The sequence below is a fragment of the Gouania willdenowi genome, chromosome 10, assembly GCF_900634775.1.
Source record: "Gouania willdenowi chromosome 10, fGouWil2.1, whole genome shotgun sequence".
NCBI classification, from domain to species: domain Eukaryota; kingdom Metazoa; phylum Chordata; class Actinopteri; order Blenniiformes; family Gobiesocidae; genus Gouania; species Gouania willdenowi.
Window position 1 is genome coordinate 15,655,996 of NC_041053.1, and position 529,208 is coordinate 16,185,203.

Sequence of the window (529,208 nt, forward strand, 5' to 3'; positions counted from 1 at the left end):
AATAGCTTCTCTGCTGAGCCTCAGCACTGGGGTCTTAGTGAGTTTTGCTTGGCTGCACACTTAAATCCACAGTTCTAGGCAATCTGATGAGCAGGCAGACATGGTGGAGAGTTCAGAAAAGGCTGTGGGTTGTGCAAAAGATGGTCACATTCTGACGCTCTGATTGAATGAAAAAGTCCTGTAAAAGAAAAGCAAAGCACAGAAAGGATCTTTGGCCCTGAATATGGAAGGGTCTCCTCTTTATTAAAAACCCATCACTAGTGATGTACATTTTTTGTTCATCACTTTTTTTTTTTAAACTGCTTCAAAGATCAGCATCACGGCTGATTGATTAGGCCAGGCAAGTTAAAAATAGAAAGCACTTATAGTCCTTTGAACGACCTCCAACTATCCTAAAGGGCATGTGCATTAATTTGATGCTCAGACACTCTTTAACTTTTGCCATATCTGTCTGAAGATCCTTAAAGTGAAACTTTACATTTTTCTTGGGTCATGTGTTTAATGGAGCTGACAAAAAATTATTCAGGTTACATTTTAGCAAGTGTAAACGACTCTCTCTTTTCTCGTAATTTTGTGGTTATATTACGACTTACAAAGTAACTGGTATTTTTTTTTTTTTGCAGTCTCATTTTTACTCCTATTTAGGAAATGAAATTAACGATTGCACTGAATAGAAATCTGCCACTCTAATAAAGCCCCTTTCACCACCAGGGGGCAGTATGGTAATAAATGTGACAGAATCACAGTGAGCAGTGTCTGTGTGAACTTGAAGCCAATGCCAGAGTGTGTCAGGTCTGTGTTGGAGGACCCAGATGTAGAGGAGTAGGCAGAGACAAGAGTATAACGGTTATTGTTCATTTAATGAAACTCAAAAACAGCCAAAAAATCCCAAATACAAAAAGTAGGCAGACACGGGGAAAACTAGAGACAAGGAAAACCCCACAGGATAAGAGTTAAGAGTAGGAGCGAAGGAATGATACTACATTGAAACCGCGACCGTTCCGTTTTGAAACACTGTGCGGAAGATTCACAAAATGGTATTAAAATGTGTGCAAACGTCACTCCACGCGCTAACAAGGACCTCCCAGGAGGAGCAAAAATATCGGAAGAGTGAGTGCAAATAAATTAATGCAGGGGACGCACTGCAATTCATGAAATCTGGAACTGTTTGCGGTGATTGTTTTAAACACAAAAAAATAGTACAACTGAGACACGCACACAGATCATTGCTGCAGTAAATGTGGACAGAAAACACAGCGGAGATGCAAAAAAAAAGGCTCCAGGTGTGTGTGTCTGAAAGAGAGAGTTAAAAAGATGTTCACTAATAGAGTGAACCTCTATCCATTAGCTTGGATAGAGATGGATATATGGATATGACCATGGATTGATCACTGCTATACTGATCTCCATTCTGTCCATGTTTTGACCGTCAGAATCAGCAGATCAGATGCGTAATTTACGCATGATTACTGATGGTGACTGTGTGTGACACAGCACTGCTCAGGCCTCAGACAACAGGTAAAATGATAAACTACGGGGACGCATTTACTCTGCCTCTGGGGCCTATTGCCTGCCGTGCGGTGTGTGTGTCCGTGTGAAAGTCTGCATGTTTATGCCTCTGTCCATCCACTCTTTTCATTACATCCATATCTTTTAAGGCTTTTATTACATAGTGTCGGCTGTAGTCTGGGCCACCGCCATCTTGGATTATGTCGTCACCAGCATGTCATCGCCTGGACTAACTGTAGAGGTCTTATATTAGTCTTTTCTTTTTAAAGTTGTGTTTTTTTATGGCTTTAGACTCCAATTACATATTTGTATATAATATGTTCCCTACAATATAAACAGGTTCACAATATAACTATTTTTTATAGTTTCTGTTTCCACTGTATCCAGAATAATAATAATCTTTCTCAACAACTGTTGGAATCAGAATCATTAAAATCCAAACGATGTCCAACCCTAGCAAAGAGGAAACACTCTGCGGTGTGTAGGTGACCAGCCATGTTAGTTCTTGGCAGAAATGCTTTTAAACACTTGCTGTACATTCAGCTGACATAAAAATCTTGTTTTCAAATATGTAGAATAATTGTGAATTTATCAGTAGCAGTAGTAGTTTTAATATTTTAGTTAATTTTTTGCAGGCACCTTTTTTCTCCATCAAACTTATTTAAGAGAAACTGAAATTAAAGAGAGAATGTTATTTTACTGTCGAACCTTGTCATAATTTTATTTATTTATATATTTTTTTAAATCTAAAAAAAAAATGTTTATGGTCTTGGTCTTGGTCTCGGCTTGTCTCGGTCTTGGTCTTGACTCGGTCTCGGCTCCCGGAAGTCTTGGTCTTGTCTTGGTCTCGGTGCATTCTGGTCTCGGGCAAGTCTTGAACACAACACTAACTCAGATCAACAGGATAGTTTCTGTCCAAATCTGCCTATTTTTCATGGACTGATCAGAACAAAGTTAAAGGTCTTGATTAAATTAGGGGTCGAAATTATCATTATGTTTTAAAGTTGTTTAAAAAAACCAAAAAAAAAACCAAATATATTTTTCTTAATTTGTTTATTTCGTTTTCTGCATTATTAAATGTTTGTGCAGCAGACAGAGAAGTCCATCTGCCTCAAATTTAACTTCCTCAAACGTCAGTGTGTTTGTGCGCACTGACGTCTCCACATTAAACAAGCAAAATGCTCATTTAAATAGAGGCGGGCAGTACTATTTCTGCACGTGCACTAATCATTGCTGCAATCTTGGATTACCACCCTTTATTTCAGATCTTTGTGAATCCGCCCCTGACTAAGCTAAAAAGTGATGGAGGCTCACTAGAGAGATAGCTTGACTGCCAGTAGGATCAGGAAAGCTTGACTGAGCAGAAGTGGACCGATGTCTAGACCAGATAAATAATCTGCCCCTATCCTGTATCACTGAATCCCTCTCCGTCACACTTATCACAATTACCTTTAACTTAGAGTATCCCTACACACTCTCTAATTGCTGATTTGTCACTGAGATCAGGACGTGAACAAATGTAAAAAAAAAACATGGCAAGTACCAAGTTTAACTTACAATCTAAGCAGCAGCCCTCTCTAAATTCCTGCTCCAGGCAATCCAAAGTTAAACAAACCTCAGGCACTTCTGCCTCTGGAAGGATGGTGAGGAAGTGGGTCTCTGAGGAGCATCCATCTGCTAGGTGTCTGTTGGAGGAGTAAGCAGAGACAGGAGTATGACAATGATTGTCCATTTAAATGAAACTCAAAAATTCCCCTAAAAATCCAGTGAATTTCGAAAGTATAGACAGGCACAGGATAAACTGGAAACAGGGAAAATAACATTGGATGGGGACGGGAGTGAAGACATGAGACAGCACTGAAACATCAGCCATTCTGTGTCCAAACAATCAGCTAAATAATGAGGGAGGCTCGACGACGAATCAGCCACACCTAAGTGCCAAACAGGAGTGAGCTAATCACTCACAACCCAAACACACTGACATCACTGGGAGGTGGGGGGGTGGAAACAGTTGCTAGGTGGCTGGTGAAACCAGAAGCAGTGATGTAGACCAGACTTGTTTAAAAAGGCAAACATGACCTGATCAAAGAGTACACATACTGATTAATGAATATATTCTGTCTCTTTCCAGGTACTGAGTAAATTTGCCTTCCTCATGAATAACACATACATACCCACAGCGTAGTTTCCCAACATTGTATTAATTTTGGCTGATTAGCTTCAGACTGATGAATATAAACAAGTCATATATTTATATAATCTAGACTAAGACTAGATGCAAATATGGCAGAAATAGAAAAAACTTTTAGTGCGTTAGGTTCATATTACTGTGCATGGGTGCCCATTTGCCATACATGACCAGAAACTGCTCAGCGCTACACCAGCTGACACCAGCAGAGCTTCCTGGGTCAAGGTAAGATGGCGGGAACAGTGGAGAGCAATAGAACCCTCCAGGCTCCACTGCTACCTTGAGGACCCCACAGATGTCCCTGGCAAAAACAGTGGACAATCCTCAACCGCCCGAAGGCAGGTGTGGGATGTTTTGGAGAATCAATGCAGCAATGGGGCCTCACGGACAGTGCCCACTGTGAATGTGGAGACCCCCTACAGACTGTTGGCCACGTCTTGACCAGCTGCCCCAAACACCGGCCACCAAATGTCGACCTAGGCCTAATGAACCTGGACGGCCACAGAACTGAGGATCTGAAGACAAGAAGGTTAGTGTGCAAGATGTGAATAAGATGCAAAACACTGAATTTAAAGAGAAAATGAAAACTAAAATTAATGCTGGGACTTTATCGTGTTAATTGCGATTAATTCATTTGAGAAAAATAAAGCAACAAAATAAAATAAGAAGTTAAAACTGGAGTAATGTGATATTTGTTCTGGTTAATAATAATAATAATGCATTGGTTTTTATATACCGCTTTATCATAGACACACAGGGCCAGATTCACAAAGATCTGAAATAAAGGGTGGTAATTTAGTTGATCCTTAAATTCACCAAGATTGCAGCAATCATTAGTGCACGAGCAGAACTGGTGCAAACCGCCCCTGTTTATACATTGTTGCAAAGTAAACTGCGTCATTTAACCAAACATGCAGCACTACCCTGGCCATTCCTTTACTGTTGCCCTGCCTCTGCTTTGGAGAAACTTTTCAAATTAAAAAGCAAATATATGAGAAGAGCGAGAAGGTGTTTGTTAGAAAGCATTAAGTCTTTACTTTCTCGCAGCCTTTGTCAAAGCAGCAAAGATCACTCACATGCTTCATGCCTCCTAATGAGGCCTGAAAAATAATAGCCACAGAAAGTGGTCCCCAGAGACCTGAAATCATTTCTCATTCACACATCATTTGTTGGGCACCCAATCAATGACAAGAGCAAAGACACACACATACACACTCATATTTTAATGGGCATCTTCATACACTCTCACACATCATTGGGATTCTCGCCCTAAATGCACAAACAGGTGCTCAATGGTGAAATAAAGCATTTACAAATAGATTATTTCACACATTTCACTGCATTTAGTGAGCTTTAATTAGCCTTTCATCACTGCACAGAAATGGGGAGGAAAAAAAACAGAAATTAAACTGGCCATGATCAAAAAGTGTTTGTCTGACTATCGACTATAAAAAACAACATAATGGACATGATGTTGATTATAATGTTGCGTACAAATTGCAGAAAAGAAAAAAAGGTCATTGTTGAGGAGCAGGAAGAGAGACATAGGAAAATATGGATTTGAAGACAACTATAGAGAGTGATGTAGAAAACTGTGTATTTAACTTATTGTTCAGCGGCCAGATAACAGGCAAAGAAGAGAAAAGTAACTCAGAGTAGGTCTTATTCTTACTATACTACATTATACATGTAAAACAGGTGGGAACAGTGTTTTTCACCATTCAGTTATTATTTGTACCTAACTTCTATTCAACTTCTGTGTAAATCCAGTCTAATCCACAATAAAGAATGTGTATCATCAACTTGAAATGAGAGCCATTGTGAACATTTACTACTACAGACAAAAATGGGCATTTGAGAGTTAAACAAAGATGTAGGTTTTAAGGGCAAAAAGAATATTGAAGTAAAAGCTACTGTTTTAGAAGGATGAAAATGTTAGATTAAAATGGTATCAAGAGAGCAAAATGTACAGTAAGTGATTGATCAGCGATGTGTCTCACAGGATGAAGTCAGAGAGAATGATAGGTAATGGGGTGAGAGGGTGAGTGTCAAAATGTGGACAAAAAGGAAGATTATCATGCTGTAAAAGTAAGGCAGAATTGACAGTACAGTAAATACCTTCTAAGTTTTAATGCAGCATCTTTCATGCTATGCACTTCTTTTCTCTAGCACCCAATTCTTTTTTTCTGTCATTCCCTGCTTCCTGTTGCTGCTTTCTGATGTCATCCTACAGGAAAAAGAGTTGCTTTAATGCAGTCTGTCTTTGCACCACCTTACAATCTTTGACTTCCTGCAATTTTCCTCCCATCTTCTTCAGATCTTGTAAATCTTCTGTTACTTTCTCTTCTTACAATGTTTGTTTCATAATCTACAGTTTATCTTCACACATTCCTGTCTTAAATGTGCATAGAACACACATAAAAATATATATGGTGTAGCAGAAGTATTATTGAAGTTCTAATTATGATTTTCTAATTAAAATGTTTTAATCAAATGTGCAGCCAAAAGTTTCAGTGACGGAAAGATGAAACGAACACAACACGGTACGCAGATATTGAATTACAAAAAGGACTCAAGCAAATATTTATTACTGATATTGTGCTTGGGTGGCCATCAATACCCTGGTAATTGCTCATCGTGTGGTGTTGTATTCCCTTCTTAATAAGATTTCTCTCACAGCTCGTCCCAAAGACAATCTCTTCAGAGCATGCTTTTGTGTTTCTCTCCTTTTGCCATAAACAAACCCAAGCATCAGTCACACTATGCACACAAACATGTCTTTCGCATTTAAATCTGGATCTGCACTCGTTTATTTATTGAACACCAAGGTGAGCGAAACACCCTGATGGCAGTTCATTTGATGTGACAGGCAGAAAGTTAAACCTAATTGGGTTTTGAAATACATCTTTTATATTATCTCTGATTACTAATATGCAGAGGAGAGAGCAGAATGAGTTTGAATATTTCATATCATTTCAATAACTAAAGTGCAAATATATCCTTTAATTCTTTTACATTACGGCTATCAGTATTTCAGCTCAAAGGAGGAAACGTGGGATGAATCATTGGAATGAATTCATTAAAAAAAAAAAAAGAAAAAGATGAATCGACTGATATGGAAAGTAGTTGAAATGAAAAATGGATAGAAAGGGTGAGGGAGATGAAAATTCGTGGAAATGCATATACAGTACAATAAAATGTTAACCAAGGTGGGAGAGATGCCAAACAAGAGACGTTAAAAGCTGACCTGACAATACAGGCCACATAAAATGTGAGGTAAGATTTGGTTTATGTTAGAAATTGTTCCTAAGGCTCAAGTTTTGATCTGCACAAACCACAACACCTCGACCCCACAGATCTATATTCTGACAATAAAGAAAAACAGAAGCTGCTGGTCATTGCCAAAGGATAAAATAATATATACTGTATATTGAAGGCTAAGATAAACTACACAAATTGCATTTACCCCTCAGTCTTACTCCTCAGAGTCAGTATATTATTAATGCAGTAAACTGCATCAATAAGTCACTAACAGCTGGTGTTCTGTCTTCACTGTTCCAATAGGTTTGACAATGAACATTTCATTTTAATTTCACCAAGCAATGTATAACCGTTAAATGCAATAAAGTAGCAGAAGTGTCCTGTCCGGTGGGATGAATAGTAGGACAAAAATCTCAGAGATTTCTGCCAAGTTTAGAGGTGCAAAGTCACCAGCAAGTGCTGCTGTGGAACCAGCCAAACATCCACAACACTATATCCACAATACCTGCCAGAAACTCCTTCTTCCTTTTGACGTAGTCTATCAGCTCACCACATTTAACTCAAATCTATTTATGACTTCTTGAGATATCCTGCTAACAAACAGACAAACGCTGGTGAAACATCACCCTTTGACAGAGGTAAAAATGTGGTCAGAACAAGAAAAAGGTTGGGAACCACTGTGGTAGAGTGTAGCAAGATGGAAAAAGAGTAGCATTCTAATGTGCATTTTACATCAGTTAAGGCTTGAACTCACAACTTCTGGCTCAAGAGATGATGCGCTATCCCCTCAGCCATGTTTTGACTACCACTATCAGCAGCATGCATAACCCTGGGAGCACTGAACAGCAGCAGATTCACCAAGGCAACACATGCTGAAAGCTGGTGAACCTCCCAATCCCAGACCGGTCTGTTCGCCCAAACCCTTTTAACATAATAAACCCCGAGTCTGCATCTGACCAGAAACCCTAAAGCTAGACTTCGTCTCATTCATCAAAACCGCCACAACACTTGGTGGCTGTCAAATGGAAATACATTTTATAATGACAATGTGTGTCTGTCTCAGTCATAGGATCCTCCTGAAAAATAAGTTTCTAATCTTAATGGGAATCTTCCTGGTTGAATAAATGTATGAATTCTGCATAATGGTGATTTGTTTGTTGGCTTGTCATGTGAATAAGCAAACATTGCTCCTCCAGGAAACAGTTACAGAATCCATATGGAGCATCCCTAGTATAGGAGAGCACAGACACACGGGTCCTCACAAGGGTGTGTGTGTGTGTGTGTGTGTGTGTGTGTGTGTGTGTGAATGCTACAACTCTTAATAACACACATTAACTGACTGCATGGATCGCAGATGCAGATTTTCCCTGCAGGATTACTGCAATTATACAATGCTTTTCTACAACGTACTTCCAAGTTATCCAGAGCTGTGGTCTTTTCACCCATCTCAGTTACCCAAAAGGAACTTTTTATGATTTTTTTTTTTTTGCACTGAACTCTTAAAAATGCAGTGTTATGTAATGTGATGAGAAATTCTTTATTTTCTGAAAAATTCTTGTCAGTGTTCATTCAGTAGCACATACCGGACAACAAATTAATATAATTAATGGAATAAAGTCCATCATTTTTCACATTTTAGGATGTGAGAATCTAAACTAAGTGCGTAAGAGAGCATGGAGCTTCATCTGAAGAGTAATTTGATTTAAAAGATAATCATGACATACCATAATTGGAAGCATATAATTGTCCTTTTTTAATTTAGTTTTTCATTTTCAAGACCACAGGGACAGTGTATTCATCTCCAGATGAGTGAGAAGATATTGAAGGTTCCCAATAACATATTTTTTAAGTCTAAATGACTAAAATCACCTTCATCGACATTCATGATGGCAAGATAGGCTAAAGGATGTGTTTGAGAAGATTCTCTGTTTTAAGAGATTGCTACAGTTACTGTTATTAATACAGTAATCTATTTGGTGCTGAATACAAAGCATCTGTTTTGTAGTTCAAAAAAGATTATTGTGACTGTCACTGGTAGTAAGATATTACTAAATTTCTTCTATAACACTTTTAAAATGTTTAACGCAAAATGAAAAACATTTGCCGAGTGCTAGGCTACACAGCAGTTTGATTTATGACAGTTTATTCCTTTGCTCTTTAGAATAGTACAATGTCGTACTGTCCTTTTTTTCATGAATTAAACCTAATTTTAGGTCTTTCTATTAAATAATTTAACAGATTTCACTAAAAATGGTTTCATTTCTTGTGGCATATTAGAACATCTTGGTTTTTGTTTGTATGGAAGCCAAACAACAACTATAGTGTTGATATACTGTGTAACAGTTGGACTACACTCAGGAAGAATCTGATGTAAGTTACAGAGTAGGTAGCGTCACTGGCTGACAGGTGGAAGATTTAAACCCAACTTGGTTCTCCATGATCACTAAATATAATTAAAACCAGTGTTAGTTTTGTCAACATCTAAATAAAAAAAACGAAAGATGAACTCATACCTCTTAATTGTCTCATGTATGGGTAAATACATTCGTTCCATGCACCAAAGCCACCCCTGAGAAGTAGTGGGCAGTGTTGCTCAAGGGCCAACAGCCGATTGGAACCAGCCTCCGGATACAAGTTCTCTTGTTCAACTCTTAGCCCAGTCCACCACTTCCTAGTGTTGTTAGTTCAATCAACAAAACTTTTTTTTTACCTAATTAAACTGCACAAAGGCTAAATATCAGAAAAGACAAAGGGATGGAACTGACTTGATTCAGGTTTGTTTTTTTTTTTCATTTAAAACATAAGTGGCAAAAAAATATTGAACATTTTCACAATATTCCAATTTTTTTTAGCTGTACTTGTATATCAAGAAAAAGGGGCACTTTTGTGTAAAATGGTGATTCAGAATGTTAGATGTCCTATAATCAGTTATAATGTGTGGCCATATCAGCCTGTCATTGCCCGATCTCGTTAGATCCTGGAAGATCTTTAGCAAGATACTTCACCCACATTGTCTAGTATGAATGTCATGTGTAAGTGAGTGTCGCTGGTGGTCAAAGGGGCCGATGGCGCACTATGGCAGCCTCGCTTCAGTCAGTCTGCCCCAGGGCAGCTGTGGCTACAATAATAGATTACCACCACTAAGTGTGGAGTGAAAGAATAATACCTTAATTCTGTAAAATGCTTTGAGTGTCTATGAGAAAAAGCTATATAAAACCCAATGCAATGCATCATAATCAATAAAGTCTTGATATTGTCCAAGAACTACTTTTCAAAATAAAATAAAGAAGTTTGTAATAGCACCAACAGTGACCACTTCACATCATATATCTGCAAAATATACAGTTTGTCACTGACGCAACACGTTTATAAATAGTAGCATGTATTTGGAAAAGATTAAAGAAAAACTTGATGAATTTGACTCTTTTATGACTCTTTTACTCTACCTGTTAGGGGTCATGATCATTGGCCTGTTAATGATGGGGGTATGTGCCTTTCTAATCCTTCGTATGCTAAGAAATCTATCTGAAGATCACAAGGAACTTCGAAAGAAGATGAACTTTTCTTTTGAACTGGAGGAACGCCAACAACATCTGGGAATGAAATCTGCAGGGCACAAGGACGACACGAACAACGATGGAGAGGAGGCGGAATGAAAAAAAGACAACACTGACGACAGATGAGAATAAATCCTTCATAAAAAAGGACAAAAAAAGAAATTGTGTTCAGAACAACCTAAGACTGTTTGACCAGAGAAACAAGCTTTGATGTAAATTTTCTGTGTTCAAAACAGGGGACGGGACTTGGATAAGCAAACTGCTTCTTTCTGCATGGACAAAACAAACAAACAAAAAAAGGGAATAACAAAACTTCTGTGAATGCAGCCATGTCGGAAATAAACTGAATAAATAAAAATAAATAAATGAATACTGAAATGGTTCTTAGTTTGTGTGTGATACAGGTAAGAATGTAAGCGTTTCTCATTTAGTGTCATTTTGTATTCATTATTATAAGTGTGGCCTTTCCCATTACTGTGTCATCTACTTTCTGTCAAGTATTCTGAGGAGATGTTTCCTTTTTTAAATAATTTAAAAAGTTAATTTAGGACACCCACGGCTAGAGACAGGAAGCCTATTCAAGACACTGTATATTGTTAATATAGGCCACAAAAAAGGTTGAAAACCACTGCTGTAGCTGATTGCAAACCATCACAGGCCTTCGAGGATTATACAGTTTTACTTATTGGAGATTTTATATCTTTCTGCCTGCTGGCATATACTGTATCTCTCACTTGGTCAGTGTCAGAGAATGATTCCAATCATCCATCAATTACAGTGTGGCCCTTAGAAAAATACAGCACATTGGCTTTAATACCTGAGCACTGCATAATTTACTAAAAACACACTGGGTGTTACAAAACTCTCTTGAACTAGTATTAAAAATTAAATAAAGTCATTCGACCGCCATGAATTATTAAAACTGCTCAGAGCATTTGGGATTCATGATTTAAAGCTTTTTAAATAAACCTCTCTGCTGTACGTTTAGCTCTGACATCCATGAAATGATTGCATTTTCGTCGTTTCTTGGATAGAGGCCTTCGTTTTCTTCTCATTAAGTGTAGTGAGGTTTTAGTGTCTGTTTTCATTAAGGTCACTGCAGGATGAGGCAGAAGACTTAATGAAGTGACTTCTATTAACCAAATGATCTCAAAAGGCTCGGGTGTGTGTGGCAGTGGAAAGTGCCTGAATGGGCATTTCGAAGAGGCAGAAATGACACAATGTATTTTGTAGCTTGTACCCGACCAGATAATGATGAACTGTACTGATGTTTCATGAAGCCTTTAATTATGTTCAGCTTTTAACCTTGTTGTTTGAACACAATTCCCTTTTATTTGCACCCTCAGAATCACAGTAAGAGCTAAAGGACACATCGCATATAGCAAATTGGAATAAAAGACAAAAAACTAGAAAATAATGGTGAATATTTCTTAGTATTCACATATTGTAACCATAAAGTTATTCTATCAAGCAACCCTTAACATAAACAAGGTGGCTAACAATGAAAAAAAAGGAAACCTTTGAGAAAAAAGCTCATTTTAAAAATGTATACACACACATTGTGAAAATAAATACTTTGTTCTCACTCTGGCCCAGAGCTTAAAAGTATAAAAATGGATAACTAACATAAACATTAGAAAACACTGTTCATTTGCCTCTTTTCTTTGCCTCCATCCATCTTCAGTCTAAACATGTAAACTCCTCCTAAAACAGCAAAAGTTTAATCTTTTTAGTGTAATTTGGTTTGTCCAAAGCTAAAGGTCAGCTGGGAACTGTGTTTTACAGGATTCTGTGTGAATCCTTGGTCCTCATTGGTGAGCAGATCCACTTTGTGTTTGCAGGAGGATGCTGATATAGAGTGGAAGTTTGCCCGAGCGAAGCTGTGGCTCTCGTACTTTGATGACTGTCGGACATTACCTGTCCCCTTCAACCTGGTTCCCAGCCCCAAGTCTTTCTACTATCTGGTCATTCGCATCAAGACCAGCTTAATACGCCTCTGCAAGTTCAACAGCCATCCCCTCAACAATGAGGTGGAGCTGGGCATGGTCAGCTCACAAGTCAAGGTTAGTGTCAGAAACTCTGTGAATGTTGGTCTCATGAATATTCAGCAGGTTTATTGGGTATTGTGCTGGGGTGACACAGAGCCCCGACACGTTACAAACCCCAGTAATTTATATTTATAACAGAGTGCCACACATTTCAATGCCATGTATGACGTAGTACGAAAAATGGCACGACTTAGCGGACGTTCGTTCACAGATGAGGGCGAGTTTTACTGTGTGACAGTGCCGGATTGTCACAATACGGTACGTGGCTCCAGGAGTGTGGTGAATATTGTCGAATGGGTATATATTTAGCTCCCAGAGGTGAAAGTAATGGATTACAAGTACTCACATTACTGTAATTTAGTTGCTTTTACGGGTACTTGTACTTTTTCGAGTACATTTCTAATGTTACTTAAACCTAAGTACATTTTAAAAGAAGTAAAGTAATTCATTACATCTTCTATACATCCAACCGTTACTAAGGAAATGTATTATTTTTTGTTTAAACGGACGTTGTGAAACTACAAAATATGAAATGACCAGACAACAATGAAATGTATCATATCATAACCGACTAACCAGATTAAACGTAATTCACCGTTTATACAAGATGCCTTTGTGGAAACTAAATTAAGTTCTAATTGTGCAAGATTTCATCTTTTACTTTTTAAGTTTATACATGAGATGTTTACTGTATGTAAGGGAAAAAATGTGGGGGGTGAAAGTAACTAGTAACTCTTTGAGTACTATTCAATTGAGCTACTTTTTACTTTAACATTAGCTTTTATGTACAACTTACTTCTACTTGAGTACAATTTCAATCAAGTAACAGTACTTAAAAAATTAAATGCAAATAATGTCCACCTTATGATGTAGGCTTAATAAACCATTTACTACAGTCTGTCCCTTTCACAGGGTTCACTGAGTAATCAGAGCCAAACAATGCGTCTCATCCCAGTGTGTGTGTGATAAATTGAGGCACACTACATTCGGAGTTCAGTGGCAGCACATCACAATATCTCAAACATGGAAGACCGTTTTGGGATTTTTTTTTTTTTATCCCAAAACTTTACAGAGTAGGAGCTCTGACTTCAGGTGGCGTTCCAAGTCACTTTTCCAAGGAGCAGGTCAAGAAATGCAGATTTCCAAGTGGCTTGGAACTCTGGATTACAACATTAGATTTGGTGGGACAAAATCATTATGTGTGTGGTGTGCTGTGATAGGAGCACACCACACACAGTACAGTGTTTTATCTCCATGTGTGTGGACTAACAAATAAATGGTAAATAGACTTGGTTTATATAGCGCTCTATAAACACCGAGGTAGTCCCAAAGCGCTTTACACTATTATCTTATTAACACTTAAATGTATACAGCACACCAATGGGAGAAACACGATTCAGTGTCTTGTCTCTACCACCTGGTCACCTTAAACAAAACAAAAAATCTCTCCAGATTTAGGAAATTCTTGTGTGTAGTAAAAATAATAATAATAATAATAATAATAATAATAATAATAATAATAATAATAATAATAATAATAATAATAATTGAAAACGCTTTTCAAGAGACTCAAAAACACTACAAGTTGAAAACAACTACAGCAAATACAGTGATTAAAACAAAAACAAAACATCAGAACATCAGTAAAGAAAAGGCAGGAAACAGGCATGAGTGAGTGGATGGTAAAAGTTAAAAGTTGAGTGAAACAGGTGAGTTTTGAGAAGTGATTTGAAAGATGGGACTTCGGTGCAGTTGTAGATGTGTCTTGGGAGGTAGGGGTAGGGGAAGCCTATTTAAGAAAATATCAGTTTATAACAAGATTCATTTCATACCCAGCAGTCATAATGTTACAGTTGATAATGCATGTCTCCTGTTGATGATCTCCTATCACTGTTTAATGTTTTTCCTTCATGTAGCATCAGTTAATGATCACATTTCTCAAGGGACTGTAAATACACCCACAGAATTCCCCAAATAGGTTTTTTTCTCTGCTATAAAACAGCTGCTGGTACTACAGCCTGTTGTTGTTTTTGTCTCTAATTCATCCATCCATTGCAGGGCAGAGATACAAGTGAGGCGTCACTGCTTCTCAAGCTTTCTCCCTTTAAGGAACGTCCAACTAAATATAACCGCTGTAATGAAAGAAAAGTGTTGCATGAAAAAAACTCCAAACAAATCCACTGGGGATTCAGTCTTTGTGACAGTCTGACATTTTCTCTGCTTGCTTCCTCAACACCACAGCCAGGCTATTAATCAGGTCATCGGCTCTGCATGCGAATGCACGGCACTTGGACAGGTTTTTGACGGGTATTTGATGAGTCGCACTCTGCCGTCTCAGTAGCTCAAATCGTTTAACACCAGAGCCAATCAGTTTGAGCCAACAATCAATATCTACAGCATTGAGAATGTCAGGCGAGACGTGGAGAAGACAGTGTGGTCTGGCTGCTGTAATTTTCCACAGCCTTTTGATTCACGTTTTTTCGCTTGCCTGATGGCATAAAGGGAAGCTAATCGTGTTACATTCAAAGCATTGTGGCACATGTTAACAGAGATAACATTAACTCTGTCTCTAAAAATTCTGTTTCATTGTCTTTAAAGTGTTAAACCTCTTAGCCTCGGGTAATGTATTTTAATGAGTGTGCACGATTGAAAACGGAGTCATAAGTTCATGTTCATCTATTAAATGTGTGTGCTGGTAGATGTGAACATTGCAGGATGTGCATGAGAACGCATGAACAATACCATCTGCTGGGTTTGTCTTTTGTTTTTTACAACGAGCTAACATATATTCTGGTTGTAAAGCACAAACGAGAGTTTTATTCTGCTGGCTTATGGAAGCCAGTATGAGTTTCATACATCAACGTGAAGCTTAAACATTGTTTGCTATCAGAGCACGGTGCTCAGTTAAATGTCCTTAGATTGAAATATTAGCTCTGTAGCACATATTTACTCTTGCACTAACACATAATGTGTCGTGGCCATGTACCAGTGGTGGACTGGCCATCAAGCATAGCGGGCATCGTCCTGGTGGGCCGTCGACCCAAAGTGGACCAGTCTGGTCCTACATTGTTTTTTGACGATTGAATGGAGGCAGACATGGTAACAGGTGGTCAAAAATGCTCCAAAAGTGGCAAAAACGTGGCAAGAAAATTGACTAAAATGATGGGCCAATAGCTAAAGGCTAAAAAATGGGCAAATAAAGAGGAACCAGGTGGTATGTATTGGCAAAGGGTAGCTTAAATAGGCAAAATGTGGCAAACAATAGTGAAAAAGGACAAACATTTGGAACTAAAATAGGCCAAATGTAGGGAAATTGAAACAAGTGGTATTTATTGGGAAAATATGTATTTGGATGAAAAGTGGCTAAAAAAAAAATATGAAAGGACAAAAATTGGATGAAAGTGTCAAAAAGAGCTTGCAAAAATGGACAAAAAATGGGGGAAAAAACTATATTTATTGGCAAAAGGAAGCTAAAGTCTGAAAAAAGTGTCCCAAAAATGAGACAAAAGAAGTTGCAAAATGGAAAAGGCCAAGGGTAATAAGGGGTTAAAAAGTTTCTCCCTTTTAATGTTTTGTGGGGGAGTAATAAATAAAATTGAAACATAAAGAGTCACATGTTGAGCATCACTGACTTAATAATAGCTTCCACACGGTGTCCTCTGATAATGTAGTGGGCTGGTCTGGACACAAAATGCCAGGCCGGAATTTTTGTCCCAGTGCACCCCTGCCATGTACTATCATAGAAAACTTAAAAAATATGAAACCTTCAGGAATCTGACGACAAACACAGAGTGCCTTATTAAAATAAATCACTCAACTTACCATATCACAATGGATAGCATGTAATATTGTTCTTGAAATGACTCGTGGTTTGTTACTTTCACTCTGTTTTTTTAATCGAAAGCAGTGTTTGACATTGTTTTTCCATTTACGACATATTGATTAAATGTGTCTGAATTGTAGCTAATACTATTTGAACTTGTGACCATTGGTATTTCCAATGGCGACAAGTTAAAATGGTATTTTCATTGGTATTTGTCTTTTTTTATAGCTTTGGTAATTGTCCTTAAAAACTGCAATTGCACATGCAGTTTTGTCTTTTTAAAACTTAAGTTTTAACACAGTTAAATGTAGCGCTCTGTGAATTAGGCAATAGCTTACACTGGAGCAGGGACCCTGGGACTACATTTGCTCCTCCGCTTTTATGGGATGTGTAAACACTAAAGGGCTGGTTTACTGCAAAAATAAAGGGCGCAAAATCTTTTGTGTGCTTAAATACTTTGGTGGTGCTTTTTTCCTTACCTGCTGGGCCTCTTTTATTAAGATTGCAGCGTGAATCGGTGGTTCAGGCCACCCTAATCTAAAATTGAGAATACAGGAGAGCTTATTGGGAGAAAATAGAGAATTATATTTGAAGCCATTGAATTGGAGGTGACAGTGCAATTAAGAAGCTGGTGCACTCTCTCTGCTCTGAGCCGATAACTGCATAAACACTCATTTGAATAGTGTGAACATGTTCATTCATGTAGGTTACAAAATAAAAATAAATAAAAGTGTTATTTTTGGTTTTGAACGCTTCATCACCCATTAGCATTTAAAGACTTAAAATGAATGGTTCTTTTTTTTTTTTTTTTTTTTTTTTTTTTTTTTTTTTTTTTTTTTTTGTAACAAATCGTGCCCTATGCTCCTTTAAATGGGAGATTTGAGTACCACATTTTCTGGGTTATAAAACACCGATGTATTGGTGGAATTCCAATAATTTATACATTTTTCAAGAAAAATCCATGCAAAGGCCCATGGGCTCAGTGACGTGCCGTGAGCATTAGGGTTGGGTAGGCAGGGCGTTGCAAATCGAGACCGCCAATGTCAACACCAATGACAATTCCATTCAATTCAACTTTATTTGTATAGCGAAATTTACAACAAAGTCATCTCAATGCCTATAAAACAGGATGAGATATCTTACATTTTTAACCTTATTGTACTTTTTATGCATTCTTCCCACCGTAAATGCATACAAACCAGCACAGCTCCCCGGTCCAGAAACTTCCGTTTACTGCTGGTATTTGCTTTTAATTCAAGCAAACATCTTAATTTAGGCACAGAAAAAAACAAACTAATGTTCAACAGATGTATGACTTCTGCAGGCACTCGCTCCCACACCGTCCTGCATACGCACCACGACGCATCCGTCCTGTTATGAAAGCTGTGAGAGCTTTCCCTTTTCCTACGATATCCTGAGCTAATTTTTTTAACGTCCAGTTCACCGTGATGTTGAGTGGCTGTTCCATTTCAGTCCTCCAGCTGTAGAGGTGACTGTATATAATATTCTGCCTCCCGAAACTCACTCTCACTGGACACATATGTGTGAATGACTGAAAAATCCACACATAGCACTCTGCTGTATTGGTCGCACCCTCAACTTTAAATGAAAAAGATAGCGTCCTATACACCAGAAAATATGATATATTATAAAGGTTTATTATTTCAGTAATTCCATCTGTTTTATATAGATAGATTGCAGGGTTCTTGCCGGTGCTGTCGAGCATAGGGGCTCCTGACATAAAGTTTATCCCCTACGGAGTGATGCCGCCCCCTACGTTGCATTTTCAGCAGTGTAGGGGGGCTTTTCTGTTGTTTTTTTCCCTTTTTTAATCGGTACCATTGTAATTATTGTTGTACACTTGAACAAAAAATAGACTTCCAGACATGCAGGGGTTGTTTTAACTCTCTTTTTAATCTGTATAACCGATAAACACATACATCAACCTCACTATCTATTTAATACAGGCAATTTGCTCAGATGGGGGGCAAGGGTCGTGGTCATAACAGTGCCAATATTACTGCGGGTCCCAAATAATACCTTATTTAAATTTGAAAAGTGCATCTTGGAATCAGTCTTTTGAATAAAATGGTATTTATTTTTTACACAGTGGGAATTATTAGTGCAGGACCTATACCAAGTATGAGTAACTCTCTAACTACATTCATCTTCACCTTCACCAATTCAACATACAATTTTTTGCTTTAAAGAGTTAAAAAAACAACAAATAAAAATAGCAACTTTAGCTTTACTTCCTGAGGAGAACCCTGAGATTGTTGGCAACAGGTCAGAGCGTGCGCTTGTCCGCTAACTCACGGAGTGGCTGTATTTCAATACATCTGAGCAATAAGCGTTTTCTGAGCAGAGATGACGGGGCATGTAAGTGTGGTTTATGTTTCTGTGTCACGCCGACACTGTAGTTACGTGTAGCACTTGGTCAACACGGACCACACAGCAGTCTGGCACACAGCTGTGCATCAGCAGGATTAATCTGGTTTCACACTGATGCTCTTTACTACGTCACAATGGTACCTGGTCTGCGTTATAAAGACCATTACTTTGATAGGATTACACCAGTGCATACAATCAATGATGCACGCCACAATCAAAGCACACAGAGACGCACACACTCTTTGACTTCAATGCACTTCATGTTTCTAAAAGAGAACACAATTAAGTTGACTCTCTTTTAACAGCCCAGTCAGTTATAGACAGTGCTTCATTTGTAAATCATCATGTCCTGGAACACAGGCTGGGTATTGTTCCAGTGGTAACACAGAGACAAAAATGTCACGGAATACTTCTATTTTTAAAGCACCTTTTGCTAACTAAACGGGCTGATATTATAATGTGAACACAAGCAACCAATTAACCTAAATGTTTAATAAAAGAAAGATGAATAAGCCTTAAAGCGGATGCGTCTCTCACACTCCCTGAGTGACAGCTGTCAAATCTGTTTAAGCACCATGGACAGTGCAAAATCAGAACACAAAAACCCACAGCAGAAAATTAAAATAAAATGTATGCTTACCTTTTTAATCATCAAAAAAGCCCTCGAGGACTTTGTATCAGTTCCACTCTTTCTTTCTTTGCTCTGAGGGTCACAAGCAGTTCTGTGTTTTTTTGCAATCCAAGTCCTCAATGGGGTTGAATTTGGTAAGCGGTGGTCCAACGAGGCAAAGAAAAAGCAGCGAAGAGATGGTGGCGGTGAGAAGAGATGATCTGTTGGCAGTACAGATTAAGTTCATCTGGAAAAAGCACCGCTCACACTCTGGACTTGAGATCGGGATGGTGTTTACCATAGGAGACCCTTTAAATCATCAGGGATGAATTCACCATCACTCTCCCAGTATTCTCTGTATGCTCGAATAACACTTCTGGAGACATCAATTCCACACTGCAAACAGAGACTCCTGACTTCATCTTCTCCAAATAGTGCTTCAGCGTCCTTTGGCCAATACTCCTCGTAAAGCACTTTTAAATCATCTATTAACTTATCGTATTCTTTTTGGCTTCTGCCATGGGAGAGCTTGCGTGTCTCCACATCCTTTGCAAGGCTCCCAAAAAATGCTTTATGATCCAAGGTTTCGTCACTGGGTTGACTTGGATGTAAGGATACACCTTGACACATGTTCTCTGACTCAGCTGGCTGTGATGGCTGGGGTGCACTGATATTGCTTCCAATGCCCTGATTTCCAGGGAAATGGTTTTATGTGCACTTATGACAGTACAGTTTTGTTTTTTAAGTTTGAGGGACAGTTCTGACAGTTCTTGAAGAGCATCATACATTATTCCTAGATTTTTAACTAAAGCATGAGAAGAAAGGCCCTTTGCCAGGCCGTTGTAGCTCACGCGGGAGGTGTTGTCACGCGAGGGATCTTTCGTTGCGTGCGTAAAATGTCTGTACAGAGCAGGGTAACTTCTTCACACAGCTTCAACCAATCAAAAACTGGAGGCCAGCCATCTGTTGTCCTGGACCCGACCTATTTTCCACAGCTGGATGTCTAAGCTGTCAGCGGATTCCTTTAACTCCAGTCGGTTTTTGTTGGACGTGTTGTACAGTGCATATAGTTTGTCCATGAGGATTTTGAAAAAATGTATGGCTCCCATTTCTTTATTCAACAGTGAGCTCAAGCCGGTGTGGGGAGAAGTGCCACACCATCATGTTTGGGAAACATTTCTGAAGTCTAACTGCGACTTAGTTTTTGCACCCCAGCATAACAGACGCACCGTCATCGTCAGGCCGATCAGTGTGCGGGAAAGAAAGGCTTCATTTAGGCCGGCAAGCTCTAGAGAAGCCAGTAGTTTGACAAGATCAAAGAACATATTTTCAAGTCATTATATCTCTGGCAACTGAGGTAGTTGACTTGTCCTGTATACTGTAAGTCCCATTTTTGGAGCCACGTCCAGATTTTTCTTTAGCAGTTTTTGTTTCATTTCCATTGAAATGTGTTGTTGGATGTGGGAACACGGCATTTTAGAGTGAAGAATCTTCCCCATGTCTACACCATTCAGCTCCTGGCAGTCGATTTCAGCTCAAAGCCATACGATGGTCCTGAGACTTCTTGTAGGCTGTAATAATAATTTATTTTGGTGTTTCGTTCCAATAATTTTAGATAGATAGATAGATAGATAGATAGATAGATAGATAGATAGATAGATAGAACCTACTGTAACTTGGTTTCAAATAGGAAATAACTTCTGTACTGCCTCAATTGTTTTTGTTTTATTTATTTTGTGACAGCCTGAGTCAGAATATACCACAATTATCTTATGTTAAAAGTCCTAATCCTAAAAAAATACATTTTTCCTGCAGCGTTTCTGCATTTGCCTGTTTCTTGTGTTGGTTTCATTCCTCAGGGGTTTTAAACTGTGGGGATTTCTAAAGTGTTACTGAGTTTTCAGTGCACTGGAGCAGTAGCAAGTTGCATGACTCCTCACCTAAATGTGAGCTCATTTTTACACCCCAGTGTTGAAACGGCACACATGCAATAAAGCAAGGTCATGGACGTGGTAGGCATTCAGAAATTCAGCTAAAAAGGATTCAGTTAGGTCAAATGATGCCATCCACGCTTGTTGCTGTCTTTCAGATGTCTGAGCTACTGTTCCATGGAGAGATAGACAATAGAGATTCAGATTATTGCATTGGGCAAAATCACTCAAATCTTAAATATATAACACCACGAATCAACAGGTGATTTAGTGCTATTCAGGGAATCTGTGGAAATGACATTTTTGAATGTGCGACATACGATTTGGGAGTTATAGGCCAAAACGCGTTGACACTGGTTATTGCGCCACCTGCTGGCGGACATATGTGAGTTTTTGCGTCCGAGATTAGCTGAGGGGTCTGCACCAACCCTCCAAATTGCACCACACGCCCTTGTACGGTTTAACCTGCAGCACCACTTTTACCAAAGGAAAAATAAAAGATAAGAATAACTGTAATAAAAAATCAGAACAAATACAATAGTGTTCCCAATTGTAATTAATTATCAATTATGTGATTGCCCAGCAGCACATCTAATGCCAACTTTGATTTCATGTAAGATCACAAAGCAGATCCCTGCAGAAGTTTTGCTCAGTAAATGGGTGAGGATCAAACAAAGGAGAACAAATAGGTGCCAAAGCAGCAGGACTGAGTATTAGAGAGAAATGTTGGAGAGGAAGAATGACTGGAGTGTGATGACTGGAGTAGAGAAAAGGAGACACTGGTGTAGACATGGAGCAAACTAAAGGTGAGAGGGTACAAAGGTAGACTCAACGGAGAGAAAGAAATGGCACAAGTTTTAATGGCAGTGCAGGGATTAAAAGGAAGCATTCAAATGAAAAAATGAGAAAAGCTGAAAAGTTTTCTAATGAGCTGTTTGAGAGAGATCGAAGGCAAGTGAGAGGGGGCAAAATGGTCTCCTGAGTCCACCCGAGGGAAATAAGACTTCACCTATTATTAGTCTTCACCCCATCCCCACCCTCCCCCACCCCCCAGCAGAGAAATTTGTCATTTCTATGTTTGTCATGAGAGCTGTGACAGGGATCAATCCCCAGTTCAGGGACTGGATAGCTGCAGGACATCACAGTCGGCAATAGATTAATACCATGACGACACCTCAACTCAGACGCTGCTGGGCACTTCAGCCTTAGTATTATTTAAGAGGAAAACTACATTTCAACATGCAATATGCTAGAATAACATTAAAAAGGATTATAACAATAGCAGGGGTTAAATTATGGAACTGAAAGGATGGAATAAAACATAGCACCAACGTTAACCAGTTCCAACTTTTAAAGTCATATTGTTAGTAAGTATAAGAAAGAAGAGCAACAATTTTACTTAAAACAGCAATAATATATAATGTTTATTGCCTGAGTCTGAGTGTAAATAACCCTGCCCAATCCATCAGAAAGTGACTGGCAACCTTCCCAAAACAGCTGCAAACGTAATTCAGATTTTGCGATAGGTCAGGAAACTGCCAGCTCTAACCAGTAGCATACCTGTTACCAGAACTCCAGTTATGTAGACGTCTTCCACATTGTCCTGTGTCTCGCCTCAGACATTTCGTCCGGACAGGCGGGATCACCTCTGCCCAGTCTTTTGTTAAAAAAATTTGGTCCATTGCATTGAGAGACCAGTTGATCAATTCCATAATTTGATTTTTGGGATAGAGAAGTAGAAAGAGGCTTCTATTAGATTCTGACAAAAGTGCAAGAATAGAACGTTGATGTATTTATTTTTTTTAATTGTACATTTTGACAAATCTTTTATTTTATACAGATGCCTTTGTGGAAAATAAATTAGGATCTGGTCTCTTGCTTTTTAAGTTTATACATGAGATTTTTACTGCAGGCAAAGGAGCTGTGGCAAGATTTATTACCAAAAATAAACATGGGGGTGAAACTAACTAGAACTTGTAATTTGAGTACTATTTAATAAAGCTAGTCTTCACTTGTACTTGAGTATTTTATGTATGACTTACTTGTACTTGAGTACATTTTCAATCAAGTAACAGTACTTCTATTTGAGTAGAATACATCAGTACTCTTTACACCTCTGATAAAAACATTGCTCTATATGTGTCTGTGTTTGCTCACGTGCCTCGGCTGTCGTAAACTCACATCACTGTTTCTCTCTGTGAACGCAGGCGAGCTGAAGGAAATCAAGCAAGACATTTCCAGCCTCCGCTACGAGCTCCTGGAGGAGAAGTCCCAGGCTGCTGGAGAGCTGTCTTTGCTCATACAGGAACTAAGCAACAAGTTTGGCAAGAAGAACACAGTGCGACACTGACGGGGGTTTGGAGCAGCAGAGAGAGGGAACGACGGAGGGTGGCGTGAAATCAGCAGGATGCAGTAGTAGAAACGTTGGGCTGAGTCAGGTATTTTTAAAAAGCTCCAGAGAACCAGGGATTATGTTTATGAGGTTGGACAGGATGAAAAGAAAAGAGTTAAGTAGAACTGGCATTAAAAGTAAAAATTGTATATGAAGCAACTAATTAGGGAGGAATGATTAGTATTGCGAGTGAGCTTGAGGCCAAAGGGTCAGAGGTGAGGTAAACTGGCTTGTGCTGACAGGACATAGCTAATTAAAAGTGTAGTCCTTAATGAACAACAACAAACGAACAAGGGAAAGAAGACGTGCACATGAGGCGCCACAGGGCAGCAGAGCTAGGAGGGCCTCTCTGCACACCGCTAGCAGGAATATGTCAGTGAAAACTGTTGTTGTTTATCTGGAACCAATCACACAGATGCATGTGTGTTTTCACTTACGGAGGACAAGCAGCAACGCCTGTCAGGACACTGCACCCACCTTCAGCAACAGGCTAGCTAATTAAAAACATTTCTGTCTGTAATGCACAACCTGTGATCAGGACACCAAGGATTCAGGGAAACACTAACAAAGTAAGATTTGTGCTTATTCAAGAAAACTAACTCCAACCATTCCTTTTTCTAATGTTACCAAATTTTTAATTAGTTATAGGCGAGGTGAGGCAAATGTATTTGTATTGTGCATTTCATACACAAGGCAAATACATAAACGTGCAACATTTAGAAAACATTGAACAGGGTTTAAGTGTTTAAAATATACAACACAATTATTTTTTAAAATCCCAATTTAACTCATAGGCAGTAGAGAAAAGGCAAGCTTTTAATTAAAAATCCTAATAATATTTGCTGCATAACAGATTTTTTTGTCATTTATGTACGGGGGGGTCGGGTTTGGCATCCTAATTCTTACCTCCTTCACTTATGTGTTTGACCACTGAAAGGCCTGAGATCTTATTTTGACTGCAGCCATTTGTACGTCTGCACAGCTTTTTGTTTGTTATGGGGGTCCCAACAAAGGATCTGCTCTCTCTAAGCAGTGCTCCTTTCACTGGATTGTAGATACTATTCATCATTTGTATCTGGTGTCAAGCCACCCTATACCATCGGGTGTGCGTTGTCATTCTACCAGGAGTGTGTTTACATCTTTGGCTGCCCTTAAGGGAGTGCCTCTGGAGGAAATATGTGCCTCTGCCTCATGGACGATGCCTTGCACTTTCTCTAGATTCTACAATGTGGATGTCGCTACTACCCATCCAATGGGCGTGGTCCTTCAATCTTCGGAGGCTTTTCAGTAAGGTTGGTGTCGGGGATTCCTCATGACTACGCTGGGATAAGTCATTCGGTGCTTTAGCACCACCTCTGGCAATCATTCAGGATTCATAGAACCTGAGTTATATTCATATTTGTTTTAACAGCAGTAATAACAATGATGTCAGATTATCAAGGTCCCTAAAACTGCTTCCTCGGATGGACATGAGAACATCCCAGAGCTACACAGAATATTGATCTGTGCGTCATTCAACCATAACATAAGAATGCTGTTGCATAGGCATTTTTTTTCTCTGTAACATGCCTGACACACTCAAGCATAAGTGTATAATGTTGAGGAAGGAGTATACCTTTGTTAAGAGACAGTTAACAATGTGTACCCATATATTCATACAGTAAATAGCAGTATTTCGTGGTGCAGAGTGAATACTTGTGAGTTGATTGATACCAAATGAGCCAAACAAGTGGGAAATCAAATATAATGTGTATGAGTATTTTTCAATTCAATTCAACTTTATTTGTATATTGCAAATTACAACAAAGTCGTCTCAATGCGCTTATCAAAACATAAAATTCATAATAACAAAGAAAAAACCCAACAAGATCCACATGAACAAGCATTTAGCGACAGTGGGAAGAAACAATTTCCTTTTAACAGGAAGAAATCTCCAGCAGAACCAGGTTCAGAGGTGGCAGCCATCTGCCTCGACTGGTTGGGGTTAATGGACAGAAGGACCAACAGAACAGGATAGAGAGATAGAACATCAGAGTGTCCCAGACTCGTTGAGCTGTGAACCACAGATCAGGAACTGCTATCATCAGCTTCACGACACCTGAAATAGAGCAGACAGAGAACCAATCAATCAATCAATCAATCAATCTTTATTTGTATAGCGCCAAATCATAACCAATGGTATCTCAAGGCACTTTACAGTAGAGCAGTCTTCAGGACGGACTCTTCATTTTATGGATACACACATATGCATATATACGTATATACACATACATATGTATCCCACACCCAACATGAATTCATCATGGCGGCAAGGAAAACCTTCTGTTAAGCAGCAGGAACCTTGTGTGGATCCCATTCCTATGATGAACAGCCATCCACGTTATGCTGTGTTGGGTGTGTGCAGAGGAGAGGGTGGAGACAGAGCCGCTGAGACTCTGTAGCTCCACACTAAGGATCCCACGGACCTGCAAGACAAAAGCCAGAAGGAGAAGGAGAAGGCACAGACTGCAGAAAAACATGATACAATATTATCAAGTCAGCCTGCCTTGGCCTTGGGCCTCACTCCCAGTGGCCTAGTCAACACTTATTATAAAGGTGACGAATCTCTTCCCATTTATTGGTAAGCTAATCGCGACTCCAAGGTCTGTAAGACGAGCCCATATTCGCTTTAGCGGTTACTGTATGTTGTTATGATTCAGTCCTGTTTATGCTGACTGTAAATCATAACCAGCTTCATCAGAATTTGAATCTCTTCCCGTTTATTGAACCAGTAAATGTGACCGTTTACAGACGAGCCCATGTCCGTTCTAGCGATTAGATTATGTTATGATATTTTCAGTCATATTATGAATCCCTCCTGTGGCACCAGGTTCTAATAGAATCTGCCAAGTGAAATGTTTAGTTTTACATCATTAACACACCCACTGCCATTGACGTAAAAATACGTCAATTGTGTTTTTCAATGAGGGTTGCTAAGGGACTGTGTGACGGAATTCTCCTGTGAATATCCGGCTTGTAACATGATGTAGTGACCAACTGGTGGCATGTAGGTGACAGCAGCGTACCTTTGGCTGAGAGATTAGCCATGATGGGCAGACGTAAGGGGAAGAGGAAAGGAGTTTACGAGACAGAAAATAGCGCTACAAGAGTTGATGGTGAAGCTCCCAGCAGTTCATAGCAGCACACACTCGACCAGAGCATGTGTGGAACTAACTGGACTATTGAGATTGTCGCAATCGTGAGAGAAAATGATCAACAAACCGGATCAAGCCGTGACACCCGGCAGGAAGTTAAGTGTGTGCAAACTGACGGGGGAGAGACTTGGAGAAAGGCCAAAATACAATAAGAAAACCACTCAGCTCTGACCCAGATAGTAAAATAATAATAATTTTGCATCAAAAGCCCAGTCTCAGTGTTGTTTTTGTTTTTTGTTTTGTTTTATAGAAGAAAATCAATGTTGAGGTATCGCTAAAGCAAAAAAATAGCCTTAAAGTCACAGTGACAGGTTTTTCAGAAAGGCTGTTTACTCAGCTTTTTGTCAGAAACTGACGATTTGTGTGAAACTTACCTATATTAAACTACTGATTACGTAAGAACGAAACAAGCTGGTAACATTTTTTTCTTCTACTTCTGATGAAAGTAGAGATTCTACTCTTTCTCATCTGGTTTCAGATTTCACATTGTCATAGTACATAATATTTTATGGGTCTTTAAAAATCAGTCAAAATGCTCTAAAATGGCTGGCAGTGAGGGGGTAGCCGTTCTGAAAATGGCTGGCAGTGAATGAGTTAACAAATGGCCAACATTTCCCAGTGGTGGCTCAATAATGCTACTTCTGTAGGGAAGCTGGTTCATGATTACGAGCCCACACTATGCATTGGTAAACAACACATAATCATACCTACAGTAGTAAATCCAACAATGATATGAATCAACATAAAAAATGTTCATCATTCATGTTTGTGTTTACATGCATAAGATTCTGCAGCTATTCATCTCTAATCAATCAGATTCCTGTCTACCTCAAAACACACTCCCATACGGTCAATTTTGACTCTGCAATGAACCTTGCATGAATATTTTTTGATTGTGGCAGCAAACAGATTTTCCATAAAAATGTTATCAATAAATCCATACATGAATTATACTATAAGCCAGAGATCTGATGGTATATTTTAATTTCATATTTGATTTCCAGGCAGTACTACATGTCACACAAGAATAATTTCCAAGAAAAGTATGTTTTTGTGTAGGGGGAAACAACAAACAAGTCACACCTGGCTATAAGTCGCATGTCCAACTATTGATGTAGTGGTTTGGCTACAGTTGGGAGGCAAAGAAGAGAACCACAGTATATCTGTCTCCTCGGTGTGAAGCTGCTCCAGGTCAACTACCTCAGTATTGGAGTGGTAGAAGCACAAAAACAGACAGATATGGAAACAGTGAATGTATCCTTCCAGTACAATAAACTTACTTTAAGATCCTCAAAAAGTTCTTCTAGTATTCCCACCTATATAACTGGTGACGAATTAACAAAAAGTTATATGGTATTGTATTTGTTCTTATTGGCCTTATTAGTGTTATTAGTGGGAAGACCCCGGGTAATTGCCAACAATGTCATACCACAGTATATTTATTGTTTAGTTTGTTCAATTCCTGTTAATGACTCTTTATTCAAGGATAAGTGTAAAATATTGTTCCATCAAATTATATCAGAACAACTTTTTGTATTGTCAGTTTAAGACAAAACACATTTATCAATCACTCAAATATATTTGCATCCATTGTTAGTTTATTAAATGTAAAATATTTGAAGGTGTAGCTACTTACAGTATATTTAACTTTATTTGCTTCTATCAGAATCATAAATTCTGCTTTGGGCTTTCAGCTGTGGTCCTTGCTGATTTTTATTAGACACATTAGAGTCTGTTGTATACAATGTAAGATTATCACAGTTGGTTTGTACAATATTTATTTCCTGTGCACACACATTAGCAAATAATGAAATCATGCTGCGTGAGATTTTTTGTGATTCACATCGCAGAGAAAAAAAGATCTGAAATACTGTATATTTAACATGCACAAGAGATACTGAGTAAAATCAAAAGCTGAAATTGTATATGGTGATATCTTTGATCCAACAAATAAACAGAAGAATCTGTAAATTTGTTTATTGGTTATTGATGTGCATGGTTTGCATTTGCTGTAAGTGAAACGGAGTTTGTGTGGAAAGTTTTGCTGTTTCAACGTTTGCCAGCTGTGTGTGTGTGTGTCAGAGGGAAAGCAAGCAAACACACACACATGAAATGGCACATTGAGAACAAACATTTGAGCAGCTGTGGGAACCCATCCAGGATGCAGACACATGTACACAGGGTGAGTGTTTCACTTTCCTCTGATTAAAGCAGCCATAAACACACACACACACACAATTCACTGTAAAACATGTGTCTTCTTCCAGCAGAACAGCAACAACTTCCAGTTATCACGATGCAGACTCGAGTCAATGCAGGCCTGGAATGACCCGTGATCACTGTTTGCCGGGATCCTCCTTTGAAGTGTGTATTGATGGAGTTTACTGCACAACCCAGGCTGACTCAGTGTTGTGAGACTCATTGGCTTTAGTTACCTGATGGTACGCCAGTTTCATAGACGAAAACAACACCAGGGCTGCATCCGAATAGTCCCTCCTTAACCCTCGGAAGTATTTAAGTGCCGGCCATGATAAGGAGCGCTTCAATTCTCTTAAAGCTGAGGAAAGGAGGCTCAGTGCTTCCTTTGTAACCTCCTTTAGCCTAGCCTTTACCAAAGGAGACAAAATAATGCTGCCCCACAATTCCTTGCTGCAACAATTTAAAGGAACTCACTCTTTCATTTTGGTATGGTCAGTGGGTCACTCTTCTTTTTTTACTTCTTCTCTTACTTATGTCATGGACTCGGACCTGTGGACTCGGACCGCTGTGCTCTTTCATTGTTACGAGTGGTGAATCTGGCATATTTATGTTATAGAATAAATAGGAACTTTGTGGAAATCTGCAAGTCTTGCTCATTTTGCTATACAGCAGCACACGATCATGGCAAGATTCTTTTCCACCATTACCACCACACGTTACACCCCCCTTCTGAGCACTCACGGAAACTTACAATGACATAAAACAAAGCACTCCGTTGTTCAAGAAAAAGGGATCCAAGACATTATTTGCCACATTATGTTTTATTCATCATATTTAATTCACCTAGGAATGTTTTGTGCGGCTGTACATTTACATGCCTACAACGTTATGTAGGCCTATATCTTGCATAAATGTAACAATTTCATAAAATCATACTTATTTTGGAATAATGTTGATTTCTGAGGGGAAGGTGATTGTGAGCAACCATTCTCAAAGTGATGTTCTTTTAGTTTTACTTTTTGTTCCTTGTAGCCTAGTAGCCTCTTTTCCTTTGATTTACATTCAAACCTTGTAATATTTGAGATTATATCAGCGGGTAGAGGCACAGGGGAAAGTGTGTCTTTAGCAGAGTCCATTTTTGGAAATTTGTGGTTTTTTCACAACGGCGGACGTCACTAACCTTCGCCACCGTCGGATTATTACGCTACCTAGTGGAAGTGCGTCTGATTGTCAAAACAAACGTGATCGCCTTTTCCTAACTCCCCTTGTAACACCTTTCCTTAACCCTGTGACGTCATCCACGGGGTTAAAAACAATTGGATAGGAAAGGAGATAGGAGGCACTATTCGGACGCAGTACTGCATTAGTAAAAGCGAGAATTTTATTTAAGTTTTTACAGTTACCCAAACCTTTACACTGTAAAATGCTAAGAGCTGAATTAATGCTCTACCTCTTGGTTCCCATTCACTTGATTTGCAGTGACGTACTGTGAGCACTAGGGTTGGGTAGGCAAGGCGTTGCAATTCGAGACCACCAATGTCAATTCATATGTTTTTGCTGGCAAGTGTTAATCTAACAAAATCAACATCGGAAAAATGCCATTAAAGAAAAAAAACAATTATTTAATATAGCCTCCATACTCTCTTAACAATCTCATGACACGGCAGCGCATCTGTTGTTTGTGTTGGAAACACAGAAACACGGAGAAAATGACAACAACAACAACAGCTCAGAACAGCCTCAGTGAGGCTCATCCACAAACAATCCTACCTTTTGTATCATTCACTGTAGAAAATACAAACAATTTTCAAACCTTACCTTTGCTGAAGGTCTGGTAGCTCAGGTGTTGGTCTCCCATCTTTTAAAAGCTGTTGTTTTTCCTCAAAAAAAAAGTTTCTTTATCGTCTCAAGTGCTGTCATCCTGCCAGTAGTGTTATCCCGCCCACTAGCCAGAGAACGTAGCAGCAGCCACGTGATATCAATTCACTAATGCACTCTGAACGTACGTATAGCATTTAGCATAGCACGGTTAAGTCCAAAGGCAGCGAGGAGAGCTGCCTTTTTACGTAATTTTTTTTTCATATTGGGGGAACTGACTGTGCATGCGCAAACTCATACAAACACGCTATGGGAGCAGAGGCAGAGCAGCAATGTGCTTTTAGGAGGGGGTGTGGCCTCCTCCTGCCTTACAGCAGAGTGAGACTGTGCAGTGTCTGTGCCGTACCAAGAAATAGCGACGTTTAGTCATTTGGGCTATGAAAAGTACAAAATTCTGACACTTTCAAACTCATAGGTGCTGTAGGCTATCGGAAATTGAAAAATAAATAATTTATAATTATATTGTAATTAAAACAAATAATCAAAATATCAATTCACCCTTGGGTAGGCACTGCCTACCTTGCTTACCCTGACTGCACGTCACTGTTGTCTTGTCTTTCTTTTATCTATTTTTCTTTCTTGTCCTCTGGTTTTCGCTGACCCCTTTTACTCTCTATTCAGATCGCCTGTATTTTTCCACGTACACTCGTCACCAGAGGCCTATTTATAGGACCCACTGTGCTCTGTGGGTGAACTTGTTATCTCCAACTGTTCTCACTTTTCTCTGAGGAAAGGCAGTTACCAAGAAGGATGGGAGTCAGAAGACACTGTTAGAATTGAGTGAAGTCACTCTCGTGTTCAAAACCTGGGAAGCGTTCAGAGAGAAAGAGTCAGAGGTTTTGCTTTGCTGAATCAATCAATCATTTTATTAACATATTCTAAATGAACAGAAATGAATGAACAATATCAAGTCAATAGGAAAACAGGCACTCATCTAATACACAGCTGTGTTCTGAAGTGGGCACTCGTTCTGAATACACACAGACATTGTCCGAATCAACAACCGACAAGCTCAGGGTCGACTCACTTCAGCCTGGATTGTAGTTCTTCAGAATTTTATCCTGTCGTTGTTATCTCGTCCCTTTGTCCTGGCACATGGCCTCTCATGTGCCTTCTTTTGTTATGACACAAAGATATTTGCGAATGTCAGAAGAAGGAGAAGAGTTTCAGTGTCCACTCAGAACACTTTGAATTACAACATGTACAAAGGTTATTATAGATTTTTGACCAAATGAAGCAAAAAAAAAAAACTTGCATACTGCAGCTTTTACCATTACACCACCTCTGCCCCAAGTATGATACAAATATACAATAATATACAAGTATATTCCGCAATCCCAGAAACAGATAATGAGAACATGTAAATGCAGTCAGACAGGGAGCCTTGCTTGAATCAAACGCATTTGCCTGCTTCTTGTTACAATCCTCAGTGTATGCTCACCTGAGCTTCACCTGCAAGCGACACTCAGTGTGAAAGAAAGCTGACCCCCTCCTCCCTAAAGCTGCACTCTAAACACTTCATTCCAGCAACTGTCCAGATGTTTATCAGGCCTGGGTTCCTCCATACCATTTAATTACCACTCTCTCTGTGTTGTATCAGGCTGTCACTGGAAGACGTACTTTTATTGTGTCATCCAGTGGAACACAAAGGCCAACAAACATCACATAGGTGTCAGTAAACATACCTTACATGGTCATCACTGAGGCCACATGGGATGAGGTTTGTTCTGTCAATTAAATTGATAAATGAAGTATCGAACAAATAATGTTCAATATTTTATTACATTTGGTGGCGTAGTTGTTAGCATGTCTGCCATCAAAAACTGTTTTTATCTTTGTATATGACTATAAACTATAAATCTGAATCTGAATCACAGCACAAGAAGGTCCTGGGTTCAAGCTCTGGAGTGGACACTTCAGCCCTTTCTGTGTGGAGTTTACATGTTCTCCCCGTGCTTGGTCTGGGTGCTCCAGCTTTTTTATAATAATTTACCATCGCAAATTTCCAGATGATGCAAAACTGGCGTTGATATTTACTTGGGATGCAACAATATTCTGTATTTTACCGAATTGTTCAATACGCCCTGTTCGGTTCAATGCAAACAATGGTATTTTTGGTGTTTCTCCATCACAAAACTTTTTCAGAACTTTTTGCAGCCATGCATGCTGTGTGATCCCCTCAGGAGCAGAGACGTGAGAGCAGCACATTGTTCAGGCTCAGTGCCATGCGCTGCTCATGCCGCCTTCAGAGTCATTCGGAACGTCCCTGAATTATAGGAGCCATTCAGTGCTCTGCATGCAAATGTTGAATGCTGAGGAGCACTGACTGGGTCCTGGAAAACTTCCTCCGCTGTCAGAACATTGTGTTTGCAGCGTGGAGGAACCTGTTAGCCTACATTCTGCTGCGTGTTTGCACGACTCCTCACCAACCGTCCACCTTTCACCGGCATTCCTCCGCCTTTTGACTGGAGAGGTACCGACAACAGTCCGCCGCCAGCCGGGGAGCTGGCATGGATCCTGCTGCATGTGTGTCAGACTGGAGCTGCAGGAGCCTGTCTATAGAGCTGCTTGGACAGGCTGGGGCGTGGACGCAGTCAGCGTGCATTAGTGATGCGCAGACCAGGATTTTTCCATCCCGCAGGGCCCCGCATGTACGGCAAAATCTTACGCGCCCCGACTTTCTGCCTCTATTCTCAAAACCCGCCCCAACCCAACCCAATGGCATCAAGCTTTACGTCCAACGTAGAGTTCAGTTTGTGTAAAGAAAAAAGTTAATGCCGCATGATGGGAGCTGTAAGACTGAGCCAGCGCTGCACAGCCAATCAGCGCTGGAAAATAATCTAATTGCGATTTTTGCCCTCAATATTGCAATTGCCGTAACCGTACCGTTACCCTGGCCGAAAAACCGTGATGCATACCAAATTGTGGAAAAACTGTACTGTTGCATCCCTAATATTTGCTGTCATTCTTCATTGTCACGTTCTTTCCTCCTTGCTTCCTACTATCTGTCACGTCTGCTGCTTCTGAGCTTTTATTTTGAAGGCTACCTTCCTCCAGAAGTAAACTGCGACTGCTTCACATTCTGCTCACCTACGTTGTCCCACTGCGCACACAGACAATCTGGCACTGAGTGCTGGCAGTCTTAGTGCCAGATTGTCTACGTTTCTCATGGCCAGCATTCCATCGTTCTCCTGTGTGTTTGGACTGATTCTTGCTCTGTTTCCTGGTTTCTGTTCATCGGATAGACCTCATGTCCCTGGTCGGAATGTTCACCTGTGTATGAACGTCGCCTCGTCCAAAGGTCTCTGTCTCTCAGATCCTCCAACTGTACTCTTGCTCTCGCTGACGTTTACCTGTGTGCTGAAAAACAGCTTGGATTAAACAGTTGATCCATTCCTCTATTTGAAACACTGTCAATGAAAAAAAAAAGATAATTAAAGTTATTACATTAGTGTAAGGGTCTCTACCTTCTTCCCAGATCTTTTAACTGAACAGCTTCGAGGACAGATGAAAAGAATATTCTATTTCTCAGTGTAATTTATTCGAAGTTATAGTCACAAGTAAAGTTGTAACAATTCCTGCTACCAGCTCACAGGCTGTAGCAGAAGGAAAACTCTATACAAAAACTCCAAGTGGAGAACAGTTATATCTTCTTGGCTTGATGACCCTCAAACAAGAATGAAGCTGATAATTGGCTGGCTGACTTGCTCACAAGAAAATCCAGCCACTGCCATGTGGTTTATTATGCAAAATACTATGTTTCCATTACAGATTTTTGCAAAATATAAGCGGTATTTCTAAATGTTGACAAAGTATAATTGCGCTTTGAACGTGTTTCCATTGGAAACTGTTTTGGGCAGCAGCCTCGTAACTCCTGTGAAATCTCATCCCACAAGACTTCGCTACAGGAAGATGGACCTCAAAGCCTCATTATAACGCCCCATATTCCTTTGTTTCACATCTAAAGTATAATGCTAAGAAATTTCCCAGTCTCCTCTTCTGTTTACACGTACCACGCCATGTTTTCTCTGAGAGAAGTGGTCATGTGACCATGTACATCACGTTCTGTGACGTGTATTTGTTTTCCATAGCTTTTTTGTGACGCATTTCAATATCGAAACGTCTGAAATTCCTCCTCATTGAAACTTAAAAACTTGTTTGCGATATTTTAGGGTTTTTTTTTTAATTCAGGTGTTTCCATTACCAGTTATTATTGCACTATTTAGATTTTGCGCATTTCCACAGTAATGGAAATGCAGCTAGTGTCTATTGTTTGGATGTTGATTCAGGATGTAGCTACAGACAAAAACCTTTGTAAAGACGAATAACAAAGGATCAAAAAATGTGAGTGCAGCGTCCACCTGCAAACACATTTATAATATCTAAACATACACAAATGAATGATTAGAAATCAAGAACTATCTTACAGTATAGAAAGGGTGTTTTTACGGCAACACTGTCATTTCAAAGCATGGTTCTTTTTTCTTATTTTTTTTTTTGTTTTGTTTTTGGGAAATTCACGGAAAATTGTATGATCTGATTTTCTTCCCTGCGCTCCACCAGGTATTCAATGAAAATTTAGACATTAAAGCTGCAGTATGTAAAATCATGAGACTTTTATAGAGAGAATCATACTCTTCCCTTCCTGTTTCAAAACCAGTATCCTCATGAACGCACACAACTGTCGAGCTCTTAGTGCCTTTCTTTCTCAATAGAGTCTTGTGATAAATGTAGGGACTTTATCTTGTGTTATTGGCTCTGTGCACGCCTCCACTTCCATTCTACTTCCGCTTTTTTGAGTGAGCGGTTGCTTACTTCTGGGTAAGCGTGATGCCAACGTTATTAGGCCTACAACTCCTAATATACAAATCATGTTAATAGTCATAATAAAGTTAAGTTAACTACTATATATATATATATATATATATATATATATATGTATATATATATATATATATATATATATGTATATATATATATATATATAATTTTTTTTTTTTTTTTTTTTTAAAGTTTTTAAATAGTTCAATTTTCAAGCACCAAAACGACATTGATGTGTGAATGGTCCGCCAAAACGCAACGCAGACTTTTTTGTATTTTCACTACAAAACTTGCTTGAAGCTGTTATATAGAGCCAAGAGTAGAAAAGAGGACTTTGTATTACAATGTGCTCAAAGTTGATTATGGATTTTTGACCAAATGATGCCAAAAAAAACGTACATACTTCAACTTTAAGAGTGTTACTTAATAGCACTATCGTTGCTGGTGTGTTTATAATTTCTCTGTTTTTAATTATGAAACACTGTTTAAAGGAGGAAGTGAGTGTTTACAGTTGTGCGTGCATGACCTGTGTAAAACTGACATCCCGTGCAGTGTAATTGATATTAGAGTCCCAAGGCTAAGAAGTGTTTCTTCTAATACATACACACTCACACGTAGTCAGAACGTAATACTAATTTATACTCAAACTAAAACAAATTCAGTCATTGGTTTGCATCACACGGATCAGAGAGAAGCACCCACCAAAAAACAAATCAGGAGATTGTTCTCTCCAAAACCAAATGACACATAGAAACATGAAACTTTCATAATCTGCATCCATCTCTGTGCTTTTTGCTTCACTGTCAGAAGTGCCTGTAAAAATGGAGTTCCAATGCCACAGTGGTGTGACTATGAAACGCCAATATCTCATTTGAAGAGCAGTTGGGGGTGATGAAGTAAAGGAGGACGAGGCTATCAAAGGGACAGATTGTTTGCCTATTCTGTGCAGCGCACTGAGATAAGATGGATGAACTGTAAGATGTGGTGACTGTGAGGTGCCATCCAGGTAGCCCAGCACACCCTTAGGTCATGTGCTTTTCCATCATCGCTACCGTTATTGCACCTAAAGCAAAAGAGCTGTGCACACATGAGACAAATGTATCTGTAATGGTATCATTACTTTCCCTGAGAAATAATCATTCTTGTTTTCGTCACTGTCCTCACAATAGGAGAGTCTGAGAAACCAGTGGTAATTTCATGTATTCACAGTTTGCAGAGAAAATCATGGAGACTGATTATTACTACGACTGCCCTGGTGCACCAGGATGTTTAATCAAGCACACAGCGTTTGGCTCGGAGTTTAACCTAATCTAAGGAATGAATAAAGATATTTGAATGCCTTTGTGCATGTGATAGCCTGATGAGAGCCCACAGTGTCCATGTGCTGGCCTGATTACTGAAAGAACCCACCCGCTGTAGAAGCAACACTAGGGTTTATAAATGAAGCTTTCTGTGCTTCCAGCTTTAACAACAATGATAGTTCTCTTTGCTTTATTGTCTTCTGTGCTTACAGACCTAAAGGCTATTTTTAGGAGTGGAGAAATTAAGGACCCAGTCATGGAGAGCAGGTTCATACACAGACATTTTGAATAACTGCTCAAGTCAAAACAAATTAAAATAATCATCATAAAGTCATTTGAAAACACAACCAATCCTGCGATTCTATAATTACCTTTAGTGGACCCTTTTGTCCATTGCAATGTAGATCACCAGCAAGGATTTAGACTGGAGTGAAAACCCTTACTCTGGGTTTTTACTGGATACGTCTCCGCTGCGCCACGGCGCTAATCCGGTTTTGCTCCGCTGTCCGCCATCCGGTAAACCCCACTGGGTGCGTTTTGAGTGCCCCACTGTGCACTCCTGTTGGACGACTGTGGCGTCACGATACAGAGGAGTTCTCACAATATTTATATAATCGCGCGAGAACGCAGTTAAACGTGTGTTATAAACGCAACAATAAACAGATAAACAGGTCAGTGTTCCTAATGAAGGAGAACAAGAATGTTGGACTCTGGATTTGTCATAGACACATTTTTTATCAACAGCCAACAGAGAAGAGATAAAACTGCACCAGTAAAACATGAACTAAATCAAAGTTGCTGCAGTTTACAGTGCAGTTACTGTATGAGAGGAATCCATATAGTGGATGTGATTTTGTTTTTGCACATTATGACGTTTTGGTGACGTATTTACTTGAAATATAATCTGAAGTGTTTTATTTCGAAAAGTAACCAGATATTTTATTGCGGAGCACGTGCTTAACATCCTGTTTAGCTCAATTTGCTCTGTGCTGATTGATGCGTCGTGCTCCCTGGCGTATATCTGGCAGAGGGCACCGGACTGTCGCAGCTTGAAAGGAGCAGACACGCAGCGCAGCAGACCCGATGGAAATGAACACATAGACTATAGTCTATCAGCTCTGGTGGCGCAGCGGAGGCGCCTCCAGTGGAAATTGGAGGTTATAGTAAGTGCACCAAAGTGCTTCAAGTTTGATGGCTGTAAGTGCCGACATCTATAATTCTAAAAGACTAACCTTTTCTTTTTTTCGTGCCTATGACCAAATCACACCCACAACAAAGCATCCAATACATGTTACAATATAAAATACAGCTATTTATGAAGCAGGCGAGTCTCTTCACTTCGCTGAAGCGAGCAGTAATGTCCAAGTCAGCATTACACTGATATTTTACCACAACATACTTCAGTACACTGTAGTGTAGCTCAACTAAGACCTACCTTTCATTTCAACAATTACAATACCTCCCTGTCTGTCTGTATATCTCTGGCTCTCTCCCTTCATTAAACCTGACAATCACCAGTAAAAAGCTGGACAAGGCTTTAAAATCCTAGATTTTGTGAAGTTGTTTTTTTTTTTTTAAGTAAACATAATGTTTTTAGCAGTGCTTATGTTAATTTAGTACCAAACAATGCCAGGGGATTGACAGACTATAGCTGGGTTTTCAATACAGATTTTCTCAAAATAAAAGCAATATTTTTAAATGTCGACAAAGTAGAATTCAGCTTTGAACGTGTTTCCATTGAAAGTTGTTTTGGGCAGGAACCTCGTAACTCCCATTAAATCTCATCCCGAGAGAATTCTCTGCAGAAAGATGGACTCTACAAACCTCCTTATTTCACTCTATTCCATTATTGTTTTCTGTCTAATGTGGCAGTAAGTATAATGCTAAGAAATGTCTGGGTCTTCTCTTCTGTCTACTCTACATGTACCGCGCCATGTTTTCCCGGAGAGAAGTGGTCATGTGACCAGGTACGTCACGTTCTGTGACGTGTATTTGCGGAAAAAGTGTTTCCATGGCGCTTTTGCGACACATTTCAATATCGAAACATCTGAAAAACTAAAAACTTTTTAGTGATATTTGAGTGTTTTTTCGAAATTCTGGTGTTTCCATCACCAGTTTTCACTGCGCTATTTAGAGTTTGCACATTTCCAAGGGTAATGGAAACACAGCTAGTGTCAGTATTTGTCTGTGTGATATTAGGGGTCAGAGCGGCAGTACGATGCAGCTGATTGGCCTCGTAGTGAGGTTGCGTTCCATTTACCTTGGAGCTGGGAATGAGGTCACAGGTGAGTCAGCGCTGCATGATTGCAAGGGGACGAGGGATTGTGAGCGCGAGCAGGGGCAGAATTCTCACAAAAGCTTCAGATATCAAAACAGTTTTTGGTGGGAATGGATGACAAAGAGAGTCATTTTAATGATTAGTTATTCTTAAATATCATGGAATGAAGAAAAAAATTGGACTTGAGGGTAGACAATTTTCTCATCCAGAGCAAAAAGTGCACTATGGGTCCTATCTGTGCATGTGTTAATGGAGAGGATGGTTGGTGGCAGCAGAAAAACGCATGACGAAGTAATAACTACACAAAGCTAACCCAACCACTTTCAGGGTTTATAAGCTGGCATGGCGCAGCCACCAATTAACTAATGAGTGTAGCAGGAAGACACCAGTGGAAAAGATGAGATGATCCAGTCAAACACTAGTTTGTGTACAGGTAAGATACACTAATGAGCAGGATAATAATAGCTGATATCTGTTCGATGGCACCTCTACATGTTAGAAGAAACATTGGCATTGAGGAATTACGTGATGACTCATTAAAAACTTGCTGAAAGGTTGAGGTAATGCATATAATCTGTGGATTTTTAATGATTCCTACATTTTTTTTTATTAGCAGCTATTTGATATTCCTGAATGAAATGAGAAATTTAGCAGAAAAATCTTTCTATACAATTCATCATAATTGTGTATACAGAACATCGTGATCAAATCATCATTTTATATTTATCAGCTGTTGTTCACCCTCATATTCGGCATGCTAAGCATCTTGTCAAATATTCCACATGGATTTTATGTTTAAGCACTGAATGGATGTGCAGCAATGTGTCAGATCTGCTCCTGAACTTCATCAATTGCAAACTTCACATGTGAGTAAAAGACTGACTGAGGCATATGATAGGAAGCGGTGTTTATAACACTGCAGAGCTACTGACTGTTATATACAGCAGCATTTCCCTTTGGTTTATTTATGTATCTACAACATAGTTTCCCTTTTATGGGCGAGCCATAGCTGTAGCGCCGTATCATCCCCTGACTCACATTCTTTTTTTTAACGTTGGTTTCTTTACTTTTTATCCTCACAATCTCACCTGCCCACATGTATGCTGTTTGTTTCTCCGTCTTTATTTGTTATCTACCTTTCTTAACTATTATCAGTTTTTTTTTTTTTTTTAACTATGCAGGTGGTTGTAGTTTTGCATTTTTGGACCGTTTCCAATCACTTTATACTATAAAGAAGAGGAATGAGATGGCGCCGCTCTGCAATAAAGTAGCAGATGGATTCTGCAGTTTGTATGTTCTTCATTAGTTTTTCCAGGTGCCTGCAGAACATTATAAAACATCTTTGTTAATAGACCGTTGACGTTGACCACACTTCCCTACATCAGTGTATTTGTCTTCTTTGAGTGTCTGGCTTTTGGGAGAGCCTCTGCTTTGTTACACATGAACACAACTGAAAACTTACAACAACGTTTTTCAAACCTAGAGCTACTCCAAGGGTACTGAGTGGTACCAAGGGCCACTTAATCAAAATTGATTCATTAATCCTCATTTACAAACGTGCATTCATCTTTTAATACTAATAGTAATAATGATAAGAAGAAGAACAGTAATAATGATATATAATGAGACTGTCTGATCATGCTGCAATACTGTTAATAATTATTGACAATATTATTTACAATGATTTTCACAACAATGGTTGTAGAAAACTTGTATATATATATATATATATATATGTATATATATATATATATATATATATATATATATATATAAACATGGAACACTAGTTGGGTTTCCATTACAGATTTTTGCAAAATAAAAGCAATATTTCTAAATGTCGACAAAGTATAATTGCACTTTGAACGTTGTTTTGGGTCAGGAACCTCGCAACTACCGTGAAATCTCATCCTGTGAGACTTCACTGCAGGAAGATGGAAACTCTAAACCTCCTTATTACATTTCGTATTCCTTTGTTGTTTGCCGTCTAATATGGCAGTATAATGCTAAGAAATGAAAACGTCTGAAATTCCTCCTCATGAATGTTAGCATGAAAACTAAAAGCTTTTGTGACCGGTCAAGTAGCGTCTCCACATTGTGCCGTCGCAACAGTTCCGCCCGTAAACAAGACACACACTCTTTCTTTCAAACAAAAACCCTTACTCTCAGAGGTGAAAGTAATGGATTACAAGTACTCACGTTACCGTAATTGAGTTGCTTTTATGGGTACTTGTACTTTTTTGAGTAGATTTCTACCTAAGTATGTTTTAAAGGCAGTGATTTGTTACATTTCTACACCAAACCGTGACTGAGTGAATTAAATTTTTTTGTTTTAAAATGATCAACGAAAATTGGGAAACTACAGAAAAAATGAAATGACCAGACAATAATCAAATGCATCACATCATTGCAAACAAACCAGCTTAAACGTGATACACGGCACAAAAACAGTATAGAACAGAGGGTTTTTTTCTTCTTAATTGTACATTTTGACAAACCATTTATTTCATACAGATGCCTTTTTGGAAAATGTCATTAAGTTCAAGATCTCGTCTCTTTTTTTTGAAGTTTATACATGAGATGTTTATTGTTTGCAAGGGAAATGTGGCAAGATTTATGACTAAAAACCAACGTAGGGGGTGAAAGTAACTAATAACATTTACTTGTACTTGAGTACAGTTTCAATAAAGTAACAGTACTTTTACTTGAGTAGCATATATCAGTACTCTTTACACCTCTGCCTAGTCCTATTCATCATGAAAAAATATTTTTTCTTTCTTTCTTTTTTCTGCCATTTTCACACCTGCGTCCACCAAGACTTTGAAATGTGCACTGAACTTCGACATTAGAGGTCAGAGGTCAGATATATGTAAAACTTTCTTCTTTATTTTTAATTGTCTAAAAACTACATTAATGCGGGAGTTTTTATTAAAAAAAATAACAGCAATAAAAACATTAAAGAAGGAGCTCCGAGGTGTTTTTAGAAACTGCTCACTATCATTACAGTCCTCTTTTCTTTCTCCTGGTTTTGTCTTCCCTCATCCTGAACACAAAATCCAGAAAGTTTGAAGAGAGAAGCTGAGTTCCTGCTTGTGTTTGATTATTCTGAAATTCTCCAGTGGAGCCTCTGTTTGTTTTGTTGGTTGAGGTTAATAAAACAAGATTTTTGTCTACACAGTGAAAAGGAAAATAACTTTTTTCATCTTTCTCTGCTGTAAAATTAGACAAACACCAGATAAGCTTCAAATATGAAGTAGATTAAACGCACATGTATCTGTTTGTACTAGCTTATTAGTTTATATATATATATATATATTTATATTGGATATATTGGATTGTCCCCAAAGCTGCTGGGGACAATCCGATCCCCAACATTTTTAAAACTCTATCTGTATCAAAAACACTGTCAAAGTGACATTTATAGTGTTTTCATGGATTGAAAGTTTTGCCCAAACAATGGTGAATGTATTGTGGCTTTCCACAGAAACACCAGAATACTGATGAAAAGTAATATTTTGCTGTGTGACGTCATAACACGGGGAACAGCATAAACAAACCAGAATAAAAATAGCATCAAGTGAATCACTGTCCTCCTTGTCTGGCAAAGAGACACAAGAAACCACAGTCGGAATGAAGCAAAGTCATTTCTTTAAAATCAGAGAGGGCACAATGCAATGCACAGATCCTTTTCAAAGACATGTCATCATTTGTCAACAAAGCCAATGTTTATGTTTGAGTCAAAAACTATTTTGTAAGCAGCAATTTCAACCTTTGACATTTGAGTAAATGCAGAGGAAATACCTTTGATTTTATTGATCTAAAAGGCCTACAGTATGTCTTTACACGTTACGTTACAAAAAAGGGTTCATTATCGTCCCCAGCAGCTTTAAATCTGAATTTTGTTTTGAAGGGAAGCTCTGATTGTCTCCAGAATGAATAAAAAAAAGCCAACTATGAATCCACATTGAAAGCACTGAGCGCTGATTGCAAACTTTAGAGCACAATTTTGCAATCTGTACAAACTATGGGGTAAACATAGGAAGTGAAGCAAATGTATAGCGCAGTGGTCACCAACCTTTCTGAAACCAAGAACTCATTTAGATTTACTGAATTAGTACAGTGCCCGAATATGTATTCATACAGTGGGAGGGGCTAAAGTAGAGTTGTCAATTATGGCCAAATGAGTATGTGTTTGAAGGTTGATGTACAAAGAGGTATACATACTCTGTACTCTGTAGTGTTATAAAGGGGTAAATTTGTGGGTGCAAAATAAAATAGCGTGTGCAATTTTCCTGGTTTAATTCTATGGAACATTTGCATGATAAATGTATTTCTTTTTTTTAGTCATCTTTATATTTTTTTGGTTTGATGTATTTTTCAGTAATATATGTTTTTTTTGGAAACATTATGTGTATTTTTGTATTTATTTATTTTTTTTTGTCTTTTTACACCTTTTTGCATAATAATTGTTTTTTGTTGCCATAGTAGTGTGATTCTGGAATCATTTAGTCTATTTTTGTATCTTTTTTAGTGTAGTTTTGTGCATTTATGATGTCATTTTGTGTATTTTTTGTATATATATAAATATTTAGTTTTGTGTATTTTGAGTCATTTTCATATTGTGGTTGTTTGGTGTATTTTTCTGTAATGTATGTTTTTTGGAGTCATTTTGTGTGTTTTTATTTTACTCATTTAGTATATTTTTTATTATAAATACTGTGTGTGTGTGTGTGTGTGTGTGTGTGTGTGTGTGTGTGTGTGTGTGTGTGTGTGTGTGTGTGTGTGTGTGTGTGTGTGTGTGTGTGTGTGTTTATTTTCAATACCCACTTTGGAAACAATTTGTAGGAAATCATCATGTTCCTTTTACTAGCCTTTTAACCAGTCGTAAAATATGTACCATCTTTTTTAAATGTAACAATTATGTGTTTATTAAAAAAAAAAAAAAAAATGAATAAATAAATAATCTACTCTTGGTTTGTTTGATTTTTTAAAATATATATATTTAATCACAATCCAAAACTGTTGCAACTTTTTGTCACAATGTTTCAGTGAAAATAAACATTAAAAGATAGTTAATTTGTGCAAAAACGTATAAAGTATAGCAGTGTTTAATTCTACTGTAAGGCACTGACGACATCTGTATTTATTGTTGGGAGTTTGAAGCTGGGAAAGTGAATCAGATTTTAGATGGAGCTCAATGGTGAATAGTGCTCATGTTAGAATAGGCCTCAGGACCCCTCACATGGTCCATGTGGGCAACCTAGAGAACTCGGGCACCATGTTGGTGTCCCCTGGTATAGCGTATGGCATTGTGGGTAGAAAGAAGAACTGTCAGCGCAAAACATGCAAACAATCACATAGAGAGTTTGAAAATGTCACTTAGTTTGCTGTAATCAAGAACTTTCCATCTGGGATTAATAAAGTAAGTATTTAGCTATTGATCTAATGTAACAACACCCCAAATGAGCAGCTCATGCTACTATATCAGATTACCTAGTGCAGGGGTCTGCAACCCGTGGCTCTGGAGCCTCATGTGGCTCTTTGAACTTATTTGCAATGGCTTCCTATAGCTATAAGAAAATATTACAATAATGAATTGTTATTTCTTACGGAGGTTATTAATGATAAATGACAATGACACCAAATAAAATCACGATATAATAAAATGTCAACCTAAAAATAAATTGCATCCTGCAATAACTCTCATCAACCATAAACTTTCCTTACACTTGTGGTTAACCTTATGTTTTAAATCTCTGGTAAGATAACTAAACTAACAAAAAGACTTTTCTGGAAGAAAATAGAGATTTTATTTGTGTGGGGAAATATTTAATTAACTGCCAACGTGCCGAATTAATAAGCATGCTTGATATGTTGTAAGAAATTAGCAATTATCAATTATTAGAAATTATCATGTATTATCAAATTCAAGTTATTTTTTGTAGCACTACAAATACATCAACAAAAAAATATTAATTATTATTAATAATATTATTCAATATATTTTTGTACCTACATAGAGAATTTTTTACACTATATTGTCTTCATTGAGAAGTTTTTTATTTTGGTTTCGAAAGGATTTTTATCCAGGTGAGAGGAGGAAAAATGGCTCCTTTGAGAATAATGGTTGCATAGCATAGCGCTGATCCAGTGAAACCAGTTGTCTCGTTAAGGACCAGATCTCGCTACTTTCATCAGCGCCAGAATTTGCTTTAGAGTTTACACCTCGTGGTCAAATCAATCCTAGAGTTTCCTGTTGTAGTTTTTTGTTGTTGCTGTTTTCAGCATCAGGATATTTTATGCCTCCTCTGTTATCTCAACATTTAGCATTCTGGCTAAATAATAAAGTGAGTAATTGTTCACTGCCTGTTTTCTACCAATCGGGGTATTTGATTTGCTGGCAGAGAAAATAAAACAGAGCTGGATTTTCTCCTTAGCTGAAAAATCAACAGTTTTAATAAAATAAACATAATTACACAAAACAAGAAAGATCTTTTGTAGTCACGTTTTCTGTTTGTTTAAGGTCCTTTATGATAGCAGGGGTGAGTTGACATTACAGCTAGAAGAGATAAAAATGTTTGTCTTGCCATTTGTGACCATATTCTCCCTCTCCCTCAGTCTGTCTGTGTTTATCCAAGTGTGTAGCAGCATGTGCGTACTACAGTTTGTGGTTTACACATGCCAGATGTCTTCTTCACAAGTAAATGAGCGTGCACGTGCAAGAACGTGCACGTCGCTGATGGCCCTCCTGCTTTCTTTTTTTGCGTGAGGTACAGTCTGGGGATTCTGTCGAGTGTTGTTGTAATTAAGTATAATGATCATTAGTGCCAGTTTTTAACAGTGTGCCGCTGAAGCTATGAATGGTAAAGAAGAACAGCCTGTGCTGCCTGTTTATTTCTCTAGCTTTTTTGGACCCCTGCCTGTCTGGCAATCGTCTCACTGCACTGGAGCACACACACTGAGAAAAACAATAACGCGCAATTACTATTACACAATGCGAAAAAACAAACAAAACCCGTCACACTCCAGCTACTGAGGAATTAGATTGAACTGCTGAGTAAAAGCATGGAAAAGATTCCCTCCTCTGTTTAATATGTTTTCTTTTGACATCACACATTGTGTTGGCCTAATGGTTAAAGAAGCAGACTTATAACGGTCTCACTCCAAAGCATAGGACACTGGTTGTCAAACTTTTTGGGCTCAAGTACCCCCTTTGTCTTACTTTTGAATGCAAGTACCCCTTACGTCCGACAAAGACATTTTGCTCAGAATACCATGAAAAAACATCTATAGATCATAATGATGGAATGAATGAGTGATAACACACATTTTAAAGATTCTCATTTTGTAAATTAGTGGAATGAAACAGTATTTAGTGCTTCCTGAATATATTTAATATTATTATTTATTAGCATTAGTAACATTTTGGCTCTTTTTTAGTCGTTATTAAGTACTTATTAATGGCTTATTAAGTACTTATCAATGCCTTAGTCTCGCAGTCCAAACAGCATAGCATATTGACATTGTAATTCATATACAACAACTTCCTTACTTAATACTAATAAGTAAATTCTCTGAGGTTATTGAGGGAAAACACTTGGTTAATGGCTTACTGGTTGTACAATAAGGCCATGCAGAATAAGGCATTAATAAGTACTTAAAAATGACTAATTAACAGTCAATATGTTACTAATTAGCATGCTAATAAACAGCTAATGAATAATTAATAGGTGCTCCCATTTATTTAGTTTTTATTATGTACAGTCATCTCCCTCCTCATGTGGGACCAAGACTGACCCTTGTATTTCAGTTCATGTTCTTTCTATCATCATTTTGTATGTTTTGTTGTTGTTTATCTGTTCTTTTATTATTCACTATACTGTTCTCTTTTTTTGTATGTTTGTGTTGTTTTGTGTGTTGTTGGTATTATTTAAATTATTCTTTCTCAGTGTGTGTGTGTGTGTTTTTGGTGTCGTTTTGTATGCGTCACTGTCATTTCTGTCTATTTTGTAGTGATCTTGTGTATTTTTCTCTCATGTTGTGTGCCTTCGTTGTAGTTTAATCATTGCTCCGGATAAAAAAGATTCCTTTGATCAAGAACTCCCTTGGTGCACTGGGCACATCTGTGAAAAACAGTCTCAGGAACCTTGTTTTTGATGAATCAATGTCTTTGGAGGGTCACTATTGTCAACTGACTAAAAACTGTCAGGCCCCTCAATACATCACTGACTTGTTGTGCCCCTACACTTCCTCATGATCCCAAAAACTCTTTTTAAAACCTGGGGTGACCTGGGTTTCCAGGCGGTGGCGCCAAGACTCTGGAATGGCCTTTCAGAAAGGCTTCTGGTTAAATTGCTTTTAATTTTTATTATCTTTTTATGATGTTCCTACTGTTGTTTTAAATTATCTTGTGTTTTATTATCCTTTTGTGATGTTGCTGCTGTTTTAGTTTCATTTTTGCCTGTACAGCACTTTGTGATTTTATCTGTGAAAAGTGCTATAGAAATAAAATGTACTTACTTATGTACCCCCATTTTAGAAACACTGGCACAGAATGACTATGCTTGACCACTGTGCAATACGCATACGCCTCTCAGGGCGTAGAAATTATATGCGTCATTTGCCCAGTGTTTTCTATGGGCCATACATCAGGTCACGTGATCACCTCGTCTTCCCGTTGCAGGAGAAAAATCATGACGGCCATTCGTTCGTTCACTGGAAATTGCTATATATTAAAAGAGCTTGTGGCTTTAGCTCCATTTTGATGACATTTCTAGTGAGAAAGGTACCCTTAACTTTCATAGTATCCATTAGGTTTATGCATACGATCCGTAGTTTCTTCATTTCGACGTACATTTATATTTTTACTATGGTGTTGCTAAGGACTCTCAGAACAAACCGGAAGTGAAGTTTGACTTCCGGTTTGAATAGAAAATAGAAAACACTGGGCAAATGGCGTGTAGAATTACTACGCCCTGAGAGGTGTATCTGTAGGATATCTACATTTTGCACAATGGAAATAGTAAAAAAAAACATCTGCTAATGTCAAAAATTACAATAACACTCATCTCCTTCCTAATGTCAACACACCACACTTCCTGTGTTTGGGTGTGAAGGGTGAGTCAGGTCACTTATCAACTTCTCATTGTCTGCAAACACAACCTTGTTCAGCTGTTACATTATGCTTTTGCACTTACGCTAATGTGTTCCGAAATTAACTGAACACAGATGGAGTGTGTGGTGTGTGTGTGTGTGTGTGTGTGTGTGTGTGTGTGTGTGTGTGTGTGTGTGTGTGTGTGTGTGTGTGTGTGAGTGTGTGTGTGTGTGTGTGTGTGTGTGTGTGTGTGTGTGTGTGTGTGTGTGTGTGTGTGTGTGTGTGTGTGTGTGTGTGCGTGTGTGTGTGTGTGTGCGTATGTGCGTGTGTGTAACCTAAATGTGTTTACTCACCGGAAACCAAATTTTGACATAATGAAATAAATTCAAGCATAAAAAGCACTTGTTTTGAAATAAGAAAACAAGATTTAGGTTTTGGCTAAAGTGAAATATTGAGTCACTCAGTCATAACACACCTACCTCTCTCTGTCTGTGTGTGTGTGTGTGTGTGTGTGTGTGTGTGTGTGTGTGTGTGTGTGTGTGTGTGTGTGTGTGTGTGTGTGTGTGTGTGTGTGTCTGCCCTTGCTCTCCATCTGCCAACCATTCTACTGTGACGGAACAGGTGCAGATGAATATGAAGTAGATCGGCGTGGCTTTTAGGGGTCGGCTTGTTGCATCTGCACTCATGTTGTAGACATAATAGTCGGTGGGCTAGAAGGGCCCACCTTACACCTTGATCATTTTGTAAAGAAATAAATAAACATGGGCAATTCATTGTTGTGAAATCTGATCTAAAATAAAGAATTCCATGTATTATGAGAAGAATATTGCCTGTTTTCATTGGTTTTTAAGTTGAATTCACGAACGAGTGCCAAATTTTAAGCAACACCCAAGTCGGTGACCTTTTATCCTCTGGTGACCTACTAAATAATCAAAATTGCATAAAACTCGTTTCAAAGGGTAGAGGGGACCCAGAGAAACATTTTGAGGGGTCACACATACACCAAATCTACTTGGAGCTATGTGAAGTTGAGGTTTTGTTTTTCAGAAAATTTTTATCTCCCGACATGTTTCGACTGTCAACTGCCAGTCTTCATCAGAGGAGTTCTGCTGATCGCCTTTGATGGTTCCTTTGAGGTTTCACTTGACTTCCATGTAATAGTTCCAACAACTTTCATTTTGTCTTCTTTTTTAATAGTATGTTAAATTGAGGTTTTGTTTTTTCAAAAAAGGTTTTTCAGGAACTTTTTATCCCCCGACATGTTTCGACTGTCAACTGCCAGTCTTCATCAGAGGAGTTCTGCTGATCACCTTTTGGCTCCTTTGAAGTTTCACTTGATTTCCATGTAGGAGTTCCAGCAAGATTCATTTTGAATAAACAAAACCTCAACTAAACATACTATTAAAAAAGATGATGAACATGTAGAATATTTATATATACATAACGAGCTTCCTGAAAAATACCACTTTGTTCATTCTGGGGGGGGTTCAAGGTGGGTCCTTCTAGCCCACAAACTATAATCTCCTCCTCCACCTTCTTTACCAGCTTGTTTTTTACTGCCCAGCATTACACACATACACTAGCATTATATGTGTCATAATATCTTCAGCTTGTATTTGAGTTTTTAAACCTTTAAAAGCATATTTAAGTTATTCACTTCATGGCTTTATAGGCGTTCAAACAGAAACTGAGCACATTCACACCTTTTCCTGTTCTGAATCACTCCTATGAGACATTCCTCACAGTGGGACAGACTAGTCTACATAAATGATCATCAATCTCAACCTCTCCTGTACCCCAACGCACTGCTACGCTGGGCAATAGATTCAAGATATATTGAGTTTTCTATTTTGGCGATATAGAAAATTATAATAATGCCTATATCAATATATATATTTCTATAGCTCATTTTGTATTAAAATACTAGTTTAAAGAGTTGCTTTCATTACTTCTCAGAACAGCATGACAAGCACAATTAGATGGATTTCTGAGTGCGTCCTAATTCAGTCCTTCATCTAAACCACACTACAGAACTCACTCACACGTGCTGTCCCTTAGAAGAAAAAAAGCTAAAAGTGGCACATATTGTGCAGCTGTTTTCAAAGGTGAAAGTAATGGATTACAAGTACTCACGTTTCTGTAATTGAGTTGCTTTTATGGGTGCAGTACTTTTATGAGTATATTTCTAAAGCAGTCATTTTACTTGTACTTGAGTATAAAAAGTTAAGTAATTTGTTATATTTCTAAACCCAATGTTACTGAGTAAATTATTGCTATTTTTGTTTAAAAATGATCAACGGACACTGGCCGTGTTCACATGGGAGCTTTAATTCCTCTTTAAAGCGGAATAAAAGTGAATTCCTCTTTAAACGGACCATGTAAACACTTAATTCTGAATGCAAATTTCATTCTGAATTAAACTTCATTATGAATTAGGTGGCGGTTTATTCTGTTTTTAATTCTGAATTAGATAATTCCTCTTTTTTGTAAACAGTTAACAACACTTAATTCCGCTTTAAGTTAATTGCGGTCGTATTGCACATGTGCGACTTGCGGCGATGACTCGCATGGCGGCCTGTAATAGAGCCGACACTATTCAATCAGAACCTTAAAAGACACAGATATAATGAAAAAAGCGGATGGATGAAGGCATAAACGTGTGGACATTAACAGACCAAAGTGTGTGTGTTTTTTTTAGCTGCTGCATCAAAGCTACAATCAAAATAAAGGTGAAACCAGTTCTCATGTGTGGTCTTCTGTGTTACAGCTGACCATAAAATGTTTGTTGTGTGTTTCTCCTGATAGACGTGATACATCATGTTCTCCCCCTGTCCAATCAGAGCCTTCACAACCCCCAGACCTAAAGCAGAATTAACTAAAACCGAATAAACCGGTTTTCCGTGTAAACCTCAATTTGGGAATTACTATTATCATGTAAACACAAAGCAGAACACTTTAATTCTAAATGAATTAATTCGGAATAACTAATTCCAAATTGAAAAAACATCATGTAATTGTTGCCACCGTCAAACTACAAAAAAATGAAATGACCAGACAACAATCAAATGCATCACATCACAGCCGACCAATCCGATTAAACATAATGTACAGTGCTACAACAGCATTGAATGGAGGTCAATTTCCTCCATGTTAGAGTTTATAAATAGCTAAGTAGCTATACTTAGAGCCTGAGAAATTATTTTCTTCTGAATTGAATCAATTGGTGTTATTTTATTTATTTATTTATTTTTAAAAGAATTGTACATTTTGACAAACCTTTTATTTTATTTATATTTAGATGCAAGATTTGGTTTCTTCCTTTTTACGTTTATACATGAGATGTTTACTGTATTACCAAAAATAAAAGGGGGGTTCAATTAACTAGTAACTAGTACTATTTAATTGAGCTACTTTTTACTTCTACCTGAGTATTTTATGTATGACTTAGTTGTACTTGTACAACTAGTTAGTACAACTTCAATCAAGTAAGTAGAATATATCTGTACTCTTTATACCTCTGGCTGGTTTGTTAATAAATCAGCCTATGTGTTATTTTACATCAGCAAATTTAACCAGACTTGTTTTTTGGTTTGACTTTATTTTTTCATCAAAAATATCGCCATTTTGAGAAAAAAAAAAATATCGATATGAGTTTTGGTCTATATCGCCCAACTCTATCACACACACACACACACACACACACACACACACACACACACACACACACACACACACACACACACACACACACACACACTGCTGTCGTTCCTCGTTTATTAATCGCAGCTATTATCCTGTTCCATAGTCGGTGGATCGATAATAATCCCGTGTGGCAGAGGGTTTGCACTGGCAGCTCAACATGAGTGATCGATCCCTCAGTGGATAAAAGGACCATTAAACGGACGGAGAGCACATTTCTCTGCGCGCACCGCGACGCACATGAAGTGTGCGCACTTTGGGATCGTCGTAAACTCGCTGTGTGTGCTGGATCTCTGACTCACTGGAGGTGGATTTAAAAGACGACAGTTTTGTTCTGATACATGAATCGTGGAAAAGAGACGATGCTGCCCGATCTCATCACTCGTGTGGATTTGATCCGATAGTCTATAGTGTACATGTTCCAGTGTCCCTGTGGAGCAGCCGGAGCGGACAGAGCCGGACTGGACCCAGAGGAATGCAGAACCGGGTTTTAGTCTTTGTCAGCTCACCCGCGGAACACTTCACTTTCTCCAAAGTAAGTCACCTAGGTGCGTGTTAGGGTCCATTAATATTAATATTAATAATAACAACACTATTTTACTAACAGTACAGGTTGTGTCTGTATGCTCCACTGTGACATTATACCAGAATCATATTGGTACATAATTGTTGACACTGTGTACCAGTGACCTTGGCATCAGATGATCTAGAAAGCGCGTGAAAGAAAAAGCTCAGTGTTTCCCAAGCAGAGGTACGTGTACCCCTAAAGCATAGGCAACTGTACCACAGAGGGGGCCACAAACATGTGATTGTATCAGACCTGAGGGCCACATGATCAATATTCATGTCAGCATTTAGATTTAGAATAATGACCAATCAGAGCGTTAACTCAGGGAGAATAAAGGGTTTTGTCTTTTGATATTGTGTTTTTGGAGTCATTATGTGAGTGTTTTTGTGTGTGTGTGTCCTTGATGTGGTTTTGTGTATTTTTCTGTCATTTTCTGCGTTTTTGTTGTCGATTTGTGCGTTTTTGGGGTCACTTTCTCTATTTTTGTTGTTGTTTTCTGTATTTTCCTGTCATTTTGTTGAGAGTTTGTGTCTTTGGAGCTATTATGTAATGTGTTTTGTGTGTTTTTGTAATAATTTTGTTTGTTTAAGTGGGTGTTGTGTCTGTCTTTGTCATTTTATGTTTTACGAGTAATTTTGTGTACTTTGTGCATTGCGTACTTTGTGTATTATGTTGGGCTTCATATTTCTTCCAACGTCTTGAATTGCATTTTTTTAGGGATTTGCTTTGGGGGCAGAAAAAAATTAGACTGAAGACCACATGTGGCCCCTGGGCCGCCAGTTGCCCATATCTGTAGGTACGTGAGCAGACTGCGGAGGGTATGTAGTAACCTTTAGGTTACCTTTTGTATGTTTTGGTAACTGTACTTTTTGTTCAGGAAAAGGATATTAAAAAACAAAAAAAATGAGCGCTTATTTGTAGTAGAGGTGTCCTGATCCGATATTGATTTCGGAAATCGGTCCAATATCAGCCAGAAAACAAATATCAGATTTTATCAAACTGCATCTAAAATCACTGATAAAAGCTCTCTGATAAAATTTCTTCTATCCATAGGTGACTGTGGTTCACACTCCTACAAAGTAACCTACCGTTGTTGACTGTTTGAGTAACATCACTTGATCAAGCCTTTTCTAACATTCCACACTACAAAAAAAGGTAATAAAAGTAGGTATGATTTGTGCGGATATCGCATCGAATCATTATTGGTATCGACCGATATGCAAGGATGCAATATCGGTATCGTATCGGAAGTGAAAAAGTTGTATCGGGACATCCCTACTTATTTGATTTTAATTTTAGAATTAAAAAAAAAGTTAAGTTCCAAATTCAAAGTATTTTTTCAATTATCAGTGTTAAGAAGGGATAAACATTTTTAAAATACTGGTTTTCATTTTCTGTTTCTAAAAATGAAATGTTAGACGACCAAAACAATAACTAAAACTGCTTTCTTCTCATATTGTGAGATTGTAAATTGCTGCACGGTGAAAAAACTGGCTTTTAATTTTTGCTTTTAGAAACATGACATGAAAATCTACTGTTTTTTAAGTTTTGTTTATCCCTTTTCGACCCTTAAAAGAAAGATGCCTTGAATTTAAATAATAATAATAAAAAAAATATTTTAAAAAGAAAATAGACAACCACTCATTTTTTGTTTTTTAATATCCTTTTCTGAAGACAATGTCCCATGCCCAAAATATGCATGGACACGTTCATCAATAGTTTAAACCCACATGTCATGATGAGTGAACAACGCTTGGTGAATTCTGCTCGACAATGTCAAGACAAGCTGATGCCAAAAGATCAAAAAAGCAACATCGCTATAAAGAATGGCCATCACAAACCAGTTATCCCTATGGTTACTTTTTTGACACCATTTGTTTGAAAACCACAAAGTCTGATGGATGATGAGGCCCTGCTTTTATGGTCTGTATTCATAGTGAAATCAAGATTAAGCAAGCTTCTTTCATTCTGCAATAGAATTACTATGCAGCTGAAGTTTTTGGCACTTTACTTGAAGTTTTATATGTAAAGCTGACATTACTCTGTCAGTATCTGTCTTTAGCATAAATAAGGTGTCATGAATGCTGTCTGTAAGTGTTATTCGCTAAATTATTACACTTTTGGAGCTACGTTGGCATTTTTTGGGGTTAGGTGGAGGGATCTAGTGGGGTTAGGGTAACATCGGGTTAGGGTTAGGGTAACAACGGGTAAGGGTTAGGGTAACAAACGACACTTAAAGCTAGGGTAGGCCATTTTCTCCAGATACACTTTTTAGGTTTTGGTTGACATGTTCTTAATGTCCTGATAGAAATTAAGATTTTATGTGCTCTGAAAAAGGAACGAAGAAAATCCATCATCTGTAGCAGCTGTAAACCTGTAATAACTTCGACCAATGGAAAAAACAAACCGTTTTTCTTAACCAATCACGTCCTCCTGCTCGTTCTCAACCCCTCGCGTGCACAAGCCCACACTCAAAGCGCGTCACTGGTGACAGACTTAAAACAGAGTTTTTAGTCAAGTTTTATAACTATATAGAATGAGAAAGTTTAGTGTTTACTTACTGCTGAATAAGACATCAGACGACAAACTTCCTACACAATACAAACAAGGAGCTTAGATGTGCAGCAGCAGCCCTGCTCATGGATGTTAATGAAGGATGGAGCACAGAGGGGAGGGGGGAGGAGGATGAAGGCAGAGCCAATCGCAAAGCTACATTCAAAATCATGTTAGCTTTCGAAAATCCCCTACCATGCCATTAATGACAGCCTTCATGACACATTGTTCATGCTAATTACAAGTGTCATGTCATAATAATGACAGCGTAATGTCAGCCTTATTTGTAAAACTACAAGTAAAGTGTTACCAAGTTTTTTTAAAGTCAAATTGTGTCAAAGTCTAGGTGCAAAATTTGGTCCAACCAAGGCTGAATGATTTTAGGCAAAGTGAAAGTTCCAGAAAAGCCTGATCATTATTATTTGGTAATGAATGCTTTGCTCCTCTGCTTATTGAATTTATAATTTTAGAATAGAAATGCAATAAATGTGAATAGCAAATTATTTTTCCATTTCCATTGTTCCATAAGACCTGAGGTAAGTTCTCCACCACTGTCTCTCAGTGTTGGATCATAATTAGCTCACCCAGCATGAACAAAGTGAAGGTCACCACCAGCCAACTTAACCCACCTGTGTTTCCCCCTCCAGCAGACCAACTGTGGTGAACCACAGGGCCACCATGCTGAGGCAGATCCTCCTCAACTCCACCGACAGCCCGGACTTCGACCTGGTGCTCCTCGCCCAGTCCTCTACTCACATCCCTACCTCTGTGAACTCTTCCCACGGTGGCTCTGTGAGCGTAGCCGCCCTGCTGAGACCCACAGCGGGCAGGGGAGGTGCCGGGCTCCGAGATGGAGAGCTTCACAAACCGGACCTGGTCACCTACATCATCATGTGCTTGCTGCTGTTCCTGATGGTGCTGCTCATTGTCTTCTTTATCAACTGCCAGCTGAGGAACTCTTTTTTTGCCTCCATGCCATATGACAGGTCACTGAGAGAGGCCCGGACCTCGTATAAATAGTACAAAAAAAAAAACCACTCCAAAAAACCCACGAGGAGCCTTGTACTTGAACTTCTCAACATCTGGAAACACAAACTAGTTGCCTCATCAGTTTTGAGTGGCCTGGATGAAGTGGGATCGTAAACTTAGCATGGTCTTGGCACACTTTTCACTACATATTTGAATAGTAACATCCAAGGAGAACACGCAAAGTGTTATGTGTTCAGAGACTAAAGTGATCACCTCAAATCTTGCAGTTTTTGTTTTCGGTCGAAACGTAAGACATTTCCTCTGCTACAACTCTAACCCTGTCCATAACTCATTTGAATGCCAAAAAATATGGTTGGATTTTTACAATTTAGGTTGAAAATAGGGCTGGGCGATATGGAGCAAAACTCATATCTCAATATTTGTTCTCAAAATGACAATATACGATGTAAATCTCGATAATTGTAATTAAAAACTGGTAAGTCTTACCAGAAATTTAGTCTCGGTTAAATTTGCTGATGCAAAAAGCGACACAGACACATTTGTTAACAAACAGCTGCACAATATGTGTCACTTTTGTCTTTTTCTTCGTGAAAGGGACAGCACGTGCGAGTGAGTTCTGTAGTGTGGCTTGTTTAGGGGAAGGTCTTGGTTAAGGAGCACTCAGAAATTCATCTAACTGTGCTTTTCATGCTTTTCTGAGAAGTAGCAAAATCAGCCACTCCTAAGATGATTATTTTGATACAAAATAAGCTGTATCGATATAGATGACACTGTAATTTTCTATATCTCCAAAATAAAAAATCTTGAATCTCGATATATCTCCCAGCTCCTGTCGAAAACTTAAATATTTGATGCTTGCAAAGTCCAGATGATTGTATATTTTATTTGATGACTCGTGTTCTAAAGGTCAACAAATGTTATGTATATGAAGTGTAACCTTCTTGTGAAACAGGACAGTCAGGACTCTCATTGTGTCCAAGATGATTAATGAGTGTTTGTAGCTTTGTGGTCACACAATGCTGTTTGATTATATGGAAGAGAATCTTTTAATATGTGACATCATAAAATTGCTGAAGATGATGACGTTCTGCTGCTTGTGAGAACCATCCAACATGTCTGTGCCACAGGGCAGCGGCATCTTATCCTGCACTTTTACTTTTCACTAAGCCCTTTGTTATTATCTCTGGTGCTAATATCACAGACCAGGACTCCAGGCTGTCGTACTATGTTGAGTTCTGTGTGATAAACAGTCTTCTGTTTCAGTGCCACCAGTGATGAGCAAATCCTCTCCTATCTTGTTTGAGGGAAACATTCTTCCCATACCAAGGTAGATACAAATGAGTCTAATCTAAAAACTTGTGTGTGCACGGGAGTCTGTAGAGCCTGATCACTGGGCCGCGAAGCCAGCAAACGCTGCATGTGTAGATGTGATTTTTAGTACATTGCTGAGAGCTGCAGTCAGACATTATGCTGTCTCGTGCCATGCTTTCGACGTGAAGTAAATTTCACAGAGAAGAGAGAAACCCAGCGATTGTATCTAGCTGTGGTGTGTAATCAAAACATGTTTTCTGAATGTGGGAGGCCCTGAAAGCTGACGTGATAGGCAGAGAGGCTGAAAATTACTGTGTCATGCTCGTCATGCAAATAAATGGATTTTTTTTTTTTCAAGACTTGTTAGAACTGGTGAGCTTTTTGATTTATCGATTCATCGTTGGCTTGTTTTGTTGTGGTTTTTTTCGCTTTTTTGTTTTTCAAATAAACAAAATTTGGTAACACTTTACAATATAGGTAAAGAAAGGCTTAACTACTATGGTTAACTAAGGTTAAGTAATTCTTATGAGACAGTTAACCATTTGTAACGTGTTATTTATGTAATACATGTGTTACACTTTACAATAAGGATCCAGAAAGGCTTAACTAATGGTTGACTATGGTTAAGCAATGCTTTTGAGGAACTCCTATACAATTTTTAAGGTTTATATCAGGTTACTACTGTTAAACATTACCTTACTTAAAGCTGATATCCAGAGTTTCTAAGAAATCTATGTTTATGTATGATTCTTTTGAAATGCGAAAAATAGCTAACTCGTCTTTTACTATGGTCTACTGCTGGTGGTCATTCATATACATTAATGTATATAAGTCCCTCCTTCGTCCTATAGACCCCTATACAAATGGAAACGATCGCAGAGTGCGCCCAGCCAATAGGCTTTGACTTCCTGTTTTTGAGACTGTCAATCAAAGTGAATGTGGAACTGTGCACGGAAACAAGGTCGCGCGTCACAATAGCAAACAGGTAAATATGATTTTGGCTCTTACCTGACCCATAGACCTATATCAATGCGACCTGATGCAACCTAGTTATTTTCCGCGACGCGCGCAGAAAAGTAGAGGCGTGGCTTCTGGTAGATTGGTAGAGACGGGGAGGAAGTGGAGCTGTTTGGGGCGGGACATCGAGACGTTTCTCTGAAACTCCAGATAGCAGCTTTAAGGTTAGATAAGGGCGAGTTGGTTACAACATTGACATACAAACTCTAATAAACACTGTAAGTAAATCACTATGAGGCACATTACATATATTTTACTATTATAGTAATAAGTGATGCATCCATAAGGCTAACCAATTACATTATATAACATTTAGTAATGTTTAAAGTACTAAGAATTCATTAATGGCATAATAATGCATTAACTGGTATGTTAATTAATGCATTATAATGATTATTATAACATTGTTAAACTTTTTAATTCATGTTTAATAATGCCTTAACTGACATTAATTAAGGGACCCTCATTGCTAAGTGTTTACCCAAAATGTCAAATTATGGAATACTATAAGGATCTGGCATGAGTCTCTCTATTTGGCAGTAAAAATGTTGTTTCTGTTCCAACCACTCGGTGAAACACCAAGCCTTAATGTTTGATTGCACAATGGAATTAATGTGTAAAAAACTGCAAACAGCCCTGAGTCATACCTCTACTTCCTCCTCAGTGAGGATTACTCAGCTTTATTGGACTGATTCCTGCTTAGATATGTGTGTCAAGAACAAATTGCCAGCATGCCATCATCAGACAGTGTTTGACCTGATAAGACTGAGGCTGTGTTTAGCTCAAGTACATTTCCAGATCATACACCAAGATAGTAAAGTGTTAGTGTGAGATTCCTACACCTGAACTTAACACATCTACACATATAGTCAAAGTGTTGTTTGTGTTGTGTTAACAATCCAGTCACATAACAACCAAGATTACTGAATTGGAGATCATTCATATTTCTGTCACATTCCTTCAAACTATTTGTTATAGTGCAGCGTGACGTGAGGCGAGTGAGAGTGATAACAGTCAGACTTTAAAAACACACTGGAAGCTGTTCAGTTGATATAGTGAGTGCAGTGTGAGCTTATGGACCACAAACTAACACCTATTCACACTAGCAGGCCTCTGCTGCCCACTGGTGCTGGATTTAACTACTACTGTTACACCATCATGGCCCAAGAATACGTTTTAACATTTTTTTTTTGTACATTAAGGCACAAACAATCTCAACTAGATTCTCAAATGTGGGTACGCGATGGCACTACATTAGGTAAATAGAGAGAGAGATGGAGAGACAGAAAAATTAATAAATAAAAGCATTAAAAATATGGGGTTTTATAATGTTTATTTTGAATGAAAAAATGATAATCACAATGAATATTACCAGCAACTCACAAAACGACAACAAAAACACACAAAATAAGAGAAAAATATACGGAATAATAAAAAGAACACACAAATTACACCAAAACACACACTAAGAGGGCTATAATTAGGGTTACATTACGAGCAACACACAAAACGACAACAAAGACACACTAAATGAGAGACGAGATCACTGCAAAATACACAAAAATAACAGAAACATGACACGACATAAGAAACAACCAAATAACACCAAAAACACACACACTGACAGAGAATAATTTAAATAATATCAACAACACACAAAATAAGAGAAACATATACTGAATAATAAAAACAACATAAAAACAGAAAATGACTCAAAAAACCCTCACACAAAATAATGATAGAAATGATCTTGATTAGAATGTGAATTGAAAATACAAGAGTCAGTCTTGGTCCCACATTATGAGGGAGATGACTGTAAATGATAAAAAAAAAAACTATAGAAATAAATCTAAATACTGTTTTATTTCACTTATTTACAAAATAAGATTCTTTCAAATGTGTGTTATCACTCATTCATTCCATCATTATGCTCTATAGTTGCTTTTTCCACAGAATTTTCAGCAAAATGTTGTAGTCGGACAGAAGGGAGTAATGGATTCAGAAATAAGAAAAAGGGGGTACATAAGCCGAAAAAGTTTGAGAACCACAGCTCTAAACAGACACTGGTGGCTTGCACATCTTTAGTATCAGGTTTCTCCACATTTTTAGGTTTTCAAATCAACAGTGTTTGGAGAGCAGCCTTTATTTAATACACTGTTAGAGTTGGATCATATAAGTCATGCAATGAAACATACAGTACATATTCTAATGCAGAGATGAGTAACTTTTATCCCAGCAGGGGCCACAAAAATGTGATTGTATATTATTTTTCTCTTATTTTCTCCGTTTATGTTGTTGTTTGGTATATTTTTGTTGTGTTTTTTTGTGTTTTTGCAGTGTCCTTGTGAGCTCTTGGTGAAATATAGTCTGTTTTTGTCATCTTGTGTGTTTTTGTTGTATTTTTGATATTCTGTAATAATGTTATGATTCTGTTATTTTGTGGGCAGCATGGCCCGCCGGGCTACCAGTTGCATATTCATATGTTGCAAATGGAAATCTACATATTCCACTTGATTTATATACTGTAGCGCTTTTATTACTACTGAAGTAGTCCCAAAGCGCTTCACATTTTCAGCACATTGCTAAGTGTTATTACAACAGTGGACACCTGTGAATGTGGGCTAGATACCAGGCTCCATTTTTCCAAATTAAGGGTGAAAAAATGTCCAAAAAACAGGTAAATAAAAAGTAGTGTGTAATTAGAGATGATTAAACATCACCACATAAGTTGATAATAAGTTAGGTTTTGGTGCTAATGTAACCAAGGAGCAGACAACTTCAGGGTTTTGACAGCAATTCACTATCAGTCCAAATAAAACCAAATATTAATGACAGAAACACAGTCAACCATATATCCTGTATTCTCAGTCAAACAAAATGGATATACTGTATGTACTTAATTGCTCAGTGCCAAAAAAAAAAAAAGTTTAAACCGAATAAGCTTGCGCTTGTATAAAGTCTCTTTCTCAGTCTATGAAAGAAAACAAACAATAAATAAATAAAAAGAAAATCAGATGATCGATCTTGTCTCTTGACCAGCAAAACAAAATGATAGAGCTCTTTGTTTAAAATGTGAAAAAGTAAAATAATGCTGGTGATACTCCAGTGAATGGTGTGTCACCATCAGCTCTCCTCATATATATATATATATATATATATATATATATATATATATATATATATATATATATATATATATATATATATATATATGATAAAAATATACATAAACTCACAAGATATATAAATTCAAATGAAATCAAACAGACACAAATGAAATTATATGAACACAATATTACTGTAAATACAGCTGGATTACACTAAGATCTACCTAATTGAAAATTGCAAATTAGAAACCTCCAAATTAATTTCCAGAGGTACAATAATAATAATAACCAAAAGATGCTGGAGAAACCCAGAGCATATTATCGCCCCCTACTGTTGGATAAAATAAATTAGATGATTCAATGCTAGTAAAAACAATCCCGTTCAAACTAATTAAAAAAAAAAAAAAAAAAAAAGCTCAGCATCCTCTTCACTTTTTCTCTATGGAAATACCCGCGACCCACTAAAAACAGGGTTGCAACCACTCATCTGCACCCGACCCTCTGTTTGAGAACCAGGGTCTTAAACCGTCTCAGGTGAAGCAGTGAATCCTAGGCTCCGCCCACCAGCTCTGCTTAGACTGACAGGAGAACAGGAAGAATATCAGTCTGTCCCCCTGTGCGGTGCACTGGACTTTCAAAGTTAACTTTACTACACTTCTACCAAACATGGGAACTAACCTTGAACCAACCTACGAGCCCTGACTACCCTAAGGCCGACCAAGCGGCTCAGGGAGGGGGTTTTTCTACAATTGCTGAAGTACTTGCCAGGCTAAAGCTAACGATAGCACAGTTAGTAGTAGCGCTTTTTGTTTGTTTTAGTTTGGTAAACAACGTGAAACTCTGTGTTGTGTCGTTAGTCCGGACTAAGACTAGTACTAGAGTTAGTTGTTTGTGCTGTTTGAGACTCAACAGGTCGTTTTCACGGTGTTTTTTTAGTGGAAGACTTGAGGCGGTGCTTTGAATTTCCCTCCCTGCAGTGATACGGAGGGGCTAGCGTGGGGCTAACCTGGCCGGTGACCAAATCACTCGCAACTCTGTGCTAATTGAGGCTAGTTAGCAGTGGGTCTTAGCCTAGGCCTCCCAAAAGCAATTTACCTGTTCTCATCGCTAGTTACACTCATTAAACCTGCGTTAGATCTGGACAGATTAAAGCGGCAAGTATTAATTAACAGTAAGTTTAAGGACACGGATTCATTAATAATTATGGATCCAAACACCGGGAATTCCGCCTCAGCTGCAGGTCCAAAGAAGGACAAGAAGTCAAAGAAGAGCTACGAGGATGGAGAAGGGAAGAAGAAGTTTGTGAGTACACACCTACACACAACTGATACTATATTTTTTACAACATTTCCAGCAAATCTATGACAAACTCCATACTTATAGTTATTTCCTAGAGCTTCACTTCTCTGTCTGAACTCAGGTCAAAGTACTGGAGAGTGTGTCAGGAAGTAACGGCTAACTTTCAACACTCTATAGCAACAAGTCGTGCAAGTTGAATTACAACAACACACGCTATAGTAATGTGGTATTTTACAACTCATTCACTGGTTAACTATAAGTCGCATAGGGCTGGGCGATATGGACCAAAACTCATATCTGAATATTGTAGCAGCCTTGGGGAGGAAGCCAGCTGCAAGGGATTGTGGAAAGTACACTGTTGTGTTCTGTTTACCCCTTTGTAGTGGAAAGGTTCCTTTTATTAGCCAATGTTCTGAAGTGCCTGTTACTATCTGTGTTGTTTTTATTTGTGGAATAAATGAGGAGGGCTGGGCAATATATCTCGTTTCAAGATATTTAGAATTTTCTATTTTGGCGATATAGAAAATTACACTATTGTCGATATTTACAGCTTTTTTATAGCTTATTTTGTTAAAATACTTGTTTTAGGGGGTTGGGGTAATGTAATTTACAAAGTTGGAACAATTAGCTTAGACTTGCAAATGAAGGGCATGACAAATTGTGAATGTGGTTAAATTGGCAAAAATATGCATGAAATATGGTGAAAAGAAGTTAAAAGTGACAATAATGGGTCACTATAAAACCTTAGGTGGAACAGGTGGTGGAAAGGGTTTATAAGTGGCAAAAATGTCTTGAAAGTGGAAAAATGTGCAGAAAAGGTTTTGAAATTTGATGGAAAAGTGTCAAATGGGAGTAAGCTTTTTGTTACTAAATGTGCCTGTGTGACATTTTGCATCAGCGAATTTAATCCAGAATTGTCTTTTTTGTAAGACTTTATTTGAATTAAAGATATCGAGATTTATGTTGTATATCACCATATTGAGAAAAAATAACGAGATATGAGTTTTTGTCCATGTCACCCAGCCCTATGAATAAGGTCAAGATGAGTGAGCAAGGTTTGTGTGTGCGGCAGAGACCCTGCGTGCTGTTCATGTGAATGGGTGTTAATAAAATAAATAGCACCACCTACGGTTTCGGGTGTGTATGAAAAGGAAGCTGTCCTTGTGCTTCCGCACCGATCGCGACAATATTTTTTTTCTCAAAATGGCGATTTACGATGTTAATCTCAATAAATTAAAATGAAGTCTTACCAGAAAGAAAATTCAGAAAATGCCACACAGGCACATTTATTAACAAACAGCTGCACAATTTGTGCTACTTATGGCTTTTTCTCCTCTAAGGGACAGCATGTGTGAGTGAGTTCTGTAGTGTGGCATGTTTAGTAGTAGTAGGACCCAATCAAGCTAACTGTGCTTTTAATGCTATTCTGAGAAGTAGAGAAAACACTGACTCCTAAAACAGGTATTTTGGTACAAAATAAGATATAAATATTGATATAGGCAATATTGTATTTTTCTATATCCCCAAAGTAACTCGATATATCTTGAATCCAGCTTTAAGTCTCATACAACAATGAAAAGTTCTACATTGAGTTTTTCCACACTTCTCATTAACAACTTTTTACAGTGTAAGATCAACCGGTTTCCTCCAGTCACATAAAACTAAATCTGTTTTAATGACTAAAAGAACGTTCTGTGGAAAGGTGTGGCTTGAAGTTTCCCTGGTTGATCAAATGAAGATGACTTCATGGTTTCTACTTGGTTGTGTCAGCATGTATGATGCACATCAGAGTCACCGGCTGTAATGTTTGCCCTCAGCCAAAGCAAACTCTTGTGTAATTTAAACCTTACGGTCAGGTCTAGCAACTGGTGAAAACTGATATTGTAGTTGGCTACAAACTGTAACTATAGTAGAGGCTGAAACCACATCAGTAACTCTGCTACTGGCGCTGTAATTTTCACCCTCGTGCATATGAGCACAACTCTCCGTTAGAACGAGGGGTGGGAACCTCTGGGTACCTCACGATACGCAATACAAAGCTCACGATAACAATTATCTCACGATATGACAATACTGTGATTATCAATATATTGGTCAGAAATCAATCTACAATAATCGGACATAACAAGAAAAAAAAGATTAAGTGAAAAAATATTTTTTTTAATTTTTATCTCTGACAGTAAATTGTGACAGGGCTCTACACTAACTTTTCCAGTGGTGGCACTGGTGTGACTAACTTTCTCAGTTGGTAGCACCAGCACAAAATTCAAAATTTGGGGTGGGGAGAGTGTACTGCATAGCCATGCATGCTAATGAATAGTTGACTTAACTGGCGTACCGTAGTTTTGTATGAAGTAAAGATTGACAATGACTCGAGATATATTTGTTAAATGTTTTAATGTTTTAGTGTCAATATTAAGTTTTTCTGCAACAAGCAGTGGCTGAAATAACAGGTAGTTTATTTTATATAATTTTAAAAGAAGACGTAACACATTTTTTAAAATAACAGCAAAGCATAACAACAGGTTACATGTATTCTGTTTTTTTATTTTGCAGAAATGCTGTACTTTAAGTTAACAGTAGCATAACCAACTTAGCATCTGCATTGCTTCACCCCATGGAATTAAATTCAATATTGAGATATTTGTTTTAAGCCATATCGTGCAGGTCTAGCTACAGCCCTAGTTTGGCTAGTATGCAGGCTCTAAATTTGAGTGTAGATGTCCCTGCCTATCAGGGTGAGCAGTGAGCACAGACAACTATTTACTAGAATTAGCACTTATTTTTTTTCCTCTAAAATATCTGCTTGCTGTATGTTTTAAGACTGCCATGGCCAGAGTTGAAGTAAAGGTGAAAGCTTAAAGAATAAGTCTATTGTACAGCGTAACAACACAGTTTTGTTCATAACACAAAATTAAATTATCGATGATGTCATCCTGTTTTTATTATGCCTTTTCTTCCAAATTACATACATATGGTGAGATATTAGGTATTGTGAGATGTGTCTCAAAAGTTATTTTTGTTTGGGTGCCTTTGACCTTCATTAAGACGTTATTCATAATTTTAACAATGACAATATGAGAAGGAACCCTAAACAGGATGTTGTTGGAGGTTGGAGTTTTTATATTTTATGTATTTACATTTATGGAAGTATCTAAATAAAACCAAAATAAACCATCACCTTCAGACATGCACTGCACATTCCTGTATCATGTTACTGTTATTATGTGTACAATCTGTTAGCTATTCATTGTGCCAATCATGTCTTCCTGTTGACATTCCTGACATGTAATTATGGTCAGAGCAAAATTAATTAATGTGACTCATTGTGCTTTTAAATAAACAGTTTTAGCATTAGTTGGTTCAAATGTACATTTAGCTGTGCTGAAGGAGCTGTGTGTGAGCATTATGCCACAGAGATACAGAGCAGGTGCTGGTGAGCATGCACAATGGCTGATTAATACCTGCTCAACCCAGCAGGTAACCAGGCATGGATTAGCTCGGATCACTGCCTTGGATGCTTGTTTGGGACACAATACATTCTAAATTGTTGATGGCAGTTTCTGGCTTCAAAACAAGTTAGTCATGCTGTCTGATAATGTTTGGAATACACTTTTTAATAGGGGTCCACTGATTGCAATTTTCTAGCTGATCACCAATCTTTAAAAAGCCTGACCAGCTGATTCTGATTTTGGCTGTTCCCGATTTTATTTAATACCTGACGGCATACACACTTGAATATTTCAATCTTTTTCTATTGTAAAACATAGAACAATACAAATGTGTTTTAACAGCACATGTGGTAGTTATTTTGAATACAAATGAAAAGTTGGTAACATTGCTGTCTGAAATACTAAATTATATCAGTTACTTTAGGCTTTGATTTTTCACATTTTGATAACAAACAAAGCTGGAATTTTTTTTGAAAAAAACTTGAAAATTCTTGACTGAAACCAAAAAATGAAGTTGTAATTTTTTTTGTTTATTTAGTTTTCTACTAGGGGTGGGCGATATGGGAAAAATATCATATCACAATTTTTTTCTTTGTGAAATCACGATCACGATTTTATCACGATTTTTTTCATTCAAATGATTTGGACTATTTTAAAGTTATTTACCAATAAAACAAACCAAATCACCTACTTAAAATCCTCACCCTAATTAGAAAAAAGGAATAAAAGTTCATTTAGGACACGGTAATTATCAATTTTTTATATTGTATCTAAGCAATTCATCAAACTGGTTGCTCGTACATTTAACAAAAAGGCTGACAAGTTATTTTCGTCACACACAATCTTTTTACTTTAACTAAAATAGTGTAGCATTAGCACCACTTGATACATAACAAGGGAGCATATCAGTCTAAATGAGGTAACACATTCATATTAATAAAATTTTACTTTAAGCAGTGTTTGAACACCTCATTTCACACAGTTTAGACAATCATATCCTTTACAAGATAAAATGTTACTGCTTTGGTTACATTAGGCCTGGGTAATATGGATCAGTATTCATATCTCTATATTTTTCCTCAAAATGGCAATAGGTGATATAAACTTCATTTATGTATTTTTTTTTTTTTCAATAGTTTTACAAGAAAACAATAATGGGTCAAAGTCAGTGGAGAAAAATGCCACAAAGTCCCTTTTATTAATCACTAGCAGCACAATATCAACATTTTGTGTCACTTTTGACTTTTTCCTTCATTAAGGCTGACGTGTGATTAAATTATGTAGTGTTGCTTTTTTCAGGGCAGCTCTGAGTTGCTGAAAGTAGTTTTTAAAGTAAATCACATTCAGGACACTGTCTCTTTAGGAATATGAAAACAGCCCCGTTAGCTACAGCAGCAGATCTCTGCTACAGCGCAGCAACAGAGTTAGTTATAGAAGAGTGCTTCAACACTCAGAACTGATAAAGTTTTACAGGACAGACAGACATCTGCACCGAGCCTCTGACAGACGGTCGCTAACACAGAGGAAGCAGCACAGCTAACTCTGTATCCGTGCAGGAGGGGGGGAGCGGAGCGTACTTCTGCGCTGTTTAAGTACTTCATAATCTGTAATGTCTGTTATGCTGACATGCTGACTAGCAAATGTGATTTGGCAGAGAAAAAAACCATTGGATGTTCTGTGTATGGACGACAGACATATGACGCAGAAACGGCACTGCAAGGGTTAAAATGTGAACTACAGTCCGTTATACTATCTCCATGATTTGGGAGATTGTCGTCATGTTGTAATCCTTAACGATCTAATATCGTGAGATCGCACACCCTTATTTTCTACATTATTGAATGTTTGCGCAGCAGACAGAGAAGTCCATCTGCCTCCAATTGAACTTCTTCAAATGTCATTTTCTGCTTCTGTGCTCTCACCTCTCCACGTTTAACCAGCAAAATGTATATTTAAATAGGGCGGTCTCAACCACGTCTATATGCGCAGCTATTAGCGCAGCAATGTTAGTGAATTCCCCACAGCAGTTGAGCAAACTGCATCACCAAAGGATTCAGTGACGCACCTGGTTTACTACCCTTTATTTCAGATCTTAGTGAATCCACCCCATAGTGCATTTAAGTTCAACAGCCTCTTCTCTGCTTTATCACAGTGAAATCTGTTCCTGATTGTCTCTCTCACTGTCAGCGCTCTGATCTCTTTCTCCAGCGCTGTTTTCTGTTTCCAAACTGGTTCCCTGCATCGATTGCAGTGTGTATCATTTCCTGCGCGTGCTGCTTATTCCCACATTCAAGTAAAGATCTTTCTAACGCGGATCAAGTACAGTCGCAATGAAGTGCGGAGGATATGAATAGATTTCAGTGAAACGTGCACTGTCAGACTCTAAAGCTGAGTTTATGCTTCTGATGTGTCAGGATTCTTTGTAGGCGTCCACCAGGCGTCAAAGCAGAGGGCGACACAAAGCTGCAGCATTGACGGAACACAGAAACATAAATCTCTATAAACTTTTTATTGTTTTTGCTTCACTTCATCCTCTGCTTAGAAGACTGCTCGCTGACTGCTGTGTTGATCGCGTCATAACATCCTGTTTCAACCAGGTTGTTTCAATGAAGAAAAATGCAATTTTGGGCCATTTTCAGTGTTCGAAAATTTGTGTGGATAATAAATTCAATGCATTTTGTGTTTTAATGAGAAAACACTTTTAATTTGACTCTCAGCAGCCCAGTCAGTAATAGACCTGTACAATATTATTTAATGTATGAGTGGGGACAAGTGAAACATGTTATTTTTTTTGCGCATTGTTGGAATGTCCTTTCTACTTTTAATGATTTATTCTTTGAAGGATTAATACTAATTCATACAATGGAATGTTTTAATTCTAGTGAGGTTAGTACACATTCCTTTCGGTCTTTTCATTTTTGATTTCATTTAGGAGTTTTCATTTCGGTGCATCCATAATTTTTACTATTATTATTACCATGTGCCCTTTAACTGTTTTCTCCAAAGAAAGAAGAAAAAGGCAACCTTTAATGTGCAGTGTTCCACTGGAGGTGGGAACGACTTGTGTAATTGAAGTACTGGGGACAAATATAGTTATGGAATGCAGCCACACACATTATGTACTTACTATAGGGCTGGGCGATTTGCCTGGAAAATTAATCACGATATAAGTCTTTCATATCAGTCGATATAGTTAATTGATTAATTTTTTTTTACCTATTAAAAATAAGGACCAGAAGAGAAAAAAAAAAGGCAAAATTTAAAGACTTTTATTTTAAATGTAATTTTTAATAGGGGTCCACCGATTGCAATTTTCTGGCCCGATCATCAATTTTTAAAAAATTTAATCTAATTTTTTTAAAAGTCTGACCGGCTGATTTGACCGATGCCGATTTTTTTTCATAAACTGAGATCATACACTTTGAATGTTTCAATCTTAATTTATGTAAACATTCAAAAATACCTGTGAAACAATACAAACGCATTGTTTTTACTGCACATGAGGAAGTTATTTAGTTTAGAACATTGCTGTCCAAAATACTACATTATATCACTTCCTTTAGTCTTACATTTTTCACATTTTAAAAACTAAATAAACGTGTCCAACAGGTTCCACTGTAGACCTATTTGGAGCTCTTTGACTAAAACAAAGTGCACAGCCAGGGCTCTACACTAACTTTTCCAGTGGTGGCACTGGTGCGACTAACTTTCTCAGTTGGTCGCACCAGCACAGAATTTGGTTGCACCATTGTGTACAGCATAGCCATGCTTGCTAATGAATTGTTGACTTAACTGGCGTACTGTAGTTTTGTATGAAGTAAAGATTGACAATGACTCGAGATATATTTGCTAGATGTTTTCAGATTTCAGTGTCAATATAAAATAAGACTTAACAAAAATAATAAATAACAGCAAAGTATAACAACAGGGTACATTTGTTCTGTTTTTTTTTATTTTGCAGAAATGCTGTACTTGAATTAACTTAACAGTAACATAACCAACTTAGCATCAGCATTGCTTCACCCCATAGAATTAATTTCAGAGGGTCCAGCTCTTATAGTGGGGTCTCCTAATCCTCTTCCCCTGGTCAGGGGTCTGCAACCTTTACTCTACAAGGAAACATTTAACCTCATCTCACCTGGATTAAACTATTTTGCATAATATGTATGTAATCAATAAGTTTAAATTTTTCTTAAAAATGTAACTGATGGGTCTGTTATTAACACTGAGCTTTGATTAAACTAAAGGATATTTTATCTGATTACTTGATTAAAGCTGCAGTATGTATGTTTTTGTTGTTTAAATTTTTGCATCATTTGGTCAAAAATCCATAATCTTTCAGCGTGGAAAGGGGGTCTAATTTCCATGTGGAATAGAACCCCCTTTTTTTTGCATTTTTTATATGGAGGACCACATTCTATACCTTTGAAAATGGACCTAGACACTATAATACACATTAAATAAAGGGTACAGTTTCTATGTCATAGGAAGTGGACTTAGGTAATACAATACACAATTTATATAGGGGGGTGTGTCCCAACAAACTTTTGTATAAAATAGATGTTGTTGACTCGGAATGAATTATATCATATGTTGGCTATAATGTATTTGAAATTGATGAAGTTTTTAGCAGGAAATTGATCATTCCAAATATTTCTATTTCTATAAACAATCAAGTGTGGAGACAACATCTTTGATTGGAGTTTCCATTAATATTTGTAAAGTATGACAGCCATGAACCATGTCTGGCAATGTACCATTTTTTTTAATTAATTGAGTTATTTTTCTTTAAGTCATTGCAATAACCACATTCCATGCATTAGAATTAAAAACGGTACTGTTTTCGTTGTGTATGTACTAGGGATGTAATGATTCACTCAACTCCCGATATGATTCGATTCACGATACTGGGTTCACGATACGATTCTCTCACGATTTATTTTAAAAAATGGGACTGTAGACAAATGATGACTGAAAAATATTTAAAATACTGTATTATTTTCCTTTTATATTTCATTGTCAAAAGAATCCCTTGATAAACTATTCAAAACAATGCAATTTAACTAAAAATAAATCTTGAATGAAATAAATAAAGGAATAATAGAAATAAAAATGAAGCCTATTAATTTAAATTCTTGGTTCTATAATAAACAATGCAACTGAATGGTATTTTGTGCCTTAACCAATTGGACTTTAAAAAAAAACAAACCGTGATTACAATGATTTACGTCATATTGTTTGGACCAGCAGAGGGCGCTGGTAACACAGTGGTCAGTTGGCATGCAGAATTCTTGCATTGAAGAAGAAAAGCTATGCTAGCAGACAGAGCTATAGAAAAAACGTGACTTTTACAGATATTCCAAGTAATATTACAGATATTCTTTCGGTGCTAAAGGGGCAATTAATCATTTATTAACATATTTAAGAGTAGAAGGCGGCCAGAAGAAAGTATTAGCAGACCCCGCCCGCCGCCTACACTTGTGGATAGCGCCTCTGCTGGTTTAAAAAAGTACTGCGATTCAATCTTCAGAAAATCGATATCAACCGTGATACCTATGAATCGATTTATAACTGCCTTACGATTAATCGTTACATCCCTAATACCGATATTAATCCGATATCAGCATGAATCATACATTTGAAAAATTATAATAATTATTATTATTTTTAATTGCGCTACTATTTACCTTCCTATGTAGAAGTGCAATGTTGAAAAGGGTCCGGTCTAGGGGTGGGCGTTATGGGAAAAAAATCATATCAAGATTTTTTCTTTGTAAAATCACGATCACGATTTTATCACAATTTTTTTCATTCAGCTCATTTGGACTGTTTTAAGGTTATTTACCAATAAAACAAACAAATTCACCTACTTAAAATCATCGCCCTAAATGGGAAAAAAAAGGAATAAAAGATCATTTTAGACCAGGACATTTTCAAACATTTTAAAAAATGTATGTAAGCAATTTATCAAACTGGTTCCAACTTCTAAGTACAATTAACATCAAACAAAAAGGCTGACAAGTTATTTTAGTCAGTCTTTTTACTTTGTGTAACTAAAGTGGTATAGCATTAGCAACACTTGCTACATAACAAGGCAGCATATCAGTCTATTGTGATTTCCATTTGCTTTTTAGGTAACACACTCATGTTAAAAAAAAATCCTACTTTAAACAGTGTCACGGCAAATTTGCGGTTGACCTCATTTGGAGACATGATTTATTGCTCTGGTTGAATGATGGAGTCCAGGCAAGGCATTGATGATTTCATAAAAAAGGTTTATTATAAAATTAAATAAAAAAGGAGTAAAAAAGAAGCTTCCATCCTGAAAGAATGAAAGGCAAAAGGCTCGTGGCAGAGCAAAAAGGCAAGACCCACTCTAACAGTTTCACAGCTTAAGCTTTTATACAGATAACAGAAAAAGTTCCACCCTGAGGTGAGGAGAAGGAGGGAGTCAGATGCCCAACAGTGGAAACATTTGAGGATGATGAAGACGTGTATATTATGAGGAAGATTGGGCGCCACTCTTATCTATCCTTGATCGTGTGTGTGTCCGTGTGTATGGCCTTCAGCAGAGACTCTGTGTTGCACTGAGTACAATACGATCTGTACTGTTTAATCTAACATGACTCAGCTGTTCAAAAGTGCGAAGAGTAATGCAGTCATCATGTATTAAAACATGACAAATTGTACACATGAACACACATTTGACGATATTATGATGAATATAAAAATTGCCATAACAACAGTGTTTGAACGCCTCATTTCACACAGTTTGGACAATTTACAAGATAAAACATTACTGCTTTGGTTACATTTGGCCTGGGTGATATGGACCAATATTTATATCTCTATAATTTCCCTCAAAATGGCTATAGGCGATATAAACTCCATTAATTTTTCTATTCAATAGTTTTACAAGAAAAACAATAATGGGTCAAAGTCGGTGGATAAAAAAATGCCACAAAGACCCTTTTATTAATCACTAGCAGCTCAAGATCAACGTTTTGTGCCACTTTTAACTTTTTCCTTCATTAAGGCTGAAATGTGTGATTACATTCTGTAGTGTTGCTTCTTTCAGGGCAGCTCTGAGTTGCTGAATTTAGGACACTGTCTCTTTAAGAATGTGTAAACAGCTCCGTGAGCTGCAGCAGTAGCTCTTTGCTGCGGAGCGACAGTGTTTCACCAAACATCTCTCATTGCTTCCAACACTCAGAACTGATGAAGTTTAACAGACAGACGCTTATCTGCACTGAGCTTCTGACAGACAGCTGCTAATACAGAGGAAGCAGCACAGCTCTGTGTGTCCGTGCACTGGGGAGAAGGGGGAGGGGGAGCTGAGTGTACTTCTGCTGTTTAAGCGGTTAATGATTCTTTGGTGTCTGTAATGCTGACATGCTGACTAGCAAATGGTGTGATTTGGCAGAGAAAAAAACCTTTGGATGTGCTGTGTATGGACCACAGACATATTGCGCAGACACAGCACCGTGAGGCTTAAAATGTGCACTACAGACGGTTCTGCGATCTCCGTGTTTTGGGAGGTCGTCGTCATGTTCTAATCCTTAATGATCTAATATCATGTTGCGTACCCTTAGTCCGGTCTGTAGGCGGCGGGCGGAATCTGCTACTACTTTCTTTCTGGCCGCCTTCTACTCTTAAACATGTCCATAAATGATTCCTTATCCCTTTAGCACCGAAAGAATATCTGTAATAATTCATGAATATCTGTAAAAGTCACGTTTTTCTATTAGCTCTGTCTGCTAGCGCATAGCATCTCTTCTTCACTGAATGAATATATGCATCCCAACCGACCACTGGGTTACCAGCGCCCTCTGCTGGTCCAAACAAATATCTGACGTAAATACAGTGAAATGACTTTTTTTTTAAAGGGGACATATCATGCTAAATCCACTTTTTTAGCCCTTAAATGCATTTTGATGTATATTTAGATTGTTTAGAAGCACAGAAAAGTTCAAATTAATCTCTTCAGGTGCTCTGTTGATATCTTTATATTCTGTTTTGGTCATATTTTTCAATCTGTTTCAATTTTTTGATTCTCTATTACGTTTTTTGAACAATAACGTCAGCGGAACTGCCAAATTAGGACATCGACTCCAGGCCCAACACTTCGAGCAATCCGCCATTTTTATTTCTCGCTTTTATTTTGTAGTCCAAGCTCCAGGATGCAGAAGTTACGAGAGGAGAAATAAAAATGTTCGGTTGTTGGATGTCGTAACCCACACGCTTCATTACAACGTCTCCCAGCATCAGAACCTTTTCAAAGTGCCTGGTTGAGTTTTATTTTTCACAGAAATGTACCCAGATCTGTGGGTAAGGTCACTTTTGTGTGCGCGAAGCACTTCAAGGATGACTGCTTCAGCAACCTCCGCCAGTATAAAGAAGGATTTGCTGAAAGACTTTGTCTGATTGAGGGGTCATTTCCTTCTATCTTTGGAGACGACGAACAGAGCACTTCGGTAAGCTGTAAATAACGCTAAAAAGTGTGATGATAAGACGTCCCTGTCATTGTTTTGTTAGCATTAGCAGTTGCACCGTCTTCATATGTTAGCGCTGTGTGCTCGTTTTAGATCCTTGATGATATGGCCTACGTGGTTTAATTTAAGTCTGAAGTTTTCCTTAGTCATTTCATTTTGCCGTTTTTGTCTCCGAAAAGACTGTATTAAAATGCATTTCGTGACGTTAGCTTGGCGCTAGCGTTAGCTCGGTGCTTGTGTTAGCTCACTTGTTAGGGTTCTGCAGGTTCATCATCTTCATTTTCATCTCGCTCCGCCGGGTCAGACTCTGGCTCAAACATGTAAAGCTGGATGGACAAGTATTCCGTTGTTGACATTGTGTAAATAACGTGTGAATAAACTTTTTCTGCGCCGCTACATAGCCATATCTCTTCTATCAAACTACAAAAATGGCCGAGCAGGGTGGAGTTGAACCTGGAGAGGGGGCGGGGTATGAACTGTCTCATTTGCATTTAAAGAGACTGCACCAAAACGAGTTGCTCTTCGAAGCACATCAGAAAAGGTCGTAGAAAAGGGGTCTGGGGAGCTATAATAATGAGGAATTCAGACCCAAGCAGTGCAGTTCCGCTTTATATAGACCACAACTGTATGATTTATATCTAAAAAGGAACGATTTAAAACTATGATATGTCCCCTTTAAGTCCAATTGTTAAGGCACAAAATACATTTTCAGTTGCACTTTTAAAAAGAAAAATAACTATTATGCAGTTTTGTATTGTTTACTATAGAACCAGAATTTAAATTAATAGGCTTCTTCTTCATTTGTATTATTCCTTTATTCATTTCATTCAAGATTAATTTTTAGTTAAATTGCATTGTTTTGAATAGTTTATCAAGGGATTCTTTTGACCATGAAAAATAAAAGGAAAAAAATACAGTATTTTCTAAAAAAATAAAGGAATATTTTTCAGTCATTTGTCTACAGTCCGATTTTGTAAAATAAATCGTGAGAGAATCGTATCGTGAACCCAGTATCGTGAATCGAATTGTATCGGGAGCTGAGTGAATCGTTACATCCCTATATCCCGGTATTCGGCATGAACCGGTATATCGCCCAGCTCTAACGAATTGTATTTATTTGGTGATCACAGTTGTGGCATCACTTTTAAATGAAACGCAAGTTACTTGTTACAGCTGTCATCACTGCTGTAATCAGTGTGAAATATGGCAGATGATGAAAAAGCTTCTGATGTGAAGGTGCACAGGAGAGTCTCATCTCTGTCAGAGTGTGTCTTCTACAGGACAGGAAACTATGGGGGTAATGATTCCTTTTAGATTCCATTCCAATCACGATTAGCTTTTGCCAATTTGATTCAAGGATGATTAGAATGATTTGATCCAAAATGATTCAGTGACTTGAAATCGATTGAACTTTTTAGCCAAAATAATAATGTAACCAGTGTGACCGAAATAAATACCTGGAAACGTGACGGAGCCGGTGAGCTTTCATAGATTCCTGTTGTTTCTTGCAAGGGAATTGTTTGTAAATTAATTATGGACATAAAGAAACAAGTAAACAAAATTTAATGGCAAACGTATTCACATTTTATTTGAATAAAGTTTAACCAATACTTCAGTTTAAATTAACAGGATGTTAACTTTTCAATACTCAATACTTTTTTGATAAAAATACATATGAGCTTTACCTGACTCTTTTGATTGTTTTTTCTACATAAAAATAACACAATATTAAAAATGGGATTGCAACCAAGATCTATTCAGATGAAATGAGAACCTAATAACTTGCTACTTTTCATTTTAACATGATGGTTATCATGAGGCTTCTGCAGAGCTAATGATCGCGCTACCACCGCTGCTGCTGCTGCTGCTGCAGTGAACGCTGCCAGAAGGGCCTGGTGGTCGACAATTGACACAGCCAGCGACTCCTAACACATTACCAACATGGTTGTTGCTTTAATCAGTGGACTAATCAATAGAAGTAATATGCTGTCAAACAATTTTTTCTGCATCACCACACTTCCTCCTTTACCCCCTAGACGTCACTGACACACCCACTCCATTCTGAATGAGAGAACATCCCTCCAAGGTGCACACCACAATGTGCACATTAAAAAGTAGTTAATAAGTAATCATGCTCAAGTTCTGCTCACGTATAGAAAGTTAATAGATCTCGTCAGTTGAGTGTTGCTGATTTACTCATCTGTTTTGTGTATTATTTAACATTTTCACTGAAGGCATTGGCAAGTTCAGTTATTTTGTCTAAGTTGCTCCAACAACTGTACCAGTCTTTTTCTTTTAATACCCCAAGAGAATGGGAAACTGTTCCTTTTGTCACTGTTCTTTTTAAACTTTCACTTAGTAACTTTGGAAGCCTAGAGTTTGTGGAGGTCATCTGCTGTCTGTTTTAAGTCTTCCTTATTGGTGTTGGGTGCAGCTGACTGTTTCTCTGTCACTACTGTCACTTTTTTTTTGTCTTTCCTGTCTGCTTGCATCACATTGCATGCGTTACTGCACATGGGTTCACATGAGTGTGACGGTAAGGCCGCACGGGAAGCAGTGCAATCTGTTTCTCTCCATGTCAGCCTTTGTCGTATTTCTGCGAACACAGAAGTTGTTTCTACGTGTGAGCACAGGCTGCTCAGAGCTGTTGAGAATGTGTTTTCAGATTAATTTGTTTCTATAATTGATTTCAAATTAATGTTTTCTTTTTTTTTAATCCTTATTTGAACAGTTTTGGTCACTGAGAACTAGTTCTTATTTACAGTGACGACCTGATTTCTGCTGAAGCTTGTTGTTTTGCCTAAATGTGGGTTTTTGAAAAATTATAACAGAATTCAGAGATGTTTAGTTTTTCGAGGGGAGGTTATAATGATGAACAAGTTTCCCATGTGTAAGAATTTGTAATGCATATTTTCTCCTCATATAAATAGATATGAACATGCTTATGCACTCATACCAGTGTTTCAACACCTTTGTGTTGGATATCAAATTCTGAGGGCTGTGGCAGGAAGTATTGCAAAAATAGAGAACAGGATGCTGCTTTTTTGTCCCCATTATTTCCCTCTTCTTATCTCTCTCATTCCGTCTTTTCCATCAATTGTGCAAAAGGCTACCAGTGGGATCATAAATGTTAAACATATTTTAAAACCACCTGAAGGTAGCAGTATTAGTAAAAACAGCCACACTGCAGACAACAGTAATTTTTATGACAGAAGGTATGAGAAATGTCATCCTCCTCAGAAGGAAAATATTCCCATAAATCTCAAAATCACAAATTAAGACCAACTGATATGATCTAATCTGTTTTAAGCATGTTTTCCTTTAATTCATTCAGTGCTATTGATGTAATATTACATAATTTCAAATCTGTAACGATTAATCGTAAGGCAGTTAAAAATCGATTCATAGGTATCACGGTTGATATCGATTTTCTGAAAATTGAATCGCAGTACTTTTTTTAACCACAAGTGTAGGCGGCGGGCAGAGTCTGCTAATACTTTCTTTGTGGCTGCCTTCTACTCTTAAATATGTTAATAAATGATTCATTACCCCTTTAGCATCGAAAGAATATCTGTAATATTACTTGAATATCTGTAAAAGTCACGTTTTTCTATTAGCTCTGTCTGCTAGCATAGCTTCTCTTCTTCACTGCAAGAATTTCTGCATGCCAACCGACCACTGTTACCAGCTCTGCTGGTCCAAACAAATATGACGTAAATCAGTGTAATCACGTTTTTTTTTTTTTTTTAAAGTCGAATTGTTAAGGCACAAAATACATTTTCAGTTGCACTTTTAAAAAGAAAAAGAACTATTATTATAGAACCAGAATTTAAATTAATAGGCTTCATTTTCATTTCTCTTATTCCTTTATTTATTTCATTCAAGATTTATTTTTAGTTAAATTGCATTGTTTTGAATAGTTTATCAAGGGATTCTTTTGACAATGAAATATAAAAGGAAAATAATACAGTATTTTCTAGTTTTTTCCCCCAAAAAAAGATTTGTCTACAATCCCATTTTGTAAAATAAATCGTGAGAGAATCGTATTGTGAACCCAGTATCGTGAATCGAATCGTATTGGGAGTTGAGTGAATGTTACTTCCCTATTCACTGCCATTGACTGATATGTACGTCAGTTGCGTTTTTTTCACAAAAGTTGCTAGGATACACTGTGACGGTGTTCTACTGTGAATATAAGGCTTCTCTGTTGATGTAGTGACCAAGTGGTGCCCTAAAGGTGGCAGCAGCGTGCCTTTTAATGACAGATTAGCCACTGATGCTATCATTAGCTAAGGAGGGAGAAGCAGGGACGAGGGAGATTATGGCGCTATGGAGTGATATTGTGAAGTATCCAGCAGCTTACAGCACCACATATTAACACAGAACTTTTGTGGACCTGAGTGGATTATCAATAATGTTGCGATCGTGAGATAAAAACATCAACTAAACAGGTCATCTCTGCGTGTTGGGAGGAAGTGACGTCTGTGTGATTGACGGGGGGTGCAGATACAAAATACAGTCAGCAAAATATTGAACTGTAAGCCAGATAGTGTTTTTTTTATTTGTTTTTTTTATATATATTTTTTTTTTAGAAAGAAACAAATGTTCAGATGTTATAGTTTTCAATAAAGCAAAAAATAAAAAAATAAATTGTTTCAAAGTCACTGACATATATATATTTTTTTTTTTTTAGAAAAAGCCTGTTTCGTCAGCTTTTTGCTTTGAAACTGGCAATTTGTTTGTGTAAAACTTGCTCTATTCAACTTACGGAAGAACTAAACAAGCTACAAACAAATTATTTTTTTCTGATGAAAGTAGAGACTTTAATCTTTCAGAATCTGATGTCAGATATTAGATTGTCATAGTACAAAATACTCTGTGGGTGTTTAAAAATCAGTTAAAATGCTCTAAAACGGCTGGCACTGAGGGGGGTAGAAATTCTGAAAATGGCTGGCACTGAATGAGTTAAATTGCTCTGTCTTTCGTCTTTCTCTCATTGAGTTTAGGCTCTCCTCTGCTTTTTACACCCCTCCTCCTTGGACCTTTTTAACTTTTCAATGCTGCAACAAAGGGATGTGGTATGAATTTGTGTTCCTCAAAAGTTTAAATCCAAAAACAAACATGCCACATCCCTTTTGGTAACCAAGGCATCTGTTGAATAATAAATAGTAACTTCTTTTAAATAAGTATCTTTGCTATCCTGTTTGATTGGTTATTTTCTGTTGCAAAATTTAAAAGGGCCCTTCGAAGATGATTGCATTTAACAATTTCATTCAATTTCAATGCCATCCAAAGTTTAAGATTTTTTAAATACTAAATTAATACTTGGGATTCACCGAAATTAATATTCTTGGCCAAAACCGAAAATGAGAAAACCAAGGCCGAAAACAAAATACTGAAATTAATTGTTATGCAGTAGTATTAGTCCTATTGCATTTATGGCTCTGAATGTGTACTAACGTCACTAAAATTAAAACATTGCAAATGTATAAATTGATAATAATGCTTCAAAGAATAAGTCAATTAAAAATATGAAAATATTTATTCAGCACTGGCATTTCAACAATGTACAATATAAAAAATAAAACTATTAATTTGTCTCCACTCATACATTAAATAATAATCGACAGGCCTATAACTGACAGGGCTGCTGAAAGAGTGTCAAATAAATATGTTCTCTCTTAGAAAAACAAAGTGCCTTTAAGTCACAGAGCGTGTGATTTTACTTAAAATCAAACAGTACCATGTTTCGGTACCTATAGATGTATGCTTGACTGTGAGGGAGTGGAAGAGAAGGCGATTTCCCTCTTCACAGGTGCATGGTGGAGGTGGGACGCGCACACACACTTGTGTCCACCAACCCCTGAACAGACAGAAATGTCTGGTATTAAAGAAGAAGTATTTGTGAACGTCTTTGGAGTAAATGAGACGGATAAAACAATGCAATGGGAGCATATACAGAAAGTTTATTCACAACAATGACGTCATTGATCGGCGATATAGCCAATCAGGTCAGTATAAAGCAGACTTTCCAGGATCTGCTAAAGAGAAAGTGGGAAATAAAAATTACTGATTTCATTAAACCACAAAAAATTTCATCGAGGGTGCGCTAACCTCATGTCAATTAAAACAGCCTTAAATGTGTCAATCATTCCCTTCCTTTTCTTTGTAAGCGTGTCATGCTGCTGTCCTACTTACATTGTAGTAGAAAGCGGGCACGGGCCCATGCTACTTAAAGACGTGTTGATACAAGGAGGAGTCTGAGAATAGCTTTAATCTCTCGGGGGGGTAGTGTCCCATTGGAGGAGTGACCCTGTAATCCTGACTAAGCCCTTCAGACACAACGCAGGTAAAACACCCAGGGGAGGTTATTCATCCTTGCAGACTACAGCTTTGTAAAGACACATGTTTGCTGCTCAAAAATTAAAGCAGAGTTTTGTTGGTCGTTCAGAATCTTGCAAAAGCAGGTACACCCATTTCAGCAACATTAATCATTAATTCAACCTAATTTAGAAAAAAAAGTGTCTGCTTTCTTTTGCATGACATGACTACCACTGATTAATTAATTTCAAATAATCTGTACTCCATCTAAGGTTCTGAGAACTTGCAAAGTTAAAATATAATACGTACATGTAAAAAAGCCCTGCAATTACAATTTGCAATTACAAATAATTAACCATTTTGCGTTTAAATTCTTCTGTTTAGTATTAAATATGTTGGTCATTAATGAATGTTACAGCCTGCTTAAAATGTAGTACATTCCCCATGTCCTGAATGGTGCAAATAATGGTCACATTCATTGTTGCACGTTTGGACGTGGGTTGGGCATAAGCTTTGTTTCTCAATTAACAACAGCAGACCTAAGGAGCAGTCATGCAGCAAACATGCCTCACTTGAACTGACATACAATTCTGACATCTTTAACACAAAGAGGGTTCTCCAGCCATGTAGGGGTGATAACAGGTGCTGATGGAGAAATACAGTGGGGCAAAAAAGTATTTAGTCAGCCACCAATTGTGCAAGTATTCCCACTTAAAAAGATAAGAGAGGCCTGTAATTTTCATCATAGGTATACCTCAACTATGAGAGACAAAATGAGAAAAAAAAATCCAGAAAATCACATTGTAGGATTTTCAATGAATTAATTGGTAAATCCCTCGGTAAAATAAGTATTTGGTCACCTACACACAGCAAGATTTCTGGCTCTCACAGACCTGTAACTTCGTCTTTAAGAGGCTCCACTCAGGCTTGTTTATCTTAATCTTCAAAATGAAGTTACTGCTTTTTTATTTAAATTTTGTTTCATTCTTTTTTGTCCTCCTACAGCCTTGTAATGCTGCAGGTTGGCATGTGAGCCATTATCTTTACCATTGCCTTTTTCCACTGCATCTTTTCACCAATATTATCTCACACGTTATTGCTGCCAAAATGGCGATGAGTCGAGAAATTAGCTTTGCTTTGAAGAATGTTTCATACTTTTCAGTCGGGATGTAACGATTCACTCAACTCCCAATATGATTCGATTCACGATACTGGGTTCACGATACGATTCTCTCACGAGTTATTTTACAAAATGGGACTGTAGACAAATGACTGAAAAATATTCCTTTATTTTTTTCAGAAAAAAATTAGAAAATACTGTACTATTTTCCTTTTATTTTTCATTGTCAAAATAATCCCTTGATAAACTATTCAAAACAATGCAATTTAACTAAAAATAAATCTTGAATGAAATAAGTAAAGGAATAATACAAATGAAGAAGTAAACAATGCAAAACAGCAACAGGTTTTTTTCTTTTTAAAAGTGCAACTGAAAATGTATTTTGTGCCTTAACAATTGCACTTTAAAAAAAGCAGTTGTCGTACTATATTTACATCATATATTTGTTTGGACCAGCAGAGGGCGCTAGTAACCCAGTGGTCAGTTGTTATGCAGCTATTCTAGCAGTGAATAAGAGATGCTATGTGCTAGCAGACAGAGCTAATAGAAAAATGTGACTTTTACAGATATTCACGTAATATTACAGATATTATTTAGGTGCTAAAGGGGTAAGGAATCATTTATGGACATGTTTAAGAGTAGTAGGCGATTCCGCCCACCGCTTACGCTTCTGGACCAGAGAAGGATAAATATATAGCGCCCTCTGCTGTTTAAAAAAAGTACTGTGATTCAATTTTCAGAGCATTGATATGAACCGTGATACCTATGAATCGATTATTAACTGCCTTACGATTAATCGTCACATCCTTACTTTTCAGATTGTTTTTGTGACTTAAATTGACATAGACTTAAAAAAAAAAAGAATAGTTGGCCACATTTACAGCTTTAATTCCTCTTTAAAGTGGAATAAAAGTTAATTACTCTTTAACCTGACCTTGAAAAAACACTTAATTCCTAATGCTAATTTAATTTTAAATTAAACTTATTTCAGAATTAGGTGGCTGGTTTACTCTATTTTTAATTCCAAATTAAATATTTCATCTTTTTTGTAAACAGTTAACAACACTTTAAGGCGCTTTAAGTTAATTCCGGTTGTTTTGATGACCCATTTGGTGATGACATAATCCAACATGGCCGCACGGACTAGAGCCGACATAATAATAATAAGAGCCTTAAAAGACATGGATCTATTGAAAAGAGAGGATGGACGCAGGCATGAACGTGTGGAAATTAACACGGACACATGGACTTATTAAGCACACACGGAGCTCGGCAAACGGAGCTGGCTTCATCACACGGGTGATACTAAGACCGGAGACGGAGTGAATGTATCCTCATACTGCTGCACAGGCTGTAATATCACCAAGTTTATCATTGTACCAGTTGTTAGAGCTACTATCTTTACCAGTGAGCAACTATTAATTCCTGGTTAATGTTTTCTGGAGTTTTACTGGGCTTTATTTATCGGTGGTAAATTCCTATCTCTTCCGCTCCGTGAACCAAATTTTGTTATTGTTGAGCTGCTGCTTCAAAACTACAATCAAAATAAAGGTAAAAACAGTTGTCATGTGGTCTTCTGTGTTACAGCTGACAATAAAATGTTTGTCGTTTGTTTTTCCCGATAGACGTGATCTATGCCACATTCTCCCCCTGTCCAATCAGAGCCTTCCAAATCCACAGACCTAAAGCAGAATTAACTAAAGCTGAATAAACCGGTTTTCCATGTAAACCTCAGTTTGGGAATTGCTAATTCCACGTAAAAACACGAAGCAGAACACATTAATTCCGAATTATTTAATTCGGAATAACTAATTCTGAATTAAAAAACATCATGTAACCGTGGCCATTGGTAATTGGCTTACTTCCATTCCAACACTTCCTTTGTTTTTATATAGAGTTACGCTCCAGATAGAATACATTTATTATCAAGAGAGAAGATTAATCCCCATCTGTGTATATTATGGGATGTTTTCAGTCATTTCCTTCCCTCGCTGCAATGTACAGTATATGTCAACCACTTCCGGGTGTGTCTGCCTTCCTCTTTACATGCAGTAATGAGGCATGTTATTGAAAGAAGTAATCATGATTAGCAAGATGACAGCATCATTTATTTAAACAGATACTAAGTCTGTAATTTTTGTAATCTTTCATGATTTAAAGGTTTTATTCTCCTCTTGTGGATAATGTTTACCAGTGGCTCTATTAGAATATAATTGTCAAAGATAAACGTTCATTCTCCTATTTCTCCTCTTTGCCCCTTTTCTTCTTTTTCATAATTTTCAGTTTTTTCTAAGAGGTTGCCATTGCAATTCTTTTCTCTCGAGTTTGTCTGTTAACTGTGCAAGTGAACTGTACATGTCGTATCCATAAGCAGTGATGCAATACTTATCCTACAAATTAGTTGAGAAGATTTGATAAAGCCAAAAGGTTCATAAATGGATGGAAAGGCAATGGGTGCATAGATTGATATGCAATTATTAATATATTTGCGATTAAGTTTAAAAATTTCTGTCAGCTGTGGAGCCATGTCTGCAGTTTTTTTTTGTGTTTTTTTTTTTTTTTTTTTTTACAATTGACACTTATTATTTCCTCTCTACACTCACATCCTCATTGTAGGCTTTTCTCTTTCTGCTAGCATGCTTTACTCAACCACCAGAATCTTCCATGCACATCTGTTTAGTGTTTACACTGATAAAAATGGCTACAAACCCAATTCACCTCTTCTCGGTTAGGAGTGCTGCGTAAACCATGAAAGCAGAGTACATTTACTACAAAGCCATTGCTCATCTGGCTGTAGACATATGTTATAATACTCAAGTGTTTTTTTTTTTTTTTTTTTTTTTTTAGTAAATAACCCCTCTACCACCTAAGCCCCAGTCATCCCAGTGTTATGAAAGTAGGACTAATATAAGATGTTCTCATGAGGTTGTTTTTATTGTTGTTACCCAGACTCACACAAAGTCCCACGCTCACAATGCCCCAAAATGTTCATATCATAACATTAGCAGCTTAGTTGTATCAGTAATTGTCTTAAAGGCAGATTTGTAAGTGATTTAGTTTTGTGAATGAACTGCAGTGGTTGTGCTCTTTCAGATATACTGTATAGTAGAGCCCTACCTGACGATCATCTACTGAATGTTAGGTTAAATCAGAAGAAATACAATTTTCTGCTACCATGTTTACTCGTCTTTATTTCAAAAGTAAAAAGATAAAACAACACGGAAAATCTTCACAGAAACGATGAATTCATATTTCTGACTCAATCAAAATTAGTCACCGTAATTGCTGGTATGCCTTGTTTTTTTTCCTTTCATACTAGTTAAATAACCCTGCATGTCAGTTGATGCTTGCATCAAATGTACTGTGGAATTTCAGAATTATAATCATTTAGTTGGCATTGCACAAGAAAAGCACAATGGCATTTTTGAAAAATAGTAGCTCTCATAAAGTAAGTAAGCAATATTTATTTATAGAGTGCTTTTCACAGGTAAAAACCATAAAGTGCTATACAAACATTTCAGTATCATCCCGTCTAAAGAGAACATAGAAGAACAGTCACAAATAACATGGGAGACTAGAACGGGAGAACTGTGGGTCTCCAAAACAGTGCAAGATGGTGTAGAAAAAAAAAAATAATAATAATAATGCATTTTATTTGTATTGCACTTTACATATGAAAAACACATCTTGAAGTGCTACAGGGAATAAAAACACCAAACACATAAAAACAGTAAAAACAGCAAGAAACATTAAGAAAATGCAATAGAGAATAGGAGGCTTTTTAGTTTGTTTTTAAAAGCCTCAATTGACTGTGGTACCCTCAAGTGGTTGGGGAGGGCATTCCACAGTCGAGGCGTAACCGCCTGAAAGGCCCTATCTCCCATAGTTTGAAGATTTGTCTTGGGGGTATGGAGCTGGTGACTGTCAGAGGAGCGGAGATGTCGAGTAGGTTTGTGACTATGGATGAGTTTTTTGAGGTACAGTGCAAAAGATGTATGCAATAAAAATAACGAATAGAGTATATATAAATCCAAGGGCCAATATGAACAAAAAAAGAAAGGGGTGGGATGGACATGGATATTTACATCTGAATAAATAAATATTGCACAGTTCAGGGCAACAATGGCTATTGGGTAGTTTGTTTTGGTCTTTATTGCCCTGAAATTTATCCTGGGGGTCATTTAAAAAACTCCTGCAGGAGGACAAAATTAAGAGCATGTTTGGTGTGGCTACAAAAGTTAGAAAACTTTAACATAGAGGAAAATATTTTTAACACATGTAGTCAGTCATTAAGATCCTGTCATCAAAATATGTCTTAATCTTGATTACAGCTATCAGTAGAATTAGTCTTTGTGTATGTTGTGTGCAGCATGCACTGATAGATGAAGGTCCATCCACACTCAGTCATCTTTATCATCATTAGCATTGCAGTGTGATAAGCCTAAGGTAATCCAGCTGTGGTTTCAGGAAAATATGACAAAGCAAGATCGTGTCCTTTCAGTTCCTCTTTATTTTTGCCACTGCCTTTACATCTGCATGTCATCCTCTTCTAGGATACATATTATGCATGTGCTTTTTATGAGTGCATGTGTGGGCTTGTTTTAAGGGAATTTCTTTTGAGACACTCAAGAATGGCATGTATGTAATGATGCAACACAGTAGTCGGTGTATAATCTTTGCTTGTATATCATCTTCTCACTTTGACCTGTGAGGTTTTACTTTTTAAATTGTGTGTTTAGGCATGTGTACCTGCTTTAAATGCACTTTTGAAGTGACAGTCCATGTTGGAAACCTTTGTTCAAAAAATATATATATATATATATATATATATATATATATATATATATATATATACAGATACAAATGATAGGATTAGATAATTGACCAAACAAACACTGAAGAAATTCTACGGTCACGACTCGTCAAGGCAAGAAAATCACTTTTGATATGGTTAAAGAATCTGATATTTTTTAATGGTCTTAGCCTGCAGTTTTAAACGACAAACTCAGCATTTCTGGTTGTCTTGCTCGTGAGTTTCGTTTTTGTACAGGACAACCATAGCCATCATGTTTGTTCTTACTCCACCAAGGAAGAACATGCTGCATCAACAACTTAGTCTGATAAGCTTATTATGAATAACAGAATGAATCAGACCATGAAAGCAGGAACAAAGCCCTTCATCACAGTTTGTCTGATTCACCAAGATGTGCCAGAGGTGCATGTTTGATCAATCACACAGGACAAGACTCTCCAGAAGGGTTTTGGTTAAAAATGTTTACAGAGCTGCTTTGCTCTTTCTACTGAGTGGAGCCTGACATCTAGTGGTCATGACACAGTAGTACAATTTTCCTTTCCTATTACAGATTTTATTAATTGCTGAGACACAATTCCTGGAACAACTCACCATTTTCTCAAATATTTTAACTTCTGGGTCCAAATCAGTTTTAACCCTCAAACAATATACGGTACGCAAGCCCTCAAAACAGACTACAAAAGTATTTGTTACACGCTGGAGGGATTAATTCATCACACTACCACCAAAATGTCTAGAAACAGATTTAATCATAGTATTTCCATATTCAGCACATTTACAGGTTTATCAGCATCTGCATCAACATCAGCATAATCTTGTTTCAGATCAGGGTCAATCAGGACATAGTGTTTCATCAACATCACACATGTCTTCTCTGGCAAGGCAGCGTGGGAAATATCCCCTTGTGTGTCGGATCCAAACCTGGATAGATTCGAGAGAAATATCCTTACAGGCCTTCACCATTGTATGTATGGGTATTGATCATACATTCTCCACCACCATGCTGAGAAAAAATCCTCTATTGGGTTCAGAAAAGGGGAGTATGCTGACAGACAAAGGACATTGAACCTGGGGGGGTCATTGAACCAGAGCAGCCTGGAAGCCCACGTTATCCCAAATAACCCAAACATATTGGGCTTGCTGTGGTTGCCTTGGCTATCATTCCTGTTGCAGGGCCTTGTGTGTTAGATCCAACCTTGGATATGGATATACTGTATATGTAAAAGACAAAATGTGTCCTATATTAGTTAATAAGAATCAATTATCGAAATCGGTTTTAAAATCATATTGAGACTTTAATAAACAGAGTCGAATAGGGAGATTTATTCTGATAAACCACCCATACAAACAAGAAAAAACAATACTGTGTTTACTTCACAGAGGAAAGAAATGAGAAATCAAAATGCAATTCACAAATGTGAGGCGCTGCATATTTTTACGTCTATGAATTAGGGGTGTGCCAAAATATTGATTGCCGAATGACTATTGTTTATTTTTCCTTTTTTACACCAGTAAGCACAAGTTAAATGTTTTCAGGTTTTCAAAGTTTACAAAGAACAAATTGACATTTGTATTAGCACTGAAATGTTTGTGCAGTCTGCAGTACAGGGTTAAGTTGAACTGTACACATGGTGGGAAGTATAAGTCAAAGTGTGTGCCCAGGTTTTCATAGACCACCCAGTTGTTTACACTATTATATAATGCACTGACTTAAATGTTTGTTTTTCATTTGCAGTGAAATTTTCCAGTTTTCCTAAAACAAGTTAATTGTGCTTGTTAAGCAGCACTGATATGTGTTCATGTTTACAGAGAAGTTGATAATACTAGCACTAATTTTCTAATTTTTCTATTTCTTTCTACTATTTTCTACATTATTTTTCTTTTTAATGATTTAAATTTAATTTGCACAAACATCATTAACAATATTTTGGTGAAGCAATATTTTGAATCAGTTTTCCCTTAAGGACATTGGACTAGTTGTGGTCAGTGTGTGTTAAGAAGAGCCACTGTGCAGTATACACTTTATTTTACTTGGCTGTCATTCATGTCAAATGGATTCAGTGCAGTCAATACATTCTCTATCTGTTCATTCTTTACAGAAACTCAAACGGCTGATTCCTGATGAGGTACGTTTGATTCACATCATTGACCCCACCTGTGTTCACCATGCACCGTCCATCGGTCTTTGTGCATTTTTAATCAAACCCTCCCTCTCTCTGTTGTATGATAAATGTCATGTTGCACTTGTGTTTAATCAGCCTTATCCACCATAACCTACATAGATGTACATTGTGCATGTTCTCAGGATTCACACGAATGGCATGAAAGGCTTAGCCTATTGGCTATAGTGGCATCTTTAAGTCATGTCTTCAAAAGGAGAGTGTCACTGTCACACTGTTTACTGTCACTATATCACTGTGCACCAATGGTTGCATGGACTTTGATGTAAATGCTTAGTTCTATTGTTCGTGTCAGCATTTTACAGAAGTGTGTTCAATTCAAAACTCAAATCTGTGTAAAATCAGAGCCCTATAATCAAAGTGCTGGTTTTGCTAGACATTGACTTGTAATGTGTTCAAATAGAAAGTGGCTGGAGAAGATAAGACATAGTGTAGGCCTCATAGGTCAGTAAATTGAGGATTCTTTGCTAAAAAAAAATGTAAAAGTTTGAAATTGTCGCTCGAAAGTTTGTTTTTATCTTCACTGTAAACACTCTTTCTTATTAATATTGTTGGAAAGGTCTTGTTCATTGCATTGTGGGATGTGGAGTCCTATAGATGAATGCATTAAAATGTTTTTATGTCATTCTTACCACGATTTCTTGTACTTGCCCCAAAAACTATGACAAAGTGACTTCCCACTCCCAACACACTTTCGGGTGTTTTCACCGACTGGAATTTGTGGCAAAACAATGGCACCGCGGATGTTATTTTTAACGTGGTTTACACATATATCTGAATCTGGCTGAAAATAATGTCTTGTAGTGTGAGGTGATCATCGGGAACAAACTAAAACAAAAAATGGTGTCAAGATAATCACTAGGGGTGAGTATTAGCAAGGATGTTGTAATACAATACGTATCACGATACTTGGGTCGTGGATGCAATATATCACGATATATTGCGATATTCAACCAAATTAATATCAAAATTAAACGTAGAGATGAAAAATTAAGTTGCAGTATATGTTCATCAGAAGATGTTGATCATTCAGAGGACCAATGAGTCAAAACGATTTGCTTCAAAACATCCTATTTATTATTATTATATCTACAGTGCCATCTACCAGAGTGGAGGTGCGGGAAGTGGCACATTTTCAAGGTTTTTATGTATGAAGTAGAACATGAGCTGGTCAACATGCCCAGTAGTTAGGCTGCTCCGCTGAGAAGTGACAATGTCTCCAGCAGTAGAAAACACACGTCCACGAAAAATGTGAAAAATACAATAAAAAAAATATTGATTAAATATCAAAAGAAAAAAAACCATTATTTTTAAAATCTATTAATAAAAAAAAAACCCAAAATTGCGATATCTCGTGAAATCCATTTTTTTCTCTCGCCCCTAATAATCACTCCTCCTTGCTCGGTGAAGAAACACAATAAGTCAGAGTAAGAATGAAGTTAAAACACTGGTAACACTTGAAGTTTTATACATAAAGGCTGCTATTACGCTGTTATTATTGTGATGACACCTATCATTAGCATGAATAATGTCTTGAAGGCTGTCATTAAAAATGCCAACATAGCTCCAAAGGTGTCATTATTTCGCATAAGTGTCATAATTTAGCAAACGACACTTAATGACAGCCTTCATGACACTTTATTTATGATAATGACAGTTTAATGTCAGCTTTATATAGAAACATTTAAGTAAAGTGCTCCCAAAACACTACTATATATCTACGGGACTCCAGTCTACAGTCCACAATGCAATGCGCAAAACATCCAACAATGATGAAAGAGTGTTTACAGCGTAGATCAAAACAAACTTTTGAGCAGCAATTTCAACCTTTAACATATTTTTTTGAGCAAATGATCTTCAATTTATGATTGATCAATGAAGCCTACGCTATTTCTTCATCTGATTTAAAAACAACTATTTTCTGCAGCAGCTGTAAGACAAATGTTTAAAGTTTGTTTTTTTTATTCTGATACATGTTTGTCTGGAAAAGGGAAAATAAAGTTTTCTCTTTGGTCTAATGCCGTACTGTTGTTTGCTAACCTAGCTGGAGCGGTTCACCAGCATGAGAATAAAAAAGGACAAGGAGAAGCCCAGCCAAGTGTCAGGTCAGCGTCACTCCTCAGCTGCCAACTATGAGATCCATGCCCAGAGTGCCATGCTGCAAGATCATTCTGACGAATATGTCCTCGAGCTCTTCGAACAGATGCTGGTGAGAATGACAGCTGAAGTTTGTTTGCATTGTGTGTGAAATATTCATATCCTCGGAAACACAGTAAGAATGTATTATTCATCAGCTGTCCTAAAAAGTAAGAGAAAGTCATTCTTGCCGTCTTCTAGTCATTCAGTGCGGAATAACAACCCAGCACAAAGTAATTCATGTTTCCCATTATTTGATGCTTTCAAATTGAATAGCTCAAATTAAAACGATTCAGTGTGAGTTGAAATGTCGAGTCTTGGTGCTAAAGTGCTTGTGAAAGGTGTCCTCATGCTGGTGTTTTGTTTGGGAACTCTGACTGTTATTTTCTCGCCTCTGTCCTCCTGCAGGTGGATATGAACCTGAATGAGGAGAAGCAGCAGCCTCTGAGAGCGAAAGACATAATGATCAAACGAGAGATGGTCTCCCAGTACCTGCACACATCCAAAGCTGTCAGTACCTACAATAAATATTGATACGATGCACTGTGGTATGCTGCATTTGTAAGAATTTACTGCTCTTCTCCCAGCCTTTTTTTTTTATTACTGAGGATGCTAACCTTGTTGGGGATTTTGAAATGTTGTATTAATATAATACAGTAATACCACTACTTTAGAGTGAGTACACAGTAAGAAATAATGTATTGTGAATACTCAATACTAAGCCTGATTAATATTATGCAAGTTTTAACACTATTTACATCATTACAGGAGTAGGAAGACAAATCAGGGAATTTCCTTTTTTTACAGAGCAGTTAGTTTTGCCCCCCAGCACTGTGGAGCAGGTTGCTCAAAGAGACTATTTAATGGAGCAGATGGCAGCTGATACAGTTCATTTGACTATAAAATGATTCCATTTGGCAACAAATCCTCATCACAATAATATTTATCGTTGAAAAGGAACGAATACATTTGTGACTGTTGTCCTTTATGCCCGCTTAGCTTCACCCTTATGGAAATCACACTAATCAGGAGTTGAGATAAAGATAGATAACTTTGTGGAACACTGTCATTTTCTAGTTTTGTCTTTCTTTTGTTGCCTAATGTCTCTCTGTGTTAGGGCCAGGACCAGAAGGAGAGCTCCAAGTCACCTGTAATGTACATTCAGGAGTTGAAGTCAGACTACAGAGACGCACATCTGCTGAGCTGTTTAGAATCTCTACGCGTTTCACTGAATAACAACCCTGTCAGGTAATAATTGCTTACTGTTGTTGTGACAACTGTGTGTTTCATTCTATTCTTTAGGCTGCTGGGGTGTTCATTCCCAGTCCCAAAAGGCTGTAAATCCAGCTAATTTTAGATGTTTCCGTGCTCCAATACTCCTAAATTTGATTAAATTCTGATGAGATTTTTAACACCATCTTATTGTATGGGGGAAAAACAATCATGCTGATATCCGGTAATAAAAGTGCCAAACAATGCCCGTTTGTCCGTAATTTAATATTTAATAGTGCCGCTGCTGAAATCCAGCAGTCTGTCTGTGATATCAGCTCAGGAATCCTCAGCTTGCGAGCGATATGTCCGAAGCACATGAAAGTTAGATTTTTGGAGGGTTACACTTTAAAAATGTTTCCCCTTCAGGCTTAGATGAATCTAAGTAAAACTGCATTTACAGAAGTCTTCTAACATGAACTGCTACACAGAATGGAGGCATCTCTGAGTGTAGTTGGTGTAATTATAACTAGAATATTTGCATTTCCTGAAGAAAATGCAAGTTGCAAGGATGCAGGTGCTGGCCTGCGTCGCACTGTATTAGCTTAGCATTAACATTATCCTAGCAATAGCATTAGCCGATTATTAGATTTTGCCTAGCATCAACATTCACCTATCAATAGCATTAACCTAGCATTAGCTAAGCATTAACCTCACAATAGCTGATTATTAGAAATTTGTTGAAGGTAGTAGCTGAACATGTTAAAGGTTGAATGGTTTGAATCAGTTGAAGAATGGCTGGGGATGAAAAGCTGACATTTCCAGTAGAAATGAATGGAAAAGAAAAAAATTAATAAGTCAAAAAGTTTAAAAGTTACAAATTATAAAAGCGATAGCATAAATCTCAGGAACTTTCTAAATTTTTTGATAGCTTATTGGTCAAAATTGAACAAACTGTGTTGAAGGAGTTAACGCAGATGAAAGAAAAAACGAATAACATTAGTGAGGATGCCTCCTCACTAATATTGATGATGCTTTTTGACTTTGTCTCGCACGGTCCTTACTTCACGTCACAAGACGTGATGGAGATATTAAATCATATTTTGTGAAATAACTATTTTGGATGTGTTCTTATATTGAGCATCAACATGAATAGTTTTGCAAAGCAATGTTAACATTTGAAACACATTCCTATTTTTTTCTAGCTGGGTACAGAATTTTGGAGATGAGGGACTTGCTTTGCTACTGAACCGACTCCGAAGACTTCAGGAGGAGAAAGACGAGGATCCGTAAGTCTCTCAAATGTCAAAAATAAGAATATTCTTATTCACTTCAGTTTCCAATCTTGTTGTTCTTCTTCTACTTCTAGTAGGATGGGAGTGAAGTGTCAACATGAAATTATTCGTTGCCTAAAAGCCTTCATGAACAACAAGGTAGGAAACTCCTTTAAAACATACAGTAAAAACGATTTTAGATTGATTAATTTAATCCGTAAGGCCAACTTGCAGAGCACAGATTGATGTAGTTTGAACGTAGGAATTTAAACCGATTCATTGATCTAATGGATGAATGTTACCCCTTAGTTTTTGATATTGCTCACGTTTTCAGGAAAATAAAATTGGCAATTTCCTTTTTTGATCATGTATTTGTATTATTGTTTCACCGATGTAGTATGGACTAAAGACCATGCTGGAGTCAGAGGAGGGAATTTCTCTGCTGGTCAGAGCTATCAACCCCAGGGTACCACATATGATGGTGGATGCTGTCAAGCTGCTCTCTGCCATCTCCATCCTGGAGCATCCTGAGAACCTGTAAGTGTCTAGTCAATATTTGCCCTAATCTGCTGCAGTTGTACATATAAAACAAATGTGGACATTTTCCCATCATGCTCAAATGTCTCATTGATAATCTTTGTCTCAATCAACAGTTTTACTGATTCTTGTAGAATGACACGTTAGTCTTTCTGTGTTCTAATGTGTCTGGTGTGTTTTTAGTCATGAGCGTGTTCTGGAGGCCATTACAGAGGAGGCTGAGAAAAGGGACATTGAGAGATTTCAGCCTCTTCTTTCTGGCATGAACAATCACAGCATTGCTCTAAAGGTATTTTCATACAATATTTTCAGGAATCATTTTATTCAAGTTTCATTTGCTTAGTTTTACTTGCCCAATAGTCCTGTTTGATAGAAACTTCTGATGAGAAAACTCGCTCAACTGTGTTACAATTCTGTGATGTGTTGTTTTCAGGGTGGCTGCATGCAGCTGATCAATGCTTTAATCAGCCGAGGAGAAGAGCTGGACTTCAGAATCCATATTCGCTCGGAATTGTTAAGACTGGGCTTGAGAGAACAGCTGACGGTACAAAAAAACTATCTGTTTTAATTTGTTTTTCACAAAGAATACGGCACCAATATAGATTTTCCAACTATACTGATTGTGCCTTTGTCCCAATGGCTTTATTTTCTCCAAAAGTTTCTCTCCAATGTCTAAACCACCATTAGTTTTGGACTTTTTTTCTTGCACATCTCCCATGTATCTTTATAATTGTCTCCTTTCCCATTCTCTGCAGGAGGTGCGCACCATTGAAAATGATGAGCTGAAGGTGCAACTCATGGTGTTTGATGAGCAGGCTGAAGATGACTTTGAGGACCTCAAAGCACGCCTGGACGACATCCGCATTGAAATGGAGTATCCTTTCATGAGACATAATGTTATGGGTGAAAACAATCAGGGTTTACTGTGTGCAGCTTGGTATCAAACTTTTAAATAGGGATGTAACGATTCACTCAACTCCCGATACGATTCGATTCACGATACTGGGTTCACTATACGATTCTCTCACGATTTATTTTACAAAATGAGACTGTAGACAAATGATGATTGAAAAATATTCCTTTATTTTTTTGGGGGGAAAAAAAATAGAAAATACTGTACTATTTTCCTTTTATTTTTCATTGTCAAAAGAATCCCTTGATAAACTATTCAAAATAATGCAATTTAACTAAAAATAAATCTTGAATTAAATAAATAAAGGAATAATACAAATGAAGAAGCTTATTAATTTAAGTTATGGTTCTATAATAAACAATGCAAAACTGCATAATAGTTCTTTTTCTTTTTAAAAGTGCAACTGAAATGGTATTTTGTGCCTTAACATTTGGACTTTAAAAAAAAAAAAAAGTCATTGCCCTGTATTTAAGTCAGATATTTGTTTGAAACAGCAGAGGGCGCTGGTAACCCAGTGGTCGGTTGGCATGCAGCTAATCTAACAGTGAAGAAGAGATGCTATGCTAGCAGACAGAGCTAATAGAATAACGTGACTTTTACAGATATTCATGTAATATTACAGATATTCTTTCGGTGCTAAAGGGGTAAGGAATCATTTATTAACATATTTAAGAGTAGAAGGCAGCCAGAAAGAAAGTATTAGCAGACTCCGCCCGCAGCCTTCACTTCTGGATAGCGCCCTCTGCTGGTTAAAAAAAGTACTGCGATTCAATTTTCAGAAGATCGATATCAATCGTGATACCTATGAATCGATTTTTAACTGCCTTTACGATTAATCGTTACATCCCTACTTTTAAATCATTCTTGTTTTTACTTCCAGAAAGACACAAACCAAACCAAAGATAAGGCAAGGTTTAATACACATTGATGTAGAGTTTCCTTGATCCTGTCCCTTGAGACCAAAAGCTGTAAAGTCATTTACAAGTAAAGACCGTTAACCGAGTCATCCTCTGCATTCAGAATCTCTTCTTCAACCAGCTCTTCATGAGAATAAATCCCTCTTTTGGGTGTGACGGAAGACGTGTTTATGCTTTTCTTTCTTGGAATATCCTGCAGCTTTTTCGTAATAATATGTTGGGAAATCCTTGATGTGTGTAACCTAATTACTCCACATTTGACATCATTTGCAATGTTTCATAATTATAGCAGTATGTTAGAGATGTCTAGCTTCTTAATATTTTTTCTAAACTTGCGTTTGCCTAATACCAATGTTTTCTAGTCCGTTTTCAGACATCTTATGTTGAATATCCCCTGATATAATTTGCTCCTGCATGTTAATGGACATACCAACAGTACTTGAACAGTGTTAGCTTCCGTGCTAACGTTACACAGACATTTTAGCAGCTCGCAGCTTATCATGCTAGTTAAGCTTATGCACGAAAAAACCACAAAATTATAAGAACATCTTCCACGTTTCTGCTTGATTCATGAAGTGTTGGTACCGTATCTGGCTTTATCTAGAGTCTTTGACCTAAGCCAGGTCTGTATGGCCCCATGTTTTCAAAGCAGTTCTCCGTTAAATGTCAGGCACTCACATACAAACGTTAGGGAATGTAATTTAGTACATGGTAGGCCTGGGCGATATGGACCAAAACTACTGTTTATATTTGTTTACATTTTTTTTCTAGTTAATTGTTATTATTTAATGTTTACATTATTAGAGATAGCACAGTTCACCAAGTCAAATTCCTCGTGTGTATAACATACATTACATGGCCAATAAAGTTGATTCTATTCTATTCTATATCTCAATATCTTTTCCTCAAAATGGTGATATACGATATGAATCAATATTTTTAACTCAATGAAGTCTTACCAGAAAAACAATTCTGTGTGAAATGTACTGATACAAAATGCCACACAGGCTAATTTATTAACAAACAGCTGCACAATATGTGACACTTTTGTCTTTATTTCCTATAAGGGACGGCACGTGTGAGTGAGTTCTGTAGTGTGGCTTGTTTAGAGGAAGGTCTGGATTAGGACACACTCAGAAATCCATCTAACTGCGCTTTTTTGGTTGTTCTGAGAAGTAGTGAAAGCAGAGACTCCTAAAACAAGTATTTTAATACAAAATAGGCTATAAAAATATTAAAAAAACTTGATATATCTTGATACAGTATATCGCCCAGCCCTAGTACACAGCCAGCAAAGATAAAATCTAGCTACAGGATCTTGAGAGGTAGAGGGTCAGATGGGGGTAGTAAAAATAAACTTTTGTGTTGCTCAATACAGCAGACAACACCAGGATTTGCGTGCACATCTCCTGCCATGGCTATGTTTGTTTACCAGCAATGCATTTGGTGTGGGTGGAGTTATTTCGCTTTTGACTTCACAAACTGAACAAAGTTAAACTCCCCTGTCTGAGCACAGATTTCACAAAATGTGGAGCAAGCAAGGGAGTGAAGAATCATACATTTCCACTTTTGTACCTCATAATGACTCGAGGCTATGGCGATTTAATGAAAATGTTCAATAGAAATGTTACTACAAGATTACAATTTCATTTCGCAGATGCTTTTATCCATAGCGACGTACTACACCAGCAGTTGGGATTAAGGGACTTGCTCAATGTCACACAGTGATGGCCCAGGTTGGATTCGAACCGGTGACCCTCTGATTACAAATCACCATTGTTACTCCACTGATTAGCATAGCTTTATAGCGACTGTGTATTATTATCGAACATTGTAGATAGTTTTGATAGATATTTCCTTACACTATCTCCATTGTACTTTTTTTTTTTTAAAGCTGTCAAACTCAAGTTGTTAATTTTTGTAGCTTCTGACTTGAATTAGAATTTTATTTCAGCAGTCTTCAAGGCAAAGCAAATGTATTTGTATAGTGCATTCCACACACAAGGCAACTCAATGTGCTTTACACAAAACAGAACAGACAACACTCAATTGTCTAATTCTTAAGCTGAAAGGGTGTAGGTTGAAGCAAAGCTTATACATACCTACCCCATCACAACAAAACAAAACAAAACAAGGTTCTCTACATAATATTACATAATATCACACTTTTTTTTTTAATATTACTTTTTCTACAATATATATTTGGCCCAAGTTTTATATGTACAGTTTATACATGCACATCAAACATATATATATATACACGCACACACACACACATATACAAACTTACACATGAAATGTGGCAATATTCAAATTTATTATGGTTTTTAAGTATTAATATAATTTGTACTGTTATATATTATTGCTGTTCTAGGTAAAATTGTTGCTCTGCTTTTTTATACTAACTAATGATGGAAAAAAGCTTTTTAAACTGCTTTATGTTGGTGCTGTTTTATTTCATCCTTTAGGCAGTTCCATAATTTAACTTGCCATTAAAGATTTCAACACCAGGTGTCTCCCAGAGCCCATAAGTTTGGTATATACTGCAACATTAACTGTGGCTTTGTAAAACAAACAGTTTGAACTTTTCTGTGGTACTCTAAAGAGTTATACAAACTTGGATTTAATAGTAGATCTAAAAAATTGTGTCCAATCATGAGTGTAAAAAGGGTCAAATGCCAATGACAAAATCAATATCATTGGTGTGTTTTTGCTATTCAGTGAGCGAAGATAGAAAAGATCATAGGTCATAGATGTATTAGCCACGGTGATGCACAAGGAAATGAAAGTGGACCTGTGTGACTGCAGCCAATACCTTAAAAAAAATGGATGTTTGGTTTTTATAGAATGGTTTCAGAACACACTGTGTCAGGCTGCGAAACAGTCTGAACAGCAACAGGCAGAGTGTAAAAAAGCTATGGCCGGACCAAATGTCTGTTCTCTGTTTAACATGCACGTGAAGATCTGAGGAACGCAAACAAGGGTGTAAGGGTGAACAAAGCAAACATGCAGTCCTTGTTAATTACTATGATGTTAAAAAAATGTTTTGTTTTGTTGACGGATCGATTACTTCATACTTGAACCTTAACTAATTCTCCTTTAGTGATGTGAGGGAAGTGTTTGAGATTGTAGTCAACACCGTGAAGGACTCCAAGGCCGAAAGCCATTTCCTGTCTCTGATGCAGCACCTGCTCCTGATTCGAAATGATTATTTGGCCAGGTAACACACACATACACACAGAAGCACACACCCAAGTGGTATGCTACTATCATTGATTTACTTGGACTGTAAAGTTCACATAATCTGGTATTCAGCTTTGGTTTATTTTTCTTAATTGCATTTCTTTGTTTGTTAATAAAGCACAAATTTAAACGAATGATGAGATTTTTGTAATGAACATTATTTATGACTTCACATTTAAATATCCACCCTGAAACATAGTACTATGAATCCTAATATACTCGAGTTAACAGCCTGCAATAGAAGAAAAAATAGTAAAAAATGTGTATTTAACATCCAACAGAAGAACTGTTTGTTTTCCCTTTCATTTTCGTCTTTTCCAATCTGCTGTTTCCCTGAGCCTTGTTCTAAAACTGTGAAATCAGTGCATGCAAAGAACACAAAATCCATTTTATTAGAAATGAGCAACATCAACTCTTATCTGAGGAAATATGCAAATGTCTCTCCCTGTGTCTTCTAAAGCCCCCGAAGTCTTAGCAGAAGAATTAGAAAGGGTGAAAAAAGAAATTAAGTGGCTGGACTGGCACAGAAAACTTTTGACTGCAAGCCAAGATTGGTACGAGTGTGCATGTTTGGTTGCTTTAGAAACAACAAGAATTTATATTGATTTTTCTCCCCAAACTGGCAGAACACACCACAATGTGAAGAGATAAACCTTGTTAGAGCAGAGTGTGCTGTGTTGCTGGTCTGATGTTTGTAGATAGCCCGAGACAGGGAGGATGCTATGGTTTATTATTAACTCTGTTGATGGAGCACATAGGGAGGATGGAAACTGTTGGTTGGCTTAAACTATTGATCCCTTTGGGCGTTGTTTCAGTTTGTGCTTTTCAGCCTTTTCCAATCCAGGTTATTCAGATGAACACTGGAGGTTTTCTTAAATTAGACTCCACAGAGAGACAGAGCAGAGGTGGGAATGGTGGGGAGCTGCTGCTTAATTATAGGGATGAACGGTGGAGAGGAGTGTTGTAATTCGGTCTCAAGGTCACATTTTGAAGGTCTTGTCTCGGTCTGGAACTGGCCAGACTCTGGGTTTCATGTCGAGACCAAGGAGAAGCACTTGGAACTGTTCCTTATTATTAATTAAATCTTAAAACATTTAGCATTAGCTCACTGATCGCTCTGCCTCCTTGGAAATCTTTTCCAGTGCCTTTTGTGTCCGACACCTGCAAAAACTGGGACATCAGTCCATTTTATTTCGAGTCAGAAATAACCTCTGACACTTAATTTAGGCCATATTCACCTGACAAACATCTTATTTTCACATATTTCAAATAATTCTGGACGCATTATTGGCTTTCAAACACATACAATGATTTGTTGTTTTTTAAAGACTTTAAATCCAATTTGTCAAGATTTAAGATTTTTGCATGTTGTGGTTTGAAAGAGTTGCAGACACGTTGTTTCTGTCAGTCAAAAGTATTTTAAAAGAAAACTAAAATTAAATGGAAAAGAATAGACTTATATTGATCCCCCAGAGGGAAAAACACACATTGCTGCAACAATAGAATAGCACACAGTAAGAACAAAATAAATACCAACATAGAATAATAGTGCAAATATACGACTGTGAGACAGACATACATTAGAAAAAATAAATAAATAGAGAATGTTTTTAACTGCTTAAACTTCTCATGGTTTTATAACTGAATGTTATGCTCTTGGTCTCGACTCCCAAAAGTCTTGGTGTTGGTGCATTTGGATCTCAGGCAAGTCTGGGTCTCAAATAGACAATAGTGTGGTCTTACTAGTGGAGAGTGAGATAGTAATGTGCTAGAAATTGAGATTGAGTTGCGCAGTAGAATAATTGATCATTTGATTTATAAGAATGTGTTAATGTTTAACAGAATAAAACTGATCCAGCATGAATAAACAATGTGCAAACCCCTTAGATTCCGAATAACTCAAATTCTACAAAACTTTTTATTGTAAATAGTTAGACTCAGTCATGATGTTTAGATTTCTGTTAGTCAGTCCTAAATGTGGACACTAGATGTCTCTCTTGCTCCACGGATAAATTCAAGTGCAAGGAAAAGAAAACCCCTCACAGTAAAGTGAAGGAGCGGAAACAGTGTTAGACAAAGGGCGAGTGACTCACAAACAAGAAGAGAGGGAGGGAGGAGGACTGAGAAGTATTGAGTTTTTGACTCTGGCAGCATCTAATGGGGTCAGTGAATAAGACACCTCCAAAATTGAGTGTCTGCGTGAAGTTGGCTTGATGTGACATTGGGTGCAGGACATAAACCAGGAAGCTCTCACCACATCAAGCTGCACACAATCAATCTCTGTGACAAGAAATCCAAACCGCTGAGCTCTCTCACAGGCCGCTTAATCTGAGTTTGAAGCACAAAGTAACAAAGCATGTGTTTATGAACCTACAGGTTCTGTGTCAGTCTAATCCTGAGCTTGTGTAATGCTCACTTAGCTCTCGTTCAACGCACCCAGTAATAGCCACACACATTTTAAACTGTTTAACTCAAAGTAGATGAACCATAACAGCAGCGAATGTGGATTAGTCGCTCTCCTTCCTTCACTTCTTATCTTTCTATCAGCTTCCATCTCTGTGTTTTATCTCCTTATCCTTCAGTCTGTAAATCCATTGCTTCCACTCTTTGCCACAGGCCCCAATACTACAAGTTGATAGATGAGTGCATCGCTCAGATCTTACTACACCGAAATGGAGCAGACCCTGATTTCAAGTGTCGAAACCTCAACATCAACATTGAAGGCCTGATAGGTAAGTTCCCGGAACCCAGTATACAAACTTTGTACACTTCAAGCAATTACATCCAGCTATTACTGATTTCTATTTTATTTTCTAGCAAACCGATAATTCCTTTGAATCCCTTCAGATGATCATAGGGCAGCAATCCTTCACTACATGACAATATGTCTACTTCAATGCATTGTTTGGCCACAGGGCAGCACATTGTTTACAACTTCTGCCTCACAACAAAAAGTCGTGGATTCCACTGAGGTTGATTTTTGGATAATGTTGGAGGGAGTTTCTGTGTTTTATTGGGCTTAAGTATGTGTATGTTTTCTCCAGGTTCCCCAGCCCCTTCCCACAAACCAAAAACATGTGCAACAGGTTCATATGAGTATCTAAATTGGTCGTGGGAGTGCATGTTTGTGTAAATGGGACATCATTTATAAAAAATAAAGATGAGAAAAGGTTTATGGTTCCTAAAATGTTGGACACTCAACAATTGGTAATAATAAATTGGTACCATAGATGAAACACAAAGCTATAACAAAGTAAAGTTTCTCCATAATCATATATTAGTGTATATAGCTTGTGATATAATCTCAGAATGGCGTGCAGTAACCTAGTGGCAGAATAATATGGATTTGTAGTTTTGAGTGGCAGCTCTTGATGATCAGACTATAGGAAGCAGAGGTACGGGCCGTGTCTCAGGGATTTAATGTTCTCCATGGCAGGCCTCCATTGCTCTCCACAGGGGGCTCTAATTGCACTGCTTCTAAATGCGTACGCGCGCACACACACACAAAGGGAAACTGGCTGCCCTCCTTTAAGGCTGCCAGAGTTATTATTGGTGGAAAGCAGCCCAATTCTGCCCTGCATGCATTATTTAGTGTTTCTCTTTGAACTCTGAAATTCAACACAGTTTCTTTCCTACATTCTGTCTCCCTCAGTGCGCTCTAGTCAGAGTTTGTCCCATTTAGCCAATCCATAAGCACAGAAGTAGACCCCCCCTCCCATTTCTATCATTACACATCCAATACCCCAAATTCCACACAACTCCATACACAGAATTTGCATTCGTTTGTTTCAAATTGTGATATTCGTTCATGCATCAAAACTCATTTTTTGTTACCACCAACAATCCAATGCATCCCACTCAGTCGATTATTGTTAGTTTTCTGAGTTCATGAAAGCTTTTCTGTTTTCGTTCTACCCTTTCTCTGCCTCCTATCGTTGCCTTGCATCTGCTCGTTCGCACCCTCCTGGGCATCATCATTTTAAATCTTTAATCCAGTGACATTGTGACTTTCACCTTGATTTTAATTAGTTTCTCTTTTTTTTAGCATAGAGGCACATGTGAATGTAGCAAATCTAAATCAAAAACACACATCAGGTTTGACTTTGAGACCACCATCACACCCTAATTACAAGCTGAGTGGGTCATGAACCACTTTTGGGAATCGCTGCTTTAAAGCAGTGGTTTTCAGTCTTTTTTGACTAAACTATTTCCTTTCTCTTGTTTCAGAATGCCAATACCTCTTTTGTCTGACTGCAACATTTTTCTACAGTGCATGATGATGGAATGAATGAGTGAAAACACACACTTGAAAATAATCTTATTTTGTAAATAAGTGGAATGAAACAGTATTGAGTGCTTCCGAAATAGGATTATTTCTAGGGATGCACCGAAATAAAAATGATTGGCCGAAAACCAAAATTAATTATTAGTACCACTGCATTTATGGTGTAAATGTGTGTGTGTACTAACCTCACTGAAATCAAAGCATTGCAAATGTATAAATTAATATTATTGCTTCAAAGAATATATCAATCATCCAGACACAGTGTTTGAAACATCCTGTTCCAGCTGGTTGTTTTGGTGAATAAAAGTGTTTCGGCTAACAATCGAAAATGCACTTTTGGGCCATTTTCGGCAGAAAATTTTTGGTGCAGCACAAATGATCATTTCTAGGGTTTTGACCGTTTCCGGTCATCTCCCGCCACATCCCTTGTATTTTCAGTTAATGTTCTAATCAAATTAATTTCCATCATTATTATGATGATACTTTTTTAACTAAAATTAAACATTATAGAACCCCATATTTTTAATGATTTCATTTAATTTTCCACTCACTATCTCTCTCTCTCTCACGTGTCCCCTGTCGTGCCATTGCGTACCCCCAGGGGTACACATACCTTCTTTTGAGAGACACTGCTCTAAAGTACCCTGTTGGTCAAAAAGTGGAATTCCAGTATATGGTTTCATTAATGCAACATGCCATGTGGAAGTCGGGTCTTTTAAAGCCGCAAAGGTTAAAAATGTGTGATCCTGTGCATCTAGACGTTGAGTGTTATTAAGGCAGGAAGACAGATGAGGCGCGTGCTGTGTGTGCTTGCATCCATTTTGGGAATTTTATTTATTTTATTTATTATTTTGTGAAGGACACAGCACGGGCCAAACCAAAGGCTATCATATCATGTCCTCACGGCTATGTGTGTGAAAAGGTCGTCGAAAGCCAAATCTCATCTTCGGCTTCATAATTTCCTTTTCTAAATGGATTGTTTCTATCTGCGTTCTATCTGCAGACAACATGGTGGACCAGACCAAGGTAGAAACCAGTGAAGCCAAAGCCACAGAGCTGGTGAAAAAGGTGGGAAATGTACACATTTGTGAAATATCTCAAACATACCCACATGTGACAAAAGAGCGTCTCACACACTGACATTTTAATGTGGCAACCCAAAGGCATTAGGCAATTACAGTGGTAGTCACACAAAAAATAGTCTTACTTTGTGAAAGTTGACATTTACACACACGCACACGCACAGGCACATTAGGATTATAATGAAATTCTGGGCAACCACTGTCTGACTGACACGGGATGACAAATGAGGAAAAAGGAAGGAACAGAGGGTGACTAAGAAAATGAGCATACACACATCTGACTGCCAACGCCAGACAAATACTGTTATGAGCAGGAGCGAAAAGACCCATGCATACAAAAAGTCTCACACTCTCAAACAAGGAGATAAATGCCTCGACTGTGGTGTGCTGCTACCCTGATGTTTCTGTCCCAGTGATGGGATAATTGCAAAGACGAAGCGGTAACTCGCCTTCACTCAGTCAGACTTAAAGGCCAGCATTTTCACGCAGGGATGATAACCATTGAATATATGCACATCCTCTCCACAGACATTAATTCAACACTTTTGAATTAATTTTACTGCACACACCGTTGTGCTTGTTGTGCATGATTAGGTAGTTAATGGCATTGTCTTTGCGGGGAGAAAAGAAATATGGCTGCATGATGCTAATGAGCGTAGGTGGACAAATTACTCAACTTCCTTACTTAAGTGAATGTACAGATAAGAGATTATACAGATTGGCAGGATCAACAGCGACGGTTAGTGACATCACTGAAGTAAAAATACATCATTGATCTAATCTCAGCCAATAGCAAAATTCAATTGTAATTGCTGGCGTTCAACCCCATACTACAATTAAAAATGATAATTTCAATACTTAGACTAAAATGTGAAGCGTGAGATGAGGATCAATGAACTACATACCTAAATATATATGTATTCAGCAGGAAAAGTGGTTTTAGGGTATACTTGCATAATAAAATTGGGTTTTTGATCTACACACTGCAATGATTTTATCTAATAAACCCATTACATTGTTCATCAGTGAATAAGGCCTTTTCAAATAAAACGTGTGCTTTATCTTTTTCATGGATTTCTAATTGTTAGGAAAACTCCATGTTCCATGATTTCCAGACAGCTGAAAAAAGTCACATCATGGCCCAGTCTGTAAATGAACCACATCAGACTGCCTTCATCCACAGCCTCTCGTGTTAGATGTATGTACACACAGTGGGCGTGTCAGGAGTCTAGATGGGAGAATACGTCTGGAACGTAGTTGCATGACTGCTTTACGCATAAAAAAAGCTTTAGGGCCCAGAATGAACAAAGGGATGTTCGATGAGTTTAACATCTAACAAATCAAGGCAAAAAGTCTCAGTCAATTGACTTATCTGCATTCACCATTCAATACAACTGTGTTGGTTTTTTTCCCCTAAGCAAACAATTCTAACAAACAACTGTATTATGAACACAAACGTATTTCTGTTACTTGCAGTAACAATTGAGCATCACAAGGTATATTTAACAAACGCTAAACAACTAACAATGCTATATTCAGAGACTCTTGTGTAGCTAATCAGACACTATATTGCTAGCATAGCATTAAATTGCTATTTTAATGATATTAATCACTTTGTTTCAAAAACCTCAAACACGGGCCTGAGATACAGTACAGCCGCTCAGCTGCCAAAGCAACTGTTCAAAAAACACCACTATTAGATTCTGGTTTGTTCGTGCAATGACGAGCATGAGGTATTTAACATGTTAGAACCAGGCCAACCCATATGAGGTTCAACAGGATTTTATTGTTTTAGAACTGAAGCAATGAAAATGAGCTGACAGGAGACAAAAGTACTCTGTGTAAGGGCATCTATAGAAATGTAGTGGAGTAAAAGTACAATTTTTGTTTTTCAAATTTAGTGTAGTTAAAGAAATATCTCCCAAAAATACTCACTTAAGTACAGATACTGAAATTCAGTACTTAAGTACAGTGCTTAAAGCTGCTGTCCGGAGTTTCTGAGAGAACGTCTCAATGTCCCGCCCTCAACAGCTTTACTTCCTCCCCTGCCTCTGCTAATCAACCAGAAGCTATGCCTTTACGTTTTTGCACGTGCATTGTAAAGCATAACAAATTCGCAAAACTACACATTTATTGTTAGTGTCATAACTTTTGATTAAAACATGGTTATAACCTGTCCATTAGAAATGTCGCCAAATCCAAGTCCCTCCTCCTTTGAAAAGCAGCTCTGAGATAAATCCTGTTGTGGTCACAAAGACGTTTATCCGCAAGTTTTGCACCAGGACTTTTATTTTCTTTTTTAGTAGAAGCTTTATACGCTGGCAATCATGGAATGTGTAACTAGAGTTTAAGAGCGCCTCTCCATGACGCTATGCTGAGTGATACCTTTTTGCTGTTGTAACGGTGCACGTATATTCACTTTGATTGACAGTGGCTCGCTCCAGGAAGTGGAAGCCTATTGGCTGGGCGAAGTCAGCGCTTTCTTGTATTTGTATAGGGGTCTTTGGACGAAGGCTGGACTTATGTACATTAATGTACAGTATATGAATGACCACCAGCAGTAGACCATAGTAAAAGACTAGTTAGGTATTTTTTTTGCATTTCAAAAGAATCATACATAAACAGAGATTTCTCAGAAACTCCGGATATCAGCTTTAAGTAAATGCACTTAGTTACTTTCCACCACTGCTAATGAATGTAACAGATATGCTGTTTAAATAATGCAATGTGTGCTTCTGTGATCATTCAAACATTGGTTTACATATTTCTCAACTGCTTTGTTCTTTGAACATTTCTACCGGTGAAGAAGGTATAACATAATAATGAGTCATCTAATTCGTTTTATATCAGTAAAAGCTATACTTAGAACGTGAGAATAGATCACAAATTCACCAAAGCATCCTAACTTGATAAGTGACTCTAATTTGCAGTGTAAATTATTGTACGAGGAAAAAAAATGGCTTGTTTGAAAAGAGGAATCCTAAAATGGTTTTTACAAGTAAACGCTTCAAATTTTGGAGGGATCTCCTTCCTTTAAATGAAATATTGATATACAGTACATTCACCTTTAGAATTTTTGTAGAAAAGATCATGATCGCAGAGCATTTGGTACCCAGTCTTACTCTCTTAACTCTAATCTTTTTGTAAGTATAGCTGAATACAGAACTGACGGCTCGCCACGAGCTGCAGGTCGAACTGAAGAAGCTGGAAAGTGACTATGAGCAGAAGCTTCAGGACTTGAGCCAAGAGAAGGAACAGCTGGCCACTTCCAAGCAGGAGAGAGAAAAGGAGAACCAGGGTCTTCAGCTGCAGCTCAGCACTTTGCAGAATCAGGTACACACAAACACGGCCGTCCTACGTGGAGCTAGTGCCACGTCTTTCTAATGAAGGTATTTCAAAGTAGCATCTGTTGCCGCGTATGCGCGCGTGCGTGTGCGTGTGTGTGTGTGCGTGCGTGTGTGCGCGCGTGCGTGTGTGTGTTTGCCTGTTGAAAATCCCTTTTGTCAGGAAATGCAACTTTCAACAGTTTCTTGATTGGGTAATTAGTCTAAAAGTAAAAGCTTAAGTTTGCTTGCAGATCCTGATGTCACTTTTTACACCACATCTCCATCGTGCCACTTCCGATAGGAATATAAACTATATCTTAATGAAGAACTATAAGAAATTGTGTTTCAACAGCAACTACCACTAAAGCTTCAAGAAGTACCGGTATGCTGAACAAAAATATAAATGCACAAACCAAAAATAGGGAGTTAAATTGATCTGTAGTGAAATATGCTCACCCCATTTGGGGTCGCGAGACACTGGGAGGGGGTCGCCAGATGTCTTCAAGAAACTAAGAATATTTTTTGAACAATTTGAGCTCATTTTTGTTTATTTTTAACCTTTTTCTGCAACTACACCAAACCTGCCATATTTAAACCTGTTTTCATCACTTTTCTTTGCCATATTTTTGCTCCTTTTAATGCATTTTTGCTACATTACTCCCATTTCTGCCACTTCTGTCAAATTTCAATGCCTTTTCTGCACACTTTTTTGCTTTCAACACTTGTAAACCCTTCCCACTTAATGTCACATATGTTGACCCATTATTTTCACTTTTAAGTTATTTTCACCATATTTCCTGTTTTTTTATTTTATTTTTATTTTTTTGCCATTTTAACCACATTTTAAATTTTTCATGCCCATTTTTTACCAGTTTAAACTAAATGTTCCAATATTGACACTTTGGATTTCACCAACTTTCCACCTTTTTTGGTCATTTTTAACCCATTTTATTTCTAATTAAAACAAGGATTTACATCTTTATGATGACTATATATGGCCCAAATAATACTAAACTTCCTAGATAACAGTGGATATTATCCAGATCAATTAATAAATATGTTTATAAATTGACCATCATTTTGCTGACTTTATGGATCGGCCCCAAAAATCTCTCCCCTTTATTCTCCCTTATAAATGGCCCTGTCTCCACATGACTGTTCTTCAATGTTCATGTCTGTGTTCAACCACCTTTAGGTACAGTGGGGGTCCCCGCTCTCTGGAACCTTTATTTTGGGTGTTGTGGGCTGTAAAGGTTGAGAACCACTGTCATAGAGCATAACACAGAGTTGGTTAAACAGCGTGATCAATACACAGACACTCATTGCACCTGGATCAATAAAAGGCCGCCTTGAAATGTGCACCTGAGTCCCAAGTCACAATTCCACAGTTGTCACAAATCATGGGGGAGTGTGCCATTGGCATCCTGGAAACTGGGATATCTGTGACGGCCATGTCAACACACTTGAATGTGCATCATTCCTGCATCACAGAGACTGACAGCACTGTGAATCGTCTTAAATACCTTTGGGATGTTCTGGATCAGCCAGTCAGTTAACATGTTGCGGTGATGTCCAGGGTTGAGGTCAATTATAATTGTAATTGCATAATTGATAATTCATTACAAATAAGATTTAATTATAATTGTAATCATAATTGAAAAATATCTTGGTCTTGTAATCGCAATCGAATTGTAATTGAGTTCAGATAATTGCCGTTGTAAATGACAGTTTTAATGTCATTTCCATGCCAATTACAATGTAATTACACACAAAACTTGGGAATCATGTCATCGTAATATGGCTTACACATTTGCCTATGGAGTTAACAATTATTAAAATATGTTTCATATCATGTATAACTGTCAGTTGTCTTGACGATCATTTTACCATTTAAAAAAAAAATTACAATAATTTAAATCGAGGTCTGTACAGACACAGGAAAGGCTCAGACACCCACACCAAAAATATTAATATTTTCATTGATAAGGAAGCTTAACAAGGTAACCATGAGATGAATAACAAATTAGATGATAGATGATATTTATGATAGTCATGTTATTTATTATAAGAGATGCTAACAGAAAGCTATCACAAGAGGAAGTTTACATTTTATGGGTTTATTTATTAAAGACTCAGTAATTGTGATTTTTTGGAATTTAACTTTAGTAATTGAGAACGTCGTTATAATTGACTTTCAGGGGGAAAATAATTTTAATTGTAATAGGAAAAAATGCTGGTTAAACTAATCGTATTTGAGTTGTAATTGAACATGCAATTGAAGATGGAATTGTAATTTTAAAATGTAATTGACCCTGGTGATGCCAATTGTGGATACACTCGGTCCTGAGTGCAGTGAACTCTGCCGACTGACCCCTGGTGTGATAAGTCATGAGTTTTGCACAGTAAATAGTTTTTGTTGCTTGAACAATAAGACAAAAATATAATTACAATTGTTCTGTTAAAATTTTTCCCAATTTATAAAACATATTACTTTGTGCGTATATATTTTTGTTCAGTGTAAACTAGTTGATGCTTGACGAATGGGATCTAGTAAGTTTAAGCACCAAGAAGAGGCCCGACACCCCCCAGGCTTTAAATGATTTAGGAGACTGCATGCATATAGTGAGAATACCTAAAAGGATATTGTGGGGAAGAAAGCCAAATCCTTTTGAGATTAACAATCTCAATAAAAGCACAGAGAGTGGAGGAATGGGGGTATACAATGTGACTGAAGGCAAGAAGAAAGAAGAAGAGAGGCAGAGGATGAAAGCGGGACAAGCAAACTTTTTAGGGCCAAGATTTAGCAGGAAGTGTTTGTGTACACTCATTCAAAGATGAGGATTGTTAGCTGTCAGTGTCCTGCTGCCACACCAGCTGGACAGTGCCTCCCAGTGACACCCAAGACTCACAAACACGCCAAGTGACCCAAAACCTTCTGCCTCCGTGCTCTTGTGCTTGGACTCACATTAAGACACACAAGGAAACGTGCACAGTTACTGTTGTCCAAAGCATTAACAGCATCACGAGCCAACCATCAAACAAGCCTCTCATGCCTAGATGGCTCACTTCCCGTTTACGAAACTGCCCATCCAAGATTTCTTCACATGTTAAGATCCCTCATTTCTGTGTCTTTCTGTGATTATTTGCCCATTTTTTTCCTTCCTGCGGCCTCCCTGAAAAAGCTAATTTCAGAGGCTCTTTGTGTCCACTACTGTCTTCTTTTCAAAGTCAGAGGAAAAACACAGTGCGTGTGCTACATCTTAATGCTTACTTTTGTGACTTTCATAGATGTGCCTCACTCATTGAACACCATATTTAGAAGTTTTCTATTTAAACATCCTGCAATTCCTTCATGCAAGGGAGTTTTCATGTTGGAAAATTAGCCAGAACCTGGACCTGAGTACAGATTCTGGGTAATCCCGCTCCCATCGATTTTGTTTAAACTCTCTTCTGTTGACTTGTGTAGTTTTGGAAATGGAAAATGTGGTGTTCCTAAAAAATGTATGGGTTTCAAAGACATGTACTATACACAAACAATCTACGTGGATGAGTTCACTGTACATGGTTTAAAAATGAACTGGGCTGATTACTGGTGAGGTTGTAAATCCTAATGTAGTTCCTCTCTTCTCCTGCAGATTGATAAACTGTCTAAAGATCTGGAAGAAGCCAAAACCAAAATTGTCACAGTTACTGTTCCCGTGCCAACCCCTGGTTTGCCCTTTGCGCCGCCTGCCCCCTCCCCACCTGGCCCAAATGCAGGAATGCCCCCTCCACCACCACCACCGCCTCTACCTGGGCAAGTAGCCCCGCCTCCTCCTCCACCGCCTCCTCCTTTACCGGGTCAGACCGGCTTCCCCCCTCCTCCTCCCCCGCCACCTCTACCTGGTATGCCTGGTCCACCACCACCTCCCCCCTTGCCCGGTATGCCTGGTCCACCACCACCTCCCCCCTTGCCTGGTATGCCTGGTCCACCACCACCTCCCCCCTTGCCTGGGATGCCCCCTCCACCCCCTCCGCCTCCTGGGGGTCCCGGTATTCCTCCACCACCACCAGGCCCAGGCATGCCTCCTCCTCCACCTTTTGGAGGCTTTGCTGCTCCTGCACCACCTCCACTGCCGTTTGGGCTGCAGCCTAAAAAGGAGTACAAGCCCGAGGTCCAACTGAAGAGAGCCAACTGGAGTAAGGTCAGTCATGACACGGTCCACCAAATTTTTGGTATTTATAAAAATATACAAGTTATTTTCTTTTAAACATGGGTCACATGTTCCGGTAATAGGTAACATTGAGAAATGAATGAAATTCATTCATAAACTAACCTGGTTAGATAAGTTCGTTTTTTTTTAAACTTCTAAATCAAAAATTCTCTCCCACTTGTCAAACGGTTTTGTAAAAAATCCTGACAATTTCATCAAGGTATGCAATTTAAAAAACCCCAAACTTTTACCTCTAAAATATGGAGGACCAACTCTGCCATATTTACAAATAAACAAATGAATAGATGAATACCTACACTTAGTACAGAACATTCTAGAGAAATGGAAACTGAACATTGTAAAACAGTTGGCATGAAATAAACAGACCAACTGATAAAGTTGATGAATTTTGTTTGAAATTGTCTTTCTACATTCATTAGCAGTTCATATTAGTCGGGTCAGATGACGCTATCTGTAGCATGGCTTCTAGCTCCGCCCACATCCACTCCCACAAAGAGTGGTCGACAGCCCACTACAATCCATTTATCCAGTGATTTGGTTCATTTCTCAGTAATGGACTTCATTTTGGCTCTGAACCCTGTCATCTTGAGTATGAATTGCCTGTTTGGAGCATGTTGCAGCATTGTGCGGGTGTCCGTGCTAGCTGTTAGTGCTAGCCGCAACATGTTTAGCATTGAGGTGGTAGCGGAGGCTACAACAGCTCCGGTGATCGACAAAGTTGTCCAATTGCTTCTGCTTGTTGGCCGTCAGCCAGTGTTCCACCACATCAGTGGAATCAACAGATGGGTCCTCCATGCTGATCCTCATTATCTAATTAATGAAAAAAATGTCTAAATCTGCATTGAAAGGCAAAGAATAAGTGAAAAGGACAAAGTGTTTCTCTACCAAAGAATATGAATCACATCATTAAACTGGAAGCTTCTATCATTTCCAACTTCTCTCCTGATTCCTTCTCCTCACCTTTATCTGATGCTGACTTCATCCTGCTTTCCATGCTGGGTTCACTGTCTCGCTTTTATTTTTTCTTGGCCTGTCACTTCTTTTGTCTCTCTTGTTGTGTTATTTCAGACAATGACTGTGACTGGTGTGTTGTGGCCATATCCATGGCGTGTGGTTAGTTAGTTATTAAGTAGCAATCTATTGGCTGATGAGGGTGTCAAACGACTCAGTTGATCAGAACATGCAGGTAGGTGGGCTTATTTGGTTTTTATTTTTACTGAATAAAATAGATCTTATGTTGGTTTAGATTGAATTAGCTGAATAGGCTAATATTTTAGTTGTTTTTATTTTGGTATATTTGTTTCTTTTGTAATATGATCACTGTTGAATAAAGATAATGGTGTTACATCTGTCCTTTATTAATGGATATCGACACATATACCTTGTTTAAAAGTATGAAGTAGCTACAAAGTGAGGAAAAGGTAAAAAAAAATATTGTGATAATGGTTAATATAATGCAATACTTCTAGAAAACACCAGTTGTTGCTGGTATCAAATGATAGACCCTTCAATCAGAGGCAAACTTTATAACTCTTTTTTTCTTTTTTCTTAAAGTGGGCTAATTTTAAGAAGTGTGCTTAGACGCCTGTTGGAGCTTGATTCCACATTTTGACACATGCAAATAGAAATGGGCAGGAAACCATCCGTGTGTTTAATCTCAGCGTTAATTTCTATCTTGCAGGACTTTTGTCTGCCCAACTGTATTGTAGTACTGCAGGATGGAGCTTTCAAATTGAAGTTCCAACTCAAAAGGACTTCCCAGGCATACATGCATCTCATGACTGTGTGCTTCATGTTGTTCTCCTCCCTCTCATCTGTGATGGTTTTAACATCAAAACGACCCTCCGTGTTTCTTTTGCCTTGAGCTACTGTTTAATGGCTTCTGCTGTCTTCATCAGCGTTTAGTTCTCTCTCTCTGTTGGGGTGGCGGGAGTGTTTGACAGGGATGTCACAGAAATTGCTTTTTAATAGGCCTTCTTCTTTTAACTGCACCACTGAAAGATAATTAAATTGCGCTGAGAAAGGACGGTATTCTTTTGTAATTTAAATTAACTATTTTTTCTTGGCGTGGTCTTGCCCTCCTTTTTGCATGCTCTCTTACTTTCTCTCTTGGTCCCTCTGCTCATCCCCATATCACATTTCCTTTTTTTTACTCTGTCTTTAGTGTCCTACACGCGTCCCTGAGGCTTTGTCCGTAATGAAAGGCCTTGTATCTGTGAATTTACTACTCCAGCTTTCTCACTCGCTCCATTTCCCATTTAAAGTTGCCCCCCCTGCGATAAGAACAGCTAGAAAGTGAAGAAAAGCATGCAAAGTTAATTGTAACTTGTGAGACAGCAGCTGTGTTAGGGTAAGTGGAATAAAAGCATAGGGGAGGGGAAAAGCAAACCTCCTTTAATTTATTTGTGTATAAAGCTCTGAAGCTTGAGACGCTTTGAAGTCGAGACAATGTCCGACAATTAGCGATGACGAGTTTCTTTTCTCTTCCTTCCTTTTATTTATTTATTTATTTTCTTGTTTCTATCTCCTCCTTCATGCCTGTTGTCTATTACTCTGCCCACTTCTCTGTCTGTTCCACTGTGTGTGCACTGCCAGACACTTGCATGACCATATTTGTTAAATTTTTACCCAATTTCAGCACACATAGGTGGTAAATCCATTTATTCCCATGACTTTTTTTCACTAGTGTTCATTTATTTATTTGTCTGTTAGCAGGATTATGTCAAAAGTAGTTAATTAATTTAAACCAAAGATAGACCCTGGCTTCTACCATGGAAGATTCCTTTAAATTTTGGAGGGTGTCCGGATCAATATACTGATTCTGGATCAGTTTCAATAATCATCATTGGCAAAAATTCACATCTTGGTTTGTAATTGACCGATCTTTATGAAATTTGACTCAGTTATCTCGGGTTAGTTCCTCAAATAACCCACTGAGTTTCATCCGGATCACATCCAGATTGCGCATTTAATCGTGATTCTTGCTAAACAAATGGGGGTGCCTAGACAAACACTTTTGGAACTATTGTATCCTTAGTAATAGGGATAGACATTTCTTACAAGCTTTCAAAGTGTGAGTGATCATGGTACAATGATCTAGATCAGTGGTCCCCCTTTCTCTTATTTCTGAATCCAAGTACGGTACCTCCTTTGCCTGACTATAACATTTTTGCTTAGAAAACTATTTAAAAACCACTATAGAGCAATAAGAGCATAATGATGGAATGAATGAGTGATAAAACATATTTTAAAGAATCCTTTCCACTTATTTACAATATTGAGATTCTATTCAGGAGCCACTACATTTTAGTGGCTCCTGAATAGATTTATTTTTATAGTTTTTATAATTTCCGGTCATCTCACGTCTGGTGTTGGACCAACACTGACAATTTATTTATTTTCATGTTCCACTCTCTCTTTCTCTCTCTCTCTCTCTTTGTAGTGCCATCGCGTACCCCCATTTGAGAAACACTGATCTAGATAACTAACAATATCTGGCAAAGAAGATATTTGTCACTTGGTGAAGGTTTACGACTTTTCTTTCTCTAAATGCTCTTGTTTGTCGTTTCTTTTCAGATTGGACCTGAGGACCTCTCAGAAAGCAGTTTCTGGACAATGGCCAAAGAGGATCAGTTTGAAAACAACGAACTCTTTGCCAAACTCACCCTAGCGTTCTCCTCACAGACCCGCAGTAAGTTTCTACTTTATTCTTAGGTTCACTGTTAAAATGCTGTGTTTCAGAGTATGATATTTTTTTGTTTCTTTCTGTCTACATTAACCCATCAATCCTCTGCTTCCACCAGGCGCCAAAGGTAAGACTTATCATGCTTCTACCGCCCATTTAACTCTTCTCCCATCCTTTCTCACTTCCCACTCCTCTGTGGAGACACCACTACACATTTACATTATTCAAAGCCAACTTGTCAAAGCACCATTTCAGATCAGTTCATGAATAAAACAATCACGACTATGTTCTGGAATGTGTTCCATCGACATTGCACTCATGACTTTTTGTGCAGTGAAAGGTTGCTCGCTCCTGTGCCAGATGTATTTGGTACAGAGGGGGCTAGACAATAGGTGGGAATACAGAGCGGAATAAGGAGAAGGTCACTGATGTCCTTTGACTGGCCACCTGCTGCCCTGGCAGAAAGCGCTGACACATGGGTGCACACGGCTGTCCACTTCCATCACCTTGTCCTAGTGTCACTGAGCCTTCTGCTCGATTTTCTCCATATTCAAATGGAAACCAGGATACCATGAAGTCACAGACTGTATGTGGTGGGTGTGTATATAATTCCTCCTGACCTTCACGTTCCATCACAGCATGCATGCACACACTCCCAGAGAGGTCATATACATAAACTGGAGTGTGCATGCACACTCGACTGATGTTGGCTGTTGAGCGCTGGTAAATGTCAATGTTGGCAGCTGTCCCATCTGCATTCACCTGCACGACAAGTCTCACCGTCCTCCTGTCATTCCATAGACTGACCTCAGATCTCATTTCCTTTGGCCCATGCACTTATAGCTCCCTTTTTATTGGCTGAGAAAGATGCCGGGTTTGGATGTTGTCTAATAACCTTTCCAAGTCCTGTGTATAAAGACACCGTGGCCTTTTCACAGCACCACACCTGTCTGTATGCCTGCGTGTGTGGATGAGAAGTGGGAGGGCTGCTGTTATTTCCTTGGTGGGTTGTAAATTTGTTGCAGTTTAATTGTTGGAATAGGAATATATTCATAATCCCATGGGGAATTTATAGCACATGTGTGAGCATAATCATGTGCTCTCTAAGTGAGCAGACTCTGTTCAGTGTCTTTCACCCAATGCAAACACATTTACGGAAAGCAATCAGCAGTGATCATGTAAATCCATCCCAACCCCCCCTTTAAGTTTCTCTGCTCTGCTTTTCTACACTGCTTGGGTTTAATACATTCCTCCTGACCTTCTGCTGACCTTTCACTTCAGGGAGCTAAACTTTACTCCTTCCCACATGCCTTTTCCTCCTTTTGTGCCAAGCATTTTAATATACATACATAGACATTCGCACACAGTGAAAACAGTCATGCAGGGGGCGGCAGCTCAGGGCAAGGTCAGAGGTCAGCTACTCTCTGCTTGCACGAAGAGCGTAGAGCTGATTGTTGGAGACACATCCTCTGGCTTCACACAGCTCTCGTGAACGCAGTTAAACTCGTCCACGATAGTTCTTGCTCTTATAAGTAGACACTTTCATTACGTTTTGACATTTCAGGTTGTACAGTATGTGTGAATCTATTTGTTTTCCAACTAGAGCACAGTTTATGTAGTTCAGCTCATGCCATCTGTCTGCCTTTTCATTCTATCCAACTGTTGTACATGTGTGATTCATGACACATGAATCACACTTAAGGACTGTAAACACACTGATAAGGAGAATAGTGAACTGATGCACTGCATTTCCCCAGTGTTTTCACAGAAAATAAATACATTGGTTCGAACCTTTTTAATTTTATTATAATGAAGACATTAACTTGTGACTTTGTGAGCCTGGTAAATCCTACATTGCAGCACAAAGTGAAGTGGGACATTGTGTAGTAGTCTCATATTAATGATGGATGTGGGTGCGTTTGTGGTCTGTCACTGCTGCGTAACTACTCCGTCATGCCAGAGCCCTCCGCAACAGATACGTAGACCTTCCATTTTTGGTTAATTTCCCAAATAAAATACTCCGTGTTCACGGTGGTTTGTATTTCTATTCCTTTTCCGACCTGCTTTTCAGCGTCACGTGGGTTTACTTGTCTATCTCCAGCGTTTTTTCATGCACTAGGCGAGGGTACCCTCTGGACAGGACTGCAGTGGATCGTATTTCACATGTAATTATTGCACTTATCCATGGTTGAATGACAAAAGCGGGATATCCACAGGGCAGGACCCAGTCGATTTCCTTCTGTTGCTCTCGATGGACACAATGAATCGTTTGTATAACTTTGTGGTTCTCTTTGTACTGACTACAACTCGTTATATTGCACGATTACACGTGAATTAGCAAGATCTCCTGAGTCTTTGTTGTGACAGTTACGCATCACAGAAGGAGGTCAGTTGTATATCACACACCTCACTCTGCTGGTTGAAGAGGTGGGACAGGCATGCTGAATTGGACATGTTACTCTCTGACATTCAATGATGGCACAGGGTCAGTTCTGCAGTCGTTCTCCACATATTTATCTGGGCATAGTTTTAGTGTTTCAGCAAACCAAATAAGGTCTGTGTCAGCGGATTTGTTGTGTGGAGTCCCTCAAGGTTCCGTTTTGAGTCCTGTCCTATTTCTGTTGTATTTGACCCCCTTGGGAAAGATCGTCCAAAAGTTTAGTGATGTTTTTTCCCGCTTCTTTGCTGACGTTATCCAGCTCTACTGCTCCTTTAAGCCGTCTGAGATCCAGAAGCTAAACTCTTTGTTTTATTTCCACTAAACAGTAGAGCAATGGCTAACCGAAAACTCTCTGCAGCTAAATGCAGAGAAAACAGAAACACTGATTATTGCCCCTGATGAATCAATTCCAGGGATTAAACAGTTTTTTGTGACTTAGGCCAGTCTGCTAAACCAAGCCTGAGAAACTCGGGCGTTATCTTTGACAGACGTCATTAGTGCAGCACTGTAAGCAGCTGATGAGGAACTGCTTCTGTCAACTAAGGAACATCTCTAAACTGAGGAAGGAGGTGTCTCAATGATTTGGAGCTTATCATCCATGCCTTTGTGTCTTCTCGTTTAGACTATTGTAACAGTTTATTCACATGTCGGAACAAGAAGGAGCTGTCTCGTCTGCAACTAGTGCGAAACTCTGTAGCAAGAATCCTGACCCGTACTAATAAGAGGACTCGCATATCACCTATTCTAAAAGAACTCCATTGGCTGCCAGTGTCTTTTAAGATACTTTTTTTAATTCTGGTTCTAGCCTTCAGAGCCTTGCAGGGTCAGGCTCCTTCTTACATCAGTGATCTGATCCAGCCTTACTCCCCTGCTCTGGCTCTGAGGTCTGTGGATCACAATCTGCTGATGGTTCCTCACACTCGTTTCCAGACCAGAGGAAACCGATCCTTCCAGGCTGTTGCTCCCAGGCTTTGGAACGATCTTCCGCTCTCTCTGCGTTTGATTGTCTCTGTTGTAGGGATGTAACGATTCACTCAACTCCCGATACGATTCGATTCACTATACTGGGTTCACGATACGATTCTCTCACGATTTATTTTACAAAATAGGACTGTACATAAATGACTGAAAAATATTCCTTTATTTTTTTTGGGAAAATACTGTACTATTTTCCTTTTATTTTTCATTGTCAAAAGAATCCCTTGATAAACTATTCAAAACAATGCAATTTAACTAAAAAATAAATTTTGAATGAAATAAATAAAGGAATAATACAAATGAAGAAGCTTATTAATTTAAATTCTGGTTCTATAGTAAACAATACAAAACTGCATAATAGTTCTTTTTCTTTTTAAAAGTGCAACTGAAAACAATTGAAATTGAATTAACAATTGAACTTAAAAAAAAAAAAAAAAACACTCATTGCTCTGTATTTGCATAGCCACATGAAAATAAGCGTCCGTGAGATCGATAGTTGTGAACCAATCCCCCAGATTGATAGCGCTCAGTAGCTGTCTGAGTGTTAGCATCTTGAACCTGTACGTCCGCAGATACCTGTTCAACACTCGCAGGTCTAATATAGGATGGAGTCCCCCCCCCCCTTTCTTCGGAATAATGAAATAACGGCTGTACCAACCTCTTTTCATCTCCGAAGCGGGCACCACTCTCACCGCTTTCTTGCTCAAAAGCGTGTGTATTTCCTCCCTCATTACCGCTGCAGCCTCTTTCTTTACCACTGTGTTTATTACAGAAGTGAAGCGTGGAGGTCTGACCCGGAACTGTAACCGGTAGCCCATAGCAACGGTGGGAAGGTGGGCAGCGAGTGGACTGACCTGTAGCACTGTGGGTGGAGTGCTGCTGCCCTCTAGCATGCTGGGGGGTAGCAGCCTCACCTGACCGACCAGGTTTAAATGAGTTGGAGCTTGTTTTGTTTTTCTTTGTTTTTTTTTATACAAAATGCACTTTTTTTTGAGTGCCACATGGGCATATTTGCAGTAGGCACAGAGTGAACCTTTTAAGGGGTGAAAGTGACGAACATTGCAAAACTTTACAGTTACCTGAGAAACATTCAACACACCCAAGCTGGGGTTTATAAACAGAGGTAACAGATGTGCATTTGTGTGCATGGGAGGTTTGTGCTTGGGAGGCTGTGTTAGGAGAGAACAATGCCTTTTGGGATTGGGCCCCTGAACAGAACTTGGCCAGCGCCTTTTTGGCGGCAACAAAATAGGAACAGAAGTCCCTCTGCACTCAGTCCCACTGCTAGGAGGTGTGTGACTTCTTCTGCCTATGGGCTGGGCCCTTTTGGAAGCCCTGCAACGGACCTTTGCTCCAGGCCGAGTGGTATGGAGCATGACGAGGAACCTGCGGCGCAGGAGGCTGCACCTTCCCCGGTTGTCCAAAACCTGACGGAGGTGTAGCCTTCTTGTAGGGCGGCGGAGGTGGCGCTGCAGGCCTGCGTGCACCTACAGATTGTTTGGGTTTAGCGTCACGCCTGGGAATGATGCTGCGCAGGGCTTCAGCTTGTATCTTCCCTAACTCAAAACTTGCCTGAATGGCGTCAAGAGATTGCCCGAACAAACCCATGGGAGATACCGGCTCGTCCAAATAAACGGCCCGGTCTCTCTCTGGAACATCTGATAGAGTCAGCCACAGGTGTCTCTGTGACACCACGGTAGATGCCATTCCTCTGCCGAGGGAGAGCGCTGCACAGCGGGACACCCGGAGGATATAATCCGTGGCGACCCTCACCTCGTTAAGGAGAGGAGCCAGAGAGCTGTCGAGGGAAGCAGCGAACTGAGCTCAGCCAGCTGCATAGCCTGATAGGTCTGCAGCATGGTGACAGAGCTCAGTGCATGAGCGGTGCCTGCCTGCGCTCTGTAGATTTTATCCACGCCATGGTTGTGAGAAAGCACCAGATACGCAGCCAGAGAAGGCTCAATAGGTGGAGGGTTGACTAAGCCAGCCTTTTCCGCTCCATCCAAATCCAAAAACTGTCCATAGCCGGGCACCTTGACGCGGGGAGACAGTGGTTTGTTCCATGTTGATGTCAACTCCAAGATAAAATCCAGGAACATGGGCAGGCTATTCTTAACCGCCCTAGGCTCGGGAGGGAGAAAAAATCCCGCAAACCGTGACGATTTTTGAACCGGGGGAGGAGAGGGCCACTCCACTTTCAGTCTCTCAGCTGCACGGCGGCACAGAGAGTAGAAAGATGTCGTCCTGGTTAACCGGCGCAGTAGCGGCGGCACATTGCCCAGGCTACAACGCATCTAGCTCATCCTCCGACAAACCATGAACATCCAGACCGATGTCCAGCACGTCATCGTCCTCACGGTCGGCTTCTAGTCCTACCAGAGGCAGGTTAGAGCCCTCGGAGAACTCCGGCTTGACCTCGGCCAACCCGTGCACGTACTCCATGTGGTCAGCCCAGCTAGTCGCCGGGACTTTGACCACAGGTTCCTCATCATCAGACTCGGACAAAGCCGGGTCCCTAGACTCGGATAGGAGAGGGTCGTGCCATGCGACCGCAGCTTTTCCCAGAACCTTCTCCACGAAAGCGACCCGCCTTTCCAAGGTTGAATGCCGAAGCTGGCGACAAAATGCACAGGACTCGGGCTGTATCAACGCTCTCCTGGCGTGGACTATTCCCAGGCAGACACGGGACATGCTTCGTGCTGGTCCTTATCGTGTAAGGAGAAGCCGCACGCCTGAGGACAGGGGCGAACAGAAGACCTCTTCCTTGCTTTAGCCTACGTGCTCATTTTGATACACCGAAGCTTGTTAATAGAATTAGCACTCCGCGGGCAGCAGCAGCAGCTGCTAACACCAACAGGGGCAGTTAAACTAATTCTATGTAGGCAGTAGCCAATGCAGAGACAGAGCTAACTAGCAGCAGCTTGTTAGCTCGGTAGAGGTGTTCTTAGCGAGGTGAAGAGTGTAAGAACTGAAGGATGACTGTGATGACAGCGTATTTATGAGGCAGGCGGAGCCTCATTTACGTCATCACAGATCATCTGCCTTAAAGGCGTGATATCCCATACTATATGTGTTGTACCGAGTGAATCGACTGAAAGGGAACGTGACTTTTACAGATATTCACGTAATATTACAGATAATCTTTCAGTGCTAAAGGGGTAAGGAATCATTTATGAACATGTTTAAGAGTATAAGGCGGCCAGAGAAAAAGTAATAGCAGATTCCGCCCGCCGCCTCCACTTCTGGATAGCGCCCTTTGCTGGTTAAAAAAAGTATTGCGATTCAATTTGCACAGCATCAATGTGAACCGTGACACCTATGAATCGATTTTTAACTGCCTTACGATTAATCGTTACATCTCTACTCTGTTGACACCTTCAAAAGCCAAATTAAGACTCATTTGTTCAAGCTTTTAACTAGCTATTTTTCGGCTGTTCTGATTTCATGTTGTCCTGGCCCTTTTTATAATGTGTGTACTGTTTTGATTCTAAACTGTGTATTTAATGTATTTTTTTATTTAAGTTGTGTTGTGAAGCACTTTGTGGCTTTTTTGTCTACGAAAGGTGCTATACAAATAAATACTTACTTACTTACACTGATTGCCATGGTAGACTTTCGGATGTTCCTCCTTGCTTTTGACCTCAAATTGGCTTCGACTCCTCCTTCCTCCAAATTAAAAGTGTTTTACACGTGCACAAATAAAGGGCATACGTGGGCTGACGCTGTTCTACGCGCGCACACTCTCTCTGTGCCCCCTCTCAGCTTGCTTGGAAAATTTACGCGCTTACAAAACAGACATTTGACATGTAGGGGCAGGCCAATGTAGACGGCCCCTGGAACATCCAAGACCCAGCTCTGAGTGAATATTTAGCACTGATAATGTTGAGTGTTGTTGAATGATGAATGACGTTGTTGTTGTTGAATTGTAAAAAAAAAAAAAAAAAAAAAAAAAAAACTCTTAAGGACAGCACTTGTGGCCAATCAAACTTGAAGCATGTGTTGCACTGACTGCTTTTGTCGTACGTTACTTTGGACAAAAGTGTCTGCTAAGTAGAGTTGTGGAAGTGTAGAGAAATATTCATGTATTTGTGCTTTTATATCACTCTAGATTTGGTGTAAGAATGTTGTTTTTCCCCCCCGTTGTTTTCTGCTGTATAAAGGATTGTGAACAAAATATGATGTGACTGTATGTCAGTCTATATAGCCTGGTGGTTTGGATGTGTTGTGTACCTGCAAAGCAGTTATTATTGTTTACTGTGAGCTTCCCCTCCTCACATTCTCCCTTAAGCCTGTTTGCTTTCTTCACTTTGAAGTGATTTGGTTTTCTTTTTCTTTTTAGTTGTTTGTTTTGCTTTTTGCTTTCTATTTGAAAGAAAAATAAAGAACTTCAATCATATATTCAAACAGACCATTTAAGTCATGTTTTATCAAAAGTAGAGGCAAATGCATTAGCAACTGTCCATTTTTGACAACAGTGTTCATTATATATGGCATAGATGCCACAAACTGCATTTTTTTCTGCATTTGCGATGACTTGGTATTTGTTGCCACGTGGCTTTTGAAGTCGGCACCTCGGATAGCACAATTAGCAGAAAACTGAGTGAAAGAGCGAGACAGTTGGTGGAGGTGGGTGAAATAAAAGAAAAGTGACCTGAGGGAAAGGCTGAGCTGGGTGGAACGCCAGTGATTAATTTGATTCGGGAGAGAAAAGGGCCAGTTGCATATATAGTTATTAATCCTGGTAATGAAAGGATCCCCTTCATATCCCAATTCTCCAGCCTGTACACTCATCCCTCTTCTGCGCCTTAGCCTCGCTGTGTTTCAGTGCTCTGTTCTACCTTTCACATGTCCTCATTTCTCATCCTCGGCAAGAATAAGAATGTCGTTTATCATGTATAACAGCACAACACATGTAAAAGGCTCCTCCTATATTGCCTTTGCTTCCAAAAACGAGAAACACATTTATTGCAGATGTGTATAAATGCATGTCGACATTTATGAGTGGGTGAACACACACATACAGACCAATTATAATAAGCCTTTTGATCTCGCCGTGTTCTGACAAAATAATTTTTCTTCTCTGTAGGTATGTTTAAGCACACACACTTCGTTTAGGTCGACCCTTTTCACTTTTTATCCTAATGAGCCACCAGTCAGTTGCAAAGTACCCACTATGTGTATGCACACAATTGTAAATGCTTGCCTTGGGTCTCACTAAGGCTGTGGACTAATCAGTTGAAGGGATGAGAAATGTAATATATTAGCATTAAAAGGCCAAGAGGCACACAGAGCTAGGGTGCAGGGATGATTAGATCGTTACTTCTACTGCTGATCAGAGTTAACTATATATACCGCTCATTTTTGTTCTAATGCACCGTCACAAGGTCGTTCAAGTTGAAAAGAAATTACCATGCTAATAATCAAAAACCAGGTACTTTCCTGCATTTCAGTACGACTGTTTACAGCAGTTGTTTGGAGATGCTCCAAAGGATTAGACAAATATTGTATGAACAACTTAGTAACAGCTGTGTTTATTTTAGCCACAATCTTTAATTTAGTTTTAGTTTAGAACAGGGGTTCTCAAACTTTTTCTGTCGGCTCCCCTTGATCAAGGAATACAACTCAATAGTGACATGATGGCAGCAAGGGTAACTGTAGCCATCAGCCAAGCAGGCACGGGGGTGTCGAAGCGTGATGTGAAAATTTGAACTACAAATTGCAGAACATAATGCAGGACACGGCCTGTTCAAGGCAATAGGGAGATGTGTGTGGGCTCATTCTTCATCTCCCATTAGCATTAAAAGACAAAATTTATGTAAAACTTTTTTCGCAAATCCTGCCCCATGTTCCTTTAAGAATGAAACATTTTCAAGCCCCCCTATTGCAACAACATTTATTTAGGAAAGCTTTTAAGTGTTAAATCTTGTGTAGTTTTATTGTGTTTTTAATTGTGCCACTTTGAGATTCCTTGGAATGAAAAGTGCATTATGAATTAAATTTATTATTATTATAACGAAATTAGGGGTGCCCCGATGCAATATCGATATCGGTCCGATATTAGCCTGAAAACGAATATTGGATTAAAATTTCAGATTTTTTTAAAATTAATTATTATTATTATTATTATTATTATTATTATTATTATTATTATTATTATTATTATTATTATTATTATTTATTTATTTTTTCCCCAATTCATTTTTATTATATGTATTCAGTTGTAAAATACTGTAGATATAATGTTGAAGGTTAAAATTGTCAATTTGTTAATAATAAATGGGTCAGTTTTTCTCTTACCTATTGTTGCTGACTATTGTTTTCTGTTTGACTAACATCATTTAATCAAGCATTTTCCAACATTCCAAACTACAAAAAATTAAGTAATTATTATTTTTTTATTAAAAAAAAAAAAAAAAAAAAAAAAAGCATTTATGATATATGCTGAAATCGGATCAATATCGGTATCGGCCAATACGCAAGGCTGCAATATCGGTATCATATTGGAACTGAAAAAGTTGGAACACAATGGTTAAAAATGTAACTTTTATTGAGAAAGGTGAAACATTTAACTATTCTTCCACTCAGCAAGGCAGTTGGTGGCACACCCCCAGTTTGGGAACCACTGGTTTAGAGCACTAATAAGAGCCCCTAACTTTGTCTTCTTTTTTTCTTTTATTCACTTTTTGGTTTTCAAAATTCTTTTTTCTTTGGTCATTTGATTTTGGTCAACACTGTAGAAAATTTTGTCTTTCTCTTATTCAACTTGTATTGATATGTCTTGAGTTTTTTTCTAACTGATTTATTTATCATAAATTCTCACCCCATATCAGCAACTTGCCACTTCGTCAAAGTCAGTCACTAATTGGAACTCATCTTCTTTTTGGTTCATTTTTTCTTTAATTTATTCTGTTTTGATTTAGTTTTTGTTGGTCTAGTTTTTGATCAGGTAAAAAGTGCAGTTGCTGAAAACTATATCACTTTTATAACTTCCTTTTAGCGATTTATGACCACAGCTGGTCAAAAATGATGGGCTGCGAGATGAACATTTTACATGCTGGTTTAGTAAATGAAGTCTATTGACTATAAATAATCTTTTTTTTCTCTCTCTCAAACATTGTTGATATGTTAAAAGAACATGATGACGTAAAGATGTTTCTATGTGTGCACAAGAAGTGAATTAGGTAAAAAAAAGAAGGAATTTTTGAAGAGATTGTGATGCGAGTTTTTGAAAGTACTCATGAGATTGCTTAAAATATGTATGCAAAACTGTTTAAATGAAGAATGGCCACAGTGTATTAAGTTGTAAAGTGTTTGTGTGTTCCCGTGCCAAATTGGTATTGGTTTTGAAAAGTGGGTGTGTAATGTGCTTTTTCTTTCCTTTGTTTATGTTTGCACTACTGTAGCCTGCAGTAGCAGACTGTGTTATTAAAATGTGCTCAATTCAGACGAGGACTATAGAAAGCAATTTAGGTTAATTCAGGGTCAGTAATGTTGCTTCTACACACACGGAGATGGAGCACTATTTTTTCTCGTTTTCTAAAAATTGTATTTCCCATCCAGTTGTCCCTTCTCTTTATTCGATTTTTGCTGATTTTTCGCTCCACATTCTTAGCAACAGTAGTCATAAACTGAGGTCTTTGTTAGTGTGTCGATGCTGCTCTGGCTTTACTATCCTCCAACCTCAACCTTTGGGCCCTACCTCCAAGTTTGGTGTTAATGGAAATTTTCCTTCCCTATACACTCACCTTTGGCTGCACACGTGGAATAATTTCCTTTCTGAAATGATGCTCTCTGCTGCCTGTGAAATCATTCAGTCAGCTCCCTCAGTTCCATTTCAAGACATGTTTAGCTCAGCAGTGCATTTGTGTTTGGATAGACCCCAAGGTGTTGCATAAAATGTATCGGACGTGACTTAGGTTTGCCCATGGTGCTTTTGTCCTTTGGAAATGTGTTAAAACGCTAAGTGAGTCATCCTGTTCCTGCTTAGCCCACATCAAAGGACTCTTTTTACACATCACCGCACACACTCCCTGTCCTATTCTGCACATTGAGTTGTTTATTACTAGTACTTCCATTCTCCCACACACAAACACACACAATTCATGGCAATGAAAAAGATCTGGAATTGGTCTCCTAACCTAAAGCCTTATTAACCATATTTTATTTCCTGCATAACTTTAGTGTTTCACTCTGGGCCAAGTACAATAATTGGTCCGTCAGTACCAATATCAATACCACCAGTATTATTTATTGTGCCAATTGGCTTTTGAAGTTCCTGATGGGATAGAGATACTGGTACTTGATCCGATGTAGATCTCCACATACTTGATTCCCCTCGTGCAGCTTTGACACTTTAACACATCTTAGAAATTCAGATTGACAGAACGCCTACATTTTGGATAAATTATGTTGCAAGTTTTAATGTTTTTTAGATTGTATATTGAGTGTTTATGTCTACCACTGTTTAGGTTCAAATCTAAACTGTGCCTTTCAAATCCTTCTACTGAGGCGGTGCTTTAGGTTGGCTTTGTGTGCGCTCTTAGCTTTTGAATTCTCAACGAGGAAATGGTGAGCATTCCCTCATTCACTGTCTCTTTATGGTGACAAAACAGCCGCAGAACACTGCTTATTCATCAGGCCTTATCGCGTTCAAACACATCTGCGCATGCTGCTTCCCCCTGCCAACTGCTAGTTGGCTTATATATGCACAAACAGAACCACAGGCATGTAAATACACATATTGGTGCACACTCTCTCACATTCATGCTTTTGTCCCCTTTCCATTCCTCACTTTACCTCTGTCTCCCTCTTTCTCCTGTATTACATGCAAATAAGCTCAGTGTACTGATGGCGGAGCATTACCAGTGTGTGTGCTTAATCGCCTTGCTGCTTTTTCTCTATGCTGGAGATTATCCTGTTTTTTTAGATGGAGTAGGCCTTCTACGCTTCACTCTACTCCTCACCAGCAAGCCAGTTGGCCAGTTAGCCTTTTCTGCCAATGTCCTACTGTCTCATCCAACTAACATGCCCATTTAATGTTCCCAGTGTTTGACAGCCGCACAGTGGTTGACTGTGTGAAGTATGTCCGTTTTGGGATTAGCTGATAGGCTTTTAAACTTAATACAGATGCCAAGTGCACTCAGTGTTTTAGACTGTCTTATTCCACCGCAGCCAAGAAAACATAACACGTTATGAAAAAAATAATATAAAAAGATTATATCTCTGCTGCATGCCTATAATCCGTCCACCTACTCTTCGTGGGTAACATTACCACAGGTCACACAACAGAATACTGTCACCTCCATTGACTTGTAGGCATGTGTTTTAGTATATTTTACTGTGCGTTTAACTGCTTGAAGAGATGCTTAACTTTGGTATTTGGAAGATGAAGAGGAAGTATGTAAATGGTTTTAAAATGTTGCGATTAGAGAGAAAAGACAATTTAATGCAAAGATTTGGGTTGTCAGCAGCTCCTCCTTGTCGTATATTTAAGCACCCAGCCCCAATCAGATACTTATCCCTTCAGGCAGTGACATCCATGCACACAGGAGACTTGGCCCACTTTGATGTCACTGATAGCAATAGCACACACAGAAAAATGAAGTGTTAAATGCCACCAACTTCAAAGATGGATTAATCAAGATGGGAGCATTACCCCCCCAACTCCCATTTACGTGTCTTCCAGTTCCCTTTCTCCATTTTTTCATCTTATCTCAGTCTGATGATGGGGATAGAATGAAATTAGACAATAGAGAAGGAAAATATACAGAAAAAAGATGGAGTCTGTGAAGCTAAGCCAAATTGCAGAAAACATAAAGGCATTTGAAAGTGTGAGGTTTTCCACTGAGGAACTACTGCCCTTAGTAATCTGTGCCATGCACACAAGCATGTTTGTCACTGAAAGTGTGAACCATTTGGCTAATGGGACCGGACCTGGTGGTACCCACAGGCTTCGGTCGAGTCTGGACGGATGTGTAGATCAGCGCGCCGTTTAATGTGTGCTTGTTGCCCCGTGTGTGCAGATGTGCTCATCTGTTGACATTTCCAAATGTAATTTCCGAATGTTCTAATAATGATAATGATGTGCTACGTATGTGTCTTGTGAATGTGTTAAAGACACAGTGATTCTTAAAGTGGAAGTGGTCCCAATCCAGAAAAAAATCCAAATCCGCAAAATGTCTTAAGAAAAACAATAAAAAGTCAAAACCACAGATAAAAAAAAGTTTGACTTTCCATTAACTACCTTTTTGTATAGTGTAAACTGTACATCTTTGAAAGATTGCAACATCTGTTTTATCCCACAGAATATAATTTCACAAAATATGCAATATAACAAGATTAAAATATACCAAACAATTGTCCTGATTTTCTCTCTAAAATGGTCTGTTTCCAGTTTTGATACACAAACTTTGCTAAGGTCCATTTTTTTTTAGTCTTGCTCAAAATGCCTAACCTAAATTTTAATTTGATGTTGCTCATCTTGGAAGTTATTAGGGTTCCTTGAGTCTATTAGATTAATATGCTAATGGTTCCAACATTTATTTTAGGTTATCAAATGAGCATCAGTTAAAACAATCAACTTTACTTACATAAATTGTACATACTTTGCTTGGCTCTTTGGTTTTTGGTTTCTTGCTGTGAAAGATGTTAGATATGAATAACCTAGTGGCATTTAAATCAGACACTAATGGTATTTACGAGGGCTAGCCTACCTTCCACTTTCTGATCTGAATCTGCTGCGTGCGTGTATCCAAAGTTTATATGTTTAAAAGTGAGATAAGACAGGAGCCACAACTTTTACTTTGATCACAGTAGTTTTTTGTGTTAATTGCTGCCTTTGTGTGTGTGCGCTCAAGATTTTACTCCAATACCCAGTAACTGCATGTGTCATGTTTTATAGGACATGGGCTCTGCTACGCCCGATGGGCACCTACATTTTTTATCACGAAATGTGCTACTCCACAGCAAGCATCATTAAAGTGTACGCTTACACCCTCTCCTGCTTTTTTTTTTTTTTCTTTCTTCTTGGTTTTCATCTACCTTCCCCCTGTTCCATCACTCCAACCCACCCACTCGGCCTTTGCCACACACATGCACACGCATGCCTAATCAAAGCAAGGAGCGCTCTACATTAGCACTTGAGAAAACTCCCCAAAGACATTCCGTCGTTTTGACCATTTTCAGGTACTCTCTTTCCTTCTACCCTCCTCCTCCTCCTCCTCCTCCTCCTCCTCCTCCTAGCTTTGAATTTTTAACCTCCCCTCTGAATAAGAGATACGGTCATTCTCATGGGGGAAGGAGAGTTGGAACGAGGGAGAAGATTGAAGGAAAAAGGCGGGGGAGGCAGCAGGGAAAAGGTTGTCCCTAAACACGCTTTCACATTTATTCCCTAAAAACTCTACTCTGTGTTTTCAATAATGCATGGCCATCTCTCACTCCCCATGCCCTTCTCCCTGTTCACATTCTCCTTTTCCCTTCATCTCCTTCATCTTCATCCCGTTGGTTCTCCAAGCTCTCATCGCTCCACCCAGCAGATTAACTGCAGGGTGAAACTGAGACTGGCAAATCAGGGTGATGGCAGCAGGTGACCAGAGACTAACAGTAAGAGAAAATGAGAGAAAGTGGATGAGTCATTCGTCATGGAGTGAATGGAGGTAGTTTTGTAGTGATTGAAGGAAGTTGAACTCTGTCACAGGAGTCTAATGGGACCTCTAAATGAAATTAGAATTTGAGCAAAAGTCAAAACAAACCAAGACAAACCCAATTATTTCTCTGTTTGGTATTGAAGTGATTGTCAGAATAAATCTAAAAACTAATCCCAAGAAGGATTTTAAACAGTAACATTTGACTTGAATCCCAGGTTTATTTTCTTTATTGAGCTTTGGTTTTGTAATGGCAGAATAGATATAGCTACAGTAATTGCAATTTCATCTATACTATACTACCTATACAGCTAATTTACTATAGCTGCAGTGTAGTTGGATAGACGTAGTTAACCATTGTAGGGTGCTTTTACATATACCTCTGTGGTCCGCAGTATACTTCATTTCCTCTGATAATCTGGTCCCTTTGCGGTGGTGTGAAAGCTCACTGGAAGCCTGGTGTGGATCAAACAAGCAAAGTTTGGTCCTCTCTAAAGTGTGGGTCTCGGTTCCCCTCAAGCGAAATCTGGTGCGGTTTTTACAAGGTGAGAAATCGAACCAGGACCAAATATATAAAGAGGGACCAAACAATTGTGACGGAGCAACTTGGTCAGTGACTGGGCAGCGGCACACAGCAATCACACAAACTGTTGTCACATCAACAGGCACGCGCACACATGAAGCGCACACACACCCAGCTTTCCTGTGTCCTGCAAGCAACACATAAACATACACGTCACAAACATTTCCTCACTCCCACCGTATTACTCGCACATTAATAATTTGTTTCACTTCTATTTCTTCCCTAAACTGTTAACATGGTCAGCCATGGGTGCACACTTAACTGTTCTTTGTTGCACCTCGTTTTTTCTGACCAAAGTGTTGTTTTTGTCATCTTCTCCTGAATGACTGAGTTGACAGTATTTCACTCAAGTGAAAAAGAAGAAGGCAGAAGTATTCTGTCCAATAGGAGACCGACCGGTTTACAAGCTTGAAGATGTTTAGAAAGTTTTGTGCGCTTCGGCAAAGAGCATGTGTAAAAGCAGATCAGACCAAGTCCATCGGTATATATACAGTATGTGAAAGCACCCCAAGACTTGTACATGTTAATGTTTTCTAGCAGCAATTAAACTCTTAAGGTTTAAGCATGACTACTCATTCAAATAAAGAAGACTTATTCAGTCTTATTTTGAGTTAGATATTACAAAACTCTTACGCAAATGTTTTGTTTTTTTCTTCATAATGGTTTCCAATTAATTAATTTAAAAAAAAAAAAAAAAACTATTGTGAAATGTACAAGCAAAAAACAGAAATACACGTCTCAGGAACAGCAACAATAGTGTTTCTATTGAATCCATACAGCTATCGGTTTTAACAGAATATTATTGAAGATGTCCAGTACAATTCTTGCGCAGTTGGACATCTGTAAAGTGTTTAAAGTATTATGGAAGCATTAATATTCGGGAGATGTGATATGTCCAACTTTTTCAGAGGGGATGTTTGGTTTGGTCTAGTGCAACACCGCATGACGGATACATTCAGACAAGACAAATTATATGGTAATTATTATGTATCGGAATACAACATCTATATATTTTGTTATCCTACATGCAGGAACTGTTTATAATAAACTATTATTTAAGTGATTAAGATCAAATAAAATGTACTGTTACCATTTGGGAAATTAATGATTTTTTTATGGCTTGTCAAAAATAAAGAAAACAATCAAATCAATAACAATAAAGTAGGAAATCAGTACTGGCTGCAAGACAGAAATGATACAGGCAGGGCTTGTGAAACCAAACAGCCGAAGATAGAAATCATGTTGGGATATGGTAATCACTGCAATGCAGCAGTGCCTCAGGCCATATCTGTGTCTGCCGGTGACACAGCTGCTAACAAACAAGGTAGTAAGTTTCAAATAACATGCAGTGTACACGTCTTCCTTAAAGCTCTTCGGCTGTTGTTCATACCATGCAGGTCCAATCACAGACAGTGCACACACTGGGTGAGTCTCCTGGACACTCCTGATCTGTTAGGGAGAGACATTCTGTTATTATTAGCTGCTGTTCACAGGATAGCAACATTTGTGACAATATAACATGATAGAATATAGTCACAACATGCCTTCAATTAATATTAAAAGATATTGCCACAAAGGTAAATTAGGAAACTGTGGACAAAGTCTGGGAATATTTGTGTGGAATACAGTCTGAGAATATGTGTTGCAGGCTTTGAATTCCCAAAGGGCTTTTTGAAAAACACTCACACAACGTATGGCATGACCCAAGAATTATAAATCGAAAAATAAGAATAGTTCTTGACTCATCAGCACCTGCAGCTTTTTTTTTTTTTGGCACCTCTAGTTTTTGTGCACACTTTAGGCTTTGCAGAGGTTTATATCAAAGCAAAAAGAAATCATTGGCAAGTCGTTCTTGTAAGGTTTTTTTCTACTTTCTTCCATATCTTTTAATTGAACAGCTTCAAGGAAAGATGACAAGAGTAGTATAATTTTAATGTAATTTATTCTAACTAGTACAGTGCCTGTAGGAAGTATGTATTGCTATAGAAAATTGGGAGGTTTAGTATTTAGCACTGTAATATAGGCTAGCATACATCTGCAGCTTGCTGAGAGGTGTGCGTGCGTGCGTGTGTAGCTAGTTGACTAAATGAACTGTACAGAGCATAATATTTAGCACTGTTATATAGGCTACATATATATTGTGAAAGCCTATTTTTATTTATTTATTATTATTACTACTCACCTTAGTTACAAACGTTGCTCACTGAGGACACCTGCTGGTCAATTTACCCTGTTACCATGGCTACCTGTCAACATTGAGCTATTCTGCAAAGCTGCATTTAAGACAATTTTATGAAATAATTAATGAATGGTATCATTGCAGTTCAAACAAATCTGACATTGCACACCTTTGAATCAAGCAGCAGCCATGTTGAAAGTCTCAGGCCAATCTGAGCCTGATTCGCAGAGATGTTTGAGGACCAGACACAGACAGAGGTTCTTTGCTTTATAGACAGATAGATTAGTCAATTAAAGGTTAGCAGGCCTGCCAAGTGAGTACCAGAAGCAAGAGTGTGTCCAGAGTCTTTGGAGTAGACATTTTATCTTCTTTGGCGTGCCCCGTACAATAGTGTGGTTGGTGTAAGAAGTTTGGGCCAGTTATTAGTCACGGGCAAACCCCTGCAACGGTGAATTCTGAGCCATTATGTGGTATCAACAAAATGTCGGTGTGTTCCACGAATGTACAAGTGACTGCAATAAGTGTGAGAACAAGTAACCTGTGCCATGTTCATTCTACTCTTTGACATGATGATAGGAACCTTTATCCTGTAAGCTGTTGGAAGTTTTTTTTTAGATTAATATCTTTACATTTAAATATCCACAAAGCTGCTGCATTTGAAATTTTTTTTTTTTTTTTTTTTGCACTACGAGGAAACTTAAAATTCAGGACACTTTATTGGTGGTTTAAGATGTTTTTTTTTTTAGTTTGTTTTGTACATTATTATTTTATCATTTACCTCAAACCCTGTGATTTTCCTTATTTGTAAAATCAAAATACTACTGTGCACTTTCTTTTTGGCAAAGAGCTTCGCACTGCAGTAGAACCATGTTGGACAAGTTCTATTTGTTTTTAAAATGTGAAAAATGAAAGACTAAAGGAACTGATATAATTTAGTATTTTGGACAGCAATGTTCTAAACTTTTCATTTATGTTTGACATGACTACCTCATGTGCAGTTAAAAAAATGTATTGTTTTATGGATAATGTTCAATGTTTTACAACAAAATAAGATTGGAACATTCAAACTCAAAAAATCGGAATTGGTGCACCCATACAATAAAACTTTTTTGTGTGTTTCTGTTAAGGAGTTTTGTTTTGTAAATGGAAGCATTTGATACAATCAATTCCACAATACTATTGTGGAAGAATCGCATTGGATGTAATCTGTTAGATTTCTTTGTGGTATCTTAGATTGCTTCAGTGCAACTTTATGAACCTCCTGGTATTTTTATTTTTTTCTTTTACCACCAAGGACTGTTTGTTGTCAATGATCCGGATGGTTGGAGACGTATCGTTCTCTCGTTGTGGAGTTGGACACCTTCATACATTAAGGGTGTAATGAAGGATGGGGACAGAATGAATGAGGTGCAGAAAAGGTCTACCAGTAGGAAGAGTGATTGGTGTTTGACTGAAAAGAGGGGACGAGTGAAAGAATGAAGAATGATCAGAAGGCGAAAAGATAGGAAGGGCCAGCATTGATTGAGGAGGTGGATACAGAAGTGAGGAAACTTGAAGTTAGCTGTGAGCATCACAGACGGTGAAATAAGAGCATCGGGCAGATCCCAGGTGTTCAGGTCAGTCACGGTGACATATTGCTGGCTGGCTGATGTAATAGGTTATAATAGCTTTGAATGCCCTGCAGGACAGATGACACTGCTGCTTGTGATAAAAAAAAGGTGTCTTCATTAATATGTGCGTCATACTTGACACCCACTTTGTCTGCATACTTCATGAAAAAGAACAAAGCAGATGGACGGAGACCTTTAACTCTTTGACCTCTACTTCCTGTCTTTCTTTGTGTTTTTTATTTCCTCTCGCTCACATCATGGCAAGAATTTTATTGCTTCGCTCCTCCCTCAGTCTGTGATTCCACTGACTCACCACTGTTTTCCCACTTTTCTGTTTCCCACATAGGTTATTTAGGACTTCATACTTAACAGTACACAGTTAGCGGTCAGTCAGGCATTAAGCCACTGGGTCCCCTTAGAGATTGTCTGCTTAATACTGCATAGCACTTAGAGGCATCAACAGGCCCTATGGTGCTCCACTGAGGCGTAGGATGCATGAAAGCATGCTAATTCCCCCTAACATACTTCTTTCCTTTTTCTGACCCCTTATTCCATCCATCCCATCATACTACTTCCACCTTCTGCTCCTCAAATCCTTCTCTATATCCAGCACAGAAAATGACACATTGTACACACATTAATAATCTAGATTATTTTTGGTCTATTTGTTGAATTCATGCACTGCTGACAGTTTACGCACAATTCATTTTTGAGACTTAAATTTTATATTTTAATATTAGGTTAAATAAGGTGACAGTGTCAGTAAATAATGTGTAAAATATTTATACATTTGGTTTCATGTCATCACACAACAGCTATATTAGTTAAAAAAGAAGAAATAAAACGTTTTAGTTAAGCTTGTTAAGGAAATTAATTATTTTGTCACTGGGTAATAGAGATATTAAAAATGTATTAGATATATGTAATTTATTTAAACTACCTCACAGAGCCTTTAATAAAATCTATATAATCTAATCTAGTGATTGCCTAGCCATTGTTCAGATTTAGTACATTTCATCTATATTGGTCTGTTTTTATTGCAGCTCCATATAAAGAGAATTTAAGCTTTTACTCAAATGCAGTCATTTCTTTCCTGATTAGTGTCAGCTAAATAAATTAGTCTTTGCGGCTGGTTTTAAGAGTGTATTATGGATAAGCCATGATCCAATATGGTCACACTTAGTCTTTCACTTACATTGGATGGATTCGTGTACACAGTATAGCATATGTAACAGCATGGAATTAAAGCATGGCAAAGCGGTCAAAAAAAAAAAACGGAAACACGCCTGTTTGAAATAGCTGCCCTTTACCACCTATGTCATGTGACCCCACCTTATACACAAATATACTACATTATGGCTCTTATAGCCTTAAAATGCCAAAGTGACATATTTAACTACCGTAAATAATGTTGTCTTCATCACTATTTGGATAGTAGAACTTTTACTAGATTTTTTTATGTGAATGTTTTAATTATTAGTCATATATATATATATATTTTTTTTTATTGGTATTTCCTTCATAGAAATAAAAAGGAAACAGAAAATAATCATTCAAAGCATGGAAAATGTTTTTAAAAGTTAGAAGTGGAGCTGTTTGGGGAGAGTAGCTGAACAAAAACTAATGATGCTGTCTTTACATCCTCGTAGAGAGCTTGTGGCATATGCTGTATTCTGTTCCTGACATCCAGTTATTGGTCTAGCTGCTCTGAAAAGTGTTTTTCAGCTTTTACTTGTGGACTTTACTTGGATACACGTGATTGGCACACCTTGTTATTCCTGGGATTGTTCCACCTGTCACCGTCAGTCTTGTCTTAGTTCATTACATACATTTAATAAGTCGCTGGAAACCAATTTTAACAGTGACTTATTCATGACGACAATAAAATATTGAATACATTTAATATCACAAACTTGAAGTGTAAGTTGTCTTGAACAAAGTTTAGCAATAGTAAAGAGTGTAAGTAACTTTAAAAAGCTGGAGCTTACCTGCCTGCAGGTTGTGGAGGTGATGAGGTTTGAACCAATCACAGAGTTCCTTTTACTTCAATCAAGTCCATGCAATAAAATAATAAATAATAACATCTTGTTTGAAAGAATCCTTACAAGTTAAGAAATGTTGAGTAAATGTTATCCAAATCACATAGTTGATGCCATGGTAAATTAAAGAGGTTTAGTGTTCAGATTAAACGCTTGTATCAGCAGAAGGCCAAAAACACCTTGTAAACATGCTTAAATGCATTGTATCCTGCCGTTTCAATGGATTAATTACAATTTGAGATTACAAGCAAGTAAATATGTATGTAATAAAGTGGCAGGTGGATGTAGAAGTAGATGCATTGCTTTTCATAAATAATGCTGGCTTTTCTTTAGTATTGCTGGTTGTGGCGCGATCTGTTTTTGTTTTTTTTTCTTTTCTTCAGACTGCAGTGTAATACAGAACACCTCACATGGGAAGGTTTGTGTGTCAGCTTTAAAAGTGTGTTTGTCAGGGGACTCCTCGATGGCTGTGATGTAATGAGCACGTATCTCTTCTGAGTCTTCACTTAAAATGTGTAAAGTAATGCTAAAAGATCTTGCCACTTGCCACAATAATTCATAAGCTTTTTGAAATCTGTGTTCTATGGACTTCCTGTAACTGTGTGCATGTGTGCACGTCTGTTACAGACACTTTATGCTGTGGCGATTCGAAACCGCCACAACACTTTGTATACGTATATCAGATGCAGCATAAGTGAGCGACCATGCAATGTGCATACTTATGTGCTTGTGTCATCGGGGGGCCACAGACACTGTCGGGTTTGTTTCACAACATCATTGAACGGAGGAGAGGCCAGCAATATGAGACCCTACCTCCAAAGCAGACACACAGACGTAGAGAGAATGGTATGTTCTGGCCAGGGTTGGGCTTAATTACATTTTTTGATTACAATTACATCTTCAATTATCCATGTTCAATTACAACACAATTATGATTATGGTGATTTTTTACAATTACACTTATTTTTCCCCCCTAAATTCAATTACATTAGTGTTCTCATATACTAAAGTTCAATTACCATTATTCCCAATTACCGAGCCTTTATTAAACAAGCCCATAAAACTTGACCTTCCTCTTGTGTTAGCTTTCTGTTAGCATCTCTTATGCTTGACCCATGTATTAAATCAGCTGTAAAATACACATAAAAATCTTATATATCATTTAATTTCTTATCTCCTGGTTACCTTTTTAGGCTTCCTAATCAATTGTATTGGTATTAATATTTTCCATGTGGGCATCTGTGCTTTTTTTCTGTCGGTATACCCCTTGATTTTTTTTTTTTTGTAATGGTATTTTGATACTCAAGAGAAGTGACAGGCAAACTTGACATTAAACATATTTTAATAATTAATTACATATATGTAAGCCATGGAACTAGTGGTTCCCCAGTTTTGTGTTTAATTTGTAAATGACTGTTTCATACAATTTTAATGCCAATTACAAAGTCAATTATCTGAACTCAAAAGCAACAACACAACAGCAACAAATTTTTGCAGTTACAATTATAATTAAAGCTGCAAGCGGCGTTGTAGGGTCGGTAACCCAAGGTCGCGTATCCCAATGTTGGGGATTTGGGTTTGGCCTGAGCAAATTCAGTGCTAACTGGTGGAACAACAGCTGAACTATTGCTTTTCAAATGTTTTAGGATTAACATTATCCTAGCATTGGGCTAACATTATCATGAACCTAACCTTGCATTAACCTAGCATTAGCTTTAACCTAGCAATAGCATTTACCTAGCATTACCATTAGCTAGCAATAGCTTAGCATTAGCATGAACATAGCATTAGCATTAATGTAGCATTAGCATTAACCTAGCTATGGCATTAACATAGCAATGGCCTAGCATTAGCCTAGCAATAGCAATGATATTGCAGTACAACCGGAAAAACCAGTGTAACCAGTAAAACCAATTAGAAGACCCGTTTACACAATAGTATTAGTTTAAAACCCAGTATAAAGGGAAAACCAGTTTAAAATCACTTTTCAATAAATTTGATGCAAATCTATTGAAAAATTGCCAAGATACAGTATTTAGAATGTGATGGCGAATGATTTTACAGTGACATCATAGGCCCCTCCCACTGTTTTTCCTCCATCAGCAACCTGGTCTTATCTTATAAGATTCATCCAACACTATTTTGAAGTCAACTCGACCTATCGTCTTTCCGTTAGAGCTGTTAGCGTTTGGATGCCACTGAAAGCATATGGGATTTATAGCGTTTTTTTTATTATGGCGTGCTAAATGGCGCCAGTCAAGAACGCAAAGCATGATGGGCAATTTTCACATTGATTCTTGTTTAAGGATGGACAGTCATTGTGTGTATCAAATCTGAGGCTTTTTGAACTTTGTATAAGAGCGATATATGCATTTTTCTATTATGGCGGGCCATAGTTGCTAACAGTGAACATGACCTTAAATGGCGCCAGTCAAAAATGCAAGGCATGATGCGAAATGATTCAAAGCAGACATGATTAGGTTTGGGCAAATGTCATTTGTGTGAATTTTGAGGCTGATTGAACTTTGTATGTCAGAGTTATAGGGATTTTGAATTTGTGGGCGTGCTTACGAAAATCAGCTTTGCAACTTTGCGGCGGCGCCACGACCAAACCGTTAGAAATACTCCAAATTCCTTTCATTTGTTTTAATCTTCAGTGGGTCCTAAGTGTTCTGGTCGAATTTGAAGCAAATCGTGTGAAGCCCCTCAGACTAGTTTGAGCAAATGCGTTTCCAGGGCGAAATGCCATTTTTGACCTTTGACCCAAGATGGCTGACTTCCTGTTTGGTTTTGGGCGTGGTCATAATGTAACTTTTTTCCCCATCTTGGGATCAATAATATATGTGGCTAATTCTGTTTGAATCAGTCGAACCTGTCGGTCGTGTGGTTTCTGCTTCTATAATGTGCGCCGTGACTTTGGGTATTCTCGGGGTGAAATTAGCGATCAAAGAAAAAGTGTGGATTAATGATAAAAGCAATTACAATAGGGTCCTTCTGGCCTCTCTGGCCTTCGGACCCTGATTACATCGTAATTGTTATTAATTATGGGATTACAATTATAATTGACTCCAACCCTGGTTCTGGCCTTGTCATGCTTTCATTTATTAGGCTTTAAGAAGTCTAATGTAATAGTTGGCTGATCCCTGCGTGTGCGTGTGTGTGTGTTTTAAAATAGCTTAAAACTTTTCCAGCCTACAGACTCACGGTGTTGCCCCCCTCCCCCCACCCCCTCTCTTTATCTTGCCTCGCTCAAACAGAATTTCAGCCTTGTTTACTGCTGCTCCTTTCTGTGTTCTCTGCCTCCATTATCCTGTATTTCGAGGTCTTGTGCAGGCTTTTATTCAGTGCTTTCATCCCTCCAACATGGCTTTGTGAAAGACAAAGATGAGAGATTTTTCTAGCTTTGCTGCTCTTCTAAGAAGGCTGCAGCATTCAGGTGTGCCTCTTTGGATGTCCACTTTGTGTCTTGTTTTCCATTTTTCATAGTTCCTTTTTATTTCTGTGGTGAAGGGTGCGACTGGGGAGATGCAATACTTATTGCTACTTTACTCAAGGCTCTGCCTCTCTGCTCTATGAGCTAGTCTCCCTCCAGACAATAGTTGAAGTAGCTTCTTTGTTCTGAATATGTTTTCAGCCTCCCTGTTTTTACTACCTTTCACTCACTGAGACACTCATCTGTGAAATCCTGTGTTCTGTTCTGCCCCTACGGTTTATACCAAATATTAAAGGGACTTGGATCTATAGGTGAGATGAAGCAGAACAACAAGTAGACGTGGCTATAACTGGAATTAATGTATGTTGAGTTTGTTTTTCTTGTGCTTTGATTTCCTTTTCAATCCTTCCTGCTATTAATCTCACCATCCAAGATTTCATGTACTTTTCCTGCAATTGTTCCTAAATGTTTGAAGTTGCAAGTTTTTTACTTTTTTTTCAGACGAAAGAAATGGCATTAAAATATGCTACCTTTTAATAATTTAGTTGAGATATTAAATATCATAAAATTGTCAAGTAAAATCATTTTTTTACAAAATCAGTCACTTCATACATTGAAGCAAAAACAAGTAAACCACACCCAACTTTAAAAAAAAAAAAAAAAAATCTGTGAAAATTAGCATGCATAATATTGACCCAAAACATGTAAGCGATGCATTTCCATGTCATGTTGGGCTTTATTTTAAATAGAGCGAAAGACAAAAAAACGGTGCTTTTTCCATCCAGAATATACAATCACTGAAAGTCAGAGGCCCTAGACATGTTTGCTGCTCTGGAGGAACAACTTATGGTGCATGTAAGAACGAGTTCTTAGACCTGAATGCTAAACATTCTGTACTCCCAGAGACTGTACTTGAAAGACTCAGTAAAAAATAAATACTTGAGGATATCGAGGCACCAGTTCAATACAAACTACATTTAAGTGGTGTATTTTGCTTTGGTTTACACTAATGCAGGGGTGCCAAACCTTTTTTGGCTCGTGAGCTACTTCTGCCACGGACAGCAGTTTGTGAGCTATTTTTTGGAGTGGTTATAATTGTAAATAGTTTGATTTTAATATTTCAACTATTACAATTATTACTAAGTATTTGTATGATGTTAAAATATAATAATAATATTAAAGCAGTAACACCTAAAAACTGAGTTAAATTGACAACAGGGGACTTGCCAACAATCCTCTTCATCACTTAGGATAAACACCCCTGCTCACTTACAGCTTTGATGTGATGCAAAGCTGTTTATCGCAGCTTTGGCTGTGTTTTTTTCACAGTAAATCTGCTGTCTTGGCGTTGAGTGACAAATACATTCCTGGTGACTCATTCATGATGATGAATGGGATATGAAGATTGGTCAAAAGTGCAAGATAGATGGAATTGCTGGGCTATGAAAAAATTGTTAAGATTTGCTGAATTTGCAGGAATAATCACGACTTGGCTAATTCCTGGGGGACTGATTAGTGAGGCATGTGCTACTTTTACACAGAGAAAAGGAAAAAGTGGGCTTTTAATGTAACCTTTTGACCTACGCTGTGACAGTGTGGCACTCTAGCTGCATGGAGACCAACAGGAAGAGACTGCAGAGGGTGGAAAACACTGCACAAAAAATCATCGGCTGCCCTCTGCCTTCCCTGACTGCTACATCTTTTATGGCCCATTCAAATATTAAATATTAAAAACTTTTTTTTTTCTTCTTCCAATTCAATCAAAGCGTCAAATTAGTACAATCAGTCGTAGACTTGCTGTCCATCCTGGGATCACTCTAACCCTCAGACTTCATTAAATCCACCTTTCTCTGTCCTAGATTTATGCTTACATCCTCTTCTAGATAACTTAATCGTTCACCCCTGCTTTCCCTGTCTTTCTGCCACCTGTTATCTTGTATCATCTGGCACACACTGTTGGCACTTATTCTCTTTTAGATGTTAGTGAGACAGCCTTCATTGTGTCATTCACTTGGTGGAGATGGGCTTTTGGATGCCTCCGCTTCTATTCAACAGATTTATTCTACTTTTACTTTCTCAGCCAATAAACAGATCTCCATTTTAGTGTTATGCACTACCATTATGCATTACTATTATGCATGTTTTTGTAGCAAAGCCTTCCAAAAAAAAAAAAATTCACGTTTAATAAATACCAAACATGACATCAGTATAGCACAAATGACAGGCTGTGCAAATGTCTACTTTCGAGACAAATGGTAAGATAATGTGTTCAGTTGAGTTAATGGGTTTTATGAAGGTCATAGAGACGTCTTGCTTGTATCTTATTGATAGTCTCTCTGATGATAATAGCATAGCATTGTGGATGTAATGATGATAGTGATCAAATATATAACTGATGTTAAATCATTCTAATCGGAAACAAATTGTTTCTAGGTCCAATTCTATTCCCCCTGCCAGAAAATAAAAGCTTCTTTGCAGCTCTTCCATTTCATATACACTACACTGTATGTAGCAAATAAGATGTTGTGAAGGCAGTACTACATACTGTTTATTTTTACTATGACCTTATTCTTAAATCTGTCTAAGACTTTAATATTTTTTTAAATCTGATAAGGACATGGTCTGTGATCTCAATGGCATACTAACAAACTACTCATACTAAGTTTGATGTCAAAATGAGTAGTGGTGTGAAAAAAAATTGATATCAAGATATATTGCTGAATTTAAATCGATTTTTAAATTTAAAAAATAATTCTTTTATTCAAAAAATTAAAAAAAAATTGAAGAATAATGTTTGTTTTTTTAAATAAATTTTTCAATCAATATTTTTGTGTATTTGTGTATAATTTCAGTGGTTACAATGCTTTCAATTTTAGCAACGGTTACTTGATGCACTTTATTTTATGATGGCAGTGTGTAACACTGCATTTTCTTTTTTTCAATGAAATTGTGCAAAAACACTAATAATAAATAATAAATAGGATGTTTTGAAGCAAATAGTTTTGACTCAATTTATCCTCTGAATGATCAATATCTTCTGATTCATATACAGCAACTTGATTTTTTATCTCTACATTTAATTTTGATGTTAGCTGGGTAGAATATTGTGATATATGGTGATATATAACAATAATATTGTATCGCGACCCAAGTATCGTGATACGTATCGTATTGCAACATCCTTGCCAATACTCACCCCTAAAAATGCGTATGTAGTGCATTCACATAGTATGAAAAGATAAGTAGGTGAGAAAGTTGGAAATACCCAGATATATACTATTATCGGGACAATTTTTAAGTATGCACAATGGACACACTATACTCGGTAGGCGATTTGCTTTTTTTTTTTTTTTTTTTTTTTTTTTTTAAACAAAGGGGCTGCATCTTGGTCCTGTTTTTTAACTTTGTCCATTCTATACAAAAGGAATGGTGAACTCAAAGCTTTGATTTCCACTGGGCTACAGTTTAAATAATGCTGCTAGTAGAACTGATTATGCTACAAAACTTATTATAAAGTATAACTGTAGCCTGTTGATAATTGAAATTATTTTTCCATTTAAACTGAAGAGGCATCCATCTGTACAAACTATAGTCACAATACAATGTTTGCCAGACTTATTAATGTTGTAGATCCATAGAAGACAAGTGCCATCTCTCTAAATAAAAGAACCAAATGTGCTTCTTCTGGATGCTTCACTGAATCCAACACACTGCACCAAAACACAAATATTAGCCTAGATTTAATTTTCCTCTACAGCAGTTTGACACAAGTATATACTCTTGTGAAACAGATGTCATGTTACCTTTTGTAGTTTAGGTAAATGTCTCAGTCACATTTGAATAAAATAATCCTATTTACGTCATGGGAATTTTCTTTAAAATATATTTTATTTTCACGGACCCCTTGCAATTCCATATAGACAGTAAACACTACTAGTTTATTTTAATGAATCAGTGAGTCAGGGAGAACATACTCTACTTAGCATCCCTGCTCTTCCCAAACAGAGAGGGGATGAAAGTTTGAATCAGCAGAGATATTTAGCCTCAGTGTGCTTCAGGTTTTTGTTGTAGGTTCCAAATGCATCTTGGGAAACTTGGTATACTAAGGTGGGAACAGTCATCATCCTAATCATCTTTATCATGCTAATAATATATAGTAGACAGGATATACTTAGGGCCATATAAAATCTGTTTTTTTTTTTTTTCCCAAATTCTGTGTTTTCCACATTAGTTTTTTTAAAATTCAGTTTTTTTAGAAATATTTTTCTTTTTTTTTTTCAGAAAATATTAGTTTTTAACTTCTGTGAGGAAACAAAAATAAATACTAATGAAAAAAAGGATTAAACAAAATGTCTAAAAAATAAAGCAAGATACAATTAAAAGGTATTTATATAAGTTGTACTGACTTAAATTATTCTGACTGCTTCTTTTTAATTATTTATATGTCAAATAAAGATGTATGAAAGCAGCATTACCCAATTTCCCCTCAGGGATCAATGGTTTACTGAAACTGATCAGGTTTATTGTTTAGTTTTGATCAACTTAATTTAAATTAACCTAATTTAAATTATTCTGATGTCATCATTCCAGACCGTAATGATAACACAAAACTAATTGGACACAAGGATGCATCAGTTATTTCACCACTAGGGGCCAGAATATTTTACAGCATCATAAGTTATCATTAACCTACAATGTTTCAAACTTTACAATCCCTGGCACACATCACACATCACAGGCACAGCGAAGTTAAGCGGGCACTGGTGGCTTTGTATTTAGGAGCCAGTGATGATTTGCATAGTTTTTTGGCAGTTCAGACAGTGTTTTGGGGGGTTTCGGCAGTGTTTGAAGGGGAGAGGGCGGTGCATCTAATGAGCGGTCCCCGGAAACATTTTCCGCATTCAACATAGGATTCCGTTGTCATTGGTCGATTCTGTGATTCCGTTAACATGGATTTCATAGGGCTCTATATACTCTGAGTTTGTAGTGTATAGTATGTTAGTGTGCCATTTCAAACACAGCCATTGTGTAGGCTTCATAGGTCAATAAATTAAAGATAATTTGTTAAAAAAAAAAAAAGAGAGAAGTTGTCACTTGAAAGTTTTGTTGCGACCTCAACTGAAAACACTCTGACGTTGTCAGAAAAGTTTCCCGCATTGCATTGTGGGATGTGGAGTCTCATAGACAAATGCGTAGAAATGTTGTTACTTCTTTCTTTCCTTGATTTCTTGAGTTTCTTTGCCAGACGAGGAGGACAGTAATTCACTCGACACCATTTTTGTTCCAGTTTGCTCCCAGTGTTCCCCATAATATCACTTCATGCACCAAAGGCACCACTTTATATTGAATTTTAAGGTTTTGGGATAAACATTAATGATTCGTTAAACAAAGGGAGGTTTGTTTCAAACATCTCAGCTCTATATGGTCGCCATAGTGATAGTATTTGAGGTTCTGTTTTCAAACATTGTCACAGCCTTCGTAATTTTGTTGAGTTTTAATTTGAGATTTTGTGTTTCTGTTGGAGAGACAGAAACCAGCTTTGCCTTCAGGCTGTTTGGCCCCAAACTATCATCAGCCTGCTGATGCTGAAACTATGAACCTTCTACCCTCTGCCACTTTGTAACAACACACACAAGCAAACATGCAGGGACACTATTGGCGTACATCAGGAAACTGGCAAGCATTCACAGCACGCACTATCAGATTTTGCAGCTAAATCATCCTCTCCATCTCCTGCTGTCGTTCTACTTGTTATATCAGTGCATCCTATCTTCTTTTATCTACCTCCCTAATCTGTCTGGGCCTCTTTCTGACACCTTCTACTTTTTTTTTGCTACTCCACTCCCTGCCTCACATGCCCATACATCCACCAGCTTTGGATCACTCTGAAAATGTTTTGTCCTCCTTACTTTTCCACTTCTTTCTCCTTTTTCCATCCTATTACCCCCTCCTCATCTTTCTTCCTCTCCTCTCAGTGGAGGTTTTAATGCATTATGAAAATGGACTGAGGCTATGAAAGCGAAACAGGACAAGTTTGGCTGTTTAATGCAACTCCTTTCACTCCTCATTTTCCTCATTGGCTGTGTGCGTGTGTGTGTGCGTGTGTGTGTGTGTGTGTCATGTTGTGCTTTTGGCATGCATGTCATGTCGTGTGTGGACAAACAAATGTACATTAGTTGTTGTTCGCTTTGAACGCTGAATGTGACCAAAGCATCAGCTGAGCTTTTGTCGGCACGTTTCTGCTCTTTAACATGAACTTCTACCACTAATGCACACAGTTTGGGGGAGGCAAAGAAATTGCATGAATAATGCAACAACACAATCGAACTACAGAAAATGCACATTTCTGTGACATGCGTCATAATAGATGGGCATTGAATCAAATTTAGAGAGGTTTTGTAGAGAAGTTTCAAAGAACACCAATTCTCAATTCTCTATTTCCTTTTTCCACCACCTCCTTTATTCTCACTGATGCTGCAGAGCAAGTGTTAGCATGTGGGGATATTCTTAGTGCCTGGACGACGTGTGTGTGTGTGTGTGTGTGTGTGTGTGTGTGTGTGTGTGTGTGTGTGTGTGTGTGTGTGTGTGTGTGCGTGTGCGTGTGCGTGTGCGTGTGCGTGTGCGTGTGCGTGTGCGTGTGTGTGTGTGTGTGTGTGTGTGTGTGTGTGTGTGTGTGTGTGTGTGTGTGTATCAGGGTTTAATTGCGGTGTGCATGGAAACGAGTGTAATTAGCCAGTGCTCGTTTAGTCACCGCCCGGCTAACAACCATCATCCCATCTGCGCTTTCCCTCTCTGTCTTCATTCTTTGTCTCTCTCTCTCCACACACACACACATACACACACACACACACACACATACACACACACCCACCCACACTCTCACGCCTGTTGCCACAACGACAAGACCCACTCCGCCATTGTTTCCTGCTGTTCTCCAAGAACAAAGGAGGAGGCTATTAACTCCCTGAGAAAGGAGTTCTGGAAATAGAGGACAAGAGAGGATTACTGTGAGGATGATATGAGGAAAGGGATGGAGAGACTTGAGAAAGTGAGGAAATATGAGAAGAAAAAAAGACTTGATTAAAAAAACTTCACTGAAAGGGAAGGAAGAGGATAAGAGGATAAACACATGGATATGTTTTTATACCTGAGAGAAGTAGAACAGCTCATAGGCCCATTGACTCTTAATTCCCAAATCAAGATTTAAATTTAAGAAACTAACTCTTGAGTTTCATCTTACAATTGTTTTCTTATCTGGTAGAATTTTTCTCTTATTTCCCTTGGCGTACCTTTCTTGCCCTTTCATGAGCACGTACATACGCACTTGCACTCCTTGTGTGTGCTTGTGTGGGTCATTAGCTGCATCTGTAGGTGGGTAATATGCTAGGTGCAGAGCTGGCCATCTGAATGTTAACAGATTGTAAGGCAAGACAGAAAGTGAATTTGGTTTTCTGAGGAAAATGGAGCAAATTACACTTTTATAGTTCTCTGCCACTATCTTTTGCTCCCACCATTACTCACTGGATGCAGTGAGAATGAGATGAGGAAAAGGGAGAATGGGAGAAGCAGTGATTGGGAGGATGCGATCCTTGCTGCGTGGGACAATTGAAGTGTGGCAGAATAACTGATGTATGAAGTAATGCAGATGTTGCCTTCATTTCCATCAGGCTGCTCAGTATAAAATTGTTCAACTAGAAGAAAAGGACACATGGTGAGATTTCTAGTGATACTTTTTTTTCCAAAAGTCCCCCTTATCTAAATTCATTGCTCTACTTTACATTTGCATACCTAGATGTCTTGGTGCTCCTCATACTTAAGCATCCTAATTGTGAGTTCAGTAGGTCTTACAAAATGTCAGCGCTGATACAAGTGGAGTGTGAGTGCCATAATAAATCTTCTATTCGGTTTTCTAGTAGTGATGTAATGCCGTGCAATGCTCATTTGAGTACTTGTCATTAGAATTCTTCTCATAAATAGTCATGATGTGCAATGATCAGATGGACTGTGTGTAATTGTATCTAATGACAGAATAAGAACTTTATAGTTTTGCAGCTTGCAGAGACTATCCTTCCTCTCACTGGTGCTTCAAATGTAAAAAGGGATTGTACTATGTTTCAAATTAACCACCTGTTGGTCTTTTCACTCCTGTCTTTATTGCTGTCAATCATCTATTTAAACATGTGTAACACATTACATGGATGGCTATTTCAATGAATGGAATCCATAAACACACAGGCAGTGTAATGTGGAGCATTGCTGGCTTCAGATGGTTTATTTTAACTGGTATAAAGTAAACCTAACTCAAGTGTAAAGGGGCCATATTATGAAATTTTCACTTCATAATGGTTTCGCTATAGTGATACAGTGGTACAATGGTTTTCCTTTAGCCTCATTGAAAAAGTTCTGTGTCCTCCCTCTCTTGTTGTTCCACATTTTGTAAAAAGTCAGCTCCAAACCGGCAAGTTGGATTTTTCCCCCAATATTACGTCATAAGGTGGAAAATCCTCCTCCTGACAATCCTGTAGCGCCCAAGGAGCAGTTAGGGTTAATATAAGGGACTGATCAACGTCCCAAAGTTATTTATTTATTTTATTTATTTATTCAGTTCATTTCCGACATGGTTGCATTCACAGAAATTCATTTGACATTCAGAGCAAAATCACATCATTGTATTTTTTTTTTTTTTTTTTTTTTTTTTTGGTCCTTTTTTTGTCCTTTTTCATGCCGGAAAGGGCGACGGAAAAAAGCATTATGCTTATCCAGATCCGTCCCCTAATTTGAACACTGATAATTTTACATCCAACCTCGTTTCTTCCCTTTTTTTTTTTTTTCTGTCCTTTTTTTTGTGATGTGTTCTCGTCTGCAGTCATTGTTCCTGTTGTTATTCCTCTTCACTGTCCTTTTCCTCCGTATTTCCTCGGGCTTTCTTTTCCAGTCGTTGTTTACGTTCCTCCAACTCTCCAAACGTGAAGTTCTTCTTCTTTCGGAGTACCTTCATATCCTCTGAAAGTCGCCTCAGCTTACAATCCATCCGGAAGGCACATGCACATACACATACCCCCATCATTAGCAGGCCAAAGATCATGACTCCTAGCAGATAGATGTCCTCCACATCTTCCACTGTCAGCTGGGAGAGACAGAGCATCTGGCTTCTCCCTCGTGCATCCATGACATATCCACCTGGGTATGTGTCCTTTGGACACGGTATTTCGTGCTGAAGCAATTGCCTCGTTGAGAAAATTTTGTCAATGGCGCTCAATGACCAGTTAATGAGTTCCATGTCGTCGCTGTAGCGTTCAATGAAGAGTTGACTTGAGATCTGTATGCATGTAGAAATGTACTCCTCGTTTTCTCCTTAAATTGTTTCAGATTATCGGACTGTTGTGATGGACCAGGGAGATTAGAACCAGTGAGCCTATGATTACAAGCCACTCGCCCCTTTAGCCACAGATAATCCAGTATAAAATAATCCACAGCACAGTGTGATTGCTCTCAATCAGTTCCATTTTTAGTAGCAGTTATATCGCCTCGTATCGCCTTTGACATTCAATTCAACTTCATATATATATATATATATATATATATATATATATATATATATATATATATATAGTGCCAATTACAACAAAAGTAATCTCAAAGTGCTTAATAATATAAAAAAATACACAAAACTAAATATTTATACAAAAAATACACAAAATTACTCCAGAATCACACTACAATAGCAACAAAACAATAATTATACAAAAAAATGCACAAAAACACAACAAAATGATACAAAAATACACATGACTCCAAAAAACATACTTTACAAAAAAAATTTAAACTGAAAATAAAAAACAACAAACACATTTATACAAAAAAATTTTAAACTGAAAATAAAAAACAACAAACACATTTATACAAAAAAATGCACAAAAACACAACACAAAGATACACATAATGACTCCAAAAAAACATACATTACAGAAAAATTCACCAAACAAAAAAATGTGAGTAAAAAAACAACAAACACATTTATCATGCACATGTCCCATAGAATTAAACCAGGAAAATTGCACCCACATTTTGCACCCGTAAATATACCCCTTTATAGCACGACACAAGTACAGAGTATATACACCTCTTTGTACATCCAACCTTCAAACAAATACTCATTTGGCCATAATTGACAACTCGACTTAAGCTCCCACATGAATGCATACTTCTGACAGGCACTGTACTAGTTGGTCCTAAAACTAAACCTTGTGGAACTCCATGGTTAACTCAGGCATATGCTGAGGAGATATTATTAACATGAACAAAGTGGGTTCTGTCTGATAAGTAGGATTTACACCAACTTAGTGCCATTTTTTTAATCCACTTAAAACACTTTCCAGTCTGTGCAGCAATCGATAATGATTCACTGTATCGAAGGCTACACTGAGATCTAAGAGTACCAGAACTGAGACCAACCCTCTGTCTGAGGCTAAGAGGTCGTCATTGGTTACTTTTACTAAGGCAGTCTCTGTGCTGTGATGTGCTCTAAAGGCAGACTGAAAGCTCTCATATAAATTGTTCCAATGTAGATGATTGTATAGTTGACCTGCAATGACATATTTTTTAAGAATTTTGGAAACAAAAGGGAGATTGGATATTGGCCTATAATTGGACAAATCACTTGGATCAAGGAGAGGTTTGATTACAGTGGTATTAAAAGACTGTGGCACATAACCTGTTCCTAGAGATGTGTTAATCCAGTTCAGCATATTAGTGCTAATTAGTGGAAAAACATTTTTAAATAGTGGAGTCGGGATTGGATCCAAAAGATGGGTTGTTGGTTTAGAAACACTAACTATTGAGGTCAGTTCAGATAGACCAATTGAAGTGAAACTTTGCAATTAAAAGCTACATGTTGGAGTTATTCCAGGAGCTGCATTGTTTAAGAAATTATTGAGCACTTCTGTCGGGGGGACATTAGATTTTTTTTCCAAGTTTAATCGTTAAAGAATTTGATGAAATCATCATTGATCAGGTTGACAGGAATAGAGGGTTCAACAGAGCTGTGGCTTTTGGTGAGCCTGGCTACAGTGTAGTGTTCTTCTCTATTAAAGTTGAGTAATAGGAATTTCTAGCTTTGCGGAGAGCTTTTTTATAAGCTAAAAAACTCTTTCTCCAGGCAATATGAACTTCTATCATGTTTGAAGAGAGACACTTATTTTCTCTTTCGTTAGACATTGATAGCTACTCTCTGTTGAGATATCATATTGATCAAAGGTAAGCAGTGATGGAGTTAAATCTTTAAATCTAGCTACAATTTTTTTCAGACTATGATCTACTATTGTGTGCTCTTCTCTCAGAGTTTGAGCAAGCTGATACTCCGAATTCAATTGATAACAAAACAATATCTGAAAGAATAGGATTTTGAGGAATTAATGTCAGGTGATCAATATCTGAATATGTTAGAACAAGGTCCAGGGTATGATGAAGATAATTAATTGGTTTGTTTACATTTTGTGTAAAGCCGATCAAATCTATTAGTGAGATACATAATTTCTTTAGGCTGTTTTTTTCATCAATGTGAATGTTAAAGTCACCCACTATGATAGCTTTATCAATGCTTATCACCAGATCAGTGAGAAAGTCATATATTTCAGAGAGAATTTCTGAATATGAACCAGGAGGATGGTAAACTTTAACCAGTAAGACGGGTTTTTCTATTTTATTTTGGGGATTACAAATTCCAAGAGAGAGGCTTTCAAATGAAATGTGGTGGAATTTAGTTTTTGGGGTGACTGATAAGCTAGAGTGAAAAGCTGCTGCCACTCCCCCTCCACGACCACTCTCACGGGGAATATGATGATTATCATAACTGGGAGGGCTGGCTTCATTAAGAGCAACAAAATCTTCATTTTTGAGCCAGGTCTCAGTAAGGCATAATAAACCTAAATGATGGTCAGTTATAAGATCATTCACCAAGAGAGATTAAGACAAAAGCGATCTGATATTTAATTGTCCACATTTAAGAGTTTTTTCATTGTTTTTTGCTCTGTATGTAGTTTTATTTTAATTAGATTTTTATGTAAAATTTCCGACCTGGAAATCTCAGTGGTCCCCCATCCAACTACTAACCAGGCCCAGACCTGCTTAGCTTCCGAGATCAAATGAGATCAGGCAATGACAGCCTGGTATGGCTGTAAGTTTGATTTTAACATTTGTGCTCTATGTAAATTAGGATTGACACCATCCTTTTCGTTGATCTGACGTGTTTTGTGACCCAATGCGTCGCAGCGGTTGGTCAAAACAAATGAAATCATCACCTTAAATGGACTATTCCAGTGGTCTGAAGTGGTGCGGATGAAAAGAAAGTGACTTATCAGCTTCACACTGGTAGTTTACGCCACTGCTGATGTTATAAACTCACCCTGAAGCAGCGTTTGTCGGACTCACAATCACAAAAGCCACTTATATAGTCGTGTTTTACTGTAATGTGCAATTTTTTGGCTGAAAACAATAAGTGTGTGGATAGCAAAAGAAAATTGCAATGGTGATCAGCTGTGGTGTGGAGTCTGCGTCTACAGACACACTCACTCATGCATATGCATGAAGGCCCCAAAACAGCCAGTTTTTAGAAGCGTCATTAAAGTAACTTTTCAGACGGCTAAAACTCTGGAAAACAGGCGAGTTTGGGAAAATAAATCTCAAATACTATGTTGTTGGGGTTCTTAGAACAAATGGAGATGGGTGAAAAATAGCATATACTGGACCTTAAGTACAACTTCAAATGTGGTTTTCATCATAATTTTCTAAGAATCAGGTTAAAACTGTATACGGAACAACATCAAAGTGCCACAGAATCTAAATGGCACTGTGTGATTGACTGCGTCTCATTGACCCGCTAACCCCAAAGAGCTGTCATTAAAGTTTAATTTACATTACTTATTCCACCTTGACAAAATGCATATATTATGATTTGCCACCAACTCTGTCTTGACTGTTTGACATGGTGGAGTTTTAAATGTTTAAAGGCTGTAGCTAAGCTAATACCTTTTACCCATTTAAGACGTGGAGCAACATTTCTGCTCTCCTGCATTTACAGCATCGTGTGACTCGTGTTTTAGGTGGTTTCATCATTTTTGAAGCTCACTGCTGAAAGATGGTGTGATCTCTGAGCGAGTTTTGTTTTATCTGTTCTTGTATGGAATTAAAAAAAAAAGCATCAGAGCATCTCAAAAACCTCACAGGTTTTACTTTTTTTTTTAGATTTAAAGTTTTGTTGAGTTATCTTTAAAAATAAATGCCTTTTTAAAACAACATACTGATTACCTTTACAGGCTTGCTTCCTGTTGGTTTTTGAAGACCTAATAGTGCAGAACATATTAAAACTAGAAGCTGCATATATGCTTTTGAGAAGCCACATTCCCATCTTTCCATCAGGTCTTCATAAAGAAAGTGAGAAATTGCTTTTGGTGAGGGCAGAGCCGTGCTGAAGCAGAGTGCTACAGCAGTCAAGGTTGACTCAAGGGCAGCATTTCTCAGCCAGGGAGTGAACGTGTTCGCACGAAGGCACACAAATCTGTGCATGCACACACATACATATACTTGCTCAGGAAAATTCACGCTGCAGAGCAGTTTCCCTCCAGAGGGAGATGGAGAACATATTTCCCAGCAATGTGTTGCGCCTCTGTTATTGGGCTGGTCTCTTAATCTGTAAAACTGTACATGGCTCATTTTTCAGTTTTTTTTCTTTTCCTTCTTTTCTCACACAACCATGCTTTCTTTGCAGACGTTCTCCTTTCCCTAAGCTAACATTGACTGTCAGGATGTATTATTTTGTTACTCACATTTCTCTTTAAAATTCTGAGATTCTATCCATCTCTTCCTTTCAATTTATCTCCCTTGTTTTGTCCCAATCCCTTTCTCTGGCTCCTCCCCACAAGCATTTTTGCTCGGTATTATCGTCTATCCTGCTCCTTTGAATTATTTCCTTTTTTCTTTGCTGCATTGAAGACAGCCTCATCAAGACTATCCTCTCCTCCTGCCTATTAGACCTGTCTTCCGTCAACCTTTGTCTACCTCTGTGTTTTTAAAGGTCAATTTTCATTTGGCTTTGTCCTCTTCCACTCTTTTTTCAAACTCTACCCATGAAGTTGTTGCCGCAGTCATTCTCAAGGACTTTCTCTCTAGGCTTTAGTTATAGTCTTTTTCCCCCTTCACTGGCTCCCACCAGAAACATGCTGCTTTCGCACCTGACCATTTGCGCAGAGTAGACAATTATAACCTACTCATTAATGCTGCATATTCTTTTTGTGTATTCATACATGAGCTAGATGTGTGTTTGACACAATGATTGAGAGGAGAAAAGTCTTTCTTTGTTTGAACTGAGGTCCGCTAGTGTCACAGGAGTTCGTCATACATCTGGACAGCTGAGGAGAATGGAGAAGGTTGTCATGGTGATATGAATCCCTTGAGGGTTTACTTGCTCCTGCTCATTTACTCTCTTCACAAGTCTTCATCCTGTCCACTCCCTGTGTTTTTTCCCTTTTTTCTTTCCAGTCAGAGGTGCTTTCATTGGCTTTCGCTGTCTTTGTCTCATCATGCCTCATCTCCCTGTGCCTGTCACTCTGCTTTCTGCCCTTGTCTTCACATCTCCCTCAAGCCCGTCCTTCCTCTTAATGTCTTCTTTCCATCTCTTGCCATGTTTCTCTTTGTTTTTTCTTTCATCCGTCCCTGTGGTCCTCACCTCTTGTTCAGGTGTCTCGGGAGAGAGAAGCCAAGGAAGGAAAGGAATGCTAATTTTATCACCACAGTGACTGAGCGCAGGAGGACAGAAAGAAAAAAGAGAGAGGGAAAATGTCACTCGTCTGAGGAAATGAGATGGCTGTGTGCGTGTGATTTTTATTATTTCATTTTTTTTTTTTTGCCCGTGTGCGCATGCCTGTTTATAGTAAATCTGTCTGTGTGAAAGATCAAGGTGGCAATCTGAGTGACATTTAACGGAATGTTTTTCTCTTGGCTGCTCTATTGAATAAGTGACACACACATGCTAAAATTGAGGCACACAATTGTGTTTTTTTTTTTAGGCAAGTGCTAATGTATGTACATCATATGTCTATGTATTTCTTCCCTTTCATGCAGTGAAAAAGCCCTCTCCTCCCCTGCCTTTGTCTTTCAAGTCAATCATCTGTCTTTCACTTTTTCTTTCTTCCAGTTTCTCTTTCCTCACCCCTCAGTCATTTTGGAAATGTAATCAAGTTCAGAGGCAGAAAGAGGTGGGAGGGAGCATTGTGATGGGAAGAGCGGTGTTGGTGGGGGTGCACAAGCAAAAGTGAGTTTGAAGTTAAATTGTGGTGGAGGAAGAAAAAGGCATTGGTATGTGTTTTTAATTACCACTCCAGCCAGCCCAAAGTCACCTTCTCAGAGAACGGACGCTTACACTCTGAAAATAGCTGTCTCCATCCCACCTTCTCTCTCTCTGTGTGCGTGTGCGCGTGCGTGCGTGCGTGCGTGTGCTTGTGGTTACAATCAGGATGAGGTAAACTTAATAATGGCCCTCTGCTTGTCTATCAGCACAAGGATTCAGATAAGTGTGCGATCCCTGTGTGTAATTGTAACTCTTTGTGAGAGGTGATGTTGGTGTGCGTCTGTGTGATTGTATGTCCTGTGTCTGATTGCGCTTGCTGATTGAGTCTTTGATGTGGTGATTTCCTTCCAGGTCCTCCTCCTCTGATTAGGTATTGTGTGATAAAGGTGTGTGCACGTATGTGTGAACGGACCTCAAAGCGTCTCTTGTTCTTTCGTCTTTCGAAGCCCCATTTTTGTCTCGAAATTTTTGAGGATCAGGTTATAAAGCAAATAATACCTTATGAAGTTTTGTTGAAACTCAAACTGCTTAAAAGTGTACTGTGAATTTTAATTGCAAGCTCTATCAATATATAATGTATAATACTAGACTAAAGGGTCCGTTGGGTTAGTTTCTTTAAAAGTCCCTTTCAAGCAACCAAGAGTTAATCCAACCTGCCGTTTTGTCAGACATAGTCCTCACCATGTTGCACTTCAGAGTTGTATGAGGTGTCTATCAATGACATATGGCACCACATACGGTGGTTCCGGTCGCTTCCGTGCAGCCACCATCAACCGCTGTACGTGCGGAGTGAGAAAAAATAAAGCTGAAGAAATAGCGGTAAATGTTATGATACAAAGGAGAAGAACAATGGGGGAAAGTGTGTGTGACTGCCTCCCTCCAGGTTGTTCTGAGGCTTTCTCTCTCTTTCTCCTCTGCTGAAATGGTTAAGTTATTGTGTCTGGGATGGCTTTCTCAAGCGTCTGACCTCAGGTGCAAGTGTGCATAGATGTGTAGGAGTGTTATCATGACGGTGTGTCTGTCTAACGCTCTGTGTCCGTGTCTCTGTGTCCCCGTTCCCTGTCTGTCTCTGTGTGTATGTCTCTGTGTTGCTCCGTGTGTGTGTGCGCGTGTGCGTGCGTGTGTGCGCGTGTGTGTGCGTGTGTGTGTGTGTGTGTGTGTGTGTGTGTGTGTGTGTGTGTGTGTGTGTGTGTGTGTGTGTGTGTGTGTGTGTGTGTGTGTGTGTGTGTGTGTGTGTGTGTGTGTGTGTGTGTGTGTGTGTGTGTGTGTATTTCCAGTAAACAAAATACATTCATTATTTCAATAAAAAACAATATTAAAAGTAATCTCCTTAACATTTGCATTTCCTAAAAAACCCGATATTCCTCATCTCCCATAATGTGACAATGAAGATTAAAGAGGAATTTCTTTATTTTTTAGCATTGAATGTTTTGGATAATTAAAGCTGCTTTAACACCAGGTTAGACTTATTTGACTGGGTGCACTCCAATTTTCATTTTGCAAGATTTGTTATTTTATTGCTTTGCTGCTTGAATTAAATATTTGCCAGGAAGTAAAAAAGGCTAAAAGGTTGTATACAATTCTCACTTATTAATTGGTCAGGACCAAAAAATGGAAATCCATCCCCATCAGCTAACTTCTTGTTGATGGGAAACCTCTAGTTGAAAACTTAAATATTTGTTGGTTGTCTATTACTATTTGCAGTACATTCTCCTTATGGGCATATACCAACAACCGCTTGTCAAAATAAACTATCTGAATGTGTTCCAAGACAAGTGCTTAATCTGTAAACAGGTCCCGGAACAAACGCCGGGTGTTGTTCTGGCAGTAAAAGAGAGACAAACATGTCACGGAATAAAATGTTTTTAAATTGCCTTTTGCTTACTAAATAAGCCAATAATATCATGTGAACACAAACAACCAATTATCCTAAATGTTAAATAAAAGAATGATGAATCAGTGTTGAAGAAGCACGAACAATCGGCCGTTACGTAGCACATCTGTTTCTTTCTTTGAGTGACATCTGTTACATCTGCCATGTTTCAGCACCAAGGACAGCGCAAAATATCATTACTTTAGCCACGAATGACACTAAACTTTCAGAATTTGTTGACATTTGTCAAAACAGCCAAAAAAAAAAAAAAAACAGCTGTTTAAATATATTTCAATCAATCACTACTTTAATCAAAACACCTAAAAGCAAATGTATTTTTTATTTTTATTTTTTAAATGAAGTGCTGGATCCAGTCAAATAAGTGGCGGTCAAAATGTGGGAGGTGCCGGATCTTGCTCCATTTAAGCTCTGTCCAAAGTCTAAATCCCTAGTAGGTGCTAATGATATATCTACGGTTGTATGTCATGCATTGCTAGGATTATTGTATACGAATTCACAAAATGTCAGTATAAAAAGGTTCACACCTGACATGAGAGCTGATTAGGACTGTAGCTATTTCTGTAATCAAGTTTTCTATTAATTAATCAAATATTATTCAAAGGAAATATACTTTTGCTTACTTAAAGCTAAATTTTAAATATACAACAGACAGCAAGACTGTTTACCTATTAATAACAAACTGTCCTTTTTAAGAATATAAAATGACATTCATTTATTACTTATGCATTATGCAAAGTAGAAAAGGAAAAAAACCTGCATACCTAAGATGTCAAATGCAGGCATAGTAAAAAAAAAAAAAATGAAAATGAAAAAATAAGGCTTCAATGCAGAGAAAAGCATTGATTATTTTTTGTTATCAAAGCATTCGAGGACCTTGAGGAATATTTGTAGCTCTACAGGTAATAAAGTGTGAAACTTTGCTTAGCAATGCAAACATCTGTATGTGACCCTGTTAACCTGGCCTTGGTCTACCTTGCTCTTTAATTACAATACTATCCACTTGTTATTCCACCCTCCACTGAAGCAGAAAAGGACAAAAGAAAAGGAATTGAAAAACAAAAGAACAAGCGTAGGAGAAGTTAAAAAACTTGGTGTCAAACATGAATAGATGATTAGATTTACAAAGAAATGGCTGGAAGACATAAGATGGATTACTGTAAAATGAATTAGAAGCCTGAGTTGATGAGGGTGAAAGTAATAAAAAAAAAGAACTTAGTGTTTTGATGGATGTACGGAGACTGACGGGGCATAAGAATCATGTATATATACTCAAGCTCTCATTTATGGCACTCATTTACATATTTGTCAATGCATTGTGTGCATGTGTGATTTTTGAGCTGTAATCTGTTCCATCCTATTCTTTACTTTCTATCCATATTGGATTGCCCGCTCCATCGCTTCCCATCTCTCACTATCACATATGACTGGTTCCGTGTGTGTGTCTGTGTCTGTGGTTAGATACATATATCCTACATGCCTGCCTGAACATCTCTGCCAGCCTTCCTTTTTCTCTTGTCAAAGTGTGTCGCGAGGAGAGATAGCGGGTTAAATTTTAATGGCGCTGCCATCTCTCAGTAGCTTCTCAAAGAGGGCCAATGCAGACTGACACACTCACTGAGCCATGAGAAGAGACAAGACGAGGAGAGGAGCGATAGCTTGCTTGACACACACACAAACACACAACTTGTTTAAGCAACAGGTTGGAGAAAAAAGATGATGCTTGATGTCTTGTGTTGCACATATTTGGATAGGATTGCATTGACTTTTTGCCAAACACTGAAATTCTCCACTTGTGTCCCATTGTCAAAGTAGTTCTCTTCTTTTAAAAAGTATATTCTTACGTTTTCATTTTTTTAAAACGGACTTGGAAAAAAGTTAGATTGTTACTTGATTGTGATAAATTTTGACAAAAAAAAAAGTAACAAAAAGGTGCACTACACTTCACTTGTTTTTCCAAACATAATTCCATATTGGAAAAAAGTTTACCTGTAAGAATGTTACAGCAGTGTATGTATCTATTATGTCAAATCAAGTCAAAGGGTTCCCTTGCCACAAACCAGGGTTGGGGTCAAATATAATTACAATAGTGTAATTGATAATTAATTACAATTAAGGCATAATTGTATTTCAAAAAATCTGTCAATTATAATTTAGTTTAATGCACAACTTGGGAAGAAAAACAAAATAAATGATTGATTATATATTTTAGTGTATTTTTTTAATTGTAAATTAACTTTAGTAATTGAGAATGTAATTGTAATTGACTTTCAGGGGATACAAAATAATCATAATTTAATTGTAGTGCCACCACTATATGAATGTGTTCTCAAGTGTAAATATTGAATCTTTTTCAATCAATTTACCCCTGTCCTTTATTAGATAGACCTTTCAAACAGTGTAGTACCTTATTTTGCAATGTAGACGGTTGAAATTGTTGACAAGTTATTCTCTGTTGCAGAAAATAGTCTTTACACTACAATCATTTTGTAGGATTTAAAAGTTTGTATACCCAGTCAAACAAATAATTAGGGATGGGGATCAAAAACCGGTTCTTCCTGAGAACCGGTTCTCAGTAATCCAATTCATAGGAATTGTTTGTTTGCTTGCCTGTTATCGGTTCCTTTTACGTTGCAAATACATGATGACGTCACACACAAGCAACATGTTGTTTAAACCATAGACTGGTAGCTCCGTATTTAAGAGTCAGTGATGATTTGCGTAGTTTTTTGGCAGTATAGACGGTGTTACGGGTAGTTTAGGTTTTGTGCCAGGTGGAGAACCTTATGAGCAGTCCCCCCGGAAACATTTCCCCTAAAAAAAAATGTTCCGGTGACGGTGTTTTATGCCTATTCTGTCCATTTCCGCGTTCAACAGTGAATTTTGTTTTCATTGGTCGATTCCGTGATTCTGTCCGCGATTCCGTTAACATTTATTTCATAGGGCCCTACATAGTCCAAAGAGTGGCTCAAGAAGTCCAACAGCCTTCTTCTCATCCCAACCAAAGACAGCGCCACCCTCTGGTGGTGGATGAAGAGGGACACATTGCCAATAGTATCAGCTTTAGCTGAAAAATATCTAGTGTCCAAGAATCTTCAACACTATCTGAAAGAGTGTTTTCCAAAGCTGGAGACACACTAAGTCCAGAACGATCTTGTATCCTTCCTGACAAGGCAAACATGCTAATTTTTCTGCACAAATATTGTTAATCTACCACAGTTGATAAGTGCTCCTGTACTTTTGTTTAATAAGTTCTTTTTGACAAAATAATTATTTGTTTTTTGTCTGAATTAATTTTGGATCAAGTTGTTCAAGTTCAAAAGGAGCACTGTGGCTACAAACATTTGAGAGTATTTAAAGTGTCATATATTGTATATATTATTATCCAGTGAAAATAATCTACACCTGCCTTACCTGGTGGATTACAAGAGAGCTGATTTCCCTGCAGGAAATTAAAGAGACAAAGATTAGGTAATAAAGATTTAAAGCAAACAAATCAATTTGTATTATTTAATTCCCTCACCCAATGAGAATCGATAAGGAATCGAATCCATAAGCATTATCGAAAAAAGAATCGGAATTATTACATTATCAATTCCCATCGCTACAAATAATGCATTTTAATGCACAAACGTGTGCCAGTCACTGAGCTGTATGCTTGCTTTTTTCTTTCTTTTTTTTAGTTTTATTATTTCAGCCTCACTTAGCTATCTGATTGGCAACATGTCCTCCGATGGCTCACGAAGCACACAGGGATTAGTTATGTGCTTTTGTGAAATTATTGTATTTGTTTGCGATTTTGTGTGCATGCGTGTGTGTTTGTGTGTGCGTCCATCTTCTCTTCAATCCCAAACTTGAGCCAATTCTAGAGAGAGGCCAGCAGACAGATGCTCTAGGAGAGGATTTGCATGTCTGTTGCACTATTTGGTTTATTTGAGGAGTTGGAGAATGTTCCCATTTTTTGTGGTGTGGTTGAAATTGATTTCAAAACTACAAACCTTGCAGCATCTGACGTACAGCTTTGATGAAACAGGCTTTTCTCATTGTCCCACACAAGGGCAGTGTTTGCTAGATCTTCACTGTCGTCCCCCTCCAGCTACTTAGTTTACCTGTGATCTGGTGTGTTTGATGTACTTCAAATACCTGCAGTAGTTTTCCCAAAGTATTGCAAGAAAGAAAAATGCATCACACAAATGCAAAGAAGTCTTCAATTAAGTTCACCGCAGACTGTCAGAATCTTCTGGTTTTTAATAATTATAAGCTGTAAATAAGAGCACTCGGAGTGCTAACTTCCACAAACCACCAAATATGTTCTTTGCCAGGTATTGGCAGTTATCTGGATCAATGATCCTGATCATGGTACCATGAACAATCACGCTTTAAAGGCTTAGAAGACATTTCTATCCCCATTAATTATCCCAGTAAAATCTCATAGAGATTTTTTTTTAAATTTTGCCAGTGATGAGCGAAAGAGATTTTTCTATTTTTAAAACTGATCCAGAATTATTACATTGAGTATCAGAAATACTTTATTTATCCCAGGGGGAAATTATTTGTGCTGCAGAGGCACGATAAATATTACAAAATAAAAGAATAAAAAAAGAAAATTTACATAATTAAGTAAAAGACTTAATTAAATAAGGATTAAATACAAGTATAATACAGATATATACAAGAATCAAAGCTGCCAGGTTAGTGATATTAATCTGGATACCCCAAAAGTTTAATGGAGTTTAACATAGCATCAGTTTTTTTTACATAAACAAAACAAAACAAAAGTTTTCAACTTAAAGAATTTCCTTTCTATTTTCAGAAATATGTGCAGACAGTCATTTGTTTACATACATACGTGTGTTTTTCTTAAGTATAGTTTATAGACACTCTTGTAAAAAAATATTTAAATCTACTCCAAAGTGGAAACTGGATAATGATAGTTCATTAAGAACATGGGCAAACATATTAGGCTATTTAGTTAAGAAAGTCTCTGTAAGCCTCAATAAACTTGTGTATTACAGTAAGTCAATGCAAGAACCAACTCTCTATAAAGCTCAGCTTGTTCGTGAGAATGAAAAAAGGTAATCTTCTACTCAACTAAATTATATGTGTTACAATATGTGTGTAAGTGAGGATGTGTAACATCTTTAAAGCAGTCGCTCATACAGAACTTCTCAAGTTCACTGCGAGAGAAAAGAAAATCTGCTGCAAGGATGACAATGTCAGTAGCACTTGATAATTAGGCTTTTAATAGCACGATAAAGCTCCCTATTGTGGAGAGGGATGTGTATTGTCTAAGGTTTATCAATCGGGTACAGGATTCCCTGAGCATGGTGTCTGATGAAGGCTGGCTAGCACTAGTAACCTGGTTAACACCAGCGCACAGTCGGATTAGGCAGAGATGCAGCCTAATAAAGTCCTGAGGGAAAACCTTTTTTTAAAGTGCATGACCTGAGCCTGCGGCGGCAGTTCACCTTTCAGTGCAACAACAACCTGAAGCAAAGAGCCAGCACAAATCCGTAGCAGCCTCAGGAGATGTTTGGCTGGTCATTTAAAACTCAAAGCATGTATTTATTAATAAGATCAGTCCTAGAAAACAGTATAACATTATTTTACTGTGGTGAGCAGGATGCAAGAAATTTTTTTTTGCATAAAAGCCACTGCTCAGAAAGATCATTAGGGCAGGGAATTGAAGGAGTGCTAAATCAAGCATGTGTTTATCTTTGGGACTGATTTCTTGTTTTAAATTTGGTGAAAAAAAACACAATTCTGGATTTGGACTCAAAATGCATTAGTTGCATTAATTTAAAATGGTGTCTTTAGATAAGAGTCTATAATTTATAGATCCTAAAGATTAGGGATTTTTCTCAGCCTTTATTTTTATCAATCAATCAATCAATCAATCTTTATTTGTATAGCGCCAAATCATAACCAATGGTATCTCAAGGCACTTTACAGTAGAGCAGTCTTAAGGACGGACTCTTCATTTTATGGATACACACATATGCATATATACGTATATACACATACATATGTATCCCACACCCAACATGAATTCATCATGGCGGCAAGGAATAGATAGTTAAACATATATATATATATATATATATTAAGAATAGTTTTGTTCTTTCTCTTCCATTATCATTACCCTGATCTTTGACACTGTAAAGCCACTGATAAATAAGGCAAAGTTGTGCAAACTGTTTTCTCATTTATCTCTCCTTGCAACAGCTCTACTTTATGACTCATATGTTTGGTCTCTCCTTCAGCATCCTCCTCAACATGGTCATGTTTTCCAGTCACAGGCAACAGAAAACTGCCCAATCTGTGTTGCCTCCAGAGAGACGCAGTAGTGTGTATAATATATGTGTCCTGCGAGCGATGGCTGACATTAAAAAAAAAAAAGGCAAATTTCTTTTGTCCTTTCCTGCCCCCTCATCACGCCTCGCTCTAGGGATGATTAGACGTAGCAAAGCTGGCCCATGTTTTCTCATTTTTGCCACATTTTTGCGTATTGTGGTTGTACATGCTCCAATGTGTCTTTGCCCATGTGTGCCAATCTTTCCACCATGCGGTCAAGTCACAATTGCTAATCAGACCCTTAAGCCTTGCTTGAGGAGACCAAGGGGGGGATGGGTTGGCAAATGATTGAGTGCTTTCCCTTGTCCTCATCACTGAATCAGTGATAAAGACGAGTGAAGGGATGCATGATTGGAGACGAGAGGGCAGAAACTGAGGGATTAACAGGATGAGCGTGTGGCTCCGTGACACGCTTTTAACTGTCCTCTGTGACATGACACCGTGTAGACCTCGATTTTTTTTCTCTCTCTCTCCTTTCAGCTACTTCGCTTTGCATAAGTCAGAACTGCTTGTCTTCACAAAGTGCCTCTCTATCACGTTCTTCCTTCTCCCTCCTATCCAGCTCCTTCTTGCCCTTGTTCGCTCCGTGTCTGATATTTTTCCATAAGGTAATAATGAATATCTGAGAGTTAACACAAGTGCAGCACCAAATCCTGCTTGCTCGCAGCAAAATGGATCTCATGGGTCCATATGTTTCAAAGTTTATCCAATTTTTTTTAATGAGATATCCAGTGTACCTAATAATTCCAGCAAGTTAATGTTGTCTTTTTTTGAAATATATGTTAAGGTTTGGTTTATTCAGACAAGGTTTTTCAGGAATGTTTTATCTCCTGCCATGTTTCGACTGTCAACTGCCAGCAGGATTGGGGTCAATTACATTTATCAGTTGTAATTACGTTTTCAATTTTCCATGTTCAATTACAATTCAATTACGATTACAGTGACCAGCATTTTTCCCAATTACAGTTAAATTACAATTATTTTTTATCCTCAAAGTCAGATACAATTTTGTTCTTAATTATTAAAGTTCAATTGCAATGAATCACAATAAAAATAAATAACCTAATAAAAGTTAGCTTTCCTCTTGTGTTAGCTTTCTGTAAAATATACTAAAAACAAATATCTATCATCTAAGTCTATGTTCACACTGCAGGACTTAATGCTCAAATTCAATTTTTGCCCCTATGCGACCTGTATCTGATGTTTTTTTTTTTTTTTTTTTTTTTTTTTTTTTTTTTTTTTTATAGCAGTCTGAACGACCCAATTCCCATTTTTTCAAACGTGACCCAGGTCACTGGATATGTTGTCCTAAATCCGATATGTATCCGATCTTTTGCCATGCGTCTGCAGTGTGAACGGTCAAGGCAGATTTAATGCGCGTTTGATACGTTGACGTCATTATTAACAGCTGGAGGAGCTGTGAGCGCTGCAGGCTGTGAACTGTCCTCTGCTCATCATGTAGCAGGAAGAAACTGGCTTTAAGCATCCACTGCAAGAACATTGATTATCCTTATATTTAATATGTGGATTATGTAAATAGACCCTCTGTCTCTTTCACGCACTGTGCACCTGTGTGTTTGACGTGCGCTGGTTACCCTGTGCGCTGATCTGTTCTGTTGACATTAACAGTCGTCTGTTAATAAAAGCAATGCTTACCACCAAAACAAGGGTAAATTTGTCATTTGTATGAAAAATTATGTTTTTAGTGTCGGTTTCGGTTCGGGCACTGTTATAAATACCTGATGTCTGTCAGACTTGGTGGTTTCGGTTTTGCTTTGTAGGGTTCGGAATAAAGCTTGACGGTTCATATCATAAATTGTCTGTGTTTAAAAGCAAATCGGCACCACAAAAACCAAAACATTATTTGTCTTTCTTTTTCCTCTTCCTCCTCTGCACCTGCTCATTCATTCTCTGGCTCCACTGCACAAACACTGATACAAACGGGACAATGCGCATACAGGTCAGTTTGTAGCAGCAAACTGTTCACATTGGAATCTGACACAGGTCACATTTTAAATGGTAACGTAAATGGACAAACTAAAATTTGGATCTGAGAAAAAAAAATTTGTAACTAAACACTAAGGCTTGCTCTGTGAACGTAGTCTGCGTTCTTTCCTATCTATTGGTTACCTTGTTAAGCGTCCTAATCAATGAAAATACAACGATTGAAAAAATCACACAGTGCATGCCCGCCTTTATGAGATAACTCATAGGGATACATCAAAGCAATCACATCTGAGGAAGACTGGCAGTTGACAGTCGAAACATGTGAGGAGATGAACATTTCCTGAAAAACCTTGTCTGAATAAATGAAGCGTTGAGATATATACCTGATTTTAAAGTTTTCTACAGCTTCACATGTGAATAAAACATTCTGCCCTGATGTGCATACATCACAATAAACTCTCAGGTTGAACACTTGACATTTTGTTAGGAAGGCCTCTGGTACAATCACGCCCAATAAAAGTGACATACAGCTGCATAACCTGAGCCTAATGGTAGGAAAGAAGGTAAGATGACGTATCGACTTATTTTGACCATTATGAATGATGCCCACAATGATCAGTCGTTCTTTGGTGATTGCCACTGTAATGGTCAGATTCTCACTGGCAGCTGTTTGTTAGATCACCAAAGTCATCCATGTCCTCCACACACACTGATGCCAATAGTTCCTGGCAAGTCACCGCATGTCATCCGCAGCAACAAGGATCCGACTTGATTGATACCCTGGCTAATGATGTAATTCACTCTGTTCTCCATAGAGGGAGCACTGTGCTGTGAAGGCCATAGCAGCATCAAGGACATTCACTTTGTGAATAACAAATGCCAAACGCTACACACACTGCACACAGAACGACAAACAACTACATACAGTCTGAGTGACTCAGAGTGCAGAGGACTAAACAATACTCCAGTGTGTGTTTTTCACTCAAGGGTCAGGTGTTGTTGGAGCCTCAAGGTTACATCTTCATCATCTTTGTCCTTTATTTTCTTTTCTCTCTCTCTCTCTCTCTCTCTGTCTTACTTTTCACACCTTTATTTGTTCTTGCTCCTGATTTGATTTTCTTTTCCCCCTTTCCACTCCCCTGCGCTCCTGCACTCCCTCTATCTCTCTTTCTTGTAATTAGCCAGTGTAATTGCTGTAGTAAATCTTTTCTGATGTCCCAAGGAGACTGGCTGATATAGGACTGATTTAATAAGCACACCATCCTCGCTCACCTCCGCCTGTGTTGGTGTGTGTGTAGGTGTGAGTGCTATGCAAGGCTCTGTCTGTGTCCTCTGTTATTTGCTGTGGGGATTTATTGGCTTTTTGTGTGGTTTCAGCAAGTGCAAATTTGAGTTCAAGGTAGTGTGTGTGTGCGTGTGTGTGCGCGCGCGCTTTATCAGTAATGCAGGCAGCACAGTCCGTGTCTCATCAGCGATGCCGTTACGTGTCATGCGTGCGTCATCACCAAAGACCTTCATGGCCAGAGGAGCAGGGAGAGGTCACATTGGCCCTGGGAGAACAACACACACACCAACCAACTGTCCAACTCATTTCACTTTAAACCCTTTCTTTAATGCTTTTACACAATTAGGTACACATAAAAATACAAGAGTTGGTTCTCCCAGGTTTGAAAGTTTTTCAAACACAAGTGCACAGCTTTAGGGTGTAAGAAAAGTTGATAAACAGCGCTACAAGGTAAAGAGGATAGCTGAGCATATAGTTGCAGTACCACAGAGTCACCAGTGGAGGGCAATGTGACTCCACAGATAAACCCATTCTCACTGAAAGAGCCACACTTTCTGCCTCCTGTGCTACTAATATCAATACAAAACGGGAATTATTTTAAAAGCGTGTGTTTTGGGGTAAAATTACACATTTTTTTAGAGGAATATATAACACTTTATTTGGTTTTATCTATTGACTGGCTGTAGTATGTCATGGTTGTAAATTAGAATAGAATAGACCATTGTTTCCCAAAAAAAAATAATACATTTGATTTGAGAATCAGTGCATTTCATGTCACCCAGGGTCACTTTACAGTGCATAACATAAACCACAATAAAAATTAAGCTATAACACAGAAACAGGGCAGGGGTGGTCAGGTGTGAAATGCTGTTGTAAATGAGGTTTGAGTCTGACTTTGAATTTTGAGAATGAGTCCATTTTCCCGTTGTGTCCAACATTAACTTTAGGCCTTTTTCTTCATTTATGTCTGAATTTCACCTTTTGGTGTATTTTAAAGAGTTGTGCCACAAATTATTATTGATGGATGAGAAAAAAAAAGTTTGTGCGCATGTAAAAAAAAAAGAAAATTTATAATGTTAAAAAATAAACTGACATGTTTCCGCATACCCCCTGAGAGGTGTTCAAGTACCCCTAGGGGTACACATACCTCAGTTTGGGAACCACTGTAATAGACCTTTATTGATCTCCAAAGGTGAAATTCACACATTGCAGCAACACAATAGAAAAACACACAGCAAGAATGAATAACAATATAGGATAATATCGCAAATGTACGACTGTGGGACGGACATGAATTAGAAAAACATAACTAAACACAACAATGTGCAAATGACAAATGAAGGAATGGCATTTTATTTCATTTATTTTTAGCTCCAAAATTGATTTACGTTTATTAAAACATTCACATAATCAGAAAAATGTAGTCAAACAAAGATTTTTTGGTTACTTTTTTCCTTTTTTAAACAACCTTTAAAACGTACGTGTTTAGGCTAGCGTTTAATGGTTTAAATACTCAGATATCTCAATGCTTTTACTTTTGGTTTTAGAAAAAATATTATGTCACCAGTTTCTAAAAAGAAAAATAAATAACTAAATAAATGAACCATCATTTATGCGTTATGTAAACACCCATAAGTACATTATATGTTTGTTTGTTTTTTTAATAACACCATTTTAGCAATATATTTAATAAAAAACAGTGTTTTGGTCATTTCAGCTGCAGTTGCATTGTTAATGCGCCAGGGGTGCGCAAGTGAGCACACTCTTAGCCCCTCCCATATCCCCTCCCACTGGCTCCTGGCCCGCCCACATCCTGCCCCTGTTCCCCCTCCCCTCTGCCCCACCCTGCCATCTGGTCCTTTTCACACAACCAGTTACACACGCACACACACACACACACACACACACTGTCGGGAATCTTTTATGCTCATTTCCTTTCACAGAGAAAAACAGGATGAAGGGGCTCTTTCAGACCCAAGGTTACTGTGGAAACCCCCTTATTCTTCTTCTGTCAAACTCTTTTGCTTCGTAACACACACATACACGCACGCACACAATTATATAAAGCATGACAGAATGTTGGGCATTTAAAGTTTAAAGGGAGCAGAGCTACAGCTGTCCTTCTGTCTGCCTTGGTTTGGCCTTCTGTTTACTTTACACAAAAGACTTCATCCTCCCTCTCTCTCTCACTCACTTTTTTAGCTTTTTAAAGTAAACTTTCTATGTCTTAAGACTTCAGATGCCCAGAGTAAAGCTGGATAAACCCTATTGGTCTACATTTGTGTTGGCATGATGTTGCAATAAACTCCATCTCTGGAATGCTGAATGGAAATAAAGTAAATCCAAAGTTATATAAAGTTTAATAGAATGCCGTTCTCCTCTCCAGCCACCAGGGGGCCTATGCATTACCCTGTTGATGAATTAAATGTACAATGGAGCAGATTAGCTCCAAGTTTTTTGTGGATATGTACTTGGATTGCGTTTAGCAGACAAACTTATTGCATGAGCTGTTATTTTCCTTTTAGTGGGTTCAAAATAAGCTGATCTTCACAAGCAGAGAGCGATGATGAGAAAGGATGACAATGGAACACATGTAAAAACTGTATGAAAGTGCTTTCTAGAAGAGGACTGAAAATACTCTATGTCTAGGCTCATCACTGTTTAATACTCTCAGGTTTTTTGTGTTTTCAACTTATTTTGTATTTTATCAGACTCTCTTTTTTTTTTTTTTTTTTTGCCTTTCTCATCATGGCCACACATCACATCACCTCTGACACAAATTTTCTCCTTTTATGGAAAGAGTGAACGGTTTGAAATGGGATAGGAGGAGGAGTGAAGGACAGACTCAGGTCTGCTGACTGATAAACAGACGCCTCTTTGTGCAGATAGAAACCGGCACATCACACACACACACACACACACACACACACACACACACACACAGATCACATAGTTACATATTGACAAAAACTGATACGGAACTTCCTGCTATCCACTTAATTATAAACAGAATTCAGAACCACACGAATGTTTTCCTCTAACTCTCTCTCTCTCCTTTTCTCTTCCCTCAAATCATCTCTCAATGCCAAGCAGCTGTTTGGAGGCTCAAAGGGGGGAGGTGTTCCAGGAAGAGTGTGCGTGTGTGTGTGTGTGTTCATACATATTCTACCATGTGTGTGTGCGTGGTCACAGTGTTGTTCTGCCTCAGTCATTGTGGGGGAGGACAGGAGATGACTAAGTGGAACTGGGTGCAGTTTCTTATAGGCACCACTAGGGGTGCCATGAGCCCACAAATGAAAATCAGATACATGTGTAAAAACCACAAAGCAGCCATTTTACAATCTGCCCACCAGACCCCATTTTATGAATCAGCCATGACGTCAACACAGCTACGGTGATGTCTATTGGCTGAAGCACAGCTGGCACTGTAACGCTGTGGATTTACACACACACACACACACACACACACACACACACACACACTGATGCTCACTCACTGGGGCTGCCTGTCTGCCACACACACAGTGACCCAGTGACACGATACCTCTACTAGGTCACTATCTATCTGAAGCTGGAATTAAACTTCATAAATGTTATTTTGGATCAATAATATCTATTAACAATGATTATGTTATGCTATTATTGATGTTAGTTGCCTGAGTAATATTTTTGAATTTTAATTTTATTTCGGGAGTTTTCAGAAAAACAAAAACAGATCAAACACTCAAATGTCTAATTCTTCGGGTGAAAGGTTGAAGCAAAAGCTTATACTGTATCTACCCCATCACAAAAACTAAACTGAACAAAACAAGGTACTCCAGATAATATCACACACACACTCATTTTTTACAGTACACAGTCAATATATATTCTGTGCAAGTTACATATATATCAAACATATACACATGAATGTACATGACATGTACATAATATTAATATTATACTATTTCATATCTACGACACAAATTTCATCAATTAAATGTAGTGTGGCAATATATAAATGAATAATATTCTCTATCACAATATATACCTTTTATTATGTTTATTCATTATTAATATATTATATACCAATATAGATTATTGCTGCCCAATCTTGTACTTACTAATGATATTTGTCTTAAAAAGCTTTTTAAACTGGTTTATGTTGGTGCTTTGTTTCATTTCAGCCTTTTAAAGTGTTTTCTTTCTTATGCAGATGAGGCATGTTGAATTAAAGGTGAATGATATTCAAGAAGGCATGTAATTCCTCTGTCTTTTAAAACGTTTAGCAGTTGTCTCACTCGTATCATTTCCCTCCTGTTGGTTTAAAAAAGAAAAAGAAAAATTAAACTGCTGTTTTGGGCTCTTATCTCTCTCTGTGTTGTTAATTTGTGGGAAGCTGTTATCTGCTTTTTCTCTGAACTGAGCCGTGACAGTTTGAGTGAAGATATTTCTGTGGCTTCCCCTCAGATGTACTGATTGAGTTTCTGTGTGCGTGTGTATCCTGCTCTCTGCAGGGACTGAGTGAAGTGTTGGACAAACAATGGTGTTTTTGTCATTGGGGATATACACACATCACTTTATACGGATGTGCTGAGCTGATTCTTGAGACACAAATGATGATGGTGATGGAGCCTTTGCTGAGCCTTATTCCCTGTGCTGCAGTGGGATTCATTGAGACTGCACTGCCTGCTCTGTGTGCTCTGGATGAATGGTTAAATAGAGAAATGAGGAACTCATTAGGAGCCTGGTTATATGTTCAACTGATAGGCTATTCGCTCTGAGACAAAGAACAGTTTAGAACACAGTGGTGAATGAGCCTTTGTTACACTATGTGTCAGAAAGAGGAACGTCTCAATTCATTTTACAAACTACAGGTACAATTGATCATGATACTGTGTATTATGAAGCTCATATTTAGGATAAATGGTTATATGATGGATTCTATCTTAGCAACTGTTAAATAATATCTTTTAAGGTCTTGATATTTACCTCTTAAAGGGCTCCAGAAAGTTATGCTGAGGTTCAGGCTCACTTGTTAGTCTGCTGTATTCCAACTTTTATAGCAGGAGTCTGAAACACATTCTGGTGCTGGGGTCCATATAGGAACAAAAGAGAAACAGACTCAATGACCATTTTTATCAATCTTGTGATCATATCGAGATATATACCGAGGGGTTTTCAATCTTTTTGGATCCAGGGACCCCTTAACCTTTATCAAGGACTCCCTCACAATCCTCACATCAATTAAAACCATTTATTGCCATTTGTAGCCTTAAATGCAATAGGAGTGATGTATTTTTTTGAAAGTTTCTACTTAAAAATGTAAGAGATTTGTTTTAGAAATTAACTTAAAGAGTACCTGTGCTAGCCTTTTATGTTATATAAAATGTGTTTGATGTTTTAGCAATAAACAAAATATATGCAAATTCATTAAAAAAAAAATAAAATTGGAAATTTTTGCACAATTTCATAGTCATAGAGATGGTGATTGCACTTCAGTGATACATCAGTGTCATGTCCAGTATCCATATACTGTACGTGGGAAGTATGTTTGTTTGGTGCATTGATACCCATACAGTATGTGGTTATGCACTTTTGTAATGATATGACATGAATAATGGTAAATAATAATAATATTTTCATGGACCTCCAAGTTACGGCTCCAGGACCCTAGTTTGAGAACCACTGCTCTGCACCAGTAGTTCTCAAACTTTTTTAGCTCAAGTACCCTCTTTCTTTAATTTCTGAATCCATGAACCCCCTTTGTCTGACATTTTGCTTAGAAAACTATTTAAAAGTAACTATATAGCATAAATATGGAATGAGCGAGTGATGACACATATTTTAAAGAATATATTTTGTAAATAAGGGGAATAAAATAATAATAATAATAATAATAATAATAATAATAATAATAATAATAATAATAATAAAAAAATTCCTAGTTTTAGTTTGAGCTCAGATTTTTTTTATTTTTTTTTACTGCATTTTAGTTGAACTACATTTATTTCTTTCAAAGTGAAAGTATAGAAATACAGTTGTTTAAAAATGGTTTAATAAAAAAATAATTACAATTTGAAAAGTTCAAAAATCTATTTTAATTTTTTCGAAATTTCAGGTGACCCCATTTAAACTCTAGGTGACCCTACATCAGGTCCCAACCTCAAGGTTGAGAAACACTGATTTAGTTTCTTCTGAATAGATGTATTTCTATAGTTTTTATCATTTCCGGTCATCTCACGCCTGGGATGAGACCAATACTGACACTTTATTTGCCACCCCTACACATACCCTCATTTGAGAAACACTGCTCTGCACTATACATAAAAAAAACAGTTGATCTGCAAACCATTTCACACACTTTAGTATCTGAAGTGTGTGAATTTTTACTCTTACATCCATGTTTTTCCCGTCATCATCAACATCTTTTGCAAACTAATGCCATGGGCCAAAATGAATGATCTGATGAGTTGACCGTCCCACGAGCCTCGAGTTTGACACTTGTTCTACAGGGAAACTAATGGACATTACCAACCTTGGTAGCGGCTGGCTGGCTGGCTGTGTGACATGAGGATGACTTTAACGTGTGTTGGGATTTGTGGCTGTCAGACACACAGTGGCTAATAACATGAAACACACTTGTGGTGTACAGCTAGTTGACACACTGCTGTGTAAATTGGCCCCGACATATTCTTTGCAACTCATGTTTTAGTGCTGGGGTCACCAACATGGTCCATGTGGGCACCAGGGCGCCCGCATGGACCATGTGAGGTGCCCTCAGGAATGTTCTTGAACTCTTTTCACCCTTGAGCTCCATCTAAAATCGGATTTACTTGCCAGGCTTTAAACCCACACAGATAAATGCAAATAACAGATGTGGTCAGTGCCTTAATAGAGTTGCATAATGCTGCACTTTATACGTGAGACGTTTATTTTCATTGAAAGCTTGTGAGGTGTCACAGATTTGGGATAGGGGTTGTGATAATGTGTTTTAAAACACAAAGGGGTTTTTGTAAGATATTACATTGATAGTTAAATTGTCGTTGTGGCTTGGCTTCACAAATGAAGATTTTTAGATGAACATGAATTGAATGATGAATAAAACAATTGCTTAAATTAAATTAAAACTTGTAGTGAAAACGTGAGTATGTAGTGTTTTTTAAACTGGTGGCTTTGTGGATTATTCACTAGCTTTGAAGCAGCTCACAGTTTCAGAAAAGGTTGGTGACCCCACTTTTAGTGGTTCAGGAAGAAACATTGTTCAGATCTTTTTGTTGTTGAGGTTGGGGAGCACATGGGGCGAAATAGGCTGGAAGCTGCTGACAAGGGGATAAGAGTCTGCAGAGTTGTTTTGGTGAGGTCCTGATTGAGCATGGACGGTAGCTGCTGTGAATGCCTTAATATTCATCAGTCACATTTTTTAATGATTGCATATTTTTGAGACAGTCTCTTCACTTAAAGTCAGTCCTCACATTTGCCACTTGGAGGAGAGAAAAAGACAACCACTTTTATAACTACAATATTTATATTTCTTGAAGAAAATGCAAGTGAGATTGCAGGTGCTGGCCGGCGTTGCACTGCATTATCTTAGCATTAGTTGCATTAGCATTAATATCAGCTAGCATTAGCATTGGCTAAGATTAACTAGCATAGCATTGAATTTAGCCAACATTGGCCTAGCAATCGCATTGTCCTAGCAGTAGCATTAACCGAGCAATAGCTGAACACTAGCAATTAGGTTGAAAAAAGTTTAAATAGTTGAAGGCACTAGCTGAACATGTTAAAGGTTGAATGGTCAAAATCAGTTGAAGAATGACTGGGGAAATGTATTTGTATAGCACATTTCATGCACAAGGCAACTCAATGTGCTTTACATGATCAAAAAGTGCAACAGAAAACATTCTCAGCTTAAAATCAATAAGAACATTTAAAATCATCAGTAAAATCAATTTAAATCTTCAACACATTACATCAACAACATGACCAAAAGTCTCTCTCTCAATCATATGCAGTAGAGAAAAAAAGTGCCTTTAACTTTGATTTAAAAATGTTCACATTAGATGCTGACTTCATCTCTGCTGGCAGTTTGTTCCACTTCTTTGCAGCATAACAACTAAACGCAGCATCACCATGTTTACTGTGAGCTCTGGTCTCCACTATCTGACCTGTGTCCATAGATCTGAGAGACCTGCTGGGTTCATACCAAACCCATTCACAGATTTACACATCAGCAGCAAAAGTTTAAAGTCTATTCTGAGGCTGACTGGGAGCCAGTGTAAAGATTTTAAAACTGGAGTATTGTGCTCTGACCTCTTTGTTCTGGTTAAGACCCTAGCTGCAGCATTCTGAACCAGTTGTAGCTGTTTGATGCTTTTTTGGGGGATTCCTATCAGAAGACCATTACAATTGTCCAATCTGCTGGAGATAAAAGCATGGACCAGTTTCTCTTGATCTTTCTGAGTCATTAAACCTTTTACAAGTTGGAAAAGCTAAAATTTCCAATATAAATGAATGGGAAAGAAAACATTTAATAAGTCAAAGTTTAAAAGTACAAGCATAAATCTCATGAACTTTCTGAAATTTTAATAGCTTATTTGTCAAAATCAGACAAACGTGTAGTAGTTAAAGACGACGGAAGAACAAATGAATAAAAATAGTGAGGATGTTTCCTGCATCCTCCAATAATTGATCTCAGATAATTCAATTGCTTCCTCTTATCACATCAGATGTCATGTTCACGCATGATCTTTCACGGCCTATTCATATCTAATGCATGGAGTCGTTCCTGTTGTCACACTGATGACCTCTTCAAGCCTGTTTGTTTGTGCCAGAATGAATGGATTTCATGCAGATGTGTGTAAAGTGAATGCAGCCTTTAAATGACCTCCAGCTGACGAACGTCTGACCACATTTCAAAGACTTCCTCTCACCAGGCATTCATGCCTAGTATCAGTCATTTCACATTAGTTGGCTTTTTCCTCAGGCCTCTGATGAAAAAAATCCCAACACATCTATTAAATGAGAATCAAAGTGAATGTGATGCCAAGTCTGTCAGCTTTTATGGTCATCATATTGTGCCTCTGTCCATCTCTAATCTACTTTTTTCTCTACAGAGCCCAGAAATGTGCTGTTTTCTAGTAATTAGCGTCTCCAAGTTGTTTCATATTAAAGTGAAAAAAAGGGTCATGTGAATTATCCTGAAGCCCTTCTTCTCTCCTTTCTTTCCAGCTAAGAAGGAGCAGGATGGTGCAGAAGAAAAGAAGCAGATGCAGAAGAAGAAGCTGAAGGAGCTGAAGACTCTTGATCCCAAGACTTCCCAGAACCTTTGTATGTTTAATGCCAATGTTTTGAAGACGCATGAAAACCATTTTGCTTTCTAGCAATGAATACAACAATGTGTTATTTGCTCACACAGCCATTTTCCTGGGATCATTCAGAGTCCCTTATGAGGAGATCAAAGACGCCATTCTGCAAGTTAATGAAAAGGTCATCACTGAGTCCATGGTTCAGGTGTGTAGCTAATATCTGTGCACCTCATGCATTCATTCATCCGTCTCTTGTGCCGATTGTGGGATAAGAAAAGCCAGCGGGGTTTTTTTTTATTTTATTTTTTTTTTTTAATAGTTTTAACCTGCAACTGTCAAAAGGTTTACGGTTTGATGCTGTTTGTTGTTTCAATTCCTTTTCTCCTCTTGGATCAAGCTTGAACTCAAGCTGCCTCTCTTTGATTCATTGTTTATAGAATCTGATCAAACAAATGCCAACATCAGAGCAGCTGAGTAGGTTGGGAGACATGAAGGACGAGTATGATGACATGGCTGAGTCTGAGCAATTCGGCGTTGTGGTAAGAAAACTGAAATGCACAAACGCAATAGGCAACATTGCCAAATGGATCTTTTTGTTTTGCTTAATGTGTAAAATGTCCATTGTGGAATGACTCTGGGATGACTGGCCACGGATAATGCAGGCAAATTGATTTGACTTGCATTTAAGTTCCTTTTTTCAGTCAATGTTTTAGAAAGATTATTAACCTGTTTTTAAACACTCTTAGCTTTGTTTAACTATGAAAGCTGTGAATAATGGATCAAATCTATCTTTGTGAACTACAACTGTACACGCATGCACACGTCTACCAGCCGGCACCCCCCCTTTGCTCTTGTTCCTCCAGATGTCTGGTGTGAAGCGGCTGATGCCTCGTCTTGAGGCCATCCTGTTCAAGCTGCAGTTTGAGGAGCAACTGAACAACATCAAGCCTGATGTGGTGTCAGTGACTGCTGCCTGCGAGGAGGTCCGGAAAAGTGAGACCTTCTCCAAGCTGCTGCAGATCATCCTCCTAGTGGGGAACTACATGAATGCTGGATCTCGCAATGGAAAGGCTTTTGGCTTCTCCATATCGTACCTTTGCAAGGTGAAATATGGACACCAGCCATAAATAAATGAAGTGTATTTTGTGATATCCAGTTGTGTTCAAGGTTGGACCACATCAGAATAAAACCTTAATTTGAACAGTATTTCATCAGGGTTAAGAGTGTAAGAAAGAAATCAATGCTGCATTATCGCGATTATTGTATTTATCCCAAAAATTTCCAAATCGATTTTTTTTTTTTTTTAAATCATGTTTTTTAACGAAAAAGCCATTTAATTGCGCTAACATATGAATAGCACATAAATGTCCAGTCACTAGGTAGATTATATTAGATAGACTTTATTAATCCCATTAATTAATCCCCAATTCCAGTAGCATTACAGAAAGAAAAGAAAAGCAGCAAACAGGGTTGAAATAATATATAAATGCAGAATATAGAGAATATATGAACATAAAAAAACAGAAATGAATAGAAAAAAATGTCCATTAATAAATAATAGGTAAACAGTTTGGTGCTACAGACTACAACTACTGCTCATCCTGAATGCATTTCAGCTTGGAAGTTGATTGTCCTTAATTTTCACAAAACATACTGAGCACTTTTATAGATGTATGTGGTTACTTTTAAAAAACAATAATAATTTAAGAACTTAACAATACAAAAATCGCTTGTAAAAGCAAAAGTTAAACTTTAAAAAAAAAAAAGAATTTTGACGGGTGGTAAACATGCCACTTGTTTTTTGAGATTTTTACAGTTAGTTAACATTTACCTGTTCTCGCAAGTTAAAAAAAATTAAATCAATTGTCTTTCATGCCATTCTGTACTTGTAAAGGTGAAATTTGTAATTATTGATACTACAATATTTTGTGGATATATTGTATCGTGAAAATTGTTTTCACGTGTAATCACGTGCAAGAGTCTCTCTCCCTTTACAAACAGTTGAAAGACAAGTTTCGAACACATGTTTAACTTGATAGATTCCCACGACAACCTCTTCTTTTTTAAATGTGAATTTTGTGTGAGCTTTTTTTCCAATGCAAGGTTCTCTTTTTAAAAATTCTCAGGGATTCATTTTTGGTTGGGCAGGTTGTTATTTTATCAAACCCACAGGTTTGATAAACATTATATTTAAATTTTTGCAGTTGCACTTTATTTTCAATACAGAAATTTCTTTTTACTTTGTCAATTAAAAGAAAGTACTTGCAATAATCAAACTAGTGTCTTTTTTTTAAAAAAAAGCGGGGAGAAAATTGGAATCAAAAATCTAGTTTTCAAAGTAAAAATCAGGATTTTGTTTTGAGCTAAAATGGTGCAGCCTTACTATAGTGTACTCGTGCCTTAGTTAGCCAAAATTGCATGTACCTGGAACCTGCATCCACACAGAAAGGTTCACCCTCCACCCTAGAAATGCTAACCACTTCAGCTGTGCGCTGCTTTTCTTAAACATGACTGTTATGACGTTTGACAACAACACCAACACAGGGTTTAGACATGGTGTTTTATCAGTGAAATGTTAGTTTGGAGTTATCAGTGTTGTTTATGATGCCTTTAAATGTATTTTGAGTTCATATTAATGCAGTACTTTAGTTATCCTGCAAAACAATTTATGACCCTTTTTTATTTAATTTCTTTTTCAATGTGAATTTTTTTTGGAGGTCATTCAGATTAAAATGTGAAAAATCAATACAAAGGAAGTCCATTAAGTGTTTTAGTAGGGGTTGTTTTTAGGTAAGTGCCAACATGGTGAGAGAGACTGTCAGAAGACCTCGTTCTAGAGCTGCTGACATAAGACATTTAGTTGAACGTCACAGTCACAATTGACACACACAATTTTTTTAATAGAGTTTATTAATCGGCTTTTGTCAATACTTTGGTTCATCAGCTGCGTGACACCAAATCAGCTGATCTGAAGCAGACGCTACTCCACTTTCTCGCTGATGTTTGCCAGGAGCAGTATCCTGAGGTCATGAGCTTTCCTGAGGAGCTCATTCACGTGGAAAAGGCCAGTCGAGGTACAATCCATCCAGAACCCACTCAGTGTGTGTTGTTGGATTGAATTTATAGCATGAATATATTCGTACCCTGTCGCAATAGCTTTTATGGTCTTTGCAGTCTCTGCAGAGACGATTCAGAAGAATTTAGAGATGATGGGACGTCAGATCAAGAACCTGGAGAAGGATCTGGAAACCTTCCCTCCTCCTCAAAATGACAAGGACCACTTCGTGGAGAAGATGTCTATATCCTTTTTTTTTTTTTTTTTTTTTTTTTTTAATAAAAGTTCATGACAAATTTAATGTTTTACTGTTTAAATATGATAACCTAATCACAACACTGTTGGCCAGGGTTGGTGTCAATTACATTTTAAAATTACAATTACATCTTCAATTATCCATTTTTTCCAATTACAACTACAATTACAATTATTTTTCCCCTGAACCTCAATTACAATTACATTCTCAATTACTAAAGTTAAAATTCAATTAATCACAATTACTGAGCCTACCTTCATCTTGTGTTAGCTTTCTGTTAGCATCTCTAATGATAACAGGTTGGTTTGATGCGTGTCTTAAATCAGCTGTAAAATACAGAATTAAAATATAATCATCTAATTTATTTCTCATCTCTTGGTTACCTTGTTAGGCTTCCTTATCCATGAAAATATTGGTATTAATACTTTTGTTAAAATGATCCTCAAGAGAACTGATGGTAAACTTAAAATGAAACATATTTTAATAAATGTTAACTACAGTATGTATGTGTAAGCCATAAACTGTAGCATGTTTCAACAGGTTTGTGTTTAATTAAATTGTAAATGACAGTTTTTATCACACAATGTTTATGTTGATTACAAAGTCATTTATATGAACTCAATTACAATTCAATTACGACAGCAACATATAACACAACTTTCTCATGTCCTGTCAAAATAAATGTGTACACCTTGCTGTTCAGAATGTACCTTGACGTTATGCCTTCACAGCTTTGTGACCAGCGCCCGTGAACAGTATGCGAAACTAGAACTGATGCATAACAATATGGAAAAGCAATTCTCAGACTTGGGAGAATATTTTGTCTTCGACCCAAGGAAAATGTCTGTGGAGGAAGTGTATGGGGACCTCAACACCTTTATCAACATGTTCCAGGTGTGTGTGTGTGAGATTTAAAAAGTTTGTCTTACATCTGTGTGTTTACCTGTGAATGAACAATGTCACCTTTAAGTCCAAAAAAACATTCCCGTGTTTGTTTGATTTTTTTACTCTTTGCTGACTTGTGTCTAAACACATTGTTTCACAGACATGATGCACAAAGGCTTACTGTATCAAAGGCGGCAGTTAAAATGCAAATATTAAACCAGGTGCCAGCGCACCTGTTGTATTGCCATAATAATGAAAGAGGGACTGCATTACATTGTAAGTTTACACATCAACTATGAATGTGAATCACAGGTGGGTTCTTCCACCCTCTAACTTGTTTTACTGGTTAAAGAAGGCAGCAGCATTCCAATGTTTTTCACACAGAGAAACTTTTATATGTATGCCACTGTCCTAAATATAAAAATGTTTACACATGTATATATACTTTATTCTTATTCATTATCATTTTTATTTTTTACTTATACATAAGCATTCGGCACCTTATCATTCATTTGCACCTTGTTATTCAGTTTACCTTACATCCTTCTTGTTTTCTGCACAGGTCTAAGTATTATTATTAGAGTTGCTATCATTTATTAATATTATTTTTGTGTCTTTAATTTCCTTGATATGCCGCTCTTTGCCTTTCTAATTACCCCACAGGGATAAATAAAGTTTTTCTGAGTCTGATTCCTTCAGATCCACTTTGTTTGTTTTTCAAACATTAATTAAATCAGTATATAAATTGGGTAATAACTTTTTTTAATTTTTTTCTCCAATGCAGCAAGCGGTGAAAGAGAACCAGAAGAGGAAAGAAGCCGAGGAAAAGATCAAGCGGGCCAAGCTGGCCAGAGAGAAAGCAGAGAGAGAGAAGGAGGAAAAGATGAAGAAGAACAAGCTTCTAGACATCAATGCAGGTCACAAATATTGGATCATCTTTTTTTTTTTATTATTTTTTTCTCAAATATTGGATCATCTTGTTCTCAGGTCTGAATGAGAGGCAGTGGGATGTCACACATCCTTCTGTATTTCCCACAGTTTCCATTTGGGGGCAGTCAGAGTCCACGTTTCTGTGGTGTGCCGGTGTGTGTGTTTGTGGTTACATCTCTGTGTGTCTTAAAAGAACAGCACATTATTATTATTTATTGACTAGAGTTACTTTAATGTGAATGGCATGTTTTGCATCAGTAAAGAACAAATAATATATTAAATAATATATATTAATATATATACATATATTGATATGTATACACATATGTTATGTATTAAGAGGACTAATATTTCAGTTATTTAAGTACTGTTACTTGATTGAAATTGTACAAGTAAGTCATACATAAAATACTAAAAAGTAGCTCAATTAAATAGTACTCAAAGTGAAAGTTATTAGTTACTCCCACCCCACGTTCATTTTTGGTAATAAATCTTGCCACGACTCCCTTACATACAGTAAACATGTATAAACTTATAAAGGAAGAGACCAAATCTTGCACAATTGGAACTTCACTAATGTTCCACAAAGGCATCTGTATAAAATAAAAGGTTTGTCAAAATTTTGAATTTAAAAATGAAAAATAAAAAAATAACACCAATGAATTCACTTCAAAAATAACAAATAATTCTCAAGCTCTAATAATACATTTATGAACTCTTAAATAACCTCCATTCAATGCTGTTTTAGCATGGAACATTACATTTAATCTGATTGGTCGTTTATGATATGATGCATTTGATTGTTGTCTGGTTTTTTAATTTTTTGTAGTGTCACAATGACAGTTGATCATTTTAAAACAAAAAAATAATAATTTTCTCAGTAACGGTTAGGTGTAGAAATATAACAAATTACTTTACTTCTTTTAAAAAATACTTAAGTATAAGTAAAATTACTGATCTAGAAATGTACTCATAAAAGCAACTCAATTACAGTAACGTGAGTACTTGTAATTCATTACTGTAACCTCTGTTAATATATATGCTGATTGGGGGATTTTTACCTGAAGCTCTGAATCATAAAAACATGTTTCTACTCCTGCTCAAGATGCTCAACATATTGTCCTGGACAGAACACAGACATTATCAGTCTTTTCTCTCTGCATCTATGCAGTTACTGCTCAAAGACACACTTTATGTGCAGCCACTGTGACTGTGACCTCATTCCTTTCAGCACATTCCTCCTCACTTTGGCTTCACTTTTAATTCCCAAGAGACCTTCTACTTTTTCACAGACCAAATCTGCCATAACTTTAGTGTGCTCCCAACACATGTTGATGTTACAAAGTGCTTGTTTTTCTTCTACTGGCCTTGCCAATGTGTCCTGAATATGGTATAAACTGTGTGTGTGTCACTGGAGTTTATGAGGGTGTTGTTTGTAAAGCTGAGAGAAAGTCTTTGTGGCCTTTCAGTCCATCCGCTCTCCAGCTGGCTTCTGTACTACTTTTCCTTGCTTTTATTCATTGAGTCCCACTTGTTCCCCTTTTTCCACTCTGCCAAGTCATGAACAGTCATTTAAAGGCCCTCAGACTCCACTTGGAGGATCGTTGCAAAGTTTAACAAGCTTTTTATTTTTATGACTCATCTGTGGCTGATTGTAAAGAAGGTAACATTTCAAGTCCAACTCTTATTCTGACCTACTCAAATGAAACCTGATGGTGCTTGAAAGGTGTCTTCTCTCTCTCTCTCTCTGTCTGTCTGTCTGTCTGTCTGTCTGTCTGTCTGTCTGTCTGTCTGTCTGTCTGTCTGTCTGTCTGTCTGTCTGTCTGTCTGTCTGTCTGTCTGTCTGTCTGTCTGTCTGTCTGTCTGTCTGTGTCTGTCTGTCTGTCTGTCTGTCTGTCTGTGTGTGTGTGTGTGTGTGTGTGTGTGTGTGTGTGTGTGTGTGTGTGTGTGTGTGTGTGTGTGTGTGTGTGTGTGTGTGTGTGTGTGTGTGTGTGTGTGTGTGTGTGTGTGTGTGTGTGTGTGTGTGTGTGTGTGTGTGTGTGTGTGTGAGAGAGCGAGCCTGACATCATTTACATACAGGTGGCACATTTGACTACACCTGTGCCCTGCAGTCATTTACCTTCTACCCCCAGAATTTGAATTTACCATACTTACCTAACCTTTGTTCTCCCTTTGTTCATCAAAGTGCAAACACACCCAGTCCGCTTTCATGTTCCCCTTTCCTTTCCTGCTCACTGATCAACTCTGGGGTGGGCTGTGATATGGAAAAAAAAATCATATCACAATTTTTTCTCTGTAAAATTACGATCACAATATTTTCATTTAGATCATTTAGACTATTTTCAAGTTATTTTTTAGTAAAACAAACCAATTCACCTACTTAAAATCATCGCCCTAAATGGGGAAGATAATTTACGTCAGGATACTTTTCAAACATTTTTTAAAATGTATGTAAGCAATTTATCAAACTGGTTCCAAGTACAATTAACTTCAAACAAAAAGGCTGACTTGTAAAACTTCAAGGTATTTGTGTCCCACAGTCTTTTCCTTTGTTTAACTAAAGTGGTGTTGCAACAATTTATCAGTCTAGTGATTTTGATTTGTTTTGAGGTAACACACTCGTGTTAATAAAATCCTACTTTAAGCAGTCCTTTGAACCCCTCAATTCCCACAGTTTGAACAATCATATCCTTTACAACAGTGACTCTCAACTGGTGGGTCGGGACCAAAAAGTGGGTCACGGACCTACACACATGGGTGGATCACGCACAGCTAGTAAAAAATAAATATATACTTAATGTCTCCCATGTATGACTTTTTTTCGTTGACACGCATGTTGCACAGGAAAATATATAAATGTATGTTTTAGAAAAGATTATAATGTGTGTGTGTTTTTCACAGCTACTGTATTTTTGAAAAACTAAATTTGGTTTGTTGAATTCTTACAAAAAAGGGTTGCGATTTAATGACCATGGCAAAATGTGGGTTAGATTAAAATGACTGCTTTGGTTACATTAGGTCTGGGTGATATGGACCAATATTCATATCTTAATATTTTTCCTCAAAATGGCTATAGGTGACTTAAACTCGCTTTATTATTTTTTTTCAATAGTTTTACAAGCAAAACAATAATGGGTCAAAGTCAGTGGATAAAAATGCCACAAAGACCCTTTTATTAATCACTAGCAGCTCAATATCAACATTTTGTGGCACGTTTGACTTTTTCCTTCATTGAGAAATGTGTGATTACATTCTGTATTGTTGCTTCTTTCAGGGCAGCTCTGAGTTGCTGAAAGTAGTTTTTAAACCACTAGCTTTTTATCCACATTCAGTAGTTGGTGAACGTGGTCCACATCATGTCATACCAGTGGTGGTAAGCTACAATGTAACCACAACTGCCCTGGGGCATACTGACAGAAGCGTGGCTGCCATTTCGCGCCTACGGCCCCTCTGACCACCACCAACATTCATGAACGTTCTTCGGCGTGTCTGTAATGCTGACATGAGCCTGACTAGCAAACGGTGTGATTTGGCACAGGCAAAAAAAAACCATTGGAAGTGCTGTGTATGGGCACACAGACATATGGTACAGACGAGTGATAAAATGTACATTACCGAAGGTTTTACGACCTCCGTGATTTGGCAAATCCGCATCATGTTTTAATCCTTAAAGATCGAATATCGACAGATCGCACACCCCACCTCTATTACATTGATACTAATCGTGTTTCTCTGTTTCACTGCAAATGGTGTGTGCCGTGTGTGTGTGTGCCGCGTGTGTGTGCCTTCTGTCCGTCCCTTTGTAAGTGTTCTCGCATGTGCGTTAGGGCTGGGTGATTCTGACCAAAACTGCTATCTCGATATTTTTTATCAAAATGGTGTATGGTATAAATATCGATATTGTTTTTGATATTATTTAAATTCAAATAAAGTCTGACCAGAAAGACAATTCTTGATTAAATTTGCTGATGTAAAATGCCACACAGGCACATTTATTAACAAACAGCTGCACAATATGATCCACTTTAGTCTTTTTCTCCTCTAAGGGACAGCACGTGTGAGTGAGTTCTGTAGTGTGGCTTGTAAAGGGCAGGGTCTCACTCAGTAATCCATCTGACTGAGCGTTATATATCGCCCAGCCCTAATGTGCTTGTCCTTTTATGTGCGCGTAAGTAAGTAAGTAAAATTTATTTATATAGCGCTTTTCACAGACCAGGGTCACAAAGTGCTTCACATTTTGCAGTTTAAAACAATATCAGATGTAGAGTACATGTGCCTGTACAGTGCAGTGTCGGTAGAATGCAAGGAGTAAAAGGGTACATACAAAGTCTACATTGGGCAGATACAAAAGTGTGGCTAGAAAGCCTCCCTAAAAAAGTGTTTTTAGTTGATTTTGGCTGTCTTGTGGGTGCAGGTCTGGAGCCGTACAGCAGAGTTTTGGACTACTTGTAGGCGAGCCAAGTCCTTTTTACTAAGGCGTGTCTGCCTGTGCATGTCCTTGTGTGTGTGTGTGTTTGCTTGTGCCTGTCCTTGTGTGTGTCCTTGTTATTCATTTGTAAGTGAAGTGCAGTGAAGGTTACCTTTTGTTTTAAAGTAGGATTGTGATAATTGTTCATATGATTATTGTATGTTTATATAATTTAGTGGTCCAATATAATTTCCCACTCATACTGGGAGTGTAATGTTAATAGCACAGAAGATTTGTATGTGCTCTGAGAGGATTGGGATGAATGTTGGATGTGACTCAGATGCCTGTGTGTGTCCAATGTGTGCCAGAGATACTCAGTGACTATTCTTCATTTCTACAGCTAGGTGTCAGTGTTGCTGGTAGAAGATTGAAAATCCTGGGAGGGTGTGTACATGTGTGACACAGAAACGCTGATGTGCAGCAGCCACTAGGAGGGCTCGTGCTCCATCTAAAGAGTAGGTGAAGGAATAAGGGATGTGGGGGAGGGTAAGACCAGAAGGAGAGTAGGTCGACAGATGCTCAGTGGAAGATTAGACTGTGCTGTGTTTCTCAGAGGGTGAGGTTAGTGGAGGATAGAGGAGAAAGGCTCAGGGTGTGAGATGACGAGGGACTGAAAATTGACAACTGAACTAAAGTAACAAATACTCTAACCTCCCTTTCCCCTCTCCCCTGGAATATCCTTCACTGCTATTGTGTGAACTTCCTTTAGGGGTGCTACTGCTCCACATATGATGATGCTGTGTGGTGTGTGTGTGTGTGTTGTGTGTGTGTGTGTGGTTGTGTGTGTGTGTGTGTGTGTGTGTGTGTGTGTGTGTGTGTGTGTGTGTGTGTGTGTGTGTGTGTTGTGTGTGGTGTGGTGTGTGTGTGTGTGGGTGAACATCATTATATAAAGTAATCATGTGATCAGCGTTAGGTTCTCCTAGAGCTGGGCGATATGCCTAAAAAAATGTATCATGATTTAAGTGTTTCACATCAGTCGATATTGATAATTATTATTTTTTTTAATCTATTCAAAGTAAGGATCAGAAGAAAAAAGGCCTAATTTTAATAATTTTATTTTAAACGGAATCTTTAACATTTAAACCATGGAGAAAAAATAAAGACATTAGATAAATGCTTAATTGAAATTATGACTGAAATTATTGAATTGTCTATTGCACATATTTTTTATTGATATTGATTACATCTCTATCACAATATATATCATCATTATGTTGCCCAGGCCTAGGTTCTCCTCTACAGCTAACAAACCAGGCAAGATAAGATGTCTTTTGTTCAGATGATTCACATGGTTTTAATCAAAAGCAGATGCTGAATATACTAGAATAGAAACTCTAGTATCCAAGAGTAGAAGTATAAACAACACTGGGTAAAATAGTTTGTCAGTTTTGGATTGTTGTCAAGTGGCCCAGTAAGAAGCATGTTGTGAGCACAGCTTCACAAAACCATGTGTGTATTTGTGTGCTTGCCACAGCGGTTTAAGTAAAGCATGTGATTAGTTTAGAGGAAATGTGTTGGATGTGATTCCCCAGAAGCTGCTCTATATGCAGTACCGCTGCATGAACAATGAGGGGTGGGCTTGAGCTGTGAATGGCTTTAAGAGTGTGTGAGACTTTCTCTGACGTGACAGGCCATCTGCTTCATGGCTTAATACAGGATTAAACAGTGTGCATGTGTGTGAGGAAGCACAGCTATGTGCAATGTCTATGCTCGAGGGGGTTGGAGAGGTGGCAACATAAACCTTTAACCACCCCCCTCGCCCCCATTTCCCATACCCCCTCCTCTGTCTCCATTAAGGTTCAAATAGAAATAATCAAAACCATCTGCCTTAGAACTGAGCAGTGTCACTGAATGCTGCCAATTAGGTTGCCATGACAACACACTTGTAAACACCACACTGTTATTAGTTCTCCACTTTGTTTGATCCGCCTCTTTTTATTTATGGCTACTTTGTACAAAGGCCACATGAATTTGCTGACAAACAGTAAAAGAGACACATCCCAACTTTAACTAGCAAATATATCCTGATGTTTTATTTGAAATAACAGAAGTTTTAATGGCACATTGTTTGTTCTGTTTTTAGTTTGGAAGTACTTGATTTCAGGGGGTGTGTCTGTTCAATGAGTAAACACTTTATTTATTTGTTTTTATTCCCTTTATTTGATATGGACATTACGATTACCCAGATATATTGTTTTGAGTGTGTTAGCACATGAGCTATTTTACAACACCTGTCCACAGGAGGCTTTTAAAAAGGTTAAAAGTAACAGAAATAATAAGAAAGTATGGAGGAAATATGCACTTCACAAAACATTACAAAAAGAAAAGCAATATTCAAAGTTAAATACAGTCATTAGTTATGGAACAGAGACAACATGGGTGAGTAAGAAACCAGGTAAAGAATATTATTTTAAATGTTAACTCTGAAATTGCAACGTTCTGCCCTGAGCAGTGGCAGTATAGTTAAACTGGGTCACTGCCCATCTGGGTTAGTGCATTTGTCCTCGTGGTTTTATAAACACCACCATCGCCCACGTGTTTGTTTGGTGCATCAGACACATGGGGCCTATTCTATGAAGCTAGATTTACTTTTATCGACACTGGTGAACTTCTAATTGCTAGCCTGGTTGGGACCAGGTTAAGTGCCAGGATAAGATCTGAGCCAGTATAAAAGCACTGCCTCCTCAATTCTCTTGGAAAATGACCTGTCCATTGTTAGAAAATCCTGTTGGTGCACGGATCTGACAGCTGTGCTTAGGACAGAAAGAATATTTATGAATAGATGCAACCTTTTCATTTACCTGATGGCATCCTATTGTAAAGGTATAGATTTTCATCTGATGGACTGATCAACATTTGTCAGCTGATTGAGGCGACGTGTCGAGTTTTTTGTGTGTTTCCCCTAAAATGAATTGTGTGTAGTTTAAACGAACCCTGAGGAACATGATGTTAATGTTTTTTATGTTGTTTACAGAGGGTGATGAAACTGGTATCATGGATGGACTGCTGGAGGCTTTGCAGTCTGGTGCAGCTTTCAGGAGAAAGAGAGGACCGCGGCAAGCAGGTACACATGCACACTCTCACACATACACCACAGGGCTTTATAAACTCACCACTTCTGCTGTCTGTTCAAAGTTTCATGGTTTTGTTCATTTATTTAGCATTTTTGTCTTCCACACATGTTTCTTGTGCTCACCTCAGATAAATGCATATGGGACTGATTTCGTCCTTCACCCCAGTTTCTTTTCTTTGCTTCTGCCAATGCACGATTAAAGCTTTGTTTGTGTGTCTCTGTTTTATCTGTTTCATGGCTCAGAGGCTCTGAGCAGTGGAAGCTCTCTGATTTTGGTCACAGAGGTGGAGCCAATGCCAAATGCAGCACAAAAACTAAACTGGGGACATGCTAGAGGATGTTGTTGTTGGTTTAGGTCAGGATGAGGCGGTACAGTGGTTCCCAAACTGGGGGGCAGGGAGCGTGACATCATTGGGGGGCGCTAAAGCGGCCTTGCAGAATGAGCATGAAAACTAGAAAAAAAAATGTTCCAACTCATAGAACTTAATTATTACTCTTCTAAGATATATGATGGCACATTTTAAAGGAGGTACAATAGAAAAAGTTTGGGAACCACTGAAATCATTAGGAACAGTGATTGGATGGGGTTATGAACACAGGCTGGGGCTGAACCAATGTACAGAAAGTAACTCTTACTTCAATAAGTCAGGGTGCAAGTGTCTTTTTATTCTCTGTCAGAGTAAAAACCAGAAATTGTAATGTAGTGAGATTTGTTTCTATTAAAAAAGCTGAAAATGTTCCACGGTTAGATGACAAAAACCAATGGTATATTAAGGATTACTGTGGATATTCACCTTTCACGGGGGATGGGACAGATTTTTTTTTTTCACTGATTTATTATTGTTTAATTGCTTGTGTGAAACCTTAATTCAATATGCTACACAGCTGTTTGCTATATGTACATCAAACATAGCTCCTGTTATGACCAAAGTGAGGATGTAAAATTCAAATAATTGGGATGAAAATAACATTTGAAAATAAACTCAATAAAGTGGATTGTACACATGTTTAAGTTTTATGTGAAAAAAGAAAGTACAAGAAATGGAAAACATCAAACTCCATAAATGTTTGCGTGTGATTTGGTTCAGAGCTTCTGGCCCTGATGGTATTCTTAAAACATGCATGAATGAAATTTGACACCTTGGGTGTTTTTAATGGTCCGCCCTTGCAGAGTTTTGATGGTCTCTTCATCACGCGAAGCTGTATAGATCTTCATTTAGACCATGTTGTTAAGCTTCTGTGCATAGACACAGGGCAGTAATCTCATTATCTACTCATTCTAAATCTGTCTAAATAACAAATCCTGTTACACTTGTTGTTATTGGGCGCTAGAGTCTCCTTTTATGTGTTGTTTATGCCCGCACAGGCACATCACACATTTGTCATTTGATACTTTAAATAAACTTAGTGCAGTGAGAGCGGATTGGACAGAGATTTCTGTAACATGATTCTTGGTGTGAGGCAGCTCATGGCTAACAATGTGAGCGGAAAACTGTTCAGTGCCCATTAACTGTGTGGGTGTGGGTGTGTGTGTGGGTGGACTGTAGTGCACTCAGAGTTTTCACCATAATGTGTGCAACACAATCCCTGCTCAATAGAAGCCAGATGTGAAGCGGTGTTGCGGTATAGAGTAGTAGAGAGCCAGAAGGCAGACTGCTAGCTCTCATTCTTACGCTCTTTCTTTTCCTTTCTGGTGTTTTCAAGTGGTTTCTAACAGGCTGTGACACTGAACATGGCATCTACAGGCTTTTAAATTCATTCTTGGGTCAGATTTTTATTTGTTGAAGCCATGTTTTGATTCCTTTTGTAAGGCTCAATGAGTCGGACGTCTTGTGGCTTTATATATTGATTTTGCATATTTTGTAAAAAAGCAAGTGATTGCATCTCAAAAAAGAACAGGTATATTTGTTTTTTGTTGTTGTTGTTTTTTTTTAAGTTTCAATGTTATCTCAACACAGCAAAGACAAAATCACCACAAACTGAAATAAAGTGTGAGTCATTTGGAGAACATTTGTAAGCACAACAAACTCCTGAATAACAAACACAAAAAACATCCAAGCTAAGTGAAAAAGGAGACGGGTTAAATGTGAGGGGCCCTGTGGAAGGCTCAGCTACTCACCCATAATAGTGCTGGCCAATTTTCACACTCCAAGCAGGAAATACCTGAACATGTGTAGAGAAAGTTTGAGAATGAGCTTTCCTCCCTGCACATACTTTGGTGGTGGAAAGTTTGAGTGACTAAGTAGTTTTCTCTCTGTGTCTGATCTCAAACCATCATGTCAATTGTGTTGATAAAGTTCAGAGTTTCAATGACACGTGTAGAGTTTTCATTCCAGCCAGTCATTCACATTGATTCTTCCATACTTGCCCAATAGGAAAGTGTCTTTGTCACGTAGAAATGGTTTGGTGAGTCAGAAGCTCCAATTTACTGGACTGGTCTTAGGAAACATTGGTTGGATTGGTTATAAATATGTTAGTGTTAGGTTTCATATTGTGGCTACATAAGCAAATTAAATAAAAATTTGCATTTTGGAGTAAGTAATTGATAACAAGTCATATTCATAGAAAATTCTTGTGAGTTTAGCAAACATTATAGTTAGGAATGCACCAAAATAAAAAATACTGGCTGAACTGAAAATGAGAAAAAGGCCAAAAACCGATTCCTTCATCCCTATGATTCCCATGGCTCTGTAGCGTCCTCTACCAGGCCGTTAAAGCCAGCGTGAAGTTTGGTCTCTTTTGTTTAGTTAACATATACCCTAACGATGCCAAGCTAAATTTAAAAGCTGGTAGCAAAATAGAGCCATTAATTAGACGATTTATTATCCCATTAAAGAAGATCAACCTAAAGGGACCATAGAATTCATGGAACTTCATATTGCTTCACTGCTCTGATATGATTAATTCAGACACAACGCCTCACTAAATCAGTAAACTGTAAACTATAGGTTGTTTACATAACCCGGTGCTTTGAGTAATATGAGTGACACTCCCAGACATTCCCCTGACCAAGGCCCAGGATGTGGCTAAATCCCGAGTGTGTACACAAACCTGCAGGCGGCTGCAGACCCTGACTCGTATCGCCTCCACCACCCAGTGTGACAGGCATTTGCTTTGTGACAGGCTTCCCTTTATGGGGCGGAAGTCCAGGAGATGAACAGCTGATCACTCTTCCTGAAGTTCCCAGTCATGTCCATGTACTGTAGGCATGCACACCACACATAGGGCCGCTGCTCACCTTGTGAGACTGAGAAGGGCGTTTTGAGGTCAATAGGAGAACATGAGCCCCCCACCTTTTGTGTAAAGCTGGGTTGGCTTCAAGACATCCTCACATTACCCTGGAAGTACTGAGCGCACAGTGCTTGCACTGACAGCGCATGGCTATCACTGACTCGCTTAGCTGACACCAGAGCCAGCAGCAACACTGTTTTCAGGTACGCAAACTTCAAGTCTGCTTGCCCCAATGGTTCAATAGAAAGACGTTTACATCCCTCTGGTACCACAGTAAGATCCCACAGTGGCACCAGCGGCCTGGATATAAAATGGCACACCAGCAGATGCTGGCTCGCAGTTTTATCCCCAAAGCCCACGTGATAGGCAACGATTGCTGTCAAATACACTTTCACCGTGGAGAAGGCTTTCTTTTTGTCAGTCTGATCCTGTAGAAATGACAAAATCACTCCCACTGGACAATGAAAGGGGGTGTGTCCCATCCAGTGACACAACCCCTCAAACACCCTCCACTTACAGCGATACAGAGACCTATGTCCGAGCGCTCTATATGGTGGAGATCACACGCTATGAGAGTCCCACGGCTGACAGATTGCACCACTCAGGGGCCAAGCCCATAGTGCCAAGCGCTCCGGGTGCGGGTGGAAAACCGTCCCCTCCCCCGTGATAGCAGGTCCCTGCACAACGGGAGTTGCCGGGGTGAGAGCACAGCAGCCGGTATATCTCTGCCAGCCAGTGCATTGCAGGCCAAAGCGGACAGCAGGTGTTCGCCCGTGTTCACGGCTCCCAGGATGTGCATGGCTTTCAGCGAGAGGAGGCGACCACAACGCCACAAGATCAGTTTGTGCGCCAGCAAATGCAACCGATGGGAGCGCGATCCCCCTTGGCGGTTGATGTATGCAACCATGGTTGTATTATCCATCCTCACCAGGACATGGTGGACCGTAAGGAACGAGAGGAAACGTTTAAGCAAGAGGAACACCACTTAAAGCTCCAAATAATTTATGAGCATGCTGGAGGCTCACGTCCTAGTGACCCCTCACAGACCAGCCCTCGTGCACCCCGCCCCAGCCCGTCAGGCTGGCGTCCGTGGTGACCATCTTCCTGGACATGACGGTGCCCAATGGCACCCCTTGCGTCAGGAAAAGCGGGGCGCACCAGTGGCGTAAGGTACCGGTTCCAACATGCTCTTCTCCGCATTTATCACGAAACCGAGGTCGCCTAAGTGAAGTAACAGAATACGCGTGTGCTCTGGCCTCCGTCTTTGACTGTGCCAAAAGCAGCCAGTCATCCAGATATGTGGCCAAGCGGATGCCCTGCCATTTCAGCGGGGCTACCGCCGCTTCCCTGCACTGCACAAACACCCTCGGGCTCAGAGAGAGGCCAAAGGGGAGCACCCGGTACTCATAACATCCCCCGGAAAGCAAATCTTAGATACTTTCTGTGGGGAGGATATATCAGAATCTGAAAATATGCATCTTTCAGGTCGACAGACGTATGCCAATCGTTCTGACGTACCATGCGCAGAGGGGAGGCCTTGCGTAAGCATCCTGAAACCTGTATTTCCTGAAATATTTGTTCAGGGCATGTACCTGGCGGCGGAATGGATATGTTTCACCAATCCAATCAGGATTGGCGTAATGAGATGGGGCTTCTGAGGGATGACACAGGGGGTGTATCCCATAGTGAGACATCGAAACGAGTGTTATGAAAGAGAACAGGAAATGTGGTCCAAAAAAACAGCAGTTGAATTACAGTGATTAACCATTCCCGTTGATTGTCCATTGCTCTACTCCCGATACAATCAAACAAAAGAAGGTATGAATACAACTGGCATGTGTGCAACAAAGTCGTTTAATGATGACACGATGCCATGAGTATGTCATAAATTATTGTGTTGCGTTCAGGGTTCTCACCAGGAATTTAGCTCAGCACAGGGGAATTGTGTGGTGTGTAAGCGACGTGCCCAGTGGTGTGGAAAATTTTGACTTCTTTGAGGGCACAAGTTATAGTTAAGTAAAGCTAAAGTAGTTTTTTATATCTTTATTGCCTTACTTTAAAACCCAAAGTCATTTTTTTTTTTTTTTTTTTTTTTAAAAAAACCCAAAGTCATTTTGTTATTACAAGGAGTCCGCCAGGCCAATTAAATGCAAAGCTCAGATTTTACAACCACGCAGACTTCTCCGCGTTGCCGAAATATACCCATTTTCCACATTTGTAGCGCCACGTACTGTATTGGGATGACCCACACTACCACGCAGCAGTGCTCACCCACTTTTGTGACCGAGCGTGACAGAGCATCACAGAGCCTTGCAAGTTGTCATTGACCCGTTCCATTTTTCTTACCTTAACTTGAAATGTGACACACACTGTCACAAAATATAGATTCCTGGTGTTCGGAACATGTCATGGCTCTGTGTAACCTCAGCATAAGCAAACCTTTAACGCTTGTTTGAGGTTTTTATATATTTGCCTGTGAAGGTAGTGATTGCTCTTGTGTGTCTAATGAGCTCCATGACTTTAGTTTCACCGCCTTCTCTTTATGTCTTCCCCTCACAGCTGCCACGACTGCAAACGTCACCAACACTGTGATTAACAAAAAAAAATCCTTTTAGAGCCTATTGAGTGTGATGTCACGCTCATTGTGTCATTGCAGTGACTATCAATGGGCTGTCGAGAGGCCAGGGCGGCTTTATACTCCCTCACCTTTGACCCCTAACTGTGTGCGTGTGCGCAGTATACGACATCCTAGCTGTCAGCCCTCAGTCTTTCTGCTCCCCGTTTTAAAGCCATTGACAAAACACTCACCAGATGCTCGCATGCCGACACAAAGGCAACACGTCTGTTGCATACCAATAGATACAACCCACCAAGCACATGGCATTCATGAGCACACTGTCCTGCATACAACATTAACTGTCTTTTATGTAAATCCCCTAACCTCATGTCTGTGCACTCTTGTAAATACATGTTGTCATTTTAAAACAAAATGGAGGTTTAAACTCCATCCAAGATCAAGAGTGATGGATTCCGACCCCCGACCTCTAAACCACCAAATCAGCGCATCAAGCAGCTGAAACAGAACCAATCACAACAAGGAGATGGAGATAAAAGACGTGGCAACAATAGAGGCACACGCTGGCTCTGCAGACGGTGTGTTCAAACAAAAGTGCCTATTTAGTACACACGCACGCACGCACTCAAAAGTGATGTGATGGAGACCCTGTTGTTGTTTTTGATTGATTGATATGTATTTGTTCTTGGCCGTCTTCAAACATATACAATGCATCAAAGAATAAACATTTATTTTTAACAACCAAAGTGGAAGGGGCATAAATCAGTAACTGCATCGGAGCCATCCCCAAACAGTATTATAACAAACAATAGAAACACTCAATAACAGCCGCTATTCATCAACTTTGTTTAGGTGCAAAACATTTAGTTTTTTAAATAATTTTGAACATAGACAGTGAAGTCATTAACTTAAAGTGATCCTCAAGATCAATCTAAACTTGAACACCATAAACAGAAATGCATCTTCTTTAACATTTGTTCTAAATTTACTTTGTCAAAAATACAAACCCCTCTTAAATTATACTCTCATTCTATTTGTTGAAAAGTGATTTATTACACAAGGGTAGGCTTTTATTTTTACTCTGTATAATATTTTTAACGCTTTCATTCCTTACTAAATCAATAACTTTATTGTTCTGCATTTTTTAAACAGTTTGTTAGTAGTTGCCCGTAATTCCACTTTAATGTATCTTAATGCTCTCTTTTGTAATTTCATTAAAGGATCTACATATGTTGCACATGTATTTACCCCAGCTTCTGAGCAATAATAAAGCAGGTAAGGCAAAAGAAGAGACGAATAAAGCAACTTCAGACATTCTTATTTAGAATATTTTACATCAGAAAAACCACACAAGGATCAGCCATAGGAGTGGGTGATGATTTCACTTCTTCCCCACAGTGCTCCATTGCAGAGGCAGCATGTGTTTCCCAGTGATGCCTACAGAGGGTGGTACTAGTCCCCTGGTTATGCTCCGTACACTGATGGAGGTCCAGCCTACATCTGCACAGTGTTACTGCACTTTTACTGTATTCATGGCTCTAATGTAGAGTTAGGATGGCTGCAGCCCAAATGCCTGAGCTATCTGTTGTTTATATGAGAGCGGGTTCAAATCTTTGGTCAGTGTGACCTCAAGAACAAAGCCTGTGTGTTCTGTTCTTTAAATCTTTTTTATTGTTTCTTCCTCCTTTAAATCCACTTTTTGCTTTCCTTTCTACTTTTTCCTGTACCCTCATAAGGCAGCAACACCTACTCTACACAACAAAGCATTCCCTCCCTCTTTAGCTTTTAATTAGTGCAAAACCTCACCTGTGGAGTAAGAGCAAACAGAGGATCTTTTCACAGCAGTTTTTGCACCACTGACCGTCCTTCCTTTATGCAAACACACACATTTAATCTCTCACCCATAAGTAAACACATGTAAAACCAGTGTCTGTTGTAAGCATTGCTCCTGCAGCCTCCAGGGACGGATCATTCGCTCAATGTCAGAGAAGGTATGTGCTTCCACATACATGCTGGGAATTTCCTGTATCCACTGCCACGTGGTTTACAGATGCTGTTTTTGATTGTGTGCTACTGAGCGGAATACAGGAGACAATTAGGAACAGGCTTGTATATGAAGGAGCAGGGGTTTTGATATCCTCAAAGTACAAATACTTTGTTACTGTACTTAAGTGTTTTTTTCAGTATCTGTACTTTACTTGAGAATTATTTTTTTGGCAACTTTTTAACTTTTACGCCTTGCTTTTTTAAACAAATGTCTGTACTTTCTACTCCTTTTAAAAATGAGCTTGTTACCTTTAAGACCTTCAAAGATCACGTCACGACGTGAAAAAACGCAAAATGTTGGTAGTTTTCCGTTAGCCAGGTCCCTTAGTTTTATGGTTAACTTTTTCAAGTTTTTAAAAATGTTAAATACAAAGTTGCTCTGTGTTTAAATGAGCATTTGCATTTTTTGTGTGCTAAATTCTCCAGGTGTTCAAAGGTTAAATATTTAACTTGTTTCCATGTACCAGTTTTCTACAAGTTCTAAAAATAAAAAAAATTAATTTGCTGGTTTAAAAATGTTTTATTATTGAAGAGGCTTTTGTTTTACTTTTTTACTTTAGTACATTTAGTAGCTTGTACCAGTATTTGTTTACTTTTACTCAAGTGAGGGAGAAACTTCCATACTTTCACTTTTACCAGAGTAATTTTTTATTCAAGTATCTATTTTTACTTGAGTACTGAAGACTAGTACCGGTTCTTTTGCTACTTCTGCCAGCAGTGTTGTGCCTTAAAGCATTCAATGAACAATCGGTCATGAACTTGTCCACATTTTGGGCGACTGTGAATTTAACATACAGTATTTCTGCCTGATGAACATTTTTGTGAGCATGTTCATTCTGACATTTGTGCTCTGAACTTCCTTCAGCAGAATGCCAGATTTCTATAGAGCCTTCCAGACAAAAGCCAAGCTGAAACACGTGAAATACAGGCTTTAATTATGTAGAGGAAAAACACCAAATCTGGCAACCCCAGACATTGTAATTGGCATGAAAATTCTATAAAAACTGTCAATTACAATCTAATTAAACACAAACCTGTGAAACCATGTTAAAGTTCTATGCTGTAACATATATAGTTAACAATTATTAAAATATGTGTCAAATCAACTTTTCCCACTACCTGTCAGTTCTCTTTAAGATCATTTTACCATTTCAAAAAAAAATAAATTAAATTGAGGAGTATAATGACAGAAAAAAGGCTCAGATGCCCACACCAAAAATATTAATACCAATATTTCTATTGATTATGAATCCTAACAAGGTAACCAATAGATGAGAAACAAATTAGATAATAAGTTTTTTACAGCTGAGTCAAGACTTGTTACCATAAGAGATGCTAACAGAAAGCTAACGATAAATTTTAAGTTTTATGAGATTACCTATTTCTGGCTCAGTAATTGTGATTAATTGAATTTGAATTTTGGTAATTGAGAACAAAATTAGAATTGGCTTTCAGGGGAAAAATAAGATTTGTAATTTTAATTATAATTGGGGGAAAATGCCGGTCATTGTAATCAAAATTGAGTTGTAATTGAACATGGATAATTGAAGACATAATTGTAACTGAAAAATGTAATTGACCCCAACCCTGCCAGCAGCTTTGAAAGGATAAAGAACACACGGGTGGCTTTAAATAACAAAGTAATTTAACAAAATAACTGAATTATCACCTAAATTTGACTTTTAGTTAAGTTCCTATAAAGTACAACTATGTATTGAGTATTTTTATTACTGTGTAGAGCAATGAGTGAAACTAAATTTCTTTTCAGAATGTGGTCACACCAGTAATAATGTGTGGCTAGAATGTAAGCAGCAAAAATAAATGGTTATCATAGATTCAGATTTATTTCTCAAAATAACAAGGATATAAATATGCAACTGCCAAAATCTGCTATGAACTTTAAATTATGAAATTCCTCCTTCATTGTCCGAACATCAGTTGGAAACAAATTTCTAGAATCTATTGTACATTTAGGAAAAGGCAGAAAACTGGAGTCTTCAGCATTTACATATGTAACAATGAAGCATCAAAAGACTGCTGTCACTAGAGATAGACACGAGTCAAAGTTACAACTTGATAAGAATCAAAAGACTGGCCTCATTTGAGGGCTTAGGTCATCACCCTCATTATACGTTTTTAAGTCTTTTTTGGCCATTTTTAGGTTTTTGTTTATTTTTACAATTTATTTTTCATTTATGAAAAAAATATTTTTTTAAAATTACAACAGAAATACATTAGATAAGCATTACATTTTAAAATGGCCAAAAACGTTTAGACCAATTAATGTATTGTTGTAAATTTGGTCTTTAATTCCTGCTCGAAGGATAAAATATATATTTTCTGTCTCACTTAATTTCTGCTCCTGTGATTGTAAAGCAGTGTCCCACTGATCCTGACACTAAGCTTCATCTCTCCTCCTCGTTTCTGTCACTTCTCTCAGAAGGGACGAAGAGGGGGGCTGACATCCTTTCAAGAGCTTTTCTCTGTGGGTTGAGGGGTTTGTTTTTTTTTTTTAGGACAAGCTCAGCACAGGACATGCATTTCTCCCAGTTTTGAGCCATTTACATCATGTTTTAAATGAGAAGAAGGGAATAGGAGTGGAAGCAGAGCTACTAAATGTTAAAATGTCCCTGGGTCCTCCTAATACTGTATGACAGTGATGGGCAACTGTTATCACAGCGGGGTATCAAAAATGTGATTTACATTCAAGAATAACAATGAATCTGAGCATTAACACGGGAAAGAACAAAGGGTTTTTTGTTGTTGTTTTGTTGTCTTTTTGTGTAGTTTTTTCTGAGTTTTTAGTTATTTTGTGTGTTTATCTGTCATTTGGGGAATTTCTGCTGGCATTTTGTATATTCCTAGACATTATTTGTGTTTTTGCTATTTCTTTGTGTTATATTTTCATTTTGTTTATTGTCGATCTGTGCCTTAATTTATTTTTTCAGTGTTTTTGGCTTTTTGGGTATTTTTTCTGTCGTTCTGTGTAATTGTTGTTGTTTTGTGAGTTTAGGTGGTTGTTTTGTGTATCTGATGTAGCCTATTATGTATTATGAGTCTTTTTTTGTGTATTTTTGGAATCTTTTTTGTGTTTTTGTTGCTGTCGCTTCGTGTATCTTTGTTGACCTGTGCGTTTTGCTGCTGTTTTGTGTTTTTTTGGAGTGATTTTGTGTATTATATTGGGATTCATATTACTTCCAATTTCTTGAATTACAATTTTTGGTGGATTTGTCTTGGGACAGAATTAGACCGATGGCCCCAGTTGCTTATGTCTGCTGTAGGAGGTGAAATGACTGAAATCACTAAATCCTTCCTCAGAGGACGAGTGAACCGTGAACTTAACTCACAAATCCTCTTCCTTCTCCTCCTCCCAGATTCAATAGTGTCTTTGTCGCAGCTTGTTCTGGAGGCCTGATGGTAAATTGTTGTTTGTGTTCATTTGATTCCATCCTATGCCTGTTGTAACCATCAGTCTTTGTGTGTGGTGTGTGTTTGGACTGCATGTTCTCTGTGTTGATCTGTTTGAGCTCCGTGCTGCTGTTTAAACTGTTGCTCGTGCAGTAAAGCTTGTGCTTGCAGACGTCACACAGGCATAAAATAACGCAAAACACAATCTCCCACTGACCTACATTATTCAAAATGGCTGCTGTTGCTGCACAGCTGTCCTCCCACACAGGAGAGTGGTGAGCGGTAAAGGGGGTAGGGGGAGACGAGAGAGAAAAGAGCAGGTATTAGAATAGAAACATCCTCAGGACATCTTTCTGCTCCTCACACTGTGTTTATAAATATTTGTCTTGCTCCTCACACCCACCTTCATCTCCTTTTCATTCATCCTGCCTGTTTAATCTCCCCACAGCATGAATCATCCTGTTCCTTCTGGTGTCTCATCCCAGCCTGTTTTTCCCAGTTCTAGTCCCTTCATCCAGATGACGTTGGGTCTAATCTGACATCAGGAGAGGGTTACCCTCACTAATCTCAGCTCTTGTTGTCAATTTGTGTCTGTGTGTGTGTTTGCAGTTTATTTCTCCATTTAAATTCAAATCGTTTTCTCAGAGATGCACTTTTGATCTTTAAAAAAAACAAAGCTGCATTCAATCTTTTATCCAATATTTTGTTTGAAATTTAGCTTGTTTTTTTTATTTTTATTTTAAGGTTAAATTCAAATGTCAAACAATCTTTGTTTGCTGAGTGCTTTGTGTTTGAACTGACTTTCTGAGGATAAAAAAAATAATTGTAATTTAATTGTAATTGGAAAAGATGCTGGTCACTGTAATCGTAATTGAGTTGTAATTGAACATTGTAAACATAATTGTAACTGAAAAATGTAATCAACTTCGACACTGGTACTAATAAGCAGGTGTCCCAATAAATTTGCAATATTGCATCTTTGAAAAGATGCAATTGTGATATTATTCAAACGGAGAACGATACTAAATATTTTTCAAAAATATATTTTAAAAAGTAAATACAATTAGAAGACCCTGAAAAATAACCACAATAAATTGCAGAAATTATAATGTTTATTATATCTGAGATTTTAAATGCAGGCCGTTATAATTCAATACTTGGTTGTTTTTTTCTTTTTGCTCATATCCGACAGATATCTGATATCAATATGGAATTGGGACACTATTACTACTACATATTGTCCAGTATAGACAATATAATCCTGTGTATGATCAACCAGCCGTGACAAACAGGATTTGTTGAACAAGTGATGAACAGAAACAGCTGCACAGTAACCTTCACAGAGAGCTCCTCTCAGCCTCAAAATGTATAGGAATCATAGCTCAATAGTGATTCAGGAAGTTTCTGAGAGCAACTCTGAGAAAGGAGGGGACAGAAATGTTTATCTTACTGAGGGGATGTGGTTGACCCCTTTGCTAGGTGGGTGTGATGCAGTCTTCTAAAAGCTGTGATTGGTTGTTACAAAAAAGCAAAAAGCATTCTGCGCTGTTTGTAATGGATGGACAGTAAAATCAACTGGTCATATAACTTGGACTGCTTTAAGAAATGTGTAATTGGAGCTGGTTATGGGTGGTGGACTGGGTTTGGGACCCCCTTCCTTGGGGGCCCTTCACATAATAACTGACAATAGTAAAAGTTAGTAAATGGACTTGATTTCAATATAGCGCTTTATCCCTACACTGAAGTAGTCTAAAAACACTTTACAATATCAGCTCATTCACCCATTCACACACCAATGGGACAGAGCTGCCATGGAAGGCACTAGTCAACCACTGGTAGCGACTTAGGTTTCAGTGTCTTGCCCAAGGACACTTTGACACATAGACAGGTATAGACTGGGATCAAACCCCCATTCTTTGGATCAGAAGATGACCCAAAAATTGTATGGAAATCATGGACCTCCCTGCTCTAGTTACATCATAACAGCACATAATGTTAGTGTATAAAGACATGGGAACTGGCCTAGAGCGGTTTTCTTTAGGCCAGTGAAACAACGAGCATTAACCCTGAAGCTTTGTGTGTCAGTATAGTAATTACTCAGTAATGAGGGTTTTCTCTAATCTGAGATATATAGACTCAGGGAGGCGCCTGATTGGCCTGAAATGTCTTCTACTGCCCAGCAATTATCACAAACACCCAGAAGTGTTGTCTCCTTCATCTGAGGATGAACAAACCCTAATGGAATGGACTTGGTACATTCAACCAAAAAAAAATCACAAGTTCAACCTGTAGAATTGAGACAGTTTAGTGTTGATTCACATCGATCTTCTCTTAGTTCAGTGTTTCTACACCTGTCCAAACCATGTGCACTGACTGCACTTCTATCTTTGCTGTGAAAAGTTAACACATTGTAACTAATGTGTATGACATGTCATATCATTGCATGCTCAAACAATGATAAAACTCATTAAATGTAATTTATTCAGTTTGTATGACCAGTTCTGTCTCTTTTTCTCAGCCAATCACAGACGAGCTGGTCACGCGGTGACCAACATCCTGGCCAAAGAGCTGATGCAGGAAGACACGCCTTCATCCAGTAAAATCCCTGCAAAAAAGATGAAGTCTGAGAAGGAGGAGCCAAAACTGGAGGGGGCGGAGTCCTTGGAGGAGCTACTGGAAAGCGCCTCTCGGGCTAATTAGATGCCCTTATGGGAAATGTTTTTATTTGTGATATCAGAACTGATTCATTTACTTTGACATTCCAACGCTATGCCAATTTTTTGCTGAGATTAGTCCATTTTGTAACAGGTCATGCAATAATATTGATTAAAAGAGAGCAACTGTAGGGTGGGTTGGATCATCTGGGATGAGGCGGAGCATGAAGATGATGCTGTGGCCTGATGTTCCACAGCTGGATGACCCTCACTTGCCTCCAGAGCGTTGCCAAGATCCTTACATAGTAACTACTTCCTTCAGCAGAGTAACACGTGTTATATTTATGTATGCACCTCTTTGTTTCCCTTTCCACTTATATAAGGTAGACTTTAGTCAAATGTTTCAGAAAGAACAACCTTTCTGCTGTCATTCAGTAACAAGTACCAGGAATCCAGGGCCAGCCAAGACCGTGCGGCGCTTTTATTCATATCATAATTTTGCTTTGTAATTCTTTGATACACTTTGTTATTGTTTAATTTTTGCTCACATGTTTTTTTGGGGAAAAGTGCCATCTAACAGAAGTTCTGTCTTGTCATTTCACCTAAGTTTGTTCAAGTCACAGTTTGCACTGGATGAGAGGGAGCACCAGTCCACTATGTTACAGAGGTTTGGTTTCACTTGTTTCAATGCTCTGCTAAAAATGGAAAGCACATCTGTACACCTGTTTATCATGTCACCACACAAGAGACTGCCTTCCATTCCTGAACACCAACATTCCTGCTAACATGGGAGGGAGGAGGTGCCAGTAGTCAAGATGGGAGGAGAAGTTCTTTCAGAGTAAAACCAAAAGAAAAGTTTTTTTAAGTTGATCTTTCCAAGCTTGTGTGTGAGAATGTGGAAAAAAAAGCTGCCTATATTTAGTCCTCTGTGTGTGTGTGTGTGTGTGCGTGTGCGCGTGCGCATTGCCATCTGTAATTACTGATGGGTACAGATTACGCTGTTGCAGATGTTAAGGTTCACAAACATATGAGGGAAGTTCTCTGGAAAACTGCACAAACTGGGAAGTATGGGATTGTGTGCGTGTGTGTCTCCCAGTGACCTGCAGCCAAACTCTGAAGCTCTGGCTTCAGCTCAATGAGGAGCAGCAGCGTACGCGTTAGCATGATGTAATGCTGTAAGATCCCGCAGCTGCTCCATGTCATATTTATTCCTATGCAAAACCCACACTGTAGCTCTGAATCACAGCAGTAATCTGTTTAAACCTGCTGAAAAAGCTGCACACTGCTGTTTTTTTGTTTTTTGTTTTTTTTCAGGTGACATTTTAAATGGAAGTTGGATGTCATAGGAAATAAATCTGCACTTAAAGGCCATAAACAGAAATGAGGCGAGAAGCTCCTTCCATGTTGGAGTGTTTTCTGATTATAAAGCGTATGATGGATGTGTCACTGTGACACTGGAACAGGAGAGATTTAATGGTGATGACCGTGAAAATATCACTGGAGGTTTTTTTTTTTTTTCCTTAAGTTTCAAACGTTTTTAATAATTTTTCTTCTGTAAATTTTTATAGTTGATCATTTTATTGTTTTTGAATAGATAAGACTTGTTTTTGGACGCAAAAAAATGCACACAGTCGTTCTCTTTGTCACACCAAACCATTAAAAATGTCTTATAACTGGCTGAGTTGTTTTTGGTCATATTTCATAGAACGCTCTGACTCATCTGTTGTTGATCTGTGTACTTTCCAGTCTGGTTGCTAAGCTCATGTTAAAGCTTTTCGTTTTCAGTTTTTGTTATTCACACTGGACTGTTTTCTTCCCTGCGCGTCAGTCAGAAAAACTATGCAGCAGCACTGTTTCTGGTCCCATATCATGCTATTGTTCACCCGTCTCCATTAGTCCTAAGAACCCCAAAACATAGTATTTGAGGTTTATTTCCCCAAACTCACCTCCCAAAGTTTTAGCATCTGAAAAGTCACTTTCTGAATAACTCTACACAAACAGGCTGATTTGCAGCCGACATGCATATTCACGAGTGGGCGTGTCTATAGATGGGACACTGACTTCCTCCCACCCACTCCGTAGCCGAGCTCATGCTGCTTAATAAACACGAGACAGAGCGTGGGGGAGGGGCGTTCACCGGTACATACAATAGATTGTAGAAAATACATACATAGCACTGCACGAAGGACGCTGAAATGCTCACCTTCCTGGGCGTGTCTGTTTGCATGTCAATCACGGCAGAGAGCTTCCTGGAGGCGTGGCTTCTCCAGCTCAGCGCCAAGTCAAATTCATCATCAAAGTGGGAACGCGGCCCTTCCCTCGGGGGTTGGGTGGGGGGGGCTGGATGCTGGCGGGGGGCCTTGGGGTTGGGGTCGGTGGGGGGATACGCTGGGTGCTCGGCTGCTTGGGGCTTCCTCGGATGTGTGTGTGGGGGGCGGTGGCTGCCTCGGCCTGGGATCTTGGGGGCATCTGGGGGGTTGCTCGGCCGCGGGGAGGTTGCCTGGGGCTCCCTGGCCTCCGCTCTTTCTGCTGGCCTGGCTGCATCTGCGGGCCCAGGGCAGTTCCTGGGCTTGCAGTAGCGTTTTTTTTGCACATATACTGGTATACGATGCAATGGCACGCCTTGGGATGTGGGATAAAACTCATACGGGCTTAACCTTAGACACGTTAATCCCAAATACCTGCTTTAGGTGCTAACAATTACTCAGTGCCCCTGTTCACAGCCACCACCATTTAGCTAAGCTTCACACTTGTCACCATACTGGCTGGATTACACAAACATAATAAGCACAATATATTCACAACCTCAATCTCACCCTCACTGCCAACAAAAGTCTATTCTCTCCCCACCTTTTCTATTCCTGCTTGAGTCTCTTTCCTATGCTCCCTTTCCCCTCCCCTTCCCTGTGTCCCCCTCCACTTAGGTGGAACACTGGTCCTCTCCCTTTTTATATCCTCCCTATATTAAAAGATTTCTTACCCTTCCTTAGGGAGGGCTGGTGATGGTCACAATTAAGCAATAAAATAAATCAATGTATTTATTGCAATAACAAAATATGCATTGCTGTCTCATAATGATTGCACTTCCTGTGGAGTGGACCTTTGACAGCATGTGCAGACAAGTAAAAAAAAAAAAAAGTGGGAAGCGTCTCCAAATTTGGAGCGAGGGTGTTTGTCTCACCCTGCAGTAAGAAAGGAACAAATCACCCTCTAACTAACGATTAGGGAACCGCATTTTTATGATGCTTAAAGCACAGAAAAGTCATTTAATGTAACATTGGCGCTTTAAACAGCTAAACCCCTGCTTTCTGCTGACCTGCCACTAAGGGGGAAAACACCAATTGTGCCTAGTACTACCCACTTAAAAAGATGAGGAGACGCTGTAATTTCATCATAGGTTATACCCAATTATGAGAGACAAAATGAAGAAAAAAATCCAGAAAATACATTGCAGGATTTTTTAATTAATTATTGGTAAATCCCTCGGTAAAATAATGATTTGGTCACCTACAAACATGGGCAAGATTTCTGGTCATTACCTGTATTAATGAACCTGTTTGAACTCATCATCAGTATAAAGACACCTTGTCCACAAACCTCAAACAGTCACACCCCAAACTCCACTATGGCCAAGACCAAAGAGCTGTCAAAGGACACCAGAAACAAAATTGTAGACTGCACCAGAATGGGAAGTTTGAATCTGCAATAAGTAAGCAGCTTGGTGTGAAGAAAATCATGTGTGGAAGCAATTATTAGAAAATGAAAGAATACAAGACCACTGATAATCTCCCTCGAACTGGGACTCCATGCAAGATCTCAACGTGGGGTCACAATGATCACAAGAACGTGAGCAAAAATCCCAGAACCACACGGGGGGGACCTAGTGAATGACCTGCAGAGAGCTGGGAACCAAAAAGAAATGCTCACCCTTTGAGGCAGAAAAGATCAATGGGAGAGCACGTGCCCACAATCTTTTCGGTTGCACGTGCCTACAATCTTGGGTCTCCTCGCATCACCTGGGAAAGGCTGAGCGCACAACAGATGAACCGAGAGTGCATGGATGTCACTGACCCTCTTGGCCAAAGCCAGAGCCAGTAACAAGAACTTCAGACCCGCCTCCTCCAGTGGTTCGAAAGGAGGACGTTCAAGTTCCTCCAAAACCACCCGGCCGATCCCACTTTGGCACGAGTGGTCTGGATACACAGAGGAGCCACCTGCCCTCCCTTCATAAACCTGCAGATCAGCGGGTGCTGACTGGCCGACTTTTCCCCAAAGCACTGGCCTTGCAGCAAGGAGCGTGCAGCGAGGTTAGAGAAGAGCCGCTGGAGACCGTGCCGGAGCAACAGCGTTGGAAGGAGCCGGAGCTGAGGCTCAGAGGTTCACTACCTTCGGCAGCGAAGGACAGCACCTACCAAGCAAGGCAAGATAAGAGCTGTATTTCACCCACTTCTCGACCTGTTGTGGTCTAGAGCAGGCTCTAGTTCTGCCAGAGTCCAGTGACTGGAATAAAAAAAAAAAGTCTGCCTCTGGACAGTTAAGCTGGCAAAAAAATGCGAGATAGCTGAGAGGACAAAGAGGTGTTTGAATGGTACGCGTCTGTGAGTCACCCCCTAGCGGACGGACGCGCTTCATCGGTCAATCAGGATTGGCAGATTGAAATAAATGCTTCTGAGGATTGCAGACAGAGGTTGCATCCCATAGTGAGACATCTCACAAAATATTATGAAATAGAACCAGACATTTCCTATTTTTTGAAGTTAGCCTACTGCTAGCCTTCCTTATTATTTTACCCTCTGATTAAAGTGAAATCGAGAACATTTAGTTTTTAAGAAGTGGTTTTCTAATTGGTAGCCCTATGGACTATTCACTACCTATGAAGTAGCTCACAGTTTTGAAAAGGTTTGTGACCCCTGTCCTGGAGTAACGCGTTACAAGTAGCGGTAACTAAGTTACTACCGTCTATGGAAATATCGGCTCCACACGACTTCGCACTCTCGCTTCGCGGGACCTGATCATGTTTTGTCGGAGCGTTTCCATTGAGCACCAACCTGACTCACGAAACTGCCAGACTCCACAGATTGCACTTTTTTGCTGCCATCCTCACAAGATCGCCAACAACAATCAATGGTGGCCAAATGCTTACTCTCTGTGCGTGAGTTGATGACTTTACGCTGTAATGATTCTCAGACTCAATCAGTGACTGCTTGAGCCTTCATCACATTTTTGGACCACGGCTATTTTTTTTGGGACCTCAACAAAGGAGGTACTAAAAAAAAAGCAGCGCCAGGTACCACGGAGGAGGTACATTTTCCCAGTGGAAATGCACAAAAAGAGAGTAAAGCCAAGCCAAGCAATTTTCTTAACTCGCCTAACTGCTCGTGTTGGATGTTGCTTTGGATAAAATTAAATAGGAATTATAATTGTCCTTTCTGTGTGGAGTTTGCATGTTCTCCCCTTCCTCGTTTTCTCTGGGTACTCCGGCTTCTTCCCACACTCCAAAAACATGACTGTTAGGTTGATTGGAGTCTTTAAATTGCCCATATGAGTGGTCGTCTGTATGTATGTGTATTTCTGTGCAATGGACTTGAGCCCCGTCCAGGGTGTAGCCCCACCTTGTGCCCAAAAAAAGCTGGAGATAAGCACCAGCAGACCCCCGCAACTCTGGAAAAGGAGCAAGTGGGTCAGAAGTACTCGTACCAATAACCTGACAGCTCTAAATCTAAATATCCCTTCACAATTATTAGCTGTCTATTACAAAGGTCACAGATTACAAGTTATTGATAGGGTTAATTTAACCACACCCCCACACGTGATGCCTCATTGGAAAGGCCAGGATGTCTCAAACCAATACACATTCATCAACAGATGATCTTTGAGTGGTGTGTGTGTGTGTGTGTGTGTGTGTGTGTGTGTGTGTGTGTGTGTGTGTGTGTGTGTGTGTGTGTGTGTGTGTGTGTGTGTGTGTGTGTGTGTGTGTGTGTGTGTGTGTGTGTGTGTGTGTGTGAACAAAGGAAAGGCAGCCAGTATAATTGGCTTTAGCACTGCCAGACAACACAGTGACACAGCTATTGATAGAGGAATGAGTTCCAGGGACCAGTGGACCAATAGAGGAGCAGCAGACTGTTTTTCACAGCCTCTGATTGGCTGGACCGGGGAGGCTGCCGGTCTCCAGGTAGCAAAGTGGAGCTCCGAGCGTATCTGCCACCCATCTGGTTCCTGGAGGAGGGAGGGAGAGATGTGACCTCAGCCATGGAGAAAAGAAACAATTAATTTACCTCCACTGGTTCACATTCTTTTTTCCAATGTCCACTTCTTGTTTTATTCCATTCATTATTTATCATCAATTTTGTTTATTTTCCCTCAGACCCAGACTTTTGTCACTGTCTGCATTTCTGTGTCTGCTCAGCAATCTCCATGCTAGGACTTCATTTGTCTTTAACTTGGCTGTTTACTCCACAGATATATACTCTTTTTAAGGTGTCACATAAGGACTCTCAACGACGGGTCATATTTGATTTACTGTGTAATTGATAATCAATTACAATTGTGGCATAATTATAATTTTAATTGTAATTTTAAAAATGTGTTGCAATCGTAATCATTATTAAATTGTAATTGAGTCAAGATAATTGACTTTGTAATTGCAATATTCAATTATAATTTAACGCAAAACAGGGGAACCATGTTATGCTGCGTTCACACCTTTGGCGCGGAGCATGCGTCACAAAAATTTGTGCCGCGTTTTCCCCATATTTGCTTCATATGCACTTCTGAAGCAAATATGAAAGCCCCGCCAACCATAGTCCTTTTCTTTTCATCACTTTTCTTCACTATGGAGGACCCCAGTGAAATCAATGCTCCTTACCTTCTGTGGAAGCTGAACGCTTGACGCCGGCGTTCCTGGATTCACCAGGTTAACCAGCAACACATCCAACTCAGTGAGTTTCACTGTTTTCTTCAGGAGTTTCGCCAAATCCTTCCTAGTCGAGTAACGGTTAAAAAAAACTGGCATGTCGTAGAGCTCCGAGTGGTCACACACCGCCACGATTATTTTCTCCTCCATGCTGAAATTAGGGAAAAGAGCGGTTGTCCGTGTTGACGGCCTGACGTCATTGTAAACAAGGAGTTCATAATTTTCAACTCAGGCAAATGACAAATGTCATGGAAAATTGGGAGCGCGCATGCCGCGGCCAACACTTTTGCCATGCGGATCAAACCGTGCCGCCCAACAGGAGAAGAATTTGCCTCTTACAGGTCTATCCCATTGACTTGTACGTAATCTGGTCGCGCAAACATTTTGTGATACGTCCGGTGTGAACGCAGCATTACAGTTCAATGTACAATTCTACACAAATGTAGTTACTAATTATTAAACTGTGTTTCATATCAAGCTTTCCCACATTACACAATTTAAAAAGTATTGAAATTGAGGGGTATATTGACACAAAAAAGGCTCAGATGCCCACATTAAAAATGTTAGTACCTATATTTTCATTGATTAGGAAGCCTAACAAGGTAACCAATAAATAGGAAAGAAATGAGATGATCTTTGTTTTTAGTGTATTTAGTTTTAGGACCCGTTATTGTAAGAGATGCTAGCAGAACGCTAACACAAGAGGTAGGTTAACTTTAATAGGTTATTTCTTTCAGGCTCAGTAATTGTGATTCGTTGTAATTGAACTTTTGTAATTGAGAACATAATTATAATTGACCTTTGATGATAAAAGTATTGTAATTTAATTGTAAATTATTTTTCACTGTAATAATAATTGGATTGTAATTGAATATGGATAATTGAAGACGTAAATGAAAAATGTAATTGACCTCAACCCTGATGAGCACATGAATTAATTGTCTGTTTTTGAACATCTGAGTTTATTTGCATCCACATGCCAGTGTGTTTGCCTCTGTGTACTTCATGCGCATCGGTCACTCTATCTTAATCATATCCCCTTGATCACATTACCCGGTTGCATGTAAGACACTCTCCAAGTGACACACAATTAGCTGAAAATTAACACGGGCCAGGGAGTGTCAACCGATTGGCTGTGCCATCACACTGATGTGACATCATTATCATCACATCGTCCCCAGCAGTCACTGAAGGACCAAAGGGACGAGCTAAAAACAGACTGGGATTCAAAGATGAACCCTCTCTCTGTATAATGTAAAAGCTTTTTTATTATTAAAGCACACGTGTTAATTATCACAAATGTTCATAAAAACGCTGCCAATGTTCTCTCTCTTTGTCTCTGTTTAACAGGAAACAGGAAATAGACCGAGGAGCAAATGCAGTATACAGTAAAAGTATATTTTTTTGTGTCCGCAAAAACAAATCCCCCAAAAAATTTTAATTCAAGAAGTCAAAAGGAATATGAAACCCAACATGGTAAAAAAAAAATAACATAAGAATGAAAATACACAAAGTAACAACAAAAAGGACAAAATAACAACAAAGAAAGATTTGAAAAATACCCATGTACATAATATACAAAAATACACAAAAAACTGAAAGATACATGAAACAACCACCAAAACAAACAAAAAACTTTAGGTTATTTACATAACCTTTGAGTAATATGAGTGAGATGTTTCACTATGGGATGCACATTTGCTGCAGCCCTCAGAAGCACTTTTTCCACCTGCCAAGCCCTGGTTGGTTGGTAGGACCTGCTCATCCGTCAGGGACACTCCCACCCTCCATGGGGGGGGGGAACCTCTTCTCAGTTGTTCGAGCAAGAAGGATTGTCTGGTGAGACCTCAAACTCATATTACTCATAGAGCTGGGGTTATGTAAATAACCTAAAGTTCTATTTCATAATATGTCGTGAGATGTCTCACTATGGGAGATGGCAGCTCCCGTATTGCATGCTTGTCAAGCGAATACCAGCCTGCAAGGCAGCGTCCGTTATACATCAGGACAGCAGAGCCAACTGTGTCACGCACGGGGCGGAAACGTCCAGCATGAAAAATCGGACAAATGTGAGGAGCGAGGTCCAACTCGCCACTGCACAAATGTCCTGAACAGACACTCCACTGAACAAAGCCCAGGTCATGGCGAGACCTCGAGTTGAGTGTGCACGCAGACCCTCAGGCGGCTGCAGACCCTGACACTTGTAAGCCAAAGCAAGTGCCTCCACAACCCAGTGTGACAGGCATTGCTTAGTAACAGGCTTCCCATTGTGAGGATTAGCCCTGGAGACGAACAGCTGATTGAGCCTCCTGAGGCTGCTTGCCATGTCCATGTAAGTGCGTAATGCACAGACTGGACACAAAAAATGAGGCCACTGCTCACCCTGTGAGGCAGGAAAAATGAAATGGTCAATGGGAGATGATGAGCGCACCACCTTTGGCACAAAGGCCGTGTTAGGCTTCAAAATCACCCTCACATCACCCGGGAAAAGCTGAGCGCATGACGGGTGAACCGAGACCTGAAGCCAGTGCTAGCAAAAACACAGCCTTCAGGGAAACATTCAGGGAACCAGTGGTTCAAAAGGAGGACGTCTAAGTTCCACCGCCAGATCCCACGGTGGAACCAGTGGTCTGGACACGGGGAGGAGCCTGTAAGCTCCCATCATAAACTGGCAGATCAGCAGGTGCTGACTCACCGGTTTATCCCCAAAGCCCTCATGACAGGCTGCAATCGCCGTCAAACACACTTTCACAGTAGAAAAGGCTTTGAGCTTGTCAATCAGGTCTGCAGGAATGACAGGATCACTCCCACCACGCACTGATAGGGGATGTGACTCCCTTGGAGACACCATTCCTCAAATATCCTCCACTTGCAATCATAATGAGACCTAGTGGAGGAGGTTCGAGCACTCTGCATGGTGGAGATCACACTCTGTGAGAGTCCCACTGCTGACAGATTGAACCATTCAAACAATTCAGAATCAGTTTGTGTGTCAGCAGCAGCAACCGATGGGAGCATAAGTTGCCTTGGCGGTTGATATACGCTACCACCATGGTATTGTCCATCCTCACCAGGACATGATGTCACCTGAGAGACTAGAGGAAGTGGATCAGCGAGAGGAACACCGCTGACATTTCCAAATAGTTTATGTGACAGGATCGGAGGTCTGCGTTCCAGCAGCCCCTCACCGACCTGCCCTCGCACACTCCACCCCAGCCCGTCAGGTCGGCGCCCGTGAAGATCACCTTCCCGGACGTAAAGGTCCCCATGGAAACATTGTTTGTCAGGAAATCCGAGGTCCACCAGCGGCGCAGCGCTGCGCTGCACTCCGGCGTAACCAGCACCCTCTGTGCACCATGATGCACAGGGCCGAGCCCATGTGAGGCCACCCGCAGCAGGAATTTCCTTATGTGGAGGCGACAGAGGCTGATGACGAGGATGACCAAAGCCATCAACCCGAGTAACCGAAGACACAATCTGAACTAAACAGATTTGACCAGTCGAAAAAGCGCAAGGCATGCCCAAACTAATTTACTTGCTGCGTCGACAGGTGTGCGATGAGAGGCACTGAGTGCAAGGACAGTCCCAGAAAGACAGTTTCCTGTGTAGGGGACAACATGTTCTTTTCTCTATTTATCACAAGTGCCGCATCAGATAGGTGACGTCCAGGTTAGGGCAAAGGCTGGACCCCTCATTTGGGGACCAGAAAATACCGGGAGTCGAACCCGCTCTGGGACAGTGCGGCCGGAACGATCGAGACTGCTCCTCTGCTCAGCAGATAGCCGTTCTCCTCGTGTAATACCCGGGGCAAGTCTCCCTGGGTCTGAGTGTGTTATACGCCGGCAAATTGGAGAGGGACAGCCGCAAACTGTAGCCTGTAATCCCTCAATATCATCTGCAACACCCATGGTGGAGCTATGATTGCTGCCTGCCTACCTTTCTCTCATCAGGGAGAGGGTGGTTTAGCGCTCTGCTTTGTTCATCCTGGGAGGCACCAACCGTGGTACGGTGGTGCCCTCTCCCAGGGGCAGACTGCTAGTGGCCAAAGAACCCAGCTGTGGCGTGATGGCGCCCTCTTGAGGCGACGGGCTGAACACCACCAGAGGACCCAACCGCGAGACGGTGGTGCACTCTGTCGGCGGCAGCCTACTCAGCAGCAGAGGACACATCTGTGTCACGGGGGCGCTCTCTGCCGGTGGAGCAGAGCCATACCCCCAGGGGGGAGCGTGCAGTACCGCTCGTTACCGGCAACAGTGTGACAACAGGAGCTCCCCACCACACTGCTTAAAGTGCAAGATTTTGCTTTCACATGTTGCACCCCTGGCCTTTGGCCAGGGTGCTTGGGCAATATATACACATCGCTTTTATTCGAATATGAGTGTGTATGCCCGGGTCAGCAGCATAGGTCTCTTGGGAGACAGTGCAGGCTGGCGTGGCAACAGGTGAGCCGCAACTTGTGGCTCCATTGGCAGCATTCTGAGCAGTCCGAGGTTCTCCACAGCCTCGCAGTCGAGGGGAGAACTTGTCTCGTTGTGCATTTGGAGGTGGGAAGTTTCTTGCCCTCGTTGCGAGACCTGGTGGTTTCCATCACAACGTTGCACCACGGGATGGCGATGGGGAGCATCAGAGTCCATGAGGGCCATGGCTGGAGCACCATGAGGAGGAAGAAAGGGGTTCTGAGTGGACATCAGACGCGCCAGCCTCCGGTGGAGGCTGCGTGCATTGAACACTGCACGTTGCCAACATGATGGATTCCACAGCCAGCCGGACGTGTTCCAGACTGAGACAGTCGGAGCAGACCGTGTTTGTCTTTGGCGGAGATTTTGTTCCCACACTGACAGGGGCGAGCCTGAGAGCATCTTGTTCCCTCCTTGGAAGGAGCCTTGGTCTTCATGGTTGTGTTTGACGCAGGGAGGAGACCACATTGGAGGAGAGCTAAAGCTGGAGCTTTGGGCACTTAGGTTCATTTACCTTACGGTGGCGAACCAGACAGCACAAACTGAGCAGAGCTAGGTAAGCTAACTTCTTTCTCAACCCGGTGTGGTCTATTTTAGCAATCCTATCAGCGCCTGTCTACTGGAAAACCGAAGAATCCGCCTGTGTACAGTTAGGGTGATAGGACTGCGAGATTGGCCTGGGAGAGAGAAGAGGTGTTTGAATAAGGAACTGCACATTCGCCCTCCCTCATATAGAGGGTGGGAGTGTCCCTGGCGGATGAGCAGGTCCTACCAGCCCACCAGAGCTTGGCAGGTGAAAAAAGTGCTTCGGAGGGCTGCAGGAAATGTGCATCCCATAGCGAGATATCTCATGACATATTATGAAATGGAACCTTTATTTTTTTCCTTTCATAATCTAATTTCTCAGATGCGTTCAAACATGACATGTCCTGGTAAATCCGGATGTATGGTCACCCTAAGCTAGCACAATGAGCAGACATTACACCCCTCTAGTAAACTTTTACAAGCAGACCAGGGAAACCTGTGTAACTGAATGTGGACACAGCTGAAACTGTACTAACATCTCTGGTGTACAAAGAAACACACAGGAACTGGAATAGTTAGCTGTTATGAAATCTCATTCTGTGGTTGTCGTCCACAGCTGCTGACTGCAGGATCGTTTTCCATGGTCCCTGAAAACATCTTCCACTTCACATCATTCCCGCATATTGCATATTTGTGTGAGCTTTGGGTTTTTTCTTTTTGCCAGTAGGGACGACTGGCTGAATGTTCAGCTGTGCCGTGAAATGCTCAGTCCGGACAACTCAAGTTAAATCTGAAAAATGTGCATTTATTTTTAATTCATGAAGACACAGAGAAAAAGTTGTCCTTAAAGCTGATATCTGGAGAAATATCAGAGAAATCTGTGTTTATATAATTCGTTTGAAATGCAAAAAAATACCTCACTAGTCTTTTATTATGGTCTACTGCTGGTGATCATTCATATACATTAATGTATATATGTCCCTCCTTTGTCCTAGATCCCTATACAAATAGAAACTATTGTCAAGTGCACCCAGCCAATAGGCTTCGACTTCCTGTTTTTGAGACTGCCAATCAAAGTGAATGTGGAACTGTGCACGGAAACAACAGCAAACAGGTAAATATGATTTTGGCTCTTACCTGATCCACAGACCTATATCAATGCGACCCAATGCGACCTTATTATGTTCCGCGATGCGCGTGCTGGAAAGTAGAGGCGTGGCTTCTGGTAGATTGCAGAGGCAGGGGAGGAAGTGAAGCTGTTTAGGGCGGGACATCGAGACGTTTCTCAGAAACTCTGGATAGCAACTTTAAGTATTGTTTGAACAAACTTATCCTTTACCTGTTTTTACCTACCTCTGTTACAAAAGTTTGGTGGTCAACATTGATGAATAGAGAATCAATTGGAGGATCTTTTTAAGATGTGTGATTAGCGTAAACCCATAACTTTGAATTTCTCATCAGCTAATAGGAATAAAACACATACCCCCATTTGAGAAACATTGGTCTAGACCAGTGGTTCACAAACTGTTTTGGCTGAAGGACAACCTTTCTCTTAATTCTGAATAAAAGTACCCCTTTGTAAGACTGTAAAATTTTGCTCAAAATCAAAGTATTAGTGTCACCAGAGCTCAGAAACATGCAGAGGAGCATGCAAGTGCAAAAGTGAGCCCCCATTAAAGAAGTCTCAGCAGGGTCGTATGAGTAAGTTCATATACTTCATCAGCGTGAACATGATTGGGTGTTTTTCATTCATATAAACATTGCAAACTCTCGACATTGTTGGGAAATAAAAAAGTTTCTGTCTCACAAATCACACATTGTATTGTTGAATAATAATAATAATAATAATAATAATAATAATGAGGTGATCCAGCATGGATTGATTAGGTGAATAGAGAGATCGTGTTTATGAGACACTAAAGTCTGTATATATAGTTAGCCTTGAGATGTTGTCGACTTTCCAACACAAGTAAAGGGTGAAGTGTTGGAGAAATAAGTGGTGACAGTGATGAGAACAAGTTGAATAGATGTCTGTGTCTCTGTACGCTGCCCTAAGGCTGTTGTGTCTGTGAGTCAGTCACTGATCACGAGGATCTGAGACCCTTGGACTGATTGTGATGAGTTTCCTGTTTGTTTACAGTCTGTGCCACACACACACACACACACACACACACACACACACCCTCCTGACCCCTATACGTCCACACTTATTGGTTGAGGTAGAGAATTTGTCAGTCATTTGACCTACATTAGCAAAGCCTGATTTCCTTTGTGGGCTGTAAAATGTGTTGTTTTTTTCAAGGAGATTCAGATTCTTTAAAATTAAAACTTTGAAATGGCTCGTCACTTAAATTAAATTAGTTTAAAATTTACATTGGGGTTCATTTGATCGCATTGGAATAGGTATTTTCAATATAAGCATCACTGAACATAAAACAAATGTTGTCTTAACAAAAATCACAGTTGAAGGCAACAGCTTCTGTGCAACAAAAAAACTTTGGATATTAAGAAAGGTGGGGGACAGTCTTTGCTTCACATATTCCAGAAACACGTAGAAAATAAAAATGTTGCATAATGACAATGAATTATGTGTGTAAATAAATATCAGTTTTAGGTACACTCCTTCCCTCTGTTCGCGGCCACCATCATCATACTTGAGCTGAGTGCTGTGTCACCTCCTTCAATTTCTCCACACTCCAGACTGGCTGAACAACTATAACATCACATTACACTCCCACCTTAAAATAGTCGACTCTTCACCATCTCGTCCATCTTCCCACCCTGATTCTCTCTTCCCTGTTCCCTTCCCCCGCACTCATAGGTGTAACACTGCCCCCTCTTTTTATACTCTCCATTTAATAGAGTGTTTCTTACCCTTCCTTAGGGAGGACTGGTGATGGTCACAATTATGCAATGAAATAAATTCATTTATTTAATTGCAATAGCAAAACATGCATTGCTTTCTTTAAAAGATTGCACTTCTTGTAGTGTTGACCTTTGACGGCATGTGCAGACAAAGTAAAAAGAAAAACAAAAGTAATTGAATGTGGATAATTAAAGACGTAATTGTAATTTTAAAATGTAATTGACCCCAACCCTGAAAGGGACAAGTCGAAACATAGGTTCCAGCACTGCTTCATTCCAGTCTGGATAAATCAGACACAAGTTGTGAAGAATGTCTAAACATTGATGTTCATGTGAACTTTTTTTCTTCTCTGCAGTGAAACAAACTCATAGCCCTCCCCTTTAAATCTCACCAACAACATATTCTAAGCAATGACATCACTCCTTTGCCTGGTAACCATGGTTACCGTTCCCTTCTCCTGCCAAAGTTCCCTGTTGATCCCAGACAGTTTTCCTTTGCTCTCTGTCTTGTCAGCATGTTTTCACACTCACTGTTTGCTCCTTCACGCTTCTTTCTTTCTCCTGCAAATATTAAGATGCTTCCCTTTGGTTTGTCTGAAAGAAAGAAGAGAATCTTTGGACACATGGCCTATGATGCAGGGAAAACCTCAGGCTGGTAAACAGTCATTGTAAAAGCTCAAGGATCTTTAAATCTACATCTTCCTCACCCTCCTTCATCATCCTCCTTTAATGGCTACACCTCTCCCCTCCTTTCCCCACCACATATTTTTCAGGGAGGAAACTGCCTCCAATGACCCAGCAGAGCAATGGGGAGGGGAGGAGGTTGCCATGGAAACTGGGAGCCCATCGCTTTAGCCGACATCATCTGCGTCAAGCTGGCACATGAATATTTGAGTTTTATGGACACAGGCAGACGAGCGACAATCCAATGGAGATACAGAGAAGTTGTATGAGGAGGGGAGTCTGAAGGAAGGATGGATGGATGGATAGAGGAAAGAAAGAGAGAAATAAAGGTGGGGGTTAGAAATGGAGGCAGAGCTGTCAGATTTATGTAGGGCAGAGCGTCTAGTAATCTGGGTTAGGCTTTAAAACAGGGAAACAAAGAGGGCATGACGGGTGCACAGTCATTCAAAGAATGCATTTAGAATAAGTCAGAACGCATGATGAAGGAATGAGAAAAAGAGGAGTGAGTGACAGAGGGAGGGGTGGACGCTACAGTGTAAGAAGTAAAGGCCAGTGGAGCCGACTGCTCCTCCTCCTCCTCCTCCTCCTCCTCCTCCTCCTCCTCCTCCTCTTCATTTGTCTGAACGTGGAACTAATCCTTCTCCCATTGTTACTTCTGAACCTGAAGCAGAATCCCAATCACACAGTCAACAACATACATGTCATGATTTATACAGATTTCCACGACACTATTGTGAGAAATGAGGTTTTTCCTCCATTGATTAGACACTGAGTTCCCTTCATTGCACACATTTCTCAAAAACAGGACTCTGACGTCAAAACCTTGAACACAATTTATGGTTCGCACATAGTTTCCAAAACTCTTGCACTCTTTTTGCAGAAGACTGAACACATGTTTTGGTTATTTGATCACACTTTTCACTCATTGCACACATTTTTCAAAAAGTGAACATGAAGTCATGTGTGGTACTGTGTACAGTACAGCACTGTAATTCAGTGTAAGATGATTTTTATTTAGTAATGTATGGTTGTCAGGCACTGCAATTGTTCTTTCTGTTATAGGATGTTATGTTTGATGACTGTATTATTTTCTATACTTCATATGAACACAGTGAGAGACAGTGTTTTGTATTTAGCAGTGCAGAGTGCTACTTTGGCTCTGTTTGCTAATTTGAAATCAAAGTTCAAATTCTGACAATAAATTGCACTTTTGACTCAAGCATGCAGTGCATCACGAATTGTCCTAATCAGAATCAGAAATCAGAATCAGAAATGTTTTATTTGCCATGTACAGTTTTAAGGACACTACAAGGAATTTGACTTGGTGGTTGGTGCACAAAACAAACAACAAAAAGAGATAAAAACAAAACAACAAAGAACAACCCAGCAACAATAATAATAATAATAATGATAAATATAAAGGATGAGGGATAAATAAAGGATAGATAGAGAATAAAGGATAAATAGGATAAATATAAATATATATATACAGTGCAGCAGATATCAAGCTGGTGGAGGTGGTGATCGGGTGGGGTTCAGTGGGTGACTTGGGGTGTGTTCATGTGGACGGTGGCAGAGGGAAAGAAGCTGTTTTTGTGTCTGGAGGTTCTGGTCCTGATGGACCGAAACCTCCTACCAGAAGGGAGAGATTGAAACAGTTTATGACCGGGGTGGGAGGGGTCGGCCACAATCTTTCCTGCACGCCTCAAAATCCTGGAGGCGTACAGGTCCTGGAGGGAGGGCAGATTGCAGCCGATGACCTTCTCTGCAGAGTGGATGATACGCTGCAGTCTGGCCTTGTCCTTGGCCGTAGCTGCAGCGTACCAAATGGTGATGGAGGAGCAGAGGATGGACTGGATGATGGAGCTGTAGAAGTTCACCATCATCTTTGTTGGCAGACTGAACTTCTTCAGCTGCCGCAGAAAGTACATCCTCTGCTGAGCTTTTTTGATAAGGGAGCTGATGTTCAGCTCCCACTTGAGGTCCTGAGTGATGATGGTCCCCAGGAAGCAGAAGTACTCCACAGAGCTCACTGTAGAGTCTCCCAGGGTGAGGGGGGTGAGGGGGGCTGGGTTCTTCCTGAAGTCTGCTATCATCTCCACTGTCTTTAAAGCATTGAGCTCCAGGTTGTTCTGGCTGCACCAGGACACCAGCCGGTCTGTCTCCCACCTGTAGTCAGACTCGTCTCCATCAGCGATGAGACCGATGATGGTCGTGTCGTCTGCAAACTTCAGGAGTTTGACCGACTGGTGAGAGGAGGTGCAGCTGTTGGTGTACAGGGAGAAGAGCAGAGGAGAAAGAACACAGCCCTGAGGAGATCCAGTGCTGATGGTCCGGGGAGCAGAGATGGTTTTTCCCAGCTTCACGTGCTGCTTCCTGTCAGACAGGAAGTCTGTGATCCACCTGCAGGTGGAGTCTGGCACGTTCAGCTGGGAAAGCTTGTCCTGAAGGAGAGCTGGGATTATTGTATTAAAAGCAGAGCTGAAGTCCACAAACAGGATCCTGGCCTGGGGAGTCCAGGTGCTGGAGGATGAAGTGGAGAGCCAGGTTTACAGCATCGTCTACGGACCTGTTGGATCTATAGGCAAACTGCAGGGGGTCCAGGTGGGGGTCGGTGATGTCCTTGATGTGGGAGAGCATGAGGCGTTCAAAGGACTTCATGACCACAGATGTCAGAGCGATGGGTCTGTAGTCATTAAGTCCTGTGATCCTCAGCTTTTTAGGGACAGGAACGATGGTGGAGGCCTTAAAACAGGCTGGTACGGTGCATGTCTCCAGTGAGGTGTTAAAAATGTCTGTGAACACTGGAGACAGCTGATCAGCACAGTGCTTTAAGGTAGAAGGAGAGACAGAGTCCCGTCCACAAGCCTTACGGGGGTTTTGTCTCCTGAAAAGTCTATTCACATCTCTCTCTTTGATGGAGAAAGGTGTCTCTGTAGGAGGGGGGGAGGAGGGGGGGAAGATAGGGGAGAGAGCCTCTGTAGGCAGCTGGGGTGAAACTGTAGCTTTGATGTGGGGGGTGAAGGTGTTGGAGTGAGGCTGGTCAGAGGTGTGAGGAGGGTTGGAGTCAGGTCTGTCCCATTGTCTGTCAAATCTACAATAGAAGTTATTCAGACTGTTGGCCAGGCAGAGGTCGTTAGCAGCAGCAGGGGCTCTGGGCTTGTAGTTTGTAATTTGCCTGAGCCCTCTCCAGACAGAAGCCGAGTCATTTGCAGAGAACTGATGTTGTAACTTCTCTGAGTACAAACGTTTGGCTCTTCTCACCTCCTTTTCAAACGTGTACTTCGACTCTCTGTACCTGGCTCTGTCTCCACCCCTGAAAGCGACCTCTTTGTCTGCCCTCAGCCCTCTGAGCTTAGCTGTGAACCAGGGTTTGTCATTGTTATAACTCACCCTGGTCTTTGATGGAATGCAGCTGTCCTCACAGAAGCTGATGTAGGACGTCACAGAATATAAAGAGAATAAGGGTGCAGTGTTTCAGGTAATGTGTGCTATTTTTCAGGAACAGTGTCTTATCAGTGGAGAAAAACTGTAAAATGAGAAAGTTCACCAGCTGACAGCACTGCGTCAAAGACGTGTGAAACTACGTAAAACAAGCATGCGTGTCCTTCTACTCCATTCTATCATTAGCACTGTCACAGACATATTAGTGGCATTAGTGTCATGACTTTTACAACATCAATGAGATTTTCAGATTCATCTCCTCGTCTCTTTGGTTTTCCATGTTGTTGAGACTCAGACGGTTTCACCACATGTTCTCACAGTCTCACATTTCTAGCACTGACTTGGGACCAATATTATAGTGAACAGGAGTAACTAAAATGTTCCTTTGAGCCTTTTTCTGTATTTGACCCATTTTCTTTTTTAGGGATGCTGGTTTTAATGTGTAATACATTTCTGTGTTCATTTGTGGCATGTGGAGAATTTTACACAATGCACATGTTTAATCTGAGAGTAGCAGATAAAGAGTTTTTTTTTAATTAAAAACTGGACAAAAGCAAAAAACACACATACACGTATTGAATGAAACACACATTTAGCTTATTATAGGTGATACGTGATTACAGAATCTCTCCTGGTCAGTTCTGGTCACACTGCCCTAAGCAGGCCAGATACTATTGCACACTGATAACATTTACATAACCCTGAGAGCACAGAACAACTACAGATTCATTGGGACACACACACATGAAAACCTCTGGATCCCAGACCGGTCTGACTCAAAAAAAAACAAAAAAAAAACCCTTTGACCACCAAATAAACGCTGTGTCCACATCTGACCAGTAACCCTACAACTTGACTCTGTCTCATTCCATTCAAAACTGCCACAACAGTTGGGTTATATTGTTTATTCAAACCGTTTATGTTGTAAAGACCTTTCGCAGCAGGGTTTCTTCTTTATTCAGAAATAAGAGATAACTTGTACATTTACTAAAATTCATTTGCTTTAATAACGTAATGATATTGGGGTGAAAAACTTTGTAAGAATCCTGTCAGGGTTTGTTGATTCTTTCTTTTTCTTTTTTCCTATTTACGACAGCCACATAATATCCAAAAATGTGAAGACTGAATCAAAACACAATACAAAAATAACATTGACAGCTGAGAAACAGAAAGTAAAAACTAAAACCAAAAGAAAAGAAGAAGAAAATTGATGTATACATTTGACACAGGTCTCCTCTTTGGGTGGTGGCCTTGCTGTCATAGGTAGGACCTACCTGCACTTTACGTTTTGCTATGCTGTTCTATGGTGTTGCTGGAATGTGTGAATTTCCCTATGAGAATCAATAAAAGTTTATTTAGCAGGAGGCAAATGGGAGCAGCTAATTGAGCTAGACTGGTGTCACCTCTGACTCTGGTAAGATGGAGGACTTGACAAACCTGGTGAAACATCTTGTTCACCCCCACGCATTAAAGGGCACCTGTAGTGAAAATGTATAAAACAAAAAATGTATTTATTATGTATTACTAATAAACAAAATATGTGAACCTTTCTATAAGAAAAACACATTAAAATGACTTTTTAGAACAATTTTATACATGCATAAAATATGGAGCGTTGAATGATATCTATCATCCTTAAAAGCTAATATAATTATATATTGTTAATGCTATACATTCCTCTGGTGCATATTTTAGGTTTAACATGACATACTGTATGTTTCAGAACATCCTCACAGGGTTTAATTCTAATTATTCCTAACACACTGTTGCATGCTGCGCTGAATGGGTCTGGGTCTGCATACCAGTACCAGGCAGTGGGAGTCGATCCTGAGTGTTGGGAGGGGAAAGTGCATACAGAGCTGTTTGATGGTGACGCTTATTAAGCTGAAATATCCGTGCAGCAGCTGCACCATTTCCAGAGCAACACCTGTCGCCATGGCGCTGAGTTGTCGACATGTCTCAGAGAGTCTGAGGGGCTGTGTCCAACACACACACACACACACACACACACACACACACACACACACACACACACACATACACACACACACATACACGACAATGAGGTCAAACATTTGGTCTCTTTTGGATTTTCTTGTCTCCGTTCGGCTTCATTTCTGCTTCCATCATTGAATTCTGGATTTTGCGGTTACCATGACAACTGCAGCGGTGGAAGCAGTGGATTAGATACAGTGCTCTGTGCTGGGGTGTGGCATCAGTGTGTGTGTGTGTGAGAGAGAAAGAGAGAGAGTAGGAAAGGGGGTGTAGGGAGCTGCTTATGGGGTGTAGGGCTTGTAAAAAGGGATTGGGGTTATGTTAGAGAGTTGTGTGTGTGTGTGTGTGTGTTGTTGTGGGGTGGGGGGGTTAAGCGTTGCCCTGAAACCACTGTACCAGATGCATCGTCTTTTAATCTCATTTTTTTCTTCTAAAAAGCCCATTGGTACGTCCTGTCAGAGACCAGATTTTACACAGTTATTCTTCTGTGCTATTATTCTGTGAGCTGTAGCAACTCAAACCCTTTACAGTCCTCCTCATCCTTTAGATCTCACACAACCTGGTCAGCGGTCGCCCTCTCGATCAGCCTGGATTCAGCTCACCCAGATTCCCTGGCTGTCTATCCCTCCTCCTCACTGCCTCTCTGTCTGATTCCCATCCTCCAGCTGAAAAAACAAGCCTCTTGGCAGAGGAGATGAGGCGAGAGAAAGAGAGGAGTGGGGGCCTATTCAGATGAGGCTAAAGGAAGGGTTTTGCAGCGTTGAAAGGGAGCATTGTTTCCTTCCACATTGCTACAGCTCCATCTCTGTGATTTAATCGAGCCAGCAGCAAGCACATTACTGCGTCTCTTTAAATCAGGGTAGTGTTAGCCTTAGCAACGTTCAGACTCCAGTGATTCTTCTAAATGCCTTCTTCTTCTTCTTCTTCTTCTAGTCAGAGAGCTCTGAACTCTGTCACTCAGCCTGATGGCTGCATTCCTCTCTGCTGAAGTCACACATGTAACAACTTCCTCAGACACACTGTCAGAAACATGGTCGTCTCTATCCCAACGTGTGTGAAAGAACTTTTGCTGTTATACTTCACACAAAAAAAGAGGGCAGTGTTTGATATTTGTTTGCAGAGTGGTTTATTAGAGCAGTTCCTAATGTGTTATTTCCTCCTCCATTGTTAATGTTTTTGGGAGAACTTCCATCTGAAACGCTGCAAAGTTTCCATCTGCAGATTCAAATATGTAAACAGAATATTTCTGCCACTGAAAAATATTCTTTCACAGGGCAGATAAGATGACTTTGTTGTATTTTGTGCTATATAAATAATGTTGAATTGAATAGATAACTTAGTCAAGTCACTTCAGATGACAATCTATTGAATAAATAATGCCCTGCGATGGACTGGCACCCTGTCCAGGGTGTACCCCTGCCCAGCGCCCAATGAGAGCCGGAGATTGGCACCGGCAGACCCCCGCAACCCTGTCAAACAGGAATAAACTGGATGGATGAATAAATAATAGTTGAATTATAGTCTCGAGGAGTGTAGCTATTAAAATGATAATTTTTTATTGTGATTCTGTATTATATTTGTATATTTGTACATTTGTATTATTTTATTTTTATTTTTTCCTGGAGGTGTGCACTTGTAGTTAATTCTTATTTAATTAACAATCTAATTATGTATGTTTTATCTTATTCCTAGTTTATGTTTTAGTGTTTGTTGTTTTCATTCAATATTCTGGAGCATCTATTAAAAATAATAATAATAATAATAATAATAAATAATAATAATAATTTCCCCCTGGGATAAATAAACTACTTCTGATTCTGTTTCTGATTCTGAGTAATATTTGAAATATATAAATATGATATAATGATGATAAAATTCCTGTAAAGTGGGTCAACCAGATTTTAGATGTTTTTTCTCCTCATCTTGGACTTGTTGCTCAATGAAGTCCTGATTAAGCTGATCTTTGTCCTTCTTGTGTCTGTGGTGTGTGTGTTTGCACAGAGGAGAGCTCTGTCCTCCAACATGTGGAAGGACAGCTGCAGGATGGGGTGAGGAGGGGAGGAGGGGGCAGAGGAAGGCAGTGGGTGAGGATGAGGAGGGGGAGGGGGGGAGGGACGCCTTCCTTCCATTTCACAACTGAAGGGGAAAAAAGTACCAAAAAGGCGCGCAAAATCACTTCCTGTCCCGCCACTGGAAGCCCATTACGTTTCATCCTGTTGCTGTTGAACTGGTCAGAGCCTCCTCAGCCTGAAATGGGATCCTTCCTCCAATGCTGGAGGACTGGGCTAGATTATAGCTGTGGTTTCTTTTCATGACAGAGGAGGAGAATTTATAGGTTGGCTTGTCAAACAGAGTGTAGTTTAGGGGCCACTTGGAGCTTAAATTATTCTCAAAAAGGCCCCAACTAGAAAAAAATAAAAATAAAACAAACCCTAAAAATTATCTCAGAAATGTACTATTCACAGTGAACTATTTTTATTTAAAAATCCTATTTTGAATCAACTGAGGAGCAGACCATTCAGTAAAAACATTAGGCACTAAATAATAGTGTATCCAGGGTACCTGTCGTGGAAATGTATATAACAAAAAATGTGTTTAATGTACTAACAATAAACAAAAAATGTGCATCTTTATAAACAAACAAAAAAAACACACATTAAAAGGGTATCTTAGAACAATTTTATACCTTGCGGCATAAACAATGGGGAGCCGCCATCTTGGTCAGGATATGACGAGTGCAAAATTGTGTTGGAAAACCAGACACGTTCCTGACAGAATTCTTTCACAGAAAGCCCTTCAATGCAGCTTGTAAACGTACTTGGGGGATGGGCCACCCGGCGTGCATGGGGCGGTGTCCGGGGCTGGGCAGAAGGCGGGTCGGCGGAGGGGGCCAAGCCTCGGCGGCTTCTTTTTAGGGTCCTCAGAAGCAGTTTTACACTTTTTGCTTGCCTCGGCCATGACCAGGAGTCAAACAGGCGACAAAAGACTAGCAAAAGCCTTATTAGCCCAATGAGTATCTGAGCCGGTGGTCACGTGACTGCCATAAAGTGATACGTTCTCCAGGCATTCTCCAGGTCACATGACCTGGCCAAAGACGGTCCGTCTCTCCAAACTTACATGGGCGGTATTTCAAAAGGGAAGCCCCGCTCAGAGCATTGATACTGTCAATGCTGTACATTAGCCTGAGGAATCATTTAAAATAACTCATATGAGTCAACTTTTTAGGTCACAAAGTCTGCGGTGTGGCTTTAAGTTGTGCTAAGGTTGAGAAATTGCTGTTTTAATTTTGGAGCAGCTGTTTTGTGCTTTATATGCACATAATTTATGATTGTTTTATAGCAGTTTCTGCAAAGCAGAGTTGGTCAGAATGTATTCCTAATGTTACTTCAGATTGCTTTCAATTCTTTATTTTTAGAAGGTTTTTTGTGTTTATGTTTTACGTTGTTGCTAGTTTTTGTACTTAAGCTGTAAGGGAACATTCTTAGGGCTAAACACAAGTTTTTTTGATGCTGAAGCCACTTTAATAATTGATCTTTGATTCTAAATAATATTCAGGTTGTTTTGTTTTATTTATTTCAGAATTCCTTGTCACATTTTCAGTTTCTGCTGGTCTCAGGTAAAAAAAATTGAGCATAGCAGTAGTTTAGGCAGGTCGTGGACGTTAAGCCAGCCGCACTCTTCAATCAACCAACAGCCCAGATTGGCTCCCCATTGGCCAATGCATAGAAGAGGCACTACTTAAACCGTGACAGCTGCCTCATACCTCCTCAGCAAGTATCTCGCTACCCACCTCCACCCCAACTCCTCCAGGTCAGTATGTATCCAACTAACTGGGTGTTGTTTTGTTGTCATTAACATCTGCTCTGCTTTGTTCCAGGGGGTTTCTGCTAACCGCTCTTCTTGCCTTAGTCTTCAGCATGGCTCATGAAAGGTCAGGGAAGAGTGATCTCCCTACCTCCGGCTTTCCACGTAAGCACACGTAAAGGGCAAAGAGGTCCCAGAACAGACCTATACGCCAAATACAAGATTGTATGCACATCACTATAAAAAACTAATGCATTTTCATTGTTAATAAATCCTTTATTTTTACTAAAGCGGTCCTGACTGAACTGGCATTGAAAAAATACTTGGTGTTTCAGTCAGATTGGTGTGTGTAAAGACTAATACTGAGCAGAGTTTAGTACTGTGAATGCAAATGAAACTGTAGAACTCTTCTGTTTCATTTATCAGAGGCTTTTATCCAAAGCAGTGTTAATGGAGCAGTGGGGCTAGGCTGGATTCAAACCACTGACGCTCTGATTACAAACCAGCTTCCTTAACCACTATTCCTCCACCGCTGAGTTGATCAACAGTTATTATTTTCTGATACAGCACTGATATGAAGCTGTATGAAAAACAGATGACCAAAAAAATTATACATTCTTTAATTCTAAGTAACTTAAAAGTAACTTTTTGTAGTAACTCATTAGTTTTTGGTGTAAGTATCCAAATGGCGGCTCTCCATAGTTTATGCCCCAAGCTATAAAATCGTTCTAAAAAAGTCCTTTTAATGTGTTTGTTTTTTGTTTTTAACAAAAAGGTTCACATTGGTAATACATAAGACGTTTTTTGTTATATACATTTTCATTACTAGTGTCCTTTAATATCAATAACACTGCTTTTCTGGGCCAAATCGGATTTTCTGATGTAACAGATTTTGCCAGCAGACCTTGAGTTTGCCACGTGTCCCATGTCCTCTTACTCATAAGATCTGATGAGGTCTGTTCTCCTGTTCTGTCTTTAGAATTGTTTGACTAATGTCATTACCCTGCACAGGAGGTCCTTTGTTTACTAACTCTTTACACACCCTGCTATACATCACTGGTGTGTGTGTGTGTGTGGTGTGTGTGTGTGTGTGTGTGTGTGTGTGTGTGTGTGTGTGTGTGTGTGTGTGTGTGTGTGTGTGTGTGTGTGTGTGTGTGTGTGTGTGTGTGTGTGTGTGTGTGTGTGTGTGTGTGTGTGTGTGAGAGATATCAGAAGGAATGTGCTTAATGAAGCGGGATTCAGTGGGAGCATCAAAAGAACAATCTGCCCATTCTGCTGTCCCTGGGGGGAACGGGTGACACATGGGACAGCAGGAGCCCCCGTGAGTCACATGATGACAAACAGGAAAAAGCAGAAAAAGTTTTTTCATTTGTTTATTGGAAAACACAACGTGCACTGTCACATGGGTGCATTTGATTTGAGCATCTGGAGTCCTTGAACAGATATAGACACAATAAAACATCAACTCACAGACACAAAAGAAAATGAGCAGTTCCACAACATTCAGGTCAGAATAGAGCACTTCATGCCCAGAGCTCTTGAGAAGAGGCCGAACCACTCGATATCCTTGGAAAAAAAATAAATCGGAGACACAAGCGGAAAAAACTAAATCCTCTGTCAATTGCGCTCTTTAAACGCAAGACCCAAAATAAATTATGTCGCCATATTTCACTGTTTTACAAAACCTTTATGGTGCATTCACAACAAACGCGTCAAAAGAGTCAAAAGCTGCAAAAGCGGCAGGTGTACGTTCACAATATATGGTGGAAGCACTTCTAGGGAGCGTCAGAGGTCCCGTGCTTCCTGAAGTTTTTCGCGCGGCAGCGCTTTTGACGTGCGTCTGGCGCCTCCAACGCGGCCAAGGCTGGAGTTGGGATTGTTGAACTTTTGGGGCATATCTTGGCGCATCAACCAATCAGGAGCTTTCCCCAACCGTGATGTATTCAGAATAATGAAAAGAAGAAAAAAACACTAACCGGAGGCAGATGGACAGGCTGTTCTGCTGGAATAGAGCTCCTGTAGTTGGTGTCCTGGTAGAAGATGAGAGCGCCGATATGAATCAGCAGGTCGTCAAACTGGGCATGGGAGAGACAGAAGTAGCGCTGAAAGCGACTCTCGTCTGAGAGCAAAAAAAGCCAAGCCACTCTCTGGATAATGTAGAGCTGATGAACATAGTCAGAGGCGGCGTGTTCATCAAGGAACTCCAAACTTTATTCTCCATTCACCCACACTTCTCTATAGCCCTCTGACGTCACAGTGCACACACTGAGTCACACCAAAATACATCCGACCGGAAAACACAGCCTTCTCAACACAATAATGTTCCCCACCACTTCACAGTCACTGGGTGAATTATGAACGTAACAGATCGCCTCAATATCATCCATTGTATGAACACTACCAGCAACAGAGAAGCCCCTCCCCTCGACGCGCTCCCGAGCATCTTCGACGTTGGTGACAAGCGTCTGTATTCAATGAGCACAAGCGTCCAACTACGCACGTGAGGCACGATTTTGATGCCCAAAACGCGTTTGGTGTGAACGTACCATTAGGCTAAAAAAAAAAGTCGAAAAAAAATTATCTACTTTTTATTGATAAGATTTGTAATTTATTGATGACATTTGTGACATTTCTTGCAGGTATAAGACACACTTTTACCTGATACAGAAATGCCACCAGGCTGTCAGAGATGCTACTCTCTCTGATGATAAAAGATGAAAAAAAAAACTTAATGTTTCTCATCTAGTGGCATATTTATGATTGGTTGGAAAAACACCTGTTTCTAATATTGGAATGGATGTACAACATGCACCTCCCCCCCAACCACCACCACCCTCAATTCCTATGTCATCGCATCTGACTCATCCACAGTGTGAATGTCTGTGTCATTGTGTGACTGTTTCCTCTCATCCTGTTTCCTCTGTATTTCTCCGTGTGTTGTCAAGTTTGACTAATTGTTGACTAAGTTACCCGGTAGTTCTCCTTTTGTTTTCCTGCATGAGGCAATCGATGGCTGCCACATATATGTCAAGAAAACATGTGAATCAAAGGAAAAACAGCCAGTGCTGTGGCTGATGGTTGCTATGACAACAAGCTAAGGCGACATAACACAAGGCAGAGAGGCGAGTCAGCCATTTTGGATAGAAGAAGCTGGTGAACGCTTGTGTTGAAGGACATGAAATAAAATGCGTGGAGAGCTACTTTGTCATTTCTTTCCTTGAATGCCACAGAGCTGTTAGTCCTAATGGTATTTTTCAGTTGGCTGAAGACACATAAAGCAGCGTCTGATTCTCCACTCGTCTCATTTTCACTCTCTCTCCACCCCCAACATCTGCAGTAGAGAGCTGCAGGCTGCTCCTTTTGTTTTGCCCTGTGATGTCTCCTGGGCTATTTATAGAGATGTGTGTTATTGTGTAAGACCTTGTGAAAGACACAAAGAAAGCCAGGGTGGCTGTAATGTTTCCAACGGCGGCCCCCACATCTGTGAGAGGATAGATAAAGAACACATAGCAGCGAAGTGAAGAAGGAAAAGGAGTGAGAAGTGTGGATAAGATGCTTTTATAATCCTTCATACCTTTTGGCATTGTTGTTTTTCATACAGTATTAGAGTGACAGCATGACTTTTTCATGGCAGCAAGAAGAACCCCAGCATAGTTAGTGTGTGGGGCATATGTGATGTGTGCCACTGTGCAGTTTGAACGTTCTAACCACATGCATGGATTTCCCTAAAGTACTTGTAGACAGAGGTGTAAAGAGTGCTGATATATCCTACTTAAGTAGAAGTACTGTTACTCAACTACAAGTAAGTCATACATAAAATACTAAAGTAGAAGTAAAAAGTAGCTCAATGAAATAGTATTTGAGTAAAAGTTACTAGTTACTTTCACCCCCATGTTTCTTTTTGGTAATACATCTTGCCACGGTTCCCTTGCATACAGTAAACATCTCATGTATAAACTTAACAAGGAAGAGACCAAATCTTGCACAATTGGAACTTAATTCATTTTCCACAAAGTCATCTGTAAAAAATAAAAGATTTGTCAAAAAGTACAATTAAAAATAATAATTATAACACAAATGATTTCAATTCAAAACATTAAAAAAAAAAAATTCTCAGACTAAGTATAACTACATTTATGAACTCTAACAGCGCCATGACAAATGTGGCATGTGTGTAACAACATAACAGGTAGAAACCCCAACCTGAGCTAAAGAAAGCGGCTGAGCGTTGATCAGAAATGGCACGACTATAAACATATGGATTATATTCAATGTGCCATGAAACGCAAATACAAAAATAATCACAAAAAAAAATAATTTACTCAGTAATGGTTGGGTGTATAAATGTAACGAATTACCTTACTTCTATTTAAACTTCCTTAAGTACAAGTAAAATGACTGATTTAGAAATATACTCCAAAAAGTACAAGTACCCATAAAAGCAACTCAATTACAGTAACATGAGTACTTGTTATCAGTTACTTTCACCTCTTCTAGATGTTGGAGAATGATCGTCTGTCTCTATGTGTTGACCTGTGACAGACCCATGTCTTGTCCAGGGTTTTTCCCAAACTTGTTTCTAATGTGAGATACTAGAGACCCCATCACAACCTGTATGGTAAAAATCTGAGTTAGGGCTGCACGATTATGGCCAAAATGATAATAACGATTATTTTTCATTAATATTATTATTATAATCATAATTATTTATCATGTTAGGAACAAATCTGTTTTTATTACACTACTTTTAAACGAACATTTGTACAGTTTATTGTGCAAATTGAAGCTTTAAATAACAATTATATTAAAAACATAATAATAAAAAAAAAAAAATTAACCGAAGAATTTAAAATGTACCAAAGGCTAACGGAATAAAAACACTATTACAGAGTGCAGAGCCCGTATTTTAAATGTAAATATCGCAGATGATCAGGTTAATTTAATTGTGCCAACCATCGTGGCCATTAGCACATGATTTTTGTGTGGTGATGACCATGCAATTAGCACCTCTGTTCCATTCAATTCAACTTTATTTATATAGCACAAATTAAAACAACAGTCATCTTGAAGCACGATCAAAATATAAAATTTGTAGTGAAACGGACAAAAACCCAACAAATCCACATGAACAAGCATTAGCGGCGGTGAGAAGAAACAACTCCTTTTTAACAGGAAGGAATCTCCAGCAGAACCAGGTTCAGAGGTGGCAGCCATCTGTTGATTAACACAGACTTTTCCAGCCATTGGTGCAAATATATGCTAACCTCTCATCAAACACAAAATAAACTTTTCATATAAAGTATCAAAATATCAAACTTTTAGCATATTTGAGGGTTCCAGCAGACCCTGATGACCCTGAGTGCACGTAGGTGGACTATCAGCAGCATTTCTGATGTCTTGAACTAAGTTCTTACGACTACAAATATTTTTATAGACTTCGACTTGAAATACATATTTCTCAGCACTTCTGACATTTCCCGAAGTTTTTATTATTCATTTTCTGACTTTAAGATGGACAATGAGTGTTAATGCACATGTTAACTTTTCAGCTTTCAATCTCTGAACACACTGTATGCACGATACAAAGTATAATATTTCATGATGGGTAAAGCTCTCCTTTTTGGACATTTTTAGTTTTTGTACATCCACACAGGGATGGTTAAGTGTCAGTGTCAGCGGAAGGAGGAAAACTCTAGTTTTAATACAAATTACTCTTTTAATGCAAAATATGGTTTGGTTAGCTTCTGTTAATAGATGCTAAGTAATCAGATTAAAAGAAAACTGATTAATATTTGGTTATGCCACTCTCAAACGGAATAAATTGAGCTAAAAAGATTGAAATATACACTCCTTTTAACAATGTTTTTGCAACTAAGACCATCTACAGTACCCTCAATCAAAATGAAACTACTCCTGTTATGAATAAGTCTGTGTGCAATATCTAATATTCATAGAATTAGTGTTTCATTAGTTTATTATTAATATGGTAATCTGGGTACAGTAGGATTAAAACAAGACACACATGACTTTTTAATGATTTCAGAATCCTTTTATTTGAAATGTCAGTGTTCAAGAGAAAATAAAACAGCAATATAAATATTAGCATAAAAATAAGAGTGTAACACAGGGGTGAAGCAGGGGAAGGGGCTAAGCATTTGATAAGAAAGATAATACAGCAGGATAGAGTAGTATTAATTCAGCAGCAGACGGACATACACATATATAATATTTATAATAATTTGTTCATATGGACAGAAAGAGAATGAGAGGCATTCATTCACAAATGCACGAGATATAATCACCGCAAAAGAACAATACAGAAGGATAGAATTTTTTCCATGTTTTTTTTGTTTGTTTTTTTTTTTTTACAGGTTGATGAAAGATAGAGAGAGAAAATAAACACAAAAATATGCTCAACACGTACAACAAGTTAACTAGCCTACGCGTGTCACGTTGTTTACTTGTCTAAAGTTATCTTAATTTGCTTATTTACACTGAAAAGTTAGTTGGCTTTCATGGTGCTTAGTTACTACATTGCAACACAAACTGTTGAAGAACATTGCAAATCTTTATTCATGGTTTTTAAAAACTGTGGTTTATCTTCTTTTTTTATTTTCCTTTTTTTTTCTTAAAAACAAAATGAAACACATTCCAGTAGTAAGCCATGTCTTGTGGAAGGGACTTTGCTTGTGTTGGACGTTGTCCCTCCCAACGTTACAAACACTGGCTCATACCATCGACAGGACTGGTGCTTATTTACAGTGGGGGAGGAGCCTCACAGTGGGGGAGGAGCGTTGGGTTTCCGTTGTTTCAAAGGAGGAAAGGAGATCTCAAAGGGCTCGTGAGTGTTATCTTCTCACCAACAGGGATGCCGTGCTCGGCTCTATTGACCTTTGCTTGGGTCAGTGCATTATAGAAATATTCAGGGGGTCAACAGAGGATCCTCTGTACATTCAGTGGGTGGAGCCACATCTGTTTATCACCTCCATTGATCCAACGGGTTCCACCTCAGGGTGTTAACCTCTCACTGCTCTCCTTTCACTCCCCCTGACACAGCCTGTGAGCTTTTCTCATCATGCAGATGTGTCCGCCAGAAAGACCGCAAACTAAAGACTTTCAATCTTAAACAAACAAAATCCTCCTCTATGCTACTCAATTATCACCTCCCAAACGGGGGAAAAAACAAGTTACTGCGTCACATCGAGAAGTTTCTTCAACACTTCAGGGTAGTGAAGGGAAATACTCCATTGAGACCCTACAGGACCATTAAAGTGTCTAGAAATTCCTAAGCACTTGAGTTTAGCACATCTACATGTTTCCCTACAGGTCAGAAGTGATTACTACCCCTACGTGGTCTCATCTTCACAATACGAACAGTGCATTTCTTTGTTTGGCTCTCAAAAAGGGCAGTGAGTGAGGAAGGACATAAGCTGGGTGTGAGGAGGGCGGGGTGTGGGTCACCTGGGTGCATGCTCAGGTCATAAAAATATTAGATGGATAAAATTTTACTCTGTGATTACAAAAGTAATTTTATGTTTTGTCTCAAGTAAATGCCACATGTGAAGTATTTGACCTGCGATTGGATGAAGGATTAGATTCAGGTTTTCCTCCATTCTGCGTAGTTTTCATCTTTATACGAGTATATGAGTTTTGAGCCTTAAAGAACATGCAGAAGAGTCAGTGGCAGCCTGTGCTCTGGCCCTGCAAGACTGACACTAAAAGAATCTATCGGACGGTGACTTTACATCTTCCTTTCCATCAGAGGGAAAGCACACAATAAATCGAACATAGTAGATATTAACATTTCATTTCTGAATACATGACTGTCACCAGGGTTTCTAAGCTGAATCTCTTTAGTGTTTTTGTTTAGCAAATCAAAAGAAAAACTGGGAGGCAGGAGTGTAACCCCCCACACCCAGCCATTATATCCACTGACACCATTTATGTGAACAATACTAGACCTTTATCACAGCACAGATAGAAACACTAACAGCCTTCAACACATTCAGATCCTCTGAGACACTTTCAAAGAACCATCAATAAAGTCTCAAAAAGCAGTGGGATACGTGATTGTGGGTGTGGGGGGTTCAACTTTCATTAGATGGAGCTGGGCTTCATCCCTCCATCATCTCTCTGCATCCAGATCTACTTCTTCTCCTTCTTTGTGGACTTCTTCTTGGAAGCGGGGGTCTGGGCAGCCTTGGGGGGTTCGGCCTGGGCGCCGGCCTGAGGTGGGGGCAGCGCCTGCTGGGCCGTGGCCTGCTGCTGCTGCTGCTGCTGCTGCGGGTTGGAGGTGAGCGTGGCCGTGCTTCCAGGGATGTAGACGTTCTGGCGATAGTCGGGGACGTGCTGCAGGGTGAACTGGGGGCTGTAGCGGGTGCTCAGACCCATCGTGCCGGGCCCAAGGGTGGCCGTAGCCTCGCTCACTTCTGGTGGAAAGAGAGACAGAGTGGGGGGCAATGAGGGGTGAGGAGGGAGCGGACAGGAAGATGAAATTTGTTAGAAAAGCTTTTGAAAGTTTTAGTACAACGGTGTTACACAAATATATTGACTATTATTATAAGAGAGACATGAGCAAAAACAGAGATTCTCAATTGATTTGGCTCCGAGATCAAACCCTTAAAACAGCTGTGACCCCAATCTAGTTTCAACAAATGGTCACACAACAATACTTTCGATATACCTGTAAGTGTGACATTTTGTTGGTTTTTCCTGAGAAAAATTAATGATTATCATGTTTTCATACCAAAACTTAAAACAAGTCAATCAAAAATCAATTGAATATCAGTAGCAGGTACCAGATTACTGCCTACATAAACGAATCTTCAAAATAAAAGCACTTTTTATAGTTTACTTTCTTTGTCCTCACAAATGACCACAATCCAATGAAAACAAGTCCACGACCCACTTTGGGATCCTAACCCATCAGTTGAGAATCTCTGGGCTAAAAGAGTTAGAATAAGTGTGATTGTGTATCATAATAAAGTCAAGAAAGCCTAAAGACTAAACATTAGAAAGAAGAAAAGTAACTAAGGTATGATTATTAATATGATGAACTATTAAATAAAATCATGGTTGATCAATGAACACAACTGGGTTAGGGGTGAGTTAGTGATGGTAAACATGATATAACAGGATTCATGAGCTGCAGTGTGTTCCCCGTTGCTTTGAAATGAGCTGCTAAATAAAATAAAACATGGAGTTGAATTTAGTTGATTAAACTTCCAAAAATGTTGACTAATTTAAATCAAATATCTGTAGTGGTTTTTATGAGGCGATAACGTCTCCTTCACACTGTGACTTTGTGCTTTTGGCAGGCCTTCCCTGATCGTTTATGACGGAGCTGCTCCATTCTTAACTCTTCCACATTCCGCATTGCAGAGACAGAGACAGAGACCCACAGTCCCCCTCCCCCCTCTTGTCATGCACCTAAGACTATATAAACACACACGTATTAAATTAGTCACACTAACTACCGTGCTTTTTTCTAAAGAGCAAAGGTGATGAAGGAAAACGTGCATCTTCTTTAGCCTTCTGTGGTTATCATCAACACAGTTTGTTCTCTCTCCATGTTCCCTTCTGTCAGTGGAAAACAATCCTCATAGAATCCAGCACAGAGTCCAATAAGAGAGGAATGTGTGTGGTGGAGTACTTAAAGCTGCAGTATGTCCGTTTTTTTTTTTTTTTTTTTTTACTTAATTTGGTCAATAATCTATAATCATCTTTGAGCATATTGTAATTCAAAATGTTCTGAGTGGAAACTGAACCTCTTTTTTTTTTCTTGGCCCTGTATAAGAGGTTTAGAAATCCAGGAACACTACGCAACCTTTCAGCCAATCAGAGATATTTTTACAAACATGAGCTGTTTTGGGGTGCTATTGAATGCCCGACTAAAGTCGATGCGCGTTCATGTAAGGCTGTGCTAATTAATCAAAATTCGATTACGATTTCAATTATTACACTCAATGATTACAAAAATAACGTAATCAATAAATAGATATAGATTATTTTACATATTTTTTTTTGCTAAATAAACAAAACTTCCACAATTTTGGAGCTCTACAAAGAATAAACCTTGGCAAACACCAATTATTGATACTCGTTTTGAGTTGTTTAATGTACATGCATGCAAGCTCCTCCGCCCCGCCCCTCTCAAAGCTAAAGCTAAAGCTAGCCTGCAGGCTAATACAAGGAAAAATGTTGCTAGCAATCTTAAAACATGGCAGGAGAAACACAAATTCTCTTATATGGGAACACTTTGGGTTTGATGATGAAGGCCTAGAGCAAAGACACATCATGTGCAAGAATTGTTTTGTTTTGTGCAAATGTGAACATACTAGATTTTAGTGTTTGAAGGATTTTATTTATGATTAAAGAATATATTTTACACTGTTCTGTAAAAAAAAAAAAAAAAAACTTTTTGGTTGACAAATAATCGTGATTTCAATTATGACTAAAGTAATCGTGATTATTATTTTTTCTATAATAGAGCAGTCCTACGTTCACGTCCTCTGTAATTAAGTACAATGGCAGTCAATCCAGCAGAAGTCCCCATCGCGGCGGTAGGCAAAACTATTACACCGTAAAACAAACAACATGGTGGAGCAACAGTCTAAAGTACCAAACATACTCGGGCAGGAAGGGCCATTCGGAGGTCCGCTTTGAGTTCTCGCGGATCCCAATAACTGCACAGGATCTGCCCCACATACTGGTTTCAGAGGGAGAGTCAGAACCGACGGGATAAATCAGGTGTAAACCTAAGAGAAGCTTATCCAAAGTGGAGAGAACAGACGCAATTCATTTTACAGTATGGATGCGCAAGTGGTGGTTGTCATTCAGCTCTGAGCTTAGATCACTGCCACCACCTCTGTGAGCTGTGTGGTGGGGGAGGAGCTGACACCAGCAGCCGCTGTTCAGGGCAGTAACTACAGAGTGGTACATGCATTCATGTCAGAGTCTCTAAAATGTCTGAAAATCTTCAATAATGCAAGATAAAGTCCCTGCATTTGTCACTAGTCTCTATTGAGAAAAAAGTTGCTAAGTGCTCCACACACGAGGATACCAGTAAGGGACGACAGGTTTCTAAACAAGGAGTCGAGGGTGGAGGGTGTTTTTTCTATACAAGTCTCACTATTCTCCATACTGCAGCTTTAAGTATAAAAATAATAGTGAGAAATACTAATTTTAGACTAGCTCCACATCATTTGCCATTTGTTCCTCTATCCGTTCAGTACAGCGTGTTTTAGCTGTCACTGTGTTTATTCCTGCTCAGCCTGCTTCCAGAGTTGATGTTATCCATGATTTTTCCATGTGAGAGTAAAGCCTAAAGATGAGTCACTATGTTATATAAGTGCTGCTTTAGCGCTTGTCCTTGTTGTTTATGACAAAACAATACGCGTGGGCTCATTGTTTTCAGTGAAAACACACGACACTGTCGTGTTATTAAATTCAACACAAGCAATGCGTTCCGTGCTTATTCCGTGGTTATTTCCGTGTCAAATAACCAGCTAACCCTGGTTATTTATCTGCACACATCCACCAAATAGAAACATCAATGCAGAGTTTATCAATGAGTGTGTCTGACTCACTGCCCTCCAACTACACAGGAAGTGTGACGACTAGATACAGTTTGGAATAGACTGAAGTGGTATCGGACTCACCGTTGGCAGCAGCCATGAGAGCCTGGAGCTGCTCAGCCTCAGTAGGGGGCTGGGGCCAGGGGCCGGTGCCCATGGCAACCTCAGGTCCTCCAGTTGCCCTGCAGAGAAATTGAGGAAAAGAGCAAATGTAAATAACATGTCGTTTGTCTTCTATAGGCAGTGTGGCTGTGTTTAAGTGTGACTGACTTGGCTTGTCAGTTGAGGATTTGTGATGTAAAAGCAAAGCAGCTGACAGTGAAGTACACAGCCTGAAGAGAACTGCGCTACATTTAGGAGGACGTATGCTTTACATAACAGGGTGTGTCTCAAACAAACACACACTCCGAAAGCAGCAAGTGTGTTTACATGATTACCTTAAAGCGGTCTCACACACACAGACACACACACACACACGCACACACACACGCTCTCCTTTATTACCACAAGCTCTGCGCTGACACGTAATTCTCATCAATTATTAAATAATCCCACCTTTACAGAACATGTCTGAGCGAACACACACACACACACACACACACACACACACACACACACACACACACACACACACACACACACACACACACACACACACAGCTAGGTATTTCCATATGGGCAAACGTCCTCTTCCACGGTGGCTTTTTGTATAGAAATTATTTACATGTGGGGAGAAAGCAGACCAGTGATCTTAGCTTTTATCTCTCTAACACAATAACCTCATCTTTGTCTCGTGACCGGAGGTCTTTTATTACTCTACATGAGGAATATCAAACTTATATTAGTTTTGGCGAAACATACGGCCAAGGTTTTTTTTTTGTTGTTTTTTTTTTTTTTCAAAATAACCATCAAAAAATCTTGGTGTTTTTTTTAAGACTGGAAAAAGAGGCACATTTAACAATACTGCATCATGGTCCAACAAATCTAGTCAATTACACTTCCTAAGGTGTAAAGCATTTAGTCACAGATATCTGGAAATCAACTATAATGCAATTACATAAATCCGTCAATGCAATCCACACAAAATCTTCTGAATTCTAGTGCGACACTGACACTGAGTTTGATACACCTGCTCTACATGATACCAGGCTAAACTGTCAATTAATATTATTATTCTATCAGTAGCAATATAAAATATAAAACTTCCTTAACCCATATAGCATTATCCTCCTTCCACACCCAAACAAAACAACATGTTACCCTGAAGCAGCTTAATACTGTAAACACACCGAATGGAATTTAGTGAATTACGAATAAATGATGGCAATTGACTTCCAAACAATGACTTTTGAAATGACACATTTTCCTCATCCTTGAGCTATTATTGGCTCCTGTTGTGCCTTTTTGGGTATTTTTTTTTTTGCATTTATTGAATCTAAGAACTAGAAATGAGAGCAAGTTTAAAGTTTGGCTCTCAGGTACACAATTTTTTGTTCGTTTTCGTTTTTTTTAAAAAATGTATAGAAAATAAAAGGAACTGGACAAAAACACTAGATTCTGACAGCACTGGTTTGTCTCTTAAACACCAACAGCAAGCATGCAGTCATGAAGTAAAATAAGGGGTCACTGCTCGTTTGGCTTTGCATGTTATTTCTGTAATCAATACCATTGTCTATTCTTATACTCATATATAATAGGTGGGCAACCACTTTCACGTCTGTGGTCAATTTAGAGGGCTTATTATTTTTACAACATGATGCATGTATGTCACAGCACGTGTTGAACCTGACTGCTGTTGTTTATCTCACTTCAGAGAACAGGAGCTGTTTTTACCAGAAATACAGTAAATCGTAATGAATCTAATCCTAGTAATAGCCTATCTTAAGCCTTAGAAGCCTATAGTTTAACCCTTAGCACAGGATATGTGTGTGTTGTAAACACACTGGAAGTCAGCAGTAAGATTCTTATCACCTAAACATTCAGTGAAATATTCTCTCTGCTCTTCATGCTGCAGTAAAAGTACAACGCAAAAGGAAAAAAGTGAATGTTAATGCTACACCTCGGCTCAGTTTGTGCACATGGTGCCAAATCACTCTGCCAAGACTGTGCAGCGGTTTTCAGTTCAGAGCTATCGTGGTTAGAGAAGCCAGCCAATCAGAGACATGCTTAAAGTGCTCGGTCAAACCAAGCAGGGCAGCCATTTTGTGTCTTTACACATCAGTGGAGATAAAAGCGAACGCCTCATTTGTGCTGAGTCAAAATCTCTGTAGTTATCGCATCCTGTGGCTGTGTTTGTATTTCCTGTGGTCAGGATCATAACTTCCTCGGGGAGAGACTGTGCGCTGTGGTCCGAGACGATTGCCTTGGTTTAGCCTCACAGGGATGTGTGTTATCTTACCAGCAACTTCACATCCCATGTTTTTTTTTTTATCAATAACACAGTCTATTCGTCTTGTTTTTAGGAGATTAGCATGTTAAACTATATTGTTGATCTTTGTTTTTGTTTGTTTTATCTGCATTTGACCTCAAGCATTCCACAGAAGCTGCTTTTAAATAACTTTTCAGCCACTGTGATGATGTCACGTTCACTGTATCTCAAGCCAGCTTTGTTTGACTTGCTACATTGGTCGCTCATAAACGTATACTTTGTAACTGGAAACAGCCTAGAGCTCCTATGTTTACAAGTTGGATTAAGGAAAACATATTTTTGACACCATTAGGAAAAAATTAGATGAAAAAGGATCCAATCTCCAAAAAAAATTTACGATGGATGGTATGGTCACCTTTTTTTGAAAGTTAATTGTGCGTTCTCCTTTAAGGAGGTACCAGCTTAGGCATCTAACGCAATATATCTATATACGTCTACTTTCCCCTGGACTTTGTGTTGCAGCAGTTGTGCCAATTAGAACTTGTGGCTTCAATCTCTGGTTTACTACTTTAATACTTTGTAATGTATGCCCTGTTCTATTGAAAAATTTAAATAAAGTTTGAAAAAAAAAAAAAAATATTATGGCTGTTTTCATTGTCTTTCACATAAAAAGCTGCATGAGGTGAAGCTGAGCTACAACCATCACAGACGCACATCAAAGGCAACAGTGTTTGCAGTGAGAACGTTTCCCAGTAGGTCTGGAACTGTAACGACTGTATGTACAGCACACATACAAAACACAGCAAATCTACAAAACACTGCACAAAGAAAACAAATCATAGGTGCCACGCTCCTTTCTATGCCACAGCAGGCATTGTGGCCTATGAACATGGATCAACAAACCCCATCAAACTTTCAGGGAGACTAACAGAAGCTATGGGTTAGGTACGTCTACACACAGCACAGCACTCAACTGCAGTGCACTAGTTTAAAGGTTTCAGTCTCCCTTTGTCCTCATCAGCTTGTTAAACCTGTGCTCAGATCACCTGCTGAGGACAAAGAGAGACTGTAAAGCTCCTGTAAGTCGGTACCTTGTCCCACTCTTCGGCGTCCATCGTATATGTGTACCGTATGGCATGTGGGGACTAAAAACACAACATGTTATACAGTCTGAAGGTTGGCGTTAAAGTGAAGACAATAATGAAAACGCTGACATTTGGCACAGGAGATGACAGTTTGTTTCTTCGCTAAAGCACATGAAACGTGTATAATGCTCGATATGTTTGGATAATCTGATGTTGTTGTGTTTGACGGACAAGCTTCATCCCTCAGGGACGCGACTCACAGAATGTGTTGTGCATTCACTGGTGTGTGAACTCAAGCTGAGCACCAACGTGCTTAACACAGATCATATAGTGCACCTTGAGTTCTGCAGGATTCTTATGTGTCAACTCTGGGCAACACAGAAGCCTATGAGATTAAGCACTGAGGATAAAAACACTGTCCCATCCCCCCCCCAGCTGGCTCTGGTCCTCGTCTCTCATCAGCAGCACTGATGCTGCGCAGGCTCTGCCTGTGCAGAGAGGAGCGAGTAGCTGCAGGAGGAGGGGGAGGGGGAGGTGGTGGATGGGGGAGCAGACAAAGGCTGCGGCAGCCATTTTAGAATGCAGCTCCAAAACAGCTAGGGATGCTTGATTCTGTTCTCTACTGAGCTGAGCTAAATGATGACCAAAAACACCGCAAGATTAGGATCTCACGCATTGACATTGTCACTGGGATTTTACAATCTGTAATGGTGACATCACGCCTCATCTTTTGTCATGCTTTGTCTTAAAGATTTAAGCAGCATCAGTTTATCTGTGTGTGTGTGTGTGTGTGTGTTTGTGTGCGTGTGTATGTGATGGATGTCACTTGACTCACCCGCTCGGCCCAGGTCTTTGTCCCTGTGTGAAGCGCCAGTCAGGGTTAGGAGGCTTTTGCTGTTGAGAAAAACAGAGGATACAACATGAATCGTGTGAATTATAACAAAAGTAGAGATGATGTGTGTGTGTGTAGGATGATGATTTGTAGCCGCTATACAAGCGTGTAGTGAAAACCTCAAATACTGTATCTGTATGATCAGGGAAGTATTGGTTATATTTTTAAAGAGGTGTGGGACAATCAAATGCTGCAGAAAAGCTTGAAAAACAAGGGAAAATGCAATAATTTGCATGTTTTTTTTATGGAAACAGTAAAGAATGATGCAGTGAAACCTGAGGGAGATTGATTCTCTAACTTTAAGATTCACTTATTCATTCATTTATTTTAATTGTGGTACTATTAAAAACTCCTGTGTTCATAGTCATTTTGGCCCACATCTGTTTGCATTAGTTTTTGACAACTTTTATCCTAACACTAGTTAATCATTCACACAAACTCACTCAAAGGTTAAAGTATTTTGTTAAGAAAAAAAAAAAGTAACGGAAAAATATGATGAAACGTCAGAATTTGGATAGTTCGATGGTCTGGAAACACTGACTTAGGTTAAATATACCAGCAACAGGTACAAAAAAGGACGTTTCCAAAAGTCTAAAACCTTCTTGTTTTTCTTTTATCATAGAAAAGCCTCTCTTTCCTCTTCTTATACCTGCTACTTCATTCTACAAGCCCATTCCACTCATGTCCATCCCTAGCATCGTCTCTCTTCAATCAATCTCTCCCTCTCTCTGGCTCTCTTGTTGTGCAGTGATGCGGTGAATAGACCACTGGCTCTACTCCAAATTCTGCCTCCTAATCGACACACGAGTTCCCTGGAGAGAAAGGCCAGCAGGACGAGGTGCTGCATTATTAAAAGAGATGTCCCACCCGGGGACTAAAGAAGAGAGAGCACTGGGAGCGAGAAGCTGCTCACAAATTCCGACACAAAGGAAAGAGTTCAAGGGTAAAATCCTTGATGGGGGCCATGATTCGATTACAGCCAAATAATGAATCAATTCACCAGTGAATGGTAACTTATTAAACACAAAACAGAGGAACAAAAAAAACTTTGGTGGAGTAGTGTTGTGTATCTTTGCAAAGGAAATGTGACTATTTCCTAAATGAAAGCAGAAAACAGAATGAAATGAATAGATTGAATGGATCAACTGTGCCAGCATGATAGCAAAACAGTGAGATTATGTTGGGATATTTAACTGTTTCAGGCATTGATATCTGTGATTCCTAGAACCTCAAAAAGATATAGACATAGAAGATGAAACTGTGAATGAAGACCTTGGTCAATGAAATGAACACAGTAGTATTTGTGAGCGTGGGCTGATGGTCTGATATCCAAGTAGACAGAAGCAGCAGAGAGAGAGAGAGAAAACTAACATTCACAGCAAGGCTCAGCATTCCAGCCTAGTGAGTCGCTCTCATAGCACACATTTACACACATGTCCAAGGTCAAATCCCTCTGCAACTGAGAATAAGAATGTTAAATTCATAGGGAACTTTTGCACTTTGCATCTGCTGAGGAACGAGGTCAAATTTTGAAGAAGGCAGATAAACCGGAGAATCTTAGGCGTTATGTGTCTGAGATGGTTTAGACAACAACAGGAAAAACAGAGCTGATGCCAGAATTAAAGGCTCACAGGAATGAGAATCAAATCAACTTCATGGAAATTCTGACACTCTACTTTTTTTTTTTTTTAAATTCAAAAGTCTCTTAAAACAATTGCTCTAGGAATGAGTTTATATGCTGTATGTGCATTTGCCTTGTTAAACATATAGTAAGAAAGAAAGAGGATCAGCCAAACTGATCTCTGTGGCCTGACTTCTCATCCCACACTGAGACCTGCTCAGTGTTTACATGCATTTCAACCCTTACACTCTCCAAGTCCACCCTAATATCTGTAATGTCACTATCCATGCAAATAAATCACAAACCAAAGCAAAAGACACAAAGAAAGCCACTGGTTCCAGCTACATTTCCATCTCACAGACTGGTTGCTCGTGCCTGTGCTCACCCATTCCTAATGTCTGTGGCCTGTGCCGTCTGTCGCCGTGGCTCATGTGCACGAAGCCACCATTCTTCTGTGGTTATTCGCCTCTCTATCTCTCGTTCCCGCTCCCCACGTGTCACTGGAGCAGAGCAACAGATGGTACTCTGCTGACCTCAGGCATAACCCATTTCAGGATATACAGTCATGTGATTGCAAACAGGAAAAATTACGACGAGTTGTGATTCCCATTATCATTCAGCTCACAGAACCTCCCTTTCATTGAATCGTCAAACACTGACTATCTGACGCTGTAAAAACCTGTTAAGCCACTAATGTGAAGAAACTTCTATTACATCTGTTAAAGGAAATGAAGATAGACCGAAGGTGGTGTAGAAAAGCTATACAATGACAGTAAAAGAGAGTAAATAAGCTTTGCTTGTATGATTCACAGCCATGGAACCAATCAGCAAAGGGTCAGAGGACAACAGGAAGTAGGGGGTTAGGCCGCTGACCTTTAGAATTCCTGTTATTCAGCTACTGCTTTAGTCATTGGTTCCCTGCCTCCACCCACCTTAGCATTTACTTCTGTGCTTCCTTTGCTTCACCCCATCCTTCCCTCTGTCATCCTATTTCCTCCCATCCAGCAGCCATTACACTAAGCGAGCTTTAAAGGATAGATTTGCATCTGCCGGCCACCTCCTCTCTATCTAAGCACTTGTATTTGCTCATTTTATTTTTGTCATCCAAACGCCTTTTCCTCTTCAGAATATTGTAGTCAACATATTGCTAAATCAGCATGTGAAAGAGCATCACTATATTTCCTTTTCCATTCTTTGAACATATAAATGTAACAACTCAACGTGAAATCTTCTGGACTCTGAACAAATGAAATATTGTTCAATCTAAACTCGTATGGTGAAAAAAACAACAAACCATTCAAATTACAGAGGAATAAAGTCAGGGTCAAAATCAAAGATTGTGTTCACAAATGAACTCTTCAGATGCAGATAGTGAAAATGAGGACGTGTGTCAGGGTTGGGGTCAATTACATTTTCAATGACCCATGTTCAATTACAATTACAGTGACCAATGTTTTTTCCAATTACAATTAAATTACAATTATTTTTTATTCTCAGAAAGTCAATTACAATTACGTTCGCAAAAACTGAAATTAAATTACAATTAATCACAGGTACTGAGTATGAAATAAATTACCTAATGCAAGTTAACTTTCCTCTTGTTAGCTTTCTGTTAGCATCTCTTATGATAACGGTTCCTAAATCAGATGTAAATGACACTAAAAACAAATATCTATCCTCTAATTGATTTTCTATCTATTGGTTACTATCTTGTTAGGCTTCCTAATCAATGTAAATATAGATTTTAATATTTTTGTTGTCAGTATGCTGCTTGATTTGATTTTTTTTTAAATGGTAAAATGCAGGAAAGCTTGACATGAAACACATTTTAATGATCGATGACTATGTGTATAACTGTATATCGTAGAGGTGTCCCGATCAGATATTGATATCGGATGTCAGTCCAATATCAGCCATCGGACTGCATCTAAAATCACTGATGTAAGCGATTCGATAAAAAATCTCCGCTCCAACACTTCTATCCATAGGTGACTGTGGTTCACACTCCTACAAAGTAACCAACTGTTGCTGACTATTGTTCTCTGTTTGAGTAACATCACTTGATCAAGCCTTTTCTAACATTCCACACTACAAAATAAGTTATAAAAGTATGTATGATTTGTGCTGATATCATATCGGATCAATATCGGTATCGGCCGATATGCAAGGATGCAATATCGGTATCATATCCGAAGTGAAAAAGTTGTATCAGGACATCCCTAGTACATAGAACAGTAACATGGTTCCCCAGTTTAGCATTAAATTATAATTAACAATAACAAAGTCAGATATCTAAACCAATTACGATTACGACAGCAACAGATTTTTAAAGCTACAGTTACAATTATTGTAATCGTAATTGCAATTATAAATCATGCGATGTTAATTATAATTGACCCCAACCCTGATATGTGTTGCTGCTATGCTTGCTCTTCCCTGTATGCCCTCACCTCACTGACTGAGTTCATAAGGTGCTTCCTGCTGAGCGTCATGTTGAGTGTGTTGTTGTGGCTCAGCATGGGTGTCTTCATAAATACAAAGTCACTTGGGTGGGATAGGGTGGAGTAACAAGGCCTGTAGGTACGAGTGTGTGGGTCCTGAGGGCCCCCCACGACCTCCATGTACCGGATGGGCCCGTCAGTGTTGAGCTGCAGGTGCAGGTCCTTGCTGGGTCTCTGGTGGTAGCGGCTGGTTCTGCTGCGACCGTAGCAGCAGTAGTCAGAGCCTCCCAGCCCTGAGTCACGGTGCCTCAGGCAGCGCACCATGACAACAGCAAACGTGATGAAGGACACAGCCGATACACAAGCAAGGGCAATGATAAGGTACAAAGTGATATCCTGCATCCCCGTCTGCTGGTAGAAAGGTGTGTGACGTGGCCGTGCTGGAGCTTCATTGGCTTTACTCAACTCATCCACAGTTACAGTAATATTAACAAAACTGGACTTTGGTGGTTCACCATTATCCTGGATAATAATCACAATATCATAAGTTGAGCCATTCTCCTCCTCGGCCCACTTGCGGGTTGTGCGGAGCTCCCCGCTGTGAGGCCCAATCCGGAACATTCCTGCATTAGGTCCAGGGGCGATGGAGTAAAACAACCAAGCATTGTGCCCACTGTCTGCATCCACCCCCACTAGTTTGTTTATGAGGTGCCCTGGGCCTGCAGAAGGGGGCATAGTGAGCTGCAGTTTTTTATCTTTTGGGTAGGAAGGGTGTACAATCACTGGTGCATTGTCGTTGACATCTACCACAAACACATGCACAGTGACATTGGTGGTCAGTGGTGGTGTCCCTGCGTCCCGCGCCTGCACCTCTATACGAAAAGCATTTAGCTGTTCATGGTCCAGTGACCGCATGCTGTAAATGTGGCCATTGTCTGGATTAATGTAGACATATGATGATATTGGTGATCCTTGGACCATGGTGGGAAGGATGGAGTAGGAGATATGAGCATTTTCTCCTAGGTCTGGGTCAGTGGCTGAAACAGCTGTGATGGGAGCACTTGGAGCATTGTTCTCTGGGACATCCACAGAGTAGAAGGGCTGTGAGAAGGTGGGGGCATTGTCATTTACATCTGCGAGCTTCACCACAAAGGAAGTTTGGGACGAAAGCGGGGGAGAACCAGCATCAGTGGCTTTAATGACCACAGTGTACTCAGGGACCGCCTCTCGGTCCAGGCGTCCAACAGTGACGAGGCTGTAATGTGCACCAAATGCTGAAATAAGTTTAAAGGGCAAACGTGGAGGAATTGACAATGAAACTTTTCCATTGTCACCAAAATCCAGGTCTCGTGCACTTATCAGTGCTACTACTGTCTCTGGAGGCGAGTCCTCTTTAATTGAGCTGGTCAGTGAGGTCAGAGTCACTTCTGGTGCGTTGTCATTGACATCGATGACGTCAATGATGACGTTACAGGAGCCCTCCATTGCGGGAGAGCCTCCGTCTCTGGCCTGCACTGTAATGTGGTACGCAGTGGCTTTCTCATAGTCCACATCCCCTCGGACTCGGATCTCTCCGCTTTTAGAGTCCACACTGAATAGTTGGACAACACGATCCGGTGTGTATTTACTAAATAAAAAGGATATCTCCCCGTTGTTACCAGAGTCTACATCAGTGGCGTTTAACTTAGTCACTAAAGTGCCATGTGCTACATTCTCTAACAGCGCCACTTTCTTCACAGGCTCGTCAAAAACGGGCGCATTGTCATTCACGTCCAGAACTTTAATGAGCAGAAGAGTTGAGCCAGATTTCTCTGCCTGACCTCCATCCACTGCGGTGAGCAACAGGCGGAACGAGGCCTGGGCCTCCCTGTCCAGAGCTTTGTCCACCACCAGCTCTGGAAACTTACTGCCGTCGCTTTTACTCTCCACATTTAGAGTAAAAAAGTCGTTAGCTGCGAGGTGGTATGTGCGTAAAGAGTTGGTACCCACGTCCGGGTCGTGCGCGCTCTCCAGGCGGAACCGCGTGCCCGGCGCAGCCGCCTCGGAGATGTCCAAAGAAATGTTGCTGGTAGAAAACTGCGGCGCATTGTCATTCACATCCAGCACTTCCACCACCACTCGGTGAAACTCCAAAGGATCCTCCAGGAGGATCTGATAGTGTAGTGAACACGATGAACTCACATCGCACAGCTGCTCTCTGTCGATTTTCTCTTTTATCACCAAGTCTCCGTTTGTCTGCTTCACCTCAAAGTACTGCGTCGCTGACTCTGAAACAACCCGTAGTTTCCTCTGAACGATCCGCTGGGCAGAAAGGCCAAGATCCTTCGCGATATTCCCAACTATTGAGCCCAGGGCTAATTCCTCTGATACGGAATAACGGAGCTCTGCGGACGCGCAGGAGACACAGGCCAGATAGAAGTAGAGCCTCCACAGCGTCCCTCCTCCGGAGCGCTTCCTCTGCCTGCAGTCCATTGTGCTGCGCCCCGAGGATTGGCAACGTTTCTAAGTTCTTCTTTCACCGTAACATATCCACAATGTTCCTACACTGCGGCGGCCGAGCCTGAACACAAACGTATCCGTCTTAGAAATCCATCTGAGGGAGGTTTGGAGGCGGTCATGGCTCCAGTTCATGAGGAAACTCGGCACAGCGCACAAAAAGTTTACCGAGGCTCCGCTGGAAGTCTGAGCTCTGCTCTGTGTGTGTGTGTGTGTGTGTGTGTGTGTGCGTGCGTGCGTGCGTGTGTGTGTGTGTGTGTGTGTGGGCGGGGAGAGGCCAGGAGGAACGCCCCCCCCCCCCCCTCCATGGAACAAATGTTAGAGGTGTTTCCCTGGCGTAACTTCTCAGACACTTTTACTCAAATGAATATAGTTTGTGGCCGCATGGGGGCGCTATCTACAAACTGGTGATCCCAACGTGATTCACTCGTTTTCTTCTGAAGTTTCATTAAAAAAAAAGGCTCAAAGTTCTGAGTATGAGTTAGATGAATAATGCATGTGATGCAAAGTCAGAACACAAATATAAACCTTTAATATTGGGGGGAAAAAAAACGGTGAAAAGTATCCGTTTCACAAAAAACTTTCATTTCCATACTTATTTTCTGCAAGTTATCTTAATGAAAAAAACAAGGCTTTAAATATAGCTACAGTGGTTTTAAGGTCAATAATCAATAGTGACAAAACCTAAACTGCAAAATAAACATGAGAAACACGCAAACCTGACCTTTTCTTAATGTCTGCAACAGGTGTTTTAGTTTAACAGATGGTGAGTTACAACTTCAATTGTTTCAAGTTTTTGGCTGTCAATACAAATAGGGCTTTTTGGAGCTGCATGTGTAATTTATTTAGGTTTGGAGGTTTCTGAGCTATAATACACATGTGATTGAAGGTCATTATACTACTTTGGAAATAGTGTGTATAGTGGAATAAAATAGTGGAAATTATTATAAAGTTCCATTTTTCTGTCTTTTTTTTTCTTTCTACAATTAGGCTATTTTGTTTTGTATTTACCAAACAAGAAAAATACAAATGTACGTGTGAGAAGGTTTGCATCTTTGTGAATAAAGCATTAAAGTTGAAAAAACAAATATAATTTAATGAGATTTTCCCCCGAAAGAAAACATGAAGACAAACTAACAATGAAAAACTACCAAGTTAATGGAATCAAAAAAACGAGTTTAAAAGGAGGCCTGAATAGTACTTTCATGCATTTTCAATTTTTTCTCTTTTACAAGGAGGTGATATTTTTACTTGAGTAAGTATATAAAAACAACAACAATAATAATAATTAAAAAAAAAAAAAAAAAAAAAACTGAACAAACTCCAAAAAATGAAAAAAAAATTTCCAAAGGAATCTCAATCTTTAAAAGGACCACCAACCACACTGAGGTTACGCAATATGACAAGACAATGAGAGCATGAATCAGCGCTTACTATGAATATATATATACAATCGATGGATAGTAAAAATCCACATATGAAAATGATGGAGGTTTGCAGTTTGATCTCACCTGCTGGCTCTCAAAGGTCCAGGTGCTGTCAGGTAAAGACGCATCCAGAACACTGATGACCTCCTTAAAGTCTGTGGTGCTGCTGGGTTTAATGAGGGTGAAATCACTGTACTCTGACATTGGAGACATGCAGGACCTGAAGGACTGACTCTGAGACATCATGTCCCCTCCCAGGACCTCCACGTACTTTATAGGTCCGTCAGTGTTCAGCTGGATCTGTAGGTTCCTGTTGGGGTTCTTGTAATCCTCACAGTCACTCCTCCTCATGCAGCAGCTCCCACTGCTCCTGCTGCTCTTCATGCATTTCACCGCTAAGATGAGAAAAGTCACCAGAGACAGCACGGACACTGAGGCCAGAGACAGGATCAGATAAAGGGTGATTCTGCCCGTCTTGTTGCTGGGCTCGGCTGCTTTCTGTCGGAGCTCTGAGATGGGTTCGTGGGGACCGTCCTCCATGAGGATGGACACGGTGACGGTGGAGGACTGGACGGGTTCTCCATCGTCCTTGATCTCTATGAGCAGCCTCTGAGAGGAGTCGTCCTGCTCTGACACAGAGCGTTTAGTCCTCACCTCCCCTGTGTACTGACTGACAGTGAACAGAGAGGCGTCTGTGGCCTCCGCCACTCGGTACGACATCCAGGCGTTATGGCCCGAGTCAGCGTCCACAGCCGTCACCTTGGTAACCAGGTGACCCGCTTTAGCAGAGCGGGGCATCCTCTGATGGGAGAGGGAGCCCAGGACAGCGGAGGAGGGGTAGATCACAGCGGGGGCGTTGTCGTTCTGGTCCAGGATAAAAACATGGACGGTGGCGTTGCTGCTGAGAGACGGAGAGCCCTGGTCCTTTGCCTGGACCTGAATCTGAAACACCTTCAGCTTCTCGTAGTCAAACGAGTGCATGCTGTAGATGCTGCCGTTATCTGAGTTAATGTACACGTACGAGGAGACGGAGACGTCCTGCACTTTAGAGTCCAGGATGGAGTAAGAGATCTTAGCGTTTTCACCAAAATCCTCATCACCAGCTGATACTGAGTACAGTATAGAGCCTGGTACCCCGTTCTCCTTTAAATACACATTATAGGAGGGCTGTGTGAAAACAGGAGGGTTGTCATTAACGTCAGTGATTGTGACAGGTACAGTTTTCTTACTGATTAAAGGAGGTAAACCTGAATCTGAAGCTGTTATCTCTATGTTAAACTCAGAGCGGCTCTCTCTGTCTAAAGCACCACTGGTCACTAGTGCATAATTATTAGAAAATGATGGTTTCAGGTTAAAAGGAGAGCCTTTTGTAAGATGCACTGAAACTTTACCATTATCTCCAGAGTCTAGGTCTCTGGTACTGATCAAGGCAACCACAGTACCGCTCGGTGCGTCCTCACGTACCGGCTTTGGTTGGGATGTGAACACAATTTCAGGAATGTTATCATTGAAATCAGTCACATCGACTTGAACACGACAGTGACCCTCCATCTGAGGATTGCCTTTGTCTTTTGCCATTATATCAATATCAAATGACTTTGTAGTTTCATAGTCCAAATCTCCTTTTAAGGTGATTTCCCCCGTTTGTGAATTAATGTCAAAAATAGATGACACTGATTCTGGAGTCCTGGAGCCAAAAGAAAATTCTATTTCACCATTTAAACCTTCATCTGCATCTGTCGCTTTTGGCTTAATGACAACAGCTCCTTTTGGTGATTTTTCACCAAGAGACACTCCATAAACATTTTTTTCAAAAACAGGAAAATTATCATTATTGTCAAGAACATTAACAATTACTTGCGTGGCTCCTGACCTTGCTGGATTTCCTCCATCTATAGCTGTTAATAATATTTTGTGAACTGATTTATTCTCTCGGTCTAAAGGCTTTTCTAAAACCATTTCAGGGACTGTTTTACCCCCTTGCATTTTAATTTTAAGGGAAAAACACTCGTTTTTACTGAGTGTATATGATTTAAGTGAATTACTTCCAACATCCGGGTCATTGGCACTCTCTAAAGGAAAGCGCGTACCTACAGCTGCAGACTCAGCTATATTCAAAGACAGCTCGTTTGAAAGGAAGCTTGGAGAATTGTCATTAATGTCCCGTATTTCTACTTCTATTCGGTGTAACTGTAGCGGCTCTTCAACCACTACCTGCAGAGGCAGCACGCAGCTCGCGCTTTGTGCGCACAAAGCCTCTCTGTCTATCCTGTCATTCACCACCAGCTCGCCCTTCCCCGCATCCACGCTGAAATACTGCTTACCAGCCTCAGAGGCGACACGCAGCTTACGGTCAAAAATCTCTGTCAGTCCCAAACCGAGATCTTTGGCTAGATTTCCAACCACAGAGCCCTGCTTTAGTTCCTCTGGGATGCTGTACCGAGTCTGTCCGTCTGTTGTTCTCCATAAAAGAAAGAAATGAATCCACCAAAGAGCCAGCCATCTCCATCCTCTGCATCCCTTTGTCTTTGTCATCCCAGCGTCAACAAAACACATCATTTCCAATCCAGAGACACAAAGATCACAAAATCTAAATCCATATTAGTGTTAAATAATCCGAAAATAAATAGTCCAAACATGGTCAAAAAACAGATAATGGTGTAACCTCATGTTGGTTTTAATGCTTTACCATCCGTCCTCACACTGAGCGTACTGTGGGTGCTGAGGCTGAGTGGGGGAGGGAGTAGATCTCTTTGTACACTCCTGCCTGTGATTGGTGCACAGCACGCACATCTGACACCCAATGTGAAAATCCGAGAGCATCACAGTGAAAGGCATAAAGGGTGTTGTACTGAGCTTTCAATGCATCCCACATGCAGGATCATTTCCGTTAATATCACATTTAGGTGACTATTACATTAATAGGAATATCATAGTTATCATTTGGCAAACGCAGGCTTATTCTGAATTGTTTATGTGTTTACTCATAACTGGATAATAACTCAGCAGGCTATTCATTCACGTTAGAAAGCCTTTTAAATGAAGCAAACTGGAATTCAGAATTACTCATAAAACAATGATGAAAAACTAAAAATAATTTCAAACAAAAAAACAAAAAACAAATGCTATTTAAATATAGGATTTTTACAGACACCGGACCCTCTGGCATTTGAGTTTTATACTGAAACCCTGGCTATATCATAGAAACTGAAATCATTTCTGTAAAAGCTTTTCCCAAAGTATCTAATTCAAAGTAGTAGCCACCAACATTAAAAGTTACACACCAGTAGTTGGTAATGCCAGAAAGTAAACAAATATCAAAAAAAAAAAAAAAAAAATACATCCATTTCTAAAAAAAAAAAAACCTAAACAAGGGTAAAGAAAACTGAGTACCCATGGACCCAAGGTGAGACGGCTCAGAAGTCTGTTTTATATATGTATATATGTTTAAACATTGTTAGATTATTTATATTGAAAATAAAACGAGCCTGTGTGAAAATGAGCTGTTATCAAGCACGGTTTTGCACTAAAAACAATTCTTCATGCTGCATCAGGGCCCTACCACCCCATTTAAAACAGTGCAATTGGTGCGACCCACATGTGCTTTTGCTGCAGTGGTCGATGTGGCAGGTAGTCTGAACTGTGGATGTGAAGGAGTGGGAGATAGAGAGCAGCAGGAAACCATGTCTTTCCTCAAGAAAGGAAAACCAGGTTGGCAAAAACACAAAGAAAGAAATGAGAGGAAGAGAAAATCAACTGCATTCTTGTACATTTAGATGCTACAACATTCCTTTTGCATGTTAAATCCTAAAAAAATATTTTGAAGACTGCATTTTGCTTTTACCAAGTCTTAAGTAGTTGGCCAAAGTGTCCCCATGAGTCAAATAATTCTATATTTACCTTTTATTAACCAGATAAATATAGCAATATGATTAATAAACTTTTACTATAGCCTCACTATGAATATCGGATCCATTAACATTGTTTCCAAGCCAATGGATTTCATAGTTGTCATTTTCATGCATTTTGATACAATTTGTGAAATTTGTACGCGTTTGCTTTGTGTGTGTGTGTGTGTATACAAATATATATATGATTGCTTATTTTTTTTCCTCTTTTTTTAACATATACCCCTTCCCTACCCCATAAAATAAGAATTGCAGCCCCTAAATTGTAACAAAAGTACACAGTACATCTCACAAACACAGAATTCAATAAACCACTATAAAAGAGCAGATTTATAAAATACAAGCAATGGATATGGAGTTATTAGGTTATGGTGAAGAAAAGAGAAAGTTTTTATAATAATGCAGGAGTACTATAGCTTCCGGGTGAACAAAAAAATATACATCTTACAGTTGGGGCCCAACAAGATCATTTGTACCCAGGCCCCAAAATGTGGTGCTACACCCCTGTCCTTACATAACAGTCTGATAATGAGTTAAAGAATTCAAACTAATACTTGCAAAATACACTGATTTGATCTCACCTGCTGGCTCTCAAAGGTCCAGGTGCTGTCAGGTAAAGACGCATCCAGAACACTGATGACCTCCTTAAAGTCTGTGGTGCTGCTGGGTTTAATGAGGGTGAAATCACTGTACTCTGACATTGGAGACATGCAGGACCTGAAGGACTGACTCTGAGACATCATGTCCCCTCCCAGGACCTCCACATACTTTATAGGTCCATCAGTGTTCAGCTGGATCTGTAGGTTCCTGTTGGGGTTCTTGTAATCCTCACAGTCACTCCTCCTCATGCAGCAGCTCCCACTGCTCCTGCTGCTCTTCATGCATTTCACCGCTAAGATGAGAAAAGTCACCAGAGACAGCACGGACACCGAGGCCAGAGACAGGATCAGATAAAGGGTGATTCTACCCGTCTTGGTGCTGGGCTCGGCTGCTTTCTGTCGGAGCTCTAAGATGGGTTCGTGGGGACCATCCTCCATGAGGATGGACACGGTGACGGTGGAGGACTGGACGGGTTCTCCATCGTCCTTGATCTCTATGAGCAGCCTCTGAGAGGAGTCGTCCTGCTCTGACACAGAGCGTTTAGTCCTCACCTCCCCTGTGTACTGACTGACAGTGAACAGAGAGGCGTCTGTGGCCGCCGCCACTCGGTACGACATCCAGGCGTTATGGCCAGAGTCAGCATCCACAGCCGTCACCTTGGTAACCAGGTGACCCGCTTTAGCAGAGCGGGGCATCCTCTGATGGGAGAGGGAGCCCAGGACAGCGGAGGAGGGGTAGATCACAGCGGGGGCGTTGTCGTTCTGGTCCAGGATAAAAACATGGACGGTGGCGTTGCTGCTGAGAGACGGAGAGCCCTGGTCCTTTGCCTGGACCTGAATCTGAAACACCTTCAGCTTCTCGTAGTCAAACGAGTGCATGCTGTAGATGCTGCCGTTATCTGAGTTAATGTACACGTACGAGGAGACGGAGACGTCCTGCACTTTAGAGTCCAGGATGGAGTAAGAGATCTTAGCGTTTTCACCAAAATCCTCATCACTGGCTGATACTGAGTACAGTATAGAGCCTGGTACCCCGTTCTCCTTTAAATACACATTATAGGAGGGCTGTGTGAAAACAGGAGGGTTGTCATTAATGTCAGTAATGGTGACTTTAATCATTTTTCTGGCTGACAGAGGGGGAGAACCCATATCAGTGGCTGTAAGCTCAACGTCGTACACTGAGAACCTTTCTCGGTCCAAAGCACCATTTGTAACCAGTGCATAATTATCAGAAAAAGACGGTTTTAGTGTAAATGGTGAACCTTTTGGTGTCTGTAACGTCACTTTACCGTTTTGTCCTGAATCCCGGTCTCTGGCACTAATTAAAGCTACAACAGTACCACTAACTGAGTCCTCAGGTACAGAGTTTGGCTGCGAGGTCAGAAATATGAGTGGAACATTGTCATTAACATCAGCCACTTCAATTTGAACAGTGCAGTGTCCCTCCATCCTTGGCGTCCCTTTGTCCCTCGCACAAACATCTATTTCATAATTAGAAGTGGATTCAAAGTCTAATGTTCCGATTAGATGTATTTCCCCAGTTAGTGAATCAATGTCAAAAACTGATCGGACATTATCTGCTGTGTGCGTTCCAAATGAATATTCTACATCTCCGTTCAGACCTTCGTCTGTGTCATTTGCAGTTACTTTAAGGATGGACGCACCCCGCGCACTGTTTTCACTCACTGATATCTTATACAAGTTTTTCTCGAATACAGGGAAATTATCATTAATATCCAAAACATTAATATTTATCTGTGACACCCCTGATTTAACAGGGTTCCCCCCATCAATAGCTGTTAAAAGGAGGATATGTGCAGACTTTTTTTCTCTATCGAGGTTTTTAGATAAAACTAACTCTGGTACTTTTCTTCCACCAGAAACATCTTTAATTTTTAAACTAAAAAGCTCATCTTTACTCAAGGTATACGATCGCACGGAATTCACTCCGACATCTTGATCCTGTGCTATCTCCAGGGGAAACCGAGCTCCTGCAGCTGTAGACTCAGCTATTTGTAACATTATTTCAGGGGAAGGAAATTTAGGCGAATTGTCATTAATATCTTGTATTTCTACTTCTACTCGGTGCAGTTGCAGTGGTTTATCAACCACTACCTGCAGAGGCAGCACGCAGCTCGCGCTTTGTGCGCACAAAGCCTCTCTGTCTATCCTGTCATTCACCACCAGCTCGCCCTTCCCCGCATCCACGCTGAAATACTGCTTACCAGCCTCAGAGGCGACACGCAGCTTACGGTCAAAAATCTCTGTCAGTCCCAAACCGAGATCTTTGGCTAGATTTCCAACCACAGAGCCCTGCTTTAGTTCCTCTGGGATGCTGTACCGAGTCTGTCCGTCTGTTGTTCTCCATAAAAGAAAGAAATGAATCCACCAAAGAGCCAGCCATCTCCATCCTCTGCATCCCTTTGTCTTTGTCATCCTCGGTCCGCTACAACGCATCAAATGCCACCGAAATCATGTTTAAAACAACTCCTACATCCACAATAAAAGGAAAACACTCCCATCCTCAAAGTGAAGGAACCATTCAGTCATGGCTGTTATAAAATATATCAGCAAAATAGTAGAAAACAGGAGAACATTTCTCTGTCTCCCTCACAAAGCTCATTTATGTCAGAGCTCGACAGTGTTAAAGCCGCATGGGGGCGGGGACTAGATTGCTTGCACAGCTAAGGAATCCTATTGGTGGACAGGCTTATTTCCTACCAGCCAATAAGATGCAGAGACCTGATCAACAGCCTTAAAGTGACACTGAGCCTATAAAGCCATGTAATGAAAGCATATCACTGATATCAAAATTACAAATAAATCTTAGTATTTATACAAACAATCAGCAGAAAAATAGTTAAAAAATGATACTAACTAACCAACTACATATCAGTTTCTTTATAACAAAAAACATTAAAGAAATTATACTTAAAAAATGACTATTTTAGGAACGATGTAAACAGCAACTAAATACAAATAAATAAATAAAGAATAGAATCTGTATTCTGCCTAAAACATGTCTGCTCATGTGATGCTTGATTATGATAAAAAATATCAGCTATGTAAGGGAAAAATTAGATCCACTTAAACTTATATAATAATGTGTATATATATATATATATATATTCTTTCAGCGTTAAGCAAATAAACAAGAGGTAATCTCAAAATTTAAATCAACAAAAAAGTAGTGCTAAAAATCCTGCAACTTCAAGTTGCTATTCATGTGTTGCTAGAACTGAAATGTACATGGATAAAAAAAAAAAATTCTTTTTTCTTTTGAGTAAACAAAGAGGGTAACCATATTGTTTCAAATGATTGATCAAAATGAATTGGTATAGATTTTTATATTTTTCTTGCAAAAGTACAAACGATGATCAAAAGACCGTCAGTTTGTCGCTCTCCAACTAAGAGGTTCTGAAAAAAATTAAATCATAAAAAACCTCTAAAAGGAAAACTGATCCAGGATTATATTTCACTGCAATAACAAAGTTAAAATTTCACAATTTGAGAATAAACTATTGACAAAAATGATTGTTATTTATGAAACAGAACTGGAACGCTGCATATCAAACCAAAGAGTCATAATGTGAAGCTAAACATTTTGTTTACTGCAGAAAAATAGATATTCCTTTAATTGAGAATGCTAGTGAGACATCAGTCTATACCTTTGCCAGAAATACAACCTAAAAAAACATATAACCTCAACAACGACCACAAAAAAAAAAAAAAAAAAAAAAATACACTGATTTGATCTCACCTGCTGGCTCTCAAAGGTCCAGGTGCTGTCAGGTAAAGACGCATCCAGAACACTGATGACCTCCTTAAAGTCTGTGGTGCTGCTGGGTTTAATGAGGGTGAAATCACTGTACTCTGACATTGGAGACATGCAGGACCTGAAGGACTGACTCTGAGACATCATGTCCCCTCCCAGGACCTCCACATACTTTATAGGTCCATCAGTGTTCAGCTGGATCTGCAGGTTCCTGTTGGGGTTCTTGTAATCCTCACAGTCACTCCTCCTCATGCAGCAGCTCCCACTGCTCCTGCTGCTCTTCATGCATTTCACCGCTAAGATGAGAAAAGTCACCAGAGACAGCACGGACACCAAGGCCAGAGACAGGATCAGATAAAGGGTGATTCTGCCCGTCTTGGTGCTGGGCTCGGCTGCTTTCTGTCTGAGCTCTAAGATGGGTTCGTGGGGACCGTCCTCCATGAGGATGGACACGGTGACGGTGGAGGACTGGACGGGTTCTCCATCGTCCTTGATCTCTATGAGCAGCCTCTGAGAGGAGTCGTCCTGCTCTGACACAGAGCGTTTAGTCCTCACCTCCCCTGTGTACTGACTGACAGTGAACAGAGAGGCGTCTGTGGCCTCCGCCACTCGGTACGACATCCAGGCGTTATGGCCCGAGTCGGCGTCCACAGCCGTCACCTTGGTAACCAGGTGACCCGTTTTAGCAGAGCGGGGCATCCTCTGATGGGAGAGGGAGCCCAGGACAGCGGAGGAGGGGTAGATCACAGCGGGGGCGTTGTCGTTCTGGTCCAGGATAAAAACATGGACGGTGGCGTTGCTGCTGAGAGACGGAGAGCCCTGGTCCTTTGCCTGGACCTGAATCTGAAACACCTTCAGCTTCTCGTAGTCAAACGAGTGCATGCTGTAGATGCTGCCGTTATCTGAGTTAATGTACACGTACGAGGAGACGGAGACGTCTTGCACTTTAGAGTCCAGGATGGAGTAAGAGATCTTAGCGTTTTCACCAAAATCCTCATCACTGGCTGATACTGAGTACAGTATAGAGCCTGGTACCCCGTTCTCCTTTAAATACACATTATACACTTTCTGACTGAACACTGGGGCATTATCATTGACATCAGTAATAATTACATGTATAATTTTCCTACTTGAAAGGGGAGGAGATCCCGAATCAGTTGCTGTTATTTCAATAACATAAAGTGGAAACGTTTCTCTGTCTAATGGCCCACTGGTAACAAGAGCAAAATTATTTGAAAACGATGGTTTTAAAGTGAATGGGGAATTATTTGTAATTTGTACAACTACTTTACCGTTATCACTAGAATCAAAGTCACGGACACTGAGCAGAGCTACTACGGTTCCACTGCGGGAATCTTCTGGCAAAGAGGCTGATTGTGAAGTGAGGACTATATCTGGAGCGTTATCATTTACGTCCAACACCTCCACCTGCACAGTACAATGACCCTCCATTTTAGGAACCCCTTTGTCTTTTGCACTAACATCAATTCGATATGATGTTTGAGTTTCATAGTCTAATTGTTGTTTCAAACTTATCTCCCCTGTCACTGGATCAATGTTGAATAAGGAGAGGACTGATGGTGGCGTGTGCACACCGAGAGAATATTCCACCTCTCCATTTAAACCCTCGTCATTGTCTTTTGCTTTTGTCGCAATAATAAAAGAGCCGGTTGAAGTGTTTTCTTTAATTGTAACTTTGTATATACTATTTTCGAACATTGGCCCATTATCATTGTTATCAAGTACAATTATAGTTATTTTGGAAGTGCCAGACTTAACAGGATTTCCTCCGTCTATTGCGGTTAGAATTAGGTTATGAACAGCCTTTTTCTCTCTGTCCAGTGATTTATTTAACACTAATTCTGGTATTTTTCTATTATTTTCTATCTCTTTAACTTTCAAAGTAAAACACTCATCCTTGCTGATTGTATATGTTTTTAATCCGTTATTCCCAACATCGGGATCCTCTGCCATCTCTAAAGGAAAACGCACCCCTACTAATGTTGATTCCGCGATTTCTATTACATGGTCACTTTTCAAGAACGTGGGTGCGTTGTCATTTACATCTTTTATTTCTACTTCTATTCGGTGAGACTGTAAAGGATCTTCAACCACTACCTGCAGAGGCAGCACGCAGCTCGCGCTTTGTGCGCACAAAGCCTCTCTGTCTATCCTGTCATTCACCACCAGCTCGCCCTTCCCCGCATCCACGCTGAAATACTGCTTACCAGCCTCAGAGGCGACACGCAGCTTACGGTCAAAAATCTCTGTCAGTCCCAAACCGAGATCTTTGGCTAGATTTCCAACCACAGAGCCCTGCTTTAGTTCCTCTGGGATGCTGTACCGAGTCTGTCCGTCTGTTGTTCTCCATAAAAGAAAGAAATGAATCCACCAAAGAGCCAGCCATCTCCATCCTCTGCATCCCTTTGTCTTTGTCATCCTCGGTCCGCTACAACGCATCAAATGCCACCGAAATCATGTTTAAAACAATTCCTACATCCACAATAAAAGGAAAACACTCCCATCCTCAAAGTGAAGGAACCATTCAGTCATGGCTGTTATAAAATATATCAGCAAAATAGTAGAAAACAGGAGAACATTTCTCTGTCTCCCTCACAAAGCTCATTTATGTCAGAGCTCGACAGTGTTAAAGCCGCATGGGGGCGGGGACTAGATTGCTTGCACAGCTAAAGAATCCTATTGGTGGACAGGCTTATTTCCTACCAGCCAATAAGATGCAGAGACCTGATCAACAGCCTTAAAGTGACACTGAGCCTATAAAGCCATGTAACGAAAGCATATCACTGATATCAAAATGATAAAAAAAAAAAAAAAAATCTTAGAATTTATACAGAATATCAGAAGAAAAATAGTTTAAAAATTATACTAACTAACCAACTACATATCAGTTTCTTTAAAACAAAAATATGAAAGAAATGATATTTTAAAAAATATACTGTTTTTGGAACCATGTAAACAGCAAGTAAGTAAAAATAAATAAATAACAAATGGATTTTGTATTCAGCCTAAAACATGTCTGCTCATGTGACACTTAATCTCAAAAAGATATCAGCTATGTAAGGGAAAAAAAAGATCAACTTAAAACTTACCTTTATCATTCGCCTTTGAATCCAAACTTGAAAGACACACAAAGTGCTTTCAGCCAAAATTTATATATATATATAGGTATCTCTCAGCGTTAAGCAAATAAACAAGAGGTAAACCCAAAATATAAATCGGCAAAAAGTATAAAAATCCTGCAACTTGAAGTTGCTCTTCATATGTTGCTAGAACAGAAATGTACATGGATAAAAAATAGTTTTTTATTGTCATACGCTAAGTGTTTGTTTTTTTCTTCTTTTGGGTAAACAAAGAGGGCAACCATATTGCTTCAAATTATTGATCAAAATGAAGTGGTAGATTTTTATATAAATTTCTTGCCAAAAATACAAACTACAATCAAATGACCGTCAGTTTGTCGCTCTCCAACTAAGAGGTTCTGAAAATAATTAAATCATGAAAAACATCTAAAAGAAAAGCTGATCCAGGATTATATATCACTACAATAACAAAGTAAAAATTTCACAATTTGAGCTCGAACCATAAGTCATTGTTGCAGTGAGGTCTAATGCTCTTTTACATTTTTTATGTATCATAGATAATAATAAACTATTGACAAAAAATATCAATATTTATTAAACAGGACTGGAACGCTGCATATCAAACCAAAGAGTCTTAAAGTGAAGCTAAACATTTTGTTTTCTGCAGAAAAATAGATATTCCTTTCATTGAGAATGCCAGTGAGACATCAGTCTATCCTATGCCGGAAATATAACTTAAGAAAACATATAACCTCAACAACAACAATTTTTTTAAATCTGATTTGATCTCACCTGCTGGCTCTCAAAGGTCCAGGTGCTGTCAGGTAAAGACGCATCCAGAACACTGATGACCTCCTTAAAGTCTGTGGTGCTGCTGGGTTTAATGAGGGTGAAATCACTGTACTCTGACATTGGAGACATGCAGGACCTGAAGGACTGACTCTGAGACATCATGTCCCCTCCCAGGACCTCCACATACTTTATAGGTCCATCAGTGTTCAGCTGGATCTGTAGGTTCCTGTTGGGGTTCTTGTAATCCTCACAGTCACTCCTCCTCATGCAGCAGCTCCCACTGCTCCTGCTGCTCTTCATGCATTTCACCGCTAAGATGAGAAAAGTCACCAGAGACAGCACGGACACCGAGGCCAGAGACAGGATCAGATAAAGGGTGATTCTGCCCGTCTTGGTGCTGGGCTCGGCTGCTTTCTGTCTGAGCTCTAAGATGGGTTCGTGGGGACCGTCCTCCATGAGGATGGACACGGTGACGGTGGAGGACTGGACGGGTTCTCCATCATCCTTGATCTCTATGAGCAGCCTCTGAGAGGAGTCGTCCTGCTCTGACACAGAGCGTTTAGTCCTCACCTCCCCTGTGTACTGACTGACAGTGAACAGAGAGGCGTCTGTGGCCTCCGCCACTCGGTACGACATCCAGGCGTTATGGCCCGAGTCAGCGTCCACAGCCGTCACCTTGGTAACCAGGTGACCCGCTTTAGCAGAGCGGGGCATCCTCTGATGGGAGAGGGAGCCCAGGACAGCGGAGGAGGGGTAGATCACAGCGGGGGCGTTGTCGTTCTGGTCCAGGATAAAAACATGGACGGTGGCGTTGCTGCTGAGAGACGGAGAGCCCTGGTCCTTTGCCTGGACCTGAATCTGAAACACCTTCAGCTTCTCGTAGTCAAACGAGTGCATGCTGTAGATGCTGCCGTTATCTGAGTTAATGTACACGTACGAGGAGACGGAGACGTCCTGCACTTTAGAGTCCAGGATGGAGTAAGAGATCTTAGCGTTTTCACCAAAATCCTCATCATAGGCTGATACTGAGTACAGTATAGAGCCTGGTACCCCGTTCTCCTTTAAATACACATTATAGGAGGGCTGTGTGAAAACAGGAGGGTTATCATTAACGTCTCTAATCCTGACTGGTATAATTTTCTTACTTGACAAAGGAGGAGAACCTGAATCTGTTGCTGTTATCTCAATACTGTATTCAGAAACTTTTTCTCGGTCTAATGCACCGCTGGTAACAAGAGCATAATTATTAGAAAAAGACTGTTTCAGATTAAATGGTGAACCTCTGGGCAGTCGCAGGGTCACTCTGCTGTTGTTACCCGTGTCTGCGTCACGTGCACTGAGCAGAGCTACTACAGTCCCGCTCGCTGCGTCTTCACGCACAGGCTGTGGTTCAGATGTGAGAACAATTTGTGGAGTATTGTCATTTACATCAATAACATCCACCTGCAGACGACAGTGGCTTTCCATTTCAGGATCCCCTTTGTCTTTTGCAGTGATTTCAATCTTATAGGAAGGGACTTTTTCATAATCTAAATCACCTTTTAAATGCACTTCTCCAGTTAAGTGATTAATGTCAAATATAGATAATACAGAACTTGGTGACCGTGAACCAAAGGAAAACTCAAGTTCTCCGTTTTTTCCTTCGTCTGCATCAGTTGCAGCAATTTTAATGATGAACGCATTTTTTGCTGTGTTTTCTTCTAGCGAAATTTTGTACGTGCTTCTATCAAAAACGGGGAAATTGTCATTTACGTCAAGTACCGTTATTGTAATCTGTGTCGTACCGGAGAGCACCGGGTTTCCTCCGTCTAACGCGGTTAATAGTAGCTGATGAACCGCCTTCTTCTCTCGATCTAAAGGTTTGTCTAACACTAACTCTGGGATTGCTTTTCCATCTTCAACCTCCTTCATTTTTAATGTAAAACAATCATTTTTACCCAACGTGTAGGATTTGACCGAATTACTCCCAGCGTCTGAGTCCTCAGCACTTTCCAAAGGAAAACGAGTGCCCACTGCAGCGGTCTCAGCTATCTTTAAAGATAATTCTTTAGAGTGAAACAAAGGCGAGTTATCATTTATATCTTTTATTTCTACTTCTATTCGGTGAGACTGTAAAGGATCTTCAACCACTACCTGCAGAGGCAGCACGCAGCTCGCGCTTTGTGCGCACAAAGCCTCTCTGTCTATCCTGTCATTCACCACCAGCTCGCCCTTCCCCGCATCCACGCTGAAATACTGCTTACCAGCCTCAGAGGCGACACGCAGCTTACGGTCAAAAATCTCTGTCAGTCCCAAACCGAGATCTTTGGCTAGATTTCCAACCACAGAGCCCTGCTTTAGTTCCTCTGGGATGCTGTACCGAGTCTGTCCGTCTGTTGTTCTCCATAAAAGAAAGAAATGAATCCACCAAAGAGCCAGCCATCTCCATCCTCTGCATCCCTTTGTCTTTGTCATCCTCGGTCCGCTATAAAACCTCAAATCCAACCGAGGCAGTGACGAGGAAAAGATTTGAAATCCACCATTGCAGAGGGTTTCCTCGGAGAGTAAACCTCATTAATCACTGAGTATGAATTTAATCCGAAACATACAATCATCATATACTGCAGAATAGACGAGCACGTCGCGCTCTCTGTTCCTGTGGATCATTATGGAACGCTTTTTCAGCTCTGTGACTGAAGGGGGAGGGGGGATAGATTGCGTTATACAGTCTCAATCCCTATTGGTGCACAGCAACCGTCTGAATCATCCAATGAGATTAGACAAAATCTACACTGTTAAAGCGAGAGCAGCCTCAGCCTTCAATCCGTTACCAACATGACACAAAGGGTGTGAAAACACTGCGCTGAAGTGTATAAAGACAAGAGAAATAAACAGAGAATAATTATAAAAACTGAAGCTCAAAATACTTGAAAATTGTGTGTGTGTGTGTGTGTGTGTGTGTGTGTGTGTGTGTGTGTGTGTGTGTGTGTGTGTGTGTGTGTGTGTGTGTGTGTGTGTGTGTGCATGTGTATAATTACATTTTTTGCCGAGTTGTGGAAAAACATTTGGCAAATAAATGATAAACAAAGAGGATTTAACAAATTTAGCATGTAGTTATTTGGTAAGCATTATTTAATTTGTACACCATCTCTGCTTCAAAATTACGAATATATAAGGACCTACTGTATGTGTTTTTGGAGTGAAATAAATAACTAAATGACTAAAACTGAATGAGTGAAGAAGTGATAAAATAAATAAATAAAGTAATTAATAAATAGATGGCAAATTGTCAGAGATGCAAAAAAAAAAAAAAAAAAAGTCAGTTTGTCGCTGTTCAACTCAGAGGTGCTGAAAGCAGCAAACCCTGAAATTCCATCAAAAGAACGCTGATATATCAATTCAATAACAACATTAGCTTCAAAAGCAAAACTCAGGCTTATTGTCATTATATTATAGATTATAGTGAGGTCTAGTACTGTATAACTTGTTTTTCGGCATATTAAGGCATTTGGTCAAACACCTCTTTAACTGCAGTGAAAAACAACATATAATATTTTTACTTAATGGTAAAGAGAGGCTACTGCTTTGTTAAAAACAGTACAAAAAACAAAATCAATCAACCACATAAATCACATTTTCCAGTTTGATCTCACCTGCTGGCTCTCAAAGGTCCAGGTGCTGTCAGGTAAAGACGCATCCAGAACACTGATGACCTCCTTAAAGTCTGTGGTGCTGCTGGGTTTAATGAGGGTGAAATCACTGTACTCTGACATTGGAGACATGCAGGACCTGAAGGACTGACTCTGAGACATCATGTCCCCTCCCAGGACCTCCACATATTTTATAGGTCCATCAGTGTTCAGCTGGATCTGTAGGTTCCTGTTGGGGTTCTTGTAATCCTCACAGTCACTCCTCCTCATGCAGCAGCTCCCACTGCTCCTGCTGCTCTTCATGCATTTCACCGCTAAGATGAGAAAAGTCACCAGAGACAGCACGGACACCGAGGCCAGAGACAGGATCAGATAAAGGGTGATTCTACCCGTCTTGGTGCTGGGCTCGGCTGCTTTCTGTCGGAGCTCTAAGATGGGTTCGTGGGGACCGTCCTCCATGAGGATTGACACGGTGACGGTGGAGGACTGGACGGGTTCTCCATCGTCCTTGATCTCTATGAGCAGCCTCTGAGAGGAGTCGTCCTGCTCTGACACAGAGCGTTTAGTCCTCACCTCCCCTGTGTACTGACTGACAGTGAACAGAGAGGCGTCTGTGGCCTCCGCCACTCGGTACGACATCCAGGCGTTATGGCCCGAGTCAGCGTCCACAGCCGTCACCTTGGTAACCAGGTGACCCGCTTTAGCACAGCGGGGCATCCTCTGATGGGAGAGGGAGCCCAGGACAGCGGAGGAGGGGTAGATCACAGCGGGGGCGTTGTCGTTCTGGTCCAGGATAAAAACATGGACGGTGGCGTTGCTGCTGAGAGATGGAGAGCCCTGGTCCTTTGCCTGGACCTGAATCTGAAACACCTTCAGCTTCTCGTAGTCAAACGAGTGCATGCTGTAGATGCTGCCGTTATCTGAGTTAATGTACACGTACGAGGAGACGGAGACGTCCTGCACTTTAGAGTCCAGGATGGAGTAAGAGATCTTAGCGTTTTCACCAAAATCCTCATCATAGGCTGATACTGAGTACAGTATAGAGCCTGGTACCCCGTTCTCCTTTAAATACACATTATAGGAGGGCTGTGTGAAAACAGGAGGGTTATCATTAACGTCAGTGATTGTGACAGGTACAGTTTTCTTACTCCAAAGCGGAGGCGAGCCTGAGTCTGTTGCTGTTATTTCAATATTATACTCAGAGAGACGCTCTCGGTCTAAAACACCGCTTGTGACAAGTTCATAGTTATTTGAATAAGATGGTTTTAAAATAAAAGGAGAGCCTTTAGGAAGATGTAACTTCACTTTCCCGTTTTCACCGGAGTCTTGATCTCGTGCACTGATCAAAGCTACTACTGTGCCACTTGGTGCGTCTTCGCGCACAGGGCTGGGTTTGGAGGTGAGGACAATCTCTGGAGAATTATCATTTACATCTTCTACATCCACTTGCACACGACAGTGACCCTCCATTTCAGGAATCCCTTTGTCTTTAGCTGTTACATCAATACGGTATAATTTACTACTTTCATAATCTAATGTCCCCTTTAATATTATTTCTCCTGTTAAATAATTTATATCAAAAACGGATAACACAGACTCCGGGGTGCGGGATCCAAATGAATATACAATTTCACCATTAAGACCATCATCCGCATCTGTAGCTGTGAGTTTAATAGCAGATGATCCTTTAGTGCTGTTTTCTTTTAAAGAAACTTTAAATTCATTCTCACTGAATACAGGGAAGTTGTCATTGTTATCTAGCACGGTGATGGTGATTTTACAGGTCCCGGATTTTACTGGATTTCCTCCGTCCAGCGCTGTTAACAGCAGCTGGTGATGCGCATTTTTCTCTCGGTCCAAAGGCTTCTCTAACAACAATTCAGGAACACCGTCGTCATTTTTTGTTTCTTTGAACTTCAGAGAAAAATACTCGTTCTTACTAAGTGAAAATGTTTTTAAAGAATTGACTCCTACATCGAAGTCTTCTGCTTTCTCTAAAGGAAACCGTTTTCCGGCTCCAACTGATTCTGGTATTTTAAGCTTAATTTCCTGAGTTGGAAAACTTGGGGAGTTATCATTTATGTCTCTAATTTCTACTTCTATTCGGTGAGACTGTAAAGGGTTTTCAACCACTACCTGCAGAGGCAGCACGCAGCTCGCGCTTTGTGCGCACAAAGCCTCTCTGTCTATCCTGTCATTCACCACCAGCTCGCCCTTCCCCGCATCCACGCTGAAATACTGCTTACCAGCCTCAGAGGCGACACGCAGCTTACGGTCAAAAATCTCTGTCAGTCCCAAACCGAGATCTTTGGCTAGATTTCCAACCACAGAGCCCTGCTTTAGTTCCTCTGGGATGCTGTACCGAGTCTGTCCGTCTGTTGTTCTCCATAAAAGAAAGAAATGAATCCACCAAAGAGCCAGCCATCTCCATCCTCTGCATCCCTTTGTCTTTGTCATCCTCGGTCCGCTACAACGCATCAAATGCCACCGAAATCATGTTTAAAACAATTCCTACATCCACAATAAAAGGAAAACACTCCCATCCTCAAAGTGAAGGAACCATTCAGTCATGGCTGTTATAAAATATATCAGCAAAATAGTAGAAAACAGGAGAACATTTCTCTGTCTCCCTCACAAAGCTCATTTATGTCAGAGCTCGACAGTGTTAAAGCCGCATGGGGGCGGGGACTAGATTGCTTGCACAGCTAAGGAATCCTATTGGTGGACAGGCTTATTTCCTACCAGCCAATAAGATGCAGAGACCTGATCAATAGCCTTAAAGTGACACCGCTTCTACCATGCCATGGAAGGAACATTAGTTTTTGACACAATATTTATCAATGTAACATATTAATTTCTAAACATACTGATAAGAGTGATAAATGCACTTTTTTTGTTTTATAGAAGCTGAAACGATTTTACATTTGTTTCAACATTGACCTGATGTGTTCCTTTTTTTGAAATGTGGTTAAGGAATTTGTTTACAGCAAAACAAAAATTAATAGAAATAATGCGAATAGATGTTATTTTTTATCTTTGAAAACAAAAATAAATCATTGACTTTCATCATTGGTCTCATAATATCAATGGCAAAATTCCACATTTATAAATCAAAATTGTCAAAATCCATTCCAAATTTTCATCTTTCTGAATTGAGTTTAGTTATTATATGAATACTATAAAGTTTTGGGAAAACAAAAAAGGAGAAATAACTCTGCATCTGTATGAAAAATTGTTTCCTGTAACACAATGTGATGCCTGTATTTGTTTTATTCTTGAGTGATGTTTTCCCTGACTTTGTCCTTTGTTCCCTTTATGTTGTTTTACTGATTTGAAAACTTGCAATTTGTCAATAAAATTTGATTTAAAAAAGGAATATATATTAATAAATTTAAAACAAAAGATAAAACTTCATAATTATACAGAATTTGATCTAATTATTAATTTAAAATGAATACAACTGACAGCAAATAATTTTCTTTGAAACAAAAATGTAAATAAAAACTACAAAATCTGACTTTGATTTGCATAATGATGTACAGTTGATCAGTAATATTATAACTGAAGAGTATATTCCATTGTCTTCGCTTGTGAGACTTGGTTACGGAAAAGCTACAAATATCATGTGTAAGAGACATGTATTGGCTAATCCTTGCCTTTTATTTCTCAACCAAAACTTACAAAGTGCAAAACAAAATAATGTGCATGCAGCTTTAACTTATTTATTAAAAAATTATATCTTTCGGTTTGGAGAAATTTAACAATAACGTGGTAAATCCAAGATATAAATTGACTAAAAAGTAATGTTAAAAATCCTGCAACTTCTTGTATTATATCCACGTGGTGCTGAAGTTAAAAGACGTGTGTAAAAAAATATATAAGTGGTTTTAGTTGGTACTCCACATGTGTATATTGCTAGATTTCGATTAAAAAAATGTTCGTTGAAAGTGCAAACCATTATAAAATGACTGTTGGATTGTGATTGTCCAACTAAGATGTGCTAGAAACATAAAATCCATTAACAAAAGCTGATCATATCACGTTAAATATCACGACAGTAACAAAACTTAGATTTGAAAAATGGAACTCAAACCTTATGTCATTAAGGTATGTTCTGACACCTTTTGTGGTTTCAAAGAAATTCCAATAATTTCATTCATAAACTATACACAAATATGACTAATATAAATAAACGTGACTGGAATAGGCTGTAGGCTTCCATATTAAACCACAAAGGCCTTTGCTGAAGCCAAGCAACTTGTTCATTGCAGACAAAATATATAATATTACTATAATGCTGGTGAGTGTACTGTATATCATAGCGACAGATTCAATTTAAAAAAAATCACAAATAGCCACAAAAATAACTTATTTAATATCAGCTCACCTGCTGGCTCTCAAAGGTCCAGGTGCTGTCAGGTAAAGATGCATCCAGAACACTGATGACCTCCTTAAAGTCTGTGGTGCTGCTGGGTTTAATGAGGGTGAAATCACTGTACTCTGACATTGGAGACATGCAGGACCTGAAGGACTGACTCTGAGACATCATGTCCCCTCCCAAGACCTCCACATACTTTATAGGTCCATCAGTGTTCAGCTGGATCTGCAGGTTCCTGTTGGGGTTCTTGTAATCCTCACAGTCACTCCTCCTCATGCAGCAGCTCCCACTGCTCCTGCTGCTCTTCATGCATTTCACTGCTAAGATGAGAAAAGTCACCAGAGACAGCACGGACACCGAGGCCAGAGACAGGATCAGATAAAGGGTGATTCTACCCGTCTTGGTGCTGGGCTCGGCTGCTTTCTGTCTGAGCTCTAAGATGGGTTCGTGGGGACCGTCCTCCATGAGGATGGACACGGTGACGGTGGAGGACTGGACGGGTTCTCCATCGTCCTTGATCTCTATGAGCAGCCTCTGAGAGGAGTCGTCCTGCTCTGACACAGAGCGTTTAGTCCTCACCTCCCCTGTGTACTGACTGACAGTGAACAGAGAGGCGTCTGTGGCCTCCGCCACTCGGTACGACATCCAGGCGTTATGGCCCGAGTCAGCGTCCACAGCCGTCACCTTGGTAACCAGGTGACCCGCTTTTGCAGAGCGGGGCATCCTCTGATGGGAGAGGGAGCCCAGGACAGCGGAGGAGGGGTAGATCACAGCGGGGGCGTTGTCGTTCTGGTCCAGGATAAAAACATGGACGGTGGCGTTGCTGCTGAGAGACGGAGAGCCCTGGTCCTTTGCCTGGACCTGAATCTGAAACACCTTCAGCTTCTCGTAGTCAACGAGTGCATGCTGTAGATGCTGCCGTTATCTGAGTTAATGTACACGTACGAGGAGACGGAGACGTCCTGCACTTTAGAGTCCAGGATGGAGTAAGAGATCTTAGCGTTTTCACCAAAATCCTCATCATAGGCTGATACTGAGTACAGTATAGAGCCTGGTACCCCGTTCTCCTTTAAATACACATTATACACTTTCTGACTGAACACTGGGGCATTATCATTGACATCAGTAATAATTACAGGTATAATTTTCCTACTGGATAGTGAGGACGTGCCAGAATCAGTGGCTATTATCTCAATATTAATCTTAGAGACATTTTCTCTATCTAAAACACCATTAGTAACAAGTGCGTAATTTTGGGAAAAGGAGGGTTTTAAGGCAAATTTAGATTTATTTTCTAGCTGTAAAGTGACTTTTCCGTTATTACCGGAGTCAAGATCTCTAGCACTGAGCAAAGCTACTACAGTGCCATTTGGGGAGTCTTCACGCACAGGCTTTGGGTGGGATGTAACTATTATTTCTGGTGAATTGTCGTTTACATCTAAAACCTCTACATGAACAATGCAATGTCCCTCCATTCTCGGACTGCCTCTATCCTTTGCACTAATGTCTAATTCATAATTTGATGTATTTTCAAAATCTAATTTACCTTTAAGAAAAATGTTACCGGTTTTTGAATCAATAGTAAAAACAGAGCGAACTGCATCAGATGTGTGTGCACCAAACGAGTATTCAATCTCTCCATTTTGACCGTCATCAACGTCGGTGGCTTTTGTTTGCACTATTATTGCACCTTCTGCAGCATCTTCGCTGATTTGCACTTTATACAGTGTTTTCTCAAAGACAGGAACGTTGTCATTGTTGTCTAATATTACAATAGTTATCTGAGCAGTCCCTGATCTCACCGGGTTTCCTCCATCTAAAGCAGTCAGTAAAAGCTTGTGGACGGCTTTTTTTTCTCTGTCTAAAACTTTTGATAAAATCAACTCAGGGACTTTCCTTCCACCTGCAGCTTCTTTAATTCTAATGTTAAAACAATCGTCTTTACTGAGTGTGTACGACTTTAAAGAATTACTGCCAACATCCGGATCTATGGCGCTTTCTAATGGAAAACGCACGCCTATAACTGTGGATTCGGCGATCTCTAATGTAATTTCATTTGACGGGAATCTGGGTGCGTTATCATTAATATCTAAAATTTCAACTTCAACACGAAATAGTTGCAGCGGCTCTTCAACCACTACCTGCAGAGGCAGCACGCAGCTCGCGCTTTGTGCGCACAAAGCCTCTCTGTCTATCCTGTCATTCACCACCAGCTCGCCCTTCCCCGCATCCACGCTGAAATACTGCTTACCAGCCTCAGAGGCGACACGCAGCTTACGGTCAAAAATCTCTGTCAGTCCCAAACCGAGATCTTTGGCTAGATTTCCAACCACAGAGCCCTGCTTTAGTTCCTCTGGGATGCTGTACCGAGTCTGTCCGTCTGTTGTTCTCCATAAAAGAAAGAAATGAGTCCACCAAAGAGCCAGCCATCTCCATCCTCTGCATCCCTTTGTCTTTGTCATCCTTGATCCGCTATAAAACCTCAAATCCAACCGAGGCAGTGACCAGGAAAAGATTTGAAATCCACCATTGCAGAGGGTTTCCTCGGAGAGTAAACCTCATTAATCACTGAGTATGAATTTAATCCGAAACATACAATCATCATATACTGCAGAATAGACGAGCACGTCGCGCTCTCTGTTCCTGTGGATCATTATGGAACGCTTTTTCAGCTCTGTGACTGAAGGGGGAGGGGGGATAGATTGCGTTATACAGTCTCGATCCCTATTGGTGCACAGCAACCGTCTGAATCATCCAATGAGATTAGACAAAATCTACACTGTTAAAGCGAGAGCAGCCTCAGCCTTCAAACCGTTACCAACATGACACAAAGGGTGTGAAAACACTGCGCTGAAGTGTATAAAGACAAGAGAAATAAACAGAGAATAGTTATAAAAACTGAAGCTCAAAATACTTCATCAAAGTAATATTTATATGCATGTTTTGCTATGTCTTTTATTTTGGTCATGAATTAAAAATGATACATTACAATCAATTCAATTGAAAATCAGATGTTAATACGTGCGAAAAAATATTTCAAAAAGTGTTGCAGTCCTCAGTAGAACCAGGCTGGTTTAAGATCAAAGGTCATTGTATATTCTTCACTGCATGCACTGCCATATCTCACATACTGTACAGAGGTTTGTGGAACTAATTACAAAACACTTTTAGTTAAAACTTGAAAAGAGAGCAATATTACATACATAACGCCAGATTATTACATCCATTGTTACATAATTCAAAGTTATTCAAATTTGCAAATTTAGTTGTTTTTCAAACTCTTCAAGTTGTATTTAAGGTCAGACATAATGTATTGCCTGAAAACATCAAAAAGCTCTTTATTGAGGGGAAGGGGCTTACAAACTGAACAATTAAATTAATTTTAGGTCTGTTAGTGTACAGACACAGACAACAAGGAAAAGCTTTTGTATATCAGTGTGTGGAAGAACAATTTGGCAAGGAAAATTAAAGAGTGCAGATATCAAGAAATGTAAAATATTTTTTTTTTTTTTTTTTAATTATATATTTTTACATTGTATGGCAAAATATGTTTTTTGTGTGTATTTAATCGAAATCATATGAACATATGACAATATTAATTTATTAACAGCAGCAATGGCTGGAAAACAGGATGCTGAAAATGAATTACGTGTAACTGTAATGTAAAGGGGCGGGATTAATAAGTTTATACTTCCACCCACTCCCCTTTGAACACAAAAATGTATGCAGTAATATAAGTAATTGTTTTGTTTCTGTTTTTTTCTTCTTCTTTTTCTTTGTTTTTTGTGAAGTAAAGCCATCTGCATCAAATATTTTCTTTAATGTAAGATTGTTTTTTGTATCATTGCATTTGTTTGAAATAAAACTGTATATAATCGTATGCATGTGGAAATAAATATTTGGCAAATACATTTTAAACAAAGAGGATTTAACAACCCATGTATTTAGTTGGTAAGCATTGTTTAATTTGTACACCATCTCTGCTTCAAGTTTACAAATATATAGGGGCCTACTATGTGTTTTTGTAGTGAGATAAATATCTAAATGAATAACTAATTAATTAACTAACTAACTAGCTAAATAAATAAATAAATAAATAAATTGGGGCCAAGTATTATCTCAAATGATTTTTAGAAATAAATGGTCAGGTTTGGAATAGGTTTTTGTTTGCCAAAGGTGAAAAAAAAAAAAAAAAAAAGTTACTTTGTCGCTGTCCAACTCAGAGGTGCTGAAAGCAGCAAACCCTGAAATTCCATCAGAAGAAAGCTGATATATCAATGAAATGACAACATGAGTTTCAAAAGAAAAACCCAGACTGAATGTTATTCCAGTATAGATTATAGTGAGGTATAACAGTGTTCTATAACTGGTTTTCAGGCACCAGAGATATTGATCAGAGCATATTTTCTGTTAGGGCATTTGGTCAAACACCTTTTTAACGGCAGAGAAAACCAACAACTAATATTTCTACCTAATGATAAACACCAGGACAGTATTTCATTAAAGTGTTCATAGCTAGTCCTACGGTTTAAATCAGGTTTACCCAAGCCGTCCGTGACCAATGCTGGCTTTTCCCATTCCATCAAACTCTTCTCAGCTAATCTCTGATCAATGAACACATTTATACCGTGCGATAAACGGAGGCAATGAATACACACGTATCCTTATATAGACATATTATTAGTGATGGTTTAAACTAGGACTGTCAATTTTAACATGTGAACGCATGCGATTAATTGTTCTAAATTAACGTATTCGCTGTATTTTAACACAGATTACTCACATTGTCTGTGGTTTCAACAATATATCGAGGTTTTTTTTTTAAACAGTGCAGAGCGCAGCTGCAAAGGTCTTGCTCGGGTCGGCCACCATGTTTGTTTTGATACTACTTTGCGCAGGGGACATGACCTTTTTTCCTGTTTGGCTCTCATTGGCTCGACCAACTCTGGGGCTAAGAAGTGAGCAGAGACAGCCGCATCACCACACCCACTTTCTTACAAAAAGTAAGGTAGTGGGTCACCTGAAAGAAGGAGCAGGTTGTGATAATGTCACTGTGATCATTGTATTTTATATAGCACTTTATAGACACTTTATCATAGACACAAGCGCTTTACAGAATTAAGGCATTATTCTTTCACTCCACACTTAGTGGTGGTAAGCTACTACTGTAGCCACAGCTGCCCTGAGGCAGACTGACAGAAGCGAGGCTGCCATAGTGCGCCATCATAATGGTGTGTTCTTGTGCTTTACTCCATGGGTACATCACAGAACTTCTCGATGGCGAAAAGTATGTGTCCTGCTCTGAGCTCTGCCATCTTCTGTGTACCATGGAAGTGTCAGATGTTGATCCAGCCTACATAGTCCGCATCAAGAATGCATTCACAAAGGATCTCAACAAAATAAAAGAATACATGAACCTGGCCTGGTTAAAGGTAGCAACAGCTTTAGATCCCAGGTTTAAGGACCTCAAGTGCCTGCCACGGGCAGACAGGGGAGAGGTGTGGCAAAATCTGAGTGAAATGTTGAAAGAAGGAGAACTTGCAGCCCAAAGGTCCAGAAATGACTCTGTGCAAGAACCTCCACAGAAAAAGATGGCTCTTCTACTCATGGGGTCAGAGTCAGAATCAGAGGATGAAGGTTCAGCCACAGACAACACACTAGAGCCTGTAAAGCAGAGCCCTGTGTGTCCATTGCACCTGCGTCCACAGTACCTTGCGAAATACTTCTTTCTTTGGCTGGCCACAGTGTGCAAAAGAAAAGATCAGCTTTGTCACCTGAAAATGTTTATAGGCACGTTTGCTTAAGTAACTGCAAGCAGTGTAAATAAATAGAGTACAGAACAAACATGTTTACAAAACTAAAATGTTTACAACCAATGTTTACAATTTTTACTGTAGGTTTAAATCAGCACTATTTTTTGTGCAATATTGCTAAATTGTTCAAGATGTCTGCCTGGCACTTACAGTAGATAGATAAAAAATGTTTTCTTAAAATTGGCTCTTTTTTTTAGAAACATGCAAAAAAACAACTGTGATTAATGAAATGCAAAATGTGTGTTTAATCGCGATTAAAAGCGATTTAATAAATGAATCATTTGACAGCTCTAGTATAAACACACGGAGAGTGCGATCCTCTCATTAAAAAGTATGAGACACATTAAACACTTAATAAAGCAATTATTCTATTGTCATTTAAAATCACATTTAAACATTTACCATAATATTCTGTTTAATATCCTTTTTAAATACTTTATTAAAGATGTATTTAAAAAAAAAAAAGTATAACAGAAGTCTTTTTGACCTTTTGTAGATCTTTGTTGAGTGTTTTAAAGCATCATTAAATTACTTATTTCAAAAATGATAACGTAGTTTCATATGAGTGCTTAAGCCAAGTCTACTGCTAAAACCTGGTCGACAGCAGGTTTGGCCACTGACTGGGTTACTATGGTAACTAAGGTGTTTTAACGGAGCCAGACTCTCAGGTTAAACCTGAACCTAACCCTGAGCTGGGTTTGATAAAATACCCCTCTGGTAAAAAGCATCAACCACATAAATCACATTTTCCAATTTGATCTCACCTGCTGGCTCTCAAAGGTCCAGGTGCTGTCAGGTAAAGACGCATCCAGAACACTGATGACCTCCTTAAAGTCTGTGGTGCTGCTGGGTTTAATGAGGGTGAAATCACTGTACTCTGACATTGGAGACATGCAGGACCTGAAGGACTGACTCTGAGACATCATGTCCCCTCCCAGGACCTCCACGTACTTTATAGGTCCATCAGTGTTCAGCTGGATCTGCAGGTTCCTGTTGGGGTTCTTGTAATCCTCACAGTCACTCCTCCTCATGCAGCAGCTCCCACTGCTCCTGCTGCTCTTCATGCATTTCACCGCTAAGATGAGAAAAGTCACCAGAGACAGCACGGACACCGAGGCCAGAGACAGGATCAGATAAAGGGTGATTCTACCCGTCTTGTTGCTGGGCTCGGCTGCTTTCTGTCGGAGCTCTAAGATGGGTTCGTGGGGACCGTCCTCCATGAGGATGGACACGGTGACGGTGGAGGACTGGACGGGTTCTCCATCGTCCTTGATCTCTATGAGCAGCCTCTGAGAGGAGTCGTCCTGCTCTGACACAGTGCGTTTAGTCCTCACCTCCCCTGTGTACTGACTGACAGTGAACAGAGAGGCGTCTGTGGCCTCCGCCACTCGGTACGACATCCAGGCGTTATGGCCCGAGTCAGCGTCCACAGCCGTCACCTTGGTAACCAGGTGACCCGCTTTAGCAGAGCGGGGCATCCTCTGATGGGAGAGGGAGCCCAGGACAGCGGAGGAGGGGTAGATCACAGCGGGGGCGTTGTCGTTCTGGTCCAGGATAAAAACATGGACGGTGGCGTTGCTGCTGAGAGACGGAGAGCCCTGGTCCTTTGCCTGGACCTGAATCTGAAACACCTTCAGCTTCTCGTAGTCAAACGAGTGCATGCTGTAGATGCTGCCGTTATCTGAGTTAATGTACACGTACGAGGAGACGGAGACGTCCTGCACTTTAGAGTCCAGGATGGAGTAAGAGATCTTAGCGTTTTCACCAAAATCCTCATCACTGGCTGATACTGAGTACAGTATATTTCCAGGTGGATGGTTTTCTTTTGCATAAACTACATAAGAAGGCTGAGTGAAAACTGGTGGGTTGTCATTTACATCCAATAATTCTACAACTATTACTTTTTCACTCGTCATTGGGGGTCTTCCACCATCTGTAGCGCATATTTTGACACTGTATTGTAAATTTTTTTCACGGTCAAGAAGTTCACTAGTCACTAATGAAAAATGATTAGAAACTGATGGGTTTAACCTGAAGGGAGATTTAGGAGATATGCTCAGTGTGACCTTACCATTAACACCTGAATCGGGATCTTTGGCACTCAATAAGGCAATGACTGTCCCTATAGCAGAATCCTCTGAAACAGGCGTGGTTAAAGACGTCACAATGATCTCTGGAGCGTTATCATTGATATCATTTACTCTAATTTCAACACTACAGTGTCCATCCATTTGTGGATTGCCTTTGTCTTTTGCTGTGATATCAAATCTATGTAGAGGTTTTGTTTCGTGATCTAAAGCTCCTTTTACAACAATAGCTCCAGTTGTGGGGTCAATATTGAATAATGATAATATAATATCTAGAGTTTGCTCTGCAAAATTGTACTCGATTTCTCCATTTAGACCTTCGTCTGCATCCGCGGCTTTTACGCGCAATACTTCAGTCCCAGGTGTTGCCTTTTCGCTGACATTAGCCTCATATGTTGGCTTTTCAAACAGAGGGGCGTTATCATTAACATCAAGCACTATGACAGTAATGTCAGTGGTCCCTGAGCGCACAGGGTCTCCGCCATCTACAGCAGTGAGGATTAGATTGTGCACAGGCTGCTTTTCTCGATCGAGAGGTTTTTCGAGCACCAGCTCAGGGATTTTTCTGCCATCTCTTTGATTTTTTACTGTCATCTTAAAATGATCATTTTTGCTAATAAGGTACGTGCGCACAGAGTTAACTCCAACATCGGGATCCTGTGCACTCTCTAAAGGAAAACGTGTGCCCGGATTAGACAACTCTGCTATTTTTAAAATCTTCTCTTTAGTTTGAAAATGTGGAGAGTTATCGTTCGTGTCTTGTATTTCTATTTCAACTCTGTGCAGCTGTAAAGGATTATCTATGACTAACTCGAGAGGAAGGACGCACGACGGTCTTTGTCCACACAAATCCTCCCTGTCTATCCTATCTCTGACCACCAGGTCTCCTTTTCCTAAGTCCACGGTAAAATACTGCTTACCAGCCTCCGAGGTTATCCGTAATTTACGTGGATACAGTTCAGAAACAGTCAAACCCAGATCCTTGGCCAGGTTTCCCACCACAGAGCCCCGTTTCAGTTCCTCCGGGATGCTGTAGCGCGTCTGTCCGTCTATTGTACTCCATAGTAAGACAATTTGCCACCACAAACACACCTGCCAAGATGGAATCCACATTATTCCACGGCTGGTAAATCCCATATCTCTCCTCTTAAATCACGATGATCAAAATTGCCAAATAAATGACCGTAATCCGATGCAGGATTCCCAGTGACGGTCATGCTTTGTGTCGGATTGCGCATCCCTCCTTTCCTGCACGTTACATTGTCATGGATGCGAGGCTGATGCTGCTCGATGAGGCAGAGTGGATCTCTTTGTACAGCTCTGGATATCATTGGTAGAGCCAGCACAAGTGTGTAAACCAATCACAGCATCGGTGAACGTCTGCAGTGATGTAACACATATACGCGGGGTCTGATTCGACTTTACAGGGCAGAAATAGCTATTAAATACATGTAGGCCATATCATACAATACACATACGAGTATATAATGTGATTTATGTAAATTGACTCATATAAATACAGGATATAACGTTGAATTGACTGTGAACTGGATTCTTTAAAATAGAGAAATGAATAAATAATTTCTGTAGCAAAATAATTTTTTTAAACAAATTATATTATGATTTTTTTTTTTTTTTTTTGCATTTTTATTCATATACTTCAACTGTTTTAATCCAATCATCATTGCACTGTGCGTGTGTGTGTGTCAAGGTATGTGTTGCCATGGCCAAGCTCCAGGCAAGGCTCTCCGTTGCCCTCCTGTGGCCACAGAGAGACATTGCAGCCTGCAGTCGTTGACACAGATTTCCACACGTGCAAAACGGATATAATCCTCACTGCAGTCAGAGTGAAGGACCCGTATGGAGGTCTGTGGAGCAACTGGGAGGGAGGGAGGGGGAGCACTGATGGAGTTCTCTCTCTCTCTGCACGTCAGAGGCTTATAACAGCCTGCCTCTCCAGAATCACCACACACACACACACACGCACGCACGCACGCACGCACACACACACACACACACACACACACACACACACACACACACACACACACACACACACACACACACACACACACACACACAGCAGGGAGCGCAGTTCCTGCACCAACTCATCTAAAATACAATATAACTAATGTATTTATTTTACTAACACATGAACTGAGATTAAAACATTCAATTTAGTCACACACACACAAAAGTGGAAAAACCTATGAAGTAAAAAAAATAATTTCTTCTCCAAGAAATAAGAGTCTGCCAATAATCCCTTAAAAACACCAATTAATAATGACTGATAGAGTTAGAAAACAGGAATAATATAACTCGTATATTCATCTGTAGAAACTATAAAAAAGTTGACCGACAGAGGGCGACGTAGAGAGCCCGTGAAAAAAATCAAATGTGATGAGGAGGAGAGCGCAGTGTGTGGAGCTGATTTCAGCACCACCTCAAAGGACAGCGCCACACAGGCGGGTCACTGCTGTAGCTGCAGCCGCTCAGCACTCAGTGCTCTCTCTATGTGACGCAACATTCGGACTTTGTTATGAGACAAAAACACATCAATCTAACAAGAACCTGAGGCAGAACACCAAGTTAAAGGTTCACTAAAGCAGACACACGTTGGTCAGAAATATTATCCAGACTTTTTATTTTATTTTTATAACTGTGAAATCTGATGATACAAAATCAGTGTAATGCATTATCAGTCAGTGTTGATTAAAAAATAATTAATCCAAAGATGATATCTCAAAACTGACACAAACAAAGCAAATAATCAACAACCGAAAACAGTTCTGCTTTTATTTACAATAATATCGTTCATTTTAATACATATATGTATTTTGTATAAGTTGGAAAGCTTCACAATTTTGTTATATGTTGGCTTATTTATTTGTGAATACTTTTTACTTTTTAAAGGCAGACGTATCCTATAACCCAGTGGTTCTCAAACTTTTTTTGTGTGTGTGTCTCAAGTCCCCCCTTTCCCTTATTTCTGAATCCTAACAATCCTAACTGTTTATCAAATGTAAGTCACTAAAATATAATGATATTGTTGATTATAATATTCTTCAGATTTTGTATGAAACCAGTAAAAAAAAAAAACATTTCCAAAGAACATCCAAAAAAGGTTTGTAAAAAGTCACTATTATTTAAAAGGAACAGATATCTTTAAAAAAAAACAAAAAAAAAACAACAACATTAACACAAAAGCAATGGAACGAACTGTCACAGTGACAGGAATTTGTTTATAGAATGCACTTCAGAAAGAAATAACAGAGTCAAAAAACGCATAAAATCTGCAATGTTAAATAAGTGTGAAAATTAGATTTGAATATAAATAAAATGCAATGTTAGACATTTGATTTGAGTAAGCATGAAAACGATGGTTTTGTTTTTTAAAATGTGTATTTATTTATTTATTTATTTTACTATTTCTTCTCTTTCTTTTTGTGAATATTGTAAACACGGCACATAAAATGCTTAAAAATATCTATAAATCTTTCAGAAGATTAAATATTAATAGACTGATCCAAAGGTACTGAAAGGCAACAAAGGGGCAAATATTATGAGTCATTTTCTCTTCTGCTCCTTTTCATTCAAAATGTTTTTTGTTGTGAAGACTGTTTATTTTTTTTCACTTTTACTTTTTTAAATCCAAGTACCTTCTTTGTCCAGCTACAACATGTTGCACAGAATACTATATAAAAACAACTATATAGCATACAAATGAATGAGGATTAAATTAACACACATTATAAAGAATTTAACTTTGTAAATAAGTGGAAGAAATAGTATTTAGTGCGTCATGAATAGATTTTATTTTATTTTTTATCATTTCCAGTCATCTCCTACCTGGTGTGAGACAAAGACTGACCATTGTATTTTCAGTTCATGTTCTAATCAAGATCATTTTCATCATCAATAATATGATTATCTCCATAAATCTCCATAGTTTTCATGTTTTTATTTGATACTTTTCCTCTTTCTCTCTCTGAAGTACCCCCTGGAGTACCATTGCATACCCCAAGGCGTACCCCCATTTGAGAAACACTGCTATAATCTACCGAGTCTTTCTGCATGTAATGTTGTTGCACAACAAAAAAGTGACTGCATTTTCTCATTTTTTTTGCTTTAAATGATAGTTGTGAAATAATCTGTAACATTGTTTGTTCTTTAGGCTCATGTCAAACTCCGTCACATTACACAGCTGTGCAGTGGAGGAGGTTTGCTTGATGATGCTCGTCCTGATGTGATTAATCCATCCATAAATGATCAATTAAATGATAAAGGTATGAGAAAGACGCGCTAGATAAAGAAGCTGCGAGCGGTCACAGATTACAGCTGACAGCCGTTGATGGAGGGAAACCAGCCAGATCAGAAACTGTTAGAATAATAATACATAATTTGGATGTAAATGATGCTTATTTTTTCTAAGGAATCATACACAGCTGTAATTGAGGAAAATTCAGCTGTTGGCACAACGATCATACAGGTAAATGCCACTGATTTAGATGATGGTTTAAATGGGGAGGTGGTTTATTCCTTTTGAGCAAAATGTAAACAACAGACTACGTAAAATATTTGATGTTGATGCAATTACTGGTGAGATTATTGTTAAAGGACAGCTGGATTTTGAAGCTAAAGACTTGAAATTGATATTAAAGCATCTGATAAAGGACACGTCCCCTTTTCAACAGAAAAAAAAGTGTCATGATAAAAGTAGTTGACTTGAATGACAATGAACCTGAGATTGAAGTAACATCTTCTTCAAGTGAATGATTTATTCAAAAATGATAATTAAGGGTGACACGCTTTAATGTTAGTATGAATAGAAAAAAACATACACAAAAGAAAACCTCCCTATACATTTCTTATACCTTCCACTTCACTCATAAAGGCTTTGAAAAACTTCCACTGTTGTTTGTCAGAATATTGAACCTGCTGACATAAAGCACATCTACGCCACCTTAAACCGAAATTAGAAATCATTTTACCAGGTATAACTGATCATTTCCCAGTGTAGAAAACTGTACAATATAAATAAATAAAAAAAACAACCATACCTGTTTTAGGATGGCTTTATAGACATTTGCCCACTAACTGTTAATACATCTTAAGTAAGCTTTTGCTCACCTACTTGAGTTCTAAACTGCCTGACTTGGCAACACTTCATTGTAACGATCTTAAAATAATGAAAGTAATTATAATTAGAGTTGCAAAGTAGCAGAAGATTTTCTGTAAATTTCCACAGGACCTTAAATTTGGGAGATTTGGGAATATTAAAAACTCTAATCATTTAATGGGAAATCAAAAAATATTGTATAGTTAACAGGAAATTGAGACGCAATTTTAAATAACTGATGCTTATAGCTTATAGCGATGACGTTAAAATACATTTTTCCCAACAATATATGACCTTCAATTTTGTAAATTCACAGTTTTTTTTTAACTCTTAATTCCCATAGAAGTTATTTTTTAATATTTTTGTTTGGAAATGATGTAATTAGTTAAAAGTACTCAAAATTTCTGATTAATTCCAATAAATTGTTCCCATGAAAAGTTTAGATTTTTTAATATTCCCAAAATCCACAAGCTGGAAATGTACCAGAAACGTTCTGCCCTTTTGCCACCTCTAATTATAATAGATAGATATATATATAGATAGATAGATAGATTATTTCAGACTCAGGGTCCATAAAAACCATACAAACAAACACAAAAACATATAAAAAGGTCTAACAGTCAAATGTATGACTGTTTATGACAAAAATAGAAATTTGAAACATTACAGTAGTCTGACCTGTTTTGAGCACAACTTCAATATGTTTGAATGTCATAACTTCTGCCTATAGAATAAAATTGAGAACTAAAATCCTTAAACTGGTCTGAATAATCACTGCAGTTTCAACCAGACATAACAGAGTTAGTTGAACAGCTGACCTCACCAGCAAACACTTTGCCTAAACTGAATAATCCAGTTAGTTTGTGGAGCTGACCAAGTAACTCAAACATCCAACAACAGACAGGTGCACTAAAAAAAACCTGTCCTATGCAGCATTGATTGTCCCACATGTCCATATTGAATTTAAGTGATTTTAATCTCACTGTGTTTAATCTAATCTCATCTGATCACAGTCAAATTATAACCTATGATAATCGGAAGTGCTTGTGTGGTTTTCAAAGCATATAAAAAGTGCATGATTCTGGTATTCAGCACCAGCGTGTGCTATTTGGACCCTGATTATTCTCTACTCTGGATTGGTTAATGCAGAAGGCTCAGCGTGATGTGGTTCACACGCCTAAATCAGATGTCTTTGTTGGCTTTGGACTTGTGTATTTGTTGGGTGGAGTGTGTGGATTAAAAGAACAGGTTCTTACCTTATTTGGTGATTAACAAAGATCAGAGGAGGAGACATCAGACAGCAGGGAGGATGCGTGGAAGAGAAGAACACAAGAAAAAAGAAGATGCTTGTTAGACAAAGTGTTCAGAATACAGTCTCTGTTTGTGGGAAGCAGCAGCGTATACTTACAAGACCTGAAACAAACAGTGTGGTGGTCTTTTGTGATTATTAGTCATGAAAAAAAAAAATGTAAGAGAAACTAAAGAATTTACCTGATGGGAATGTGAACTGCTACCTGTTCCAGTAACTCTAAACACTGGTTTATTATTAGACAATCTGAAGGGCTCGAGGGGACAAATTCATGACATTCAGTGAAACATGCACAAAACTGCAGCTTTTCAGGATTGTATTTGGATATATAATATTAATAATGAGAGATTATAAGGTTTTCTCATCAAAACAGGATACATTAGAATTGTGTAAAAGAAGACTAAGAATAATTGTATGTATATGACCAATAAATGCTTTAAAAACAAAAGTTTTCCTCAAAAGTATGATGCTTATAGGGTTGATGTCTGACAAACAATAATAAATTAAATTAATTATGTGCATTCATAACTTATGTAAATTTTTGTGACAGCATGAAACGCTGCACTTTAACCCTTGGTTATAAACTGCATTTATAATGATTCTAAAATAAAGTAGGCCTAATGTTGTATCATTGTAAGACCATTAGGAAACACTTGGTAGTGTGAACAAAAATAAAGCTGATACTGATTATAAAAGACTATATAAATATAAATTGAATAATAAAGAGTGAGTTGTGAAGCCAAACTGGCAGACAACACTATACTCGTCAAATATATTTTACATTAACAGATATAATACTATTACCATTTACTTCCTAAACCTAAAGTTTACTCTAAATATATGCTTAAAAGATGGATAATTAGTAACACCTTTATCTGAAGTATAATGTAAATCACATCAGCTCATTCACCCATTCACACTCACATTCACACACCAATGGGACTGAGCTAAGGTGCTAATGAACCACTGGTAGCCACTCAGGGTTCAGTGCCCAAGGACACTTCGACACATGGACAGGTATAGACTGGGATCAAATCCCCAACCTCTAGATCAGAAGACAACCCCTCTACCACCTGAACATCCAATAAAACAAACACTGAATGGATAAAAATTTGACTTATTTCAGTGAAACAAACACTTTTCAAACACGGCAAAATCAAAAAGGAGAAATTCCCACAGTTGATAGAATAGTTCTAAATGTACTTAAAACATTATCATTAATACCATCTGATACTTAATTGTGATGTACAGCATAAAACATCCACTACACATGTGACAGTGTTTCAGTAGACTACAGTCTTTTTGCTACCAAGGATGTATAATGCTTTAAAAAAAAAAAAAAAACAGTGATGATGCCTGTTTATGAGTCCCAAAGTACAACAATGGAAGCACCCAATGATGCTCAAAACCACTACCAACAAATCAACAGCAGAGGGCCTCTAGGCGATGCCCTGAGAGGAATCTGTGCCATATTATTAATGAGGCTGAAAGCATTGAGGGGCATGGACTGTCATCACTAAGGGTCTCAGTGAGGGCACACCCCTAAACTGCTTACACAAAGCAAATCAACACCATCTTTAATCTTTACACATCCTGCTGTGTTTTAGCATAAAGGACGTTTTATTTAGGATTTGCCTTCAGCTCAGACCACAACAATGTAAAGATGGAATTACAACAATGTAGAAAAAAGGTTGCCCCTCCCTTCATGATGCAGAGACAAAGACTTAAAGAGAAATAAGCAGACATACTCATTAAAAACAGGGACTGAGGACATAAAATGAGCAGAATGGATTAAATACAAGCACCCCAAGCAGCATTTTACCTCTCACCCCTCCTCCTTCTCCTTCCTCCATCCCCAGCTGAGGATGCAGCACCCACTTTTCCAAACCAGGGGGTGTCTCATCTCATCATCATGCCAATGTATACACACACCATCAGGCATCAGATGCTGCATCTACTGCTGAATCCCTGTGACTAGGAAAAAAAGTGGTACAGTCCTGCTGGTGAGTCAGCTTGTTGCTATGGTAACACAACCCACCTTTCCGCACTCACATCCCACCCTGCTCCCTGCAAACGGGCAAGGGTGGAGAAAAAAAAAAAAAAAAGACAACCTGAAGGCTAAACAAGAAGATAGCAGGAGAAGGAATCAGAAATATGCTAAAAGTCACACGTGTCATATGTTTGAATAAAAAACAGGTTTTCATATATTCTGGATGGGAACTGCAGTAAACAATAGTATTTTTTTTATCGCTATAAAAGAGATGAGTGACACTACAAAGCCTTTAATGTCTTTCATTAGACAGGACAAAATGTCCCTCAAAAATCATCTTCCTATTTTTTCCTGACTCTCTTTCTTTCTTTCTTCCTCTGCAGCAGAGTGGTGCAGCTGGAGAGGGGGAGGGGATGCACAAAAACAGATCAGGAGCAGGAGCAGAAACTGCATGAACACTGAGAGACTGAGCAGTGGCTGTCCTGTTAAGACACTGACAACTAAAAGCTTTAAAATCCTAAGAATATTTCAATCCTTTTACTTTTTTTTTTATCATACAATATCCTAACAACACACACGATGATTGTTCTGGATTGCACAGCATGGTCATTTTGTGCGAAGAAATGATAAAGAAGAGAACAAAAACAATGATAGCATGTCATTTTACCTGAGCTAATTTGCTGTGTGATGCGTTACAAATAGTTAAACATTGCACAAATAAACTCATGTCTAAATTTGTAAAAGGGGGAAAATCAAAACAGTGAATGTTTTTATAGACCACAAAGTGGTCAGCAAAGGAAATCAAAATAATAAACAACAAAAAATCTCCTTCTTTTATCATATTAACAACGAATAATCGATGCTTTTAATGTCGTTAACATGCCCAACTTCAAATGAATGATAAAGTCAAATGTGAATTTTACTCTTAGAATTAAAACTTTAATGTAGAATGGAGTGGAATCTTTGTAGATTTTAATAATGTCAGAGTTTTAGCCTAATTAATTAATGAAGTAACAGCAGCAGCAACCTTTATGAAACAGCAAATAAAGTGAGCATGCACTACAGTGCTACAATGAGCCTTTAAACTACAATCTTTCAGATAAACACTGTAAACTCACGTCATATTCTTCTACACTGAATTATTTTGTATGGTCAAAACAAGAAGACTGGAATAATCAAAGCTAAACACAAACAGCAAAGTCAGCAAGAAAAAAAGGAGAGGAACATTTAGGTAAACTAGTTTGATTTACAAATGAAACTTAATCAAATGCTATTCTTTGTGCACTATGAAGAATGTTTGGTTCATGGGAATTAGGTCAGACTGCGTCCAGACTATATGGTCACATTCCTTGACATGCAGGGAATACATACAGTGAGCTTGGCACAGACCAAAAGACAAACTCATTTCATAAGCACTGAAAAGTATAATTACATGACAAGGAAACTAACTTTAAATAAACTTCAAAACACCAGACGTACGACCGTGTCACACTTTACAAATAAAACAGGCGCATACAATAGGAGGCACAATAACCATTGTGCTAACCTGCTTTTACATATTGATTCAGCGTGGTGGTCATCCTGTGTGTGAAACTGCTGAACAACTAAATTAGGCAAATACCATCATCCGCATGAGCTGATCAAGTGCTCCCATAGTGACACCACAACCATTATAGCATTAATTATTCTTTACATTCCCATCAGACAAAAACATTTTGAAACAGACAGATAAACAGGGTGTACACTTTATTCATCGTGCTCAACCAAAGCTATGAGGAACCTATAGCGCTGACCCCTGTGACAGGGGATGGAACATAAGTGACTCAGAGATTGACATACTTACAGAGATATGTTTGTGCACTCACCAGAAGAAGCAAATATCAACATTATGTAACATCTTTTAACTATCTGCCAACCTTATCTTAAAATATGAACATGTGATGCAGACTTACAGATACATATAGAACTATTCCCAGTAATAAAGCAGATCACTTTCACATGTAACTCCTCATTACTGACATCCATCCCTGTCATTTGGTTATATAACTATTCTGTGGTGCCTGTTTTGTTTATTTTGTCTTCACTTTATGAGACATTTATGGAGATATGTTTCAGGTATGCAGCATTTTCCCTGGGCTTTCTTTAAAAGGACTGTTATACCACTGTTTTATGCACAAGGCAACCTTATTTCTATCTTATTTTAGCAGACAAAGAGGTCTGCAGATCAAAATGGCTGCTGTGCTTTACTCACACAAATACTGCACAGTGATGGTGAGACTGTGCTGGTTACCACGTGCCTCTTCCCCTCCCCCGCCACCTCCCTCCTGCTCTCCATCACTGCTTCCCTGCATCATTCTCAGCCTCTCCTGCTCACTGACCTCCTCTCTTGGCCAGATTTCAGAATCAATCAAAGGCATTTTGTTTGTCTTTGAGTTTAAAGCAATGACATCCATAATCTATTTTTATATTGTGAGCTCATCATCATCATCATCATCATCATCACTCCTTTTCTCTGCATGCACAGCTTCATACCAATGGCTACATCCTGCTGCGAGGAGAACTAGGTCACTGAAAATATAGTGCACTGCGTGGATATGTTTTTTTTTGTGAGAGCAGCAAAGCACAGATAAGCTCAGATTTACTTTCTCATTATTCTAACTCTTCTAAACTCTTCTCAACTCACTTGAGATCACCACTGCAAAATACCGTCAAAAGCAATGTCTGCAAAGCTAGAATAAATTCTCTTTCAAAAAATACTTCTATCTACAGACCAGCAAATACAACCTAAGAGATCAATTCATGTTTATTTTACCAAAAGCAAGATTAGAAGTAAAACAAAGATGTGTCTGTTCTAGGGGTTAAAATGTAGAATAATATTGATAAAGAAATAAAAAAACGAATGACATTAATTCTTTTCAAAAAGAAAATGTCACAATATATTTTAGAGAATTATGTGAAGCAGTACAAATAGCTGTTTGTAAGAGTATAAAGTGTTAAATGTTGTATATGTGTATTATTTGAGAAAGGTAACTTGAATGTTATAATTTATGTTGGGCAAATAAGCATTTTTGCTTCTGCCTGTTTCTTGTTATATATTTTTAAATTTTGATTTATGTTTAAATATTTTTTTTTTTTTGTGAGACTGAAACAAACTAATCAAAATTCCTTTCACTAATTTATCCTCATAAGAGGCAACATCTTTGTTAGAGCTGTATATAGAGTATAAATTTAAGACACTATATATTAAAAAACGGATTAGAAAAATAATGTAACAAGTCCTTCACAGGAAGAAATATATATCTTCAAAAACAATGCATGTGTACAAACCCTCTACAGATACAGTAAAATGAACATGCAGCTAAAATAAGGTATGAGGAAATAAAAGGGATGCAAGATTGTGGAGGAAAAAGTCGGAGTTTTCACAGAGTCTGTAAATCACTGATACTGTATTAGTTTAAATCACGGCGAAAATAAATGATTTGACAAAACAAAGAAACTTTTATTTCTATACTTGGACATAAAATCAATGCTGATACATAGAATTTTAAACTAACAGCAAAAAAAGTATGTTAAATTAAATAAAGTGAGATGAATGAGTATACACAAAGCAATAATATGAATATTAAATCAAATTACATTCCATTTTAACTCAGGCAAAAACAAACAAACAAAAAAACACTGTTGCTCATAGAAAATATAAAAACCTTAGAATTTACTGAAATAAATCTTTTCCCCCCTTTTTTAAAGAAATGTTAAATGGAAAAAACAAAAATTTGTAATTAAAAGACCAGACACGTGGCACAATGGTTAAGGAAGCTGGCTTGTAATCGAAAGGTCACTGGTTTAAATCCAACCCTTAGCCATCGGGATGTTCAGCAAGTCCCTTAACCCTAACGGCTTATGTTGTACATTGCTTTGGTTAAAAGTGTCAGAAATTGTAATGTAATGATTCACCAGAAATTTAAATAAAACACTAATAACAAACGAAGGAATAAGTTGATGTCCCATCCTCTGTGAGAAAATGATCATACACAATATGTCTTAGGACATTCCTGTCAAAAGTGATGTGACTGAAGGTTCTGGAGTACTCATTTGCGAGGCAATGGTTCCACAACTATAACCTACATCTACACCTACACCAGGGCATAAGGACATTTAATAAAATGATGCTCATGTTTGAAAAAAGTTAGAAAATGACCAGCAAGTGCACAAAAAAACATGAAAGAATAGAAGTAGATTTAAAATCAAAGCCCTAAATTTAAAAGATTATGTTTTCTAACCTCCAGAGAAGAGTAAGCTTAAAAAAAAAAAATGCATGTCACAAAAACAGGTTATGTTGCTATTACTGTATTGAAGGACAATCAAAACAATGAATCCAAAAATGAATCTAAAAATTTAAAATTGGGTTAACAGTTGCCAGTTGAGAGTACAGTTTTGTTCAGTACTGCAGTAATGAACAAAAGTACTACAGTAAAACTTTTCTTAATGCATATGTACATGTTTTACAATAATAACAGCAATATATTTAAACCTAAAATACTCAGAGCTGCTGAAAGCTTGAAACTATTTTATTGCAAGTAACCTATTCAGTTTTTAAATGAAATAATTTAAATGGATGAATTTTCAATGAGTGACGTGAAAACAAAATCTATTTTGAAAAGTCTAAAATCCGCAAAAAACATGTATTTCAGGACCAAAACAAAACGGAGACCTTTGATAAAATGAAGCTCATGTTACTAAAATATACTAAATGCAAAAACAACAACAACAACAACAACAACAACAACACTACAACGTCACCCTGCATGATAGAGTAGTATGGTTAAAATGAAAGTCTTAGATTTAAAGGAACATGTTTTCTAACCTCCAGAGGAGAATCTGGTTCATCCAGGATGTTCCTGTCACTCTGTATCCGCTGCATGGTCCCTGTTGAACTGGGCTCCATTATCAGCACGTTCTGACTACCAGCTCTGCCGAACTTACAGTCACTCTTTCTGGAGTCTGTGGTCCTGCACACCTCGTAATTGTACACGTGTGGGAGAGTCCCTGTCCCCAAAGTGTCTGAGTAACGTGGTGGATAATATGGGATCACAGGCAGCTTGGACTGATACAGGATGCGAGACTGTCTCCATCTGTAGATCTTCACTGAGATGATCACCACTAAACAGGTGATGAACAGGAAGGAGACTACAGCCAGAGCCAGCACTAAGTAAAAAGTCAGGTTGTCCTTGTACTCCTTGTCGTGTGTGAAGTCAGTGAACTCTGACAGCACTTCAGGGAAGCTGTCGGCCACCGCCACGTTCACAATGACTGTAGCTGAACGAGAGGGCTGCCCGTTGTCCTCCACTATAACAGTCAGTCTTTGTTTCACTGCATCTTTATCACTCACTTGGCGGATAGTTCTGATCTCTCCATTCTGTAAGCCCACTTCAAACAGCGCCCTGTCTGTGGCTTTCTGCAGTTTATACGAGAGCCAGGCATTCTGTCCAGAGTCCACATCAACAGCCACCACTTTAGTCACCAGATAGCCCACATCTGCTGAACGGGGAACCATCTCAGCCACCACAGAGCCACCAGTCTGGACTGGGTACAGCACCTGAGGGGGGTTGTCGTTCTGGTCCTGGATCAAGATTTTCACTGTCACGTTGCTGCTGAGAGGAGGAGAACCTCCATCCTGAGCTTTGATGAGGATTTGGAAATCTTTAGCTTGCTCATAATCAAATGTGCGTACTGCAAGTATCTCACCACTCTCTGCATTCACTGAGAAATAGGCTGAGGCTGACATCCCGTTTATCTGACTGTCATAAAGAAAATAAGAAATTCTAGCATTCTGGCCAGAGTCTCTGTCTGTGGCTCTAATGGTGATTATTGGCAAACCAGGTGGATTATTTTCAGCAATAAAAGTGGTGTAGGATTTTTGTGGGAATTCTGGGGCGTGGTCGTTTACATCTGAAATCCTTAAATTAATAGTCTTATGGGTAGAATAAGGTGGAGAGCCTTCATCCATTGCTGTTATTGTTATATTGTATTCGGATACTGTTTCACGGTCTAAGACATCATCAGACACCAGGCTGTAGAAATTAGTCGTTGTTGATTTTATTTTGAAAGGCAAATCTGGATCTATAGAACATCTAATTTGGCTGTTTCTACCTGAGTCCATGTCTTTGATGTTAAGCATGGCTATTACAGTATTTAAAGCAGAATCTTCAGGTATGGGGTTTGATAGCGAGATAATGTTTATGACTGGAGCGTTATCATTGAGATCAGTCACTTCGATCAGCACTTTGCTGGTGTCTGAGAGCCCTCCTTTATCTGTGGCTTCGATGTCCAACTCATAATGCTTTGATTTTTCATAATCTAACACACCAGTCACTGTAATTTCACCGGTTTGGGGATCAATGTTAAACAAAGACGAGGCAGTGTTTGAGTGCTGAGAGAAGGAAAACAGCAGCTCATCATTTGCGCCCTTGTCTACATCGGTTGCTCGGACTTTTAAAATGATCGCCCCTCGCTGTGCGTTTTCAGGCACCGCCACCCTATAAACAGACTGACTGAATACAGGTGCGTTATCATTTGCATCAAGTACAATCACGTTTATTTTAACCGAGCCTGATTTCTGTGGATCACCGCCGTCGAAAGCCGTAAGGGTTAATTTATGCTCCTCTTTTTGCTCTCTATCCAGCGCGGTGTGAAGAACCATCTCGATGTATTTTGTGCCGTCAGATCTGGAAACTGTGTTTAATTTAAAATGATCTACAGGGTTGAGTTTATATGTTTGAATGGTGTTCAATCCCACATCGGGATCTTTGGCACTTTCAAGTGAATATCGAGCCCCGCTGGAGGCGGATTCACTAACCTGGAAAATATATTCTTTTTTTGGAAACACGGGCGCGTTATCGTTAATGTCAGTGATTTCAACATCTATCCGATGCAGTTCCATTGGACTTTCAAGAATGATTTGAAAATGCAGAGAGCAGGGAGACGTTTGCGCACACAATTCCTCTCTGTCAATGCGTTGAGCCACAACCAGTGTCCCCTTCTCAGCATTCAGGCCGATGTACTCACTCCCATCCTCCGTGAAAATCCGGGCTCGTCCAGATTTCAGCCGCCTAACATCCAAACCAAGGTCCTGAACAATATTCCCGACAAGCGATCCTGCGGTCATTTCTTCTGGTATAGAGTAGCGGACCTGACAGAGAGCAGTCTGTGCGATCATGACGCAGACCAGCAGCAGCCACCACAACCTTTTACATCGAGCCACACGACAAAACGCGCTCATGATGAGTGAGGTATGAGTATGAAAATTTCAATTAAAATAAAAGAGCAGGTTTTTAGAATGATAGCAGGTCCAAATGATTTGCGGAGAGCTGAGCGGGTCTTTGTTACCCCCGGAGTGCCGCTTGGAACAAAGCTCAGAAAACGCGTCAGACAGAAGAAGGAAGATCTCATATGGCAAAAAAAAAAAAAAAGGGAAAGCCTATACTTCACTAACACAAACCAATAGCGGCACTTGGAGGCACGTTAGAAAACTGCACACTGCGGTATCCAAATACAAACTGATTAGATCATGGTTTCACAAATGGGGGTACGTGTACCCCTAACTAAGGGCACGCGATGGCACTTCACTACATTTATTTATGTATACTGTATATAGATAGTCTGCTCATGCATGTATGTATATATACACATGCAAGTGTTTGTTTACATGTACTGTATGTACTTGTATAACTGGACGCATATGTGTATATATAAATACATAACCTCTTCCCCTTTTAGAACACATAGTTGTAAATTTTGTCCTACATATATTAAGCGAAACTTTATTTTTTATTTTATTTTATTCTATTCTATTATTTTGCACATCACAAATGTAGCTATTTTTTAATGTTTATTATTTTCGTGTGTACATCGCTCTATGTCACACTTTTTTTTTAGCAATGCAGACTCGTTTCTCATGTCAATAAAGCTGTTTTGAATTTAATTGAATTGAGAGGGAAATGAACAAGCAAATTAGCATTGAAAGTAATAAGTTTTATGTTTATTTTTAGTTAAAAGAAATGATCATTATAATATTGAAGATGGAAATGATCTTGATTAGAACATGAACTGAAAATACAAAAGTTAGTTTTGGTCCCACGCCAGCAGGAGATGACCAGAAATTATGAAAAAGATAGAAATAAATCTATTCAGGTGGCACTAAATACTGTTCACTCATGCATTCCATTATTATGCCCTATAGTTGTTTTTTCACAGTATTTTGAGCAAAATGCTGTAGTCGGACAAATGGGGGTACATAGATTAAAAAATAAGAGAAAGGGGGGACTTGAGCCAAAGAGGTTTGAGACTGGGATAGACGGTTATAAATGCTTTAAAACTTACAAATAAATGGATTAATAACAAACCAATGCATGGAGGACAAACACACTTTTATAACCTGTTCAGGGGTATAAATAAATATGTAAAAAAAAAAAAAAAAGTCAGAATCTGTCAGTTTGGCCCCTATGTAGTGCTAAATCATGCACTTTTTTCCTTTTAAAACCAGTCTATTATCCTGATGTTCATGGAACACATAATATCTTATTCGAGGCAAAGTGCAGGTTAGGCTACACCAAAATATTGATAAATCAGAAATACAAATATGTGTAACACAAATGATGATAATAAAGTTAAGCATTTGAATGGTGAAAAAAGTCACAGTTAAAAATTCCCAATAAACATTCCGATTATACAGGATTCTCAAGTGCTACTGTCCATGGTGCTGAAGATAAAATGATTGATAAAATTAATAGGAACTATATGAAAGTTTTTAAATAAAGGGCACTCCCTCATCAGAGCAGGTCACTGTGATGTTATACTCAATGCACCGCTCTCTGTCCCACTCACTGTCTGTAATCAGCCTGTAGAAATGATTGGAAGTGGTTTTCAGTAACAATGAGAATATCATCATTAAAAAAAATAAAATAAAAAAAAAACCTTACCATTATCACCTGAATATGGATCTTGAATGTCAATCACCATGTTACAACATATTTCCACATTTCACTTTGCATGAATCACTTAAACCGCCATTATCTTTTGCATGTACATTAACCTGATAATGCTTTTTCCATTCATAATTCAAGTTTCCACTCAGTCTAACGTTTTATTCAATTTGCGATTAAATATATAGGTAAATTTACCATTTAAACTGTGATCTGCATTAGAATCACTAACACAGGTAAGAATTGTGCCTTTGGCAGCAATATCAGGGACAGTGCCTTTATATAGTATTCTCTGCGTGAAAACAGGAAATAAACACGAGCTTTGTCCAACCTCAATCATTTGACACCTAGACCTAAACCCTGAGCTATATTACCAACCAAAAAGCAGTTGTTTGTTTCCTCTGGTGTGGAGTAGCTACGACCTGTCTGCTGACTGAGCAGAGGGATAGAATGAAAATCAGTGACAGTACTTGCCCTCCGATTGTTAGAAACGTTGGAAAAAAAATGCAAAAATAATCTTAGAATTCTTCGGTAGAATGACCAACAATCCAAAATAACTTGATTAAAAAACAATTCTGGGATTCTCAGATATATTGCATCCGAATGCTGAGCCAACCTGTCGTGAAAAACAGCTTCACAGACAAAGACGAAGCCTTAGAAATGCATTCGGAAATAAAGTGGAGGAACTGCTGTATACACGCACATAGCTGAAAAACACAATCTAATAGCAACATGCAATTCAGAATATTGCAGAATATCATCCATCATTGGGTAAAGCATGTGTAAGATATGTAACTAACTGAATATTTAAATTGTCTGAAGCAAGATAGGATATATTATAGTCATATTTTTATAGAAAACATTCTGTATTCTCACACACACACACACACACACACACACACACACACACACACACACACACACACACACACACACACACACACACACACACACACACACACACACACACACACACACACACACACACACATCTCCTTGTCAAAAAAGCATGTTATTCTAATAAACGTCAAGTTATGGTGAAAGAGTGACAGCAGCACAGCGCAGTAAAAGAAAAAATGCCTGTCACACAGAAAGGTTATGTTGCTATCCAAGGAACTGAAGGACAATCAAAACAATACAACTACGAAAAAATAAACAAATAAATGAATCCAAAAATGTATAATTAGAGCACAAAATACATTTGATAACTGCCAGATGAGTGAAGTTTTTTTTCAGTACTGCAGTAATGATCAAAAGTGCGACTTATCCTAATGCACATGTAAACTTTTAACATTAACAACAATATATTTAAACCTGAAATACTCAGAGCTGCTGAAAGTTGTAAACTATATAAATGCAAATCATCTATTCAGTATAAAACAGAACATACGAAATAAAAAGTAAGTAATTATTTTTGAAATGTTTAAAATAAAAAAATGAAAAAAAAAGAATATTTTAGGACCAAAACAAAACAGAAACCTTTGATGAAATGAATCTCATGTTACAAAAATATACTAAATGACTGGAAAATGAAAAGAACCCCCCCCACCGCATGATAGAGTAGTATGGTTAAAATTAAAGTCTTGATTTAAAGGAAATGTTTCCTAACCTCCAGAGGAGAATCTGGTTCATCCAGGATGTTCCTGTCACTCTGTATCCGCTGCATGGTCCCTGTTGAACTGGGCTCCATTATCAGCACGTTCTGACTACCAGCTCTGCCGAACTTACAGTCACTCTTTCTGGAGTCTGTGGTCCTGCACACCTCGTAATTGTACACGTGTGGGAGAGTCCCTGTCCCCAAAGTGTCTGAGTAACGTGGTGGATAATATGGGATCACAGGCAGCTTGGACTGATACAGGATGCGAGACTGTCTCCATCTGTAGATCTTCACTGAGATGATCACCACTAAACAGGTGATGAACAGGAAGGAGACTACAGCCAGAGCCAGCACTAAGTAAAAAGTCAGGTTGTCCTTGTACTCCTTGTCGTGTGTGAAGTCAGTGAACTCTGACAGCACTTCAGGGAAGCTGTCGGCCACCGCCACGTTCACAATGACTGTAGCTGAACGAGAGGGCTGCCCGTTGTCCTCCACTATAACAGTCAGTCTTTGTTTCACTGCATCTTTATCACTCACTTGGCGGATAGTTCTGATCTCTCCATTCTGTAAGCCCACTTCAAACAGCGCCCTGTCTGTGGCTTTCTGCAGTTTATACGAGAGCCAGGCATTCTGTCCAGAGTCCACATCAACAGCCACCACTTTAGTCACCAGATAGCCCACATCTGCTGAACGGGGAACCATCTCAGCCACCACAGAGCCACCAGTCTGGACTGGGTACAGCACCTGAGGGGGGTTGTCGTTCTGGTCCTGGATCAGGATTTTCACTGTCACGTTGCTGCTGAGAGGAGGAGAACCTCCATCCTGAGCTTTGACCCTGAAGTGGAAATCTTTGATGTGTTCATAGTCCAAAGAGCGCACTGCGTGGATGACTCCACTGTCAGCACTGACGGACACATATGAGGAGACTGGCACTCCGTTAACAGAGGAGTCCTCCAGTATGTAAGAAACACGGGCATTCTGGTTCCAGTCAGCGTCTGTGGCTTTCACTGTGAATATAGAGAGGCCTGGTGTGTTGTTTTCTACAATGTAGGCCTCATATGAGCTCCTCTCAAAGACAGGCGCGTTGTCATTAACATCAGAGATCTGTAAGGTGAGAGTGACGCTGCTGGAGAGGGAGGGCACTCCCTCATCAGAGCAGGTCACTGTGATGTTATACTCAGAGGACAGCTCTCTGTCCAACTCACTGTCTGTTACTAAACTATAAAAACTACTTGATGTAGATGTAATTGTAAAGGGCACATTTTTATTTATTGTGCACTGAACTTTACCATTTTCTTCTGAATCTGGATCATGAACACTCATAACTGCAATCACTGTGCCTGTGTGTGAATCCTCTCCTACTGAATTTGATGATGAAATAATATTAATAATAGGACTGTTGTCATTAATATCGCCTATATCAATAATCACCTTACAGGAATCAGATAGACCCCCTTGGTCTACTGCCTCAACATCAATCTCGTATCTTTTGGATTTTTCATAATCAACGAGCCCATTCATTATTATTTCTCCCTCCTCGGTGATGTCAAAAAAAGCTGAAATGCTGCCCATGTTATTCGCTATCACATAGCTGACTTCTCCATTCGAGCCTTTGTCTGCATCAGAGGCACTGACTTTGGTAATCTGTGTGCCTTTTAACGCGTTTTCTTTAACACTTGCTTTATAAACTGATTGTGTAAAAACAGGAGCGTTGTCATTTGCGTCTAACACCGTAATATGAATCTGCATAGTCCCAGATCTCTGCGGCTCTCCTCCGTCCACAGCGGTCAGTAATAATGACGCAATCTCCTGCTTCTCTCTGTCTAACGGCTTCTGTAAAATCATTTCCACTTTTTTTCCACCATCAGACTGACCGTGCAGTTTAAGAATAAAATTATCATTTGGTTTTAAAGTGTAGCTCTGAAGCCCGTTCACGCCTATATCTGCGTCAATCGCTTTTTCCAACATGAATTTAGAGCCGATCACTGCAGATTCACTTATTTCAAATTTCCTCTCTTCCTTTTTAAAAACAGGGGAATTATCATTAATATCTATGACTTCAACAGTGATCGGAAATATTTCAATGGGGTTTTCTAAGGCGATCTGAAAATGTAAAGCACACGGAGTCGTGTGGCCACAGAGAGCTTCGCGATCTATTTTCTCTTGGATGACGAGGAGGCCCTTTTCTTTGTTAAGATGGATGTACTCCGCACTGTCTCCTGTGTGGATACGTGCTCTCCCGCTCTGTAATCGCCTGACATCCACCCCTAAATCCTGAGCTATGTTCCCTACCAGAGAGCCTTTGGGCATCTCCTCGGGAATGGAGTAGCTGACCTGAGCCAGGGCTGCGCGCAGAGACACAACACAGAGGAAACACAGTACTTGCCGTTTCATTGTTCTTATCGAAGCACTAATCCAATAAAACCAATATATGTCCGTCGTTTATCAATCCAGGATAAACAATCCGAATAAAAAAAAAAAACAAAAAAAAAACAAATGACTCCTGTTGACCAGCTGCTCAGAAAATGTTATTTCCACTCGATATTTAACCAATCCGTTTGTTCTCAGCTTTGACGAAGCGGATCGCGGAGGAGTACCATCCCTTATATGAGTGCACTGAGGACACCGTCGTTTAAATATGGGATTCAACACACAATAGCAGACCAATAGCGGCCCGTAGAGTCCAAAACACGGCAGTGCAACAGAAAAGTACAAAAATCACCCATGTCACGTCACACAAATGCTTTCAGCAATGAAACAAACACAAAAACACCGAACAGACTCAATTCCTCTACTTCCATTTACTAAAATATAATGCAAAAAACATTTCTAATAATAAAATTCATTATATGCAAGCTAGTAAATGTTTGCTAAGATGAAATAAATCAACGCCAATCGCAAATTAACCAAGAAAAAAAAAAAAAAAACTGTCAATAGGACAGCTTCTGTTACTATTCAAGGGTATGAAAAAACAACAACTAAACTTGTAACCTATTAGGGTGGGACAATACAGTGAGTTCATGAAAAGACACAAAATACGATAGTAGACTCGCGATAACAACTGGAAATCTGGAAGTTGGAAAATTAATAATTTTGCTTTTATATTTGATTTGAACTCTGGACATACTTACACACTTACTCATGGTGTGACCTTTTCATCTCAATAATAATAGTGTTTCCTATTATGCATGCACACAGGGGTGTTGAGTTATGTTTTTGCTGGTCGGTGCTAACTAAACGTGTGCAGATCGATCCAATACTATCGATAGTGTTGATCCCAACGTTGGGATTAGAATAATACCTGTGTAAAAAGATTGATTATTTAATTTTGTTTTCTCTCCTGTGTGTGCAACCTGTCTGTGTGTGCAACCTGTCTGTGTGTGTCTGTCAGTGATGCATGCTCTAGAGTAACTTGTGTAAAAGTCTGTATGATACAGTGGTAAGACTATAAAGATATATATATAAGCATATGAAAAATAATGTGGAACAAAACCCCAAGCTCTAAGAAATGGAGAGAAGAGGAGATGCTAAACCCATTCCCTGTCCTAACAGACCCAGAATATATAATATTTACGTTTATGAGTCATGTTCACCATTTGTTCCTAGAACCTTTAAAAGCGCAACTGGCCATATGTTACTCAGCGCAATTTATCATTTTTGAGATGACCTAAAGCCTATTCATCAGATTGTATTTAAAATAAGATAATCCTTTATTCATCCCACGAAAGGGAAATTCACTGTGAGGCCTACAGTAGCAAACAACCAAGTGTTAACCTTTCTTTTCAGAACGTGGTTGGAAGACGCAGGGTAGTTTAACTTCGCTCGAGTTAACTTCTTTGTTTCACAGCACTGAGTATAGAATACAGGACTCCGGTTTAAGTCAACAGTCTGGGGAAGCTGTGGCTACAATAGTAGCTTACCACCACTAAGTGTGGAGTGAACGAATACTGTCTTAATTCTATAAAGTTTTTTGAGTGTCTGTGATAAAGCGCTATTGATTATGTTCGTACAAGCATGACATTTAAAAAACATCACCATTACGCCAGTATTTTTTTAAATACTTCAAATTTAACCTCTAAAAAAGCACACTATGAAACTGTCCAATTTAGTCCTTAACCATGGCAGAGGTATACCTTTATTAAAATATATATTCATATCTTTAAAATATATTTAAATTAGCATAAACTGCACAAAACGTTTAAAGTAGTATGATTCGAATACAAGTCTTCATTTTCAGTTTAAAGAAACATGTTTTCAAACCTCTAAGACCACCAGCAAATGCATAAAACACACGAGAGACCAAAATAAAAGTTATACATGCAAAAGAATATGTTTTCTAACCTCCAGAGGAGAGTCTGGTTCATCCAGGATGTTCCTGTCACTCTGTATTCGCTGCATGGTCCCTGTTGAACTGGGCTCCATTATCAGCACGTTCTGACTACCAGCTCTGCCGAACTTACAGTCACTCTTTCTGGAGTCTGTGGTCCTGCACACCTCGTAATTGTACACGTGTGGGAGAGTCCCTGTCCCCAAAGTGTCTGAGTAACGTGGTGGATAATATGGGATCACAGGCAGCTTGGACTGATACAGGATGCGAGACTGTCTCCATCTGTAGATCTTCACTGAGATGATCACCACTAAACAGGTGATGAACAGGAAGGAGACTACAGCCAGAGCCAGCACTAAGTAAAAAGTCAGGTTGTCCTTGTACTCCTTGTCGTGTGTGAAGTCAGTGAACTCTGACAGCACTTCAGGGAAGCTGTCGGCCACCGCCACGTTCACAATGACTGTAGCTGAACGAGAGGGCTGCCCGTTGTCCTCCACTATAACAGTCAGTCTTTGTTTCACTGCATCTTTATCACTCACTTGGCGGATAGTTCTGATCTCTCCATTCTGTAAGCCCACTTCAAACAGCGCCCTGTCTGTGGCTTTCTGCAGTTTATACGAGAGCCAGGCATTCTGTCCAGAGTCCACATCAACAGCCACCACTTTAGTCACCAGATAGCCCACATCTGCTGAACGGGGAACCATCTCAGCCACCACAGAGCCACCAGTCTGGACTGGGTAGAGCACCTGAGGGGGGTTGTCGTTCTGGTCCTGGATCAGGATTTTCACTGTCACGTTGCTGCTGAGAGGAGGAGAACCTCCATCCTGAGATTTGACCCTGAAGTGGAAATCTTTGATGTGCTCGTAGTCCAAAGAGCGCACTGCGTGGATGACTCCACTGTCAGCACTGACGGACACATATGAGGAGACTGGCACTCCGTTAACAGAGGAGTCCTCCAGTATGTAAGAAACACGGGCATTCTGGTTCCAGTCAGCGTCTGTGGCTTTCACTGTGAATATAGAGAGGCCTGGTGTGTTGTTTTCTACAATGTAGGCCTCATATGAGCTCCTCTCAAAGACAGGCGCGTTGTCATTAACATCAGAGATCTGTAAGGTGAGAGTGACGCTGCTGGAGAGGGAGGGCACTCCCTCATCAGAGCAGGTCACTGTGATGTTATACTGAGATGCAATCTCTCTATCTAAAGCCATTTCTGTGACCAAACTGTAAAATCCATTCAACGTGTTTAGTATTTTATAAGGAATATCATCATTAATTTGACACTTCACTTCTCCATTTTTCTCAAAGTCAGGGTCATTTACACTTAACATTGAAATCACAGTATTTTCAGGTGAGTCTTCTAATATAGTGTCAGATTTAGAAAGGATTTTTATTTGTGGGCTGTTATCATTAACATCTGTAATTTCCACTAAAATCTTAGAGGAGTCTGAGAGCCCCCCATTGTCTGTGGCCTCAATATCAATTTGGAAAAGCTTTGTTTTTTCATAATCAATAGCACCTGTCAGCACAACATCTCCAGTTTTAGGATTAATTTGAAAAAGATTGGACAAACGAGGATTATTATTAGACATTGCATATGATATCTCACCGTTGGAGCCTCTATCTTTGTCCGTCGCGCAAACAGTGATTACACTTGTTCCTTTCGGTGAATTCTCTGTAATTGTTGCTTTGTATACAGGTTTTGTAAAAACCGGTGCATTATCGTTTGCATCTAACACATTAACAAATATCTGCATTGTCCCTGACATGCGCGGCTGTCCTCCGTCTGTAGCTGTTAACAACAGTGATATTTTCTCCTCCTGCTCACGGTCCAGAGGCTTCTGCAGCACCATTTCTACCTTTTTACTGCCGTCTGCTTGATTTTCTAGTTTTAATGCAAAGTTACTGGTCGGCTGAAGCGAGTAGCTCTGTAGTCCGTTCGTGCCAATATCAGCATCGATGGCTTTTTGCAGGACAAATTTGGAGCCGATCACAGCCGACTCGCTGATTTCAAAGCGCTTTTCATTGGATGCAAAGCTGGGCGCGTTATCATTTATGTCCGTGATCTCTATCGTGATGCGAAACATCTCCATGGGGTTTTCTAGAATCATCTGCAGATGTAAGGCACAGGGCGTCGTGTCACCGCACAGCGCTTCTCTGTCTATTCTCTCCCTGATGAGCAGGACGCCTCTGTCTCTGCTCAGCTCCAAATACTCCGCACTGTCCCCGGAATGGATGCGCGCTCTGCCCGCTTTCAGCCTCTTTGAATCCAAACCTAAATCCCGAGCCACGTTACACACCAACGAGCCTTTCTCCATTTCCTCAGGAATGGAATAGCTGACCTGCCCGTACACAAAGCCAAGGGAGGAGATGAAGAACAACAGTACTTGCCGCCTCATTGTCATATGTCCAAGTGTCCCCGTGTGGTATAAAAGACAATTGTAATCCTTTGTTAGAGACAAATATTCGGACAATTCTGAAGCAAAACGTTAAAAAAAAAAAAAGAAAAACATTCATCCACCCTGATATCCGTGAACAGGTCAGCAGCTGAATGACGACAGTGAACGATTTGTGTCGGTTTTATTGTCTGCTATAAGAAAAAGAAGGGGAGGTACATTTTGAAAGCATGAGCTAAGACTGCCACACACTGGTCAATGGTGGCCTTTCTGTTCAGCACACCATAATACAGAATTATTAATATAATATAATATAATATAATATAATATAATATAATATAATATAATATAATATAATATAATATAATATAATATATAAAAACCTGCGACGCTGAAATAGGACAAAGCTGGTCAGAAAATTGATGGATTAATTAATTAAATAATAATAATAATAATAATAATAATAATAATAATAATAATAATAATAATAATAATAATAATAATAATTACGGTTTGAGTGTCCTTCTGTCAAATATTTTTTTCTCTCAGTAATAGGCCTGGCCTCTGTTTTTTTTTTTTTTTTTTTGCAGACCCCATGCAAATTTAGCAGTATTATCTTATCTTTGATTTAAAAATATGTCAAAATCTCTAAAACTCAATATATTAAATCATAAAATTGAACAAACTGCAGATAGGAATATGGTTGCTGATAAGCGGATGTTCGGTGTCTTTCTCTGGTGACTCCGTAATTCATATATATTCATGTTAAAAATGTAAGTTTTTTTTTTCTAACAAAAGGCCAGATACCATGGCATTTGCCAAGGTCTCTTCTCGGAGGCTCTGTCATTGTAATGACTACCACTATCAGCAGCATACAAAACCGTGAGAGCACAAAACAATAGCAGATTAAGTGAGACACACACTGAACCAAAACCCATTGACCAAGTGAACCCTGTGTCCGCATCTGACCAGCAACCATAACACTTGACTCTGTCCCATTCATCCATAACCGCCACAACACAGAGAGGGCCCTATCTCCATCATCTGAAGCAATGTTTCTTAAATGGTGGTACTGTACATGTACCCCTAGGATTACGCGATGGCACTACAGGGGGTACTTGAGAGAGAGAAATTGGAAAATTAACTAAGAAATCATTTAAAATAATTGTGTCCTAATGTTTATGCTTTAGTTAAAAATGGTAATCATATGAATGATGATGCAAATGATCTTATTCAAAACATGAATTGAAAAAAGAATGGTCAGTCTTGGTCTCACACCAGACAGAGACGACCGGAATTGATAAAAAACTATATATATAAATCGAGGCACTATGCTGTTTCATTTCACTTTTTTCACTATGAATTTCTTTAAAATGTGTGTTATCACTGTTTGATTCCGTCATTATGCTCAATAATTGTTTTTTTCAAATTCACAGCTTATGTGCACAGTGCTATAATAATAATAATAATAATAATAATAATAATAATAATAATAATAATAATAATAATAATAATAATAATAAAAACAAACATATTTACCATTTCCTGAAGAAAATGCATGTGAGGATGCCTAGCTGAAACATGAAACATGTAAACCTATTTGGCTGATTGAACCTAACAACTAAACCTTAAAATATTCTATTATAATATATATATATATATAACTGATTTCCAAAGTAAAAATCACTTATTAATAAAACGAGCATCAAGCACAGCAAAGGACATAAATTATCTAACAAACTGCAGCACAAAGAGGCAAAACAACATTATTGTATTCATCATAATATCACAATGTAAAGAGTGCCAAGAGAAAGACGAGGACTAATTCTGATTCAAATCATCTCATACTATTTGTTTAAACAAAAAATTAAAAAAAATCTAATATCCGACCATTCTAAAGAAAAGCAATATTGCTCAAAGCAGAGTTTTAAGTTATAGTCATGTAAATATGTATATTCATTGACATATTACTAGATAAAAACACAGAGAAAAATGTAAGACTGTGTAACTGTCCAATGTACCACAATGTATGAAAACAAAGTCAAAATGCATCCAAAACAAAATCAAACATGAATTATCAATATTAGACATTCCTAACCTCCAGAGGAGAGTCTGGTTCATCCAGGATGTTCCTGTCACTCTGTATCCGCTGCATGGTCCCTGTTGAACTGGGCTCCATTATCAGCACGTTCTGACTACCAGCTCTGCCGAACTTACTGTCACTCTTTCTGGAGTCTGTGGTCCTGCACACCTCATAATTGTACACGTGTGGGAGAGTCCCTGTCCCCAAAGTGTCTGAGTAACGTGGTGGATAATATGGGATCACAGGCAGCTTGGACTGATACAGGATGCGAGACTGTCTCCATCTGTAGATCTTCACTGAGATGATCACCACTAAACAGGTGATGAACAGGAAGGAGACTACAGCCAGAGCCAGCACTAAGTAAAAAGTCAGGTTGTCCTTGTACTCCTTGTCGTGTGTGAAGTCAGTGAACTCTGACAGCACTTCAGGGAAGCTGTCGGCCACCGCCACGTTCACAATGACTGTAGCTGAACGAGAGGGCTGCCCGTTGTCCTCCACTATAACAGTCAGTCTTTGTTTCACTGCATCTTTATCACTCACTTGGCGGATAGTTCTGATCTCTCCATTCTGTAAGCCCACTTCAAACAGCGCCCTGTCTGTGGCTTTCTGCAGTTTATATGAGAGCCAGGCATTCTGTCCAGAGTCCACATCAACAGCCACCACTTTAGTCACCAGATAGCCCACATCTGCTGAACGGGGAACCATCTCAGCCACCACAGAGCCACCAGTCTGGACTGGGTACAGCACCTGAGGGGGGTTGTCGTTCTGGTCCTGGATCAGGATTTTCACTGTCACGTTGCTGCTGAGAGGAGGAGAACCTCCATCCTGAGCTTTGACCCTGAAGTGGAAATCTTTGATGTGCTCGTAGTCCAAAGAGCGCACTGCGTGGATGACTCCACTGTCAGCACTGACGGACACATATGAGGAGACTGGCACTCCGTTAACAGAGGAGTCCTCCAGTATGTAAGAAACACGGGCATTCTGGTTCCAGTCAGCGTCTGTGGCTTTCACTGTGAATATAGAGAGGCCTGGTGTGTTGTTTTCTACAATGTAGGCCTCATATGAGCTCCTCTCAAAGACAGGCGCGTTGTCATTAACATCAGAGATCTGTAAGGTGAGAGTGACGCTGCTGGAGAGGGAGGGCACTCCCTCATCAGAGCAGGTCACTGTGATGTTATACTCAGAGGACAGCTCTCTGTCCAACTCACTGTCTGTTATTAAAGTAAAGAATCCATTCATCGTGTTCTGTATTTTAAAAGGAATATTATCACTAATTTCACAGTCAACTTTTCCATTACCTTCTGAATCAGGGTCATTAATGCTTAACATAGTGATAACAGTATTAATAGGTGAACTCTCTGATACAGACTCTGATTTAGAAACAATGTTAATTTGTGGATTATTGTCATTGACATCAATTACATCAACAATGACTTTGGTTGAATCTGATAGTCCACCACTGTCAACTGCCTCAACATCCATTTGATACATATTTGATTTTTCATAATCAATTTCCCCAGTTACAGTAATTACACCCGTTTTGGGGTCAATTTTAAACAGTTGAGAAATAAGTTGTTTGCTATTAGAGATCTGATATGATATATCACTGTTTAACCCTTTATCCTTATCAGATGCACGGACAGTGGTTACACTGGTGCCTTTAGGGGAATTTTCCATAATTTTTGTTCTATAAATAGTTTTTAAAAATGTCGGTGCGTTATCGTTGACATCTAAAACATTAACAATAATCTGCATGGTCCCTGTCATGCGCGGCTCTCCTCCGTCCTCTGCAGTCAGTAACAGTGACATCTGTTCCTGCTTCTCTCGATCCAGTGGCTTCTGTAAAACCATCTCCACCTTTTTACTGCCGTCTGCCTCACTTTCCAGCTTTAGTTTAAAATGATCCGCTGGTGTGAGCGAAAACTGCTGTAAACCGTTCATCCCGATGTCTGAATCCACCGCCTTCTCCAGGATGAATTTAGATCCGATCACAGCAGACTCACTGATCTCAAAGCGTTTCTCTGCATTTGTAAAAACAGGCGCGTTGTCGTTTATGTCCGTGATTTCCACCGTGACGCGGAAAAGCTCCATCGGGTTTTCCAGGATTAATTGGAAATGTAAAGCACAGGGCGTCGTCTCTCCACACAGGGCTTCTCTGTCTATCCTCTCTTGGACAAGCAGGACTCCTCTTTCTTTATTCAGCCCGATGTATTCAACGCTGCCGCCCGTGTAAACCCGAGCTTTACCCGATTTCAGCCTCACAAGATCTAAGTCTAAATCCTGTGCAACGTATCCAACAACGGAGCCTTTCGTCTTTTCCTCGGGTATTGAATAGCTGACCTGCCCGAGCACATAACTGAGGTTTAAAACCAGGAGGAAAAACGGTACTTGCCGTCCCATTGTTCTGCTCGACCTCCTTTCTCTGGCTTCACTGTTCCTTTGAAGAAATACACCATCAATCCGATGTGTGCACAGGGGGAAAATGTATCCCTTAATGATTGTAGAGGAAGAAAAAAGTGACCAAACTCAATATCCACATACATCCACACGACAACGCACACCGCCTTTGTGTGATGGCGTCTGACGCATAGCCAGGACAGACAGACACAGAAATAGAGGAACTATATGAGACAGGATGTTTCAACACGCTTGTAAACAGCGACCCCGTGAGTAAAGAAAGGGATACTACAACAGCTACACAATTAAATACCCAGCACAAAACACAGCAGTGTCTACAACGAGAAAAAAACAAAACAATATGTGTCTTAAAAACCATGTTTCTACTTTCCAAAACACGTTGTGTAATTTAGGAAAATCATCAGTAAAAAAAAAGTTTTAAAAGATGTACACCAACAGCTCAGCAGCGCATGTTAATGAGGGAGAAAAAGACAAATTACTTCACTAAATGTGCGTTTGTTTGGCTGAATGTGGAAGTTAAATGGTCCCAGCTGCTGTCCATGGTGCTGAAAGGATGAGCGTATAGGTTTCTATTGGAAAGACTTGTAAAGTTAATGGCTTAAATGAAAGCTATTTAAAATGCAATATTATTTGCCTTACTATGCCATAATATAGCAAAAGTATTACTTAAGAATCCCATTTGATTTAAGATTTTAATTTTAATTTTAAAAAAACAACACATTTTCCTGCACTGAAATATCTGAGTGTGACGTGGACGGCAATATTTCTTATAATGATGTGTGTTTTATTGTTTTAAATGCTGATAATATTTTGAAAAGTATGATAATTGTTTTTTCTAATCATGCCCTTTAGCTGATTTAAATGATAAATTGCACATTTATGTCCGTTGATTACTATAGAACTGTTTTTTTCTTTTCTTTTCTTAATGAAATACTGTTTGTTTGTGTCGACAAAAAAGGTATGCATAACAGCAATTTAAATATTGTCATATAATAGCAAAAGTACTACTTAGGAATCCTATTTACGTTAAGATTTTTATTTTGAGAAAAAACAAAAAAAAGACATTTTCCTGAATTGAAATATTAGAGTGTGACATGGATGGTAATATTTGTTTTAATGGTGTTTGTATTAGTTTTTTTTAAATGCTGAATAAGTATGATAATTGCTTTTTCTTATCATGTCCTTTACCTGATTTGAATAACAAATGGGACATTTATGTCCAATAGATTACTGCAGAGCAGGTTTTTTTCCCCAAAATTAAATAGCCTACTGTTGAATTGTGTCGACAAAAAAGGTAATGCAAAACAGCAAACAACAACAATGCAATACATTAAAGCTTGGCTATTGATTAATCTTGATAAATAAATAATTCAAATAAACCTACTAAGCTGTATTTATTTGTCAGCTGACACAGATACTCAGAAGAGACTGACATTTTGTGTTGCTCTGTTTAACATAATCGAAAAGAAAAAAATAAGATTATTCACAACCAAAAGAAAGTTTAGTATAAAAACAGACAAATAAAGTACAGGAACATTCTCATACCGATGACACACAAAAAATTAAACGTCAAGGACTCTATTGGAATAATTCAAATTTATCCAAAACAAAAAAGACAAAAATTTAGAAAGCACAACTTAAAATGTATATTTCAGTTCCAAAACAATGCAGATAGATAGCCCTTTGATAAACTGATGCTAAAAGGTACTAAAACCACCAGCAAATGCACAAATCACACGAGAGACAGGTATATTAAATTAAAAATCATAAATGTAAAGGAATATGTTTTCTAACCTCAAGAGGAGAATCTGGTTCATCCAGGATGTTCCTGTCACTCTGTATCCGCTGCATGGTCCCTGTTGAACTGGGCTCCATTATCAGCACGTTCTGACTACCAGCTCTGCCGAACTTACAGTCACTCTTTCTGGAGTCTGTGGTCCTGCACACCTCGTAATTGTACACGTGTGGGAGAGTCCCTGTCCCCAAAGTGTCTGAGTAACGTGGTGGATAATATGGGATCACAGGCAGCTTGGACTGATACAGGATGCGAGACTGTCTCCATCTGTAGATCTTCACTGAGATGATCACCACTAAACAGGTGATGAACAGGAAGGAGACTACAGCCAGAGCCAGCACTAAGTAAAAAGTCAGGTTGTCCTTGTACTCCTTGTCGTGTGTGAAGTCAGTGAACTCTGACAGCACTTCAGGGAAGCTGTCGGCCACCGCCACGTTCACAATGACTGTAGCTGAACGAGAGGGCTGCCCGTTGTCCTCCACTATAACAGTCAGTCTTTGTTTCACTGCATCTTTATCACTCACTTGGCGGATAGTTCTGATCTCTCCATTCTGTAAGCCCACTTCAAACAGCGCCCTGTCTGTGGCTTTCTGCAGTTTATACGAGAGCCAGGCATTCTGTCCAGAGTCCACATCAACAGCCACCACTTTAGTCACCAGATAGCCCACATCTGCTGAACGGGGAACCATCTCAGCCACCACAGAGCCACCAGTCTGGACTGGGTACAGCACCTGAGGGGGGTTGTCGTTCTGGTCCTGGATCAGGATTTTCACTGTCACGTTGCTGCTGAGAGGAGGAGAACCTCCATCCTGAGATTTGACCCTGAAGTGGAAATCTTTGATGTGCTCGTAGTCTAAAGAGCGCACTGCATGGATGACTCCACTGTCAGCACTGACGGACACATATGAGGAGACTGGCACTCCGTTAACAGAGGAGTCCTCCAGTATGTAAGAAACACGGGCATTCTGGTTCCAGTCAGCGTCTGTGGCTTTCACTGTGAATATAGAGAGGCCTGGTGTGTTGTTTTCTACAATGTAGGCCTCATATGAGCTCCTCTCAAAGACAGGCGCGTTGTCATTAACATCAGAGATCTGTAAGGTGAGAGTGACGCTGCTGGAGAGGGAGGGCACTCCCTCATCAGAGCAGGTCACTGTGATGTTATACTCAGAGGACAGCTCTCTGTCCAACTCACTGTCTGTAATCAGGCTAAAGAATTTTTTAGAGGTTGTTTTCATTATAAATGGCATTTGATCACTGATGCCACACAATACTTTGCCATTGTCACCAGAATCAGGATCTTGGACATTGAATATCGTCAGCACTGTTCCGGGTTTTGAATTTTCTGATACAGAATTTGTTTTAGACATAATATTAATAGAAGGAGGATTATCGTTTGTGTCAGTCACCTCAACAATGATTTTACATGAATCTGTCAGGCCTCCATCATCACTAGCCTGTACATGGATTTCATATTGCTGTACTTTTTCATAATCTAGACTTCCACTTAATGACAGGACACCTGTGACATCATCAATATTAAAAATAAGTGGCACGTCATCTAATGTGTTTGTTATTGAATATAACACGTGTCCATTAGAGCCTTCATCAGCGTCTGTAGCACTAACTGTACATAAAACAGTGCTGCGGGGAGCAGTCTCACTTACACTAACCTTATAGATCTCCTGTGTAAAAACAGGTGCATTGTCATTAACGTCGAGCACTGTAATGTCTATCTGCATTGTTCCCGTCAGCTGAGGCTCCCCACCATCAGCTGCGGTGAGAATTAAAGAGATATGATCTTGTGTTTCTCTGTCCAAGTGTTTCTGTAAAACCATTTCCACCTTTTTGCTTCCGTCCTGCTGATTTTGTAGCTTCAGGTTGAAATTATCCGTCGGTTTTAAAGAATACTTCTGCAATCCGTTCACACCCACGTCCAGGTCCATCGCTCTTTCCAGCACGAATTTAGCACCGATTACTGCAGACTCGCTAATCCGAAATTTCATCTGCTCCTTTTTGAAGCTCGGGGCGTTATCGTTAACGTCGGTAATTTCCACAGTGACCGTGTAAAACTCAATGGGATCTTCCAATGTGATTTGGACATGCAGAGCGCAGGGTGTAGTCTGCCCGCACAGCGCCTCCCTGTCTATCCTCTGCTTCACCAGCAGGACTCCTCTCTCTCTGTTCAGCTCCACGTACTCTGCATTGTCCTCTGTGTATATCCGGGCTTTACCCGACTTCAGCCTTTTCACCCCGATGCCTAAATCCTGCACTATATTCCCCACAATAGAGCCTTTTGACATCTCCTCTGAGATGGAATATGTGACCTGCCCGCGCGCTGCGTGCAGAGAAACCATCGAGATACACAACAGTACGAGCCGTCTCATTGTTCTCCCCCGACGTGAAAAAATAGAAGATGAAGAAAGAAAAAAAAAACGTTTAATCCTTAAAGAAGGAAACGGTGTTGGTTAGAAATTATCCAAGGCAAAGAAAGATAATCCGCATCGTGTTTTCTGAGCATTAAAGATAAATCAACCCCAGCACCGACACTTGTCCTCCGCTGTGCTGACGCTTCTGTGCTCTGCCTCAGTGTGCTTCTCCGTTAAATGCATCAAATGGAGAGACAGACTTTTTCTTAAATCAACAGCGTCCCTGAGAGTCCAAACATGTACACTGCAGACAAATACTACATATGGAGCACAATTCACCACTCACTGTGGTAACTGGAAGCGTTTGTGTTCCTTTAATTCCAATAGTTTTACTCAATTTAAAAATACTTTCATTATGAAGTATATGAACGCATCACTATCCTCATCATTAGACGGTTTTTAAGTGCTTAACGATATTTATTCATACAGATGTTCCAAAACTCTTGTTTCCCAATAAAACATTATATTCATCTACTTTTTAATTGTTCTTTTAAAATCAAATTGAAAGTATTTATTTTTAGAGTACATGCTCAAGTTTTATTTATTCAATTATTAGCAGATTTACAATTATCAAAGACGTAATGCTGATGTGTTTTCTATATTTTGTAAAGCTAAAGATTGAGTCTAGAAAGCCTCTATGTTTAAGTAACAGTTTGTGCCAAATGTTGGACCAAACTGTTTATTGTAAATCTGTTTGGTATATTTATTTTAATCATACAATTTTATAGAAGGCATAAAAACACATAAATCAACAGGAATTAACATTAAAAATACATAAACATTGTTGGAACATATGTCAGGCTAACATTGCACTGAAAGAACTCTGATCTCATCCTCACCAAACAATTAGGAAAATATATACAGTTCAATGCAGCTATTTTTCACACCTGTACAAATCAGTGTACAGGTTGCTGAAGGCTATGTCACCTGACTCAAGGCAAGAAGCTACAACAAGGTCACCAGACATCAGTAGAGGAAGACAATCGCAATCACACATTCAATGGCCCAATAGGCCCATTTTATATCCTCAAAGCTTCAGGACTAAAGCGTGAAATATTACCAGGCGAAAACACGCACACACACATATTCAAATGAAAAACTCAAAGACTGGAATCTGGTTGAATTTAAGCTCCAGCCATGAGGCACTATTGCTATAGCCTCCACAAAATCATTTAGTTTATAATTTACTTAAAAAAAAATCGTTTTCAATCCCCTGCTGCTCAATATCAATGCCTAACCTGATACCTCAACAATGACAGTGTATAAATAACACTTACAGTAAGCCAAATAAATCCTATTCACACAACATTTTGGAAATAAATATTTCTAAGGGTATTGTCACAAAAGAAAAATATGTTTTACAGCTTGTTTCCCACTGAGCAAGCTTTCAGAGGACCCTGAAACTTAAATAGAGCAACATAAGGCTTCTGCAAAAGGCATAATGTAAATGGCGAATGCAAACATGTGCATCAAAGGATTTACTCTGGTGTTAACCTCTTTGCATTTATATGCAAGACATGTATGGAAAACGAGGAGTGCACAGTTAAATGAATAAATACACTGTTCATTAATTCATTAAAAGTGTCAATAATTCATTAATTGTGCTAATAATTGATTAAATCCATTGTACATTTAATTTTCATTCTGAAACGTATAAAGTATAAATATTTCACTATTTATTTATTTCATGGTCTGGTATTGCAGCACTTCATGAATTAATTTGATCTGTCAAACTCGCTTGTCAAAGTCTGTAATGAAATAAAAAATAAAAAAATGGTGAAAATTTTATACTTCATACTTTTCAGAATGAAAATGAAATGTAAAATGGTCATTAATTATTGACACATTTAATACATTATTGACACTCTTATTTAATTAATGAACGGTGTATTTTTTTTATTTTTTTATTTAATTGTGGCAATAGTCGTCCTCCAAGACATGCACTATAGCAAAAAAGAGAATACGCCAAAGTATTCAAGACACATTTGAGTTGATTTCTTTGAGTTTTACTTGTTGCTACAATAAAATAAGACCCAAAGAAATTCTGAACAATATTTTTAATTTCTGCATAATGGAAATGCTTGTAAAATTGTTCGAAATAATTATATACTGTCTATGGCTTTGGGATGTTTCTTTTGACATATTTTCCTTTATATACTGTATTTCTTGTAATAACATTTGAAAAGTTAGTATCTCAAAAATGACTGTTAAATTGTCACATTGTGTTTGAAGCATGGATTCATAATTGTAAAGCTACAGAAAAACTAACCTCCAGAGGAGAATCTGGTTCATCCAGGATGTTCCTGTCACTCTGTATCCGCTGCATGGTCCCTGTTGAACTGGGCTCCATTATCAGCACGTTCTGACTACCAGCTCTGCCAAACTTACAGTCACTCTTTCTGGAGTCTGTGGTCCTGCACACCTCGTAATTGTACACGTGTGGGAGAGTCCCTGTCCCCAAAGTGTCTGAGTAACGTGGTGGATAATATGGGATCACAGGCAGCTTGGACTGATACAGGATGCGAGACTGTCTCCATCTGTAGATCTTCACTGAGATGATCACCACTAAACAGGTGATGAACAGGAAGGAGACTACAGCCAGAGCCAGCACTAAGTAAAAAGTCAGGTTGTCCTTGTACTCCTTGTCGTGTGTGAAGTCAGTGAACTCTGACAGCACTTCAGGGAAGCTGTCGGCCACCGCCACATTCACAATGACTGTAGCTGAACGAGAGGGCTGCCCGTTGTCCTCCACTATAACAGTCAGTCTTTGTTTCACTGCATCTTTATCACTCACTTGGCGGATAGTTCTGATCTCTCCATTCTGTAAGCCCACTTCAAACAGCGCCCTGTCTGTGGCTTTCTGCAGTTTATACGAGAGCCAGGCATTCTGTCCAGAGTCCACATCAACAGCCACCACTTTAGTCACCAGATAGCCCACATCTGCTGAACGGGGAACCATCTCAGCCACCACAGAGCCACCAGTCTGGACTGGGTACAACACCTGAGGGGGGTTGTCGTTCTGGTCCTGGATCAGGATTTTCACTGTCACGTTGCTGCTGAGAGGAGGAGAACCTCCATCCTGAGCTTTGACCCTGAAGTGGAAATCTTTGATGTGCTCGTAGTCTAAAGAGCGCACTGCGTGGATGACTCCACTGTCAGCACTGACGGACACATATGAGGAGACTGGCACTCCGTTAACAGAGGAGTCCTCCAGTATGTAAGAAACACGGGCATTCTGGTTCCAGTCAGCGTCTGTGGCTTTCACTGTGAATATAGAGAGGCCTGGTGTGTTGTTTTCTACAATGTAGGCCTCATATGAGCTCCTCTCAAAGACAGGCGCGTTGTCATTAACATCAGAGATCTGTAAGGTGAGAGTGACGCTGCTGGAGAGGGAGGGCACTCCCTCATCAGAGCAGGTCACTGTGATGTTATACTCAGAGGACAGCTCTCTGTCCAACTCACTGTCTGTTACTAAACTATAAAAGTCATTTGATGAATGTGTTATAATGAACGGTATGTTCTCGTTTATTGCACAGTTTACTTTACCATTATTATTTGAATCTGGATCATTGACACTAAACATAACCATGACTGTGTTGTGAGGAGAGTTTTCTGGGATAGTCTGAGACTTAGAAAGTATATTAATTACAGGTTTATTATCATTAATATCAATTATATCAACTATAATCTTACTGGAGTCAGAAAGACCACCATTATCATTAGCTTCCACGTCTATCTGGAAAGATGTGGACTTTTCAAAATCTATTTCACCAACTAGTATTACATCACCATCTTCATTTATTGTAAATATGTCCGACACACTGTCAACTGTGGTGGACACTGAATAAGAAACATCTCCATTTGTACCTTTGTCTGCATCTGTAGCGCTCACTCTGATCAGTGTAGTTCCTTTGGGTGAATTTTCTGCCATGGTTGCTTTATAAACAGACTGCGTAAAGACAGGAGCATTATCATTCACGTCCAGCACTGTTACGTAAATCTTTACTGTTCCAGACATCTGAGGCTCTCCTCCATCCACAGCCGTCAGCAACAAAGATATCTGATCATCTTTCTCTCGGTCTAGCGGAGTGTGTAAAATCATTTCAACCTTTTTATTTCCATCTGCCTGACCTTCTACTTTAATTTTGAAATGATCGGTAGGTTTTAGGCTGTAATTTTTCAAACCATTAACGCCAATGTCGGCATCGACTGCTCTTTCTAACACAAATTTAGAGCCTTTCACTGCAGACTCGCTGATTTCAAAACGCTTGACGTCGTTTTTGAATGCGGGGCTGTTGTCGTTAATATCAGAAATCTCTATGGTGATCCTGAAAAGCTCCATCGGGTTTTCCAGAATCATCTGCAGATGCAGTGCGCACGGTGTGGTCTGCCTGCACAGCGTCTCTCTGTCCATCTTCTCTCTGACGAGCAGGACGCCTCTGTCTCTGCTCAGCTCCACGTAGTCACCGCCGTCCCCCGTGAAAACACGGGCTTTACCGGATTTTAATCTGTTCACATCAACGCCTAAATCCCGAGCTATGTTCCCTACCACAGATCCCTTCGCCATTTCCTCCGGAATAGTGTAGCTTACTTGCCCACAGACTGAACCGAGACAGAGAACCGTGATGAAAAGCACCTCTTGCCGTTTCATTGTTCTTTCCTCGCTGCTCACCGCAACACAAAAAACAACAATAGGATTCCGTTTAGTCGTAAAAAAAAAATAGGTCCACAAATAAAGGATGGAGATATGTCCAAAAAATGTTTTTCACTTCATATTCCCACAATGTATATATTTTTAAATCAGTAGACGATGCTTCCTCTTCGGAGCCAAGCTCTAAAATACGTATATGATAGGAAGGATCTGCTTTAAATCCTGACTGAAGCTTTAACACACAGCTCAACAGCGGCCCGTAGAGTCCAAAAAGCAAAATTACAAGTGGATACACTTTTTATTCATCCGAAAATTATACCAGTATTCTTGCATTATTATAGCTTTGTTTTCTTCATAATAACCTAATGACTCCATATTTATTGCTTGTATTTGATAAATCTATTCTACTATATTTAAGTGCTTCATTGAATATTGTGTTTTGAACATACTTTTGCTACAATTTACAATTTTCCTTTGGCACCACCTTTACTGGCTAGTATTTGAACAATATTTTTTCTGTGTTTATCAGTGAGACTCTCTGGCCGACCTGGGTCCTCTGACAATCCCTCATCTGTATCCATCAGTGTCTCATTATCTTCCCCTTCCTCTTCAGTCTTCTGAATAATTATTTTCCGTGCCTAACAACAATCTTATTTACACACAGGGTTATTTTCATTCCAATATAAATTATCTAAAAATTGCCTTGCGCCCTGAGTACTCAGTACCCTTTACTCCACCAGTCTGACACCCATGCTTGAGACACAATGGCTCACACTTAGTGCTGTATTTTGTATTTTGTTATCCACAGTGTAATGGTTGATTGGAAGAACTCATACACTTGTTTGCAAGTTGTTGAATGCAACATTTGCTTTTGTTGCATATTTCAAATGTTTTGTCATGTTTAGAGCCTACAAACTTCGTCATTTGAGTTATGAATGCCACTATTTCGGCCTGTGTGTTAAACGTTTTGAAAATGTGGAGTTTGAGTTAAATGCTGCATCAAAGCAATAAAAAAAAAAACCCTGTAAATCTCAATCGTGTCCCTTCATGTGCCATTATCCATTCATGTTGGGCAAAGCGCAGCAAAGTAACCAAAGCATCTTCTATATGGACATTTGACAAAACATACAGGCTATTAAAAAGGTGAGCAAATTCAAAAATAGTCACTAAAAGTTGATGAAATCCACTTCAATAATATAGACAACAACAAAATATAGGTAAATGGTGAGCAATATCGAGGAAAAAAGCTGAGATTCATTGAATAGTTAGTTTGAATCGATTTGTTTAAAAAGTCATTATTGGTGCACTGGAGAAATAATGCAAAAATGTGTATTTCAGTCAAACAAATAAAAGGAAATATTTGATGTTATTATTTGAAGTTATACTCAGAGGACAGCTCTCTGTCCAACTCGTTGTCTGTCACTAAAGTAAAAAAGTTATTGGATGATGATTTTAAAATGAATGTTATACTGTCATTGATATAACACTGAACTTTACCATTTTCTTCTGTGTCTTTATCTTCAATATTAATCATTGTCCCGACTGTATTTAGTGCAGCATCTTCAGCAATCACATTTGACTTTGACATTATATTAATTTCAGGCTTGTTGTCATTTACATTCATGACATCAACAATTAGCTTACACGAGTCTGTTAATCCTCCACTGTCACTTGCAAGTAAGTTCACCTCAAAATGTTTAGATTTTTCAAAGTCAATATCAGCTATTAATGAAATGTGTCCGCTCTCTGGGTTAATTTTAAACATTGTTCTGACTTTGTCCAGTTTATTAGTGTCCAAATGATAAAACTGCAGCAAAACGACCAAGTGTCAACCTGTCCTATGTACAAATTATAGCCAATTATTGAAAATATTCAGTCAAAATTATTCAAAAAATAGCGACATCATATTGCTACTTATCTAAACATATATATATATATATATATATACTTACTGTGAAAAGCTATACAACACATGGAATAATACAAAATAATAAAGAAGTAAATATTTAATTTATCATGACAGGAATAAAAAAAAAAAGGTATAAAAAGAGTAGAAGAGAGTAAATCAATGATAAACATGTTTAACTGGGAAATGAAAAAGAAATTCAATAAGTCCCAATCCTCGTCTGTTTTGTTGCTGTCCTGGGTGCTGAAGATATTAAAATTATTGTAAAACGAACATGAAGAAACTATTGACAAGTGTTACTACGATTCAAAATAATCCATAGTGAAATACATATTGTTTTTTCAAACTCTGTAACACCAGCAATAGTTATGTCAGCAGTAAAAACATTTACATTAAAGTCAGAGCTGCCAGCCTTATCAGAATTGAAGTTGTGAAACACACACTAAAGTGAGAAAAACCATCAAAAATTGAGTTGTAATCTGCACACACTATTGCTCAATCATAAAAAAAAAATTGACACTTTTTACCTAAATGGAATGGTGTGCTTTTATTTAAGACTGTTAAAACAAAATCACCAATGGCATGACTTCACTATATTTATTATGTGTTGCAACAAAGATGGCTTTTACATTTAAAACTATGAATCAAAAAATCTTTAAATAATTGTATTTCAAATTAAGATTTGATGTGCAAAATCAATGTTCCAGCACTTAAATGCGCAAAAGTGCAGTTAGGCAATTTCAATGAAAATATTATATTGCCTAAAAAAGACGAGTGTGTTTTAAGGCGCACCTCTCAAGAATTGAGTAAGCAGTTAACCTTCTCCCCCTCTCCTTTCTTTCATTGTGTTTTTGCCAACCTGGTTTTCCTTTCTTAAGGAAAGACATGGTTTCCTGCTGCTGTCTATCTCCCACTCCTAGTCACATCAACAATTCAGACTACCTGCCACAGCACTGCAACAAAAGCACAAGCGGATCGTACCATTTGCACTGTTTTAAAGTTGGTGGTAGCTAGGGCCCTGATACAGCATAAATAATTGCTTTTAGTGCAAAACGGCGCTTAACAACCAGCTTATTTTCACACAGGGCCCTTTGCATTTCAATATGAATAATCTAAAAACTTTTAAAATGCATTTTCATACATATAAATAAAACTTCTGAGGGCCCACCCCTGCCTTGGGCCCTGGGTACTCTGTGCCCTTTACCAACCCAGTCCAGCGCTCATGGTTGTGAATATTTATGGCACTCCGTGTATCATATAGTGCTGATATTTCAGCACAATAGCTCTATCTCTTGTGTGATATTGCTTAATTGAAGAGGCTTCCTCAACTTGAATAAAAGAAAATTATACATTTACCCAATGAAGTGACACATGACTATTTTTTGTTAAAATCATACTATTTCAGTTTTATAATCTTTCACATGTGAATAATATAAAAATCAAACATATTAGCAGCTATAACTTAATAGGTACTGTTAAGTTAGGCCAATGATTTTAATGCAAACATAGGAACAACTTTGAATAAAAGAAAACAATCAACAATAGCTTTATTCATGCTGCGAAAAGTTTTTCAATGGTTTAGTGTTATATTATGGTAAATGGACATGATTTAAATAGCCCTTTATTCACCGAGATCGTCCCAAAGCTCTTTACAATATCAGCTCATTCACACTCATATTCACAGAGCTGCCACACCAGGCACTCATCAACCATTGGGAACAACTTAGGGTTCAGTATCTTGCCAAAAGACACTTTGACACACAGATCGGTATGAGCGCCGGGATTGAATCTCCAAATTCTCGATCAGTAGACAACCCCTCTACCACCATTGTCAAAATAAGGTTAGAAACTTCTTGAAATGACAAATATCAGCAGTGATGGGGGAAAAAAAACCAAAACATTTGCTATATTTATTTTTTCATGTCTCTTACCCACAAAAAGACTTGCAAGGTTAAAATCGCCATTTAAATATGTAGGAGGGGTGTAGTTCTGGACTCATTTACTGTCAGAAAAACCAAACAACAGAAAGTCAAAAAGTACTGTTTAAATACCAGTACAAGAAACATCAAACTCACCTAATGTTTTCCCTCACATTCACATAACAACATATTTAGGACTACTTTTTGTGAGCAAAAGAGAAAATAATCTCACCATCAAATCCCCAAAAAATTCAAAAAAGAAAAAAATCAATTACAAACATTTTTAAGTATAAATTTAGTGAGTAAATACAGAAAATTGAAAAATATTTTGATAGAGGAAAACACATTATTAAAAATCAGTACTCTACTTTAGGAACAATCAAGGGAGAACTAAACTTATTTCAAAAATCAGTGTGATTACAGAAGCAAGGGATATAAATCCTGTTGTATATGTTACAGGTCAAATAATTTTCTTGATTTGAAAAAAAAAAGGAAGAAAGAGCGTTTTCTAACCTCCAGAGGAGAATCTGGTTCATCCAGGATGTTCCTGTCACTCTGTATCCGCTGCATGGTCCCTGTTGAACTAGGCTCCATTATCAGCACATTCTGACTACCAGCTCTGCCGAACTTACAGTCACTCTTTCTGGAGTCTGTGGTCCTGCACACCTCGTAATTGTACACGTGTGGGAGAGTCCCTGTCCCCAAAGTGTCTGAGTAACGTGGTGGATAATATGGGATCACAGGCAGCTTGGACTGATACAGGATGCGAGACTGTCTCCATCTATAGATCTTCACTGAGATGATCACCACTAAACAGGTGATGAACAGGAAGGAGACTACAGCCAGAGCCAGCACTAAGTAAAAAGTCAGGTTGTCCTTGTACTCCTTGTCGTGTGTGAAGTCAGTGAACTCTGACAGCACTTCAGGGAAGCTGTCGGCCACCGCCACGTTCACAATGACTGTAGCTGAACGAGAGGGCTGCCCGTTGTCCTCCACTATAACAGTCAGTCTTTGTTTCACTGCATCTTTATCACTCACTTGGCGGATAGTTCTGATCTCTCCATTCTGTAAGCCCACTTCAAACAGCGCCCTGTCTGTGGCTTTCTGCAGTTTATACGAGAGCCAGGCATTCTGTCCAGAGTCCACATCAACAGCCACCACTTTGGTCACCAGATAGCCCACATCTGCTGAACGGGGAACCATCTCAGCCACCACAGAGCCACCAGTCTGGACTGGGTACAGCACCTGAGGGGGGTTGTCGTTCTGGTCCTGGATCAGGATTTTCACTGTCACGTTGCTGCTGAGAGGAGGAGAACCTCCATCCTGAGCTTTGACCCTGAAGTGGAAATCTTTGATGTGTTCATAGTCCAAAGAGCGCACTGCGTGGATGACTCCACTGTCAGCACTGACGGACACATATGAGGAGACTGGCACTCCGTTAACAGAGGAGTCCTCCAGTATGTAAGAAACACGGGCATTCTGGTTCCAGTCAGCGTCTGTGGCTTTCACTGTGAATATAGAGAGGCCTGGTGTGTTGTTTTCTACAATGTAGGCCTCATATGAGCTCCTCTCAAAGACAGGCGCGTTGTCATTAACATCAGAGATCTGTAAGGTGAGAGTGACGCTGCTGGAGAGGGAGGGCACTCCCTCATCAGAGCAGGTCACTGTGATGTTATACTCAGAGGACAGCTCTCTGTCCAACTCACTGTCTGTTACTAAAGTAAAAAAGTTATTGGATGATGATTTTAAAATGAATGTTACACTGTCACTGATATAACACTGAACTTTACCATTTTCTCCGGTGTCTTTATCTTCAATATTAATCATTGTCACGACTGTATTTAGTGCAGCATCTTCAGCAATCACATTTGACTTTGACATTATATTAATTTCAGGCTTGTTGTCATTTACATCCTTGACATCAACAATTAGCTTACACGAGTCTGTTAATCCTCCACTGTCACTTGCAAGTAAATTCACCTCAAAATGTTTTGATTTTTCAAAGTCAATATCAGCTATTAATGAAATGTGTCCGCTCTCCGGGTTAATTTTAAACATTGTTCTGACTTTGTCCAGTCTATTAATGATAGAATAAGTGATTTTACTGTTAGATCCGTGATCAGCATCTGAAGCTGTCACAGTCGCTACAATCGTACCTTTAGGTGAATTCTCAGTAACTGTAGCTTTGTATGTTTGCTGTGTAAAAACAGGAGCGTTATCATTTGCGTCTAAGACTGTAATGGCGATCATCATTGTTCCTGACATCTGCGGCTCTCCTCCGTCTACGGCTATTAACACCAGAGAGATCTGCTCCTGTTTCTCTCTGTCTAAAGGCTTCTGCAGCACCATCTCTACATTTTCATGACCGTCTGCGTTATTGTGCATTTTAAGTGCAAAATGATCGGTTGGTTTTAGCGTGTAACCCTGTAAATCATTAACACCCACATCCAGATCTGCTGCTCTGTCAAGAACAAATTTTGCCCCGATGGTTGCTGATTCACTGATTTTAAAATCCATTTTATTATTTTCAAATGTCGGTGCGTTATCATTAATATCTGTGATCTGAACAGTGACTGTGTAAAACTCCATCGGGTTTTCTAAAATGATCTGAAAATGCAGCGCACAAAGCGCAGTCTCCGTGCACAGCGCCTCTCTGTCTATCCTCTGTTTGACGAGCAGGACGCCTCTCTCTCTGTTCAGCTCCATGTACTCGTCGCTGCTTCTCGTGTAGATTTTAGCTTTTCCTGAAATCAGACGTTTGATTTCTAGTCCTAAATCCTGCGCTATGTTTCCCACTAAAGAGCCTTTGGACATTTCCTCTGGGATTGAATAGCTGACCTGCCCGCACACTGAGTACACGGAGAGCAGACAGATGAACAACAGCACTTGCAGATTCATTGTTCTTCCAGATTTACTCACACCGAGGCTCAGCCGTCAGATTATAATCCCAAAGCAAAGATAACGTGGATCCAAACGTCCAAAATCACATGAACTAATCCATCAATCCACCAGTTTGAAGAAAAATAATAAATATCCAGTTTTTAGTTCAACAAAGAGCAGAAATGACCGATCCGTGTCCGTCCTTTTCTTTCTGCACACTGTCGACGTTACATGGAAGGTTCTGCTATTAATGAGCTCATACTTCACAACACTCAGGTCAACAGCGTCCCTACGAGTCCAAATGATGAAACTGCAGCAAAACCACTGAGTGTCAACTTGTATTATGTTTAAAAGAGTCCTACGTACATAAATATAGAAAATTATTGGAAGTATTTACTCAAAATTATTTTCATTTTATTTTTTTTAAAAAAAACAAAAATAAAACAGAGACTTCATATTTAATTGCTACTTTGTTAAAAAATACTATGAAAAGATTTGCAAAAATAAAAAAATGATACATGGAAAATGTGTAAGGCTACAACAACTTTAAAAGCTATAGAACACATAGAATAACCAAAACAGATAAGTATATATTTAATTAATCACAACAGGAAAAGAAAGAGGCATAAGAAGAGTAGAATAGTGTAGATCAATGATACACATGTTTTATTGGCAAATGAAAACTGAAATCATAAGTCATAACCCTCGTCTGTTTTGTTGCTGTCCTTGGTCCTGAAGATAATAATATTATTGTAAAACGAACAATAAGAAACTAGTGACAAATTTTGCTATGATTATAAATAATCCATGATGATTTTTTTTTGTTTTTCCAAACTCTGCAATTCCAGCAATGTAGACTAGTCCTTATTCTCAAAGTTATCAATGTTAAAATGACAGAAGATGATGATAACGACTAATGCATGCTGATTATTTCTGAATGCAGGAATTTAAGAAGTTAATAAAATCAGGCTTTCCAAAAAAACAATTGATTATCTGGCGTTAAAATGAGGAGGAAAAGGGAGGTTTTAACTGTGGCTCGGATAGAAAAATGTTTCCGATCTTCATCCCTCCAATAATCTGATCAATATTCTGATCAAATCAACCAGTGACATTTTTTGTCAACAAACACTTTTCAATATAAATGTGTGCTTTATAACACTCACGGATTTCAATGGCATTAACGAGTATTATGAAAGCTCCATGTTATGTCATTTGTAGACAGCTCAAAAATAATGACGTCACAGCCCAGTCCGCCTTCTTAGCTTCAGACCTCCTTCATTCACAGACTACGCGCTTTTGGTTGATATACGCGTGGTGGGCGTGTCAGGAGCCTGGACCTGAGAATACGCGCAGGAGAGCATGGAAAGCCATCGAGGTGAAAAACACATGAACTTAACGAGTTGTTTACGTGTATTTCACACGTTAATTTTTTCACACGTTAAAGTTTTTGACCTCTGGAAAGCCATCGAGGTCAAAAACACGTGAATATACGTATCGACGACGTGTTAAATTCACGTTTTTTTGACCTCGATGGCTTTCCACAGGAGAGAGGCGCGTAACTGCAGGCGCGTAAAAAAGCGCTTTAGTTCAGACGGGAGAATAAGGCCCAAAAAGAACAATATCACAAAACACACAATATTAAAGATTAGGATGTATTAAATTGGTGTCTCAGTTCAAGTACTTGGAAATCATTCTCTAATCTAACTTTCAAGAAATATATAGAATAGTTAACACTCCAAAATTTAACTTCCAAAACTTTAAACAAATCATGCTCTTTATTTCCACTACTGCTGCTCAATCATACCTTCAGATCCTTTATTCAATGAGAAATTGCTTTGGTAGGTTGTAAATCTTGTATATATTATGTCCATGTCCGTGTGTAGGGAAGGGGGGTTGGATTAGACCGTCGTGTAACAGGTTAGTTGATGATGTGTTGTTGCAATATGTTCATTATGTTCATGTCTGTATATGTTATTGTCATTGTCTTAAAAGTATGAGTACTATGGAAAGTAGCTCATAGCTATCTGGCACATTTACACAAAGTATTGTACTGGATTTCATTATTGTGCACTCTCCTCTCAAATTAAACAAATAAAGTAGAAATAAAATTAACAGCAGCAATAAATTATTTGGTACAGATAATTTACACCAATTACTTGAATGCAAACATGTTAAAGAACAACTTTGAATAAAATAAAATGATCATTTATAGCATTATTCTTAAGTTTTGAGAAGTTTTTCATATATTATTGTGAAAATAAGGTTAGAAACCTCTTTACATGACAATTATCAGCACTGATGCCCCAAAAATGTTTGCCATATTTATTCTTACCCTCAAAAGTACTTGCAAAGTAAAAATTACCATTAAAATATGTGCAAAAATACTGTTTAACTAACCTCCAGAGGAGAGTCTGGTTCATCCAGGATGTTCCTGTCACTCTGTATCCGCTGCATGGTCCCTGTTGAACTGGGCTCCATTATCAGCACGTTCTGACTACCAGCTCTGCCAAACTTACAGTCACTCTTTCTGGAGTCTGTGGTCCTGCACACCTCGTAATTGTACACGTGTGGGAGAGTCCCTGTCCCCAAAGTGTCTGAGTAACGTGGTGGATAATATGGGATCACAGGCAGCTTGGACTGATACAGGATGCGAGACTGTCTCCATCTGTAGATCTTCACTGAGATGATCACCACTAAACAGGTGATGAACAGGAAGGAGACTACAGCCAGAGCCAGCACTAAGTAAAAAGTCAGGTTGTCCTTGTACTCCTTGTCGTGTGTGAAGTCAGTGAACTCTGACAGCACTTCAGGGAAGCTGTCGGCCACCGCCACGTTCACAATGACTGTAGCTGAACGAGAGGGCTGCCCGTTGTCCTCCACTATAACAGTCAGTCTTTGTTTCACTGCATCTTTATCACTCACTTGGCGGATAGTTCTGATCTCTCCATTCTGTAAGCCCACTTCAAACAGCGCCCTGTCTGTGGCTTTCTGCAGTTTATACGAGAGCCAGGCATTCTGTCCAGAGTCCACATCAACAGCCACCACTTTAGTCACCAGATAGCCCACATCTGCTGAACGGGGAACCATCTCAGCCACCACAGAGCCACCAGTCTGGACTGGGTACAGCACCTGAGGGGGGTTGTCGTTCTGGTCCTGGATCAGGATTTTCACTGTCACGTTGCTGCTGAGAGGAGGAGAACCTCCATCCTGAGCTTTGACCCTGAAGTGGAAATCTTTGATGTGTTCGTAGTCCAAAGAGCGCACTGCGTGGATGACTCCACTGTCAGCACTGACGGACACATATGAGGAGACTGGCACTCCGTTAACAGAGGAGTCCTCCAGTATGTAAGAAACACGGGCATTCTGGTTCCAGTCAGCGTCTGTGGCTTTCACTGTGAATATAGAGAGGCCTGGTGTGTTGTTTTCTACAATGTAGGCCTCATATGAGCTCCTCTCAAAGACAGGCGCGTTGTCATTAACATCAGAGATCTGTAAGGTGAGAGTGACGCTGCTGGAGAGGGAGGGCACTCCCTCATCAGAGCAGGTCACTGTGATGTTATACTCAGAGGACAGCTCTCTGTCCAACTCACTGTCTGTTACCAGGCTGTAGAAATTATTAGAGGAGCCTTTCAGTATAAAAGGTATATTTTCACTAATAAAACATCTCACATTTCCATTTTCACCTGAGTCTTGATCCTCTACATTTATCATTGTAACAACTGTGTTTATTTTAGCATCTTCTGAAATCACAGTGGACTTTGACATTATATTAATTTCAGGTATGTTATCATTTACATCTTGTACTTCAATTATTAATTCACAAGTATCAGTGAGTCCTCCTTCATCAATTGCATGTAAATTTAATTCAAACTGTTTTGACTTTTCAAAGTCAATGTTTCCAATTACAGATATCTGACCATTTTCTTTGTTTATCTCAAACATATTTTTTGCATTTTGTACATTATTAGTGATAGAATAAGTGATTTTACTGTTAGATCCGTGATCAGCATCTGAAGCTGTCACAGTCGCTACAATCGTACCTTTAGGTGAATTCTCAGTAACTGTAGCTTTGTATGTTTGCTGTGTAAAAACAGGAGCGTTATCATTTGCGTCTAAGACTGTAATGGCGATCATCATTGTTCCTGACATCTGCGGCTCTCCTCCGTCTACGGCTGTTAACACCAGAGAGATCTGCTCCTGTTTCTCTCTGTCTAAAGGCTTCTGCAGCACCATCTCTACATTTGTGTTTCCATCTGCACGACTATGTAATTTTAAAGCAAAGTTATCAGTCGGTTTTAATTCATAATGTTGAACTCTATTTTTTCCTATATCCTGATCATCTGCTCTTTTGAGGTTAAATTTCGCTCCAATGGTTGCTGATTCACTGATTTTAAAATGAATTTCGTTTTTCTCAAATGTTGGTACGTTATCATTAATATCTGTGATCTGAACAGTGACTGTGTAAAACTCCATCGGGTTTTCTAAAATGATCTGAAAATGCAGCGCACAAAGCGCAGTCTCCGTGCACAGCGCCTCTCTGTCTATCCTCTGTTTGACGAGCAGGACGCCTCTCTCTCTGTTCAGCTCCATGTACTCGTCGCTGCTTCTCGTGTAGATTTTAGCTTTTCCTGAAATCAGACGTTTGATTTCTAGTCCTAAATCCTGCGCTATGTTTCCCACTAAAGAGCCTTTGGACATTTCCTCTGGGATTGAATAGCTGACCTGCCCGCACACTGAGTACACGGAGAGCAGACAGATGAACAACAGCACTTGCAGATTCATTGTTCTTCCAGATTTACTCACACCGAGGCTCAGCCGTCAGATTATAATCCCAAAGCAAAGATAACGTGGATCCAAACGTCCAAAATCACATGAACTAATCCATCAATCCACCAGTTTGAAGAAAAATAATAAATATCCAGTTTTTAGTTCAACAAAGAGCAGAAATGACCGATCCGTGTCCGTCCTTTTCTTTCTGCACACTGTCGACGTTACATGGAAGGTTCTGCTATTAATGAGCTCATACTTCACAACACTCAGGTCAACAGCGTCCCTACGAGTCCAAATGATGACACTGCAGCAAAACCACTGAGTGTCAACCTGTATTATATTTAAATGAGTCCTACGTACATAAATATAGCAAATTATTGAAAATATTCAATCAAAAGAATGAAAATTAGATAAATAAAAACAGCAACTTAATATTTAATTGCTACTTTGTTCATATAAAAAAATACTGTGAAAAGATTTCTAAAAATGAAAAAAAATATAAATCAAAAATGTATAATGCTACAACAACGTTAAAAGCTATTAAACACAGAATAACAAAAAAAAAAAAATCCAAGTGTACATTTAATTTATCATAACAGGAATAAATAGAGCATTAGAAGAGTACAATAGTGTAGATCAAGGATACACATGTTTATTTGTCAAAATAATTAAATAAATAAAAAATCCACAAGTCATAACCCTCGTCTGTTTTGTTGCTGTCCTTGGTCCTGAAGATATTAAAATTATTGTAAAACGAACAATAAGAAACTATTGACAAGTTTTGCTATGATTCTAAATAATCCATGGTGACATTTTTTGTTTTTTCAAACTGCAATTTCAGCAATGTAGACTAAGCTTCATTCTCAAAATTATGAATGTTAAAATGACAGATGATGATGATGACAAAAAATGCGCGCTGATTATTTCTGAATGCACGAATGTAAGAAGTTACTAAAATCAGGCTTTCTAAAAAAACCCAATTGTTTATCTGTTGTTAATAAGAAGAGGAAAAAGAAAGATTTTAACTGTGGCTCAGATAGAAAAGTGTGTCCAATCTTCATCCCTCCAATAATCTGATCAATAATCTGATCAAATCAATCGGTGACATTGTTTGTCAACGAAAGCTTTTCAAATTAAATGTGGGCTTTACAACTTTCGCGAATTTCAATGACATTTACAAGCGTTATGAAAACTCCATGTTACGTGATTAGTAGACTGCCCAAAAATAATGACATCATGGCCTAGTCCGCCTTCTTAGCTTCAGACCTCCTTCATTAACAGACTTCGCACTTTTGGTTGATTATTGCGTGATGGGCGTGTCAGGAGACTGGACCGGAGAATAAGGGCAGGAGAAAGGCGCGTAACTGCAGGTGTGTAAATAAGCGCTTTAGTCCAGACTGGAGAATAAGGCCCAAAAAGAACAATATCACAAAACAAACAATATTAAAGATTAATATGGAGAGGTATTCAATTGGTGTCTCAGTTCAAGTACTTGGGAATCACACTGGATTATAATCTAACTTTCAAGAAATATATAGAAAAGTTAACACTACAAAATTTAACTTCCAAAAATTTAAACAAATCAGGCTCTTTATTTTCACTCCTGCTGCTAAATCATACCTTCAGATACTTTATATCAATAAGAAATTGCTTCAGTTTGTTGTAAATCATGTCTATATTATGTCCATGTCTGTGTGTATATTATGTTCATGTCTGTATATGTTATTGTCATTGTCTTAAATATATGAGTACAATGGATGAAAAGTAGCTCATGGCTAAATCTGGCACATTCACAAAAAGTATTGTGGTGTTCATTAATGTGCACTGTCTTCTCCAAATAAACAAATAAAGTAAAAATAAAATATTAACAGCAGCAATAAATTAATAGGTACAGATATTTTACACAGATTACTTGATTGTAAACATGTTAAAGAACAACTTTGAATAAATGAAAAAAAAAAATCAACGATAGTATTATTCTTATGGTTTGAGAAGTTTTTCAATAGTTTAGCTGTATATTATTGTGACAATAAGGCAAGAAACCTCTTTACATGACATTTATCAGCACTGATGCCCCAAAAACGTTTGTCATATTGACTCATATCCTCAAAGGTACTTGCAAAGTTATCATTACCATTAAAATATGTCCAAAAATACTGTTTAACTAACCTCCAGAGGAGAATCTGGTTCATCCAGGATGTTCCTGTCACTCTGTATCCGCTGCATGGTCCCTGTTGAACTGGGCTCCATTATCAGCACGTTCTGACTACCAGCTCTGCCGAATTTACAGTCACTCTTTCTGGAGTCTGTGGTCCTGCACACCTCGTAATTGTACACGTGTGGGAGAGTCCCTGTCCCCAAAGTGTCTGAGTAACGTGGTGGATAATATGGGATCACAGGCAGCTTGGACTGATACAGGATGCGAGACTGTCTCCATCTGTAGATCTTCACTGAGATGATCACCACTAAACAGGTGATGAACAGGAAGGAGACTACAGCCAGAGCCAGCACTAAGTAAAAAGTCAGGTTGTCCTTGTACTCCTTGTCGTGTGTGAAGTCAGTGAATTCTGACAGCACTTCAGGGAAGCTGTCGGCCACCGCCACGTTCACAATGACTGTAGCTGAACGAGAAGGCTGCCCGTTGTCCTCCACTATAACAGTCAGTCTTTGTTTCACTGCATCTTTATCACTCACTTGGCGGATAGTTCTGATCTCTCCATTCTGTAAGCCCACTTCAAACAGCGCCCTGTCTGTGGCTTTCTGCAGTTTATACGAGAGCCAGGCATTCTGTCCAGAGTCCACATCAACAGCCACCACTTTAGTCACCAGATAGCCCACATCTGCTGAACGGGGAACCATCTCAGCCACCACAGAGCCACCAGTCTGGACTGGGTACAGCACCTGAGGGGGGTTGTCGTTCTGGTCCTGGATCAGGATTTTCACTGTCACGTTGCTGCTGAGAGGAGGAGAACCTCCATCCTGAGCTTTGACCCTAAAGTGGAAATCTTTGATGTGTTCGTAGTCCAAAGAGCGCACTGCGTGGATGACTCCACTGTCAGCACTGACGGACACATATGAGGAGACTGGCACTCCGTTAACAGAGGAGTCCTCCAGTATGTAAGAAACACGGGCATTCTGGTTCCAGTCAGCGTCTGTGGCTTTCACTGTGAATATAGAGAGGCCTGGTGTGTTGTTTTCTACAATGTAGGCCTCATATGAGCTCCTCTCAAAGACAGGCGCGTTGTCATTAACATCAGAGATCTGTAAGGTGAGAGTGACGCTGCTGGAGAGGGAGGGCACTCCCTCATCAGAGCAGGTCACTGTGATGTTATACTCAGAGGACAGCTCTCTGTCCAACTCACTGTCTGTTACCAGACTGTAGAAATTATTGGATGTTGTTTTCAGTATAAAAGGTATATTTTCACTAATAAAACATTTCATATTTCCATTTTCTTCTGAGTCTTGATCCTCAACATTTATTACTGTAACAACTGTGTTTATTTTAGCATCTTCTGAAATCACAGTGGACTTTGACATTATATTAATTTCAGGTGTGTTGTCATTTACATCTTGTACTTCAATTATTAATTCACAAGTATCAGTGAGTCCTCCTTCATCAATTGTATGTAAATTTAATTGAAACTGTTTTGATTTTTCAAAATCAATGTTTCCAATTACAGATATCTGACCATTTTCTTTATTTATCTCAAAAACATTCCTGACACTTTCCAACGCATTAGTGATAGAATAAGTGATTTTACTGTTAGATCCGTGATCAGCATCTGAAGCTGTCACAGTCGCTACAATCGTACCTTTAGGTGAATTCTCAGTAACTGTAGCTTTGTATGTTTGCTGTGTAAAAACAGGAGCGTTATCATTGACGTCTAAGACTGTAATGGCGATCATCATTGTTCCTGACATCTGCGGCTCTCCTCCGTCTACGGCTGTTAACACCAGAGAGATCTGCTCCTGTTTCTCTCTGTCTAAAGGCTTCTGCAGCACCATCTCTACATTTTTATGACCGTCTGCATTATTGTGCATTTTAAGTGCAAAATGATCCGTCGGTTTTAAAACGTAATTTTCAACCCTATTTTTTCCTGAATCATTGTCTAAAGCTCTCTCCAGGTTAAATTTTGCCCCAATGGTCGCTGATTCACTGATTTTAAAATGTATCTCATTATTTTTAAATGTTGGTACGTTATCATTAATATCTGTGATCTGAACAGTGACTGTGTAAAATTCAATCGGGTTTTCTAAAATGATCTGAAAATGCAGCGCACAAAGCGCAGTCTCCGTGCACAGCGCCTCTCTGTCTATCCTCTGTTTGACGAGCAGGACGCCTCTCTCTCTGTTCAGCTCCATGTACTCGTCGCTGCTTCTCGTGTAGATTTTAGCTTTTCCTGAAATCAGACGTTTGATTTCTAGTCCTAAATCCTGCGCTATGTTTCCCACTAAAGAGCCTTTGGACATTTCCTCTGGGATTGAATAGCTGACCTGCCCGCACACTGAGTACACGGAGAGCAGACAGATGAACAACAGCACTTGCAGATTCATTGTTCTTCCAGATTTACTCACACCGAGGCTCAGCCGTCAGATTATAATCCCAAAGCAAAGATAACGTGGATCCAAACGTCCAAAATCACATGAACCAATCCATCAATCCACCAGTTTGAAGAAAAATAATAAATATCCAGTTTTTAGTTCAACAAAGAGCAGAAATGACCGATCCGTGTCCGTCCTTTTCTTTCTGCACACTGTCGACGTTACATGGAAGGTTCTGCTATTAATGAGCTCATACTTCACAACACTCAGGTCAACAGCGTCCCTACGAGTCCAAATGATGAAACTGCAGCAAAACCACTGAGTGTAAACTTGTATTATGTTTAAGAGTCCTACGTACATAAATATAGCAAATTATTTGAAATACTCAGTCAATTTTTATTTTTTTTTAAACAGTGACTTCATTTTTATTTGCTACTTTGTTTTTAAAAAAAAGAATGAAAAGTGAAAAGATTTGTAACAAAAAAAAAAAAAATGATACATGGAAAATGAACAAGGCTACAACAACTTTAAAAGGTATACAACACAGAATAACCAAAAAATAATAATAAATATGTGTATATTTAATACGTCATAACAGGAATAAAAAGAGGCATAAGAGGAGTAAATAATGTAGTTCAATGACACACATGTTTATTTAGCAAATAGAAAACCAAATCCATATATCCCAACCCTCGTCTGTTTTGTTGCTGTCCTTGGTTCTGGATATATTAAAATTAGTTTTAAACGAACAATAAGAAACTAGTAACAAGTGTTGCTCTGATTCTAAAAAATCAATGGTGAAATACATATTTTGTTTTTTCAAACTCTTCAATACCTGCAATGTAGGCCTTATTCTCAAAAATATGAATATTAAAAGTATTTTTGGGTGAGGGAACCAAGCTTATTTGGTCAAATAGTGCATGCTGATTCAGAATATGAACATACGAAGGCTGTGACTTCAGCTAGAGCTGGGCAATATATCGAGATTCAAGATATATCAGACTTTCTATCTAAATCTATAAATGACTATATTGCCGATCGCGATAATTTTTAGTTTTTTACTTGTTTTTATTTACACAATCACACAGTACAATTAACATCATACAAGTATTTAATAATATTTTTCGAGTACAGTCAAACAGTGTCCTTCTTTACAATTTTTCCATATTCCATATTATTTGTAACCAATTCACAGACAACAGTCAGAAATTTCAGTGTGTATTTGTATATAATCTTTATTTTATTGTTTTTATTGTGCAATATCCTTTCTTTCCACATGTCTTCCCTCTTTCTATCTGTGCTGTGTACAGGCCCAGGTATCTTCTTATTCATCTGCTGCTTAAATTCTGCAAATTTCCCATTTGTGGGACTCATAAAGTTTATTTTTATCTTTATTCCTAAGACATTTATTTTATTGCTTATTTTGTGAAATACTGAATTTAGGAGTCGCTCAACCTTCAGCATTTTTACAAAAAAAAACTGTTAATATTTGAAATGTGATAATGTTGGTTTATGTGATCAAATTTTAGTCAAATCAATTTGGGATGTCAATAATGTCCGTTACATTACATTAGAAAACAACTCTGTGGAGCACGTAAACCCACCAATGCAACATATTGTGGAAAGATAAACGTAGATATTAGCAATATTTGTGAATCAAATTATTCATTTTTGTTCATGCAGACAAGTTGTTTAGTGATATCGCTCCGTTTTTCGTAGCTGAGTTTTCTGACATTTGCAAGATAAAGTTCTAAACAGTTGTTGGCACGAGCATAAAATGATCTCTAAGCTAACCATGTCTATAAGCAGTTTTAAACTGTGAATTTGAGCTTGAAGGACTTGAAATTCAGCTTGGGAACAAGGAATATAGGAATCAGCACATCAAAATATTCTAAAACTATCATGTTACCTGCTTTTACCACAATTTGCAGCAAACCGCTATAGTTCCAGCACCTTTTTTGAGAATCAGGCCTTGTCTAATGTCAGCAGTAAAAACATTGATAATAAAGTCAGAGCTGCCAGCCTTATCAGAATTGAAGCTGTATTTCAACTAGAAAACTTCTGAATTATTTTCACAAGCAGGAAAATAGTGAACAATCAGGGAGTAAGTTAAAAAACAATAAAACAAAAACCTCAGAAAAAAAAAAAAAAAAAAAAAAAAACTGATTCAAAATCCAGCCTCAGAAACGGTATATGGAATATTTGAACCACAGTTTTTACTACAAGCAGTTCAACAATACCACCACACTTCCACAACAAAGTCCAACTTAGAAACAAAAATGAAGTGAGAAACACCTTCAAAAATCTTATCAATTGTTGAATTTTAATCTGCACTATTGCTCAATCATTGTAAATAAAAATGTGATAATTATTACCGTAGTGTGTTTTTATTTAAGTTATGACAGTTCAAAAACAATCAACAATGGCATGACTTCACTACATTTATTAGACGTTAAAGAGGCTTTTAATTTTAAAGATATTAATTACATTTCTATTTCCGTTTTCATCCTTTAACTTTATTTACCATTTATAGGCTTCCTCAGCTTATATAACAGAATACTATACATGAACCCAATAAAATGGCACATTAGCAATTTTTGTTAAAATCATCATATTTAAGTTTTATAATCATCTCTTGAAAATAATATAAAAAGCAATCATTATAAAGACTTAAAAACGACTATCAAAATACTAAAAAGACACAAGCATTGCAATCACAAAAAGACCAATATCACAAAACAATGTTAAAATTTCTGTAGATGGAGAGGCAATTGAATTGATGTTTCAGTTCAAGTTATTGGGAATCATACTGAATATAACCTTCAAGACCGTGGCTCAGTGATAGAGTGGGTCGGCCAACAACCGAAGGGTTGGGGGTTTGAATCTTGTTTTAGCCAAGTCATTGGTATTGTGTCCTTGGGCAAGGCACTTTACCCACATTGCCTTGTTGAATTGTGCATGAATGTTTGTGGTGGTAAGAGGGGCCGTAGACGCAAAATGACAGCCACGGTTCTGTCAGTATGCCCCAGGGAATCACAACCGGTATGTAATAAAAATGTTGATAACACTATAAAATTTTACTTCCAAAAGTTTAAACAAATGAGGATGTTTATTTCCACTACTGCTGCGAAATCATACTTTCATTTGATAGTATTATTCTCATGGTTTGAGAAGTTTTTACTGTATATTATTGTTATAATAAGATAAGAAACCTTATTACATGAAAATAATAAGCACTGATGCCCCAAAACTTTTGCCATTATCAATCTTACCAAAAAAAATTGCAAAGTTAAATTTACCATTTAAATATGTAGGAGAGGTGTAGTTTTGGACTCATATATCGTAAAGAAGCAGAACTGACTTTTTTGTCAAAAACCTAGAAACAAAAAAACAAGTGAAAGTCCAAAAATACTGTTTAACTAACCTCCAGAGGAGAATCTGGTTCATCCAGGATGTTCCTGTCACTCTGTATCCGCTGCATGGTCCCTGTTGAACTGGGCTCCATTATCAGCACGTTCTGACTACCAGCTCTGCCGAACTTACAGTCACTCTTTCTGGAGTCTGTGGTCCTGCACACCTCGTAATTGTACACGTGTGGGAGAGTCCCTGTCCCCAAAGTGTCTGAGTAACGTGGTGGATAATATGGGATCACAGGCAGCTTGGACTGATACAGGATGCGAGACTGTCTCCATCTGTAGATCTTCACTGAGATGATCACCACTAAACAGGTGATGAACAGGAAGGAGACTACAGCCAGAGCCAGCACTAAGTAAAAAGTCAGGTTGTCCTTGTACTCCTTGTCGTGTGTGAAGTCAGTGAACTCTGACAGCACTTCAGGGAAGCTGTCGGCCACCGCCACGTTCACAATGACTGTAGCTGAACGAGAGGGCTGCCCGTTGTCCTCCACTATAACAGTCAGTCTTTGTTTCACTGCATCTTTATCACTCACTTGGCGGATAGTTCTGATCTCTCCATTCTGTAAGCCCACTTCAAACAGCGCCCTGTCTGTGGCTTTCTGCAGTTTATACGAGAGCCAGGCATTCTGTCCAGAGTCCACATCAACAGCCACCACTTTAGTCACCAGATAGCCCACATCTGCTGAACGGGGAACCATCTCAGCCACCACAGAGCCACCAGTCTGGACTGGGTACAGCACCTGAGGGGGGTTGTCGTTCTGGTCCTGGATCAGGATTTTCACTGTCACGTTGCTGCTGAGAGGAGGAGAACCTCCATCCTGAGCTTTGACCCTGAAGTGGAAATCTTTGATGTGCTCGTAGTCTAAAGAGCGCACTGCGTGGATGACTCCACTGTCAGCACTGACGGACACATATGAGGAGACTGGCACTCCGTTAACAGAGGAGTCCTCCAGTATGTAAGAAACACGGGCATTCTGGTTCCAGTCAGCGTCTGTGGCTTTCACTGTGAATATAGAGAGGCCTGGTGTGTTGTTTTCTACAATGTAGGCCTCATATGAGCTCCTCTCAAAGACAGGAGCGTTGTCATTAACATCAGAGATCTGTAAGGTGAGAGTGACGCTGCTGGAGAGGGAGGGCACTCCCTCATCAGAGCAGGTCACTGTGATGTTATACTCAGAGGACAGCTCTCTGTCCAACTGACTGTCTGTAATCAGGCTGTAGAAATTATTGGATGTTGTTTTCAGCACAAAAGGAATATTTTCACTAATAAAACATCTCACATTTCCATTTTCCCTTGAGTCTTGATCCTCTACATTTATTACTGTAACAACTGTGTTTATTTTAGCATCTTCTGAAATCACAGTGGACTTTGACATTATATTAATTTCAGGTTTGTTGTCATTTACATCTTGTACTTCGATTAATAAATTACATGAGTCTGTGAGTCCTCCTTCATCAATTGCACGTAAATTTAATTGAAATTGTATTGATTTTTCAAAGTCAATGTTTCCAATTACAGATATCTGACCATTTTCTTTGTTTATCGCAAACATATTTTTTGCATTTTTTACATTATTAATGATATAATAAGTTATTTTACTGTTAGATCCGTGATCAGCATCTGAAGCTGTCACAGTCGCTACAATCGTACCTTTAGGTGAATTCTCAGTAACTGTAGCTTTGTATGTTTGCTGTGTAAAAACAGGAGCGTTATCATTTGCGTCTAAGACTGTAATGGCGATCATCATTGTTCCTGACATCTGCGGCTCTCCTCCGTCTACGGCTGTTAACACCAGAGAGATCTGCTCCTGTTTCTCTCTGTCTAAAGGCTTCTGCAGCACCATCTCTACATTTGTGTTTCCATCTGCACGATTATGTAATTTTAAAGCAAAGTTATCAGTCGGTTTTAATTCATAGTGTTGAACTCCATTTTTTCCTATATCCTGATCATCAGCTCTTTCCAGCTCAAATTTTGCTCCCACATTTGCTGATTCACTGATTTTAAAATTAATTTCGTTTTTCTCAAATGTCGGTGCGTTATCGTTAATATCTGTGATCTGAACAGTGACTGTGTAAAATTCAATCGGGTTTTCCAAAATGATCTGAAAATGCAGCGCACAAAGCGCAGTCTCCGTGCACAGCGCCTCTCTGTCTATCCTCTGTTTGACGAGCAGGACGCCTCTCTCTCTGTTCAGCTCCATGTACTCGTCGCTGCTTCTCGTGTAGATTTTAGCTTTTCCTGAAATCAGACGTTTGATTTCTAGTCCTAAATCCTGCGCTATGTTTCCCACTAAAGAGCCTTTGGACATTTCCTCTGGGATTGAATAGCTGACCTGCCCGCACACTGAGTACACGGAGAGCAGACAGATGAACAACAGCACTTGCAGATTCATTGTTCTTCCAGATTTACTCACACCGAGGCTCAGCCGTCAGATTATAATCCCAAAGCAAAGATAACGTGGATCCAAACGTCCAAAATCACATGAACTAATCCATTAATCCACCAGTTTGAAGAAAAATAATAAATATCCAGTTTTTAGTTCAACAAAGAGCAGAAATGACCGATCCGTGTCCGTCCTTTTCTTTCTGCACACTGTCGACGTTACATGGAAGGTTCTGCTATTAATGAGCTCATACTTCACAACACTCAGGTCAACAGCGTCCCTACGAGTCCAAATGATGAAACTGCAGCAAAACCACTGAGTGTCAACCTGTATTATATTTAAAAGAGTCCTACGTACATAAATATAGCAAATTATTTGAAATACTAAGTCAATTTTTATTTTTTTTAAACAGTGACTTCATTTTTATTTGCTACTTTGTTTTAAAAAAAATACTGTGAAAAGATTTGTAAAAATAAAAAAAAATGATACATGGAAAATGAACAAGGCTACAACAACTTTAAAAGGTATACAACACAAAATAACCAAAAAATAATAATAAATATGTGTATATTTAATCCGTCATAACAGGAATAAAAAGAGGCATAAGAGGAGTAAATAATGTAGTTCAATGATACACGTTTATTTAGCAAATAGAAAATCAAATCCATGTTTCCCATCCCTCGTCTGTTTTGTTGCTGTCCTTGGTTCTGGATATAATAAAATTAGTTTTAAACGAACAATAAGAAACTAGTAACAAGTGTTGCTCTGATTCTAAATAATTCATGGTGAAATACATATTTTGTTTTTTAAACTCTTCAATACCTGCAATGTAGGCCTTATTCTCAAAAATAGGAATATTAAAAGTATTTTGGGGTAAGGGAACCAAGCTTGTTTGGTCAAACAGTGCATGCTGATTCAGAATATGAACGTACGAAGGTTGTGACTTCAGCTAGAGCTGGAAAATATATCGAGATTCAAGATACATCAGACTTTCTATCTAAATCTATAAATGACTATATTGTCGATCGTGATAATTTTTAGTTTTTTACTTTTTTTTATTTACACAATCACACAGTACAATTAACATCATACAAGTATTTAATATTATTTTTCGAGTACAGTCAAACAGTGTCCTTCTTTACAATTTTTCCATATTCCATATTATTTGTAACCAATTCACAGACAACAGTCAGAAATTTCAGTGTGTGTATGTATATAATCTTTATTTTATTGTTTTTATTGTGCAATATCCTTTCTTGCCACATGTCTTCCCTCTTTCTATCTGTGCTGTGTACAGGCCCAGGTATCTTCTTATTCATCTGCTGCTTAAATTCTGCAAATTTCCCATTAGTGGGACTCATGATGTTTATTTTTATCTTTATTCCTAAGACATTTATTTTATTGCTTATTTTGTGAAATACTGAATTTAGGAGTCGCTCAACCTTCAGCATTTTACAAAAAAAAAAAAAAAAAATGTTAATATTTGAAATGTGATAATGTTGGTTTATGTGATCAAATTTTAGTCAAATCAATTTGGGATGTCATTAATGTCCGTTACATTACATTAGAAAAAAACTCTGTGGAGCACGTAAACCCACCAATGCAACATATTGTGTAAAGATAAACGTAGATATTAGCAATATTTGTGAATCAAATCATTCATTTTTGTTCATGCAGACAAGTTGTTTAGTGATATCGCTCCATTTTTATGACATTTGCAAGATAAAGTTCTAAACAGTTGTTGGCACGAGCATAAAATTATCTCTAAGCTAACCATGTCTATAAGCAGTTTTAAACTGTGAATTTGAGCTTAAAGGACTTGAAATTCAGCTTGGGAACAAGGAATATAGGAATCAGCACATCAAAATATTCTAAAACTATCATGTTACCTGCTTTTACCACAATTTGCAGCAAACCGCTATAGTTCCAGCACCTTTTTTGAGAATCAGGCCTAGTCTAATAGTTATGTCATCAGCAAAAACATCAATATAAAAAAACAGAGCGTATACCAGCCTTATCAGAATTGAAGCTGTATTTCAACTAGAAAACTTCTGAATTATTTTCACCAGCAGGAAAATAGTGAACAATCAGGGAGTAAGTTAAAAAACAATAAAACAAAAACCTCAGAAGAAAAAACTGGTTTAAAATCCAGCCTCAGAGACGGCAAATGAAATATTTGAAGAACAATTTTTACCACAAGCAGTTCAACAATACCATCACACTTCCACAACAAAGTCCAACTTAGAAACACAACTGAAGTGAGAAACATCTTCAAAAATCTTACCAACAGTTGAATTGTAATCTGTACACAGTATTGCTCAATCATAGTAAATAAAAATGTGATCATTATTACTGTAGTTTGCTTTTATTTAAGTTATAACTGTTCAAAAACAATCACCAATGGCACAACTTCACTATATTTATTAGACGTTGCAATTAAGGAGGATTTTAAATTTAAAGATGTAAATTAAGTTTCTATTTCTATTTTCATTCTTTAGCTTTATTTACCATTGAAGACGCTTACTCAGCTTATATAACAGAAAACTATACATTTACCCAGTGAAGTGGAACATTACAATTTTTTGTTAAAATCATCATATTTCAGTTTTATAATCACCTCTTGAAAATAATATTAAAAACATACGTATTAAAAATTTAAGACAACTATCTTGTGCGCAATTCTAAAAAGACTCATATACCGAAAATAAGTAGAACTGACTTTCTGTCAAATCAATAGAAACAAAAAAAAAAACAACTGAAAGTTCAAAAAATACTGTTTAACTAACCTCCAGAGGAGAGTCTGGTTCATCCAGGATGTTCCTGTCACTCTGTATCCGCTGCATGGTCCCTGTTGAACTGGGCTCCATTATCAGCACGTTCTGACTACCAGCTCTGCCGAACTTACAGTCACTCTTTCTGGAGTCTGTGGTCCTGCACACCTCGTAATTGTACACATGTGGGAGAGTCCCTGTCCCCAAAGTGTCTGAGTAACGTGGTGGATAATATGGGATCACAGGCAGCTTGGACTGATACAGGATGCGAGACTGTCTCCATCTGTAGATCTTCACTGAGATGATCACCACTAAACAGGTGATGAACAGGAAGGAGACTACAGCCAGAGCCAGCACTAAGTAAAAAGTCAGGTTGTCCTTGTACTCCTTGTCGTGTGTGAAGTCAGTGAACTCTGACAGCACTTCAGGGAAGCTGTCGGCCACCGCCACGTTCACAATGACTGTAGCTGAACGAGAGGGCTGCCCGTTGTCCTCCACTATAACAGTCAGTCTTTGTTTCACTGCATCTTTATCACTCACTTGGCGGATAGTTCTGATCTCTCCATTCTGTAAGCCCACTTCAAACAGCGCCCTGTCTGTGGCTTTCTGCAGTTTATACGAGAGCCAGGCATTCTGTCCAGAGTCCACATCAACAGCCACCACTTTAGTCACCAGATAGCCCACATCTGCTGAACGGGGAACCATCTCAGCCACCACAGAACCACCAGTCTGGACTGGGTACAGCACCTGAGGGGGGTTGTCGTTCTGGTCCTGGATCAGGATTTTCACTGTCACGTTGCTGCTGAGAGGAGGAGAACCTCCATCCTGAGCTTTGACCCTGAAGTGGAAATCTTTGATGTGTTCGTAGTCCAAAGAGCGCACTGCGTGGATGACTCCACTGTCAGCACTGACGGACACATATGAGGAGACTGGCACTCCGTTAACAGAGGAGTCCTCCAGTATGTAAGAAACACGGGCATTCTGGTTCCAGTCAGCGTCTGTGGCTTTCACTGTGAATATAGAGAGGCCTGGTGTGTTGTTTTCTACAATGTAGGCCTCATATGAGCTCCTCTCAAAAACAGGCGCATTGTCATTAACATCAGAGATCTGTAAGGTGAGAGTGACGCTGCTGGAGAGGGAGGGCACTCCCTCATCAGAGCAGGTCACTGTGATGTTATACTCAGAGGACAGCTCTCTGTCCAACTCACTGTCTGTTACCAGGCTGTAGAAATTATTAGATGTTGTTTTCAGTATAAAAGGTAAATTTTCACTAATAAAACATCTCATATTTCCATTTTCACCAAAGTCTTGATCCTCAATGTTTATTACTGTAACAACTGTGTTTATTTTAGCATCTTCTGAAATCACAGTGGACTTTGACATTATATTAATTTCAGGTGTGTTGTCATTTACATCTTGTACTTCAATTATTAATTTACATGAATCAGTGAGTCCTCCTTCATCAATTGCACGTACATTTAATTGAAACTGTTTTGATTTTTCAAAATCAATGTTTCCAATTACAGATATCTGACCATTTTCTTTGTTTATCTCAAAAACATTCCTGACACTTTCCAATGCATTAGTGATAAAATAAGTGATTTTACTGTTAGATCCGTGATCAGCATCTGAAGCTGTCACAGTCGCTACAATCGTACCTTTAGGTGAATTCTCAGTAACTGTAGCTTTGTATGTTTGCTGTGTAAAAACAGGAGCGTTATCATTTGCGTCTAAGACTGTAATGGCGATCATCATTGTTCCTGACATCTGCGGCTCTCCTCCGTCTACGGCTGTTAACACCAGAGAGATCTGCTCCTGTTTCTCTCTGTCTAAAGGCTTCTGCAGCACCATCTCTACATTTTTATGACCGTCTGCGTTATTTTGTACTTTTAGAGCAAAATGATCCGTTGGTTTCAATGTATAAATTTCAACTCGATTTTTCCCTGCGTCACGGTCAACAGCTCTTTCCAGCTCAAATTTTGCTCCCACATTTGCTGATTCACTGATTTTAAAATTCATCTCGTTTTTCTCAAATGTCGGTGCGTTATCATTAATATCTGTGATCTGAACAGTGACTGTGTAAAATTCAATCGGGTTTTCTAAAATGATCTGAAAATGCAGCGCACAAAGCGCAGTCTCCGTGCACAGCGCCTCTCTGTCTATCCTCTGTTTGACGAGCAGGACGCCTCTCTCTCTGTTCAGCTCCATGTACTCGTCGCTGCTTCTCGTGTAGATTTTAGCTTTTCCTGAAATCAGACGTTTGATTTCTAGTCCTAAATCCTGCGCTATGTTTCCCACTAAAGAGCCTTTGGACATTTCCTCTGGGATTGAATAGCTGACCTGCCCGCACACTGAGTACACGGAGAGCAGACAGATGAACAACAGCACTTGCAGATTCATTGTTCTTCCAGATTTACTCACACCGAGGCTCAGCCGTCAGATTATAATCCCAAAGCAAAGATAACGTGGATCCAAACGTCCAAAATCACATGAACCAATCCATCAATCCACCAGTTTGAAGAAAAATAATAAATATCCAGTTTTTAGTTCAACAAAGAGCAGAAATGACCGATCCGTGTCCGTCCTTTTCTTTCTGCACACTGTCGACGTTACATGGAAGGTTCTGCTATTAATGAGCTCATACTTCACAACACTCAGGTCAACAGCGTCCCTACGAGTCCAAATGATGAAACTGCAGCAAAACCACTGAGTGTCAACCTGTATTATGTTTTAAATGAGTCCTACGTACATAAATATAGCAAATTATTGAAAATATCCAGTCAAAATCATTAAAAAATAAATAAGTAAATAACGATTTAATAGATAATTGCTACTTTGTTTATTTTCAAAAAAATATAAATACCGTGAAAAGATTTGTAAAAATAAAAAGAATGATGAATGGAAAATGTATAAGGCTAAAACTATTTTAAAAGCTATACAACACATAAAATAACCAAAAAATAATATATAAGTATGTATTTAATCTATCATAATAGGAATAAAAAGAGGCATAAGAGTAGTAAATAGTGTAGATCAATGATACATTTTTTTTTGGCAAATAAAAAATCAAATCCATATTTCCCAACCTTCGTCTGTTTTGTTGCTGTCCTTGGTCCTGAATATATTAAAATTATTGTAAAAGGAACAATAAGAATCTAGTGACAAGTGTTTCTATGATTCTAAATAATCCATGGTGAAATACATATATTGTTTTTTCCAACTATGCAATACAAGCAATATAGACTAGGCCTTTTTCTAAAAAAAAAAAATATGTTAAAAAAATTTCGGGGTAAGGGAACCAAGCTTATTTGGTCAATTAGTGCATGTTGATTCAGAATATCAATGTACCCAAGATGTGACTTCAGCTAGAGCTGGGCAATATATCGAGATTCAAGATATATCGAGTTTTCTATTCAAGCAACATCAAAAATGACGATATCGCCTATCGAGATATATCTTTCTTCTTTATCCTTTTTTATTTACACAATCACACATTATAAATAACATCATACAAGTATTTATTATATTTTTTAGAATGTAATCAAAGTGTCCTTGACATTTTTTCCATATTTCAAAATTTTGTAGCCAATTCACAGATAACAGTCATAAATTGTAGTGTGTATTTGTATATATACTGTATTTAATTGTTTTAGTTGTGCAATGTCCTTTTTTGCCATGTTTTCATCTTTCTATATGTGTACAGGCCAATATATCTTCCTACTTATCTGCTGCTTAAACTTTGCAATTTTTCCATTTATGGGCCCAATAAAGTTCATCTTTATCTTTATTTCCAAAATATATGTTTTATAGCTTATTTTGTATTAAAAAAAAACTCTATTCATGAGCTGCTGCTTTTGTTACTTCTCAGATCAACATGAAAAGCACAGTTTGATGGATTTCTGAAGGTGTTCTAACTCAGACCTTCTGCTAAACAAGCCACACTACAGAACTCACTCACACGTGCTGTCCCTGATGAGAAGAAGACACAAGTAGCTCATATTGTGCAGATCTTTGTTAATAAATGTGGCTGGGTGGCATTTTGCATCGGCACATTAAACCCAGAATTGTCTTTCAGGTAAAACTTTATTGAGTTAAAAATATTGAGATTGATATTGTATATCGCCATTTTGAGAAACAATATTGAGATATGAGTTTTGGGCCATATTGCCCAGCCCTAACTTGAGCCCATTTATCTCTTCAATTGAAAATCAAAATTGCTGCCAAAACAGCAGAATTTGGCCAACCTTTAGAAACTTAAAAAAAAAAAAAAAAGATAATATTTGGACTGTGATAATAATGGTTTATTTGGTCAAATTTTAGTCAAATAAATTTGAGATGTCATTAATGTCCATTACATTACATTACATTAGAGAAAAAACTCTGTGGAGCAGATAATCCTGCAATGCAACAAATTGTGTAAAGATAAACGTCAATGATATTAGCAAAACTTGTGAATGAAATAACTCATTTGTTTTTATGCAGACAAGTTGTTCACTGATATCACTATTTTTACACCTGCATAGTGCTTTACATCATAGCTGAGTTTTCTGACATTTGCAAGATAAGGTTCTCAAAAGTTGTTGGCACAAGCATAAAATAATCATAAGCTAACCATGTCCATAAGTAGTTTTAAACTGTGAATTTTAGCAGGAAAGACTTTAAATTCAGCTTGGGAACAAGGATAATAGGAATCAGCACATCAAAATATTCTAAAACTATCATGTTACCTGCTTTTACCACAATTTGCACCAAACCGCTATAGTCCCAGCACCTTTTTTGAGAATCATCCCTTGTCTAATAGTTATGTCAGCAGTAAAAACATCAATATAAAAAACAGAGCGTATACCAGCCTTATCAGAATTGAAGCTGTATTTCAACTAGAAAACTTCTGAATTATTTTCACCAGCAGGAAAATAGTGAACAATCAGGGAGTAAGTTAAAATAACAATAAAACAAAAACCTCAGAAGAAAAAAACTGGTTTAAAATCCAGCCTCAGAGACGGCATATGGAATATTTGAAGGACAATTTTTACCACAAGCATTTCGACAATACCATCACACTTCCACAACAAAGTCCAACTTAGAAACACAACTGAAGTGAGAAACATCTTCAAATATCTTACCAACAGTTGAATTGTAATCTGTACACAGTATTGCTCAATCATAGTAAATAAAAATGTGATGATTATTACTGTAGTTTGCTTTTAGTTAAGTTAAAACTCTGTTCAAAAACAATCACCAATGGCACAACTTCACTATATTTATTAGACGTTGCAATTAAGGAGGATTTTAAATTTAAAGATGTAAATTAAGTTTCTATTTCTATTTTCATTCTTTAGCTTTATTTACCATTGAAGACGCTTACTCAGCTTATATAAGAGAAAACTATACATTTACCCAGTGAAGTGGCACATTACAATTTTTTGTTAAAATCATCATATTTCAGTTTTATAATCACCTCTTGAAAATAATATAAAAAGCATACGTATTAAAAATTTAAGACAACTATCTTGTGCGCAATTCTAAAAAGACTCATATACCGAAAATAAGTAGAACTGACTTTCTGTCAAAAAACTAGAAACAAAAAAAAAAAAAAACAACTGAAAGTTCAAAAACTACTGTTTAACTAACCTCCAGAGGAGAATCTGGTTCATCCAGGATGTTCCTGTCACTCTGTATCCGCTGCATGGTCCCTGTTGAACTGGGCTCCATTATCAGCACGTTCTGACTACCAGCTCTGCCGAACTTACAGTCACTCTTTCTGGAGTCTGTGGTCCTGCACACCTCGTAATTGTACACGTGTGGGAGAGTCCCTGTCCCCAAAGTGTCTGAGTAACGTGGTGGATAATATGGGATCACAGGCAGCTTGGACTGATACAGGATGCGAGACTGTCTCCATCTGTAGATCTTCACTGAGATGATCACCACTAAACAGGTGATGAACAGGAAGGAGACTACAGCCAGAGCCAGCACTAAGTAAAAAGTCAGGTTGTCCTTGTATTCCTTGTCATGTGTGAAGTCAGTGAACTCTGACAGCACTTCAGGGAAGCTGTCGGCCACCGCCACGTTCACAATGACTGTAGCTGAACGAGAGGGCTGCCCGTTGTCCTCCACTATAACAGTCAGTCTTTGTTTCACTGCATCTTTATCACTCACTTGGCGGATAGTTCTGATCTCTCCATTCTGTAAGCCCACTTCAAACAGCGCCCTGTCTGTGGCTTTCTGCAGTTTATACGAGAGCCAGGCATTCTGTCCAGAGTCCACATCAACAGCCACCACTTTAGTCACCAGATAGCCCACATCTGCTGAACGGGGAACCATCTCAGCCACCACAGAGCCACCAGTCTGGACTGGGTACAGCACCTGAGGGGGGTTGTCGTTCTGGTCCTGGATCAGGATTTTCACTGTCACGTTGCTGCTGAGAGGAGGAGAACCTCCATCCTGAGCTTTGACCCTGAAGTGGAAATCTTTGATGTGCTCGTAGTCCAAAGAGCGCACTGCGTGGATGACTCCACTGTCAGCACTGACGGACACATATGAGGAGACTGGCACTCCGTTAACAGAGGAGTCCTCCAGTATGTAAGAAACACGGGCATTCTGGTTCCAGTCAGTGTCTGTGGCTTTCACTGTGAATATAGAGAGGCCTGGTGTGTTGTTTTCTACAATGTAGGCCTCATATGAGCTCCTCTCAAAGACAGGCGCGTTGTCATTAACATCAGAGATCTGTAAGGTGAGAGTGATGCTGCTGGAGAGGGAGGGCACTCCCTCATCAGAGCAGGTCACTGTGATGTTATACTCAGAGGACAGCTCTCTGTCCAACTCACTGTCTGTTACCAGGCTGTAGAAATTATTGGATGTTGTTTTCAGCACAAAAGGTATATTTTCACTAATAAAACATTTCATATTTCCATTTTCCCCTGAGTCTAGATCCTCAACATTTATTACTGTAACAACTGTGTTTATTTTAGCATCTTCTGAAATCACAGTGGACTTTGACATTATATTAATTTCAGGTGTGTTGTCATTTACATCTTGTACTTCAATGAATAATTTACATGAATCAGTGAGTCCTCCTTCATCAATTGCACGTAAATTTAATTGAAACTGTTTTGATTTTTCAAAGTCAATGTTTCCAATTACAGATATCTGACCATTTTCTTTGTTTATCTCAAACATATCTTTGGCATTTTTTACAGCATTAGTGATAGAATAAGTGATTTTACTGTTAGATCCGTGATCAGCATCTGAAGCTGTCACAGTCGCTACAATCGTACCTTTAGGTGAATTCTCAGTAACTGTAGCTTTGTATGTTTGCTGTGTAAAAACAGGAGCGTTATCATTTGCGTCTAAGACTGTAATGGCGATCATCATTGTTCCTGACATCTGCGGCTCTCCTCCGTCTACGGCTGTTAACACCAGAGAGATCTGCTCCTGTTTCTCTCTGTCTAAAGGCTTCTGCAGCACCATCTCTACATTCGTGTTTCCATCTGCACTATTATGTAATTTTAAAGCAAAGTTATCAGTTGGTTTTAATTCATAGTGTTGAACTCCATTTTTTCCTATATCCTGATCATCTGCTCTTTCCAGCTCAAATTTGACCCCGATGGTTGCTGATTCACTGATTTTAAATCTCATTTCATTATTCTTAAAAGTCGGTGTGTAATCATTAATATCTGTGATCTGAACAGTAACTGTGTAAAATTCAATCGGGTTTTCTAAAATGATCTGAAAATGCAGCGCACAAAGCGCAGTCTCCGTGCACAGCGCCTCTCTGTCTATCCTCTGTTTGACGAGCAGGACGCCTCTCTCTCTGTTCAGCTCCATGTACTCGTCGCTGCTTCTCGTGTAGATTTTAGCTTTTCCTGAAATCAGACGTTTGATTTCTAGTCCTAAATCCTGCGCTATGTTTCCCACTAAAGAGCCTTTGGACATTTCCTCTGGGATTGAATAGCTGACCTGCCCGCACACTGAGTACACGGAGAGCAGACAGATGAACAACAGCACTTGCAGATTCATTGTTCTTCCAGATTTACTCACACCGAGGCTCAGCCGTCAGATTATAATCCCAAAGCAAAGGTAACGTGGATCCAAACGTCCAAAATCACATGAACTAATCCATTAATCCACCAGTTTGAAGAAAAATAATAAATATCCAGTTTTTAGTTCAACAAAGAGCAGAAATGACCGATCCGTGTCCGTCCTTTTCTTTCTGCACACTGTCGACGTTACATGGAAGGTTCTGCTATTAATGAGCTCATACTTCACAACACTCAGGTCAACAGCGTCCCTACGAGTCCAAATGATGAAACTGCAGCAAAACCACTGAGTGTCAACCTGTATTATATTTTAAATGAGTCCTACGTACAATATATAGCAAATTATTGAAAGTATTCAGTCAAAATTATTAAAAAAAAATAGCCATTTCATAGTTAATTGCTATTTTGTATATATATGTATATATTTAAAAAAAACTATACATACTGTGAAAAGATTTGTAAAAATAAAAAAAATGATAAATGAAAAATGTATAAGGCTGCAACAGCTTTAAAAGCTATACAACACATAAACTAACCAAAAAAATAGATAAGTATATATTTAATCTAGCATAACAGAAATAAAAAGAGGCATAAGAGGAGTAAATAGTGTAGATGAATGATACACATGTTTATTTGGCAAATAAAAAATCAAATCCATATTTCCCAACCCTCGTCTGTTTTGTTGCTGTCCTTGGTCCTGAATATATACTCTATATTGTAAAACGAACAATAAGAAACTAGTAACAAGTGTTGCTCTGATTCTAAATAATCCATGGTGAAATATATATTTTGTTTTTTCAAACTCTTCAATACATGCAATATAGGTCTTATTCTCAAAAATATGAATATGAAAAGTATTTTGGGGTAAGGGAACCAAGCTTATTTAGTCAAATAGGGTTTGTTGATTCAGAATATTAATGTACCCAAACTGTAACTTGAGCTAGAGATGGGCAATATATCGAGATTCAAGATATATCAGACTTTCTATTTAAATATATAGTAAATGACCATATTGCCTATCGAGATATATTTTTGTTTTTTACTTGTTTTTATTTACACAATCACACAGTACAATTAACATCATACAAGTATTTAATATTAATCTTAAAGTACAGTCAAACACTGACCTTCTTTAGAATTTTTCCATATTCCATATTTTTTGTAACCAATCCACAGACAACAGTCAGAAATTTTAGTGTGTATATGTATATATTCTTTATTTTATTGTTTTTGTTGAGCAATGTCCTTTCTTGCCACATGTCTTCCCTCTTTCTATCTGTGCTGTGTACAGGCCCAGGTATATATATATATATATATATATATATATATATATATATATATATATATATATATACAATGGAAAAATACTGAATTTAGGAGTCGCTCAACCTTCAGCTTTTTACAAAAAAAACTGTTAATATTCGATGTGTGATAATGTTGGTTTATTTGATCATATTTTAGTCAAATCAATTTGGGATGTCATTAATGTCCGTTACATTACATTAGAAAACAACTCTGTGGAGCAAGTAAACCCACCAATGCAACATATTGTGTAAAGATAAACGCTGATATTAGCAATACTTGTGAATCAAATCATTCATTTGTTTTCATGCAGACAAGTTGTTTAGTGATATCGCTCCGTTTTTTACACCTGCACATGATGCTTTACATCATAGAGTTTTATGACATTTGCACGATTAAGTTCTAAACAGTTGTTGGCACGAGCATAAAATTATCTCTAAGATATTCATGTCCATAAGTAGTTTTAAACTGTGAATGTGAGCATGAAGGACTTGAAATTCAGCTTCGGAACAATTATATTAAGAATCAGCATATAAAAATATTCTAAAACTATCATGTTACCTGCTTTTACCACAATTTGCCGCTAACCGCTATAGTTCCAGCACTTTTTTTGAGAATCAAGCCTAGTCTTATGTCAGCAGTAAAAACATTGATAATAAAGTCAGAGCTGCCAGCTTTATCAGAATTGAAGCTGTATTTCAACTAGAAAACTTCTGAATTGTTTTCACCAGCAGGAAAATAGTGAACAATCAGGGATTAAGTTCAAAAATGAAAAAACAAAAATACCAGAAAAAAAAAAAATTTCCACCTCAGAGACAGCATATGGATATTTGAAACACATTTTTTGTACCACAAGCAGTTCGACAATACCACCACACTTCCACAACAAAGTCCAACTTAAAAACACAACTGAAGTAAGAAACACCTTCAAAAATCTTACCAGTCGTTGAATTGTAATCTGCACACACTATTATGCTCAATCACAGTGAATAAAAATGTGCTAATTATTACCGTAGTGTGCTTTTATTTAAGTTATGACAGTTCAAATACAATCACCAATGGCATGACTTCACTATATTTATTAGACGATAAGGAAGTTTTTAATTTTAAAGATATAAATTACATTTCTATTTCCATTTTCATTCTTTAGCTTTATTTACCATTTTATAGGCTTCCTCAGCTTATATAACACAATACTATACATGAACCCAATAAAGTAGCACATTGCTATTTTTTGTTAAAATCATCGTAATTAAGTTTTATAATCATGTCTTGAATATAATTTAAAAATCAAACATTATAAAGACTTAAAGACAACTATCTAAATACTAAAAAGACACAAGCATTACAATCAAAAAAAGACAAATATCACAAAACAATGTTAAAATTTCTGTAAATGAGGCATTTGAATTGGTGTTTCAGTTCAAGTTATTGGGTATCATACTGGACTCTGATGTCACTTTCAAGACCGTGGCTCAATGGTAGAGTGGGTCGTCCAATAACCGAACGGTTGGGGGTTCAAATCTCGCTTTAGCCAAGTCATTGGTGTTGTGTCCGTGGGCAAGGCACTTTACCCTCTTTGCCTCATTGAATTGTGCATGAATGTTAGTGGTGGTCAGAGGGGCCTTAGACGCAAAATGGCAGCAACGGTTTTGTCAGTATGCCCCAGGAAAGCATATGGCTACAGTGTAGCTTATCACCACCGGTATGACTGATGTGAGTGACTAGTGTGAACAAATAATGGTTTCTGTACGACTCTCCTAAAAAAAAGCACTATATCCAAGCTGGTATAATTATTATTATTATCATAATTAATATTTAATAATAATAATAATAAAAAGGTTGTGAACACTATAACAATTTACTTCCAAAAGTTTAAACAAATGAAGCTCTTTATTTCTACTACTGCTGCTAAATCATACTTTCATTCGATAGCATTATTCTCATAGTTTGAGAAGTTTTCGCTGTATATTATTGGTATAATAAGATAAGTAACCTTGTTACATGACAATTATCAGCACTGATGCCCCAAAACATTTGCCATATTTAATCTTACCATCAAAAAACTTGCAAAGTTCAATTTACCATTTAGATATGTAGGAGAGGTGTAGTTTTGGACTCATATATTGTAAAGAAGCAGAACTGACTTTTTTGTCAAAAAACTAGAAACAAAAAAACAAGTGAAAGTCCAAAAATACTGTTTAACTAACCTCCAGAGGAGAGTCTGGTTCATCCAGGATGTTCCTGTCACTCTGTATCCGCTGCATGGTCCCTGTTGAACTGGGCTCCATTATCAGCACGTTCTGACTACCAGCTCTGCCGAACTTACAGTCACTCTTTCTGGAGTCTGTGGTCCTGCACACCTCGTAATTGTACACGTGTGGGAGAGTCCCTGTCCCCAAAGTGTCTGAGTAACGTGGTGGATAATATGGGATCACAGGCAGCTTGGACTGATACAGGATGCGAGACTGTCTCCATCTGTAGATCTTCACTGAGATGATCACCACTAAACAGGTGATGAACAGGAAGGAGACTACAGCCAGAGCCAGCACTAAGTAAAAAGTCAGGTTGTCCTTGTACTCCTTGTCGTGTGTGAAGTCAGTGAACTCTGACAGCACTTCAGGGAAGCTGTCGGCCACCGCCACGTTCACAATGACTGTAGCTGAACGAGAGGGCTGCCCGTTGTCCTCCACTATAACAGTCAGTCTTTGTTTCACTGCATCTTTATCACTAACTTGGCGGATAGTTCTGATCTCTCCATTCTGTAAGCCCACTTCAAACAGCGCCCTGTCTGTGGCTTTCTGCAGTTTATACGAGAGCCAGGCATTCTGTCCAGAGTCCACATCAACAGCCACCACTTTAGTCACCAGATAGCCCACATCTGCTGAACGGGGAACCATCTCAGCCACCACAGAGCCACCAGTCTGGACTGGGTACAGCACCTGAGGGGGGTTGTCGTTCTGGTCCTGGATCAGGATTTTCACTGTCACGTTGCTGCTGAGAGGAGGAGAACCTCCATCCTGAGCTTTGACCCTGAAGTGGAAATCTTTGATGTGCTCGTAGTCCAAAGAGCGCACTGCGTGGATGACTCCACTGTCAGCACTGACGGACACATATGAGGAGACTGGCACTCCGTTAACAGAGGAGTCCTCCAGTATGTAAGAAACACGGGCATTCTGGTTCCAGTCAGCGTCTGTGGCTTTCACTGTGAATATAGAGAGGCCTGGTGTGTTGTTTTCTACAATGTAGGCCTCATATGAGCTCCTCTCAAAGACAGGCGCGTTGTCATTAACATCAGAGATCTGTAAGGTGAGAGTGACGCTGCTGGAGAGGGAGGGCAATCCCTCATCAGAGCAGGTCACTGTGATGTTATACTCAGAGGACAGCTCTCTGTCCAACTCACTGTCTGTTACCAGACTGTAGAAATTATTAGAGGAGCCTTTCAGTATAAAAGGTATATTTTCACTAATAAAACATTTCATATTTCCATTTTCTTCTGAGTCTTGATCCTCAACATTTATCATTGTAACAACTGTGTTTATTTTAGCATCTTCTGAAATCACAGTGGACTTTGACATTATATTAATTTCAGGTGTGTTGTCATTTACATCTTGTACTTCAATTAATAATTTACAAGTATCTGTGAGTCCTCCTTCATCAATTGCATGTAAATTTAATTCAAACTGTTTTGATTTTTCAAAGTCAATGTTTCCAATTACAGATATCTGACCATTTTCTTTATTTATCTCAAAAACATTCCTGACACTTTCCAATGCATTAGTGATAAAATAAGTGATTTTACTGTTAGATCCGTGATCAGCATCTGAAGCTGTCACAGTCGCTACAATCGTACCTTTAGGTGAATTCTCAGTAACTGTAGCTTTGTATGTTTGCTGTGTAAAAACAGGAGCGTTATCATTGACGTCTAAGACTGTAATGGCGATCATCATTGTTCCTGACATCTGCGGCTCTCCTCCGTCTACGGCTGTTAACACCAGAGAGATCTGCTCCTGTTTCTCTCTGTCTAAAGGCTTCTGCAGCACCATCTCTACATTTTTATGACCGTCTGCGTTATTGTGCATTTTAAGTGCAAAATGATCCGTCGAATTTAAAACGTAATTTTCAACCCTATTTTTTCCTGAATCATTGTCTAATGCTCTCTCCAGGTTAAATTTTGCCCCAATGGTCGCTGATTCACTGATTTTAAAATGTATCTCATTATTTTTAAATGTCGGTGCGTTATCATTAATATCTGTGATCTGAACAGTGACTGTGTAAAACTCCATCGGGTTTTCTAAAATGATCTGAAAATGCAGCGCACAAAGCGCAGTCTCCGTGCACAGCGCCTCTCTGTCTATCCTCTGTTTGACGAGCAGGACGCCTCTCTCTCTGTTCAGCTCCATGTACTCGTCGCTGCTTCTCGTGTAGATTTTAGCTTTTCCTGAAATCAGACGTTTGATTTCTAGTCCTAAATCCTGCGCTATGTTTCCCACTAAAGAGCCTTTGGACATTTCCTCTGGGATTGAATAGCTGACCTGCCCGCACACTGAGTACACGGAGAGCAGACAGATGAACAACAGCAGTTGCAGATTCATTGTTCTTCCAGATTTACTCACACCGAGGCTCAGCCGTCAGATTATAATCCCAAAGCAAAGATAACGTGGATCCAAACGTCCAAAATCACATGAACTAATCCATCAATCCACCAGTTTGAAGAAAAATAATAAATATCCAGTTTTTAGTTCAACAAAGAGCAGAAATGACCGATCCGTGTCCGTCCTTTTCTTTCTGCACACTGTCGACGTTACATGGAAGGTTCTGCTATTAATGAGCTCATACTTCACAACACTCAGGTCAACAGCGTCCCTACGAGTCCAAATGATGAAACTGCAGCAAAACCACTGAGTGTCAACCTGTATTATATTTAAAAGAGTCCTACGTACATAAATAAAGAAAATTATTGAAAGTATTTAGTCAAAATTATTTAAAAATAGCAATTTCATAGTTAATTGCTATTTTGTATATATATGTATATATTTAAAAAATATATACATCCTGTGAAAAGATTTGTAAAAATAAAAAGAATGATAAATGGAAAATGTATAAGGCTGCAACAACTTTAAAAGCTATACAACACATAAACTAACCAAAAAAATAGATAAGTATATATTTAATCTATCATAACAGAAATAAAAATAGGCATAAGAGGAGTAAATAGTGTAGATGAATGATACACATGTTTATTTGGCAAATAAAAAAATCAAATCCATATATCCCAACCCTCGTCTGTTTTGTTGCTGTCCTTGGTTCTGAATATATTAAAATTAGTTTTAAACGAACAATAAGAAACTAGAAACAAGTGTTGCTCTGATTCTAAATAATCCATGGTGAAAGATATATTTTGTTTTTTCAAACTCTTCATTACCTGCAATATAGGTCTTATTCTCAAAAATATGAATATGAAAAGTATTTTGGGGTAAGGGAACCAAGCTTATTTGGTCAAATAGGGTTTGCTGATTCAGAATATCAATGTACCCAAACTGTAACCTGAGCTAGAGCTGGGCAATATATTGAGAGTCAAGATATATCAGACTTTCTATTTAAATATATAGTAAATGACTATATTGCCTATCGAGATATATTTTTGTTTTTTACTTGTTTTTATTTACACAATCACACAGTACAATTAACATCATACAAGTATTTAATGTTAATCTTAAAGTACAGTCAAACACTGTCCTTCTTTAGAATTTTTCCATATTCCATATTTTTTGTAACCAATCCACAGACAACAGTCAGACATTTTAGTGTGTATATGTATATATTCTTTATTTTATTGTTTTTGTTGTGCAATGTCCTTTCTTGCCACATGTCTTCCCTCTTTCTATCTGTGCTGTGTACAAGCCCAGGTATATATATATATATATATATATATATCTTCTTTTTTATCTGTTGCTTAAATTTTGCAAATTTCCCATTTGTGGGACTCATAAAGTTTATTTTCATAGTTATTTCTAAGACATATTTCATGGATTATTTTGCGAAAATACTGAATTTAGGAGTCACTCAACCTTCAGCTTTTTACAAAAAAAACTGTTAATATTCGATGTGTGATAATGTTGGTTTATTTGATCAGATTTTAGTCAAATCAATTTGGGATGTCATTAATGTCCGTTACATTACATTAGAAAACAACTCTGTGGAGCAAGTAAACCCACCAATGCAACATATTGTGTAAAGATAAACGTTGATATTAGCAATACTTGTGAATCAAATCATTCATTTGTTTTCATGCAGACAAGTTGTTTAGTGATATCGCTCCGTTTTTTACACCTACACATGATGCTTTACATCATAGAGTTTTCTGACATTTGCACGATTAAGTTCTAAACAGTTGTTGGCACGAGCATAACATTAACTCTAAGATATTCATGTCCATAAGTAGTTTTAAACTGTGAATGTGAGCATGAAGGACTTGAAATTCAGCTTCGGAACAATTATATTGAGAATCAGCATATACAAATATTCTAAAACTATCATGTTACCTGCTTTTACCACAATTTGCCGCTAACCGCTATAGTTCCAGCACTTTTTTTGAGAATCAGGCCTAGTCTTATGTCAGCAGTAAAAACATTGATAATAAAGTCAGAGCTGCCAGCTTTATCAGAATTGAAGCTGTATTTCAACTAGAAAACTTCTGAATTGTTTTCACCAGCAGGAAAATAGTGAACAATCAGGGAGTAAGTTCAAAAATGAAAAAACAAAAATATCAGAAAAAAAAAAAAAACGGGCTCAAAATTCCACCTCAGAGACAGCATATGGATATTTGAACCACATTTTTTACCACAAGCAGTTCGACAATACCACCACACTTCCACAACAAAGTCCAACTTAAAAACACAACTGAAGTAAGAAACTCCTTCAAAAATCTTACCAGTCGTTGAATTGTAATCTGCACACACTATTATGCTCAATCACAGGATAAAAATGTGATAATTATTACCGTAGTGTGCTTTTATTTAAGTTATGACAGTTCAAATACAATCACCAATGGCATGACTTCACTATATTTATTAGACGATAAGGAAGTTTTTAATTTTAAAGATATAAATTACATTTCTATTTCCATTTTCATTTTTTAGCTTTATTTACCATTTTATAGGCTTCCTCAGCTTATATAACACAATACTATACATGAACCCAATAAAGTGGCACTATACTATTTTTTGTTAAAATCATCGTAATTAAGTTTTATAATCATCTCTTGAAAATAATTTAAAAATCAAACATTATAAAGACTTAAAGACAACTATCTAAATACTAAAAAGACACAAGCATTACAATCAAAAAAAGACAACTATCACAAAACAATGTTAAAATTTCTGTAAATGAGGCATTTGAATTGGTGTTTCAGTTCAAGTTATTGGGTATCATACTGGACTCTGATGTCACTTTCAAGACCGTGGCTCAATGGTAGAGTGGGTCGTCCAATAACCGAAGGGTTGGGGTTCAAATCTCGCTTTAGCCAAGTCATTGGTGTTGTGTCCGTGGGCAAGGCACTTTACCCACTATGCCTCGTTGAATTGTGCATGAATGTTAGTGGTGGTCAGAGGGGCCTTAGACGCAAAATGGCAGCAACGGTTCTGTCAGTATGCCCCAGGGAAGCATATGGCTACAGTGTAGCTTATCACCACCGGTATGACTGATGTGAGTGACTAGTGTGAACAAATAATTGTTTCTGTACGACTCTCCTAAAAAAAAGCACTATATCCAAGCTGGTATAATTATTATGATCATAATTATTAATAATAAAAAGGTTGTAAACACTATAACAATTTACTTCCAAAAGTTTAAACAAATGAAGCTCGTAATTTCCACAACTGCTGCTAAATCATACTTTCATTCGATAGCATTATTCTCATAGTTTGAGAAGTTTTCGCTGTATATTATTGGTATAATAAGATAAGAAACCTTGTTACATGACAATTATCAGCACTGATGCCCCAAAACATTTGCCATATTTAATCTTACCATAAAAAAACTTGCAAAGTTAAATTTACCATTCAGATATGTAGGAGAGGTGTAGTTTTGGACTCATATATTGTAACGAAGCAGAACTGACTTTTTTGTCAAAAAACTAGAAACAAAAAAACAAGTGAAAGTCCAAAAATACTGTTTAACTAACCTCCAGAGGAGAATCTGGTTCATCCAGGATGTTCCTGTCACTCTGTATCCGCTGTATGGTCCCTGTTGAACTGGGCTCCATTATCAGCACGTTCTGACTACCAGCTCTGCCGAACTTACAGTCACTCTTTCTGGAGTCTGTGGTCCTGCACACCTCGTAATTGTACACGTGTGGGAGAGTCCCTGTCCCCAAAGTGTCTGAGTAACGTGGTGGATAATATGGGATCACAGGCAGCTTGGACTGATACAGGATGCGAGACTGTCTCCATCTGTAGATCTTCACTGAGATGATCACCACTAAACAGGTGATGAACAGGAAGGAGACTACAGCCAGAGCCAGCACTAAGTAAAAAGTCAGGTTGTCCTTGTACTCCTTGTCGTGTGTGAAGTCAGTGAACTCTGACAGCACTTCAGGGAAGCTGTCGGCCACCGCCACGTTCACAATGACTGTAGCTGAACGAGAGGGCTGCCCGTTGTCCTCCACTATAACAGTCAGTCTTTGTTTCACTGCATCTTTATCACTCACTTGGCGGATAGTTCTGATCTCTCCATTCTGTAAGCCCACTTCAAACAGCGCCCTGTCTGTGGCTTTCTGCAGTTTATACGAGAGCCAGGCATTCTGTCCAGAGTCCACATCAACAGCCACCACTTTAGTCACCAGATAGCCCACATCTGCTGAACGGGGAACCATCTCAGCCACCACAGAGCCACCAGTCTGGACTGGGTACAGCACCTGAGGGGGGTTGTCGTTCTGGTCCTGAATCAGGATTTTCACTGTCACGTTACTGCTGAGAGGAGGAGAACCTCCATCCTGAGCTTTGACCCTGAAGTTAAAATCTTTGATGTGTTCGTAGTCCAAAGAGCGCACTGCGTGGACGACTCCACTGTCAGCACTGACGGACACATATGAGGAGACTGGCACTCCGTTAACAGAGGAGTCCTCCAGTATGTAAGAAACACGGGCATTCTGGTTCCAGTCAGCGTCTGTGGCTTTCACTGTGAATATAGAGAGGCCTGGTGTGTTGTTTTCTACAATGTAGGCCTCATATGAGCTCCTCTCAAAGACAGGCGCGTTGTCATTAACATCAGAGATCTGTAAGGTGAGAGTGACGCTGCTGGAGAGGGAGGGCACTCCCTCATCAGAGCAGGTCACTGTGATGTTATACTCAGAGGACAGCTCTCTGTCCAACTCACTGTCTGTTACCAGGCTGTAGAAATTATTGGATGTTGTTTTCAGCACAAAAGGAATATTTTCACTAATAAAACATCTCACATTTCCATTTTCCCCTGAGTCTAGATCCTCAACATTTATTACTGTAACAACTGTGTTTATTTTAGCATCTTCTGAAATCACAGTGGACTTTGACATTATATTAATTTCAGGTGTGTTGTCATTTACATCTTGTACTTCAATTATTAATTTACAAGAGTCTGTCAGTCCTCCTTCATCAAATGCACGTAAATTTAATTGAAATTGTATTGATTTTTCAAAGTCAATGTTTCCAATTACAGATATCTGACCATTTTCTTTGTTTATCTCAAACATATTTTTTGCATTTTTTACAGCATTATTGATGGAATAAGTGATTTTACTGTTAGATCCGTGATCAGCATCTGAAGCTGTCACAGTCGCTACAATCGTACCTTTAGGTGAATTCTCAGTAACTGTAGCTTTGTATGTTTGCTGTGTAAAAACAGGAGCGTTATCATTTGCGTCTAAGACTGTAATGGCGATCATCATTGTTCCTGACATCTGCGGCTCTCCTCCGTCTACGGCTGTTAACACCAGAGAGATCTGCTCCTGTTTCTCTCTGTCTAAAGGCTTCTGCAGCACCATCTCTACATTTGTGTTTCCATCCGCACTATTATGTAATTTTAAAGCAAAGTTATCAGTCGGTTTTAATTCATAATGTTGAACTCCATTTTTTCCTATATCCTGATCATCAGCTAGCTCCAGCTCAAATTTTGCTCCCACATTTGCTGATTCACTGATTTTAAAATGTATCTCGTTTTTCTCAAATGTCGGTACGTTATCATTAATATCTGTGATCTGAACAGTGACTGTGTAAAATTCAATCGGACTTTCTAAAATGATCTGAAAATGCAGCGCACAAAGCGCAGTCTCCGTGCACAGCGCCTCTCTGTCTATCCTCTGTTTGACGAGCAGGACGCCTCTCTCTCTGTTCAGCTCCATGTACTCGTCGCTGCTTCTCGTGTAGATTTTAGCTTTTCCTGAAATCAGACGTTTGATTTCTAGTCCTAAATCCTGCGCTATGTTTCCCACTAAAGAGCCTTTGGACATTTCCTCTGGGATTGAATAGCTGACCTGCCCGCACACTGAGTACACGGAGAGCAGACAGATGAACAACAGCACTTGCAGATTCATTGTTCTTCCAGATTTACTCACACCGAGGCTCAGCCGTCAGATTATAATCCCAAAGCAAAGATAACGTGGATCCAAACGTCCAAAATCACATGAACTAATCCATCAATCCACCAGTTTGAAGAAAAATAATAAATATCCAGTTTTTAGTTCAACAAAGAGCAGAAATGACCGATCCGTGTCCGTCCTTTTCTTTCTGCACACTGTCGACGTTACATGGAAGGTTCTGCTATTAATGAGCTCATACTTCACAACACTCAGGTCAACAGCGTCCCTACGAGTCCAAATGATGAAACTGCAGCAAAACCACTGAGTGTCAACCTGTATTATATTTAAAAGAGTCCTACGTACATAAATATAGCAAATTATTGAAAATATTCAATCAAAAGAATAAAAATTAAATAAATAAAAACAGCGACCTAATTTTTAATTGCTACTTTGTTCATATAAAAAATACTGTGAAAAGATTTGTAAAAATGAAAAAAAATATAAATCAAAAATGTATAATGCTACAACAACGTTAAAAGCTATTAAACACATAGAATACCAAAAAAAAAAAAAAAAAAAATCCAAGTGTACATTTAATTTATCATAACATGACTAAATAGAGCATTAGAAGAGTAGAATAGTGTAGATCAATGATACACATGTTTATTTGTCAAAATAATTAAATAAATAAAAAATCCACAAGTCATAACCCTCGTCTGTTTTATTGCTGTCCTTGGTCCTGAAGATATTAAAATTATTGTAAAACGAACAATAAGAAACTATTGACAAGTTTTGCTATGATTCTAAATAATCCATGGTGACATTTTTTGTTTTTTCAAACTGCAATTTCAGCAATGTAGACTAAGCTTCATTCTCAAAATTTTGAATGTTAAAATTACAGATGATGATGATGACAAAAAATGCACGCTGATTATTTCTGAATGCACGAATGTAAGAAGTTACTAAAATCAGGCTTTCCAAAAAATACCAATTGTTTATCTGTTGTTAATAAGAAGAGGAAAAAGAAAGATTTTAACTGTGGCTCAGATAGAAAAATGTGTCCAATCTTCATCCCTCCAATAATCTGATCAATAATCTGATCAAATCAATCGGTGACATTGTTTGTCAACGAAAGCTTTTCAAATTAAATGTGGGCTTTATAACTTTCGCGAATTTCAATGACATTTACAAGCGTTATGAAAACTCCATGTTACGTGATTAGTAGACTGCCCAAAAAAAATGACATCATGGCCTAGTCCGCCTTCTTAGCTTCAGACCTCCTTCATTAACAGACTTCGCACTTTTGGTTGATTATTGCGTGATGGGCGTGTCAGGAGCCTGGACCGGAGAATAAGGGCAGGAGAAAGGCGCGTAACTGCAGGTGTGTAAATAAGCGCTTTAGTCCAGACGGGAGAATAAGGCCCAAAACGAACAATATCACAAAACAAACAATATTAAAGATTAATATGGAGAGGTATTCAATTGGTGTCTCAGTTCAAGTACTTGGGAATCACACTGGATTATAATCTTACCTTCAAGAAATATATAGAAAAGTTAACACTACAAAATTTAACTTCCAAAAATTTAAACAAATCAGGCTCTTTATTTTCACTACTGCTGCTAAATCATACCTTCAGATACTTTATATCAATAAGAAATTGCTTCAGTTTGTTGTAAATCATGTCAATATTATGTCCATGTCTGTATATGTTATTGTCATTGTCTTAAATATATGAGTACTATGGATGAAAAGTAGCTCATGGCTAAATCTGGCACATTCACAGAAAGTATTGTGGTGTTCATTAATGTGCACTGTCTTCTCCAAATAAACAAATAAAGTAAAAATAAAATATTAACAGCAGCAATAAATAAATAGGTACAGATATTTTACACAGATTACTTGAATGTAAACATGTTAAAGAACAACTTTGAATAAATGAAAAAAATCAACGATAGTATTATTCTTATGGTTTGAGAAGTTTTTCAATAGTTTAGCTGTATATTATTGTGACAATAAGGCAAGAAACCTCTTTACATGACATTTATCAGCACTGATGCCCCAAAAACGTTTGTCATATTGATTCATCTCCGCAAAGGTACTTGCAAAGTTATCATTACCATTAAAATATGTCCAAAAATACTGTTTAACTAACCTCCAGAGGAGAGTCTGGTTCATCCAGGATGTTCCTGTCACTCTGTATTCGCTGCATGGTCCCTGTTGAACTGGGCTCCATTATCAGCACGTTCTGACTACCAGCTCTGCCGAACTTACAGTCACTCTTTCTGGAGTCTGTGGTCCTGCACACCTCGTAATTGTACACGTGTGGGAGAGTCCCTGTCCCCAAAGTGTCTGAGTAACGTGGTGGATAATATGGGATCACAGGCAGCTTGGACTGATACAGGATGCGAGACTGTCTCCATCTGTAGATCTTCACTGAGATGATCACCACTAAACAGGTGATGAACAGGAAGGAGACTACAGCCAGAGCCAGCACTAAGTAAAAAGTCAGGTTGTCCTTGTACTCCTTGTCGTGTGTGAAGTCAGTGAACTCTGACAGCACTTCAGGGAAGCTGTCGGCCACCGCCACGTTCACAATGACTGTAGCTGAACGAGAGGGCTGCCCGTTGTCCTCCACTATAACAGTCAGTCTTTGTTTCACTGCATCTTTATCACTCACTTGGCGGATAGTTCTGATCTCTCCATTCTGTAAGCCCACTTCAAACAGCGCCCTGTCTGTGGCTTTCTGCAGTTTATACGAGAGCCAGGCATTCTGTCCAGAGTCCACATCAACAGCCACCACTTTAGTCACCAGATAGCCCACATCTGCTGAACGGGGAACCATCTCAGCCACCACAGAGCCACCAGTCTGGACTGGGTACAGCACCTGAGGGGGGTTGTCATTCTGGTCCTGGATCAGGATTTTCACTGTCACGTTGCTGCTGAGAGGAGGAGAACCTCCATCCTGAGCTTTGACTCTGAAGTGGAAATCTTTGATGTGTTCGTAGTCCAAAGAGCGCACTGCGTGGATGACTCCACTGTCAGCACTGACGGACACATATGAGGAGACTGGCACTCCGTTAACAGAGGAGTCCTCCAGTATGTAAGAAACACGGGCATTCTGGTTCCAGTCAGCGTCTGTGGCTTTCACTGTGAATATAGAGAGGCCTGGTGTGTTGTTTTCTACAATGTAGGCCTCATATGAGCTCCTCTCAAAGACAGGCGCGTTGTCATTAACATCAGAGATCTGTAAGGTGAGAGTGACGCTGCTGGAGAGGGAGGGCACTCCCTCATCAGAGCAGGTCACTGTGATGTTATACTCAGAGGACAGCTCTCTGTCCAACTCACTGTCTGTTACCAGACTGTAGAAATTATTGGAGGAGCCTTTCAGTATAAAAGGTATATTTTCACTAATAAAACATCTCATATTTCCATTTTCTCCTGAGTCTTGATCCTCAACATTTATCATTGTCACAACTGTGTTTATTTTAGCATCTTCTGAAATCACAGTGGACTTTGACATTATATTAATTTCAGGTGTGTTGTCATTTACATCTTGTACTTCAATGAATAATTTACATGAGTCTGTCAGTCCTCCTTCATCAATTGCACCTAAATTTAATTGAAATTGTATTGATTTTTCAAAGTCAATGTCTCCAATTACAGATATCTGACCATTTTCTTTGTTTATCTCAAACATATCTTTGGCATTTTTTACAGCATTATTGATGGAATAAGTGATTTTACTGTTAGATCCGTGATCAGCATCTGAAGCTGTCACAGTCGCTACAATCGTACCTTTAGGTGAATTCTCAGTAACTGTAGCTTTGTATGTTTGCTGTGTAAAAACAGGAGCGTTATCATTGACGTCTAAGACTGTAATGGCGATCATCATTGTTCCTGACATCTGCGGCTCTCCTCCGTCTACGGCTGTTAACACCAGAGAGATCTGCTCCTGTTTCTCTCTGTCTAAAGGCTTCTGCAGCACCATCTCTACATTTGTGTTTCCATCTGCACTATTATGTAATTTTAAAGCAAAGTTATCAGTTGGTTTTAATTCATAGTGTTGAACTCCATTCTTTCCTATATCCTGATCATCTGCTAGCTCCAGCTCAAATTTGACCCCGATGGTCGCTGATTCACTGATTTTAAATCTCATTTCATTATTCTTAAATGTCGGTGCGTTATCATTAATATCTGTGATCTGAACAGTGACTGTGTAAAACTCCATCGGGTTTTCTAAAATGATCTGAAAATGCAGCGCACAAAGCGCAGTCTCCGTGCACAGCGCCTCTCTGTCTATCCTCTGTTTGACGAGCAGGACGCCTCTCTCTCTGTTCAGCTCCATGTACTCGTCGCTGCTTCTCGTGTAGATTTTAGCTTTTCCTGAAATCAGACGTTTGATTTCTAGTCCTAAATCCTGCGCTATGTTTCCCACTAAAGAGCCTTTGGACATTTCCTCTGGGATTGAATAGCTGACCTGCCCGCACACTGAGTACACGGAGAGCAGACAGATGAACAACAGCACTTGCAGATTCATTGTTCTTCCAGATTTACTCACACCGAGGCTCAGCCGTCAGATTATAATCCCAAAGCAAAGATAACGTGGATCCAAACGTCCAAAATCACATGAACTAATCCATCAATCCACCAGTTTGAAGAAAAATAATAAATATCCCGTTTTTAGTTCAACAAAGAGCAGAAATGACCGATCCGTGTCCGTCCTTTTCTTTCTGCACACTGTCGACGTTACATGGAAGGTTCTGCTATTAATGAGCTCATACTTCACAACACTCAGGTCAACAGCGTCCCTACGAGTCCAAATGATGAAACTGCAGCAAAACCACTGAGTGTCAACCTGTATTATATTTAAAAGAGTCCTACGTACATAAATATAGAAAATTATTGAAAGTATTCAGTCAAAATTATTAAAAAATAGCAATTTCATAGAAAACTGCTATTTTGTATATATATATATGTATATATTTTAAAAAAAATATACATACTGTGAAAAGATTTGTAAAAATAAAAAAAATGATAAATGAAAAATGTATAAGGCTGCAACAACTTTAAAAGCTATACAACACATAAACTAACCAAAAAAAAAGATAAGTATATATTTAATCTAGCATAACAGAAATAAAAATAGGCATAAGAGGAGTAAATAGTGTAGATGAATGATACACATGTTTATTTGGCAAATAAAAAATCAAATCTATATTTTCCAAACCTCGTCTGTTTTGTTGCTGTCCTTGGTCCTGAATATATACTCTATATTGTAAAACGAACAATAAGAAACTAGTAACAAGTGTTGCTTTGATTCTAAATAATTCATGGTGAAATATATATTTTGTTTTTTCAAACTCTTCAATACCTGCAATATAGGTCTTATTCTCAAAAATATGAATATGAAAAGTATTATGGGGTAAGGGAACCAAGCTTATTTGGTCAAATAGGGTTTGCTGATTCAGAATATCAATGTACCCAAACTGTAACTTGAGCTAGAGCTGGGCAATATATCGAGATTCAAGATATATCAGACTTTCTATTTAAATATATAGTAAATGACCATATTGCCTATGGAGATATATTTTTGTTTTTTACTTGTTTTTATTCACACAATCACACAGTACAATTAACATCATACAAGTATTTAATATTAATCTTAAAGTACAGTCAAACAGTGTCCTTCTTTAGAATTTTTCCATATTCCATATTTTTTGTAACCAATCCACAGACAACAGTCAGAAATTTTAGTGTGTATATGTATATATTCTTTATTTTACTGTTTTTGTTGAGCAATGTCCTTTCTTGCCCTCTTTCTATCTGTGCTGTGTACAGGCCCAGGTATATATATATATAATGGAAAAATACTGAATTTAGGAGTCGCTCAACCTTCAGCTTTTTACAAAAAAAACTGTTAATATTCGATGTGTGATAATGTTGGTTTATTTGATCATATTTTAGTCAAATCAGTTTGGGATGTCATTAATGTCCGTTACATTACATTAGAAAACAACTCTGTGGAGCAAGTAAACCCACCAATGCAACATATTGTGTAAAGATAAACGTTGATATTAGCAATACTTGTGAATCAAATCATTCATTTGTTTTCATGCAGACAAGTTGTTTAGTGATATCGCTCCGTTTTTTACACCTGCACATGATGCTTTACATCATAGAGTTTTCTGACATTTGCACGATTAAATTCTAAACAGTTGTTGGCACGAGCATAAAATTATCTCTAAGATATTCATGTCCATAAGTAGTTTTAAACTGTGAATGTGAGCATGAAGGACTTGAAATTCAGCTTCGGAACAATTATATTAAGAATCAGCATATAAAAATATTCTAAAACTATCATGTTACCTGCTTTTACCACAATTTGCCGCTAACCGCTATAGTTCCAGCACTTTTTTTGAGAATCAGGCCTAGTCTTATGTCAGCAGTAAAAACATTGATAATAAAGTCAGAGCTGCCAGCTTTATCAGAATTGAAGCTGTATTTCAACTAGAAAAATTCTGAATTATTTTCACCAGCAGGAAAATAGTGAACAATCAGGGTTTAAGTTCAAAATTGAAAAAAAAACAAAAATATCAGAAAAAAAAAAAAAAAAAGGGCTCAAATTTCCACCTCAGAGACAGCATATGGGTTTTGAACCACATTTTTTTACCACAAGCAGTTCGACAAGACCACCACACTTCCACAACAAAGTCCAACTTAAAAACACAACTGAAGTAAGAAACACCTTCAAAAATCTTACCAGTCGTTGAATTGTAATCTGCACACACTATTATGCTCAATCACAGTGAATAAAAAAGTGATAATTATTACCGTAGTGTGCTTTTATTTAAGTTATGACAGTTCAAATACAATCACCAATGGCATGACTTCACTATATTTATTAGACGATAAGGAAGTTTTTAATTTTAAAGATATAAATTACATTTCTATTTCCATTTTCATTCTTTAGCTTTATTTACCATTTTATAGGCTTCCTCAGCTTCTATAACACAATACTATACATGAACCCAATAAAGTGGCACATTGCTATTTTTTGTTAAAATCATCGTAATTAAGTTTTATAATCATCTCTTGAAAATAATTTAAAAATCAAACATTATAAAGACTTAAAGACAACTATCTAAATACTAAAAAGACACAAGCATTACAATCAAAAAAAGACAAATATCACAAAACAATGTTTAAATTTCTGTAAATGAGGCATTTGAATTGGTGTTTCAGTTCAAGTTATTGGGTATCATACTGGACTCTGATGTCACTTTCAAGACCGTGGCTCAATGGTAGAGTGGGTCGTCCAATAACCGAAGGGTTGGGGGTTCAAATCTCGCTTTAGCCAAGTCATTGGTGTTGTGTCCGTGGGCAAGGCACTTTACCCACTTTGCCTCGTTGAATTGTGCATGAATGTTAGTGGTGGTCAGAGGGGCCTTAGATGCAAAATGGCAGCAACGGTTCTGTCAGTATGCCCCAGGGAAGCATATGGCTACAGTGTAGCTTATCACCACCGGTATGACTGATGTGAGTGACTAGTGTGAATGGTTTCTGTACGACTCTCCTAAAAAAAGCACCATATCCAAGCTGGTATAATTATTATTATCATAATTAATAATAATAATAAGAAGGTTGTGAACACTGTAACAATTTACTTCCAAAAGTTTAAACAAATGAAGCTCTTTATTTCCACTACTGCTGCTAAATCATACTTTCATTCGATAGCATTATTCTCATAGTTTGAGAAGTTTTTGCTGTATATTATTGGTATAATAAGATAAGAAACCTTGATACATGACAATTATCAGCACTGATGCCCCACAACATTTGCCATATTTAATCTTACCATAAAAAAACTTGCAAAGTTAAATTTACCATTTAAATATGTAGGAGAGGTGTAGTTTTGGACTCATATATTGTAAAGAAGCAGAACTGACTTTTTTGTCAAAAAACTAGAAACAAAAAAACAAGTGAAAGTCCAAAAATACTGTTTAACTAACCTCCAGAGGAGAGTCTGGTTCATCCAGGATGTTCCTGTCACTCTGTATCCGCTGCATGGTCCCTGTTGAACTGGGCTCCATTATCAGCACGTTCTGACTACCAGCTCTGCCGAACTTACAGTCACTCTTTCTGGAGTCTGTGGTCCTGCACACCTCGTAATTGTACACGTGTGGGAGAGTCCCTGTCCCCAAAGTGTCTGAGTAACGTGGTGGATAATATGGGATCACAGGCAGCTTGGACTGATACAGGATGCGAGACTGTCTCCATCTGTAGATCTTCACTGAGATGATCACCACTAAACAGGTGATGAACAGGAAGGAGACTACAGCCAGAGCCAGCACTAAGTAAAAAGTCAGGTTGTCCTTGTACTCCTTGTCGTGTGTGAAGTCAGTGAACTCTGATAGCACTTCAGGGAAGCTGTCGGCCACCGCCACGTTCACAATGACTGTAGCTGAACGAGAGGGCTGCCCGTTGTCCTCCACTATAACAGTCAGTCTTTGTTTCACTGCATCTTTATCACTCACTTGGCGGATAGTTCTGATCTCTCCATTCTGTAAGCCCACTTCAAACAGCGCCCTGTCTGTGGCTTTCTGCAGTTTATACGAGAGCCAGGCATTCTGTCCAGAGTCCACATCAACAGCCACCACTTTAGTCACCAGATAGCCCACATCTGCTGAACGGGGAACCATCTCAGCCACCACAGAGCCACCAGTCTGGACTGGGTACAGCACCTGAGGGGGGTTGTCGTTCTGGTCCTGGATCAGGATTTTCACTGTCACGTTGCTGCTGAGAGGAGGAGAACCTCCATCCTGAGCTTTGACCCTGAAGTGGAAATCTTTGATGTGCTCGTAGTCCAAAGAGCGCACTGCGTGGATGACTCCACTGTCAGCACTGACGGACACATATGAGGAGACTGGCACTCCGTTAACAGAGGAGTCCTCCAGTATGTAAGAAACACGGGCATTCTGGTTCCAGTCAGCGTCTGTGGCTTTCACTGTGAATATAGAGAGGCCTGGTGTGTTGTTTTCTACAATGTAGGCCTCATATGAGCTCCTCTCAAAGACAGGCGCGTTGTCATTAACATCAGAGATCTGTAAGGTGAGAGTGACGCTGCTGGAGAGGGAGGGCACTCCCTCATCAGAGCAGGTCACTGTGATGTTATACTCAGAGGACAGCTCTCTGTCCAACTCACTGTCTGTTACCAGGCTGTAGAAATTATTGGATGTTGTTTTCAGTATAAAAGGTATATTTTCACTAATAAAACATTTCATTTTTCCATTTTCCCCTGAGTCTTGATCCTCAACATTTATTACTGTAACAACTGTGTTTATTTTAGCATCTTCTGAAATCACAGTGGACTTTGACATTATGTTAATTTCAGGTATGTTGTCATTTACATCTTGTACTTCAATTAATAATTTACAAGTATCAGTGAGTCCTCCTTCATCAATTGCACGTACATTTAATTGAAACTGTTTTGATTTTTCAAAATCAATGTTTCCAATTACAGATATCTGACCATTTTCTTTATTTATCTCAAAAACATTCCTGACACTTTCCAATGCATTAATGATAGAATAAGTTATTTTACTGTTAGATCCGTGATCAGCATCTGAAGCTGTCACAGTCGCTACAATCGTACCTTTAGGTGAATTCTCAGTAACTGTAGCTTTGTATGTTTGCTGTGTAAAAACAGGAGCGTTATCATTGACGTCTAAGACTGTAATGGCGATCATCATTGTTCCTGACATCTGCGGCTCTCCTCCGTCTACGGCTGTTAACACCAGAGAGATCTGCTCCTGTTTCTCTCTGTCTAAAGGCTTCTGCAGCACCATCTCTACATTTTTATGACCGTCTGCGTTATTTCGTACTTTTACAGCAAAATGATCCGTTGGTTTTAATGTGTAAATTTCAACTCGATTTTTCCCTGCGTCACGGTCAACAGCTCTGTCCAGCTCAAATTTTTCTCCCACATTTGCTGATTCACTGATTTTAAAATGAATTTCCTTTTTCTCAAATGTTGGTACATTATCATTAATATCTGTGATCTGAACAGTGACTGTGTAAAATTCAATCGGGTTTTCTAAAATGATCTGAAAATGCAGCGCACAAAGCGCAGTCTCCGTGCACAGCGCCTCTCTGTCTATCCTCTGTTTGACGAGCAGGACGCCTCTCTCTCTGTTCAGCTCCATGTACTCGTCGCTGCTTCTCGTGTAGATTTTAGCTTTTCCTGAAATCAGACGTTTGATTTCTAGTCCTAAATCCTGCGCTATGTTTCCCACTAAAGAGCCTTTGGACATTTCCTCTGGGATTGAATAGCTGACCTGCCCGCACACTGAGTACACGGAGAGCAGACAGATGAACAACAGCACTTGCAGATTCATTGTTCTTCCAGATTTACTCACACCGAGGCTCAGCCGTCAGATTATAATCCCAAAGCAAAGATAACGTGGATCCAAACGTCCAAAATCACATGAACTAATCCATCAATCCACCAGTTTGAAGAAAAATAATAAATATCCAGTTTTTAGTTCAACAAAGAGCAGAAATGACCGATCCGTGTCCGTCCTTTTCTTTCTGCACACTGTCGACGTTACATGGAAGGTTCTGCTATTAATGAGCTCATACTTCACAACACTCAGGTCAACAGCGTCCCTACGAGTCCAAATGATGAAACTACAGCAAAACCACTGAGTGTCAACCTGTATTATTATGAGTCTCACGCACATGAATATCGATCCATCCATTTTCTGACCCACATGCTCCTCACATAAATACAGTAACTGCACCCCCCCCCACAAAAAAAAAGCATCATAATATGTATATATACATGTAAAACTTAAAAAGCTAAAACAACTTGAAAAGTTATGTAAAAGTACACCAGTGCTTTAAGTGAAAAAACCAAGTGCTGGTACACCCCTATATGACTTACTGTTTGTTTGTCATACAAATATGAGACAAAAACATGGGTGTTATTTATGAATAGGTCTATTTATAAATTTATAATAATAGTTTTATAGTACACAAATTACAAAGAATAAAATAACAAAGTCAGTTTTAAATTAACTCTAGACGAACCAATTTCAAAGTTCGAGCCACTTTCATTAACCTCAAGTCTCATGGTGTTAACGTGGACATGAAAAATAACAATTGAAAAAAAGGTATAAAATAAAAGCTCCTCAAAGCATAAAGAAATAACAAGTCCCACCAAGACATAACTTTTTAAATAATAATAATAATATTAAAAATAATAATAATAATAATAATAATAATAATAATAATAATAATATCCCCAATAAGCTTATTGTTACTTTTTCTGCTGAACACACACACACACACACACACACACACACACACACACACACACACACACACACACACACACACACACACACACACACACACATATATGGGTATTAAGTAGTGCTGTTTATCAATCCTTGTCCCACTCCTCACATTTTAGTAAAAGTATTTTAATTTTGCTTATTTAGTTGTAAAATGTCTGAGTACTGGCCTCTAAGGGTTGAACTCCGGCCATTGCAATAAAATTTTGCTATTGGCTGAAACTGAACCTTTATGAATTCCCTGCCTCATCAACTTTCGCTGTTGGCCCCGCCCATCTTATAAAGCGAGAGCGGGAAGAGGGTTTCCTCCAATCACAGCCCTCAGTGAGCATTGATTGACAGCCTAACTTAGGAAGTCCACTGTGTTCCTTGTGAAACAACCGCTGTTGTGGTGCCGTTTTTAACTCTGTGCTTCTATAAAAAGCAGATTCTGCTCTAATCAGAGGGTTCATCAAGCTATATATGTATTTACATACACATCTATGCTATGAGTGTATTCCTGTCTGTTTGTGTGTGAGCTGACGTCTTATTTGCTATGTGCGTGATGTGGTGGGAGAGCAGACATGTTTGCCCCTGAGTAGTGTCTGTAAGGCTGTGTGTGAGCTTCACTTCGTGATTGTGTGTGCCTGTGGTTGTTGTTACAAATCTTATGAACTTGCTATGTGTGTATATTACCGTCTGTTTCTGCGCACAGGGGTGTGGGCGTGTCTTACTGCTATAGCAGTACTGCCCATAATCAAGGCATTTTTTGAATTTCCCTCCTAGTGGCAGGTCAGCAGAAAGCAGGGGTTTAGTTACTCTTTAAAAGTGTTGGTGCTGCGTATCATGGTCCGATCGAAACAAGGAATAAACCAATAAAAAAATAGTAAGTAAGTAAATATTAAATACATCATTAAGACAGGAAAAGCAAAAATTTAAGATTTAAAAGAACAGTAAAGAGGGCAGATAAATGCCACACTTGTTTAAATGTAAATGAAAAGAGATCAATTATTATGTCTCAACCCTCATCTGCTTGGTCGCTGTCCTTGGTCCTGAAAATATTGAAATTCCTGTAAAATGAACTAAAATAAACTAGTAATAAGCGTTCCTTTAATTTAGAAATAATCCATAGAAAAATACAAATTGTTTTTTCTGCATTACCAGCAATCGTTACTGTCAGCAATTGTATGTTACAATCAATGCTGGCAGCCTCAGGGTTGACACTGTCAAAGACGAAAATGTTTCAATGTAAAATCCGGAACTTTGGAAAAAAAAAAAAAAAAGATTTAGCCTGAGAAACAGCAAATGAGATATTTGAAGCTGAATTTTACTGAAAGCATTCAGACAAAACCACTGGCACAACCAAGTCTAACCCAGAAACACACAACCAACTGAAGTGAAGATCACCTTCAATAATCTCATCAAAAGTTGAATTGTAATCTGCATACATTATTGCTAAAACTTAGTAGACAAATAAAAATGTGACATTTATTACCGAAAAGTAATATTTAGTCTAAAAAAGGAACAGTGTACTTTTGTTAATGTCACAAATATGCACTAATGGAACAACTTGACTTTATATAGAAGGAAATGAAACCAGAGTGCACCACTTTTACATTAAAAAAATGTAAATAATTCTGAATGTAACAAAATTTTGTGGCACAGACTTTGCCGGAAATAAATAAATAAATAAATAAATAAATAAATAAATAAATAAATAAATAAATAACTGCGATATGAAATTTAAAGGTTCACAAAATACAATTAATCAAACAGTGTTTACAAGATGGCAGTTGCTCTGTCGACTCATCGGTTTTGTGTATGATGCACTGAAAAAACAACCAGGCTGAAACAATGAGCGAGCTAACACCACGGTCAGCGCGCTTTTGCATACGAGCCAACACGTCCGTTGAGTGGCCGTATTTCAAAATTTAATTAATATATGACAGTGTTTAGTAGAAAACTGAGTAAATAATTTGCTTAATTTTTTTAAAGAAAGTATCTCTTACCCTCAAAAATACATGCAACGTTCAACTTCTAATTTAACTTATTTACTGTGCAATTGCTAGAAATGACTTGTGTAAAAAATCCTATTTCCTATTTACATGACCTCTGTTTAAAATATTCTGCTCAACAAATATGTAATGAGAAGTTTATAATTCTTGTTTTATATTTAAAACAACAAACCAACCAAATAAGTGAGGCAAAAAATGGCCAGGTTTCTGCAAGATTATGTATTTCGAGACTAACCTCCAGAGGAGAGTCTGGTTCATCCAGGATGTTCCTGTCACTCTGTATCCGCTGCATGGTCCCTGTTGAGCTGGGCTCCATTATCAGCACGTTCTGACTACCAGCTCTGCCGAACTTACAGTCACTCTTTCTGGAGTCTGTGGTCCTGCACACCTCGTAATTGTACACGTGTGGGAGAGTCCCTGTCCCCAAAGTGTCTGAGTAACGTGGTGGATAATATGGGATCACAGGCAGCTTGGACTGATACAGGATGCGAGACTGTCTCCATCTGTAGATCTTCACTGAGATGATCACCACTAAACAGGTGATGAACAGGAAGGAGACTACAGCCAGAGCCAGCACTAAGTAAAAAGTCAGGTTGTCCTTGTACTCCTTGTCGTGTGTGAAGTCAGTGAACTCTGACAGCACTTCAGGGAAGCTGTCGGCCACCGCCACGTTCACAATGACTGTAGCTGAACGAGAGGGCTGCCCGTTGTCCTCCACTATAACAGTCAGTCTTTGTTTCACTGCATCTTTATCACTCACTTGGCGGATAGTTCTGATCTCTCCATTCTGTAAGCCCACTTCAAACAGCGCCCTGTCTGTGGCTTTCTGCAGTTTATACGAGAGCCAGGCATTCTGTCCAGAGTCCACATCAACAGCCACCACTTTAGTCACCAGATAGCCCACATCTGCTGAACGGGGAACCATCTCAGCCACCACAGAACCACCAGTCTGGACTGGGTACAGCACCTGAGGGGGGTTGTCGTTCTGGTCCTGGATCAGGATTTTCACTGTCACGTTGCTGCTGAGAGGAGGAGAACCTCCATCCTGAGCTTTGACCCTGAAGTGGAAATCTTTGATGTGCTCGTAGTCCAAAGAGCGCACTGCATGGATGACTCCACTGTCAGCACTGACGGACACATATGAGGAGACTGGCACTCCGTTAACAGAGGAGTCCTCCAGTATGTAAGAAACACGGGCATTCTGGTTCCAGTCAGCGTCTGTGGCTTTCACTGTGAATATAGAGAGGCCTGGTGTGTTGTTTTCTACAATGTAGGCCTCATATGAGCTCCTCTCAAAGACAGGCGCGTTGTCATTAACATCAGAGATCTGTAAGGTGAGAGTGACGCTGCTGGAGAGGGAGGGCACTCCCTCATCAGAGCAGGTCACTGTGATGTTATACTCAGAGGACAGCTCTCTGTCCAACTCACTGTCTGTTATTAAAGTAAAGAAGTTATTGGATGATGATGAGATTTTAAAATGAGCACCATCATCTAAAACACAGTTAACTTTGCCATTTTCATTTGAATCAGGGTCCTGGATGTTCATCATAGTGACCACAGTACCTATTTTTACATCCTCAATTACAATGGATGATGTTGACATGATATTAATAACTGGTGGGTTATCATTTGTGTCCAGAATCTCAATCATTACTTTACACACATCTGAATTACCTCCTTCATCTAACGCTTGGACATCAATCTCATAGTGTTGGAATTTTTCATAATCCAGTTTACCCATAAGTCTGAGCTCTCCATTTTCTTTATCTATCTGGAATAATCCAGAATAATCTGCAGCCGAGTTAGAAATGGAAAACGTAATGTGTCCATGTGGACCTTCATCTGCATCAGATGCACTGACTGTGGCTAAAACGGCTCCCTTAGATGCATTTTCCCTTACACTGGTTTTATATTCTGCTTGAGAACAAACTGGTGCATTATCATTTGCATCTATCACAGTTACAGTAATCTGGATTGTTCCAGAAAGCTGCAGGTTTCCACCATCCAAAGCTGTGAGCACCAAAGACACACTGTCCTGCCTCTCTCTGTCCAGAGATTTTTTTAACACCATTTCAAGGTTACTACTGCTTCCTATTTTATAAGGATTTAATCTGAATATGTCACTTCCACTCAGAGAATAACCCTGAAGCCCATTGATGCCTACGTCAGCATCAATAGCTTTTTCTAAAACAAATTTAGATCCGATGTGAGCCAGCTCGTTTATATCAAATTTAATCTCACTCTTTTTAAATTCTGGGTTATTATCGTTTATATCTGTAATTTCTACCGTGATGCTGTAAAACTGCATCGGGTTTTCTAAAATGATCTGAAAATCCAGAGCGCAGGGCGTCGTCTGTGCGCACAGCGCTTCTCTGTCTATGCGCTCCTTGATCACCAGCAGCCCTCTCTCTTTATTCAGCTCCACGTATTCCGTGCCTTCTCCCGTATATATACGAGCTTTCCCCGATTTCAGCCGCTTCACATCCAAACCTAAATCCTGCGCGATATTACCCACCACAGATCCTTTCGCCATCTCCTCAGGGATGGAGTAGCTGATCTGGGCCGAAACCGAGCCCAGAGAGAGGACGGAGAGGAACAAGAGAAAGCCAGCCCGTCGTCTCATTGTTCTGTTGGATAAATCCCCGTCAACAAGACAACAAAGGCACGATCCAACACACGGTGCAGTTTATCCCTCAAAAAATGATTAAATAATCGGAATCCAAGCTGCAGTGATGTTAAAAATCCTCCTGATCGGTCCGTGCGTGATCCAGACTGAGCCTTTATGCTTGTTTTTCTTTACATGACGAGATGATAAAGGAGCTACAGCCGCAATGAGCCGTAAACGCACCATAAAGCTGGCCAACAGCGTCTCTGTGAGGAGAATACTGTGAAATACACTCATTATTTCCCTTTGAGCTCTTTATGTGTCCACATGTTACTGTTCACATTTTTAAAAACTCATAACAATGTGAGAATTTATATGTCACGGCTATCCATCAAACACCTGTTTTATTATTATTATTATATTTATACTTATTTGTCATGTATTTAACTGCACTATACCCTGGTGAAAGAAAAAAAAGGAATTCATTGTATTTTAAGTATATACAAATTTTCACTAGTATGTTGAAAATGTACTTACACAAATTGTACTTTTTGTAAATATATAAAAGTATACTAACATCACACTGCCACAGAAACACTTTTAACACACTTCAAAACAATTGTGCTATTACACTTTATTAAAAAAATTCACTAAAATATACTTTAAATTAAATTTACACAATTTTTAAAGTGTACTTATTTGAAATTCGTTTTTACACATTATTTACACTCATTTCATCATACACTGAGAACATATTTCAGAAGTACACGTTTTGATATCAATACTCTGATATTAGGTCTGAACGCATTTTAAGTTACATTTGAGTGTAATTATTAAGTCTTGTACCTTATTTATTTAAAACATTTATTTGGAAAGTGTCTAATAGTATTACTGTAGTCATGCACTTCAACTCGATTATTATTTTACTAATTTAGCATAAATTAGTACATTTAAAGTCATATACTTAAATCATACTAAATACACTTGTTCGACTTTAGGACGTAAGATACAATAAATACATTTCCAGTATAACTTTTTTTTCAATATAATTTAATTACAATTAAAATATATTTAGTAAAAATTTGTTGTTTCAAAATAACATGCTTTAAGTTTTCTAATCTTAGACACACTTCAAGTATATTGATGATTAGGCTTCAGTTACTCAAAAGTATGCTAAATTTTAGCACACTTAACACATTTGTTTTTCACCAGTAGAGAAAACAGTTTAAAAAAGTTGTTGAGTTATGATTTTCCCTTGATTATAATAAAAGCAATAACCTCAAAATCTAAATGTATAACTAACAAAAACAATAATCCTTTCAAGTAAAATAACCACCAAGAGTAGATGATGAAAAATGCCAAGAATGATGAGGATTTTTCTCTATCTTTTTATTACAAAATGCACAAGTAGGTCAGAAAAGAGGAATGGACATTTCCTTGTGCCGACAAACTCCAAATAACTCCTAAAAACCAACATGTCAAAAGTGATCAGGTTAGAACCAGTGCTTAGAGTGGAAAAATACGTGATGGTATACTCCCTTAATGACCTGCTGTCAGTCAGTCACGCAAATATGGGACAAAAATAAGTGTTATATTTATATATTGACATATTCATTGATCTATATAGGAAAGTAGACTTCTGTCTTCATTATTTAATAAAAAAGGACTTTTAAATCAAAAAAAGTTTACTTCAATCAAAAATTAATATTTTCAAGAAAAAATGTGTTCAAATGAAAAAAAAAAAAAAAAATTAGATAAAAACTTGGGACCCAAATAATTGCATTTGAACACTTTTTTTTTACTTTGAAAATGTTTTTTAATTGATTTTTTTGATTGAATAATGAAGACACAAATCTACCTCCATATATATATATATATATATATATATATATATATATATATATATATATATATATATATATATATATATATATATATATATATAGTTTTATAGCAGATACATTACAAAGAACAAAAAAACAAAAAAAACAAAGCCAGTTCTAAATCAAATTCAGACAAAATATATTCAAACTGTCTGAGAGTCAGTTTTAATGAATTCAGTACTTATTAATACATGAAAAACAAGCACCGTAAAAAGTTAAAGAAGTGATTAGTCCCATTTAGATCAAAGATTAAAAACAATAATACTGTTCTCAATGAGCTTATTACTGTTACCGTTTATTTCTGTAAAATATTTTGTTCTGTCTCAGTTTTAGGGGTGGCCTGTTTTTCTCAAATTTGCAAACCCATGGTGCAACTTTAGCAATGTTGTTTCCCTTTTGTCTGAAAATATGTCTGTGTCTCTAAAACTCAATACACTGACCAGCCAAACACATACACATACTCTATTTTGGTGATGTAAAACTTTGCTTTACTCTGCTTTTTGATGGCAGCTCCTGATTTCTCAGATATAGCGTTATGCTCCTTGCACTTGTAGGCATATCCCTAAAAATCAAGTGCTACGACAAGGGATTAAAAAAAGGATAGTTTTCTGCAATATGCACTGGACCCTGCCTGAGATGAAAGACACATCGTGTTCACCTGCATTAACAGGTTCATACCAAGTCGCCAAGTCAGAAAGACAAGCACGTACAAACCTCACTTCTGTACAAACCTCATATACCTACACCAACACCCCACGCTTCACTCACTGCAACACACATAGCTGACCCACCTCCACAGCACACCCTCACACTACAATAGCATAGAGTTATGCACCGAGTGAGCCCAACTCAGGCGCACACAGTGCATGCAGCCGATGTGCACCGCGCCACCGTGTTTGACTGTATGTCCTTGTGACATGACTGAATGACAAATTTTCTTTGGAACACCACCGGCTACCTATTCACCTCTTTAGCCCACCTTAGAATAATGACCAAGTTTGGGAAAGTTGGGAAAGAAAAAGTCCCATTCATGCATCTTATGCTGGAAAAAAAACTTCCAGTAAAATGTAAAGAGACGGTACTGCGTACCGATGCCGGCCCACTTAAAGCATTAGTTCGAACTGTGTCGATTGTCCATCATTAATAAAATATTCGAAATGGAAAAGTAATAATAGACAATTCTATACTTTTTGTTAAAGGTTTTACCAAGAAACCTTTTAAAGGGATCTAAACTTGCAGCTATCTTTAACACACAGGAGTGGCACAGTTTGTAGTGTTTCTTTAAAAAGCTGAGAAAAAATAAATAAATGAATTGAAAATTCATGACTACAGAATTGTTGTAGAAATCCCACCAGACATTAAAAGCAATCCGCCATCGCTGCACTGCAAAAGATGGTACTCTCTGTTACATTGAGTGAAAATGTCTTTGTTAAAGATCTGAAACATAATTTTAAAAAAAAAACCTAAGTTTAACTTGATATTTATTTTCTAGTTTTGCCACACTTTTTCTCATGCCTAAAATGTTCCTGCCAATAGGTGAAAAAATTTGTCTTTCATTACTTTTGCAAATTAAATTGAAGCAAATTTAACAAATTAGTTTCTGAGAACCTACTCATGAAATATTTGGAGTCCTATGGATTCATAATTTAAAAGTAGAAAAAGCTCTTTCTCTATTGTCTTACATCTTTAAATGTGCGCTGACAGACTCTATAAGATGAATTCATGCTGCTGATGTGCAGCCACACCTCAGTCTGTCATAATCTGCTTAGAAGACGATTTAATGCACAGATGTATTGAAATACGCCAGGTCTGGATCTGCACGTTGGCCCGTTTCCAGACACATGTGCGCTGACCATGGTGTTGGAAACATCCTGTGTTTATCAGTTGTTTCAGTGAATGAAATTGTATCTTCGGCCAAAAACAAAGATGCACTTTTGGGCCAAATTTTCAGTGCATCACTAATAATATGTCAGCCAAGCTGAAATTTTGTATTAAAATCCAGCCTAAATGATTTTGCAAGTAATTTAGTCCTGCTTTAAACATTCAACATCGTCAAGATATTTTACAAAATAACAAAATTAAATTTGCCTTTTACAGTAACCTGAAAGGTAACTACTCTCATATGTGCAACAAAAAAATGGTGTGCATCATAATCATCACAAAAAATCCACAGTTAAAACCATAAAAGATGCAAAAAGAATCATCATAAAAGAACGGATTAAAAAAAAATTACCACTCAGTAAGATGATGGAAAACATACAAAATAGAATTCTTAGCGTTTGACATTAGACTGTCACTTCACTTTTCTATTACTCTCCCTTTCAGCACCAGAGAGCTCTCCTTGGTGCTCAGCTCAAAATGTAAAAAAGAGGGAAATCATAATATTTTTGACATATTGATCAAACGTGTTGTTATAAGCTTTTGTAATAAATGTTTGCATAAAATGTGTGTATGTGTGCTGTACTATGTAAATAAACAAAGTTATACAAACATCATCAACCAAAAGGTAATACTTTGGAGGAACAAGAATTAAAAATGAGAACATTTCCTATTTGCATGACCTCTGTTTAAAATATTCTGATCAACAAATATGTAATGAGAACTTTATAATTCTTGTTTTATATTTAAAACAACAAACATACAACCAAATATGTGAGGCACAAAATGGCCAGGTTTCTGAAAGATTATGTATTTCGAGACTAACCTCCAGAGGAGAATCTGGTTCATCCAGGATGTTCCTGTCACTCTGTATCCGCTGCATGGTCCCTGTTGAACTGGGCTCCATTATCAGCACGTTCTGACTACCAGCTCTGCCGAACTTACAGTCACTCTTTCTGGAGTCTGTGGTCCTGCACACCTCATAATTGTACACGTGTGGGAGAGTCCCTGTCCCCAAAGTGTCTGAGTAACGTGGTGGATAATATGGGATCACAGGCAGCTTGGACTGATACAGGATGCGAGACTGTCTCCATCTGTAGATCTTCACTGAGATGATCACCACTAAACAGGTGATGAACAGGAAGGAGACTACAGCCAGAGCCAGCACTAAGTAAAAAGTCAGGTTGTCCTTGTACTCCTTGTCGTGTGTGAAGTCAGTGAACTCTGACAGCACTTCAGGGAAGCTGTCGGCCACCGCCACGTTCACAATGACTGTAGCTGAACGAGAGGGCTGCCCGTTGTCCTCCACTATAACAGTCAGTCTTTGTTTCACTGCATCTTTATCACTCACTTGGCGGATAGTTCTGATCTCTCCATTCTGTAAGCCCACTTCAAACAGCGCCCTGTCTGTGGCTTTCTGCAGTTTATACGAGAGCCAGGCATTCTGTCCAGAGTCCACATCAACAGCCACCACTTTAGTCACCAGATAGCCCACATCTGCTGAACGGGGAACCATCTCAGCCACCACAGAGCCACCAGTCTGGACTGGGTACAGCACCTGAGGGGGGTTGTCGTTCTGGTCCTGGATCAGGATTTTCACTGTCACGTTGCTGCTGAGAGGAGGAGAACCTCCATCCTGAGCTTTGACCACAAACAGCAGCTCTTTGATTTGTTCATAATCAAATGAGCGCACTGCACGAATAATCCCAGTTTCAGAGTTAATGGTCACATAAGAAGCAACTGAATTTCCACTGATTTCTGCATCCTCCAAAAAGTAAGACACTCTAGCGTTTTGATTCCAGTCAGCATCTCTTGCACTTACACTAAATACTGATAAGCCCGGGGAATTATTTTCACTAATACTTCCTAAATAACTACTTTTAGTGAACATTGGTGCGTTGTCATTTACATCAGATATTTTCAAGGTTAAAGTTGTTTTTGCAGAAAGCGGTGGGGAGCCTGAGTCAGTTGCTGTTATAGTTATATTGTACTCAGATATGGTTTCACGGTCAAAAGACACATCTGAGAGCAAATTATAATAATCAGTGAGGGATGATTGAATTTTAAAGGGGAGATTGGACTCAACTGAACACTTGATCTGACTATGTCTATCAGAGTCTGCGTCTTTTATGTTGAACACAGCGATGGTTGTGCCTGGACTCACATCTTCTGACACTGTGCTCGAGAAGGACATCACATTAATAACTGGAGCGTTATCATTCACGTCAATGACCTCTACCACAACTTTAGTTGCATCATTAAGGCCACCTTGATCTTTGGCGATGACTCTTATTTCATATTTTTTGTCTTTTTCATAATCTATATTTTGAAAAAGAGTGATTTTTCCCGTCAAGCTGTCAATTTTGAATTTTCCTGAAGATTTTCCATTCATATCAGAAAATGTGTAGGTAACTGCGCCATTGGAACCACTGTCTGCATCTGAAGCGTTCACGGTGGTTATATAAGTGCCAATAGGTGCGTTTTCTAAGACAGTGGTTTTATATAGCGTCTGGTTAAAAACGGGAGTATTATCATTAACATCAAGAACCGTGATTTCAATATGTACTGTACCAGATCGCTGCGGAGTCCCTCCATCGACTGCTATCAGCTTCAGGGAGAGGTGTGGACTCACTTCTCTGTCCAAAGGCTTTTGTAAAATCATCATTGCGAACCGGAGTCCGTCCGCATTGGAGTGCTGCTTTAGAGCAAAATGATCATTTGAGGACAAAAGGTAATTTTGTAAACCGTGAATCCCTGCGTCTGGGTCGTATGCGCTCTCCAGTTCAAAATGCGATCCTATGTTGGCAGACTCGCTGATTTCTAGATTAATCAACGTATTTTTAAACGTTGGGGCGTGATCATTGACATCTAATATTTCTATTGTCACTCTGTGAAGCTCAATGGGATTCTCTAAAATGATCTCAAAGCTGAAGCTGCACGGTGTCACGTCCCCGCAGAGCTGCTCTCGGTCGATCCTCTCATTCACCACTAAAGTCCCTTTGTCTGCCTTCAGCTCCGTGTACTGGATGCTCTCTCCGCTCACGATCCGGGCCCGACCAGAACGGAGCCTTTTCAGGTCCAAACCGAGGTCCTGCGCTACGTTACCGATCAGAGATCCTTTCTTCATCTCCTCCGGGATTGAATATCGGATCTGGCCGCTGATGGTGGAGATCATCAAGAGGAAAAATACCACTTTACATGCGGGAGAAAAACACAGCAGCCTCTTTCTGCACCGCTGCTGATGCTGCATTTTCATTCCGTCGTGTATAATGAAAATATGACCGTAAATCAAAGAAATGAACCACACCTGACCCCGCTATCTACTCCGGTTGGCATGTGATGCGTCAAAGGAATAAAAAGACGCTCAGTAAAAAAAAACAAGAACGCAGTTTAAATGGACGCGATCCTGCGCCTGCTGCATGTAATATCCCTTCTCTTTCTCCAATGACACACACGTACTGTATACCACCACCCTCTCTTTAGTTGATCAACAGCGTCCTTTAGTGTCCAAACTGAAGAAGCAATTAATGAAACGCAAAAAGAAAAAAGATGCAGAAGATAACTGTGCTCCTTCGTCTTCTATGATTGCAAAATGATGAAACATTTACATGTGCAAAAATTACACATGCTGGTGGCTCTGCATGTATGATTTAACGTGATATTTGCACAATTAAACTCAGAATTCATACATTATTCTAAATTATTTTTACAATGAGAGACAGAAACCATCTAAAACGTTTAATATGAGTATAATTCTTTCAGTATATTCTAGGACAAACAAAGCAACAACAAATTTGAAAATCATTTTTTGTAATTATTTTGTAAAAGGCCTGTATAAAATAAAAAGTAATGCAACAACAGTCAGAATTCATACATTATTCTAAATTGCTTTTAAGATTAGAGACAGTAACCAACTAAAATGTTTAATATGAGTATAATGTATGAAGTCAAATTTAGGACAAACAAAGCAAAAACCATTTTAAAAATTATTTTTAAAATAATTTTGTAAAAGGCCAGTTTAAAATATAAGAAGTAATGCAACACCAAATCACAGTGAAAGGAGATTTTGAATGGTTGAATAAGATTTCTGTCTACAACTTTAATACGTTAAACATGTTATGTAAAATGATAACTTTAGCTTCGGTGAAACAGCAAGTCCTATAACTTTCAAATTTACCTGGAAAGATACATTAGTAATTTTTTTTTCTTTTTAATGATACAAAAAAAAATAAATTACAACACTCTTGAGTCATTAGACAATTAAAATTCAGCACTACAACCTTAAATATAAGCATTTGGGGGAAAAAAAAAAAAAAAAAAGTTTCCAAATGTGTGAATCGCTCAAACTTTTTTTTAACTTTACATGAGCATTTGTGAACATTATGAGAGAGAGATGCAATATCAGCAGCTGTACTTGATGATGAAAATAAACACTCAGTTTGCAGGTGTTAAAGCTGCACTGAAATCATCGCAAAAAGGAAAAAAAAAAAACAAAGTGTGATCAACATCCTTCTTTTGTTCGACTTTAGTCCCTAAATATAACCAAATAAAATGTTGACAAAATTGCAGAAAATTTTCAACAATTGCTTTCTATTCCAAACCATGAACATACAACCAAATATATGATGCACAAAACTGCAAGATATCCATGGACAATTATACGACAAAAAAAAATGATACTTATTGTAACTATTCTCTAGGTATTGCTACAATTAATAAAATAAAATAAAATCCCAAATCTCCTTTGATTTAACAAATTAAACTTTGATATGGTTTTTTATGGGTTCATACAAGTTATTAAGAAGGACTTTTTTTTTTTTTTTTGTTTTTTTAGGAAATATTCATACAGGTGAATTAAATCATTGTGTCAAGTAAGGATCACATTATCACAAGTGACTAGAAGAGCAAAGCAAAAAACAAAAACCTACAATGTCAACAACAATACAAAGATAAACAAATTTATCTTTACTGTCAAAAAAATGTTATTTTCATTTATAAAACTGGATGCATTTAAAAAAACATTTGGCAAAACAGCAACAACAAAAAAGACGTTGATTGGAGCCATAACCAACAGGAATCATTCATTAATGTTCTAAAAAAAAAAAACGGCCCAACCGCACCAAACTTCGACTACAAGAAGAATACAAAAATACTGAAACAACAGAAATAATCATGGATCCAAACCAGAAACCTCCAGAGTCAATTGATGTGTTATTACTTTAAAACTAAAATGAATACGAATTCAAATAAACAAAGCAAAAACCTAAAATGAAAAATACCAAGGAACGAATAAAGACAAGATGCTACACAACCTGAGAAAACACAAAGATTGACAAAAGAAAATATGGGATAAAGACAGAAAAAATGGGAAAAAAGAAGCTATACACAACCTTAAAAAAAGTCCAAGAAATGACAAAGGATGTAAAAGCCTGCTCTAATCTCAGACAAAAAGTAACTGTAAAAGTCCAGCATCAAAATTGCTAAGGACAATAAGACAACATATTATGTAAAATTTAGTTGTGTCATTAAACTGCTGGCGCATTTCAATCCAAATATTTACTAATTATAAAAAGTAAGCTGTTTAACTAACCTCCAGAGGAGAATCTGGTTCATCCAGGATGTTCCTGTCACTCTGTATCCGCTGCATGGTCCCTGTTGAACTGGGCTCCATTATCAGCACGTTCTGACTACCAGCTCTGCCGAACTTACAGTCACTCTTTCTGGAGTCTGTGGTCCTGCACACCTCGTAATTGTACACGTGTGGGAGAGTCCCTGTCCCCAAAGTGTCTGAGTAACGTGGTGGATAATATGGGATCACAGGCAGCTTGGACTGATACAGGATGCGAGACTGTCTCCATCTGTAGATCTTCACTGAGATGATCACCACTAAACAGGTGATGAACAGGAAGGAGACTACAGCCAGAGCCAGCACTAAGTAAAAAGTCAGGTTGTCCTTGTACTCCTTGTCGTGTGTGAAGTCAGTGAACTCTGACAGCACTTCAGGGAAGCTGTCGGCCACCGCCACGTTCACAATGACTGTAGCTGAACGAGAGGGCTGCCCGTTGTCCTCCACTATAACAGTCAGTCTTTGTTTCACTGCATCTTTATCACTCACTTGGCGGATAGTTCTGATCTCTCCATTCTGTAAGCCCACTTCAAACAGCGCCCTGTCTGTGGCTTTCTGCAGTTTATACGAGAGCCAGGCATTCTGTCCAGAGTCCACATCAACAGCCACCACTTTAGTCACCAGATAGCCCACATCTGCTGAACGGGGAACCATCTCAGCCACCACAGAGCCACCAGTCTGGACTGGGTACAGCACCTGAGGGGGGTTGTCGTTCTGGTCCTGGATATTTAATTTAACTGTGGTGTTGCTGCTTAAAGGAGGTGAGCCTCCATCCTGTGCCTTTATATGTATATTCATTGTTTTAATTTGTTCGTAGTCAAATGATCGAACTGCCTGTATAGCTCCTGTTTCTGCATTTATAGATAAATAGGTGGATATGGGGTTACCACTCAGCTCATTATCAATTAGAAGGTATGAAACACGTGCATTCTGTCCTGAATCTGAGTCATGCGCTTTCACTGAAAACACCATCATTCCTGGGGAGTTATTCTCCAATACATTAGCTTGATAAGAACTCTGCTCAAACACTGGGGTATTATCATTCACATCAGAAACTTTGAGTGTTATGGTCTGGTTTGTTGAGAGTTGTGGGCTTCCCTCATCAGTAGCTATAAACGTAATATTGTACTCAGGATTACGCTCCCGGTCCAGGATACCATTTGTGACCAGGGTGTAGTAACTTTTAAGAGATGAATGGATCACAAATGGAATATTTCCAGCTACAGTGCAGTCTACTTTACTATTTTTGCCTGAATCTAGATCTTTAACATTGATTATAGCTACAGTGGTACCAATAGGAGAGTCCTCTGTAATAGTGTTAGAAAACGAGGTGAGTGTTATCAAAGGTGCGTTATCATTTTCATCGATTACCTCAATGATTACATTAGTGGACGTGCTCTGTCCTCCCTGATCTTTGGCTTGTACCCCTATCTCATATATTTTAGTCTCCTCATAATCAATCCGTCCATTTACAGTTAAATCCCCGCTGATTTCATCGAGAAGAAACAGGTCCACATATTTACTAGACATGCGGTTAAAGTGATATGTAACACGACCATTCATCCCCTCATCTGCATCTGCAGCACTTAAACTCAGGACGAACGTGCCTTTGGACACATTTTCTCGTACAGATGTTTTATAGATTGACTGCGTAAAAACGGGTGCATTGTCATTGGTGTCGCGGACAGTGACATGTATCTTCATTGTGCCTGTGCGCTGCGGTTCACCTCCATCTACAGCCGTCAGTGTGAGCACCGTTTTCTCCTCCTTCTCTCTATCTACAGGGTGAGAGAGATACAGCTGCGCGTATTTGTTTCCGTTGGGACTAGACTGCACCCTGATGTTAAAATGAGTGGTTGGGTGTAATGTGTAGCCGTGTAACGCATTGACGCCTACGTCGGGGTCCGTTGCACTCACTTGTAATATCTCTGTACCGGGTGGAGCCGATTCAACGATTTCCGCGTGCATTTCTTTTTCGTGAAACGCAGGTGCGTTGTCGTTCACATCCAGCACTTCCACCACTACACTGTGCAGCTGCATCGGACTCGTCATGATCATCTCAAAATTCAAGCTACAAGGTGAGGCCTGGCCGCAGAGCTGCTCTCTGTCAATCCTCTCTCCCACTACCAGAGTCCCTTTGTCTGCATCCAGCCTGATGTACTCCGTGTGATCACTGCTCACCATCCGGGCACCGCCTGATTTCATCCTTTTGGCGTCGATGCCTAAGTCTTCAGCCACATTTCCAACAAAAGAGCCCTTTCTCATCTCCTCCGGGACAGAATAGCGGATCTGAGACACGGTCGTTTCAATCAGAAACAAAAGGATGAGGCTCAGTATTTTCCCTTTAACAGATCGCTCTCTGCCAAATGTCCACATTTCGACGACGTAATCCACACGCGTCCAGAAAATGCTGCTTTCAGCCAAGTATTTTCCTTAAACGACTGGACTGCAACCCACAGAAAAGGGGGGAAAATAGTCCAATAAACACGCTGGTGAAAAACAAGACCAAGCGTCCTGCTGTCCGCCGCCTATGACTGAAGGGAGAGATGGGGGTGAGAAGCTTTATGTCAGCTTTAATGTGATATAAAGACCAACAGCGGCCCTTAGAGTACAAAAAGGAAAACAACAACTGCTGCCTTTGAGTCTTAAAACAATAGGAACGCCACAAACTGAACATTTTCTATTATAGAAGTACAGGGGATGAAAGCCACTGATTTCTAAAACTATATATCCTTCATGTCAGTGTTTCTCAAACAGGGGTTCGTGTACCCCTAAGGGTACGCGATGGCACTACAGGGGGTAGAGAGAGAGAGAGAGAGAGAGAGAGAGAGAGAGAGAGAGAGAGAGAGAGAGAGAGAGAGAGAGTTAACAAAGAAAGTGTCAGTCTTGGTCCCACCCTATAGCGTGAGATGACCAGAAATGATAAAAACTATAGAACTACATCTATTCAGGAGCCACTAAATCAGTGTTTTTCAACCTTAGGGTCTGGATCCCATGTGGGGTCGCCCAAAAATTCAGAAAACTTCAAAGAACAACACACAATCTTAAACACCTGTATTCCTATACTTTCACTTTGTGACATATAAATCCAGTTAAACTAAAATGCAGTAAAAATAAAAATAAAAAAATAAATCTGTGCTCAAACATGATCAAAAAATAATTGTAGAAAAAAAAAAAAAAATGTATTTTAAGGTCATCAGAAATTATTGATATCAAAAAGTGGTCACGATCAAAAAAAGGTTCTGAGTCACTGCAATAAATGCTGTTTCTTTTCCCTTATTTACAGAATGAGATTCGTAAAAATGTGTTATCACTCAATGATTCCATCATTATGTTCTATAGTTGATTTAAAATAGTTTTCTAAGCAAAATGTTGTAGTTGGATTCAGAAATAAGAGAGAGATACTTGAAACCAAAAGTTTTGAGAACAACTGCTCTATGTTATGATTGAACTATAGAAGTTGTATGTAGCTGATAAAGTACATTAAAAGTACTAATGTGTTAAAAAAAAAAAACTTCACAAAAATGCACACAAGCAAAAAAAAATCATTCATGTGCAGAGGTGTAAAGAGTGCTGATATATCCTCCTCAAGTAAAAGTACTGTGACTTGATTGGAATTGTTCTCAAGTACAAGTACAAGTAAGTCAAATATAAAATACACAAGTAAAAAGTAGCTTAATGAAATAGTACTCAAAGTAAAAGTTTCACCCCCCACGTTTATTTTTGGTAATAAATCTTGCCAAGGTTCCCTTATGCAGTAAACATTTCAAGTATAAACATAAAAATGCACAATTGGAACTTAATATATTTTCCACAAAGGCATCTGTATAAAATAAAAGGTTTGTCAAAATGTACAACAATTTTTAAAAATAAAATAACACCAATTAATTCAATTAAAGAAAAATAAAAAATGAATGAACTCTAAAACTGAGAAAATAACCAGCATTCAGTGCTGTTTTGGCAATGTGCATTACGTTTAATCTGATTGGTCTCTATGATGTGATGCATTGGATTCTTGTCTGGTCATTTCATTTTTTTTGTAGTTTCACAAATGTTCGTTGGTAATTTTAAAACAAAAAATCAACACAGACACCGACAGCAGGAAGTTCTGGAACATTAGCCTGTTGTCTATTCCTATATTGTGTACATCCTTTCTAAGCTATAGCTGCTTTTTCTCCCCAGAGTAGCTTATATTTCTGAAGAAAACTCTGAATGTTTACATTTCACTGTTGTTTTATTATAACTAATCAATGCAGGAAAATGTTTAGCAAGCTCCGCTAATATTCAGTCAAAACAAATGGTGCATGTTCCCAACAGACACGTCATAGCAGCAGCTGTCCTGGGTTACCCCAGAGGAAATAGGTGAGCAGCTGTGTTAAATGAATCATTTATTAGGAAGAAAAAAACATTAAAGAATAAAAATGGTTCTGAAAAAAATACAACAAAAAAAAAAAAAAAAACTGAGGGTGTGTTTAAATTATTGATCCAGGACACCATTCTGATCCTGAACATAACAGATAACTGAGAGCTCGAGCAGAATCCATCACACCTCCCAACATTACAAAACTCCAGAGGTGAAAGTAACAAGCACTCACGTTACTGTAATTGAGTTGCTTTTATTGGTACTTGTACTTTTTTGAGTGTATTTCTGATTCAGTAGTTTTACTTAAATAAGTTTTAAAAGAAGTCAAATATTTTGTTACATTTTTACATTCAACCGTTGCTGCGTAAATAATTATATTTTGTTTTAAAATGATCAGCGGACATTGTGAAACTACAAAAAAAGAAATGACCAGAAAACAATCAAATGCATCACATCACAGCCGACCAATCAGATTAAACGTTATGCACATTGTGTGAATTCAGCTACTTTTTACTTGTACTTGAGTATTTTATGTACAGTATGACTTATTTGTACTTGTACATGTGTAAAATTTCAATCAAGTAACAGTACTTCTACTTGAGTATAGATATATACCATTTACACTGCTGGAAACCCCCACCCCCACACCCCCTTATTATATCACTTCACAGCCTTCCTGCAGCAGCAATACTGGCTCCCATGCATCAGCAATTCCCACAAGAATTTAAAAATACTATTGCTGACTTTTAAATCCATTCACAATCGTTCCCTTCATAATCCCATATCTACACATCCTTACTGTAAGGTATATGTGGGCCCAGCAAAGCAAATATAGGTTCATGTCTGGAGAAAACCACAACAATAACAATGCAAAATGTTCAGTAAAAGTTGATTAAGTCAATTAAAAACAAGTACAACAAAATATTGGTAGACAGTGAGCAATAAAGAAGACAGAAGGTGAGAATATGAAGTGTTTTGACTGATTTGTTTACAATAAGACATCATAGTGCATTGTGTGTTGTAGAAATAACACAAAATATGTCGCAGAAAACGTGATTGTATTTTAGACTAACCTCCAGAGGAGAGTCTGGTTCATCCAGGATGTTCCTGTCACTCTGTATCCGCTGCATGGTCCCTGTTGAACTGGGCTCCATTATCAGCACGTTCTGACTACCAGCTCTGCCGAACTTACAGTCACTCTTTCTGGAGTCTGTGGTCCTGCACACCTCGTAATTGTACACGTGTGGGAGAGTCCCTGTCCCCAAAGTGTCTGAGTAACGTGGTGGATAATATGGGATCACAGGCAGCTTGGACTGATACAGGATGCGAGACTGTCTCCATCTGTAGATCTTCACTGAGATGATCACCACTAAACAGGTGATGAACAGGAAGGAGACCACAGCCAGAGCCAGCACTAAGTAAAAAGTCAGGTTGTCCTTGTACTCCTTGTCATGTGTGAAGTCAGTGAACTCTGACAGCACTTCAGGGAAGCTGTCGGCCACCGCCACGTTCACAATGACTGTAGCTGAACGAGAGGGCTGCCCGTTGTCCTCCACTATAACAGTCAGTCTTTGTTTCACTGCATCTTTATCACTCACTTGGCGGATAGTTCTGATCTCTCCATTCTGTAAGCCCACTTCAAACAGCGCCCTGTCTGTGGCTTTCTGCAGTTTATACGAGAGCCAGGCATTCTGTCCAGAGTCCACATCAACAGCCACCACTTTAGTCACCAGATAGCCCACATCTGCTGAACGGGGAACCATCTCAGCCACCACAGAGCCACCAGTCTGGACTGGGTACAGCACCTGAGGGGGGTTGTCGTTCTGATCCTGGACTATAATTCTGACTGTAGCTACTGAGCTCATAGGAGGTGATCCAGCATCGCGTGCAGTCACATTAAATTCAAACCACTTGATCTGCTCATAATCAAAAGATTTAATGGCATGGATTACACCATTTTCTGAGTTTACTGACACTAACAAGGACACAGCGACGCCATTAACTTCTTTTTCTTCTAGAAAATAAGAAACCCGAGCATTTTGGCCCCAATCTGCATCACTAGCAGTGAGAGAAAAGACAGAAAACCCAGGAGGGTTGTTTTCTGGAATGGCTTTACTATATTCTGATTTACCAAATAATGGTGGACTGTCATTGACATCAGACACTTTGACATTAATATTTTTACTGTTAGACAGAGGCGGTGAGCCCTGATCAGTGACAATTATAGTTATATTATACTCAGGCGTATCTTCTCTATCTAACAAAGTATCAGTTACTATTGTATAATATCCTGTTAATGAAGATTCAATTTTGAAAGGGATGTCTGCATTAATGGAGCACTTTACTGCACCGTTCCTATCAGAGTCTTCATCGTCTACATTGATGACAGCTATTGTTGTACCTGGAGGAGAGTCCTCTGATATAGAGTTGGAAAATGACAGTAGCTGAATATTTGGCACGTTGTCATTCTCATCAATTATTTGAATAAAAACTTTGCAGTAATCTGCAAATCCACCGTAATCGCTGGCCTGTACATTAAGTTGATAAGTTTTAGATTTTTCAAAGTCTAATTTGCCCGAAACTTTAACTTCTCCAGTTTTTAAATTTACATCAAAAAGCTGCTTTGCTTCTTTGGCCACGTGAGCAATTGAATATGTCACCTCACCATTTACACCTTTATCTGCATCATTTGCACTAACTGTTGTGACCACTGTTCCTTCAGGAGAGTTCTCCTTAACATCTGCTTTATAAACCGTTTGGCTGCACACTGGTGCGTTATCGTTTGCGTCCAGCACAGTGATGTGAATACGCACCGTCCCTGATCTGTGCGGCTCTCCAGCGTCTGAAGCGATGAGTAGGAGTGTGTGTGTGTCCACTTCCTCTCTGTCTAAATGACTTTGTAAAACCATTTCAACAAACTTGCCTCCATCTGGCTGACTTTTCATCTCCAATTTAAAATTTGCAGTGGGTTTGAGGGTGTATTTTTGAATATCATTGAGACCAACATCAGGGTCATCTGCATTCTCCAGTGAAAAACGCGCACCCGGTGCCGCATTTTCACCTATTTTTAAATGTATTGCCTCCTTTGGAAAGGAAGGACTGTTATCGTTTATATCTGTGACTTCTACCGTAACGCGATAAAGCTGGATGGGGTTTTCTAGAATCACCTCAAAGCTGAAACTACAGGGCGTCGTCTTCCCGCAAAGCTCCTCACGGTCGATCCTCTCTTTAACAACAAGCGTGCCTTTGTCTCGGTTCAAATCCACGTACTGTCTGCTTCCTTTCGTAATAATGCGAGCTTTACCTGATTTAAGCCTCGCCACATCCAGACCCAGATCTTTGGCAATGTTTCCCACAAAGGAGCCTTCCGTCTGCTCCTCTGGAATTGAATACCGAGCCTGAGCCGTCACCGAGCTCAGCTGGAGAAGACAAAGACTCACAGCAAGCGCCTGCCATCGGCCTCTCCCGGTGATCATCCGTTCATATGTCATCCCAACTCAACCGATCTTATTATCCTCAATACGAACGGGTGTAATTGAATCCACAAAAAATGATGATTATATGTTGTTTTTCCCTGCGTAAAAAAGGAAAAAAGAGTGTCCACATCGAGAGCTTGGACCGAGGAGAGCCTCGTCTGTCCGTGCAGTACAAACCAAATGGAGGCAGAAGGAAGGAGAAGTGCTGCATATAAGCAAGGCTGATTCTAAAGCCAACCGTGAACGAACAGCGGCGCTAAGAGCATATCCGCAGTAATGTCTGCACTGTGGAACACAATTATGACGCATGAAAAAAAAGAGTAAGGAATTAACATGATTTTTATTTAAATATTTACGAAAATATATATACAAACTATATTGAACAAGTATTATGAAGTATTTTACATTATTATCATTATTTCATAATCTATTGTATATAACTAACCTTTTCTGAAACTGTGAGCTTCTTAAATACTACATTTTCCCTGTTTCACTTTAATTGGAGGGTAAGATAATCAGGAAGACAAGCAGTAACTTAAGGTAAGAAATGTTTAAGTTTCAAAATGCAACACTTTATTTCTTCTAATTAATACAATTGTTTCATTTTCCACATTTCAGGAAATCCCTGTTGCTATTTTACTAGCTACAAACAAACTACTTTTAACAATCGTAAAACATGAAAAATTTGTAAATTTCACCTTGCGTTTAGAAAATATATTTAATTTATTTAATTTATTTGTATTATATAATTATATATAACATACCACAACCCAGACACCAAAATCTGCAACATTTAAAAACATTTGTCACAATGTTTCCGTGAAAATAAACATCTGAACATGGTTAATTTGATACTAAAACTTTATCACTTGCAGCAACTCTACTAAGTAATAACTACATGTGTCTTATTATCTTTATGAGTTTGAATCATTAAAGGTAAATCACATTTTAGATGGAGCTCATTGGTGACTAGAGCTCCGGAGGGCCCCTCACATGGTAAAGGGGGGCTACCTGCGGCCCACGAGCATATAGGTGACCCCGTAATCATTATATTTGTGGTCACCGACATGGTGTCCAGGCACCAGGTAGCCCTCATGGACCACAAGAGGTGCCCTCAGGCCTCTTCTAACAGGAGCAATAACAATGACCTTTGTCTAAAATCTGATTTACTTGCCAGGCTTCAAACCCACAAAGATATGTACAGGTGACACACATAGTCAGAGCCTTAATAGTTAAATACTGCTTCTCTTTACACGGTGTTGTATTAAATTAATCATCATTAAATGTTTATTTTCAGTGAAACATTGAGACAAATTGAGGTGTTGCATATAGGATTTTATTTAAGAAGCTGCAGATTTTTATTAGATGTTTTTTTTTTAAAAAAAAAATACAAAGTGGATTTTTGTAAAATATTACAAAACTGTTTAACTGTACAAATGTTACGATTAGTTAAACAGTTGTTATTTAGTGGCTCGTAAAATAGGGACAATGATTTCCTATGAACTTTAATGAAATTGAAACAATTTCTTGAATTGAGGAAAAAAGAGTGTTGCATGTTGAAATATTCACTACTCGTTTTCATTATTATCTTATCCTTTAATTAAAGTGAAACCATGAAAATGTAGTACTTACAAAATGTATATCAAACCAATAGCCCTTCGGACAATTGGTGAATACTACGTTATTTAAATGACTTATAAATGTAATCAACGTTTGTTGAGTAGCAAAATTATTCAATATTAGATATAAAACAGATTTGATTTAAATATTAAGATAAAACATTATTTTATATTTCAACTGATTGGAAAAAAAAAAAAAACCCTCGTGTTTAAAATTGCAAAATGTAAACATTCATCATAGAAGTGCATGGGAGCACCATAGATAGAGGCACGTTAGAATCCTCGGGTCAATGTGAACATCAAATTATTGATCAAATTAAAAGTATACAAAGCTATATATATATATATATATATATATATATATATGTAATGATATTTATCACAGGTAATTTATATTATGTTTGGTAAGAAAAAAGAATAAAAACTCTGTCTGTGAAAGAGAGGATACTAGGTAAATTTGTACTGCCTTAAAGCTGCGGTATGTAAAATGCTCTCCATTCCGTTTTGAAACCAAAACCGAAACTCAACCTCTCTTAAGGCGAAGATACACTGTGCAATTTTTTCAATTGTGTTGTCAGCTCCAGCTCAAATTTTGCAACTCAAGTGCAGAGCCCGAATGTGCACAACTCACCATTCATGTTCTCACACTATACAGACATACACTCTGACACCATCTGACTGCTCAAACTGTACGTCAATACACGACGGTGTCTTGTTTCTGGAAATGCAATGTAGAAATTAGAAGAAGAAGAAGAACTCTGAAGTGTCACCAATTAAAACAGAAGAAGAAGAACCCAGAAGTGGACACTCGCAAATCTCAGCAAAAAAAGGTTTAAAAAGAAAAGACGGCAATGTGACAGACCAGGAACTGGCTGGGGAGATGTGGGCAGTACGGTCCGTCAATTTTACAGTGGTCCTACAGTGTTCGCGTATGCACAGTGAGAGTATGTGGTAAGCCAGTCTTTGGCACTGCTTCAACAGTGAGATACCCTCATGAGGAGTGACTATATTTCAAACAGGTTTGATTTCCTTACGACCATACGATTGCTGATCGGGAGCAACTTGTGAGCTGTTAATCGCTTCTCATGACCCCATTTACTGTATACTACACCATGCACAAAACAGGATTTAGCAGAGACATGGCCCGATCCCAAAAATAGATGCACGAGTCAAAAATTGGCAAAAAAATGACTTTTAGTCACTCCTGACTTTTAGTCACACCAGTCAGGTGTTTTAGAGACTCTAACATGAATACATACAGTAAATCACTATGTAGTTACTGCCCTGAGCAGGGGCTGCTGCCGTCAGCTCGTCGCCACCAGGGAGCTCACACGGGCACTGAGATCTCAGCTGCCTGTCACTCTGAGCGGACTGACAACCAACACTCCACATCCAGACTATAAAATTAATTCTCCTTGAATAAGCCTCTCTTCATTTACACGCGATTCATCCTGTCTGTTCTCACTCTCTCTCTGACATCAGTGTGTGTGAGGTGCAGACCCTGCACGGTCAATGAGGATCCGCGAGGACCCAAAACAAAAGTGATCCATTCCTCCTCAGTGTTTGTGGCTTTAAACTGTTGCTTCTCCACCTTGGTCTGCCTTTTCCTCTGGATTTGCTGTGTAATTGTGTCTAACACTGTTATGAAGACTTTTGATGGGACATCCGTCATTCCACTTTTATGACCGAAAGTACCTGAACATGTCTGACTTCAGACGAACAGGCAATAGTAACGCCAAAAACAGCTGATGGAGCACACATGTTTGTAGAAAGATCTCTGATTGTCTGACATCCAGCATCACGCTATTATTTTAGAGAGCCAGGAGAAGGAGTATAGCTTCACTGTCCACTCAGAACACTTTGATTACAATATACTCAAAAATAATTATGTATTTTTTACCTAATAATGCCAAAAATTGCGCAGCTTTAAAGAGAAAATTAAAATCGGCTAATTGGAGAGTTCTTGAAACAATCAATAATAATAATAAAAAAAAATTAATTTAAAAAACAATTTGTTTGGGAAGCAAAAATTAACCTTAGCACGAATACTAAAAAAAAAAAAAAAAAAAAAAAAAAAAAGGTTAAAGAACAGTCTAAAGTGACGGCACCATGAAAAGACAAAGGACAAAAATTATAGTAGATAAACATGCAATGATGAAAAAAAAAAAACAATTAAAAAATACACTCACCAAAGTTGACATTTGGGAGCAGATTCCTGAACTGTCCACTTGTGGCGATTCATCACCAGCTCCGTCCACACTAACTAGACTTTGACTCATTGGTTGCAAGTATTTAACGTCACTCTTTCTGGAGTCTGTGGTCCTGCACACCTCGTAATTGTACACGTGTGGGAGAGTCCCTGTCCCCAAAGTGTCTGAGTAACGTGGTGGATAATATGGGATCACAGGCAGCTTGGACTGATACAGGATGCGAGACTGTCTCCATCTGTAGATCTTCACTGAGATGATCACCACTAAACAGGTGATGAACAGGAAGGAGACTACAGCCAGAGCCAGCACTAAGTAAAAAGTCAGGTTGTCCTTGTACTCCTTGTCGTGTGTGAAGTCAGTGAACTCTGACAGCACTTCAGGGAAGCTGTCGGCCACCGCCACGTTCACAATGACTGTAGCTGAACGAGAGGGCTGCCCGTTGTCCTCCACTATAACAGTCAGTCTTTGTTTCACTGCATCTTTATCACTCACTTGGCGGATAGTTCTGATCTCTCCATTCTGTAAGCCCACTTCAAACAGCGCCCTGTCTGTGGCTTTCTGCAGTTTATACGAGAGCCAGGCATTCTGTCCAGAGTCCACATCAACAGCCACCACTTTAGTCACCAGATAGCCCACATCTGCTGAACGGGGAACCATCTCAGCCACCACAGAGCCACCAGTCTGGACTGGGTACAGCACCTGAGGGGGGTTGTCGTTCTGGTCCTGGATCAGGATTTTCACTGTCACGTTGCTGCTGAGAGGAGGAGAACCTCCATCCTGAGCTTTGACCACAAACAGCAGCTCTTTGATTTGTTCATAATCAAATGAGCGCACTGCATGTACGACTCCGCTCTCTGCATTGACTGAAACAAAGTCAGAAATTGGAGATCCGCCCACATTGGTCTCCTCCAGGATGTAGGAAACACGAGCGTTCTGGTTCTCATCAGGATCTTTAGCTCTCAGTGTGAGCACAGAGAGACCTGGAGAGTTGTTCTCTGTGATGAACGTGTTGTAAACACTTTGTAAAAACACTGGAGCGTTATCATTAACATCAGACACCTTCAAATGAAAGGTTCTCCTCACTGAGAGAGGAGGCAGCCCTGAATCTGTGGCTACAACAGTGATGTTATAATCTGAAACACCTTCACGGTCCAACACAGTATCTGTTACCAAAGTGTAATAATTCCTCAGATTAGATTTGATCTTAAAAGGTGAATTTTCTTCTATTTTACAGTTGACCTGTCCGTTATCACCTGAATCCAGGTCTTTGACATTAATGATGCCAATAGTTGTACCAGGAGGAGAGTCCTCTGACACAGGACTGGTGAAGGACATGACGCTGATAGTCGGGGCGTTGTCATTAACATCAGTCACTTCAATGATCACTTTACTTAAATCTGTCAAACCTCCCTGATCTTTAGCATCTATTCTGAGTTCATGTTTTTTATCCTTTTCATAATCAATAGACCCTTTAATTGATATTATTCCAGTTTGTTCATTAATTGTAAAAACATTTAATAAACTACTGTCAATTTCGGAGAAATGATACGTCACAACTCCATTTGATCCATGATCAGCGTCACTGGCGTTTACAGTTATAACGTAGGTATCCTTTGGAGAGTTTTCTAACACTGTAGCTTTATATACAGACTGATTAAATACTGGTGCATTATCATTGGCATCTAAAACTATAATATCTATATTTACTGTACCAGATCGCTGCGGAGTCCCACCGTCTACAGCTATTAATTTCAGAGACAGAGATGGATTTGTCTCCCTGTCCAAAGGCTTCTGCAGCACCATCTCTGCGTATTTCTTTCCATCTGCGTTTGAATTCTGTTTAAGAATGAAATTCTCGTTTTCTGTTAAAAAATATTCCTTCAATCCGTTCACACCCACATCCTGATCTTCTGCACTAATCAAAGCAAAACGAGCTCCGACTGCAGCAATTTCACTGATGTCAAAATTAAGCCTGTTTCTTTTAAACACAGGAGAATGATCGTTTATATCCGTGATTTCAACAGTGACCTGATGCAGCTCCATCGGATTCTCTAAAATGATCTCAAAGCTGAAGCTGCACGGTGTCACGTCCCCGCAGAGCTGCTCTCGGTCGATCCTCTCATTCACCACTAAAGTCCCTTTGTCTGCCTTCAGCTCCGTGTACTGGATGCTCTCTCCGCTCACGATCCGGGCCCGACCAGAACGGAGCCTTTTCAGGTCCAAACCGAGGTCCTGCGCTACGTTACCGATCAGAGATCCTTTCTTCATCTCCTCCGGGATTGAATATCGGATGTGTCCTGATACCAAAGGACTGAAGCACAGCAAGAGAGACAAAAGCCTCCAAACATGTCCGCATCCACAACGCCATTTTACGCAGCGCGTCTCTGCTCGTGCTCCAAGTGCCATAGTGACAAAAAACCCCACAAAACTGTGAAATAAAACCGACCAATTACGATCAGAAACGATGTAAAATTCCAACAATGATTTCCAATAAGAAATGATGGCAGTATATCATTTACTGCATGTATCTGAGAGCTGACGTGCGTCTGCTCTAAACGTCAGCCGATGAACTGCAGCTCATCTCTTTTTCTCCTGGTCCACAGACACAGGGAGGGGATCATGTTGTCAGCATTAATGTAATAATTTAGATTGTCCAACAGCGTCCCTTAGAGTTCAGAACAAGAAACACAGCATCGTGAAATGTACGTATCTAATTGTTTTAGATTACCAGTGTACAACCCACGGCCCGGGGGCCAAATCTGGCCCTTTGAAGCATCCATTTCAAACCACAGGAAAACACGAATCAATTAGGAAAATAAAAAACTAATTTCATTGTGGATATCACAGCCCACAAATTAAATGAAACTCAATAATATTTGGAGGAGTCACAGTTTCTCACACTTATATTACATGATGTCAGTTTTTTTTTAATTGAAAATTGTTGAAATAGCTCTCATATTTTTCAAAGTTGTGCTATCATCCTCTAATCATTCCACAAAATTCACCCCCCCCCCCAAAAAATAAATAAATAAATAAATAAATAAATAAAAATAGATAGAAAATGATCACAAAATAATTTTACACAAAGATCCTGCAAACTGATATAACTTAATTATTGTTTGGCTATTGTCAGTGACTTCCATTCCTTACATACAATTTATAGGTTGATGTGCAAACAAAACACACAAATGATGAAAATGCTTTTCCCCAGCCTAAAATCTACCACCCACTCAAGTTGAAACTGGTCTGTATTTGGCCCCTTAACTAAAATGAGTTTGACATCTATGTTAGATCATTTAATTCTCTGCTTCAAAACTGTTTTTTTTTTTTACTCTTTAGATGGAAATACTAATTCATTTAGTTTAATTTAAAAAATGTGTAAAGTTTTAGAAACCAGAAACGGCAAACATTTTTAAATTGTGCATTGAAAAACATGAACGCTTGGGTACAAGGGACAGGAAGTAAATTCAGTAAAGTATAGAGCAAATACTAATAAAATATGCCAACTATATTTCAAGAAAAAAACCATGTAAAAATGGAAAAATAAACGTTTAAAATAATGTTATAATTTTTTTTAAAAAAATGCTTGTATTAACAGGTCAAGGTATGCAACAATAAAGGCACTGTCCTTGGTGCTGAATATTTATGTAAAATTATTTTGAAAACACAACAATTATCATTGTATTAAACTTTGCAAGTACTGTAATAGTTATTTTTTAAGGGTCTATAAATCATGAAATGGTGTCAACATAATACATTTACACATGAAATAGAACAATTCTGTAATTTCATATCAAGGTGGACAATTCATTTACGTAAGAAAAGATTAAAACAGAAAAGGACTGCTAAAAAAAAAAAAACTGAAATAGGAGCAAGTGCGTTAGAAAATGGATGATTGTATTGAAACAGAAATCATGTTTTAGATAAAAAAGGGAAAATTGTTTGCATTCCTTAGGTCAATATCAAGATTAAACAATAAAGACAAAACAAAGTGGAAAAATATAGCGGTATGATACAATATTAGTCTTTTACAAAACTTTAAAAGTACTATGAACATTTTTAAAGGGATTTACAAGTCATAAAACACTGCAATTATAATAATTATAGTATATATGATGTAAAAGGAGTTCAATTTGACCAAACTATTTTTAAGTGTATCAAAATCTGTATGAATTTGTTAAACAAAATAAATTACGCTAACATATTCAGTTTTTAATACTCTGAGATTGAATTCATTTAATCAAAGCAAAGTAATTTAGAAATGTTTTTTTTTTTCTTCTTTAAATAGATGTAACTCCTAATTTCTGAGTAAAAAACATACATTCAAAATCTAGAATTGAAAAAAAGTGAAGAATGAAATGAAGAAATGAATTATTTACATCATGTTGTTTATCATACATTTGATATTTTAAAATATTCAGATATTCTACATTTCAACCCATGGCCATCCTCCTAAACATGCACGCTATGATATTCTCATACATATCATACTACATTACAGCGTGGGGCCAGGCTGCCCCCTCTGCACACAAAGCACATTGACTCAATCAAGCAATACAAATTACGGACAAAAACCATTTCGCTATCATCACTGCATTATTCTGGAGAAGCACAAGTTGCGATGCTTTGTAAGCTTTAGCAACTTGTGCTTTCTCCAGCGAACATTGAAATGTATCAAAGTAACACCTGAACCACTCAGTTCTTTTATCCAGAAAAAAAACAGCAATTACAGTCACCAGAGGTTCCATCAATCATAACTGTCAGATCCCACACTGCAGGACTTTAGGTGGTCATTCTGCCTATATTTACAAAAGTGCCAAGCTGTGGAATCCACTACCAACAGAACTCTAGACCTAATCAGATTTTAAAATGTTCAAATATAGGCTTAAGTTTCAGCTGAAAAAAAATCTAAATTGTACCCATTTGTAAAGAGCCGTGTGTTTATGTGAATATTTTGATAAACTTTGTATTGGGGCTTGTTTTGACTGTATTTCAATGTAGTGTATAACGCACAACCAGGGAAAGTATAGTCGTGAACTAGCATTAGCTACATAATCTATGTGCATCACATCATCATCATTCACTTTTCTATCTATTGTATGTTGAGTTGCGTTGTCCCTGTCAAATAAATGTATTAATAAAATACATTGGGAAAAAAAAAAAAAAACGTGTTTTACTTTTTTAAACCAAATATAATGAAAACTATTACAAGAAAGAGAAAAACTAATTTGATGGGTACCATTATGATGGACATATTCACAATTTAAATTGATGTAATTAAAAAATGGGGAAAAATGTTGGACAAATCCAAAATCTATGTATTATTCAAATATTGTCACAAGAAAATAAAAAAAGAATTTACCAGCAAAAGCTCTTTGATTTATTGAAAACTGGATATTGTTTAATGGTTCGTTCAAGTTACTTATACAGGAAATGTATTTAATTTTATTATGGAACCATTTATAAAAAAGATTAAACCCATGTGCTCAAGTTGAAAACACAGCACAAAACACCAGAAAAACCATGCAAAAAAAAAAAAAAAAAAGATAAACTATAGCTTCAACTACAATTCAAAGTTGAACTTAAAGTTTGGAACCAAAACTAACAGGAAATATTTAGAAACGTCATGAAAAAGTTAATAAACAACCCAATAGCATCAAACTCCAACTTTGACAATTCTAACAGCTACAACTTAAGAACCAAAATACTGAGAAAAGTACCACAGAGTAAATTAAGACAATACCGTACAAATATAAACAGTTGTGTTATTTTTTTTTGTATTTCATTAATGGCAATTAACAGGTAAAAATACCAGCCCTAACATAAGACCAGTATCATCACTGATGTAGAAAATGTAGAGTATTTGGTAAAAGGCCTCTTTAAAATCTAAGAAGTAATGCAACACCAACTCACAGTGAAAGGGGATTTTGAAAATTGAAAATGTTTTCTGGCTAAAACTTTTGTACCTTAAAGATGTACATGTTATAGTAAAATGAAAATTTCAGCTTAGGTGACACGCAAACAATGCAGTCCTAATAACTTTCAATTTTATCTGAAAAGACACCTTATTAAAAAATAAATAAATAAATGATACAACCTACCCACCCTAAAAAAAAGAAAAAAAAAAAAAAGATCAATAGTCTTGAGACATTACAAAATTTAAATCTAGCATTAGAAATTTGGAAAAAATAGGAAGCTGAATAGTGTGTGAATCACTCTAACTTTTTTGCTTTAGATGAGAATTTGTCAATATTATTTGAGAAAGATTCAATATCAGCAGCTGTACTTGATGATAAAAACAAAATAAAAATAATGCAAAAATAAATAGATAAAAACAAAGTGTGACCAACATCCTTCTTTTGTACAGCTTTAGTCCCTAAATATACAACAAAATAAAAAGTTGACAAAATTGCTGTATATACTAAAAAATACATCATAAAAAGTTTCATATTTCCTGTTTTATAATTTAAACCACAAACCTACAACCAATGATGAACAAAATTGCAAGATATCAGCAAGTGTTTAGAGACTAACCTCCAGAGGAGAGTCTGGTTCATCCAGGATGTTCCTGTCACTCTGTATCCGCTGCATGGTCCCTGTTGAACTGGGCTCCATTATCAGCACGTTCTGACTACCAGCTCTGCCGAACTTACAGTCACTCTTTCTGGAGTCTGTGGTCCTGCACACCTCGTAATTGTACACGTGTGGGAGAGTCCCTGTCCCCAAAGTGTCTGAGTAACGTGGTGGATAATATGGGATCACAGGCAGCTTGGACTGATACAGGATGCGAGACTGTCTCCATCTGTAGATCTTCACTGAGATGATCACCACTAAACAGGTGATGAACAGGAAGGAGACTACAGCCAGAGCCAGCACTAAGTAAAAAGTCAGGTTGTCCTTGTACTCCTTGTCGTGTGTGAAGTCAGTGAACTCTGACAGCACTTCAGGGAAGCTGTCGGCCACCGCCACGTTCACAATGACTGTAGCTGAACGAGAGGGCTGCCCGTTGTCCTCCACTATAACAGTCAGTCTTTGTTTCACTGCATCTTTATCACTCACTTGGCGGATAGTTCTGATCTCTCCATTCTGTAAGCCCACTTCAAACAGCGCCCTGTCTGTGGCTTTCTGCAGTTTATACGAGAGCCAGGCATTCTGTCCAGAGTCCACATCAACAGCCACCACTTTAGTCACCAGATAGCCCACATCTGCTGAACGGGGAACCATCTCAGCCACCACAGAGCCACCAGTCTGGACTGGGTACAGCACCTGAGGGGGGTTGTCGTTCTGGTCCTGGATCAGGATTTTCACTGTCACGTTACTGCTGAGAGGAGGAGAACCTCCATCCTGAGCTTTGACCACAAACAGCAGCTCTTTGATTTGTTCATAATCAAATGAGCGCACTGCGTGTACGACTCCGCTCTCTGCATTGACTGAAACAAAGTCAGAAATTGGAGATCCGCCCACATTGGTCTCCTCCAGGATGTAGGAAACACGAGCGTTCTGGTTCTCATCAGGATCTTTAGCTCTCAGTGTGAGCACAGAAAGACCTGGAGAGTTGTTCTCTGTGATGAACGTGTTGTAAACACTTTGTAAAAACACTGGAGCGTTATCATTAACATCAGACACCTTCAAATGAAAGGTTCTCCTCACTGAGAGAGGAGGCAGCCCTGAATCTGTGGCTACAACAGTGATGTTATAATCTGAAACACCTTCACGGTCCAACACAGTATCTGTTACCAAAGTGTAATAATTCCTCAGATTAGATTTGATCTTAAAAGGAGAATTTTCATCTATTTTACAGTTGACCTGTCCGTTATCACCTGAATCCAGGTCTTTGACATTAATGATGCCAATAGTTGTACCAGGAGGAGAGTCCTCTGACACAGGACTGGTGAAGGACATGACGCTGATAGTCGGGGCGTTGTCATTAACATCAGTCACTTCAATGATCACTTTACTGGAATCTGTCAAACCTCCCTGATCTTTAGCTTCAATTCCCAATTCATATTTTCTTCCCTTTTCATAATCAATAGGGCTTTGGATTGAGATAACACCACTATTTTCATTGATTTTTAAAACATTAAGTAGGCTGCTGTGAAGATCAGAGAAATGATACGTCACAACTCCATATGATCCATGATCAGCATCACTGGCGTTTACAGTTATAACGTAGGTATCCTTTGGAGAGTTTTCTAACACTGTTGCTTTATATACAGACTGATTAAATACTGGTGCATTATCATTGGCATCTAAAACTGTAATATCTATATTTACTGTACCAGATCGCTGCGGAGTCCCACCGTCTACAGCTATTAATTTCAGAGACAGAGATGGATTTGTCTCCCTGTCCAAAGGCTTCTGCAGCACCATTTTTACGTATTTTCTGCCATCTGTGTTTGAATTCTGTTCAAGGACAAAATTATTGTTTTCTGTTAAGAAATATTCCTTCAATCCGTTCACACCCACATCCTGATCTTCCGCGCTGGTCAGAGGAAAACGAGCCCCAATTACAGCACTTTCACTGATTTCAAAATTAATCCTGTTCCTTTTAAACACAGGAGAATGATCGTTTATATCCGTGATTTCAACAGTGACCTGATGCAGCTCCATCGGATTCTCTAAAATGATCTCAAAGCTGAAGCTGCACGGTGTCACGTCCCCGCAGAGCTGCTCTCGGTCGATCCTCTCATTCACCACTAAAGTCCCTTTGTCTGCCTTCAGCTCCGTGTACTGGATGCTCTCTCCGCTCACGATCCGGGCCCGACCAGAACGGAGCCTTTTCAGGTCCAAACCGAGGTCCTGCGCTACGTTACCGATCAGAGATCCTTTCTTCATCTCCTCCGGGATTGAATATCGGATGTGTCCTGATACCAAAGGACTGAAGCACAGCAAGAGAGACAAAAGCCTCCAAACATGTCCGCATCCACAACGCCATTTTACGCAGCGCGTCTCTGCTCGTGCTCCAAGTGCCATAGTGACAAAAAACACAAAACTGTGAAATAAATCCGACCAATTACGATCAGAAACGATGAAAATCTCCGACAATGATTTCCAATAAGAAATGATGGCAGTATATAATTTACTGCATGTATCTGAGAGCTGACGTGCGTCTGCTCTAAACGTCAGCCGATGAACTGCAGCTCATCTCTTTTTCTCCTGGTCCACAGACACAGGGAGGGGATCATGTTGTCAGCATTAATGTAATAATTTAGATTGTCCAACAGCGTCCCTTAGAGTTCAGAACAAGAAACACAGCCTCATGACATGTACGGATCTAATCTTTATTCATATCAAACCCACGGCCCGCGGGCCAAAACTGGCCCTTTGAAACATCCAATTCGACTACAGGATATAATAAAAATGACAGAGGAAAAAAACAATCAAATAGGAAATTACAAACTAATTCCATTTTGGATATCACAGCCCACATATCAAATGAAACTCAACAATATTTGGAGGAGTCACCGTTTTCTCACACTTAAATCACATGATGGCAGTTATTTTTAATCGCAAATTGTTGAAATAGCTCTCATATTTTTCAACATTGTGCTATTATACTTAAATCATTTCACAAAATTTCCCAAAAATAAATAAAAATTAATCACAAAGGAAATTTAGCTGAAGATCCTGCAGAAACTGAAATTATTTACACATTGTTTGGATATTGTCAGTGACTTCCATTCCTTATATACCAATTACATGCAAACATAACACATAAATGTTCAAAATGCTTTTCCCTGCCTACATACTGCACCCTCTCGAGTTGAAATTGATCTGTATTTGGCCCCTGAACTAAAATTAGTTTGACATCTCTGTTAGATCATTTAATTCCCTGCTTCAAAATAGTGTTTTTTAATGGACATATTAATTAATTTAATATAATTAAAAAGTGTGAAGTTTTAGAAACCAAAAACGGCAAACATTTTAAAATTGCACATCTATACAGTATATACAGCATTATGAAATTGATTTTGTTTAAAAAAAAATGTTTGAACAGATGCTACAATAAATACAGCAAATACAGACGCTGTCCATGGTGCTGAATAATTCTGTAAACTTATTTTGAAAACACATAAGAGATTGAAAGGCTGCAACAGGATTGTTGCTCTATTAATCTATTGTAATAAACTGTGCAAGTACTGTAAAGGTTATTTCTTAAGAGTCTATAAAACATGAAACGGTGTCACTGAATCAAATTTATCATATGAAATAGAACAATTCTGTAATTGCACATCAAGGAGGACAATTCATTTAAGTAAGAAAAAACAGCACACCAACTATCAACTAAGAAAAAGAAATTGGATGATTGTATTGACACAGAAATCATGTTTTAGATTGAAAAGAGAAGTTGGTTTGCATTTGTTAAGTCAATGTCTATTAAACAATCAAGACAGAACAAAGCGACACAGTATAGTGGTATAATAGAATATTAGTCTTTTATGAATTTTTAAAACTATTGACATTTTCAACGGCATTTATGTCATTAAATACTGTAATTGAAATAATTATAGAATATATGACGTATAAGGAGTTCAAATCAACCAAGCTATTTTTAAGTGGAGAAAAAAACAGAAATTCAAAAAATTCTCAATAATGATAATGATAGTTAAAAAACTGCTTCTGCTTGAACTACCAGCTTCCACCTGCATCTATGGACTTCCTTCAGTCCTCTGTTCTACTGCTCACTTTTGATTGCTCTGCTTAACAACTCGGCAATCTTATATTGAGATTTGTGGAAATTTGCGGCAAGTTGGCCCATACAGACAGGTGGTAGGATACCTGAGGGGTTTTCCAGAAAGCGGGTTATGTTCATACTCTCAGAATGTTAGGGCTCAAATGAGGGAAACTCTGAGAATCCCATTCCAAAGAGCAAGGTCAATTCTTCTCTGAGTATGTCACCATGGTAACATTCTCCATGAACTGACCCTGCTCGCTGGGTTTCTGTTTGACTCCGCCCACCTGAACACCGCTTCTCAAAGAAAATTTTAATTTACCTTGACACTCTTCTCTGACCACACATTAGTATCATCACACACCACAGACGTGCACTCACATCAGTACAAATGTTGTGCTGCTTTATGTTTTTTTGTAAATGGTATAGTTTTTCTTCATAACATTGTAGATGCAGAGGTTTTAGTGAAAGGCTATGTATACAGAGCAATCAGAAAGGTTAATCTGCATTAAAACGCTTAATGATGTCTGCTGTAAAATCCCCGGTATACAAACCTGTGGCAAATCTAACGGGGGATATGTCAATTTAAAGGAACGCTCAAAGAGCAATATATGAATAGTACGGAAACACAACTGAATGTATACTAATTAACCTTAGAGTGAGCATTGCATAATGAATGCATACGGTTAGGGGTTCCAATTTTACATTAGAAAATGTTTTTTTGGGACGTCTATACGACTCTGGCGACTACATTACACTCAAAATCAATGTAAATTACGTGACTTCAAGCGGCCGTCAATGTCTGTAGAGCCGAAGCTGCACTGACAGGACTGTACACTTCCTCTTCTTACTGTGGTCAAATGTAGAATTTGAGTGAACTTATCCTTTAGTAACTCATGAGTTGATCATTTAAACCGTAATTACAAGTGGAGCTGTCTATGATAAATGCTGTAAACGTACGACTGTAGAAGAAGTGATCAGCTCTCTCTATGCAGCAGCCCCAGCTAAGCAGGTACATTCTGTTCTCAGGGTTGTTTGACCCCCTTCATACCAGCTGTAATGGAATCGGATACCCAGAGTTTCCCATAGCGAGGTATGTTGACCCAGAGTTTATGGATAGACTCAGAGTTTGTTGAACCTCCTTTTTGGAACACCCCTCTGATGGACTGTTGAAGTGACAACGATCTAAATATCAACATGGATAAAACAAACGAGATGGTTGTGGACTTTAGGAGAGAAGACCAACATGTCTCCCTCCTCCTCTACATCAAGGGGGAGAAGTGGAGATGGTCCACAGCTGTAAAGTGAGCCACCAACACAGTCAGCATGGTCAAAAAGATCCACCATCAGCTGATCTTTCTGAGGAGGCTAAACCAAGACTGAGCACTGCCATCCTCTCAGCCTTCCAAAGGTGTGGTTGAGAGCACACTGGTCTCCTCCATCACCTCACGATACGCTAACTGCTCAGCTGTGAACAGGAAGGCTCCCGTCCACAGACATACACCAGCTGAAGCAGGGACAGAGCAGCCCATATAATGGGAAACTCCAAACACCCAGCCCTCAGACTATTCATCCTCTTCCCTTCATGAAAAAGACTCTGCAGCATCAGAGCCCAGACAACAAGGCTAAGACTAATGAACAATATCAGCCAAAGCTCAGATGCTGCTACACATCCTCAAAACCTCATTATCCTGTGTGTTCTATTATGTTGTGTATTTGTGCTTTATTATTTCTACCCCCTTTTGTATAAGATTATATACTTTTATTTGTATTAAACATTTTTCTATGCATGCTTCAAGCCCAGAGACATAATTTTTCTTTCATACGGTATGTGACATAGAAATGGAAAAAGAAATACCCTGAACTTTAAACCTTGAGTAGCTTTAAAATAATTTAAAAATATTAAAGTTTTCCATCAACTGCAGAACAATTGAGGGGAAAAGTCAGAACAAAACATGGCAAAGTTGTTTTACACTAAAAAACGCATGCACTTGATAAGTATTTTGTATTGAAATGTATCAGTAATGTAACACCTGAACCACTCAGTTCTTTTATCCAGAAACAAAACAGCAATTACAGTCACCATGAGGTTCCATCAATCATAACTGTCAGATCCCACACTGCAGGACTTTATTTAGTCATTCTGCCTATATTTACAAAAGTGCCAAGCTGTGGAATCCACTACAACTCTAGACCTTATCAGATTTTAAAATGTTTACCTATAGGCTTAAGTCTTGGCTGAAAGAATATCAAAATTGTACCCATTTGTAAATAGCTGTGTGTGTATGTGAATGTTTTTTATAATCTTTGTATTGGGGCTTGGTAAGTTTTATTGTTTTGACTGTATTTCACTGTAGTGTAGAAAGGCCCAAGAGAGTATTTGTGAAATAGCATTAGCTACATAATATGTGCATAACATCAACTGCAAACCTTTCTATCAATGTTGAATTGCATTCTCCCTGTCAAATAATACTATGAATAAAATACATTAAAAAATGTTTTTAAAAAATTGATTTAATTTTTTTTAAACCAATTTTGATGCAAAAAAAAAAAATTCAATGAAGAGAAAAAACTATATTGATGGGTACTATGATGATGGAAATATTCACATTTTGAATTAATGTAAATAAAGAGTGGGAAAAAAGTTGGAAAAATCCCAATGAATGTAATATTCAAGTCTTGTCACAAGAAAATTAAAAAAAAGGATTTACCAGCAAAAGCTCTTGAATTTACCAAGAAAAAAATGGATATTGCTTAATGGTTCAGTCAAGTTACTTACAGAGGACAATTTTTTTAAATTTTATATTATTTTGGAAACATTTATCAACAAATTAAACCCATGTGCTCAAGTTGAAAACACAGCACAAGACACCAGAAGAACAATGCAAAATAAAAAAAAAAAGATAAACTATAACTTGAACTACACTTCAAAGTTGAAACAAAAGTTTGGAACTAAAACAAAAAAGAAACATTCTGTAATTAATAAATGAAAAAACAACCCAACAGCATCAAACTCTAATTCTGACAATTCTAACAGCTACAACTTTGAATACAAAACCAAAAACCTACCGAGAAAAGGACCACAAAGACAATACTGAACAAATATATACAGGACAAATAACCGGTCAAAGCCCCAGCCCTAGCATAAGACCAGTATATTTTTAATGTAGAAAATATAGTATACATAATTTTGTAAAACGCGTGTTTAAAATCTAAGTAATAATGTAACACCAAATCACAGTGAAAGGGGATCTTGAGGAATTAATTAAGTCTTCTGTCTACAACTTTAGTAACTTAAAGACGTACATATCACGTAAAATGATAACTTCAGCTTTGGTGACACGCAAATAACACAGTCGTAATAGTTTTTAATTTTATCTGAAAAAACACCTTAGGTAATTATTTTTTTTAAATGATACAAAAAAACGTATCACAACATTCTTGAACCATTAGAAAATTAAAATCCAGCAATAGAAATTTAAAAATTTGTATTTGGAAAAAAAAAAAAAAAAAAAAAAAAAAAAGATGCTGAATAAGTGTGTGAATCGCTCAAACTTTTTTTTTCTTTGGATGAGCATTTGTGAATATTAATAAACAGAGATGTATCAGCAGCTGTACTTGATGATTAAAATAAACAGTTTGCAGATGTTATTAGTGCATTGAAAATATTGCAAAAATAAATAGGGAAAAACAAGATGTGACCAAATTCATTCTGTTGTTCGACTTTAGTCCCTAAATATACAACCATATAAAATGTTGACCAAATTACTATATATACTTAAAAAAAAAAAAAAAATCATGAAGGTTTTATATTTCTTGATTTCTAGTTAAAACCACAAACATACACAAACATGATGCACAAAATTGCAAGATATCAGCAAGTGTTTAGAGACTAACCTCCAGAGGAGAATCTGGTTCATCCAGGATGTTCCTGTCACTCTGTATCCGCTGCATGGTCCCTGTTGAACTGGGCTCCATTATCAGCACGTTCTGACTACCAGCTCTGCCGAACTTACAGTCACTCTTTCTGGAGTCTGTGGTCCTGCACACCTCGTAATTGTACACGTGTGGGAGAGTCCCTGTCCCCAAAGTGTCTGAGTAACGTGGTGGATAATATGGGATCACAGGCAGCTTGGACTGATACAGGATGCGAGACTGTCTCCATCTGTAGATCTTCACTGAGATGATCACCACTAAACAGGTGATGAACAGGAAGGAGACTACAGCCAGAGCCAGCACTAAGTAAAAAGTCAGGTTGTCCTTGTACTCCTTGTCGTGTGTGAAGTCAGTGAACTCTGACAGCACTTCAGGGAAGCTGTCGGCCACCGCCACGTTCACAATGACTGTAGCTGAACGAGAGGGCTGCCCGTTGTCCTCCACTATAACAGTCAGTCTTTGTTTCACTGCATCTTTATCACTCACTTGGCGGATAGTTCTGATCTCTCCATTCTGTAAGCCCACTTCAAACAGCGCCCTGTCTGTGGCTTTCTGCAGTTTATACGAGAGCCAGGCATTCTGTCCAGAGTCCACATCAACAGCCACCACTTTAGTCACCAGATAGCCCACATCTGCTGAACGGGGAACCATCTCAGCCACCACAGAGCCACCAGTCTGGACTGGGTACAGCACCTGAGGGGGGTTGTCGTTCTGGTCCTGGATCAGGATTTTCACTGTCACGTTGCTGCTGAGAGGAGGAGAACCTCCATCCTGAGCTTTGACCACAAACAGCAGCTCTTTGATTTGTTCATAATCAAATGAGCGCACTGCGTGTACGACTCCACTCTCTGCATTGACTGAAACAAAGTCAGAAATTGGAGATCCGCCCACATTGGTCTCCTCCAGGATGTAGGAAACACGAGCGTTCTGGTTCTCATCAGGATCTTTAGCTCTCAGTGTGAGCACAGAGAGACCTGGAGAGTTGTTCTCTGTGATGAACGTGTTGTAAACACTTTGTAAAAACACTGGAGCGTTATCATTAACATCAGACACCTTCAAATGAAAGGTTCTCCTCACTGAGAGAGGAGGCAGCCCTGAATCTGTGGCTACAACAGTGATGTTATAATCTGAAACACCTTCACGGTCCAACACAGTATCTGTTACCAAAGTGTAATAATTCCTCAGATTAGATTTGATCTTAAAAGGTGAATTTTCTTCTATTTTACAGTTGACCTGTCCGTTATCACCTGAATCCAGGTCTTTGACATTAATGATGCCAATAGTTGTACCAGGAGGAGAGTCCTCTGACACAGGACTGGTGAAGGACATGACGCTGATAGTCGGGGCGTTGTCATTAACATCAGTCACTTCAATGATCACTTTACTGGAATCTGTTAATCCTCCCTGATCCTTAGCATCTATTCTGAATTCATATTTTTTATCCTTTTCATAATCAATAGACCCTTTAATTGATATTTTTCCAGATTTTTCCTCTAACGTGAATATATTTTTTAGACTACTGTCAAGATCAGAAAAAAGAAACGTCACAATTCTATTTGATCCATGATCAGCGTCACTGGCGTTTACAGTTATAACGTAGGTATCCTTTGGAGAGTTTTCTAACACTGTAGCTTTATATACAGACTGATTAAATACTGGTGCATTATCATTAACATCTAAAACTATAATATCAATATTTACTGTACCAGATCGCTGCGGAGTCCCACCGTCTACAGCTATTAATTTCAGAGACAGAGATGGATTTGTCTCCCTGTCCAAAGGCTTCTGCAGCACCATCTCTGCGTATTTCTTTCCATCTGCGTTTGAATTCTGTTTCAGGATGAAATTCTCGTTTTCTGTTAAAAAATACTCCTTTAATCCGTTCACACCCACATCCTGATCTTCTGCAATGGGTAAAGAAAAACGAGCCCCAATTACAGCACTTTCACTGATTTCAAAATTAATCCTGTTTCTTTTAAACACAGGAGAATGATCGTTTATATCCGTGATTTCAACAGTGACCTGATGCAGCTCCATCGGATTCTCTAAAATGATCTCAAAGCTGAAGCTGCACGGTGTCACGTCCCCGCAGAGCTGCTCTCGGTCGATCCTCTCATTCACCACTAAAGTCCCTTTGTCTGCCTTCAGCTCCGTGTACTGGATGCTCTCTCCGCTCACGATCCGGGCCCGACCAGAACGGAGCCTTTTCAGGTCCAAACCGAGGTCCTGCGCTACGTTACCGATCAGAGATCCTTTCTTCATCTCCTCCGGGATTGAATATCGGATGTGTCCTGATACCAAAGGACTGAAGCACAGCAAGAGAGACAAAAGCCTCCAAACATGTCCGCATCCACAACGCCATTTTACGCAGCGCGTTTCTGCTCGTGCTCCAAGTGCCATAGTGACAAAAAAAACACAAAACTGTGAAATAAATCCGACCAATTATGATCAGAAACGATGTAAATCTCCGACAATAATTTCCAATAAGAAATGATGGCAGTATATCATTTACTGCATGTATCTGAGAGCTGACGTGCGTCTGCTCTAAACGTCAGCCGATGAACTGCAGCTCATCTCTTTTTCTCCTGGTCCACAGACACAGGGAGGGGATCATGTTGTCAGCATTAATGTAATAATTTAGATTGTCCAACAGCGTCCCTTAGAGTTCAGAACAAGAAACACAGCCTCATGACATTGAGTGCTATCTAAATATTTTAAATAGCCAAATCTGGCCCTTTGAAGCATTCAATTAGACCCCCAGGATATAATATAAACTAGAGACAAAAAATTCATCAATTAAGAAATTACAAACTAATTCCATTGTAGATATCACAGCCCACAAATTAAATGAAACTCAATAATATTTGGAGGAGTCAAAGCTTTCTCACACTTAAATTACATGATGACAGTTATTTGTAATCACAAAATGTTGAGATATCTCTTATATTTTTCAAAATCGTGCTATTATCCTCTAATCATTCCACAAAGTTTCCTAAAAAATGAATAGAAATTGAGCACAAAGTAAATTTAACCGAAGATCCTGCCGAGACTGATGTATTTTACATATTGTTTGAAGATTGTCAGTGACTTCCATTCCTTAAGTATCATTTATATGTCGTTGTGCAAACAAAACACATGAAAGTTAAACATGCTTTTTTCCCCCGCCTAAAATCTACCACCCACTCAATTTGAAATTGGTCTCTATTTGGCCCCCGAACTACTTTTTTTTTTAAATTGAAATATTAATGTATTTAGTGTAATTTAAAGATTGTGTGAAGTTTTAGAAACCAAAAAAAGCAAACATGTTTAAAATGTACACTGAAAAGGCTTTTTCAAACATGAATGCTTGGGTACAAGGCACAGGAAGAAAATTCAGTAAAGTATAGAGCAAATACTATTAAAATATGCCAACTATATGTCAAGAAAAGAACCATGTAAAAATGGACAAATAAATGTTGAAAATAATGTTTCAGTTAAAAGAAGGGAAAAAAAAATGCTTGTATTCATCAGGTCAATGTACAGATGCAACAATAAATACAGTTCTACAAGACGCTGTCCATGGTGCTGAATGAGTCTGTAAAATGATTTTGCAAACACATAACAATTAATATTGTAATAAACTTTGCAAGTACTGTAAATGTTCATTTTTAAGGGTCTATAAATCATGAAACGGTGTCAAAGGAATAAATGTGAAATAGAACAATTCTGTAATGTACCGGTACATATGTATCAGGGAGGAGGATGAGGTGCAGTACAGGGCTGCTGTGGCCAGCTTTGTCACATGGAGGGAGCTGAACCATCTCCAGCATGTGACACAGACTAAGGAGCTGATTGTGGATCTGAATAAAACCAAGAACCCGGCCAGCACTGTCTCCATCCAGGCGGACAGTGTGTGTGACAGTATATGGAGGAGAACAAACACCTCGGACTAGTGATTGATAACAAACTGGACTGGGGGAAGAACACTGACTCCCTCTGCAGGAAGGGCCAAAGCTGCCTCTATTTTCTCAGACAGCTGAAGTCCTTCAACATCTGCAGAAAAATGCTGAGGATGTTTTGAGTCTGTGGTTGCGAGTGCGATCCTCTACGCTGTTGTTTTCTGGGGGAGCAGACGAAGGGTCGCAGACACCAACAGACTCATCAGCAAGGCCAGTGACATTGTGGGGATTAAACTGGACTCTCTTACAGTGGTGACAGAGAGGAGGACCCTGTCCAAGGTGAAGGCCATCTTGGTCAATGAGTCCCACCCACTCCATGATGTGCTGGGAAGCCACAAGAGCACCTTCAGCATCAGGCTGATCCCACCATGGTGCTCCACAAAATGCCACAGGAAATCATTCCTGCCTGTGGCGGTCAAACTACAATGCATTTCTGTAACTGGACAGCTTTGATCGTTGTACATATCTGTATATTTGTATTATTATTATTATTATTATTATGTATCTTATTTTATTTTTACTATTGTAATGTGTGCACTTGTATTTAATCATTATTTAATTAACCGTCTTTTACTTAATTATACACGTTTTTCTTCTCTTTTTTTGTTTCGTGTTTATTCTTTTTATTTGTAATAATTCTTGAGTGGCTGTAACGCAAGTAATTTCCCCCCTGGGATAAATAAAGTAATTTTGATTCTGATTCTGTTTCTGACATATGAAGGAGGACAATTAATTTAAGTATGAAAATATAACAACACACCAACTAATAAAAAGACTGTATAAGACCAATAAAAAACTTGAAAATAAACTGAAAAAGGAGCAAGCTGGTTAGAAAATGGATGATTGTATTGAAACAAAAATCATGTTTTAGATTAAAAATTTGTTTAGGTCAGTATCTAGATTAAACAATAAAAACACAATAAAGCGGCACACTATAGCAGCATGATAGAATTTAAGTGTTTTATGAAACTTTACAAGTATATATGTTTTTAAAGGAATTTACAAGTAATAAAACACTGTACTTAAAATAATTGTATCATATATGGTGTATAAGGAGTTCAATTCAACCAAGTTATTTTTAAGTGAAGAAAATTCTGTATAGATTTACAAACAAAATAAATTATGCAAAAATATTCAGTTTTTATTATTCTGAGATTTTATATTTTTCATCAAAGCAAACTAATATAGAAATGTTTTTTTTTTTTTTTCTAAATGAATGTAACTCATACTATTCGATGAATGAAAACAGAAATTAAAAAAATGCAAAATGAATAACATCATAAAATACAATAAAGAATAAAATTATTTACATCACGTTGTTTTTTTAAAAATTTGAACCAAAACACACATGATATCTCAGTTATTGTATATAAAAGTGGACTTAGACCAGTACGCATAGAGGAAAAACTCTCAGATGGCTCCATCTTATCTGTGGTCCTCTCTGTTCTCACCCACCTGGAGAGATACATATACGTCAGGCTGCTTTTCCTTTAGCTCTGCCTTCAACACAATCAAACTGCTGACATAGTTAAAAAAAAACTGCTTCTGTTTACACTACCAGATTCCACCTGCATCTGTGGACTTCCTATCACACAGACAGACAGTGAGGATCAACAACATCTCCTCCTCCACCATCATCCTCAACACTGGCTCTTCTTAGGGCTGCATTCTCAGTCCTCTGCTCTACACTCTGCTCATTTATACCATTGCTCTGCTTAACACCTGGGCAATCTTATTTTGAAGTGCGGATGACACAGCGGTAGTGAGATTAATAATCCATACTGGTGCAGGGACAACAATCATACCAATGTGCGTAAAACAAAGGAGATGGAGTGGACTTTAGGAGAGGAGACCATGCCTCCCTCCCCCTCTGCTCTCTATATCCAGGGAGAAACTGTGGAGATGCTCCACAGCATTAAGTATCAGAGGTTCACATCTCCAGAGGATTAAAGTGAGCCACAAACACATCAGCATAGTCATAAGGTCCACCGATAGCTCTTCTTTCTGAGGAGTCTAAAGCAAGTGTGACTGAGCCCTGCAGTCCTCTCAGCCCTCCAAAGGTGTGGTGGAGAGCACACTGGCCTCATCCATCACCCCATGGTACGCAAACTGCTCAGCTGTGAACAGGAAGGCTATGCAGAGCGTGGAAGATCACCCAGAGAAGATGCCCCGCTGCACCCTCCCCTCCACAGACCTGAAGCAAAGGCAGACGCCAAACACCCAACACCAAACTATTCAACCAAAAAAAAAAAAAAAGAAAAAATGCAGCATCAGAGCCCAGACATCAAGGCTCACACCTTCTTCTAGAATCTCAGACAAATGAACAATATAAGCCAAAGCTCTGATGCTGCTACACATCCTCTAAACCTCATACTCCAGTGTTTTATATTGTGTATTTTGCTCTGTTATTTCAACACCATTTTGTATTACATTATATACTTTTGCTTTTATTAATAAGCATGCTACTGACACAGATGAACATTTTTTTGTTTTTATGTGACATAGAAATGACAAGAATGACTTTGAACTTTAAAGCTTGAGTATATATGTTTCAAATTAATTTCAAAACATTGATGTTTTCCTTCAATTGCAGAACATTTGAGGGGAAGAGTCAGAACAAAACATGGCAAATTCATTTTACACTGAAATACTTATGCACTTGATATGTATTTTGCATAGCTGATGTGAGTGTGTGGATCACCTATAGCCAGTTGGTGCTAAATCTAAAGCTGAGAAAATAATTAGAAAAGGACCACAGAGTAAATTAAGACAATACCGTACAAATATAAACAGTAGTGTGTTATTTTTCTGTATTTCATTAATGGCAAATAACACATCAAAGTCCCATCCCTAACATAAGACCAATATAATAATCGATGTACAAAATATAGAGTAAATATTTTTGTAAAAGGCGTCTTTAAAATCTAAGGAGTAATGCAACACCAAATCACATTGAAAGGGGATTTTGAAAGGTTAAAAGTGTTGTCGAAAACTTTAGAACCTTAAAGACATATTTTATGTAAAATGATTACTTTAGATTAGGTGACTCGGAAAGAATGTAGTCCTAATAACTTTCAATTTTATCTGAAAAGACACATTGGCAAATTATGTTCATGTACATACCTTTAATCTAAATGTTCTACTGCACTACTTATCAATGCTCTACTGCACTATTTTCCTTTTATTATTATTATTATATTTTATTATTATCTTTCTTTTCTATTATTTTCCTTCTTTTATCTTATTTTTTAATTTTTATTTTGTATCTATTTAATTATTTTTTATATTATTATTATTATTATTATTATTATTATTATTATTATTATTATTATTATTATTATTATTATTATCATCATCTTGTTATTTGCACATTCTAGTCTAACTACTGTTTATATTTATACTTATGTTTATACTTATTATCATCTTTTCTAGCTGATTGTTTATTGTTGAAAAAATTTTGTTTTCACTATTGGAGAGAGCACAGTTAAATTCCTCGTGTGTACAACATACACTTGGCGAATAAAGATGATTCTGATTCTGATTCTGATTCTGATTATATGTATATTTTTTTAAATGATAAAAAAAAAAAAAAATCAATACACTCTTGAGCCAATAAATCCAGAATTAGAAATGTAAAAATGTATATTTCGAAAAAAAAAAAAAGAAAAGCTGAAGTGTGTGAATCGCTCAAACTTTTTTGCTTTAGATGAGCATTTGTGAATATTATTAGAGAGAGATTGTAATAACAGCAGCTGTACTTGATGAAAATAAACTCTCAGTTTGCAGGTGTTATAGGTGTTTTAAAAATATTGCAAAAAGAAATAGGGAAAAACAAGATGTGACCAACATCCATTTGTTTGACTTTAGTCTATAAAAATACAACCAAATAAAATGTTGACAAAATTGCAGTAGATCCTTTACAAATATATCTTAATAGTAATATATATCCGCAGTTTTCTATTTAAAACCACAAACATACACACAAATATATGATGCACAAAATTGCAAGATATCAGCAAGTATTTGGAGACTAACCTCCAGAGCAGAGATGATGGTATAAAAAGGTTATATATATTCCCTTGAAAAAAAATATGAAATAGTTTATGTTGCTGAAAATGTGAACCAAAAAGACAGAATAAAAAATTAATTGTAAGAAATAAGTAAATTAAACCAACTAACCTCCAGAGGAGAATCTGGTTCATCCAGGATGTTCCTGTCACTCTGTATCCGCTGCATGGTCCCTGTTGAACTGGGCTCCATTATCAGCACGTTCTGACTACCAGCTCTGCCAAACTTACAGTCACTCTTTCTGGAGTCTGTGGTCCTGCACACCTCGTAATTGTACACGTGTGGGAGAGTCCCTGTCCCCAAAGTGTCTGAGTAACGTGGTGGATAATATGGGATCACAGGCAGCTTGGACTGATACAGGATGCGAGACTGTCTCCATCTGTAGATCTTCACTGAGATGATCACCACTAAACAGGTGATGAACAGGAAGGAGACTACAGCCAGAGCCAGCACTAAGTAAAAAGTCAGGTTGTCCTTGTACTCCTTGTCGTGTGTGAAGTCAGTGAACTCTGACAGCACTTCAGGGAAGCTGTCGGCCACCGCCACGTTCACAATGACTGTAGCTGAACGAGAGGGCTGCCCGTTGTCCTCCACTATAACAGTCAGTCTTTGTTTCACTGCATCTTTATCACTCACTTGGCGGATAGTTCTGATCTCTCCATTCTGTAAGCCCACTTCAAACAGCGCCCTGTCTGTGGCTTTCTGCAGTTTATACGAGAGCCAGGCATTCTGTCCAGAGTCCACATCAACAGCCACCACTTTAGTCACCAGATAGCCCACATCTGCTGAACGGGGAACCATCTCAGCCACCACAGAGCCACCAGTCTGGACTGGGTACAGCACCTGAGGGGGGTTGTCGTTCTGGTCCTGGATCAGGATTTTCACAGTCACGTTACTGCTGAGAGGAGGAGAACCTCCATCCTGAGCTTTGACCACAAACAGCAGCTCTTTGATTTGTTCATAATCAAATGAGCGCACTGCGTGTACGACTCCGCTCTCTGCATTGACTGAAACAAAGTCAGAAATTGGAGATCCGCCCACATTGGTCTCCTCCAGGATGTAGGAAACACGAGCGTTCTGGTTCTCATCAGGATCTTTAGCTCTCAGTGTGAGCACAGAAAGACCTGGAGAGTTGTTCTCTGTGATGAACGTGTTGTAAACACTTTGTAAAAACACTGGAGCGTTATCATTAACATCAGACACCTTCAAATGAAAGGTTCTCCTCACTGAGAGAGGAGGCAGCCCTGAATCTGTGGCTACAACAGTGATGTTATAATCTGAAACACCTTCACGGTCCAACACAGTATCTGTTACCAAAGTGTAATAATTCCTCAGATTAGATTTGATCTTAAAAGGTGAATTTTCTTCTATTTTACAGTTGACCTGTCCGTTATCACCTGAATCCAGGTCTTTGACATTAATGATGCCAATAGTTGTACCAGGAGGAGAGTCCTCTGACACAGGACTGGTGAAGGACATGACGCTGATAGTCGGGGCGTTGTCATTAACATCAGTCACTTCAATGATCACTTTACTGGAATCTCTCAAACCTCCCTGATCTTTAGCATCTATTCTGAATTCATATTTTTTATCCTTTTCATAATCAATAGAGCCTTTAATTGATATTATTCCAGTTTCTTCATTAATTGTAAAAACATTTAATAAACTACTGTCTATTTCGGAGAAATGATACGTCACAACTCCATTTGATCCATGATCAGCGTCACTGGCGTTTACAGTTATAACGTAGGTATCCTTTGGAGAGTTTTCTAACACTGTAGCTTTATATACAGACTGATTAAATACTGGTGCATTATCATTGGCATCTAAAACTGTAATATCTATATTTACTGTACCAGATCGCTGCGGAGTCCCACCGTCTACAGCTATTAATTTCAGAGACAGAAATGGATTTGTCTCCCTGTCCAAAGGCTTCTGCAGCACCATCTCTGCGTATTTCTTTCCATCTGCGTTTGAATTCTGTTTAAGAATGAAATTCTCGTTTTCTGTTAAAAAATATTCCTTCAGTCCGTTCACACCCACATCCTGATCTTCTGCACTAATCAAAGAAAAACCAGCTCCAATTACAGCACTTTCACTGATGTCAAAATTAATCTTGTTTCTTTTAAACACAGGAGAATGATCGTTTATATCCGTGATTTCAACAGTGACCTGATGCAGCTCCATCGGATTCTCTAAAATGATCTCAAAGCTGAAGCTGCACGGTGTCACGTCCCCGCAGAGCTGCTCTCGGTCGATCCTCTCATTCACCACTAAAGTCCCTTTGTCTGCCTTCAGCTCCGTGTACTGGATGCTCTCTCCGCTCACGATCCGGGCCCGACCAGAACGGAGCCTTTTCAGGTCCAAACCGAGGTCCTGCGCTACGTTACCGATCAGAGATCCTTTCTTCATCTCCTCCGGGATTGAATATCGGATGTGTCCTGATACCAAAGGACTGAAGCACAGCAAGAGAGACAAAAGCCTCCAAACATGTCCGCATCCACAACGCCATTTTACGCAGCGCGTTTCTGCTCGTGCTCCAAGTGCCATAGTGACAAAAAAACACTAAACTGTGAAATAAATCCGACCAATTATGATCAGAAACGATGTAAACTTCCGACAATGATTTCCAATTAGAAATGATGGCAGTATATAATTTACTGCATGTATCTGAGAGCTGACGTGCGTCTGCTCTAAACGTCAGCCGATGAACTGCAGCTCATCTCTTTTTCTCCTGGTCCACAGACACAGGGAGGGGATCATGTTGTCAGCATTAATGTAATAATTTAGATTGTCCAACAGCGTCCCTTAGAGTTCAGAACAAGAAACACAGCTTCATGACATGTACGGATCTAATTGTTTTAGATAGTCCGTGTCCAAACCACGGCCCGGGGGCCAAACCTGGCACTTTGAAGCATCCAATTCGACCCGCAGAATATAATGAAACTGACAGAGAAAACATTAATCATTTAAAAAATTACTAAACTGTGAGTCCTCCAATTATTGCAGAGATGTATTGAATTTGTGGGCTGTGATATCTACAACTGCGTTCGTAAAATTATTTATATATATATATATATATATATATATATATATATATATATATATATATATATATATATATATATATCAATAACATGTAACATATATATGTATATATATTTTATATGTTACATTTCTTTAATCAAAGTGGTTTTTGGCCTTCTATTTGATTTTCAAATCATAACAATACTTAGACAATAGTTACATTACGTATTAATTTATCCTTTGTTCTACATTTGTTTTTACTTTTAACCATATCAATTTTACGTGTCAGCATTTTCATTTTCATGTATATATCAAATATACATGTAAATTTGTATTGTAGCTTTTTTTTTTTTTTTTTTTTTTTTACATACGTTTGGTAAAAATAAATAAATAAATAAATAAACATATTTTCAAGTGGATTCACTTTTCAATCAAAAAAAAATTGTAATGAGTTTGTGTTTTTCCTTGAATTGCATTTGATTAAAAAAAATTAAAAAAAAAATGTAAAAAAATATACTCAGAAGAGATATTAAAGGTGTTGGTTTAAAATTCATGATAAACACGTGAATTCGTTTTTTGGTTTTTTTTTCATTTAATCTTTCTGTTTAATCTATTGTCTGTTTTTTTCTGCAGTTTTGTTTATTTTAAAATACTTACGCATTACTAAGATTGTTTGCTTTAAATTTCTCAATTATTTAATTTTTTTTCTTTTTTTTCCTTTCTTTTTTGTATTTTCCATGCTTATTTTGCTTCACTTCAAATTGCCTTGGATTAATTAAACTTATTTTATTTCATAAATACATTAATTTTGTTGACACCGTTTCATGATTAATAGAACTTTAAAAACTGTCTTTACAATATTTGTAAAGATTCTTACATTAATAATAGTGCTACAATTATGTTGCGGCCTTTCAAGCTGTTATATGTTTTCAAAATCATTTTACAGAGTTATTCAGCACCATAGACAGCGTCTTCTTTGCTGTATTTACTGTCTTCATTGTTGTATCTGTACAATGACCTGATGAATAAAAAAAAATAAATAAGGATTTAAACTTTATTTTAAACTTTTTTTTTTTTTACATGGTCCTTTTCTTCAAAAAGAATTTTCAACATTCATGGGCTCTGTTTGCACGTCAACATACTGTATAAATGATATGTAAGAAATGGAAGTCACTGACAATATCCAAGCAATATGAAAAATATTTCAGTCTGCACCTTCAGTTAAATTTACATCCATCGATTCGTCTATTTTCTAACCCGCTTTGTCCTATTTCAGGGTTGCAGGGATCTGCAGGTACCTATCTCCAGCTCACAGTGGGCGTTAGGCAAGGGGTACACCCTGGACAGGATCGCCAGTCTATCACAGGGCTACAGGCAGATGACAGACAACTATTCACAATCACTATATTGGCAATTCAGTGACTACAATCAACCTAAGTCATGTTTTTTGATAGTGGGAAGAAGCCTGAGTACCCAGAGGAAACCCATGCAGCGCAGGGAGAACAGGCAAACTCCACAAAGAAAGGAACCGTGTCTCCACCTCAGGGTTTGAACCAGGACCTTCTTGCTGTGAGGCCGACGAGCTAACCACTAGCCCACCGTACGCAGTTAAATGAAGGAATGGTATGAGGATAATTGCAGGATTCCGAAAAATATAAGAGCTATTTCAACAATTTGCAATTAAAATTGACTGTTATCATGCGATATAAGTGTGAGAAAACTGTGAGTAGTCCAAATATTGTGGTGTTTTATTGAATATGTGGGCTGTGATATCTAAAACTGAATTTGACAAAAAAAAAAAACAAAAAAAAAACAACAACAGCAATATCCAGGTCTCATTTGTTAAATGAAAGGTGTTTTGCTTTTATTTTGTTTTTGAATTATAAAAAAACTTAGACAAGACAATTGTTGCAAAATGTAATAATTTAGCATTTGTCTTAAAAATGTTTTTACTTTTAAATACATCAATCATAAAGTGTAATTTGTCAATCTAAAAGGACTCAAAACGTCTGTCAAATCTAACAGTCTCAGTTGTCAAACCAAGAGACGTCAAATGACACAGCCTCAGGCTTCAAAATAAAAGTCATAAAGACTTGACAGCCTCAGGCCGTAAAACACGACATGACGTGAAAAAACCGGAAATACACATATATTATATTACATTATATTATATTATATTATATTATATTAGTCTAACAAAGCAATACACTGTAGATTATTGTAAAGAGATTTATAAGTCATAAAACACTGTAATTAAAATAAAGGACATATGAAGGTGTTCAATTCAATCAAGCTATTTTTAGGTAAAGAAAAATTTGCAAACAAAATAAAAGACACAAACATATTCAGTTTTTAATCTCAGATTTTCTTTATTTATTCAAAGCAAAGAAAGTTATCTTTTTCTTTAAAAAAATAATCTGTGTACCCTTCATTCTTTGGTTATTCCGTTTTAAAATCGAATCAAAATAACAAATAAACAGTGTGGTATTTTTTTTACCGACTTAAAACCATAACAGAAATCCAGAAAAATGAAAAACCAAACAAGCAGGGTTTTTTTTTTGTTTTAAAATTAAATCTGGTTCTATTTGTGAAATATTTGGATATTAACGAGTAACCCAGGACGAGAATTTCATGTTTTATTCTCACCATACAGAGAGGACCGACAGACAAACATTTACTCTGCTGCGTTTGATAAAATCATTTTTTATCATGTTGTCAACCTCACAGCAATGGCAGAAGCATAATTTGTGTGTCAATGATGTTTTGTTAAAGAGTTACTGATGTACATGATATGTGATTAAAGGAAAAGACGTGGTGTATGAATCTACTGGCGCTCCTCATTTCTTGTTATCAACTTCCGTGCGTGTTAACGGCTGACGTTAGTGGCTAGCGGTATTATAACGTGCACGATACATATTTGGATACTCTTTGGACCGTAACACCATTAAGATCGCGTACACCATAAAAGAACATAAAAACATTACAAAAGACACGCTGCGCTCAACACAGCAGACCAACCATCTCAGACAACAAACAAGTCGCAACGACAAACAGACACAGACGAGACTTAGTCACTGTCTTATGAAGATAAATGTTGACATATGATTTTGAAGTAAGCACAGAGACAGCCCCACCCCACAATGTGTCCTGGGTCAATAATTCAAACACACCCTAAGCCACACAAACCCACTCATGAAATATCCACAAAAAACACCTGAACTGTGCTCACTCCTGTAAGAACAGCTGGCACCAGAGTAAAAAAACCCACACACAATATTTATCACACTCCACACTCCCACACACAAATACACACGTTCCGAAGATCAGAAGCCCGAGTCTCACCAACATAAACATAACATCACACAGACACTTTGACCAACATACCATCCATTCTGCCTCCATACTAAACAGTGCTGAGGAATGGTGCCCTGACACACTCTCCATTTCTTGTAAATAATGTTCAATTGCACTGTCCCAAAGTGTGTTTGTGTGTGAGATTAACTTCTATATCTAATTTATTTATTTTATTAATTGAGTACTTTTTTCTCACTTTCTAAAGTTGTTGCATTAATGTCATGAAAAGAACTGTCCATCAATCCATCCATGCAGAATTTTTACAAGACATTTTTTTTTCATACGAAGGTAAAAGTGGCTCAATATGTGCACTGAAAGAGCACTGAACACAGACATCAACAATACTACACATGATAAAAAAATATAGGTATATATATTCCCTTAAAATAAAATTACGAAATAGTGTTTGTTGCTGAAAACATAAACCAAGAAGACAGAAATTAAAAAAAAAAAAAAAGGAAATTTGACCAACTAACCTCCAGAGGAGAGTCTGGTTCATCCAGGATGTTCCTGTCACTCTGTATCCGCTGCATGGTCCCTGTTGAACTGGGCTCCATTATCAGCACGTTCTGACTACCAGCTCTGCCGAACTTACAGTCACTCTTTCTGGAGTCTGTGGTCCTGCACACCTCGTAATTGTACACGTGTGGGAGAGTCCCTGTCCCCAAAGTGTCTGAGTAACGTGGTGGATAATATGGGATCACAGGCAGCTTGGACTGATACAGGATGCGAGACTGTCTCCATCTGTAGATCTTCACTGAGATGATCACCACTAAACAGGTGATGAACAGGAAGGAGACTACAGCCAGAGCCAGCACTAAGTAAAAAGTCAGGTTGTCCTTGTACTCCTTGTCGTGTGTGAAGTCAGTGAACTCTGACAGCACTTCAGGGAAGCTGTCGGCCACCGCCACGTTCACAATGACTGTAGCTGAACGAGAGGGTTGCCCGTTGTCCTCCACTATAACAGTCAGTCTTTGTTTCACTGCATCTTTATCACTCACTTGGCGGATAGTTCTGATCTCTCCATTCTGTAAGCCCACTTCAAACAGCGCCCTGTCTGTGGCTTTCTGCAGTTTATACGAGAGCCAGGCATTCTGTCCAGAGTCCACATCAACAGCCACCACTTTAGTCACCAGATAGCCCACATCTGCTGAACGGGGAACCATCTCAGCCACCACAGAGCCACCAGTCTGGACTGGGTACAGCACCTGAGGGGGGTTGTCGTTCTGGTCCTGGATCAGGATTTTCACTGTCACGTTGCTGCTGAGAGGAGGAGAACCTCCATCCTGAGCTTTGACCACAAACAGCAGCTCTTTGATTTGTTCATAATCAAATGAGCGCACTGCGTGTACGACTCCGCTCTCTGCATTGACTGAAACAAAGTCAGAAATTGGAGATCCGCCCACATTGGTCTCCTCCAGGATGTAGGAAACACGAGCGTTCTGGTTCTCATCAGGATCTTTAGCTCTCAGTGTGAGCACAGAGAGACCTGGAGAGTTGTTCTCTGTGATGAACGTGTTGTAAACACTTTGTAAAAACACTGGAGCGTTATCATTAACATCAGACACCTTCAAATGAAAGGTTCTCCTCACTGAGAGAGGAGGCAGCCCTGAATCTGTGGCTACAACAGTGATGTTATAATCTGAAACACCTTCACGGTCCAACACAGTATCTGTTACCAAAGTGTAATAATTCCTCAGATTAGATTTGATCTTAAAAGGTGAATTTTCTTCTATTTTACAGTTGACCTGTCCGTTATCACCTGAATCCAGGTCTTTGACATTAATGATGCCAATAGTTGTACCAGGAGGAGAGTCCTCTGACACAGGACTGGTGAAGGACATGACGCTGATAGTCGGGGCGTTGTCATTAACATCAGTCACTTCAATAATCACTTTACTGGAATCTGTCAAACCTCCCTGATCTTTAGCTTCAATTCCCAATTCATATTTTCTTCCCTTTTCATAATCAATAGGGCTTTGGATTGAGATAACACCACTATTTTCATTGATTTTTAAAACATTAAGTAGGCTGCTGTGAAGATCAGAAAAATGATACGTCACAACTCCATTTGATCCATGATCAGCGTCACTGGCGTTTACAGTTATAACGTAGGTATCCTTTGGAGAGTTTTCTAGCACTGTAGCTTTATATACAGACTGATTAAATACTGGTGCATTATCATTGGCATCTAAAACTGTAATATCTATATTTACTGTACCAGATCGCTGCGGAGTCCCACCGTCTACAGCTATTAATTTCAGAGACAGAGATGGATTTGTCTCCCTGTCCAAAGGCTTCTGCAGCACCATTTTTACGTATTTTCTGCCATCTGTGTTTGAATTCTGTTCAAGGACAAAATTATTGTTTTCTGTTAAGAAATATTCCTTCAGACCGTTCACACCCACATCCTGATCTTCTGCGCTGGTCAGAGAAAAACGAGCTCCACTTACAGCATTTTCACTGATAATAAAACGTAACGTATTTTCATTGAAGGTGGGAGAATGATCGTTTATATCCGTGATTTCAACAGTGACCTGATGCAGCTCCATCGGATTCTCTAAAATGATCTCAAAGCTGAAGCTGCACGGTGTCACGTCCCCGCAGAGCTGCTCTCGGTCGATCCTCTCATTCACCACTAAAGTCCCTTTGTCTGCCTTCAGCTCCGTGTACTGGATGCTCTCTCCGCTCACGATCCGGGCCCGACCAGAACGGAGCCTTTTCAGGTCCAAACCGAGGTCCTGCGCTACGTTACCGATCAGAGATCCTTTCTTCATCTCCTCCGGGATTGAATATCGGATGTGTCCTGATACCAAAGGACTGAAGCACAGCAAGAGAGACAAAAGCCTCCAAACATGTCCGCATCCACAACGCCATTTTACGCAGCGCGTCTCTGCTCGTGCTCCAAGTGCCATAGTGACAAAAAAAAAAACACAAAACTGTGAAATAAAACCGACCAATTATGATCAGAAACGATGTAAAATTCCGACAATGATTTCCAATAAGAAATGATGGCAGTATATCATTTACTGCATGTATCTGAGAGCTGACGTGCGTCTGCTCTAAACGTCAGCCGATGAACTGCAGCTCATCTCTTTTTCTCCTGGTCCACAGACACAGGGAGGGGATCACGTTGTCAGCATTAATGTAATAATTTAGATTGTCCAACAGCGTCCCTTAGAGTTCAGAACGAGAAACACAGCCTCATGACATGTACGGATCTAATTGTTAGAGATCAAACGTGTCAAACACCCGGGGGCCAAATCTGGCCATTTGAAGCATCCAATTCGACCCGCAGGGCAGGATATAATAAAAATGAGAAAGAAAATATGAATTTATTAGGAAGTTACAGACTGATTTTATTTTAGATATCACAGCTCACATTCGATGAAACTCAACAATATTTGGAGGAATCAAAGCTTTCTCTCACTCATGATGCATGATGGCAGTTCTTTTTATTTGCAAATTGAAATTTTTCTTATATTCTTCAAAATCGTAAAAAAATATCCTCAAATCCTTCCATAAATATTCCAAAAACAAATATAAATTGATCACAAAGGAAATTTACCTGAAGGACTTGTAGAGACTGATATAGTTTACATTTTGTTTGGATATTTTCAGTGACTTTCATTCCCTACAAATCATTTATATGTTGACGTGCAAACAGAGCACATTCGTTTTTAAATTGGACAAAAAATGTTGAAAATAATGTTTCTGTTTCTAAGAAAAAATGCTTGTCGTCATCATTCTACAGTATATACAGATGCAACAATAAAGACACAAAAAATACAGCAAAAAGAGATGCTGTCCATGGTGCTGAATAATTTTCTAAAAATGATTTTGAATACAAATAATAATTTTTATTATAATAAACTTTGCAAGTACTGTAAAGGTTATTTTAAGGGTCTATAAATCATGAAACAGTGTCAACAGAGTAATTGTGAAATAGAACAATTCTGTAATTACATATGTATCAGGTGAGATGTATCAGGGAGGGGGATGAGGTGCAGTACAGGGCTGCTGTGGACAGCTTTGTCACATGGAGGGAGCTGAACCATCTATGGCTCAATGTGTCAAAGACTAAAGAGCTGATTGTGGACCTGAGGAGAACCAAAAGGCCAGTCAGCCCTGTCTTTATTCAGGGGGTCAGTGTGGACATTGTGGAGGAGTACAAATACCTGGGACTGGTGATTGATAACAAACTGGACTGGGGGAAGAACACTGACTCCCTCTACAGGAAGGGCCAAAGCCGCCTCTGTTTTCTGAGACGGCTGAGGTCCTTCAACATATGCAGAAAAATGCTGAGGATGTTTTATGAGTCTGTGGTTGCGAGTGTGATCCTTTACGCCAGTGGTTCCAAAACGGTGTGCCGTGAGGCAAGCCTGGTTGTGCCGTGGAATTTTGTGACAACCATATGTAATTTATTGCACTATACAACTACAAAAAATAATTTGTTTTTAATTTACTACTTTGTATGCAATCATTTCATAATACAGAGGCAAATTCTATACCTATGTTTTAATTTTTTTTTTTTAAATGTTTCTTTAATAAATATTTAATGAGTAATATAGTTGTCTGCACCCTTTATTTGGCATTAGTAAATAATTTTGCACATTTACAGATATTGTACATGATATGAGTGATAACGCGATTTAAAGGCTATTTTGCACAATAGGTGTCCCTTCAGATTTTTATTTGTCCATTGGTGTCCCTTGGGCACAAAATGTTTGGGGGCCACTGCTCTAACGCAGTTGTTTGCTGGGGGAGCAGACTGAGAGTTGCAGATGCCAACAGACTCATTCGCAAGGCCAGTGATGTTGTGGTGATTAAACTGGACTCTCTAACAGTGGTGACAGAGAGGAGGACCCTGTCCAAGGTGAAGGCCGTCTTGGTCAATGAGTCCCACCCACTCCATGATGTGCTGGGAAGCCACCTTCAGCACCAGGTTGATCCCACCACGGTGCTCCACAGAACGCCACAAGAAATCATTCCTGGTGATCAAACTCTACAATGCATCTCTGTAACCGGACAGCTTCGGTCGTTATATATATTGGTATATTTGTATTAATATTATTATTATGATGGCTGCATCTTATCTGTGGTCCACTCAGTTCTCACCCACCTGGAGAGATACATGTACATCAGGCTGTTTTTCCTTTAGCTCTGCCTTCAACACAATCAAACAGCTAGTTAAACAACTGCTTCTGCTTGGACTACCAGTTTCCACCTGCATCTGTGGACTTCCTGTCACACAGACCACAGACAGTGAGGATCAACAACATCTCCTCCTCCACCATCATTCTCAACACTGGCTCCTCCCAGGGCTGCATCCTCAGTCATCTGCTCTACACTCTGCTCACTTACTATTACTCTGCTTAACACCAGGGCAATCATATTTTGAAGTGCGGATGACACAGTGGAAGTGGGATTAATAATCCGTAGCAACAAGTCGGCCTATATAGACAGGTGGTAGGATACCTGGAGGACTGGTGTAGGGACAACAATTTCTGTATCAATGTGGGTAAAAAAAAAAAAAAGATGGTTGTGGACTTTAGGAGAGGAGATCATGTTTTCCTCCCCCTCTGCTCTCTACATCCAAGGTGAAACTGTGGAGATGGTCCACAGCATTAAGTATCAGAGGTACACATCTCCAGAGGATTAAAGTGAGCCACCAGCACAGTCAGCATAGTCAAAAAGGTTCACCATCGGCTCTTCCTTCCGAGGAAGCTAAACCAAGCATGATCAGAAATGCTCTGCAGAGGGTGGAAGATCACCCAGAGAAGATCCCCCGCTGAAGCCTCCCCTCCCGCCCATAGACCTACACCAGCTGAATCAGAAACAGAGCGGCCTGCATAATGGTTGACTCAAAATACCCAGAACTCAGACTATTCATCCTCCTCCTGCAAGAAAAAGACTCTGCAGCATCAGAGCACAGACAACAAGACTCACACCTTCTTCTAGAAGCTTAAAATAATGAATAATATAGGCCAAAGCTCTGATGCTGCTACACATCCTCAAAACCTCATACTCCTGAGTGTTCTTTTATGTTGTGTATTTGTGCTCTATTATTTCTACCCCCATTTGTATTGGATTGTATACATTTGCATTTATTATATTTTTTTTCTATTATTCTAAGCATGCTTCTGGCCCAAAGGCACAATTTCTGGTTTTATGTGACATAGAAATGACACTTAAGACCTTGAACTTCATAAACCTTGAGTATAGGTTTTAAAATAATTTAAAAATGTTGACGTTTTCCTTCAATTGCAGAACATTTGAGGGGAAAAGTCAGAACAAAACATGCCAATTTCATTTTACAGTGAAATGCTAATGCACCTGCTATGTATTTTGTATAGCTGAGGTGAGTGTTTGGCTCACCTATCACCAGTTGGTGCTAAATCTATAGCCAAAACAGTCAATGTGTTTTTCAATTAGAAAACCAAATGTAGGGCAGAAATTATGAATACATTTTCAAAAAAAAAAACATTCAATCTGTAACAAAATTAAAATATCTTGGCTTGGTTCTTGACCCACAGCTAAAATTTGACAAACGTAAGAAGATCTCTAAAACAACACAAAAAATCAAAATAGAAAAAGCAAAATGGAAAAAGAATATGACTACATTTGTATAATTTACATTATTGATTCTCTTTATATTTTCAATATTTTATTATTGATTCTTTTTATATTTCCACATGCATTTCCTTTTAATTTTGGCACTCCTGTGATTCCATACATCACATCGTCATCATCATCATCATCATCATCATCATCATCATCATCATCATCATCGTCATCGTCATCGTCATCGTCATCTTCATCGTCATAGTCATCATCAACTTTTCTATCTACTGTATGTTGAGTTGCATTGTCAAATATGTTTTTTAATAAATTACATTAAAAAAAATCTGTTTTCATTTTTTTAAACCAATTATGATGAAAATACTCACAATTTAAAATAATGCAATCAAAAAGTGGGAAAAAAAAGATTTTCAAGCAAAAGCTCTTTGATTTACAAGAAGATATTTTAATAAACAAATTAAAACCATGTGCTCAAGTTGAAAACAGCAAAAGACACAAGAAGAACATTGCAAAAGAAAGATAAACTATAACTTCAACTACACTTCAAAGTTGATCCAAAAGTTTAGAACTAAAACCAACACAAAACATTTAGAAACGTCACGAATAAATGAATAAACAACCCAGCAGCCTTTAACTCCAATTCTGACTATTCTAACAGCTACAACTACAACCAAAAACCTAAAGGATCACGGAGACAATACTGAACAAATATAAACAAGTGTGTTATTTTTCTGTATTTCATTAATGACAATTAACACGTCAAAGTCCCAGCCCGACAAGACCAGTATCATAATTGACATATAAAGTTTTGTAAAAGGCCTGTTTAAAATCTAAGAAGTAATGCAACACCAAATTACAGTGAAAGGGGATTTTGAAGGATTTAATATGTTTTCTGTCTAAAACTTTAGTACCTTAAAGACGTAAATGTTATGTAAAATCATAACTTCAGCTTAGGTGACACGCAAAGAATGCAGTCGTAATAACTTTCAATATTATCTGAAAAGATACCTTAGTAAATTATTTTTCTTAAATAAAAGAAAAAAAAAAAAAAAAACACAACACTTGTGAGCAAATAGAAAATAATTAAAATCCAGCATTAGAAATTAAAAAAACTTGTATTTGGAAAAAAACAAAAATAAAAGCTGAAGTGTGTGAATCGCTCAAACTTTTTTGCTTTAAATGAGCATTTGTGAATATTATTAGAGATAGATGCAATATAAGACACTGTACTTGATGATGAAAATAAACACTCAGTTTGCATGTGTTAAAGGGGCATTGAAAATACTGCAAAAAAAAATCTGGAAAAAAGGTGTGACGAACATCCTTCTTTTGTTCGACTTCAGTCCCTAAATATACAAACAAATGAAATCTTGACAAATTGCAGTATATCCTTAACAAATACTGTAAATCATAAAGGTTTTATATTTCAAGTTTTCTATTTAAAACCACAAACATATACATCCAAATATATGATGCACAAAATTGCAGGGAATCAGCAAGATTACGGATTTAGAGACTAACCTCCAAAGGAGAGTCTGGTTCATCCAGGATGTTCCTGTCACTCTGTATCCGCTGCATGGTCCCTGTTGAACTGGGCTCCATTATCAGCACGTTCTGACTACCAGCTCTGCCGAACTTACAGTCACTCTTTCTGGAGTCTGTGGTCCTGCACACCTCGTAATTGTACACGTGTGGGAGAGTCCCTGTCCCCAAAGTGTCTGAGTAACGTGGTGGATAATATGGGATCACAGGCAGCTTGGACTGATACAGGATGCGAGACTGTCTCCATCTGTAGATCTTCACTGAGATGATCACCACTAAACAGGTGATGAACAGGAAGGAGACTACAGCCAGAGCCAGCACTAAGTAAAAAGTCAGGTTGTCCTTGTACTCCTTGTCGTGTGTGAAGTCAGTGAACTCTGACAGCACTTCAGGGAAGCTGTCGGCCACCGCCACGTTCACAATGACTGTAGCTGAACGAGAGGGCTGCCCGTTGTCCTCCACTATAACAGTCAGTCTTTGTTTCACTGCATCTTTATCACTCACTTGGCGGATAGTTCTGATCTCTCCATTCTGTAAGCCCACTTCAAACAGCGCCCTGTCTGTGGCTTTCTGCAGTTTATACGAGAGCCAGGCATTCTGTCCAGAGTCCACATCAACAGCCACCACTTTAGTCACCAGATAGCCCACATCTGCTGAACGGGGAACCATCTCAGCCACCACAGAGCCACCAGTCTGGACTGGGTACAGCACCTGAGGGGGGTTGTCGTTCTGGTCCTGGATCAGGATTTTCACTGTCACGTTGCTGCTGAGAGGAGGAGAACCTCCATCCTGAGCTTTGACCACAAACAGCAGCTCTTTGATTTGTTCATAATCAAATGAGCGCACTGCGTGTACGACTCCGCTCTCTGCATTGACTGAAACAAAGTCAGAAATTGGAGATCCGCCCACATTGGTCTCCTCCAGGATGTAGGAAACACGAGCGTTCTGGTTCTCATCAGGATCTTTAGCTCTCAGTGTGAGCACAGAAAGACCTGGAGAGTTGTTCTCTGTGATGAACGTGTTGTAAACACTTTGTAAAAACACTGGAGCGTTATCATTAACATCAGACACCTTCAAATGAAAGGTTCTCCTCACTGACAGAGGAGGCAGCCCTGAATCTGTGGCTACAACAGTGATGTTATAATCTGAAACACCTTCACGGTCCAACACAGTATCTGTTACCAAAGTGTAATAATTCCTCAGATTAGATTTGATCTTAAAAGGTGAATTTTCTTCTATTTTACAGTTGACCTGTCCGTTATCACCTGAATCCAGGTCTTTGACATTAATGATGCCAATAGTTGTACCAGGAGGAGAGTCCTCTGACACAGGACTGGTGAAGGACATGACGCTGATAGTCGGGGCGTTGTCATTAACATCAGTCACTTCAATGATCACTTTACTTAAATCTGTCAAACCTCCCTGATCTTTAGCCTCAATTCTGAGTTCATATTTTTTATCCTTTTCATAATCAATAGAGCCTTTAATTGATATTATTCCAGTTTCTTCATTAATTGTAAAAACATTTAATAAACTACTGTCAAGATCAGAGAAATGATACGTCACAACTCCATTTGATCCATGATCAGCATCACTGGCGTTTACAGTTATAACGTAGGTATCCTTTGGAGAGTTTTCTAACACTGTAGCTTTATATACAGACTGATTAAATACTGGTGCATTATCATTAACATCTAAAACTGTAATATCTATATTTACTGTACCAGATCGCTGCGGAGTCCCACCGTCTACAGCTATTAATTTCAGAGACAGAGATGGATTTGTCTCCCTGTCCAAAGGCTTCTGCAGCACCATCTCTGCGTATTTCTTTCCATCTGCGTTTGAATTCTGTTTAAGAATGAAATTCTCGTTTTCTGTTAAAAAATATTCCTTCAGTCCGTTCACACCCACATCCTGATCTTCCGCGCTGTTTAATGCAAAACGAACTCCAATTACAGCACCTTCACTGATTTCAAAATTAATCCTGTTTCTTTTAAACACAGGAGAATGATCGTTTATATCCGTGATTTCAACAGTGACCTGATGCAGCTCCATCGGATTCTCTAAAATGATCTCAAAGCTGAAGCTGCACGGTGTCACGTCCCCGCAGAGCTGCTCTCGGTCGATCCTCTCATTCACCACTAAAGTCCCTTTGTCTGCCTTCAGCTCCGTGTACTGGATGCTCTCTCCGCTCACGATCCGGGCCCGACCAGAACGGAGCCTTTTCAGGTCCAAACCGAGGTCCTGCGCTACGTTACCGATCAGAGATCCTTTCTTCATCTCCTCCGGGATTGAATATCGGATGTGTCCTGATACCAAAGGACTGAAGCACAGCAAGAGAGACAAAAGCCTCCAAACATGCCCGCATCCACAACGCCATTTTACGCAGCGCGTTTCTGCTCGTGCTCCAAGTGCCATAGTGACAAAAAAACACAAAACTGTGAAATAAAGCCGACCAATTACGATCAGAAACGATGTAAATCTCCGACAATGATTTCCAATAAGAAATTATGGCAGTTTATAATTTACTGCATGTATCTGAGAGCTGACGTGCGTCTGCTCTAAACGTCAGCCGATGAACTGCAGCTCATCTCTTTTTCTCCTGGTCCACAGACACAGGGAGGGGATCATGTTGTCAGCATTAATGTAATAATTTAGATTGTCCAACAGCGTCCCTTAGAGTTCAGAACGAGAAACACAGGCCACTAACACATAGGGGCTGATTGTGTTTGATAATACTTTCATTTCATGCAATTAAAGCCATTTGTTCATCAAACGTCTACCAAATACTATGACAAATAAATCAAACCAAAAAAGTTTGTTAAAGAGTTTCAATTAAAAAAATAAATAATAATAATAATTAAAAAAACTAATACTTTTTCTACTTCATAATGCCTAAAGCCCAGGCTAAGAAAACGTATAAACTAACACAAACAATAATAATAAAAAATATATATATATAAAAACAGACACTATGAAATTGTACTTGATGAAAGAATTGAGACATTTTTTTTTTTGTTTTGTTGTTTTTTTTTTTTGTTTTTTTTTGTTTAGAAACACTAATTCTAAAAAGTAAAATCGAGGATATTTTTAAAGTTTTATCCCACAAATATAACAAAAACACAAATTGTCACTACAGGTTCTCAAAAACCATACAGCAAAGAAAAAAAAAAATCTTCTTCAGATTGATGAGGGAGATATGTTTCTGATTATGTGCTTTTTCCACAAAAACGACAGCAAATACACAAACAAACAAAAAGGCTGCTGTCCTTGGTGCTGATTCTTGCTCTATAACAGGGTTGCTGAAGTGTGGCCCTTGAGAGTTCCAGTTTTGCATGTTTCAAATATCTAACGCTGCTTCTAATGATGGTGCCCTGATGCAGCTCCACAGAAAGCAGGATCTTCTTCTGCTTTGTTCCCTTCAGACGTCAACACGGCAAATTACTCACATGGTTAAGTATAGGCACATATCTTTACATTGGATGCCCTTCCTGACACACCCTCTGCCTTCAGTTGCAGTGAACCAGGGTAGCATCTAAAACAGAGGGGCTGTGCAAGACCGGACTTTGGCACCCCTGCTCTAAAGATACTTGGATTCATAAATAATAGATTAAAACACTAATACAATTAATGTTTTCCCTAATGTTACAAGTATTGTGATTCTCATTAAAAATGTGAATCTATAAAAATAACATTTTTAAAATATTGATTTTATACCAACTATAACATGCATTACTGCAAGTTGTTCATTCAAAATATATTTAACTACATTACCATGCCACTTTGCCACATGGTAAAAAAAAAAAAAAAGCAAAGGTGATTTTAAGTTTGTATTCGTTCTGATAATTTGTAAATCATGACGCACCAACCAAAGTATTTAAGAAAGGAATTGGTTGTGAATTGTTCTTCCCACAAAACAATTTTTTAAAATACAAAAACAAAAAAGAATTGAGTTCATAATATATAGATTCATAAATAAATTTGAAAAATGAACAAGCTACTTATCTTAACAACTCTTATAGTACTATCCAAATGAAAAAAGTGGTAAAATGTCTGTAATTTTACCAATAACAATCACTGTCTGTCCTGGGGGAGGATATGGACATGGTGGGGGGTGGGGGGTGGGGTGGGGTAGGGGAGTACTAATACCTGAGTGTCTCCTTTAACAACAGAATTGGCTGGAAGTAAAACATGAGGGCTATAAAGGAGTATTTATCATTGACTATAGTTCCTGAGGAAGCTCACATCTTTCAATATGCGCAGCAAGATGATGGAGATGTTCTATCATTATGTGGCGGCCAGTGCACTTTTCTACGATGTTGGAGACTCAAACAAACTGAACACACTGGTCAAAAAGGCAGGCTCCATGATGGGCTACAAACCAGACACCCTGGAAACTGTAGTGGAGAAGACGACTCTGAACAAACTGTTATCCACCATGTTTAACACCAACGTTCATCCACTACAGCAAAGCTCCTTTACCAACAGGCTGCTGCAGCTCTGCTGACATGAGGAGGAATACATTAACTTTTTAATTTCCTCAGCCATCAGACTGTTTAACAAAGAACTGAACGACAAATCTGAGTGGAGATAAACTGCAGAGTCATGACTTTCTTTCAGGTGAGGTCATATCAGACAGTTTAGTGCCCAGATGCAGGACTCAGGCAGACACAGGGCTGTAGTGAAGCAGTCTTTTCATATAAAATGCAGGTAACAATAGTACAGGAGTGGTAGATGGGGATCCATCAAATAAGGGTCACAGCACACTCATTCCAGATAGCACACATACGTCTCGCCGATGTCGGCCTCAGATCGTGCATTGACATTCTACTCCTAATGCGTAATTTTGTGTGTTTTTTCCCCACAAATCGGTGATACCACTACTAAAATTGTAGAACTGTAAAATGTCATTTTCATGAAGCTGTTTTTGTGCTGGAGCTCTTTTGGCCATGCTGCTGAAAATACATTTCTGATCATGAACTGTGTCTCTCTTTATTTTGTCCACACACAATAAGCTATTTAGTGGTAGTAAATTGTTTTTTTATTGTTGTTGCCAAATTTCTATCAGATTTAAGTAAATACTCGACAATGGATATGGATATATTTATACTAATTGAATGATCCAAGCTAAATAAAGGTTAATATAAGCTGTAGAGAGGCCGGGCTGAGCATCTTTAATCCATCGACTAAACGTCAATGTCTCCGCGACGTCTGCCCAATGAGCAAACGCTCTCCATAATACGTCTTGCCGAGGCAACTTCATTCATTGTGCCGATGTCGGCGAGATGTATGTGTGCTATCAGGGATGTGGGGTCCAATGGAGAGTTCCTGCAGTTCTTTCCTGTGTTTCATTCCTGTAATTTCCCGTGGACACAAAGCAACTGCTGCCACAACCCAGTCTCACAGCAAAATGTGTAATTGAAACATTTGTCCACAAGAAATATTGTAAAAACTTTACGTATGACGCTCGTATAACGTAAGATGTTTACAGTTTGTTCCTCCCAGTGTTTTCAACAGGCTGACGTCAGGTCACGTGACTGCTGACTCTGCAGCCTGCTTCCAATGAAAAACCTGGTGGACATCTTGTATATTTTAGTATCAAATTATCTTATTTCAAGATAGATTGTGGCCTTGAAATTGTTTTGATAATATTTCTAGTGACAAACCTACCCATAACGTTCATGTTAAGGAATCAGTTTATGTAAATCATCTGTAGTTTTTTGGTGGCAACGGACATTTTTCTGTGGTTGCTATAACAAAATGAGGACGGCTAAAAACTTAAAATCAAAAGTAGATTATTAACCATTAACCAATTACCGTCCTCTTGTTCCTTTCCCCGCAACTGCGCATGCTCCAGTTTAGCTTTGGCGCTTTTGCATTCTTCACACTCGGATATCCTGCCCTAAACCACAACACTGCCTCATGATTTATTTCAGTCAGGAGTCAGGCGACAATATAAGAGTAGTGCCCTAAGAATAAGAATATAAGGAAACACTCCTCATAATGTGAGCTACATGGATCAATAATTTAAACACACCCTCAGCAAAAAAGCACACTCATCATTAAACATCCACAGAAAACACCTGAACTATGCTCATTTCTTGAATCTCACCCGTAGACATAATGTCACACACACACACACATTTTAACCAACAAACCATCCATCCTTCATCCAACCACATTAACACAACCACATCTAAAGGCACACTCTGCAGCCAAATGAAAATAAAATAAATAACAGCGCTGAGGGATGGCACCATAAAACACTCTCCATGTCTCGTAAATAATGTTAATTTCCACTGTCCCAAAGTGTGTTTGTGTGTGTGTTTAACTTCTATATCTAATGTACCTATTACATTTTTTTACATTTCTTTTCACTTTTTGTTGTTGTATTGCTGTAATGAAAATTACATTCCATCCATCGATTCATACATACATAATTTGCAAGATCTGCACAAGACAATCTTTTCAAGAGGGTAAAAGTGGCTCAAGATGATCTAATAGCAATAGCCATCAAAAGTGCACATATTAAAAAAAACAATAAATACATACATAAATATATATATATATATATAAATATACATACATAAATATATATATATATATATATATATATATATATGTATATATATATATATATACAATATGTATAAATTAAACCAACTAACCTCCAGAGGAGAGTCTGGTTCATCCAGGATGTTCCTGTCACTCTGTATCCGCTGCATGGTCCCTGTTGAACTGGGCTCCATTATCAGCACGTTCTGACTACCAGCTCTGCCGAACTTACAGTCACTCTTTCTGGAGTCTGTGGTCCTGCACACCTCGTAATTGTACACGTGTGGGAGAGTCCCTGTCCCCAAAGTGTCTGAGTAACGTGGTGGATAATATGGGATCACAGGCAGCTTGGACTGATACAGGATGCGAGACTGTCTCCATCTGTAGATCTTCACTGAGATGATCACCACTAAACAGGTGATGAACAGGAAGGAGACCACAGCCAGAGCAAGCACTAAGTAAAAAGTCAGGTTGTCCTTGTACTCCTTGTCGTGTGTGAAGTCAGTGAACTCTGACAGCACTTCAGGGAAGCTGTCGGCCACCGCCACGTTCACAATGACTGTAGCTGAACGAGAGGGCTGCCCGTTGTCCTCCACTATAACAGTCAGTCTTTGTTTCACTGCATCTTTATCACTCACTTGGCGGATAGTTCTGATCTCTCCATTCTGTAAGCCCACTTCAAACAGCGCCCTGTCTGTGGCTTTCTGCAGTTTATACGAGAGCCAGGCATTCTGTCCAGAGTCCACATCAACAGCCACCACTTTAGTCACCAGATAGCCCACATCTGCTGAACGGGGAACCATCTCAGCCACCACAGAGCCACCAGTCTGGACTGGGTACAGCACCTGAGGGGGGTTGTCGTTCTGGTCCTGGATCAGGATTTTCACTGTCACGTTGCTGCTGAGAGGAGGAGAACCTCCATCCTGAGCTTTGACCACAAACAGCAGCTCTTTGATTTGTTCATAATCAAATGAGCGCACTGCGTGTACGACTCCGCTCTCTGCATTGACTGAAACAAAATCAGAAATTGGAGATCCGCCCACATTGGTCTCCTCCAGGATGTAGGAAACACGAGCGTTCTGGTTCTCATCAGGATCTTTAGCTCTCAGTGTGAGCACAGAAAGACCTGGAGAGTTGTTCTCTGTGATGAACGTGTTGTAAACACTTTGTAAAAACACTGGAGCGTTATCATTAACATCAGACACCTTCAAATGAAAGGTTCTCCTCACTGAGAGAGGAGGCAGCCCTGAATCTGTGGCTACAACAGTGATGTTATAATCTGAAACACCTTCACGGTCCAACACAGTATCTGTTACCAAAGTGTAATAATTCCTCAGATTAGATTTGATCTTAAAAGGAGAATTTTCTTCTATTTTACAGTTGACCTGTCCGTTATCACCTGAATCCAGGTCTTTGACATTAATGATGCCAATAGTTGTACCAGGAGGAGAGTCCTCTGACACAGGACTGGTGAAGGACATGACGCTGATAGTCGGGGCGTTGTCATTAACATCAGTCACTTCAATGATCACTTTACTGGAATCTGTCAAACCTCCCTGATCTTTAGCATCTATTCTGAATTCATATTTTTTATCCTTTTCATAGTCAATAAGGCCTTTAATCGATATTATTCCACTTTTTTCATCAATTATAAAAGTATTACGCAGAGCTCTCGTTATATCAGAAAAATGATACGTCACAACTCCATTTGATCCATGATCAGCGTCACTGGCGTTTACAGTTATAACGTAGGTATCCTTTGGAGAGTTTTCTAACACTGTAGCTTTATATACAGACTGATTAAATACTGGTGCATTATCATTAACATCTAAAACTGTAATATCTATATTTACTGTACCAGATCGCTGCGGAGTCCCACCGTCTACAGCTATTAATTTCAGAGACAGAGATGGATTTGTCTCCCTGTCCAAAGGCTTCTGCAGCACCATCTCTGCGTATTTCTTTCCATCTGTGTTTGAATTCTGTTCAAGGACAAAATTCTCGTTTTCTGTTAAGAAATATTCCTTCAATCCGTTCACACCCACATCCTGATCTTCCGCGCTGCCCAAAGAAAAACGAGCTCCACTTACAGCACTTTCACTGATAATAAAACGTAACTTATTTTCATTGAAGGTGGGAGAATGATCGTTTATATCCGTGATTTCAACAGTGACCTGATGCAGCTCCATCGGATTTTCTAAAATGATCTCAAAGCTGAAGCTGCACGGTGTCACGTCCCCGCAGAGCTGCTCTCGGTCGATCCTCTCATTCACCACTAAAGTCCCTTTGTCTGCCTTCAGCTCCGTGTACTGGATGCTCTCTCCGCTCACGATCCGGGCCCGACCAGAACGGAGCCTTTTCAGGTCCAAACCGAGGTCCTGCGCTACGTTACCGATCAGAGATCCTTTCTTCATCTTCTCCGGGATTGAATATCGGATGTGTCCTGATACCAAAGGACTGAAGCACAGCAAGAGAGACAAAAGCCTCCAAACATGTCCGCATCCACAACGCCATTTTACGCAGCGCGTTTCTGCTCGTGCTCCAAGTGCCATAGTGACAAAAAAACACAAAACTGTGAAATAAATCCGACCAATTACGATCAGAAACGATGTAAATCTCCGACAATGATTTCCAATAAGAAATGATGGCAGTATATCATTTACTGCATGTATCTGAGAGCTGACGTGCGTCTGCTCTAAACGTCAGCCGATGAACTGCAGCTCATCTCTTTTTCTCCTGGTCCACAGACACAGGGAGGGGATCATGTTGTCAGCATTAATGTAATAATTTAGATTGTCCAACAGCGTCCCTTAGAGTTCAGAACGAGAAACACAGGCCACTAACATGTAGGCGCTGATTGTGTTTGATAATACTTTAATTTACTGCATTTAAAGCCATTTGTTCATCAAACGTCTACCAAATACTATGACAAATAAAAAAAATCAAACCAAAAAAGTTTGTTAAAGAGTTTCAATTAAAAAAATAAAATAAAAAAATAAATCACGTCGCTAAGAAAATGTAAATAAAACCAGAACAGACACTATGGAATTGTACTTGATGGAAAAATCAAGACATTTTTGTTTTGTTTTTTAGAAACACTAATACTAAAAAGTTACTTCAAGAATATGTTTTATGTTTTCTCTCACAAATATAACACAAACACAAACTGTCACTACGGGTTCTCAAATAAATACAGAAAAAATGTTTTTTTTTTTTTTTTTCAATTTATTTATTTATATTTTTTTTAATGCGAGATATATACATGTATTTAAAAAAAAAAACTGGTTTAGACTGAGGGACATATGTTTCTGATTATGTGCTTTTTTCACAATTACGACAGCAAATACACATAAAAAATGCTGCAGAAGATAACGCGCTGTCCTTGGTGCTGATTCTGCTCTAAAGCAGGGTTGGTGAAGTGCGGTCATTGAGAGCTCCAGTCTTGCATGTTTCAAATGTCTCCATGCTCTAACACCCCTGATTCTAATGATGGTGCCCTGATGCAGCTCCACAGAAAACAGGATCTTCTTCTGCTTTGTTCCCTTCAGACGTCATCATGGCAAATTACTCACATGGTTTAGTTGGCACGTCTTTACGTTGGACGCCCTTCCTGACACACCCTCTGCTTTCAGTTGTAGTGAACCAGGGTAGCATCTAAAACAGAGGGGCTGTGCAAGACCAGGCTTTGGCACCCCTGCTCTAACGATACTTGGGTTTATAAAATATAGATTAAAACACTGTTACATTTAATGTTTTCCCTAATTTTACAAGTATTGTGAATCTCATTAAAAATGTGAATCTATATGTAAAAATAACATATTATTCAAATATTTATTTGATATCAACTATAACATACATTATTTCAAGTTGTTCATTCAAAACATATTTACCTACAATCCCATGCCACTTTGCCACATGGTAAATTAAGCAATGGCGATTTTAAGTTTGTATTCGTTCTGAGGATTTGTAGGTTATGACGTACCAACCCAAGTATTTTAGAAAGGAATTGGTTGTAACTTGTTCTTCCCACAAAACAATTTTTTAATGCAAAAACTCTTAAGAGAGTAGAGTTCATAATATAAGTTCATGAATATATTAGATAAATGAACATAGCTTACCAACTCTTATAGTACTATCCAAATGCAAAAAGTGTACATTTGTTGGTGAAATGTCTGTAAATTTACCAAAGACAATCACTGTCTGTCCTGATGGAGGATGTGGACATGGTGGGGGTTACTAATACCTGAGTGTCTCCTTTAACAACTGAATTGGCTGGAAGTAAAACATCAGCGCTGAGGAGTATTTATCGTTGACTCTAGTTCCTGAGGAAGCGCACATTTTTCAATATGTGCAGCAAGATGATGGAGATGTTCTATCATTATGTGGCGGCCAGTGCACTTTTCTACACTCTGTGAATGGATATTAATCTGCTTTTGGTTTGACTTTTTTGGCGTCCATAGGTTGTCATAGCAACCACAGAAAATTGTCCGTCATAACAAAAAATTACAGATTGTTTACATAAACTGATTCCATAACATGAAAGTTAAGGGTAGGTTTGTCACTAAAAATGTTATCAAAACAATTCTAAAGCCACAATCTATCTTGAAATAAGGCAATTTGCCGCTAAAATTTACAAGATGTCCACCATGTTTTTCATTGGAGGCAGGCTGCAGAGTCAGCAGTCACATGACCTGACGTCAGCCCATTGAAAAGACTGGGCGGAACAAACTGTAAATCTTTACATTCGTATGTAAAATGCTTACAATATTGCTTGTGACAAAAGTATTACACATTTTGCTGTGTGACTGGGTTGGCTGCCAATAGACAAAATGATCGACTCTTAACTAAAGGCAAAACAAAAGGCACGCTGCGCTCAACACAGCAGACCAACCAACTCAGACCACAGACAGGTCGTAACGAGAAACAAACTGGGACAGATGAGCCTTAGTCATGGTCTTTTAAAAATCAATGATGGCAGATTAAGTTGAGGTGAGATACAGAGACAGTCCCGCCCCAAAATATGTCCTGGGTCAATAATTGAAATACACCCTCGGCCACAAAAACACACTCATCATTAAACATCCACAGAAAACACCTGATATGCTCACTCCTGCAAGCACCAGCAGATAGAAGAAACGCATGCACACACACACACACTCACACACACACACACACGATTCCCGAGGTCAGCGCTCGAGTCTCAGACATGTCACACATACACTTTAACCAACATACCATCCATCCTTCATCCAACCACATTAACACAACTGCATCTAAAGGCAAAGAGACTAAATAACAGTGCTGAGGGATGGCACCCTAAAACAATCTCCATCTCTGGTAAATTATGTTCATTTCCTCTGTCCTAAAGTGTGTTTGTGTGTGGGCTTAACTTCTATATCTAATGTACCTATTACATTTTTTGAGTATGTCTTTTCACTTTTTGTTGTTGTTGTATTGCTGTCATCATTAAAGTGACCATCCAACCATCCAGTCAAACATACATCATTTGCAAGATCTGCACAAGACATTCTATTCATGAGGGTAAAAGTGGCTCAAGACGAGCAAATAGCAATAGCCATCAAAAGTACACAGATTAACAAACTATACATGTACATATATATATATATATATATATATATATACACATACAGTATGTATAAGTTAAACCAACTAACCTCCAGAGGAGAGTCTGGTTCATCCAGGATGTTCCTGTCACTCTGTATCCGCTGCATGGTCCCTGTTGAACTGGGCTCCATTATCAGCACGTTCTGACTACCAGCTCTGCCGAACTTACAGTCACTCTTTCTGGAGTCTGTGGTCCTGCACACCTCGTAATTGTACACGTGTGGGAGAGTCCCTGTCCCCAAAGTGTCTGAGTAACGTGGTGGATAATATGGGATCACAGGCAGCTTGGACTGATACAGGATGCGAGACTGTCTCCATCTGTAGATCTTCACTGAGATGATCACCACTAAACAGGTGATGAACAGGAAGGAGACTACAGCCAGAGCCAGCACTAAGTAAAAAGTCAGGTTGTCCTTGTACTCCTTGTCGTGTGTGAAGTCAGTGAACTCTGACAGCACTTCAGGGAAGCTGTCGGCCACCGCCACGTTCACAATGACTGTAGCTGAACGAGAGGGCTGCCCGTTGTCCTCCACTATAACAGTCAGTCTTTGTTTCACTGCATCTTTATCACTCACTTGGCGGATAGTTCTGATCTCTCCATTCTGTAAGCCCACTTCAAACAGCGCCCTGTCTGTGGCTTTCTGCAGTTTATACGAGAGCCAGGCATTCTGTCCAGAGTCCACATCAACAGCCACCACTTTAGTCACCAGATAGCCCACATCTGCTGAACGGGGAACCATCTCAGCCACCACAGAGCCACCAGTCTGGACTGGGTACAGCACCTGAGGGGGGTTGTCGTTCTGGTCCTGGATCAGGATTTTCACTGTCACGTTGCTGCTGAGAGGAGGAGAACCTCCATCCTGAGCTTTGACCACCAGTTGCAGCTGCTTTATTTGCTCATAGTCAAAGGACCGCACAGCACTAAGAACTCCTGTTTCAGAGTTCAGAGACACATAATTAAAAACTGGACTGCCGCTGACCTGTGTGTCCTCTAATATGTAGGAAATTCTGGCATTCTGATTACAGTCTGAATCTTTTGCACTGACTGCAAAGATAGAAAACCCTGGAGAATTATTCTCTGACACGTGAGCAGAATAAGTGCTTTTGTCAAATACTGGGGCATTGTCATTTACATCAGAGATTTTAAGTGTTAATGTTGTTGAAGTGGAGAGAAATGGAGACCCAAAATCAGTGGCTGTTATTGTTATGTTATATTCAGAAATTACTTCTCTATTGAGGTATTGATCTAATATCAAATTATAATAATTTGTTAAAGATGACTCAATTTTGAAAGGCATTTTACCTTCAATGGAACAATGTATTTGTCCATTCTTATCTGCATCAGCGTCTTTTACATTTAAAATAGCTATTGTTGTTCCAGGAGGTGTATCTTCAGATACCGGACTGGAAAATGACATCATGTTTATAACTGGGGCATTATCATTTACATCTATAACATCAATTATAATTTTACTCGTTCCTGTTAAGCCTCCTTGATCTTTTGCCTCTACTCTGACCTCAAATTTTTTATCCTTTTCAAAATCTATGACACCAGACACATACATTGTGCCGGTGAGGGCGTCAATACTGACGATGTCTGCTGCGTTGCCTTTCATTTTGGACAGACTGTAAGTGATTTGACCGTATGAGCCACTGTCAGCATCAGTAGCGTTTACTGTAAGAACATTAACGCCCTCATTTGTATTTTCCATAACTGACGCTTTATACACCGATTGATTAAACACTGGTCTGTTATCATTGGCATCTAATACTGTTATGTTTATATTTACTGTTCCAGATCTTTGAGGCGTTCCTGCATCGACAGCAATTAATTTCAGGGACAGATGTGGGCGTCGCTCTCGGTCTAAAGGCTTCTGAAGCACTATTTCTACAGATGTACTCCCGTCTGGGTTTGCGTGCTGTTTCAGAACAAAATTATCATTTGGTGATAAAATGTAATCCTGCAATCCATTTTGGCCTACATCCAGATCTTCAGCGTTCTGCACAGGAAACTGAACCCCGATTGCAGCTAGTTCACTGATTTCAATATTCAAAGCTTTTTCGTTGTTGGGAAAAACAGGAGCGTGATCATTAATATCTAAAACCTCGACAGTAATTCTCAGAATCTCCATCGGATTCTCTAAAATGATCTCAAAGCTGAAGCTGCACGGTGTCACGTCCCCGCACAGCTGCTCTCGGTCGATCCTCTCGTTCACAACCAGGATCCCTTTGTCTGCCTTCAGCTCCGCGTACTGGACGCTCTCTGCGCTCACGATCCGGGCCCGCCTGGAGCGCAGCCGCGGCGGATCCAAACCGAGATCCTGTGCCACGTTACCGATCACTGAGCCTTTTCTCATCTCCTCGGGGATAGAGTACCGAATCTGAGCACCTACCATGTTAACGATATGAAGCAGCGTCACAAGCAGCTCACAGAACAATCGCCATTTCACAGATGTGCGCGTCAACGCCGTTCTGGTCGCCATCGGTAAAATATAAAAATCCAAAACTGTGATTACAGTCCTTAAGAAGCAGTGTGGATTTTTCCTCGATTATCTGTTGTATTTATACTCCAGAAAAGGATGCTTAATTTATAGATCTTTGTCCTGAAGAGAGCATCCGCTGCACTGAAAGCAGCCTGCAGTCTGAGCTCAGTCACAGGAGGGAATGAATACAGACGCATAGGATAAATTCTATATATTGACTAACAGCGTCCCTTAGAGTCCAAAACATGCAATTGAATCAAGGCTCCTATAATAACAGTTAGAGATCTTCATAGCACATCAAACGTTATACATTTAAAGTTGTTTTTTGGAAAAGAATAATGTCTATTTGTGTGAATGTCTATACCAGGGGTCACCAACCGCATACTGTGAGCTATATGAATAATTTGAAGGGCTACCAGTTTAAAAAAGCACTTTTAATACTAAATGTTTATGGTTTCACTTTAATTAGAGTAAGTTAATAAGGCGAGCAGTAACTTAAAAACTTAAGGGATCACAGGCGGACTGCTACAGGATGCGAGACTGTCTCCATCTTCACTGAGATGATCACCACTCGCAATATACTCTTCATGTATTGTCACAATGAAAACTTAAAAAGAAGATTTAACCGCAAAATCTTTTGGCTTTAAAAATGAAAAACTGGATATTGCTCGATGAAGTTGTTCATCCAAGTCATTTTTTTTTTATTTAGGAAAAAAGATAATCAAATGAAATCAATCAGCTCAAGTTCATACACATTACATGAAGTCACAAGATAAAGAAGCATAATACAAAAGAAGAAGAAAAAAAACTCAAATTCAGATCTATCCTCCTACATTTGTTGGACATTTTGTTGGCATTTCTGAAATTGACTACCTTTCTACAAACCAATGGCAAAACAGGAAGCAAACATTTTGAATAGAAAAAAAGGCAATCGCTTCAACTAACTAAAATCTAAACACATAATAACCTGTCATCTAGAACCAAAACTGACAGGAAATAGTCCTTATTGCATTGTAAAATAAACCCAATAACCATACAGTTCTCACACACACATAAGCATGTTACAAAGAAGGAATTTGAGGCCTAAACACAACTCAAATGAACATAACAATGGTCAAACAGAACAGCTCACAGAATCAAACACATGGTTATGATTGCTATTAAAATACAACCTGCCAAATTATAACATCAGACAATAAACAAATAACTAACATCGACAGTGAAAACAGGAACACCAAGATCATGAAAGAAAACAATTCTAAAGATCTTTGAGTATGATTTCTAATTTAAAGCTACACAAAGATTTAATTTTATTTATTTATTTATTTATTTATTTATTTATTTATTTATTTATTTATTTATTTATTTATTTATTGCGCACAGTTACTCCCTGTCAATTTGCTAACTAACATCGATGTGCCCTTTTTTCTGGTTGGGCGTCACATATTTATGATCAAAGTCTATAACTGGTTGAACTTTTTAACATCCAAGCCCAGGTCCTTTGTGATGTCTCAGGTTGAAAAAATTAAAATGAAAGGAAATAAAATAAGCTAGAAACCATCCAAGGAGGGAGAACAAAATGTTTTGTTAAAAAAACAAAAACAAAAAAGGAACGTTTTTAGTCCTCTTTTAAAATTGTTGTTGCACTGTATATGTAAATATGACAACAAAAGACACATCAACTGAGCATAATATTAACACAAGTAAAACTTGGTGAGTGCGGTCAGTTCATATATACGGCAGCCTAAATATTTAAAAAACAAAATGGTATGAACAATCAAACTGGTACAGCACCAGTCAGCAGAAAGGAAGTACAACATGCAAAGACAGATAAATACACTGATTAAAAGAAGAGCACTGATGGATCCCCTCCCCACCACCAACCCACATCTAATCTAAGTTATATATCCAATGACCTACATTTGGATGGTGGAATCATTTGAAGCACTGCAGCATTCTGTCACAGCAGAGTGGATGGTGTAATCAGTGTTATGTATGGGTTGTTTCTTAACCAAACACATATGTAAAAGGCATATTGGATTCACTGATGTTGAGCAAATCTGTGCACAGCTTGATCATGTCAATGCATCCTGCATCTGCACAAAAAACATTTTTCCCATCACTATGAATTATTTAGGAGAGCTGAATACCAGCAGGCATTACATGGTTATCACTTTGGATGTTCTAAGCCTTCAGAAATAATTAAAACAGACATCACTGATGCTGCATGTTTGCAAAACAATAGAGTTACATGACCATATATTGTGCATAACTTCATGCAATCAAGCAGATGTGTTCTTTGTGCAGTGAGAAACATACAGCAGAAAGACAGCACAGTAATACATGCTATTTGACTGAGAGAGTTTAGTTGGATTTTAATAACTGTAAGTGTAGCATGAGTGTGTAGTGTGTGTAGTGCAAAGTACATCATTCATTCAATGACAAAAGACTCTTACCTGATATGGAGTTAAAAGTGTCATCCAGGGATCATACAGAAAAAGGAGAGAAGAAAAGAAATGTAAATTAGTTTGAAGCCTGGAACAATAACATTGCTTTATTTTCATCACAGTAAAAATTTCTAAATAACACAGATAAAATAATTACTGAGTGAAATAACAGTTTTTGTTGTGATTGTACAGATTATGAAACTGGAAAGATGCATGATCTATGATATCTGATGTAAGAACTATGTATCATGATGCAATCTGCTTCATTACTGATCATTTGCACATTGATTATGATTCAGTGATCAATGTAAACCCGAAATTACCACTGTTATAACATAAAGCTTTCAACAAATCCATCATATTGGAAAACAAATAAAAATACTTCAATGCTTCAAAAATGCATGGCATGAATATTCTTTCAAAGAGGTTTCTAATGTGCACCACAGAATACCACAAAATCCTCTTCATGCATCTTGTCAGCCCTTCTGCCTTAGACTGTGTTAATGTGACCTACATTGCAATAAACAAATCTACCCCATCTTGCACGACTGAAAATAGACACACGAATGAGCCTTTAGCAGAAACACACACAGAGCTCCTCACGAATTCAGAAACGCAACCATTTTATGACAAAGTGCGTCACTGTGATATAACAGTAGGAAATACATGGCTATTTGCTATGGCACAGGCACTCTATATAGCTTTGGAATGAGATGATCACGAACCATACATTTTACAAGGCATAAATGCCCAAAGAACAAAATCTTCGACTTTGTAAAATGTGCATATAGAGCAAGATGCACCATAAGAGTATACCTATACCTGCCTTAAAAAGTATGTCAATATTTCTTCTTTGACAACAAACATCTAGATCAGTGGTTCTTAACATGGATCAAGACACACAGTAAAATTGTGTTACACAAAATAAATTATATGATGAACTAGTTTATTATATAACCCAGACTTATACAGTATGTCCAAATAAAATACTTGTGTTGTGAAAAAAAATGTGTTTTATTTTTTTAATAACACAGGGTTCAGGGAATGCACTGATGAAGCTTCTATAGGGTTGAGTCCCTCCAAGAAGTTTAATAACCACTGATCTATAAATCACCTTCAGGCAGAAAAAAAACAAAAAAAAAAAAAAAAAAAAACACTAAGTTTGTGCCTTTGTTATCAAGTCATTGTCAAAAGTTCACCTCCACCAATGTACAGCTGACTGAATGTCATGAAGTTCTGAAAGTTGTTGGTTATATAGTTCTGAAAGAGACAAATATGCACATATGCTTGATATGTATTGTATACTTGTATTTCATGTTAGTTGGCATACTATAATCTAATCAATTCAATCATTCTTTCATCGGCTGACTCGCTTGTTCCTCTTGTGAGTCACAGGGGTCTTCTGGAGTCTATCTCGAGTAGTCAAGGGTACAGACAAACAGACGGACAACCACTCACACTCCCCTTCACTATAAGGCAATCTAAATACTCCGATTAGCTTTACATGCATGTTTTTAGAAGGTATAGGACGAGACCCGAGTACTCAGAAAAAAACCCAAGCAAGCACGGGAGAACATGCAAACTCCACACAGAAAGGAACCAAGTCCTGGGTTTGAATCTATAATTCCTGGCTGTGACACAGCTCTGCTTAATATAAATAGCATTATTTATTATACGTTCTAATTTTAGCCCTTGAAAAGTAAAATGATAATAAATAAATAAATAATAAATAATCTTATAATCATGTTTTTTTTTTTTTTTTAAAAAAAAAGTTTTTAAAAACATGAAATGAAAAACTAAAATTAAAAATAGAAATTTAAAAGTAAAAAAGTGGTAAATACATTCTGGATTGCTGCCTGATAAAAAAAATGTGAAGAAAAGTCAAAGTCTTAAAAGGGCATATACCAAATGTATTATATATATATATATATATATATATATATATATTATATATATATATATATATTAAAAAAAAAAAAAACTTAATTTCAGATATCAATTGTTAAGCCAAAAATCAATGCCAGTTTTCAACTTTTTGACTTTATTTTGCAATAAACGTTCACAGATGGTCCATAAATATTCAATGAATCGTGTAACGTGCACAGTACATTTGTTGCATTTCCTTTTTTTTTACTCAAGAAAGCAATAGAAAATCATTTGTAGTGCATTTTCAAAAACAGGCATGAAAACGTGTTAATAAACTCACAGAGACATGTGTCATTGACTAATGTTACTTTTAGATTTACAAAGTGAGCCATGGTCTGTTGTCTAATTTCACAAAATATTCCATTATTATTGTAAACAAGAGTAATCAAACAGTTGACTTTCAAAATGTGGAAAACATTACATGTACACTTTTCATCAAAATGTGGCAGTGCAATTCATTTTGGCAGATGATATAGTGGATATTTTCTCAAAGCTCTTATTGGAAAGACCCACCCCCATGATTAATGTAATAAGAACAAATTTAATACATCTTCAAGGTCAACCCGCACATCCTTTTACACAGATCTCAAGCAGATCACAGCTTATTACCTCAGCACATTTTCGTAAAATGTATTTTTGGATTACAGATGGGTGATGAAAACAAAAAGATGTTGAATAGAATAACTACAAACTTTAAACATTTAAAGGAGGCAAAAATCACAAACTATATACATATTTATATACGTATGTATGCAAATAGGAGCAAGATATACTTCATCTGTGCTTATGCTTATGTTACAAAAATATGCCATAAAATACACAAGTTTCAAGTTGAAGTTGAAGTCACATAGAAAACTGTCACTACCAGGTGTTGAAAACATGCACCAGCAATAAATACACTGAAGTTATAAAAAAAAAAAAAAACAATAATAATTTTAGTTCGTACCAGCTATTAAACATGATTGGAGTTCAATTTATGATAAAACAGAAAAAGCACAACCTGAACTAAACCTCAAATGTTTTAGTTTTCTTAAAAAAACAAAGAAATTATATGCAGCCAATTGCATATTGGCAAATGGAAGTTTAAGCACAATGAAAATAAAAGAAGGATTCTGATTCTGATGGCTAATCACATTTTCAAATTTACATTTTAAAAAGTTTTTAACTGCAAAACAAATATCCTACCATACTACTAGAACTACTATTACATTAACACTATCTCAAATGTTAAAAACAACAATACTAAGTAGTGCCCATGTACTAGACTCTCCTAATGGGCCACATTTTTCACACGTGCTCAAGAAATAACATAGGAGATTTTTTAAATTATATATTCACAAATAAAAAGTGTATTATGACTACTTCAGTGCGTAATGGATTTAATATAAAAAGCAGACACTCATGTAATCACATAACAGGGATGCGGTGCCCGGATCGTCAGAGTACTTCTATCTGCGCTGATGCGCCTCAGCGTGTTTTTCTGATACGCTGCACTTCTTTTCTTAAGCGTGTCAGTGTCTGTGTTTGACGCGAAACGAAAATCGCCCCTCCATGACCCGGCAGTCATGAAAGGGTCAAAACGGTCATCTTTCAGCAGTGTCCCGTAGCGGCTGATATCTGCAAAGTTCTGTGGGTAATAGGTCGAAGGGAAAACGGGGAGACTGTCAGTGGTTGAACGGTACGTGTAGCTGCGTCGGCAGAGTTTAAAATAAAACACACCACTGATGAGGAGGATGAGGAGGGATGACACGGCTGACAGGGCAATAATCAAATAGAGCGTTAAATTATCGCTTTCCCGTGATTCATTCGCAAACTCAAAAAGTTCACTTAAAACAGGAAGCCCGTTGCCAAGCAAGATGCTGACTGTCGCTGTAGCGGACAGAGATTCAGGACCGTTATCTGTCACCAAGACGATCACCGTATGTTTGGACTCATCATCCTCCATGAAAGGACGCAGAGTCCTAATTTCACCTGAATGTATTTCTACCATAAACAGGTTGGGCTGCGTGGCTTTGATTATTCTGTAGGAGAGCCATGCGTTATGGCCAGAGTCTGCGTCCACTGCTACCACCTTGGTCACCAGGTAACCTCTTGGGGCTTCGACTGAGACCATATCCTCAGCAATCAACCCCGGGGTTTGGACCGGATACAGGACAACGGGTGTGTTGTCATTCTGGTCCCTGATGAAAATATTCAGGGTGCAGGTGGCGGTGAGCGGAGGCGAGCCTTTATCCTGAGCTGTCACCTTAATCTGGAAATGAACTGATTGTTCGTAATCAAAGATGCGGGAAGTGAACAGCTCCCCCGTGTCTGGGTTAATGCTGAGGAACGACGACACTTCAGAATTAGAAGACTGAGATATTTGGTACATTAATTTAGCGTTAGACCCGTCGTCCACGTCCTCTGCGGCAATCTTTATTACAAACATGCCAACAGGTTGGTTTTCCAAAATATTGGCATTAAACTCGGTTTGTTTGAAAGTAGGTGCATTATCATTAATATCACTAATTACAATAGCTATGACTTTTACACTGGAAAGGGAAGGAAAGCCACCATCAGTGGCTGTAACAGTGATGTTATACTCAGGTTGGAGTTCTCTATCCAGCACCCCGTTAGTCACTAACATATAATAGTTTTTTACTTCGCTTACAAGTTTAAATGAAGTTTGGTCTGAGATTGAACATGTGACGTGCCCACTGTTCCCAGTGTCCAGATCGTAAATATTAATCAGAGCAACCATAGTGCCTGGGCTGGAGTCTTCTGCTAATCTGGAAGAAGCTGATTTCAATTCTATCACTGGTTTGTTGTCGTTTACATCATTGACATCAATCACAAGTTTACAATGAGACGCTTGACCCCCGCCATCCTTAGCCTGAACATCCAACTCGTGCATTGTAGCTTCTTCGTAATCAATAAGTCCTGCCACTCGGACCTCTCCGTTCAGAGGGTTTATCTCGATGAGTCCTCTCGTTTTGTCTGACAAATGGCTGAAAGAGTATGTTATTTCTCCATAGACACCCTCGTCCAGGTCTGTGGCATTCAGTCTCGCTATGACAGTCCCAATAGGTGAGTTCTCAGGCACAGAGGCCTTGTAAACCCGTTGGCTGAAAACTGGGACATTGTCATTGGTATCTAGCACGCGGATGTGTATAGATGCCGTTCCTGATCGGGTGGGATTTCCCCCATCAATTCCACTGATTTTCAACACATGTTCCGCTAGTGCCTCCCGGTCCAGAGCCTTTTTAAGGACAAGTTCAGGATATGCATTGCCTTTTATCTGTGTACTCATTTCCAATACAAAATGCTCATTCGAGCTCAGTTTATATTCACCCACAGAGTTGGTACCCAGATCAGGGTCATGTGCGCTCTCCAGGGGAAAACGTCTCCCCAGAACAGTGGACTCCACTAAATCTAGCTTTATCTCCCCTGCAGCAAACACTGGACTGTTGTCGTTTATATCCGTAATGTCTAAAACAATACTGAATGCTTGAAGAGGATTTTCGAGCAGAAGCTGATACTGCAGGGTGCAGACAGGGGATTGTGCACACAGCTCCTCTCGGTCTATCCGTTGGCTGATCAAAAGGTTTCCTGACGCAGTGTCCAACTCACACAGCTGGCTGGTCCCCTCTGCAACAACACGTGCTTGACGCACATTCAACTCAGAAACTTTGAGCCCCAGATCCCTTGCAGCATTCCCGATGACCGAGCCTCTGCGCTTCTCCTCCGGTAGTACATAACGCACTTCTCCAAACACCGCAACAAAATGGAGAAAAAATGAAAAAGCACACAGGTACCATCTTAACTTAGCCGGATGCTCCATTGGTGAGCAGGCTCGACGAATAGGAGCATTTGTCGACATTATTGCAGAAATCTTGACATATCCAACAGTGGAAAGGATGCTGCTGTGTTCGAACGCTTCTCTGCTCCTCTGGCTGAGTTATTCATGCTCTATAAGCTGTCAGCTAGGATTCCTCTCTCTATTCCTATGCTCACTGCATCTCTCTCTCTCTCTCTCTCTGTATTTCTCTCTCTCTCTCTATTTCTCTACTTCTCCATCTCTATATGCACACAGCCTCTCTTTTCCTCTCCACCCACACACACACGCACACGCACACGCACACGCACACACACGCGCGCACACACACACACACAAAGCAAATCTCAAATGCGCATGCACACACACAGCCCCCTCGGCTCTGACCCAATATTCTAGTCCCACTGACACAGATAGGGTGAGACACGACCATCTGACTCAGGCTTTATAGGAGAGCGTCACCAAGAGCCAAAGAGATAAAACTACATTTTATACAATCCCATAATAAAAGTAAATACAAATAATGCAAAGCAACCTTGTTTTTGTCAGAATATATAGTTTTAAATTTAGAAAAGTAAAAATAAACACTTGCAACACTATTTATTAGTGGATAGATAGATAGATAGATAGATAGATAGATAGATAGATAGATAGATAGATAGATAGATAGATAGATAGATAGATAGATAGATAGATGTTATTGTCCTGAAGCAGTGTTAAAAAATAACAGATAAAAATAGTTTGCAGTGTTATATCTCATGTTGTTCAGAGCAGTTATTGCAGAGGGGATGAAGGTGCATTTCTCTATCTATCTATCTATCTATCTATCTATCTATCTATCTATCTATCTATCTATCTATCGTTTATGGACACATTTCAATTTAAAGTAGTTTTGTGATTTCAATAATGAATGAAAAAAAACTGGAAGAAGGCATGCTGCATTGAGATAATATTTCTGTGAACGATATATCTTAGTTCATTCAGTTTTTCACTTTAACTACTGTAAATCAAGCCACAACAACAATTACAAATGTATTTATTATTTTTACTTTTCAAGACCTTGCAGACTATAAAGTTTTAAAAACTTCTCCATTGTTAAGTAAATTTTTTTTTATAGAAGGGTTCAGTCATTATCATTCATATTAAACTATGAGGTGAACCATTGATTGACAATAAGAATTTAATGTAAGAATATTATATTTTCATATTTCTTTTCACTTTAACGTAACTGATTAGAGTTTTTCTCAGTCGTTTTGATACATTCCTCAGGTCTGAATTGAAATTCTCAAAACTACATTGTGTCACTTGTGCACATAAAAAAAAAAATAAAGTTTTTTTTTTTTATTTGCATGAGTTGCAAATGCTTTTGTACATTATTATGCACAGTTGTCTGCTGTTTCCTACATCAGGGGTTCTCAACTGGTCTTACCCTGAGACCCATATTGTGCCACCATCAATAAACCGCGACCCACACTTTTTTTTTCTTTTTAGAATTCAACCTACTAAATTTAGTTTTTCAAAAACATAAATCTATATATTTTCCCGTGCAACATGCATGTCACAGCATGCATGTCAAAATAAAAAAACAAGTCAAAGATGAGAGAAATCAAATATCTACTATTGACAAGATGTCCGCGACCCATCCAGTACAGGTCCGCGACCCACTTTTGGGTCCCAACCTAACAGTTGAGAATCGCTGTCTTACATTATCAATTGCTTATGTAATGTTGATCAAAATGCATTGTATGGGTCTCCCCCCACAAGTCTTTACATACAAAATCTTTGAACATGTCATATGTCAAGCATATTTCTATACATTTCCATTAGACTTTTTTTCTAAAAATGTCCTAAAATGGTATAGTTGCTCCAAGATAAGGAATAAGGAATTGGTAAGTGGATAACGATAAGGAAGCCACACTGTAGACCACGTTCTCAATCATGGGCTTACAATGACCGGTGTTGGTCAAAGGGGGCAACCAAAAGTTGGGAAAACAACTGACCTCAATCATTAGGACTTTTCGTTGACAGCACATTTCAGCCCTGCATGTACAGTTTACCCAGATACACAAATGTGTACAATTTACATCCAAACCTCAGCCATAGTTTATAAAAGAACATCCCTGCTGGGTTCACTGTTTAATTGACAATATGACAACGTATTTCTCATACGTACACAATGGCAAGGACATGTTCATTGATACAAAAATTCAGTTTTCAGAGATAAATGAATGATTGTGAGCAAAAGACTTGCTTTTGCCGGTGATCCATGGTGTTTGGCTATTTGCACTAATTGCTTTGAGAAATCCCCTTACTGTTGTGCATATGAATGATTGGAGAAAACTGCAAGTAAACCTTTAAAATGATGCATGTAAAAAATATTTATTACATATGGGATCTGTGTAAATCAGCACAGACTGGGGCTAATTTAACTGCTTCTTAGAGTGAAAGCCCACAAAGAAAACTTCCAAGAATTTAACCAATACGAAGTAGATGATCATTTCAAGTGAACAATTATTTGGGGTTTAAGAAGTAAAATAGTGTTATTTTAGCACTGAATATAAATTCATCTTCTGGCACTTATTCTTGTTGAAAGTTACAGGGGTCTTGCTGGTGCTCTCATGATCAGTACACATCTTAAACAGGGTGCCAGACTATCAAAGAGTACAAGCAGACTCATTAATTATAATATATTCATACAAAATTAATAATAATATTAATATTAACTTAAAGGTTATAAAAAATAATGACATTAATTTTAATAAAAATATTTAACCTTTTATGTTATGAAAAATTACAATGTTTCATAATCTAAAACATGATTCCATTAGTGACACTAAAAAAAGAAATGATCAAAATCTCAATGAGAAAAAGCTTTTAAGCAATCTAAATCTGCAATAACACAACAGAAGTAACCAATGACGAAAGGTGAGGTCTAACAATAATTGGCAAATCATAAACTGAAATTGTTTGTGAGAGCTGTGCCTACCTCAGGAGAGCTGTCAGCACTTCCAAAAGCATCAGCAAAGTCTGATGGGCTTTTCCTCAGAGTCTGCTCAGCAGGCAGCGTGTTGTCATTGTAAGAACTGACAAACTTAAAGTCACTGGTTCTAGATCCTGTTGTCAGGTAGGCGTCATAATTGTAAGTGCTGCGTAAAGTTCCTGTGCCGTCAACATCTGCGTAATTAGGAGGCAGATAAGCTCCAGGGATGGTAACTGCTCCATCAAACAACAGTCTGGGCTTTCTCCTGCGACAAAACCTCACACCCAGGATGATGATGATGAAGGTCAGGAAGAAGGTGGACACGGACACCAGCGCAATGATCAGATAAGAGGTCAGCTTGGAGTTTTTCTCATCATAAGAAATGTCCTTCAGCTCTGGCACCTCAGCCAAGTTATCAGAAATCAGTAAATACATGGAGCAGGTGGCAGACAGAGAGGGCTGTCCGTTGTCTTTCACTGACACAATGAGCGTCTGTTTCATGCTGTCAGTCTCACTAATGTCCCGCTGTGTCCTGATTTCTCCACTGTGGACACCAATAGTGAACAGTCCCGGATCAGTGGACTTGACTATCTGATAGGACAGCCAGGCGTTCTGTCCAGAGTCTGCGTCCACCGCGATCACTTTGGACACCAGAGAGCCTCCGTGAGCAGCTTTGGGGACCAGCTCGGTCATGAAGGAGTTGCCCTCCGGGGCGGGGTACAGTATCTGAGGAGGGTTGTCATTCACATCTGATATGAACACACTGACGCTCACGTTGCTGCTCAATGGAGGAGAACCGTTGTCTCTGGCCATCAGCTGGACTTTAAAGCTCCTCAGCTGTTCATAATCAAAGGACCTGACAGCGTGGATCACCCCCGTGTCTCCGTTAACAGACACATAGGAGGACACCGGGGCACCGTTCACCTCAGCAGCTAACAGAGAATAAATCACTGTACCGTTTTGTCTCCAGTCAGGGTCTCGAGCAGTGACGGAGCATAAAGTGGAGCCAGCTTTGTTATTCTCACTCACATATGCGCTGTACGACTCCTCCTCAAACACAGGTGGGTTGTCGTTGATGTCAGCTACAGATAAGTGCAGACTTTTAGAGGAGGACAGAGGTGGAGAGCCCTCGTCAGTGGCAGTGATTGTAATGTTGTAATCAGACACTACTTCACGGTCCAGCTGTCCTGTGCTCACCACAGAATAATAGTTTTTAATAGAGGGGACCAATTTAAAAGGGACACCCTGCTGGAGGGAGCAGCGGACCTGTCGGTTCTTCTCAGAGTCTCTGTCCTGCACGTTGATGATGCCCACCTCTGTACCAGGTGACACATTCTCAGGAATGGGATTGGTCAGAGATTTTACATGGATCACTGGAGCGTTATCATTTACATCAGTGATGTCAATAATTACTTTTGCATATGAAGACAGTCCTAATCCATCTTTAGCTTTAACACGTATTTCAAATGATGTAGCAGCTTCAAAATCAATGTTACCTTTGACTTTAATGTCACCTACTTTACGATCAATAGTGAATAATTTCTTCACCTCTTCAGTCACGTGACCAAAGTCATAAATTACTTCTCCATTTACTCCTTCATCAGCATCAGATGCACTGACTGTCACCACCACAGCGTCTGCAGGAGAGTTTTCAGGCAGACTGGCTTTATAGACAGACTGACTGAACACTGGTGCATTATCATTAGCATCCAGCACAGTGACGTGTATGACTACAGTACCTGATCTCTGAGGAGAGCCGCCATCTAATGCAGTGAGCAGCAGATTTATTTGGCTACTTTTTTCACGGTCGAGCTCTTTATCTAGAACGAGCTCTAATGTATTTCCATCCACAGATAAAAGGAAGTGATCATTCATATTGAGAGAATACTGCTGAACGGAGTTCTGCCCCACGTCCGCATCGTGCGCCTCCTCTATCACAAAACGAGCCCCTCTTACCGCTGATTCTCTTATCTCTAATCTGATTATATCTTCATTAAAACGTGGTGAATTGTCGTTAATATCCTCCACGTGCAGACTGATACGATGAAGCTCGAGGGGATTCTCCAGCACGAGCTCCTGCTTCAGGACGCACGACGCCTTTTCGCCACAAAGCAGCTCACGGTCAATCCTGTCGGCCACAATCAGCTCTCCATTACGCGGGTTGATGTCACAGTGGCGTGTGTCAGTCCCGTCTGTATCGATGCGCGCGCGTCTGTTGGACAGCGCACCTGAATCCAAGCCGAGACCCTTGATTACATTCCCAACGACAGACCCTCGTTTGAGCTCCTCTGGGAATGAATAGCTCAGATCTCCGTGGACGTGTTCCACAAAAAGGACAACGCACACCAAACACGCTCGAAACGCGGTGATCTTGGAATCCATCATCCAAAACAGATATGTCCAATCCCAATGAAACGTTTAAAACACACACAGCAGATGTGGAACCTGTGTGGTTCAGATCATGGCACTGGAGCACAAAATGTGATCAGAAACAAAAGAGAAGAGGACGTAAGGAGCGTCACTAAGCATATTTCACAGGCATACAGCGCCACCGTGAGTTCAGAAAAAGTAAAACACATAGTTGTAAATCTGAGTATTTTTTTTTTCTTTAAAATTATGAGTGTAATAACACTGTGTGTGTGTGTGTGTGTGTGTGTGTGTGTGTGTGTGTGTGTGTGTGTGTGTGTGTGTAGGCCTTCATGTGAGTGTGCGCGTGTGCGTGTGTGCGTGTCATCAATTATGGATTTATGAATTTATTGAAAAGTTAAAAAAAATAAATAAAAATGAGCCAACTTGAAAAACGTATATTTTACTTCATATTTACTGTAAACGTTGTTATTAATAACACACAATAACATAAGTAAAACTGGAAACTAACTTTGTTCTTTATGTATAGGCACCATCTAACGCCATTTAACTAAGTCAGATTTGTAGCTCAATTTGTTTTTAGTTTCCATTTGACATATCTCACATCTCATCCATGAGGCTTAATCAGTTCTGAAGAATTCAGGTTCTCTTTCCCACAACAACTAGAATTTTAAGATAAGTTACAAGATTACTTTAAAGAAAAATGATTTTTTTTAAAGTTTACTTTGATATCTTAAAAGTAAACTTCCATAAAGTATCATCACACTCCTCTACAAAACATTATGATTATTATGATGATGATTATTATTATTATTATTATTATTATTATTATTATTATTATTATTATTATTATTATTATTATTAATGAGGTAATACTCTCTACTGACATGAAGGGAGCAGGATTGTCGGCTCAGCTACTTTCCAGAAGCATGCTCCTCAGCTGAAGTATAAGCAGCATCACACTGATAATAAACACATACCACAATATACTTCACCACACTGTCAGTAGCTCAAATTAAGACTATACTTTTCATCTCAATAACTACGATAAAGAAATGTTTATTCCTGAATGAATCAAGATCATAATATGATAAATGAAGTGCTTTGTAATCTGTATCTTCTACTTATTCCACAAAATTATAGAATATTCAAAAACAGTCATTACTTTAATAAAGGCTTAAAAAGCAACATTTCTTAAATAAACACCACTCTTTTACTAAACAGTGGTGTTTAGATCCAAATTGAGGTAAAACAAAACTTATTTTCCAAAGTTCAATAATACTTTTGTCATGCAGGGCAGAAGGGCAAGTGCTTGAGCATCACTGGGGTCTATCTGTGCACTTGCCTGAAAAATTGTAATATTTTTGTACTATATTTTAGGTCTTGTCAAGTGCTTTAAAGTTGAAATTCATTGCAGTTTTTATAATAGTAATAATAATAATAATAATAATACATGGATTTTATATATTGCTTTTTCATAGACTGTCAAAGCACTTTATTTTGTATCATTCTTTCAATCTTTCACATACAGTGGTGGTAAGCTACAATTTTAGCCACAGCTGCCCTGGGGCAGACTAATGGAAGCTAGGCTGCCATGGTACACCATAAGCCATTCAGACCAACACCAACACTCACTCACACACCACATTCATACCAGACAATTACTTTGGTCGGGATGTAAACCGGAAGCGAGGTTTCTAGTCATGGCGCAGCTCTGTGAAAACAAACACACATGTGCTTTTAATCTTTAAAAAGGCATCTGCTGCTTTCAGTCAGTGAGTTGCTCAAAGCTACAGGACTTTACTGTTGACAAGTTGTGATCATAAATAAGCAACAAACAATGCATCAATTTTCACCAAGCTGTTTCTGACATTACCCGGAAGTGACGTCATGGCGACCAGCCCTATGTGGGTGAAGCGTCTTACCTATAAGGACATGGACTGATACCACTAGAGCAAATGGAACTCTCAGTGGTCTTCCATCCAAGAACTAACCAGTTCTAGCCTTTCTAGCTTCTAAGATCTGACGAGACTGAACAATGACAGAAATATGGACACAACCTCCCTGTTTTTGCAGGTTTGCAGTCATCTTTTTATTTGAGGATATGGTTTAATAGAATTTAAAAAAAAAAACTTTTTTTGAACAAAATTAAGTTTATTTGAATGTATCTTATTATCTATTATAGTTCTCACTGTAATGCTTGATTAGACAGGAAAAGACTCAAATGCAGGACCCAGAGTTTGAGAGTATATTCGAGAAGATGTTTGGTACACACCACACAGGCAAGCAGTCAAAAATCAGACAGAGGCGCAAGGGGAGCAAGCAGAAGCAAAAATTTGAGGAGTCAGAAATATCACTATAGGAACGCTGGATCACTGGTCAGGAAAAGAACAGATCATTTGGCAAATAGAAACTAATAGAGCAGAACTAAATAGACCAACAAATGAATGTGATGAGTGATGGCTGGGAGCACAGGTGAAACTGATGGGGCAGGCTGAACAGAGGGTGAAGCAGCCAGAATGACAAAGAAAACTAGAAACCAAAACAGGAAGTGTCAAATAAAACCAAGAAAACCAAACTGTAAACGTGGATGTTACACTCAAAAATGTATAAATATTTATTATTGACTGTAACAGCTTTAACAATGCTAAAACAGAAACAATACATCGATCTTGGAGCATTGGCTTTATGTTTAATAGCGACTTAGATATAAATAAGGTTAAATGTAACTAAAACAAAGACGTGTTCATTTTTTAGCATGGATTTGCTTTCAGTGTGCAATTAAGTTATTGACCTGTTAGTGTTTTGGGCCCACAACAAAGGTGTTAGGCAGGTCCTTACCTGTCGAAAGAGAGCAGCTGTACGACAATAATAATCCTACCAATGGTCATTACAATCATGTTGTTTCAGAAAAACGTCATAGTGTGTCGATATATGAAAAAAGAGTGAGAAAAAAATTATGGAAGAGGAAATAGTCCTACCTCAGGAGAGCTGTCAGCACTTCCAAAAGCATCAGCAAAGTCTGATGGGCTTTTCCTCAGAGTCTGCTCAGCAGGCAGCGTGTTGTCATTGTAAGAACTGACAAACTTAAAGTCACTGGTTCTAGATCCTGTTGTCAGGTAGGCGTCATAATTGTAAGTGCTGCGTAAAGTTCCTGTGCCGTCAACATCTGCGTAATTAGGAGGCAGATAAGCTCCAGGGATGGTAACTGCTCCATCAAACAACAGTCTGGGCTTTCTCCTGCGACAAAACCTCACACCCAGGATGATGATGATGAAGGTCAGGAAGAAGGTGGACACGGACACCAGCGCAATGATCAGATAAGAGGTCAGCTTGGAGTTTTTCTCATCATAAGAAATGTCCTTCAGCTCTGGCACCTCAGCCAAGTTATCAGAAATCAGTAAATACATGGAGCAGGTGGCAGACAGAGAGGGCTGTCCGTTGTCTTTCACTGACACAATGAGCGTCTGTTTCATGCTGTCAGTCTCACTAATGTCCCGCTGTGTCCTGATCTCTCCACTGTGGACACCAATAGTGAACAGTCCCGGATCAGTGGACTTGACTATCTGATAGGACAGCCAGGCGTTCTGTCCAGAGTCTGCGTCCACCGCGATCACTTTGGACACCAGAGAGCCTCCGTGTGCAGCTTTGGGGACCAGCTCGGTCATGAAGGAGTTGCCCTCCGGGGCGGGGTACAGTATCTGAGGAGGGTTGTCATTCACATCTGATATGAACACACTGACGCTCCCGTTGCTGCTCAGTGGAGGAGAACCGTTGTCTCTGGCCATCAGCTGGACTTTAAAGCTCCTCAGCTGTTCATAATCAAAGGACCTGACAGCGTGGATCACCCCCGTGTCTCCGTTAACAGACACATAGGAGGACACCGGGGCACCGTTCACCTCAGCAGCTAACAGAGAATAAATCACTGTACCGTTTTGTCTCCAGTCAGGGTCTCGAGCAGTGACGGAGCATAAAGTGGAGCCAGCTTTGTTATTCTCACTCACATATGCGCTGTACGACTCCTCCTCAAACACAGGTGGGTTGTCGTTGATGTCAGCTACAGATAAGTGCAGACTTTTAGAGGAGGACAGAGGTGGAGAGCCCTCGTCAGTGGCAGTGATTGTAATGTTGTAATCAGACACTACTTCACGGTCCAGCTGTCCTGTGCTCACCACAGAATAATAGTTTTTAATAGAGGGGACCAATTTAAAAGGGACACCCTGCTGGAGGGAGCAGCGGACCTGTCGGTTCTTCTCAGAGTCTCTGTCCTGCACGTTGATGATGCCCACCTCTGTACCAGGTGACACGTTCTCAGGAATGGGATTGGTCAGAGATTTTACATGGATCACTGGAGCGTTATCATTTACATCAATGATGTCAATAATTAAAGTTGCATATGAAGGCTGTCCCAGACCATCTTTAGCACTGATCTGCATTTCATATGAAGATTCCTTTTCATAATCAATTTCAGCAGCTACTCTAACTTCTCCAGTTTTCAGGTTTAAAGAGAAAACTTGGTTTTCATCTGCAACATGATTAAATTTATATCTAACTTCACCATTAATCCCTTCGTCTGCATCAGTAGCACTCACTGTGATCACCAGTGTATCTAAAGGAGAGTTTTCAGGCAGACTGGCTTTATAGACAGACTGACTGAACACTGGTGCATTATCATTAGCATCCAGCACAGTGACGTGTATGACTACAGTACCTGATCTCTGAGGAGAGCCGCCATCTAATGCGGTAAGCAAGAGCATCATCTCTTTATTATCCTCTCTGTCTAATTCTTTGTCTAAAACTAACTCACCATATTTCTGTCTTCCTGTTTTTGACTGTATATTTAATTTAAAATGATCATTTTGCTGTAATGAATAGCTCTGAACAGCATTTTCTCCGATGTCTCCGTCGTGCGCTTCATCCAATGGAAATCGTGCGCCTTTGACTGCTAATTCACTGATTTCAAATCTAATCATTTCTGCTGTAAATTGTGGTGAATTATCATTAATATCCTGAACGCGGATATTTATTCGATGCAGCTCTAAAGGATTTTCCAGCACGAGCTCCTGTTTAACGACACACGACGCCTTCTTGGCACAAAGCCCCTCTCTGTCCATCATTTCTTGTACCAGCAGGTCTCCTGTATTCAGGTTTAAACCGCAGTATTTCACACCGTTATCCTCCGTGTCGATACGAGCCTTACGAGCAGACAGTCTGTCCAAATCCAGTCCCAGATCTTTAGCGATATTTCCGATCACAGATCCACGTTTCATCTCCTCCGGGATGGAGTAGCTCACGTCTCCGTTTGTGAGGCGCACGGCCAGGAAAACAAAAGCGAGGCCGCACTGCACCGTCACAGGGAACAGCCTCATGTTTGGAACAGATTCAGCTCAGACAGATGTGTAAAATTCAGAAAAGGAAGGAATATTAACTCCAAAATGCAGCGTGATGTGAGTCTCTTTGTTAAATCCACAGAGCAGCAGAGCGCTGTGTGTGCAGTCAGACTGAAGGGTGGAGAGCGGACACGTCTGTTTATTCTGTGGAGCCATGGTGACACCACCTGTACGTTTGGAGATATAACAACTGTAAAGTTTTATCAAAATAATTCAAAAAGTATTTATTAAAAACTTTCTACCCATTGCATTATGTGTCTTTCAAAATGTATTTCTAATTATGACATTCACTAAAGCAGTGTTTTTTTTTTTTTTTACTTTTTTACCTGCACCTCCTGAGATTTTTGGTGAAATTATGGTGCCTATATCTTTATAACATTACCCTCTGTTTTTTTAAATTATTATTATTATTATTATTATTATTATTATTATTATTATTATTATTATTATTATTATTATGTAATTTAAGTTTGTATTGACTTTCAAAACATTTATGAAACAGGAACAAAAAAAACAACAACAAAACATTAGCATAGAGGCTGATGCACCCACTCCTTATCCCTCAAATAACCGCATATAAAAGGTTATAGTAAAAATATCCATTAAAATAAATATCTGCAATTAGTTGGGACGTGGAATGTGGGAAATTCAAAATACAAAACAATATCATTAAGCAACACAGAGGATTTACATGACATCATCAGCTTTAATAGAGTCCCAAAAGCAATCCCAATCAGTGTCTCTGTCCCATAGACTGTAAAAAGAACTTGTTAAACTTGACCTCATACGACGCTGTGTACGCCATTGATTTTAACCTCTGTACTTTCTAATATCCAGTGTAAGTGTCTGCAGGCTCTCCATATCAGTCATTTCAGTAAAGAGGCTTTAAAGGGAAGAGTTTTATATGGGCCTGTCCAGAGAAATCTAAGCACTTTTTAAAGAAACAAAATTGACATTTCAACAACCATTTTGCCCTTCAGCACCTCTGCATGTAGATAGGTGAATATTAGTCCAATTTCCTTTTGTGTAAAAAAAAAAAAAAAAAAAAAAAAATCAGTTTTACCTAATAATTTGTGTTTTCACTGTAAGTAAAATTGTCTCTCAGGTTGAACATATACACTTGGTCCTTGGGCATTAATGTGACACCCCTGATACAGAGCACCGATATAAACCATGTCTTTATGCACCTGTACACAAAAAAAAAAAAAAAAAAAAAAAAAAAAAAAGAAGCATCCTAGAATTCTAAACTCAACTGGATGATCACCTGATTTGGTGTATTTAAGCAAAAGCAGTTAGGGTCAAAAAGTATGAACACATACCGGTATATATTAAACTATAAACTAATGTCCACAAAATACATTCTGCCTTGCCCTGGCCTATAGGGTAATGGGATCTTTGCCAGGTATATAATTATAGAAAATATGGAATTATGAAAATAAAAATAAAAATCCCAAGCACACTAAATTAAAATAAAAACAGTCATCATTTCAAGAATGTATATTCAAAAATGACCAAAAACATGCAGGGAAAACAGAAATCATCACATATTTCAAGCATTGAAACTCATTGCAGTTTGATTTGTAATAAATTACAATCTGCTGTACTGAAACTTCTGTGAAGCGGCAAGGGTTCATGATTAAGCATAGTGTAAAATGTCATAAATGTAAACTGCAGAGGAATAAAGGTTTAAACAGGACTCATTAACTCTACAAAAAGAGTATAAAACATATTGTAGTCATACAGGTAAACAATTTCATATGGTTATACTAAAAAACCGAACCTCGGAAACAGGAAGGCCAGATTAGAGTTTGCCAAACAACATCTTAAAAAGCCTTTACAGTTGTGGAACAACATTCTATGGACAGTATGAGACAAAGATCACCTTGGCTTAGAGTGATGGGAAGAGAAGAGTATGGAGAAGGAAAGGAACTGCTCATGATCCAAAATATACCACCTTATCAGTGAAGCATGGAGGTGGTAGTGTCATGGCGTGGGCATGTATGGTGGCCAATGCAACTGGTTCCCTTGTATTTATTGATGATGTGACTGCTGACAAAAGCAGCAGGATTAATTCTGACATGTTTCGGGCAATATTATCTGCTCATATTCAGCCAGATGCTTCAGAACTCATTGGACTCAGTGCAGATGCAATTACCCCAAGCATATTGCCAAAGCAAACAAAGATTTTTTTTAAGGCAAAGAAGTGGAATATTACGTAATGGACCAGTCAATCACCTGACCTGAATTCGATTGAACATGCATTTCACTTGCTGAAGACAAATCCGAAATGAAAATGCCCCAAAAACAAGCAGGAACTGAAAACAGTCACAGTACAGGCCTGGCTTAGCATCAGCAGGGATGAAACCCAGTGTCTGGTAATGCCTATAAGCCTTCAAAACTTCAGGCTGTAATTGACTGCAAAAGATTTCCAACCAAGTATTAAAAAGTGAAAGTTTGATTTATGATTGTAAATTTGTCTCATTACTTTTGGTCCCTTAAGAAGTAGGAGGCACATATACAAACTTTTATAATTCATACACTGTTCACCCGATTTGAATGTAAATATTTTCAAATTAAAGCTGAAAGTCTAGTTTAAAGCACTTGATGTCCCAATATTTATGGACCTGACTGTAGTCTGCTCAATATTTTATTTCACTGCATAAAAGACATTAACCAATACCTGTCTCATCTTGAGAGGCTTAAGTGAGTGCTGCAAAGGCAACGAAAAGTCAAGCTAAAAATGATGTGGTTGGAACATGTTTTTTTAAAATTACATGAAAAGTCATTGAAACAAAAAAGACAAGTTATCATATTTTTATATCAAATAAAACTAGCTTATAAAAAATGACTAAATAAAATAATCATCAGAAATCAATGCGTTATTACATCCAAAAAACCGGAACAAACTAAAAAAAAATAATGCTTTCAAGAATGCTAAGAACCATAATCTATTTAAGTGTAATTGTTCTTACAATATCTATTTACCAGAAAATCTGGATTTACATTTTTTGCACTATCAAGAGGAATCGGTCCATCTGTACAAATGAGGTAATGCTAAATAAGGAAATTAATTAATTAATAAGATAAAAGAGAATTATGACAACAAGCAATTGGTATTATTTGGTAATATCAATAGCAAACAATTTCTCCAACAACAAATAACTGACACAATCTCAATAAAACAATGCTTTAAAAGTAAATTAAAGTCAAAAAAAAGTTCTAAAGCTGAACACCAATTACTCTTAGAAATAACTGTTGCATTTTTAAAAAGCAAAGAAAACTACAGCCAATGTACTCTGCAGAAAAAAAGCTGAAGGTTTTAAACACCAATGACAATAATCAAATAACCATCATACAAGTATTAGTTTTTTGGGGGGTTTTTTAAACTGAAAAGTAATTTTTGTTTTGTTGAAGTATCTTTATTTATTTACCAATTCTCACTGTTACTGAAATTAATGATTCAAAAATATATTTAAAAACTATGATGCAAACCTTGCAACAACTGAACACTATGTAGGCTTTCATACCTCAGAAGAGCTGTCAGCAATTCCAAAAATTGGATATTAGTCTTTGCTATTTAATATGTATTAATTAGGAAGTATTGCATATAACAAACTTTCAATAAATTAGATTAAAATATCTTGATGTTGAAAGGAAAGCTATTGTGACAGGGGATTTCCCTCTGAAACAATCCAGCTGAATCTAAACATAGCTTTTGGGACAATAACATATTTATTTTTCCTGTAACTTTCTTTTTCCTGTCAAACAATAAGACATTCACACACGAACCTTTTGTTTCAAAATACCATATACTTTCCTTTGTAGAATAACAAAAAAATGCCTGTATTAGGGAAAAAAAACACAAAAGAAACAAACTGTAGTTTCACCAAGGTAAAAGATTCATTGGTAATCAATTAGTAGAAGGCTTCCCAACAATATACCATGACCACAACGCCTTTGTAGGAAAAACATCTGAAATCATTGAATAAGTGCAATTGGACAAGGGTTTGGATATGCTGGTTTTGAATTTAGCCTCAATATGATAATATTGTTATTTGAAAGTAAACATAACAATGTGCAATTATTTGGTGATCCTTCAGGTCTTTATGATTTTTCTGGTTAAGCAGAAGTTATCATAACAGTTATCAAGCAGAATTGGCTTGTGAGAGTAAAGCATTCACAGCTACTTTATAAGTCTCCTCTTTGTGCTGTTATTCACCCACTTTTAGGGAATGTGAGCTCTGCATGGATAAACTGTGCAAAAACAAGGTAGTTTTACCCTGTTGTGACAAAAATATGTATAATGGACATGGTGCCAATATAGATTAATTAAAAAAAATGTATAAATATACACATCGGTAACCAAATTAGTAATAGTCCTACCTCAGGAGAGCTGTCAGCACTTCCAAAAGCATCAGTAAAGTCTGATGGGCTTTTCCTCAGAGTCTGCTCAGCAGGCAGCGTGTTGTCATTGTAAGAACTGACAAACTTAAAGTCACTGGTTCTAGATCCTGTTGTCAGGTAGGCGTCATAATTGTAAGTGCTGCGTAAAGTTCCTGTGCCGTCAACATCTGCGTAATTAGGAGGCAGATAAGCTCCAGGGATGGTAACTGCTCCATCAAACAACAGTCTGGGCTTTCTCCTGCGACAAAACCTCACACCCAGGATGATGATGATGAAGGTCAGGAAGAAGGTGGACACGGACACCAGCGCAATGATCAGATAAGAGGTCAGCTTGGAGTTTTTCTCATCATAAGAAATGTCCTTCAGCTCTGGCACCTCAGCCAAGTTATCAGAAATCAGTAAATACATGGAGCAGGTGGCAGACAGAGATGGCTGTCCGTTGTCTTTCACTGACACAATGAGCGTCTGTTTCATGCTGTCAGTCTCACTAATGTCCCGCTGTGTCCTGATCTCTCCACTGTGGACACCAATAGTGAACAGTCCCGGATCAGTGGACTTGACTATCTGATAGGACAGCCAGGCGTTCTGTCCAGAGTCTGCGTCCACCGCGATCACTTTGGACACCAGAGAGCCTCCATGTGCAGCTTTGGGGACCAGCTCGGTCATGAAGGAGTTGCCCTCCGGGGCGGGGTACAGTATCTGAGGAGGGTTGTCATTCACATCTGATATGAACACACTGACGCTCACGTTGCTGCTCAGTGGAGGAGAACCGTTGTCTCTGGCCATCAGCTGGACTTTAAAGCTCCTCAGCTGTTCATAATCAAAGGACCTGACAGCGTGGATCACCCCCGTGTCTCCGTTAACAGACACATAGGAGGACACCGGGGCACCGTTCACCTCAGCAGCTAACAGAGAATAAATCACTGTACCGTTTTGTCTCCAGTCAGGGTCTCGAGCAGTGACGGAGCATAAAGTGGAGCCAGCTTTGTTATTCTCACTCACATATGCGCTGTACGACTCCTCCTCAAACACAGGTGGGTTGTCGTTGATGTCAGCTACAGATAAGTGCAGACTTTTAGAGGAGGACAGAGGTGGAGAGCCCTCATCAGTGGCAGTGATTGTAATGTTGTAATCAGACACTACTTCACGGTCCAGCTGTCCTGTGCTCACCACAGAATAATAGTTTTTAATAGAGGGGACCAATTTAAAAGGGACACCCTGCTGGAGGGAGCAGCGGACCTGTCGGTTCTTCTCAGAGTCTCTGTCCTGCACGTTGATGATGCCCACCTCTGTACCAGGTGACACGTTCTCAGGAATGGGATTGGTCAGAGATTTTACATGGATCACTGGAGCGTTATCATTTACATCAGTGATGTCAATTATTAAAGTTGCATATGAAGACAATCCTAGACCATCTTTAGCACTGATCTGCATTTCATATGAAGATTCCTTTTCATAATCAATCGCTGCAGCTACTTGAACTTCTCCAGTTTTCAAGTTTAAAGTGAAAACTTGGTTTTCATCTGCATCATGATTAAATTCATATTTAACTTCACCATTAATTCCTTCATCTGCATCAGTAGCACTCACTGTGATCACCAGTGTATCTAAAGGAGAGTTTTCAGGCAGACTGGCTTTATAGACAGACTGACTGAACACTGGTTTATTATCATTAGCATCCAGCACAGTGACGTGTATGACTACAGTACCTGATCTCTGAGGAGAGCCGCCATCTAATGCGGTAAGCAAGAGCATCATCTCTTTTTTATCCTCTCTGTCTAATTCTTTGTCTAAAACTAACTCACAGTATTTCTGTCTTCCTGTTTTTGAATTTACATTTAATTTAAAATGATCATTTTGCTGTAATGAATAGCTCTGAACAGCATTTTCTCCGATGTCTCCGTCGTGCGCTTCATCCAATGGAAACCGTTCTCCTTTGTCTGCTGATTCACTGATTTCAAATGTAATTGTTTCTGCTTTAAATTTGGGTGAATTATCATTAATATCCTGAACGCGGATATTTATTCGATGCAGCTCTAAAGGATTTTCCAGCACGAGCTCCTGTTTAACGACACACGACGCCTTCTTGGCACAAAGCCCCTCTCTGTCCATCCTTTCTTGTACCAGCAGGTCTCCTGTATTCAGGTTTAAACCGCAGTATTTCACACCGTTATCCTCCGTGTCGATACGAGCCTTACGAGCAGACAGTCTGTCCAAATCCAGTCCCAGATCTTTAGCGATATTTCCGATCACAGATCCACGTTTCATCTCCTCCGGGATGGAGTAGCTCACGTCTCCGTTTGTGAGGCGCACGGCCAGGAAAACAAAAGCGAGGCCGCACTGCACCGTCACAGGGAACAGCCTCATGTTTGGAACACGTTCAGCTCACACAGATGTGTAAAATTCAGAAAAGGAAGTAAAATACGAAGGAATATTGACTCCAAAATGCAGCGTGATGTGAGTCTCTTTGTTAAATCCACAGAGCAGCAGAGCACTGTGTGTGCAGTCAGACTGAAGGGTGGAGAGCGGACACGTCTGTTTATTCTGTGGAGCCATGGTGACACCACCTGTACGTTTGGAGATATAACAACTCTAATAATTTAAAAGGTATCATTTAAAGCAGAGACGTGTTTAGCGGAAATAATCACGCATGTGTTTAAAAAATAAATAATAAAATTAAATATATATATGTGAAATTTATATATATATATATATATATATATATATATATAAATTATACACTTATTTCTTCACACTGGTTTAAAAATATTTTAATTGTAATTGATGAGTGAAGGAGGAATCGTAGGAGTAATTTTAAAATAACACTAAAAAATTATTTGTACGTAAATTTTGCATTGCAATATTAGTTTTGCAGCAACAATTGTGAAATGGTTGATGTATTATTTGTAATTATAGTGAAATAATAGCCTATATGTCTCTCTGTTGAAATTTTAGTTGACTGCAGTTATGTGTAATAATTAGTGTTGGGAAAGTTACTTTCAAAATGTAACACATTACATATTAGTAGTTACTGTAATTTAAAAGTAATTGGTTACATTACAATATTACAGTCTCTGAATTGTAACGCTTTACACAACTTTTGAATTACTTTCACCAAAAAAAAACGCAGAAGAATGACTAGCCATTCTAAAATGCTAAAATATAGTTTATTGCAGCCAATTATTTATCCAGTGGAGGGTAATGTGGTATAGCATAATGACTGTGTAGGCAACAACAACTTAATAAATCAGAATCAGAATCAACTTTATTGACCAAGAGTGTATGAATACACACGAGGTATTTGTTTTGCACAGTGAAGGCTCATGGCGCAATAAGTAACAATGACCGTCAAAATCACCAAAGCAGACAAAGTTAAAGTCTGGTAAGTCATGATAAAGATCGTGTAAATTTTTAAAGTCTAGGCCTATTCATATGAAACATATAGAGCTAGAAACAACTATAATGTAACCTATAGCTTTATGACATGACAAGACACACAATCTCTTTCTTTTGTTTCTATTCTTTTTTTCCTCTTTTTTAATGTGCTGTTTTTACTGCTGCTAACATTATGACCAATAAAATTGAAGCACTATTTTATATGAGCACCGAATACAAACCAGTCACAAGATAACATGATCACCAGTCAATGCTTAACACTGTTTTCTATGAGCACCCAATACAAACCAGTCACGAGGCACCCAATACAAACCAGTCACCAGATAGCATGACCAACAATCAAAGTGTAACACTATTTTCCATGAGCGCCCAATACAAACCAGTCATGAGGTGCCCAATACAAACCAGTCACGAGATAACATGACCACCAGTCAATGTTTAACACAATTTTCTATGAGCACCCAATACAAAGCAGTCAAACCAGTCACAAGATTTCATGACTACGAGTCAAATTGATGATGGCGGCGGCGACTCGGGTCAGCTCTGCTATTGTTTTGAGCGGCAAGCTATCGGCATTCTACTGTGAATGTCTCTACAAAAACCACTTCTAAACCAAAAACTTCAACACCGCAGATTAAAGAGCAGGAATCTGGTCTGTATGAGTCTCAGTCTCAGCCATACCTGGTTCAAGTAGTACAGCAGACAGAGAGAAACTTCATTTCTGCTGCACTTTGTATGACTCTTTCCCGCAATTTTGTCGTCTGCTCTCTTTCTCTTATTCATCGCGCCTGAATCTCTATCTGTCAACTTGGTGTTAGCTTGGCACCGCTCGTGTTTCTTCAAGTTACTGGTGCTATTTTTCACATCTCAGGTGAAAATGTGTTGTAAAGCGCGTTATGGAGATTTGTAATGGGTATAAAATTATCTACATTTTACAAGTAATACGTTACATTACTGTGTTACAGCAAAAAGTAATACATTGCTGTAATTGCATTACTTTTGTAACGCGTTACTCCCAACACTGGTAATAGTTCACATTATCAGATCGTTACACCATTTCACTCTCATATAGGCTACCATATTTCAGGGTGTTGGTGTGTGATTGACTGAAGAAACTCTATCAGGTGTAACTTTGGTCGCCAGAAATGTATGTTTTTCTGCTTTTGTGGCTCAATCTTTTTTCGGGACATGTTGTCCTTCTAAAGATTTGGTTGGGATGTGGAGGAGACCTCCTCCTCGGTGCATATCTGTGCCCTGACAGTTCAACTTGGCACATGATTCTGTATGACAGCAACAAGAAGTGAGACTAGTGCGATGGATTGATGTGTTAGTAAAATAAGTAAAATATAGATCACAATATCTGCTGTGTGAGACATACCCTGCCATGCATGTGCAGTTATATAGCATGTAGCCTAATTCCCTGAGCGTGTACACTTAGGCATCATAAGGGTTTGTCTTTATTCCCTGTCTCTGGTTGAGCAGGACACCTGCCCTCAAAGCTCAAAACCCTGAACTTGTGTTGTAAAAGTGTCAGTATTGTATGACTACAAATATACACGTCTTAAGATTTATATGCTTTCTGATTTGTGATGCATGAAAGAAAAAGAGAGGTTTTTTATTCATGAAATGAAATTGTAATGCAACAGAGATATACTTTTAAACATTATGGCATCATTGAGATCATTTCACTTTGAAGCAGGCTTTTGTTTTTGGTGCGTGCATGTAATTTGTAACAAGAAACCGTCTATAATTTAGTATGTTTCCAAGCAGCCATATTTTAACAATAATTGTTCTACACTGCAACCATAAATTTTTCAACTGTCCCATGGTCAGAATGTTCCAAAAAAACTAATGTAAACAAGCCTTAATCTACAAAAAAAACATCAAATTTGTTATGCTTGGTTATACAACAAAAAAAGACATGCCATAATAATGTCAGCTGTACCGACAATGACTTGAGTGTCAGAAAAATAGTCTGAGTCTGCAATAGAAATAAGCAGAAACCTAGAGCCATGAGTAACCTTTTCAATAAGTATTTACCTGTTTATAAATGTGTTAGATGTCAAAAGAGTTATGATGCCAAATACTGTAAGATGCCCTTCATATTTTGTTTCCCCTAAAATCTCTGAAAACGCAAAAAACCAAGTACACTTTGCAGCACAATAAGATATTCAAAATGTAAAGGATTTTCTCACTTCTTCTTTAAAAAAAGATCAAACTACTCAAAGATAAAATATTATTACTCAATGATATTATAAAGGAATAGTTTTTAAAAAAAAGATGCAATTGTTGCCAAAAAAATATTTTCACTTTGGTCTCTCACAGTCCACAATATGAAGTCTAAAACCATTCTGTAAACACACAGCAAATACCAAAAAAAAACATAGTAATCTAAAAATAATTGTTGGTGTATAGAAATAAAACAACAGGTAGAGAGATAATTTTAATCTAACCAGAAAAAAATCAGCTGAATGTATTTCATCATTTTAATCTATTTCATAAACCAAAAAAACAGGTTTTTGATTAGCAACACGCACAAAATGTTCAGGACAAATGTATCAGTGGCACAAAGTATCAAAAAATGTAAATTAGAAATAACCTAAAAGCAATACTAATAATAAAAATAACAATGATGTTGGATCTCCCTCAAATCAGCTACTGTTACACTTTTAAATAGGCTCCAACGCTTTAATGCTATTTACTGCTTTCCTTGGAGGAAATATGAGAACAAATACATTATTCTTTTACTGTAAAATATGTTACTACAAACCAAGGCCTGCAACAAACAAAACAAACAAAAAGAAACATATAATTCTATTAATGAAGAATTTAGCATGCATAAGATGGTACATACAGATAAAGCTATAGTTATCAGTGTAATTACAATAAAAACATTAATAGGTGTCTTTGCAGCTAAGTGGAGTCAAGGTTTGCACAGCATATACAGTCTATATGTAACTGTGTTCACCAAACTCTTGTTTGACACACAAGCAAAACCGGATTTGTATGTTGTATGATTGTGTGAATTAAATAGAAGTATGCGGTATAAGGTACTGTAGTGAAATAACATAAGTAAGTTGTAAAACCAAGAGAGTTACATCAAATTGCCAGGAGAACTAATGAAATGTTTTTAATGCTTAAAGATCTATTTTGGAAAAGTGTAAATACACCAGAAAGGGTTATTTAAGGACCTGTACTATGAAGTTGAATTTCCTCCTATCCTGCTAACGTCAAGCATTTATTCTGTTTGAGCTGTACTACGATGCTGGTTAACTTCTTACTGGGGTAAATCACCATGGTAACTTAGGCTAAACAACTGGCATGGTCGGGAGCAGGTTAAGAAGTGAATAAGATTTTAGTGAGTACAAAAGTCCCGCCTCCTGATCAATCAGTTGTCTGTGCTTAGGAACGAAAGAATATTAATTAATAAATGCAATCCTTTCACATGACGTCCTTTAGTAAAGGTATAGATTTACATCTGATGGACTGATCTACAGTCAGCTGATGAAGTTTGAGTAAGGCGCTCTCTGTTTCCGTCAACAGATTTAGTCATTCATTCTTTCATTCATTGATGTACAATATGTTAGCAATGCTGACAGCCTCAGCAGGAACATACAGCAGTTGTGGTGCTATACACAAAGTGTGGAGGGCCCTATTAAATAATATGGCAATATAAAATACAAATATGGTCCACCTTATGATGTAGGATGACTGAACAATTTATACTGAATGCCACATGTCCCCTTCACAGGGTTCACTGAGTCATCGCAGTAAAACAATGTACTCTCATCCCAGTGTGTGAGAAATTGAGGCAACGTGAATAGAAACATGTCTGTGAGGCAATAAATTTGAACTGGCTGAGCAAAACGCTGTCTGTTTATCATCTGATTATTTCATATTGTATAATGTCACAATTTTACACATTAACAGTGGTGGCAGCTTCCTGCTTGTTTTTGCTGCAGCAGTTGTGCTGTTTTTCATCTGAATTATGGATTTCAATTTTGTCATATTAAAAAAACAAGGTATATCTCTATTGTGATGTAAGTTGTTTTGCATAGTTTCTCAGTGTTTGTGATTGGTCAGAGGATGTAATCTCTGCCTTTTCATGTGAACATGCACGTAGCCAGGCTGAAATCACCTGGCTTAAGTTAACATGTTCATAGCCTGCTTTGTAGTACAGCTGCTCTGTGACAACAAATGTTTGATAAGAGAAACCCGATAATACAGACCCTAACATAAGGCATCACCTAAAAGTGGTAACAGTACATAATCACTGGCCAAAAGGTGACTTAAGAGCTCTGTGCAATTACTAATTTAAATTAAAAAATTATTTGGTTAATATTCTCTGAAAGTTATGGTAATTAATTGAATCATCTGTTCATAACAATATCAGCAAACTTTATGTAAAGCAAGATGAGAGCAAAGCACCAATCAGAGAGAAACTTGGACATTTTACATGATATCTTTGTGAGAAGAACCTGATGATATTGAACAGCTATTTTAAAATTTACATTCGTCAATGCATATCTGTTTATCTATGATATAAAATCAGGACAGACAAATTAGGAACCACCAGCAGAACAACCAATACAAGATTGAGCCAGTAAACACAACATGAGAAAACCTCTACAACCCCCACAAAACAGCCTGTGTAAAAATCACAAAACCAATCAAGTAACAATTTTTTATCATAACTTGATATAAATTCCATTCTAACGAGAGCTTTTAGGAACAAAATAAACATTAGTATTCTTTATAAAACTGTAATTATATATAAAAAAAAAACGCTATAATCCTACCTCAGGAGAACTGTCAGCACTTCCAAAAGCATCAGCAAAGTCTGATGGGCTTTTCCTCAGAGTCTGCTCAGCAGGCAGCGTGTTGTCATTGTAAGAACTGACAAACTTAAAGTCACTGGTTCTAGATCCTGTTGTCAGGTAGGCGTCATAATTGTAAGTGCTGCGTAAAGTTCCTGTGCCGTCAACATCTGCGTAATTAGGAGGCAGATAAGCTCCAGGGATGGTAACTGCTCCATCAAACAACAGTCTGGGCTTTCTCCTGCGACAAAACCTCACACCCAGGATGATGATGATGAAGGTCAGGAAAAAGGTGGACACGGACACCAGCGCAATGATCAGATAAGAGGTCAGCTTGGAGTTTTTCTCATCATAAGAAATGTCCTTCAGCTCTGGCACCTCAGCCAAGTTATCAGAAATCAGTAAATACATGGAGCAGGTGGCAGACAGAGAGGGCTGTCCGTTGTCTTTCACTGACACAATGAGCGTCTGTTTCATGCTGTCAGTCTCACAAATGTCCCTCTGTGTCCTGATCTCTCCACTGTGGACACCAATAGTGAACAGTCCTGGATCAGTGGACTTGACTATCTGATAGGACAGCCAGGCGTTCTGCCCAGAGTCTGCGTCCACCGCGATCACTTTGGACACCAGAGAGCCTCCGTGTGCAGCTTTGGGGACCAGCTCGGTCATGAAGGAGTTGCCCTCCGGGGCGGGGTACAGTATCTGAGGAGGGTTGTCATTCACATCTGATATGAACACACTGACGCTCACGTTGCTGCTCAGTGGAGGAGAACCGTTGTCTCTGGCCATCAGCTGGACTTTAAAGCTCCTCAGCTGTTCATAATCAAAGGACCTGACAGCGTGGATCACCCCCGTGTCTCCGTTAACAGACACATAGGAGGACACCGGGGCACCGTTCACCTCAGCAGCTAACAGAGAATAAATCACTGTACCGTTTTGTCTCCAGTCAGGGTCTCGAGCAGTGACGGAGCATAAAGTGGAGCCAGCTTTGTTATTCTCACTCACATATGCGCTGTACGACTCCTCCTCAAACACAGGTGGGTTGTCGTTGATGTCAGCTACAGATAAGTGCAGACTTTTAGAGGAGGACAGAGGTGGAGAGCCCTCGTCAGTGGCAGTGATTGTAATGTTGTAATCAGACACTACTTCACGGTCCAGCTGTCCTGTGCTCACCACAGAATAATAGTTTTTAATAGAGGGGACCAATTTAAAAGGGACACCCTGCTTGAGGGAGCAGCGGACCTGTCGGTTCTTCTCAGAGTCTCTGTCCTGCACGTTGATGATGCCCACCTCTGTACCAGGTGACACGTTCTCAGGAATAGGATTGGTCAGAGATTTTACATGGATCACTGGAGCGTTATCATTTACATCAGTGATGTCAATAATTAAAGTTGCATAAGAAACTAATCCAAGTCCATCTTTAGCACTGATCTGTAATTCAAAGGATGACACTCTCTCATAATCAATCATTCCAGCTACTCTAACTTCTCCAGTTTTAGAATTTAAAATAAATGTGTCACTGTTTTCATCTGACACATGATCAACTCCATAAGTGATCTCACTGTTTACACCATCATCAGCATCAGTAGCACTCACTGTGATCACCAGTGTATCTAAAGGAGAGTTTTCAGGCAGACTGGCTTTATAGACAGACTGACTGAACACTGGTGCATTATCATTAGCATCCAGCACAGTGACGTGTATGACTACAGTACCTGATCTCTGAGGAGAGCCGCCATCTAATGCGGTAAGCAAGAGCATCATCTCTTTTTTATCCTCTCTGTCTAATTCTTTGTCTAAAACTAACTCACAGTATTTCCGTCCACCTGCTTTAGTGTTCATATTTAATTTAAAATGATCATTTTGCTGTAATGAATAGCTCTGAACAGCATTTTCTCCGATGTCTCCGTCGTGCGCTTCACCCAACAGAAACCGTTCGCCTTTGTGTGCTGATTCATGTATTTCAAATTTCAATGTATCCTCCTTAAATTGTGGTGAATTATCATTAATATCCTGAACGCGGATATTTATTCGATGCAGCTCTAAAGGATTTTCCAGCACGAGCTCCTGTTTAACGACACACGACGCCTTCTTGGCACAAAGCCCCTCTCTGTCCATCCTTTCTTGTACCAGCAGGTCTCCTGTATTCAGGTTTAAACCGCAGTATTTCACACCGTTATCCTCCGTGTCGATACGAGCCTTACGAGCAGACAGTCTGTCCAAATCCAGTCCCAGATCTTTAGCGATATTTCCGATCACAGATCCACGTTTCATCTCCTCCGGGATGGAGTAGCTCACGTCTCCGTTTGTGAGGCGCACGGCCAGGAAAACAAAAGCGAGGCCGCACTGCACCGTCACAGGGAACAGCCTCATGTTTGGAACAGATTCAGCTCAGACAGATGTGTAAAATTCAAAAAAGAGGAATTAAAATACGAAGAAATATTAACTCCAAAATGCAGCGTGATGTGAGTCTCTTTGTTAAATCCACAGAGCAGCAGAGCGCTGTGTGTGCAGTCAGACTGAAGGGTGGAGAGCGGACACGTCTGTTTATTCTGTGGAGCCATGGTGACACCACCTGTACGTTTGGAGATATAACAACTGTAAAATAACTCAGTGTGTTTTACAGAAAGAAGACGTGTTCAGCATTAAATTTAGGATAAATAAACATTTACTGTTTTTTTTTTTTTTTTTTCTGTATATTTTTCACTTCCTACTTCTGTTTTGAAGTAACATCTGTTTTGAAAAATATCTGATGACACCACATACTTCTTTAAACTTATCTAATAAAATATTGCTGCATGACCCATCATTTAGTTTTAACACTATTTATGCCTTTTTGTATTATTATTATTATTATTATTATTATTATTATTATTATTATTATTATTATTATTATTTATATTATTATTATTATTATTATTATTATTATTATTATTATTATTATTATTTAAGTTCTTTTTACCTGAGCTTGATGTGGGCGGAGCAATCGGCTATGGTTTCCATGGTGTTGGCACAGGTGTTGGTCATTTGGGTTGAGAAGCAAATAGTTAGTGACTCTGGTTAGGATGCCTGTGTTCACTTTTTTGATTGACATGTGATCTCTTCTATCAAGCTTTGCATTCTGATAAAGGATGGCTATAATCCTGCACCACGTGATCCATGGCAGACTTGGTGCGGACTATTAATGCATTTAAAATAACAAATAGACACAATTAAGAATCAAAACTTAAATGAAAGTGTTCTTGAGTGCATATTCATGGGATCAATTGTATACAGGAAAAATATACTTAAATATAAAATTTGCAGAGCATTATATTTGCATTAAAAAATAATTAAATGTGTTACAATTCTTTAATGTTGACCAAGAAACATTGCAGCTGTATATGATGACCCTGGAAAAATGTTGATTAAAAATAACTTTTAAATTAAACTGAAATAATGCTAAACATTAAACAGTGAAACTGAACATTACAGCAATAAACAAGTAGTTCAGATAATATACTCACATAAACTTGTTAGTATAGTTTGATGCTGATATTTCATCAGAAAAAAAAAAAAAAAAAAAAAAAAAACATTTAATTATATAGTTAATTGGCAAAAAGGACAGCAATCCAACAGAGAATATAATATTTCAGTTTCTCAATATTTTAAAGTAAAGAATTTAAATTAATAAGTGCCTTGGAGGAAAATTTGAAACATTGAATCAGTTACCTGATTATTTCAAACTAAGACGGTCACTATAAAATCCAAGGATGTAATGTTTGCTTTAATATCAGGGGATCGAGACTTAAAAACCTCTGGGAGGTCTGGGGGTCCTCCCCCAGAAAAATGTAAATAAAATGCATGGACTTTTCTGCATTCTGGTGCATTTTAGCCTCATGAACAAGTAAAAAATCCTAATAAAAATGTTGGTAAAATAATCTTACGGAACTCAGTCACACTTCTGTCACAATAGTACGTAATGAATAAACTGTATTTTGTTACTTTTTATTTCATGTTTCAACAAATAAATCACAGAATTAAAGGGTTGATGCAGGCAGAAGCAACTCAAAGTTAATGCTTTTTAATGCCATTTTATTATTAATGACCAAATACCATATTTAAATGCCACAAATGCAGAAAAAATTCAGCACATATATCATTTAAGATTTGTCAACATTTGAGTAGCAACCGCAGCAAACTTTTGAGACATGCACTTGCAATTGAGTGAGGATGAAACGAGGAGTGGTGGGCGAACGCTTTGTGTGTGGGGAATACTTGTGATGTTTTGGATTTGAAAATATGGGTATTTTTCTGGTGCTTGTTAAATGCTGTCCCACCACTCCAACTGAGCTCTGTTATCCCTTCTATTTGATGACAAGTGTACAGGAAATCTAAAGAAGCCACTGGTCAAACGCTTATTAAATACAATTATGTGATTTGATGACATTAAAATGCTGTGAATATTCCTACTAGGGATGGGTGATATGGACCAAAACTCATATCTCAATATATTTTTTCAAAATGGTGATATACGAGATAAATCCTGACAAATCTTTTTTTTCAAAAGAAATCTGACCAGAAAGACAATTCTGGGTTAAATTTGGTGATGTGAAATTACGCACACAGGCACATTTAATAACAAACAGCTGCAAAAATGCCACTTTTGGCTTTTTCTCCTATAAGAGACATGTGTGAGTGAGTTCTGTAGTGTGGCTTGTTATGTGAAAGATCTGGGTTAGGACCAGGGGCGGAGCTTCAGGGGGCTGGGAGGGTGGCACTCCCCCTGATAGGAGGAAGGACTTAAGGGAGCCGAGTAGGTCTATAGTACTTCATAATGAAATAGTGTTTGTGAGCATGTGGGCCGCTGTGCCAGTTTTACTAAACTTTATAGTTATTGATAAAGGCTCTGAGTTGAAATGGTTAAAGTGTGTGTCAAAATAAAGTGGTCACTATCCATGGTGCTGAAATACTTTGAATTTGTGTTAGTGACCATCCTAATATTTTTGTTGTTTTCTTGTTTGGTTATACTTCATGTTTGTTTGATGGGCTTCAAAATGACAGCCACTCTCTGTGGTGCTGAAGCTTGTAAGCCCCGCTGATGCGGGCATGTGTATGTTGTAAAATTATGTTATTATGAGCTTTATTATTTGGGTTTAAAAAGCCCGGTCATTTGCCCCGCCCCCGGCCCGGGTCTGATTTGTTCCGCTACTGGTTAGGACGCATTCATTACTGGTTTTCTGAGAAGTAAAAGCAGCAACTCCTAAAATTAGTATTTTGATACAGAATAAGCTATTATATATATATATATATATATATATATATATATATATATATATATATATATATATATATGCAAGATTGTAGTTTTCTATATCACCCAAATAGAAAACTTGATATATCTTTAATCTCAATATATCGCCCAGCCCTAATTGAAGAAGTATATGAAGCATGTTTGTTTATTTAATATACTTACAGTTCATACATAAGTCAACACGTTGTATTTTTACTGTTAATTTCACATTGCTTGTCTTTAAGTTAGACATTTACATTTTATTTTCATTACATATTTTCTTATAATTTCTCATGTTCACTCATGTGGTTCTCTGGTATTCAATAATGACTTATTAGACACATTTGTTGCAGAATTTACATCCTTTAACACGTTTTGGAAGGAGTTTATATTTGTGGAGCTTGTGATTGGAAGATTTTTCATGGTGATTTAATTTGTTTCTTCTGCCGTGGGAGACGCTAAAATCTCACTTACAAATCTTACAGAATGTGTATAACTGTGTCCCATCCTGCTGCTCTTTAGGTAAACTTTCTGTCACATTTTCCAAGGTATTTACTCGAGTTCTTTGTTTTTTCCGCTGCAACGTCTTCTTACATTCATCCATCTCGCTTCTTAGTTGTTTCTGGGTTTGTTCCTGCTGTCGGCACTAATCTTGCAAGAACTGCAAGTGGCCTATGGGTGGCAGTTCTCACGAAGCTAGTGACAGCGTTCAGTTTAGAGAGACAGAGGAATATTTTGATTTATTTATCTTTTTATTGTTATTATATTAAATTACGGAATATTTACGGGAAATTACTACTACATGACGTTGGTGGAAAAGAGGGGTATAATACGGGAGTTTCCCAGACAAAACAGGAGACTTGACAGATATGTTGAGGGGATGGAAGCTACCAAGTGTGCTGCTGGCAATGGTGCGTCATCTAAATGTGTTATGTATTGTGTCATTAAATGGTTGTAAAATATCAAACATCAGCATAGGAAATTTCAAATTAAATGACAAACCCATGGCTCAGCAAGTGCAAGAGCAACACACAGACGTCACTTTTTATTAAAAGCAATCAAAATAACTCAAAAATTGTATTAGACCTAAAAACCTTACGCACAGCCAACACAATCACAAGCATATTTTCCTAACTCAGAAATGCCAGTGCTTCAAAATAAGAGAATCCCAATTCACTATTATTGAACATCAATTAGATAACATCAACAAAGTATAAAAAAATGATCATATTATATAGGCCTGTATCTAAAATCTCTGATAGGATCACACCAATATAAGCAGTTCATTCCAGACGTTGCTGCCGCACTTCAATCCAGCAGCTGACAGAACTGATACTGATAGTCAAAAAGAACTGAAATGAACTTGAATTGTTATTTTGCACTTTAAAAGTATAATGTGTTTTATAGGTTTTAAGTTTATTATCAGTCTTCTAAGCAATCCACCTGAAATATGTCGTACTGATTACATCCCTGAGATAATGGCTTTATTCAACATTTTCCACTTGTAAATGAAAAAATTCAGGACACTCTGAACTTTGATCTATTTAAACTTACCTTTCTTTATTTACATTATAAAAAAAGAAAAAATATATCTTATTATGATGCTTCCATAACAATGTCATACCTTCTAAAGCACAGCACCTGTTTAAATCTATTTATGTTCAGATTATTTGCTTTAAAAACAGTCAGTGGGAATAAATTGTTAAAAGAAAAAAAAAAAACTAACTTTACCTAAATAAATATATAGGTAAAGTAAAAAGTAAGTGAACATAATATAAATTGATGATTGTTGATTTCTCCCAAAGTCAGAGAAAAAAACAATCAAGCTCCACAAAATCAGGTTTTCAACCTAGAATAAAACTCTTTATACTGTGAGGCCAAAGCCTTTACCACAACAGTCCCACTCTGCCTTATTGTTCAGATTTTTTTTCCCCTAACCTTTATAATAAAACACAAACAGAAAGAACATAAATTTGAAGACTAGCTGAAATTGACTGGAAAAGTAAAGAAAATGTTTCTTCAATAGAATATATAATGCCTCCAACAGTTTATAACAAAAATATTCAGCACCATTAACACATACAAAAGCAGCACACTGCAATTTCACTTAAGGAAAAGATGTCATACAGAAACAAAAACAAAAAACAAAAAAAAAAAAAAAAAATCAAAGAAAGGTTAGTCAATCTTAAATTTTGGAAAGCCGTCAAAAGATAAAAATGTAAGGCCATAATGACATTGTGGTGAGATATTTGAAAACATTATTATAAAACAAATAAAAAAATAATAGAAAATAAGTAAAGTTTAGATTATGATGCTTTTATATTCAAAATGCACATTGCATTGTTTAAAATCAAAAGTCAGATTGCTTCATTATGTTGAGAAAAATAAAAATCTTCAAAATTATACACGGAAAGAAGCGGCTATAAAGCGTCCTACCTCAGGAGAACTGTCAGCACTTCCAAAAGCATCAGCAAAGTCTGATGGGCTTTTCCTCAGAGTCTGCTCAGCAGGCAGCGTGTTGTCATTGTAAGAACTGACAAACTTAAAGTCACTGGTTCTAGATCCTGTTGTCAGGTAGGCGTCATAATTGTAAGTGCTGCGTAAAGTTCCTGTGCCGTCAACATCTGCGTAATTAGGAGGCAGATAAGCCCCAGGGATGGTAACTGCTCCATCAAACAACAGTCTGGGCTTTCTCCTGCGACAAAACCTCACACCCAGGATGATGATGATGAAGGTCAGGAAGAAGGTGGACACGGACACCAGTGCAATGATCAGATAAGAGGTCAGCTTGGAGTTTTTCTCATCATAAGAAATGTCCTTCAGCTGTGGCACCTCAGCCAAGTTATCAGAAATCAGTAAATACATGGAGCAGGTGGCAGACAGAGAGGGCTGTCCGTTGTCTTTCACTGACACAATGAGCGTCTGTTTCATGCTGTCAGTCTCACTAATGTCCCGCTGTGTCCTGATCTCTCCACTGTGGACACCAATAGTGAACAGTCCCGGATCAGTGGACTTGACTATCTGATAGGACAGCCAGGCGTTCTGTCCAGAGTCTGCGTCCACCGCGATCACTTTGGACACCAGAGAGCCTCCGTGTGCAGCTTTTGGGACCAGCTCGGTCATGAAGGAGTTGCCCTCTGGGGCGGGGTACAGTATCTGAGGAGGGTTGTCATTCACATCTGATATGAACACACTGACGCTCACGTTGCTGCTCAGTGGAGGAGAACCGTTGTCTCTGGCCATCAGCTGGACTTTAAAGCTCCTCAGCTGTTCATAATCAAAGGACCTGACAGCGTGGATCACCCCCGTGTCTCCGTTAACAGACACATAGGAGGACACCGGGGCACCGTTCACCTCAGCAGCTAACAGAGAATAAATCACTGTACCGTTTTGTCTCCAGTCAAGGTCTCGAGCAGTGACGGAGCATAAAGTGGAGCCAGCTTTGTTATTCTCACTCACATATGCGCTGTACGACTCCTCCTCAAACACAGGTGGGTTGTCATTGATGTCAGCTACAGATAAGTGCAGACTTTTAGAGGAGGACAGAGGTGGAGAGCCCTCGTCAGTGGCAGTGATTGTAATGTTGTAATCAGACACTACTTCACGGTCCAGCTGTCCTGTGCTCACCACAGAATAATAGTTTTTAATAGAGGGGACCAATTTAAAAGGGACACCCTGCTGGAGGGAGCAGCGGACCTGTCGGTTCTTCTCAGAGTCTCTGTCCTGCACGTTGATGATGCCCACCTCTGTACCAGGTGACACGTTCTCAGGAATGGGATTGGTCAGAGATTTTACATGAATCACTGGAGCGTTGTCATTTACATCAATGATGTCAATAATTAAAGTTGCATAGGAGGGAAGTCCAAGACCATCCATAGCACTGATCTGCATTTCATATGAAGATTCCTTTTCATAATCAATTGCAGCAGCTACTCTAACTTCTCCAGTTTTGGAGTTTAAGGAAAAAACTTGGTTTTCACCTGATACATCATCAAATAAATAAGTGACTTCAGAATTAATTCCTTCATCAGCATCAGTAGCACTCACTGTGATCACCAGTGTATCTAAAGGAGAGTTTTCAGGCAGACTGGCTTTATAGACAGACTGACTGAACACTGGTGCATTATCATTAGCATCCAGCACAGTGACGTGTATGACTACAGTACCTGATCTCTGAGGAGAGCCGCCATCTAATGCGGTAAGCAAGAGCATCATCTCTTTTTTATCCTCTCTGTCTAATTCTTTGTCTAAAACTAACTCACAGTATTTCCGTCCACCTGCTTTAGTGTTCATATTTAATTTAAAATGATCATTTTGCTGTAATGAATAGCTCTGAACAGCATTTTCTCCGATGTCTCCGTCGTGCGCTTCACCCAACAGAAACCGTGCGCCTTTGTCTGCTGATTCATGAATTTCAAATTTAATTGTTTCTGCTCTAAATTGTGGTGAATTATCATTAATATCCTGAACTCGGATATTTATTCGATGCAGCTCTAAAGGATTTTCCAGCACGAGCTCCTGTTTAACGACACACGACGCCTTCTTGGCACAAAGCCCCTCTCTGTCCATCCTTTCTTGTACCAGCAGGTCTCCTGTATTCAGGTTTAAACCGCAGTATTTCACACCGTTATCCTCCGTGTCGATACGAGCCTTACGAGCAGACAGTCTGTCCAAATCCAGTCCCAGATCTTTAGCGATATTTCCGATCACAGATCCACGTTTCATCTCCTCCGGGATGGAGTAGCTCACGTCTCCGTTTGTGAGGCGCACGGCCAGGAAAACAAAAGCGAGGCCGCACTGCACCGTCACAGGGAACAGCCTCATGTTTGGAACAGATTCAGCTCAGACAGATGTGTAAAATTCAGAAAAGGAAGTAAAATACGAAGGAATATTAACTCCAAAATGCAGCGTGATGTGAGTCTCTTTGTTAAATCCACAGAGCAGCAGAGCGCTGTGTGTGCAGTCAGACTGAAGGGTGGAGAGCGGACACGTCTGTTTATTCTGTGGAGCCATGGTGACACCACCTGTACGTTTGGAGATATAACAACTCTAACTCAGTATGTTTCAAAGCAGCGGCTGTAAACTACATTTTCCTCTCCCTTTTAAACCGTCAATTTTAAAATGTTACGGAAACCTAATGTAAACAATCTAATCTACCGAATGAAAAAGAAAAGAAAAAAAAACAACAACAAAAAAAAAAAAAAACACGCACCTCAAATCTGATATGCTAAACTCATAATACAAATAAAGACATCAGACCTAAAATTATCAGCTGTACTGACTTTCAGGGTTAGAAAGTTATTCTGAGTCAGCATTCTAAGAACGAATAAATAAAAATAATATTGTATTTGTTTGCAATAAGCAGTGATTATCTGTAGTGTCTTTGAAGTTTAAAAACAGAAAATGCAAAATAGTCAGATGCCCTTATAAAGCGTCTAATGCAGAAATCTCGATACAGAAAACCATTAAGGAAACAACAACCAAAATTGTAACATATATATAGTAGGACTACAACATTCAAATATGCAGATTAGTTTGAAAAAAACACACTGATATTAAACTTTGAAAAATGCACAGTACAGATATAAAAGCATATGAATATAACATTAAATACTAGAAATAACAGGGAAAAAAATCAATTAACATCAGGAAAAAAACAGGACACATTTGTCAAAGAGATGGTGAATCGGTTCTCCTCTCTGAATAGAGGTTAATTAAATGAAATTTAAAAATAAATAAAACAAAACAACAAAAATGTAGAAAGTTGTAAACCTGAGAAACAAGTTATGTTTGAATTTTAGTATCTCACACACACACACACACACACACGCACGCACGCACGCACGCACGCACGCACGCACGCACGCACACACACACACACACACACACACACACACACACACACACACACACACACACACACACACACACACACACACACACACACACACACACACACACACACACACACACACACATATTGCCAGAATGATGAGAAACTAAAATGTTAAGAGCAAAACGCAATCTTCCCTACAACTATAAACCTGACCAACAGTGTGTTTATCATGAACACAATGCAATGTTAAATCTATTCATCTTTCTAGAAAGCAAGGAACATCTGTTTGACTGTGTTTTTGTCTGTGTGTGTGTTCCTCAAATATCACCGCAAATCAGGCTCAGATTGACCTGAGACTTTCAACATGGCTGCTGCTTGGTTAAAATGTGTGCAACGTCGATTTTGTTTGGACTGCAATGATATTGTCAATTAATTATTTCATAAAATTGTCCACCGGGAGCGGACAATTTTATGAAATTTTTGAACTGATAACATCATCACTGTGGATGGAGCCTTTTCTGGTTTTGATCATGTGGCACAGTTGGCCGGGTTAGAGGCTGCCTGTAGTGTTGTGGTGGTCAAGACCGGTCTTGGTCTCGAGACCAAATTTTAAAGGTCTTGGTCTTGTCACGGACTCTGAAGCATTTTGACTCGGTCTTGTCTCGGACTCGGGATTTTCCGTCAAGACCGCTCGAGACCAGCACTAATTCCTGCTATTTTTAAACTTTTTTATAATGTGATAACACGGAGAAGAACAGGATAAAACAATCCTTTATTCATTATTTAATCCACCCTGTATAATGACCACAACCTTCCTTAATGTGACTGAGTGACGTGTGTGACAAACTCATACGTGTGTGGCTACGGTGTCAGTTTGGACCGTGGAGCGCAAGGGAGATATGAACTAATCACCGGTATAAATCTCTGTAAAACTCAAGAAAACAATCACCAGTAATAAATATTATCTCCCTGGTAAAGACAGTAGCTTTAACAACTGGTAAAATGATAAACTGATGATATTACAGCCTGTGAAGGCTGGATAGGGGACGCACTTACTCTGCTTCTGGGTCCTAGTGCCAGCCGAGCGGTGAACTCTGTTCTGTTTACCGTGTTTACTGAGGTCTGTGTGTGTTTAATAAGTCCGTGTGTGTCCGTGTGAAAGTCTGCATGTTTATGCATCTGTCCATCCACTCTTTTCATTATATCCATGTCTTTTAAGGCTTTTATTACATAGTGTCGGCTGTAGTCCGGGCCGCCGCCATCTTGGTTTATGTCGTCACCAGCACGTCATCGCCGCAGAGTTGCACTAGCCCAGAATGACGCAAATAACTGTAAAGAGGTCTTATATTAGTCTATTTTCTTTTTAAAGTGGTGTTTTTTTTGTGTCTTTAGACTCCAATTACATGTATGTATATAATATGTTCCCCACAATATAAACAGGTTCACAATATAATTATTTTTTATAGTTTCTGTTTCCACTGTATCCAGAATAATAATAATTCTCAACAATAACTATTGATTAATTTGTTACATGACTTTTCCAGGGTTTGAGTTTGTTTTATTTAGTTTCACATCTACCTGTAGCTCTATGTTTTTTACACTGCTGACAACTTGTTTGTAGTTTTATTTCAGAAAGTTTCACTTTTACAGTTACAGCTGGAAACCTTTGTTAATTGAATATCCTAGTTACATTACAGCAAACAAATGAAACTATATCAACTAAGTGAATTAATAAAAATAACCTGTGTAAAGGCTTTTTAAAACTAAAAAAATATCTTGTGAACTCTGTGACCTGTTAAACCTGAACAACTGAAAGAATCAGAATCAAGACTCATTATTTCTTGGCAGAAATGCTTTTAAACACTTGCTGTACATTCAGCTGACATAAAAATCTTGTTTTCAAATATGTAGAATAATTGTGAATTTATCAGTAGCAGTAGTAGTTTTAATATTTTAGTTAATTTTTTGCAGGCACCTTTTTTGTCCGTCAAATGTATTTAAAATAAACTAAAATTAAAGAGAGAATGTTATTTAACTGTTGAACCTTGCCATAATTGTATTTATTTATAGATTTTTTAAATTGAAAAAAAAATGTTTATGGTCTTGGTCTTGGTCTCGGTTTGTCTCGGTCTTGGTCTTGACTCGGTCTCGGCTCCCGAAAGTCTTGGTCTTGTCTTGGTCTCGGTGCATTCTGGTCTCGGGCAAGTCTTGGTCTCGGATAGTGTGGTCTTGAACACAACACTAGCTGCCTGTGGGTGCACCAAAGCCAATCACTCTGTGGGCAGCGGGGCAGAGGACAGATGGCGTCCGGCTGGGGAAGATTGTCCTGGGCGGAAGCTCTGTGGCAGCCAGGGGCTGAGGCACTGTCCATGTGTGTGTGTGTGTGTGTGTTGAATTCAGAATAAAATTTGCATTAGGAATCAAGTTTTTACAAGGTCAGTTTAAAGAGGATTTAACTTTTATTCTGAATTAAAGAGGAATTAAAGCTCAAATGTAAACCATACATGAAAAAGCGACTTAACCTCCCACCGACATATAGCATGACATATTTCCTACTGGCATTGCACTAGTAGAGACAAAAACAACTTTGCCAAAATGTCTAAAAATCTTGTCGCCAGACAACACTAAAGTCGACTCGTCGACTATTTGACTAATCTGTTCAACCCCTATTTCTGAGTAAAAAGAAAGAGATTTGTGTAAAATATAAATATGTAAAGATTATATATATATATATATATATATATATATATATATATATATATAAGAAGATTTACCTGTTATATAGAAATTGGATTTTTAAGCAATGTACAATCTAACACAAACATTATCAGAAACTGAAGAAATAATCATACATGAGTAGAGTAATTAATAGAGAACCACACAACTCTATCATGTTCAGGACCAAGAAATAAAGAGCAAAGCACTCAAAATAGAGATTTTAAGAATACTGAGACCCATAAAAACCTGATATAATCCTCAAAAGATTTGTGATGCACAGAAATGTGTTGATACAACTCCTATAACCAACACAACACACTAAATTAAGTGCTAATGTACAAGTTAAAAACTGTTTATAATGAATTGAGACTAAACCTATTACAACAAGACCTTGCCTGTATAAGAACCAAAACAAATCAAATGTGATAATGTAAAAAATTTCCTGAACAAAAAGCATTTTATGCAAATAATGATACCAAAGGCTTCCCAAAACAAGAAATGACTCAGACAATCTCAATGCATCAAAAAATTCAAAAGTAAAATTTAGTAATCAATGAACCAAGTCTAAAAGATGAGTTCTAAAAGGCAAGGCAAGCTAAATGTATGTGTATAGCATTTCATATACACAAGGCAACTCAATGTGCCTTACATGACCAAAAAGTGCAACAGATAAAACATTCAACAGCTTAAAATCAATAAGAACATTGAAGTCAGATTCCTGTCAGAAGACCATTACAATAGTCCAGTCTGCTGGAGATAAAAGCATGGACCAGTTTCTCCTGATGTTTCTGAGTCATTAAACTTTTCACTCTGGAGATGTTCTTTAGGTGGTAGAAGGCTGTTTTTGTGATAGATTTGATCTGACTGCTTAATGTAAGATCTGAGTCAATCAGAACACCAAGGTTTTGACTTGATTTTTTAGCTTTTAAAGATAGAGACTAAAGAAACTCGTTGATAGACCTCTTGTCCTTGTTACCAAAGACCTCCATCTTGTCATGATTTAGTTGAAGGAAGTTTTCATTCATCCACCATTTTACTTTTTCTAAGCAATCACACAACACCTCTATGAGACCATAGTCATCTGAGTTCATTGATAGATATAGTTGTGTGTCATGTGCACAATAAAGACACAGGAAATAAAATAAAGAAGCAAAAATGACAAGGAAGTAAACATTTTGAACTCTTGAAGAAAATTATTTGATAAACATCAAAAAAGAAGAAAGATAAATTAAAAAAGGAGGAAGAAAGTGGCTTAACAAGAAAAATAAAGGTTTTGTTTGAATGCAACAAATATTTATGCAGCAATTACATTCCTCAATTCTTACTGTTAAAATCACTGAAGCCCAAAATTATTAAAAATGCTAAAACAAAACTTACAACGGGGCACTATAGTTATTAGAAATATTGTGTGCCTACCTCAGTAGAGCTGTAGGCTGTTAAAACCATGTCACTTAATAATTGTTGACATTTAAACTCTTTATGGACTTAGACACTGAGTATTTGAGTCGCATCCTTATAAAACTTTTAAAATATTTATTTAAAAAATAATAATAATTTAGTGGCCTAAATGACATAAAGATAGAGGAAAAATATTCAGTAAAACACAATTAAAAATTATTCAAAAATAGATTGAAATGATTGATAGAAATAAATAAAAGTGAATAAAATAAATCACATGACAGAAAACAGACAGATACACAAGTGACCTAGGGCAGCTTAAAGGGGACATATCATGGTTTTAAATCATTTCTTTTTAGATATAAATCATACAGTTGTGGTCTGTATTAAGTGGAACTGCAATACTTGGGTCTGAATTCCTCATTATTATAGCTCCACAGGCCCCTTTTCGACCCCTTTTCTGATGTGCTTCTGAGAGCAACTCGTTTTGGTGCAGTCTCTTTAAATGCAAACGAGACACTTCATACCCCGCCCCCTCTCCAGGTTGCAGAGGTGATACTCGGTTCAACTCCACCCTGCTCGGCCATTTTTGTAGTTTGATAGAAGAAATACGGCTATGGAGAGGCGCATACACTTTTTATTCGGAGGTTATTTACAAAATGTCAACAACAAAAGACTTGTCCATCCAGCCTTACATGTTCGAGCCAGAGTCGGACCCGGCGGAGCGAGATTAAAATGAAGATGATGAACCTGCAGAACCCTAAAAAGTGAGCTAACGCAAGCACCGAGCTAACGCTAGCGCCAAGCTAACGTCACGAAATGCATTTTAATAAAGTCTTTTCGGAGACAAAAACGGCAAAATGAAATGACTAATGAAAACTTTAGACTTAAATTAAATCACATAGGCCATATCATCAAGGATCTAAAACGAGCACACAGCGCTAACATATGAAGTCTGAAGACGGTGCAACTGCTAATACTAACAAAACAATGACAGGGACGTCTTATCATCAAAATTTTTAGCATTAATTACAGCTTACCGAAGTGCTCTGTTCGTCGTCTCCAAAGACAGGATGAATTGACCCCTCAATCAGACAAAGTCTTTCGGCAAATCCTTCTTTATACTGGAGAAGCAGTCATCCTTAAAGTGCTGCGCGCACACAAAAATGACCTTACCCACAGATGTGGGTACATTTCCGTGTGAAATAAAACTCAACCAGGCACTTCGAAAAGGTTCTGATGCTGGGAAACGGTGTAATGAAGCGTGTGGGTTACTACATCCAACAACTGAACATTTTGACTTGTCCTCTCGTAACTTCGGCATCCTTGAGCTTGGACTACAAAATCACAGCGAGAAATAAAAATGGCAGATTGCTCGAAGTGTTGGGCCTGGAGTCGATGTCTTAATTTGGCAGTTCCGCTGCAAATACTGTGACGTAATAGTTCAAATAACGTAATAGAGAATAGAAAAATCGAAACAGATTGAAAAATTTGACCCAAACAGAATATAAAGATATCTACGGAGCACCTGAAGAGACTAATTTGATTTTTTCTGTAATTCTAAACACTAAATATACAACAAAATGCTTTTAAGGGCTAAAAAGTGGATTTAGCGTGATATGTCCCCTTTAAGTCAAGGGAACAATGTGGAAATCAACCAAACTATGACATTGTTAAAGAGAGTCACATTGTGCACCTATCCTGTGAAGTGTTTAAACTTTCAAAAAAACACAATGCTGGTCCTACCTCAGGAGAGCTGTCAGCACTTCCAAAAGCATCAGCAAAGTCTGATGGGCTTTTCCTCAGAGTCTGCTCAGCAGGCAGCGTGTTGTCATTGTAAGAACTGACAAACTTAAAGTCACTGGTTCTAGATCCTGTTGTCAGGTAGGCGTCATAATTGTAAGTGCTGCGTAAAGTTCCTGTGCCGTCAACATCTGCGTAATTAGGAGGCAGATAAGCTCCAGGGATGGTAACTGCTCCATCAAACAACAGTCTGGGCTTTCTCCTGCGACAAAACTTCACACCCAGGATGATGATGATGAAGGTCAGGAAGAAGGTGGACACGGACACCAGCGCAATGATCAGATAAGAGGTCAGCTTGGAGTTTTTCTCATCATAAGAAATGTCCTTCAGCTCTGGCACCTCAGCCAAGTTATCAGAAATCAGTAAATACATGGAGCAGTTGGCAGACAGAGAGGGCTGTCCGTTGTCTTTCACTGACACAATGAGCGTCTGTTTCATGCTGTCAGTCTCACAAATGTCCCGCTGTGTCCTGATCTCTCCACTGTGGACACCAATAGTGAACAGTCCAGGATCAGTGGACTTGACTATCTGATAGGACAGCCAGGCGTTCTGTCCAGAGTCTGCGTCCACCGCGATCACTTTGGACACCAGAGAGCCTCCGTGTGCAGCTTTGGGGACCAGCTCGGTCATGAAGGAGTTGCCCTCCGGGGCGGGGTAGAGTATCTGAGGAGGGTTGTCATTCACATCTGATATGAACACACTGACGCTCACGTTGCTGCTCAGTGGAGGAGAACCGTTGTCTCTGGCCATCAGCTGGACTTTAAAGCTCCTCAGCTGTTCATAATCAAAGGACCTGACAGCGTGGATCACCCCCGTGTCTCCGTTAACAGACACATAGGAGGACACCGGGGCACCGTTCACCTCAGCAGCTAACAGAGAATAAATCACTGTACCGTTTTGTCTCCAGTCAGGGTCTCGAGCAGTGACGGAGCATAAAGTGGAGCCAGCTTTGTTATTCTCACTCACATATGCGCTGTACGACTCCTCCTCAAACACAGGTGGGTTGTCGTTGATGTCAGCTACAGATAAGTGCAGACTTTTAGAGGAGGACAGAGGTGGAGAGCCCTCGTCAGTGGCAGTGATTGTAATGTTGTAATCAGACACTACTTCACGGTCCAGCTGTCCTGTGCTCACCACAGAATAATAGTTTTTAATAGAGGGGACCAATTTAAAAGGGACACCCTGCTGGAGGGAGCAGCGGACCTGTCGGTTCTTCTCAGAGTCTCTGTCCTGCACGTTGATGATGCCCACCTCTGTACCAGGTGACACGTTCTCAGGAATGGGATTGGTCAGAGATTTTACATGGATCACTGGAGCGTTATCATTTACATCAGTGATGTCAATAATTAAAGTTGCATAAGAAACTAATCCAAGTCCATCACTAGCACTGATCTGTAATTCAAAGGATGACACTCTCTCATAATCAATCATTCCAGCTACTCTAACTTCTCCAGTTTTTGAGTTTAAAATAAATGTGTCACTGTTTTCATCTGACACATGATCAACTCCATAAGTGATCTCACTGTTTACACCATCATCAGCATCAGTAGCACTCACTGTGATCACTAGTGTATCTAAAGGAGAGTTTTCAGGCAGACTGGCTTTATAGACAGACTGACTGAACACTGGTGCATTATCATTAGCATCCAGCACAGTGACGTGTATGACTACAGTACCTGATCTCTGAGGAGAGCCGCCATCTAATGCGGTAAGCAAGAGCATCATCTCTTTTTTATCCTCTCTGTCTAATTCTTTGTCTAAAACTAACTCACAGTATTTCCGTCCACCTGCTTTAGTGTTCATATTTAATTTAAAATGATCATTTTGCTGTAATGAATAGCTCTGAACAGCATTTTCTCCGATGTCTCCGTCGTGCGCTTCACCCAATAGAAACCGTGCGCCTTTGACTGCTGATTCACGAATTTCAAATTTAATTGTCTCTGCTTTAAATTGTGGTGAATTATCATTAATATCCTGAACGCGGATATTTATTCGATGCAGCTCTAAAGGATTTTCCAGCACGAGCTCCTGTTTAACGACACACGACGCCTTCTTGGCACAAAGCCCCTCTCTGTCCATCCTTTGTTGTACCAGCAGGTCTCCTGTATTCAGGTTTAAACCGCAGTATTTCACACCGTTATCCTCCGTGTCGATACGAGCCTTACGAGCAGACAGTCTGTCCAAATCCAGTCCCAGATCTTTAGCGATATTTCCGATCACAGATCCACGTTTCATCTCCTCCGGGATGGAGTAGCTCACGTCTCCGTTTGTGAGGCGCACGGCCAGGAAAACAAAAGCGAGGCCGCACTGCACCGTCACAGGGAACAGCCTCATGTTTGGAACAGATTCAGCTCACACAGATGTGTAAAATTCAAGAAAGTTAGTAAAAAAAACCACGGAAAAATTAACTCCAAAGTGCAGCGTGATGTGAGTCTCTTTGTTAAATCCACAGAGCAGCAGAGCTCTGTGTGTGCAGTCAGAATGAAGGGTGGAGAGCGGACACGTCTGTTTATTCTGTGGAGCCATGGTGACACCACCTGTACGTTTGGAGCTATAACAACTGTAATATTTATTTTTTTATTTTTTCAAGTTTTATTAAAGAAGATACGTGTTTAGTAGAAATAATCATGCATGTGATTTTATTTTTTTTTTTTTAATCTCACTCCACTCTTTATTCACTATCACTACATTGACACTAAAAACCTCTCAAAATAGATGGTTTCTGTACAACGTCACCGCAGAAATGCGCACAGCAGGGGGCAAAAAGTGGCACGCTTGTTTACAAGCGGACTGAAGCTCAAAAATAACAAGGGGTTACTGTACTGTTAACTGCCAAAGACGGTCCGTCTCTCCAAACTTGTGTACATGGACGGTATTTCAAGAGGGAAGCCCCTCTCGGAGCATTGATACTGTCAGGTACTGTATATTGGCCTGAGGAATCTAATTCAAAATAACTCATATGGGTCACCTGCCCTCCCATTTTTCAATAGCAGTTTAGCATTCCAGTTGGTCTGCTGATGTCAGGTCCCTGTAAGTTGATGGCTCATATAGTTGTCAGGGGCTCAATAGTTCTGATCCACATATTCTGATGCTGTGTCTGAGTCTGCAGCGCTGTTGATTATTGATGGACATGTTTTTGAGTGTCTGGAAATCTTTCATTGTATTTGCTTAGTGAAGGAGGAAATAGTTATAAGAGGTTATCACATGAGGGAGTCATTTTAAAATAACACTTGATTTTAGTAAAAATGATTGGTATACATAAATATTGTATTGAAATATTACTTTTGCAGGGAAAATTTTGAATGGATTGGTGCATTTTTTGTAGTATAAAAATAATATAGCCTATGTCTTTCTCCTGAAGCTTCAGTCGACTGGAGACAGTTATATGTAATAATTCACTTTAGTATCAGATGATTACACCATTTCACTCTCATGTAGACTACCATGTTTCGGGGTGTTGGTGTGTGATGGACTGAAGGAACTCTGTCAGGTGTTGGTAGCCTAAAGTTGATGTTTTTCATGTTTTTGTGGCTCAGCATTTATTCGGGACATGTCGTAAAGATTTGGTTGGGATGTGGATGCGACCTCCTCCTTGTTGCGAATTTGCGCCCAACAGTTCAACGTGGTACATGATTCTGTATGACAGCAACAAGAAGTGAGACTGGTGCGATGGATGTATTAGTAAAAATAAGTGAAATTGAGTTCACAATATCTAGTCTGAGACACACCCTGCCATGCCTGTGCATATAGCATGTAGCCTAATTCCCTGATGGTGCATCTTTACACCCTGTCTCTGGTTGAGCATGACACCTGCCTTCAAAGCAACTTGTGTCATAAAACTTTCAGTATTTTACAACTACAAAGTACATCAATATACACGTCTATTTTATATCATATGCATTCCGATTCGTGATGCAATGAAAAAAAAAGAGATATATTTTTTAATGAAATGACATTTAATGTAACTGAGGCATACTTTTAAACATTATGGCATCTACATTGATATAATTTCACTCTGAAGCAGGCCTTTGTTCCTGGTGTGCACACCTATCATTTGTTACAAGAAACCGTTCATAACTCAGTATGTTTCAAAGCCAAGTTTTAAAATTAATTGTTTACACTGCAAAGACTCCACTCCTTTCTCAACTGTCCCAATGTTAAAATGTTACAGAAACTTAATGTAAACAAGCCTTAATATAGGGAAAAACATCAAATTTGTTATGCTTGATTATACAACAAAAAAGACTTAAACCATAATCATTTCAGCTGTACCGACAAAGATTTAACTGTTAAGATAGTCTGAGTCTGCAATATAATAAAAGCAGAAACCTAGAGCCACAAATAACGAACATAATAATGTATTTGTTTTGTAATAATCAGTATATCTGTTTATAATTTAGACATTAAAAGAGTTACAATACCAAATACTTTAAGATGCCCTTCATATTTTTTTTTTTCTTTTCTTGAAATCTATGTTTACTAAGTAGTGAACAGCTAATATACATTTGGCCACATTCAAAATCATGCAAATTAGATCATGTTTTTAAAAATGCTATGATATCAAATTTTGAAAATTATGCAAGAAACAAAAAGCTTTCAACATTTTTCCAAAGTTTACCATACACATTGCATAGAGCCTAATAACAAATTCAAAATGTAAAGGGTTTTTTTTTTTGTTCTTGAAAAAAGAATAAAAGAAAATAAGTCAAACTACATCATTCAAATATCAAAGATTATTACTCAAGGATATTAGAAAAAAAAGAGTTTAAAAAAAGATGTGGTTGTTGCCAATATTGTTCCCCTTTATACTCTCACAATACACTTAATCAAGTCTAAAAACATGCTGCAAATACACAGCAAATAGCAGAATGAACTATGAATATTTTTTGTTGTAAAGTAATACAACTACTGATTTCCAACACAAGACCAATTCAGGCAGAGTGAGTATTATGTTTAAACAGAAAAAATCAGCTAAAAATGTCATAAAATGGTCGGACCACTGAAAAACTAACCTAAATGTTAAAACAGGATTTGTTGACCAAAAAGAAACATAAATTGGGGGCTTGTCCGGCCAACCTTATACAGGGCCGTCGTCCCAGCGTCCATCCTCTAAACTACAAAACACTAAACTACATGAACACAAAAACAGGATACCAGAAATCTCCAGTCCAAACTAAAATAAACTCACAAAGACAAAGAGTGGGGAGTAGAAGAACTCTCCGCAGATGTCTGCTGCTGGTCTGATGTTGTGCCTTCTTCCTTCTGGTCCTCTCAGCTTTTTATACAGCTCTTCCTCCCTCTCATCCAGATTACTGATCAGGTGTGTTAGGAGAGAGGCGGAAGGGCAGGCTGAGAGGCCATGAGGCACCAGCCGTAACAACTATACTCCTCGAAAAATTTTAACACAAACATCTAGATATTGTTCTCAAAGATTGTTGTTTAAAAGTAAAAGTTAAAATTTGCAGTTATTTGAAGATCCTTCTTTTCGGGTTAAGCAGAAGATGTCAAAACGTAACAAGCATTATGGACTTGTGAGAGTCAAGCATTCACAACTATGCCCTTAGGTCGCCTCTGTGTTATTGTAAAACAGAATTTGCACTGTTGATGAGCTCTGGTTAAACTGGGCAAAGATAGGGTAGTTATACCCTGTTATGACAAAAAAATCCACTAATGGATGTTGTGCCAATATATATTTAGAAATAAGTTTTTAATTGAAAAATACACATCAATGACCAAAGAAGTTATACGCCTACCTCAGCAAAGCTGAAGAATAAAAAAGAGCACAAGTTTCAACACCAGAAATTACAATTCAAGGGAAACCTTTAAGTATATATGTGCAGCCCTAAAAGTGTCAACAAAACTTATTGCTATCTGAACCACAAGCACATGAAACAGTGTCAACCCAAAAATGTTAGTGAAAGTGCAGAAAGACACATGAACACATGAGAAGACACCATGTCCTACCTCGGGAGAGCTGTCAGCACTTCCAAAAGCATCAGCAAAGTCTGATGGGCTTTTCCTCAGAGTCTGCTCAGCAGGCAGCGTGTTGTCATTGTAAGAACTGACAAACTTAAAGTCACTGGTTCTAGATCCTGTTGTCAGGTAGGCGTCATAATTGTAAGTGCTGCGTAAAGTTCCTGTGCCGTCAACATCTGCGTAATTAGGAGGCAGATAAGCTCCAGGGATGGTAACTGCTCCATCAAACAACAGTCTGGGCTTTCTCCTGCGACAAAACCTCACACCCAGGATGATGATGATGAAGGTCAGGAAGAAGGTGGACACGGACACCAGCGCAATGATCAGATAAGAGGTCAGCTTGGAGTTTTTCTCATCATAAGAAATGTCCTTCAGCTCTGGCACCTCAGCCAAGTTATCAGAAATCAGTAAATACATGGAGCAGGTGGCAGACAGAGAGGGCTGTCCGTTGTCTTTCACTGACACAATGAGCGTCTGTTTCATGCTGTCAGTCTCACTAATGTCCCGCTGTGTCCTGATCTCTCCACTGTGGACACCAATAGTGAACAGTCCCGGATCAGTGGACTTGACTATCTGATAGGACAGCCAGGCGTTCTGTCCAGAGTCTGCGTCCACCGCGATCACTTTGGACACCAGAGAGCCTCCGTGTGCAGCTTTGGGGACCAGCTCGGTCATGAAGGAGTTGCCCTCCGGGGCGGGGTACAGTATCTGAGGAGGGTTGTCATTCACATCTGATATGAACACACTGACGCTCACGTTGCTGCTCAGTGGAGGAGAACCGTTGTCTCTGGCCATCAGCTGGACTTTAAAGCTCCTCAGCTGTTCATAATCAAAGGACCTGACAGCGTGGATCACCCCCGTGTCTCCGTTAACAGACACATAGGAGGACACCGGGGCACCGTTCACCTCAGCAGCTAACAGAGAATAAATCACTGTACCGTTTTGTCTCCAGTCAGGGTCTCGAGCAGTGACGGAGCATAAAGTGGAGCCAGCTTTGTTATTCTCACTCACATATGCGCTGTACGACTCCTCCTCAAACACAGGTGGGTTGTCGTTGATGTCAGCTACAGATAAGTGCAGACTTTTAGAGGAGGACAGAGGTGGAGAGCCCTCGTCAGTGGCAGTGATTGTAATGTTGTAATCAGACACTACTTCACGGTCCAGCTGTCCTGTGCTCACCACAGAATAATAGTTTTTAATAGAGGGGACCAATTTAAAAGGGACACCCTGCTGGAGGGAGCAGCGGACCTGTCGGTTCTTCTCAGAGTCTCTGTCCTGCACGTTGATGATGCCCACCTCTGTACCAGGTGACACGTTCTCAGGAATGGGATTGGTCAGAGATTTTACATGGATCACTGGAGCGTTATCATTTACATCAGTGATGTCAATAATTAAAGTTACATAAGAAGGCTGTCCCAGACCATCTTTAGCACTGATCTGAAATTCATATGAAGATTCCTTTTCATAATCAATTGCTGCAGCTACTCTAACTTCTCCAGTTTCAGAGTTTAAAGTGAAAACTTGGATTTCATCTGCATCATGATTAAATTTATATTTAACTTCACCATTAATTCCTTCATCTGCATCAGTAGCACTCACTGTGATCACCAGTGTATCTAAAGGAGAGTTTTCAGGCAGACTGGCTTTATAGACAGACTGACTGAACACTGGTGCATTATCATTAGCATCCAGCACAGTGACGTGTATGACTACAGTACCTGATCTCTGAGGAGAGCCGCCATCTAATGCGGTAAGCAAGAGCATCATCTCTTTTTTATCCTCTCTGTCTAATTCTTTGTCCAAAACTAACTCACCATATTTCCTTCCACTCCCTTTTGACTGCACATTTAATTTAAAATGATCATTTTGCTGTAATGAATAGCTCTGAACAGCATTTTCTCCGATGTCTCCGTCTTGCGCTTCATCCAACAGAAATCGTTCTCCTTTGTCTGCTGATTCACGTATTTCAAATGTAATTATTTCTGCTGTAAATTTTGGTGAATTATCATTAATATCCTGAACGCGGATATTTATTCGATGCAGCTCTAAAGGATTTTCCAGCACGAGCTCCTGTTTAACGACACACGACGCCTTCTTGGCACAAAGCCCCTCTCTGTCCATCCTTTCTTGTACCAGCAGGTCTCCTGTATTCAGGTTTAAACCGCAGTATTTCACACCGTTATCCTCCGTGTCGATACGAGCCTTACGAGCAGACAGTCTGTCCAAATCCAGTCCCAGATCTTTAGCGATATTTCCGATCACAGATCCACGTTTCATCTCCTCCGGGATGGAGTAGCTCACGTCTCCGTTTGTGAGGCGCACGGCCAGGAAAACAAAAGCGAGGCCGCACTGCACCGTCACAGGGAACAGCCTCATGTTTGGAACAGATTCAGCTCAGACAGATGTGTAAAATTCCAAAAAATAAAATAAAATACGAAGGAATATTAACTCCAAAATGCAGCGTGATGTGAGTCTCTTTGTTAAATCCACAGAGCAGCAGAGCGCTGTGTGTGCAGTCAGACTGAAGGGTGGAGAGCGGACACGTCTGTTTAATCTGTGGAGCCATGGTGACACCACCTGTACGTTTGGAGATATAACAACTGTAATAATTTAAAACGCTTTATTTAAAGTAGAGATGCATTTAATAGAAATAATCATGTATGTGATTTTTTTGTTATTCGAAATTAATTCTCACTCAATTATTTATAATTTCTTCATTTTTTTTTTTTTTTCTTCTCACTCCTAAAGACAAAAACGGTAAATATAGTTGCACTAACTACAATGACACTAACAACCGAAAGAAAAAATTCACACACATGTATCACTGCTACAAGCGGACTGAAGCTGCACAAGAAAAAAACAAGGGTTTGATGTGCCGCAAACCGGCCACACATATTTTTGCCAGTAGAAGAATATTATTCTTAGGGCCACTTTTTGTTATGTTTTTAAATGTAATTTTATTGTGTTTATTTTTATCTGCTGCTGAAACTGTGCACATTTCCCCTGGAACTATTAAAGGTTGTCCTTATCTTTATCTTTAAAGGGCTTTTATTGTCACATCCTGTCTGTTCCAGCCTATTCATTATGCATTGCCCTCCATTTTTCAATAGCAGCAGTTTAGCACTTCTCTTGTTGGTCTGCTGATGTCAGGTCCCTATAAATTGATGTATCATATACTGTAACTGTCAGGGGCTCAATAGTTCTGATCCACATTCCGACGCTGGGTGTGATTCTGAAGCTTTGATGATTGTTGATGGACATGTTTTTGAGTGTCTGGAAATCTTCCACTGTAATTGCTGAGTGACGGAGGAAATGTAGATATAAGAGGTTATCACATGGGAGGGAGTCATTTTAAAATAACATTTGATTGTATTAAAATGCTACGTAAATATTGTGTTGTAATATTAGCTCTGCAGGGAACATTTTGAATTAATTGGTGTATTACTAGTAAATACCACTCTAAATAATAGCCCTCTCCTGAACCTTCATTCGACTGCAGACAGTTATGTGTAATAGTTCACATTATCAGATCATTACATCAATTCACTCTCATGTCGGCTACCGTATTTTGGGATGTTGATGTGTGATACTGAAGAAACTGAATGTTTTTTCTGCTTTTGTGGCTCAAACGTTTTTCGGGACATGTTGTCCTTCTGAAGATTTGGTTGGGATGTGGAGGCGACCTCCTCCTCGGTGCGTTTCTGCCCCCTTCAACTTGGCACATGATTCTGCAGCATGACTGCAGCAAGAAGTGAGACTGGTGCAATGGATGTATTAGTAAAAATAAGTGAAATTGAACTCACAAGACATACCCTGCCATGCATGTGCAGTTAGTGGGTAGCATCTTTACACCCTGACTTTGGTTGGGCAGGATCCCTTCAAAGCTCAAAACCCTGAACCCCTTGTGTAGTAAATCTTTCAGTATTTTACAACGACAACGTAAATACAGTAAATGCACACGTCTTAAGATTTATTTGCATTCTGATTCGTGATAAAATGAAAAGAAAAAAAAAATAATGAAATGACATTTTATTAAAACTGCAGCATACTTTTTAACATCACAACATCTACATTTATATCATTTCACTCTGAAGCAGGCTGTTGTCCTTGGTGCCCGCGCACCTATATCATTTGTGTCAAGAAACCGTCTATAACTCAGTGTCTTTCAAACACTGCTAACACTCCACTCCAACTGTCCCAATGTTAAAATGTTACAAAAACTTTAATCACAAACAAGCTTTAGTCTAGAAAAGAAAAACATCAAATTTGTTACTTAATCATACAACAAAAACTAATTTCAGCTCCAATTATTTAAATATTAGAAAGATAGTCTTGGTCTGCAACATACTGTAATAAAGGCAGAAACCTAGAACCACGATGAGTAACCAACAGAATAATGTATTTATTTTGCAAAAAGCAGTTGTACCTGTTCATAAATACTGTAAGATGTCCTTCATATTTTGTTTACCCTAAAATCCCTGATAACACAAAAAACTGACAAACCCCTGGAACACTTTGCAAATAGCATAATAACAAATTCAAAATGTAAAGGACTTTTTTCTTCTTTAAAAATACACAGTTCAAAGATTATTACTCAATGCGGTTGTTGCCAAAAATTGATTTTTACTTTGGGCTCACAATCTACCTTATGAAGTCTAAAACCATACTGTATATCACCCCCAAAAAAATATGGTGAATGATAAATAATTATTGGTGTGAAGTAATAAAACAGCAGGCAGAGTGAGAATTTCATCTAAACAGAAAATTAGCTAAAAATGTCACAAAATCAAGAAACAGGTTTCTGAGTAACAACACTCTTACAAAATGTCCAGGACAAATGTATTAGTGGCACAAGGTATCAACAATTCTTGTAATTTAGAAATAAGCTGAAAGCAATAATAATAATAATAATAATAATAATAATAATAATAATAATAATAATAATAATAATAATAATAATAATAATAATAATAATAATAATAATTAAAGCTGCAAGCGGTCTTGTAGTGTCCGAGAGAAATGGCCGTGGTCGGTAACCCAAGGTTGCATCTCCCAATGTTGGGATTTAGGTTTGGCCTAAGCAAATTCGATGCAAATAGGTGCAAAAAATGCTGAGATATTGCATTTTAAATGATCGAGGATTAGCATTAGCCAAGCATTAAAATTAACATAGCAGTGGCATTAACCTAGCATCAGCATTAGCCTATCATTAGTATTGGGCTAACATTAGCATTAGTTTAGCATTACAATAACCTGTCATTAGCAATAGCATTAACCTAGCATTAGCTTTAACCTAGCAATAAGAAGCAGTTTAAACTTTGTATATTGGAGTTATATGCATTTTTTCTATTATGGCATGTACCATCTGAGAACGCAAAGCATGATGGGTAATTTTCACATTGATTCTTGTTTAGGGATGAACAGTCATCATGTGTATCAAATATGATAGTTTGAACTTTGTATATGAGAGTTATAGTGGGTTTATCTATTATGGCATGCTAAATGGCGCTAAATTCTGGCCTTTAGAACCTGATAATAAAGAATTTAACACTCTTTACGAAACCTTTATTTATTGCTCGGTCAACCGTTCAAAAGAAACTGTTGTGTATTATAAGTGGAAATCAAAGGAAAACAAACAAACACTATTAGCAGTATGAGAAAACAAAACATTGGTCCTCATTTATCAACCTTACCAACCAGTTTCACAGCAAAATGTGTAATAGCAACATTTTTCCACAAGCAGTATTGTAAGTAGTTTATGAATGACGCTCTTAGAACGTAAGATGTTTACAGTTTTTTCCGCCAAGTCTATTCAATGGGCTGGCGACAGGTCACGTGACTGCTGACTTCTGTGGTTGCTATGACAACCTATGGACCCCGAAACACGACAAACCAAAAGCAGATTAATATCCAATCATGGACCGAGTGGATACTGTAATTATTTTGTTAAAACCTTTTCTGTTTTTATCTCCTAACCATGATTGTGGGACACATGGGAGATCCGTACTCTCCAGGGCTGATCAGGCATGGTTCTCCTCTGCAGATCTCACGCTCCATAAAGGTGGAACCGTGCAGAAACAACAGGCTGTTTTGGTGTTGGAGAGCTGTACTTTATTAACTAACTGCACTGTAAACATAAACCTCGCTACCTGTCCCGGTCTTCGTGTCGCACTATACTCAGGACTTAACAGGCAGACACACAGAGATCTGCTCCACTGACTCACACACGCACAAAATGAACACATTCAAGCTAGACACACCTCACAACACTTTTCTTGCTTTATTTTTTATTATTATCAAAACTTTTATTTATATTCCTAATACTGACGTTTGGGTGAATTTGGTCGAACGCATATCGTGCTCAGATCTGAACGTACAAACAGTTGATAAATGAGGACCGTTGTGAGCAAAACACCTTGACTGCCATTTTTTCCTAAAAAACAATAAACCAAGTGAACAGAGTGAACACAATGTAATGCCTAATAATTACAAAAGCAAGAATTACATATGTCTGATGATCTGAGTACTGCACCAATGCTGATTTTTTGTATTTAAATAAGCAAATGAGACAATTTAACATGTTAGTAAAACATGCCTGTGTGTAACTACAATGAGTAAACAATAAACAAGCCAATACATAAACAGACCACATTTGACAATGCATGAACCTCCATCTAAATAAGAACAAGAAGATATCCAAGATATACTGTAGACATTCAGTTTAAAAATAGGAAAGTACCATCAAGCTGATGGAGAAAGATGCACCAAATTAAAAAAAGAAGGGAAAAAAATGAAGATGTAGAACAAATATGGCTATTATAAAAAAGAGACTTTATTGTCCAAGACTTTTGTAACATTGTCAACCATGGCAAAACATACCTGCCATGCATTTATAGGGAGAGAAATTAGGAAAATATAGAGCACAAGGATAACAAGAAAATGTGTTATTAAATAATGACATGTCATTTTCAATAACCAATATGTATAATGCTAAAAACAAGATTCAACGTAAATGCCTCAAGCACACATACTCATCGTCAAAAATGTTGTTCCCATCTCAAAAAGACTGTCAACACTTAGAAAAGAGTCAATAGATGGATATCAGCCTTTATACTAGCACGTGTTCTATAAAAATGATTCATTTAACTTGACGTTTAAAGGAAAGTTAATTTGACAACGAATTTCCCCCTGAAACAATCCCTCAAAATCATCTTATATATAGCCCTTAGGATAATAACATGTTTAACCAGCTTTCTCCTGAAACTTTCATTGTTTTCTCCAACAGTGAGAAATACAGCACACCTGAAGCCTCTGTTTCAAAAAACAACAAAAAAAACTTACTTTCTTTTGAAGAAGAATAAAAAAGACTAAACATAACTTAAATAAAAAATGTAGACATGAGAATCAAAAAAACATGATCAAGCTCCACGTACACTACAGACTTATAGAAGGCTTCCCAACAATACCATGACCACAATGCCTTTGAAAAAACACGAAATCATTGAATAACTGCAAATGGAAATAAGTATGTAGTGCTAGGTTTTAAACTTTGCCTCAAAATGATATTGTTGTTAAAAAGTAAAAGTAAGAATGGGAATTATTTGAATTTTATTCAGATCTTAATAACTTTTTGTGGTTAAGCAGAAGTGATTAAAAACAGTTACCATGCAGAATTGACTTGTGAGAGTCAAGCATTCGCAGACACGTCATTGCTCCCACTTCGGGAATGTGAGCTCTGGTTCAACTGATAGTTTCAAACTGTTCCAGTAATGGGTATTGTGCAAATATATTAAAAAAAGTTTAATAAATATATAAACACATCTGTAACTAAGTAAGTTATAGTCCTACCTCAGGAGAGCTGTCAGCACTTCCAAAAGCATCAGCAAAGTCTGATGGGCTTTTCCTCAGAGTCTGCTCAGCAGGCAGCGTGTTGTCATTGTAAGAACTGACAAACTTAAAGTCACTGGTTCTAGATCCTGTTGTTTGGTAGGCGTCATAATTGTAAGTGCTGCGTAAAGTTCCTGTGCCGTCAACATCTGCGTAATTAGGAGGCAGATAAGCTCCAGGGATGGTAACTGCTCCATCAAACAACAGTCTGGGCTTTCTCCTGCGACAAAACCTCACACCCAGGATGATGATGATGAAGGTCAGGAAGAAGGTGGACACGGACACCAGCGCAATGATCAGATAAGAGGTCAGCTTGGAGTTTTTCTCATCATAAGAAATGTCCTTCAGCTCTGGCACCTCAGCCAAGTTATCAGAAATCAGTAAATACATGGAGCAGGTGGCAGACAGAGAGGGCTGTCCGTTGTCTTTCACTGACACAATGAGCGTCTGTTTCATGCTGTCAGTCTCACTAATGTCCCGCTGTGTCCTGATCTCTCCACTGTGGACACCAATAGTGAACAGTCCCGGATCAGTGGACTTGACTATCTGATAGGACAGCCAGGCGTTCTGTCCAGAGTCTGCGTCCACCGCGATCACTTTGGACACCAGAGAGCCTCCGTGTGCAGCTTTGGGGACCAGCTCGGTCATGAAGGAGTTGCCCTCCGGGGCGGGGTACAGTATCTGAGGAGGGTTGTCATTCACATCTGATATGAACACACTGACGCTCACGTTGCTGCTCAGTGGAGGAGAACCGTTGTCTCTGGCCATCAGCTGGACTTTAAAGCTCCTCAGCTGTTCATAATCAAAGGACCTGACAGCGTGGATCACCCCCGTGTCTCCGTTAACAGACACATAGGAGGACACCGGGGCACCGTTCACCTCAGCAGCTAACAGAGAATAAATCACTGTACCGTTTTGTCTCCAGTCAGGGTCTCGAGCAGTGACGGAGCATAAAGTGGAGCCAGCTTTGTTATTCTCACTCACATATGCGCTGTACGACTCCTCCTCAAACACAGGTGGGTTGTCGTTGATGTCAGCTACAGATAAGTGCAGACTTTTAGAGGAGGACAGAGGTGGAGAGCCCTCGTCAGTGGCAGTGATTGTAATGTTGTAATCAGACACTACTTCACGGTCCAGCTGTCCTGTGCTCACCACAGAATAATAGTTTTTAATAGAGGGGACCAATTTAAAAGGGACACCCTGCTGGAGGGAGCAGCGGACCTGTCGGTTCTTCTCAGAGTCTCTGTCCTGCACGTTGATGATGCCCACCTCTGTACCAGGTGACACATTCTCAGGAATGGGATTGGTCAGAGATTTTACATGGATCACTGGAGCGTTATCATTTACATCAGTGATGTCAATAATTAAAGTTGCATAAGAAACTAATCCAAGTCCATCACTAGCACTGATCTGTAATTCAAAGGATGACACTCTCTCATAATCAATCATTCCAGCTACTCTAACTTCTGCAGTTTTTGAGTTTAAAATAAATGTGTCACTGTTTTCATCTGACACATGATCAACTCCATAAGTGATCTCACTGTTTACACCATCATCTGCATCAGTAGCACTCACTGTAATCACCAGTGTATCTAAAGGAGAGTTTTCAGGCAGACTGGCTTTATAGACAGACTGACTGAACACTGGTGCATTATCATTAGCATCCAGCACAGTGACATGTATGACTACAGTACCTGATCTCTGAGGAGAGCCGCCATCTAATGCGGTAAGCAAGAGCATCATCTCTTTTTTATCCTCTCTGTCTAATTCTTTGTCCAAAACTAACTCACAGTATTTCCGTCCACCTGCTTTAGTGTTCATATTTAATTTAAAATGATCATTTTGCTGTAATGAATAGCTCTGAACAGCATTTTCTCCGATGTCTCCGTCGTGCGCTTCACCCAACAGAAACCGTTCGCCTTTGTGTGCTGATTCACGAATTTCAAATTTCAATGTATCCTTCTTAAATTGTGGTGAATTATCATTAATATCCTGAACGCGGATATTTATTCGATGCAGCTCTAAAGGATTTTCCAGCACGAGCTCCTGTTTAACGACACACGACGCCTTCTTGGCACAAAGCCCCTCTCTGTCCATCCTTTCTTGTACCAGCAGGTCTCCTGTATTCAGGTTTAAACCGCAGTATTTCACACCGTTATCCTCCGTGTCGATACGAGCCTTACGAGCAGACAGTCTGTCCAAATCCAGTCCCAGATCTTTAGCGATATTTCCGATCACAGATCCACGTTTCATCTCCTCCGGGATGGAGTAGCTCACGTCTCCGTTTGTGAGGCGCACGGCCAGGAAAACAAAAGCGAGGCCGCACTGCACCGTCACAGGGAACAGCCTCATGTTTGGAACAGATTCAGCTCAGACAGATGTGTATAATTCAGAAAAGCAAGTAAAATACGAAGGAATATTAACTCCAAAATGCAGCGTGATGTGAGTCTCTTTGTTAAATCCACAGAGCAGCAGAGCGCTGTGTGTGCAGTCAGACTGAAGGGTGGAGAGCGGACACGTCTGTTTATTCTGTGGAGCCATGGTGACACCACCTGTACGTTTGGAGATATAACAACTGTATTAATTTAAAACGTATTATTTAAAGCAGAGACGTGTTTAGCGGAAAGAATCATGCATGTGTTTAAAAAAAATAAAAAATAAAAATAAAATAAATAAATAAAAATTTTATATATATATATTAAAAAAATTATACACTTGTTATTTCTTCACACTAGTTTAAAAATGTTTTAATTGTAATTGATGAGTGAAGGAGGAATTGTAGGAGTTATTTTAAAATAACACAAAAAAATTATTTGTACGTAAATTTTGCATTGCAATATTAGTTTTGCAGCAACAATTGTGAAATGGTTGATGTATTATTTGTAATTATAGGGAAATAATAGCCTATATGTCTCTCTGTTGAAATTTTAGTCGACTGCAGTTATGTGTAATAATTAGTGTTGGGTAAGTTACTTTCAAAATGTAACACATTAGATATTAGTAGTTACTGTAATTTAAAAGTAATTGGTTACATTACAATATTACGGTCTCTGAATTGTAACGCTTTACACAACTTTTGAATTACTTTCACCAAAAAAAACGCAGAAGAATGACTAGCCATTCTAAAATGCTAAAATATAGTTTATTGCAGTCTATTATTTATCCAGTGGAGGGTAATGTGGTATAGCATAATGACTGTGTAGGCAACAACAACTTAATAAATCAGAATCAGAATCAACTTTATTGACCAAGAGTGTATGAATACACACGAGGAATTTGTTTTGCACAGTGAAGGCTCATGGCGCAATAAGTAACAATGACCGTCCAAATCACCAAAGCAGACAAAGTTAAAGTCTGGTAAGTCATGATAAAGATCGTGTAAATTTTTAAAGTCTAGGCCTATTCATATGAAACATATAGAGCTAGAAACAACTATAATGTAACCTATAGCTTTATGACATGACAAGACACACAATCTCTTTCTTTTGTTTCCATTCCTTTTTTCCTCTTTTTCAGTGTGCTGTTTTTACTGCTGCTAACATTATGACCAATAAAATTGAATCACTATTTTATATGAGCACCGAATACAAACCAGTCACAAGATAACATGATCACCAGTCAATGCTTAACACTATTTTCCATGAGCGCCCAATACAAACCAGTCACAAGGTGCCCAATACAAACCAGTCACGAGATAACATGACCACCAGTCAATGTTTAACACAATTTTCTACAAAGCAGTCAAACCAGTCACAAGATTACATGACTATAGTCAAATTGATGATGGCGGCGGTGACTCGGGTCAGCTCTGCTATTGTTTTGAGCGGCAAGCTATTGGCATTCTACTGTGAATGTCTCTACAAAAACCACTTCTAAACCAAAAACTTCAACACCGCAGATTAAAGAGCAGGAATCTGGTCTGTATGAGTCTCAGTCTCAGCCATACCTGGTTCAATTAGTACAGCAGACAGAGAGAAACTTCATTTCTGCTGCGCTTTGTATGACTCTTTCCCGCACTTTGGTCGTCTGCTCTCTTTCTCTTATTCATCGCGCCTGAATCTCTATCTGTCAACTTGGTGTTAGCTTGGCACCGGTCGTGTTTCTTCAAGTTACTGGTGCTGTTTTTCACATCTCAGGTGAAAATGTGTTGTAAAGCGCGTTATGGATATTTGTAATGGGTATAAAATTATCTACATTTTACAAGTAATACGTTACATTACTGTGTTACAGCAAAAAGTAATACATTACTGTAATTGCATTACTTTTGTAACGCGTTACTCCCAACACTGGTAATAGTTCACATTATCAGATCGTTACACCATTTCACTCTCATATAGGCTACCATATTTCAGGGTGTTAGTGTGTGATTGACTGAAGAAACTCTGTCAGGTCTATCTTTGGTCGCCAGAAATGTATGTTTTTCTGCTTTTGTGGCTCAATCTTTTTTCGGGACATGTTGTCCTTCTAAAGATTTGGTTGGGATGTGGAGGAGACCTCCTCCTCGGTGCATATCTGTGCCCTGACAGTTCAACTTGGCACATGATTCTGTATGACAGCAACAAGAAGTGAGACTAGTGCGATGGATTGATGTGTTAGTAAAATAAGTGAAATATAGATCACAATATCTGCTGTGTGAGACATACCCTGCCATGCATGTGCAGTTATATAGCATGTAGCCTAATTCCCTGAGCGTGTACACTTAGGCATCATAAGGGTTTGTCTTTATTCCCTGTCTCTGGTTGAGCAGGACACCTGCCCTCAAAGCTCAAAACCCTGAACTTGTGTTGTAAAAGTGTCAGTATTGTATGACTACAAAGTACATAAATATACACGTCTTAAGATTTATATGCTTTCTGATTTGTGATGCATGAAAGAAAAAGAGAGGTTTTTTATTTATGAAATGAAATTGTAATGTAACAGAGATATACTTTTAAACATTATGGCATCATTGAGATCATTTCACTTTGAAGCAGGCTTTTGTTTCTGGTGCGTGCAAACCTATGTCATTTGTAACAAGAAACCGTCTATAATTTAGTATGTTTCCAAGCAGCCACATTTTAACAATAATTGTTCTACACTGCAACCATACATTTTTCAACTGTCCCATGGTCAGAATGTTACAAAAAAACTAATGTAAACAAGCCTTAATCTACAAAAAAAACATCAAATTTGTTATGCTTGGTTATACAACAAAAAAGACATGCCATAATAATGTCAGCTGTACCGACAATGACTTGAGTGTCAGAAAAATAGTCTGAGTCTGCAATAGAAAAAAGCGGAAACCTAGAGCCATGAGTAACCTTTTCAATAAGCATTTACCTGTTTATAAGTGTGTTAGACGTTAAAAGAGTTATGATGACAAATACTGTAAGATGCCCTTCATATTTTGTTTCCCCTAAAATCTCTGAAAACGCAAAAAACCAAGTACACTTTGCAGCACAATAAGATATTCAAAATGTAAAGGATTTTCTCACTTCTTCTTTAAAAAAAGATCAAACTACTCAAAGATAAAATATTATTACTCAATGATATTATAAAGGACTAGTTTTTAAAAAAAGATGCAATTGTTGCCAAAAAAATATTTTCACTTTGGTCTCTCACAGTCCACAATATGAAGTCTAAAACCATTCTGTAAACACACAGCAAATACCAAAAAAAAACATAGTAATCTAAAAATAATTGTTGGTGTATAGAAATAAAACAACAGGTAGAAAGATAATTTTAATCTAACCAGAAAAAAATCAGCTGAATGTATTTCATCATTTTAATCTATTTCATAAACCAAAAAAACAGGTTTTTGATTAGCAACACGCACAAAATGTTCAGGACAAATGTATTAGTGGCACAAAGTATCAAAAAATGTAAATTAGAAATAACCTAAAAGCAATACTAATAATAAAAATAACAATGATGTTGGATCTCCCTCAAATCAGCTATTGTTACACTTTTAAATATAGGGTCCAACGCTTAAATGCTATTTACTGCTTTCCTTGGAGGAAATATGAGAACAAATACATTATTCTTTTACTGTAAAATATGTTACTACAAACCAAGGCCTGCAACAAACAAAAAAAACAAAACAAAAAGAAACAAATAATTCTATTGATGAAGAATTTAGCATGCATAAGATGGTACATACAGATAAAGCTATAGTTATCAGTGTAATTACAATAAAAACATTAATAGGTGTCTTTGCAGCTAAGTGGAGTCAAGGTTAGCACAGCATATACAGTCTATATGTAACTGTGTTCACCAAACTCTTGTTTGACACACAAGCAAAACCAGATTTGTATGTTGTATGATTGTGTGAATTAAATAGAAGTATGCGGTATAAGGTACTTTAGTGAAATAACATATGTAAGCTGTAAAGGATTTACATCTGATGGACTGATCTACAGTCAGCTGATGAAGTTTGAGTAAGGTGCTCTCTGTTTCCGTCAACAGATTTAGTCATTCATTCTTTCATTCATTGATGTATAATATGTTAGCAATGCTGACAGCCTCAGCAGGAACATACAGCAGATGTGGTGCTATACACAAAGTGTGGAGGGCCCTATGAAATAATATGGCAATATAAAATACAAATATGGTCCACCTTATGATGTAGGATGACTGAACAATTTATACTGAATGCCACATGTCCCCTTCACAGGGTTCACTGAGTCATCGCAGTAAAACAATGTACTCTCATCCCAGTGTGTGAGAAATTGAGGCAAAGTGAATAGAAACCTTTTCTGTGAGGCAATAAATTTGAACTGGCCTAGCAAAACGCTGTCTGTTTATCATCTGATTAATTCATATTGTATAATGTCACAATTTTACACATTAACAGTGGTGGCAGCTTCCTGCTTGTTTTTGCTGCAGCAGTAGTGTTGTTTTTGATCTGAATTATGGATTTCAATTTTGTCATATTAAAAAAAAAGGTATATCTCTATTGTGATGTAAGTTGTTTTGCATAGTTTCTCAGTGTTTGTGATTGGTCAGAGGATGTAATCTCTGCCTTTTCATGTGAACATGCACGTAGCCAGGCTGAAATCACCTAGCTTAAGTTAACATGTTCATAGCCTGCTTTGTAGTACAGCTGCTCTGTGACAACAAATGTTTGGTGAAGAGAAACCCGATAACTGAAAGATATCCAGGATATACTTATCCAGCTTCTCAATACAGACCCTAACATAAGGCATCACCTAAAAGAGGTAACAGTACATAATCACTGGCCAAAAGGTGACTTAAGAGCTCTGTGCAATTACTAATTTAAATGAAAAAATTATTTTGTTAATATTCTCTAAAAGTTATGGTAATTAATTGAATCATCTGTTCATAACAATATCAGCAAACTTTATGTAAAGCAAGATGAGAGCAAAGCACCAATCACAGAGAAACTTGGACATTTTACATGATATCGTAGTGAGAAGAACCTGATGATATTGAACAGCTATTTTAAAATTTACATTCATCAATGCACATCTGTTTATCTATGATATATAATCAGGACAGACAAATTAGGAACCACCAGCAGAACAACCAATACAAGATTAAGCCAGTAAACACAAAATGAGAAAACCTCTACAACCCCCAAAAAACAGCCTGTGTAATAATCACAAAACCAATCAAGTAACAATTTTTTATCATAACTTGATATAAATTCCATTCTAACGAGAGCTTTTAGGAACAAAATAAACATTAGTATTCTTTATAAAACTGTAATTATATGTATAAAAAACAAACAAAAAAATGCTATAATCCTACCTCAGGAGAGCTGTCAGCACTTCCAAAAGCATCAGCAAAGTCTGATGGGCTTTTCCTCAGAGTCTGCTCAGCAGGCAGCGTGTTGTCATTGTAAGAACTGACAAACTTAAAGTCACTGGTTCTAGATCCTGTTGTCAGGTAGGCGTCATAATTGTAAGTGCTGCGTAAAGTTCCTGTGCCGTCAACATCTGCGTAATTAGGAGGCAGATAAGCTCCAGGGATGGTAACTGCTCCATCAAACAACAGTCTGGGCTTTCTCCTGCGACAAAACCTCACACCCAGGATGATGATGATGAAGGTCAGGAAGAAGGTGGACACACCAGCGCAATGATCAGATAAGAGGTCAGCTTGGAGTTTTTCTCATCATAAGAAATGTCCTTCAGCTCTGGCACCTCAGCCAAGTTATCAGAAATCAGTAAATACATGGAGCAGGTGGCAGACAGAGAGGGCTGTCCGTTGTCTTTCACTGACACAATGAGCGTCTGTTTCATGCTGTCAGTCTCACTAATGTCCCGCTGTGTCCTGATCTCTCCACTGTGGACACCAATAGTGAACAGTCCCGGATCAGTGGACTTGACTATCTGATAGGACAGCCAGGCGTTCTGTCCAGAGTCTGCGTCCACCGCGATCACTTTGGACACCAGAGAGCCTCCGTGTGCAGCTTTGGGGACCAGCTCGGTCATGAAGGAGTTGCCCTCCGGGGCGGGGTACAGTATCTGAGGAGGGTTGTCATTCACATCTGATATGAACACACTGACGCTCACGTTGTTGCTCAGTGGAGGAGAACCGTTGTCTCTGGCCATCAGCTGGACTTTAAAGCTCCTCAGCTGTTCATAATCAAAGGACCTGACAGCGTGGATCACCCCCGTGTCTCCGTTAACAGACACATAGGAGGACACCGGGGCACCGTTCACCTCAGCAGCTAACAGAGAATAAATCACTGTACCGTTTTGTCTCCAGTCAGGGTCTCGAGCAGTGACGGAGCATAAAGTGGAGCCAGCTTTGTTATTCTCACTCACATATGCGCTGTACGACTCCTCCTCAAACACAGGTGGGTTGTCGTTGATGTCAGCTACAGATAAGTGCAGACTTTTAGAGGAGGACAGAGGTGGAGAGCCCTCGTCAGTGGCAGTGATTGTAATGTTGTAATCAGACACTACTTCACGGTCCAGCTGTCCTGTGCTCACCACAGAATAATAGTTTTTAATAGAGGGGACCAATTTAAAAGGGACACCCTGCTGGAGGGAGCAGCGGACCTGTCGGTTCTTCTCAGAGTCTCTGTCCTGCACGTTGATGATGCCCACCTCTGTACCAGGTGACACGTTCTCAGGAATGGGATTGGTCAGAGATTTTACATGGATCACTGGAGCGTTATCATTTACATCAGTGATGTCAATTATTAAAGTTACATAAGAAGGCTGTCCCAGACCATCTTTAGCACTGATCTGCATTTCATATGATGATTCCTTTTCATAATCAATTGCTGCAGCTACTCTAACTTCTCCGTTTAAAGAGTTTAAAGTAAAAACTTGGTTTTCATCTGCATCATGATTAAATTCATATTTAACTTCACCATTAATTCCTTCATCAGCATCAGTAGCACTCACTGTGATCACCAGTGTATCTAAAGGAGAGTTTTCAGGCAGACTGGCTTTATAGACAGACTGACTGAACACTGGTGCATTATCATTAGCATCCAGCACAGTGACGTGTATGACTACAGTACCTGATCTCTGAGGAGAGCCGCCATCTAATGCGGTAAGCAAGAGCATCATCTCTTTTTTATCCTCTCTGTCTAATTCTTTGTCCAAAACTAACTCACAGTATTTCTGGTTTCCTGGTTTTGAATTTACATTTAATTTAAAATGATCATTTTGCTGTAATGAATAGCTCTGAACAGCATTTTCTCCGATGTCTCCGTCGTGCGCTTCATCCAATAGAAACCGTGCGCCTTTGACTGCTGATTCACTGATTTCATATTTAATTGTTTCTGCTTTAAATTTCGGTGAATTATCATTAATATCCTGAACGCGGATATTTATTCGATGCAGCTCTAAAGGATTTTCCAGCACGAGCTCCTGTTTAACGACACACGACGCCTTCTTGGCACAAAGCCCCTCTCTGTCCATCCTTTCTTGTACCAGCAGGTCTCCTGTATTCAGGTTTAAACCGCAGTATTTCACACCGTTATCCTCCGTGTCGATACGAGCCTTACGAGCAGACAGTCTGTCCAAATCCAGTCCCAGATCTTTAGCGATATTCCGATCACAGATCCACGTTTCATCTCCTACGGGATGGAGTAGCTCACGTCTCCGTTTGTGAGGCGCACGGCCAGGAAAACAAAAGCGAGGCCGCACTGCACCGTCACAGGGAACAGCCTCATGTTTGGAACAGATTCAGCTCAGACAGATGTGTAAAATTCAGAAAAGCAAGGAAAATACGAAGGAATATTAACTCCAAAATGCAGCGTGATGTGAGTCTCTTTGTTAAATCCACAGAGCAGCAGAGCGCTGTGTGTGCAGTCAGACTGAAGGGTGGAGAGCGGACACGTCTGTTTATTCTGTGGAGCCATGGTGACACCACCTGTACGTTTGGAGCTATAACAACTGTAAAAAATTAAAACGCTTTATTTAAAGCAGAGACGTGTTTAGCGGAAAGAATCATGCATGTGTTTAAAAAATAAAAAAATAAATAATAAAAAAATTATATATGTAAAATTTTATATATACAGTATATATATATATATAAAAAATTATACACTTGTTATTTCTTCACACTGGTTTTAAAAATGTTTTAATTGTAATTGATGAGTGAAGGAGGAATCGTAGGAGTTATTTTAAAATAACACTAAAAAATTATTTGTACGTGAATTTTGCATTGCAATATTAGTTTTGCAGCAACAATTGTGAAATGGTTGATGTATTATTTGTAATTATAGTGAAATAATAGCCTATATGTCTCTGTGTTGAAATTTTAGTCGACTGCAGTTATGTGTAATAATTAGTGTTGGGTAAGTTACTTTCAAAATGTAACACATTACATATTAGTTGTTACTGTAATTTAAAAGTAATTGGTTACATTACAATATTACAGTCTCTGAATTGTAACGCTTTACACAACTTTTGAATTACTTTCACCAAAAAAACGCAGAAGAATGACTAGCCATTCTAAAATGCTAAAATATAGTTTATTGCAGCCTATTATTTATCCAGTAGAGGGTAATGTGGTATAGCATAATGACTGTGTAGGCAACAACAACTTAATAAATCAGAATCAGAATCAACTTTATTGACCAAGAGTGTAGGAATACACACGAGGAATTTGTTTTGCACAGTGAAGGCTCATGACCAAAGCAGACAAAGTTAAAGTCTGGCAAGTCATGATAAAGATCGTGTAAATTTTTAAAGTCTAGGCCTATTCATATGAAACATAAAGAGCTCGAAACAACTATAATGTAACCTATAGCTTTATGACATGACAAGACACACAATCTCTTTCTTTTGTTTCTACTCTTTTTTTCCACTTTTTAATGTGCTGTTTTTACTGCTGCTAACATTATGACCAATAAAATTGAAGCACTATTTTATATGAGCACCGAATACAAACCAGTCACAAGATAACATGATCACCAGTCAATGCTTAACACTGATTTCTATGAGCACCCAATACAAACCAGTCACGAGGCACCCAATACAAACCAGTCAAAAGATAACATGACCAACATTCAAAGTGTAACACTATTTTCCATGAGCGCCCAATACATACCAGTCACGAGATAACATGACCACCAGTCAATGTTTAACACAATTTTCTATGAGCACCCAATACAAAGCAGTCAAACCAGTCACAATATTACATGACTATAAGTCAAATTGATGATGGCGGCGGCGACTCGGGTCAGCTCTGCTATTGTTTTGAGCGGCAAGCTATCGGCATTCTACTGTGAATGTCTCTAAAAAAACCACTTCTAAACCAAAAACTTCAACACCACACATTTAAGAGCAGGAATCTGATCTGTATGAGTCTCAGTCTCAGCCATACCTGGTTCAAGTAGTACAGCAGACAGAGAGAAACTTCATTTCTGCTGCACTTTGTATGACTCTTTCCCGCACTTTTGTCGTCTGCTCTCTTTCTCTTATTCATCGCGCCTGAATCTCTATCTGTCAACTTGGTGTTAGCTTGGCACCGCTCGTGTTTCTTCAAGTTACTGGTGCTATTTTTCACATCTCAGGTGAAAATGTGTTGTAAAGCGCGTTATGGAGATTTGTAATGGGTATAAAATTATCTACATTTTACAAGTAATACGTTACATTACTGTGTTACAGCAAAAAGTAATACATTACTGTAATTGCATTACTTTTGTAACGCGTTACTCCCAACACTGGTAATAGTTCACATTATCAGATCGTTACACCATTTCACTCTCATATAGGCTACCATATTTCAGGGTGTTGGTGTGTGATTGACTGAAGAAACTCTATCAGGTGTAACTTTGGTCGCCCAGAAATGTATGTTTTTCTGCTTTTGTGGCTCAATCTTTTTTCGGGACATGTTGTCCCTTCTAAAGATTTGGTTGGGATGTGGAGGAGACCTCCTCCTCGGTGCATATCTGTGCCCTGACAGTTCAACTTGGCACATGATCTGTATGACAGCAACAAGAAGTGAGACTAGTGCGATGGATTGATGTGTTAGTAAAATAAGTAAATATAGATCACAATATCTGCTGTGTGAGACATACCCTGCCATGCATGTGCAGTTTATATAGCATGTAGCCTAATTCCCTGAGCGTGTACACTTAGGCATCATAAGGGTTTGTCTTTATTCCCTGTCTCTGGTTGAGCAGGACACCTGCCCTCAAAGCTCAAAACCCTGAACTTGTGTTGTAAAAGTGTCAGTATTGTATGACTACAAATATACACGTCTTAAGATTTATATGCTTTCTGATTTGTGATGCATGAAAGAAAAAGAGAGGTTTTTTATTCATGAAATGAAATTGTAATGCAACAGAGATATACTTTTAAACCATTATGGCATCATTGAGATCATTTCACTTTGAAGCAGGCTTTTGTTTTGGTGCGTGCATGTAATTTGTAACAAGAAACCGTCTATAATTTAGTATGTTTCCAAGCAGCCATATTTTAACAATAATTGTTCTACACTGCAACCATAAATTTTTCAACTGTCCCATGGTCAGAATGTTCCAAAAAAACTAATGTAAACAAGCCTTAATCTACAAAAAAAACATCAAATTTGTTATGCTTGGTTATACAACAAAAAAAGACATGCCATAATAATGTCAGCTGTACCGACAATGACTTGAGTGTCAGAAAAATAGTCTGAGTCTGCAATAGAAAAAGCAGAAACCTAGAGCCATGAGTAACCTTTTCAATAAGTATTTACCTGTTTATAAATGTGTTAGATGTCAAAAGAGTTATGATGCCAAATACTGTAAGATGCCCTTCATATTTTGTTTCCCCTAAAATCTCTGAAAACGCAAAAAACCAAGTACACTTTGCAGCACAATAAGATATTCAAAATGTAAAGGATTTTCTCACTTCTTCTTTAAAAAAAGATCAAACTACTCAAAGATAAAATATTATTACTCAATGATATTATAAAGGAATAGTTTTTAAAAAAAGATGCAATTGTTGCCAAAAAAATATTTTCACTTTGGTCTCTCACAGTCCACAATATGAAGTCTAAAACCATTCTGTAAACACACAGCAAATACCAAAAAAAAACATAGTAATCTAAAAATAATTGTTGGTGTATAGAAATAAAACAACAGGTAGAGAGATAATTTTAATCTAACCAGAAAAAAATCAGCTGAATGTATTTCATCATTTTAATCTATTTCAAAAAAAAAAACAGGTTTTTGATTAGCAACACGCACAAAATGTTCAGGACAAATGTATCAGTGGCACAAAGTATCAAAAAATGTAAATTAGAAATAACCTAAAAGCAATACTAATAATAAAAATAACAATGATGTTGGATCTCCCTCAAATCAGCTACTGTTACACTTTTAAATAGGCTCCAACGCTTTAATGCTATTTACTGCTTTCCTTGGAGGAAATATGAGAACAAATACATTATTCTTTTACTGTAAAATATGTTACTACAAACCAAGGCCTGCAACAAACAAAACAAACAAAAAGAAACATATAATTCTATTAATGAAG

General features: G+C 38.7%; 34 protein-coding genes and 2 pseudogenes across 59 annotated transcripts; 1 reads left to right on the forward strand and 35 right to left on the reverse strand.

The window, feature by feature from the left end:
• The first annotated feature begins 62,284 nt into the window (after positions 1-62,284).
• On the forward strand, positions 62,285-205,488 carry diaph1 (diaphanous related formin 1). Of its 2 annotated transcripts, none has more exons than XM_028459881.1 (28): positions 62,285-63,022; positions 89,317-89,343; positions 91,442-91,606; positions 91,942-92,043; positions 92,651-92,781; positions 93,948-94,031; positions 94,112-94,175; positions 94,414-94,553; positions 94,737-94,842; positions 94,987-95,097; positions 95,309-95,427; positions 99,487-99,603; positions 102,243-102,358; positions 104,915-104,979; positions 108,147-108,326; positions 111,955-112,503; positions 116,110-116,224; positions 116,337-116,345; positions 177,153-177,251; positions 177,340-177,434; positions 177,667-177,768; positions 178,093-178,332; positions 180,174-180,303; positions 180,404-180,528; positions 181,270-181,434; positions 182,210-182,342; positions 189,798-189,887; positions 203,675-205,488. In XM_028459881.1, the coding sequence occupies exons 1-28, from the start codon at positions 62,924-62,926 to the stop codon at positions 203,854-203,856; spliced, it is 3,660 nt and encodes a 1,219-aa protein (XP_028315682.1). In that variant the 5' UTR covers positions 62,285-62,923; the 3' UTR covers positions 203,857-205,488. The 2 variants fall into 2 exon arrangements, with proteins under 2 accessions (XP_028315682.1, XP_028315683.1); XM_028459882.1 differs by having other exon boundaries at positions 94,115-94,175.
• Positions 205,489-234,524: 29,036 nt separating this feature from the next.
• On the reverse strand, positions 234,525-486,953 carry LOC114471230 (protocadherin gamma-C5-like). 25 transcript variants are annotated; one of them, XM_028459886.1, is made up of 6 exons: positions 270,618-270,857; positions 252,488-254,891; positions 244,362-244,420; positions 243,533-243,586; positions 240,158-240,255; positions 234,525-236,926 (listed from the first exon to the last, which is right to left on the reverse strand). In XM_028459886.1, the coding sequence occupies exons 1-6, from the start codon at positions 270,683-270,685 to the stop codon at positions 236,643-236,645; spliced, it is 2,967 nt and encodes a 988-aa protein (XP_028315687.1). In that variant the 5' UTR covers positions 270,686-270,857; the 3' UTR covers positions 234,525-236,642. The 25 variants fall into 25 exon arrangements, with proteins under 25 accessions (XP_028315687.1, XP_028315690.1, XP_028315688.1 ...); XM_028459889.1 differs by lacking the exon at positions 270,618-270,857 and adding an exon at positions 266,986-267,238; XM_028459887.1 differs by lacking the exon at positions 270,618-270,857 and adding an exon at positions 263,078-263,342.
• On the reverse strand, positions 256,768-259,391 carry LOC114471232 (protocadherin gamma-C5-like). Its single transcript, XM_028459910.1, has one exon. The coding sequence runs from the start codon at positions 259,365-259,367 to the stop codon at positions 256,854-256,856; it is 2,514 nt and encodes an 837-aa protein (XP_028315711.1). The 5' UTR covers positions 259,368-259,391; the 3' UTR covers positions 256,768-256,853.
• On the reverse strand, positions 264,558-274,991 carry LOC114470907 (protocadherin gamma-C5-like). The gene is made up of 2 exons (XM_028459301.1): positions 274,727-274,991; positions 264,558-266,711 (listed from the first exon to the last, which is right to left on the reverse strand). Exon 2 carries the CDS (start codon positions 266,487-266,489, stop codon positions 264,558-264,560), a length of 1,932 nt encoding a protein of 643 aa, XP_028315102.1. The 5' UTR covers positions 266,490-266,711; positions 274,727-274,991.
• Positions 272,586-275,338, reverse strand: LOC114471233 (protocadherin gamma-C5-like; annotated as a pseudogene).
• LOC114471471 (protocadherin gamma-C5-like) lies at positions 277,537-281,395 on the reverse strand. The gene is made up of 2 exons (XM_028460306.1): positions 279,163-281,395; positions 277,537-277,605 (listed from the first exon to the last, which is right to left on the reverse strand). Exons 1-2 carry the CDS (start codon positions 281,077-281,079, stop codon positions 277,537-277,539), a joined length of 1,986 nt encoding a protein of 661 aa, XP_028316107.1. The 5' UTR covers positions 281,080-281,395.
• Positions 299,473-301,901, reverse strand: LOC114471472 (protocadherin beta-16-like). Its single transcript, XM_028460307.1, has one exon. The coding sequence runs from the start codon at positions 301,873-301,875 to the stop codon at positions 299,473-299,475; it is 2,403 nt and encodes an 800-aa protein (XP_028316108.1). The 5' UTR covers positions 301,876-301,901.
• LOC114471474 (protocadherin beta-16-like) lies at positions 310,987-314,952 on the reverse strand. The gene is made up of 2 exons (XM_028460312.1): positions 312,497-314,952; positions 310,987-311,016 (listed from the first exon to the last, which is right to left on the reverse strand). The coding sequence occupies exons 1-2, from the start codon at positions 314,879-314,881 to the stop codon at positions 310,987-310,989; spliced, it is 2,415 nt and encodes an 804-aa protein (XP_028316113.1). The 5' UTR covers positions 314,882-314,952.
• On the reverse strand, positions 317,163-319,727 carry LOC114471475 (protocadherin beta-16-like). The gene has a single exon (XM_028460313.1). The coding sequence runs from the start codon at positions 319,572-319,574 to the stop codon at positions 317,163-317,165; it is 2,412 nt and encodes an 803-aa protein (XP_028316114.1). The 5' UTR covers positions 319,575-319,727.
• On the reverse strand, positions 322,419-326,333 carry LOC114471476 (protocadherin beta-16-like). Its single transcript, XM_028460314.1, has 2 exons — positions 323,913-326,333; positions 322,419-322,433 (listed from the first exon to the last, which is right to left on the reverse strand). The coding sequence occupies exons 1-2, from the start codon at positions 326,295-326,297 to the stop codon at positions 322,419-322,421; spliced, it is 2,400 nt and encodes a 799-aa protein (XP_028316115.1). The 5' UTR covers positions 326,298-326,333.
• Positions 328,668-331,288, reverse strand: LOC114471238 (protocadherin beta-16-like). Its single transcript, XM_028459916.1, has one exon. The coding sequence runs from the start codon at positions 331,059-331,061 to the stop codon at positions 328,668-328,670; it is 2,394 nt and encodes a 797-aa protein (XP_028315717.1). The 5' UTR covers positions 331,062-331,288.
• On the reverse strand, positions 333,210-335,836 carry LOC114471242 (protocadherin beta-16-like). Its single transcript, XM_028459921.1, has one exon. It carries the CDS (start codon positions 335,601-335,603, stop codon positions 333,210-333,212), a length of 2,394 nt encoding a protein of 797 aa, XP_028315722.1. The 5' UTR covers positions 335,604-335,836.
• On the reverse strand, positions 339,007-341,746 carry LOC114471240 (protocadherin beta-16-like). The gene has a single exon (XM_028459918.1). The coding sequence runs from the start codon at positions 341,398-341,400 to the stop codon at positions 339,007-339,009; it is 2,394 nt and encodes a 797-aa protein (XP_028315719.1). The 5' UTR covers positions 341,401-341,746.
• On the reverse strand, positions 344,169-346,792 carry LOC114471236 (protocadherin beta-16-like). Its single transcript, XM_028459914.1, has one exon. It carries the CDS (start codon positions 346,560-346,562, stop codon positions 344,169-344,171), a length of 2,394 nt encoding a protein of 797 aa, XP_028315715.1. The 5' UTR covers positions 346,563-346,792.
• Positions 349,785-352,232, reverse strand: LOC114471243 (protocadherin beta-16-like). The gene has a single exon (XM_028459922.1). It carries the CDS (start codon positions 352,176-352,178, stop codon positions 349,785-349,787), a length of 2,394 nt encoding a protein of 797 aa, XP_028315723.1. The 5' UTR covers positions 352,179-352,232.
• Positions 355,702-358,373, reverse strand: LOC114471237 (protocadherin beta-16-like). Its single transcript, XM_028459915.1, has one exon. It carries the CDS (start codon positions 358,093-358,095, stop codon positions 355,702-355,704), a length of 2,394 nt encoding a protein of 797 aa, XP_028315716.1. The 5' UTR covers positions 358,096-358,373.
• Positions 361,677-364,346, reverse strand: LOC114471241 (protocadherin beta-16-like). The gene has a single exon (XM_028459919.1). The coding sequence runs from the start codon at positions 364,068-364,070 to the stop codon at positions 361,677-361,679; it is 2,394 nt and encodes a 797-aa protein (XP_028315720.1). The 5' UTR covers positions 364,071-364,346.
• On the reverse strand, positions 366,200-368,629 carry LOC114471477 (protocadherin beta-16-like). The gene has a single exon (XM_028460315.1). The coding sequence runs from the start codon at positions 368,591-368,593 to the stop codon at positions 366,200-366,202; it is 2,394 nt and encodes a 797-aa protein (XP_028316116.1). The 5' UTR covers positions 368,594-368,629.
• On the reverse strand, positions 372,057-374,699 carry LOC114471239 (protocadherin beta-16-like). The gene has a single exon (XM_028459917.1). The coding sequence runs from the start codon at positions 374,448-374,450 to the stop codon at positions 372,057-372,059; it is 2,394 nt and encodes a 797-aa protein (XP_028315718.1). The 5' UTR covers positions 374,451-374,699.
• Positions 376,601-380,079, reverse strand: LOC114471478 (protocadherin gamma-A11-like). The gene is made up of 2 exons (XM_028460316.1): positions 377,640-380,079; positions 376,601-376,612 (listed from the first exon to the last, which is right to left on the reverse strand). Exons 1-2 carry the CDS (start codon positions 380,025-380,027, stop codon positions 376,601-376,603), a joined length of 2,400 nt encoding a protein of 799 aa, XP_028316117.1. The 5' UTR covers positions 380,028-380,079.
• LOC114471479 (protocadherin beta-16-like) lies at positions 382,320-387,090 on the reverse strand. The gene is made up of 2 exons (XM_028460317.1): positions 384,597-387,090; positions 382,320-382,454 (listed from the first exon to the last, which is right to left on the reverse strand). The coding sequence occupies exons 1-2, from the start codon at positions 387,024-387,026 to the stop codon at positions 382,320-382,322; spliced, it is 2,565 nt and encodes an 854-aa protein (XP_028316118.1). The 5' UTR covers positions 387,027-387,090.
• On the reverse strand, positions 389,352-391,910 carry LOC114471235 (protocadherin gamma-A11-like). Its single transcript, XM_028459913.1, has one exon. The coding sequence runs from the start codon at positions 391,770-391,772 to the stop codon at positions 389,352-389,354; it is 2,421 nt and encodes an 806-aa protein (XP_028315714.1). The 5' UTR covers positions 391,773-391,910.
• On the reverse strand, positions 407,587-410,215 carry LOC114471480 (protocadherin gamma-A5-like). The gene has a single exon (XM_028460318.1). The coding sequence runs from the start codon at positions 410,035-410,037 to the stop codon at positions 407,587-407,589; it is 2,451 nt and encodes an 816-aa protein (XP_028316119.1). The 5' UTR covers positions 410,038-410,215.
• Positions 415,622-418,247, reverse strand: LOC114471485 (protocadherin gamma-A5-like). The gene has a single exon (XM_028460324.1). The coding sequence runs from the start codon at positions 418,070-418,072 to the stop codon at positions 415,622-415,624; it is 2,451 nt and encodes an 816-aa protein (XP_028316125.1). The 5' UTR covers positions 418,073-418,247.
• LOC114471486 (protocadherin beta-16-like) lies at positions 421,724-426,236 on the reverse strand. Its single transcript, XM_028460325.1, has 2 exons — positions 423,790-426,236; positions 421,724-421,804 (listed from the first exon to the last, which is right to left on the reverse strand). The coding sequence occupies exons 1-2, from the start codon at positions 426,226-426,228 to the stop codon at positions 421,724-421,726; spliced, it is 2,520 nt and encodes an 839-aa protein (XP_028316126.1). The 5' UTR covers positions 426,229-426,236.
• LOC114471487 (protocadherin beta-16-like) lies at positions 426,379-440,728 on the reverse strand. Its single transcript, XM_028460326.1, has 4 exons — positions 440,224-440,728; positions 430,536-432,596; positions 428,004-428,073; positions 426,379-426,485 (listed from the first exon to the last, which is right to left on the reverse strand). The coding sequence occupies exons 1-4, from the start codon at positions 440,599-440,601 to the stop codon at positions 426,379-426,381; spliced, it is 2,616 nt and encodes an 871-aa protein (XP_028316127.1). The 5' UTR covers positions 440,602-440,728.
• LOC114471488 (protocadherin gamma-A5-like) lies at positions 444,120-447,469 on the reverse strand. The gene is made up of 2 exons (XM_028460327.1): positions 444,852-447,469; positions 444,120-444,152 (listed from the first exon to the last, which is right to left on the reverse strand). The coding sequence occupies exons 1-2, from the start codon at positions 447,288-447,290 to the stop codon at positions 444,120-444,122; spliced, it is 2,472 nt and encodes an 823-aa protein (XP_028316128.1). The 5' UTR covers positions 447,291-447,469.
• Positions 449,634-452,948, reverse strand: LOC114471489 (protocadherin gamma-A11-like). Its single transcript, XM_028460328.1, has 2 exons — positions 450,414-452,948; positions 449,634-449,693 (listed from the first exon to the last, which is right to left on the reverse strand). The coding sequence occupies exons 1-2, from the start codon at positions 452,844-452,846 to the stop codon at positions 449,634-449,636; spliced, it is 2,493 nt and encodes an 830-aa protein (XP_028316129.1). The 5' UTR covers positions 452,847-452,948.
• LOC114471234 (protocadherin beta-7-like) lies at positions 458,501-461,197 on the reverse strand. Its single transcript, XM_028459911.1, has one exon. The coding sequence runs from the start codon at positions 461,076-461,078 to the stop codon at positions 458,619-458,621; it is 2,460 nt and encodes an 819-aa protein (XP_028315712.1). The 5' UTR covers positions 461,079-461,197; the 3' UTR covers positions 458,501-458,618.
• On the reverse strand, positions 468,078-471,928 carry LOC114471490 (protocadherin beta-16-like). The gene is made up of 3 exons (XM_028460329.1): positions 469,362-471,928; positions 468,257-468,305; positions 468,078-468,094 (listed from the first exon to the last, which is right to left on the reverse strand). The coding sequence occupies exons 1-3, from the start codon at positions 471,747-471,749 to the stop codon at positions 468,078-468,080; spliced, it is 2,454 nt and encodes an 817-aa protein (XP_028316130.1). The 5' UTR covers positions 471,750-471,928.
• On the reverse strand, positions 476,046-478,670 carry LOC114471491 (protocadherin beta-16-like). Its single transcript, XM_028460331.1, has 2 exons — positions 476,123-478,670; positions 476,046-476,050 (listed from the first exon to the last, which is right to left on the reverse strand). The coding sequence occupies exons 1-2, from the start codon at positions 478,539-478,541 to the stop codon at positions 476,046-476,048; spliced, it is 2,424 nt and encodes an 807-aa protein (XP_028316132.1). The 5' UTR covers positions 478,542-478,670.
• A 2,151-nt stretch (positions 486,954-489,104) lies between the features above and the next one.
• On the reverse strand, positions 489,105-494,674 carry LOC114470714 (protocadherin beta-16-like). The gene is made up of 2 exons (XM_028459058.1): positions 492,096-494,674; positions 489,105-489,152 (listed from the first exon to the last, which is right to left on the reverse strand). The coding sequence occupies exons 1-2, from the start codon at positions 494,481-494,483 to the stop codon at positions 489,105-489,107; spliced, it is 2,436 nt and encodes an 811-aa protein (XP_028314859.1). The 5' UTR covers positions 494,484-494,674.
• Positions 494,675-499,919: 5,245 nt separating this feature from the next.
• On the reverse strand, positions 499,920-503,775 carry LOC114470715 (protocadherin beta-16-like). The gene is made up of 2 exons (XM_028459059.1): positions 501,358-503,775; positions 499,920-499,928 (listed from the first exon to the last, which is right to left on the reverse strand). Exons 1-2 carry the CDS (start codon positions 503,746-503,748, stop codon positions 499,920-499,922), a joined length of 2,400 nt encoding a protein of 799 aa, XP_028314860.1. The 5' UTR covers positions 503,749-503,775.
• Positions 503,776-507,168: 3,393 nt separating this feature from the next.
• Positions 507,169-509,893, reverse strand: LOC114470716 (protocadherin gamma-A10-like). Its single transcript, XM_028459060.1, has 2 exons — positions 507,379-509,893; positions 507,169-507,177 (listed from the first exon to the last, which is right to left on the reverse strand). The coding sequence occupies exons 1-2, from the start codon at positions 509,764-509,766 to the stop codon at positions 507,169-507,171; spliced, it is 2,397 nt and encodes a 798-aa protein (XP_028314861.1). The 5' UTR covers positions 509,767-509,893.
• A 3,305-nt stretch (positions 509,894-513,198) lies between these two features.
• LOC114470717 (protocadherin beta-16-like) lies at positions 513,199-517,652 on the reverse strand. Its single transcript, XM_028459061.1, has 2 exons — positions 515,239-517,652; positions 513,199-513,258 (listed from the first exon to the last, which is right to left on the reverse strand). The coding sequence occupies exons 1-2, from the start codon at positions 517,627-517,629 to the stop codon at positions 513,199-513,201; spliced, it is 2,451 nt and encodes an 816-aa protein (XP_028314862.1). The 5' UTR covers positions 517,630-517,652.
• A 5,362-nt stretch (positions 517,653-523,014) lies between these two features.
• Positions 523,015-525,590, reverse strand: LOC114470718 (protocadherin gamma-A10-like; annotated as a pseudogene).
• Positions 525,591-529,208: the final 3,618 nt, after the last annotated feature.

What these genes read in the sequence shown, in the direction of transcription:
- diaph1 (XM_028459881.1), top strand. Translation starts at nt 62,924, where the DNA reads ATGGATCCAAACACCGGGAATTCCGCCTCAGCTGCAGGTCCAAAGAAG. An exon ending in CTGAATAACAACCCTGTCAG is followed by an intron (nt 92,782 to 93,947) that starts GTAATAATTGCT and finishes ATTTTTTTCTAG; the next exon opens with CTGGGTACAGAATTTTGGAG. An exon ending in CCACAGAGCTGGTGAAAAAG is followed by an intron (nt 104,980 to 108,146) that starts GTGGGAAATGTA and finishes TTGTAAGTATAG; the next exon opens with CTGAATACAGAACTGACGGC.
- LOC114471230 (XM_028459884.1), bottom strand. Translation starts at nt 254,962, where the DNA reads ATGATGTGTTTTGTTGACGCTGGGATGACAAAGACAAAGGGATGCAGA. An exon ending in GGACCTTTGAGAGCCAGCAG is followed by an intron (nt 244,421 to 252,487) that starts GTGAGATCAAAC and finishes TTTTCTCAACAG; the next exon opens with CAAAAGCCTCCTAACCCTGA. An exon ending in TCTCATGGCTGCTGCCAACG is followed by an intron (nt 236,927 to 240,157) that starts GTGAGTCCGATA and finishes TCTTTCCACCAG; the next exon opens with AAGTGAGCGAGGCTACGGCC.
- LOC114471232 (XM_028459910.1), bottom strand. Translation starts at nt 259,367, where the DNA reads ATGCGTTGTAGCGGACCGAGGATGACAAAGACAAAGGGATGCAGAGGA.
- LOC114470907 (XM_028459301.1), bottom strand. Translation starts at nt 266,489, where the DNA reads ATGAAGGAGGTTGAAGATGGAAAAGCAATCCCAGAGTTAGTGTTAGAC.
- LOC114471471 (XM_028460306.1), bottom strand. Translation starts at nt 281,079, where the DNA reads ATGACAGTAAAAAATCAAAGAGATGGCAGAAAAATCCCTGAGCTGGTG. An exon ending in GGACCTTTGAGAGCCAGCAG is followed by an intron (nt 277,606 to 279,162) that starts GTGAGATCAAAT and finishes TCCTTCTTTCAG; the next exon opens with GTGACCCACTACCTTACTTT.
- LOC114471472 (XM_028460307.1), bottom strand. Translation starts at nt 301,875, where the DNA reads ATGAAACGGCAAGTACTGTGTTTCCTCTGTGTTGTGTCTCTGCGCGCA.
- LOC114471474 (XM_028460312.1), bottom strand. Translation starts at nt 314,881, where the DNA reads ATGAGACGGCTCGTACTGTTGTGTATCTCGATGGTTTCTCTGCACGCA. An exon ending in AACCAGATTCTCCTCTTGAG is followed by an intron (nt 311,017 to 312,496) that starts GTTAGAAAACAT and finishes TTCTCGTTGTAG; the next exon opens with ACACTGCTGTGTTTTGTGCT.
- LOC114471475 (XM_028460313.1), bottom strand. Translation starts at nt 319,574, where the DNA reads ATGAAACGGCAAGAGGTGCTTTTCATCACGGTTCTCTGTCTCGGTTCA.
- LOC114471476 (XM_028460314.1), bottom strand. Translation starts at nt 326,297, where the DNA reads ATGAATCTGCAAGTGCTGTTGTTCATCTGTCTGCTCTCCGTGTACTCA.
- LOC114471238 (XM_028459916.1), bottom strand. Translation starts at nt 331,061, where the DNA reads ATGAATCTGCAAGTGCTGTTGTTCATCTGTCTGCTCTCCGTGTACTCA.
- LOC114471242 (XM_028459921.1), bottom strand. Translation starts at nt 335,603, where the DNA reads ATGAATCTGCAAGTGCTGTTGTTCATCTGTCTGCTCTCCGTGTACTCA.
- LOC114471240 (XM_028459918.1), bottom strand. Translation starts at nt 341,400, where the DNA reads ATGAATCTGCAAGTGCTGTTGTTCATCTGTCTGCTCTCCGTGTACTCA.
- LOC114471236 (XM_028459914.1), bottom strand. Translation starts at nt 346,562, where the DNA reads ATGAATCTGCAAGTGCTGTTGTTCATCTGTCTGCTCTCCGTGTACTCA.
- LOC114471243 (XM_028459922.1), bottom strand. Translation starts at nt 352,178, where the DNA reads ATGAATCTGCAAGTGCTGTTGTTCATCTGTCTGCTCTCCGTGTACTCA.
- LOC114471237 (XM_028459915.1), bottom strand. Translation starts at nt 358,095, where the DNA reads ATGAATCTGCAACTGCTGTTGTTCATCTGTCTGCTCTCCGTGTACTCA.
- LOC114471241 (XM_028459919.1), bottom strand. Translation starts at nt 364,070, where the DNA reads ATGAATCTGCAAGTGCTGTTGTTCATCTGTCTGCTCTCCGTGTACTCA.
- LOC114471477 (XM_028460315.1), bottom strand. Translation starts at nt 368,593, where the DNA reads ATGAATCTGCAAGTGCTGTTGTTCATCTGTCTGCTCTCCGTGTACTCA.
- LOC114471239 (XM_028459917.1), bottom strand. Translation starts at nt 374,450, where the DNA reads ATGAATCTGCAAGTGCTGTTGTTCATCTGTCTGCTCTCCGTGTACTCA.
- LOC114471478 (XM_028460316.1), bottom strand. Translation starts at nt 380,027, where the DNA reads ATGAGACGACGGGCTGGCTTTCTCTTGTTCCTCTCCGTCCTCTCTCTG.
- LOC114471479 (XM_028460317.1), bottom strand. Translation starts at nt 387,026, where the DNA reads ATGAAAATGCAGCATCAGCAGCGGTGCAGAAAGAGGCTGCTGTGTTTT. An exon ending in AACCAGATTCTCCTCTGGAG is followed by an intron (nt 382,455 to 384,596) that starts GTTAGTCTCGAA and finishes CTTGATTTTTAG; the next exon opens with GGATATGCCTACAAGTGCAA.
- LOC114471235 (XM_028459913.1), bottom strand. Translation starts at nt 391,772, where the DNA reads ATGTGGACATTTGGCAGAGAGCGATCTGTTAAAGGGAAAATACTGAGC.
- LOC114471480 (XM_028460318.1), bottom strand. Translation starts at nt 410,037, where the DNA reads ATGGCACTTGGAGCACGAGCAGAGACGCGCTGCGTAAAATGGCGTTGT.
- LOC114471485 (XM_028460324.1), bottom strand. Translation starts at nt 418,072, where the DNA reads ATGGCACTTGGAGCACGAGCAGAAACGCGCTGCGTAAAATGGCGTTGT.
- LOC114471486 (XM_028460325.1), bottom strand. Translation starts at nt 426,228, where the DNA reads ATGGCACTTGGAGCACGAGCAGAAACGCGCTGCGTAAAATGGCGTTGT. An exon ending in AACCAGATTCTCCTCTGGAG is followed by an intron (nt 421,805 to 423,789) that starts GTTAGTTGGTTT and finishes CCTTTGCTTCAG; the next exon opens with GTCTGTGGAGGGGAGGGTGC.
- LOC114471487 (XM_028460326.1), bottom strand. Translation starts at nt 440,601, where the DNA reads ATGGCACTTGGAGCACGAGCAGAAACGCGCTGCGTAAAATGGCGTTGT. An exon ending in ATCCGATGGAGCTGCATCAG is followed by an intron (nt 432,597 to 440,223) that starts GTCACTGTTGAA and finishes GAGCTGCATCAG; the next exon opens with GTCACTGTTGAAATCACGGA. An exon ending in CCACTGTGAGCTGGAGATAG is followed by an intron (nt 426,486 to 428,003) that starts GTACCTGCAGAT and finishes CTGAACTCTAAG; the next exon opens with GGACGCTGTTGGACAATCTA.
- LOC114471488 (XM_028460327.1), bottom strand. Translation starts at nt 447,290, where the DNA reads ATGGCACTTGGAGCACGAGCAGAAACGCGCTGCGTAAAATGGCGTTGT. An exon ending in AACCAGACTCTCCTCTGGAG is followed by an intron (nt 444,153 to 444,851) that starts GTTAGTTGGTTT and finishes TCTTATTCTTAG; the next exon opens with GGCACTACTCTTATATTGTC.
- LOC114471489 (XM_028460328.1), bottom strand. Translation starts at nt 452,846, where the DNA reads ATGGCGACCAGAACGGCGTTGACGCGCACATCTGTGAAATGGCGATTG. An exon ending in AACCAGACTCTCCTCTGGAG is followed by an intron (nt 449,694 to 450,413) that starts GTTAGTTGGTTT and finishes GATTTTTAAAAG; the next exon opens with ACCATGACTAAGGCTCATCT.
- LOC114471234 (XM_028459911.1), bottom strand. Translation starts at nt 461,078, where the DNA reads ATGTCGACAAATGCTCCTATTCGTCGAGCCTGCTCACCAATGGAGCAT.
- LOC114471490 (XM_028460329.1), bottom strand. Translation starts at nt 471,749, where the DNA reads ATGAGGCTGTTCCCTGTGACGGTGCAGTGCGGCCTCGCTTTTGTTTTC. An exon ending in GTGCTGACAGCTCTCCTGAG is followed by an intron (nt 468,306 to 469,361) that starts GTAGGACTATTT and finishes ATGTCCTTATAG; the next exon opens with GTAAGACGCTTCACCCACAT.
- LOC114471491 (XM_028460331.1), bottom strand. Translation starts at nt 478,541, where the DNA reads ATGAGGCTGTTCCCTGTGACGGTGCAGTGCGGCCTCGCTTTTGTTTTC.
- LOC114470714 (XM_028459058.1), bottom strand. Translation starts at nt 494,483, where the DNA reads ATGAGGCTGTTCCCTGTGACGGTGCAGTGCGGCCTCGCTTTTGTTTTC. An exon ending in GTGCTGACAGTTCTCCTGAG is followed by an intron (nt 489,153 to 492,095) that starts GTAGGACGCTTT and finishes TCCTCCTATCAG; the next exon opens with GGGGAGTGCCACCCTCCCAG.
- LOC114470715 (XM_028459059.1), bottom strand. Translation starts at nt 503,748, where the DNA reads ATGAGGCTGTTCCCTGTGACGGTGCAGTGCGGCCTCGCTTTTGTTTTC.
- LOC114470716 (XM_028459060.1), bottom strand. Translation starts at nt 509,766, where the DNA reads ATGAGGCTGTTCCCTGTGACGGTGCAGTGCGGCCTCGCTTTTGTTTTC.
- LOC114470717 (XM_028459061.1), bottom strand. Translation starts at nt 517,629, where the DNA reads ATGAGGCTGTTCCCTGTGACGGTGCAGTGCGGCCTCGCTTTTGTTTTC. An exon ending in GTGCTGACAGCTCTCCTGAG is followed by an intron (nt 513,259 to 515,238) that starts GTAGGACTATAA and finishes CGGGGTCCATAG; the next exon opens with GTTGTCATAGCAACCACAGA.